Raw genomic sequence first — 576,716 nt, forward strand, 5'->3', positions numbered from 1 at the left:
TATTGGTAAGAAAGTCAAGAACTCCCCTTTGAGTCATCCGCCCAATATGATACAGCTAAAACCGGCCTTTTGTCATTCCAATCAGCCCCCACTGAAACCAGATTGGTTCTTATATAGGGAGGGGGGGGGGGAGAAAGAAAATACAAAGTAACTCCATCACGATCTTGTAGGCCGAGTTGCAAAGTTGGCCCTGCATCCGTGCCTCCATTTCTATGATGCTGCCCCCTGGTGAAGAATCCTGCAGATTTCAAACTCCTACCGCAAAGCTACATTCCATCAGTAGATAAGTGAACATGGCAAATGTCTCTTCTTCCTCTGTTCAATAATATTAGATCTATATCTATATACCTATATTTCTTTCTCTCTTTCTATAGATATACATATAGATACTATCTCCAAGAGTTCCTTTAGAAGCCTTTTATGTGGCAGTAGGCTTCCAGAGATGAGAACAATATGTACAACAGCCAAAGGAGCACAAAGAGGCTTGAGGTCAGCATCTTGGCAGTCCGCGGCCCGCCCAGCTCACCTCCGATCTCCGGTCTCCGCCGGTAGAGGAGCACGCCGACACTGATAAAAGCAAATATAGTGAAGAGGGTGACGGAGAAAGCCAAGGTGCCCGGTTCGACTTTAAACGGCCTGCCGTTGGCAGCGTGGTAGATGGCGGCGATGGACCAGGCTACACCGATCCCCAGGAAAACATTCACAGCGTTGCTACCGGTGACGTTACCTATGGAAGCATCTGCATATTGATCTTGCATTGCTGCTACTTTGCTGGCAAACGTATCTGCAAAGTGAAAAAGGAACAGGGTGATTAATCGTAGACGTCGTGTCCCTCCCCACCACTCGATGGTTTCATCTACACCAAGCAGGATATTGCATTATGAAAGAGGTATCTAAGAGGCAGGAGCCACACTGCTGCTTTATAGCGGTACTGAAGTGCACTGATAACTGTTGGGGCTCATGACACATACTATCCCGATTGTGGAATGAGCTCCCCAGAGAGGTCCGCCTGGCGCCTACACTGTACTCCTTTCGTCGCCAGCTGAAGACCTTTTTATTCACTCAGTATTTTAACACTTAATTTTTAACTTAAATTATACTGTTTTAACTCTGTATTTTAACCTTATATCAATTTTGCTGCGTGGTTTTATCCTAGTTGTGCTTTTTATATTGTATTTTGTATTTGTGTTTTTTAACTTGTTGGTTGTTTTATGATGGTTTTAATTTTTGTGAACTGCCCAGAGAGCTTCGGCTATTGGGTGGTATAAAAATGTAATAAATAAATAAATAAATAAATACTATATACCACTTTCATAGTGCAATATCCTGCTTGGTGTAGATTAGGCCCAAGATGCTCACTGCGGTGTTTTAGGGTGAAAGGACATGTAGCATCCTTAATGGTGGTCACGGCGGGGTCTTCAACTGCACTGTGAAGCCGGCTTTGCAACTCGCCTTACACACATACAAACAACAACCTGTAAGGTAGGTCAGTATTCTTATGCCCATTACTGCAGATGGTGGAGTGGGAGGGAGGAATTGAGACAGAGAGCTTGCTTAAGGCATCTAGAGAGTTCATGGCAGAGATGAGAAATGAACCAGAGATTTGTAGTTCAGTTCTTCTGGATTTGTAGCTCAGTTCTTAAGTCCCTTCACTACTCCAGCTCACGAATAATGCAAAGCCATAGTTAACACTAGGAAGGGAAGAGAGGAAGAGCAAAATGTGTTCCTGAGCATAGCCCCTGCATTGCAAACCATGGCTGGGAGGGAGCCAGAATTACATCAGCATTGGGGTCCTCTCTTCTCTCTCTGTATTTCAGAGTATTGTTGGTTAGTCCCACCTCTGCAACTGCATCCTATTATTCTACTTTTCGGAAACATTTGTTGACTTTGTGATACTCCAACAGTAAATATCTATTCCTATTTCACTGCCATGAAGGGAAAACAAGTATCATTTAAAAGCCATAATTGGCTCTATTTTGTAGAAAGGTTTAAAGGTGATCCCAGAAAGAGGGCCGGGTTGCACATCACAATAAGCCACCCTGACAGTAAGGTTTGGTGAGTTGGTTGTTCACTCACTAACCCACATTACTCCCAACAGATGTTCAGCTACTCTGCAGCTTGATGTACCTTGTTCCCCCTTAGTCCTCCTGCCTACTCCTGACATGTATCCCATGGGCCTTTGCAGCACAACCTCAGCAGCCTACTCCACTAATGTGCACATTTTTTGTAGATTTTTTTTTCAACTTTGGGGAGATTTGCACAAATTTAACATAACTATTTCCCCATCTTTGGGGAGATTTGTGCTTATTTCACTTTTTTCCCCCCAGCTGCAGGGAGATTTGTGCAAATTTAGCTTCATTTAAAGTGGAGCAATCATTGTACTTTAGCAGCTTTGCACAAATCTCCCTGAAAGTTAAATAAATACATAAAGTCAAATTTATGCAAATCTCCTTGAAGATGAAGAAAAAAAGAGTCAAATGTGTGCAAATCCCGCCAAAGGTTTTAAAAACCACATGTTAAATTTGCATAGATCTCCTCAGGGGTGAAAAACACATGTTAAATTTGTGCAAATCTCTCTAAAGTTGGAAAAAAAGTAATGTTAAATTTGCGCAAAATCTTCCTGAAGGTGGAAAAGAAAAGAAAAGAAAAGAAAAGTTGCTGTCTAGGAAGGTTACGAAGTGGAGGAGTAAACCGAATAGTGTCATTTCAAGATGTAATAGAGAGGTGATATTGTAAGCGAATTGTGAGGAACAGCTGCCAGGGGCTTTGGCTGCTCTTGCCAGGCGTTTCTCTCACGCTGAAGCTGACTCTGCTGGGTTTGGATGTCACAAGAAGCCAGCGTGAGACAAAGCCACCCTAACCAACCCTACTATAAGCCATGGGTCCTCAGAGTAGCTTGTTTGCAAAAACCAACCCATGATGGAGAAGCCGGGCTGGGTTTGAACATCATGCTAAGGCCATAGCTAGACCTAAGGTTTATCCCTGGGTTGTCCAGTGGTCAAACCTGTTCATCTAGGTGACACACAGGGGATCCAGTGCTCAGGCAGAGGTGAACCCTGGATGATCCCAGGATAAACCTTAGGTCTAGCTGTGGCCCATGTCACCCTGCAACCACCCACGGTGACAACCCACCGTGGCTTAGCGTGACATGCGAACAGGTCAATGCCACACGCTGTTCAAGAACATGAATACTTAATGCATCTTCAGCACTCCCCGGTCACCTTGGGTAAAAGGAGATCAAGAACAGCTCAGAATAAAGTAGCGGTTGTTTAAAATTTCATTCCTTCTGTACAAGGAATTTCAAGAACGCGCTCTTCCCATGGAGCTTCGAATGCAAGAATGATGAAACCCCAGCTGGCAGCTCAACTTTCCTTTCCCATGCAAAGAAAAGGCCAAATAAATAGAGCAGGGAAGTTAATTTACAGTGAGATTCAAAAGCTGCTTTTAGCAATAAAAATAGCGCTACAGAAATTTCTGTAATTGCTGTAAAAAGAAGGCAATTTCACTGCGCTTTTGTCTCCGCAGCTCCACAACAACTTCATAATTATGCTTCATAATAATGGATGTCAAAATGATAGGGGCTTCTAGGTGGCTATCTATGTGACAGCCACAGGGGTGCCTGACAGACATGGCATCACAACGTCAGGTCTACTGCCCAGGGAATATTTTTCAGCCGCACGGATTATTCCCGCAGCTACAAAAATATCAAATTAAGGCTGGCATTTGCCTTGCTTAGGAGAAGGCTGGGCTTTATTTGACCTCTGCAAAAAGCTGTAGAACAGACACCAAGAATGCAACCAAGTATGCCTTTACCATTGGAATGGGTTTATAGATCAATGCTATTTTTAAAAAAGCTGCTCTCAAGTAGTCTTATTACTGAACTTATTAGTGAACTGATAGAGTGCCATACCTAAGGGCATATCTGCACTCCCAGCCTGTCAATTTTAATACCAGTTTAACTTTCACTGCACCTTTAAAGGATCCTGGGAGTTGTCATGTGAGGATGCTGAGAATTCTGTTAGAGACCCCTAGCTTCCCTGATAGAACTGCAATTCCCATGATTCCCTGGGCAGAGGGAATTACTCTTATACCAGTTCACGTGTTTTGCAGAGATGCAGCCATCAAGTGCAAGAAGTTGTGAACCAAGAGGGTTCTGGTTTGCAGTTCAGCCCAGCCCATGAAATCACTAGATGGCCTTAGCTTGCCTTCCCCAACCTGGCAGTCTTCAGACATATTGGACTAGAACTCCCATAATTCTCAGCCAGCAGCATTATGGGAATTATGGGAGTTGTAGGTTGGGGAAGGCTGGCCTTAAGCAATCAACTGTCTCTCAGCTTCTACCTCTTTCTGAATGTTCAAGGCAATTCACATACATTATTTCTGTAATCCTTACAGCAGGGCTGGAGAAATTGTTTCAGTCCAAAGGCTGAATTCCACTCTGGGAAAGGTGTCAGGGACTGCATTCCATTTGTGGCCAAAGGCAAAGAGATCAAGGCCAAATATAGAGTGAGCAGGGCCAAAGTGTGTTTCTTACTGATTTTCTGAGTAGAAGTAAGCAGGACTGAATTACTCAGCAGGACTTTCAAATAGCAGCCCCAGTACTAAGCCTCTGTCTGCGTCTCTGCTCACAAGTAAGCATGTCAAGTCCCTTGGCGTCTATTCAGAAGTAAGCAGGAACAAATCACTCAGCAGCACTTTCAAACTGCATCCCAAATACCAAGCCTTTGCATGTCTATTCAGAAGTAAGCATGAGCAGCAACTGAGGCTTACATCAACCCAATAAAGTAGATCAGCACCATTGTCCCCATGCCACAGATGGTTTGCCTAGTTTAGGGCAGAGGGAAAATTCAACGTCATGGAAAAATATATCAGGGTTTGGTGAAGCAACCAACAGACTTCAGTGTACATGCAAAGGAAAAGAAGGTGTTAAATAAAAGTGGCAGGAGAGAGGAATTGTGCAGCTGATTCACCTAACCATAATAAAACGCCCAGCGAGATCTGGGGGGGCTCGTCTACACGAGCGCTTTACCTCAGGGTAGCTACGGTGTGGCAGCAGGTGATCTAGAAGACGCAGCTGCCACTCTGAAGGGATCCAGGGGCAAAGCCCCAAAGCTCTGCGCTAAAAAAGTCGGGGACTTACCCTGACTTTTTTAGCTTGGAGCCAGGCTCCGTGTCTCTGCGGAGCCTTTTTAAGGATTTTTTTTTAAAGGGGGTGGTTGGAAGGGGGCGCACAGGGAGCTCTGGGCTCCACACATTTTAAAGAAATGGGAAGTGGGGGGTGGGAAGAGAGGAATGGGGCAGCAGCTGGGAGTGAGCTGCTGCTGCCAGGACAAGCACTGGGGAGGGGGGAGGGAGGGGGCAGCTGGCTCTCCTCCCTCTGAGCTCGCTCTGGCTGACCTGTTCCTCCTCCCCCGTTCGTTTGTTTTAAATCTGTAGATGTGAACCTTTGCATCAACATATTAAAAAAAAATAGGGGGAGAGGAATGGGGCAGCCAGAGCAAGCTAAGAGAGAGGAGAGCCAGCTGCCCCATTCCTCCCCTCTCCTCGTTCTTGCCAGCGGCAACCCCAAATTGGTGCTCCCTCCCATGCAGATGCTGTGAAGGAGCGCCAATTCGGGAGCCCGGGGACTCGGGGCGCAGACCCGAGGCTGTCAAGACGGGGGGCCTGGAGTTGCAAAACTTATGATAATGAGAGATAAATCAACACCCACATTCATATCTGAATGGAAACCTGTGATAGAATTTTTGCAATTTGAAAAGTGTTGCTGGGAGCTGTAGGCCTTTTTTTCTGCCTGAACATGCATAGGATTGTGCCCTCAGTCGGTACCATGGACGATCCTTTTAGCCATTTGACTCTATGTCAACTTTGTGTTCAGATAATTCCAGCTATGAATCATATAATCTTTAAAATGTGGCTCTGTTTTTCCAAAGTATGGGATGCTATGGTGACCATATGGAAAGGAGGACAGGGCTCCTGTATCTTTAACAGTCGTGATGAAGAGGTAATTTTAGCAGGTGTCACGTGCAGCACCTGGTGAAATTCCCTTATCATCACAACAGTTAAAGCTGCAGGAGCTCTGTCCTCTTTTGTATCTGGTCAAGAGGAGGGCCAGGATCTCTTCTCGATCCTCTCAGAGTGCAGGACATGGAATAACGGGCTCAAGTTGCAGGAAGTCAGATTCCGGCTGGACATCAGGAAAAGCTTCCTGACTGTTAGAGCAGGACAGCAATGGAACCAGTGACCTAGGGAGGTGGTGGGCTCTCCCACACTAGAGGCATTCAAGAGGCAGCTGGACAGCCATCTGTCAGGGATGCTTTAGGGTGGATTCCTGCATTGAGCAGGGGGTTGGACTCGATGGCCTTATAGGCCCCTCCCAACCCTCTATTCTATGATTCTATGAAGAGGGCAGGGCTCCTGCGGCTTTAACTGTTGTGCTGAAGAGGGGATTTCACCAGGTGCTGCATGCCTACAAATGCCACCTGCTGAAATTCCCCTTTCAATATAACTGTTAAAGATACGGGAGCCTGGTCCTCCTTTCCATATGGTCACCCTAGGGACACTGTACTTCCCTCTGTCACTGTTGCACTTCCTGTTATTTAATGGCGTATTCAATACATGTTATACCACGTTCTTTTTTATGGTAATAAACCTTCTCTACACATGACTTAAGCATCGCCTCATTATTCAGTGATGCCAATGGAATTAAACTAGATTGCCGATAAAATGTTATTGCAATCTGCTAAGGGATCCAATTTCTAGAACAGGAGCTTGACAGCATATTATATATCCACTTTGGTGTTGCGCTTGGATGATTCATTTGGATAGTTCAATTACCCTACCTATTAATGCATTTCATTCAAATACCAGCAACACCGTTTCAACATGATGAGATGACCGTAGTTCACTGGGCAACGTACAGAGCTAGTGCTGCACTTGCTTAAAACAAGGAAGTGACTCACAGTACAATCCTATACATGATTACTCAGAAATAAATCCCATTGAATTCAATAGGGCATACTCCCAGGTAAGAGTGCTGCCCTAACCCAGCCAAGACATGTTACCATTTGGTATAATTACATCCTCCTCCTCCTCCTCCTCCTCCTTCTAATAATCAACTCAAATAATGAGTGCCAACAAGAATGGAGCTGAAAGGGACCACTGAGAAATGAGAGAGATATGGAGCTTCTACATTAAGGGAAAATCCCACTGCCTTACCAGGGTTTTGTCTTTCCAGGTTCATGATGGGGACAATACACTCGCTTCCTCCCACCCCGCCCCACCCTTTGCTTTTTCCGGTTCCTTTGTGGGAATGTTCCATATTTGTCATTGATATGGACAGCAGAAGGTGCTGCAGGATTTCTAAAATATCACGGGATTCTTGAATTACATGGTCTTTCATGGAGTTTTTTGGCACTTTTTTATTACTGCATTTTCGCTGATTTATAAAATTGCAAAATAAACTTAAAATATGCCAAGAGAGGTCCTGGAGATTAACGATGTCATGAAAAGGACCCGCGAACTTCCATGAGTGAACCATTACAAGCGCACGATAAATGCATCATGTAAAAAGCTTCATCAACATCTCCAAGGTTTCCAGAAATACCAAAAACAACAACAACAACAACAACAAAACCCAACAAACAACAACAACAACCTCACCTCCCAAGGGGCATTTATTTATTTATTATTAAAATTCTATCCCACCTTTTTTTCCAATGGCAAGAAACTCAAGGTGGCTTACATGGTCCACTCCTCTCCATTTTATGCTCGCAACAAATGTATGATGTAGCTTAAGCTGAGAGTAAGTGACTGGCCGAAAGCCACCCAAGTGAGCTTCATGGCCATGTGGGGGCTAAAACCTGGGTTTCTCCAGTCCGAGTCCTACACGCTAACAACTATACCACATTGGGTCATTTCCCACAGAAGCCATGGCATGTTGAGTTGGAAAAGAAAGCCAGGGTAGGCTGTGTGAGTGTTGGAACGCCTTGCCTGAATTCTTTAGAGCTTCTCACATTCTGGAAGAGGATGTGGCTGGTTGGCTATAACTCTGAACAGGAGCCCTCCTGTTAGGGGGTCATAATACACGGCAACATTTTGTAGCGGATCCCACATTATTAATTCATTTATCAAGCATGATCAGTGTGTATCTGCCTCTTTCCCACTTTTTGTACAAAGCATTTTTTAAAAAACCAATATTTGAAGAGATGCTTCTAAAAACCATGAATTTTACATGTTCCTGTCATGCACCTTATTTCATCCCTTCTTCGGTTGCAGGGAAGTAAGGAACATGTAAAATTCATGTTCCTAAAGGAGCTCTTCTTCTGTCAGTACAAATCAAAGTTGGGTAGCTCAAAATGGTTGCAGGCAGAGCAAGGGGCGGGGGAAGAGTTTAAGAAAGGGAAATAGTTAGAATGTCCATCCCATGTTAAACTGCTTTAATTTGCCAACTGAGAGGAATCCTCCATGTTCAGAGGCCGATCATTATAGAGCAGGGGTGTCCCTCCAGTTGTTTTGTCCTACAATGGTTAATGATGTATTATTGCAACTGATGTATTGATATGCAATCTTGTTTTTGTATCGCTGTTTTCATGTTGTGGACTGCTTCAGGCATATTGTATGGAAAAGTGGCATTCAGATTAAACGTGATGGTGTACTTCTTCACACAGCGTATAGTTAAATTATGAAATTCCCTACCACAAGATGTAGTGATGGCCACCCATTTGGGTGGCTTTAAAAGGGGGTTGGATAAATTCCTGGAGGAGAAGGCTATCAACGGCTACTACCCCTGAGGGCTATGTGCTACCTCCAGTATTTGAGGCAGTAAGCCTGTGTGCACCAGTTCCTGGGAAACATGGGTGGGAGGGTGCTGTTGCACCATGTCCTGCCTTGTTGGTCCCTGGCCGATGGCTGGTTGGCCACTGTGTGAACAGAGTGCTGGACTAGATGGACCCTTGGCAGGATATAAATGAAATAAATAAATAAATAAATAAATAAATCCTGGAAAGCCTCTGCCAGTCAGTGTCAACAATACTGGGCTAGATGGACTCATGGTCTGACTCAGTATAAGACATCTTCCAGTGTTCAGAAGAATATATCTGCAGTGTGTGGGCTGTGAGCCCAGAAATCTGTGTTTCAACTCTCCACTTAGCATTGAACACAGGAAGCGCTCAAAGGCAAACCACAGTTACTCAGACGCCACATCTGCCCAATGGGATAATAGCACTAACCTACCTTCTATGGTGGTTGTAGGGATTGAAGAGGCAATGCACTGTATTGCTTTGTGCGATATAAATATGGAAGCATTATTACTGTGCAAATGGACAATGCTATAGAAATAAAGAGCAATTAAGAAATGAGTCTACATGCCAAATTTAGTATAAGGACGAGATAAGACATGTCACTTATAAACTGTATGCCATTTCGGAGGCCAGGAATGGTTACAGATGCCTTTTCAAGGATTAAGCTGTCATTTTCAACATGGAAAGATTATTGTCGGGCAGATAATTTATAATCCGCATTTCCCCCCTCAAGATATCTGATGACAGCAGGGGAGGGGGAACCCTCCATGGCTGAGCTTTTTATCGCAAGTCATTCGATTCTGATGCGGAGCTGCACATTTGCAATTCATTCGCATGTCACTATGTTGCCCTTTCCTTCTAGAAGCATCTCAGCCCTTAACAGGCTTACAGGAGTGTAAGTAATTTTGAGAGAATGCAACGTGTTTCATAACGAGTTTGCTCTTTCAAAGGAACGTGGACTGACGGACCAACAGCAACAAAAAAGGACCTTTCTATTTCAATACTCATTAAAATAGAGTTTCATTAGCTGTTCCTGCAGCAAACGATGGCCCCCAATGCTAAATGCCACTGTTCCCAGGAACTAACAACGTGCCCCGAGTATACTCAAAAAGGATACATCAGCTGAAGCAGTTTGAGAGACAAAAAAGTAAAATGAAACTGCTTAACATGCTTGCTGTGGAAAGGGTTTTTGTGTATATAAACCATCTTGTTTCCAGCAAATGAGGGAGACAAAACATCTATTTTTTAAACAAGCATTATGGGGGGAAAAAGTATGAAACCTATGAGAAAGTATAAAACCAGTATGAAACTCAGGCAGAATGAAAGCCTGCTCTGTTCTGTCATATTTGGTCTTATAGACTGGAACCATAAATCAGAGCTATGCCCCTGGGATGGATTGGAGAGTGAGGGAAAACAGAAGAGCGTCACCTCAATGGCCATGTTGCCTGGGGATGCTCGGCGTTGTAGCCCATAAGGATGGAGAAGGCTGATCTAGAGCCTAACAGTGCAATCCCAGCCATGACTACTGAGTAGGGTGACCATATGGAAAAGAGGACAGGGCTCCTGTAGATTTAATAGTTGAATAGAAAAGGGAAATTCAGCAGGTGTCATTTGTATGCATGCAGCACCTGGTGAAATTCCCTCTCCATCACAACACTTAAAGCTGCAGGAGTCCTTTTGTATCTGGTCAAGAGGGCAGGGCTCCTGCAGCTTTAACTGTGGTGATGAAGAGGAAATTTCACCAGGTTCTCCATATATACAAATGACACCTGCTGAAATTCCCTTTTCTGTGCAACTGTTAAAGATACAGGAGCCCTGTCCTCCTTTCCATATGGCCACCCTACTACTGAGAAGTAAGTTCCATTGAGTTCAGTGGGGCTTAGTCCCGCATAAGTAGGTGTAGGATTGCAGCCTTTGTATATAAACAAACAAAATTAAGTAGTGACAAATGCATTGGTAAAAGGAAATGGTTGGGTCCAGTGTGCAGCAAAAGTACAACATAATTATCTGTACGGGGTATGGGACGCCCAGAACGTTCCAATAAATCAAAGTCTGGGCAAATGAGAGTGATGCTTCACAGGAACAGAGGGGTCTGTCCTAGACTAAGTCATACCGTTGAGCCACTACGCCCAGTTATTGCCTGCAGAATGACTGGGAGCGGCTTCCCCCGGCTCGTAGGGGTGGTGGTGGTCTTTCCTAACTCTACCTAAAGATGCTCAGGATGAGCCTGGGACCATCTACATGCAGGGGTGTTGTGAGGCCCCAGCCTTGAATCGATTTCCCTGCCCCATGGATCTATTTCACAGAGCGCTGAGTATTCACTGATGCCAATGGAAGATTGTATTTTAAGTTAAATTCCATGGGGTGGGAGGCAATAGTCCTACAGGAGGCAAATGGAGAGGTGGGTGTGGGGTGAGAGATGTGAGGATGGGACCGCGAGAGAGTGCAAATTAATTATAACTGAAGAGGAACTACTGATTCGGGATGATCTGGGGTGCAGCAAAAATCAATCAATCAATTAATTTTATTTGAGCTAATTTGGATAAATAATTACTTGGTTGGCTTCGGCTTCTGCGAGATTTAAATAAATAAATCTAGATTTGCATATATAGGTAAAAATTAGCATGTGCATGTTCTGTGCAGATTTGTGTCCACTGGGCCATGGCCCCAAATCTTTGAAGGGCCTAGCCATGCCCCTTGCGATGTACGTGGCTCCGGGACTGCGCTGCAGCCCTGACTGCCGCAGGCCTGCTTGGAACTCGCCTCTCTGGGGCTCCGGGTTGGAGCGAGGAACTGCTGCAGATACTTCTGCTGCTGCTTGTCCAGAACCTTCCTGATCCCACTCAAAACACAGTCTGGGCAGGGAAATCGACGGGCAGCTCCTCTGCTTCCTAACGTCACCAAGCTCTTGCTCTTCCTTTGTCTCCCGTACTTCCTTCCAGCCCTGCTCCCTGGCTTGTCCAGCCTGTGTCCTTCTTTACCCTCTGCCTTTGGCCTTGTGACCTCGGCTGTGGTCCCCCAGCTGCCCTATGACTAGGGCCGTCAGCCTTTTGGGAAAACTTGTTTTTGTCCTGTAACTGCAGCTTGATGTGCAGACTTCAGCACCTGATAATCTTATCTCCATGCCATTAAAAGCTTCTGATCCCTGCAGGCCAAGTGGCTCTCAAATTTAAAAATTCCAGAGCAGGCAAGCCAGGCGATTCCCCCAACACCGCCCCTGGCCAGTTGGTTGTGACTTACACGCCTGCCCACTTTCTCTGCTTAGGCCCTTGCAAGCCTGAAAGAAAAGCAGGGTAGAAGTATTTTAAAGATCTATATATATATATATATATAAACAACAACCAGAGGAGGGCCAGGATCTCTTCTCGATCCTCCCAGAGTGCAGGACACGGAATAATGGGCTCAAGTTAAAGGAAGCCAGATTCTAGCTGGACATCAGGAAAAACTTTCTGACTGTTAGAGCAGTACGACAATGGAATCAGTTTCCTAGAGAGGTTGTGGGCTCTCCCACACTAGAGGCCTTTAAGAGGCAGCTGGACAGCCATCTGTCAGGGATGCTTTAGGGTGGATTCCTGCATTGAGCAGGGGGTTGGACTCGATGGCCTTGTAGGCCCCTTCCAACTCTGCTATTCTATGATTCTATGATTCTATAAACGCAACTGCGAAGTGTAACTATTATTACCATGATGGGGATTTCTTCATTCCCCTCCTCTCTATCTTTTATGTATTGTATGCTTGCTATTGTTCCCTGCCTTGATCCAACTGGAGAGGCAGGTAAGAACTATATTATTATTATTATTATTATTATTATTATTATTATTATTATTATTATTATTATTATTATTATCCCTCCCTCTCAAACTGTAAAGAAAGGTGACAAAGCTCTATGGATGTGCTTATCAGGAGGGGTCTCGCTGCAAAGCCAAGCCAAACGGGCAAAATTCGTAGCAAATTCACTGCTTCTCTCACGTCTCTCCTTCGTGGTCTTGGCTAACGATCGCGGCCTTACAGTCATTCTAACAAAATGACCTGAGAATTTGCCTTCAAACGTGAGTTTCAGGGAACACTTTGCATGTTGAACTAGGAGATGGGGGGGGGGGAAGCTGTGCAGCTTTTCAGAAACAGCCAAATCTCTTTTTGAGCCATCAAAGATTAACCTGATGTTATGAAAAGGTGCAGGTTGTAAAAGGGGGAGAAAAAGCTTAATTGCTGGGTTGGCGGTGGGCCGAGGCAAAATGCTGATGGGTGAGATGAAAAAAGACAAGTTCAAAATGAGGGATGAATACAAGGCAAGCTGGGGTGAGGGGGCCACCACCCACCAGGAGCGTCTCTTTTATTGAAATGAAGGCTGTCCAAGAAACGTTGGTCCAGTCGTTCTCCAAACCCCTTGTGCACTAAGAGCCACTAGTCTAGGTTGCTTTATCTTTGCAAAGCACCACACCTCTGCAATCTTACAGGCACCTCGTGGGAAGCGACCTGAAACACTTCCACATGAATGCTCAAGTGCTGCGTTCCTCCTTTGTGGCTACAATACAACAGTCCCTGCGCCATGTGCACATGGACCGTGGTGTATACAGGACGGGAGCAGGCCATCTTTTTATGTGTTACTGCATCTGCCTGGAGGGCCTGTTGTGGGGAGGGACCATAGCTTAGGGGTAGAGCACAACCCTGGGCATCTCCAGTTAAAAGGAACAGGTGATGCAAAAGACCTTTTCTAAAGGCCCCGAGAGCCTCTGCCAGTTCAAGTGGACAATACTGGGCTAGATAAACAAATAATCTTGACTGGTATGAGGCAGTGTCCAGATGTTCTGGGCTACAAGTCCCATCGTCCCTGTCCACTGGCCATGCTGGGTTGGAGTGATGGGAGTGAAAACATCTGGAGGGTACCAGATTGGGCAAGGCTGCTCTTCAGGATTGTTCTTTTTTATTTCCATCACTGGGGACAACCTAGAAATTTACCAGGTACCAGAGTGGATCCCTGGACTACAGTTTATGAACCACTGATGTTGTGGATTGTACCCAGTGAGTTTCTACACCAGGCATGAGCGGTCTGTGGCCCTCCAGATGTTTGACCTACAACTCCCATCAGTCTTAGCCAGCATAGCCAAGGGTGAATTGTAAGCCAAAACATCTGGAGGGCCACAAGTTGCCAAGCCCTGTTCCAAATGGAGAAACCTAGGATCTGAAGGACATGTGTATTTCCTCAGTACGTGATTAACATACTTTGCATATAGTTCTTTTGAATGCCATGGATTTCAACATATGCCTGACAGATAAGAGCTGTTTTGAGAGCAGCTCTATTCCGCCGCTCCCATCAATATTAACGGGGCCTGAACAGGAGAACTTCTGGATTGAGTGAGCCCTTACGAACCAAACAAAAGGGCATCCATGCTGAAGGATAATGTGAAGTACATGTAGTTTGATTGACAATCCAATCCAATATAACCTAGAATAAATTTTCTGACCAGATCTGACACCACAAACTCACAATCACCCCTTTCTACCTTGTAGCAATTAACCCAGAGGATCTCTCACCCTCTTGCTCCCGACCTGTAATCACTAAAGTGAATTAGAGCACCCACTTTGCCTAAAAGCATGCATTGAACGGGTCAGGAAAATACACCTTTTCACAAGGTTGCGAGTACAGTGTTGCGGTTGGGTGGTGTAAAGGTGAGGTTAACCCAGGGTTAAGTGATCTCATTAAACTGCCTTTGTTACTCTGAATGGCATTAACACAAAGAACAGGAAACATTTCTTTGGAGAAGTACTGAGGCACTGAGAGAGAGAGTTATTTGGGAACCAATATGGTTCACTGGCTTGACAGACCTGGAGCTGGGTTCCAGTATGGACAGAGTGACTTCCTAGCATGCACATCCATAGTTAACAAGGCACTCATATCCATGTAACGTATCTCTTCCAGTGCAAAAGTAAGTGGGTGGATATATATATATATATATATATATATATATATATATATATAAAGCCCCTCCCCCACTCCCCACCCCACCCCCGATGGGCGCGGAGTGCTTGAAGAGCTCCATGCTCTGTGCCTGGTTCCCAGCTCCTCACATTTACTTGTGAGGAGCTGGGACAAAACCGGGATGGCTGGCCATACCTCCCGTGGTCTCGGGACGATCCGGAGACCGTGGGAAAAACCGAGAAAAAAGGGTATGGCAATATCCCAGGGAAATGGAGGGATCATCCCTCCCTGCTCCCAGAATCCCCTGTGCGTCATGTGGATGCACAGGGAAGATCCTGGGACGATCCCCGGGATATCGCCTGGTGTAGACATGCCCTATATCCCTTCTTGCTGGGGGAGCAACAGAATGCTTTTACCAAACTCTGAATTGATCACTTCCAGCATTCTCCCTGCTCTTCCATCCCTCCATCCATTTTGGCTTCTGCCCCTGCCAATTTCCCCCTTCTCTACCTTTGGGCATCTTGCATTTGCAAGAAATTAGGCCAAAGGCCACAGATTACCCACCATGATCTGTATAACTGAATTTTACTTTAGCTAAGGGTACTGTTTACTAAAGAGAGAGTGTTCCAGCTGTTATTGCAAAAGGGAAGAGCTAAATCTCAATGGTAAATCTCATGCCTTGCATGCCAAAGGTCCCAGGTTCAATCCCCTCCAACTCCATACAGGGATGGAAAAGACGCCCCAGAGAGCTGCTGCCAGTCAGTGCAGGCAATGCCGAGGTAGATGGACCAAGGGTCTGACTTGATATAAGCCAGCTTCCTGTGTTCCTCTTTTGAATATTTTCTCTCTCTCTTGCCTCCCGCCCATTTACTTTTGATTAACATCCAGCCCGATTAAGCGTTCTGATGAGCTCAAAAACTTGCTCACTTCTTTGTGACCTTTTAAATTGGCCCTAACAAAGACATTACTGCTATGCTTGTATAAGCTGGTGAAAAATGTGTAAAATTCATTCGTCATTTGCTCTTCTGCAGTTCATTAAAATTAACTGAGCTTTATCTGAATCATCAAGAGACTCTTTCTGTCTACTTGTCTGAATACAGGTCAAACTGCATGAGATGCTTGTAGTCTGATGGATCTCTTAAAAATCGCAAGTAGCAGTCTCTGGGCTCCCTGAGCATAATCCTCTTAAGGGAGCTTAACCCTTTGCCCTGCCACAGTCCTCCAGCCTGCTCCACAAGCTGCTCTTTGCATCAGGAGGGAAGCTCTTATTGGCCAACCTCCTGATGCAAAGAGCAGTTTCTGAGGTGAGTGGGGGTGGGTGGGGAATTTTTCTTGGGATTGTGGAAGGGAGTTAAATCCCTTTCCCTGCCATTCATCAACCTGATACTGATTTGAACATGGTGGCACTGATTTAAGGTGGATTCCTGCATTGAGCAGGGAGTTGGATTCTATGGCCTTATAGGCCCGTTCCAACTCTGCTATTCTATGATTTATATGTTAAAGATGAATCACAAAACTACAACGTACATCTTTAGCATCACGTGCAATTGAGCCCCATATGTGTCCTTTCATAAGGAGAGAATCCTGTGGGGCAGTAAGTTGGGCAGGCAGAGGGCTGCTCTACTTTGAGAAAGTGCCACTTTTTGATAACTGTGAGGTGACCTAAATCAGTGCTGTTAAAAAAAAAAAGTAATTCAAGTGAAATGTAGTCCTCAAAGTCAAGTACAACGAAGGTCAAGATGCAGTTTTCTAGCCAAAATAGTCAGGAATAATCTTTCTGGTTCAACTAAGGCTACTTGGGAGTACAATGATTAAAGAGTTACAGTCTAAGGCTGCAATCAACAACATTTTGTTTCCTCTGGAACAATCCACTGGATTCTAATGGAACTGCTTTGGAATAGACGGGTTGAAGATTGTTAAACTTAAATGGTCCACATACAATCTGTGTTACAAATTGCATAAACACACAGTCCAGATGGAGAGTCCTGGATGGTTGCCAGGTCTCTTGGGATCTCTCGTGTACAGCATAGTGTGATGACATGAAAAACATTGGCAGAGAATGAAATTATTGTGACTATATTTGTTTTTGGTTTAGTTTTCTTTTTTCTTTACCTGGCACTGAAGTCCCCAATGCAACAAATACAACTGCGGTTACTGAATCCTTCAGGCCGATGGTACAGCCAAAGTGGGAGGCCAAGTCCCCGATGAACCCTGTCAGAAGGCCGATCATTAAGATGGATACAACGAAACAAGCCCAACCATTCCAGTAGTCCGTTGGGGGCACAAAGGCAAAAAGGACTTTCCAGAAGACGGTCAGAAAGTGCATCACGTAATCGAAGCAGGACGGCAGCTTCTCTTCCCCACATTCATCATCGTCATCATCCTCTCCTAGAATAGGAGCATATGAGAGAGAGAGAGAGAGAGAGAGAGAGAGAGAGAGAGAGAGAATGTCAGTGAAAAATCAGTTTGTCTAGACATGAAAGCTGGTGCATAGAACCATCTCCATTTGAGGTGGATTCTTCCCAAATACTATGGCTGGAAAAGATTTTACTGATACCCATGGCAGTAGATGGAACTGGCCCAGATGGACCAATGAATTGATTCCATATAAGGTGATTGCATATCAACATCTGCTTTATTACAACCTTCCCCGACCTGGTGCCTTCCAGATGCGCTGGACTGCGACTCCCATAATTCCTAGCCAGTATGACCAATGGCCATGCTGGCAAGGAATTATGGGCATCACAGTTCAACGCATCTGGAAGGCACCAGGTCGGGGAAGGAGAGTTTATTATTTCTGCCTATGGCAGCTTTCAGCGCTGGCCCATGCCATTTTGGCAACTATGGCAAGAAATTTAAATGGCATACCTTCTCACCACCCACAATGCACATCTAACTCTTCCCAAAGCTGCTGGTACAGCTAGTGCGCCAGCTGCGCCTGTTCCTAGAGATATCGGACCTGGCCATGGTGACACATGCCTTAGTTACATCCCGATTGGATTACTGTAACGCGCTCTACGTGGGGCTGCCTTTGAAGAGTGTTCGGAAACTCCAGCTGGTTCAAAGAGCTGCAGCCAGGTTGTTGACCAGGGCTGGTTACAGGGAGCATACAACTCCCCTGTTAAAACAGCTCCACTGGCTTCCAGTCTGTTTCCGGGCACAATTCAAAGTGCTGGTTATGACCTATAAAGCTCTATATGGCTCGGGTCCAGGTTAATTGAAAGAACGTATTCTCCCTTATGAGCCTGCCCGTGCTTTGAGATCTTCTGGAGAGGCCCTTCTTTCAGTCCCACCTTCTTCACAGGCACGCTTGGTGGGAACATGGGAGAGGGCCTTCTCGATGGCTGCTCCGGTGCTCTGGAACTCTCTTCCTGGGGAAGCTAGGCTGGCTCCCTCCTTGATGGGCTTTCGGAAGCAGGCTAAAACTTTTTTTGTTCCAGCAGGCCTTTGGAGAATAATCCAGCCCTCCATCTATGTTAATGTCTTATAATTTTGTTGTGTATTTTTTAATTGTTTATGGTTTTGTTTCCCTCCCCCCCCCCATGTATATTTTAAACTTTGTAAGGCCGCCTTGAGGCCCAGCATTGGGCAAAAGGCGGGATACAAATAAATAATAATAATAATAATAATAATAATAATAATAATAATACATGAAAATCCACATGCTGTTTCTGTAACGAGGCGCACTATTAAAGTGGTTTGTTTATAGTGCGCCGCACTCCCTATCCACCATTCCAACACTGCACAAAACCAGGATTATAACCCCAAATCATTACTTTTTAAAGGAGAGATTGTGTAAAGGCACATATATGCAAGGTCAATTTTTTTTTAAAAAAAGGGGCTGTCAATCTATTACATATTTTTAAGTGATTCATCATCTGCTGTTGACCAATTCATTGACGAACTAACAATATATATATATATACCACATATTATCACAGTCTCAATATAGGTGCCTTTTTTGAGAAACAGAAGTAAGTCCAAGAGAGCATGCATCTTAATAAACAGAAGTTATCACCCACCACATTCTAAAAGGTTGAAAAGCCTCTTCTAAGGCTTAAGGCGTCATCAGATGAGCATTTTATCGCACGCTTGTTACTGCCCACCAACAGTTTTTCACATGTCCTTTTGATGTCGACGACGACCGCCTCCCGCCCCTTCTGGTCTTTTTTCCGTGACAAAATAGATCCCAGTAAATCTGGCTTATTTTTTTAAAGTGAAACTTACCGCCATTTCTTGTGTGCAGGAAAAGCAGCACAATAAAAACGCCCACTGAATGGGCCACATGGTCATTGCTGTTTCCTCTTTCTTTCTCCATGTAAAGAAATTGTCGCTATTGTGGGACAGCAGCAGGAAGCTAAAGCAACCGGAGCGAAATGTGATCCCTCCCCCCCATCTGATGACACTCTTAGTTACCATCAGTAACAGCTTTATAGACTGGTATTTTGGGAATTTGGACCATGTTGCATTTGGACCATGTTGCATTTGTCTTTGGCACATCCCCATTTGCCCTTAGCGCTGCCTGCCACTGAAACGTGGTCCCCAAAAACTTATCCAAGAGGTTCTGTACCCCTGGTCTAAAGTAACCCCCCCAAAAAAACATTGTCATCCTTTATCATTGGAGACTTGGCCCAGCTCCCTGATCATTTTGATTCCTAACTTTTGCACCTTTTCCGGCTCCAAAAAGTTTGTCTACCTTCTAAATTTCTTTTTTGTTGTTGTTGTTGTTGTTCTTAGACATTTCTAGTCATCTCATATCAAACGGTAGATCAACAATGAACCATAAACCGACATGCCTTCCCACATGCAGAGCCCTCACTCCCTAGCCGGAAATCGTGGCCCCCAATTACCCAGCCCATCCGGCTGAAGAAAGTAAAAATAGAGAAAGAGAAAAGAGAGAGAGTGAGAGAGAGAGAGGAAATAAAACCAATCCAAAACAAACACACCCACAAGCTACTCACTTTTCTTAGATGGTTCTGTGTTGGAGAAATGGGTAGAATTCCACGGTTAATCTCCCCCAAAGTCTAGTAATTTTTGACATTTTTGCATTTCTCAGTACTGTCCCAACGCTATTTACTGACATTACTTTCCCCTCCTTACTGGTTAGTCTAAAACAGAACAGACCCAGCATACCTGTTTCATCTTTTAAAAAGTGCCACATGGGAGTTGTGCGTGTGGAAAGGAAAGGTCCCCCTTGCCCTGGGGGACATGGCGACGCATCCTGGCCAACTGGAGCAGCACCCAGTAGCTTCCATTTCAAACTTGCAGAGCTCCCGCCCCACCTCCCGCGCTCTCCCCTGACACCCCAGAGAGGAAAGGCACCTTTCTTTGTACTGAATGCAGTGGAGGTATTTCCAGAGCAGCCCCCGTGTTTTAAAGAAACATTACCCTGGCCTTCGCCCTTAGGGCCAAACTAGCTCCTGGGACCACTGTGAGGCTCCTGGCTTAGCTGTGCTTGAAAGAGGGCTGCGATTGGCCGCTTCCACCATGGCGCTATTGGGCAAACTAGATGTGACAGCGTCCAACTTACATGTGAGAGTGTCAGGCCCGTCTCTTTAAAAGTGGAAATGCTTGCATTTGGACCCCCCATTGAAAATGCTTTTTCTCCTTCTCTCAGAATACTAGAACCTGGAGTCATCCCATGAAGCTGATTGGTGGGAGATTCAGGACAAATAAAAGGAAGCACTTCACACAGCGTAGGGTGACCATATGGAAAAGGAGGACAGGGCTCCTGTATCTTTAACAGTTGCATAGAAAAGGGAATTTCAGCAGGTGTCATTTGTATATATGGAGAACCTGGTGAAATTTCATCTTCATCACAACAGTTAAAGTGCAGGAGCTAGAGTGACCAGATTAAAAACAGGGCAGGGCACCTTATTATTATTATTATTATTATTTATTTATTTATATAGCACCATCAATGTACATGGTGCTGTACAGAGTAAAACAGTAAATAGCGAGACCCTGCCGCATAGGCTTACATTCTAATAAAACCATGATAAAACAATAAGGAGGGGAAGAGAATGCAAACAGGCACAGGGTAGGGTAAAACTAACAGTATAAAGTCACCTGCAGCTTTAACTGTTGTGAGGAAGAGGAAATTTCCCCAGGTTCCCCATATATACAAATGACACCTGCTGAAATTCCCTTCTCTATGCAACTGTTAAAGATACAGGAGCCCTCTCCTCCTTTTCATATGGTCACCCTAACACAGCGTATAGTTAAATTATGGAACTCACTACCACAGGATGTAGTGATGGCCACCAATTTGGATGTCTTTAAAAGGGAGTTGGATAAATTCCTGGAGGAGAAGGCTACCAATGGCTACTAGCCCTGAAGGTTGTGTGCTATCTCCAGTATTTGAGGCAATAAGCCTGTGTGCACCAGTTGCTGGGGAACATGGGTGGGAGGGTGCTGTTGCACCATGTCCTGCTTTGTTGGCTCCTGGTCGATAGCTGGTTGGCCACTGTGTGAACAGAGTGCTGGACTAGATGGACCCTTGGTCTGATCCAGCAGGGCTCTTCTTATGTTCTTATGCTTAGGGCCAGTGTCAAAGGGAGGCCTGATTGGGCACACACTCCAGCAGGGGGACCACAGAAGAGAGCCCCCTGGAGTTGCTTTTCTTTTCCCTCATTGTACCCTGCTTGCTCACCTGCCTCTCACTCTGGCCCAGATGACAGTGGCCATGAGAAGGAAATGCAGTAGATGCCGCTGCCTACTTGCTCCCTGGTTCTCTGGCTGTCAAGCAAGCAAGAGGTAACCGTGACGAGAACGAGGATGAGGAGCAATAGAAGCTGGTGACAATGGCGGTGGGAAGGGAGGCTTGCTGAGAGAAGGAGGCCCTTGAGGACGTCTTGCCTAAAGGCCTTCAGAAATCTGGAGCTAGCGTGGCCTCTACATATCTGCCACTCCCCAGTCCCTTGCACACACCCAGTAGACTTCTAGCTGAGCACACTTTGGTATTGGAACTTAGCTGTTGGTGTTATGTCTCAATTGCCTCTCAGAGGCTTTTCCTAGATTGATTACGGATTCTCTCTTTCGCTGAGCATTTCACAAGCCTAAACGCCTAACCCCACCAGCCCCCTCTGTGGGTCTTCTCCATCTGCGATAACACTACGGAAAGGGAACTTTACACAAAATGAGTTTTTACTGCAGAACATTTTGACTTCTTGGTTTTTGGGACCAGCAGATGCAATGCTTGTTCTTAATGCATTGCGGGGCACAAAAAACTGAGATCATCATCTAAAAAGCGAGAAGCAGCAAGAGAGCACCGGGCAGCTGTTGAAGCCTGGAGCACTCAGGTGCCCTCGCTGTGTGGCTGCCACATTTTCTCAGCGAGGTAACGGTCCATTTTATTATGAAGCAAGGAAAATGCTGCGGCGGTGTTTTCTCCTTTGCGCAAGGGGGTCTCCAGCACAGGAAGAAACCCGTCCCTCGCCAAGTACACTGACATCAATGCTCTCCTCCTGCATGGCTGCAATAACCAACAGATCTCCAGCCGCTTGCTCTCATGCCTTCTTAGCGTAGAAAAACAAAACCTGGCAGCAGGCCCGGAATAGCCACAAATATTTTGGTGCCCCATTGTGAGTAGGGAAGGCTTTTTAAGTCAACAGAGAATGGCAAAATCCTGCATATAAGTAGTCTATTTGGGTGTCCCATTTTACAGAGGACAGTCCTCTATTTGATGTGTCCTGTGTTTGAAGGACTGTCCAGTCCAAATCCAGTTAGTGATAAAGAGCCATTAGTAGGCAGAGCACCGGCGGCCTTAAAGCGGCCTTTCAACAGCACCTGGGCAGCAGAGTGGGACAGCACAAGAGTCACCTGGTCAGTCTTGACGATTATGGTGAAATGTATCGTATTTCTATTTAATTTATAGTGATTATTTTTAAATTGGCATATTTATTAGTGATTGTAAGCCGTCTTGTGCCATTTTGGGTAGAAAGGTGGGGTGCAAATAAAATAAAATATATACATGCATAATACATGGGGGTGACCATATGGAAAGGAGGACAGGGCTCCTGTATCTTTAACAGTTGTACAGAAAAGGGAATTTCAGCAGGTGTCATTTGTAGGCATGCAGCACCTGGCGAGATTCCCTCTTCATCACAACAGTTAAAGCTGCAGGAGCCCTGCCCTCTTGACCAGATACAAAAGAGGGCAAGGCTCCTGCACCTTTAAGTGTTGTGATGAAGAGGGAATCTCACCAGGTGCTGCATGCCTACAAATGACACCTGCTGAAATTCCCTTTTCAATACAACTGTTAAAGATACAGGAGCCCTGTCCTCCTTTCCATGTGGTCACCCTATACATACATTTAAATCAGTACTTGCAAATGTCATGCAAATTTTGGCCCTCTTTTGGGGTGATGCACACTCTGCTAGCAGTGGCTACTGCTATGCATGTCTACTCAGAGGTAAGTGTGCGCAGGACTGCAGCCAAATCTAAGCACGGCACGACACATTGCAAGGCAAATACAGGGTCCCCAATGTGATGTTTGCCTTGTGACACTAATGCATGGATGGGGCATTTGCAGGGGAGAATAAGCACATTGTGGGGTGTGTTTGTGTGCTTAACCCTATCCTGCCCAATTATTCCTTTCAGCCACTCCCCAATAGTGTTCTCCCCCAGTTGACTTCAGGTCTGGAAATAAGTTTGGCTGGGGTGGGGGGAAGGCCTAGGAGAGAATGCGGGGAGGATCAGTGGGCAGAATTGGCATGTGGGGAAAGGGTTAATCCCTACCCCAACTTACATTACCATTCATTGGCAGACGCTTGTTCGTCAGCATAATGTGTAGTTCTACCCTGACAGGTTTAAGTTCAAATTGTTTAATTTATTGAATAATTTTAACAACTGAAAATTTAATTTTAATAAAAGAATGAATATAAAGAGACATCAATTTGTTCTCAAGTTAAGGAAATGGACGCCTATCCCAGCCAAGAAAGTAAGGCAGTTCAGGTATGGCCAGCTGGAATAAAATTACTGCTCAATTCATCAAAGTAAGGACATATAAAAATCCTTTTCGCCCATCTTCTTGTTTGGTTGGTACATAGAATAGGAGATATAGCAGGATATAACTGCTATCCTTGTTGGTCAATCATTCCAGGGCTTTTGATCAAGGCCGTAGCTAGACCTAAGGTTTATCCCAGGATTGTCCTGGGGTCAAACCTGTTCATCTAAGTGCCACACAGGGCATCCAGCGCTCAGGCAGGGACGAACCCGGGATAATCCTGGGATAAACCTTAAGTCTAGCTACAGCCCAAATCACAGCAAGGAAAAACCAGGTTTACTCAGGAGTTGAGTAAAACTCGGCTTGCGTGACTTTTTGTGTGTGTGTGTGTGTGTGTGTGTGCGCGAGGGTTATTTATCTATTTGTGTACATCTGTATTCCAAGTTTTGGTTTCAGCAAACTCAAATGGACAAACAAAAATTAAACATATAATACACATAACCCCAACCAAATACAAAAAAAGCAATGGTTATAACATTAACTAAATATGGCAGATAAGAATCCCAAACTGAAACCAGCAGAGCAAAGAAGGAACATAAGACGCTTCAAACTGGTTCTCTACACTCCAACCACAAAGGCATCTGAAGATAACTATATAAAGCAGCCTTCCCAGTCTAGTGCCCATGCTGGCTGGGAATTGTAGTCCTACACATCTGGGGGGCACCAGGTTGGGAAAGGCTGATGTAAATGATAACTAATAGAGGTAAGCATTGAGAGACGGGTAGGATTTGCTTTGATTAAGCAAACGCAGCACTTGGAAGGCTCCCCTTACTGGCTAATACTATTATTTAGGGCATCTCAGTGAAGGGCACCTCACATCAAAACATCCGCCATGCAGTTGTCTTGCACAGGGGTATTTATTTAAACAAATCAATAAATAAATACCTTGAGGGGGTGAAGCAGCACCTCCGCAATGGCACTATACACGCAACCACAGCCATTTCCAGAAAGCCAGGCACTGCTGTCACTAGAATCGGAATGACCACGTGTTCATGTCAACACCCCTCCATGTGTACAGCTGGCCCACAAGCCCAATGGTGGATCCATGTGGCGATCCCCTAAGTAGGGTGATTCTGAAGGGTGTTGCTAGACCTTTTCCATTTTGTCCTCACTCCTCCATTTTGTCTATTTCATGGTGCTAAGTTGGCAAAGACTAGCAGGTAATAGTGTCAGGGCTTGAGTCTCAGGACCACCCACCATTAAAATGGAGGGCGGGGGAGTATCCTGGCACCTGAAAGTTCCAATCCATGGTAATCTCAGGCGTGCTAAGCCAGTCTCCCCTGCACCCTACATGCGACCAGGGCAAAAACCTGCCATGCAATAATTGGCAAGACCAAGAGCCCTATGCACGATTGCAACCATTATGCCAAACTTTCTATCAAGTTTCCAGAAGGTAGCCCTGGCATCTCCCTGACAAACTCCTTTCCAGCACTCTGGTCTTGTGTTTCATTAGAAGCCGAGATCCCCGCTTAACGGGGAGCAGTGAATTGTGAGGCGTGCTGGCCAGCAGCGAAGGGAGAAAGGCTGGTGGACAGCGGTGCGGTGGTACAGCCACCGCAGCAGCACAGACCCAGCGGCAGCAGCTCCTTCCCAGGAGGGGACTGCTGAGCCAATCAGAGTGATGATGGGGTGGGGCCAAAGAGGCAGATCCGACAGAGTGATATCGCTCCTTTGTTCTGCCTCCAGTTCAACCTCAGGCAGTCCTCCCATGCGGCTCCAGGATTGTAGTTGCTGGCTTCCCCACCCACCAACTCCTGGTACTAAGATGTCTTGCAGTGGCGGAAGTAGTCACCAGTTAACGGGGCTGGGAAGGAATTTTACCTGCACAGCAATGGGCAAAAACAGTGCCCTATGCCGCTGCCAAGCCTATTCAAGTGAGTCAATAAAGTTGTGGCCAATTTATTACCGAGTTATGCCTGTGTGTCTAATTTGTTCTCATCCCTTCGCCTACCGGACCCAATAAGTGCTGCTCACACAAGTATAATCGCCTTATACTTTTATAAGGAAGTACAGACGTATACTTCTCTGTGCTTGGTGTATAACTGTCCCTGTGCTTGGTGTTTTTCAAGAGCAGAGCCTGCCTGTCTCCTAGAGCTCCCAACTGGGTGCCCATCCTTGTGCTCCATCACCCTGAATTCCGGTCCGGTGGAAGCTTTACTATGGCATGGGAATGCTTGTTCTTCCTTGTATTCCTGTTGATAGATCGCCTGGGAACACCTGATTTCCCTGCTTTTGGATTAATCTACTAATGAAACTAAGGATAAGTAATTTCTCCCTAACTTCCTTCCAATTCCTATCGGAAGGGTGGATGAACCGTGGCTCAGCGGTAGAGCACATGCTTTGAAGGCAGAAGGCCTGAGGATCAATTCCTGGCATCACCAGGTAGCACTGGAGTACCAGTCCAATTCCCCCAATCATCCATTGTTACCCAAACAAAGAAATAGGTCGAGATGTGCTCTTGGAGAGACGTGTCTTGAGCAAACATGGGAACAAGGTGCGCTAGCAGACAGAACATGACAAATGAAATGAAAAGAGATGGGACAACTTTGCAGCAAACACCCAAATTATGTTGCTTGGCACCCTGTAATACTGTGCATAGGAGTGCTACAATTTTGAATAAGGGCAATTGCTTGCAAACATGGTTTCAAATTTCCCCATTTCTGTATGTTCTGGGATTATGGAGCCTAGAGCCTGAGAACAGAGAGCTAGCTGCGGGTGGAAGTGGTAAGAACTCCTTTAAAGTGCTTTAAATAGCTTTAAAACACTATGATTGAAAGTACTTTAAAAAGGAACACCCTGCAGGGACACAAACTTTGTCTGAATAAGGGTAGAGTCACCCTCCCAGCTTAGCTTGGAAGCCTTGTGACATTCTCTCAAAGCACATTATGGCGAGACAGGAAAGCAGGACAACAAATATCCATTAGGAGAATCAAACAACATGCCATTATGAGTAATTTATTGTATAGGCAAACATTAAAAGATCTTAGCTCAATGGCTCCCTGGGCATTAAGAAGCGAAAGCTTGGTGCAAATGGTTGGAGATATAATTAAACCCAATTCTCCTTCTTTTGAAGTGAGTTCTGCAAGCACAAGAACCTGTTGAGGATGCTAAAAACATAATGGTCTGTTCCAACCTTCTCCAGCCTGGTGCCCTCCATATGGGTTGGACTACAACTACAACTCCCATCATTCCCAGCCAGCATGCAATTACATGAAGAAGATCTATAGGTCAGGTAATTTCCCCCTGAGAGCCTCCTGAACTCATTTTAATCACTGTGGGGCCAGACCTTCCAACCGTACAACTCAACTTCCTGCTAATGGATTTTTTTTTTATTTATTTAAGGATTTTTATGCCTTAATGAGCTTCACTGAAAATCAAGTCTGTGAAAAAGGAGAATAAGGCTGAAATCGATTTATTATTGTCATGATTACCAAATACTTTATATTTCTATCATACTGTTTTGGGTTTTAAGATCCCCTAAGGCAGCTCACAAGTTAATAAAAAACCCAAACAAACCCCAAACCCAAAAACAAACACAACGGGCAGAATCCAATGGTGTCTTTGTGCATGCGGCCAGCCCCACCATTTCTGATCTGCAAGCAGCCCCAACCGCTTGTGGAACTGTGACTCAGCACTCCCAAGGGCAAGCCCCAAAATGAATGTTTTCACTTGTTTGCGGCAGCCATTAGGCTCGCCAGGCCTACCCCCTCCTGCTCCCATGGCTTCCGGTGACCAATGGCAGGTCACCTTCTGCCCAGGAATGCCCCCCCCCCTCCGAGCAGTGCCCAAGCAAGAACAGACAGGGAAAAGCCAAGCTGACCTCGCTCAAGCAGGAAAAGCCGGGGTAAATCCCCGACTTTTCTGCTCCACATCTTCGGCTCTTTGCCTCAGTGTGGCTCCAAATCAGTGGCTGCATCATATAACCAATGCAGTGCGGATTCGGAGCCACCCCCGGAGCAAAGGCAATGGCCCCATTCAGGACACCTTAAACCATGGCTTTAACCATGATGGTTAAGCCAGAAAGCTGGGCTGTGTTCAGAAGACACCTTAAACCATGGCTTTAACCACGGTGAATAAGGCTTTCTGGCTTAACCACCATGGTTAAAGCCACAGTTAAAGGTGTCTTCTGAACACAGCCCGGCTTTCTGGCTTAACCACCGTGGTTAAAGGCATGGTTTAAAGTGTCTTCTGAATGGGGCCAATGTACAGCCAGCCAGCAACTAGTATCCAGAGAGCTCAGTCTGGCTCTCAGTACAGCTACGGATTCCACCTTTTCAGAATCAAGAACCAAAGTATAGATTGTAAAATTTGTGGATTCTTTTCCTTAGGAAACTCTGTAATATGTCATGTACGTTGAGGGTGCTGGATTAATAAATCACAGTGATAAGCTTTCTCTCTATTTTCCTTCTGCGTGCTTCTTTTTTTTTTTGTCCCCACTTTCTCCTCTATGCTCTTCCTCTTCAAAGTAAACAAGAAAAAGGAAAGTGATGCCACTAATCTAACTTGGTCACATTCTAACTGAAGATTAATGGAGCACAGCGACACCTACAAGGGAAAAGATCAGTTGGCTGAGAATCCAATTCCTCCTTATAGGTTTCTGGATGCCCTGTGTTGACAGAACCAGCTCTGACATATTTCTACCTTCCTCTGTTTCAGGTGACTCCAGCTCATCTAAACTCTCCTTTGATCAGCTGGAACATTAGTCACTCTAATGGAACCAAAGGCAGGATTTTAACCTGTTGTGCTAATGAAGGTCAACCGCTTGGGAGTCAGGCATACAGGTACATCACTCTTCTCTGTCGCCATATGCCGCACGGCATAAGCGTTTGTTTTAGCTGATCGCTTGAAACACTCATTTGACAAGCACTCTCAGTAAGAATCCCCCACAGAACATATTGATGTTTCTAATGAAGCTCCAGGGACAAATAATACCAACTTTCTGAAGGTGGCCCTGACAGAATGCTTCTCTAGTTTTACAGCAGAGCCTTCCAAACTACCCAGACTGTAAAGTCAATCTAGAAAATGTCCCCCAGATAACAGACCTTCACTACCCAGTGAGAGACCTCACAAACTTCCTGAGCATGCTCAGGAGATTTATTTATTATTTATTATTGTATTTATATCCCACCTCTTTTCCTCCAAGGAACCCAAGGCGGCGTACATAATCCTCTTCCTCTCCATTTTATCCTCACAACAACCACCCTGTGAGGTAGGCTGGGGTGAGAGTCTGTGACTGGACCAAAGTCACCCAGTGGGTTTCCATGGCCAGGTGGGGACTAGAACCCGGATCTCCCGACTCCCTTTCCAACACTTTAGCCACTACACCACACTGGCTCTCAGTGCATGAGACCTGTTGTTTTCTATGTCTCTCCTGAATTCAATAAACTTGTTCTGTTGTGCTCCTGATAATGAGATTGGCACTAAACAGGGTCCAATGTTTGGAATTGGGCTCGGAAAAAGCAATGCTACTTTATGATTTGCCAAGTCTGATTCGGAAGGCAGCCAATGGCACTTTGCCCATCACTACTAATGGCTGGGATCAGGGGCAAATATTAGTTGAGAAGGTTTTCTTCAAACGTGTACTTTGGCCCTAAAGCTTTGCCTTTTTCAAGGAACGGTGTGAAGTGACTCCAGATTTAAGACTTCCTCCTGTTAAGGGCATTCTATTTTCTTCAATTCTGCGGCTTGTTTCTGCGAGCCTTTTATCCATACCCCCATCATATTACTTTGATATAATGACACCACTTGTTTTAATTTAAAAGCAGCTATATAAAGTCTCCCGCAGGGAGAGAGAGAAATAATCTCTGCTATATACGTAGTTCATATTGATTGGTGAGTATCATCTCCTACTGATGCTTGGATAAATGGCTGAGCACTGTAACAGAAAGGTTACTGGGAGCTCACTACTGTTTTATTATCTGTTCTGCTGTTAAGGGATTTAAAAAGGAAAAGGAAAAAAAGAATTCCAGTTTTTGCAATGGCCGGTATCCAACTCTGTCCATTCACTAGGGGACACCACTGAATGGACACCACCGGTGGGTCAGATTCCACTTTTTACCACACACCTCCAAATTTTCTTTGAAGGCTTGTGGAACCCTCCAGAACAAATTTTTTTTTTGGGGGGGGGATGCGGGTAGGGGGAGGAGAGGAGAGGAAGGGGAAGCCATACTGCACAAGCAAAGGTCCACTTGCACAACTTTGGACTGAACCCAGTGATTGCAATTGTGTCTTCCTGGATACAGCGACGCAACACATTTTAAAACTATGCATGTGGTTGATTGTTTTTAACACTAATCTTACTGCTATTTTGTTTTGTGCTTCTTCTGTGTTACTGTTTTCATTCTTTTTCATTTTTTTAGGGAAGATGACAATTGATTTTGTTGTGATCTACGAACTAGACCAATAAACTTACGCATTCAAACACTGATTGCAATTTTTGTAGCTTTGTAGACTCTTAAAAATCTCAGCTGTTTCATATTTTAAAATGATGTTTCTATGTTTTTATGCGCACATTCTTTGGAGGGGTTTGGGTAAAGCTATACGCTCTACCCAAGGTGTGTGAGACAGAATGTGCTACTGTTCGTTCTTTGTTTCTGTTCAGATGAACACATTTAAGTGTTGTTTCTTGGGCACCAAAATTGAGGTCTGCCCGGGAAGCCAAAACAGCTAGTTCTGGCTTGGTATTTTGTAATTATCCTGTTCTAAGAAAAATGTTTTGGGGGAAAAACACACATTGGGGCAAGCAAGTGCGTCTGAACAGGAAGACAAATAAAATACCTCCCTCCCCTAATATGTTAGGTAATCAGATCTCTTCCTTTATAAGCGCATCTCATGTGGTGACAGGGGGCCTAGCAAACCTCCCAGCATAATTTTGGTACGGATTTCAGAAAAAACCAATACATCAAAAAAAATAAATTGAAAGCAGCTATGTGTTCAAATAGCCATTGCTGGGCAGCTGCGAAATGTAATTTGTTCAGGAAAATATGAAAACCAGTGCCTGCAGCAAGCCTTCCCCAACTGGGTCCTCTCCAGATTTGTTAGAGTAGAATTCCCATCACTCCCAATCAGCATAGCACCTGTAGTCCAACACAACGGGAGAGCACCAGGTTGGGGAAGGCTAGTTGACCGTTTCACCACAGAGGACCTTGGGACTGAACAAGTACTAGATTAAAGCAGCTCAACAGGAAAACACCACCTTTAAAACTCTACCTAGCCTGAGGCCACAGCTAGACCTAAGGTTTATCCTGGGATCATCCAGGGTTCACCCCTGCTTGAGCACTGGATCCCCTGTGTGTCACCTAGATGAACAGGTTTGACCCCTGGATGATCCAGGGATAAACCTTAGGTCTAGCTATGGCCTGTGTCTTCTGTATGCAGAGATCTTTTCCTCCTGCATGTTAGGAACAACAGGTGCTGCCTTATCCTCACCTGGAGATGTCAGAGGTTGAACCTGGGACCTTTTGTACGCAAAGCATCTGTTCTACACCCAGTTGCAGCCTTTCCCTGAATAGAGACATAGAGCTTCGTCAGACGAGCGTTTTATTGCACACTCGTTACTGGGCGCTCACAGATTTTCACGGGTCCCTCTCACAATGCCGTCTGCCTCCTGCATGCCTCCCGGCCCTTCTAGCTTTCTTTGGCCGTAGCTAGACCTAAGGTTTATCCCAGGATCATCCAGGGTTCGTCCCTGCCTGAGCGCTGGATGCCCTGTGTGGCACTTAGGTGAACAGGTTTGACCCCAGGACAATCCTGGGATAAACCTTAGGTCTGGCTACGGCCTTAGTGCGAGAAAAAAAACACCCCAGTAAGTCTGACTTATTTTTAAAGGCGGAAGTTGCCGCCATTTCCTGCTGTGTGCAGGAGAAGCAGCGGGATCAAAACGGCCCCCTGAACGGGCCACGTGCACGTTGTTTACTTCACAGAAAGGCAGCTCACATATTTAGACATATATTGGCTATAATGAGGTGGAGAGCAATCAATCAAATTTATTACGGCAAACAGCCAGCATGTAGGTGGAGAGCATCATTCTCAATCCATCCAAAAAGCATCAGATGGCTTTTCGCATTTCGTTCTGAACTCAGAGCTCAACAGAAACCAATCACTGTGTGCTAGAGAACAGCCCACAGTTGCAAACATCCTCTTTTAGGAGAATTTAGAGGGGCGTTCTCTTTAGGTCTGTAAAAAAAAGTTTGACATCCAGAGATGTTTCCTTAATGGCCAGTGGCTATTAGCTACTGCATGCACCTCACCTGCTTGGCTGGATGCTGAAGGAAGCAGCTGATGAGTTGGACGGTAGCCAGCAAAGGAGAAACATTGAATTTGGCAGCTGGCTGACAAGATGCCGTCTTTGGGGGCTAAACACTGGCTTGCTTTTGGGGAACTGGCACAGATATGAAGACTAGCATGGTGTCTGCCTGCTTGCCTGCTTCTCTGTTCTCAACTTGCCTATTTGTAAAAGAGATGACAAAAACAGCAGAAGTCTCTAGTACTTTGTCCTTACAAGGAAACTAATCCTGTAGTAGCTGCCCCTGGAGTTTTCTGCTGCTCAGGGAAATGTGAAGCATGACATGCACCAGTAAGAGAGCCTGGCGGGCAGACAGAAAATGAAACCAATTGTTGTCAACAAGCACCATTGCCTGAAATTGTAGAGGGACTGTGTTGGCTTGCATGTAGTGTGATTCCTTTTGGGCTAAATTTTCAGTTGTATGGGGAACCTGCCTTTACACCAGGGCAGTGGTGTGGGAAATGTCCTCATGGTGCTAAACCATTAAAACTATATTATCAACATAAGATGAAGTAACAGAGCCTTCCCCAACCTCATTCCCCCTGCCTTATGTTTTGGATCACGAGTTTTCCTGCATGAGGCATTTACTGTGCACTCGTCATTCACTACACATGGCTGTTTACAGGTCCTCTAGATGATGTTATGACCCTCCCGTTTCACTTCTGTTTTTAAACAGCGCTTTTGGTGAGGTATTATTTGTGAAAGCTAAAGCAAACACTTTTTCCACTTGTGTAATTGCATTAAGTAGTGAAAAAGCAGGAAAGGAAATGTTCATAGTGTAGTGCTTGGATCTCAATTCCATGATGAAATCTAAAGTAGATACATCAGATTAACAGCCTTGTGTAGAAAAGCTCTATAACTCCAGTGTGGTGTAGTGGTTAAAGTGTTGGACTGTGAATCAGGAGATCTGGGTTCCAGGCCCCACTCAGCTATGGAAACCCTCTGGGTGACTTTGGGCCAGTCACAGATTCTCAGCCCAGCCTACCTCACAGGGTTGTTGTTGCGAGAAGCTAAAATGAGGAGGATTATGTATGCTGACTTGAATTCCTTGGAGGAAAAATGCAATAAAATAAATAAATAACTCCTCAAATTTCTGACTCTTGGAAAATGCTGGCTGTGGCTGATGGGAGCTGAACTACAAAATATATGGAGGACATCAGGCTGGGGACGGCTGAAGTAACAGATAAACAACCTCCACTCCCCCGCCATAATGTATGAAGGGTCATATACTGGCAAACTGCAGTAGGTATTTACAGGGCTTTCACTCAGGGGCTAGATTTTTTTGAAGCAGGGGGAACCTTTTGGGGGGAGGGTTGCTGTTGCAGTGTAGACTCCTTTCTTCTTAGAACAGAGTTGAGCGATTTCATCTGAACAATTCATATATGTGAGCCTTTGAAACAGAAAGACCAGCTTTCTGTTTTTTAAAAAAATGAATTGCAAACTTTTATCAAGATTATTTAAATCATATTTAACAAGAGACCAGATAAAGGGCAAATAAAATAGTTGCCTTTCTGACACAGACTTCTTGCTTTGAATGAAAGGAAAGCTATTAGCTCAGAATCCTCAACTGTCATTTTGGCACAAAGGAGGCGGTGAGATATAGTCATTTCTGCAGGGCTTCCCGGCATTGATGAAAAATGGCTGAGTAACTAACTTCTACAAGATTAGAAAATCCCATTTCCTCCTTTAAGGCCTCACTTCCACTTCTTTGTAACTGAGATCCAGCAACCTATAGCCTAATCTTATATATTAGGGGTTGTGAAAAGTCTGGAAATAGTGACTAATAAGCAGTTCAGTACAGTAATGAGCAGGCCGTAGGCGGCTGTCAGGCTTTATACAGGGCAATATCCTTTAGATTCTGCAGTTCTCTGAATCTGTGATGCAGTTCTCAGCTCAGAAATTGCATACATGAATGCATATGTTAGGAAAAGATCCATACAAAATGTGTATGTTAGGGAAAGTGGCATACAAAAAAAGAAATGCAGATTTTAAAAAATTGCAGAATGATGCAGAAATGGGACGGAATGGATTTGTGACTGAATACATGCAAAACGGACACAAATGGGATACGGATTGATTTATACATCACTACTTTTTACACATCCCTTTTTGCCGCTCCTGTGCCCTCATTGTCCAGGTCCTCAAATTTAAATAAGAAACTACTCTTTTGTTTAAAATTGCACACTGCAATTTTAAACAAAATTTAAAATTTTGCATTGATCGCCTGGCTGCCACAGTGCTTCCTTTTACTAGTGAGTAGAAAGGAGGAGCAGGAGCCCCACCCCCATGTCTGCTGGGGGGTTCTCCCCAGACTGATGGGTCCTAGATCTGCCCTTGGTGATCTGCCCATGGTGGCGCCAGTGAAGCCGCTTAGGGGGAGATTTGGGGCAGCTAAATGGTGGCAAAGTGGTGAAGCCCCCTTTTATGCTTTCAACTTCTAGGCTCTCAGGAACTCCCTGCTAAAGTGGCTTTCCATGCAATAAAAGAAAAAAACAAGAATGCCGGGTTCCTGTGACACACAATGACATGAAACATAGAATTATAGAATCGTAGAGTTGGAAGGGGCCTTCAAGGCAACTGAGTCCAACTCTCTGCTCATTGCAGGAGTCTACCTTAAAGCATCCCTGACAGATGGCTGTCCAGCTGCCTCTTTAAGGCCTCTAGTGTGGGAGAGCCCATGATCTCCCTAGGTCATTGTTTCCATTGCTGTACTGCTCTAACCATCAGGAAGTTTTTCCTGATGTCCAGCCAGAATCTGGCTTCCTGTAACTTGAGCCCATTATTCCGTGTCCTGCACTCTGGGAGGATCAAGAAGAGATCTTGGCCATCCTCTGTGTGACAACCTTTCAAATATTTGAAGAGTGCTGTCATGTCTCCCCTCAATCTTCATTTTGTATCATTTGGCCTTCATTGGAAGCCAGATCCACCACGCGGCAGCATAAAAGAAAGATCAGCTGGAGAGTCTGAGAAGCGACTCTCCCAGGCAGTGTGTTGACAAATGCAGCTTCTGGCTTACTTGATGAGCAATGTGGAGGTGGTGTGTGGTCCCAATGGGGAGGCAGGGAGGGGGCAGCCAAGCCGGGGCAGCCATGCCAAGGGTGAACCCTTATGGGAAGCTGAGAGCCAATCAAGGGCTAAATTGGCTGGGTAGGAAGTGGGCTTTGATGTAGGGAAAGCTTCCCTCCTTCTAGTCCGCTGGAGGCCGTTAATAGCAGGACCTCCCGTGTGGCTTTGGCATTTAGCCATGAATTGCAGTTGCCGATTAATGGGGCTCAGAAGATATTTTACTGCACACAGATTGGCACCATGGTGCAGGGTTTTCATTTACCCTACTGTAAGAATATTAAATCGGTGCTATTTGGATTTGTTGGGCTAGACAAATAAAACTGTAAGGTTGGTTATAAAAACTCCAATTCTAAGTCACAACTATGCAGGTGGGAAGGCATTGGGCTGAATCCACTGGCAAAGAGATTGGATTTGGGTGCCCTGTTTTCCCCTTCAAGGGGTTCCCCTTAAGGGACTGTGGGGTGTATGGCATTAAGACCAAGCTCAGCATGGGGCTGCAATCTGGGCCACACCCCATGGAGGCAGAAAAGGCCTCACTTTAACCATCTGTGCCATGGGGCGTGCCTCTGACTCCTGCCCCTCCAATGAGGCATCTGGAAGGCAGGTCAGATTGATGGGATGGGTTGGTGGGCGGGTAGTCCGATCAATGGGTCCATACCCCATGCCCCTTCCAACTCTATTCCAAACTGAACCAATAAAGATGTGGCTAATTATTTAACTCATCCAAGTCTATCAGCTTCTCCACACAGGGCTTATATCGTGTGATCAAGATTGGTTGCTCACAGAAGTTTGCGGGTCCTTTACACAGCGTTGTCGGGGGCCCTCCCACAATTTATGACCTTTATCCCGTTTTCAAAAAGAGCAGGGATAACGCAATAAGGGACATTATTCCATTTCATTGGCTGTGTGAAATGACAGCGTAGCCGCTATAATCATAGCGCTATCTAGTGGCTATAAAATGAAACATACAGAACTTGCTGAGAATGGAAGTCCTTCATTGTAAGCCGTGTGTCTGCCCATGTAAAGGTGCCGATATTAATCCTGAAAGAAGTTCAGAAGCAGAATGCCCTTGTAAGGACGTGGGATTTCAGCCTCATGGGATGAACCTGGTAGTCTGAATTTGTTTCTGCACCCTGCCACACACAATTGGCTAAATGTTGTTTTCCCCATAGGATCACTGGAAACACATCCTTTTTGTAGGTGCAACTCTGTAACTAAAAGAAGCCACAAGGGAGTAAAGAGAACATCTGACATTTGCAATGGAAATCTCTGGCTCTTCATTTTGGGAGGAAAACTTCTTTCAGACAAGCTCAATCCTCCACAGCATTAAGGGGCAGAGAAGAGCCTGAGAAATATCGGAGAACTAATGATATACAGCCCGGATGTACGGAAGGACAGTATAAATTGAAAGCACTATTGGATTATAGATAAGATCTGTCCATTCTGTTGTTTACCCGATGCAGGTCATGCAATAAATTCTCCAAATGGAGCCCTAGTTAAACTAAATGAAGTTATTTGCCACCCATTCCATTCTGCTAGATGCAATCCAGTCATCCCCCCTCTACACACACACACACACACACACAGACACGACAGCCTCAGATGAAGAAGGCAGCTGCTGCTAACAAGGAAGGAGGTTGCTATATACTCTCAGATCCTCGCCTGGGAAAGTTTCTGACACTCACTTTGTCTTTGCGCTTGACTGGTTTTGGAACGAACATTGGGAAAGTGACAGAAGATAAAATGTTGTCATATGATTTATCACTCTCTTATCTCCATGGGCAAGTGATCGCTGAGCCGTTCTTTCTACTTCTGGAATGGCAGGAACGTGGCCTCTAGGCACATGGGCCAGCTGCCCACGGGGTGTGTGTGTCCTCTATGACATGGCGGGTGGGACCTAGGGAGAGAGGCAGCTTCTGCCTTTGACCCCAGGAGGGCTTGATGCGGGCAGGAAGGCAACTGCAGCAGCCCCTGCTGATGGCACACATCTCCTTAGAGTTGCGGTTTCCAACTTGACCTACAACGCCCACCATCCCCAACCACTGGCCAGGCTGGCTGTGGATGATGGGAGTTGTAGTCCCACAATCTCTGGGGACCAAATAATTGGGCACCAAAGCATGTCTCAAATTGTGCGCTGTGAGAAAGCTGCAAGCATGTCGCGAGCAATAAATGGATTTCTTTAAAAGGAAAAAAATCAAAGTTCTCCAGCGAGCCTGAAGTGACTGGCAATGGAGTAGGCTACCAACTGTGTCTCTGCATGATCCACTGATCTGGCCTTTTCAATCCATGGGATGGTGGGGGATTGTGCTGAGTCCCTGCCTTGAGTGTGATTGGATCATTCAGCTGCTTTCAACATGAAGAAGCGGCAGCAGGACTCCCTGTCCTCAGAGGAGAAGGCGTCTGCTCAGAACAGAGGTTCATGCACAAACCTAGGAGGTGTCCTTGCCAGAAGCGTTGAGAGTGAAGTGTGTTGTCAATGTTAGGTTGTGCAACCAGCGATCAGACATTTGGTAAATTTTAGAAACAATCTTTAATTTTAAAAATTCAAATTGCTACCTAGGAACCACAATGTCTTAAAGTAGTCTTCCGTAGCCTGGTACCCTCCAGATGCTTTGGGTTTCAACTCCCATCAGCCCCTGCCAGCATGAATAAGGTGTAGTGCAACACATCTGGAGGACGCCAGGTTGGGGAAGCTTCTATTAAGGGCAAAATACCAAGTCAACTTCCGGCAGCTTATGAATAGGACTGTGTTTGTTCCATATATAGAATGACAGAACTGAATTGTATTTCTTTATTGCTTTGTGATCATGGATACTATATATTCTCAAATGCCTTTCTTCTACGATGGAACGTAAGATCAAGTGCATGGCGTTCCCAGGTAATCACTCAACCTGGGTTTAACCATAGATTCCAACTCTGGGCTGACTCTCCCTTCCCCAACAACCCAGAGTTCCGGGTTCAGATGTCATGATGAACAACCCAAGTCTGGAGTGTTCCTGGGTTGTTTAGCTTCTCTCAATCACAGCAGGAGTGATTGAGCTACTGGGAAACAGCATTCTTGCTCTCTCCTAAATTGTCACGATGTGCGACTGCAGCCCTTGAATCATTTAGGAAATTCTGGAATTAGAAGACTGGAGTTAACTGCCTAATTCACCGGGGGCTGACAGCTTATGTCTGTTTATTTATTTATTACATTCTTATACTGCCCATTAGCTGAGGCTCTCTGGGCAGTGCACAATTAAAACCATAAAATACAACAAGTATCCAAATAAATTCAAAACATTAGAAGTTTTAAAAGGCAAGATAAAACCAAATACGTTACAGTCCAGGGAAATCCTGTGTGAAAGCAACCTGCCTCATCCTGGGATCATCCCTGTGCATCCACATGATGCACAGGGGATCCCAGGGGCAGGGAGGGATGATCCCTCCATTTCCCCGGGATAACTGGGACGGCTTTTAGCCTGATTTTTTCCACAGTCTCGGGATTGTCCCGAGACCGCGGGAGGTTTGGGTGGCCATCCCAGTTTCGTCCCAGCTCCTGGCAAGTAATCGCGAGGAGGCAGGAACCGGGCATGGGGCACGGAGCTCTTCAGGTGCTCCGTGCCCATCAGGGTGTGGGGAGTAGGGTAGTGGTTTTTTAAAAACAACAACAACACCCACCTCACTTTTCATTGGAGTGCAGGTGCGCTCATTGTCTAATTATTATTATTTTTTAAATAGCGGGCACATTTCTCGTTCCTCCTGGGATGTCGCGCGCACATCTGTCCAAAGGGGAGGATCTCACAATCAGCATATTGCAAGATCCTCCCACCTCCCTCCCCTGGTCTAGACATGCCCCTGGTTAGTTTAAAGCAATCTGGTTAGTTTAAGGGAGCTGGCTAAAGTCTGTCCCTTCTTCCTAAGCAAAGGACATTGCTGGGGTTCCCCCACGCCTAGATTAACATGGGTGATGGCAGCTGTTAGTTACTTGACCTGTCTGACCTCACAAGTGAATCAACTTCCAGCAGCTTATGAATAGGTGCGCTTGTTTCCTTCATCACAGCTGCCAAAGCCAGTGCAGGCTAGGTGTATTTGGGCAGGGTGACCATATGAAAAGGAGGACAGGGCTCCTTTATCTTTAAGGGTTGTATAGAAAAGGGCATTTCAGCAGGTGTCATTTGTATGCATGCAGCACCTGGTGAAATTCCCTCTTCATCACAACAGTTAAAATGGCAGGAGCTATACTAGAGTGACCAATTACAGAGTGTCCCTATATCTGGGGTCAGGGTTACTAAAGTATCCTATATATGGGTCGGAGTTACTTGATGCCCTAAAGACAGGAGAAGGGCTTCTCATAATTCACGGCACATGTAGAAATCGAAACCTACCAGCACTGACAGTGATAGCTTCAATGAACTGCTCTCTCCAGCTGTTTGTTCCAACCACAAGAGCGAGGTTTGTCTTCTTAATGAGCTTGTCCACCGTGTTCTGCAGATGGATATAGACAGCCGTTAGGAAGCTTAGCACACGATCAGTTCAGAAGATTGAGCTCACAGACGGAAGTGTAAAGCCCCCGGTTAGGGAAGTTGGCCAGCTTCAGACATTAACACCTAGTCCGAAAACCTCAACTAGTCAAAAATATGGCAGCCAAGTTGGTCAGCGATTCACCTAGGGGTGACGATATTATACCAACTCTAAAATCACTTCACTGGCTGCTAATTAGTTTCCGGGCGAAGTATAAAAAGTTGGTTACTACCTTTAAAGCTCTACATGGTTTGGGTCCAGGTTACCTGTGGGATCACCTTCTCCCGTACAATCCTCCCCCTTTGGGAAGAATTTACTCCAGTCAACAAAACCAAGGCTGACAACTATTACCCAGAAGACCTTTTCTTCTGCCGCTCCCAAATTGTGGAATGGCCTGCCGGGAGAGATTCGTCAACTTAACAGTCTTCCGGAATTTAAGAAAGCCATAAAGACTGATCTCTTCTGGCAGGCCTACCCAGTTGAATTTTAAGATGCCTTTTAATAATGGGCTGCTTTTAATAATGTATTAGTTTTATATGTTTTAATCAATTATGTGTATTTTATGGTGTTTGCATTTGTGTTGTACCCCGCCTCGATCCAGAGGGTGAGGCGGGTAACAAACAAACAAATAAATAAATATATTATTATTATTGTTGTTTAAAAAGTGGCTTCTAAGGTAGACCCATGCAAAAACAGTTTGGCTTTAAAAAGGCTTGAAATGTACATGCAAAGAATTTCTTACCACAGCCTTGTAAACAAGCCAGCAAAGTTAGTAGCTTGCACATTTGTTTTTACTAGCCTACGAAGAAGCTAATAGCCTGCGCTTAGGGTGACCATATGGAAAGGAGGACAGGGCTCCTGTATCTTTAACAGTTGGACAGAAAAGGGCCAGATACAAAAGAGGGTTTTGTATCTGGCCCTCTTCCAAAGACAGCATGGAAATGCATCCTGGTCATGCACTTGTAGGGATGTTGTGAGTGCCCAAGTCAGGCGCTCCCAACACGAGCACGGCCCCCACTTGAGTGCTCACAAGACCCCAGTGAGTGACCCCTGTGAGCAACCACCCACCCTCTGAAATCGCCCACTTCTCCTTCCTGCATCTGTGGCGGCTGCCATTGATGCAACCGGGGGGGGGGGGATTGTGCAATTCCCCCCTCCCCCACCAATGGCAGCCTTAAAGGCCCATTGACGCAAAGATAATGGGAGGAATCACTTGGGCCTTTACCCTTGTGTCAATGGGGCCTTTAAGCCTGCCATTGGCACAGGGACAGGGAGAGTGCAATTACAGAGGAAAGGGAAGTGCGTGATTCCAGCGTGCGTGCGGGTGATTCCTGAGCGCTTGCTGGAGCCTTGTGAGCCTCTTCTGAGTCTCACGGGCCTGACAATCCGGGGCGGGCAACTGTGGTGGAGGGGTGAACATCCACTGAGGCAAGTGCAGATGAGTTTGCCCACTCCTACTCACCTGCATGGAATTCCTGGCCACTTATGGTGACTAGGCGAGTTGCTAAATACAAGGCTGTGCTACCATATTACTTGTAAAACATGTCTCTTTTAAAATCTCTATTTTGCGTTAGAAAGGCCTGAGACCTTTTACACTCAAGTATTTCCTATAAACATTTTACAGCCGAATCCTATTGATGGAAACAAAGGAATCTGCATTGTACCAGGCCAGACTACTCATTCATCTATCCTGGTAATGTCCCCTCCTTGACTAACAGTGGTTCTCTTGGACCTCGGGCTAAGGTTTTTCAAATCTTCTGATACTGGATCCATTTTAACTGGAAAGGTTGGAGGCAGGGATGAAAAAAAGACGGTATAATTCCCACTATGTTATGAGAAAACGCTTGAAAAATGGATAGGTTCCATCCCTTCCCCAGCAAATATGCCAATACGTCAGAATACTTTTTTTACTGACACACTTGCTTTATTATAAGTCAAACTAGACATTTGTCTGCATCTTCTATTGATCCTCTTTTATTTGTATTGCACCTGGGAGCCCCTTCTGAGGCAGAGTGGCTGTGGAACTTTGTTTTCCCAGAATGCACCCGAGTAAAATGCAGTGAAATCAATATGAAATACATATTGGAGCTTCTTTTCCTTACAAATGCAACCTAGAGGATTATTTTTTTAAAAGCCATACCATGATTAAACTTCAGTCAGCCTGTCTGGGGCCAGATAAAATTGCTTTGGGGGCTAGTTGGCCATTCCTGATTTAAGAGATGTACGAAATATTTAGGCCGAGTGGCACAAAACGGATGAAAACAGTGGATTTTTGTTGCTGTTGCCAGCAATAGTGGTTCTTACTCATGTGCAGATAGGAAATTTGGCCTGTTGGAGACCAGCAAGTAGTGTATAAAGCTTTACTAGTTGATTTCCTTAAGGTGTCTTCAGAGAATGCAAATGGAAAAAAAGTATAATTTGGAATATAAATATGATACAATGACTAATCCTGTAGATCAAGCTGTACTAAAATAACTAGTACGATACATCGGCTATTGAACTAGACTAGAGATGTAAAATTTCCGGAAATTTTGAGGCCATGGAAAAACAAGCACCACTTACTTTTTTTTAGCACTCTTTACAAATCTAAAGTCACTTTGTTGCTTTAAGACAGCCTTCCCCAACATGGAGCCCTCCAGATATTTTGGGCTTGAGAAGAACACTGGGCACTGTAGACCAAAACATCCAGAGGGCACCAGTTTGGGGAGGCATGCTTTAGGAACAAAGCAGCCCCTTAGCAGCCCCTTCTGTTCCTAAAGTTATTTTATGTACAGTTTCATTTCATAAAATTATCATTAGGTTTTAAAACCTTTAAAAGTAAATTTAGTAAATTTGTAATTATTGTCTAAATAGATTAGAATTACATTAAATGACTGTTACAGCATCAGAAACACAGGACTCTATAGAACAAACCCAAACTGTCAACATAAATATATATCAGGAAAATATACTTTAATCAATCATTTCAAGATGGAATGAAAGAACTAAGTATGATGGGAAGGAATCTTACAGAGCGGATTAAAAAACCATTTCCCCCCCATGGCTTTGTTATTTCCAGACATTTTACATCTCTAGTCTTTCTATAACAGTGCTCTTATTACATAATTTTTAAAAATCATTTTGCGGGGAGTAAAGGCTGGGTAACAATAAATAAATACTTTGTCTAAAATTCTAAAAGAAAATATTTCATAATCCAAAGGTTGTTCGATTTTTCATTTTTTTTTAAGAAAAGCACAAAAATGGTCCTCAGAAAAACATATCTTTTCCGTCTAATTTTGTGTGTGTTTTGCTGGCTGTTCATAACCGAATCAACCTCACAGGGGTTGTCATGAGGATAAAAGGAAGAGGGAAGAAGCATACCAGCTGCCCTGAGCAACTAAAGAAATGAATAAATGAAGTTTTTAAAAAATGTGTTCAGACTCTGCCAGGGATGGGAGATGTTTGAGTTTGTTGCGGTTCTCCGAATTGTTCCTTGAAGCTTGTTTTCCCTTGTTTGTGTTGCTGAATGTAAGTAACTTTTTTCTTTTTTGATCAGGAAAACTGTGCAAGTTTTCCCAATTGAAAAAAGTACGCATTTTTAAAAACACACATTTTCCCAATCATCAAGTGAGCATTTCCCCTCATAGGTTAATCCATGAAAATACAGATTTGGAGGTGATTCGCTCAGATGCGCACCTCCAAAAATGTGCATATATGCGCACGCACACTTCCAGAAAAATGTGCACATGTGCATTTTCAGAACTGGGCATGTGCACATATGTGCATTTCAGATGTGCATATTTTTAAAACATGAACACAATTTTAGGAAATTGTGACAATTTCCTGAGAATTGTGTTCTTGCCCATGTTCACATCTGAAGTTGCAAATAGGACATGTTTGCATGATTTGTCAAAAGGAATGAAATTCTCATACAGCCCTAGATTCTTCATTAAGGAAGTTTTATTCTAAGGCAGAGAAGATCGAAGTTTGCTATCAGACTAATGTCCTATTCACACTTTACATGAGCGCCCCTGCGTCCCAGACATCCATGCTTTGAACATTGTCACTGGTAAAAGAAATCCATAATGGAGCTACTCATGCACAGAGCCTCCTTTATAGATGGCCACACTCAGTGTTTGGATGTTGTGGGTGGAGGTGAGGGAGGGAGTAGTTTAGGAATATGACAGCAGGGGCAGAGCTACTACTTCAACATGTGAGTTCACTACATTCATGTTAATATGCGAATAGGGCTTAACTTAGCCAAATTAAGGCCATTAGCCACTGTTGTCCAGTATGTTTTCTTCCTCCAACAATTCTCTCTATTAAGGCTGCAATTCTGAGTTCCCCCTGTCAATCTTAGATAATAGCTGTTTAAAAAAAATATCTTGGCTTCTGATGAATTGCTTTAAAGTTTGCTTAACTTCTTATTGCAAGTCACCTTTCAATTTTTAAGTTTGAGGTTGGCATGAGAAGCCAGAAATTCTTAATGCGTATCCCTGATGCCCCTTGAGTAGGTCTGCATGACTTGAACTCCCACAAATACAGGGGAAACGTATGTGGTTTTGGGTGCATAATTCAGCTTCGAGAGTCTCTTTGCTTTCCTTAAATATAATTTTTTTAGCCCTCATAATTACTTCAAAGTCAGCAAGCAATGTCAGGTGAAATCTCAGAAGTCAGAAGGTTTCCCACAGCAAAATTACCCTCCTTACGACAAACAGAAGTGACATGTTATGAAAAAATTAAAAATGGCAGAGTAAATGTGCAGATTTTCTTAGTCTGCTATAATTTATACAATCTGCCTTTCCTTGGCACTGAATTTGGATTACCTGAGCACAGAATCCTTGTTTTATGTTTTATTTTTTGTTGCTGCAGAGAAACCCTGTCCTGGCCTCGGACGATCTCATTTTTCATAGAAATTGATCCTGATTGGAAAACCGGGTTGTAATAATGCAACAGTAACGAACGAGCATGACATCAACATACTGCACCTTGAACTCATAGGACTCTTCAATAATCACTTCGAGCCTGGTATGCTCCCCCAGGATGGGGCGCCCCATTTCTGCAATGCGACGCTCTTCCTCCTCTTTGCCTGTCAGCGGCTGCTTCTCTTCATTCTCTTCTGCAAAAAGGGAAAAAAAGAAAAGGAATTTGTAGATTTCGAGCCAGGGGGCTTTCACTTCTCTGCAGCCAGCTTCTGTCAAACGGAGCTGTGATCTACTGTTTATATTTAAAAGCGCCCCACTGCAATGGCAAAAGCAGGCAGACATCTGTTGCAGACATGGGAAAGGCCATTCACCAAGGGGCTCACACCTGTGCGGTCCGGCTCGGAACTTGCGGCTGCAGATGGCCTGCCTGGAAGCATGAGGAAATGAGGTCATGGGCTCATAGTTTTTCAGAGTTTCAAATGATGGCTTCCTCTATACACTTGTGTTCCTAAACCTAAGCTACACTTTTGGCAAATGGTCTGCCGGAGCTGGACTTTGCAACTCGCACAGGTTGTGGTAGTGAATTCCAGAGTTTAACTATGCAGTGTGTGAAGAAGTACTTCCTTTTACTTGTCCTGAATCTCCCATCAATCAGCTTCCTGGGATGACCCCATTGGGCTCTAATATTATGAGAGAGGGAGAAAAATGTCTCCCTATCCACATTCTCCACACCACGCATAATTTTGCACACCCCTATCATGTCTCCTCTCAGTCTCCTTTTTTCCAAGCTAAATAATCCCAGCTGTTGTAAACTTCCCTCATGAGGGAGATGCTCCAGGCCCTCGATCAGCTGAGTTACTCTTTTCTGCACTTTCCCCAGAACTGTACACAGTATTCTAAGTGTGGTCGCACCATAGATTTGCATAAGGGGAGTATGATACTGGCCATTTTATTCTCAATTACTTTTCTTATAATGCCTAACATGGAGTTGCCTTCTTTACAGCAGCCGCACACTAGGTGGACATTTTCATCCAGATGTACACCACAACTCCAAGATCTCTTTCTCGTTCGGTCACCACCAGCTCAATTCCCACTAGGTTATACTTGAAGTTGTGTTTTTTTGCCCCAACATGCATCATCTTACACTTCGCCACTGTTTCATTTCAGGTTTATTCTCAGAAGTAAGTATTTTAAGTGGACACCTATATAAACATATAGTGTATGCCAAAAAATTAAATGGGACAAATAGGTGCTAAAAACATGTATCATTTGCATACCCTTGCCAGAGTGTTGGGTGGGATACTAATGTGATTAATACAATCATGTTTGCCAGGTTTTCATCACGTATATCAGTCGCAGCTCTTGTAAGGACAAGATAGCCATAAAGTGAGTGGTTGCTGCTTTAAAATGTCTTATGAGGGAACTCTAATTTTGTTGACTGTCTCTATGCTCCAGACATGTGAGTAATTGAATGGTTCCATTCTCTGACAAGACAGGGTTAGAGTTGCTGTTACATGGGCTGTTTTCGAGCAGCAATCTGTTTCCACCTGTTGGTAAATGTGCCCGACTCAAAGCTAGTTTAGCTGCAGGCCAGATGATCTGGCAAGAAATTTTTAGGGTTCCTGTGTTTTAAAAGGGCTTCTTAACTGCCAAATCTAAGATGTAAAGCACAGGGACTATGATTATGTGGAGCTGTGTTTTCTGGTCTATAAAGGGCTCTGTACTGTACATTGAAGAAATATCTCTTACATTCTACAGTGGTTCTGTTTTGGAACGTGGAACTCTAAATGAAGGAAATGGCACCCCCTTCTTAAAAAAGGGACATCTGGCAACCGTATTCATGTCTGAGAATGAGTCGTTCCTCTGGCTAGTGAGGAGGCCTCGGCCTTGCGAAAATAGCTACACAGGATGACTGAGGATATGCCACTAGGCCTAGCAGTTCCAGGGCCTGATAATGAATAGTGAGGTGGTGGCAGTGTGTGTATGTGAGTTATTTTCATGTTTCATTTACTGTGCGAAAGCGCTTAAGGCAGGCCAGGCCAGACGCTCACAAAAGACCTGGGAAAGGTCAATCCCCAAAGGGAGCTTGAGCAGAAGGGGGTGGATTCTGCCTCTGAGCTGTGCTATGATTTCAGGCATTAGCGAAAACAAAGACCTTGGAATTCCCTCAGAGGCCAAATTAGCCCATTTCCTCCTTTGAGGAAGGCCCTTGTGTCACCAGGACTTACAACAGCCTGCGTCATTTGTAACCCCCAAAGGGGGACAGAGCTCATCACCCATGTACTGAGGCTGGCCAGGTGTTAGGCTACCTGGCAGGTAGCAAACAGAGCGTGCTGGGCCACAATGCCTGGATGGTGGGTGGGCTAAAAGTGAACAGATCTGAATTAGAAAGACGGCTCTGTTATTTAAAATGACAAAAGCAATTGTCCTTGTTCATTTTTCACCTTCACATTGCTCAGCCTTCCCTAACTCAGTACCCTCCAAATACCATTATGGACTTGAACATTTCGAGCCAAGGGAGACAGTAGACAAATAAAAATCGGCAAAAGGCCGACTGACTCAATACTCCTACTCTCATCAGCTATGACAGCTTTCCCCAGGGTTGGACTACAACTCCCAACATCCCCCAGCTAGCCATGCTGTTTGCGCCATGATGGCTGTGAATGCTGGGAGTTGTAGTCCAACCCTGGGGAAAGCTGTCATAGCTGATAAGAGTAGGAATATTGAGTCAGGCGGCCTTTCATTGATTTTTATTTGCTTGCTATCTCCCTTGGCTCGAAATGTTCAAATCCATAATGGTTTTTTTTAAAGTAAAGGCTTGACAGAGATCTGACTCAGCCTGCCAAGCTTAGGTGAAGCAGGTAAGGCCAAGCAGGAGATATTGGGGTGGTGGTGGCATCAAACGGCAGCAATTTGTCGGTTATTTCATCTGTAGCCTCATTTTTCATTGGAACCTTAACCCTCAGCCCTGCACCACCATATATAAACAAAGTTCTGTTGACCAGCAAACCAGAATACCTTGAATGTTGATTACGGTACAAGGGAAGGGATGGTCTCTAGCATGGACCTTCCTGAAGACACGTTGGCCTAACAAAATGATTGGGCAAAGAAGGAAAGGTCAGTGGACTGGGTTGGGTTTTGGTGGTGGATTTAACACTTGGTGTAGTTAGATCCTGTTAGAGGTGAGGAATCGGCTGAGTTAGTACACTGCAAGTTTTATTCCACACAAGGTTATTGTTATAAATTCCCGCAGCAGACACTCTCCACATGCTGTTTGGACTCCAACACCTATTGGCCCCAGCCAGCATGGCCAATGGTCAGGGATGATGGGATCTGTAGTCCAACAACACCTGGAGGGGCCACAAGTTGCTGAGTCCTAAGCACTCCCTTGTTTTCCTACATCTTACAGGAATAAACTGAGCCCTGAATGAGGTTCTGTCCCATTCAAATGCTTCAGAAAATTAGATGGATACCCATCACCTTTTGAGCAGTGTCCTCCGAATGAAAATCTATTTCCAAATTACAGTTTAGCAGTTCTGTCCAGGTTAGATTTTAAGGAGAAAGTGATTAAAATTAATTGATAATTGTACGTTTTAATGTAGTCTTTATCGTTCCTCTTTCTTTGCTATGCAGTTCTAAGCTTCTCTTGGGCTCCTCACAGCCATGGCTATGCTGTAGGCATTCTTAAGAGAAATTAACAGGAATGACTAGAAACACATAAGTAAAGGGCTGCATCTAATAACCTGGTCAGGACTGATGAGGACTGAAGGAATAAACATCAGGTGCAAAATAAAAGAGTTTTGTTGAGTCTGCCTAGCACGTCTTTCAGCAGGCAGTGAGGGGGAAAAAAGGGGTGTATACAAGATCCATCTTTGATGGGTCTCTTTGATAAGGCTACTATTGAGAAGAAAGTGTCCTCATTCATTGTTAAAGATATCAGTACGTTATTGTAAAACAGCTTTTGGGTCTTACAGCACTCTACTTTGCCCGGTCTCTGCTGTTGGAAGGTACATTTTGGGGGAAGCAGTGGGACAAGCCTAGACAGAGGATGAGCTACTTTAAGAACTATACTCTTCTCGATCCTCCCAGAGTGCAGGACATGGAATAATGGGCTCAAGTTACAGGAGGCCAGATTCCAGCTGGACATCAGGAGAAACTTCCTGACAATTAGAGCAGTACAACAATGGAACCAATGACCTAGGGAGGTCATGGGCTCTCCCATACTAGAGGCCTTCAAGAAACAGCTGGACAGCTACCTGTCAGAGATGCTTTAATGTGGATTCCTGCATTGAGCAGGGGGTTGGACTCAATAGCCTTATAGGCCCCTTCCAACTCTACTATTCTATGATTCGAAGAGTTTTTGGCTCAATGCACACTGAGTTCAGTATTTCCAAACCAGTATATGCGTGTGTTTCCAAACCCCACGCCCAGTATTTCTGAAATTCTTCTCCATTCATACTTGATATATGTACTGGTCATTTGCTATTTGACAGAAAGAAGGTTTTGTACGGCTACCTTATTTAAGTGTTTCATATTAAAATAAAGATGGTCATTATTATGAGTTCTGCAGCTGTCTCTGGACACTGCAAATGTTTTTCCACCCTCCTCAGTCTGAAGGGCAGGATTTCCAAATACAAGAGTATAAACTGATGTGCTTCAATTGGCACATTCATATTTTCTTTACAAAGCAATTAGTTTATGAATACTAGCAATATTTTTATATAAAAAATGTCATTAACACAGAGCTCAGTCTAGTGCCTGCATGCAAATGACTGCCCATAGGTCTCAACAGAGCCCCATTTCCCCCAATCAGAATTAGTAACATGATTATCAAGGACTTTGTCAAGGACTGCTCAGTTATAAGGTGGATGGGAATCTGCACCACTGGCTAAGTTTATTTATTTCATTTTTAACCCACCCTTCCTTTAAGGAGCTCAAAATGGTGCTCACAGCTTCTCGCTTCCTGTTTTATCATTACAACAACTCTGTGAGGTAGGTTTGGCTGAGAGATGGTGACTGGCCTAAGGTCACCCAGTGGTCTGCATGGCTAAGCTGAAGGTTTAAATCCCTCTATCTGCGAATTCCTGACTATACCTTACAACTAAGAACATAAGAAGAGCCCTGGTGGATCAGATCAAGGGTCCATCTAGTCCAGCATATTATTCCCTGTGGCCAACTGGCTGCCCACAGGAAACACACAAGTAGGACACGGGTGCAACAGCACCCTCCCACCCATGTTCCCCAATAACTGGTGAATACAGGCCTACTGCCTCTGATACTACCATCAGGATTAGTAGCCATTGATAATCTTCTCCTGTATCTAAATCCTCTGGTAGCTGTGATGGTAGATGTTCTGGGTGGTGGTGCTTCTGCGGGTAATAATTAGGGTGGAAGAAAAGATCTGAGCAATGTAGGGCTTAAAAAACCCCTGCCTTTTGTTAAAGTGGGAAAATGCAAACAAAAAGAGAGCTATAGTTGTTAGCACAGATATCCTTGAACATGTTTTGAAAATTCAGCCAGAGGCATGAGTTTGGTCTATGAGGTTTCCTGGTTATTATGCCAGGGGCCATGTTGCCAGCAGATTTACTTAAAGAGGGCAAAAGAAGCTTAAATCCACATCACCCAGAGATTTCTTGGGTTCGGTATTATGTCTTTGGATTATTTCCAGTGAATCACCGCAGCTTTTAAACATTTTTTTTAGTGTTAGCTTGTTATCCTGAAACATGTGATGCTAAGTTCGTGAGACTGAAACATCGCACCCAATCATCAAACCGTGTACAAACTACAGCCTTAGTATGTGGGTTTAATGTTAATCCGAGTCTGCTTCAAAGAAATCAAGATGTCTTACCATTCAAACATTTCCCTTCGTTACAAAAGCAAAAACAAGAAGAAGCCAAGAGGTTAGCAAACAGAACATACACTGCCATCTTCTTCACCTCTCTCTCTTTCTCTCTCTCTAAGCTGGATTCATTGTTGGTGAATGTTTTATATGACAGCTCTGCATGTTTCATCTGTAAAAGGTGCTTTTCAGACCTTTCAGCCTCTGGCTTTTCCCCATGGCAGGGGGGCTCAAGGCATACAACCCTAGTGTACAATTCATGAGGGGTGACCTCAGGTTCCTTTGCAATATTGGCTGTAGCTAGACCTAAGGTTTATCCCAGGATTGCCCCCGGGTCAACCCTGTTCATGTAAATGACACACAGGGAATCCCGGGAGCAGGCAGGGACGACCCCAGGACGATCCCGGGATAAACCTCAGGTCTAGTTAAGGCCATTGTTGTAGAGCAGGAGAACCTCTTTTTTTTTTTAGTCCAAGGGCTGAATTCAATTTCAGAGGAACTCTTGATTGCTGTGTTCCAGTGGTAGGCAGGACTGAAGCAAAATATAAACAACCAAGCCAGCAAATTTTAAAGCTCTTATTGCCAGAAACAAAGCCTTTCAACTTTTTATATTAGGGAAAAAGCTGCACGAAAGCCAAGATCCTGGGTTTTAGTTGTACTTCTCTGATACTCCTCAAAATACTGGCTCCCCATGCAACGGCTTGGGTGATTTGTGCAGTCAAGCTGGCTTTGCTTTTTTAAGGAAAGGGCATGGGGTTTCCTGAACTCAACTACACCTCTTCTGCTCCGCAAGGCCCATTCCAGTCCTGCAACCAACTTATACATCCTTCCCTCTATCACAAATCCTGTCTTAAGTTCACTATATTTTAAAAGCTATGAGAGGCTTATATAGACAGAAAAGCAAAATACAAATATATATCCATTCAGAATACAAAAGGGAACAATTCATTGAGGAATTGCTTCATGCAAGCCTCAATTCAATGAATGGAAGAGGATTGTAAGAAAAGAATGAGGAGGACATGCATTTGAACAGGGCCAGTGAAAGAGATGTTCTTGGTGGGTTGTGTCTGGTTTCCTTCTAGTGCGCTGGGTTTGCCTGTCTTATGTGAAAGAATGTAGAAAGATGTTCACCACAATAATTCATCTGTAAACCTTTTTCCTGAGGTTAGAGAGAGCCTTTGATTGACTGGAATGGGAGTAATCGCTAACACGATTTGGTTTTGCAATAATGTTGGAAGTCCATGTCTCCCTAAATTCATTTTCGAAAGATTTAAAGTTAAACTAGCTTTTTTAACATAAGAACACAAGAGCACAAGGAGAGTCATGAGGGTAATTGCTTTATCCCATAGCCAGCAACTGGTATTGATCTTAGAGGTAGCATATAGCCATTATTACTAGTAGCTATTGATAACCTGCTTGATTGTAAGTGGATATGGAATGATGCATGATAATGCTAATATTTGGCTGTGAATCTTCCTTAATAATCTTAAGAAGGAGAGCAAAGAAGCTGCAGAGGAAGCACTTAATCTTTAACACTAGAAACATAAATTGGAACAAAAAGATAATTAAAAATCCATACCTGTAATTGTGAAGTCACCTAAAGGAATTGCAAAAAAAGAGAGAGAAAAGGGAAGTAAATTAACATCTGTTTTGCCATGCTGCACATGTCACCAATTCAAGCTTCTTCCCTAAAATTGAATTATATCCTTCCTAACAAACGCACGTACCCAAGTGGAGCGGGCAAGAATGCCAAATATTGTGTGTATGTGTGTGAGAGTAATGTTTATTATTATGAAGAAAAAATTGTTATCTAAATTTAATAAAAATTTGGAAGACTCCAAAAATCTCCAAGACTTGGTTGAAGTATTTAGTCTGCAATCCTATATACTCTTACCTGTGAAGAATCCCATTGAACTCAATGGAACTTATACTTGAGTAGGCATGCACAGGGCTGCGTTGTTAGTTCCCTGTACAGTTCAAGTCAAGAGGAGACTTGTTACAGAGAATGCAGCCTCCATCTCTTCCTGCCTCCTTCGGTAGGTTCTAGAATGTCAAAATATGTGACGTGGCATCATCACTGTGTTGCCATATTCCCTGCCTCCTTTCCACCCCATTGGCTGTTGCCTGCAGGGGCTGGGCAGGAAAAGTCACAACCCAATGGTGTCACTTCACACATGTTGATTCCCTAGATGTTTCTGGGGGAGGAAATACGAGACGATTTGGGGCTGTTATTCTATTGACTGACATAGGTAGGCTGACCATATGAAAAGGAGGACAGGGCTCCTGTATCTTTAACAGTTGCATAGAAAAGGGAATTTCGGCAGGTGTCATTTGCATATTTGGAAAACCTGGTGAAATTCCGTCTTCATCACAACAGTTAAAGCTGCAGGAGCTATACTAGAGTGAACAGATTTAAAAGAGGACAGGGCACCTGCAGCTTTAACTGCTGTGATGAAGAGGGAATTTCACCAGGTTCCCCATATGTACAAATGACCCCTGCTGAAATTCCCTTTCCAATACAGCTGTTAAAGATACAGGAGCCCTGTCCTCCTTTTCATATGGTCACCCTAGACATAGGTCACTGTAATTCTAGTTCTGGCCTAGGAATGGGCAAACTCTCAACAGTGTATAAACTTTCAAAAATACTTCCTTTCTTTTTAATTCTTGGTTGTTTTAAAAGCTCACGGAGAAGCCATAGCACAGAACACGCACTTTGCATGCAAAAGGTTCTGGTTTCAGTTCCTAGCATCTCTGTTTAAAAGGATGTCAATTAACAGGGCTGGTAATCAGACCAAGACCTTGGAGATAGACATAGGAACACATGATGTTTTATACGGAGTCAGGCCATTGGTCCATCTAGCCCAGTAGTGTTGTTCACACGCTGGCAGCCCAGGGTTTCATGAAGATTTCTTCCTAGCTTTACCTGGAGATGGGTTGAATATGGGACCTTCCGCATGTGAAGTATGTGCTTTACCATGGAGCTACTGTCTGTCCCAGCTATGGTCCCCTCCTAAATGTGTCTGACCAGTGGTCTGATTCAGTATAAGGCAGTTTCCTATGTTCATTTGTAAGACACTCACTCTAACACTAAAATATCCCCCCTCGTCTCAGCCTCAATTTTTCTCCTGCGTGCAGAAATAGACAAACGCTTTTAGTAGATGGTAAACTATCTGTTTCATATTCTATTTTCCCCTAAAGCGCTATGCTGAGCTTCCGAGATTCCTTCACACTCTGTTGTCATGGTGCCCATTCAACTGAATGAAGCAACTCCTTTTGGGAGCAGCATGTGTGTGCAAGCTGTACTTTTGTTCTGTTCTATTATGGGCATGAATAAGTGATCTGATTTCAATATACTCAACCAACTAGACAACAAGATACTAACCTGACTCCACAATGCAGTCCTTGTGATTGCCACAAGGCTGTACGCTGCGAAAGATACAACCCAAGGTACTTAGTGAATGGGATTAGGTCTACAAATGAACCTCTGGTTTATCCCTTGAATGTCATTAAGCTATTCATAATAGCCCCATTCAAACAACAGGATCTCTTCTCGATCCTCCCAGAGTGCAGGACACGGAATAACGGGCTCAAGTTAAAGGAAGCCAGATTCCGGCTGGACATCAGGAAAAACTTCCTGACTGTTAGAGCAGTGCGACAATGGAATCAGCTACCTAGGGAGGTTGTGGGCTCTCCCACACTAGAGGCATTCAAGAGGCAGCTGGACAACCATCTGTCAGGGATGCTTTAGGGTGGATTCCTGCATTGAGCAGGGGGTTGGACTCGATGGCCTTGTAGGCCCCTTCCAACTCTGCTATTCTATGATTCTATGATTCTATGAACACGCTAAACCATGCTGCTTAACCACAAAATGGTTAACAGAATGTATTCCATTAACCATGTTGTGGTTAAGCAGCATGGTTTAGTGTGTTGTCTGAACGGGGACAAAGAGGGACTCAACCTAATGGTAACCTCTCCTCTTCCAGTGGGATGAATGGAAGCTGCTTGAGAGCTCCTTGCAGCTCCCATTCATTTCAACCGAATGCAGGGACTAACTACCTATATAACAGACAAATGTGTGTACCTAAGTCCCAGGGTTGCTCATTGAAACAGGAAGCTGCTTCAGGAAAGTGGAATTTAGGATGAAAAACTGGTAAAGGAAGGGAACACATCATAGATCCCTGCTCACCATGTCTCTACCCTAAATTGCCTCCTCCAACAAGATTACGGTGGTGTGTTTCATCTGGCATTAACCCAAACAAATAATCATTTCCACTTGAGCTAGGGGTTGCAATAGGGAAGGATGATGGGAGATGACATCCAAAAACTTCTGCAGGACCACACATTCCCCAATCCTGATGTAATGGGCCCCAATATCTCTTCTTCACTGATTCAGACATGACTTTCCCTCAACTGTCATGTGAAAATGGATCGTTTTACTATCAAGACAGTAAGTTTCAAGGAGAACTATGGCGTTACGTTACAAAGCAGGAGTTAAATAAAAAGATCGCTATTATTTCTGCATGTATGAGGAAAAAAGTTGGATAAAATTTGAATTTTGGCCTGATTAATCTGTCCTTCTGCCAAAAAGCTTCCTGGATGAGATGTTTCAACCAATTATCATATAATTGACCTAAGATGTCTTGTAGTTTTCCGTCAAATCTTTAATAGCTTGGTCTCACTCTAAAGGCATACTGAATCCAAGGGACTACTTCAAAGGCAACAGATATTGAGGATAAATTTAAGTAAAACATGACATCAATTATCTTCACTTAGTTAAATTGCACTAATAATCCTTCAAAAAAGAACCATTTGAGGACGAAAAAATGAAATAAAGACCAAACAATCAACTTACATAAAATACATCGATCGACTAAAAACAAATGGAAAAAGAAATACAAGAAATGTGGTGCTTACCAAGCTCATTCAACAACAGGGCTGTGGAGAAGACACAGAGGGACAAACACAGAAGAAGAAAAGACAATGAGCAATGAAATTAAAGAGAACATCCACAGGAAAGCTCCAGACCCAGGAGGCCAGAGAATGAAGATCGGTAGAGCTGCAGGATACCACCACTACTATAAAGAAAAAGAGCATGAAAAATAATGGAAAAGAGACACGTCTCATGGGAATGGGCAGTGGAATCGAGGGGAAAAAATATGAAATGCATTGTTATATATGGTGCGACAGACAAATCTTTAACATTTCATTCCATGCACCCAACATTTGGGTCATATACTTCTTGGATCCATATCTGGACCTGAATTTTGTTTCAGTGACAGCTCTACCAGACATTGAGGAAAGAATATGAGTCGTTGGATGTTTGTGAGAGTTGGCTTCATTCGTTGTTTTTGGATTTTAACTTCAAACCATCCCTATGTCCATAACTAAAACAGGGGAAGGATGTTTCTATATGTGCCTTCCTCTTTTCTGGCAAACGGGTGGGTCTTGGATCTGAAAAGGTTGAAGAGTACTGTTGTAAAGAATGTATTGCCTTTGACCCAACTCTACGGCCTCAACAAAAGGTTGTATGGGCAGGCTCTGTGTGAATTGGGGTTTCTTGTCCCAATTTGGTGTGAATCGGCCACTTGTCCCAATTTGGAGAATTGTGGGGAATGGCAGCATAAAGAGCAAAAAACTTGGGGAAACCCGGAAGTATGAGATGAACGACCACAATTTATGAGCGTAACTACATCGTGTCGGTTTAAGTACAATTGCTTCCTGTTCCTCCAACTAAAGCTCAGATAGTGTTTGCTCCAATTCATGAGCATTACTATGTCGTGTTGGTTTAAGTACAATTGCTTCCTGTTCCTTCAGCAGAAGCTCAGATAGGGTTTCTGTGAAGACATTCGAGATCTTTTCTAGAGAAACTCCAACAAGGAATTTGTTCTCTGCACCCTCCACAAAAATTCAGTCCCCCAGAGTATGGAGGGTGGGGGAAACCATAGTGGTTACAACGCTTTAAAAAAGGTGCATTTGTAGCAAGAATGTGAAATAAAACAAGCAAAAGAGCATTTTGATTGTCAGTGGTCACTCTTGCCTTGTGCTCAACGGCAAGTCAATCAGAGGAAAGGGGAGAAAAGAATATGCTCTCATGCACCCTAAGGCATCCCTGGAAGAGAAGCAAAACACATTTTTTAAAAAACCATCCTAAAACAGGTTGCTCTATTGACTCTCAGCACTTACCATCAACCCAATGGCTTCTCCCATTCTAGTTCTACAGAGATACCCACTTGTATGTGAAAATGTGAGGCTACTCTATGGCTAGAGACAGGCCATTGTTTTTCAGAGAGTTGATAGTAGTTTGAGAGAGGCTTTGTTTTCTGTGGTGTACACCAGCCATCCCCAACTTGGTGCCCACCAGCTGTCTTGGACCCCATACCCCATCATCCACATTGGCTAGGGATGATGGGTAATGTAACCCAAAGCATCTAGGTGACACCAGGCTGGGGAAGGCAGGTGTACACCGCCATTTCTTTTGTTCCAGTGTTGCATTTGGTCAAACAGGCATGGCAATAAAAAAAAGCCTGCAACATCTATTTGAACAAAATTGAAAGTGGGATGAGCGTGTATACAAAACACTCACAGCAGTTCTTCTTTCAACTGCCTTCCACTCTCTGAAATTCCCGAAGAAACCAGCCGCACAACTGCCTTGTTTACTGCCCAATAATACGTGTCTGGAAGCGGAAGAAGGAATTGGCTTCCAGCACATGGACTGTGCTGAAAGGAGATGTCTGTGTGAACATCCTCTTATTACAGCATACACACACCTTTTACCAAGTGTGGGTCTTTGTGTGTGGAACAGGAATGTGAGAAATCAGCCCTAAGAGGCTGTAGGCTTTCAAAAAAGAAGTACGGATTATCCAGCTTTCTCCAATTCGGTGTCCTCCAAATGGGCTGGACAACAAACCCCATCATTCACAGCCAGCCTGGCTACGCTGGCTATGAATGATGGGATTTGCAGTCCAACACATGCGGAGGACATCAGGCAGGGGATGCTGGACTAGGCAATCAACTGATTACCTTCCAGTTCTATAATTCTAGGTGTTCTTAATTGCACCACATGAGTGCTTCTGCTCCTGTCAAGATGCATAAGAAAGGGAGGAATTTGTAGATCTGCCTGCCTGCTTTTCAGGCCCTCCTGTGGAGACCCACTCTACAGTTTGAGATCCACGGCAGTATATAGCAGGACAGCTGAATTTTCAGCATCACTGCTTCGTTTTAACTTGGAAATGCTAGATTTTTATAATTGCAAGTCCAACTTGTTTTATTTTGAGACATGTAACCCAGCTCATGGCTGAAATAGCTCTAATGCCATAGGTAGCTAATTATTTTCTTTAGCAAAAACAAGGCAATTCTACTTCTGTTCATTCAAAATCTGGACTTTTAAGGATGGGAGGAAGAGGGTTCCATGTAAAATGCATCTGTAGCTGATTTTGAGAAACTTCTCAGCTACGTGCAACAAGAGCTGCATGACAGCCATAGAAATGAAATGGATTTTGTCGCACTTCTTGTCACTTTTCTTAATCACATTTTGCCTGTTTACCTCCTGCATTACTGCATTGCGAGGTACAATTTTTTCTGCTACACTAGAACTATGCATTTGGACAAAAGGGCAGTGGTCTGGGTGACTCAAGTGAACTGTATTTAGGTTGCGATCCTATCACAATTATATGGATCTCCCTGGGTAAGTTCAATTAGCACTGCTTTCTGTGTTACGAGATCAGCATGTACACCATGCATTTACTTGTGGTGTACTTGAAAACATGTTAGTGGACATGGGCAGATGTATTTATTATAGTAGCAGGAGACTGAGACTGGCCCCAGCTCCTAGCCATGTGCACACAGACTGAAATCAAGCCACACATCTGCCTTATATGTTACAGGGCACACGTCATGTTATGCAGTCTTATTTGGATACTATTTTCAAAAGCTTGTTCACGATGGTGCAAAATGGCCTGTGCATGTTACAATATGCTCCAGTTCTGGGCCAAGAGCAGTTGCAATGGGAATGTGGTGAATGCATTGTCATCTAATGAGGTTGTTCACAATGTTATTGCAGGGTTTGATTCTAACCGATACTGACCTGCGACTGGCCTTCTGGGAAGCATCCAATAGGCCATTGTGTCAAACAGGATGCTGGAATTAGATGGCGATTCAATCTGACATCAGGGCACTTTTTAGGTTCTTACTTATTTTTATGCACAACCGCTCAAGACTGAGCAGGTTGTTCTAAGGAAGGTGGATGGATGGATGGTCCTGACCTTGGACAAAGGGGATGGTTAAATAGCTTTTAGAGACTCCCTCACCCATGGACAACTCTTGGATCTCAAGAATTCATGGAAGCTAAAGGCCAGTTGCTCCATAACTTCTAAGACCATTGACACTATAACTGCAGGAAAATTTGGGCTTAAGCTCTGGGTCTGATCAAAACCACATTTGCAACCATGTCAGAAGAGAGGCCGGGAGTCAACCGTTAATGCCTTCTTAGGGGTATCTTTCACTTTAGGCCCGTTCCCATGTTTCACTCTTAACGAGGTTAAATACGAGTTAAAATCCCTCTCTGTCTGGAAGAGGAAACGGTAACATGAGTGCCTGCTCTGAATAATAATAATAATAATAATAATAATAATAATAATAATAACCACCTTTCCTCTAAGGAACTCAGGGTGGCATACATGGTGATATCACATTTTATGCTTACAACAACCCTGCGAGGTTGGTTATGCTGAGAGAGAATGACTGGCCCTAGGCACCCAATGAGCTTCAGGGTTGAGTGGATGTGAATTTGAACTCAGGTGTCACTGATTTAAGTGAAATGCTCTAACCACTATACCAGCCTAGCCTCCCTTGTGCTCCCAGGAAGGTTCAGGTATGCCATCGGTCATATGGCTGTAACCCACCCCTAGAGCCAACTAACTGCCTTTTCTGGAATCTAAAATAGGCAGAAGGGACTTGAATATACATCTACATTGTAGCCCAAACTACAAGTTACATGCAAACATGAGTAAAGGTGGCTTAAACATCCTTTTAGAAAAGGGAAAGGTGCTTCCAGTGGAGAAGGATAGCAGCAGAGTGAGGGGGAGTAATCCTTTTTCAATCGAAATCTCTCTCCCCTTCCTGGCCCAGGCATTTCCCCCTAGTGATATTTCAAACGCCACAGGTAGGCAACGCAAGCTCTACGGGTTCTCTCTCCCTGGTGATGTCTCTGCTCCCTAACCAGAAGCAGCTTTTGCTGTTTTAAAAGGGCTCTCAAGCTGTGCTCTCTGGCAAACTTTGACAATTGAATTCAGGCAATGCATAGAATTTTATACATCTTCCTGGCAGGACTCTTAATACAGGAAGACTCTTCAACAGGGGGTTCTCCTAGGCCAAGGCAACAAAACCCTTGGGATGAGGGCCTGGAGATCATTTCAGAAAAAACAGAATATAAAATCAGGGAGTCTAATATATCTAAGTGATTTTAGGCACAATCGTATGGATGTTCTTTGCCCTACCATTCCCAGCTTTCCACAGCCAGTATGTCCGGCTGGAGAACGCTGGGAGTTGTAGGACCTTCTTCTGTGTAAATATGCATAGGGTTGTGGGCTGAACTGTATTATTTCTCAGTGAACAATTGATTGCATTCTAATGTGTCTGCATACTTTCCTTTCTAATGCTAGAAGTAAAAGGGAAATAGATTTCCTTTGTAAAACAAAACCTCAAAAAGTCAGAGAAAAGGCCTGGAATATTGCTACAGGGGAAGGCAGACCTCCATAAACCCCTCTGTAAGCACAGTCCTGGAATAGAGGGAGGGAAGCTAGGAGTCTGGGTTGTAGTTAAGAGGATATTAATTCATCGCACAGGCTACTGTTACACGTGGTTGCGTGTAACGTGTAGTTTGGGCCTCATTAAGATGACATTGTGGGAACTGGCCCTTTTGAGGAAGATGGCTGCAGTGATTATGTCCCGAGAGGGTATAAAACTTACGCCCTATTATTTGGATTTTATATTATCCACATCACAGGAGTTATTTAGCATTAATTTACATGGTGTGTTTAAGTGGGATGTAATAACCAGTGGGATGTAATTATTATTTTTAAAAAGAGAGAGAGAGGGAGAGAGAGAGAGATGAAATTAAAACTGCTAAGTTTGACAGAGGCCATGGCAAGTTAAGTGGAAGCTGAGTAAGAAAGTTGTGAGAGGAGGGAGACACACACAGAGAAATGTCCCAGTTTCTTGTGAGTTGTCTGGGTTTACTCTCACACCTTTCATTCTTCTTCGTATCCATATTGGTTCCTCAAGCTCAAGGAAGAAACTGCACTCTTTCTCATATTCCTCACGGTCAAGTATTCTAAGGGTAATGTATTTCCTGTAGAACAACAAGACAAAGGCAAAACAAATGGTTGGCGTTAACACACACACACACACGCACATGCTTTAAGTTCGACCGGTTTGACTGTGATGATAATGGAGGGTAAGACTGCCACACATCCCTATCGTTTATGTATGTAAAAGAGCAGAAAACCTGTTCCGGAAACATTGTTGGTTCATTCAGTTTGGTGAAGAACCCCCTCACAAATTTAGCTTTTAAATCAGATTGATCAACACACCTGTGCCCTGTCGGGATGGAAAAGACAGGAGGGTTTTTTTTGTTTGTTAATTAACTTATTTATTTAGGTAATGGATTTGCTCCTGATTATTACATTAATGTCTCATATTAGAGGGTTCCCAGTCGGCCTGGAAGCTCACTGGGTGACTTTGGGCCAGTCATAAGAACATAAGAAGAGCTATACTGGATCAGACCAAGGGTCCATCTAGTCCAGCACTGTCACTGATTCTCATCTTAAACTACCTTACAGGGTTGTTGTGTGGTTAAAGTGTAAAGGAGGAGAGACATATAAGCTGCCTTGGGTTCCTTGCAAGAAGAAAAAGGTAGGATATAAACATCTCTCTCTCTCTCTGTGCGTGTGTCTATCTCAAGAGTTTAAGGCAGGCACCCTTATTATAACAACCCTATGAGGCGGTTTAGTGTGAGACATAGGCCCTTTTCAGGTGTTCATTGTGTGGAGAATGGATACACATATTGGTGACTGGGTGGTGTCTTCAGTGGCAGGCTTTGCCCATGATATATGTGACAACTCTCATTTATATAGCCTCCCTCGCCCTTGGTCCATGTTCATTCTCCACAGAATGAAAGCCCTCAAAGGGCTATTTAGTTTTACTTGTCCAAGGTCACCCAGTTTGCTTCATTGCAGAGTACAGATTTGAACTTGGGTCTCTCACACAGTATCCTAGCTACTATAATTATTGCATTGGCTCTCTGTCAAAAGCAACATGTTTTTGTTCAGGTCCCAGCCACACCAGTGTAGAATACAGGCTGGATAATGGTAGTTCCATCAATCGAATTCAGCTGGTTTAACGAGAGACTACTCTGCCCAAGGTTGTGAATGAATTTCACAGCAAATGAAAAACTGAAGTTCTGGATATTCTAGCAATGACAACTGTGGTCAGTGACTCAGCTCTCTGCCCCTTTACATAGATAATGGGATGTGTGTTTTGAGACTCCATGAACTCTAATGTGCCAGGCATCCATGAGTGACTAAGACAGGTGCGTACAGGTAGGGCTCAGCCCCACACGGCCAATCCCCCACCTTTCTTTTCACTCATCTCCACCAGACGAGGCTCCCCAATTTCAATGTAGAAGGTCTTGTTTTTCTCATACTCCTCATCATCAATTACTTTGATTGATATCGTTTTGCTGAAACAGAGAAGAAGAACAGAGATTCAAGAGTAAGGCAGTCAGAGAAAAGGAAGAAAAAAGGAAGAAAGAAGGGGAAGAGGACAGAAAAATACAAAGACATTAAAGAGTTATTTCACCATGGTGCTGAAGTGATAGAACCTTGCTTTTCTAATAATGCATACAGTTCACAACTGCCTCTGTGAAAGCCACAATGGCATGGGATAATTTCTTGAAGTCCATGTAGCCATCTGACTTATGTTACCTTTTGTCAGCATGGGGCAAATCCACACAATAAACTTGCATTAGTTGTACACCACTTTAGCTGGCCAGCACAAGGGATAGGCCCCATATTTACAGACCCAGAGTCTTCCTCTCTGCTTGGGTTACATGGTTGCCTTTGCTGCCCAGATAGAGCTTCACTCTGTTTGAAGCATCTATGTCTGCAGTTGGGCAACATCCATTTTGGTGGTGCGGCCCAACTACACTGAGCCTTGGCTACTTGCCTGGGTGCTCAGAGTGACTTCCATTTTGACTGGGTTCGCACAACATGCAAACCCACACTCAGTGGTTGAGTGCAAGTTGTTATTGAACCATAGTTTGTTTGTTGAAGTGTCGGTTAGTGTGTTGTCTGAACCCAGCATATTTTCCACAGGGTGGCTTGCTAAACACGTAGTGTGGTTTATTTTTCTCGAACAAGCTGCCTTGATAACCCATGGTTTGTTGTTGGGTTGTTTACGATGGTTAACAAGACACCGTGCATTAAATGTCCTGGGTTCAGACAACATGCTAACTTATAGTTCCTGCTCTGGCCCAGCCAATGGGAGTGGTGAGAAGGAGGAGCAAGAGATGCCACTGCCTAATTGCTCACTGAATCTCTGGGGGTGTCTTAATGCCATCGCTTTGACAGCTCATTCCCTCAAAACCTCATGGCATTGCAGCTGCGGAGTGGGAATGTTAAAACCCCACGACAGGAGGGAGCATGGGCTTTCCGGCAGCCATTCAGCTTGTCGAGCCGGCCCCAGCCTTCACGTGAAACTATCTGTGGCCACAATCCACCCCTGGAAAGCCCCCATCCTCAAGCTAACGGAGGAAGGAAGGTGGTGGCCTAGGAGTAAAAGGAAAAGACACGGTAAGTCCGCAACTTTTTTAAAGCACAGTTTCCGGGAAAAGTCCCATGGTGGCTGTGAGTTGGCGGCTGCGTCGTATAACCAACGCAGCACCACTGCGCAGCCACCATGGGATATACAGGGCATATAGACAGCCCTGCACCCCAGCCTGTCAAGTAAGCAGGCAGTAGCTGGCATTACTTAGTTCCTCTGTACATCACTCGCAACAGCTTTTGGGCTCTCTGTTTGCCCAACCTATCCTTTGTACGATCCCATTCTTTTCCCAGCTTTCCTGATTAGAAGTATGGCTTCTTTCTGGGTACTCGTGGCTAAGCCATATTCCTTGCATTTGATTTCTCCATTTTGCATTCTGATTCAAATTGTCTTATAAGGTAGTATATTCCCCATGATTTTTGTATATATTTTAAAATATGGATTTGCTAGTTTAAATAGACATTACTATTCTTGAACCCTCTGTGTGAGAGCGAGCAAGCAATGAATCAGTTGTGATGCACTTTGCCTCAAGTTCAAAGATCCCTTTAATTTGTGCACTGCAGAATGTGCGTAAGGTTATACTTACATCTGCAGAGAACAAATGTTAGCATACATTCCAAGCTAAGACTGTTACAAACAGCAGACTGGGGCTTTCCCACCATGGCTAGCAATATCTTTTCACCCCCTTCCTTTTTGTTTTTAACATTCTGCTAGAAGAAGAGTTCTGGTGAACAAAAAAGCTTGTTCCCTGCTTTGGGATGTTTTAGTTAGTCATAATAAACACATTGCACTGCTATTGCTTTTAGATCCCCCCCTATGTAGAAAATGCAAGTAGCTCTAAATGGCTCTTTGGCTTCCAATTCTTTGGTTAAGACTGAGAAAAGTGGGATGGGACAACTTCTGGGATCCTACAGATGAAACGCTACCCTTCCCTTTTCTCTAGTCAAGAGGACTTAAGCCTGTTGCTTTATTCACTATATAAAAAAGAAAGAACGCAGAGAAAAATGGAAAATAAGTAGCAATATCATTAGTGAGAAAGAGTTGGAAAATCAGACATCCTTAAGTAGATTGTAGGGGAAAAGAAGATATTCATTCCGAAAGCCATGCCATGTGATCCAGAGAGAGAGAGAGAGAGAGGGAGGGAGGGAGAGAGAGGGAGGGAGGGAGAGAGAGAGTTTGAGAGTTTATATGCGCTGGTGAATACATTCTATTACCCAATACAGCTATCCGTCAATCTCTCGGTCACTCACGCATACCCATGGTGCACAAGGTATCACAGCCTTATTTTCCAATCTGCTAGTTGACTCTGCTCTTTCCTATTCTCTATCATGTTGTATTTTATGGCGGGCCAGGTCATGCACATTAGCTTTGCAGCACTAGGTAATGTGCATGGCATCCTAGCCTTCCATTTTTCAGTCTCAAGGGCACTTTGACTACCACCCTATACTAAGCTACTAAGCTCTGGACTGCAGGAATTGGAATCCGTGTGTGTGTGTGTGTGTGTGTGTGTGTGTGTGTGTGTGTACATAAACCAAGCGGAAGGGGAATCTTATAAACGAACAGTGAGAATGGAGTTGCTTTCATTTGATGTGAGAGCACTGACAACGAGAATCCCCAGTAACTTCTGTGATCAAACTGAAAAGGCCACTGCGTAGGGAGAGAGGATGCAAATGAAGCTGTTCTTGCCAAGAGCTGTTGATATATGCATGAGGATTTCAGCACAATGGTCCTTCAAAGACGTAGAATTAACTTTGGGCAACCAGAGAAATGTCAAGCATTTACCTGCAAAAGATTAATGTAACCTACTTAAGATTATTTTCTCTTCTTCCTTTCCAAGATCGCTGTTTACCATGTGTTACGGGAGGGGGTGTCACAGCTCAGCAGCAGAACCCGTGCTCTATGTGCAGAAAGTCTCACCAGGGCTAGAAAAAACCCTTCCCTAGGACTCTGGAGAGGGGCTGTCAGGCAAAATAGACGATCATGGGCTAGATCGTCCAATGGTCTTTCTGGATACAAGGCAGCTCCCTATGTTTGTGTCTTGTTAACACTTTGTGACAGTTTGGGACCACGTTGTCTGAGCCACTCCAACCCTTTGAAGGCACAGGGCACTACGGTTCATCCATGCTTTTCGAACGAATATACTTTGCATTGATTTCCATACACACAGGAATGGAAGAGCTTAGACCAGCCTTAGGGTTATTTGTAGTGACAGCATCCGGGAGTGACCTTGCTTGAAAAAGCCACCAGGGTATGGAAGACATCTGGGAGTTGAAGTAAATAAGGACAGCTATTTCTAGGCTCTTGAAATGAGTGTAGGATGTTTTTAAGAAGAGTACCCAGAAACATGAATAAAGCAACACAAAAGAACAGATGGATGAATCACATCTATCCATGAAATGACTGTGTCTGGCCATTCAGTGTTGCCTATAAAAAATACCTCTCAACAAGCTTCCATAGAATGCTATAAATCTAGGGCTTTTCAGACTCCGGAAATGCCAACGGATGGTTTTTTTCCCTTCCTGATGCCTGAGTTGCAGAATGCGATTTTTTAGTTCTCATAAGCACTAAATTTGTTTTTCTTTTCCAACCAGGAAAGATTTCGATTATATTTTTTTATCTGATGCTTTAATTGAGAAACTGGACCTATTCTTCTGACTTCTTATTTTGAACTACCATTCTAGGGCGTTCCATCTGTTATAGGAGAATTTGTCATTGTAATAAGGAGCAGAATAGAGAAAAGGGTTCCACTGCAGCAAACCCAACTGAAGGCCTGTAGCATTTGTCATTCAGCCAATTAACTCATTTTTCATAGAACGTCATTCTAATATATTCAATTTCTCCGTGCATAAAATAAATGCATTTTTAAATGGATTCATTTTATCAAGAATTATAGAAGTATATTTCACCAAATTAACTCTTGACATAAAAAGGCATTTCAAATGTCTCACTGCCTCAGCTGTATTGTCCTGGCTCAGTATCAGAATGTTCTTATTTCTGTTACTTTCAGTTTGCATCATTATAGGTGGTGCACGTCTGCTCACCTTAGACACCTTGACAAATTTCTTTTTTAGCAGACGTTCGACCTCGCTACTTCATGATCCCATGCTTATATGTTCCTAGGAAACATTAATCTTATAATATGTAAGATTGGGAGCGTTTTACTGCTATTACTATCACCTTCCTCACATTAATGCTTGTGTGAGGTCTCAGTTTATTTAATTTGTTCTTTTCTTTTACGCTTCTCTGCTATAGTGCACCTGGGTCGAGGTATCTAACTGCTCCTCCAGATATTTTATAATATCTATACATAACATCCTTCATCATAGCTTTATAATATGAAACGCCCCACTACAATAAATAAGAAACATTAAGACAACAGGCCATTTCTACACCTGCCTTTCCCCCCGGGATCATCCCTGTGCATCCAAATGACACACAGGGGATCCCAGGAGCAGGCAGGGACGATCCCTCCATTTGCCTGGGGTAATCCTTAGGTGTAGAAAGGGCCACAGTATCAAACCTGAAACCACAGTTAATACAGCATCAGGCAAAGACACAGAATTTATTGTAATGCTCAAGAAAGCTTGAAAGATCAAAACCCAAATTCTGAAAAATACGTAATCTGGACAACTTTTAGGCTTTTGGTTTTTGTTGTGACTGTCTTCTGTGTTCCACTGATGTCTGTAGAAAGTGGGTAAGTGCAAACGGATAGAGTATCAAACCTGATTACTTTGGTTCTCTGAAATCAGTCAATGTAGTGTGACTCCCCTTCCCATCTGCTTTGGGATTTCATCAGAAAGTGCTTTGCTAAGGTTGTTACTAGTATTACATTCCCTTCTCTTTTCATATTTTGTGATCTAACAGCAAAGAGCGCATTGCAGGTAAAAACACCCCACACAGATGTGCTTGCCTATACTAAGCCAAAAGCCCATTATGTTTGCCCTTCATGCTTACAATAGAACTCATTTACTCCAAGCAAGCGATAGCTATGAAAAGTTACAAGGCTGTGACATAACTATGATTGGTTTTTTCTCCCCATGAATATTTGTAATAGTTTATTGCATTAACTATCACTTCAGCAATCCCCAGATGCAGTGGGCGGGGGGAAGCCCAGCAAATGTTGTAGACAATCTGTAGGCTAGTATTCTTGGGGGCCACTTGTTCTTCAAGTCTGTACTCTGCCGTACAAAATGAGCCTTTTGGGAGTATTGTATAATGGTCAAAAAGAAGAGAAGTGAGTTCTCAGGACGAAAAATATTTATTTTCAAGACGCCTGGTGCGTTTCGGCCTGTTCTTTATTCTAGGCCTTCCTCAGGGGGGTAGAACATTAATAATACAATAAAATTATAGAAAATAAATATTTTGCATCCTGAGAACTCATTTCTCTTCTTTTTGACCAGTTTTGGGTAAATACCTACTTTCGTTTTTGGTTTTTCATATTGTATAACGAACATAGAGTTCCATAGTTAGGGAACACTTGCGCTTTGGAATGGCCAGAGCATTACGTACCACATACTGTATAAAGAGGGAGGTTAACATTAATACTTCTCTCAAACCTTCACAACTTTTGAAAACAAAAGTTCTTTTCCTTATGAATTAATAGGGGACAAATATTTTTCCTCTCTATACTTTGATTCAAATTTGATTGGGCTACAAGGAGCCAGATAAAAATGCTTTGTGGGCTAGTTATGGCCCACAGAGTGCCAGTTAATGAGCCACCAAGTTGTCCAAGTGCTATTCAAAACTGAAGCTTCTCAGTTCTTCAGGAAAAACAAATCACAGGGAACAGAGGAGGCTAATAGTGTCTATGTGCATCAGGGGGTACATAAAAATTGACCTCTTCTCTCTCCCCATATGGAAACTGAAGTTGCCCAGGAAGCTGAACCAGTGAAAACAGTGCGATCTGTGAGTAAATCTTCAGTAAATTCCTGGTGATTGGAGGATAGGTTGGGGAGAAGAACAAGAGTATGATGGAAACAGCAAGAGAGATTGCTGTGGTTGGAGGGACAATTAGAAATAGGAGGTATTAGGGAGTGGAGATGTGGGTAGTTCATCTGGGTCATTAGATGCAGTCAGGAGGGTGGGCTCTGTGCCTTGTGTCTCTTAGCCATATGAAGGTTCTGAAATGTGGGTCTCGCCCAAGGAAACTCTCCAGTAGGATATTCAGTGCTGGTCAAAACCAAATGACCACTATTGGCCAGAGCCACCCAGACAGTACCACTCAACTAACCACTTGCATTAACGTTCCCTGTGAGTCCCAGGTAAGAACATGTGGAACCCACTTGAGCTATTTTGCATGGGCCCTTCACTTTTGTCTTGAAATTTCATTTTAGGTGAAATTAGGTGGCAGCTCTCTCACTGTGGATTTGGCTGGTGTTTGTTATGGGTGGGGGGGATGTTTATAGAGAAGGGGCCAAAGGTCCAAGGTTCAACCCATGGCTACTCCAGCTAGGGCTGGAAGAGATTCTTCTCTGAAACTCTAGGGAGCCACTGTTGAGAATACTGGACTAGATGTACTAATGGTCTGACTCGTATATGGCAGCTTCCTATGTTCTTAAACGTACTTGACCAGGGACAATGGCCAAAGAGAAGAAATCCATATCCTTGTAAATCATGGCTTTATTGTATTATTTTCAACACTCTGGAAAATCTTATCTGCCTATAGCCTGTGCTTGCTATGGCCAGTGCTTTTGGTTGAGGCAGACTTCCCCAAAGTGGGACCCTCCAGATGTGTTGGACTACAATCCCCATCTTCCCCTGCCAGCATGCTGTGTTGTAGTTCAACACATCTGGAGGGATCCAGGTTGGGGAAAGCTGTGTTATGGGATGATCACATAACCCTAAACCTGGACTGGAAAAGCAAAACAAAACAAAAACATTTTACTGATTTTAAAAAAGTAAACTTGATAAACAGAATCAAAAACGTTTGCTTTTGATTCCCTTACTGCTGTCAGACGATGGAACAGTCTCTAAAACACACAAAAACCAGGAATATGACAGACCTGGACTATAAATGGTTTATTATGCCATTTGCTAATCTGTTTTTATATTGGACTCCATTCTTAGCTTCGCAGGGATTTCTGCAACTGTTGTATAGTATCACTTTATTAAAACCAAAATGCGCGCACACACACACACACACACACACACACAGAAGGTTCTGTGTTATTAATACAAATGACAAGTGCTGATGCATTCAAAGAGGCTCCGGTGGCAGAACGTTCTCTTATCTACACAGCTACAGCAAACACACGGCGCTGAATTTACGTTTCCAGGCAACTGTGGACTGTTAATTAGGAACAAGAATGGGAAAGCCAAGCTTACACATTTTCAAGAGCGCGAAATGAAGGTTTTTTAGGAGAGAGGAAAAATGTGTCATTGCTTTCCGCCTCACCTTTACTACAAGGAGACCGAGAAGGAAAACTGACAAAGGCGCTTCAATGCTAAACACCTGTACTGGTGACCTGCCTCCAAAACCAACATTGTCTACTCCAACACTTCTAGAATGTCACTTCTTGGGATGGCCTCATGCAGCAATTGATGTGCCCCTGCCCCAAACTGTTTACTGCCACAGCAAGCAAGGCTGGGGAGAGAGGAAAATATTTTTCAGAGACCTGTAGGTGGCTTGGATCACCGTTTGCGGTGTTTACGCACTTCCCCCACTTTTGCCTGTAGTAAACTGGTCTTGCAGGTTTTGGTCTGGTTTCAAACTCTAATTTGACCAGGGGCGACAACAATGCAATGAGCAATTGTCTTTGTACATCCCGGGAGATGATGCCTCACCCACGCTACTTCCAGCTCTCCTCCAATTTTCACATTCTTATAGTGGTTGGGTGCACAAACTTTTCAGCCCAGAGGGCTATATGTGGGGTCAGGGGTCGCACGCACATGCACTAATGAACCTGATACAGATTTTTCTTTGCTTGCTGCAAGAAGCAGTGTGTGTGTGTGTGTGTGTGTGTGTGTGTGTGTGTGTGTGTTAGAACGATGTTTATGAGAATCTATGGGGGACTGAGTGGAGAGTACAGGCAGCAAGGAATGTGGTAGTGGGGTCAGGCTCCCATGGAGCCTTGGGAGGGTGCATGAAGTCCCGGGCTGCACTCCTGATATAGTGGCATGACATAGGCCCTTTCTACACCGTTGTTTTTCCCCTAGGTCACTCTGGGGTTGTCCCTGTGCATCCAAATGTCGCACAGGGGATCCTGGGGTCAACCGGGGATGACCTCAGGGAAACTGGGGATTTCCCGGGTTTTCTGTGGTCCTGGGACCATCCCAGGACCACAGGACATGTGAAGGCACCTGCCCCTGCTTCGTCCTGCCTCCTTGTGAGTAATCATGAGGCAGCGGGAAAGGGGCACGGAGCTCTTTGGGCGCTCCGTGCCCATCCAGGGTGTGGGCGAGCAGGGTCAGGATGTTGGTTTTTTTTAAGTCACATTCTTGTTGGGAGCACAATTGCGCTCATCTCCCATATTTTTTTTTTTTTTTAAAAATGGCAGGTGTGACATCCCTCCTTTCTCCCAGGATGTAGTGTGCGCATATGAACCCAGGGGGAAGATATCGCGAGCAGAATATTGCGAGATCCTCTGCCTCCCTCCCGGAAGACTGGAAGGTGTAGAAAGGGCCATAGTTCTGGACACTGCTGTTCCACATGGTAAGGTGTTCCTGTGAAACAGCCCCACTACTCAAATCCACGTATTCCCCCCCCCCCCGAAAAATCCTTCCTCTGTTTCCACATGAGGATGAAGCAGACATGCTCCCCCAGAGGGCAGGACTAGAACCAATGGGTGGACGTTACACAGAAGCAGATTTCAGCTAAACGTTAGGAGAAAACTTCTAATGGTACAAGCTATTCAGCCAGAGAATAGAAAGTATTCCCCCCACCCCAACGTACACTGTTTCAAACGTACACGTTTTGTATGCATTTTTTTTGTCTACTGCATTGCGAACCTCAGAAATGCACAGATTTCGACGGGAAATTGCGTTCCGGTTCATGGTTAGCTTCAGGGCGTGTGCGTTTCGTAAGTCGGCATTGAAATGTGGACAGAGTGGATTGTTCACCCACCCCTAGGTTGGCATAACAAGCGATGGAAGAGTCTGTCAATACGTGTAGCTAGTGTCTAAATTCTAACTAGCTCTTAGACAGCTGTTAGCACCTAATGATTAGAGGCTGAACCAGAGCATGAGGTGGAGGGGATTCGAGAGGAAGCGGTCGACACCAGAGACCTTATTCCATTAGCACTTTCTGTTGAAAGGCAACGAAAACAATTTGTCTCCTTACCCTGCAATCCACTCTTACGCTGCAAAACCAATTGAGAAGATGATTACTCTCTTTCACTTAAAGGCAGGACTGCGGTAAACCTCAGCAGCACACGTCAGCCAAAGCGTAGGCCAACCACAAACTCAATCGTCTTACTTGATAGTGCTTCACTTGTGCTCCTGCTTAACAAATCGAGAGACAGGTTTGCTGTTTAACGTTCACCTGGTGCCGCTCTTGCCGGCGGTCGTTTTTACAACCTATTTCTCTGTGGCGCAGCGATGGCCGTAATGTTCCCAAAACTGGCCTTGGTCAGTATTACCTCCAGTTCAGTAATATGCGTGACAAAGCAGCTGCCCAGGCCCGTATCTGCCAACGTCTGGCCACCAAACAGAGGGCTGGAAGGCTCCTAGCTCGGCCAGCTCAGTCTACCTGTTTGGGAGGAGCTGAATCCAAGGCCTCCTTCCCTCACCCACCTTCTTACAGGTGGTCAAATCAGACAATGCTGAACTATTTGGTGGTGCACATGCCGTTCCGGTGAAGTGCTAGAAGGAGCAGGTGCATTTGTGCAGTGCCAGGTCAAGGGTTTTGAAGGCCCTTGCGTAAGACACCCTCAATGGGGCCCCCTCCCTCGGTGAGCCTACCTTCTCACCACCATCTCCACCGGCTGCTATTGCTCCTCTTTCTCATCACTGTTACTGCTTGCTTGCTGGGCAGAGAATCATTGAACAGGTAGGCTGTGGCATCTCCTGCTCCTCGTTCTCACCACCACTGTTGTCTGGCCCAGAGTGAGAGGTTGGTGAACAAACAAGTTGCGATGGTTACGAGGAGGGACAACTCCAGGGGGCTCTTGTCAATGCGCCCTTGCTGGGGCGCTGTCGTATTTCTCAGAAAGCTCCTGCTTTCGATGGGAGACAAATGACAAGGCCTGCTAGAGATTCCACAAAGCTTTTATTAAGCAGCAAACATCTCTTCTACCTGAAGAGAGTCTAATCTCTTGGAAACTTCCCCCTAGGCAAAACCATGCAAACTAAGCGAGACAATTGTCCGACCAAGGAGAACAGGAAGCCCCTTCCCAAACGCCCGTAACTTCAGAGACCATGGTGCGGAGGCAGATTCTGGCACAATCCTAGTTGGACTGACTTTCTCACGCCTTCCTTCCACTCTGTGCGTTTTAGCTTCTGGACCCTAGCATCAGCTAGCTTGTCGGGGCGCTCTCCTCCGGAAGAAAGCTCACTTCCCACTGAGCGTGTAGGATTTGGCCTTGAGGAGATAAGCTCTGGAGAGGGCTGACTCCCAGCTGGTGAATCGCCTGTGAGAGCTTCCTCCCCCACTGGTACAGGCTGGCTGGTGTCTGGTGCCACCTCCTCTAGGTCCGAATCTGATTCTGATTGATTACCTGAAACACCTTCTCCCAAAACAGGGGCAAAAGTGTTAGACACGACAGGCGCTGGCCCTCTGCAGGTGCCCAACCATGCCCCCCTTTGGCCCCTCCTCCCCTTGCATCCCTGGATGCTTGATCCAGACCTTGAGCACCAGAAAATGCATCTGCAGCATCTGTTTGTGGTTCTAAATCCATCAGGCGATGTGCAAGATTCCACATGCACACTTGCCCCTGGGAGTAGAGCGGACTTATTTTTCTTCATTTAAGGTGCAATCCGGTGCATAGTTATGTATGCTCAGGCCTTGCTTGTGTCACTAGGACTGGTGCACATTAACTGTGTGGAGGAATAATCTCAAATCACGGCAGCCTTAGCAGGTGAAGTGGTTCATAATCCTTTATCATGTGTTCCTCCTCACAACAGTCCTATGAGACAGATCCCTGTAAAGCGTCATTGTTGTAAGAAGGGTGGAAATAGCGAACAAGGCGACACACACGAAACATCTCAAAGGCATAACTGAGACAGGATAAATCAGTGGGAAAGTTTGGCTCCAGTGGTGCAAACAATAGTGATTCTGAGGCTAATGTGCCATCTCCTTGTTGGCAGGAAAGGGACAGTCATCTCGCTGCCTCTGCTCTCTTGCTCATGAAACTCACAGTGGCTCTGGATCTCCTCCATCACTACAAATCTACACCTAAGATTTATAATTATAAAGGTAGTTTTGGGAAATTTGGCAGAAGTTTATTTATTTCATTTTTCTTATCACACCCTTCCTGTAAGGAGCAATGCCCTTTCCCTACACAACGGGCCTGTCCAGGCAGCACACTAAGCCATGGGTTAAGGCACTAACCCTTTTGCAGCAAATGATTAGTGAGTGTATTTAAACCGTGGTTATGTAGCCACCATGGTTAGGAATGGCTCACACGACACGCTTAGTCACGATTCACACGACACGATAAGCCATAATGTTTAACTCAAAATGCGTAACCACAATGGCTCAGTGTGTTGTCTGAACATGGTCAACAACTCTGTGATGTAGGTGAGGCTAAGAGGTAGTAACTGACCAATTTTCACAAGCGACCTTTATGGCTGCACATGGACTCTGAGTTCAACACTGTACTTATAACACCACAGTGGTCCTCCATTTGGGGGCTTTCGAAAGCATAATTATGCATGCTCAGGCCTTGGTTACTTCTGTATCGCTTGCTTTCTGAGGCAGAGCATACATTGCATGAGCTCTTTGGAGTCATGGGAGGTACAGCCTTGGAAGGAATAGGAAGGAATAGGCCATATACTGAGTTCAGGAAGCCAATAACACAACGTATATGTAGTTGCTCAAAACATAATCCTGGACAGCACTGGACACAGACTGACGGGCTTACAAAGATGGCAAAGAGTCAAGGGCCAAACAGTGCAAAGGCTAACTCTGGCCAACCAGGGACAACACTGGCAAGGAAGCAGTTGGAACCATCTTTCTAAAGAGCCCATGCAGTAAGAGCCTGACAGGTGTTCTTCCACCATCAGGTGTTTTCAGGTGAGGCACATAAAAGTCTTGCCCCAAGAAGGAGCCAACTCAGCCCCTAAGAGGGATGCAGGCAATTCCCATTTAGGAATTTCCCAGCATAAATGATATTTCATCTATGGATCTGGTTTAGATTCTAATTTTAACATGCATAATAGAATTATAACCCACTTGCAGAAACCTAATTCCAGCACACAGGCAAAACCAAAGGATTTTGAAAAACACATTTATAGCCTATTTTATAAAAACACACACCCCATGACTGCCCAGGAAAACATTTTTGCATTCTAAATGTTAAAATCTAATTCTCATTTCACCCAGTAAATTTGAAAGTCACCTTTCGCTCTGTTGCCCTGTTCATGAGATAGCTGGAATGCCAAATACGAATCACTAATGTTTTATCACAACATATGAATATGCCATAAGGGGAATTGTTTCCCCCCAACCCCCTTTTAAAGCTGGAAAACAAAAGACCAAGAATAATTGATTGTTCATGCGTAGCCCACAGAACACATTTGATGAATTGTTATTGCTACCCAAAAAGGAATTGTACATTCGCTAGGGAGGAATCTTCCATCTGTTCAAACTATGTTTCAGCCTCTTTGATACATGCTTAAGACGGCCTACTTATAAGGAATAATTTCAGATGTGACTGAACTGCACAAATTGGGTTTCTAGTTTGGTCAGAGCTAATTTGGTAGTACTATAGCTTGCATTTCAGACACAGGCTCCTAAGGGGAAAACTACACATTACACTACAATGGTGAATAACGTAGCCCTGATTGGCTCGTCTTTGTGGCCGGCAGGTTGATTCCTTGGAGTAGAGTCTACTAAAGGGAATATACTTCCTTCTCTTAGCTCTGAATGTGTGCTATATAAGATTCCAGAAATGATGTGAAGTTCTGCTTTTGAGCCAACTTTTCTTCTATGAGCAGCTCAAGGCTGAAAGGATAGCTTAAATAGATTGTCTTTGGATACGTGGATACGAGATGAAGCTGTATTAAAAGGCTAAGAAATTCTTTTTCTCCCTGAGCACTGTCCTTCGCTCTTGGCCTGAAATCCACAAAGAAAAATATTTGACACAGAAATAAAGATAGTAAATCAAAGTGGGATTTAATTCTCTACTCAGGGGCCTGGCTGAGACAGCTCCATTTACTCTGATGGAGTTAGAGGAATATGTCAGCATTCTGGATCGGACATTGTATTCTGCAGATTTAAAAATTCAGTGGTAGCAGAAATGATGCGGTTTTCATGCTCACCCCACCCAATTGTGTATTAATCGCACTGCCAGTGTGGATTGTGTCCAGTGAGTTCCTACATTGGGGGTGGGCAACCTGCGGCCCCTCCAGATGTTTGACCTACAATGGCTGAGTGTTCACGTGACTGAACGTTCATGTAAAAATAAAAATCCCTGCACAAAAATAAATAGCATGTCAGGGAGAAAGGGTCTAGCCGAGCCGTTTCCCTGATGTGCTAGCTTTCTATGAGCAAGGGGCTTTTTGCACAAAGGGGCAATTACAAAAGTTCATCCTCCAGCCTTAAGCGGTATAGTCCAGTCACAGGTTTTCCAGTTCAGTTAGAACTAGATTTAAGTGAAAGAGGAAAGCAAAAGAGAAATAAGAAAGTGAATCTAATATTAAGTGATGAATGGCCGCTGGAAAGTGTATCTTTATGGGCAAGTTCATGCATAAGTCAGAAGATATTTTTATGGAAAACTGCAAGATCTGACACATTTTATATGAAGAGTTGTGGAAGGAACAGCAGAAGCAGGTTTTTTTTGCTAGAGTTTGTTTGCATTTGAAAGCAAACCTGTCTTTCTCTCTTCCCTTTTTCTTTAGTTGCTTGTCACCTAAATTTCCAGGGCTCTGCCGGGTTTTCCCATGTAAGAAGCAGATCCAATGCCTGTCACAGGATTTGGTGTTCTGAGAATCTCAAGTTTTCAGTCTCGTCGGTTGTTTCTTGTTGATGTGGAAAACGTTAAAACGTGTGGTGAAATTTTCAAAGTCAAAAGGTAGCTAAGGGCGTAATCCTATTTAGACAGAAAAAATCCAACAACTCCCAGCATTCTTCTGCTAGCATAGCTGGGATCAAGGACTCCAAGCACTTTACACACCTTTCTATCTCTGCTCCTCCAAAGTTACTACAGCTGAATCAAATTTAATACACATCAGAAATTTGGCAAAATCTCATCATTTGACTTTTTCAGGTTCACATGTTTCCTATTATTATTATAGGGTGACAGGTTCTACCCAGAGGACCTTCTCTTCTGCTGCTCCCAGACTGTGGAATGGCCTGCCGGAGGAGATTCGTCAACTTAACAGTCTTTTAGCATTTAAGAAAGCTATAAAGACTGATCTCTTTCGGCAGGCCTATCCAGTGGAATTTTAGGATGCTTTTAGGATGTTTTAGTATGTTTTTTAGGAAGTTTTAACAATGTATATTATGTTTTTAATCAATATTTTATGTATTTTATACTTATTGTTGTTCTCCGCCTTGATCAGGATGGAGAGGCGGGTAAGAAATAAATGATGATGATGATGATGGCAAAGTTAAACCTTATTATTTATTTATTTATTTATTTATTTATTTATTTATTTATATAGCACCATCAATGTACATGGTGCTGTACAGAGTAAAACAGTAAATAGCAAGACCCTGCCGCATAGGCTTACATTCTAATAAAACCATAATAAAACAATAAGGAGGGGAAGAGAATGCAAACAGGCACTGGGTAGGGTAAAACTAACAGTATAAAGTCAGAACAAAATCAAGTTTTAAAAGCTTTAGGAAAAAGAAAAGTTTTTAGCTGAGCTTTAAAAGCTGCGGTTGAACCTTAAATGAAATTGTTTCATTTTAGTATTACACAGGATGAGGTGTTTGAATTAACAGGGTGGATTCAATTGTGCCCCCGTTCTCGCTGCAAATCTGCCCCAAGGTTTTGGGGGACACTCCAGAAGTGTGGAAGGTGGTGCACGGGCCGCCGGGTGGGGTGGGAGGAGGGGGAATCACTTCCTTCCCTTTCCACTTGTATCTGGTCACTCGAGGTCAAGGCTCCTGGAGCTTGAATTGTTGTGATGAAGAGGGAATCTCACCAGGTGCTGCATGCATACAAATGACACCTGCTGAAATTCCCTTTTCAATACAACTGTTAAAGGGAATTTCAGCAGGTGTCATTTGTATGCATGCAGCACCTGGTGAGATTCCCTCTTCATCACAACAGTTCAAGCTCCAGGAGCCCTGCCCTCTTGACCAGATACAAAAGAGGGCAGGGCTCCTGCAGTTTTAACTGTTGTGATGAAGAGGGAATTTCACCAGGTGCTGTATACATACAAATGACACCTGTTGAAATTCCCTTTTCAAACAACTGTTAAAGATACAGGAACCCTGTCCTCCATTTCATATCGTCACTCTAATCAACTTGCTAAATCCAGTACACTTTCCCTAGTAGAGCAACAGAACTTTGTGAGTGAGTGTGGTTCTGAATTGCTCCTTCCCTGGATGCTTTTTGCAAGAATTTAAAGAGATGGGAAATCTTATTATGGACCTCCACTGTCTTCTACTTTAGGCCTTATATAATAAGTCCTACTTTATATATAAAAAAGTGAGCAACCCTGAGTTTTTCTTGCAAACAAATAACCGAAGGGGTAAAGTGAATGTAGCAAGCAAATAAGTAAAAAAGGCGGAGTGTCCTTTAAATGACATTGGAGTGGGGAAAGCATCAACACATGATTGAGGCTATTGGTTGCAGTACATGTTTCCAGACTCCTGCCAAAGCAGTGGAATTGATTTTTAAAAATACATCTGCTACTCCTCAAATCAGTTAATTAGCTAGAAGAACTAGATCCTTATGTGGGAGTACACAGTGGAAACAAGGAAAGGCGGCGTGGCAGATTCAGGTGGGTGGGAAGAAGCAACATTTTCTGTGGTCCTTGCAGGGACATCTCCCTCATGATGGCCCACTGGGAAGGGAAGTTTCTTTTTCACAGCTATAAGGAGTGGGGAGAGCAATATATATATTGATTGGGCTGAAGTATAATGAAATAAAGGCAGTCGTGATGCAGAATATTTCAAGGAAGAAGTCCTGAAAACTTGACTCACATAACTGCATTCCCAAGACCTCCCCGAGTATTGGGTAAAAGCTGTTTTTGTGGGACTAGATATACATACGCACACACATTCTGTAAACAAAGTAAACGGTGCGAATATGAATATTTTGCACAAGGATGCTTAAGAGGCAATGCTTTGTTCTGAAGTAGGTATGTAAATGAACTCAGAATAAGGCAGCTTCTTATCGCTAGACTTACCAGACCTAATAAAGTGTGATTTAGTACCGAACTGCACATTGTGAAGACTGACCCATTCAGTGGCTGCTGTATCTTTTACAAGGGGTGAATCAAGGCTAGGCTTTTGCGGGGCACTCGCTTTGCCTCATATACAGAATTTTACGGGGGAAGAAGAGATTCAGACAACAGCATCTTCCACTTGTAACCCTTCTGTTTCCCACTGCTTCTTTCCACATTTTTCTTTACACCCATCCACCAACCCATACACACACACACACACACACACACACACACACACACACTCTGTTAAGGAAGAAAATACAGAATAGCTACACAATGGGCTTCTTTAAACAAGTGTTTTATAACATGCTCATGACCGGCCATTCACGGATATTTATGGATGATTTTGATGACGCTGAGAGCCTCCTGCACATCTCCTGCTACTTTCCCCAGTTTTAGCGTCAAAAAATAAACCTCAGAAAACCTGAGTCTTCTGAGATATGTCAGGTTTGTCAGGATTCCCTGCCGTGAGCAGGTGAGGTTGCGCTATAAAATGCCCACTAGAGGGCGCCGTCCCATTGAAATGTACCGGCCATGAGGTCACTGCTCTCTTCTCTGTGTAATTACAGCTCGTTTCAAATGCGGAAGAGAAGCAGGAAGAGAGCCGCAACAAGGAAAAAATTCCTCAATGTCTTTGATTGGTTGTGCCAGGATGCCTCCATCTGGAAGCACTCCAGCTGTAAGACCACAGTGCAAAAGTAGTCACTAATGGCATTTCTAAATGCAAGTTATCAGTCACTAATACAGAATTTATGGTGACTTCATGATGCTTAATTTTAACATAATCATGTTTAATTTTTTTTTAAAAAAACCTGATTTGCTATATGAGTACATCTGGTGAAGTCTCACTGACTCAGATGTGACTACACCGTTGCAAATGATACCTGTGCTTCAACTACTCACAAATAACTGCACTTTTTTTTGACATGCAACAACTATGGCCCTGCACAGGCATCAAGGTGAGTTCATTTTTTCAATGGTTTGTACATGTGTGAGCAAAAGTGCCTTCTGCTCATATAAAGTACCCTCTGGATCCCAGAGCATATCTTTAGGGAAAAAGAAACAGCCGACAGATATGGCCCTGAGCAACAAATCAGACTTTCAGTCTTTACAGAATTTGTTATAAAAAGAGAGGCGGGCGTGGCGAGAGGCAAAAGTGTATGGGGCTGTCTATAGGCAGGGAAAGAAGCCCCGCAGTGGCTGCGGATCTGCATTGCGTCAGATTTGCAGCCACTGCGGGGGCTTTCCTGCGAACCTGCGGATTGAAAAAGTTGGGGATTTACCCCAACTTCGTCAATCACAGCAATGTCAGTATGGCGCTTCTGCCGTCTGACATCGCTCCAAGCCCAATTTGGGGGCGGTGCCTAGAGGAAGGTGACTGGCGATTGGTCGCCTTCCACCAGGAAGAGGGCGGTGGGGCAGTTCCGGTACCCGGATGGCCACTGAGAAACCCCGCGCTCCCTCCTCCTTTCAGAGGGAGGTGGCGCCAACCCGGCGCTGTGAAGACCGCCCCTATGTTGCTGTTTTGGCCGTATTTCCTTACAGCTGGACACTCTTGAAATCTTGGCAGTGGCCAATGTTTTTGAATTTGGTGGTTTAATTTTTCTTGCTCCATTTCTGACAGCTACTAGAAGAAGAATATTGTTTTTGCTGGGGAGGAAAAAAGAACAGATTGGCTTCTTCTCTGACAACTAAACTGCACCTGATCCCAGCTGTTCAGCACAACACTGGGCGAGAAAACAGATGAACATTTGAAATGCTGCACTTAAGTCGCTGCAGCACTGATGAGAGGAAAATAAACTAGCCTGTTGAATACAGTGGAACTTAATTGTGAGTAAACATGCATTCTCCTTTGCTGGAGGTATTTAAGCAGAGGTAGAGGTGAACAGCTGTCAGGGATGCTGTAGCTACAGCCTGCAATGCAGAGCTTGCATTGAGAAGTGGTTGGACTAGGTGATCTCTGAAGCACCTTCCGAAGCTGTGATTTTATCATTCTGCGCTAAGTAATTTTTACATGCACTTGTTACTAGGAAGATAAAAGTGGAGGGAGGTGGAGCATTAGGCAAACACATTTCAGGTTTGCAAACACTTTACATTTTCTTAAGACAGAGAATATATGGCTTTCCTATGTTGTTAGACTCCAAATCCCATCATCCCTGGTCATGTGGGCTAGGGCTCATGAGAGTTGGAGTCAGGAAGGCCACAGGTTCCCCAGTTCTGTCCTAACACTTCATTGGCACTAAGTAAAATAGGGTGAAAATTCAGGAATGATAGTGGAGAGAAGCTGCACATGTTGAATTTTCACCTGCCCTGAAAACCTTTCAGAGAAAAGATGGCAGCCCTAAGCACTCTATTAATAGCAACCTGACAGACAGGCAAAAATTCAATAGGTACAGCTTTGTCCCATCACCATGCTAGGAAAAAATGCATGAACTTTTTCCAGAACTCGCTCCAAAGGCCGAAAAACACATGGTTGCTTGAAAGCCCTGTGACAGCACTATCCAACCACCTCCAACACTCTTAAGACATTATTTCTAAGATTCCTTCCGCTCCCCCCCCCGACCGCGCCATGACTCTCTAAGAGGGTCAAACCAAGGTAGTTTCATTTCATCCTGTGAATGTTTACAGCATCACTATCAATCTTGTGCAGCTCTGTGAAAAATGAGGCAAGAATCTTTCAGACGGAGCACGGTGAACAGCATTCTTTTTTAAAAAAGAAAAAAGATCGTTTTTTGAAAAATGGTTCTGTGTTTCTGAATAAGTAATAAAAGGCAGCTAAGTGAGTCAGTGAAAAGCTGAGGGGGAAACGCTGTAAAGTAGCAAGCTAGTAAAATGCTCTGTTTAGGATCCAAGTAAGCGCAGCACCATTTCTTTGAATAATTGATACCAATAATGAATACTACCAACCCCTTTTAGAGGACTGCGAAATGTAAGTCACCCTGTGCAACCTTTATAATACACCTTGTATAACTTTCACGCCACGGATACCTCCGGATGAGGTTTTTATTGTGCAACCGCCCTGCCTCATTTTGGAATTTTATGGGGGCGGGGGTGGAGACAGTCAAGACGTTGCTGTCGTCATTTCACTTGCAACCCTCCTGTGTTTTCTCACTGCTTCTTCTATCTTTGCTCTTTCCACAAGAACCCAGTTAGAGAGTAATCCTATGGGCTAGATACCCAAATGACAGAGGCTTCCAAGATCAGAAGCCACTGTCTATCTTATGCCCTGCCGGGCTCTTAACAGTAGGGTGGGAGAAAGAAAGGTCCCTCCATTCTCCAATACAGCATTTTTAGCAGGTTCCTGAGTCCATCTAATTCACTTGCTCTGCTGGAGGAGGGACCGGGGGGTGGGTGGGTGGGGCTGAGATGGATCCACGGCCTCTCGCCTCCCTGCCTGCTGGCCTGGCTCAAAACCACACCCAGTTCCTCCCTTCCGATCTCAGGAGAGGGAGCCGGGCTTGCAGGTGAGGCAGAGTTTGGATAGACTTGCAGATGGGGCAGGGAGGAAGAGATCCACAGTCGGATCTAGTTCTCCAAGGCTGGAGTTGAAAGGGAGATCTGCTACACCCTATGGCCACTCAATGCTATCTAGAGGTCATAGAATTGGACATTTAAGGAGGAAAAGACTGAACAGCTGCATTTGTGAACCGCCCAGAGAGCCCTGGCTATTGGGCGGTATAGAAATGTAATAAATAAATAAATAAATAAATAAATAAATAGTGTCTTTTGACTGGTTGAGTTAGGAGTCATCTGTTTGGAAGCACTTGGTTTCTAAAAGGTGTATCTCACAGTCAGGAAAACATTCTTAAGTCAGAGAGTCTATATGATTAGAAATATAGGAAGCTGCCTTATACCTGTCCAGGTTATCTGTCTAAGTAGCCCAGTATTGTCTACTGAGACTTGCAGCAGCTCTCTAAGGTCTTCAGCCAAGATCAAAGCATATGCAGTGGCCCAGGAACACACCAGTGGCTGGGGGACATAGACGGGAGGGTGCTGTTGCCCCCGTGTCCTGCTTGTGAATTTCCTGTGGGCAGCCAAGTGGCCAATGTGAGAACAGAGTGCTGGACTAGATGGACCCTTGGTGTAATCCAGCCTGGCTCTTCTTATGTTCTTATGCTCTACCACTGAGCTACAATCCTCACGCCCAGCACAGCTGGGGTTCTCAGGTATGAAGAATGACCCAACTGCTTCTAGACAGCCTCCTCCATCAAACCTGAGGGCAGCAGGCCAGTTTAGTGGGTGAAGGACACACCACATGGCATACACAGCTCTAACAGTTCGCCCCCCACACCCGCATCCAACATCTGAGGCAGCTGCCTCACTCTGTCTAATGGTAGGGCTGGTCCTGTTGGGAGTACACCTCACTGGTCCTTTTTTCTCAGTAAGCATGCATAGGATTGGGCTAAAAGCATATTTTTGTTTTTATTTTGATGGAATAATTTGTTATTTATTTATTTTTATTGAAAGCTACCTTTATAAATAAATAAATGAAAATAAATAAATGTAATTTCCTCTACTTGTTTGGCTCTTTTTACCTGTCAGTGGTTTCTGTCTGGGCCTAAGCTTCCCAAAACAATTGTTTCAACGATTTAAAAAATGAACAATATACACAGATACTAACAAAACAAATTGAGTTTAATTCTGATAAAATAAATAAATACGTATTTAATCCAGCATATCTTCTTTTTGTTTTTGCTACTTCTATACTTTCTCTCAGGAGCATATTCTGAGGAGATTAAACATGTTCCCCCTGCCCCCCAAACCCAACACGAACAATTGTCTGCAGACTTGTGATGTGCCATACTGAATTAAATACACACACAAGCTGAACCTCTAATTACAATAATAGCGGAAAGGCAAAATAGAACAAGAACAGAATGGTTCTGATATTTTCTTGTTAGGTCTAATGGTCAGGAGAGATGAAATGACTCAGGACATCAGTAACGACAAAAGGAGACCTCTGCTTTGCGCTTTCCAAGGCCTTCAAGTCGGACATGTGCCAACACTCTTTAGTACCAGCAGCTGATAGAAAATGTGGGAGAACTCAATTAATTCACACATGCCTACACTGCAAAACCGTCATGACAATTGGCTGTAATGGGTAAGTGGGCAGATGCACATAGCAGAGAAAGTTGAGAGGCTGCAGGTGACAGGGGGCAGAGCTGGCCTTTTCAGCCTAACCTAGCCTTACTGACCTTGTGCCCTCCAGATGTGCTGACTACAAGTCCCATCTCCATCCAATGGTAGGGATGATGGGAGTTGTAATCCAATACATTTGGAGGGCACCAGATTAGAGAAACCTGGCCTGCTGTTGCTTAATTTTATTGATTATTTGTTTTGTTTATTTGTGTATTTGCTTTTAGCTTGTTGTAAATATGTTTTAATGATTGGTCATCGTTGCTATGTTTTTAATATTTTTTAAGCTGCTCTGAGCAACTCTGTCTTTGGAGAGGAAAAGCTTACTTTTTTTCTAGCAAAGGCTCATTCATACATGACCTTGGGGCATTGTAACTTCTGAGCCTAACCTATCTCATAAGTTTGTTTTAGGATATACTGGGGTACAAACAAACCATGTACTCTGCACTGAGCTCCTTGCAGGATATGTGGGGTATAAACTTAAGAAATAAATACTGCAAAAGCAAGAACAAAACCAACAGTATTAAGAGTCCTAGAATGCAACATTTTACACTTCTTCAACAAGGCTGTGGCTACTATATTCAGGTCTGGGCAAATATTTCAAATTCATAGGTGAAACTCAGTAGGTTGCAAAGCCAATATATGTAAAATTTTCACATTCCTTGGGGGTGGGTGGGATAAACAGGTATTTTTTTAAAATTGCTTTACTGTGCAAACCTCTATGTATCTACTCGGAAGTAATTCCCATTGAGTTCAACGGAGCTTATATCCAGACAAGTGGGTATAGAATTGCAGTTTGAGGATACTCATTGGAATCAGTTACCTAGGGAGGTTGTGGGCTCTCCCACACTAGAGGCATTCAAGAGACAGCTGGACATCCACCTGTCAGGTATGCTTCAGGGTGGATTCCTGCATTGAGCAGGGGGTTGGACTCCATGGCCTTATAGGCGCCTTCCAACTCTACTATTCTATGATTCTATGATTTATATTACAAATGCCACTCATCCACCTTCTCTACTGAAGTAACAATTATTAGACAATCGTATAATAGCATGGATGAGTCTCAAAGGAGAGGTGGAACATGTTTAGTCCATGATAAACCTCATCTGTGAAAGAGTCACAAGGATATCATCCATGTCCCATCCAACAATCAGAAAAAAGACTCTTGCAAACCAGAGGTGTCTCCTTTATTCGAGGTGAATGACAAATCCTTGGATTTAGACTTTTAAAATCATTTTTCTTTTAAAGGAGTGTGGGGTGTTTGCAACCGAGTGCTAAACCCAAGCAGGAAGCAGCCTATTTGGAAAATAATGGTTTTGGAGCTAGACACCATTTTTAGGGAAAATATTTTACAAGAGCCAAAATATGCCTCCTTTTTGAATGATTTTTTTTGGGGGGGGGGGAACTGCTTACAAAATATTTGCCTGTTCATTTATTTTACATTGCTTGCTTTCTCCCTCAGTTGACTTCATCATGTAGCCAAATTTGATTGGCTATGGAGCATTGTGATATCGTCATTGTTACACTACATGACGTTTTGCTTGTCTGGGATCACTCATGTATCTAATCCAAGAAGACATAGTAGCAGTTGGGATGGGGTTGAAGCAGCATTAGTAGGGTGACCATATGGAAAGGAGGACAGGGCTCCTGTATCTTTAACAGTTGGATAGAAAAGGGAATTTCAGCAGGTGTCATTTGTATGCATACAGCACCTGGTGAAATTCCCTTTTCATCACAACAGTTAAAGCTGCAGGAGCCCTGCCTAGTGCGACCAGATACAAAAGAGGGCAAGGCTCCTGCAGCTTAACTGTTGTGATGAAGAAGGAATTTCACCAGGTGCTGCATGCATACAAATGACATCTGCTGAAATTCTCTTTTCAATACAACTGTTGAAGATACAGAAGCCCTGTCCTCCTTTTCATATGGTCACCGTAATTAGGAAAAACAGTGGCACCAAAAGGATAAAATCATCATTATCATCATCATCATCTCTCAGTGTTTCTACCTGGCCATATGGCTATTTTTAGCCTGATCAACAAAACTGGAGAATGTTCAGTATAGCCCTAATATGTTTCCCTCCTGCTTTATTACAGCTTAGAGACCAGACCTCCTGCTCCTTGCAGAATCAAGCCTCCAGCTGATGATTGCTGACACTCTTTGTTGGCATGCTTTGACTTTCAGAGGCCTGTCATTTCTGAATGCCATAATCAACTGTGACAATTTATTTTCCACAGCTCATTGGTTCAAAGGGTCTTTCTGGGATGTTTAGTTTATTGCACCACCATAACTGAAAATTACCTGACACCTGCAAATTTTGGAAACCAGGATGTGAAAATATGGGGAGAGTTTAATATTTAATTTGCCAATCAGTGAGGTTTTATTCAGCACTAAAGCCACATTTTACCACCTTTACCCAACATTAAGTTTCATCTAGTCCCTGTGAAAGTGAATCTCTCTGCTGGATGATTACAGTTGGCAAAATCCAGCCAACTGGGAAGCAGCTGGAAAGACAAGAAGCCTGTAATGAGCAGCCCAAGTTTCCTTTTTGCTCTATAGTCCAATGAAAGAAAGCAGTGATGAAAAATTAAAGGCGAATGTTTATGTAGGGTGACCATATGGAAAGGAGGACAGGGCTCCTGGATTTTTAACAGTTGCATAGAAAACGTAATTTCAGCAGGTGTCACTTGCATGCATATAGCACCTGGTGAAATTCCCTCTTCATCACAATAGTTAAAGTTGCAGGAGCTATACTAGAGCGACTAGATACAAAAGAGGGCAAGGCTCCTGCAGCTTTAACTGCTGTGATGAAGAGGGAATTGCACCAGGTGCTGCATGCGTACAAATGACACCTGCTGAAATTCCCTTTTCAATACAACTGTTAAAAGATACAGAAGCCCTGATCTCCTTTTCACATGGTCACTCTTTGTTTATGTATGAAAATAGGATTGGCCTATGGAATAAGATGCAAAATTTGTATGGGCCAAAATACAGAGGGTGGTATCCTATTCCACCACTATGCCTCCAATAGTTCTGTTGAGCCAATGAGATCCACCGGTAGTGCAAGAAGAACTAGTGCTTCCTAGTAGGGATGTTGGAGGAATCTGTCTGTGAGTTTCATTGCACTGCCCCATTCTGGAAGCAAGCAGTTCCTCTTGTTGCGGGTCATTTCAGGAAATGCTAGCTTCCTGTTGCGCTAGCGATACGTCCTGACAGCACGTGGGCAGTGTAGAATGCTGCCCATTGTTTGGAACTGAAGCTGAGAACTGACCGATACGCTAAAAAATTCAGCCCTCATCTACACCAAGCAGGATATTGCATGATGAAAGCAGTATGAAAGTGGTATATAAAGGCAGGAGCCACACCAAGCAGGATATAGCGGTATGAAAGTGGTATATGGTTTGTGTGAATGGGCCCCAACAGTTGTCAGTACACTTCAATACCACTATAAAGCAGTAGTGTGGCTCCTGCCTTTTATATACCACTTTCATAGTGCAATATCCTGCTTGGTGTAGATGAGGCCATAGTGTCAGGAAGGATCAGCCTGAGACTTTTGTCAGCAGAAAATCAACCTATGCCTGTTCTCCAGCTCAGGGATCCACTGCACTGAAAGGGCATGGTCTGAAGAACAGGTTCCTAGCATTTCTACCAGGTTTGGCCAATGCAGGGCTTCATAATGCTTGCCAGCTGATCTTGCAAATCCCTCTTTCCTTTTGCACCATGGCAATTTATGGTAGGTCACCACACTAGCTCCCATGGGGTTCTAGTTTCAAGTTATGGACACGCTGACAACTATAATACCTGGATTTGAACCTATGAGCATCATCAGATGGGGAAAAAAAATCACGTTTCCCTACCGCCGCTTCCCCCCCCACTTCTGTCCCACAATACCTCTTTCTTCACATGGGGGAAGAAAGAGGAAGTAAACAATGATCATGTGGGCGTTTTCATTGTGCTGCTTTTCCTGCACACAGTAGGAAATGGTGGCATGTTTTGCTTTCAAAATAAAAAATGGATTTACTGGGGTCTTATTTGTTGCATAAAGAAGACCAGAAGGACTGGGAGACATGTGGAAGGGGACGGTGTCATCAAAAGGACCTGCTAAGTGGCCAATAATGAGCATGTGATGAAACACTTGTCTAGTGTTCTCGGTGTATTTAATCATGTTTGTAGGGCTGAGTTAGGGTTGCCACCTCTTTTTGTGTGACAAGCTTCTCATCTTTAACAGCTCTGTGGCAGGCAGTAACATCATGGTCCCCTCCATGCTGGGAATAGCTGTATCTATTGAATTTGGCTGGTACAGATGGCTAAGAATTTCATATCAGTTCAGTTTTGAGATCAATTTACTAAAATGTGCAAAGTTCTTCATATTCAGCAGAGAAAGAACTTGAGATTTTTTAAAAAATGAGTGCAGGAGAGAGTGAAATGGACATATTTGTCCACCCTTGGTCCGAAATCTTTCCTACATCAAAACCCCCAACCTGTGGAAAGCTTTCTCATTATTGTGGAGGGAGAGAGCCTTCTGCATAAGGTATTAGCTTTTCATGGGCAGTGGATGTGTGGCCTGAACCAGTAGTCTGGAATAGTATAGCCAGGAAGAGCTTTGACATATGATCATCTTTAATGTGCAGGATGGAGATGTAAGAGTGGTGTGAATAGGGGAGCCTGTGAAAGAGGCAACATATTCCGACTGAAGTCAATGGGATTTCAGCAGCCTAGTTCGGTACAGGACCGCAGCCCTGGTATCCATCTTTGTGTGTCATAGTAGGCAACCACCCAAAGTTTTATTTCTATACAAATCATGGAATACTGCATGCTGTCACCGGGTGGCCCCATGATCTTGGGTCAATGAATGAAACTGAGAAAAGTCTTCATATGCACAGTAGACCAGGGAGTCTGGAAATTTGAGTTCTAGTCCCCACTTGGCCATGGAAGCGCACTGGGTGACTTCAGCCCAATATACTTCACAGGGTTGTTGTTGTGAGGTTAAAATGTGGAGGAGGAGGATTATGTACACCACTTTGGGTTCCTTGGAGGAAAAAAGGCGGGATATAAATGAAACAAATAAATAAGATAGATCAGAATCTACTGGTCAATTTCTGGATGATTTGCAGCAGATCCACAACAGTATCTGGCTCTCTGTTGTTTCACAATAGTGACAAATTAGAGGGCTAAACAAAGAAGGGGAAATCAGGAGTGGATTTCTATGTCTGAAGGACAGGGAGGTTAAGTCTGGTGCTGAAAACCAATCCTGTGCTCAGTTCCTGAGCCTCTATTTTGTAGCTGGTTCCAAATTGGTTCTTGGCATTCTAGTAAAAAACAAGGCAGATCCCACAAGCCTGAAGTCTGCCCTCCCCTGCTGTAGATAACTTGGTTGTTCGTTGCCACTGCCAAATACCCATCCAATTGCTTTGGTAAATCAGTGTTCTCTTCTGTGAAGCTAAGTACGTACTTCACTGCTGCTTGCACCAAGAACTCCTCTTATAAAAATAATAGCTGTGACCTTTCAAACAAAAACAAAACTAACCCTACTTTATACACCTGTCATGGTTGTCATGACAACAACCCTCCAACATGTGCAACCATTCTATTATAGAAATGGGTGCCATCCCTAGGATGGAGTTTTATGAAGTAGTGCCAAGAGCAGAGATGGACTTGTATGCAGGTCTGTGGGAGGTTTACACATTCTTTTTCATTTTTCCCCTAAGTTAAAGCTGAATAAAATCACACAGCAGAAGCGTTCATGTGAAAATAACTAACCTGGCCAGGGGCATGTAACTTAAAGAAGGCCAAATAAGAACATAAGAAGAGCCCTGCTGGATCAGACCAAAGGTCCATCTAGTCCAGCACTCTGTTCACACAGTGGCCAACCAGCCATCGGCCAGGGATGAACAAGCAGGTCATGGTGCAACTGGTGCACACAGGCTTATTGCCTCGAATACTGGAGATAGCACCCAACCATCAGGGCTAGTAGCCATTCATAGCCTTTGCCTCCAGGAATTTATCCAACCCCCTTTTAAAGCCATTCAAATTGGTGGCCATTGCTACATCTTGTGGTACTGGGTTCCATAATTTAACTATGTGCTGTGTACTTCCTTTTATTTGTTCTGGCTCTCCCACCAATCAGCTTCATGGGATGACCCCTGGTTCTAGTATTTTGAGAGAGGGAGAAAAAGGTCTCCCTATCCACATTCTCCACACCATGCATAATTTTGTACACCTCTATCATGTCTCCCCTTAGCCTCCTTTTTTCCAAGCTAAACAATCCCAGTTGGTGTAACCATCCCTCATAGGGAGATGCTCCAGCCCCTTAATCATTTTAGTTGCCCTTTTCTGCACTTTTTCCAGCTCTATAAGATCCTTTTTTTAGGTGTGGTGACCAGAACTGTACACAGTATTCTAAGTGTGGTCACGCCATAGATTTGTATAAGGGCAGTATGGTACTGGCCATTTTATTCTCAATTCCTTTTCTTATAATGCCAAACATGGAGTTTGCCTTCTTTACAGCGGCCGCACACTGGGTGGACATTTTCAACGAGCTGACCACCACAATCCCAAGATCTCTTTCTTGTTTCGTCACCGGCAGTTCAGATCCCATTAGGTTATACTTGAAGTTGTGGTTTTTTTTGCCCCAACGGGCATCACCTTACACTTGCTTACACTGAACCGCATCTGCCATTTGGATGCCCACTCTCCCAGCTTGGAGAGATCCCTTTGCAGCCCTTCACAATCCCTTTTTGTTTTAACAACCTTAAATAATTTGATGTTGTCAGCAGACTTGACCACTTCACTGCTCACTCCTAATTCCAGATCATTTATGAACAAGTTGAAAAGAATTGGTCCCAATAGCGATCCCTGTGGGGCCCCACTATTTACTTCCCTCCATTGGGAGAATTGACCATTTATTCCTACTCTCTGCTTTCTGTTCTTTAACTAGTTACTGATCCATAAGAGGAACTCTCCTCTTATTCCATGCCTACTAAGTTTATTCAGGAGTCCTTGGTGGGAGACTTTATCAAAAGCTTTTTGGAAGTCCAAGTAAACCTTGTCCACCAGATCACCCCTGTCTACATGTTTGTTGACACTCTCAAAGAATTCTAATAGATTAGTGAGACAGGACTTGCCTTTGCAGAAGCTGTGTTGATTCTTCTTTAGCAGGACCTGCCCTTCTATATGCTTACTAATTTTGTTTTTAATAATGCTTTCAACCAATTTACCTGGAACAGATGTCAAGCTAACCTGCCTGTAATTTCCTGGATCCCTTTTTGAAAATTGGTGTTACATTAGCCATCTTCCAGTCCTCTGGTACAGATGTTGAGCTTAGGGACATGTTGCATATTTTTGTGAGGAGGTCCGCAATTTCATATTTGAGTTCTTTGAGAACTCTAGGATGGATACCGACTGGGCCTGGCAATTTAATTGCTTTCAATTTGTCAATAAGGTTTTTATTGACAACCTTTTGTCACCACTATTTGCCTCAGTTCCTCAGACTCCTTTCCTGAAAACATCAGTTGAGGCACAGGCATCTGTCCTAGGGTGACCATATGAAAAGGAGGACAGGGCTCCTGTATCTTTAACAGTTGTATTGAAAAGCGAAGTTCAGCAGGTGTCATTTGTATATATGGAGAACCTGGTGAAATTTCCTCTTCATCACACCAGTAAAAGCTGCAGGTGCCCTGCCCAAGAGGTCACTCTAGTATAGCTCCTGCAGCTTTAACTGTTTTGATGAAGAGGGAATTTCACCAGGTTCTCCATATATACAAATGACACTTGCTGGAATTCCCCTTTCAACTGTTAAAGATACAGGAGCCCTGTCCTCCTTTTCATATGGTCACCCTAATCTGTCCTGTATCCTCTGCAATGAACACCAATGCAAAGAATTCATTCAGCTTCTCTGAAATTTCCCTGTCCTCCTTTAGTACTCCCTTAATTCCATTGTCATCCAATGGTCCAACTGCTTCCCTAGCTGGTTTCCTGCTTCTGATATATTTAAAGAATTCTTTATTGTTGGACTTGATATTATTAGCGACGTGCTCTTCAAAATGCTTTTTTGCATCTCTTATTGTTTGCTTGCATCTCCTTTGTGCCGGCTTGTGTTCCCTTTTATTTTCCTCACTTGGGAAAGACTTCCATTTTTTGAAGGAAGCCCTCTTTTCTACAATAGCTTCTTTGACACTGCTTGTTAACCATGCTGGTGGCCTCTTGGACTTGGTGCTACCTTTCCTAACCTGTGGAATACATTTTAGTTGAGCTTCTATTATTGTGCTTTTGAGTAAGCTCCATGCATTTGTGGCAGCTTGTCCGAGCCACACTCAAAATACAGCCTAAATCATCATCCATTAGCACAGGGGTGAGCCTTCCAGATGTTTCGGCCTACAACTCCCATCATCCTCCAGCCAACATAGCTAACGGTGAAGGATCATGGCAGTTATAGGACAAAACAACTGGAGGGCTATAAGTAATCCACCCCTGAATTTTCACAGTCTGTCCACCCTTTTCAAGACAGTGGCCAGAACACAGTGATTTCTGAAAGATGAAGAAAGCAAAAGATGGGTTGTGTGTGTTCTATCTCTGGTATCTCATAAACAGGCTTGACACCATCTTGTCTTTGTAACAATAACCTTTTTCATTCAGCCTTCCAGTATTTTCTTTTCAACGGTATATAGGGCTCTTTATTGCCCTCCCTGGTAGAGTGAGAGAATGCATCCTTGATTATTTCTATGTAATACAGGGGACATAGAACATCTGATAGCACAGGAAGGATGTGAGGCTGAAGAAATGTGTCCACATAATGCAAGTAAAACAACAAAGAGTTTTGTGGCATCTTAAAGACTAATGTGGAATATATCTTTGTTAGTCTTTAAGGCTCTGTTGTTTTTTGCTGCAACAGTCTAACACAGGTACCCTTCTGGAAATAACGTGAGTGGCTATAAAGCAGCAAAAAGGGTAAATTTCTCCTGCTTTTTCGATTTGTACATATGCATTTGTAAAGTAGGAATCTGAATCTGTGTTAGCTAAGGTGTGAACAGCTCCACAGTGGTAGTTTATATTGAACAGCAACTACACACCCCAGGGATTAAATTTAGATATGAACATTAAGGTATCCAAGGATGCATTTGTTAATATGGAGTTATAAGAATAGGATTCGGAACCAAACCAGTTATATATCTATATGTATGTAAGACAGCGTCTACTTTCCGTTTCCAAGGCAACGCTTTAAACAGAGCTAAACAAAATGATGTTAATGTGGAAAACTGCTTGAGTGCTTTGTGACATGTTTCTGTTCGGATGAGCAAAAAACCGAAGGGAAAAGGATGTTCTCAGACTCTCTCATCTTAGCTCTAGGCCGCTGAACCATAAAATGGACACCATTTGCTTTTGTCAGAAGGAAAGCAGAATATTTAAAGAAAAAGAAATTAATTCCATGGAGAGCTATTACCCCTTCTAGGTTTTTTTTTTTTTTTAAAAAAAACTGCTTAAGAGGTTATTGGAGTTACAAATGACACCCTTTATTAGGCGGAGAACAAATTCTGACAGGGAGACCTTCCCAAATGCCCCTAGCATTTCCACAAATCTCACCAGGGAAACTATTGAATCTTATATTACAAAATTTGATAAACTGATAAAGAGTCAAAATAAAACTCTAAAGAGTAAGTCCAGGCACTAAGTGGCAGGGAATTATTAAATTCTGTGCTGTCTCTAAATGGAGCCTTTCTTGGAATTCCCACCTCTGCAATGCCTAATGATTGGACATATTAGAAAGAAAATCAAGATCTTCCTTTTGAAGAAAACAGTACATGTTTACAGAACAAAATTTAATATGACCGCTCTCCTTCAGACTTATTAAGCGTAACTGATTTCAATATTGCTCATTTTATTTTTCTGTATTATGCTCATCTCTTGGAGCTTTTGGAATAATATAGGGGTTATCGAGAACGATTTTGGACATTAAAACATGCCTCAATGGTCTATTCCAGAGGTAGGTAGTAGCATTTGTTTGCAGTGTCCCCCAAACCCCATGTGTAAGGAGTTGCTAGCAGCATATTCATACTGGACATAATATGGTTGCTTATATGGACACATCCTGCAATGAATCAAAAGTGTATCAAGAAGAGCCTCTCATCTAATCTTTTTTTGTCATCACACATGCTCACCCCTCAATCATATAATAAAAAAGTGAAGGGATTGTAACTTCAGGATAATTGGCTGTGCAAGCCAATAAATAATTGATATTTATTTATTTATTTATTTATGTTTATACCCTACCTTTCCACCAAGAAAATGGCACTCAAGGCGACTAACAATTATAAAAACTTTTTTTTTTAAAAAGAAAAAATAGGTATATTTAAAGCATATAGAAACACCCCAAATGGTTAAAAACAATTGTTTGGGCACAATGTTTCTATATCTGGGGCACTGTTAAAATACAACGATAAACTAAATTATTACCGATTTTCTGCCTTGAATGGCTACTTCAAATCCTTACTGGGTCGAAGAATCCAGTTCTGCCGACTGTGATATAGTTTAATTTCAGTGATGTAAAATGAAATTGTTACAGCAAAGGTCATCCTCTGGTGCCCCACTGGCGTTTATGAAGGTCACAAGAGGGTACTACATTGCAGATAGCAAACTAAATTTAGTTCTGCAGCAATAAATGATTTTCCTTTCTGTTTAACACAACAGCATTCATTTCTGTTGTCTAAGGGATAGACAAATGGAGCCCTAGGGACAGGATTCTGGCCCATGGTAGCCCTATCACGTATTTGAGATGGTCAGTTTGTTTGGGAATATATGCTCCTGGGGTAGTATCCAACGGAGAACACCCGCAAGAGGTGAACCCCAGATAAGGGAGCTCTTCTGACTTGTCCCATTCCAGGAACAAGAGATTCTGCTTATTTGGGGGCTTGCCCCCAGAAGCACTAAATTTCAATTCTGAAGCAGTGGGTCCTGCTTTTGTGTAATGGAATTGGCAGGCCTGGCTGTTCACGGAATGAAAGCACTGGTGGGCCCTGCTGGTGGACAGCATTGGATACTGCCTCATGTCCCCAGCTTTTTCTCTTGAGAACAGAATGGCTCATAAGAATATAGAAGTTGGCCATCTCTGGTCTGCAAAAGGTGAACGTCTGCTGATACTTGAAAACTCAGTCCTAAAATAGAGCCTGGAGGTTATGGCATTTCTAGCTATGTTTGTGGCTGTAAACAGTGCCTGTATAAGCAACCTACGGAACAATCTTGCGCCAAATGATGTTAAAGTAGTCAAAACTCCAGCAACTGAAACCAGCAAGTTAACACTGGGGACTCAGTGTCAGGGGACACATTCTTTCTCCACCCCCTACCCCAAACATTTCCACCCTCTCAAAACTTCAAGGCTGAATTCTTTGTTGGCAGATGACAGTAACAATTGATGTTTGCATGAAAAGTGATGGCATCAAAGAGGAAATAAAGGGTTGAAAAACATAAATAAAGTCTCTGCTGAACGTTGTGCAGTTCCCCAGGCTATTAATCTCTGCAGGCACATGGATTTCAACATGTTGCTGCAAGAACGACAAGCTCATTAAAATAATATTGACATTCTTTCTCATTAATTCACACTATGTGTATACTGCTTCTGAAAGGCTGCAAGAATTGCTTTCCAGAGTTGTAATCTGTCATGGATCTTCTTCATGCTCATAGAATCATAGAATAGCAGAGTTGGAAGGGGCCTACAAGGCCATCGAGTCCAACCCCTCCTCATATACGTGAGGAGACAGACAGACCATGGCAATTTTACCAAAATCACAGATGGTATTTTTTGGTCTCTTTTGATCATTGTGCCTTAAGTATGGAGAACCAATGCTTAAGTAAAAAATGCTTCCCTTCCCAACCATCCCTTACTTGAAAATGCTTCTCTTCTCTTCCGTAGACTAGACCTTTAAGTACTAAAACAACACCCCTAAACTGCCGCTACCAACACCCAAAGTTCTTGAGTATGGTAGCTAAGGGTCAAACTACAGGTGACCTTAAATGGCTCCTTGTACCTAATCTGAAGTAAAAATAAAAAATGCAAATTACTTGTCTCAACTCTTCCTTTGGGTCTCCTTTTTACTTCTTTCTATAAAAGGATCCCAACCATGGACCCAGTCAGTTTAAAGCTGCTCACTGGTTCTGTGTTTCACTGACTCTTCTTGGTCCCACAGTAACCAGCCCAGCACTCTATTCACCCTTTTACTTCACCGCTGCCACCATATATTTCAGTACCCTACCTCAGGTACTTTAAGAATCCAATCCAGTTTATGAAACAAAATAACTTTTATTTAACAATAAGTAAGTTCATGCAGTTTAGTAATCTTGTGGTTTCATTTGTTGCAACACTTGTTTGTTACAATACACTCTACAACAGTGGTTCCCAATTAGCTAAGTACTGCGGACCCCTTGTTTTTCAAATGCCAAGCCATGGACCCCCTACTTTTGAAAAAAATTGTTATCTCTATGGTAGTTACCTGGGCGAAGCAATTTTGTGGAGAAAATAAGGGCCATAAAATTTGTGATATTACCACACAAAAATGACAATGATTTAGTTAGGAATATAAAGACGAATTTAATTTTACTAACGTCTAGTTTACAATTGAACAAATTATTACATGTCTAGCAGCTACTAAACCTAAATGTGATGGGAGAAATCATGCCTCTTTTTGTCCCGAATAATCCCTTCTACATCCTGTTCAATATTGCCTACTTTTAATCTCAAATCTGGATCAACATTGAGCTGATTTCTATGCTTGTTCTTCATATAACAAAGTGTCAAAAATGTTTGTTCACAAAGTTATGTGGAACAAAAGGGAACTAGATGTTTCAAAGCTTTTTCACCTAACTTCTTATAATCAGGAAAAACCTTCACCCAGAATTGGTCCAGTCTATATTCTTTGAAAAATGATTTCAATGAACCATCACAAGTCAAGTCAACAAGTGCATCTTGCTCTTCCACAGATAGAGTTGTTAGTTGTACATCACCACATTCAAAAGGATTTCTTATCCATGCGTTTTCAGGATCAAGTGAAGGGAAATAATCTCTGAAGCTAGTTGCTAAATCATGCAGGTGCTCAGTGATGTAATATTTTACTTCTGGTAGGAATTCGTCGTCAGTGGACTCCAGAAATGAATGGTGAATATGTAAATTGTGCCGCGAACCCCCTGGGGTCCGCGGACCCCCAATTGGAAACCACTGCTCTACACCATGTATTCTTGCCTATTCTACCCACTATTCAAATCTATATCCTCCTATTCACTCTTTTCCCAAAGCAATAAAATGTTGGTCTTACTCTGTTTTAAACCCTCCAGCAGGCAAATTCAGACTCACTCTCACTGTGTCAACTCTCCACACACAACTCTCAACTGCTTCTAACTGCTGTCACACATATGAATCTCACAGCCAATCAGCATCCACTCCAACATTCCATGCACTCACTCCCCCTCCCAAAAGAATTAACCACTCACCATCTGAAGTCCAAACCACACTTACATCATAAATCCATAGCAAATCCATACATCACACTGCTCCTTATTTCCAACTCAAGACCACTCGAGTAAAAACTGCATTTCCAGTTTGACAGCAGAGAAACCAGACTCATGAGCTACTGTTCTGGTTCTAAGTGCAATAGGAAGTAAAGTTAAAAATTACTGAACATAATCCAGCCAATTTAACTGCCCTGAACAATAAAATCCTATTGATATTTATTCAGAAATAAGTCCTAAGTTAAGAACATAAGAAGTGCCATGGTGGATCAGACCGAGGGGTCCATCTAGTTCAACACTCTGTTCACACAGTGGCCTGAGACCAACAAAACAGGACATGATGCAACAGCACCCTCCCACCCATGTCCCCCAGCAACTGGTGCACACAGGCTTACTGCCTCGGATACTGGAGGTAGCACACAACCATCAGGGTTAGTAGCCATTGGTAGCCTTCTCCCCCAGGAATTCTCCTCCAACCCCCTTTTAAAGTCTTTCAAATTGGTGGCCATCACTACACCTTGTGGTAGTGAATTCCATAATTTAACTATGTGCTGTGTGAAGAAGTACTTCCTTTTATTTGTTCTGAGTCTCCCGCCAATCAGCTTCATGGATAACCCCAGGTACTAGTATTTTGAGAGAGGGTTCAAGGGTATTTACCTCCACATACATGTACACATGTTTGCAGCCTTAGAACTGGGCAGTACATCATGATATTGATTTCAATTGGAGAAAGTTAAGCAAACAGACTCAAATTTAATCAAGGTAAGAGGGAAATAGACGAAGACCTTTTTATTCTCTCAGCATTTTAATAGTCTATAAATTTAATTTTAACTTTGCTGTTTTAAATTTGTATTTTACATTTGTATTTCTGCACTGCTGCTGATTTTATCCTGGTTGTGCTTTTATATTGCATTTTATATCATATTTTTATACTGTTTGTTTTGTACTTTGAATGGTTTTAATTTTTGTGAACCACCCAGGGAGCTTCAGCTATTAGGCAGTATAAATGCAATAAATAAATAAATAAGTAAGTAAGTAAGTAAGTACTGGGAGTGGTTAGACCACTGATCTGAACAGAGGTTTGTAAGTGGATTGGGATGAGGTTAAACTATCCTTGAAGAATCAGGTATGCAGTTTGGGGTTACACCTGGATCTAGTTTTATCTATGGAAGCACAGGTGATCTCAGTGGGCAGGTGTGGCTTTTAACCAACTTGGTCTTGTTTGCCAACGCTGAGCCAAACTTATTTATTTGATTTGTAACCCACTTTCTACCAAGAAAAATTGTGCTCCGGGCCATTTCAGTGGTGGCCCCAGATAAGTGAAATTTCCTCCCAAGAGAAGCCTGCTTGGGCTCTGCTTTTCTGGTCATTGACAAGACCCTTCACACTTTTTTGTTTCTTCAAGGTTTTTTTTGTTTTCATTTTGGTTGGCCCCCTGTATATGATTTAATACATTGCCGTTTTAATTGTAAATTGTGTTGTTTTTAACTTAAAAAGCTAAGGCGATGCATGGCAATGCATGGCACAATTCTGAGGGAGAATTTTTTTGTTGCTAAGTAACAGGAGATATGAGAAGAACTTCGTACTGCTAAGCAACATGATATATAAACACTGCTGGCATTGAAACATATCACTGTCAAAACAGCGCGGAGGCTTCAAATAAGTCCTGTGGGTCAGTGAGAAGGTGAGTGGGCGGGGGGGGAAGCTGCAGCTGGGAGTAAGTGTGGGGGGAACATGAGGGAGCAGCTGCAAGGGAGTGGGGTGGAGTGGCTGGGAGGGTAGCAGTCAAACTGCAACAGTTCAGAGAGGAGGCTGGGCAACTCACCAGTGCATATGGAGGCCTCAGGTAAGTCCCGTGGGCAGGCAGGCAAGCGGGGTTGGGGGAAGTTTTATGAGGGAACGGGGGGAGGGGGGGCATGGGAGTCCAATGGATTCTTGGTCAGCCTTGCACCCAGTTTTTCTGGGCATCTGCTGAAAAGTATGATACTGAGCAATAAAATACTTGCATTCATTTGCTTTGCCTGAGTCAAGCTAGTTTTTATTATGAACTACCTCATAAGGGCTTGATCTGAAAGGCAGGGTAAAAATATCTTAACGCAGCTTTCCCCCAGTCTGGTGCCCTCCAAATGTCATGGATTACAATTCTCACCATCCCCAGCTAGTTGGCTGGCTATGATGGGAGTTCTGGTTTAACAGATCTGGAGGGTAATCAGGTTGGGAAGGCTGCATTAAACAAATCAACACATACATCTCTTCCATAGAAATCAGTAGTACTTCTCTTTGACTGGATTGTGCCCATAATTATTGCAAATCTTCTACCTCTGGGCTCTTTCTTTGGCTGTTTTATACTCATTGCATCTCTTTTATTATGCTGTAAGAACCAAATAAAGGAGGAAACGAATTAATTAGATCACGGAAACAATAAAAATGATTATGTACAAATCACTCTAAAATGCACCAAGTGGAATAAATCCCCAGAGAGAAGTAACTTTCCTCAGTTGCACACAATTCAACTTCGGCTAACTCCGACTGTTGAACACAGTTTTGTTTTTACATAGGTGTATGGTTTTTGTTTTGTTTGAAAAATCAAGGTTTTACTCCTGCCTGCCCCTTACCTTTTTTTAGTGGCTCTGTATGCATCAACGAAACAAAGAACAGAAGAGTTTCAAATCATGAGAAAAACAGTACAATGATAGCAAAGCAGAATCCTAGGAAAGAAACCTGTACATGCTTTCTCCAGTGGTTGCTTTCCAAAACTCAGCACAAAACTAATATTTCATTAAATGTGCAGTTGCTGCTGAAATCAACAGGCACTTGTCCAGCTCCCCCTCGGTATCATGCAGAACTGAGCCATGCGCTGTGTTTCCCTGGGCCCACACTTCACCCCATTGGCTGCTGGTAGAGGTGGGGAAAAGGATGACTCTATGATGTCATAGAGGTGATCTATGATGTTATGTTGGTGTGTGGGGGAGAGGATAAGACATGCAGCTGTTGATTTTGATGCTAGCCACAATTTATCATAACTAGCTGTACCCGGGGTAACATACACTGTTGTAGCATATCTTAAAGTTTATTAATTAAATATCATCGCATTTTATTTCTTTATTCATTCGCAGCAGGTAAGCAGCCTCTCACCCGGCCACCAAGGGCCCCAGCCGTGCCTCGCTCATGCTCCGGACCCCTTCGTGGGGGGGAGCGAAGAGGCAGAAAGGGGGGTAGGATTACCTTGGAAAGCCCGGAGCCAGAAGGGCTGGAGGGCGGCGCGGGCTGCTTGGAGTCCGCTGATACAGCGCCGTCTGGCAGACCTGGGGGGCAGGGAGGTCGGAGGGAGGGGGAGCAGGTGTCCCCCTCTCCCTGGGGTTCCTGTCAGCCTTGGGCCGTCCGCCCAGCTCGCATGAGATTAGGCCGGGGTCTTGGCTTGCAGAAGGCGAGTGGCCTCCCACACGGCCATCAAGGGCCCCAGCCGTGCCTTGCTCATGCTCCGGACTGTGGCGCTGCCCCCTTCTTGGGGGGGGGGGAAGCGAAGAGGCAGAAAGGGGGTAGGATTACCTTGGAAAGCCCGGAGGAGTCGGGCGAGGAGCTTAGCAACCTGTATCAGCTGATGTTACATATTGTTACTGTTGCTTAGCAATCTGTATCAGCTGAAGCCATTCTAGAATTCCTGAAGGCAAAGTGGGCGTGGCAAAACGGTAATATACTTAAGCGTTTTATATATATAGATGTTTCATTGGGCCCGTATTAGCCAGACTGACTAGATATCAAGTCTTCTACTTTTTAATACTTCTGTAGAAGAAGGGATTTCAGTTATGTGGGTATGATATGCATACTCCAAGGCCCTTCCTCTATAGCTACATGTGCATGTAAGAAGTACTAAGATGAGACTTGTACAGTTTCCATGGTTTTGTTGTTAAAATAGGCTGAACCTGAGTCTCAGCAATGCTCATGTGAATTCAGAAAAAGTTATGAAACGCAGGGGTAATTCAGATGATATATTGTTAGCATCTTGATATTTAAAGTCAATCATATTAGAACAGATTGCATAGGATAACCAATCTTAAATGAAGATGAACTGAAGCAGATTATCATGCACATGTATCATATACGTCTGACGCATTATGTCTGTATAACATATGACATCCTACCCTAATGGAATGCTAGGAAATAGATCGCGGTGGACAAATAAAAGGAAGGACTTCTTCACACAGCGCATAGTTAAATTATGGAACTCGCTACCACAAGATATAGTGATGGCCACCAATCTGGATGGCTTTAAAAGGGGTTTGGGTACATTCCTGGAGGCGAAGGCTATCAATGGCTACTAACCCTGATGGTTGCGTGCTATCGTATTTGAGGCAGTAAGCCTGTGTGAACCAGTTGCTGGGGAACATGGGTGGGAGAGTGCTGTTGCACCATGTCTTGTCGTTCTGGACTAGATGAACCCTTGGCCTGATCCAGCATGTCACTTCTTATGTGGTGTATTTGTGGGGAAAGGTTTACCAAGGCTACCTATCTCACTTCTCCAAACAGATTCATAGTGAAAAGCAGATCCAGAGACACATGCCTCCCTCATCAGGGGAATATAACCTTTCACCCTTTTGCCAGTTACAGCCATAACGATGTCCTACAAAATAAATGAATTGCCAGAAACCTTTGCTCCTAGCTTCTTTGCTTCCTCATTTTATATCCAGTTACTCTGTGATGAGCTACACTTCAGCTAGGATGAGCTCCCATTTAAAGAAATCTCAATCCATTAAACAAATGAATTCAATTTATTCATCAATTAATTAATTGATTCAACCAAAGATCAAACAGTGCTTTGCAATCCTGGTTTGTAGGGAGTGCTTAAACCATAGTTTCCCAGTTCAAACGTGACAAGAAACTATGTCTTAATAAAAACAATCCATCATTTACTTAATACATTGATATCCTGCCTTTTTTCCTCTTGCAAGGAACCCAAGGCAGCATACATAATCCTCCTCCTCTCCATTTTATCCTCACAACAACCCTGTGAGGTAGCTTATTTAATTTATTTATTACATTTTTATACCACCCAATAGCTGAAGCTTAGCTGAGAGTCAGTGACTGGCCCACAGTCAGCCAGTGAGCTTCTTCATGACTGAGTAGGCACTAGAACCTGAACCTCATGACTCCCAGTCTAGCACACTAATCACTACACCACACTGGCTCTACATTAGGCACATTCTGCCATGCCCGGCCAAGCCTGGGCATGGGGAGGGTTTTGTGGGCGGGGCAAGACTGAGACGTGGCCACCCTGCATTGGCAGGGCCTCTGGGGACTGGGAGGGGTTGGGCACCTTTATCAAGGGACGCTTGACCCCTCCAAGCCCTCGTGCTCCGCGGCTGCTAAGACCTGTACCTGCATCCCTTCCGTGGACCTTAGCAGCTTCTTCGGCCTCTACTTTCATCGGGCTTAGGCCCTCAGGTTTGGAGGCAGTGTGGGGAGGGAAATACTCCGCAAGCTCCAGCATCCCTTAACGGGCTGTAGCTCACGGGCAGACATAGCGGAGCGGAAAGCATCGGGTGGGAAGCAACCTCAAAGCATTCAGCGCCGCTTCCCATCCCCACGTGGGCCCTTGACCTCGGCTGCGGCCGGGCCGTCTTACCCCAAGCGCCTTCACTCGCTCCCCTCGCCGTCACCCGCTCTCCTCGCCGTCGCTCGCTCCCGCGCCTGGCCGCTTCCGCTACACGCGCTGAAGCCGCCCCAAGCCTTTACAAATCCGCAGGCAGAAGAAAATCCAGAATAACATTTACATGAAGGACCTGAATAAGGTTTCTTAATAATTGATGAATGCCTTATTTATCCCATTGATCTTTGAAAGAAAAATCAGGGAGGTACAGGGCAGGTGATGGTGTTGATGCAGTCAGTAAGTGTTCCTAGCACCTCAGTAGTACAAAATTTATTTTATGTTTAAAACTAACAGTTCAGCACAAAAAAACCCTGAATTTTTGGATTTTCATAATTATATACCTGACATATCCAATTTACATATGAATCGCTCCACAAAAATAGTCACACAAGGGAAACTGCAACAAATACTAAGAGTATCAGTGATAATCTCCATAAAAATGAGAGCAAGCAGGTATAAGGGCTTTGATCTCATGACTTTTATGCATCACAAGCTTGATTCTGAACTGAAGATATCAAAACCATGCATTATAAGAAAAGGAATTGAGCATAAAATGGCCAGTATCATACTGCCCTTATACAAATCTATGGTGCGACCACACTTAGAATGCTGTGTACAGTTCTGGTCACCACACCTAAAAAAAGGATATTATAGAGCTGGAAAAAGTGCAGAAAAGGGCAACTAAAATGATTAAGGGGCTGGAGCATCTCCCCTATGAGGGAAGGTTACATCAACTGGGATTGTTTAGCTTGGAGAAGCTCAGGGGAGACATGATAGAGGTGTACAAAATTATGCATGGTATGGAGAATGCGGATAGGGAGACCTTTTTCTCCCTCTCTCAAAATACTAGAACCCGGGGTCATGCCATGAAGCTGAGTGGTGGGAGATTCAGGACAAATAAAAGGAAGTACTTCTTCACACGGCGCATAGTTAAATTATGGAACTCACTACCACAAGATGTAGTGATTGCCACCAGTTTGGATGGCTTTAAAAGGGGGTTGGATAAATTCCTGGAGGCGAAGGCTATCAATGGCTACTAGCCCTGATGGTTGCGCGCTATCTCCAGTATTCGAGGCAGTAAGCCTGTGTGCACCAGTTACTGGGGAACATGGGCGGGAGGGTGCTGTTGCACCATGTCCTGTTTTGTTGGTCTCTGGTTGACAGCTGGTTGACCACTTGTGAACAGAGCGCTGGACTAGATGGACCTTTGGTCTGATCTAGCATGACACTTCTTATGTTCTTATAAGAACATAAGGGATTACTGGAGCTCCTAAATCACCCATGAACTCAATCTGGGACCTCTCTGGCAAGAGCGTACAGGAGCCTTTGAGAGCAAACTTGCAAGCTCTTGCTAATTCTTTGTGATAATGTTAACCTCATGATCGACAAGTAGCAAAAGCTATCCGAAAACATGTAAGAAAACAGTGCATAATGTTCCTTATTCTTCTTCTGGCAGATATTCTCTACTCAGCCAGACAAGTACAGTATCAGTGTGGTGCCTGGGTAAAAAGCCAGATTGGCTGAGGTTGAAGTACCAGTTGTGCCCAAAGCTACAGAATGATCACTTTCTCTATTCTATATATGAATAGCAAACTCATTCTTTAGGTAGGCATCCTTTAGCTAAAATGGCACCACCATGAAGGCTCAAGGGGACCCAAGGCTTGCAGAAGTGCAACAAACTTTAGAAAAAGGCTGGGAGGAGAATCCCCCTCCAAACTGTCCTGTGAGGACTGAGCATGATCAATGGACATCGAATGCTGACTGACTGTTGAGAAGGAAAAAAACAGAAACTGGGGGTGGAGTGAAGGAAGAGGAAATAGAATGGAGTACCTTGAAGAAGGCAAGACTTTTTGGAACCCTGAACAAGAGCACTCTGCACTGCAACATTTTGTTGCAGGTCCCACTTGTCTTCCTCCAAAAGGGGAGAATTGGATGCTGTGTGGTGGCTGGGAAATCAATTGATGTTTTGAAAAAGGCTGGACTATAAACCTGTGAACATCTGGTAGCCTCTTCCAGTAGAGCCTGGTGGCTCCAATGTCACTGAGGTGGTGACTCTGCTCCAGGGTTCAGTCAGACTTCTAAAGGAGCTATCCAAGATGCTTCTTTAGAGTTCTGACTGGTTCTGACTGAAACCTAAAGTGAATTCACCTCTCTGCTGACATCAGAGCCACGAGGCTCCATTGGACTCTCCTTCCTAAAGAACACCAAAAAACCCTGTGGGACTTGGTGGCTTTTAACCCCAGAGGGCCCTGTGTACCTTGCTGGCTTTTACTCAGGATGGATGTTTGATGCTGCAGAGGACAAACACAACGTGATGCCTGTATATCTCTCCACACGTCATCCTCTGGTATCACTTTTTTCTTAGCTGGGCTGCAATACCGGGAGTGAGTTTAGCTTAGCGGGCACTTTGTTGGAAGATAATCCATGGGAGGATTTAGCATTCCTTGCTCTCATGCCCCCTTTGCTTTTAAAATTGGATTCCCTAGCCCCTGTTTATAATGTTTTCATCAGAGGGGCTTCTCCAGGTTATATCTATGGTGCTTATTAGCAAGGCTCTCCATTTTGGGTTCTGTCTCCTTGGTGCACACAACCCTTCTGAAGGTTCTTCTTTGGACAAAAAACACCCCCGCCTATCCTACTGCAACTCCACGGTTCTCTAGCCCATAAACAGAGAGATTTAGAACCGAAAAAAGAGGCCTTAAGGGACTCATGCATTCAAATCATAATTTCAGGAAAGATTATTGTGACACATAATTTGAAAGGCATAACCAGAAAACTACAATTGAAGCCGTTCAGTCCCATGCTGTGTGACCACAACAGAAGACAAATAACTCAGAGAATCCCTTGCGATAGCTGTAGAGTAATCAAGCGCGAGAGACCAAAATTGGGCCTTGAGAAATGGCAAAAAATTAGGTTATTAAAAGCCTTAATCAAAGCTGTTGCACACTGCACAGCAGGGAAAGAGACCTTGTAGCATCCCACAAAGCCAAATAGCCAAGAGATCATTAGTAGACTCCACAGGCCTTGCTTTAACAACATCAGCACTTATTTCTAAGCTCATTCTTCAATTTCCTCTGCCGTTGTGGTTGGACGTTATTTACCTCATAGAGACGAATCACTGTATAGTGTTCATATTATGTCAGCTTTCCATTTTCGCTGTGGCAGTTTCTCGTACATAATTTTTAGCTTGGTCTACGGTGGCCAGTTACTATCTGGAGATCTCCCTCGTATCTTGAAATCACCTGTCCTAATGCATATGATCCTAATCCTCTCCATTTGATCTTCACAACAACCCTGTGAGGTAGGTTAGGCTGAGTCAGTGACTAGTCACCCAGTGAGATTCATGGCTGACTTGGACTTGAACCCGGGTCTCTCCAGTTCCAGACCAGAATGCTAACCACTACACCTCACTGGCCTCTAAACCAAACGTCCAATTTGCTATTGGTAATTTGGGTCATGACACTTCATAGGATCAGTTTAGAAAAAAAGTAAGGGGAGAAATAACAGAGGTGATGTGAAGAAAGTGGTTAGGGAGATATCTTTTCCCCCTTTCTCACAACACTAGAAACCAATGGGGTCACCCCCATGAAGATAAATGGTGGAAGATCCAGGACAGAAAAAAGTTAGTGCTTCGTCCCACACCACATAGGTCAACTGTGGAATTCGCTACCACAAAATATGGTCATGGTCACTAATTTGGATGGCTTTAAAAGGGGATTAAACAAATTCATGAAGGGTGAGGCTTTCAATGGCTATTAGTCAACTCCAGTATTATTTATTTTATTTATTTATTTAAGGATTTTTATGCCGCCAGTCAGCCAAAAAAAGCTCTCACGGCGGCTTACAAAAGTATTAGAGACAATATGCCTTTGTATACCAGTTGGAGGAGGGTAGATTATTATTTATTTACAATATTTATTTACTGCTCCCCATTCAAAATTTTGGAGTGGTATACAAGATATAATAATAATAATAATAATAATAATAATAATAATAATAATAATAATAATTTATTTATTTTTTACCTGCCTCTCCACTTGGATCGAGGCGGGGAAAATAAAAACAGAAACATTGATTTTTTTATAAGACTGCAGTCATGTTCATTCTATCTCCGTCAGCAGTCAAGGTTTCAAATTTATAATTCAAAAAGCAATTCATTTCGTTGAACAGCTCCTGATGAAGGATCTCCAGATCCAAAACATTGAGCGTTGTACAAATTTGGTTGAAATTTGTTTTTGATTTTTTTATATATATTTCGGATAAGAAAAATAAAGAAACCTCTTTTGACATGTCATAGCACCAGAGTTAGTCGCCTCTTTTTCTCACACGACCACAGAACCACAGCCCTTTGCTCAGTTTGCCTAACCATACCCTAACCACGTACCTCTCCACTGATCTCTTCAGTCCTCCAACTAGTCCGTTCTGCATCCCATCTTCCCTTGTGGCACTCACGGCCCTGGGTAGCCATTTCTTGGCTGAGGTTCGCGGCCATGTTGAGGCTGTGGTGTCCGCAGGTTATGTAGCAACCATGGTTAGGGAAAACGTCTTACACATGACCTGCTAAGCCTTCATGGTTAGCCCAAAATGGTTAACCAGCACGATTTTACATGTCAACTGAATAGGGTCATTATGTTCTTATACTTAGATGGAAACCTTTGGTGAAAATGGTATGTAACACAAATACATCACCAGTTACAATTAGATGCCCTAAAGAAACATGGCAGACCACTTGAATATCTCAAGGGATGTGGAGTATGAAGTAAAATAGTTGGCACTATGTAAAAAGTGATGTTAAAAAAAAACCAAGTCTTGGATTTATCTTGTTCTGACAAGTTTCCAAGAAGCCTTGACGATAAATAAACCAAAGGACACTGTCCTGGTGTGTGCCCTGCTGGTAAAGAGCAAATTTACATGTATCCTTCTCCTCAAACTAGGGCAAAGGTCTATTTATGTATAGGTTGGGAAATAGCATTTTCTGCAATTCAATTAGAAGTAACTTCGTTTTCTTCTTAAGCTATGAAGAGAGATGTAATTGCTGAGTTAAGGCTGTAAACAGTTTCTGCTTTCTCTGACTGAATTTCCCATGCACCTTTTGTTTGACACCATGTCAGGGCAAGAGTAGTACTTAATCCTGGCTGGACTAATGCATGAAGTTGCCTGTTAGGTCTATACTGAAAAAGAACAATTTTCCCCCCAGAAGTAAAAGCAGCAATGAAAAAGTCCTCAGAAGTGAGGGATGTTAACAGATCAAATCCCATGGTAGTGAAACAAGGTGAGATGCTGAATTAGATAACCGATTCTTAGAAATTATTCTTAGAAATTCTAGTTGCCACTCGGCTGATTTTATGTTGGAACAACCAGCTATTATTTTTAACCAGCATCATAGGAAGTTATAGAGAAATTCATGATTAAATGAATTATTTTACACAAATGAATATTAATAGCAAGCGACATTTTGGACTATAACTAACAATTCATGCTTGCGATTATGACAAGAAAAATAAATGAGTTGTTTCTTCTTTAAGCAAGTTAACATTATTGTCAAAGCAGTACCAGCTTCTAGAGGTGTTTGAGAAAGGCTGTATGTTTATCATGTTCTGGATACTTTCTGTCATAGTAAATTGGAAGTAACCGAGTCATGAACTGCCTAGAGAACCTAAAGGAAGCGTCCATCTCTCAGCTTTCGCCTCCGATAATAAACCCGGCCAATCTCACAGAACTGTTGTACAGCAGACCCTCTTAACCCACCCACCACCCACGGATTGTACCCTACCAAGAACTTGAAGAAGCCCCCCCCCACCCGCCCGCCCGCCCGCCCGCATTAGACAACAAAAAGAGGTTATCAAGCACCCGGCATGTCACAATGCTGGTGGTTGCAGCGTGCTCAACTTGTCTATACACCAATGCTTTGTAGCTGATTCCCTCAAAACCCCGCAGGACCACTGTTGTGAGGCGGATATAATAAATTTAGACTGCAGGAGGGAGTGCCAGCTATCTGGGCAGAAAAACTGTAGCACTGGCGGCCATTCAGCTCATCAAGCCACCCACTGCCCAACGTTACCACACTTACCCTGAACTTGGATCCGCCTCCAGCAACGCCCATTGGGCTTAATCTGAACCGAGGCCACCACTGACAGATGGGAAACAACGTGGTAAGGTTGAAGCAACTTGTGCAGTCTTCTTGAAAGGGTTACTTAAAACTTCCTTTACCAACCTGGTGCCCCTCCAGATACGTTGGATCCCAACTTCTATCATTCCCAGTCAGCATGGGAACTTCATGGGAACTCTGTCACGTTGCCAAAGGCCATGCTGGCTGGGAATAATGGAAGTTGTAGTCTAACTCATCTGGCATGCACCAGGTTGGAAAATGCTGCCTTACAATGTATGTAAAGTGCTTTTAACACTTTCAGAAGTGCTATTTAGATAATAAGCATTACAGATTATCCAATCAATCAATCAATCAATCTATTCAGTCAAAACGGGGAATCTGATCTTCCCGTCATGATTCTCTTTCTTTAGTAATTCCCCAGGAATGGCTGAGCAGGCACCTGATGGGAATAAAAAAAAGACCCAGGCCTACTGCTTCCACTCATGTGCTCCTTCTCACTATTTGATACTACCCTGTTTCCCCGAAAGTAAGACATCCCCCGAAAATAAGACCTACTTCCAGTTTTGCCTCTCGCTGTAATATAAGGCATCCCCCCGAAAATAAGACCTTTTTTTTGTTCAACAATAAATGTGTACCGTATTATTCTTCATGGAAAAATAAGACATCCCCTGAAAATAAGACCTAGCGCATCTTTGGGAGCAAAAATTAATATAAGACACTGTCTTATTTTCGGGGAAACAGGTATGACTTGTTAAGGTAAGAATCATAATGGGTGTTATCACATTAGTTACTTCGGTCAACCAACTACTGATTTTGCTGGAATGCATTATTTACTGAAATCCATTTGTGCTACTTCATCAATTACAGTTGATTGTTTAGTTCACAAAAGTATTCTTTTCACCCTTAGCTATTCATTGCATCATGTGGGATTATCCCTACACTCTAACTGAAGTAGTTTAGGCAACTGACTAGCAAGCAATGAATAGTGATCAGAAGAATGAGAAAACACATTTTCTTCCAGAAGGACTGACTTTAAAACAAGCAAATTATATGCTGAGAACATTTCAAGATTCACGTTTTGTTTAATATTGGATACCTGCTGGGTGTTTTGAATTCCTATTTATCAGGAACAGCAGCAAATGTGACTTCCCAAATCACTGTCAAACAAACTTCAGACAGTTTTGAATTAACATTGCTTGTCAGTGCATTTTAATAGTTCAAAGGTAGGATCACACTCAAGCCTGAAGAAGTCTAATGTATTCCCCATCCCCATGCCCATCTCTAAGAACTGAGGCCTTGTTGCAAAGCCAGATCTTTGTCTCTAAACCTGGGGTAAGCAACTGGTGATTTCCTGGTTTGATCTGTCCCCCAAAGCAACTTTATCTAGCCTCACTTAGTCCTAGTAGTTTTAATCAAGGTCAGGTCAGCATCAGGTTTGAAAAGGTCCTGGGCAAAGTAATCTTTGGCTTTCAGCACTTGCTTGATCATGCTGTGTGCTGACACTGGGCCTGATCAAGAGCTAGTCTCTGTGGGTGGGGAATGAATGAATTATCTAAGCAATCATAGGTAGTTGTGAGGTATCCCTGTGGTAATGCAAAGTATTTGGGGGTGGCCTGGTCTTTAGTGGACAATTAATTCTTGAACAGGTGATTAAGCCCAACAGCTTTATAAAAGACCTGGTTTCTTGATGTGGAGCAACACAACTGCCTGCATTTGTGGCCATTCTTTGGGGGTGTGGCTATAGGGACAGTCATGATGAACACCTGCACTCCAAAATTTACCACCCCACCAGAGAGAGAGAGAGAGAGAGAGAGAGAGAGAGAGAGAGAGAGAGAGAGAGAGAGAGAGAGAGAGAGACCGACCGAACATAAAAGGAACCCTAAGGGTCCATCTAGTCCAGCATTCTGTTCACACCATGGCCAACCAGCAGCCCACAGGAAACCCACAAGCAAGACATGAGGGCAACAGCACCCTCACGCCCATGTTCAGCAACTGGTGTATATAGATAGGCATATTGCCTCTGATACTAGAGGTAGTATGTAACCATCAGGAGTAGCAGCCATTGATAGCTTTCTCCTCCAGGAATTTGTCCAATGCCCCTTTAAAGCCATCCAAAATGGCGGCCATCACTATGTCTTGTGGAAGTGAATCCCATAGTTCAACCTTGCGCTGTGTGAAGAAGCAACGCTTCCTTTTATTTGTCCCGAATTTCCCAACAATCAGCTTCATGGGGTGACTCCATGAGATGTCCGCTAGTATTAGGAGAGATATTTTATTCTTTAATATAACTTCTCTCTTTCAGACTTTGAATGCAATTCCATGGCTATGCCTGAGTACATCTGCTCGTTGAAATGAAACCCTACATGGGGCCAGCTTTACTATGAAGCCTGACTATCAGTGATGGAGAACCATTTATCTGGCAAAATTCACATCTGACATCCAGACTACTGTCTAGAGAACAGAGCGGCTCTTGAGAAGATGTTCGCATTCCTAGGTCACCCTCCATGCTTGGGGGCTACATACAGTCTACTCATGTTCTGGTGCTAGGGCGGGGGGCGGGGAAGAGCCTCCCCAAACCAGGAATTTCCCCCTACTCACCCTCCCCGCCCCATTGCTGAACTCCCGTCATTACTTGAAGGAAAGGCACTTTTCATATGTACAAGTGCATTCATATATTATCATCTCTATAGCTCTTCTACTGATCAGATGCAGCTCTTGAGTCAACAAAGGGCACACATTTTGCAGCTGAGGGCAAAGGCAGAACCTCTGACATGCAGGAGAGAGAATTAACTTAATTTATTAACTTAATTTACTGGGTGCCTAATAGCAAAAAAAAAAAAAAGAGAAAATTAATCCTAGCCACAAATTAATATTTTTCTAAATTAAAATTAATTTCCCCTTCTGTGGTTTTAGCTTAAAGTAACATTTCCCCATTTATTTCAGAAATAATATGTTTAGGATGGAAAGTTTTAATGTGGAATATACCATTATTTTTCTTTCAGAGATCTTAACATACGGGACACATCTTGCCTACCTAGAAATGTACTTCACTCCTTCTGTTCCCCCCCCCCCCAATTTTTCTCTGGTGCCATTTCTGCAAGCAACCTGTGCAGTGTGTATGTACATGTGTTGAACGTGACAGCTGGATCTCAATATCGAATTGCTTTCCATCAGGCTTTCTGTTACGGCTAGGGATGTCACAGTGTAATGACATTATATGTGTGTACCTTAGTGAGGACCAGTATGAGAGGCTTATTAAAGAGGAATCCTCTCTTATGCTTGCAGCTCCCCCTACGTGGAGTGGGGGGACGGCGTGTGCCACATGATGTTTACTAAATTTTGTCTAAGCAAATTCCTAGCTGCTATTTTTGAGCGCCCCCACCCCGCTGCAATTAGTTCTGCAACGATAGGCTATATGAATGTCATAGTTAATTCAGTAAGGGATGCAGAGTTTATCCTCTGCATCTCAAGTTTGCTGTACTCTTTCCAAATTGGAAGTCGGTATGGTTTGCACCCTCAGACCAGCCGCTAGAGGGGGATGCAGCACCTCCTGTGCGTTAGAATTAAATATGTACAAAACATGCATCACTTGCTTGAACATTTGAGTTCACGCTTTCATTGCTTTCTTCTGAGGAAAACCTGGAGTATTTGAGCTGTACTAAACTGACAAGTTTTAAAATTTATTTTTTACCGAACTCCATCTCAGATTAAGACACTCTGCACTCTTTTTAAAAAGAACTACCTTATAACAAATATATAAAGCATAACAAATTAAAAGCCTACTCTTTTATAACATTTCCGTTTACAAGTTTCACTTTCCCTCTCTGGTGTCAAAATAATTGGCCTGCATTTCCTGAACAAACAAACAAACATCTTCTTACCAGAAGTACATAATAAAGTTTAAGCCAACCTTCTAATTAATAAATGCTGAATTGTTTGCAATTGTACCTCTACGGGTGTAGGTGAGTAACTCCAAGTAGGAGAGCTTGACATAGGATTTTTGTGAACCGCCCAGAGAGCTTCGGCTATTGGGAGGTATAAAAATGTAACAAATAAATAAATTATGAAGCAGTTGATTTCTGAGGTCATCTGAGAGTCTGCTCCTGGTGGTTCCACATAGATCCATCCCCCGATTGGAGTCCACCAGGGGAAGAGCCTTCAGCGTGGTGGCTCCCCTCCTGTGGAATTCCCTGCCTCTGGAGGTCAGGTAGGCACCAACTTTGTATTCCTTTCGGCGCCTCATGAAAGCATCATTATTCCAGGAAGCCTTTCCTTAATGTCCAGCCACGAGTCACTTGTATTTTCTTCTTTTAAAATCTGTTTTAAGTGTTTTATTCTGTTTTTATTTTCATTTTATCTTGTACACTGCTCCGAAATTTTCAATGGGGAGCGGTATATAAATTTTGTAAATAAATAAATAAATTCTAGCATCATGCAGTAGAGCCAGATTCACTAACAACATTCGTGTAGTGTGTGTGCGTTTGTAAAAAGATGAAGCTCTGATTGCGTAGGTCAAGCAATGTTGGCCATTGCAGGGGACAACATGAGATTCAGTCTACACCCATTTCCAAAGGCTTTGCACTTTTTAAATGTCTGCACATGATTTTGTATAAGAAAATCAGTTACTTGAGCAAAAGCAACATGAACAATCAGCTTAAAGACTAACACATTTATTAAAGCCTAAGCTTTTGTAGACTATATGCATCAGTTAGCTGAGTTTTAAACAGTGCCAATTCACTGAATGGAGTAGACTGTGCCCCCTTCCTGGTCAGAATGTAAACCACGGATGCGTCATGCAGCAAAATCTGATGTGGAAACACCCTGCAAATGTGCTAGGATTGCCTCATTGTTCTTGTCAGGTATGAAGTGAGACAGCTGACTAGAGTCCATATCAGCATTTCCATAGAACAATCTGGTTTGGAGGGAGAGGGCCATAGCTCAGTGGTTGAGCCAAAATTCAAGGTCCCAGGTTCAATCCCTTGCTTCTCCAGGTAGGCTAGGAAAGAGGCCTGCCTGAAACCCTGGAGAGCCGCTGCCAGTCAGTGTCGACAATACTGGACTACATGGACCAATGGTCTGATTCAGTGTAAGACTGCATCCTATGTTCCTATTATTTCCCCCCTGTATAAAAATGTTTTGATGAACAAAATAGAAATATAAAAGATCATTTCCCACACCTCTTAATTTCCTTTTCTCCATAGAATCAACAAACACAGAGCTAACCTACAGCTTTGTTGGGTCTGAATTTACTGATCCTGGTAGATATTCAGCTTCTCCCTTAAAGGCCTCTATAGAAGGAAGCTCCGTAACATGTATAAGAGCTATTCTCTGAAGATCTAAGCTATGAGCTGCAGGCCCTATGAAGTGACTGGATAGATTTAGGCAAGTTACTGTGTCTTGGCTTCAACTCCTCCATTCAGGCCCAGGGCTTTGTGTGCTTAGGTCTTAAGAGTCTGGCTTTGCATCCCTGTGTATTCAGCCATGCCTGTGGCGCTGAATTAGGGTCGCCACCTCTTCCCCCCCTCTTTTCCTTTTGACAGGCTCCTCCCCAGCAGTAAGGCAGACGGGCAAAACATGGCCATCTCCAGGTTAGGAGCAACGGTACCTATTGAATTTGGCTGGTGCAGATGATTGGTTCCTTTTTGATAATTTCCCCCCCAAAATTCACAAAATTCTTTATAGATGACATGGAAAGAACTTGAACGTGGGAGAAAGCAAAATGGATGAATTCATCTATTTCTACTTTTTGGTTTCATCCCAAAAGACAGTTCTTATATTTGTAAGGTCACAGCCTGTATGCTGCTGAAACTTAAAATAATAATAATAATAATAATAATAATAATAATAATAATAATGATGATGTCACTCTTCCATTTTCCCATGGAGTTGGGAAGTTTATAACTAAGAAGGTAGGTGCTTCTCTGCAAAACCATGCACCCACAATGGTCACTTTGGATCTTAAGATCTTATAAAACTCCTACATCACAGAAAATGTTTCTCAGCTCATTCCTCTCCACCGCATTCTGACTTGCGGGGATTCATCTGTCGATCAAATGGCCAACGGGGCAGCAGTACACGGAGCTCCCTGCTGGGAAGCACTGATGCCTTCTCTCAGGATGCATCACGGCGGTGTTGCCTACGTTGGATGAGCGAGGGAGTTGTGTAACCATCACACAGGAGAAAGCACAGAGCATCTGCTGTTGACATATTATAAGCGAGATATACAGGAACTGAGCAGTGGTGGGCAGATTTGGAATGACTGTGCAGCTCATTCAGTAATTATTGGTAGGTGGTTGTCCTTTATTTTGAGCAACAGGTACGAAAGAACCTCGGGGAAATGAGATGGGGCAGTGAGGATGGCTGTGACGAAAAGGCATTTTATTTTGTCGTTTGTATTTATATTTGAGTGTTTGTTTGAGGGCTTGATTTCCTTTAAGAAATCTTTATTACTGGTAATAGGTGAGTTGGTGGGAGGGGGGAGTTAGAATGTTGAGCTGCTTGAATGGTTTCGTCTGATTGGTTTTTTCATTTTCAGGAGAGAGAGAATAACTGTCACTGGCTTTTCTTTGTGAGGTAGATAAGGACTGGCTTTCGGAGGGACAGGATTAGGGAATCTGAGCTATAGATTTGGGGGGTGGTTAGATTTCTCTGGGAGGTGGAGGGAGATATATTTATTTTAACACCATTAAACTGAAGTTGTGGTAAAACATCTTTTTTTCTTATAAAGTTTGAACAATTTAAAACCACGCCTTGCTTGGTCTTATTTGTTGCCAAAGGTCCATGATAAACACACACACACTCAAAAAGGTTTAAAGTTTCCTCTTAAAAGGAAGAGAATGGTGGCAGCGTAATAGAGGTTGTTGAGAGCGTCACAGAGGGTGGTGACGCCACAACGGCGTTAACAAAAGCCGTACTGTCCGTGTAGGTTGCATTGGGGAAAGACGTTTTACTAGGAAGGTTTTGTGGTTTGCCTGCTGGTTTACGTGGCAAGACTCTGTGTGGACGGGTGTGGTTGGGACTGTATATAGGATTGTAGCATGAGGAAACCACCAAGTGGGCGCTGGGACTGGAACTGTTTGCCTGCTGGCAGACAACTTGGGATTTGCAGACTCATCCTCTTTTGACAGATGCCATAAGCCAAATGCGCTGCTAAGGGGGCAAAAAGACGCACTCGGCCATGGGGGTGGAGGCGGGAGCACCCTGTGGAGAGAGACAACACTGACACTTTGTGCTTACTGCTGAATCTTTCTGTTTCTTCAGTAAAAGCTGACCTTCTGGGAAAGTATATATTGAAAATCTCTGTGGTGGTAATACTGACAGGTTCACTCATAGGACTCCCTTGTGTGGTTGCTGCAGCTTTGAATCTCAGCAGTGCTGAGGGTCATAGCTCAGTGGTAAAACACATGATTTGCACACAACAGGTTGCAGGTTTGATCCCTGGCATTACCAGTCAGGGCTGTGAAAGAGGTTGAAACCTCAGAGAGCCACTGCCAGGCAGTGTAAGGGATTCATAAAAAGTAGATCAGGATCTACTGGTAGATCTCTCAGTGATTTACATTGGATCAACAAGTACTTCTGACTCAATTATTTAACAATAGCAGCAATAAAAGAACTGTCCAACCTAAATTATACTGATGAAATGAAGAAAGCTTGGGGTAATCAGGAGTGGACACGTGTGGAAAGGACTGTGAGCTCAGTTCAGTTCTTTTACTAGGAAAAATTCCTAGGCTCAGAAGATGCTCAGAATTCTTTAATTCTATGTGTATGTCATTTTCACTCAGCTTCAACTGGTGGGTCTCAGGGTTCTAGAAAAACACAAAATTGTCCCATAAGCATAATGTCTGCCTTCCCCTACTGTAGACAGTAGTGAGCTAGATAAGGTCAGATGGGATGGGGTGGATTTGTTTAGTTCACATTTTAATGCAACTGTACCTAATTTTTCATTCAGTTATCCTTCAAAATCTGCACCTCTCTAGAGCTTGCCCATTAAAAATGTGTATACGAGTGCATATGTTCAGGAAAATAACATTCAGAAATGCATTATATTAAGAAAAGTGCTTGCAAAAATGTTTATATTAGGCAAAAATTCAGAACAAAAATGCATTTATTAGGAGAAATGTACACAAAAATGCTTATGATTTTTCATGCATTTTTTTTTAAATCTAAAAGTTTGGGACAAATGAAACTTAAGAGTGGATAAATTCCCAAAGTTTGAGATGAACTGAATTTAAGATTGGAATAGAAACAGAGAAACCAAACGATGAATTCATCTATCCCTGATCAATGGTCTGATATCAATATAAGTCAGCTTCCTATGCTCTCTCTAATGACCGATACAGCACGTTCTTGGCTTTACTCCAAGAAAGCAACAGGCCTTGGGTCAAAACTCAATTTTGTTTTGAGCAAAGATGGCTGTTACATAGGCTACCTAGGGCAGCACTTTGTCGGTGACAACATGTTCATAAAGCAGCAGGTAGAAAGGACATCCCAGTGTCTTGCCTTGATATACTTACTCCCTGCTGACTGGAATGAAGAGCCCAACTCTTTGGGGAGACAAATAAGGAACGAACAATACACCGGAGTGTCGATGGGAGCTGTCAAATATTGTAATGTGTAGCCTGTCAGTTCCAAGCTCCACCAGTTCCGAGCCTTTAACTGGTAATACTAGGGGCTGAATGTGCAAAGGTCCTTATATACTCCAAATTGACATTCTGCCACTGGCTTCCCTCTCTCCCCTGATGGGTCCGGTGAGAAAAGCCACGGATGGGTGAGCAGCGCTTGCTCAGCTGGGGACAAAGAGTCAAAGAATCACAGAAGGGGAAGGAGAAAGCTGCTGGAATGGAGGCAGAACTGATATAGCCCACAGTTGGGCCCAATAAGCTACAGAACACAGAAGGATAGGTGAGAAGGCTCTGCCAACGCTGTTACAATTTAATGTTGTGTCCTCAACCGGCGAGAAGGTTTACAATGAAGTTGTGGTGCCACACATTATTTGGAGCTGGTAACATTTCCACACTGTTACTGTACCTGTGACTATCTAATTTCTCAAAATAGAGATTTTAATTTAATAGCAAACTGGGCTTTAACAGAAGATTCTGAACTATCAACACAAATGCAACTGTTGTGTCCATCACAGGGCCACAATTATTTCAGGATCTCCAGTTACTGCAAGTTATAGTATAAACAGGCCGTGTCTACACCAGCCGTTTATTCTAGAATAATATTGATGTCTTCTCTACGGGGCCACATGACGCACAGCTGATCCTGCTGTGATCTTGAGTCCACTACTCGGTTATTCTGTGTCCCAGAGTGCAGGACACGGAACAACGGGCTCAAGTTACAGGAAGCCAGATTCTGGCTGGACATCAGGAAAAACTTGACTGTTAGAGCAGTACGACAATGGAACCAGTTACCTAGGGAGATTATGTGGGCTCTCCCACACTAGAGGCATTCAAGAGGCAGCTGGACAACCATCTGTCAGGGATGCTTTAGGGTGGATTCCTGCATTGAGTAGGGGGTTGGACTCGACAGCCTCGTAGGCCCCTTCCAACTCTACTATTCTATGATTCTATTCAGGAATATTGCTGACTGCTTTTGGAACAGCTTTTTCAGCTTTTTCGCTACAATCCCAAAGTCCATGGCTGGTGTCCCCCCCCCCCCTTCACAAAGTTGTTGCTGTTCAGTGCGGGCTCCTTGCTCAGCGAACAGCTAATCCGCTGTGAGGGGCGGGTGCATGGGCGTGTTTCATGGCCAAGTGGGTTTTTTTTAAACACACACACAAATATATATCTTTGCGCAGCAGCACATTTTCAACACAGTACCTATCCCCCACACACTTGTGTTGCTATATGTCTGCGCTGGTATGCATCTCTCAGGAGTTATTAAAAAAAATTCCATGCCCCGTACCCATCTGCCTACTCCCACCCACTTCTGCCGATACACATTCAGAACCACTGTCATGAAACACACGTTCTCCTACAACAGCTCTCCTTTACTTGCGGGGAACATCGGTGGCGTGTGCCCCGTGAGTGCCAATTGCAGAAGCTGGGAGCCCTCGCAACCACCCCTCCTCCATTGCGAAAGGGCTGTAGGTATAGATTAGGCCACAAATGAGAACTGCAAAAAAAGTGGCACCGTGAAGTCCTCCTGTTCAGTGTTCCCGCCAGGAAATCATACCCTCTTCTAGGATATTCCATTGCATTCCTTCCATTCCCCCCATTCCCATTTTTCCCCCTCCAACAATCAGATAGCATTCTATGCTCACTGAACATGTTTCTGGAGTAACCTCCTTCAGGGTATTCCCCCAAAGTTCGTCTGTACTTCTGCAAAACTTGGGGTTCCTCCAAGCAGGCGGACCCTTACCTCTTGTGTATGGATAGTACTATTTTGGTTACACAGGATTGGCATTTGGATAACAAATTTGCTATTAGAATAATAATAATAATAATAATAATAATAATAATAATAATAATAATAATAATATATTTACTACCCATCTCTCCATTTTGACTGAGGCGGGGAACAATAGTAAATATAAAATACATAAAACTGAATTAAAACATAATATACATTGTTAAAACATCCTAACCATTTTTAAAACATCCTAAAACTACACTGGATAGACCTGCCAGAAGAGATCAGACTTAATAGCTTTCTTAAATGCTGATAGATTGTTAAGTTGTCAAGTCTCCTCCGGCAGGCCATTCCACACTCTGGGAGCAGCAGAAGAGAAGGTCCTCTGGGTAATACCTGTCAGCGTAGTTTTGGCTGGCTGAAGAAAGTTCTTCCCAGAGGACCTGAGTGTGCGGGGCGGATTGTACGGGAGAAGGCGACCCCACAGGTAGCCTGGACCCAAACCATTTAGGGCTTTAAAGGTAATGACCAACACTTTATACTTCGCCCGGAAACTAATTGGCAGCCAGTATATATATAAGTGGGGGCTGCAACAAAATGTTGCTGTGTTCCGTTCAGAGTAACAGCCAGCTAGCCAGCCAGCCATATTTTTTTCTAGGATACTCCATTCAATCCCCCCAATTGTCTGCCCCCACTTCCAAAGAGTGAATTAGCATCCATGTCCACTGAGTATCTGAGTTCTCATTGTGCTGTTTTGGATCCCCCCCCCCCCCCATTCCCAAGCTTGAAGAAAGTTGGAAAATTATTTATCTAAAATCTTTGTGTCAAACTTTCCTGTCTGTCTGTCTCTACACACACAACACATGCACGTACACATGCACACACCATTGAGTAAATGGTGAAATCAACACCTGATGCGGTACAGGCCAAGCACATTAGCTCTTTGTGATGCCTGCGACTGCCGTTAGTGAAGGCGTGCCGAGAGCTGGTGAAACACAAGTGGCCAGGAATTTACGTTGTGCAGTCAAATCTCAACCCCAAGCCACAAACCCATGAGGGGGCTATACATGAAGCCCTGTTCTGTCCACTTTCTGTCCCCTGCCCTCAAATCTGCAATATGGAGCTAATAGTATCAGAAGACTCCCTCGTAGGGTTGTAGAAAGGGTTATTGAGATGGCATGGAGCCCTTTGAGCTTACGCCACTGACACAGTGCGAGCGTAAGTGACCTCTAGTGCAATGCTAAACCATTTGCTGGGGGAAACGGTCACTCTGGCATATGTTACTGGAATTGCGCTCAAGGTAGCTTACATTGGCCCTATGTCAATGGCGCTAGTGCAGTAGATTCTGCCCAATGTCTGCTAAATGGTGAAATTGCTCTGAGCTCCTTTGAGATGAAAGGGGCTTTAGAATTTTTAAAATTGGCTTGATTATATCGCTACTGCGTGGCATATAAATAAGCTCTAGTCTTATTGCTTCAGTATCAACGTTTCTTAAGGGCAGAGATTTCTTTTTCTTTTAGTAATTCTTATCCGCTAGCCATCAGAGACACTGACTCATTTCCATGTATAAACAGGAGGACTGACCTGAAATGGATTACATTTCCATCTGTTTATATGAGATGCTCAGGGAATTTCAAAAGGACTTTCCCCCTCAAAGGAGCAGATGTTTTCTGTTCAGAGTATGAATCTAACCCTGCTTGCTTTTTCCTTAAAAGTCCTCAAAGTTGCCGGGCTTCACATGAGCGGTTTTTCCTGTAGCGTTTTCTCTTGAGAGTTGCTATCCCAGCATGAGAGTCTCCTGTGTAAAGGCATCACCATGGTGTAAGGATGGTGTAACGTCTACTACCACAACATTACGGGTTGAAGGGCAAATGAATGGCGGGATGTATAACAGTGGGGAAGAGCAAAGGGTCTCAAAAAGAGGATTATTTATTTATTGGAGTGCGGGTGGGGAGAAGTCTGAAGAGAAGAGAAGAAAACGGATACAGACAATATCAGAAAGAAGAGGAAAAGAGGATCGTAATTGACAGGCTGAAAAGAACGGTGACAAAAACTGCTATTCAGCAAGAGTTGAATAATACCAACGGTTTGGAATTGGGTCATTTATATTTGTCAAAGTTTAGGGGTGGGGGAATATGTGGCCCTCTCGATCTTACTGGGCTGCAAGTCCTATCAGCCCTAGCCAATGGTGAGGGATAATGGGAGTTGCAGTCCAACAACATCTGGAGGGCCACACATTCTCCATCCCCTTCATACTTGTTTTTTTGTTTATTCACTATTACAATAGCTAATGAATGGGTTGGGTTAAGGGTGCTTAATCTATAAGTGAAAGAAACATTGTTCATATTCACTGGACTCAAGAGCGATTGCCAATCTGCCCTCCCATCGTTCAGAATTGTGCACATTGCATTAATAGTTCTATGTGGATTTTTATGCACAATCCAGTCTTGGTATCTGATTCCTCCTGGCCTGCACAAACCTCATTTGAAATGAATGGGGGCTCCACAAGAGCATATGTATTAAAGCCTGTTCAATATATATATATAGTCAGGGATGTGGTTGGGCACTTCAGCAGATGGCTAGCCAGAAAGGATTATATTTTAGTTGTTCGCCATCTTTTTTTTTATATAACTGTCGTTTATTTATTTGGAAAAAAACATAATTGCATCCTTCCCCAAGCACTTAATATTCTTGTCTTTTAAGAACCCTCCCCTAATTTGACATGAATATTCCCTGGAGTTGTTTATGCTTCAGGTACAGCTATTTTCCCACTCACCTTTACATTTCAAACTATGCACTTAATTCACAGGTGGATGCAAGAAGTAGCACATATTCCAGATGATGCCTGCAAAAAATATCAAAATCTGCACCAGGTTCAGCTATCAGCAAAAGCTTTGGGATTTGGGCCGATTTGCATATCATTTGTTTTTAAGGCAATGTAAACAACACAGACTCCCTGCTTGAAATTTTAAGATGTTAACAACTTGGTCAGAAATTAAGATGGCTGGAATAATGATTTAGAAGTGCCCGGTATATATACAGCTCACTTCCCATTGCCAAACAGAGTCCCCCAGTTTACAGACCATGATTTGCCATATAAATAAAAGCAAATTAGGGAGCTTGGCTGTGGTGGTGTATCTACAATTGGTGTGGGCAACTTGTGGCTCTCCAGATGTTTTGGCCTACAACTCCCATGATCCCTCAACTTTGGCTATGGTGGCTAGGGCTGATGGGAGTTGTAGGCTAAAACATCTGAAGGGCCACAAGTTGCCCACCTCTGGTTTACAAATATAACTTTTCTATCCTTCACACAGTGCACAGTTAAACTATGGAATTCACTACTACAATATGTGGCGATTGCCACCACTTTGGATGGCTTAAATAGGATTTGGATAAATTCCTGGAGGAAAAGATTATCAGTGGCTACTAGTCCTGATGGCTATGTGCAACCTCCAGTATCAGAGGCAGTAAGACTGTCTGCACCAGTTGCTGGGGAACATGGACAGGAGGGTGCTGTTACACCTGTGTCCTGCTTGTGGGTTCCTGGTCAACAGCTGGCAGGCCACTGTGTGAACAGAATGCTGGACTAGATGGACCCTTGGTCTGATCCAGCAGGGCTCTTCTTATGTTCTTATCCTATGAATACAGTTAATAGATTAAAGGTCCTTACTTTTCGGGATCTTCAAACTCTTCCGGGGAACGTGGAGGTTCCTCATTAGTTTATCATGAACATTAAGAATGATTTCACAGTGGCTGCTCTCTGGTAAGGTCTGCCCAAATCCAAGCCTGAGAAAAATGTAATGGGTTGGATCTAGCTTGGGAGAACATCCAAGGACCATAGGATATTGTGGAATTTTGTGGATATTGTGGAGCTGTTGACACTGCTACAACTCCAGGAATGGAAATCCATTGCAGCCACCATGGCAACCATCGTGGCAGCTTTCTCACCCAAGGTCAGAGCCTTGACCTTGGGTGAGGATGCAAATGAGGAGCAAGTGGGTGAGGGGGAGAAGTGCCAAGGATTGATCAGATCCTAAAGCCTCTTAGCTTCCATCCCCATGACTCCACTACATGCGCTCAAAGTGTTTTTCATGGAATATCAGCAGAAAAGAAGAGGGAGAGGTGAAGATCACGTCCGTCACTCCTCCTTTTTTTGAGAGCACTTCGATGTTGCTCCCTGGATGCCCATGGGATTGCTCTACCCAACACACTTAGAGTACGCAAACTGAAATCAATGGGATTTCAGTTAGTCATGAATAACTTAAGTGCCATTGACTTCAATGGGCCTACTGTAAGAATGACTAGTTTTTGAGCTTTGGCATGTTTTTTGTGGCAGAGGATAGGCATGTATATGTGTACGTACACACACACACACACTATCTTTTATAAATGTTGTATTTTGAAAGGACGGAGCTAAACACATAGGGTATGTGCTTGCTTTCAATCCACAAAAAAAGTAGTACTGTGTTAAGAACATAAGAAGAGCCCTGCTGGATCAGACCGAGGGTCCATCTAGTCCAGCATTCTGTTCGCACAGTGGCCAACCAGCTGTCGACCAGGAACCCACAAGCAGAACATGAGTGCAACAGCAGCTTTCTGCCCATATTCCCCAACACTGGTGTACATAGGCATACTACCTCTGATACTGAAAGTAGCACAGAAGTATTGTGCTGCGAGGATTGGGAGGCAGCTGGAACCAGCACAGAAATCTCTACAGGTGCGCATAGATTTCTGGACTGGATCCACAGAACCAGTGCATTTGAACCTCGATGGAAGCCCTGTGTAGACACTGTGTGAACCACTTTGAGACCAGAGCCAGTGCCAGACTATTTTGCACCCCAGGCAAGGCGAGCTACTTCCGTGCGCGCACCCCCCCCCCCCCAAATTGCCAACTTCGATTCAGCTGTTCAAGAAGAGTTTGTAAACTTATGTTTTTCTAAAAACAGCTAATTTGTATAAAACTGTGACCCTTAAAGGGCAGTACTGCGCCCCTCTGAGGTCTGCGCCCTAGGCGGCTACCTACTTGGCCTAATGGTAGCGCCGGCCCTGTTTGAGACACATAAACTGAACTTCGGTCTTATTTTTAATGCCACCTAATTACAGGTCTCCCATGAGCACAGACCTTTCATTAAAGGGAATGTTAAAGCAGGGAGTGTTGGAGAGTCAAACTACATGTTACCGTGGGGCAACAATGTTTTCCAGATAAAGGTAATACAGGGACAATTGCAGGAGAGAATCAGTCACCGGGGAGTGCATAACCCTTTCGCTATACCACTTCTCCAGGTTGAACTTATTTCCTTTCTCAGAGACTAGCTGGTCGGACTGGGGACAAGAGGAAAGAGCAAGGAGGAGGTGTTGTAATGGGTGGGGGAATCGGTGGGTGGGAAAGGGTTAAACACTCCTTACTACTGCCAGTTCTCCCCTGCAAATTTCCCCAAATCCTGCATTAGCATTATGCAGTAAACACACAGGCTCTGAGCATTGTATCTGCTGCGCCATGTGTTTGCCTGCCCTGACAATGTCGCTCTGTATGCCCTTGCTGTTCAGACTCAATGCAAGGAGCATTGCAAGAGTAATATACATTTCATTGTCTGAGCACAGGCCAAAGATGGGGAGGAGCTTACATTCATCCATTCAACCTGGCTTTTTCTGGGAAATGATGGCAATAATGATCACATATAGTTGTACGTTTTCAGATGGCTTTATCCCTATTTTTTTTTAAAAAAAAAAATTACAGTGAGAACAAATGTGTGAAATCTAAATGTTACACCATCTGTCATTATCTCCATAATTAATGCTATAAGTGTTCAAATAACATTGCTGGCTGCTGCGAATTCTCCTTTATTTTCCATTTCTCGTCACCAAAATGAATGGATGACGTCCAAATATTCCAAAGGACTATATCTTTTTCTTAAAACAGAGACAGCAGTAGAACAAGACCCTTCTGGGCCAGAACCCAGGGCTTTGGTGGAAGTTGCCTTGACAACCGCATGGCCAGCCAACCTATTCAAGAGGAGAATCCTGAATGCCCTCCAGCAATATCATGACATACATCAGCTTCATGCTAGCTCAATCTGTGACAACCACTTCAACTGTCTATAGGGCTAGCTAGATGTCCCAGGTTCAAGTTTACTCAGACAACCTTGGGCCAGTCACTGGGTCTCAACCTAAACTACCCCACAGGGTAGATCTGAGGATAATGTAGGAGGAACAAATGCAATCAATAAATGACCACTGCATGGGACACAGAACGCCCATGAGCCAAATCTGGCCTAGAAAGCTGGATCAGCTGGTCTGCAAGGCCTTAGGTGAGGCCTCTCTCCACTTTCACCCAGCCTCAAGCCCTGCCCCTTCAGGGGTAGCATGGAGAGGAATCCCTACTGATATCTCCTATTATTGATTGGAAACACGGGCGCACTAAGATTGAGCAGCGCAGTAATAGGAATCCCCATTATTATTTCTGATCACTGATTGGAGATAACAGTGGGGATTCCCATAGTACGCTGCTTACCCTCCTAAGGGTGTTCGCGTGCTAAGAGCTTTGCCTGTCCTGCATCTTCCCCAATGGGGTAATGTATGGGGCAGGCAAAGCTGGGGTTCCCAACTGTAAGTGCTGACTGGAGAAGTTCCAGCCAGTTCCTCCCCATGACATCATTCAACCTACAGATAGTTTGCTGGGTGTCATCCGCCCCCCCCCATTTCAGTTCCCCACCCAGAATCTGGTACAGATTCTAGCACACCTCTCTCAACCCTTATCTTCTAAAACCTTTGGGATCATTCTTTTCCTGGATCCAGACAAGGCACTGGGTCACTTGGAAAGTGGAAGTGAGCCCTACGTGCCACATCTGAGCCGTGTGCCAATTCTGCCACAGTTTTCTGATGAAGCACCGCCCACTTTTGCTGACTGATAATATGATGAGGTCCCAATTTAGCACGGGTGGGGGCAGGGCTTTCTACCAATCTACATCAGGTATGGCAGAGTTTCTAGAGGTTGGGGATGGCTACCAAAAGTGCAAGTACAAAATTGCATTATACAGCTTCCAAACGGGGACTAGGCCAAATTGGGGAAAGCAACCCTATCTTTCCAGTTGAAAAAATAAAATGCCAGTGGCTAGAAGTCACATATGCAGTTGGATGCATGTTTATTCAGATATTTAATGGGACTTATCCCCTTTCCCAGCTGGGGAATGCTGGGAGTTGTAGGACTTTTTTCTTTCTAAACATGCATCGGATTGCATTCTACTGGTTTGAGTTATAAAATTATAGTTAAACGTCCGCATCCCCCACTCCGCAACCCCAATCCTAAAGTGGGAAGAATGAATTTGCCTTTTGTTTTATTCCATACAAGTAACGTTCCTATTTTACACACATGGGCAGACCCTTTTCTAACTTACTCGTACAAAGTGTTATTTCTATGTATTTGATCTATCTACTTTTACGAGTGCGCACAAGGTGGCTTTCACAGAAGCCAACAGAATACAAAAAATACAGTCTAAAAACCAAGGGCATGTCTAGACGGGGCGACATCCGGGAATCATCCCTGTGCGTCCACATGATGCACAGGGGATCCCGGGAGCAGGGAGGGATGATCCCACCCTTTCCCCAGGATATCGCTTACCCTTTAATCCCGATTTTTCCCGCAGTCTCGGGATGGTCCCGAGACTGTGGGACATGTGGCCGGGTGTCCTGTTTTCGTCCCAGCTCCTCGCGAGTAACCACAAGGAGCCGTGAACCAGGCACGCGGGTGCCTGGGGGTGGGGTGAGGGGAACGGGAGTTTTTTGTTTTGTTTTTAAGCCTCACTTTTTCCCTGGAGCGCTCCTGTGCTCTTTTTCAATTAAAAAAAACCAAAATGGCGGACGCGACGTCCTTTTCCTCCTGGGACGTCGTGCGCCGTGTATAGACTGAGGGGGAGGATCTCACGACTATCATATCGCGAGATCAACCCCCTCCACCCCCCTCGTCTAGCCAGGCCCCAAGTGAACAGCAAGATCAACAGCCTTAGAACAGCAGCAGCAGTTCCAGAAGCTGGAGATTAATCTAGGGTTCCAACTTTCTTTCAGCACCACAGGCCAATATGCAGGCATGCATATATTTGGGGTCCCTGTGAACTGCCCCTTCAAGGGGGCGCAGGGCCTAGGAGCCAATGTGTTCAGATGTATTCGTATCTGATTAGTCCTCTGAGTGTCCAATTACCCACTGCAAGGGTAAGAGAATTAATCACATGCCTGAACTCCCGCTCAGTCAATTCCTTGATTAAAGTGTCATATTATTCAAACTGTTATTGACTAGTGACGTACTGCACAATACCATTTCGCCAGGTATAATTAAATCAAAGAGCCTGCTGGGACATGGAAGCCGTCCATTAAACAGATTAAAAGTCTTCCCTTCTCCAGCTCAGAAGCATGACCCTTCCACAATCTTGAGAAGCGTCTCCAGAGCTAGGCTGCTTGCCGACAGGAACATCGGACACATGGAAATGCCCATAGAAGAGAGCTTAAAATACAGTCAATAGTTATGGGAGGCGCAAGCTTTCCCTTGATTCTAAAGCAGGAGTGCTGTGCCTGCTTCAGTCCAAGGGATGAACTACATTTTGGAGAAGCTTTCCGGGACTGCTTTCCACTACTGCAGCCTTCCTCAACCTGGGGTGCTCCAGATGTGTTGGACTACAACTCCCAGAATGCCCCAGCCAAAGGCAAAAGGGGTGTGGCCGAAACACCTGCAGATTTTAGCTTAAAGGTCGTACTGCCAGTAACTAAACCTGAATGGAAGCATTTCAACCTTTTTAGAACAGGTAAAAAATGCACAAAACTGGGGAAACTACCCTCAGAGGGCCAGATTTGGATTCCAGGAGGGATCGATTTGACCCCCGGGCCAGAGGTTCTACCCTATATGTAGCTTAATCATTAGGAAGTGAACTTCTTTGGGAATCCCTTTCTTTTAAGGCGCTTTAAAATGACGTCCTATTTAATGGCAACGAATATATAAAACATCTCATTTATAATCTCTTGTAACTGAATCCATCTCAAGTAGGAGTTGCTTTTCTCTGTAGAACACGGGTGGAGAACAGTCAGCCCGCAGGCCACATTCAGACCACAGAGCCTTTGCTTCTGGCCTATGGCCTCTTTTCCTTGGCCCACACTGCAATTACACTTAAGAAAAGGAAAAAAAAAAAGCTCCTACTGGAATCAACAGGAGCCTTTTCTCCCAAGCCTAAATTCCTGGTCTCTGTGTGTGGATCTTGATCAAGTTCTCAGCTGGGGAGGGAAGAGTTAACTCCCACCTCACATTGTGCTCTCCCAAGAAGATGCCCACCCCCCATCCTACCCCAGGCCTGGCAAGTTAGGCTTGTAAAAGACTGTAGTATGGGGTAATCTCAAGATATAAAGATATCTTAAAGATATAACGGTCCTATACTGTATTTATCATTAAAGTGAACTATGACTATAAATAAAACCGTATGAACCGGGACTAATCATCTCACAGGGCAGCCTTCCCAACATGGCAGCCTCCAGATGCGTAATTCTGCAACACATCTGGAGTACAACATATCTGGAATGCACCAAGTTGGGCAAAGCTGTTAGAAGAAAACACGATGTGTTGCGACCAGTATTTGATCGTAAGAACATAAGAAGAGCCCTGCTGGATCAGACCAAGGGTCCATCTAGCCCAGCACTCTGTTCACACAGTGGCCGACCAGCTGTCGACCAGGGTCTCTGGGTATTCAGAGTGGGATTCCAAAACCTGATTACGCCAACATAAGGAGCTTAAGCTAACAGTCATGCCCCTCGAAATCTGTCGCAGAGGGTCCCCCAACCATATGATGCAGATTTGGAGGAGGCTGCAATGGTTGGAGGGGAGATGGATCAATTCCACCAGCAGTGTCTTTTTCACTGGAGGACAGGCACAGTTAGATAAAACCAAGTATCTTTGAATGGGCATGGAGGAAGCCGAACAGAAATCCATTATTTGACAATTGTCCACTGGTCTCTAAGCAATTATATTTCTGTAATGCAAAAGCGACAATTTTGGAGTGTACTCCTAGGTAATATTAAAAAGTCTGTATTTTATTGAAAACGAATATGCTGTAATGCTTCTGAAAACCAATGAGCAAGTGTGCTTGTTCAGGAAATGTATATAAATTACAAAAGAGGAAAATTGATTTAAATTAATGATTTAAAAGTGGCCCTCTTTTGCCCTCTGCTTCTTCCTGATGATTCAAATCAACTCCATTTATCATTCCAATCGGCAGAATAAAGTATGATTAGCATGGCTAATGCAGTGCATATAGAGTAGGGGTGGGCAACTTGTGGCCTTCCAGATGTTTTGGCCTACAACTCCCACCAACGGCTATGCTGGCAGCAGTTGTAGGCCAGAACATCTGGGGAAGGGAGAATCACAGGTTGTCTATATAAACTCTTCTGTGATGCGATGGGTGTCTTTCTGCCTACATTTCTGGTTTTATACCAAGCACACACATGAGACTGTGGGAGGCTTCTTTGTGGACATGCCCACGTGTATCTCTCTTCAAGAACTTGGTGGGCTGTGAGTCATGAAGAGGGCTCTCTTAAGTGTGTGTTCTGAACCCATGCCCCCACCCCTTAGGGTCACTGCCAGGGTCGCTGGTGCCAGGGAGAAGCACAGGCCACACTTTCCTTTTTCCTATATAAATAAATGGTGGATTTCTACTTTTATGGGGGAATGTAAAACTATAGTAAGGAACATATTGCAGCTGAATCCTCCCTCTGTCTCCGTTTTTGAGGTTTCCAGGTATCAACCCATTTATTTTGGCCCACAGAACTGAATGGGAGCCACTGAGAATCAAGCCAGCCTTTGTCTGCAGACCCCCACTCTTAAGTTCCACTGCTTAGGTTTTATTTATTTATTTATTACATTTTTATACCATCCCATAGCTGAAGCTCTCTGGGCGGTTCACAAAAATTAAGTCATAGGAAAAGGAAATATGTAATAAAACATGTAATAAAACATGTAACAACGCATGTTCACCTCAGGTGACCTTGTGACAGCCCCAGAGTAACTCCGGGCAGATCCCTAGATTCCAATCAAGCACCACCTACTGTTTATTACCCTCCACCTTGCCCCGGTCATGGTTTAATTTTTGTTCCTTAGTATCAGACACAGCTTGCTATGTGTGTATATATTTGTTAATTGCATTAAGGCAATTAAGGTTCTGGTGTGATCACAGTGCAATGTGTTGAACGTATTATTATTACTAGTTGTACCTGGCGTAACATACGCCATTGTAGCATATCTTAAAGTTTATTAATTAAATATTGCATTTTATTTATTTATTCATTCGCAGCATGTGAGCAGTCTCCCACCTGGCCACCAAGGGCCCCGGCCGTGCCTTGCTCATGCTCCGGACCATGGCGCTACCCCCTTCGTGGGGTGGGGGAGCGAAGACGCAGAAAGGGGGGGTAGGATTACCTTGGAAAGCCTGGAGCCAGAAGGGGTGGAGGGCAGCGCGGGCTGCTTGGAGTCCGCCAATACAGCGCCGTCTGGCAGACCTGGGGGGCAGGGAGCTCGGAGGGAAGGGGAGCAGGTGTCCCCCTCTCCCCGGAGTTCCTGTCAGCCTTGGGCTGTCCACCCAGCTCGCATGAGATTAGGCTGGGGCCTCGGCTCGCAGCAGGTGAGCAGCCTCCCACCTGGCCACCAAGGGCCCTGGCTGTGCCTCGCTCATGCTCCGAACCATGGCACTGCTCCCTTCATTGGGGGGGGGGGGAGCAAAGAGGCAGAAAGGGGGGTAGGATTACCTTAGAAAGCCCGGAGGAGTCGGGCGAGGGGCTTAGCAACCTGTATCAGCTGACGTTACATGTTGTTACTGTTGCTTAGCAACCTGTATCAGCTGAAGCCATTCTAGAATTCCTGAAGGCAAAGTGGGCATGGCAAAATGGAAACATACCTAAGCGTTTATATATATTATTGTTATTATTATTAATTTTCTTAAACAATCAAGCCTTGGCATAGTAATTCAATTCTCTTTGTTCACCAAGCATGGGTGCAACAGGCAGTGTGGGCATAAATCAGATGCACATTTGGATGTCAATGGGACACACATCTGAGAGTGAATGGGGCTGTTGTCTGTCCACATTGCAATGGATGAGTATGCTCGAATGTGCATACTAATGTGAATCTGATCCACACATGCTGGTGCCATCTGCCATAGGTAAAAAACAACAACGTAATTTTTTATATTTGAAACTAGAGATGGACCAGAGCATACATGGCATTTTCAAAAGTATTCCTTTCATAAATATCATTACTAAAAAAAGGAGAGAAAACACACCAAATACAGAAATCTAAGGGCAAATTTGGTAGACCACACTATCAGCTTTGTAAGGTGGAAAAATACCCTTACCGAGTGAAACATTTCTTTGCTTTTGTACTGTCAAGTAGAGAGATGCTTGAAGAATTCAATCTGTGTGAATTCTGATATGAACTGACCTGATCTGTACCTTCCCAGATGAAGGTGTGGATCAAAAGCTAGGTAACCGACAGCTTTCTCACTTCCTAACTCAGTTGTTGTCTCATAAAATGTATGAAAATACATTTAAAATACATATCTTGAAAGAAAATACAGAAATATGTATTTTCATAGAAGATATATCCAGGTATGCATAGTCCAAAAGAAAATACATTAATCTCCCCACCCCAAGCTCCAGTACCCACCTACTGTAACTACGCCTATGTATTACAATCATTGCATATTCTTCCCCTGTTTATTTCTGCCTCCATTCTCTTCCTTGCATCTCTTGTAACTATTTCCTTAGATTATAAATCCCTCAGGGAGGGACCTCTCAAACCTGTTCATTGTAAATGCCATGTACATGGATAGCATAATCTCAACGATGTGGCTTTACTTGAAGCTGTATCTCATCAGAACACAAACAAACAAACATTCCAATTTTACGAAGCAGATTCCCAAGGTGGAAAAAGTAAGACCCATCATAGCAACTGCATATGATATATATTACAAACGAGTATGAACACTGTGTGAGAACGGACTTAGGTATGTAGATGTGATAGTGGAGAATGTTGCATTTTCAAGAGAACCAACCTAATTCACACACATCCCGGACTACTATCCAGACTGGAACATAGTTACCTTTCAGATTCACTTCTCTGAATGCAGTTCTCAGCTCAAAAACAGTGTATAATGTGTGTATTGGGAGAGCGTTGGGTACAAAAGTGTGTGTTAGAAATAGATACAAAACTATTAGGGAAAGAAGTGTACAAAAATAAATGTGAATTTTCATGCATTAAAAAAATATTGCAGAATGATGCAGAAATTAAACAGAATGGATTTATTATTGAATGCGTGTGAAACTGACATGACCCAGATATAAAATGATTCCTACATCTTGAGTATGTGCTAAGTGTATCTTATTGTGACAATAGAGTGTGATTCAGTTCTGGGAGCTTGGTTTTCTATATATAATTCTGATGGTGGCTATTGAATGGTAGAATAGGACTGATATTCCAATAAACTTGGTAAACAAATCCTTCCTTTTACATTTACAAAGCCTTCCTTTTACATTTTCTTTAAAGCCACAATACCATAGTTGTTGCTGATTACTCACAAAGTATTATGGTCAGTACTTCATACCTAGCAGCGTTCCTTTCTATCATCTATCTATCTATCTATCTATCTATCTATCTATCTATCTATCTATCTATCTATCTATCTAAAATAATGTGGGCTAGGCTGCTAGCTCTATTGAACACAGAACTGTATCTGGGAGTGATTAGGGGCAGGGGTGAGCAAACATGAGAGGGTCTGGGGACCATTTTTTATTTGGGCTTCTTGCCGGTGCCCCGGAGAATTCCTTCCATCCCTCACAGTGGCTGCAAAAAATGTTTCTGTCTTGCCACCAACATTTGTTGACAAACCACTACAGAGCGATAATTGGGTCAAATTTGGTTTGTTGTCAAACAAAAGAACAAGCTAAATTTGACCTATGCAGCACTCCATAGCAGTAAATGGATGATTTTGGCATTGTGGTGGTGGGCAGTGGAAGACGCTACACTGAGTGTGGCAGAAGCTGTATGTGGCCTGCAGGTATCGTGTTGCCCTTGCCTGTTTAGTATTTAGCCGGATAGCTCCTAGAGCTTATCAGTAAAAAAATAATAATCATTGGGCAGCTATTTCGTCTTCCTCTCCTTAACGTATTTTTTCAAGGCAAGAAAGAAAGATGGAAGAAGTGGTAGGAAAACATGTGAGAGTTACAAATGGAAGACAACACCTCTTTCTGGAATGCCATCTGTCCCAGTCCCCCCACTGTAAAATTCTGTGAGTGAGTCAGGTCGATTACATAATAAAATCCTTACCTGGAAGCACCCTAGGCTTTAGATAAATGATTCAAAGGATTAACGGGTTTAGGGAGGGGGGAGGGGGAGTTAAAATTCTTCCAAAATTCAGGCTATTAGGGTGAGATATGAAGTTGTTATATTTGGATCTGCATTTAATATCGACATGTCGTTTTACTATACAACAATAAGCAATTGGAGACATCTCAGATTGATATAACCAGCAGCCCAGTTAAAACACATACACCAAAACCACAAAACATAGGAATCTGGAATCTAGGAATCTGCCTGGAGTTACTCTGGGACTGTCATAAGGTTTCCTGAGGTGAACAGGTGTTGTTACATATTATATTACATGTTTTATTATGTATTTCCTTTTCCCACGACTTATAACTGGTCCAGATGATAAAGTGAATGCTATTATGGGTGGATATATTCCCAAAAGACAGCACTGCATTATAAGGAATGCATGAGCACAACCTTTAAATAGTCACTGAAAAACACATGTTTAAAATTGACTTAATTTGGAGCGTCTGTCACAGCCTTTTTTGGGGGGTAACCGCAATGGACCCTGGGGCCGACTGTGCTATTAAAACTGATTAAGATGTCTTCAAGCACTGTATTATTACAGCAACTTCACATATAATCAAATTATGACACAGAAACCATTTTTTATAGGAAACAACCTACAATCTGTGCACGGGTCATCATGTTTGATGTTTTTATGTGTGATTTTGTGTGTGCTGCATATACATATGCTAGGAAGCGATGCTTCTCAGTATGAGGACAAAGTAAAACAAAAAGCACAAAGAAAAATGTATGGTTTAATTACAGGCAGGTTTCACATTTACATGTGTGGAAGCACTAAGAATTTTGTCATGTGTACGGAGTCCCTTTGCCAAATTTGAATGGCTTTACGCAACTGAGATCAGTAGAGGGCATTAGGTTGGTGTCAGAGATGGTGTGGAGGTGGAGACCCAGCCAGGATGGTTGCTGATGTTGCTCCACCTAAAGATGGTTACGGTATACCGAAAATGGGGGGTAGGGGAGGGATGACAGGGGCAAACAGGGGGCTCATCTACACCAAGCAGGATATTCCACTATGAAAGCGGTATGAAAGTGGTATATAAAAGGCAGGAGCCACACGACTGCTTTATAGTGGTACTGAAGTGCACTGACAACTGTTGGGACCCATGACACATCTACATCAAGCAGGATATAACACTATGAAAGTGGTATGAAAGCGGCATATGGTATGTGTCAATGGGCCCCAACAGTTGTCAGTGCACTTCAATACTGCTATAAAGCAGCAGTGTGGCTTTTATATACTGCTTTCATACCGCTTTCATCGTGGAATATCTGCTTGGTGTAGATGAGCCCAGAGAGTCCTAGCCATACAGGCATGGGAGGTAGGCAAAAGGGAGGCACGGAACAGTGAGAGCGGGAAGAACCTGAGAGAGTGCCCTCTCCTGTACCAACCTGTCCAGTCACTGAGATCAGTAGAGGGCATGCTCCTAGTGGCCCCACATGGACCTATGGTCCAACGGTAGTCCACCCGGAGAACAGCCTTTAGTATGGTGGCCCCTTCTCTTTGGAACTCCCTGTCGCTGGAGATCAGGCAGGCACCAACACTGTGCGCTTCTGGTGCCTCCTGAAAACAGCTCTTTCCCAGGAAGTATTCCTTAACTGACCAGCCTTGTTTTTTACTGGCATTCTGTTTTAAAATGAACAACTTCAACATGCTGTTTTTATCTTTTTACTATTTTATTTTTTTCATGTTCACCGCTCCAGAAATCTGTTGTAGATATGGAGCGGTACATTCATATTATAAATAAATAAGCAAGTACCCGTTGTGGAAACTGACAAGGACAATGGCAAGCGTTATTCTCCTGCGGATTGGTGGAGGTTACAGTGTTAGGAACTAGGCTTATTGATCTGGAGAGAGGGCATCGTCAAAGCATTGATCTCTGTGATGAGCTAGCCCCCCATAGGTCAAGATCAAGGCTAGGAGATATTTAGCTCCTTCAAGGATTGCAGAGATTGCTGCATTGGCTCTGAGGAGGTTTTAACAGTAGAGGAGGTTTTTCAGAGTTGGGAAAAATATAATTTTTACAATAATGGCAGACAATATTGGGTGCAATCCACAGAAAAATAAGTAAATTAACAATATCTTTAATTAATTAGGAGTAAAAGTATCCTGGTGCTTTTGGTGGTTCTTACATTTTCTACAGTGGTGCCCAAAAGTTCTAATATCTCTATTTGTTAATAGCATAAAACTAATTATTAATAGTAATTGTTGATAAAGCACTGATGATATTAAACAGCTCCAGTAAACAGGACTTATAACAAAATAATGTTTTACAGGAAAATAATCATTTTATTCAAAATAAGGAAGACTGCCTTACATGAAAAGCAGTTCAGAAAATACGCTCACATTGTAAGCTAGCATTCCAGCCAATTCGGGAATAATCTACCCTACAGAATTATTCCCTTTCTCTCCAAATCCACTTACTTCCCAGCTAGAAGCCACTCCGTTTTATTATAAAAGTGGGATCTCAGTAGTGCATATGCTTTCATCATATGAAGCACTTACATTAAAAAAAAACACCACAGACCTTCTCTTCAAAATATTTGAAGGTTACATTAGTATAAAAACGTACCAGGAATCGTTTTAGAAAAGGAACATTGCTAGCTATTATAGTTGAATTTGTTTGCAGGATACTGGGCTTCTGTTATTGCTAAACGGTTACTCTTCTTGTAGCTCCCCACACATCTAATTCTAGGAGTGTGAGACAATATCTGTTTTCATCTCTCACCACTCCAAGATTTGCAAACAACATTGTTAATTTCTTCTTCTTTCAACACAGAACAAAAGAGCTTCCGAATCCTCTTTCAGGTTTATAAGGCCTTAGCTAGACCTAAGGTTTATCCGGGGGTCGTCCCTGCCTGCTTCCGGGATATCCTGTGTGTCATTTACATAAACAGGGATGATCCCAGGATGATCCCAGGATAAACCTTAGGTCTAGCTAAGGCCACAGTCAACTAACCTGGGGTAACAATCCCTACATTAATTTGCATATTTCCCAATTCAGAAAATACCTTGAGAATGTAACAGAGAGAAAACAGTAGAAGACCCAATGCTATCTGATTGAAGAAAAGCAGCCAAGGGATATTGGTCCATACGACCAACAATGTCATCACACAGTTGTTCATAGGACAGAACAATGTTCTATAATCGGGATAGGACACTTGGTGCCCTGCATGGTGGATCTGCCTTCCTCACCCCAATAATCTCATCTAACCAAAATGTTTGCTGTTCCTGCTGGGGTTTGAGGCTCCAAGGGGAAGTGGGAATAGTGAGACTAGGGCCACAGCTAGACCTAAGGTTTATCCTGGGATCATCCAGGGTTCGCCCCTGCCTGAGCACTGGATCCCCTGTGTGTCACCTAGATGAACAGGTTTGACCCCTGGACGATTCAGGGATAAACCTTAGGTCTAGCTATGGCCTAAATGTCTTCTGGGAAAATCTCTTTAGGCAAAAATCAGAACCCTCGAAAGCTCACAATAGGTCCTGTGGGCTGAGTTATGGAAACATGTTGCCTCAACAGGGAGTTGAAGCCATCTGAAGCTTTATAAGGGTAGGCAAGTCCTATTATGCATTAGATCCCACCTCCTTCAAGGAGCCCACAGCATTCCTTAAAGGTCCCTTACCAGACTCCATATTCTTTGGATTCTGGAAGGTCTACAAGATGAAAGCCTGTTGAACAGTCATCCTTCAAGTCTAACGATGGTGATAAGGCCATGTCCTCTAGCACGGAGGGACACGGGAGAACGTTTTGATGATTCTCTCCAAGGGAATCCTTGTCCTCAGCTGAGTCTTTCTCAGAGGATCTGTGGGACCTCTGGGTCAAGGTCATGACAGAATGGCTCTTCCAGTTTTTAATCATGGTGTGGCCAACATTTTTGCTCAGCTTAATTTATAAGGAAAAGAAGCAGTGAATTTCTATAAACATTTCACAGAGGAAGGAGTGTATTGTGATCATGTACATGTTCCAGAAAGGAAAGGGCCACTGACAAACTGCCTTCTGAAGAGAACTTTCAGGAAGCATCTCCATTCCTCAGACTTCCAGTTGAAACATACATACCATGGAAGCACATAAGCTCCATACCTGTGAAGCTTTATTGCTAACTTACATTAACTTAAATACAGAACACGACCACCTATGAGGGAGTCAGACTGTCCTGGCACTTATACCAGACTACTGGAGGCTTGTATGGGAATACTGAAATTATCAAATTCAAAATGCTTTGTTCCTCCTTTCTGGATGTGTATTATTGTTAATGGGACCACCTCATTTCCTGAGACCTGTAACAGTACTACATATTATTATAACAGTCCCTAGAAGAAGTAGCTCCCAGTGACTACTAGCAGTGGAGGCTGGTGGCTCCTAAGTCAATGGGGTGATGAATCTGCTCTGGGTTTCAGTCAGAACTCTAAAAGAGCTATCCAAGATGTTCCCACTGACATTGGAGCCACCAGCCTCTACTGACTGTTAGTGAGTGTTCCTGAAGGTGGCATTTCCACACAACAAGTGGTGCTATGTATTAAAATAAGGCATGAAAAATCAACAGGGAGAAGACACCACGCAGATCACAAAACAGACCAGTATGCAGGGTTGATTTAAAAACAGCTTGGAAACTCTGCTGCCTATTATGCTGCATGGTTTGGAATGTGGAGGAAAGTTAGAAACCATCCCAAGCAGAGCCAAGGCATGGTGTCCACATTGGTTGAGCTCTAGGATTTATTTATTTATTTATTTATTTAATTTATATACCGCTACCCATCCAAAATATTTCAGAGCAGTGAACAACAAACAGAGTAAAAGAATTCAAACAGAATAAAACCACCATACTAATTATTGCTCTGTGCCGTGGCTCCTAAGCCATGGGGTTCCGCAGGGCTCTATTTTATCCCCTATGCTGTTTAACATATACATGAAGCCGCTGGGGGAGGTTATCCGGAGATGTGGACTGAGGTGTCATCAATATGCGGATGACACCCAGCTCTACCTTTCCTTTTCATCAAACCCAGGTGAGGCAGTGACTGTTCTGAACCAGTGCCTGGGCATGGTAATGGACTGGATGAGGGCTAACAAACTGAGACTCAATCCAGACAAGACGGAGGTACTGTTAGCGGGTGGTTCATTTGTCCGGCGAGGTGATGTTTGCCCTGTCCTGGACGGGGTTGCACTCTCTCTAAAGGATCGGGTACGTAGTTTGGGGGTGCTCTTCGATCCAGAACTGTCACTTGAGGCACAGGTGAACTCAGTGGCAAAGAGCACCTTTTATCAGCTTAGGCTGATATACCAACTGCGCCCTTATCTGGACAGTGATAGCCTAGCTACAGTTATCCATGCTCTGATAACCTCTCGTTTGGATTACTGCAATGCGTTATACGTGGGGCTGCCTTTGAAAACGGTCCGGAAGCTTCAGCTGGTACAAAACAGGGCAGCCCGTTTACTAACAGGGACTGGCTGGCGAGATCACATTACGCCAGTCCTTTTACAACTTCATTGGCTGCCAGTCCAGGTCCGGGCCCGATTCAAAGTGCTGGTATTGACATTTAAAGCCCTAAACGGTTTGGGGCCAGGTTATTTGAAGGAACGCCTCCTCCCATATGTACCTACCCGGACCTTAAGATCATCTACAGGGGCCCTTCTCCGTGAGCCCCTGCCAAAGGAAGTGAGGCAGGTGGCTACTAGGAGGAGGGCTTTCTCCGCTGTGGCACCCCGGTTGTGGAATGAGCTCCCCAGAGAGGTCCGCCTGGCGCCTACACTGTACTCCTTTCGTCGCCAGCTGAAGACCTTTTTATTCACTCAGTATTTTAACACTTAATTTTAACTTAAATTTAAATTATACTGTTTTAACTCTGTATTTTAACCTTATATCAATTTTGCTGCGTGGTTTTATCCTGGTTGTGCTTTTTATATTGTATTTTGTATTTGTATTTTTAACTTGTTGGTTGTTTTATGATGATTTTAATTTTTGTGAACCGCCCAGAGAGCTTCGGCTATTGGGCGGTATAAAAATGTAATAAATAAAATAAATAAATAAATAAATAAATAAAAATTACATTTTAAAAAGAACAATGTTCTGATAAAACTACGGTCGGTTATTCAGGGGAATCGTCCTGAAATAACATTTTCAAGAGGCACCGGAAGCAACTGAACGTTGGTGCCTGCTTGACCTCCAAAGGCAGGGAATACCATAGGAAGGGGGCCACCTCACTGAAGGCTCTTCTCCTGGTGGAGTCCAATTGGACCATTGGTCCGTGTAGAACCACCAGGAACATGCCCTCAGATGACACAAATGACTGGGCAGGTTGGTAAAGGAGAAGGCACTCTCTCAGGTATCCTGGTCCCAAGTTGTTTAGGGCTTTGTACACTAGTACCAAAACCTGGCCTGGAAGCAAATAGGCAGCCAGTGCAGTTCCTCTTCTTACTATTTAAGTCCTGGCAAAATTTTTACATACTACAGTGTAAAGAGTGCAACAGATTCTTCCAGACATCCCTACAAGGTTTGATTAAAGATTTAATGATAATGGGGTACAAGAAGAGAGGTCAACATAGTGAAAGGCGGAAGTAAAACATGGAGGTACAACAGCAAGAGTGGAGGATAATGTTGGTCAAAATGGTGGATGGTGCCAGCAACTGGAATTATGACAGCACTAGGCAGAAACATTGCTTAAATGCACAACCTACACTTTGCTATGTTAGGTTGTTCAGTGGAAAGAAAACTCAATGCAGCATATTTCCAACTATATATTAAAAAGTCTATACGTTTTGAATTTGACATGCACACACTTGAAAAGCCTTATCTTTTCTAGATATTGCTGAGCCTGAGGAATGAAAATACCTAACAGTATATAGTGCCAGATGTTCTTCTGGAGGGGATAGTTCATGTGTAAAGAGATCTTTTTTGTTTTGGATTATATTTGTGCAGGTGGAAATGTCAACTTTAGTTTGTCTGAAAATGGGTTTGATTCTTTAGTGCTCAGCTGGCTACAGTTGAATTCAAAAAAATATAACCCTTTCTGGCATTTTGAGCTACACAGGAATGTTTTGAAAATAAACATGGTTTTGTAGACCCTGTTTAATCACTCTAGTAGAATGCAGTTTTGCAACTCAAATACAGGTCCTGTATATTAGTAGTGACTTATTAAGACTGATGGATCTATTCCTATTCTATCATGCAATTATATTGGTATGAAGTGATGAAAGAGCAATGCCATTTGTGTGAAGCAGCTCTCCTTGAGGTTTCAAGTATTTTCATTCAACCATTCTCACAGCTTATACTTACAACAATGTGTTCAAATGTATACTTAAAACAGCTTAGGTGCACGCCTACAAACGCAATGTAGGATGTAGCCCTGAATCTCTGCTTCTGGTATGACAGGGCATCTTTGCTTTGTTTGTGTCCTGTTAAGATATTCGGAACAGGGGCAAAATCTATGCATGGAGAGGCAGCCTCCGACCTCCATGCATGGATGAGCTCTGTGTGCACTGAGTTTGTGCATTTACAAGGTGTATGTGCAGAGGATATCTCCATATCTTTGGGGACTTTGCAAAATTCAGGGCCCTAGATCATGCATTAGAGTCCATGTATGTGCTACAAATAGGTATACAAAAGCCCTGTTTTCATATCACTGCCTCACCTCAAGTATATTTATTAATCTTGGTTATATTATGAGAACAGGGCTATAGCTAATCAACAAGTGGCACTTAGGAGCAGGATCCTAATTAATAACATCTGAGTAGAGATGTAAAATTTCTGGAAATTTTGGAGCCATGGAAAAAAACCGTTTCCCCCCGTTTTTTTTTTCGGGGGGAAATGAAAATTTTCGGAAAAATTGAAATAATGCAATATTAGCAGTTTTTACAGATTGAATGTCACTTTGTTACTTTAGTAACATAAAATATAATTATGTCCAAGTTGGTTTGGCATAAAATGATTACATTTGGTATATTAAAAGTACAGTGTATTCAAACAATTATTACATATTTAATTAACTTTTTTCCTTTTTTCCCTTTTTTTGGTAACAAATGGAGCTACAAGCTCCTGAACTGTAAGGAACCTCTTTGGTTCTGCCAGTTTATGAGGAGCAGGCATAAAATCAATTTAAAAAAACAATAACAGAAGAAACCACCAACATTAGTAACAAAGAAAATTATTTATGTTTCTGCTAGTCCCCCAGTGTCAAGACATAAAGCCCCCATTCCCATAAAAAGAACTGAGAAAAACGGGGGAACCAAGATTCAATGAATATGCATGAAATTTAATCAGACTCATTTTCTGACCTATAGCTATTACTATTAGTTTCAGTCTCTGCTTCCATGGAAGTGCCCCCTAGAGGTAGAAATGCATCTTGCTCTTGCATTTGAGAGTTGTAGTCTCAGTTTGCAGCCTAGGACTTGCTTGTCCTTGGTGCACAGACATTGTAATAATCCGATACTGTACAGTTTTTAGAAATCATTTGGAGAAGTAAATATCTGAACACCTTGTCTTAAATATTCATCATGATAAAATAAAACATCCCATAATCCATTTTTTTCCATTCCCCCCCCCCCAATTTTTCAAATTTCAATTTTTTGGAAAAAACCAAAAGAGGCTTTGGGGGAAAACGGAAAAATGTTTTTTTCTGAATTTTTCCATTTCCCCCCCGGGCCACATCTCTACATCTGAGTAGTATTGCAATGTGACAAAAATTCAGCTTTATTGCCTAATCTGCTTCTAAAAACCGTCTTCAGGTTACCTGAAGGATTGTCTCCTCCCATATATACCCACCTGGACCCTAAGATCATTTTTGGAGGCTTTCCTCTGGGTGCCGCTACCAAACAAGATAAGGAGGGTGGCTACTAAAAATCTGGGCTTTTCAGTGGTGGCACCCTAGTGGCGGCACCCTAGTTGTGGAATGTCCTTTGCAAAGAGACTCCGTTGGCGCCTACATTGTGGTATCTCCCAGGCATTTCAGTTCTTTAGTTTTTGCTCTTTTAAAATGTTATTGTATTTTTAAATCTTTACACTGCTGCTGGTTTTTTTTACTTTGGTTTTACACTGTAGTTTTATATTCTAAGTTTTAAACTTTTTAATCATGCTTTATTTTATGGTTTCTATTGTGAAATGCCCAGAAAGCTTCGGCTGTTGGGCTGTAGAGAAATGTAATAAATAAATACCACATTTCTTCATAGGTAGGCATGTAGTTGAATGCCCACAAAGAAGATTCTTTCCAACTAATCCAGGCCCCTTCAAGCAAATAACTAATTCCACAAGTTAATAATAATAATAATAATAATAATAATAGAATAATTTTGGTTTTGGCTGAAAAATAAGGCTTGTGTTGCAAAACACTTTTTTCATAGGGATTCATGGACTAGAAGAATTGCAACTTCTAAATATTTCTATGCATGCTGACTTTTTACAAGGATGTTGTGAAGCTGAACCCAATTGTCTCCATATAAGATAAGACATTTTGTAGAATTACCCATTTAATAGAGGATTCCTTATTAAGGAGAGAAAAGAAAAAGAAAAGAAAGCCACAATGAAATAAAAACGTATCCTATAAAATATGGCGCTGTGGGTGACTAATATACACTTAAGCCTTGTTTTATTTTCTTCTGAAAAACACAAATGCTAATCCTAAAAACTTCCAGTTATCCGAAGTGCAGAAGACTTAGTGCAGCAGACATTTAGACAGCGCTTAGGGGGGAATTCAAATTCAGCAGTTTGCAAGTAGAGAACCCTGAAGGAGCTGTTACAAAGAATTGTGGCAGGAAGATGTATGTGATTCTTATAAAGCAGGAAGGTGTTAGACTCAATTTCCTGGCAAACGTCCAGTATGGAACTCTTCTTGTTGTTATTACATATTTATATCGCATCAGGATGCATAAAAAACAAGAACAGAAAAAAAACCCAACTGAGCACAAGGCTGTACAAATATAAAGAGAGGCATCATAGTTCTTCGCCTGAAGACCTCACACTCCATGTGTCCAATCCTCAGATCTGTAATTTCACATCAGCAATTCTACTTTGAATATTCACGACGTTTTGCCTTTCAAGATAAGGGCCTAATGCTACGATCGACTGAGCAGGGATGGGACAAAGAGTGATGTTTGAGCTCACCGAGGTTTTCTGAACATCAGCTCGCTGCTTATCTCTTTGCAATTTGTGTTCACACTTGCGATCATTATTTGTTGTGTGTGAACATGAAAATTGTGCAAAACGAACAACTATCGAATGAGAAAGTTGTGTACCCCCACCCCAAATTTGCACAAATCTCCCCTTTGGATGAAGGCATGGATGATTTTAAAAGTTGTGTATTTTGAAAAGTTGTGCATTTTTCAAAATCTGCTCATTTTTTAAACCACACATTTCACAAATGTGTATATAAGTTCAGGAATTTGCAAACATTTGTGGGGAAAATGGGCTCCCATTTACAATTCTGAATGAAGCCTTTTTGAGTAATTTGTGAACTGTAACAAAAATTCTCATACATCCCTACCACTGCATACAGCATGGTGTAGTGCCACTGAATTTAATGGGAGTTGTAAAAACTATTTAGTGCACCACAAAAGGTGTGCACATGTTGAGGCCAAAGGGTTTCAACACTGACAGCAGAAGTGATGTCCTTATGTTATTGAATCAAGGACCTGTCCTCAGCAGTCTCAGCTGTGCTAAAGCCAAAGCAGCCATGGATCCAAATGCCACATTACATTTTAATAACAAGACAGTGCTGTTAGAAATCCTTCTTATGTTAGAGAATATCATGTCAATACAACACTATCTCTTGAGAAGTCCTAGTTACAATTTAGCCACTTTGGGATCCTTGACATGAGAGTCAGCATCAATGTGCATCTGCTGAGGCCCACAGCCCAGTAAGGGCACATTCTCTTTTTAATTGTAAACTGCCCAGAGAGCCTTGGCTGTTGGGCAGTATAAATATGTAATAATAAATAAATGAATAAATAAACAAATTAGCCCTTAAGTACTGGGTACTTGAATTTCTTGTAAGAGATACATAAATTTAGTTCCTTTGACTTCAACTTCATATGTGTGCAATTTAGTTCTTTTAGTTGTTGGTTCTTTTGTGAGGGGGTATAATGTCCATTAGTTTTCAAGCACTGTAATGATTGACCAGGTTCTGACATGACAGCCCACCGTGGGTGCTGTGGCACATGTTGTCCAATATTATGAATATGCACGACCCAGCTGGAGGTTGCCATGGTTTGTCGTGTCATGTGAACCCAATCATCATTGGAGGTTATTTGAGGGTTAAACAATCCTCGCATAAACCATGTTCTGTTTTACAGTTACGCGAACCCTCGCAGGCCGGGTTCACATGACATGACAAGTCATGGCAACCCCTGACCGCTGCTCCTTGTGGGTAAATTAACCCACAAAAAAGCCATCGTGTTGGGCGAACTGGCCTGTTGGGTTGGGATGTCATGTGAGATACAGAAGATATACTGAGTAACAAAACACATACCTGGATTTTTTGCATACATATTAGAGCGAAGTCGTATATCAGATAAATATACTAGTTCTGTGCTTTTAGCACTTTGGGTTGTTTGCATTTCCGAGTTTTGCCTTTATTCTGTTTTGTTTATACTGCCTTTCCAAACATGTTGCCCAACACAGTCCTTGGCTTTTATCCTGGAACCCCATGGATAGTTCAAACAATTACTAATTCTGTTTAAAATTGAGTTAAACAAATGACACATGTATGGTAAGTACAACAGACTACAGATTACTTTTAATTGTGGTCATCATTATTGTGCAGGATAGGGGATGATTAAGCCCATAAATTAAGTTTGTGTTCATTACACTTAAGACTCCTGAAGAATTGTGAAGCAAAGTTCTGCCTTTGCTATCAGATGACATCATTACGCAATTAAAAATGTTGGCTGCCACTTACGCAAGCGTATTGTTGGCCCCATGTATTATCTGACTGCAAGCCCATATTATAAATTAATAGTTGCTAAACTGGCAATATTTGGCTGGTTAACTGACCGGCATCCCAACCCTAATTGGAGTCAATCCACTTCCACTTACTGTTCTTTCCCATGGGGATACAAGATTTTGAGAGTTCATTACACAGCAGCAGATGCAGCAAATTGGAGGCGTGATTATTACGAGCTAAAAATGCTTCTGTTTCTGCGATTACGTTTCCACATCATCTAATAGCATTTTTTAAAATAGCCAGAGGAGTAGCATTTGGGGAGCCGTGGGACAGGTTCTCAGCTGCTATGAATCACTGTGACTTGTCTGAACTTCACAATTTTGCCGTTTTCCTGGGCTTTTGCTAATGGTTATCTTAGCATTGCTAATCGCGGCTGTAGGCTGGGAACAGACTAGCTTGCTCCCTGCCCACGTAAGTGCCGTTCTCCTCTGCGCTGTGGTATCAAATCAATGACAAACCCAAGAAATAATCTTCCAGTTGTAAGAACTCTTAGGAAGAGCTGGTTCTTTGGTCTTTGATTTCTTTGGGGTTTGTGTATCTAGGCGTCTTTGCTATGAATTCATTTCTTCACTCTCTGCTGCCTGGTCCCTGTGAGAGGTGCCCAAACGCATAATAATAATAATAATAATAATAATAATAATAATAATAATAATAATAATTTTATTTCTTACCCGCCTCTCCTTTTAGATCGAGGCGGGGAACAACATTAGAACAGGAATCAATACATCTTAAAAATTCATGATTTAACATTGATCTGGATAGGCCTGCCGGAAAAGGCTAGTCTTTAAAGCTGCCTTAAAATCACACAGAGAGTTAATTTTACGAATCTCCTCCGGCAGGCCATTCCACAATCTGGGGGCGACAGAAGAAAAGGTCCTCTGGGAAACTGACGTCAGCCTAGTTTCAGCTGACTGAAGTAAGTTCACCCCAGAGGACCTGAGTGTGCGGGGCGGACTATATGGGAGAAGGCGATCCCGCAAGTAACCTGGACCCAAACCATTTAGGGCTTTAAAGGTAATGACCGACACTTTGTACTTTGCCCGGAAACTAATTGGCAGCCAGTGGAGTGATTTTAATGTTGGTGTAATTTGGTCATCCCTAGGTGTACCGGTGACCAACCTGGCTGCCATATTTTGAACTAGTTAAAGTTTCCGAACTAGGTACAATGGTAGCCCTATGTAGAGCGCATTGCAGAAGTCAAGCCTTGAGGTTACCAGAGCGTGCACTACTGTCTTTAGGTCTTCTGACTCTAAGAAGGGGCGCAGCTGGCGTATCAGCCGAAGCTGATAGTAGGCACTCCTGGCTGTCGCATCTATCTGGGCTGTCATTTGGAGCGACGGATCCAGGAGCACCCCCAAACTGCGAACACAGTCTTTCAGGGGGAGGGTAGCCCCATCCAGAACTGGCTGACACACCTCCAAACCTAGGTCAGAGCCCTTGACAGCAAGCACCTCTGTTTTGTCTGGATTCAGCTTCAGTTTGTTCTTCGTCATCCAGCCCATTACTGCCTCCAAGCATTCATTCAGAGGAGACACACTATCCTTAGCTGATGCTGTTATTGAAGGCATGAAAGAATTATGGATGAAAGAAGGGGATCACTCATGAAAGAGAAGGATCCCAACCTCAGCATTTTGCTTCCCAAGGAAAAAGGGAGGGTGGTTTTGGTTATGGACACAAAAATGCAGTATCTGCACTCTCCCATCTAACAACTTTTCTGTTGGAAAGGTCCCAGAAGCATTTTGCACCAGATGAGCACATGCTAGCCCCGTTGCAGGGGAGACTGCTTTAAACCGCCACGGCCCTTCTTGAGAGGGTCAGGCAATGGAAGGAGCAGAATGGCTTGCAGCACTCTTACCATTTGTCATTTCAAGTCAAATTAGCCTGTACCCCGAGTCTGTAAGCCATTGCACAAACGCACAGAGCAGCAGCAGCTCAAAATTGCTGCACCAAGGAAACTTTAGTATGGCAGTGGTCATGGGCAAAAACACTTGCTTTAGCAACCCTTACACTGCTGGCAAACCCTAGACATAGATTAGCTGGAGAGAGGCTTCCTCTTCCTCTTAACGGAAGTTAAATCAGTGAGATCACTTTTCATGTAGCTTCAGAGGGCATACATATTAATGTAATTCAGTTCCTAGAAAGTCTGTTCCCAGACTTAGGAATCAGGCAGATGCATGAAGGTTTTAAGAGAACAATAATCTTTATTCCGGGGTGGGAATAAATTTTCGAGGGCCCAAATTGCTTTAGGCAAGTACATCAGGAGCTGCATGCCAGCAGTGGATGGGACCACATCCCAAAGTAAGTGGGCCCACCCTGACCTGATTGCCATGATCCCATTCACACAATCACTCATACCCAGACGCACACTCAGTCACACATATACAGAGGCGCGTGCGCACATGCACACACCCCACATACTCCCCTCTCTTCAAAATGCCCTCTATGTTGCGGTTTATTCCAACTGCAACCTGGTATATTTATTCTATGTACTGGTTTTATATTTTATGTTCTTATGACTTGGGTGTGCTGCTTTAAAATTTGTAGATGTAAGCAGTTTATAAATACTCGTAAACAAATAACATAAAAACAAAACACAGTCTAGAACACGGTTTAGTAAGATAATATAATAATGAGGGAGAGACGCACTGAGGGAGGTTGAAGAGGAGCAAGAAGTGGATTTCTTAAAAATATACTCATATAAATGAAATTAGGGATTATTCAGAGCATCCTTATTGAAAATGGCTCCTCCTGCAGGTGTAACTTCAAACAAAAATAGCAGCTGTGAGAAGCGCTGATTAGATATTTTGTTCCTCAAAGTACTTTCTATATTTAAGAGCTGACCCAAGAAAAAAGTCTTGCCTTCACGAAAGAGCTTCCTTTCCCTATAGTGAAACACTGTAATTACAAGGCACCGTCATTTGTGTTGACTCAAGAACTATATTTCTAAATATAGATTATGATGAGTTTGTTCCATCAAGGCTACTTTTCTTTCCATGAACAGCTTTGTGACGTCTTTTTTCCATCCTTGAAGGGAACTTGTACAATAGCTGGAAACTTAAGTTTACGATTATAATAAAACCTCCATCACAATAACGAATAAACTTTAAACTTACTGACCTGGTAACCAGTGGTGCTGTCACTGCAGCTACAATTTGTTATTGCTAACAGTAATTCGATATGCTAAAACTTTCATTATAAGTGCTCAATTTGCTTCCAGATTCACATGGCTAAAGGATATTCACTGTTTTGGAAATAAGCTTTACATTTTCTGTAATTCTTCATTTGGCCAATCCAATAATGTTGAGAAAACTAGGGCACATACACACTCCCCATTCAACTATCAAATTATTTTGACAGTATCAATCTGCTATTGGAGTCCAACAGGATACGGCATTATGGGCTCAAGTTAACAGGAAGCCAGATTCCGGCTGGACATCAGGAAAAACTTCCTGACTGTTAGAGCAGTACAACAATGGAACCAATGACCTAGGGAGGACATAGGCTCTCCCACACTAGAGACATTCAAAATGCAGCTGGACAACCATCTGTCAGGTATGCGTTAATGTGGATTCCTGCAATGAACAGGGGGTTAGACTCAATGGGTTTATAGGGCCCTTTCAACTCTACGATTCTATAATTCTATTTGATTTCAAAATAAAGGATTTATTGGTACCATATTAAATAAATGTAGTTTAACACAAAAAGTATTGTGGTACATTGGATTCCACAACACTAACATATGTTTCTATAACACAAAAGCACATACAAAGAGCAGTGAGCATCTACTTGTTTTTTTTTAGAGGCAAACCACTTGTGGCATATGGGAGGGGGAAAGGTTCAACCCATCAATTAAGCAATCCTCACTGGGCTACCAGGAAGCTTTCGTGGAAGAGAAAGCAAAACGGAACCCTAAAACTCATCAGTGAATTACTGAACTTACAGCGAAAAACAAAACAAAACAAAATGTAAACAAAAATAATGCCTAGATGAAATATTAGACTCCTAGTAAATACTAGAAAAGATGCAGTATATCCCAATAGCCTAATGGGTGTTTTCCCCAACAAAACATTAGAAATAAGAAATCAGTGTCACTAGAATGCATTATGAAAGTGTGCATTATAAGTGGCTCAAGATAAAGCTAAATTTTTTGGATCAGTATTAACAGCCAACGAGGCCTGACAGGCGCTTGGTACCTCGTCCAGAGCCTCCGTTGCGCACCACACTGGAGACTCCAGAAATCACATATTTCCCCCATGGTGTAAATGCCGGCTGTAAAAGCCCCATTTACACAAGAGTAAAGGCCTGAACGCTTCATTTGCACCTTTACTCGCAACAGGGGAAACGCACAATTTCTGCAGCCTCCATTGTGGCATACAATGGAGGCTCTGGAAATTGAGCATTTCCCTCGTTGTGTAAATGGCTGCCATAAAGGCCCTATTTATGCAACAGGGGGAAATATGTAACGTCCAGAGTGAGGGTAGATGGCTGTTGAGTGCCTGTCGGGTTTCGGCGAGCCTCAAAAGAAGCTTGGGTGGCCCAATGAGTGGTGGCAGCGGTAGTGGGGCAAGCGACCCACAAATGGGACAGGGGTGAGTTCACCCATCCCCTTCTTTTTGAAAAAAACCCACAAAACCGCTTCTCTATAACATGGGAACGTCTACCTTTTTCCAATTTAAATTTGCATCATGACTAGACAAAAATGGGATTGTCCCGGGATTGTCCCTGTGCATCCACATGATGCGCAGGGGATCCCAGGAGCAGGGAGAGATGATCCCTGCATTTCCCCGGGATATCGCCCTACCCTTTTTTCTCATTTTTTCCTGCGGCCCTGGGATGATCCCAAGACCGCGGGATATGTGGCTGGGCATCCCGTTTTCGTCCCAGCTCCTCGCAAGTAAACACGAGGACCCGGGACCCGGGCACAGGGCATGGAGCTCTGCAAGCGCTCCGTGCCCATCGGGAGTGGAGTCGGGGCTTCTTTTTTTATTTTTTTAAAAAAGACTAGCCTTTGCGCTGGTGTGCTCCAGCTCCTGTTTCTTTAAAAAAAATGGTGGGCGCAACATCCTCTTCCTCCTGGGAACACACCATGTGTGGACTGAGGGGGACAATCTTGTGATCGTATAATCACGAGATCATCCCTTCGTCTAGCCATGCCCTTGGTCTTATTATGAAAGTTATTATGAAGAATGGGAGATGATCTACCTAAAACTTTATATCGCATGGCAAGGAAAACTTTACAGGAGCATTGTTCATTGAACACATCAAAACAAGTATGAGAGAGGCTGTAGCTCAGTGGTAGAGCACCCAGGTGCATGTGGAAAGCCCCAGGTTCAATCCCCAGGTACTCTAGGAAAGGATATAAAAGAATCCTCCCTGAAACCCTAGACAGCCACTGCCAATCAGTGTCGAAAATCCTGGGCTAGATGGACCAATGGTCTGATGCCATGTAAGGGAGCTTCCTATGTTCAAGAGACATCTGAAATTATCCCTGACTACTATGTAATGTGTGGGAGTCCAACACAGTCTTAACTCAGTAGAGATGAATGAATCAGTCTCTTTCTGATCTGTGTCTGTTTTGCATGTGTTTAATCATGCACAAATTTTGTCCTGTTTCTATATTAGTCTGCAGTTTTTTTTTTTTTTAAAAAAACACCTCCCAAAAATGGGCATTTATTTTTGCATGTACTGTCCCTTAAACTATGTGCTTGGGTACGGAATGTCCCTTAAAATGTGCATTTCTGTATGTGTTTTTGAATCGAGAACTCCATCGCAAAGTTCAGGGAGGTGCACAATTTGAAGAGTAGCTGCATTACGATCCACGTATTAAACCAGGAAATGTGAATTTGGTTGGTTCACTTAAAAATGAAGACCGAACAAAATTCTACCCCATCCCTCATTTCAGGAGATTGTGGGGATTTGATGTAGGAAAGAGGTCATCTGATTCTGGGGGGAAAGCACCATGCAGATGTATATTAAGGCCTTAGCTAGACCAGCCTTTATCCCGGGGCAAACCCTGGGATCGTCCCTGTGCGTCCAGATGACACACAGGGGCTCCCGGGATCAGGGAGGGATCATCCCTCCCTGGCCCTGGGATAAAGCCCTACACTTTGGGCCCGCTTTTTCCACGGTCCAGTGCTCAGCCTGGGACCGCGGAAGATGTGGCCCGTTGCCACGGCTTGAGCCGGCTCCGTGTAATTATTTGCGTGGAGCCAGGAGCGTTGCGCCCATCAGGGGGAGGGGGGAGGGGGAATATATATATATATATATATATATATATATATATATATATATATTAAAAAAACACTCACAGTTAGTCGCTCAAGCGCTCCTGCGCTCCTGTCTCTTTAAAAATAATAAAAAATGATGGGCGCAACGCCTCTCTTCTGGAGGTCGCCACGCCTGACGTGTAAATGAGGGCGGGATCTCGCGTTAATCGCAATGCGAGATCACCCCTCCTCCATCCAGGATTATCCGGTAGGTCTAGCTAAGGCCTAAGACTCTTTTCCCCAAGCTAATTGAGCGCCAGATGCAATTAAGTTTTGCAGATCAGGTCTGATTTGCTAAAGCAGATGTTATATATTAGATGATCCTTAGATACTGTAATGCTGACCCTGATAATAAGTTATCTGCAAAAGTCCTTGTAAAGTGGACATCCAGCATAAAATATTAACATATTTTAAATCTTTCTCTCTCCCTCTTTTTTTTTAATTTTTTTTTACCAGCTGGCGTTGGATCCTTTGACATAAAAAATGTATTCTAACCGAAAGGAATCATTGAATTATGATGTGGAAAGGGTGCCTTTTAAGTATTTTGCCTAGACTACAAATGGGCTGAAGGCCAGCCCTGGCTCCAGATGGTGAGCAGTTATTGCTAAGGTCAAGAAAAAAGGAAGGATAACAGACAAACGCAGCCCTAATTTATCTTATTGTCCTGAATTGAAAGCAAAAACATGACAGTGTTGGGGAAAGACATGAATGCAGTTCTTGGGAAGGACACAAGGCAAATTCTCTGAGGATTATTTACAAGCTATTAAATGAGGGAGGAAAATACCACATCTCTCAGTAAAGTTCAGAATCCCATTGTTTTTGTCTTCTTATTAGTGTGAGACATAACGACTGCAGTCAATTATCATGTTAACATTTCAGTTAGCAAAAGAGACAAAACAAATTGCCCTTCTGCCAGTACCCACTATTATGTTTCCTTTATGGGATGTTACAACAAGCGCATTTTAATTCCCACAGAAGGAATACCCTTGCAAGCAACGGCTGGTTTTCAGCATATCAGTTTTGACCATGTATAAATATTTGTCTTGGTTGTTTTATAAGGCTGTGTAGGACTTTCTTAAAGATAAATGGAGATAGGGGAACTTGAATTCCATGGAATTCTTCTCTTGCCTCTAGAATTACAAAAGCAGTGGCAACAGATACTTTGTGAGATATTCTCTTTTTACTTCTTCTGTAAGTCATAAGAACCTTAGAAGAGCCCTGCTGGATCAGACCAAGGGTCCATCTAGTCCAGCACTCTGTTCACACAGTGGCCAACCAGCTGTCAACCAGGGACCAACAAAGCAGGACATGGTCCAACAGCACCCTCCCACCCATGTTCCCCAGCAACTGGTGTACACAGGCATACTGCCTCTGATACTGGAGGTTGCACATAGCCATCAGGACTAGTAGCCATTGACAGCCAACCCCCTTTTAAAGCCATCCAAATTGATGGCCATTTCTACATCCTGGACTACCATAGACGACTATTAAACAGAATGCTAAGAACTCTGCATGGCCCTATAGCTGAATTATACTTTAGGGCTCTCCAACTTGAACCCATCCGTTTTTCGATTCACCAGCCCAATATTCAATTCCTTCCAATTTGCCTTCATTCATATACAAAAGTAGCCATTGGCTTACACACGTGTTCTTTGTGAAGCCCCCAGTGGTGAATTGACTGCAGACTGATCAGCGCTGCTGTTTCCAGACCAGTAATGGCAACATGCAAAAAACAATGCTGCCCAAGGATGCTAGCAGTCACCCAGGCATTGTTGTTTCACGCTACTCATGGCAATGTGAATGCAGTGATGCCCACTGGGGTTGCTGTGGGGAGAAGCCTAAGCCTCCCCCTCCCTCAGCAACCCTAAAGCAGTGTGGTGCAGTGATTAAAGTGTTGCATCTGATCTCTAGTCCCCGCTCAGCCATGGACGCTCACTGGGTGACTTTGGGCTAGTCACAGACTCTCAGCCCAGCCGACCTCACAGGGTTGTTGTTGTGAGGATAAAAAAGAAAGGAGGAGGATTATGTACACCGTTTTGGGTTCCTTACAGAGGGAAAAAGCCAGGATATAAATGTAATCAATAAATAAAATAAAATAAAATAAAATAACAAATGTTGATGGGCAACTTCAAAGAACCTGTTCTCCCTTCTTAGGGTTCAATCTTTGTAAACTGGACTTGAACAGGGTAGCCCTTCAAACAAAGGACATCTTCAAACAGAGGACTGTACCAACAGTCCTTCAAAGAGAAGAGTGTTCCCTGTAAAGTAGGCCATATGACCACCCTAACTAAGGAGCTTTAAGCCAGCTGCCTAGCAATAAGGAATCTGCTATATTTTTACTCACTTCTGCAAAAATGCTGTGCTATAAATTGCAATCAGGTCTGAGCCAAGTTGAAAGATAAGAAATAACCAAACCAGTCGACATTACAAGACATCTGCTAAATTAACCTCTGTGATAAAAGCTGCACCATTACGAGTATTTGAGAAAAAGGATGTTCATGGAGACTTTAGCGTCATTAGGGAAAAGGCAAATGCATCAAAGGTCTGTTAGACTTGGAAGTGGGAAATAGAGATGTAGACAATTAATCGCTAGTTCTTGTGGATAATACCTTTCAGTAGAGGCTAAGAACACGAACACTACTAAGCCCTATGGATAAACTCAGCACTGGCCTTCTGTGTAAGGATACTGTGATTGCAATAAGTCACTGAAACAAAATGGAAATAACGAAGTTGTAAGGCAAGCTGTGTGAGCCCTTTTGCTTTTGAGGTTCAAACAGTGGGCGGAAGCTCTACCTAATCCATTGAGCACAAATGTTGAAAACAACTAGAAGAGAGATGTAGCCCAAATCAAACTCAGGAAGAAGCAGGGTGCTCTTCTTCCTAAGCTGATGTAGCATAATGGCTAAGAGACTGAGGGCGTTACTAGACGAGGCTGTAGCGTGCGTTACCTTCCGCAGTCGTGTCGAGGCTTCCAGATGACGTTCACCAGGATCCGTCGTTATCCTGCGGTGAAGCCTCTTTCTCCCGACTTTAAAAAAGTGAGTTCTAGTGCGCCTTTTCCTGGCGGCCCGCGGTAATTCGGAGTACGTGTGGGAGGATGTGAGGTCACTGCGGTCTGCACTGGTCAGGAAAAGGCGTGCTAAGGGGAATGGCCAGTGGCTTCGGTCAAGCCGCCTCCGCCATTTGCGCCCAAGCGGCTTTTTTTATTATTTTCACAGTGACAATTTGCGCAGGACCGGAGGACCGGAAAAGTGGCTGGTGCGCTGCTGGGGATGGCTGGGGCATGTGCGCCTGTTTTTTCTACTGCAACCTCTGCGTGGGTCAGTTTTCGGAAAGCCGGGCATCCCACAGTCCGCCTTCATGGGAAGTTGGTGACTCCTTGCGGTGGGCAGCCACCGTACCGCATAATGGCGGTGCTGTACGCTGCCTGTTGGTGTGGGTACCAGGCTGGCAGACGGAAGAGCTGTTTGTGGGCTGCTGCCATGGCTACGGCCAGATGTGGGTTGGCTCCTTGGGATGGGCGAGAGGGCACAGAGGCGGTCATCGGCGGCGACACCTCAGAGGCATGATGGGAGATGTAGGCACAGCGTGCCCATGCAGACGATTGACCTCGGGTCATATTACACCCACCACGCCCCCCATCAGGAAGTGAGCGCATCAATGTTGACCCTCAACAGCACCAGCAGCACTTCAGCTGGCACTGCCACTGCCGCCGCCGGCTCTGCCGGCGGCGGCATCGCTGACAGCTGCGCAAGTTTGTGGTCTTTCGGACTTGCGCAAACCGTGCGGCGAGCAAAAAAAAAAGCCGCGGCAATCAGGCCGGTGTGGCTGCGCAACCGTGCTCGCGGCGGCAGCAGCACAACCGGCGTAAACTTCCGCCACAAATCGAAGGCAGGTGTGGATCATGAGGCGTCATAGCTGAACGGGAAAAGCTGCTTTCACCGCTCCTCAACGACGGAACACCCGGTAGGTCTAGCAAAGCCCTGAGCTACAAATCAGGAAGGTCTTGAGCTCACTAGGTAGCCTAAAGGCAAGCCATTCTCTCTCAGCCTCAAGTCCCCCAACTGTAATATGGAGGATAGTAATACTGACCTACCTTACAGGGCTGCTGATGTTGTTATGTTGTAAGGGTTACAATTAGATAATGCACGTGAAGCTTTAAACACTTGAAAGTGTGATACAAACGTTAAGTATAATAACTATTTTAAAGATTAAGGGATAAATTTAGGCACATAGAAATTTTGCAATGGTTCTGAGAATGACATGGGTATCACTGTAAGTCAGCAAAATAAAATATGTTAATTTTAATCACTTTGCAAACATAAACGACAGGTGCTTCTTTATGCCCCCTCCCCGAGGTAGGGTTCTGCTCTGGGTACCACTGTGGAGCAGGGCCTTTTCTGTGGTGACGCCTTCTTTGTGGCACACTGCCCTGTCAAAGATTTTAATCAAACTATGCTGGGATAAATACATAGGGCAGCATCCAACTGTGTTATTCTGTTAGTGCAAATGACATTGGGCTACCGGAAATTAGATTCTGAACTATGTGCAAGAGAAGAATTCAACTAAAGTTACATCTGCGCAAGTGTGGCTGAGCAACCAGTTGTGCAAAATTCTCGTGCAAGCCATTGTGCAAGCCAATTCCTTGCACAAGCGGAATGCACAACAGAAAGATTCAGCAGAGGTCTGCTAGCGCTATTTGAGTTCATGGAATGACACCACTGGATAGTGGCCATAATAATTTAGTACAACTTAGAGGTTCTCTCTTCCTGTTCCTGCACTCATATCTAGAAATGTAAAACTTCTGAAAATTTTGAAGCCATTGGAAAAAACTGAAATTTTGGGGAAAATAGAAAAATAAACACTATGGGAGACCTAAAGTCCATTTGTTGCTTTTGGACAGTCTTCCCCAACCTGGTGCCCTCCAGATATTTTGGACTTCAGCTCCTATCAGTTTCAGGCAGGATGGCCAATTGTCAGAGATGCTGGCTAATGTAGTCCAAAATATCTGCAGGGCATCAGATTGAGGAAGGCTGCTTTAGGAATGTAAAACAGCCTTTATGTTCCCAAGGTTATATTATGTATAACTTGGTTTGCTCATAAAATTATTATACCTGAAAACTTTAAAAAGTGGACTCAGCAACTTTGTAATTAACGTTTGAATAAACTTTACTTTTAAAATTTAATATACCAAACAAGATAATTTTATGAGCCAACCAAGTTATACATAACATATTTTAGGTTCCTAATTCATGTCTGACCAGAGGGAACTTCAGCAAGTAGTGTCCAAAACGTCTGAAGCCAGAAGCAGCAGGAAGAACTGGATCCAGAGGAAGACAAGTACAGAAACGCAGGATCCGTAAAACAAAAACCAAACTGTCAAGAATTTTCTTCCATATTATGATATGGTGACTCTGTTCACATGTTGGGAAACTGAGAATGACTTGGAGCCTCCCAAAATGTCTATCAGTAAAAGATATATTGGATCAATAATTTTAATAAAAAATAGAAGAAATAACTATGCTGAGAATCTTACAGAGATGATTAAAAAACATTTCCCCCCCATGGCTTCATTATTTCCAGATATTTTACAACTCTAGTCTTTCTATAAAATTTTTCTTATTACATAGTTTTTAGAAATCATTTGAGGGAAGTAAAGGCTGCATAACAATATATAAAACCTTGTTTTTAATTTTAAAGGAATTCTTTTCATAGTCCAAAGCTGTTCCCTTTTACAATTTTTTTTGGAAAAAACTAAAAACAGTCTTAGGAAAAAAACTGGGGGGAAAACTTGGTTTTTTTCTTTCTTTCTGTGTTCATCCCTGATTGGGCCAGGACCCTACAGTGGCCCCTGAAAACGTAGCACCATCATGACCACAGGAATAAAATGGGAGTTTGCTTCTGCTGCTCTGATGTCCTCATCACCTGCCAACCTCTGGGTGGTCATTCCCCACTCCCCACCCTTCAGGCTGTGGGGCCCTGAACTCTGCCTCCAAGGACCAGCCGTAGCTGAAAAGTACCCCGTAGGGTTTGCAATTAATTTCTAATGAAATGTCTAATGAAATGCCTTGCAAATCATACATGGGGTTTTTCATTGGCAGGGGCCTGCGGCAGAGGAGTTAGTGGCTGTACGCTTGAACTTTATTCTCTCTAGGAAGAAGTCAATTGCTGTATTTTTCTCTTTAAAAAGCCAGACTGTTTCCCAGGCTTTAGCCTCATTATCTCCTTCTGGGGACCTTATCACAATGTGTCCTGATTTTGCCAATGTCACTATTCTTTCCCCTCACAGTGGTGATGTCCTGTTCTTTTCTTCCCCCCCACTTTTTAAAAAAGGTCGCCTCTTGTCAGCAGGCCCCACCCCTTGTTAATGCACCCCAACATGAACCTACCCGTACACTGCGCTCAACATCTAAAGTCCTCCTCCGAGTGCCTACTCCGAGGGAAGCTCGGAGGATGGCAACAAGGGAGAGGGCCTTTTCAGTGGTTGCCCCCCTGACTGTGGAATGATCTCCCTGATGAGGCTTGCTATCTTTTCGGCTCCAGGTCAAGACTTTTCTCTTCTCCCAGGCATTTTAACAGCATTTAACAACGTTAAGTTTGTTTTTAATGGACCCCAGAATTGTTGTTTTTAAATGGATACTGTTGTTTTTATACCGTTTTTTATGTTTTTGATGGTTTTTAAATTTTGTATACTTTTAATGTTTACCATTTTTAATTGTTGTAAACTGCCCAGAGAGCTTCGGCTGTGGGGCGGTATATAAATGTAATAAAATAAATAAATAAATAAATATGCTTTCCGAGTGAGCTGCTGCCCCCTTTCTCCAGATATCACCATGTCGATTCCTTTTTCGCTCCCCTCCCCCATCTCTCATTTGTAGTTTGCCAGGACAGCTATACGGCCTTTCATAACACTTGGACAATGGTCTCTAGATAGAGCGCCAGACCTGATGATCCACCACTACTTCACATCACCCCCTCACCCCCCCAAGCTACTCCATTCAAAAAGGCGCTTGGGACCAGGTTATTTGAAGTATTGCCTCTTCTCACCTTGTTTCTACCTGAACTCTTGAGATGAGGTGGGCAGCTGCCGGGGTTGGATATGATAAGCAAGCTATCCCTTATGATTAATTTGACCCACTTCTACGACTGGGGAAGCAAATGGGCTGTATACACCAATACACAGCTCAGGCTGAATAACCCAGGATAAGCCATAAATCCTGGCTTGTCATTAAATATGAGCATGGCTATTGATTTTTTTATTCGTTAACTGGTTTGCACAATCATCATGGCCCACCATGGCTTATTAGACATGATGGGCTGCCATGGGCACCAGACTGCTGATCCAAGCCCCGCCCCCGTCATGGCTTCTCATGTCGTCCAAACCCAGAGAGGGGGCCTTCTGGGGCTGGTTAAGAAACCATCCTACAACAGGCCATGGGTTCTGGGTGGTTTGCTAACCACCCCAAGAAAACACCCTTGCAGGGTTTGGCTGACCTGAGCGGCCATGTCCGGCGAGGGTAATTATGCAAATCAGCCAGCATGTGACCAGCAATTGCAGGGTGATTAACACCACTGTGGCTTGTTAATCACCTTGTGGTCATGCAAACTTTGCCTACAGCGTGTTGCTCTGATATAACTCAGATTTGACATCTTTCATTCATATGTGATTCAAAAATAACACATTCCGCAGATATGCTGAAAATATATATGCTCCCAGATAATCATTTAATAATAATAATAATAATAATAATAATAATAAATGTATTTCTTACCCGCCTCTCCTTTTAGATCGAGGCGGGGAACAACATTAGAACAGGAATCAATACATCTTAAAAATTCATGATTTAACATTGATCTGGATAGGCTTGCCGGAAAAGGCTAGTCTTTAAAGCTGCCTTAAAATCACACATAGAGTTAATTTTACGAATCTCCTCCGGCAGGCCATTCCACAATCTGGGGGCGACAGAAGAAAAGGTCCTCTGGGAAACTGATGTCAGCCTAGTTTTAGCTGACTGAAGTAAGTTCACCCCAGAATTTAGGAATTTAGAATTTAGAATTTAGGAATCACTAACCTGTCATCACTGCAAAAACAAGCATTGTGGAGAAGGACAGTGGTGGGGGGAAAAGAGAGTCAGGACAGGAGTCCTCTCACTAGTGCAACCATCTCTTCCTCCCTTTCTACATCTCTCCAAACTAGATCCTAGAAAATCTGTCTGGTTCCTAGGTTTTGTATGGTTTCATTTTTGCACCTGTGCCTATCACGCAGCAAAACCTGTGTCTTGGGCATGGGATTTTAGAAGTGCATGTAATAGCAATCAGTAAAAAATAACGGAGACGTGAGCCGCTCTGTGTTCTTTGTCTGAAATGTTTCAGTTGCTGAGTGAATTTTTCATCTCCTATGGTGAATATTATGGCCTTGTCATGTCTTGATGTATTTTCTTGGAATCTTAAAGATCACTTTGTACAATGTATCCATCTTAAGCAAAAAGAAAAAAGGGAAATTTGTGAAATTTTCTTTCTTTAATGGTGACTCAGAGCTCCATTGTTCTTTATTAAAAGCCTATACTACTTAGCACTTCATTGGTGGTAACAAAATGGATTTTGTTCTTCCCTGTTGCATACAAGAATCTATTCACACACACCCTCCTACACACTAAAACGGGAGGTCTCTACTTATCCTAAAAGCTAGCAAAGCATCATTTGTTACTATACATTGTTTCCGGGCTGGAGATCGTTCCTTTGTGGGCCTTACACAGCTCTCTGAAGCCCACACATCCTGGCAACCTACTCAGGAGTCCTTGCTGTTATCTTGCAGGAAAATAGCTTTACAAATCACATGGCCCTCCCAGGCTTACTGCAACACTGCCAGGAGCAGCTATCAATCTCTTTGCCAATTATGTCCAAATATGGCAAATTCCAGGCACTCTTAACTTTTGGCAGATAAAATTAGGTGTTTGTTTTGTGTTACTTGAGAGAACTCCTCCTTATGTGGTAGGTAGGAAGCGGTGAAAATAGGATGCTTTCGAAAGGTCTGCTGCATGGCCAGGCAGCGAGAAAGGGGGAAGGGGCATCGCTCAGGGCTTGGGCACGTGCTTTCCATGCAGGGAGACCCATGCTGAATGCTGGCGTCTCAAGAAGAAGGGCTGGGAAAGCTTGCCTGTAAGAATAGACAGTACTGGATTAGATGGACCAATGAGCCATAATTTAGGGATGTGTGAGTATTTCGTTTCAGTTCGCAAATCACTCGAAAATGCCCCATTCGCAATCCTGAATGCGAATGGGAGTGATTTTCTCATGAAATGTTAATGAATTCCCAAACTTGCCTTCATGCACTTGAAAAATGCAAACTTGAAAAATGTGCAATTTCTCAGTATGCACAACTTCTTCAAAATATACAAGTTTCTCAAAGTACACGACTTTTCCAAATGCTCACATTTTAAATCACCCAGGCTTCAGTCCATGGGGGGAAGGATCATGGGAGTTGTAGGCCAAAACAATTAGAGGCCCACAAATTGCCCACCACTGGTCTAATCACTACAACCAGTGGAGGATGGTGGCTCCGATGTCAGTGGAGCAGTGAATCTACTCCGGGTTCCAGTCAGAACCAATCAGAACTCTCAAGGAGCCATCCAAGGTGCATCAGTTCTAGTTCTGACTACTTCTGACTGAAACTCGGAGTGGATTTACCACCCCACTGACATTAGAGCCACCAGCCTCCACTGACTATGCCACACTGACTGTCACTGAAGATAAGGAGGGGCTGAGGCTGAGAGAACCGTGCGTTGCCCTAGTGAGTTCACAGTGGTGTCCCCACCATAAAGACAGACTAGGTTGGTGGATGAATGAGAAGGGCCTTTTCTGCAGCAGCACCCCAACTGAGGAACTCCTTCCCAAGGGCGGTCACGTTGGCTCCATCCCTATAGAGTTCCAGTCAGGCTGTGAAAACTGTACTCTCTCGCCAGACCTTTGGTTTTTCTAATAGTTTTGGCCTGTGTTTGAAGGAGGTTTTCTTTTTTGTTGTGTTTTTATTGGATTTTATGTAATTGCACTTTGCTTCAAGAGCTCTGGTGGGCAGAAAAGCAATCAATAAATACTTTAAATAATGAAATCAATAAAGGATATGAATCTGAATCAATGCCTTCACTCCTCATAGCTTTCGTTCTTGGCGGCTACATGATACGCTAGCTCTCACGAAAGTGTGTTTGTTCACTCAACAACAAACAGTAACAAGCCACACTTTCTGTCAGCCTCATTAGAAACATATTATGATAAGCACGGGGCACCTGCCGACATTCCCAGCATGGACGTGAGCTTTCATCCTTGTTGACTTAACAGGTCTAACTTGTGATGTTTCCACAGTTCCCTCTTTCAGAGGCGTAGGAGCCCAGGAAGGTAGGCTAGCAACAGATGCTCCAGAGCCGTTCCATGCGTCTGTGTGCGCACAGCGCATGAATAATGTGTGCTGATGCAATCACAGTGTAGACAATTTAGCAAGCTGCCCTTCACTGAAAACATATTATATCCCTCAGGGACTGGGCTTGAAATGTTGAATGAAAAAGGAAAGCTAAACCACAGGCTATTGTCAGATGAGATGAGAGAAGTCTGTGTGTGAAAAATGACATGGTTACAAGGGATTTGTAGGGAGTAACTTCTAGGGGGATTTTCGGCACAGCGGCTGTCTCTAAGGGAAAGAGAGAGAGAGAGAAGGAGAGAATGAAGTGACCCAGCGGTCCTATCTTAAATATTTTAAGACTGAAGGGTGAAGAGGAAGACACCAAGAATTGTGGTTGTGCCTCTGATTAATTCCACAAGGCATGGTGATTTTATTGAAGTTTTAACAATGCAGCCTATTTTTATTTCTTCTTTTGGCGACGGCTCACACTGGAGCTTTTCTCAAGCATAGGGGAACTCTGGTGCTTTAAAGGAACATGAAATGGCAATTTGTTTATCCTGCGACACTTTTGCCTCTGAAGTGTAAATGTTTGTCAAAGCACTGGACTGAGAGTGCTGGAGGCGAAAAGGAAGAGGCACAGTGCAACGCAGCACATTTTCCTTGCAAGGGAAAAAAAACTCACCTGGGAGAAAGGCATGCTCTTGAGACCTGACTTTACTGGTAAGAGGCACTTGTGCTCTCAATGATGAAGAAACAGGTTCCATTATTTTCTCTACTGAGAACACGGGCAAAAACTATCTACTTCAAGGGATTGTCAAGGACTAATTGGAAATAGGCTAGACCTCTGCAAGCATCGCATTTCCCCAGGGTTCAGCAATTCCTGAATTTTGGAGATTTGTTACTTATAAAACTACTCCTGCGTTGCTCAGAAAAATGCTCTGGAGTTGGATGCGGTTGTATATTTCCTCCTCTAAGGGTGGAACTTCCGGAGAAGGTGAAAAATGCCATCAAAAGTAGCAGGCCTGCATCTCCTCCTATCATCTCACCTGGTATCATCCGACTCATAGAAAATGGGGATGTGACATCAATGTGGCAAGTGTTTCCTTGTCCGGCAAATGGAGGCTAATGAAGAGGACCAGGGCAGGGGAAAATTCTCAATGCAGTGACATTGAATCAAGAGTTGTCTTTTACTAGACATTACTGGGAAGGAAGAGTTATGGGGCTACCTGGGATGTTTTCTCCCACAGCAAAATCGTGTGGGGTAAGAGTTAATCCCCAATCTGATTTGCCTGCGCCTCCTTGTGGTTGCTTTCAACAGACCTCCTGCTGTCTCGTCCCAAAGGCAGCTGGTTGGCCACCGTGTGAGCAGAATGCTGGATGAGATGGACCTTTGGTCTGATCCAGCAAGGCTCTTCTTATGTTCATAGGTTTATATGCAGTAATTGTACCCAGAGACCCACTCCACATTTTACACAAATTGTCCTCTCTTCAGTTCTGCACCATTTCCACTTGACGCTTGATGGGGATGCATATTCTTGCACATGTTTTCTTTCACCCCAGCCCACATCACCTGGGCACTACCTGTGGAATGGGTGGGTTGTGATTTCAGGTGGGGCAGATTTAGCCCCTGGGACTGGAGTTCTGCACCCCTGACCCAAAACCTTCCCTGCCCCCTGTGTCTTGGCTCAAATCTGTAAAATCATCCGAGTCCATTACGCCCCGTTTATTACATATCAATCCTATGTATGTTTACTTATGAGTAAGCCCCACTGTGTTCAATGAAGCTTACTACCAAGTTAGCATGTTTAGGGCTGCAACTGAAGTCACCCAGGGAGACGTTCCAGGTGGCTGCTCTTCAGTTCTGAGATTTCATTTCCCTGGACATTCACCATAAAACTTGAGCATCCCTTGGATGCAAGGTAAAAAATTTCCCACATAGGCTGCCACTGTCTGGGGCTTAAATCGCTGGGTTCATTTACACAAATTATTTCTCAAGGCAGTAGTAATTAATACCTTGCTGCGATATTTTCCAGCTCTGCTCTGGATGGATAAGAATTACACCTGGGTTCTGTGCAGCCTCTGGCATGTGTTTATACTGCACAAAGGAATGGAAAAAAATACTAGAAAGTTTCTCGCAATGGGAACATTTGTCTTTTAGATGTATCATGGAATAAACTCTGGGCAAAGAACCAAGGTAAGTAATTAGACTGGCTGCTATCCATATTTAAGATACTTGTTCTAGGCCACAGCATGTTGGGCCTTTTCTTCGGCGAGATGAGCTTCATGAAGTCTTTTCTGGACTACTATTCACCCCCCTTGAAGCTTATATTGTGCATGGCTTAGTAGTCAAATTGGCATGATAAGCACTCTGTTTGCCTCTCATTTTCTCATTAATTGTGAAATACAGGGAGTGTAGGAAGATGTTTATTTGTTCAACTTGCATCCTGGCTTTCCACTAAAAGATGTTTAAGGTGTCTCTACAACTAAGCTAATGCTGAAGGGCAGCTAGACTACACTGGGCTAGATCCCAGCCTGAGGTTTCTGGTTCAAACTCCCAAGTCTCCTTATTTATTTATTTATTTATTACACTTATATACCGTTTCCATAGCCAGGGCGCTCTGGGTGGTTTACAGAAACCAGTGGTACCTTGCCAGTGGCACCTTAAAAGCAGAGGAAGTTGGTGGCTCAGATGTCAGTGGGGCGGTGATTCAATCAGAACTCTAATGGCTGGGCCTGGCAATTATCACTCAGGCAGCAGAAGAGGGCCGGAAGCAGGATTCCCCAGGTGTGTGTTCCTGTGTTCTGCTCCTTCTTCCTCCTCCTCCTCCCCCCCATCACTCCTGCCCGTTCACTTGCCCTTGCCTTCTGAGCTCTGAATCTAGACCCAGAATACACATTTTCCGGATCATGGTCTCTAAAGTCAGTGGATAATCTGCAGCCTGAAGAAAATGTTCTTTTTGACTAGGCAAAAAAGCAGAAGGCCAGGCACTTAGTATTTAGAGAAGGCCTACAGAATATATTTCCACCAACTGCAGGCACTAACGTTCCATGCCCCTTTTGCACCTGAAACAACTTACATAAGTCTCTGATGCTAGATCAAATTTTTTATTTATTATTACATTTATATCCTGCCTTTTTTTCTCTTGCAAGGAACCCATGGCTTACATAATCCTCCTCCTCTTTGTTTTCCCTTCACAACAACCCTGTGAAGTAGGTTTAATTTGTTTTTAACTGTGCATATTTATTGTTTTATACTGTATGCTTTTATCTGTACACCGCCCTGAGATCTTAATGATATAGGGTGGGATACAAATGTTTTAAATAAATAAATAAATAAATAGGTTATGCTGAGAGTCAATAACTGGCCACCCAAGATTGCCTAGTGAACTTCATGGCTGTGTGGGAACTAGAACCCGGATCTCCTGAGTCCAAGTCCAGCATTCTAACCACTACATCACACTATGAGCTATAGGGCCTTCCCAGAGTGCTCTGATGGCATACAGGCTACACTAGGCTTGGTTCCAGCTTGAGGTTTCTGATTCAACCCATCAGAGCCCCTGTCATGAGGAATCTCCATTTTGCAATGTAACATCAAACTTGGAAGAGCTGTTTTCAAGGCACAGGGACATGTGGGTGGACACAGAAAGCAATCATGAGCGCAAACACAGTTTCATCGCAGGCCCTATCACAGACATTTCCTGAGTTCTCTGTCTGAAGACAATTTCTTGGTGATCTGACTTAAGGTAGCCAGTATACTTGTACTGACTACCAATGTCCAAAACAGGAGCTGTAGTAATGGAATGCTTGTGTGAGTGTGTTTTAAAGAATAATTATTCCTTGGGAACTCTTGATTTTTGATAATAGCTGAGTCCCTTTAATAGCATTCTACTTTATTCCCACCACCACCACATCCTTGAATTATTTCATTTCTTTGTGGCATCTTAGAGCAAAATCCTAAATGAGTTTTTATCACATCATAAACTTTTTGCCTCTTTGAACGTTATCATTATCAGCACTTTATGGACAGTTAAAGTAGATTTTAAAAGTGAAGGTCCTCTTTTGAAGCAAGTACATTTTGATCACTAGCAAAACTGGGGAGACAAGCCACTTAGATTAAAACACACACATACACACCACCATGTGGACATAAAATATCTGAGAGCATCTCTTGCTGTTAGATCTCTTTGAAAGAGATGGTTCAGAAGATAATGATTTAAACTATTTAAAAGATGGATATGACTCAATTTCTTGACTCCACAAAGTGGCTCAGAATACCTTCAATACATATCCTCCAACTTTTAGAAAATGAAAAGTGAGAATGATCAACACAATACAACAAGGTCTACAACCTGCATGCCACTGCACTTTATTTATACAATGACTTCCAAAAATATTTATATCATGCCTTTCCAAAAACAAAGGGATTTCTGGACCATGTGAGTTTCACATATGTTCATTCATAAACCCATTCATAAGCCCTGGTTCTGTAACAATCTGCAAATTTCTTTTTTAAAAATGCATGGAAGTTTGCATTACTTTTTACTGTATTTTTCATGAAATGCATTTTTGTACTCAATTTACCATAAAATATGCATTTTTGTATGCATTTTATTATTATTATTATTTTGAGTCACAAGCTGTATTACAAAATTCAGAGAAGAGAGAAAACTGAAGGATAACTACACTCTGATCTGTGTATGTGGCTGAAAATGCAAATTGTGGGCCTTGCTAGACCATGCCGGATAAGCTGGCAGGGAGGCAGGGCGACGGTGCGCTAACTTTAGCGTGCGCCGCCCCGCCTCCTAGACACACGACGCACAGGGACACTGGAAGCCCTGCAGCATCGGCCATTTTGTTTTGTTTTGTTAAAGGGGCCACGTGCGCCCCGAAGACTCCGGAGAAGGTAAGTGGGTTTTTTTTTAATTAAGCCCCCCCACCCTTTTTTAAATTAAGCCCCCTGCCCCCTGCCCACTCTTTCCCCGCCATCCCTCCCCATCCCCCCCATCCCCTAGATGTGCCACCCTCCGCCATCCCTCCCCGCCCCCGATATGTGCCACCCTCCGCCATCCCTCCCCGTCCCCTAGATGTGCCACCCTCCGCCATCCCCCTCTCCTGCCGGTCCGGCCTTCCCCCCCTATCTCCCCCCCGGCCCAATGGGCACAGCGCTCATATGAGCGCTGGGCCCAGTCTGTGGCTTTCCCCAGCTACCCGCGAGGCCGGGGCTGCGGAAAAGCCGCGCCATACGCGACTTCACTTATGGCGCGTCAAATGAGGTTTCAGCGCGGCCTGACCCCGGATTCCCCTGTGCGTCATCTGGACGCACAGCAGGGAAACCGGGCCTCACAGCGCGCTAAGACCTCGTCTAGCAAGGCCCTAAGTCAGCTTGCTTAAAAATGTGTACCAAATGAAATCCTTGAGCACTCCTAGATCAAGGCAGCTAACAACATCAAAAACAATAAAAACAATAACAAACTACTACAACTATAATTTGGGAGAGAAAATCAATAACAAATAGCTTAAAAACTCAGATATTACGGAGATCCCTCAAAGTTGAAAATTACCTGCAGAGGAGTTACAAGAATAAAAAACGCACTCAAAGAGAATCTAAGACAATGTTGCAAAAATCCACGCAGAGAACATTTTTTTTTTTGAGGATTAAGAAAATCAAGAGAATAATCCTATGTCCCCTAGACAGTGTGTGGGGAGCTATTGGATATTTAATATTCCTGGATCTGAAGTCAGAGACAGTGCTCTGACCTCAAATCCAGGGATCTGTGCTCCAGCCCCCTCCCCTTTGCAGTTGGAGCAGGAAGAAGTGTGCTGGCTGCGTCTTTGAGGCCGGGAACACAGTTGTGAAGAGAGGGTGAACAAGGTATTCTGGTGGGTGGGGAAGGGAGCTATCATAAGGCCTCTCGGTCTCCTTCTCTCCCCTTCCAAAGTGCCCCAGCTAGTCAGGCAAAAAAACCCCACCCCCATCTAGAGTAAATGCAGAGACGGAGGATGGGGGAGGTAAAGATTGCCTCTGTCCTCATCCTACTCTGCATTGGATGACCACAGGCCGAGTTCGAAGGCCTGCAGTCACGGAAGAAGAAATAATAGAGGAAGAAATGCGTTCCTGAAAAAAAAAAAGGTTTTCAGATCCCAGTGGAAGCTTAATATAGAGGGAGCAAGGAGGGCTTCCCTAGATAAGGCATGTGGCTAAAGAGAATGGCTAGACGAGGGGGGCAGCAGAGGATGATCTCGCAATTTTATGATTGCGACATTGCCCCCTTGTCTACACGCGGTGCGTGATGTCCTGGGAGGAAGAGGATGTCACACCCGCCATTTTGTTGTTTTTTTTTAAAAAAGGAAAATGAGTGCACGAGCACTCGAACAAAACTGTAAGCTTTTTTTAAAAAACCCTCACGCTCCCCCACCCCACCCCCGATGGGCACAGAGGTCCTGAGGAGCTCTGTGCCTGGTTCCCGGCTCCTTACGTTTACTCACGAGGAGCCGGGACAAAACTGTGATGGCGGGCCACATGTCCCGTGGTCTTGGGATAATCCCGAGACCCTGAGAAAAAATCGGAATTAAATGGTAGGGCAATATCCCGGGACAAGGGAGGGATCGTCCCTCCCTGCGATGCCCTGTGGACGCACAGGGACGATCCCGGGACGATCTCCAGGACATCGTCCTGTCTAGACATGCCCAAAGACTTCTTCCTAGTTCCAACCAAACACTTATCATCCATTAGTGCGGCAGATAAGAAAACCTTCACTGGCAATCTTAATGAGCAGGCATACTCTGTAAGTAAACTAATTATTAAAAAATATATTTTTTTAAAAAATATATATTTTGCATTCCTTTTTTCACAGTGGGCCTAGTTGTGCATATTAGATGCAATTAAAAACATTCAACAACAGTTATTATGTGGAAAAATATCTCCCCACCCTTTGGAGTTAGCCTCTAGAGCAGCATCTTCCTCCAGGGTTCAGGGGGTAGCTTTGCTGATCAATGCAAAAAAAAAAAAGTCTCTTGTTCTTAAAAACAAGCACAAGTGTTGTTTGGAAGGAATATTGTGCTCTCCAAACATTTCTAGAAGTGGGATTCGGCTTCCAAACAAGGTACCTTGTTTTCAAGAAAAATCACCAGGCCTTTGGTGGCATAAGTGGGGTGCTGGCAGCTCACAGGCCGTATGTTGCCCACCTACTCTCTGGTCTGTGGTAATGCTGAAACCTCAGGAGGGCAGCTCTAGTGCACAGCGAAGTACATACAAAACATTTTTAAAAGGCACCCCAAAAAATTGCTGCAAAAGGTAAAATAGGGGCAAAAATAGCGACAGCAATTTACCAGGGAAATGTACCAGAACGCATGGATGGCCCCTGGAAAATAGCAATGTTTGAAGCATATGTCAGTCATTTATTAAGGTATAATGATGCAGCAGACATGGACTAGGGTTGCTGATTAAGGAAAAGAAAAGAAGGGACTGCTGTATATAGCAAACAGAACCCATAATCAGTGAGCTAAACATAGCCAAATATGCCAAGGACGCTTGGTGTATCAGAGCATTCATTATGTTCAGCTTTTACAGTAGCTGGCTTCTTTCTTTTCTTCCTTCAAAGGCACAAAGAGGTTGGTTGGTATCTTTCTCACAATCAGCTGCTGTTGATACAGCAAAGGGACAAAAGGGGCTCTGAAAGCTTGTTAAATCTCACAGACAGAAGCTCAGGAGCCATTGTTGGGTTTGGTGTATGTGTTAAAGAAAAAGAAAGAAAGAGAGAGAGAGAGAGAAGTGGCTGTGTTCGGACAACACAATAGTCAATGGTGGGTTAATAGTCAACTCCATGGTTGTTTATCGAGGAGGAACTCCCTACACAACATGTTTATAATCAACCGTGGTGAGGATTAAGCCAGCATTGAATTGACACATCCCTCGCATTCTCTCCCCTCCTCAGTCCTGAAACTCTTCAGCCATTGCGAGTTTTGCCGGCTGGACTAGAGCGGCCGCGGTCACTTTGGTCGCTGAGTACAACAAAACAGTCAACAGTGCCCGACACGATAACCAACGGTTGTTCAAATAATAAACTCTGCACAACGTTGGTTATTTGTATTGGTTATTTCAGCTGAATAACCAACCGTGGTGTGCAAAAGTCCCAACAGATGACACAGTAACCAACTGTTGACTAATTAACCCACTGTTAACTATTTAACCGCGGTTGGCTATCATGTCACCAAACCCAGAGAGAGAGAGAGAGAGAGAAGGGTCTCTAGCCCAAAAGTACAACATGGCCTGGGAAAATCCCACACTGACATCACCACCTGGACTTCATAGCAGTCCTGTCTCCAGTAAACACTCTGGAGTCTCCAGATATAGCAACACTACTGAAGATAAGCAAGTATGGATCTGGTCAGAAGTAGAATACATTTTCAACATAATCCTATACACGTCTACTCAGAAGTAAGTCCCACTGAGTTCAATAGCACTTACTCCCAGGTAGGTGTGCACAACAGGAGTTGCAGTTGAACTCCTCTGTAGGGCACCGTTGAATAGGATGCAGTTTTAGTTTTGTTAAACAAAAAGAACTTCAACTTTGCAGACTGTCTTGTTTATGGTCTTTAAAAGGGAATTAGACAAATTCATGGAGGATAAGGCTATCAAGGGCTACTAGTTATGATGGGAATATGCTGCCTCCAGTATCAGACGCTGTAAACTTCTGTTGCTGGGGAACACAAATGGGGAGGGGTGTGTGCTTAGGTCCTACTTGTCGATTTCCCACAGGCACCTGGTTGGCCACTGCGGGAGCAGAATGCTGGATTAGATGGACCCTTGGCTCTTTTATACCAGTTTAACCCTACTCAGTAAGACCCATTGAGTTCAATGGGACATACGCTAAGGGAAGGTGAGTATAGAATTGCAGCTTAAAAGGTTTTCAGTCAAGTTATGGTGTCTAGACAAATAGGACTTTAGGAAACACTAGACTCTCAGTTCTTAGTAATCCAAACTCTGTAGCAATTCATGGAAATTTATCAGTGTAGTTTGGCCCATCAATTGTATCAAACTACCAGCCCATTAAAAACAGATTATATATTTAACCAGGTCCAATAATGACATAATTTGGCAGGGGACAGCTGTGCTTACATTACTGTGTGTGTGTTTTAAAAAAACGAAATAAGGAAGAATAGTTGTGGGGCTCATTAAAACAATGCCTGTCAGGTCACTTCACTCTTCTGGCTGGTTTTCCTCACAACTCAGAATGGTAAAAGATGCAAATAGAAGCACAACACAATTGTAGTGTTTTTATGTATTTTTGTGATGTGATTATTTCCCATTCTACCCCCCTCTATATGAATGCATATTGTTTAGTAACCAGGATGGAAATCTCCTGTATGAGAATATTTAAATCTTCCAGATTCTAATCTACACGCTCCATAGAAATGATCCTCCTATGGGAGGGAACGAAAATCAAGGAATCTCGTCTATGCACCGCAATTTGCAAATTATCCTGGTTTAACCAACAACGCTGCTGAAGGACGCTGGCCCAGAATGCACATGTAACCTCACGTCCACACTGATTTTAATAAAGGCCAGTCTTGCTATTTGTGACTGCGTAATACTGCAAGAGTTGAAATTCCTTTGTGTTTTTTCTCTTCCAATCTTAGGGCAGTGTTTCCAGAACTTCTAACAGCTGAGGCCCTGTTTTTTCCTCTCTTATTTAAAATGGGAGGCATACGCTACACATATGGTTCAAGTCCAGTTTAAAGAGAAAGAACTGAAAGAAGAGTTCTTTGTTATCCGGCAACAATTAGAACCTAAACAGCAGACTAAGCAGATACACATATGATTCTATGATTCTATGACTATTTTTACATTTCTATTTAAATTAGTTATGAATGAAAATGTATGCACACTGTATGCAAATGTGTATCCTTTTTTAAGGGTCCCGCATTTCTTCTTTTTTCAGCAATGTGTAAGTGGCCACCCTAGACACAATCAGACATTTGCTTCTTCTGTTGGTGGTTCATTTGGACTGTGTTGTTACACTGAGACTAGGGGCTTATCTACACCAAGCAGGATATCCCACTATGAAAGCAGTATGAAAGCAGTATATAAAAGGCAGGAGCCACTGTATGCACACTGTATGCAAATGTGTATCCTTTTTTAAGGGTCCCACATTTCTTCTTTTTTCAGCAATGTGTGAGTGGCCACCCTAGATACAATCAGACATTTGCTTCTTCTGTTGGTGGTTCATTTGGACTGTGTTGTTACACTAAGACTAGGGGCTTATCTACACCAAGCAGGATATCCCACTATGAAACCAGTATGAAAGCGGTATATAAAATGCAGGAGCCACACTACTGCTTTATAGCAGTATTGAAGTGCACTGCAGGATCTACACTACTGCTTTATAATGGTACTGAACTTCACTGACAACTGTTGGGGCCCATGACACATCTACACCAAGCAGGATATAGTATTGTGAAAGTGGTATGAAAACGGTATATGACATGTGTCAATGGGCCCCAACAGGTGTCAGTGCACTTCAATACTACTATAAAGCAGTAGTGTGGCTCCTGCTTTTTATATACCGCTTTCATACCACTTTCACAGTGGAATATCCTGTGTGGTGTAGATGAGCCCTAGGGTTGAGCCAAGCTTCCAAACCATTGGAAATTAGGCTCAAATTTTGGAAGTGAATTAAGGAGCAAATTCGCCTCCTCTCTTTCACATTTCAAGACCTGTTCTCCCTAACTCCAATCAGAGAAACATTTAGTCATGTGATACCCTCCCCCCCCTCAGTATGGTGCTACAGCCCAGACACAAGTGTACCACCTCAGTGAAAACTAGGTCATAATAGAGGACATAATACAACATATCTCTTCCAATCCTATATTTATCAATATATTTTTATACTGGAATAGTCAGCCGGAAGTAGTCTCACTTTTGCTAACACAGTACAGATATACTTCTTTAGGGGGAGGGTGACTCACTCAGGCTAGGCAATCTTCTGAAAATTCTCTAAATGCAACTACAAAATGAAAATACACAGCCCACAGCTAGCATGACATATCAGGCTGATGGTGACAACAATGAATTCCAGAGGAATACGTAATGATGAGCCAATGGAAATGGTTGCCAGTTCTGCAAAGAACTTCAGACCTAACGCCCAGGGAAAATAGAGCCTGCTCTTTCCACTTTATGCCTTGGACAGCATGTTCTTTTCATTAAATCTGGCACTTCAAGCACCCTCGCATATTATTTCAAGGATTACCCATACGATGTATGCTGACGAGGCAGTTAGAATCAAAAGGAGACTTTAGTGTCAAGAAGAAGACAGAAGACAGGGGAGAGAGAGAAAAGAAGAGAAAAGTTTTTCCTGACTACGGGATTGTAATAACACAAAGCAAACTTTCTCCTTTTTATGTGCTTAGGCTTGTGACACTCACCCAGGATATCTTGCATCAAAGTGCGGCTTCCATATTTATTTCATTTCATTTCAAGGACTCCTATGCCACCTTTCATAACAAAGTTTTCCCAAGGAAACATAGGCTTAATCTACACCAAGCAGGATACAGCACTATGAACGCGGTATGAAAAGCAGGAGCCACACCAAGCAAGATATAGTGGTATGAAAGTGGTATAGTATGTATAGAAATAAATAAATAAATGTGTCAATGGGCCCCATCAGTTGTCTCTGCACTTCAATACCGCTATATGGCAGCAGTGCGGCTCCTGCCTTTTATATACCACTTTCATAGTGCAGCATCCTGCTTGTTGTAGATTAGGCCATATAGTCAACCAGCAATTCCAGCATCAGACTTTTAAAACAATTTAATGCAAGAGCAACAACCATTTAAAATGCAGCCTATCTTCTTTAACTAAAGGTGTTTTGAAATTTTCAAAAGTATTTAAGACCCACCTAAAAGAATATAGGGAAGGAGTCAAATGTCCCTCTGAAGTTCCACAAGTATGGGGCTACCACTGAAAAGGTCTTGTCTCTTGTGCTCACCAACCAGACTAATCTTGCTGGCCTCCTTAGCCGACTTTATCATCTAGGTCCCTTCAAGTAACCTTCTCCCAAACTGTTAAGTTCAATACCAGCACTTTAAATTGGGCAGAGAAGTGAATAGGCAACCATGCAACTGATACTGAATTGGCATTCTGAACTAGCTGAAGCTTGAGCATGATATAATACTCTGGTCTGAATGTAACCAGGGCATGAGTAACTGATTAAAATTTGCCATCAATTATGAACTAGTTGATTAATCCATCACTTAAATCCAGTAGCCTTAAAATAGTGATTGCGTGTATTTTATTTTCAATTCATGTGGCCATTTCTAGGGACTACATTCTAGTCAATGAAAGTTACTTGGTAGCAGTGGTTGCATAGTCTTCCTAAGCAAAGGTGACTGAAATTTTCAATGGGGAGGGGTATATAAAAATTGTAAATAAATAAATAAATAAATAAATAAATAATATATACAATTAATAATTAGCATGTAAACTCAAAATAATTGGTTAGATAAGATAAACATTTTAATATGCCAGGAAAAAGCTTTCTTGCGCCAGTCAAAAGGCTAGAATTTCCAAGAGTACATAGTGATTAAGCCATCTATTCCAAAAGGTTACAAATCATAATAAAGCTTTACCTTAGTTAACCCTCCATTCCTTTATGAAATCTTACTAGATGTGTGAGATTTTTTTCAACCAGCCTACTGACTGGGGACTTTCAATGTCCTTCAACTTACCAGCTAACTCAATTCTTGTTGTTGTTGTTGTTATTATTATAGCTGAAATTCTCTGGACGGTTTACAAAGATTAAAATGTTGAACATAAAATTGATATACAAAATTTAAATCCATAAAAGCATAAAAACAAACGACAGACAACATACAAGGACAATATATATTTAAAACAACTGTGAACTCTCAGCCAGGCCTAAATATAGATCTGGGGTCAATTAAAAAACTCATCATATGCTGTTAAATGCATGGGAGAAAAGAAAAGTCTTGACCTGGCATCGAAAAGAAAACAAAGTTGGAGCCAGGCAGGCCTTGTCAGGGAGATCATTCCATAATGGGGGGTGGGGGTGGGCACAACTGAGAAGGCCCTCTCCCTTGTTGCCATCCTGAGCTTCCCTCAGAGTGGGCACTCGGAGGAGGACCTTAGATGTTGAGCATAGTGTACGGGTAGGTTCATGTCGGGAGAGGCGTTCTATCAGGTATTGTGATCCCAAGCCCCAAATATCCACCAACAAAACTAGGTAGGGATGGGCGAATGAGTGATATTCAAGATCACTAGGGTTCTCTGAATATTGCCTCATCGCTCACCTTGTGCCTGTTTGCAATCACTGCTCGCTTTGCAGGAACAGGAGATTTGCACAAACTGAGCAGCGAGTGAATTGGAGATTTGGGCAAGTCTCCCAAAATTTGCACAAATTTCCTCCATACACTAAAGCAGGTTAATTCAGTCTACTGAGGGAATTTGCGAAAATTAGGAAATTAGAACAAATCGAACTGGGAATCAGAAACAAGCTGAACATGAGCACAAGTTTGACAATTTGCAAAAAGTTTCAGCGGACCTGTGTTCGCGTTCAGGGCTTCAAAAGGGGCATGGTTGCATGCTTTGCAAGTAAAATAAAATTAAAAAAACCTCAAACATCCGTACATCTAGGTCATGATTATGAAAATACATTCCATATAGCTTCTGCCACTTCTTGACAACAAATGTGATTCATCACACATCACATGCAGGTACATGACTGTGGCAATATCCACCTTTCTGTCCATTAGGTATGTCTGCCTTTGAATGTCGAAGGAGTGCGGAATCTTTGACTAATGATGTGTGTGGGTGTGGCTAATGATGCTGTGAGAAAGGGGGAGGGAGGAGTATAAATAGTTTGGCTGAGGGGATTGTTAGTTTAGTGTGGTTGGTTTGGGTTTGGATTGGTGTTGGTTTTAGTCTGGGTTTTTTAGTCTGCCTTGTGCTTCAGAAGAGTGTTTGGTGTGTGAGGAGTGAAAAGAGACAGGATTTTAAGGGACTTGGGATTGTTGTTTTAAATATTAAAATTTGCAGGTTTGATCTAAATTGAAATACTAAAGATCTGTTCAATTTCAATAAACTTTACTTTGTGTTCTGTTACCACAAACCACGTGTCAGCTCGGATTTATTACCTGCTATATTACACAGTGTAGTACCTCAACAACAGAACCTATTTTCCAAAACCCTTTACCTTGTTCCCTCACATAAAGGGGAAAGGTGTTGTTGTTTTTACCCTTTCCTCAGGTTTTTCAAGAGGTGGCACTTGGCTTGAGAAGGGTGTGCTAGGCAAGGCCTTCTGTGTGAGGTCGGTGTCGTCGCAATGACCATTTGATCTATATTGCTAAGATATACTAATATATCCATCTCAACAGGGCTGAGATAGCATTTATATAAAACCTTCTAAAGTGGTGGAAATGGAATCTGATCTCGTTTACCAAGATAACATCTTCCACCCATTAATTCCTCTCTATTATAGTTAGTTTTTAAACTTCTGAATTTGTTTCTTTATTGACTCTTTCTGAATCCAATAAATCAGAAACTTTTTTGGGGCAGGGAAATATACCCACAGGGAATTTTAAATCAACAAAAGCTTTTTAGAAGTGGTAAGCAAGCATTTTGAATTTAATTAATGCAAATATCGTTTCTTAGTTTGGGGTTGGGATATATCTTCTGAGTGTGCATCTTTATCTTCATAGGATTGTACTGTATTGTTTTTATTTTCTGTTCTGTAAGCTGCTTTCAACAATTCTTTTGGGGAAAGTGGCATATAAATGTGGTTTGCTTATCCAGTAAGTTCATGACTGAAGTCGTAGCAGGGAATTCCCAATTCATAGCTACCTCTATTAACCATTACAACAGTTCTAGATTCTGAAAGATTTCATAGGACATACAGTTTTAGTTATTACATTTCCAGCAAAAAAAAAAAAAATTCAACAACCCACAGCTTTTCAGTCATCTGCCTGTGCTGTTGCCGGCATGATTGGTGAGCCTACTTCGTATTATTTTTTGTTATAAAGGAAGTGCTTTAAAATGTAGTGAATGGGCGCTTGTTTACTGCATAGCTGTAAAATCTAAAGAACCCATGAGTGTTGAATGGTGCTTCATAAAGCTTATCTTTGATGTTAGCATCTCTGGAGTGCACACCAGAAGAAGAATGCCACTTACCCATGGCTGAAACCATCCACATCTCATCACTTGTGCAACCCAGCACTAACTATCATGACAAGATGGACATGTATTCTGGGACAGTTGTTGTTGTTTGCACCAGAACATGCAATCAAGGGATTGCTGAAGGTGGGGTGGGGAGTGGGGGCAGGAGCTAGACTATCACATTTTCTACATACTTTTGAGAGATTTGGGCTAGAGACTAACAATAATAACCATGCAGGACTATCTAAAGCTTAGAAGATTGGCATTTTCCTTCATTGTTCCTCCAGAGCAGCCTTCCAGAACCTGGTGGGGAAGCCATACTGACTAGATTCAGATTCAGATTTTTATTATGCGGTCACAGACCCAATAAAAGCAATACCAACAATCATTAATTTAAAACCATAAAATCACAGTCTTTTGTTCAACAGGCTAAAAGAGTTATTTAAAACATACACATATTTAAAATATATAGGCATAGTTAGTAAAATTGGGAAAGTGACTAGAGTAATTTTACACATCTGGGGGACAAGAGGTTGGGGAAGGTTGCATCAGACCAGAGTCTTCTTCAGGTTCTCCTGTCACTGGAAAGAGCCAGAGAGCTATAGCTTTTTCAGCTGCCAGGCAAGGAGATGCCCTACTGCTGGGCACTAATGGCTAATCTACACCTGCAGCCCTTTTGCAACAGAAGAGGCATGCTCCCAAAGATTCTCCGCTTCCATGATTGCCCCTCCCAGGACACACAGGAGGGATCCCTACTGCAATTAGAGGAGTGCGATTCCGGGAGTCCATGTGCCCCGTTATGGTAGTTCCGCATATGTAGCGGTAGAAGTGGGCAGGGCTAGGAAGATGGCTACGGGGCACAGGATTTTTTTTAATTACTCATGAGGGATGTGCACAAGCGCAGACATGTAGCAACACACGGGGAGATAAAAACTCTGTCAAATATGTGCTCCTGCGCAGAGCTATGTTTGTATTAAAAAACAACAACTCGGCAGTAAAACACGCCAATACCCATGCACACGCCCCTCACAGCTACTTGGCTCTTCGCTGAGTCCGGAACTCATAGCAAACAGCAACGACCTTGCAAAGGGGGGGGGGACACACCGCAAATGTTCTTTGCAATGGAAGCGAGAGAGACGGAAAAATAGTGACAAAAGCAGTCAGGGATATTCCAGTAAAAGTGAGAGGTGGAGCCGAGATCACGGGAGCAGGTGAACGTCATGTGGCTTGTAAGTGATGACTATGATACAATCTGCAAAAAACAGCTGGTGCAGACTCCCTCTAAAACAGCTAGTCCTACCATGGAACCCTTGAATAGCATAATTTGGAATAGCTGCAGAAGATGCCGGACAATTTACCTTCTGACATCACCACTACCTTTAAAAAAAGAAACCCATGTCTATTTTGTAATCATTTTGCACTTATTATCAACCGGTATAGGTGCCTGTTTTCACAGAGAAAGGCGGAATATAAATATTTTAAATAAATAAATAACACTGATGAGAACTTGGAACTGGTACAACAGAGACAGAAATATCCATGGTGAACATAGTGGTTAAGAGTGTTGGACTGGGACTAGTGAGACTCGGGTTCAAGTCCTCACTCAGCCATAAAGCCCACTAGATAACTTGTAGCCCGTCGTTGACTCTCAGCCTAACATACCTCATAGGGTTGTTGTGAGGATAAAATGGAGAGGAGGTGGTGGTGGAGATCAGATATGCCACTTTTGGCTCCATGGAAGAAAAGGTGGACTATACATGTAATAAATAAATGAATAAATAAATATCCCAATCTCATCTTTGATTGGACATCATTGTTAAGGCCTAACATTCCCAAAAACTGCAAACCCTATTTGTGACGGATGATAATGGCACAGATGTACACACTACAATTCCTACTGCTTTTGTCCCTCCATAACAACTATCACAGGCCTGAAAAGATCACAACCCACTGGGACAAACCTAGTTTACTAGGCATGTATGGAAGACTATGGAAAGTGATGAAATACCAAGTTTTTAGTGAAACTAAAAAAGTAAATCCAGAAGAATATTTATAGCCAGAATTCTCACAGAAACACACACATATTTACACATGTATACATGAGTAATGTGACAGTCATATGCTGGTTGAAGCTGCAGCATTTTATAACAGTTTCCATCAACTTCTTTTTGCGCAGTCTGAACTATAACAAAAAGCCCATCAACACCACCTTTTATTTATTATTTATTTAGAATATTTATATACCGCTCCCCATTGAAAAATTTCGGAGTTGTACAAGGTAAAATGAAAATAAAAACAGAATAAAACAGTTAAAACAAAATTTAAAAGAAGCAAAAACAGAAATCCAAGGCTGCATGTTAAAGAAAGGCTTCTTGGAATAAAGATGCTTTTAATTGCAAGACATTATTTGCCACTATGGGGCTTTACCTGTATTTGACCTGTATTTTGGACAATTTGAAAGCAAAATGCATTGCACTCTTAAGTGCTTTAGGCTTCCACATACGGGATAATGCAGGGTTCCTATAATTAACTCAGTAGTGGAGTGCAATAGGGCTCAATACTAAACGCTGCAGTATACTTTATTCCAGGCCTACAGCACTTGCACCAGATGTTCTTGAGTTTGCTTTCTCTCTCTCTCTCTCTCTCTCTCTCTCTCTCTCTCTCTCTCTCTCTTTCTTTCTTTCGGCTACATTTTTGGTAAATTAAGCACTCCGTAATACAGAAAAGAAGCTATACAGAACCTGGTTGATTGTCACAGATGAGCATCAAATTACAAGGCTTGATTCACACAATCATTTTAGTGGATGAGATGTAGATTGATTGAGTGAATACAGTATGAGCTTTATTTAAAGAATTTTTATCTTGCTCTGCGGCCAAAAAGGTCCCTCAAGCAGCTTACATGAAATCAGTAAAACAAGACAGTTCCTAGCAGCAAGTTTACAATCTAAAAAGACACGGTGCACAAGGAAAAAAATAATGGGATGGGAAGAGGGGGGGAAATAGCAGTCTTTCAGCAGGGCTGGTGGAATGGCCCTGCTTCCCCCTTCATCTTCCTCAGCTCAGCCTGCTAGAATGGCTGCTGATAGTGACAGCTGGGGCAAAAGGAGCCTTCATGAGGGAGATCTTCTCCCTCTTATCTAATTCCAAGCGTGTGTCTCAGCCCTATCCTGTGTTAAATACAGGGATCATTTATAATCTGTTTTCCTTTTGTAGCCCAGAGAGTAACTTTAAGGCTAGGAACAAGAGAAGCAAAGCCACGCCATGACTGTGGGACTTGCCAGGTTTCATGTCTGAGGGGACTCTGGGCAAAATGTCCTCTAGTAGACCCTGCAGGGGGTTCCCTGGCGGGGATAGGCAACAACACTCCAAGAGTCCAACTGCCATTTTAATATCCTATAACTCCAGTGGGAAATTAAAATGGTGGCTAGGCAGTGCTGTTTTTGGAGTTTCATGCAGAAGAAAATAAAATGAAAGAAGGATCCAGGTGGGACCTGCTACCATGATGGGGCCTAGCAGCTGCCCAGATACTAGATACTGATAATGGGGGTGGGTGGGGGTATTTTTATGTTGAATTTTTATTCTGTTGTTCTGCTTGGTGTTCATTTTAACTATGATTTATGTTTAAAACAATTTTGTTATACATTTTATTGAAGTCTGGCCTAAAAACCCTCTTATTAAATAAAAGTTAAAAACACCTCACCTCAAACTGATTTGTAAATAACTGGTCTTCTTGAAACCTGGGTAGTGTATTATCAGAAATCATATAGTAAAATTAATAGCAATGGAATTTATCCAAGTCGGTAGCTTAATAAATAAAACAATAGGCTTAGAGAGAGTAACTTTCAACTTCCCTTTAATGTTTTAAACCTCTGTTTTGTGTTGAAACAAATTCACTCTGAAGCCAAGCCAAGTGCTCTTTACAAACGCAAAGAGCACGTCCGATGATGCCTGAAGAAAGGCTAGGTAATGAGAATTATATCTTGGTAGCCAAGAAAACTAAGCATTTAAACAGGCAATTCCTCTTTTCTTATGATTTTGCTATTTTGGCACAGAGGTTGCTTATTGATCTCCAAAGTACTTCCACACACATTGTAGATGAAAAAAAAACTACAAGCACAGAAACATCCCAATTATTACCCACATATAAATTCCTGGGTTTATAAATCTTGTTATATAAAAGTGAGGCTTTGTTATCTTTTCAGCACCAGGCAAAGACCTTTTTGTTCTCTCAGGCTTTTAGTTCTGAGTTTTAACTAGTATTCAGCCCAGTGAGTTTTATGAATTTTGGCAGTTCGGGTCTTCCAATGATTGCCTTCATCTCTGGGGAGGGGGAAATTTCAAGAATTTCAATTTTACCTTAGATAGGGTTTTTAAATTTTTGTTTTGTGTTTCAACAAAAATACTTGCTGCTGCTTAAAATAGTGGCATGGCTGCTCTGGCTATATTCCTGGGCTGGAATGCCTCTGGGAATGATGCTTAGGCTTAGCCTTTCTTAAAAAAGAAAGGGAGGGAAAGAAAGAAAGAAAGAACCAATCAAACAACAAACCAACTATCTGGAATAAGGAACGAGCAGTGAACTGGTCAAGTTGGCTGATGACACCAAATTATTCAGGACGGTTAAAACAAAAAAGGTTTGCAAAGAGCTCACCCAGCACAAGGAGCCCCAGTAACAAAACATCAGCACACAAGGGAGTTGAGCACCTGTGTGAGTTTAGCAACAGTGCAAGGAGGTCAGGGCAGGTGACACTTCCCAGCTTTCTCCTAATAAGTAATTTCAAAGAAATAACTGTAAAGAAATTCTTTACCTTCCCCTAGTAATATAACTTAGTTTTCCAGGTAAATAAACCCAATAACAAACAAACAAACCAGTTATGAAGGTAGAAAGCCAGCAAGGGTGTCGGGGATATTCAGTGTTTTGCACTGAGTGCCACATCTATGACTATCTGCCAGGAGGACAGAAGTCATGTGTGTGTGTGTGTGCTTGGTGTAATGAGCTGCTGTCTGTCAGGGAACAGGTTTGTTCTATTGAAACCAAGGTTGCTGATCTGGAGAAGCTGGGAGTGGCAGGTAGATGAGACATTTGAACCTGGACTGCTGGGCTGTTTATGAGCTAAACACCGTAGTGGTAAACTAAACAACAAACCATGGGTTATGGGTTTCAAATTGTGGCTTGTTGCCATAAAACAAACCACACTTCATTGCTCAGGGTGGGTTCAGACATTCAACCCAGCCACAATTAGGCTAAACAAACCATAGCTTGATGTTATTTGCAAACACTTGTATGCAGTGGGTGAAGTGTCGCAGTTGGACTGAAGAGAACTGGGTTCAAATTCCAAATATGATGAAGCTGATAGGGCGATCTTTTGCCCCAATCACTATGGCCATAGCTAGACCTAAGGTTTATCCCTGGATTATCCAGGGGTCAAACCTGTTCATCTAGGTGACACACAGGGGATCCAGTGCTCAGGCAGGGGTGAACCCTGGATGATGCCAGGATGAACCTTAGGTCTAGCTGTGGCCTATGTTTCAGCAGAACACAGGGTTGTTTTGAGGATAAAATGGAGCAACCCATGTATGCTTCCTTGAGTTTCCTAGAAGAAGGGTAGAATATGAAATATATAAGATACACCTCCCATTTCTGTCTGCCTTTTTCAAACACTGGGAAGAACCAGCTAAACTCCCATAAAGTTCCTGCTTTACACAAATGTTTAGCTCTCTTACTTAAACCAAAGGAACCTTTAAAATGATTAACCTTAGCTGTTTTGTGTTCATTATGTTGCACCCCTCCCCACATCCACAGCAAAAGAAAAAAAGTGCAAGGAGTTAATTGGAATAAAAGCTTACACTCGTATTTTCCTTTTGCCTTAGGAAGAATCAGTGTGGTGTAGCCTGGGCTAAGAAACTGGGCTATAAATCAGACAGTCTCCAGTTTGAATCATATGGTAGGCAAGCTGCTGTTTTAAATAGCTATACAAATGTTAAGCATTATTTTATTAAGTGAAAAGTACAGCTCAGACATCTATTAATTTGTTCTGAGACAACTTTTTGGAATAACGGCCATACATTTATATCTGCTTTATGGCCATTTGGCATTATGGAGGTCCATGAACTTGGAAACCAACTTCCTGTATATTGGAAGGGGGAACATCCTCCATAGCAAGTAAGCACCTACTTTTTATATGTCAGGCTTTTTATATGACAACCATCAGGGCTACTATCTCCAGTGTTTGAGGCAGTAAGCCTGTGTGCACCAGTTTCTGGGGAACATGGGTGGGAGGGTGCTGTTACACCATATTTGGTCCCTGGCAGATGGCTGGTTGGCCACTGTGTGAACAAAGTGCTGGACTAGTTGGACCTTGGTCTTATCCAGCATGGCACTTCTTATGTTCCCCAACCAGGTGCTCTCCAGATGTGTTGGATTGCAACACCCAGAGGGCACCAGGTTGGGGAAGGCTGTAAATATTAAGTTTTTTGTTCAATGAACTGGTGCCTTCCAAATAGAAGACCTGGAAGACTTCTGAAAGGTCAGAAGTGGACAACAGATACTTTCCCAGAGGAGTTGAGGGGGAGTAGGAAAAAAAGAACTGTTGCTTGCAGTGAATACATTCATTCCAGTTTCATCTTTAGAAAACAACTTTGCAAGTCTTTTTATGGTTGCAAGACAAATGTCTCCACAGGAAGCAACACCTTTCTCAAACCATTTTCAGCTCTTTTAAAAAACTTCAGCCTATTTCCAGTGAAAAAGATGGAGAACCACCAGACAATCATTACTGAGCTAGATTAAATCATTATTGAGCTTGCTCATACTCCAAAACATCTTGATCGACACCACGTTGGGAAAGGCTAAGAGAGATGAACTACTGATCCGATCTGGAACATAGCTGTCCCTTATATTGCCTTTTTGCCTTAACCACAGCAGAATAAATAAAAAAGGTCCTTGATGACTTTTTATCTGGAGAAGGTATAGGATACATGTAGGATCATGGAAATAAAGATCTAGTGATAATGCAAATTCTTCTTGCTTACTGGTGTTGATATAAAGGAAATAGGAGCCCAAGGCAACTTGGAGCAGAAAATGAAGCGTACCCTTACATATTACTTATTGTAATACTCTAGGATAGTGTTTTGTGAATACTAAATTAAGAGAAATAGGAAACTAAGTTCTAATTCCAATTCATACTGCACAGAATGTTTCTTTGGACAGAAATCCTGAAGATTGACACAACATGAGACCTTGCTGTTCTTACTAACACAGCTAATGCAGACAAGCTGGAGGGGGCTCAGAGGAGGGCAATGAGGATAATCAGAGGTCTGGAAACAAAGCTCAGGAAACAAAGCCCTATGAGGAGAGACTGAAAGAAATGGGCATGTTTAGCCTGGAGAAGAGAAGATTGAGGGGAGACATGATAGCACTCTTCAAGTACTTGAAAGGTCACACAGAGGAGGGCCAGGATCTCTTCTCGATCACCCCAGAGTGCAGGACACGGAATAATGGGCTCAAGTTGCAGGAAGCCAGATTCCGGCTGGACATCAGGAAAAACTTCCTGACTGTTAGAGCAGTATGACAATGGAACCAGTTACCTAGGGAGGTTGTGGGCTCTCCCATACTAGAGGCATTCAAGAGGCAGCTGGACAGCCATCTGTCTGGGATGCTTTAGGGTGGATTCCTGCACTGAGCGGGGGGTTGGACTCAATGGCCTTATAGGCCCATTCCAACTCTACTATTCTATGATTAACTGGATAATTACTACCTTTTTTCATTAAAAAAATCCCACAAATTCTTTCATAAAACCTTCTACACTTTCGTTTCCTTAGTAGTTAAAACCCTTGAAAAACTGATGCAGAATTCGCAGTGTGATAGAATAGTGAAACTTTTAATTAAAACATCTGTTCAATGCTGTGTGCATGTTGATCTTATCTGTTTCCCTACATGGGGGTAGGGTGGGGGTAGCGGTGGAAATCACTTCGCAAATATAATCATGGAACTTCTAAACAGATTTTCTCAAAAATGTAAATACTGTAGTTCTTTAGCAGTGGGAGGGTGCTAGAAAAGTTCCATGGCTTCTGTTTGCAGAGAAAGAGAGGTATTTGTTTTAATATTTTACAAAGGAATGCATATTTATTTTCCGCTGTGGCTACATGGGTGGGGTGGGATGTGAAACCATTTGGTTGAGTTTGAAAACCTTCCCATGGGCAAAAAGAGAAGGAGAGGAGAGGGAGGGGGTAAAAGCGGCCATGATGTGCATTACCTAGAGTGGCCCTCAAGGGTAACTGAAAAGCAACAGAGGCAATTGCTCAGAAACAGGCACCAAAGGAGAAGCACAAAAGACAACGACAGCAGCAACAGCAAAAGTTGTGCTGAACCTGACTGAATTAAAACAAAACAGTTCGTAACCCCTAATCCTACACCAGATTGTGAAAGTGAATAGTGACATGTTGAGGTCTTTATGGGGCCAGGGGGATACATGACCTTTAAAAGCTTGTTTTCTAAAAGCAAACAACTTCCTGACAAGGCACAGATTCCAGATAGGTACAGCACAGCACAGTCCTATAAAACAGATTTTTGAGCTAGAGATAATATTATTTCTGTACTTCTTTCCAAAGTGCTTCGGACACCAGGGTGTGGTTGCCATGTTAATCCCCCAGAAAAAAAGAAGACACAGAGAATGTCTTAAAATCTTAAAATCTTCTGAAGCATCTTGCATGACCTACAACTGATTGTGGAAAATAAGGACTTTCTCAAATAGGTCCAGGGTAGAATCTGTGGTGTGCCAGATGTTGTTAGACTGCAAACTTCATCAGTCCCAGCCAGCACAGCCAATGGTCAAGAATGATGGGAGCTGTAGTCTGGCAACTTGTGGAGGGCCCACAGGTCCCCCAGCCCTGAATTAGGAGGTACAGCCATGCTTCCTTGCAGACATGTCTCCCTCTAAACAGTAGGAGCTATGCAGCAGAAGAAGAATGCCCAAAGTTGCCACTTCATTAGTGCTGCCCCCTTATAACCAGGATAATTATGGGCAGTTGCTATTCATGGTATCTGTTGTGCAAAAGGAATACATGAAGAAGCATATTTGAGAGCAGGAACACTCATAGGTGTCCAGTAAAATCATTTAAATAATAATAATTGAATTAGACTACTAGGGTCTAATTGTTATTAAAGCTCTTTAATATCCTAATCAATCAAACAAAAAAGGATGACAAACAAAACAGTAACATTCTGCCTTCTATTTCTTCAAACTCACCCTTGTTAATGCGTTTCTTTTCTTTTCTTAATTTCCTTGCCATTGTCCTCTGTCGACTCCATAAAGTCAATTTCTTTGCACAGTTAATGTTAGTTTCAAACTGAAGGACTCACTGATTTTTGTTTGGGCACAGAGCTCTGCCTACACAAAAACTATGGAAAAACTCCATCCATAATAACTGTCCCATTTATTATGGGCATAACTCTGGAAGTTAGAACAAGTTTAAAACAACAACAACAACAACAAATGTGTGGCAAGCCATTTTTAAAGCCACGATGGGCACAATCCTGAGCATGTTTAGATGGAAAAAAGGTCATATGACCCCCAGCATTCCCCTGCCAGCATGTCTGGCTGGGGAATGCTTGGAGTTGTAGGACTTCTTCCTGTCTAAACATGTATAGATGGCGCCCTATGGAAGTTTTCTCCTGACATGTTCTATGGTTGTTATTTGTGGTTTTATTCTGCTGTTGTTGCAAAGTTGGTTATTGTGTTTGTCTCACTGTATTTTACTTTTTATTGTAAACTGCCCTGGGAGGACCTGTTGCTGAAGAAGTTTGTTGTGGTAGCAGTATTCATACCATTTAATTTCATGTATTTAATTTATGAGATACCCTAAAGCCAAAGTTCTCAGAGCGACATATATCATAAAAGCAAAATAGGATAAAACCAATGATAAAATACATTATAGGAGTAGCAGCAGCAGCAGCAACAATCACAACAGCAATTGCTACCACGACTACAATCACTACAGCAATCTAGCCCTTTTTCTACTCTGACTGCACTGTTACTGGATTGGTGCTGCAAGCACATACCTCTGAGTAAGCCCCATTTAGCCCAATGGAGCTTATTTTTGAGCAGACATGCCCAGGATGTTGCTCTGAACGAAACAAAGCCACAAGTGACACCAAGAAAATGCTGCAATATATTCCCCTATGAGTGCTCTAATTCAGGGCTTCAGCCAACTTGGAATGGGAGTTTTGTAGAATGCCCTGAACTCCCTGGAGGAAGGGTGGAACGAAAATGTAATACACAAACACACTTAACTGGAGCAGCTTCAAAGAACAATTAAAGGGGAAGACTGCAACCTTGGAATGCACTAAAAAAATCTGACTGAGTTACACAAGACACGGGCAAATGTTATGAATTGAATTCGTAGTACAAAGGAGTACATCGTCTGTTTTCCAAACTGCAATCCTTCACTCACACACACACACACACACACACACACACACACACACACACACACATACACACATACACACACACACTTATTGGCTCAAGCCCATAAGTAGGCTGGCTTATTCTTCTACAACAACTACTTCCTCAATCTCATCACTACTGTGTCCTCCATTTGACCCTACATCAGCCTTCTCCCAACTTGATGACCTTGGGATGGTTTAGACTACAGCTCTCATCATCCTCAGCCAACAGCCACCAGAGAGCTATAGGGCGGAATAGAAATGCAATAAATAAAAATAAATAAAAAATAAAATAAAAAACTGTCTGAGGAGCACCAGGTTGGGAAAGGTTGCCCTATGTGCTCATCCCTGCTAGCATTATTTGAAGAGAGGAATAAAACCGTCATCTGGTTTTGTAAGGGCTCCTCCTCCTCCTCCTTTCCTGGCTGTGTAAAAACCACTAGGCGATGTGTTTGTGTGCATTCAGAAGACAGGAAGGATGGCATCTGCTTCTTTGAGTTGCCTAATTACGGCACTCAGGTTCACAGCCATTTGGGCTTGCAGCCAAATTGTGATGAGGCATCCCAGCCCCATCCAGGATACGTTCCGACACCTGCCGCTTCTCTTGTACCCCATCAGTCAATCCAATAAAAAGCAGGAAATGCACAGGGATCGCATCAGCTCCATTAGTGGGATGGGGCAGTGGAGGGGGGGGAAGCGGGGGGGGGGGGAATATTGATCTTTCCATTCAAAGAATGCTGAGGTGACACTTCTGGAACAGCTCCGTCTTTTGCAGTGGTCTGCAATCGACACGACTGAACTCTTTTTAGCGTAAATCTCTCTCCTCATGCTTGACCCTGGCATGTGGCCAGGAAGCCTCCGAGAAGCTGTGGTTTGACAGCACTAATAAATTCAGCCATCTTGACTAGCATAATAATGAAGGAGGAGGAGCTGCATTCTCATACTTTAACTGCATACTCTAGCATCGCTCTCCCGCTTCCCCATCTATTCTTTGAGCCCGGAATCTTACACTCTAAGAGGACACATCCTGGTTCTGCTTTTTAGTTATAATATCACATCCAAGTAAGACTGTGCAAATGTCTCTCTTCTCTTCCTCCCATTCTAACGTGAATCTTTTTTTTTATTTCCAGTAGAAGTGCAGCTAATGGCACTTGATCACAGCTCTGAAGGCAGCTGTGTGTTCTGGACAGTTGCCTCTCCGTAACCCGGAGGTTAACACCAAATTGCTTTTAGAAAGATATATAGACAGATAGATGAATATATACATATAACAGGCCTCCTCTGGCAGTAAGGAAGGCATCCAACAGGCGCTATGCACCAAAGGCAATGGTTTGAATCAGCCTAAGATTTCTTTGATTTATTTGCCCCTGATTTAACTTACGTCAAAAGGCATAAACAAGCTCAGCAACCAAACTAACATTATTGGTCACTGCATCTTTCAGCACTTTGTTAGTGCTTCCCCCCTTAAGTGATTACTGCTGCACAATAATTTCCACTCCTCTCCTTCTTTCTCTTATAGATATAAAAGCAGGGAAGAAAAGTAACTCTCCAGGTCACTTTATCACCTGATAGCTTCCCAGTTTGGGTTAGGCTTACTTAGTGCCAGATCCAGGTTTTAAGGGGCCTTTGAACCAGACATCTATAATGACCTCCTTTAGTGAGTCTACCATTTCTTTGCCTCTGTCATCAATTGCTATTGTTCTTCCTCCTCTATCTCATCAATGTTACTGCTTGCTTGACAGGCAGAGAACCAGTGAGCAAGTAGCCAGTGGCATCTACTACTCTTCTTTCTGACCACTACGATTGTCTGGGCCAGAGCAAGAGGCAAGTGAATGAGCAGGAGGGCTAATTTGAGTAGATTTGGTACTGCTGGTACTTCCAAACATGGGGTTGTACATATGCTATTCATGACAAGCAAGCCCAGACAGCTGCTCCCCATCGCCTCCAGCCTGCGTGCTGCTCAGCCACACGGTGCGTCTTCGCAACTGCTCCCCAGTTTGGACGCGTGTGGAAATGGCATTCAGTTGTCTGCAAAAGCCAAGGAGGCTTTCTATGGCTCAAGAAGGAGCAATAGCAACCAGCACTTCCCTGCTGCATTTTAGGCCCAATTCACCCAGATGTTTCACATGTTGGTCTGTTGGTCTGAAACAGATGTTTCACTCTGTTGATCTGTTAAGTCAGCACATACTTCTGGTCAGTAGCACCAAAGTCTCTGCTGGGTGAGACATAGGGCCTTGCTAGACCTGCCGGCTTACGCCGGCAGGGAGGCGGGGCCGAGGCGCACTAACGTTAGCGCGCCTCCCCCAGGCTACCACACGGCGTCCGCGTAGGGACGTTGCGTCCCTGCGGCGTCCGCCATTTTTAAAATTATTTTAAAGGGGCCGTGTGCGGCCCGAAGATGGCGGACAAGGTAAGTGTTTTTATTTTTTTATTTTTTTACGGGGGGGGGGCGAAGGCTGGGAGGGTGGGTGGCAGGGTGGGTGGCACGGGGGGAGGGCGGGTGCGATCGCACCCTCCCTCCCCCCGTGCCACCCACCCTCCCAGCGTTCACCCCCCCCGCCAATGGGCACAGCGCTCCTATGAGCGCTGTGCCAGGCAGGTCCGCGGCTTTTCGCGGCTCCTTGCGAGTAAGCGAGGAGCCGCGAAAAGCTGCGGAAGTCCCTAGACGTTCCCCAGCTCCGGCCTCAGGCCGGAGCTGGGGAAAAGGCGCGCCATAAGCGAATTCGCTTATGGCGCATTGGAGGAGGCCTCAGCGCGGCCTGTCTCCGGATTCCTCTGTGCGTCATCTGGACGCACAGCAGGGAAGCCGGGACAGAAGGCGCGCTAAGGCCTTGTCTAGGAAGGCCCATATAAATATCTATATTGCACCAAATATATAGATGGGATGTTATGCTGTGAATCGGGCATATTTAATGTGCTCAAATATGTGTAAAGTTATGCCCCACACTTATCAAGCATCACACTGAATTGCAAAGAGTAACAGTGTATGCAGTGGTTATATTTATTATTAAAAAAAATATTTTAAACTCATCATTCTTGTAGGTACCAGCGTACGGTACAAATATAATTAAAACAACAAAGGTATAGCACCAGTCAGGATTGTAACTTTGATAAGAATCGACACCTGCTGAAATGTCCTCTTCTACATAACCACTTAAGGTGCAGGAGCACTGCCCACTTTTGCATTTGGTCATCCTAGCCTCTATAATATCACTTCAACACTCTAATAAACGTATCAGGTGTCTCCACTCTTAATCAACCTGACTGAAAATTCTTGGGAAGCCCTTTCTTACTTGCCTTTTTTCTTTCTAAATCAACAACCTTATTATCAATCACATTCCGTAATGCGGACAGAAGGAATGTACCAGGTATGATTCTGTGTTTCCTGACACTGATTTATGCTCTGCTCTGCTCCATTTCTACCAGAAGTGTCCTTCTACACAAGACAGTTTTTATCTCAAATTAAAACTAGGGGAAAAAGCTGTGACAAGTCCTGGAAAAATGTGGAACAGATATTGGTAAATAAAAGTCTTTTAAAAATAAAAGAAAATTTAAAGGAACTAAGTTTTAGAAAACTTAAAATTTAATTTTTACCCATGTCCCCCACAAAGAGAGGTTCTTGATGATTTAGGATCAGAACTGTGTATTAGTTCCATCCCAACATACGGATCCGATTATTTTCCTAATGAAAAATTGCATCAATACTGAAACAGATCACTCACCTTAGGAATTCCATACATGTAAGTATTATTTATATTTGAAAATTGCTCCACCAGTTTTAGTACAAACAGGCGGGCATTTGAGAAACCACTGCTTATAGCCATTATTTCTACAATTTCATTTGACAAATGTGAGTCTCTGGCCTTAGAGTTCACATTCCAATATCTCCCAAGTTCTCTTACCATCCCTAGACTCCCCAAGGTTATCTGTTATCACAGCAACTAATCCAATGGCAGCTTGAGAGGCTGTAATATTTCTGTCTATTCAGATTCATGGTGACATCACAGCCAATCACTGCCAATTACCCAAGGCGGTGAATATGTGGTTAAGCATGGGGAAAAAAAAAGGGAAAACAAGAAAACTGAGTGTTAGTATTGCTCTAGTGGATAGCATACAAATTGGACTTGAATGAATTGAGCGGATGGTATTTGGTAAATCAGTATCTAGTGAAGTGTGTTCAGAGGTATGAGCACCAATGCCAGGGAAGTGCATCACAAAAAATAAAAAATAAACTATGAATAGCAAAATCCTGCACTGACATCATAAAGTGCACTGTAAGAAACATATGGGTAACATGCGGGTAAACATATTCATGTGAACTGAATTATTATTTTAGTTACCTGAGTTGTGACAGCAACAGAAATTATATCTTTAACATACCAGAACTAAAACTAGCGAATCTTAAGTAGATCCGTGCTAATAATGTCATGTGGATAAAGGATACTTGAATGCTTTAAAAAACAATCAATGTAAAGTAAAGACTTGCATTGCTTCCTAAAACCCATCAGGTTTATGCTCAGTGGAGCAAAGGAGAAAGCAAATTCCCTAATATCAGGCATTGATTATGCTATTGTCATACCATGCCTTGCAACATGCTCAAAAAACTCTGTGCAAACATGCAAAAGGATTATTATGCACACAAATGTACAAGGAACGTTTTACAGCAATCCCTATCCTACATATTCCTTCTCATCTTTCTCCTGACATAGCCAAGGAGGAGCTATGTATAAACCTTGATTTATCCTCCTGCAACCCCATTAGGACTCTCATTTTTAATTTTTAATGCCAATTCTGGCAAATAAACTGCTAGGAGCTAGAATGGATGTAGCAACTAATCTTAAAAGAAGAATCAAATGTAGATCACAAAGAAAAGAGCTTTTGCGCCCTTTAATGGTCGGACCCAAATTCTCAATGAAATTTGTATTAAAAGGATTTTTATAAGTGCGGGTTTGACTCCTTGCATATACATAGCTCCTCCTTGGCAATCAGGAGAAAGATGAGAAGAAAGAGAAAAGATGGGGATTGCTAGGGAGAGGAGCTCCTGATCCTGCAGATTTCTTGGATCTTCCATTTCACTTCAGAAGGGAGAAAGGCATAAAGGGTTTGCATGCCCATATCTCTTCGCTCTCTTCTGCAGTTAAGGCAAACAAGCAGGAAATTGCCCTGCAAGTCCATCACAGATGGAGATGACATGTTGACCTCTATAATGGCTTCATAATTCTTTGGACATCAAACTGCCTCATTTCAAGGGCAGCAAATATAGTTCTCTGGACATACATTGAAATGGACTGACCAACAGGCAAGGCCTGCACAGGATGAAGGACATCTGGCGACCATCAAGCAGCTCCATCCCCAAGAAGAGCATCTGCTATGTGGGAGCTGAACATTTGCTCTTACAGGATGTTTTCTCTGTGGCTTTCAGGAAGTGTGAAATCATAGCTCAATTAAGCCACCCTGCTGGATAATGGTGGCTGGCATGCAGGGAAAGGTGTTGGCCTGTTCCCCAAGAATGCATCCCTTTAGCTAGAGATGAAGCAAAGATGTAATAACCTGCTCTCTGCACATCAACCTAGCAGTCTGGAATGCTCTTTAGCCACATTAGAACTTAGGGATTCACTCTCTATTCTGACTTTAATACTTTGGCTCTGCACTTGACTATTTTGCCCCTCACTAACAGAATGGGAAATAACTTCACTTCTTCTTAATTAACAAAGTCACAGAATAGGAACTGTTTCAGGGTAACAACAGATATGAAATCTGATAAATGCGACTGGCAAGACTTTGCTCCACTCATGCTTGGTAATTAAACAGTTGGTGTGGCTTCCTTGCCCTTCATTGTTGCTTCCAAAATGTTCTTTTCCTCTTCCATGAATGGAGGCTATTTGCATGTTATGGTTGTACTGAAATTTAATGAGCCAGCTGGCCATGCAAGGCATGTGAAAACTAATGAGTTGTTTGGGCTAGGCCCTTCATGATCCATCCGTGAAGCCCCATTGACTTTAACTGAATGACGTAGAGCGAGAGCAGATGGAAGATTAGCCCCTTCTTTGCTTGGTGTGAGGCTGACCGAGCACAGAAGAGTTTTAAATATGTGTATTATATGTATTGTGGTGTTTTTTTAAAAAAAATCATGATGTAGGCTTTTAAAGAATGTCACGAATGATATCAAAACAATGAGATGAAAGAAGAGGAACGGTGAGCTTAATTCTTGAAGCAAAGACCTTGATCATGGTATTGCTATGAAACTGCAGCATGAATCTAGTATCCTGCTAACAGGGACTCCAGGAGATGAACCAGAAACCTCATGGCCAGAGACAGGAGTTTAGTTTAGTGAGCTACTTGGGATAGTATGTGAATTAGAGCCTGGCTCCACATTACATTCACAATCTGAAAAGCAACTTTCTATAAGCCAGGCTCTGATGGTTGAACAGGGCCAGTGGCAACACCCATGTTCTTGGGCAGTTGCCGGGGTCTAAGAGCCCTGGCAGGGCCCACTAGTCCTGACACCTGCCTTGGCCTCAACAGTGCTGAGGCCTCTTTTGGCCCGGTCATCTGTTTTCCTGGCCACATGCTAAATTCCCCACAATGTTCTCCAATGCTTTGGAACTCAACATACCCAATATAGTGTTGTGTTCTTGCACTCAACATGGCAGGCAACTTCCCAGACTGAACTGCTGCCACCAGGTAAGTTGGGGGGAGGCATTGACAGCATGGGGATCGGGAGGGGAACACTGCCAGGGGGGCAATCAAATTTGGAGCTGGGCCTTGCTGTTGAAAATTCAGAGGGGCCCCTAGAGACAGGCAGAGAAAGTTATATATGAAATTCAAATGCAATCACATAAACTTATGAAACTGCCTTATGATAAGTTAGCCCTTGGTCCAGTTCAAGCTACAGAAATTCCATATAAATGGAGATTCCTTCTATTATTTAACACCAGCTTAATAAAATGACTTAATCCACATCTGTTGGCATACAATATTCAGTAAACTATTATTTACAGGTGTTTTTTTTAAAAAAAACACGTGGTTCAATCATTTCTATTAAATTGCAACCTACAAATGATAAAATACAGGATATACAACTCAATTTGAAATGTATGCAAACTGCAAAAAGTTTCAAATCAACTCCACTTTGGTTCTTCTTTATTTGTTATTTAGTGTGTTGATGTCTTGGCCTTGAGATATTTGGTTTTATCCTTGCAATGAGGAGGATGCACACACACCCTTCATTGCATTTGTGGAACTCTGTTTTGTATAAATGTATGTGTATTAGCAGAATAAAATTGGCACAGAAACCGTTTGCTTGGTCCTAGGACTACAAAACCTATGATGCAGAGTGACTGTGAGCAAAACATTTATGTCCATAAAAACATCCAAAGCATTGCCTTGAAGCAAGTGATTGAAACTACTTGAATTCAAAGTGTCTGGATTTCAAAACGGAATAAAGGAATTTCAAAATGGAATTTCCCCTGTGTGCTTTGCCCAAGCTACTAGAAACAGGCTTAAAGTAGACCTGTAAAACAGACGCCCTCAGTTGACAAACTCTCAGCTGATGGCAGTATCCAACTGTGTCATTCCATTAGCATGAATGACGTTGTGCTAGCAGAAAATAGGTTCTGAACTATGCTCACGAGAAAAATCCAACTAATTACATTTGGACAAGTACATCTGCGCAAGTGTTTGCGCTTTATGTTCATGCAACCTCTTGTGTGTTCCGCTTGTGGAACCTTTGTGTGACGGCTTGCTCAACCGGTTTTTGCAATCACTTGCACAACAGAAAGATTGAATGGAGTTCTGCTAGTGCTATTTGAGTTTGTGAACTGGCACGGCTGGATGCTGTCCTAAGAGTCCAGTGACTTTTGGCTCCTCCTCCTCTTGAATTGTTTCCAGTCCTTGAGTTTACTTTCTTCCTCTTACGTCAACAATCCATTTTCCTTTTGTGTCATGTTTCTTAGAGGGAAGGGACTAAGACATTACCAATCTCCATAGAGCTCTGGAAGCCATTTCTGGCTACAGGGTGGTGTAAAAATGCTTTAAATAAATAAATAAATTTATGGCCTCTGATTAGGATCTTGGCAAACATACAAAATAATAGCATAAACTTTCTGCCCCTCCTGAACAACTATTGTTGCTGTGGCTGTTTTTATTACTTTTTTTTTTTAGTTAGTTAGTTACATTTATATCCAAGGAGCCCAAGCTGGCATACAAGGTCCTCCTCCTCTCCATTTTATCCCAATAACAACCCTATAAGGTAGATTAGACTGAGTCAGTGACTGCTCCAAAGTTACCCAATGCACTTCATAGCCAAGTGGGGACTAGAACCTGACTCAAGTCCAATATTCCATAACCAATACACCACATTGGCTCTCTCACACAAATTACTTGATCCTGCCAAACTGATATGTACAGATAGTACTTTATTTCAGATACCATCCCTTGAGCAGGGTTGGGCAACTTGTGGGTTTCTAGATGTTTTGGCCTACAACTCACATCATCCCTCACCATCATTGGCTCTGCTTGCTAGGGTTGATGGCAGTTTCATACCAAAACATCTGGAAGTTGCCCACCCCTGTTTTAAGGAAATAAAATCCAACGATGGTCCAGGCAGTTTCTTTCATAGTGATACAGTTATCGAATGTTGCATCCTTCCCATAAGTCTTTTGCTTCAGGTGGCAGGTAAAAACTTCTTTTTTTAATTTAAGGAAACTTTGTAAGGCTGCATCCAGCACTCATTTACTCAATGCGGCTTACTTCTAAGGCATGTATAGAATTGCACTCAAAATCTTTGATATCAGTTGGGGGACTTCATTGCTATTTCACTGTTGTACTATTTTTATTCTTTGTCATTTTCCTTACTGAAAGTGTGACTTTGGGATTTTTTTGTGTATGTTTTCCACACTCCTTTAAGTATTTAAGTAGAAAAGCTGTTTAGAAATACTATAAATAAATAAAACTAATTAATTTTTAATTAAGCTTCAACAGTGTGCCAGGCATCCAACACAAAAGACCAATGTCTTCGTCACTCTACCAGGAGGGATTATTGACTCTATATGTCACTCCTATCTTGGCTTCAGTTTGACCCACTTGCTTTGTAACTATACAGCCGCACTGAAAAGAACAATTATTCTCAAGCTGTAGAAGGAGTGAGCAAGCAGTAGCTGAGTGAAATCCAAAAGGTTATGTACATTTAAGGTTTCCTATGGGAAAGTACTACCCGAACCTGGTTAGAAGTTTGCAATGGTTTCCCAGGGCGCACCACCCTGCATATTTTCTGATCTGTTATTCGATCAGGTCTATAATCATGGAAGAACTATTCTGGGGGGAGGAAGCTAAAAAGATTGTTAATTTTCCCTCTTTATCCTGGTGGCATAGCTCAGAGTCAAGAAGAGATACCCCAGGGAATTATAGGGCCTTTTAAGAACGCATAACAGGCTTCTGATCTTTGCTGCCATGACCTTTCTGATGCTGAGAACAAGTCGTTTGCCTTGAACTCTTTTTTTGGTATTAAGAAGTGTACAGTTTTAGTTCTCATGATAGCAGAATCCACATGCTCCAACCATTCTATAGTGGGTTTAAGCTTCCCTTTAAAAGGAAAAAAATGGTTAGAGAGATGGGAATATAAAGGAAAGTTAAACTATTAGTGTGCAGGATTAGAAAATGCACATAGCAGAATGTTCGTAGCAGAAAATAAGTGCAAATGGGCCATCTGAGGCTAGATGATCACCGAGTAGTTTGATTTAAAATAACACTTTTTGTTACAGATATATATTGAGCAAATTGAATAGACTGAACAGATGAAGTTAGTGTGCCAATTGCATCCATTCCTGGAGATGTCTGATACGCCAGCTTGACACATGTTTTAGTTACATCCCTTTTGGACTATGGGTCTACTTCGGACTGTCTTTGAAATGTGTTTGGAAACATCAACTGGTCCAGAATGCTCAACCAGGCTTTTGGTGAGGACATGAGAGAGGGCCTTCTTGGTGGCTGCTCCCAGGCTCTGGAACCTCCAGCTCAGGGAGGCTAGGTACTCCCTATCTGTTGTCCAGCAAACAAACATATTTTTATTCAGGTAGGCCTTTGGAATGTAAGCTGGTCTGTTGCTGAAGGGGCTTCTATTGGGTTGGGTGCTGTGTATTTCTTACTGCTGCATTTCAATTTATTTCTTAGTATGATTGTTTTAATTCTTTGTTTCATTAGTGTTAGCCACCATGAACACTATTTTTTGTGGGAAAGGCAGGATAGAAATGAAATAAATAAACAAGATAGTACTTTACCCCTTAATAGTTGGAGCAGATAGAACATTAAGGATAGTTCCACACTCGGATGTTCTATCAGTTGGAAGTGAAATTATAAGTGTGGCACTTAGAGATGTAGGAGAAATTCATTTTAGTTCATTTTTTATCAGAATTTACCCAGTTAGCAGCTTTGGACTGAACATGGACTCGGTCAAAATCCCTACGTTTACGAACTTCCAATATGTTTCACAGACCAAAAAAATGCATTCCACATCATGCATACGTTTGAAAAATGTTAAGTAACAATGCATACTTTTGAAAAATGCACACAAAATATGTTTTAATAAACTGGAAAAGAATGTGTACATTTCAAAGTCGTGCACAATTGATGCATACATTTAGAAAAAGAGGTGCAAAAATATGCACTAATTTCCATACCAAAAAAAAAAAAAAGCCTTATACTGAGTCAGACCATTGGTCCATTGAGCCCAGTATTGTTGACACTGACTGGCAGCAGCTCCCCTGGGTTTCAGGCAGGATCCTTTCCTCACCCTACTTGGAGAAGCCGAGGATTGAACCTGGGGCCTTCTGCATGCAAAACCTGTGCTAGCACACTGAGCTATAGACCCTTCCAACAAAGCTTGCAATTTGATATGGACTTGAGTTGGAACAAGTTATGAAATGGAATTCAGAAAACTTTGTTGAGCTTGAGTTTTGCTGATTCGTAGTGGAGCTACATGGAAGCTATTTTTCCTACTAACCTTTATGGTTTTTAATCTTTTTTCTTTTCAGTCTTTGTAAACTGCCCAGACAGTCTCGGCTATGGGGTGTACAGAAATGTACTAAACAACAGCAGCAACAATAACCTGCAGCTCCTGTCCATATGACAAATGAATAAGTGGATGGCACAACATTGTTCGGTACATCCATCGCATATAGGTAAGGTTGTTTTTCTTACCTTTAAATGTGCCACCACGCTGTGTAGTCATGCACATTATCCTGCAATTTATGTGCCAGTGCAATTTAAAGTGTTAATACAAATTAGATTTGGCTTGTGTTATTATGTTTTGCGAGCATGCACATGCAAATTAAAACTGGTGAATGCAGGCAATGTAGAGCTGCATTCACCAGGGCGGCATTGCAGGCAAAGTAATGGCAAAGATGCAGAGAGGTAATCCAAGATGGCAGCAGAAACCTGTGATAAAGGCACTGTCGCCAACCCACATCAGACATTTGTCAGTGGAAGGTGAGGAAATAGCACAACACCGATTTACACATATGCAATGACCATGCTGCAATCTGCTTGGAAGCAGAGAAATGGGATTGGGGGGGGGGGAATATAAAGGAACATAATTCTTTAGGGGCCATATTGTCTGGATCCTATGGAACAGCGAGTGAGCTATAGCATCAATTCCAGAGAAAATGGGCAATGTGGAGGCACTACGGTTGGAGGGACCAGTGTTTTGTTTGGGGGATATGTGCATGAATTCAACCACAACGTCAGTAGGAAAATTAACAGAAGCCATTTACTATATTACATTCTTGGCTTGAGGCAAACCAATTTTGTTTTGATGAGGCTGGTTGCTGAATGTTGGTATATAAAGCATACTAGTTTTTTATAGGCTTGCTACACACCTCTGAGAAAACATTTAAACTGTTGGTCATGTTCACTTCTTAATAACGTAAGCAAGACGCTCTGCTTCCCTATTCCTGCAGGAGTCACAGAAATATCTCCCATAGTGCACTCAGTAAATGCTGGCGGATGTTAAAAAGTACTAATAATGACGGCGATTACTTCAGCCAAGGATGTGGATGTAGAGAGGCACTTACAGAAACAACAGTAAAGCCAAGCCAATTTTTCCAACCATTTATCAAAGTGCTTTGAATTTCCTTTTCAAAGCTAGTGAAATAATAAATGCAGAACGAAAAAGAAATCCCTTATAGTAATTAAAAAGCAAGTTAATGCATACCCTGTAGACGTTTGCCAATTATGGTTTTTATAGAGAATAATTGCATCTGACAAATGATGAATTTTCTTGTTCTGAGCCAATCACTGATGTACTTTTTGATTTAATTCAGACTTCATCAGAATGTACACTGCAGTGTTGGAGAATTGCACCACCCCACAGGGGGAAGTAACAAGTCAGAATCCCATCCTCCTGTTGAAGGGGAGAACAGGGCACCTGTCTGGTCAAGTCCTTTACAGCATATGAATTATGGCTCTGATATTAGTGCTATTCAAGTGAGGACCTGAAACAAAATGATGTTTGGATTAATTAACATGCTCCATAACAACCCTCACAACTCAGCTTAGAAAAAGGCGAGTAAGGGGAGACATGCTGGAGGTATAAAAATATGCATGGTGTTGAGAAAATAGATAGGGAGACATTTTTCTCCCTCTCCCATAATACTTGAATGGAGGGTCGTCTTATGAAGCTGAATGGTGGGTGATTCAGGACAGATAAAGGGAAGTACTTCTTCACACAGCGCCAAGTTAAACTATGGAATATGCTATCACAAAATTTGGGGATTGTCACCAACTTAGATGGGTTTAAAAGAGGATGAGAGAAATGAATGCATGGCAAGGGTGTCAATAGCTGCTAGTCACAATGTTTATACGCTACCTCAGGTATCAGAGACAGTATACCTATATACACCAGTAACACAATACATAGGTGGGAGGGTATTGCACTCATGTCCTGCTTGGGGGCATCTAACAGGCAGCTGTGTGAATGAATGCTGGATTAATGGACCCTTTGCCTGATCCAACATGTCTCTTCTTATGTTCTAATATACACACTATGTATTAAACATGGAGTTCAGTTTAGCCTTCGGATATAGATTTGTATTTGTATATGCAGACTCATTGGGTGATGGTGCAGTAATTAATTGGCTTCACCCCTTGAATCACCATTTTGCATCTGTTAGAGGCAGCTGGTTAGCCACTGTGTGAACAGAATGCTGCACTAGATGGACCCTTGGTCTTATCCAGCATGGCTCTTCTTAGGTTTTTGCGTTTTTATGTCTGTCTCTCCACATTCCCCCACCTGTCACTCCATTTCTTTTCCATCACAGCATATCCATCAAAGCAGTACCAAAAGGAAATCTACAATATTTCCCAAGCTTTGCAGGGTAACAGCAATCCATACTTCTACATTCTTTTGATTTGACCACTAGAGATGCTGGAGAATTCTGTGCATTCCACGGATTTAAGCGAACCGACCTACTTTGCACTTCCCTGATCAAGTTACACTGATCAGAATGCAGTTAGTATCTTTCAGCTTACATACTTTTTGAATTTTGTGATGCTGGGCTGGAAAAATGCATAAAATGTGTACTCTAAGGAAAATGTGTACAAAAATGTATATTTTAGGAGGAAAGACGAACCATTTAAATACATTTTTCTGCAAGTTTTTTTTTAATTGCCCCAATTAGGATGTTAGTTCTTTTCTAACATGGAAGAAGAGACTGGGACTCTTCTGGCCCTGCCTCCAAGTAGTGTGTGGAAAACTGAACACCTGAACTGAGAAATGTTGCATGTATTTAAAGATTCCTTAGGGTTTAATCTTGGGGATGGAACCAACAAGCAGGACATGATCCAACACATGTAAAATTGACCCTGACCAGAAATAGACTCATTGATCCCTACTGGCCACTGATATGGCATCTTGGCATGATTTTCTTACTAGACATTTCTAGGAGGATTTCATCGGACATGTGAGAGATATCTTGCTTGCCTTAAACAAAAACAAAAAAACAGATGGGGCACTCTAAAAGTAAAACTAAACTCTAACCAGGAAACCTAAGTGAGATTTCCTCCACCAGGAGGAATTCTTATATTCAGAGGGGCCTTTTGAGATATCGTCTATTTTCTAGTGGAAGGTTGCTTTTTGCTCTGCTTGCTAAATGCTGGCAGTGATTCAGAGGGATGGATGTGCAGCACCAGCCTATATAACTAAATTGTGGATTTTTTCACTTTCCCTATTATAAGGTATTCCTACTGAAATCTCCCATACTGCGTTTTAAAACATTTAGATTCTACAAGTTGCTGAAATGCAGGAGTGCTGCATGTCTGATGCACTTGTTTAGGAGCATGGAAATCGGTGCAGAATTCTGCTCCTGAAAAACTGTTTCATATGGTTCTAGCCATTTTTGTTGCAAAATTAAGAGTGTGGGCAATCTCTGTTGATATCTTCAGAGCCCAAGAAGTTGCTAAACAGAACTGCAAAAGCTCTCCAATATCTTTGCCCTTCTGTTAGAAAAAAATCGTGAAAAATGCCAAATAAATTATGCACACTAAAAGACATTGTGCAGATTTGCTAAATTTGCACAATATATGAGAAGAATTTGGATTTCCCAGGTGCAAAATTTTAATGTTTTTCCTGTGGAAACTGTACCGTTAGAAATTGATTTACCTTGTGAGTTTTCATTTCATTAATAACCTGTTAGGATGTTACTTCGTTTCCAACCAAGAAGGAAGAGACTGGGATCAGGCCCTTTGCACTCTCCCTACCCTCCCTCCACGCAGTGAACAGAAAGCTGAACACCTGAATTGAGAAATCCTGTGGGTATTCGAAGGCTCCTTAGGGGTTAATCCTTCACGGCCACGGCATATTCCCTGTTCAGTTGTAGCACCTTGGAACTCCAGGACCCGTTGAACTGTATCCTAGAGTAATGAAGGAGCTAGCGGAAGAACTCTCAGAACCACTGTCTATTATCTTTGCAAAATCATGGAAGACGGGTGAGGTGCCGGATGACTGGAAGAGGGCTAACTTTGTCCTTATCTTCAAAAAAGGCAAAAAAGAGGAACCTGGGAACTACAGACCAGTCAGTCTGACATCCATTCCTGGGAAAATTCTGGAGCAGATTATAAAGAAGTCAATTTGTAAGCACCTTGAAAACAATGCAGTGATTACTAGAAGCCAACATGGATTTGTCAGGAACAAATCCTGCCAGACTGATCTGATCTCATTTTTTTATCAGATAACCTCCCTTGTGGACTGTGGGAATGCTGTGGACATCATATATCTTGACTTCAGCAAAGCTTTTGACAAAGTACCACATGACATTCTGATTAACAAACTAGCTAAAAGTGGGCTAGATGGAACAACTATTAGGTGGATTCACAGTTGGCTACAGAATCGGACTCAAAGAGTGCTTATCAATGGAACCTTTTCAAACTGGGGAGAGGCAACGAGTGGGGTACCGCAGGGCTCAGTCTTGGGCCCAGTGCTCTTCAACATTTTTATTAATGATTTGGACGAGGAGGTGCAGGGAACGCTGATCAAATCTGCAGATGAAACAAAATTGAGTGGGATAGCTAATGCCCTGGAAGACAGAAACAAACTTCAAAGTGATCTTGATAGGCTGGAGTGCTGGGCTGAAAACAACAGATTGAAATTTAATAGGGATAAATGCCAAGTTCTACATCTAGGAAATAGAAACCAAATGCACAGTTACAAGATGGGGGATACTTGGCTCAGCAATACTACAAACGAGAAGGATCTTGGAATTGATGTAGATCACAAGCTGAATATGAGCCAACAGTGCGATATGGCTGCAAGAAAGGCAAATGCTATTTTGGGTTGCATTAATAGAAGTATAGCTTCCAAATCACAGGAGGTACTGGTTCTTCTACTCGGCCCTGGTCAGGCCTCATCTAGAGTATTGCGTCCAGTTCTGGGCCCCACAATTCAAGAAGGACGCAGACAAGCTGGAGCGCACTCAGAGGAGGGCAACCAGGATGATCAGGGGTCTGGAAACAAAGCCCTATGAAGAGAGACTGAAAGAACTGGGCATGTTTAGCCTGGAGAAGAGAAGGTTGAGGGGAGACATGATAGCTCTCTTCAAATACTTAAATGGTTGTCCCACAGAGGAGGGCCAGGATCTCTTCTCGATCCTCCCAGAGTGCAGGACACGGAATAACAGGCTCAAGTTACAGGAAGCCAGATTCCGGCTGGACATAAGGAAAAACTTCCTGACTGTTAGAGCAGTACGACAATGGAATCAGTTACCTAGGGAGGTTGTGGGCTCTCCCACACTAGAGGCATTCAAGAGGCAGCTGGACAAGCATCTGTCAGGGATGCTTTAGGGTGGATTCCTGCATTGAGCAGGGGGTTGGACTCGATGGCCTTGTAGGCTCCTTCCAACTCTGCTATTCTATGATTCTATATTTACCTCTCCCTCTGGTGAAGACTGAGGGGAAAGAAAGGGGGTAGTGTGCAAGCTGGCAAACACTGAATGGGCCCAAACTCTCATATCTACCTTCAAACGGAGTATAAAACACAACTTGGGGGGAACTGTAAGGCCAGATGTCTAAGGCCCTTTCTACACCTGCCTTTTCCCCCGGGATCATCCCTGGATCATCCCTGTGCATCCAAGTGACACTCAGAGGATCCCAGGAACAGGCAGGGATGATCCCTCCATTTTCCTGGGATAACCCTTAGGTGTAGAAAAGGCCCAAGAGAGAAGAACCTCCATAAATATCAGTTACACAAACATGCTGCTGGCTCACAGCCAGCATCCTTCCATGACCTCCAATCAGAATATCCATTGCACCATGCAGAATGTCTATTGCTATTGAAGTATTAAGTGCACCAGTAATAAACAAATAAATTAACTTCTTGTATTTGCTTCTTGGGTTATTTCCAGTGGACCTGCATCTAATATGAGCATGCATCTTATAGCTCTGTCAGTCCTTGCCCTTCAGCAAGGATGGATCTTGCGCTGCACCAACAAACTGATCCAGAGAAGAAAAATGTATAGCAATCAAAGCTGTCTTAATAAAGGCTAAATTTCTTTAAGATCTAATCACCATTTTTTATGTTTATCTTTTCCCCATCATAGAAAATAACCACAATTAATCTGAACAGACTCTCCCTTCCTTAGTGTATCTGGCTGCAGTCAGCTACAACAGTAGCACTATGATGGTTATTTTCCACAATCCCTCAGGACCTATGCAGGCACAGACAGTGCAAAGTATATTACTTGGGTAACAAGATTTACAAGCAGTTGGAGATAATGTAATCACTTCAAAAATAAAGGGGAAGGATTCTAAGAAACAAACAAAGAAAGAAAGACGTAAGAAAGACCTTTGTAGATAAGTATGCTTTGCTTTGTGTTGTTATTGGAATTTAAATACCATTTTTAAGATCAAATCCACGTGAAGCTATACCCTTTTATTTCCGTACCATTAAAGCAACCTCTCATGTACATCTTGATTTATTGGTTATAATTGTGCACAAAATATCCGGTCAAATAGAAACAAATGCACATTAAAAATATGGTTACTTGTTTTCAACAATGACTGCTTCCTCCTCCTCCTCCTCCTCCTCCTCCTCCTCCTGTCATTCATCAGTGAGATCTTTGTGCAGAAGCAACCTTCCATTGTGTTTCCAATGTAGACGCACATGTGGATAGAAATTCCCATCTGCATTGTGGTGCTTATCCAATTAAATCCTGGTTTGCACGCTAACTGTAGTTTGTACATATCTCATTCATATATATATATATATATATATATATATATATATATATTCACAGTTAACAACATCTATGTTATGCTAGTAAGGAATTTGCTATGAGCGAGGGGAGTTCACAAAGCCTCAAACCCTGGTTTGGGATTCAAAGTGAATGTAACTAATGTTAGAATGGATTCCAAACAGTTCCTGGGGCAACCCCACATTTCAAGCAGGGTATGAAGGCTGAATCACATGTTATGGAACTGCTATGTTTATTCCATGTACACTGCTATTTACATAATTTTCCTATGAAGGACCATTGACTCTTGGGGGAAGCCAACTGGAGGCTGCAGTTGATTGCAGGTGGAGCTGAGACCTAGGCCATAGCTAGACCTAAGGTTTATCCCTGGTTCATCCAGGGGTCAAACCTGTTCATCTAGGTGACACACAGGGATCCAGTGCTCAGGCAGGGGCGAACCCTGGATGATCCCAGGATAAACCTTAGGTCTAGCTGTGGCCCAAGTGAGCAGGGTTTACAACACTGCAGGGTTGCACATAATTCTTTCTCTTTGTGTGTCAACCCACTCTTTCTCTATGTGTTGTGCACATGCAGGTAACACATGAAGCAGAAGAGGAAGTGATTCCTAGAGGGGCCATCTGGAGAGCAAGAGCGGCCCTGCAGCTTCCAGTGAGTCGGATGATGGCAAGAGCTGCATGAAATTAGGCCCTTGGGCTGCAGTTTCCCTCTCCCTGACCTCAAAGTGTGAAGGGAAAGTGTGCATTTGAAAATATGCATTTATTTATTTATTTATTACATTTCTATACCGCCCAATAGCCAAAGCTCTCTGGGTGTATGCATTACAGAGCTGCATCCAGTTGCAGCTCGCAGCATCTGTTCCCTGGTCACTGAAGCCACACATCTCCCTTTCAGACTTTTCATCACAGTGGCCACTGATGTACTTATCACAAATACAACTGCTGAATAAAGAGTCACTCCTCCTGGGGACTACTACAAAATCAAAATTATCATCATCATCATCACCACCATAGGAATGTCAAAGTTTTGTTCTAACATGAAGGGGGGATGTGTTGCAAACGTAATAATACAGCTGCTGAAACTGATACCTGCTGTGTTGAATGTCCATCCCTAGCGAGGACAGTCTTTGGCTTATTTACCTGTCATTGCAGAGTAACAGCATTAGCTCTTTGAAGATTGATTGTTTGTTGAATCACAGCGGTGGAAAAACCTATTACATCATCTACCTACCAATGCAGAATTGGTCCCTAGTGCTTTTTAATGCAAAGGTTTTAAATTACTCCAGTGCTGGGGTTTCCACCACTCCCTAGAGAGTCTATTCCACCATGGAAAGAATTTTTAGAGAGGATTTCCACACACCCAAACCTTTTCAAAAATTTGCTCCATTTCTTTGCAGTTACAAGTTTATATATTTCAGACCAGCTTCTTCATCATGCTTTAAATCATTAAACAACCCTAAACAGTTAGACCTCTCACCTCGAAACTTGTTTAAATGAGGAACATGCATATAAATATTATAAGGGCCAATTTGCAGGGTATTATTTTTTATATCATAAGTTATGTTACCTCATACATTCAACTTCATATGGTGAATATTTTCTAAGAATGACCCCCTTGTGGTGGCAGCTGGTATTTACCACATCTGGGAATCTGTTTGTTTGTTCTCACAGCAGTTATCACATGGGGAAGCTTCATAAGATACATTCACTATGTGTAAGTGCTGAGGTAAAATTTCAGAGCAGTAGGCATGTTACAGCAAAAACAACAAAGAATTTTGTGGCAATGTAAAACCTCCCCTCCCCTTCTTTTTTTACCTCAGCAATACTAAAAAGAAATCTTGTGGCACCTTCACGGCTGACAGATTTATTGTGGCGCCAACATTTGTGGACAAGAGTCCATTTTATCAGAGTTTATGCTCAATGGAGATATGTATAACGAAAACCAGTAAATGAAGATATAGTATTTGAAATTACATTTTAGGCCTCGGATGAAATAGACTCGAACCACTTCATTGCACAATAAATCTCAGTTTTTCATGAACTACAAGGTTTCTTTTTAGTTATGCTGAGGTAAAATTGCTAGGGCAAAAGTAATGTGTGAATCAGCCCTCACTAAATCTCCATTCAGCTGTGAAGTTTCCAACAGCACATGTTTGTTGTGAAGTTTAAGGTAGATTCCTGTAATGGGCAGGGGGTTGGACTCGATGGCCTTGTAGGCCCCTTCCAGCTCTACTATTCTATGATTCTATGAAGTAAAAGTGCTGCTCTGATCACTCATATAAGCTTCCTTTGTGTCTGAACATCACATGAAACCATGGTTTAACACATTGTGAATGAGCTGTAGTGAGCCTCAGGTTGGTGCACTACCTCTCTTCTCTTCCCATGTGGCCAAGACAAGGAATTGGAAGCTTTCACTTCACCGCAGCTTGTTGTGTCATACAGACTGACATATTGTGAATAACATTAACAATATTTAGTTTAAAACAAACCAACTTCAAACCATGATTTCTAAAGCTGGCTTGTTAAAGTTAACCATAGTTGATGTTAACCGCCATTACAAATTTGAATTACACAGTAAGCTGTAGTTAACAAAAAACAGAAGTGAAAATTTCTGAACTCCTCCTTTCAGCTATGCAGGAGGAGAAGGAGGAGGGAGGGGTGCACAAGCCCAAGGCTTGTTGCAGCTCTTTCGCAACATACTGAATCATGGTTTAGTGTGACGAGCTAATCTGTTCGTTGAATCAGACCACTGCTCCATCTAGCACTTTATTGTCTATTCTGATAGACCCTGGCTGTTCAAGTGGAGATGCTGAGCCTGTTCTTAGCCTTGGTATTTGGCACTATTTTTAATTGGAGATGCTGGGGATGGAAGTTTTATCAAGTTAAAACATGTGCTCTGCCACAGAACTATGATCTTTCTTCAGAAAAAGGCAGTTTTCTTGATGCATACACACACACACACACACACACACACACACTTCAGCTACTGCATGGAACTCAACCATTATTTCAACCACACACTCCTATTCACTGGACAGCCCCCCAATATAGCCCATGTCAATATCACCCAATATCACGCTTGCATTGGCTGCCTATATGTTTCCGAGCCCAATTCAAGGTGCTGGTCTTAACCTATAAAGCCCTACATGGCTTGGGACCACAATACCTGATGGAACGCCTCTCCCGACATGAACCTACCCGTACACTGCGCTCAACATCTAAGGTCCTCCTCCGAGTGCCTACTCCAAGGGAAGCTCGGAGGATGGCAACAAGGGAGAGGGCCTTTTCAGTGGTGGCCCCCCGACTGTGGAATGATCTCCCCGATGAGGCTCGCCTGGCGCCAACATTGTTATCTTTTCGGCGCCAGGTCAAGACTTTTCTCTTCTCCCAGGCATTTTTAACAGCATTTTAACAGCATTTAACAACGTTAAGTTTGTTTTTAATGGACCCCACAATTGTTGTTTTTAAATGGATACTGTTGTTTCTATACTGTTTTTATGTGTGTGTGTGTGTGTGTGTGTGTGTGTGTGTGTGTTTTTAAATTGTATACTTTTAATGTTTACTATTTTTAAATGTTGTAAACCGCCCAGAGAGCTTCGGCTGTGGGGCGGTATATAAATGTAATTAAATAAATAAATAAATAAATAAATAAATAAATATGTAAACAAGATCCATTGTGGTACAGTGGTCAGATTAGGATTTGGAAGACCCAGGTTCTAGTTCCCATTCAGCTATGATGTTCACTAGGTGACTTTGGGTCAATCATTGCCTCTCTGCCTAACCTACTTCACAGGGCTGTTAAAAGGATAAAATGGAGAGGAGGAGGATCATGTATGCCAACCTGGGCTACTTGGAGGAAAGGCAGATATAAATGTAATGAATAATAAATAAACAGTGCTTCAAGGTTATCAACCCATTTTAGGTATCTTTCACTGGCATACATTATATTGGACATATTAACCTGTGTTGTGGGACCCTGACTATGTAGTACCTCAGTCAACTTTTTCTTTTCTCTCCCTGTATGGCTCTTCCTATCATCACCACTCACTAAAAATGCAGTTAGTTACTACCCTTCTGCCACTGCTATGCTTCATTCCAAAGCTTAAAGGATGGGCAAAGAGGAGTAACATAGAGCTGTTAAGGTAGGTAAGTGGTGCGTGTTGAGTGTCTGAAAGAAAAATGATGTGAGGTTTCATGCAGAGTGCACCAAAGAGACAGCTTCCAGAAGATGGTTGTTTGAACAATAGGTATTTTTAAAAAACATGAATGATGCAAAGTGGCAGGAGTAAGACGAGAGGCTTGTTAGCTTATGCCAACGACTCAACATGGTTTAAAGTAGGGCTGCCAACCTTTCTTCTTTTTTTTTTTCTTGGCACAGCTTCTGGATCTTAACAGATACATGTAGGCAGAAATCCAACAGGTAAAACTTTTTGCTGAATTTCTGCTCGTTATATAATAGTTAAAGCAGCCCACCCAACCTGGTGCCTTCCAGATGAGTTGGAACACAACTCCCATAGTTGGGAATCATGGGACTGATGGGCCAACACATCTGGAGAGCACCAGGTTGGGGAGGGCTGGGTTAAAGGCAAGGGAGGGAGTGGTATACTATAGGAAAAATATAGGTAGAAATGGAAACATAGCCAAGAGGGTCAGGATAAAGCAATTATACTCGTTGGTAGGAAAGAACATTGTCATTTACTGGAATAATAGATTCCCTAAAGGTGCAATCCTATGCATGTTGAGACAAAAAAAGCCTACTTCTCCCAGCATGCCCCAGCCAGAATGGTTAGCTGGGGAATGCTGGGAACTGCAAGCCTTTTTTCTGTTTAAACATGCATGGGATTGCACCCTAAGGAAAACAGAGAATGGGAATGTTGCTGATTTTTTAACATGTATTATAGGGTGACCATATGGAAAGGAGGACAGGGCTCCTGTATCTAACAGTGGTGCTGAAGAGGAAATTTCAGCAGGTGTCCTTTGTATGCAGGCAGCACCTGGTGAAATTCCCTCTTCATCACAACAGTTAAAGCTGCAGGAGTCCTGCCCTCTTTTGTATCTGGTCAAAAGGGCAGGGCTCCTGCAGCATTAACTGTTGGGATGAAGAGGAAATTTCACCAGGTTCTGCCTGCATAAAAATGAAACTTGCTGAAATTCCCCTTTCTATACTACTAACTGAAATCAGTTAGTAGTTAGCAGTTGGGAGTGAGAGAGAGTTGGGGTTAGTCTGCTGAAGAAGCTAGATCCATGTAGGGTCTGCGTTTTGTTTTGGAAATAAGAGTGAGAAGGAGGAGTTAGATTTGACTTTAGAGGGTAGAGTAGGCAACCATACATAACTGTATTGTAACAACTAAGTACTGACAAATGAAACCACAAGCTTGATAAACTGCATCAACTTAATTCTAGTTAAATAAAAATTATTTTTGTTTTCATACTGGATTGGATTCTTTAAGTACCTGAGGTAAGGTGCTGAGTTATATGGTGACAGTGGTAAAGAAAAAGGGTGAATAAAAAGAAGCACAGAGTGCCAAGCTGTGGGACCAAGAAGGGTCAAAGAATCACGGAACCAGTGGGAAAGTAAAAGGGTGATGCTCAGAGGTGGGAACTAAAAGGAAAAATAATCCACAGAGTGGGCAGCCATATACAGACTGCATTAATGGTTGGGATTAATGGATCCTTTAAAGAGAAAGGTAAAAGGGAGTCCCAAGGGAGTGGGTTGTGACAAGGCCTTCTTTCATATTTTTACTCCCATTTGATAAAGGTTTGGTAGCACAGAGTGGTGGGCCAAATGTCGTGGTTATCACAGAAAGTCTGAAGGCAAGATTCTGTGTAAAGGTCACTGTATGAAGCTCATGCTACCCAGCCACTGTGAGCACAGCAGGCCAGTGAGGTGGTTGGCTAGGTGAAACTGCTGGTAGCTGTTTCATGGCAACCAAGTGGGAAAGGATTTCTTGCCATATTTTTTAAGTGCTAGAAGGTAGCAGCAGAGGTAGGGTGGTGCCTCAGTTAGCATGGTGTGAGAACATGGTTGCTGACAAAAAACTAGGCCTTGCTGATGGTAATAGCCCACACTCACAACAACAGTCAACCCAACAACTGTAGTGCTCCTTACCTCCACAGCCCCCTCTTTGTACTTAAAGTTATGGGTGAGAATTCTTTCTCTTTCAGTTGTTAATATGCAGCGGTCTCTGGCATTTCATCTAGCAAACTGCGACCACTTCACACCTCATGGTCCATCCACCCTTAGAGTGAGCTACATAATCAGTGAAACCACATGATACAACTCTTGCCAAATTGTACTACTTCTGACACATGGAAGATCACATGAATGTGTAACATAAATAAAAAGTAGGTCTACTTGTTCTCCCTCTCTTTTTTTTTTAAGAAGAAGTCAGAATTCTGTGCCCAAGTAACCCAAAGTCTGCATTAAGAAAAGCAGAAATGCTGTGGCCTACAGAAATCATGCAAAGTAAACAAATGGGCATGATTTTTCTCCTTACGTGTAATTTATTCTGCAGTGTTTACTATTTTGCATTTGTATTCTGCTCCCATTAGTCACTTGGAGGAACAGATGGCCTAGTCAGCATCTTCTTTCGCTTCCTCAGGCATTGCCCACACATGCTCTGTATGGTCTACCTTCACAATCTTATAGGGCGGCCATTTACACACCACCAAAAAGACAACAAAAGAGGACAGGATTTGTATAAGTTTGCATATACCAATTTATATGTATATATGCAAATTTAGAAATAATGAGAAATACAATAAAACTCACCACTGTGCCATGTGCATCAGTTCAGTCCGCTGTCCAAGTGCTAACTGTGGGTGGGCAACATAAAAGGTGCCTGCTCTCCCTTCTCATGGTTATTTATCTTTAAACTGGACTTGACATCCCTTTAAATAGAAGATACTATAAAGTAGGATACATACCCACCCTGCAGTCATGAGGGCTAGAAACACTCTAATTAAAAAACAAACCAAAAGCTGAGATTTTCACGAAAGTCTGTCTAATGCACATGTGACCACTTTCCCCAGGAATACACATAACAAGTGTACATTTCACAATAAAATAAAACATAAAGCTTTAGTGCACCTAGGCTACCTCTGTCTGTTGAACCTTGACTATAGTGGAATTCAAGCTCCACAGAGGAATTGACAACAATTGTTTTTAATAACAGCTTCTATATAGTTCCCTGACAGAGTTTTAAGGGGTTTGTTTTAGGCCAAATGGAAGAGAGGGAGGAAAGGCAGCACACAATTAATTCTGCCTTAAATCAACACACATTTGCAATACACTTATGGATCCAGCAGGGATTCAGTTTTTTGATGTAGCCCTGATGATGTTGATGCACATCCTGATGTACATCCCTATAATCTGCATCACAATGCTCTTCTGAGCCCTATTGAATTGGCTCAATGCAGAAAGTTCCAAGTTCAATCCCTAGCAATTCCAGTTAATAGAAAGACACTTGTCTAAAACCCTGGAGAGCCATTGCCAGTCAGTGTACGCAAGATGGTCCAGTGGTATGACTCAGGTTAAGGCAGCTTCCTATGTATTTCCTATGCGTTGACTGGAATGACAGGTTTACAGCAGGGATTCAGTTTTTTGATGTAGCCCTGATGATGTTGATGCACATCCTGATGTACATCCCTATAATCTGCATCACAATGCTCTTCTGAGCCCTATTGAATTGGCTCAATGCAGAAAGTTCCAAGTTCAATCCCTAGCAATTCCAGTTAATAGAAAGACAGGTTTACTGGAGCCTAAAAATGTAATAATAATAATAATAATAATAATAATAATAATAATAATAGAAATCCCATGCAAGAATCCCAGCATCAGATTTTGCCTCCCTTTGCTAAAGATTTCAGATGCAGAAGCAACAGAAGACAAGATTTTCAGCATGAGCAATTGCTGCTATTTAGCATGACCATATGGGACTCTGAGTTGATTTCATTTTGGCATTGTATACTACACTGTATGAGTGCGACATGCAGCCGCCACAGTGTTCGCCTGGAGCTCTGTCTGGCTTCTCCACTGTCTATGCAGCCATCTCCTTTCCAGGACATGATGTGCATTGCTGCCACACACGCCAATCCGAATCAGGCTTGAGGCCATCAGAATTTATTTATGCACCTATGAAACTTCTTTAGTTTCAGGCAAATTGTTCTAAAGGCTTGTGCATGGGATAATATGTCATCGAAACCAGTAACATGTTCTGGCTCTAGAGATATTCTAACTCCCCACCCCCCTGCAATTGCTATGATTTCTGAACAATGTCCTCTAAAACAAAGTCTTGCTGGACTGGCTAAAGTGTTCAATTTCTCGAAACAGTAGATTTTTTCCACTCAGAAAGGCTAATCTCCAGGCATGCAGTACCCAGTGGTACTAATTTGATATAAATTATATAATGATGACTTTAAACAGGCATATTAATGCCAACCCTCTGAGACACGAGATCCAGTTAGAAGGTATCATTTTTGAGATCTGGTCACCTGTTAATTCCCCCTTCTATGATAAGGAATCCTAGTTTAGCAAACCTTTATCTCTATGTCAGGTCTTAAACATCAAGGAACTTTGTTTAAATATGAAGTTGAGATCTGATAGTTCTGTATTAATATATCCTAGGGCACGCACCACAGACTTAAGAAACCGTGAAGGCTACACTGTCATTCTTGCAGAAGCAGGCTAAGACCTTCTTTTGTTATTGTGCATTCAGACATTGAGATCAGTATTCGTCACCTGCTATTTGTTTACTTACTGAGTTTTGCTTTTATCATCACAGACCTTCAAATTCCAAAAACAAACATTTGTTTCCATTATATTAAGAACATGAAGAACATAAGAAGAGCCATGCTAGATCAGACCAAGGGTCCATCTAGTCCAGCACTCTGTTCACAAAAAGGTCAAACAGCAGGTGAACAGGACACAAGTGCTACAGCACCCTCCTACCCATGTACCCCAGCAACTGGAAGCAGCACATGGCCATCAGGACTAATAACCATTGATAGCTTTCTCCTCCAGGAATTTATCCAACCCCCTTTTAAAGCCATCCAAATTGGTGGCCATTACTACATCTTGTGGTAGTGAATTCCAAGAAACTAAAAAATACAAGAAAACCCATTAAGAATATATTTTCCATTATTCAAAATGTAAACAAGATTGAGACAAAATTAAAACAACCAATATCCCTTAACAATTATGCAGGACCTGCTGCCAAATCTATATAGCAAACTTATATACAGTTGTATATCCATGACCAGAAAGGGCTTATGCCACTCTAAAGGCCTTGCTAGGAAGAGAGCAAAGTACAGGTGAGCCTTTGTTCGATATTTTTTTATCTTTAATTGTTTTATGATATTTTTATGATACTTTATGAGTTTGTTGTTGGAGTTTTATGTTGAAAATATATGCCAAAAGGCGTTGTTAAAGCAAATACTACAAATAAATAAGTAAGCAAACAATTAATAAACAGTCCTTTCCTCCAGGAAACCCGGTGAACTGTAGCTTACGGAACTTACCAAACTTGGATTTCCAGAATTCTTTGGGGAACTCAAGGAAGGGAAATTCGTGTACAATGAATACAAGGTTCATAGTGAACACTTGCTCAGAGACCACCCTCTTGTATGCTCCAGCACAACATACTATCAGGCCCTGCTTTTAATTTAGGAAAACGTCTCCTTAGCAAACCAGGATTCCTTCTGTTTCAAGCAAATCCTTGATATGTGTCTGATTTTAGTCTTGGGATGGCAGGGGATGGGGAAGGAAGGTATATTTCCTTCTTATTTATATTTTGTCTTTCTTAATTCAAGTGTAGAATCAGAGTCTTTGTAAAGTACTCAATGAATCTTCAACTTTGACCTGAACCTGGGTACCTTATACCAATGGGAGTCAAGAGATCCCAAGCCTGGCTCTTTCTAGACAACCTCCTTCTCTTGGAGAGAACCCAATGCACTTGAAGATCAAAGAGCAAATTCTGCTAACTTTGTCTCAGTCGAGTTGGAAACTTACTCTTTATTACCATACTTATCTTGAGCAATTTTCTTTTTTAACAGTGGCATCATAAAATGTCAGCACAAAAAGTGTTCAATAAATGCCACTGGAAAAACCATAAGCGTAACTATTGACTGAATCAGTTATAAGGCATACGTGAGATAGTAACTGAGTTGTGTTTGAGATCGGAGAGATTAGGGGACCTAACTAAACGTTATGTGCGAAGTCATGCAATGAAAACTCGACAACCTCTCTATCGTAATAGGGAAAAGGCCACTTTGGGGAAAGGACAGATTTAGAGTGGAGAAGTGTGTGTGTGGGGTGTATGTATGTACTTAAACTTTTTCCTGCTTTAGGCCCGAGACCGCAGAACGTGTGGCTGGGCACTGTGGTTTGTCCTGGCTCCTTGCGGTTCTTCACTAGAAGCCGGGACCCGCACACGGGGCGCAGAGCTAGACTTCTCCATGTTTTAGAGTATAACTACACCACCAGCATCCCTTCCTTGTGGTTTTGAGATTTGTTTCCATTTGTCCTTTTGCATCCCTATGCAGAAATCTACACTTTTCAGAAGGTGCATCTTTTTCCTCAGGGTTGTTCCTCAGGTTTAGAGATACAAAAAGTACAAAGGCCACTTTCTGTAGTCAAAGTTAAGTTGTCTTCAACCTTCACAGTGAAATCAGTGGGACTAAAAGTGCTTAACTTTGGTTAGCTTATGTGCTAAATGTGCACAAAGAGATTCTACAACCAATTACTCTTAAGAATTTCCATCCTAAGAAATATGGAATTGAAGCACTAATCTAGACAGGATATGAGATGCTGCGTGGGTTGCAGCGTAGTAGTAGTAGTAATGGTAGTATTTAGTAATCCTATGATAATTGGCTGGTGAGTCTGTAACTCTTAGAGCTCCATCTGACGAATGTTTTACTGCACGTTCGTTACTGGGCATTCGTGAATTACTCACATGATGTTGTCTGCCTCTCGCGGGTCTTCCGCCCCTTCTAGCTTTTGTTGCGCCACAAAAAGCCCCAGAGAAAGTCCGGTTGCTGCTCTCTCCTACCGGACTGAACGGGGCTAATTACTTCCTGTTTTCAGGAAGCGACGTGGGAGCAGCGACAGAAGAAGCGACGGGAGCCGTGCATTTGACAAGGTGTGATGAAGCTTTTAGAGAGTTTTTGCAAATAACTTTCCAAAAAGTAGTAGCCTGCTTGCCCAGATGTACCCATGTAAATAGTTTGATTCCTAAAGGAAACAACTTTTGTAAAGCTTCCCACCTAGTCACCTGAAGGTGATTCTTCCGTATCGTAAGTGACTGCCTGAGTAGCTGATTTTAAGCTTGCTTCATTCCAGAACTAAATATTATGGCAGATGTGGAGCTGCTACTGAAAACAAGATCCATATCTGATTCTCCCCACCCCCTCTCCTCTGTAATGTATAGCAATACATCTGGGGAAACTCAGATGTCATATTACACATTTTATGTCTCTAGATACTCAGCCAAACTAGTGTCACCTGTTTAAACAATTGTGCTTAACACGGGCACTTTTATTTTGGAGAAAAAGCATTTGTGGGGCCCTAATCCGGAATGTGCTGCCAATCTGGATTGGGTGCTGCTCCATTTTTCTGCTAGAAATCCCTTCCTCCTGGCTGGGGGGAAATAACAGCCAGGTAGAAAAGAGTGATTTTCTGCAGAAAACCGGCATGGTGCACCAATCCAGATTGGGAGTATCTTTCAGATTGGGGAGCCGGGAACCACAGCTGCTTTTCCTCCCAAATAAAAATGGACAGGTTAAGCACACTTCTTTAAACAGATGACTAATATTATATATAGTTTGGCCTCAGTACTGAGCTAAATGGCCCAATGAATGGCCTTACTTGGTATAAGGCAGTTTCCTATGAAGTACTCATGTAAGTGGAATTGGTTATATATACCATGAGTACAGATAGAAGGAAAAATGAAAGTAAGGCCAAAAGGTGAAACCATGGAAGAGTGAGCAGTAAGTGTGTCACAATCCTATGTAGAGAACAAATCAATACAAAATCCAATCATAAGAATGGAAGAACCAATCATCATGTGACAAGAGCCTCTTATGACTGCCACAGATAAATAAGTATAGAAAAAGCAACTATATAGTAACCATTGTGAAAACAGCTAAACAGTGAGGTGACTACTTCTAGACCACACCATCTCAGGCTGCAATACATTTCTCACATCTTTAGATTGCTACTAGGCTCTGCGTTGTATTTGCTCTGGAACATTGCTTGAGTAAACCATCTTCCACTGGAATTTCCTGGGAGACAGACACGTCTGGAGAATCATCGGTTCAGATAAAGTGAATAATTCTTTATATAGATCTACACTGACCTGGGATTACACTGGGTTCCACTGTACTTAACTAGCGCATGGGAAATGGAACTAAGGGTCTCTGAGAATAAAGTAGCCTGACAATCGAGAGAATTATTGTTAAGATTTCAAAATAAATCTTTGTCTTCAAGCTGCCTTCTGTGAAATATACAGTCTGGAGCTAAAACCTGGCTATATGCAAGCTATCTACAATTTACCAAACGTTTCTGAGAAAATGGAGCACATCTATATACTCTAACAGTTTGATCATACTGAGCATGTGGTGGGTGGCACCTATCAAAGACATGGCTTTTTCAGTGGTAGCACCTTACAGTAATTGCAGAATGCCCTTCCCATGGATGCTCAGAGTGGAGTTTTTGGAAGCAAGTGAAGACCTTTCTCTTTCCCCAGGTTTTTTAATTATTATTATTTAGTAATTTAAGGGTTTTAAAAATATTTTCTGGAATTTTAAGTATCTATATAAACATCTTTTGTGCTCTTTAGAGTCCTGCTGTACTGATTTTATTATCTGCTGTATTGATTTCATTATTTATTATTTTGGTTTTATGGGTTTGATTTGTTTTTAAGCCACACAGAGAAATTTCTGATGAAATGCTGTTGATAAATTAATAAAATACATCTCATACATGTCTACTCAGAAGTAATCCCTACTGAGTTCATAAATTTGTACTGGATAGCACCTCTAAGTAGCAAGCCTAATTGTGTCAAGGGGGTGGTGGTGAAGGGCCTTTAGAAGTGACAAATGTGCCACTCCACCAGCAGAGAGGTAGACCCACATGCCCAGCAAAATTAATTACCATTACTCAAGACCTCACTGGAGTAAATAAGAGGAACAGTGCCTTCCCCCTCCACACACATACATACACCTCCCATTTTGGCTGCAGCAAGCCAGCAGGGGTATGTATATAGAGGATGTTCCACCCCGAACTCCCCACCTCTCCAGCTCTGCCCGACACCCAAATATAAATTATCATGTCACTGCACCAATAGTGAGAGGCACACTCCCCTATCATTTGCTGCATGTCCCTTTTAAGCAGATAGAACCAGCAATTATAAATGGGTCAGCCCCTAATCCCAAGCATTCAGAAGGCATAGGAACATAAGAGCCATGCTGGATCAGACCAAGGATTAGCTAGTCCAGCATTCTGCTTACACAGTGGCCATGGTGCAAGGCAGGTGAGCATCCAAAATGCATACAAAAAGGGAGAATAGTCTCAGGATGCTCTAAACGAATTTATTGGATCTAAACAAATTTATTGCTCTAAACAGATTTATTTCTCCAGTAGCCATTGATAGCCTTATTGTCCAGGAACTTATCTAACACCCTTTTAAAGCCATGAAATAAAACATGCATGCATGCTTCACAAGTGACTTTGAGCGCTATTTTAGTGAAAAGGCGGGATATAAATGTAAAAAGTAAATAAATAAGTTGTGCAGCACTGTACTTCAGTTGTAGAGCACATGCTTTGCAAGCAGAAGTCCCCAGGTTCAAAGCCCTGAATCTCCAAATAAGGCTAGATCTTGCCTGAAACCCTGGAGAACTGCTGCCAGAGAGTCTACAATACTTGGCTAGATGTATCCATGGTCTGATTCGATATAAGACAGCTTCATATGTTCCTCTGTTTACTCATATATCTATATCCAAGTACAAAACTCTGTATGAAAAGCTAACACAACAATAGCTTACAATTTATTTCATGGATGTATTTTAAATATTTATATCCCAGCTTTCCACACCACCATCCTTTTTAAAAAATTAGTTAGCCTTTAAGGTGCATCAAGATTCTTGGCTGTTCTTTTGCTTCAACAAAATAACACGGCTACCACTCTCATAGTTGTTCCCAAGAAAGTTTTATGGAAGTGATGGGCAGAATAGAAGGAGTTCTACTGAAAGGTGAGTTGATGGAAGCAAAAATGCATTGGTCCAAACTTGTCAGGAGAAGAGGTAACAAGGGCATTGCTAGGTATGGGAGGAAGGTCTTTCATGTGACATGTGAAGAAACCAACCAACCAAAAATACTTAAAACATGGGAGAGAATATATCAGAAGACCTTGGTTGTGCTTTTTATATTGTATTTTATATTGTATCCTGGTTGTGCTTTTTATATTGTATTTTGTATTTGGGTTTTTAACTTCTTGGATGTTTTATTATGTTCCTAATGGTTTAAATTTTTGTGAACCGCCCAGAGAGCTTCGGCTGTTGGGCGGTATAAAAATGTAATAAATAAAAAAAAAAAATAAATAAAAATAAATTCAAGAAACTGGGAGACACAAAGTGGTTAGTTGACTTTTCTTCTTTTTGCATAAAGAGGCAAATGCTCCTGTGAGGCAAGACCTAGAAATTTGCCTTCCCTTCCTTTGCTCCTATGGTTGAAGTCGTTCTCTGACACACATTTATGACACACTGAAGAACATAAGAAGAGCTATCCTGGATCAGATCAAGGGTCCATCCAGCCTAGCATTCTGTTCAGACAGTGGCCAGCCAGCCCACAAGCAGGACATGAGTGCAACAGCACCTTCCTGCCCATGTTCCCCAGCAACTTGTGCCTGTAGGCATACTGCCTCTGGTACTGGAGACAACATACAGCCATCAGGACTAGTAGCCATTGATAGCCTTCAGGAATTTAAAAAATCCCCTTTTAAAGCCATCCAAATTGGTGACCATCACTATGTCCTGTGGCAGCGAATTCCATAATTTAACTATGTGCTGTGTGAAGAAGTAAATAAAAGCCAACATCCCTGAAAAGCACATCAATAACTTGAGAGAAAAGGAACACGTGAGAACTAAGTAAGAACATTGTTGCCGGTTCCACAAACACTGTGGAAGATTCTACAAAGAGAGCAGCAACTGAGGAGAAAACAAATTTATTTATATTAACAACCACCACCAAAGTTTTAATCATTCGTCTAGCCCAACTTGGCACAGCTAGAACCAAAATCAGCCAGAAGTATAACAATTCCCAAGCACGGTACAATTCTCAAAGCACCCGAGCTCCTTAACAGTTACAGCTGGAACATGTCAAGTCCAGGGAAAAGGAAATGCCACTCCTATTATGCACAACTCCCAACACTGAAAATGTGGAAAAGAGTAACCAAGGTTAACTGTGCAATGATGCCACTGTGCTGAAAGACTTCAGTGCATTGGAATTTTCCATCTACATAATTCCTTGATGCTTTGATGCTGACCCACATTACACAGAGACAACTGAAACAAAACAAAATTGTGAGGCAAAATATATCCACCCTTGAGAGATTATTTCGTCTCCGCCTTCCCAAACAATGAAATGATTTATTGTTAATTATACGCCACCTGTCCTGTTAGTTATAGAAATATGTCTGCATGTACGGTTCCATTGCGAATTAAAACTGGGTCTTTGGACTTCAGAGAAAAGATGAATAAGGAGGAGATAAGACAGAGGTTTACAGGATTATGAACACGGTGGAGAAAGTGAATACCGAGAACGCATTCTCCAGGTCTCAAAAGAGTGCAACTCAGGGTCATCCGAAACTGATTGGCAGCAGACTCTGTACAAATAAAAGCAAGTAGATCTTCATGCAACACATAACTTACTTCGTAGTGCTATGACAAAGGATGTTATGTGATGTCTGCATTTTCAGATTCAATTTAAAGTGTTAGGGCTCGAGGAGTGTTGCTCCTTACGCTTATGAGGCGAAGGTTCAGTCGCTCGCAGAGCTTTTTCCCACAGTATAGACCGCAGTCTATCTGATCTATTTTTCCGTGTTTGTTTGGTAAACGCCATACAATGGTGGCACTGTTGAACTTTATGCGCTTCGCCCAAACACAACACACACAGGGAGTGGCCGTCCTTAGGTGGCAATTTAGCGCCACATTTCACGCACTTCCTGAAGGGGGCCCTTACGGCCATGCGCCTCAGGCGCCGAAAGCGATCAATGATCGCTGGAAAAAAGAGTAGGAAACAACAATAATATATACTCTTTTTTTTTTTTTTTTTTTTTCAGGTAAGACAAGAAAAAGAAGAGAAGCGCAGAAAAGGAGTCAGAAGCGAAGCAAAAAAGGTAAGTATTACACAAGCTGGAGAGAACACGGTTTCTATGTCTGTGCACGATGGCGGACGACGAAAAACTGAGGGAAGGGCGGGAACCCCGTGGACATGCGCGATAGCGTGGGGGAGGGGTTCCCGCCCAAAAGCGTTTCCCTAAGCTATTGGAGATTCCGGTCTGGTCTCTGCGCAGGCGCAAAGCCCATATGTGTGATGCATAGAGACCACGATGAAGAACCATTCCTAACCATGGTACATAAACATAACGTTTAACCACACTCACTAACTATTTGCATGTTGTCTGAACAGGCCTGCTCACTAACCATTTGGTGCAAAACGGTTAGTGGCTTAACCTCAGCTATAAAGGGCCGTCTGAACAGGCCCTTTAAAACTGAGGTTATTTAAAGGACTTCCTTTATCCATATGAAACTGTCTGAGCTTTAAGACTCACACAGGAGTCCCTGCTTTCCACCCTGTTCACAGATATCAGACTAGATGGCACCAAGAACACGGACTTTCTTGTGGTGACACCACAGCTTTGGAATTCTCCTATAGGAGTTCTGACAAGCTCCCTCTCTTCCCACCTTAGAGAGAGAAACTTTTTGTTTTGAAAAGTATTTAGTGGTTGCTTTGTTGCTGTTTTAATTAGATAATTTGTTTTGGCTGTGTTTAACACTGCTGTATTTTGTTTTTGTACCTTTGTTTTTAAAGTTTCCTTTATTGTTACTATACTTTAACCTTTCACATAAGCTGGTTTGATAACTCACCTAGATCAGAATGTGACCTATTAGTTGACAAGTGGGTTTAGATAGGGTAACCATATGGAAAGGAGGACAGGGCTCCTGTATCTTTAACAGTTGTATAGAAAAGGGAATTTCAGCAGGTGTCATACTGAATGTATGCATTCAGCACCTTGCAGAATTCCCTCTTCATCACAGCAGTTAAAGCTGCAGGAGCCCTGCCCTCTTTTGTATCTGGTCACTCAAGGGCAGGGCTCCTGCAGCTTTAACTGCTGTGATAAAGAGGGAATTCTGCAAGGTGCTGAATGCATACAAATGACACCTGCTGAAATTCCCTTTTCTATACAACTGTTAAAGATACAGGAGCCCTGTCCTCCTTTCCATATGGTCACTCTAGTTTAGAGCACAAATAAATAAATAAATAAACTCTTGTGTTTCCTGGAGGTCTTTAATTTGTCTCCATGAGGTGCTTCTCATTTTGGATACTAGAAATCGAAGTTGTCATGTGAAATTACCATATAGACATTTAACAATTTATAGTTCCAAGGCTAAAAATGCCCCTGGCTTATAGTAAAGTAGCTCCCTGTGAGAAAGATAGGAGGGCATCCCCACAACTTCACACTCTAAGAAATCAGATTATTCAGTCTCATGAGAGTTCCATTTTTGAAAATATGTTGATCTGTGTACACCACAGCCTTTTACTATTAACAAGAAGCTGGGAGATGAATGATAGAGGAAACCAGTCATAATAATGGCTGGCATGAGCCATTGGTCAGCAGTGATTCATTTTTGATTTTCCATTTATTAAAAATGCTCTGGGTATAGATTACCATTTCTCTCTGTGTTGTTTGTCATTGTTTCTCTTGCTTCCGAAATGGGGCCTGTGAGTCCTCTTTTGACAAACCGATTAGAAGTCAGCATAATTTCAGGTGCAAATACGCATTGGGTTTACTTGTTTTGAGCATTGTGCTCGGTCAATGTCAGCAGCTAACTTTGCTCCTATTTGCAACAGAAACACACCACTCACTCTGCATGTTGCTCTCTAACATGCACAGAACACAGTGACTGAGATTTAGGCCAATGGGATTTTATATCCTCACTGCTACCCAACAATGGGCCTGTTCAGACAACATGCTCCGCCATGGTAAGGCTGCTAACCCTTTTACAGCAAATGGTTAGTGAGCATGTTTAAACTGTGGTTATGTAGCCACCATGGTTAGGAATTGTTCACATGACATGCTAAGTCATGGTTCACATGACATACTAAGCCATATTGTTTAGCTCAAAATGCTTAACCACCATGGCATAGTGTGGCATCTGAACAGGGTCATTATTTCTGCCCACGGTCCCTAAACCTGATTTAATTTTATCTATATATTGAAAATATTTATACCTCTGCCTCTCAAGTGCAGTTACCAAGCCATTTCAACAACTGAATTAAAACAGCAACTTCAACAGTAACACAAAATCCCTTAAAAATATGTGTTTAAAAATATATATAAACCAGTAGAATACACATTTCAGAACAGCAGCAAAATTGGTGAACTAAATACCATTAAAAGCTTGAGTAAATAGCAGTTTCCAACAGCAGTAATGAGAGCCAACAAAGAGAGTATTAGATGCATGGAGAGGGGGAGGGAGTTCCATAAATGAGTGCCATGACGAAGAAGCCCTTGTCCCTGGTTGCCACCCACTTCACTTCAGAAGACGGGGCACTCTGAGCTGGGCCTCCAATTTGGATCTTTGAATAGTCAGACAGGTTTGTATGGAATCACCCTGCTTCCATAAAAAAAACCATCACTGATGCTGACCTTGGGGCTTCTCACAGCAGACTGCTGGATCTGAGAGTTGCCCACCATTTTAAATTTCTAACAATGCCACTCTGGGCCATTGTGAGTAATTAAAAACAGTGTCAGAGGGGCTCACCTTCTTTTAGACAGCCATCTTTCAGGTATGCTTTAAGGTGAATTCCTGCATCCAGCAGGGTGTTGGACCTGATGGCCTCATAGGTCCCTTCCAACTCTACTATTCTATTATTCTGTAATTTCCAATGTTCCAGGCTCTAAGTTCTACACTCAAGAGGTAGTCTCATCTATACTTTTCAGAGCTGTTGAAAGCCAGCTTGGAAATCCTCCTGCCATTATTGATGAAGACTGTTAACATCTCCTGCAAGCATGGCAGGCTGCCAGTGACATTCAAACAGACCGTAACCTGGCTTCGTCTCAAGATACCATCACTCGGCATTAATAGCTTCATCAGTAATCGAATGGTCTCTAATCTCGCCTCCAAGTTGATCAGTCATAGAAGTGCAGATGGCTGCCTTCAGCAAAACTGGTAAACTCCCCCCTCCACCCCAATTTGTTTCAGAGAGGCTTTGAGATCAATTCATTACATTTTGCAATATTTTCAAGTAATTCTCTTCCAAAAGGCAAAAAAGACATTACACCAAAAGAAAATTTACAGTAGAACAGCCACACTGGGACGTCTATTCACACAACCTAAACAATCTTACTTGTTTCCAGTTGGGGTTAAATTTCTGCTTGTATGATAAAACCAACCAAAGAAACAAAAACAGGCATTGGCTTGTATCCAGCGCTAGTCCTACTTAGAGGGTTAACTTGACAGTGAGCAAACAAGCTAATTTTGACCTTTTGGGTGCTCCATTCCTGCTACGGATGCCATTTAAATTGTTTTAAAAAAATGTTTTCCGTGACTGTGGGGTAGTTTGTGGACTGCGGGAGGAGGGGCAGGGGACAAAAATGGCCTCCGTACCTCGTGCAGTCGCCCACAGCTTCAAACCCCTTAATATTGGCTTTAAGTCCAAGATAAAAGAAAATGCATCACCATATTGTTGTTGCTGGTTTTATTGTTGGCTTTTATAGTTTTTATTGCTATTTTATATTGATTTTAATATTTTAACTGTTTGGATGTATTTTTTGTTGTAAGCCGCCTCGCAAGGCTTTTGTCCTGAAAGGCGGCCAAGAAATTTTATTTATTTACTTATTGCATTTTTATCTCACCTTTTTACCTACAAGGAACCCAAGGTGGCATACATAATCCTCCTCTTTCTCCTCTTCATGTTTATCCTCACAACAACTCTGTGGGGTAAGCTGGGCTGAGAGTCTGTGACTAGCCCAAAATCAGCCAGTGAGCTTCCATGGCCAAGTGGAGACTAGAACCCGGATCTCCCGACTCTCAGTCCAACGCTCTAACCAATACACCACACTTGCTCTTTATTTAAATGTTTTAAATAAACAAATGATTCAAGCCAGTTGACTAGACCAAGCAGGAAAGTACTATTACTCGGTAAGATAGGGCAATGGAGTCTAAAATAATGTCCTTTTGAAATGTCCATGGATCCAGGTTTTCCCTATTACTTATAACCAATTTCTCCAGAAATAATGCTTCCCACCAAATTTAAAAATGTCAGCCACAGGCCTAATCTACATCAAGCAGGATATTGCACTATGAAAGTGGTATGAAAGCGGTATGCGGTATGTGTCAATGGGCCCCAACAGGTGTCAGTGCACTTCAATAGCACTATAAAGCAGTAGTGTGGCTCCTGCCTTTTATATCCCCCTTTCATAGCACAATATCCTGCTTTGCATAGATTAGGCCACAGTCTCAGTCAGATGGTAGCACTTATCTGGTTTCTGTTTCTCTCTTATATTGCCCTCCCTCAATGTAACACTGCATACATAGCAGCCCAGTTTATCTCAACTCGTGATTATGCAAGTATTTCTGGATAACACCCAAGATATCTGGTAAATGAAGCGGTTCGAGCCTCCCACTAATGGAAGGTGTCAGTTTTCCTCCTTTGCTGTTTCCTAGATTATGGTTTTGCATTTCACCTGATAGCAAGCTTAATAGAGAGACTTCACCATGAACTGGATTCTGCTAGTAAGATAGTGGAGTAATCTAATATGGAGGAGACCTCTCTAATGTCATAGGACATGTCAAACTGGGTCCCTTTTCTACGGCCTCTTTTTTTTTAAAAAATGTACATAATAACAAATAATAAACATGCTGAAAGTCTTCAACTGCATAGAAGTTCAGAAGTGCAGAATGTCTTTATCAAGAATATAGCAACAGAAAAGTCATGGAGGATGTGCTAATTCAAGTCAGAGGAATCCAAAATCCATCCTTCCAACTTTCTAATAAAATGCAAAATACAGCAACACTTAAAAAAAATGCGTACACATGAAGCCAACATTTTCGTTTAAGTCTGCCTTAAAATCCCTAGAGTAATTAGTCGATGTGGAGCAAGTTTATGGAATGGAAAAATCGGTCATTGCTATTTCTCACATGTCTTTTTTTAGTCCATAAAGTACAATGTGCAGAGGGAAAACAAACTCCAAACTGCTTACTCAGCAGCAAAAGCCATTCTAGGGGGTTCATTCTGAATTCAAAGAAATACATGATACATCTTTGACTGGCCTTAAAGAGGGCAGATTTCTTATTGTTTGTTCTAACAACCAGGTAATAAGACTCACAGTTTTCACAAGTATACTGAGGTCAAAAAATGGTAAGAGAATGATTATCCCACTAGTTAATTTGTGTTTCACCACAAAGTAGTGACTGTTGGATGGATGTCTAGGAAACTGTGATTACTTTAAAATAAACCACTGTCCTGGCCACACACGAACAGAAGCATTGGGTTGATCCACATCCACACCTTTGGTTTATATTTGGCTACTAAGGCCTTAGCTAGACCTAAGGTTTATCCCAGGATTGTCCCGGGTTCATCCCTGTTCATGTAAATGACACAAAGAGGATCCCAGGAGCAGGCAGGGATGACCCAGGGCCAATCCTGGGATAAACATTAGGTCTAGCTAAGGTCTTAGTTTCTGTCTAAAGCTATCCTTTTGTCAGCACAGATTCTGTCATCCTTGTGGTAGAACAGTCCTCTGTAGTTCACTGTTGTTCCCATTTTACAGATATGTAAACTGAGGCTAGGAGACTTGGTCGACTTCCCAGGAAGTCTGTGCCTGAGAGGTGGGGACTGAGCTTCTATTCACTGCATCACAATGAACTTGTTTATTTATTTATTTATTTATTTATTTCTACCTTCAGAAATCCAGTGGCTGCCATTCTAACAATCATGCTCATTTCAGTGCTTGCTCTAATGATTTTTCAAGGAGCAAGACCAGAATTACTGGACAAGGAGTAAAACAGAAGGCAAATGAATATAAATCAAATAGTTTCCCCATAAATCTCATGGTTTCTAAGCTACCATTAATTTTGGGAGGCTTATCACGGTGTTTACCGTCTAAGCATTAACAATTCCAGAATATATTATTACATATTATCAATATTATCTCAGATTGCATTAAGCATGTTCAATGCAACAATTCAAAAAAGAGATGTTCTAGTTTATCAGCCAGACTAGAAGCGACCTGGAAATCCTTTCTCCATAATCACACATGGGCAACCTTGGCTATATGGAAAAGTTGGCTGTAATTAGACTGCACTTTGCACATGATCAATTGCTTTCTGTTTATTCTCGGTTAACTGCTTCTTTGATTTTTCATTTTCTAGCACTGTGTGCCAGAGCGCTGAAGGCATTCTCTGAAGGAAAGGAGACATAATTTGAGTTATGTCTCAAACCATAGCCACATACATAAACACGCATGACTACGTCTAAGGAGCCATAAGGCTGGAAAGCCCATGATGCATTGCAACTTGTGAGCCAATGGCTTCGCATGGAAATAAGTGTCGGAAACAAACTGACCAACACCTGCTATACAGAATAAGAGAAGAGACAAACTGATATCTTAAGTAACAGAAAGACAGATCAAATACTTCAGCTACAGAAACAGGATATGATCCCCAGAGAAGCCTCCTTCAAGGATAGTTTTAGTCAGTTCTCACTCACGCTCTATTAATGTAGTCACATCTTACTTGCACTGCCTCTTTTCCATTTCCTAAGAAAAGGAAATCTACTCTATTCATCCCTTGCTAACTTCATATTAATCCATCAAGGTTTATTGCACGGAAAGGGCTGGGTCAAAATTAAAATTGAAGTGCAATGAAGAGGTAATAATTGTTCTATCCCTAATACCTACAATGCATCTGACGTTTAACTTACAAAGGCAGATAAGGAAGGGAATAATAGCTTTAATTTTGTTTGCTCGTTAATGTCTCAGGATTTTTAGAACCACACGAACCGTAAGAAATGCAAGTGAAAAAAGAAAAACAAAAGCATGCAAGTAGATATTCAAGACACAAGCCAAATGATTTTGGATGTGTACTTTCTTGAACTTGCAACATGCTCAGACTTATGTTTCTATCCCAACCTACTTCTTCCAAGCAACTCAAAAGTGGCAAACATGGGAGTATGTCATTTTATCCAAAGAATTCTATCTAAAGGAATCTCCCAGGTCAGATAGAGTTGGGCAAATCTGTCAAATTCCTGTTTCTTTCAGTTTCTCATTTTTCCAATATTTAGTTCATTTTGTCAAGTTTCTGGATCTGTTTCGGATGTTTTTTTTTTTAAGTATGCACGGAAATGTGAATGTATTTTCATGCACGTTTCTTCTAATATATGCATTTGGTGTACCATTATCCCTATTTTTGTGAGCAAGTCCCCCTACTATAATAAGTTGTGTACACAACAGACTTAGATAGGCAGGTTCCCATGAGACATCAGAAGAAGGTTTATTTATTTATTTATTTATTTATTTATTACATTTATATCCCACCGTTTTTTCATCCAAGGAAACTAAGGCAGCATACATAATCCTCCTCCTCTCCATTTTATCCTCACAACAACAACCCTGTGAGGTAGGCTGGGCTGAGAGTCTTTGGGCTCATCTACACCAAGCACGATATTCCACTATGAAAGTGGTATATAAAATGTAGGAGCCACACCAAGCAGCATATAGCAGTATGAAAGCAGTATATAGTAGTATGTCTCAATGGGCCCCAACAGTTGTCAGTGTACTTCAATACCGCTATAAAGCAGTAGTGTGGCTCCTGCCTTTTATATACCGCTTTCATAGTGGAATATCCTGCTTGGTGTAGATGAGTCCTTTGACTGGCCCAGAGTCACCCAGTGAGCTTCCATGGCCGAGTGGGGACTAGAACCCAGATCTCCTGACTCCCAGTCCAACACTTTAGCCACTACGCCACACTGGCTCTCAGTATAGGCTTTCATCTAATATTAATGTCATTAATAAGAAGGGGGATGTAGCATGAACTTCTCTGCCAAATGTCAGTGTAGCAACAACAATTTCAAAGCCAAGAATAACAGTACATTTACATCTGCATCAATGGGCCTGTTCAGACGACACCAGGCCTTTCTGAGGAGACACCTTAAATCACGGTGGTTAAGGCTTTTTTTTTAATTAACGAAAGAGCCTTAACCACTGTGGTTTAAGGTGTCTTCTGAACAAGGTCACCTTAAACCCTGCTGGTTAAGGCTTTTGGTTAAGCAGCATGGTTTAAGGTGTCGTTGTGCAATGCATTTTGCTACACCCTAAGTGTTTTGTGCAACAGCACAGCTTGTGGTTAGTGCTAACCCCAGAGAAACACAGTTTTGGTAACCACAGACCCTGAAGTGTCGTCTGAAGAGGCCCAGCAATATCTAGAGTAGTATACCTGGGGTACAATCCAACAGCAAATGAAAGCTGCACAACTCTTACAATTTCAATGGGGTTTTCACAGATAGGGGCAGACAAATGAGCCTATTTCTGGTCTGTGGGAGCAATTCACTATGCTCACCATGGAGAAAACTGAAGATTCATTCACAGCATCGAAGTCCCCAGGGATGAGTCTACTGGTGTACAATGTTTACTGGTGTCTACAGCCTTTGTTTCCTTCAGAATATTATAGATTATATTTGCCTGCTACTTTTTTTACTAGCTCGCCCAAAAAACCAAAATGAATACTTATGGGATATATGCAGGTTGTCAATCCCATCAAGCCTGCCTAAGCTCAGCTCTTGGTATATAACAATACCAGTACTTATCTTGACAGATTTATAAATTCTATTCCATTTCTAAGACAGTTTATTTCTTTGAACACAGTGCACTTTTTTCCCAGACTACTGCAATGTACTCCTCCCGAGTTAAGAACAATTACAAGATGAATGCAAGTGTGACTATCTCTCACAGCAAAACTTTTACAATCCCATGGAAACAGGACATTGCAGTGTTGAGGCTGGAATGGGACTAGTGGAACTGCTGAGTTAAGGGGGAAATCTACATTTTAATTGTCTGGAAAGAGTCCTAAATGGCCTTATCAGAGTTTTTATCTTAAATGTAACTATGATTTTATGCTTTATAGCTATGGCACCATCTTTTATGATGGCAAAAAGCTAACAAATAAACTGACTTGGCTGAACCCTTACAATTCTGAAGCGTGTACGTCAGAATGGCATAGAGGAATGGTTAACACCAGGCTGAAGGGTCAAATTCCTCATGTTTTTATGCCAGACCGATGGCTGCAGCAACTCTTTCACTTTGGGTGGCAGATCACCAACAGAAAGGCTCACCTACTCTTACATTTAAGAACAGTTGTTCAAATCTTGCTGCTTTTGTAGCAAGCGGTGCTGTCCCATGCTCCCCCTTCTCATAACACAGGAAGCTGCGTCATTACTATTTCTCCATGTAGCTCAATATTGCCTACTGTAACTATAGGGTGGTCAGATGTCCAACTGTTTCCTGCCAGTTCTCCAAAAGAGAGGATTGTCCTCTATTTCAAGGTTTCCTCTACTTGAAGAGGTGTCCATAGAATCATAGGGTTGGAAGGGGCCTATAAGGCTATTAAGTCCAACTCCCTGCTCAATGCAGGAATCCACCGTAAAACATACCTGAAAGATGGCTCTCCAGCTGCATCTTAAAGGCTTCTAGGTTGGGACAGCCCACTACCTCCCTAGGTCAATGGTTCCACTGTCGCACTGCATTCCAGTGGTGGGCGGAGCTGAAGGCAAAAGGGGGTGGGGGCCAGGAGAAGGGGCGTGTCTATCTTGGAGATCCTGGAGAGCCAGATTAGATCTCAGGACCAAGCAACTCTTTCTTTAGCTAACTCCTTATTAAACAAGCATTCATTGCCCCCATCCGTTAGCAAGTTGTGCCATATTAGAGCAGAGAATTTTCCCCGTTCTGTATGACAAAAAATTCTGGATATAACAACATCATTATTGAGGGTATTATTAATATCAGCCGATTTGATACTCTCTAGACAGAGGCCATGAAGTAGGGCTGTACCTGGCATTCAACTCTCATCTGTTGAGAGAGAAGAACCATTTGGGCCCTACGATGGTGCAGGATAGAAGTGATATATGCTGAAGGGTAACATTTTAATGCCTCATTTTTTTGCGGGTAGAAATAAAAGAAGAAGATGCCAACATGAAAGCTATCAGTAATGGCAACATGTACAACATTGCCAACATGAAAGCTATCAGTAATGCAGAGCAGGTGCGATTCTCACATCTAGCTCTTGCCCAGACAAATAAGAGAAGAGTGTCACATCAAAACCATTACTAGAATATGGGAAAATAGCTCTTGCCTTCTTTATAATTATAACCCACTCTTGAACAAGCGAGACACCGATCTTTTCTTTGAGACTGAAGGAAGTCAAAGCCATCAGTCTTTTCTGAAATGCTAATTCATTTGGAACAAAAAGAACCCACATTACAAGACGTTATAATTGTTGTAGAAGATTTAAGAGCAGAGAGAGCAGCTCAGTTAGTGAGAAAGTCATTTGTGGTGGGAACGATTATCTGTAGATCTTTTGGGTTTTCTTCCATTCTAGGGTCATCCCTTCCATTAACATTTCTATATCCATGCCTTTTTATATATTTTTCAGGATGGAAGGACAAACTGCATTTCATCCTTCTCCTATTCCATTCCAAAACTTAAGTTAAAATATTTCACATCTCCTTCAAAAAGCCAAGCGACCCTGTCAAAACTCACACCGTTGTGCTTAAGACAAATCTGGGCTGAAATGATAGTGGCTATTCCTAGATCTGGAAAGAATTATTAACCTTTCCAAAACAAAAAGCTCTAACGTTAGAAAATGTATTATGTTAAAAGATTGGCTATCTGGTCACATAAAAAGTGCCCCCAAATGCTCAGGACATCAATTTGCAGCACAAGAGAGTCAAAAGGCTCTCCCTAGACTCTTATTTATGGCTAGATAAAAAGGTTGGGAATTTCAGATTCTGCAGGTGGTACATTCAAGCATCAAGGACAGATTTCTATGTGGTTACCTTCCTTGCTTCTTTCATTTGGACACAATATATATATATCTCACACACACACACACACACACACACACACACACTTTTTTCAAATCATTTTCTCTCCCCTGTATTGTGAATCTTTATGAAGGCTGCTTAGACATAAAAATATGATGAACAGAATAACCAATGATGATGAGGTTTCAAAAGTGACATCCACAATAAAATACTACAGTGTGGCGTGTTCCTGTTCAGGGTCTTAGCCAGCCATGCCCTCTTTCAAATACTCCATTGCATCCCCTCTCATTTTCCAACCATCCCCTCAACCGTTAGTCAGCATTCTGGGTCCACCTCATTGGTTCCCCTCCTTGCACCATAATGTTATTTTCCTAAACATTTTTGGTACTTCTGCAAGCCTTGGGGTTCCTCTAAGCATACTGATACCTTCCTCTTTTTCATGGGTGATACTGTTTTGGCTATGTAAGTACAGGCACTCAGAGAATGAGTTCGCTATTATCGATTCAATTTGCTTAGTTTCCCCCGGCACAATTGTATATATATTTAAAATTTTGTATAATATTTTCCAAAAATGTACTTCTGGATAAACAATGCCAGAGTCATCCTTTACATTGACATCAAGATTCAGTTTATCAATAAACATTGCCCCCTTAATCTTTTTCCTTTGCAGGCTCCATTCCATTGCTACCACAGAAATCTTCACTAGTGTTGCTCTATCAACATGTTTTTCCCTCATATGAAGGATGAGATGAAACAAGCCATGTTTATTAACATGGCTTGATTGGTTGTTGAATATTTGGTTGTTAATCCATGTTCCCTCATTGAGGTTTGGCCTGTTCCTGATTGGTTCTGGCTCAGCTTTTAAGTGATATTGTATGTAGCATACTCATGTTTGTGACTGAAGCCGGTGTTTCATACCGAAGCATTATTATTTATTTATTTACAGTATTTATTTACCATATCTAAAATAGATTCCGTAGTGGTGCACCTAGGAATACAACAGTAAATAGAAAGACGATTTAAAACAAAGGAACAATAAAAACAGTGGCAGGTCAGTTGAGGAAGGCTTCCTGGAATAGAATTGTTTTCAGGAGGTGCCAGAAACAGCCTACTGTTGGCAACTGCCTGACCTGCAGGGGCAAGGAGTTCCAAAGAGAAAGGGCTACTACACTACAGGCTCTTCTCCTGGTGGACTCCAATCGGGCCAAAGGTCCATGCATTTAATGTTGTATTTAATGTTGCTCCCCACCTCTATCCAGAGGGAGAGGCGGGTTGTTGTTGTTGTTGTTGTTGTTGTTGTTGTTGTTGTTATTATTATTATTATTATTATTATTATTATTATTATTATGCCCATCCAGTCTTGAGGTTACTAATGCCTGTACCATTTATAAACTGAGTATGCTACTAGTGGTTGTTTTGTGGGGTTTTTTTGGGAGTTCTTTCCCTTGTTAGCCCCCTCCCCCAATCCTCCATGTGCCCCCTGAATCTGCTCCAGAGGGTCTCTCAATGATCTGGAGTAGATCTGTAGGATGTGGGGGATGCACACAGAGCTGCAGGGGGAGGAAGAATCCATTCCACCAACGGTGTCTATTCCGCCGGTGAATATCATTGGATACGACCCAAGTTGTTTGACTCTGAGGTGTCTCTGGTTGACCATTGTGGGAAACAAGAGTGGTAGACTAGATGGGCTGATTCGGTAGGGAAGTTCTTATGTTCGTATGAGGTATCACTGGAGACAGGAATCAAACGAGAATTTTAACTTTCTTGGAACCTGTTGACAAAACCAGAAAGCTCAGTGGTGTGACTGTGGTTGAAAGAAACAACTAGTAACACAATGAACAGAAGCAAGTTTTCTGGAATAGCTAGGGGGGAAATACAGAGTGTTGTTTGCTGCTTGCCAAGCCTGTGAAACTTTAGTGAACATATGTTTTCTATGGAACATATTTCCATGTTCTCACTGAAAATGCCAACTTTGCACTGATATAATCCAACTCCGTAATGCCTATTCAAATATGGCTTGAAGAAAACATACTCAAGCTTGTCTGAGTATTACGTTTCATTGCTCCAATAAACCACAATGGAATATGGCATAACCATCCGGAACGAATAAAGACGGGAGAAAGATGAACTCTGGGTCACAGAATATTCTCCACCCACCCACCCTAAAGACAAAAATCACCAATATGATCAAGGCAATGAGTAATGCAAAATAATTCTTTATATCACAAAAATATATTAATCCTTATAAAGTAACTGTAGTAATGTAAACAGAATAATGTATTGCATTTAATGTTGTTCCCCGCCTTGATCCAGAGGGAGAGGTGGATAAGAAATAAAATTATTATTATTATTATTATTATTATTATTATTATTATTATTATTAAACATTATTGGAAAGAACTGTAGTGTATGAAAAGACGTACTGTGCTAAAGGCCAAGAATAAGTAAATTTATTAGTTATGAAATTGACAAATTGCACCCTCTGCATACCAGGCACCTAGGATGATGTACAGTTAAAAAAACACTATTAAAACTTTCCATGAAATGAAGAAACACAGGAGCAAAAACTATATAATAAAATTTGAGAGTGACGTTAAAATTAAAATTGAAGACCAACAAAACATTCTACAACATTAAAAGCCCAACAGAATAGAACCATAATTAGTGCCCATCTAAAGCAAAATATGGAAGGGGCCAATTTCACCTCTCATGGGAGGGAGTTCTATTATTGGGGTGTTGCTACCAAAAGAGCCTTGTCTCATGTAACCACCAACCTAGCCTTTCTAGATGGAGGGACATATAACAGGATTTCCAATGATAACCATAAATTATAGGCAGGTTCATATGGAAGGAGGTGGTACTCAGATATCCTGTTCCTAAATTGTTTAGGACTTGAATTGTGCACAGAACAGTGTAATGTGGTTTACCCTGAATTGTGTGCAGGCCAATTAATGTGTGCAGGCCATGTAATGTAGTCCACAAAACGCACTCCTGACAAAAATCTACTTGGCCACATTTTGCCATAGCTGAAATTTCTGAACACTTTTCAAGGGCAGCAATCAGTAACCTAATTGAGAGGTTATTAAGGTAACTGTGGCTAAATCTTCTTTCCCCAAGAGAGGGCACAGATGCCACAAAAGAAAAACCTGGACAAAGGCATTCCTGGCACACCACTTGACCTACTAGGAGCAGCGTAAGATCCAAGAGCACCCCAAGCTGCATACCTGATCTCTCAGACTGTGACAGAAGACTTGAAATCACTTGAGAAGGAAAAGAGAACACGGATAAAACAGAGAATCTGAGGGGAAAGTAAAACATACAGGAAAGACAGTTTACTTGGAAGGAGGAGAAATATTGGTACCTGCTCTTTCAGCTGCTAAATGATATTGGCCAAGGGGAAATCTCTCTACATGTAGCCCAAGGATGATATTATTATTATTATTATTATTATTATTATTATTATTATTATTATTGGATTTTTATGCCGCCATTCAGCCAAAAAAGGCTCTCACGGCGGCTTACAAAAGTATTTCTTGACAGTCCCTGCCCACAGGCTTACAATCTAAAAGACATGACACAAAAGGAAAGGGGATTGGGAGGGAGGAGGAGGAGGGGGGAAAGGAAAGCAAATTCAGGCACTACAATCTTAGTTGCAAAGTTCAGCAGTTACAGTTGACAGCAGGAGGGAGGGGGCTCTCAGCTGGAGCTGGGCCCAGGCAAGGTGGAGAGGTGCCTGGCTGCTGCTTCCTCCCTCACTGGTGGCCTCTGCAGAGACAGATGGTAGCAGGAGGGAGGGGGCTCTCAGCTGGATGTAGCTTTCATACATAAGGCTTAAATAATTACTTGCATTTTCTGCCTCTATAAGGCACATTAGCTACATTTTTCAATGATTCTTGTCCCACTGTCAACATTCACATATACACAAGTCGTGTTAAGGGGTCAAATGCCCTTTTACTGCACAATCTTAAGTATGTTAATTTGAAAGTAAGTCTCGCTAGGTTCAGTAGAGCTTACCCAGAGGACCTTCTCTTCTGCTGCACCCAGACTGTGGAATGGCCTGCCGGAGGAGACTCGTCAACTTAACAGTCTTTTAGCATTTAAGAAAGTTATAAAGACTGATCTATTCCGGCAGGCCTATCCAGTGGAATTTTAGGATGTTTTTAGGATGTTTTAATAATGTATACTATGTTTTTAATTCAGTTTTATGTATTTTATATTTATTGTTGTTCCCTGCCTCGATCCAAACAGAGAGGCGGGTAAGAAATAAATTGATGATGATGATGATGATGATGAAGTGTGTACAGAGTTGCAGCTTTAGCGTAATGTTTAAAAGGGGAGAGATGGGCTAAACTTGAGTTAATAATAATAATAATAATAATAATAATAATAATAATAATAATAATATTTATTTGTATCCCACCTTTTGCCCACTACTGGTTTGGTCTATGATGTAGCTTTGACCTTGACAATTGCAGTTACCACAACAAAAGTTAACATTCTTGTGTTTGTTTTTGTGGTTATAGCAAAGGTTACCCCAAAATTGATGCTGACATGTCAGCTTCATTTGATATACTCTGCAACTGAAACTTCCTACATGTCGTTTCCTGTGCAGATGGATGGACAAAAGGGAAGTTGTTTCATTCCAAAAAAACATTATCATTTGTTTTTTTTAAAAAAAAGTTTCTACAACTTGTGACCTAATCTAGTAATGCTAACACTCAATGGAAGCTTAACAAACCACTTTATTTTGCTATCTTCTTGGGACCACAAAAATGATGGGCTGTCTGGAGGCCTCCATTAAGCTTGGTGGATCACAAGTTCTGTAGGCCTACGTTAAGAAGCTTCCCATGGACAGCGTCAAAGAGTGTTTGGACTGAGTGCTTGGGCATAACAGATGTGGCAACATATGGACCATTCAGCCTTACCAACCAGCACATCCACTTACTGGTTCCTAAAAGTGAACATAAGAAGCCCCATGTTGGGGGAGTCCAAGGGTCCATCTAGTCCAGCACTCTGTTCACACAGTGGCCAAGTGGCAGCAGTGTACATAGTGTCTGATAGCAAGTTCATGACAATGTTGCCCTCTGTTGATTGAAGAATGGATCAGATGATCCCAGGCCTTCCAACACATGAAAAAGGGGCAAGCTGTTGAACCTAAAGTACAAGTCATTTGTATGCAAGTTAAATGAGCAAGCTACTTCCAGGAATCTGGTGGCACATCAATACCAAAGAATGTTTAAAACATTCACTCCCCAAATTATATTTCCCTACAGTCCAGAAAGCATCATTTCACATTTTGAAGCTATAAACAGCGCCCTGTTCTACATATTAAAACGTGCAAGATGTTCACATTTAGTTCACACAGCCGAAGTCACAAAAACCAGTTTGCAAAGTCGATAGTTTTGTAATGAAGGAAATAAGCATAGTTAACAGAACAGCTATGGACTTCAATGCTGACTCTATAGAAACAGGCAGGGTTGTACACACAACTAAATTTTGAGCTAGGAAATACTGAGTTTCTACAATCAATGTAGAAGGTTGGGTTGAGATTTAATTCTAATCTGAATAGACCTACTGAAATCAATAGGATATAAGTTCACCAGGACTAACTTAAGTCCCATTGATTTCACTGAGGGCCTTGCTAGACCTGCCGGATAAGCCAGCAGGGAGGAGGGGCGACGGCGCGCTAGAGTCAGCGCGTGCCGTCGCGGCTTCCAGACGCACGACGCGATGGGGCAACGGGAAGCCCCGTAGCGTCGGCCATTTTTTTTTAAAGGAGCCATGTGCGCCGGGGAGCCGCCAGACAAGGTAGGTGCTTTTTTAAAAAACAATAAAGCCCCCCCGCCCCTGATTCCCCCCAATGCCCGATGACCCCCTCCCCCCTCGCTCGCCCGTCCTCCCCCCATCCCTGATGTCGTGTCCCTGGCGTCCCCCCCACGCCATCCCCGATGTCGTGTCACTGGCTTCCCCCCCGCACCATCCCTGATGTCATGTCCCTGGCTTCCCCCTCCCGCGCCATCCCCGATGTCGTGTCCCTGGCTTTCTGTCCCTCGCCCCCGATAGCTGCTCTCCTTCCCTCGCCCCCGTCCCCGATGCTCGGCCTTCTCCCCCCCCTCTCCTGGCGGGTCCGGTCTTCCCCCTGCCCCTCTCTCCACCCCCCTGCCCGATGGGCACAGCGCTCGTATGAGCGCTGTGCCCAGTCCGTGGCTTTTCCCGGCTACTCACAAGTAAGCGAGCAGCCGCAAAAAGCCACGGACCTTGCTAGATGTTTCGCAGCCCCGGCCTCAGGCCGGGGCTGCGAAAAAGCCGGGCCATAAGCGAATTCGCTTATGCCGGCTTAAGGCAGGTTTCAGTGTGGCCTGACCCCGGATTCCTCTGTGCGTCATCTGGATGCACAGGAGGGAAACCAGGCCTCACACCGCGCTAATGCCTGGTCTAGCAAGGCCCTGAGTCTTCTCTAACTATGGCTGAGTCTGGATCAAACTCCATGCGTATTATGCATGCTTGGCATAATGAATGAAAAACTGAAGATTGTCAGGATGCTGAATTTCGTCCACAATTCTAAATGCCCTGCTTGCATGAAATTATAGAATCCATACCACTCTGCAAACTAGCAACCAGTGCACAGGGATGGTGCAGTGCCTCTTCCTTATAAATCAGTTTTATCTTCTCAGCGCAGGCATACTCTGTGCTCACGGGGAGGGAAAGGGCTGGAGGTGAGCAGGATGACTGCTCAGGGCAAGGAGGTGCAGTTTATACGCTCTCTGTTCAGCTGGGACTTTGATTACCGCACTGGCTGTTTGACTCCTGAAAAGGTTCACTTGTTTGTTTTGTTTGCAAGTGTCCCCGTCTGTTCAAGGCCATTGGATTAATGCTGATCTATGTTGCTTCCTACGATGCTCTAACATGCCACAATAACGGTCCCCTCAGAATTCAATCAGACGGAGAAGTTAGTCGTAGGCTGCTTTTAATGACTGCATCTCTTGCCTTTCATTACTAGTAAACACTCATTAGGGTGCAAACACAGGGAATGCAGTTAGAATGTGAAAATCAACTGATTTCACAGAGAGAGAGAGAGAGAGAGAAAGAGAGATGCTTAAATCTTTCCCTTTGCACAAGAGGATATAGGTCAGCAGCAGAGCACATTCTTTGCATGCAGAATATCTCAGGTTCCATCCCTGCATCTCCAGGTAGGGCTGGAAAGAGCCCTCTCTGAAACCCCCCCCCCAAACCCCTGCCAACCAACGTAGACAGCACCACCGAGCTAGATGGAACAACGGCCTGACTTGTAAGCAGTTTCCTATAGTCCGATGTCCCCCTATGGATAGTAATGCAATGAAAAACAACAACTTAAGAATGTCTTTCTCTTCCAGTATGTTCCTAAAGTAAATACTATGCCTTCTAGCAATAAGATCCGTCTAGCAAACTGCAGTTTTGAAGCCTTTGCTGAAAATACATGTAATTTTAAATCTAGATATTCAGCAATAAAAGGAATGGAACTTTTTCATTATCTGAACCCAAATTAGCACTGCCATGTTACGGTAATAGAAACTGGTTGTATTCCAGTTTCCTTTTTAAGCAATCTTAGTTCGGTTCTGCTTTCTCTCTAAATTCCATACTTCGTAGCAGATACACAAGCTGTGATGTCAGATTTCAAACTATTATCACTTTCTGTTCCTGATCCTGGAAGCCACTACATCATCCCCTAAAAGAGAAATCAAGAATACCTACTGTCTGCTGGCTGAACTTGGTACTTACTGACAACCACAAACTATTATCTCATTGATTGATTGATTGATTGATTGCATTTCTACACTGCCCAATAGCTGAAACTCATCTTGGGGTCAGCTGTAGATAATATAGAAAGCTGTGAAAGATTTCTGTTCCTACTGCTCAAGAAATTGTTACAGGGAGAGTTGTCACTGATCCAAAACAAAAGGAAACCAACATCACGTCATATTTGCCCATAGTAATTCATTTACACTTATGCACATTGAAATTCAGCTATTGACTTGCATTGTGCCTTAGCTTTACAATGCTAACTATATGGGCCACCCCACCCCTGAAGCAATGGGGCTGCCATTTATCTGTTCCCTTCCATCTCTCCTGTGCACTCTCTTTCAGAATCTGAGAACAGCATGTTTCAGGTTACTTTCCCTTAGTTAGGTAGAGGCACATGCAACATAGTTGCCCCAAATATCTTCTAGGTCAGAGGTAGGGAACTTGTGACCCTCTAGACGTTGCTGGCCTCCGAGTTTCATCTGTCCCAGCCAGTATGGCCAACGGCCATGTATGATGGGAGTTATAGTCCAACAGCTTCTGGAGAGCCAACCCCTACTCTAAGTAGTGAAACTCAGGGTAGATTGAGGGCCACAGTAAATGACCTCATAACTGCTGAGCTATGCATGATTGCTTTATTTTTTCCAGAGTAAGTGTGCATGGCCATGTTTTGGATCGGGAATGCAGCAGGGCTTAAGCTTCCCCTACATGCTTTTGTCCCCAATCCCCACCCCCACGTGACACTGGTTAAAAAAAGAAAATATGCCTCCATTGGAGTCAATGGAGGGTTATTTTTCTTTTTTAACACCCCCCACTGCGTATGTTAGTGGTGGTGGGGAATTCCTGGACGGAAACAGGTGGGGGAAGTTTAAAACCCTCATCCGGGAGCACTGCAGTCCCATTCCTAATCGGGGTTGCTTGTGCCTACACCTAGAATAAATAAAACAACCATGCATAGTTCAACTAAATGTGATTACAAGAACATTCATCTTGGGCCTCAGATGAACATATCAGGTGGCAGATGATGGACCAAAGCCACTGTAGGATGACTAGTTGCTTGTAAGCTGTAACTTGACACAGTTGCACTGAACTCCGGAAAACCTGCTTCCAGAGCTCAGTGGTAGACTACCTGCAGTGTATGAACATTCAATATCAAGCAGCTCTGCATACAGGTCAGTGAAGGATCTCTGTAGGAGATCTGCTGGGTTGGTTGAGCCAATCGTCTGACTCAATATAAGGTCCTCCATGTACTACGTGCACTGCAAAATGTGTAAAAAATATGGTTTGAGCTAAGAATCAGTCACTTTGTAACATGTGGCAATCCACATTTGTTCACTCAGGCCAAAAATCGAAGTGTTTCTGCACACATGATGATTTTATCTTTTGCCTGGAGCAGCTTTTCAAGGGGCATGGGACACTGTGCTGTGAAGAGGAGCCTGAAAAGTCCCAATAATGGCATGGAAGCTCACATGCAGCCCTTACGAGCAGGCATCCATCAAACTTTTTGGCTCAATGGGCACATTTGGAATGATGAGACTGTCATGGGCACTCTCACAAAATGGCTGCTGTGGGGGCAGCTTGCACATTCCTGCAATGGCTCCCTTGGTTGGGCACAGCTGGTCACAAAACACTTATTTCCCAGAAAGCAAACGGTGAGACTAAAAGAAAGGAAACTTGCCCAAGAAACTTATTGCAAGGCAGAGGTGAAATCTGAGCTCCGAAACACAAAGCCACACTTTTGAACCCAGATAAAGATGCTGGTGGAGGGCAGTATCCACCAGGTGCTTTGTGGCATGCTAGCACCCAGGTTAAAAAATAATTAACTGAAACATTTTAAGAAATAAATTTTTAAAAACAGGAAGTGCAGGGAGCCTGGCAGGTGTTGTCCATGGGACACCTTAGACAGATCCTAGCCTCAATGATTTATTCTTATTTAGGTTCATCTTGTTACAAATGACGCATGGGGATCCATGCAGGATATTACATGTACTCATGCACGCAAGCAAGGAAGCGCCACTATCTTTGGACAAGGTCCGAGCATCATTATCTGAATAAGAATTTGATAATGACTCTTCCACAATCAAATTCAACACTCCAGCCATTGAGCTGCCTTGAGTACCATTTTACTTGGCAGAAAGGCAGGTTACATATAAAATCAATCAATCAATCAACCTGCAGCCCTCAATGAAAAGAACAGTGAGGGTGAACACGCAGCTAGCAAAACTGGGACTGTTGATCCATAGTAGAGTGTGTGTGTGTGTGTGTGTGTGTGTGTGTGTGTGGTTCAACACACAAACTTTATGAACCTCTATGGGCATAAGACTTTAGACAAAAAGATTAGGAAGGATGTTATTTAGAGTAGCTTCTGAGTTTCCCTTGTGTTTATTAATAGCAATAGTATTTATGCGACTAAGTTGTTTTTGTTAAGAACTGAAATACAGGCATGTCATGCTAGTCACTTCCATTTAAAATTAATTCTAAAGAAGTCCTTATCAGAAAAGCAAGCAGTTAAACTATAAGTGCAAAAAATAATAATAGTGGAGATGTGTTTTTTCTCCCTATAGAAGATTGACTCTTTTTTAAGAGGCACTCAATGGGTGATTTTTTTGTGGTTGCCCAAAGCGCCCATCAGTAAAGAAAGAAGACTTGTAGGAGTTCTTCAAACCAATCCAGGCTTTTAAAGATTGCATTGATATTTTGTCAGTGTAAACAGCTGTGAGTGGCTGAAGGAAGGGGAGACCAATTTTTAAAATGGGGGGGGGGAGTTAGTTTGTGGTGAGGGAAGCTATGTGGCAATACAACCTCCCACTTTCCTGAAGAATTTCAAAATATTAAGAGGTGACCAGATAAACATATGGTCTGAGGCTCACAGAGATTTGGGCATATGGAATCCCATTTATTCTTTTCTGAAAAGCAGTGTTCCAGGAGGAATGTCTCTCCCCTGCTTCCAAAGTACAATTTATACTGCCCAAAGCTCAAAAGCAAAGGGAGATTCACCACAAAAGTGGTTCTTTTGACTTTGGGGGAGTATTAAAGAGCAGTTTCTGGGCTCTTGAGAAATAAATCAGGTACATATGTAGAATGTGACTATTCCCCCCTCTAGATACTGGCATCCCCTCAGCTGTGGCAGGGATGAGGGGAGAAATTCGTTCAGTTCACATTTTAATAAACTTACCTAATTTTGCACTTTCAAACTACTATGTGACCCTAAACTCAGTTATCCTTTGAAATTCACACTTCTCTGAACTTTGCAATTGAGTTCTCCAACTAGGAATCACATAGAAAATGTATATATAACAGGAAATATTTTAAAAATGCATATTAGGAAAATTGCTTGCAAAAAAAGGTGTTTTAGGCAAAAATGCAAGTACTAGAAGAACTGTGCACAAGAAACGTCTATGAATTTTCATGCAATCTTTTCTTTAAAAAAAAATCTCAAAGTTCGGGACAAACCAAAGTGAATACATTCTCAAATTTCGAGAACTGAACTTAGGACTGGAAAAAGGAGAATTTGATTGGATTCTTCCATCTCTAGCTGTGAGTGGGCTAAAGCTGCAGGCATGCCAGAAGGTGGACTGGCATCCCTGTCCGTAAGCACTTCTGCAGAAAACCACAAGCCCCCTGGGGTTCAACTAGCTTTGCTCCACCACCACCCCTTCCCCACTGTGATGGGTTACTGCCCCTCCTCTCCCTAATATAAACTTTGCCTTAGCGGACTCCTTCCCAGGTCTGTTACTTGCTTCTCTCTCCTTCTTCTCTCTCCTGTCTCGCTGCCTGGATTGCCTTTCTGGAATGTACAACGGCTTGCCGCTTCACGCTACGGTTTTGTCTTGCACCTCAGACGACTTCACTGGGAAAGGCACGGCTCTGAGAATCTACAGACACGTTTTCGTTTGTTTTTAATACCATCTTTATATCCATTCCCATTTATTATCTGTCATATACACACACCATTCAAATACACACTTAACAGCTATCTACCACTGTTCGTGATGGTGCGGACTTCTTTTTTCTCGGCATTCCTTCCTATCAACATCCCAGTCTGTACCTAATATGCTGACAAGTTGTTGTTTTTTAAATGAACATTCCATAAACATCTTAGCAGCAGAATGAATGGCTAGGAAAACACATTTTAACAAACACATTTTAACAAACTGAATCCAGACCTCTTGCAGCCAACAGCCTCGAAGATTTCAAAGGTTGCAGCCTTTTTACTGCACTTTTTATTTTAATTTCTCTTTATTGGGATGGGGAGAGGAATTAGCAAAGCTACTATTTTTGGGCAAAGCGATGTGTTCTGTGTTTTAATTTGATATCTGTGGCGTTACACCCCACAAGTCAATTCCAAATGTATGTCTGCAGTGTGTAAGTCTGTGGTTTTTAGAATGTTGGCCTGAGTGGGCGGAGTTAGAATGTCTTGGGAGGGGGGAGGAGTGATATATAAGGGAAGGACTGAGGGGATTGGGAGTTCTTGTTCTTGTTCTTTTCAGGGAAAAGCTTTTCAGGGAGACTTGTTAGGTACTCTTAGAGTCTGTAGTGCTCTCTGTATTTATGGTACTTAAGTTCTGGGAAATTTGAGGGTCAGTGTAGTGTGTGGTGTCTTTAGAGTGTAGTGTGCATGTAGTGGAAGTATATTAATACTGAGAATAAAGAAAGTTCAAGAGTGATTGTATGAGAAAAAGGAAAGCGTGTATGTGGATGAGTGACAGGATTGTATGAAAGGTTTCAAAAAGGTTTTTAAATGTTGTTATTTGAAACAAAGCTTATGAACTTTTAAAAATAAATTTTGATTGTTTTGTTTTTAAACTACCACAAAAAGCCCACGTGTCTGTTTGGCATTTATCATCTTAAGTTTACACATATAACACCCACTCTGACAATCATTCACCTAAGCAGATATAACTCACAGCGCATTATTATATATATTAAAAATCCATTCTCAATTTTAACCCCTTTCTCCACATAGTTTGGAGGAAGGTGGGCTTTATCCCTTGCCTCAGGCGTATCAAGCGGTGGTGCTTGGCTTGAGCAGGGAGTAGCCTCGGCCGGGTCTGGTGTTCAGAGCCTGTGTCGTGGCAGTATCCCACACATTTAATTTGGTATCCCCTTCCAACTCTACTATTCTATGATCTCTTTGCAATCACATTTAAGTGCCCTGACATATTTATTCAAAGTAGGGTTTGACCATAAATAGATCCATGGATGCCATAAGAGGTAAGGGCAAAAATTTGATCCTTCGAGTTTTCAGAAAGCATCTCTGACACTAGCTGAAGATGCTTCTCTTGGATTATAAAGGCTTCTTGAACTGTGTGACACTGTGTGTTTATCTGTTGCCTTAGCAGCAGTCCCATAGCAAAGCAACAGAAGAGTACAACATGGACTGTTCAGGCTAGCAACATTTCAGGCACTGATAGATTCGCATTCAGATACAGGCTGTGATTTTGGATTCATTTTTGTTTTCATGTTATCATAAAACAGGATTTCATAATCTTAGTTTGGGACAACTGAAGTGCATCTTTTCTTTTCCCAAAAAAACTTATTATGAGACAAAGCACAATCTGAGGGGAAATCCCTGCAAATGCTTCCCAAAAGACTGAAGTGAGGTTGCTACCGGACAGGGCAAATATTTATAAGAATTGCTCCTTCTACAGACACCACTCTAAACAGAAAATAATGCTCAACTCTGTAAACCGATCCGTTGGCTATATATGGTTGAAGAACTTCTGTGAGTGGGGAAAAATGGCTATATGTCTTGCATTGTGTGTATATTCTGTATCTAAAAGCGGAATCAGTTGTTACCAGAGAGAGAGAGAGAGAGAAACAGGTACCTTAACTGCACGCTACCCTTTTAATAATGCTAATTAGGGGAAAGAAGAGATTTACAAGAAAGAACTGACAGAAAGGAGGGAGTGTTTAACACTTCTCCATTTCTCCCCTGAAAATGCCCCCTCACTGGCTGTTTTTTTTAAAAAAATTATATCCCCCTCTCTGCTGCTTTAAAATGAGAAGTCTGGCCAGGGTGGGGTGGGAAGAATTGTAGTGTGCCCATTTATACTGTGTCAAAAATGAGGAAACGAATCACTAAAAAAAGAGGGCTCTGCTTTGCATAGAATTTGCACGTGCTAATTTAATGTATAGTTGCAAATTTAGAAATTATTACAACAATACAGCTCCCCATAGTGAGGAAGACAATATGAGGTGACCTGTGTGCCTGCTCTGCCTGTTGTCCAGGCACAAACTGTTGATGGGCAACTTCAAGGCCTCTGCTCTTTCTTCTGATGGTTCTTTACCTTTAAATCAGACTTGGACTGGACAGCCCTTCAAATACAGCACGGCTGGGTAACCTTGGAACAACTGGGGGGGGCATTTTTGCCCTCTGGACTTCCCCACACAGGCAGCACCCTTCCCCTTGTCTTGATTCCAAGTCTCCTGCTGAGATGTGAGACAATGAAGTTGTCTGCCACGCAATCCACACAATTTTATTCAGATAGCTCTTAGTGTGTGAATGCGGAGAGCTATCCTCTAAGCTTAATTAGCCTAAAAAAGCAAGGCAGTTGCCTATCAACTAAATCGATAGTTTCCTGCAGTGCCCGGCAGACTTTTATCAAACCCTTCCCTCAGGGCGGGTCTTCAAGCTGTAAACTCTGGCAAGTGACTAACCTAGTGGATCTCGGAGCCCCCTGGGCCCCTTGTCTGATAAGCTCCTGGGAAGATTCCTCCTTGACTCCTGGAGAGTCTTAGAGAATTTTCTCCCCCAATTCCTGGGTGTCGTCGTCTTCTCAAAGCATGACATGGTGGAAGTTGCTACAAAATAAAGTTGCTGCAGAATGCCAAAGGGGTCAAAATTAGCTTGTTTGCAAGCTAATTTAGTCCCTTTCAGTGTTCCGTTGCTACTATGAATGCCATTTTGTTTAGAAAAAAAAATCATGGGGGGGGGGGGTTCACCCTAAATTTCAGGGGGGGCGGGGGGGCATACCAGGGACTGTGGAGACCACAGGCAGTCAAATAAGACTGAGCTCTGACACCCTTCAAATATAGAACTGTCCTTTGCAAAGTAAGACACATGGGGAGCATGAGTAGGGAAGAACTGACCAGTGTGGAAGGGTTCAGCACCCTTCCTTCCAGAAGATTTTCCTCTCCCGTGCGTTCATCTTGGAAAACACAGCTTTGGGAATACATGTTTGCTGAGATAACATCTACTTCTGTCCTAAAGGGGTTAGTAACCCTGTATGAAAATCGCTCTGCTTTGTCATCTGCCAGCCTTTCCACTATGTGTGTGGTGGAAACTTCCACTGGTTCCTCAGCTTATTCCTACTGCAGTGTTTTTCAAACTTTCTACATACTCAAAACTTTTTCCGAATTAAGTCATCCGCCACATAACCCTCGCGTGTTTCAGAGGGGCCGGACCCTAGGATATATTCTACACAGTTCAAGTGGGGCTCTGGAATCTGGTTGTGCCTGTTAGCCCACCCCAACCCCGTATGCCCCGTGAGAACTGAGACTGTGTCCCAGGATGCACCCACAATTCCCTTGCACCAGTACATTCCAGGGGAAGAATGGTATAGATGGACAAGTTGTCTTTCAGATAATGTTCATCCAGTGTTCTCTTTGACAAAATCCTGATAGGTTTCTGATGAATCTCAGAGTTCCTCAGATCGCAGAATGAAACATATTGCTCTATTGCAGCGCCTCAAAAATCACATCTTTGTGGCTTCAGGGACTATGAGATATTTGCGATCTTGAGATCACACTTTAAGATCCACTGGTACAGACAAGTATCTGTGTTCTATGAGCCGGTTGGAACATAATAATAAGTCAAAATTGCCTTAATGGGAACAAGCAAGCTTGATCATTTGTAACCAGGATGATCAGGGGTCTGGAAACAAAGCCCTATGAAGAGAGACTGAAAGAACTGGGCATGTTTAGCCTGGAGAAGAGAAGATTGAGGGGAGACATGATAGCACTCTTCAAATACTTAAAAGGTTGTCACACAGAGGAGGGCCAGGATCTCTTCTCGATCCTCCCAGAGTGCAGGACACAGAATAATGGACTCAAGTTAAAGGAAGCCAGATTCCAGCTGGACATCAGGAAAAACTTCCTGACTGTTAGAGCAGTGCGACAATGGAATCAGTTACCTAGGGAGGTTGTGGGCTCTCCCACACTAGAGGCCTTCAAGAGGCAGCTGGACAAGCATCTGTCGGGGATGCTTTAGGGTGGATTCCTGCATTGAGCAGGGGGTTGGACTCGATGGCCTTGTAGGCCCCTTCCAACTCTGCTATTCTATGATTCTATGATTCTATGGTACTCATTCCTTGATCGCTCCCCCCTGGGCTTCTCCTGTCAGTAGGAGCAGCTAAATCGGGGATGGGCAACTTGTAGCCCTCCAGATGTTTTGGCCTACAACTCCCATCATCCCTAACCACTTGTTCTACAGGCTAGGGCTGATGGGAGTTGCCCAGCTGAGCTAAACAAACCATAACGTCTCTTCCTATAGTTTCTTACGTGTTATGTTCAACCTGGGATTCCTGCCTTGTTGCTCTCCTAATAAGCCAGGATTATAAGACAGGATTTGTTCATGGTTTATGATCCTGGCTTGTTAGGAATGAAACAAAGTAGGGATCATGGTTGAGATGTAACGCTTAACATGCCACACAGGCAGAGGCTTCCTGGTTTGTTTAACCATTCCCATTAGCAGAAGGAGCCACGTGGAAGCAATCAAACAATTTGTTCCATTATGTTTGCTTATGCGTGAACAGGACCTATGTCAGTGACTCAAATTCAATTCTCTGCAGAGCCATACAACTCACTGGTTGCTGCCATATCTCATGCTAACCTGGCTCAGATGCTCGCCATGAGAATACAATGTACTGTAACCTGCCCTAAAGTCTTTGGCTGTGATGGGGAATAAACAAAACGGAAAAGGCATCAAAGTCCTTTGAATTACATCTTATGCTAAGACCTAAGTGACAGGATACTGTCCCTTTCCAAACCAACTCCAATTGCCAAACCATGCCTACAGTTACACAGCCATATTAACTGATTGCTAAATCATTCAAGAACCTTCAGTGTAATTAAAGCATCTCTTAATTAGAACAGAGACTGCAAGCTCATACATAACTTATTTGTGTTGCAGAAGAGGATTACTAGCAGCTCATGCTTGCCAGGAGTGCTAGTGAAGACTTTTAATAAAAATGTGGGGAATTTATATTGAAGACACTGGTCTTTTTTTCCTTTGCAAGAAAAATAATTTTGAAGCAGTGGACAAGCTTCAACAAAAGCAGCCTTTACAGCTATTTTGTCAAACAGGAGTTATTTAATTGGTGCTTAATGATCCACAATGGGGGTGTGCCCTAACCTAGCTTGTATCTGCAACCACCAGTATTTTCTGATCTTGTTAAGGAATGTGCATGCTTTTAAGGAGAAAAGAAAAATCAGAAGAGATAGAAGAACGCAGGTGGACGTATGCAAGGATTATTTCTGATGAAAGAAGGGAGGGTTCCAGACCAGTAATGCATGTGGCGAGATGGAATCACTGCACAATGCCTTCTTATTCATAGTGCTAGAAGCGCTCTATCTGGAAACATCCCGGAAGGGGAGTCCCAGTTCACAGAGCCTCAGCTTCAGTGACAAAATCTCAAGCTAAACAGCAAAGTAGTCAGGCGAGTCCAGCACCTGTGCAGGTGTTGCAACAGGGCAAGGAGGCCAGGCAGTCAACGCTCCCCCCTTTTAATCTTACATATCCCATCTTTGCATGGATATGTGCTCCATGGATAGCAGGGGTATGGGTGCTATCCAATGTATTGCACTGAGTGTCACAGGTATGATGGGGTGTAGCTCAGTGGTAAAACACAGGCTTTGCAAGCAGAAGCTCCCAAGCTCAATCCCTGGCATCTCCAGGTAGGGCTGGAAAAACTGCAGCCTGAAATGCTGGAGAGCCACTGCCAGTCAGTGCTGACAACACAGGGCTAGATGGACCCAGGATCTGACTCAGTAGAAGGCAGCTTTCTATATTCCGAGTCAAAGCATTTGTCCAATACTGTCTACACTGATGGGCAGCAGTTCTCCAGGATTCTTTCTTTGGCCTGCCGAAAAATGTATTTATTGAACCAGGAGGAGGGCCTTCTCTGCTGTGGCACCCCGGCTGTGGAATGAGCTCCCTAAGGAGGTTCGCTTGGCACCTACATTATATGCTTTTAGACGCCAGGTGAAGACCTTTTTATTCTCCCAACATTTTAACAATCTATAAATTTTAAATAACATGGTTTTAAATTTGTAATTTTGCATTGCTGCTGTTTTTATCTGGTTGAACTTTTATATTGTATTTTATATTATGGTTTTATACTGTTGTTTTATACTTTGAATGGTTTTAATTTTTGTGAACCGCCCAGAGAGCTCCGGCTATTGGGCGGTATAGAAATGTAATAAATAAATAAATAAATAAATAAACCTTGGACATTTTGCAGTCTAAGCATGTGCTCTGCCATTAAGCTGCAGCCCTTCCCTTGAAGGGGGCAGCATAACTGCCGCTATGGTTGGAGGTAATCTGGCAGTTCCAGTGGAGCGATAAAAGGCTGTGCTGAGCTTCAGATATGCCAACAGCAGTCCCACAAACCACCTCACAGCATATGCTGCTGAGCAGAAACTTAGCACAGGCGGAGTATTTTGGCAGCAACCGCACACTGAGGAGGTTGTGTGACTCTGCTCAAAAGTGTTGGGAGTGCAGCGAATCTGCTGAAAACCAAAAAACCTAACATCAGAAAGAAGCGTTAGCAAGCGCTCTCCAACACTCCCGGCTGTATGTTAAATGCAATGCTGATCTGCATCCACAACATACTGCTCTGGGTAATAAAGGATTACAAAAGCATCTGCAACTACAAGACATTTATGCAGCAATCCTCCCTTAAATTAAAGCCAGCCAAATAACCTTGCTTTAGTTTCCATGCCAAGTTTATTTTGGGAGCAAATGTTTCCAGCTAAGCCGGCTGCAGGATGTTTTGTATCATGTGTAAATCCCTCCCCCTCTTCACACCATGTTTTACTTTTCGTTATTTGTTGAGCCTTTTCCAAAGACACATTGCCTATCTCTGTTTTACCTATTGGGGACAGTTGAGCTTTCCTTCAAATAGCAAGAGCAATGCTAGAGGCAATGGCTTTCCTCCGCAGTGTTACCAAAAAGGCTACCAATAGCTGAAACATATCATGTATGTTATCCAGGAGCTGGCAGGGGAGGGGGGGACTTAACAGCTGGAGAGTTTCTGTTTTTAAAGACTCAGACTGTAAGAACTTGCATCTAAGAGATCATGGAAAACATCCTAAAAAAATCCATGATAGCCTCCTTCTTTCTTGACAGTTTAACAAAAGGCTACAGAAAACTCAGTATCTCCCAGTGAGGCTTCAAGATATGTATACTAAAACCAGGGCCGTATGTATTCCATCCGAAAGAAGAAGAAAAGCACACAACCGGTACTGGGCACAGAATTAAACTGAGACTATCGGCTTTAATTTAAAGAGAAATCACGTTTCTAGACCTTAGGGTTAGCTCCCAAAAGCCAAAGTTTACTGAAGTTTCTGTGACCTTCACAGATCCTTGTGCTTCTCATAACTAGGAACAGCAGCATAAATCATGCAAAAACATGCAAATTTGCTTACTTTGAATAATTCATAAGGTCACAGCAGTCAGTTCTTCTTGGCACAGAGTTTGAATTACCTTGGAGCAGAATCCTGATGCTGGGGTAGTCCTGCTTATGGTTTGCATCACAGGATACAGTAATAAGTTATCCCTCCTTCGTTTTATTTCTGGTGACAGTTATTATTCCTAGTGCAGTGCTTAGTGAACACAGACATCTGGAGGACCTTACTCATTTGGAAACCAAATCTGAGGCTGCAGTGCACAAACTACGACACTTGGTATACCTGCCTTTAGACATCTTGACTTCCACTGGAATATGCAGTTGTTTAACAAGCTGCAGTTCATAAGCCTCACGTGGCCTCCAGTTTATGTGGCAGTATGTTGGCGAAAATGGCTATGGTTTGACATTGTTTTTCTGAATGGCAATTCTACAGTGTATGGATGAGTAATGTATTAGTTGTACATGATTCTTAAAGCATGATGGGTCTTGCACAAACTCATTAGAAGCCAACAGCTTGAGGTTGCAAAAGTAAGACTGGAAAATATCTTGGCAAACGCCCCACAAAAGAATCAGAAACAAGGGAAAAAAATGAATGCCCAATTAACTCATTGTTTTTCAGCTCTGAGAGTTCACGTGGCACATTTTTTCTCATCATGTTTTGCTGTGAAATAAGAAATGTCTTAATAAAAAGATATACTTTTTTTTTTAAAAAAAAAAATCTGTCCAGATTTGACTTGCTTTCTGCATTTCAAAATTCTAAAATTATAATACTGTAGAAATATGGATCTGCCAGCACCAGGTTTGCACCATGTGGTTGAATGTTACATGTAAATTAAGCATATTACATGCAACTTAAGATACACAAATTAGCAATGGACCTCTGGTGCATGTGTTTCTGATGTTGTTCACAGTACAGAACAAATTGCCCACTAGTGCTGTAACAACCATAGGCACAACGTTTCAGTTCAAAGCTCCAAATTGTCTGTTACATCAAGGGGAGGCTGAGGTCATCTCAAGAATCTCCTCTAGCTGCATATGCCCTTCTATACCAAGGTTTTTGAAAATGCACACTCAGAGAAGTTCCCTTCTAATGCTGTGGAAAAATAGGACATCACACTCCAAGGCTGTTTAACAAGCTACAGTACGAGCTACAAAATTCATTAAAACACAGTAGTTATCTATTCAATGCATTTGTTTAAGATTTCTTTGCAAAATTGTATATAGATTTATTAAAACAGTTAAATAATGTTCTCTTTGTGTTAATAATTTAAATAATTCAAATATTATCTCCTTCTGTGTATGGTTAGTGTTCCTGGAAAAGGAAAGGAAAGGAACCTCTCGTGCAAGCACTTGAGTCATTGTTGACTCCTAGAGGGACGCCTACTTTCACTGACGTTTTTTTGGCAGACTTTGTAGCGGGGTGGTTTGCCATTGCCTTCCCCAGTCGCAGTTACCTTTCCCCCAGCTAGCTGGGTACTCATTTTACCTACCTCAGAAGGATGGAAGGCTGAGTCGACCTGAGCCGGCTGTCTGAGAACCAGCTTCCGCTGGGATCGAACTCAGGCCGTGGGGAGAGTTTCGGCTGCAGTAACTGCTGCTTACCACTCTGTGCCACACGAGGCTCTAGTGTTCCTGGGTTTTGTGTTTTTAAACTGTGAACAACAATGTCCAAATCTTTCACCCTCTATCTTGACTTGATTTAAAATTAAAAGCACATATTTGTGAACATCTAGACATTCCCATTTTAGTATATTTGCTATTTGTGGCAAAAATTGTATTACTGGTTATCCTAATCCTAATGTGTTTGCTTGCACATCACTGAACCTCAGGGATTGATGTGGGGTGGAAATGGTTTCACAAGTTTTGTAAACATGCTGTGCAGGAATTCCTGGTTAGATCATAAATGCAGAAGTAACAAGCGAAGATAATTTTCTTTCACATAGTGGGGTTGCAGGGCAGGGGCGGGGGAGGGAGAAGAGAAGAGAATGGGTTTTAGCTACTGTGTGCTTTCATTGTTTTTCACACAAAAAAGCAATGACTACTGGCTTGACCTCCTAGCTGAGCTTTCTACAACCTGGAGTCCTCCAGATGTGTTGGAGTACAAGTCTCAGCTAGGAGTTGTAGTCCAACACATCTGGAGGGCACCAGCTTGGAGAAGGAAGTCCTAGCTTAACCCCTCAGTTCTGCTCCTGGTTGCCGTTTCCTCCATGACAAAAGTCTACGGCTCAGTCCTGACACAACAGCACCATAAGTCAGTGCTCCTCAACAAAGTGCCTCTGCAGGAACCATTCTCTCCTCAAGCATCCATCAAAGATTCCATGCTGAGCTTTTTTCACTGCACTTCCCCAGTGGCAGTGCCAGGGGGAAGCAGTCCACAATCCACTTGGATAAACCGAGAGGCAAGGAAGCCCCCTTCCCCTACACACCACTACTGTTGCTACAGCACTGCTGCTATTGTCGTGTGGGAAAGGGGCACACAGCCACACATTTCCTTTGTGGGGAAAAGATCCCTGGTTGAGACACTAACAGCAGCACAGCAGAGCAGAGAAATCCCTCCTCCTCAGTCATCTAGCACATTCTTCCATTTATGTTCTTCCTTGAGACCAAGACTGGCCGAAGACATTTTGTTGCCTGAGGCAGACAAGATGGCACCTCTCCACCATTCCATGTACAAACGCTGGCCAGACTGGCAGTGGAATCTTGCTTCAACACTGGTGACAGGACGGCATCCTTCACTTCATCTGAGGAACGTAAGGCAAGACGTGTGACACCTGCCAATCTGTTCACTAACACTTCACCACCACTCCCTGCCTCCGCATCTGCTGCCTGAAGTGGCTGATGGCAGGGCCTGTCTCACTTGAGTCTTTCTGGCCCCACTAGGAACCACTGCTATGAGAAATAAGCAACAATAAAGCTTTTTACCTCATTAATATGCATTCAACTAGAATTGCCCTTGTCTTGTTTACCGGGGTTTCATTTTATGCTGTTTCTCAAACAGAGATAAGATAAATTTTCTTCCAGCGTGAGCTCTCTTAGCCAGCTGGGTGCTTTCTTCTTCCCTCTTGACTTATGACTTTCTCGTAGGGCAGGATGGTGCTTCTCTCTTTTACTGGCTTATACCCATCCATACTTGGGAGTGACAAGGAAAGAATGTTGAACGTAAGATAAAACTAAATTCTATATTTACATAGAATATATATTCAAATTTCCCCCCTACGTTTGCACAGCTCTAAATACGAGCTATACAGCCAATCTATACATTGAATTTAATTGCTGGAATTGTATAATGTTTCTATAGACCATTTACTTTTAATAGTGAATAAAGTAATTTTCATGTCTGTCTGTCTATCGGAATGAAACCCATAGGACTGTGCTCTTTCTTTATACTTGTAATCTCATTATCAACTTGTTTGTAATTTGTGATCACACTTTCAAACAGAGGACTAGTGACATGAGATTTAAAACTGAAATGTACAATTTCTAGGATTCTGGAAACAAGAGTCCGTGAACCACAGATAAGCATGGAACAGGTACACGAAACCTGTCAGCTGCACGTAGCCCACATTTAGTTCCATGCTAAATGCTGTCATCCTATTGTAAAACAATGCAGTCATCCTATCTGAACTGACTTCATGCAGCCAAGGCAGTGATTTAATAAGTGCACCATCTCTGAATTCCAAGGACTGACACATCTACAACACTACAAGCAAGTCATGTTATATCAGAGAGATAATAATAATATTACTTTACACAATATAGATGCAAGGTTCCATGCTCTGCATCTGCTACTCAGCTTCTACAAGCTGCTTTATCACTCCAAGCGAGCAGCTAACTGAAGTCATTGGAAGACAGCAAAAATCAGTTTGGGTTTTTTGAAAAAGGCTGCTCATTTATCATTCCCTGATAATCTTTAGTCTTAACCTCTACAAGAGTGTGGGATCACCTTAAGTGTGAGTGAGCAATGCCCACAAAAGATGGGAAAAGGTTTAATGTATTCATGCTGCCCTGACATTGGGATACTTTGAGTTAGAGATTGCTGGACCCCCAGAGAACTAAGGAGTGCCTGACAAATACATTTTCTTCTAAGAGATTCTGGGTGGGGAGGGAAACACCCTCCCTTATTATTTCAGGTGTCTGTGCTCAGGTCTTTTAACTGACAAAATATGCTCACATTTTATATTCACATTAGAAAATATACTCACGTTTTATATTGAATTAGTTAATCCATAATTGCTACTACTCCAATCCCATCTATTAGATCCTGAGCGTTTATCTTGGAATCTGATTAGCAACCATAGTGTACTGTATACAGCCCCAAGGGAAGGTCTGGTCTTCAGGATAAAATCCTATTGTCACTTTAAAAAGAGATTTCTGGAAATCATGCTCAAGTAGGGTGACCATATGGAAAGGAGGACAGGGCTCCTGTATCTTTAAGAGTTGTGCTGAAGAGGAAATTACAGCTGGTGTCATTTGTATGCAGGTAGCACCTGGTGAAATTCCCTATTCATCCTAATAGTTAAAGCTGCAGGAGTCCTGCCCTCTTTTGTATCTGGTCAAGAGGGCAGGGCTCACGGTTGGGATGAAGATGAAATTTCACCAGGTTCTGCCTGCAAAGAAATGACACTTGCTGAAATTCCCCTTTCTATACAGCTGTTAAAGATACAGGAGCTCTGTCCTCCTTTCCATAGTCAGGGGGAGTGTGTCTCTGCTGGTACTTTTGGACCTTTCAGCGGCTTTCGATACCATTGACCATGGTATCTTTCTGGAACGCCTGAGGGGTTTGGGAATCGGGGGCACTGTGCTCCAGTGGTTCCGGTCCTACCTCTCAGGTAGATTCCAGATGGTGATGCTTGGGGATAGTTGCTCCTCAAAAAAGGAGCTGTTGTATGGCATACCACAAGGTGCCATCCTATCTCCAATGCTGTTTAACATCTACATGAAACCGCTGGGAGAGCTCATCCGGAGGCATGGGGCGGGGTGCTATCAGTATGCTGATGACACCCAAATATATTTCTCTATGCCTTCAATAACAGCATCAGTTAAGGATAGTGTGTCTCCTCTGAATTAATGCTTGGAGGCAGTAATGGGCTGGATGAGGAAAAACAAACTGAAGCTGAATCCAGACAAAACAGAGGTGCTTGCTGTCAAGGGCTCTGACCTAGGTTTGGAGGTGTGTCAGCCAGTTCTGGATGGGGCTACCCTCCCCCTGAAAGACTGTGTTCGCAGTTTGGGGGTGCTCCTGGATCCGTCGCTCCAAATGACAGCCCAGATAGATGTGACGGCCAGGAGTGCCTACTATGTCTCTGCAGAGGCCACCAGTGAGGGAGGAAGCAGCAGCCAGGCACCTCTCCACCGTGCCTGGGTCCAGCTCCAGCTGAGAGCCCCCTCCCTCCTGCTGTCACCTGTAACTGCTGAACTTTCCAACTAAGATTGTAGTGCCTGAGTTTGCTTTCCTTTCCCCCCTCCTCCTCCTCCCTCCCAATCCCCTTTCCTTTTGTGTCATGTCTTTTAGATTGTAAGCCTGTGGGCAGGGACTGTCAAGAAATACTTTTGTAAGCCGCCATGAGAGCCTTTTTTGGCTGAATGGCGGCATAAAAATCCTTAAATAAATAAATAAATAAATACTATCAGCTTCGGCTGATACGCCAGCTGCGCCCCTTCTTAGAGTCAGAAGACCTAAAGACAGTAGTACACGCGCTGGTAACCTCAAGGCTTGACTTCTGCAATGCGCTCTACATAGGGCTACCATTGTACCTAGTTCGGAAACTTCAACTAGTTCAAAATATGGCAGCCAGGTTGGTCACCAGTACATCTAGGGGTGAGCATATTACCCCAACATTAAAATCACTCCACTGGCTGCCAATTAGTTTCCGGGCAAAGTACAAAGTGTTGGTCATTACCTTTAAAGCCCTAAATGGTTTGGGTCCAGGTTACCTGTGGGATCGCCTTCTCCCATACAGTCCGCCCCGCACACTCAGGTCCTCTGGGGAGAACTCACTTCAGTCAGCTAAAACTAGGCTGACGTCAGTTTCCCAGAGGACCTTTTCTTCTGTCGCCCCCAGATTGTGGAATGGCCTGCCAGAGGAGATTCGTAAAATTAACTCTCTGTGTGATTTTAAGGCAGCTTTAAAAAATAGCCTTTTCCGGCAGGCCTATCCAGATCAATGTAAAATCATGAATTTTTAAGATGTATTGATTCCTGTTCTAATGTTGTTCCCCGCCTCCATCCAAAGGGAGAGGCGGGTAAGAAATTATTATTATTATTATTATTATTATTATTATTATTATTATTATTATTGTCACCCTAGCTAAAGGCTAACTTAGAAAAATCATCCAGAAAGGCTCTTAAAATTGACCGGGACTGAAAACATTTTGGTTGCCATAACGAATCTATAAAACGGATTAAATCCAATCTCATACTAGCGGATATCCGGTGGTTCCATCAGTGGAATGACGTAATTGGATACAATCCCATGTTTCCAAATGGCTGGGGGAAGGGAGTTCTTTCAAAATATTCAGAATCATAAGTTTGGGTTAAAAAAAAAGAATAAGGAAACTTCTTGGGAAAAATAAGTGAGTTTAAATACTTCTGGACGGTCCCAATTCAGATGAGATCCATTCAACGGTACTGGACACTTTTTAAACTGCTGGTCCAATTCTGTATACAGTAAAAGCTAAAGGGACTTGTAGGAGGGAGAACTCCAGAACATGAATTTATTTTCTTATCGCTTCCAATCTAGCTCCCAAAGTTGCTCTTTTCAAATGTGTTTTTTTTCTTGGCAAAAGTGCAAGCTGCAAAACGTCAGCCAACCTTCCCTCGCAGGAACTGCTGGGAGAATTGCTGTGACTGTTGCTATGCTATGCAGAAGGTCAGACTGGGGCAGAATTTCTAAAATATGGCCAAGAGCAAAATTTTGGGCAGCTGTAGAAACACCATCTCCTCTTTTCCATAGCAGCCCAGTTAACAGCGTAACTAAACAGGATTCTAGAAATTACAGATAGATCTGGTTGGCATTTCCCTTTCCCCCCTCTTTCACTCCTCACCATCTAGTTTACAGTTAGAATACAACCCTGGTAAACAGTTCTTGATAGCTGCAGCCTCGAGGGTTAAACAACGCATCGCTTTGAAACAACTGGCTCCCTTTTTTGCGACATTAAATGTAGGCCCTCAATCCAAATCCCTAACCCCCTCTAACCCTCACGCTACTTCAGCTACTTTTGAGTGCAAAAAGGTTTAGATGCTGACTACATCTTTAAAGTAACATATTATAGTTTGACCTTGATGCCTGCTCTTAGGGTGGCCAGGTGTCCTACTTTACAGAGTACAGTCTTCTATTTGAACAGGGCCGGTGCCAGACTATTTTGCGCCCTAGGCAAGGTGAGCTACTTACACACACACACAATTGCCAACTTCGATTTTTAAGAACAGATGTTTTGTAGAAAAAATAAAAAGCACAAAACTTGAACTTATTATGTTTTTTTTCCTGAAAAACAGCTAATTTGTATAAAACTGTGACCCTTAAAGGTCAGTACCGCGCCCCTCTGAGCCCTGAGCCCTAGGCGGCTGCTTAGTTGGCCTAAAGGTAGTGCTGACCCTGTTATTTGAAGGGCTGCTGGGTGATTGTTCTCTATTTGTAGATCTTTGCATTTTGAAGGGCCATCCAGTCCAAGAATGATCAGAAGAAAGAGCTGGAACATTAAAGTTTCCCATTGGCCGTTACCACCTGGGAAGCACCTTGAGTAGGCACAGAGGTCACCTGGTTACAATTTCCCTACTAAGGTGAGTTGTACTGTATTTCTATTTAAATTATAATTATAATTTCTAAATGTGTATCTGTGCATATAAATTAGAAACACTTATGCAAACCAGTGTCCTCTTTTGTCATCTTATTGTCTTGATAGCATTTACATTACCATGCATGCAGTCTTAAGTTAGCCATTTTCGTTCATAAGTATGGAGGAAACATTCACATTTAGAATTCATTGAAAGAAGATAAAGTGCACCTCAGACATTTAATTGGATTAATAGAGGCCAAGGAACCTGGCTTTCTTTCCAGAGGAAGAGTAGCAACAAGAAGGATGCTCTTTCCAGTCAGTTGTTTTCATTTTTGTTAGTTTAAAACTTGTAAACAGCCTTTGTACATAGAATTAGATGGTCTCTGTTAATTAAAATCAACCTTTTTATAGGGGGCTTGTCTAGACAATGGGTTTGTCCCGGGGTGCATCCGCAGTAGTGGCAGGTCATCTACATGACGCAGCTGGCATTGCAAAGCCATCCAGGGGCAACCCCAGAAACTTCACTTGAAAATAAGTTGGGCACTACCCTGACTTTTTTTTGTCTGCAGAGACGTGTCACAGCCGATGGCATCCTGACTGGTTGCCCTCAGATGGACAGGGAAGGAGGCAGACCTCCAGGAGCTCAGGAGAGCCCCCTCCTAATAAAAGAAATAAAAATAAAAATGGGGGGAGGGGAGGAACGTGTTTTTTTTTTTAAAAAAAATATCCGTATCTGTGAAGCTGCGCAGATACAGTCAATAATTAAAAAACCGGAGGGGAAGGAACAGGCAGTCAGAGGAAGGAGAGGTGGTTCGGGCTCCCTGCATCCCTCTCCTCGTCCTCCTCTGGTTGCCTTGTTTCTCCCTCCCGGTGCTCAGTGCAGTGGTAGCTGCGGTGAAAGTCCGCACTTGCGTTCCTTCCCATGCAGATGCTGGGAAGGAATGCAATTGCGGGAGCTGGAGGCCTCGTGGCGCCAAAGCACCACCTTCAAGACAGGGGCAGGGAGTCACTGGTTGGTTCTGGGCTTCCAACACATCGTAAGGATACAATAATGTACCCTCCAGTTAGAAAAATGTATTTATGTTTTCAGTTATAATTTGTTTTCAGGGTTATTACTTGTTTTCCCAGAATTCTAGGTGTTACCCGATACCTGCAGTACCTACCAGTGACTTATTCAGTCTGCAATCACAATTTTGAAATTGAGTCTATAGTACAGATCTCATGGCCACAAGAGCTGACTTAATTTTTGAACGTTTCCGTTTCTTTTCTCATCCTCTGACTCTTATACCACCCAGCCTGATGAGAGGTTCTGGAGAACTCAAAAGCCTGCACAATGCTTTATTGCATTTTGGTTGATCCTAATAAAGGTATTGCCTAGCTGTGGATTTTGTGTGTCCCCACCTTGGATTCTGGATTTTTCCCTGCCAAGAATGCCAGGGTTAGATATGGCACCTTTTAATGTCTGTTCCAGTTTGCAGAAGCGTGCAAAACTGCTGTGACAAAAACGGAGAGCCTATATCCACCCAGGAATTACAACGGATGTCAATATGCATATATTTGCATAATAAGCGTTCACGCAAACTTGGCTTTCATACCGAATTACTTCTCTTCCCTGGTAAAGTGACTGTGAAGTAAGATACTCTGTAAGTAAGATAATGGCAACGGTGTGGTGTAGTGGCTAGAGTGTCGGACTGAGAGTCGGGAGATCCAGGTTCTAGTCCCCACTCGGCCATGGGAGCTCACTGGGTGACTTTGAGCCAGTCACAGACTCTCAGCCCAACCCACCTCACAGGGTTGTTGTGAGGATAAAGTGGAGAGCACGAGGAGGAGGATTACGTACGCTGCAGGAAAAAAGGTGGGATATAAATGCAATAATAAATAAATAAATGGGGGATTAAAAAAAGCAATACTAAATGCAGCAACTGAAAAGGCAAGGGGCTTGCAAAAGGCAAGGCATCGCTCAACACCTCATCAATTATCAATGGAGGTGGGACAAAGTCGCTGACAATGAAAAATGACCTAATAAAAACTCCTATTTAACTCATTAGAACTGGTGGCAGCTCAACATGCACTAGTAATGCACATAGGCTTGTTGACATCTGTCCTGACTGTACCCCTTAAACAGCACCATCTCCGTTATTGTTTTTTGTGTTGTTGTTTTAAAAAAGCACTCAATGTAAAACACAAAAGGAGGGCAGCTGCCGCTTGTATAGAGATGGAAACAGGTGAGTCTAGATTACAAACAAGGCCTGCTTTCTGCAGTATGTCAGCCTTAGGCTGCCTCCTCTGGCATATATGATGAATGGATGGTTCAGGTGCTAATAACTCAAAGGGGGTTGATAAATGGAGTCCCTCTGTTTAGGGCTTAAAAGCCCCCAGTTTGCCTCTCAGTGCCGGATTTCCGACAGGGAAAGCAGGAAGAAAGGAAATCCAGCCACTGCTCATGTGTATACCTTATTTCATACAGATGCCTACAGATTTATATTTGTCCGCTCCTGAATATGAAAGACACAGGGACCTCCATTCTCTCATTTAAATGTAGGGGTTCATCAGACGAGCGTTTTATCGCACACTCACTACTGGCCACTCACGTTTTCTCGTGCATCCTTTAGATGACGACATCTGCCTCCCACGCCCCTCCCCATTCCGTCTTGCCTTCTTTGCATCACAAAATGGACCCCTTTTAATCTGAATTGGGGGGGGGATAAAATATGCCACCACTTCCTGCTGTGTGCAGGAAAAGTGGCACAATAAAAACGCCCCCTGAATGGGCCACGTGGTCTATGTTTACTTCCTCTTTCTTCTCCGGGAAGAAAGATGAAGTAATGTGGGGTCAGGAGTGGGGACGGAGAAGTGATGGTAGGGAACCATGATTTCCCCCTGACTGATGATGCTCTTAGAATGTGTCCTCCAGTAGTAGCTGCATTCTTTAGAGCTGGGCAGGTTTTATTTTTATTTTTTTAATGCTGGCAATATAAGGCAGAAACAAGGGATAGTAAAATGTCAAGTGTCTGGTTAACTGGGACCCTAAAAATGATGTGTTGAGTTCTAGGAATGTCAGCATTGGTTTTCTCCTCACTATTGCAGAAGTATTGGGGGTGGGAACGGGGGGACTGGGAATTTGAAATATTCTCCCAGGCCCAATAATTTATCATTTGAGAATTGCTGAACTTTATGTGAATTTTGCACCATAAACAAACAACCCACTGTAATCATTTATGTAAATAGGTAATGAAGACATGGTAACAAAAGTGAAATTCCCCCCTCCTCTCTCTGCCACCACCCACTTCAATATGTGCTTGGGGGGAGCATTCTCCCAATCCTATTAATTAACGTGTGCAACATTCTTCTGGATTAATTAGGATTAGACTAACTCTGACAGCACATACACAAGAACACAGTCTTTAATCTGGTTTAATTAATGCAGAATATCTAACCACCTGCTGGTTCCATATTCACAGGCACTAATTAGACTGACAGCTCCATATTTATGTAAATATTCATTGATGGAGTCAGAAACACCCACCCTTTAACCTTTTTTGGAAACTGTAATGCACAGAAGAAGGGCACCTAAGTTTCTGCCGTCTGATCCAATGCATGAAGTAAACCCCACAATTGTCAATGGTGCTTACTCTCAAGTAACAAGTCATTGAATAACATTGGTATTCAATGACTTGTCGAGGTTAAATGTGGTGCATATGGTTCCTTTTCCTGGTTCCTTTATTTTTAAATAGAACAATTTTAATTTGCATTTTTAATCTTCTTTCTTTTACTGTTTATACCTATGTTCACCGCTCTGGAATCTGTGTTAGATAATTGAGTGGTATATAAATATCGTAAATAAATAAATAAATTTGGTCACCTATTGCCCACTGGTACAAAATGGATGCAGATGACATTAACATGCCACATGTTAGCCTACAGATAACCCAGAGATGCGGGCTGGTGGGTGGGAGTAGGGATGAGACCAAGTAATGGGAATTGGGAAACCTCATTATAATTGGGCAGCAGGTAAGGGTCAAATGGATTGTGAAAAGATATGTTAGATATTGGTAAAAAGGCTCCTCTCTTTTAAGTGATGTGGTGAATGTCACCAGTTCCTTCCAGAACAGAAACCTCTAACAAGGGGACCAAAATAAAATGTTCCTACCGCTACACTGTCAAATCAAAGGAAAAAAGATTGCTGAAATCTGTGTTCTATATGCACAGTAAGAACAGACTTTTTTTTAAAAAAAAAAAGGAAGAAGAAGGGAAACAGGAGGGAAAAAAACCTGCGCAAAAGTAACAGTTGCTCAAGAGGTTTAAAATACTGCTTAAACAAAGGACGTTATCAGATGGGAAAGGCCGGGGATGGCTTAATTGTTGTGCTAGGAGGGTTTTTTTGTTTGATTGTTTTGCTTGGCTTCCCCCCCCCCCTTTTTTTAACTTGAAAAGTCTAGTCTGGCAGGGTATGTCTCTGTTTCTGTAACTTGCGCAACTTTAACTGTTACCATTTCCTGACTCTCAAGTGCTCAGTTCTCTTCTTTCTAACACATTCTTGCTAATGGAATTTACAATGGGAGGGGGAGAGGGGAACCAATCCAGTGGCAAATTTAAACTCCCCCCCACCCCGGTTCTGCATTCACGATCCCTGTGTGCTGTTTCCTGCTGACCCGCAACACCCCACCATCCCAGCTTTGATCCTTCTGTAAGCAAAGCCGCTGGGGATTAGGGCGAAATTCCGCTTAGGGAACATTCTGAGATTACCAGCCTCATTTTTACTTATAATTCAATCAGGCTTTACACAGGCAGGTTTCCCTTGGCTCTGCTCGGCTCGCTGAGCCTTCTACACACATTTCTGTTCCTTGGAGAGCAGGGAGGAACGGTCACTCCCCAGAAAAGGTCGGCATCAGTGCATCAGAATAGTTCGTGCATGTTGAATGAGCACCGCTTCCAGCCCTGCCAACATAAAGCTCGGATGAATTCCCCGGGAACCCTTAGATCTGAATAGCTTTTGCTGCATTATGCCAGCATCTAGGCAGATCTAAGGTCTGCCCTTCGCATTTGCATTAATGTTTAGACTTTACAAGTCTCCATGCACAAGGGGAGGCATTGGAAGAATCGGTATTGCACCAAATCTTCTATAACTCTGTTCCTCAACTGGAGCCACTTTCCAACCAGCCCTTTGTGCTCTTATTGCGATTGTCCCTGGATCTTTCTCTGCCGTCTGTCATCTCTGTTGACACCCCAGTTCCGGCTGCCATGCTTCCGTGCTAGCAAGCACCTTTTTACCAAATGTATTTGCCTACATGGTAACTGGGGAACTGGCCAGATGCAGGTGAGAGCTTCCAAGAGACAGCTGGACAACCATCTGTCAGGGATGCTTTAAGGTGGATTCCTGCAATGGGCAGGGGGTTGGACTTGATGACCTTATAAGCCCCTTCCAACTCTACTATTCTATGATTCTATGACACCAGTAGGAGCATCGGTCCAGCCATGAGTTAGCTGAGTGATGGTGCTCCACCCTCTTCCTTTCCCCTCCACTCCATTTGCATCTCATCATTTTTTAACTGTAATACTGTCTGAAAGGCCTCTGTTCTTTAATTTTGTTCTGCGCCTACCTGCATAGGTTCTTTTCTAAACTGTCAGCAGCCAGCATGGGGTAGCGGTTGGAGCATTGAACTGGGAATCAGGAGACCCAGGTCCAAGCCCCAATTGACCCTGGAGCTCACTGGGTGACTTTGGACCAGTGACCAACTCTCAGCCCAACCTACCTCACAGGGTAGTTATTATGAGGATAAAAGGTAGAGGAGGAGGGCCATGTAATCTGCCTAGGGTTCCTTGCAAGCATGCAAAAGGTGGGATATAAATGTAATAATAAATAAATAAATAAATAAATAAACTAATTAAACAAACTCAGGAAATGAAATTAACACATGGAAGCAGCTTTTACATGTGTATTCCTCTAAGACAGGTGTATTGAATCTCAGGCTACTGGGCCAAAGTCTTTCCAGCTGAAGTCCCAATCCAGCCCTGCAGAGTTCACCAGAAGGCCCCATCTATTTCCCTGACTACTGATGGTTGGGCAGTTTCTTGACTTTGTGTGGCTCCCCACACCCCACAATTCTCAAAGGTTGAAATACCTCTTCTAAGCCTTAGTTCCTGGCAGTAAGAGCAAGTCGTGAATGATATCATACAGCAGAGCTGAGTTGGCCTTTTTGGTATTTTGGACTTGACCTCTTTTGCCTTTGGTTCCACCCACCACTGGACTGCAGCCCCCAAGAATTTCTCTGAAGCCGAATACTTCAAAGGAAGAGCTGCCCAATTAGATTCAAATTTGACATAAGGCAAAATCTGTTCATCTTTCTCTGTTTGGCTACTGCAACCTTATGGTGCTCAGGGTCAATTTCAAGAGCTAGAAAAGCCACTCTGAAGTAGGATAGACATATGTTGCCATGCCTTTGTCTGAGAGCGGAAGTACATAGGCATATTCTGACAAGATTGCTTTTCCTGCCTGTGATACTCCGTTCAAATGCTTGTGGCTTGGCATTGGTTGGATGACTCAGCTCTGGTGTATGATATCATTCATGACTTGCCTGACACCAGCCAGCACAGGTCTTGCAGCCATGGAGATATTATCTTGTCTTCATGGCAAGATGGATTAAGTAGGGAGGCACAAGAGTAGCTACGCCAATAGCTACAACCCATTTTTTTTTTTGCTTTGTTTTATATTTTTATGCTGGTAAAGATATTTTTGTTTTTGGGAGCTGGTGTAATGTAGTGGCTAAGAGAGACTGAATCAAAAAGTCTTCAGTTAAAATCTCACCTTCAGCTTGAACGAACTAGGTGGCCTTAGGCAAGCCACACAGCGGCCTATTCAGAAGACACCTTAAACCACGACGAATAAGGCTTTTTTGCTTTTTGCCTTATTCAGCGTGGTTAAAGCTGTGGATTAAGGTGTCTTCTGAACAGGGCTACTCTCAGCCTATGTCCCCTCCATCTGCAATATGGCAGATAATAATACTTGCAGGGTAATTGTAAGTATTACAATTAGATAATGTATGTGAAGTGCTTTAAACACTCAAAAGCACTGTACAAACTAATAATAATAATAATAATAATAATAATAATAATAATAATAATAGTTGTTGTTGTTGTTGTTGTTGTTGTTATATGACGCACTGAGGCATTTCCAAATGCCCAGACGGAAGAAAGGAAAATATTAATGACAGAGTATTAATAATTAAGTGCTCATTTGGAGTGGTGAGACATTTTTGTTATTTTTAAAAGCTTAACCAGCGAACCATCAACGGCTGATTAAAAAGAAATAAACCTGCCAAGCTATGGTTTTTCCTAGAACTCACCTGGAAAATGTTAGTAAACTTGTCAACCCCTTTTTGGTTTCCCTTAGAACTCCTCATATATTCAGCCTAAGAAGGAACCTGAAAATTCGCTCCAAATTTCACTGTAGTTGAATTTTTGATTATCACTTTAGTCATTGAAACAAACAGAATGACCTATTGAGGAAGTTGGTGGAATGGTCTCTCTCTCTCTCTCTCACACACACACACACACACACACCCCTAATTAAAAATAGGCTGGATAAATATCTGCTGGGATGGTTTAGGCTTAATTAATCCTTCCTTCTTACAGCAACGGAAAGGACCATGCCAATGGTTCTCAAATTTGTCTCTAGGAGCCTGTTAAAGTCAAAGTCTTTACAAATTTAACTAAAGATAAAAAAAGTCCTGAATAACACTTAATTCATGCTTATTATTAATTAAGTTAATTAAAGAGGAATATCAGGAATGAAAAGCTTGTACCCAAAAATAAGATTCTCCTGTACAAAGCAAATAGCCTCCACGTGGGTCAGGGGCACCATGGGAAGAGGGAGGGCAGAAAAAAGATGTGTTTCAGACCAACTGTGAATATTCCTAAAGAGCACCTATATTTGTTGCTAACGTTGATTTTATGTACTGAGGGCCTTGCTAGACCAGGGTTTAGCCCGGTACGACCCTAGGCTGGCCCCTGTGCATCTAGATAATGCACAGGAGATCCCGGGCTCAGGCAGGGGTAACCCTCCCTTGGCACGGGATAACCTGCACCACTTCTGGCCCAGTATTTCCCGCGGTTCCGCCGCTTTCCCCAGCTACCGCATTTACTTGCGAGTAGCCAGGAAAAGTGGTGGAGGCACGCAACGCTCCACAGGAGCACTGCAGCCATCAGGGCAGGGTGGGGAGATGGGGGGGGAATGGAGCCGGGGGGGGATGGGGATCGGACATGGCAGGCGGGCATCGAACATGGCAGGTGGGCGATTGGACATGGCGGGTAGGCATCGGATATCGCAGGCGGGCGGGCGGGGATCGGAGATCGCAGACGGGGGAAGGAGAACGGGCCGGGGGGGAAGGAGAATGGGGCCGGGGGGGAGATGGGGGGGGAAGGAGAATTTAAAAACAACAACCCCTACTTACCATTCCTGGCTCTTGCGCTGCCGCCGCCGCCGCTTTAAGAGTAAAAAAAAATGGCGGCTGCGACAGATCTCCTCCAGAGCTCATCACGGCTCGCATGTGAATAAGGGCGAGATCTCGCGTTATTCATGACGCGAGGTCTCCCCTCCTCTCCCCTGGATTTTCCTCCAGGTCCAGCAAAGGCCTGAGTTGCTATTGTTATAAAGAGTTACATTGGCCTATGCACTAGTAAATAGGTATAATGCATACAATTGTGGAATGCTCTCCCCAGTGAGGACCATCTGGTGCCAATACTGTCATCTTTTTTGGGCCAGGTTAATACTTTGCTCTGCTCCCATGCATTTAACACCATATGGCAAGGTTTTAACGGGTCCTGGAATTTTTATTGTTGATATTGTAAAATTGTTTTTGTATGTAAATGGTTTTTATATTATGTTTTGTATTGTATTTTTAAGGTTTTAGTCTTTTGTAAACTGCCCAGAGAGCTTTAGCAGTACAGAAATGCAATAAATAAAATAAATACTAAGGGCACAAATCACCTTGTTAAACAAACCAAAAAACAAACTTTTTGTTCTGTGTTGTTAACATTGCTATCACTATGCAAGGAACAATTGTTATATATAATTCATGGGGGGAGGCAGTGTCGTTTGATCTTGAATATACCAAAGCCTACAAAAATGTGCCCAGAACTTTGAAGAAATCCCTAGCTTTGTGCAGTTTTTCCATATGTACACATAAAAGTTTCACTGGATTATAGCCACAGAGGGCAAATGAGATTTGGATGTGTCTTCTCATGTATAGTATAGTTGTTTCTAGGTTTTTGTTTTGTGTATGCTGCATGTTTTTATGGTTTAAAATTTTGTATATCATTTTAAATGGTTTTAATTTTATGTAAACCATCCAGAGAGTTTGGCTATGGCGCGGTATAGAGATGATGTTGTTGTTGTTGTTGAATAATAATAATAATAATAATAATAATGATGATGATGATAATAATGTGGCAGAAGAAAGTTATAGAAATGTGGTGCTCCATAATGTATAAGCAAACTAGAATACTGTAAAATTGCACCAAATATTTTCCCATTTCAATTTTCAGGGCAATTGTAGCATTGGAGAGAGGGGGAGAAATATTCCAAGAAAATTCCCATAAATGTGCAAATGTTCATCATTTTTCAAAATCTGTTTGCTGTCATTCGTTTCCCCTTATCTGCTGCCTCCTCCGCCTCCTCCTCCTCCTATTTCTCAGATTGTTCCCAACCAATCAGGAATCACATACTAACTGTGATTATGTCACATTACGATGTAGCCAGACTAGGCCATGGGAAAACAAAGCTGAATTAGAATGACAGTGCTTCCTGGACTGATCACACAGATGGTGCTAGCCAATGATTAATCATGTAGAGGACAGTTAATATTACTAAAAGTAAAATTCTTACTTTGGCTCAGTCTTCTCCAAAATGTGGGTGTATGACTAGTACAAGTGAAATACAAGCTGAAGGGGCAGGATTGCAACTGGTGTACCTAGGCTTAGTCCCTCTGATGCTGGAGGTAGCACATAGCCATCAGGACTAGTAGCCATTCATAGCCTTCTCCTCCAGGAATTTATCCAACCCTCTTTTAAAGCCATCCAAATTGGTGGCCATCACTACATCTTGTGGTAGTGAATTCCATAGTTTAAGTATGCGCTGGGTGAAAAAGTCCCTCCTTTTATCTGTCTTGAATCTCCGACCAATCAGCTTTATGAGATGACCCAGGTTCTAGTATTTTGAGAGAGGGAGAAAAATTATGGATTGAATGCACTGTACATTCTATATACCGATTTCCTATCTGCAGACTGTCAGTGCATAAAAATATCAGTGAGAACACTGCAATATTGCAATATGTTAGAAAAGTGGGCATTCATCATCGTTTCACTAATCTTTTCCCTCTATCTCCTATCTACTGGATTCCCTGGCATAAACAGGGCCATTACTGCTGAGCAACGGCCGGAATCACTTTTCATAGATTTTTTTCCTCTAAGAGATACTTTATTCATGAGGCTTTCTTCAGTTCTCCCTAACTTTCTGAGTGTTAAAACAAAAGTCGTTTGTAAGTCATGGAGACACTAGATTAAAAACAAGGAGGCATCTGCCAACGGTTTTAATACCAGATAATTATTTGTAAATTAATGTGATCTTTAACAAACTAATGGAACCTTCCCACAACATGAAATTGGATTTGGGTAGAAGTTTCCAAGGACAGGCGTTGTAATTTATACAAGCATTTGAGACATAATTGTTTTTTTTCAGTTTATATTCTGCAATATTCCTAAGAGGTCAGGGTGGCTCATAACAGTTTTTGGATTTATTCAGACTTGAATTAAATTTTTGAGGAACATGCCTTTCTTAATGTTATTTATAAAATAGATTTTATCCTGCCTTTTAGCCCCAGCAGGCTTCCAAAGGCTCTCATAATCACACTTTTAAAACATAATATATAAAAAATAGTAAAACAAAACAGAGATCTAAATACCAGAGCCAACTAAAATGTAACTCACAGTAGCAAGGGTGGGAAACTTAAGGGTTGATGTTCCATAAATCAGGAGTGCAAAAAGTCTGGCCTGCAGGCAACCCCTCAGGTCCTGTCTCATGCCCCCTGCCTGACCACCAGAGGAAAAAAGGAGAAATGCTCCAAGAACCAGCTCTAGGGTTCCTGCCCCAGAAGCCAAGTTCCTAAAGCATCCCAGGAAACAATGTCTCAAGGCTCCTGCCTGCTTTATGGCAGGAACCATAGAGTCTGTTTCTAGAGAGGGTTTCTTTTTCTTCCTCTTTTATCATTTTTTAAAAGTTTCAGGTAGGGATGGACAGACTCCCCTCCATCTGTGCAGCACGCTGCTCACTGAACCCCTGATACTGAGCCACTGGGCAGTCCATAGGCACCTGCCAGCAGCCTCCTGCTCCCTCTCCGAGCCACCATTTTGCATAAAAATGGCAGGTTGACCATTTTCGTAAAAGGCCCTTTTGTGCAAATGGCAGCCGTAAAGAGGCCATTATGCAAAATTACAGGTGTACATGGTGTACGCCTGTAATTTTGCCTAAATGGCCCTCTTTATAGTCACCATTTGCACAAAAGGGCCCTTTATGGAAAAGGCCAAGCTGCCATTTTGCATCTCAGCAGAGGAGCAGGGCCTGCTGCACTTGCCCTACCCAGTGCACGTCAAGTCAGAAAGCGCAGCTATCCACAGATTTCAGTCCAGGGAACAGAGCTAGCAAGAAATTGTCCTAGTTCCAGAGTGTGGAATGTGAGAAATGTGGGATTTCAGGATCCTTCAGCAAGAGAATGGATTTGAGGCGGGAGAAGGCTTAGGAGCTTGTATTTCTGGGTGGCTGTGTGGTTTAAAACCAGAGGTTTCTGGGAGGAGTGTTGGTTTTATCTGATCAAAGCAGGTGCCAAGCCTCTGAAACACTCTTGGGCAGGAATAGAGTCAGTGATGTGTGTGTGAGAGAGCAAGTTGTATATGAATCTGCACATGCCGTTCCAGGCTGCGCACCCTTGCCATAAACAGAAAAAGACCAGATAAAATAATCTGCAGGAAGGGAATAAAAGAAGGGGACAGGGCAAAATATAATTCATCTTAACATAGGAAGAGAAAAGAAAACACACAGCAGAAGGGGGTATTGCCAACTACACTAGCAGCAACCATAAAGAATCTTCCCATCAGCCTTCCTCTGCATTCCTCTCACATGTCTGCAAGATGATAACCAGGTGGTGGAGGAGTGATTTTCTTTTCTCCAAGTATTTGTTCAGGGACTATGTTTTGTTTCTGTTTAATCTGACTATGTTTTGTTTCTGTTTTTATTTGTTGTGATTTTAGTGTATTGTTTTAAACTGTGCATCACTTTGAGGGTCCCAAAGGGCAGAAAAGTGATTTTTAATGCAACAATGGGCCTGTTCAGACAACACGCTAAGCCATGGTTCGGCCGCTAACCCTTTTGTAGCAAATAGGGTGTTTAAAGCATGTTTATGTAGCCACCATGGTTAGGAATGGTTCACACAACTTGCTTAGTCATGGTTCACACAACACACTAAGCTGTAAATGCTTAACTGTGGCTTAGTGTGTCATCTGGTCATGAACAACAACAACAACAACAACAACAACAACAATAATCAGCCTCATTCAAAATACCATCTTACCCAATGCAGTTTGCTTCTACAAAACTGATTTTGGAAGCCTACTGTATTAGCTTTATGAACCATCCCATATAAAAGAAGGCAATGTAGTGTCTGTTCATATATATTTCGTAGCCCCCCAGATGTTTTCACTACAACTCCCATCATCCCTCAAGCTCTACTGGTTAGGGCTGATGGGGGTTGTAGGCCAAAATATCTGGAGGACCACAAGTTCTTCTTCACCCATCGTTATGCCAAATGACCTGTTTTCACTCAGGAAATTTAACAGTGTATTTAGGATATTAGGCTGCTATAATACTTCTCGTTCTCTTACACATACAGACACAGAGCAATACATCTTCCCCTTTTAAGCTGACTAGTCTCTAGAACAGCATCCAATTATAGCACAAAATCAAATCACTTTTGATCTTCCTTTCCCATGCAGCAACTGCAATTAAGTAGACCTTGCCAAAAAAAGAAAAGAAGAAGAAACACATCTTCACTGACAAGAGAACTGGGAAAGCCGAGCCGTTACATTTACCTTTGCTGTCAGAAGCCAACCCGGTCCTTTAAATGTAAAAACACAGATCTTGAAACTTCTCCAACATCAGCCAGATGGATTTAAGGCTGAGATGTCAAGCTCATTTTCAAGAGGTTTAAATGACATTTTCAATTAGGATTTGCAAACCAATCTTAATTGCTGTTGTTTATCTTTAAAAAAAACCCATAAAACCCCCAATCTGGCAACCTCCTGTTAACTTTGAAACCTGACTTCGAAACAACAGAACAAAGAAACATTTGCACAAGAGCCAAAGGTGCCTGTATGCCCTAGCCAAGTTCACAGCTCTTTGGGGAGTCATTCTGCCATGCTCTTGGTCTTTATTTCTCTTCTCCATATACTATTTCTTATTCTATACAAATTTAAAAGATGCAGGAACCTTGCCCTCCTTTTCATATGGTCACCCTACACTTAATTCAATTACTTTTTCTTCAAATATGTACATCGTGCCTTAAGGGCCTAGAGCCCACATGATCGGTTATACATCCAACATAATTCATAAAATAAAGAATCAGTATATTTAATAAAGCATGCGCTGTATTCAACGGTGTTGTTCTGCTAGTGCAAACTATTTTGCATGAGGGGAAACCCAGGCCTTAGCTAGACCAGGCTATATCCTGGCGTGAAATTCTCCTAAGTTGTAACTAAGCCAGATGACGCACAGGGGATCCCGGGATCAGGGAGGGATCATCCCTCCTTTGCCCCAGGATACAGCCCTCCCCTTCGGGCCTGGTTTTTCTCCGCAGAGCGTGTGGCCCGTTTCCGCAGGTTTACTCGCGTGGAGACAGGAGCTGTGCCCATTGGGGGTAGGGTGGGGGGAGCGGGGAAATCAATTAATTTTTTTTAAAAAAACTTACCTTTGCACACAAGTATTAGTGCACTCCGTCCTCTTTAAAAAATTAAAAAATGGCGGATGCAACGCCTCTCTTCCTGAGGTCGTCACGCCTTACGTGTAAACGGGGGCGGGATCTCGTGTTAATCGCAATGCGAGGTCTCCCCTCCTCTCCCCCAGACTTTCAGGTAGGTCTAGCTAAGGCCCAAGTTCCAAACTATGTACAAGGGGGAAATCCACATAAAGTTCTGGTTGTACAACCTGCAGATCTCAGGTTTACAAAGAGGCCCATTAACACTTGCACAAACGCCTGCGCAACAGCAAAAGGCAGCAGAGGTCCACTAGCGCTGCTATTTCTTCCTCTAACAGTATGTTGGGTTTAGGCCATCAATCCACACATACGGCAAACTATGAGGGAACCCAAAGCAGGGCCTCTTAGGAAGAACCTAAACTATGAGTAGGCTCATATAGGAAACAGGCAGCTTTTTAGGTATCCTGGACCCATACTGTTTATTACTATAATAATAATACTGTCAAATATAATAATAATACTGTTGTTTTAAATGTTTAAATATTGGAATATATTTAACATAGTTTTAACTTTTTAAATTTCTATTTATAGGTTTTAAATGTATACATTTTAAATTTTGTAATGCCGCCTTGAGGCCCAGCATTGGACAAAAAGTGGGAAATAATAATAATAATAATAATAATAATAATAATAATAATAATAGGTAAAGGACTGCCTACTTCAGACTTATCTACCAAGGATCGGTAGAGTGTCTGCCATGGAACTCCTGTCCACTGCAATTGGTTCTGGATATTTTCTAAAGTGTTCAGTCAGGTCATATACAGCGAAGACCACTTAGCCTCGTTCTATATGAACGTACGGTGCACCCTCAACCAATGCTCCTACGCAGCTGCACACCGCAGGAGATCAACAGTGGTAGGCGATCTGTCTTTCAGGCGTGCTCTCTCTTTCTCTCCAGAGAAAGCTGTTGGCAACAAAAGGTGATCTGATATCAGGCCCTTTGAATGGCAATGGGCCCCAGACAAATAAACAAACCGCCCGTTGAAATAGCAGCCGCCGAGAAAGCTTCTAGTCGTCCCAGATTTGTGGTCATGCTACAAAGACATTCATTTCAATTGAGGTTTGGGGGCATCTGGTTGGCCACTGGGCCCTGAGCCAGCACAGATAACAGGGGAGTGAAAGGAAGAGTGGGGAGGGCCATGGTTGTGAGGGTATGAATGGAGGGGTGGGGATATGCGGAGGGAGAGGGTATGTAGGGTGGAAATATTAAGGAAGAGAGTAAGGCAGCTCTGGCCCCACCCACAGGAAGCATGCAGTCACCCAGAGATTAGCCTAGAGGGAATGAGGCCTTTGAAGGAAAAAGGTTTCCCACACGTGGGAAATGGTTGGACTACTGCAACCTTCTTCTCTCTGGCCTTCCTTCGTCTCACATCAGTCCGCTGGTCTCTGTCCACCACTCTGCCGCTAAGATCATCTTCTTGGCCCGCCGCTCTGACCAGGTCACTCCACTTCTGAAATCTCTTCATTGGCTTCCAATTCACTCCAGAATCCAATATAAACTTCTCCTTCTGACCTTCAAAGCTCTTCACAGTCTAGCTCCTGCCTATCTCTCCTCTCTCATCTCACACTATCGCCCCGCTCGTGCTCTCCGCTCCTCTGATGCCATGCTTCTCGCCTGCCCAAGGACCTCCACTTCTCTTACTCGGCTCCGTCCTTTTTCTTCTGCTGCCCCTTACGCCTGGAACGCTCTTCCAGAACACTTGGGAACTACAAACTCAATCACTGCTTTTAAAACTCAGCTAAAAACTTTTCTTTTCCCTATAGCCTTCAAATATTGAGTTTGTTCTGACTCTATACTGTTAGCTTCACCCTACCCGGTGCCTGTTTACACTTCCCTGTGCCTGTTTGCATTCTCCTTCCCTCTTTATTGTTTACTACAACTTATTAGATTGTAAGCCTATGCGGCAGGGTCTTGCTATTTACTGTGTTATCTGTACAGCACCATGTACATTGATGGTGCTATATAAATTAATAATAATAATAATAATAATAATAATAATGTGCATTTCAGTATTGTTTATTGAAGAGGGCATGGCCCATGAAGGGTGCTCAGTCCTCCGCAAGCTAGATTGGGCAAGGCTACAGGCTGGATTAGGCCCAAAGGCCAGAGGTTGCCCTCCCCTGGTTTACGTGATCCGTTATTCAGACATTATAATCTCTTCACTTACTTTGGTTTCGTCTGTTTCTATGGAAAGCTCAAGACTGAGCTTGAAGGAGGGGGAGGATCCTTGGAAAATTAGTGGCTCAGGGTCTATTTGCACATTTGGAAAATTTGACACATTGCAAGGTGGCAGGATCGTGCCTGCTTGTCTTGCCCCTGGCATGTCTGCCCTGCCCCCTAGCTTCTACACGTCACTTTCTATGGACGCATGCCCCACAGTACAGTATCGTTATGGTCTCAGCATCCTAAAGTGGGTGCTTAAACATTGATTGGATTCACACATGATGACAATGCAAGTTGTAAGACATTTTCTGTCTAAACCTACATAGGACGGCGCTCTTACCCTCAGGATGCAAGATTCTGTTCCTTTCTAGACTGTTTTATTCTCTAGATCTTAATTAAAACCTTCCCTACCACCCCAAGCATTTCGCCACAATCACAAGGAGTACAAAAATGCATGTATTAAAAACAAAACCTATGATTGTTGTATATTAAATAATATGGTTCCAAGAACATGTTTGTTTAGAAATCTCACAAAGTGTGTGATGAAGTCACTAAAGCTAGCGATAGTACTTTTGTCTATTGCTGTCATCCCCCCCCGCCTGCCCCTCTCTTTTCTTTTCAAGCTGTGTAATTATGTCCCTCGCCAGTGTTACGTTCAACCAATTCCTTGTTTTTGTTTCCTTTTATTAGTTTTGGGTCTCTGCAGTAGAAGAATGTCACATATGGAAGACCTATAAGACGAAGCTACTTTTGTCTGTTATGTGTAGTTTATAAGAAAATTGATTCAGAACATCCTCTTTCCACATGGATTTAAAATAAAACAAAAAACTTTTAGAAACTGGATAACAGGATGCAATTCTTTTAAAATACAAAACACAGAAAGTGCTGCTGCTTCCCACAGAAGGCTGTCTTGGTTGGTTCTCCTTCATTGGAGGCATTTAAATAGAAGACTGCACTGAAGAGGTGATCTCCCAAATCCCTTCCAGCTCTGTGATTCTATGATTCTGTCAAAGCGTTAAACATGCAACCTGGTTCATAGAGCATTCTGACCTATATGTTACCTGCTGTTCATCAAAAAGGAAAGTTAAACATGCTGGTATGGTATGATGAGCCACTGCTATCTATTTATCTGTTTCCCTAAAGATTAGAACTAAGCCCCACCCTAAATCATGGACAAACATCATGATGCACTAGGGTGGCCACTTATGTTTCACTGAAAATGAGGGAAAAGAAATGCACAAACATTTGGATATGTTAGTGCATTTGGGTTGTCAGAGAAACAGGCAACGAAATCAAGTGACTTTGGATTTCTATGAATCCGACCAGCAGATTCCACAGGAATCTGGTACCTTCCAAATCCCATGGGTTCTGCAGATTTGCAAACTGTTTTTTTATAACTTTTCAGAATTGTATGCAGATTTAGTATACAAACATTACTTGAAAATATGTGACTATAAATGCCTTTTTTAAACACACACACACACACCATTTCATCAGTGCTGATCTCTCTTCAGTCTGATTTGTAGCACCCTTTTCTTGTGCACTCTGCTCATAGATTGTACGCTGAGGTAAGAAAAAATACATAAAATGTTACATGGCAGAGAAAGTTATATAAATTGCAGTGGACCTTTTTGCGTATTTTCCGATGGAGGGAAAAATAATCCAATTGGGTCAATGAGCAGACAATGGAATGAAAGACCTCTGACAATCCACAAAACACACACGGAATGGATTAAACAAAATCTGTACATCCCTATGATGTATATGCATATTAGCAAATTTAGAAAGAATGACTATAATTTAATAGCGAGACCCTGTTCAGACGACACACTAAGCCATGATGGTTAAGCATTTTAAGCTAAACATTATGCCTTAGCATGTGGTGTGAACCATGTGTTAGTGTGTCGTGTGAACTATTCCTAACCATGGTGGCTACATAACCATAGTTATGTTGCTGCAAAAGGGTTAGAGGCCTAACCATGGCTTAGCGTGTTGTCTGAACAGGCCCACAAAATACATCTCCCCGTAGTGGGGGAAGCTGTGATCAGGTGAGCTGTGTGTATGCTGCTCAGTCTGATGCCCAGGTGTGAAGTGTTAATGGGCAACTTCAAGGCCTTAATCTGCTCTCCCTTCTTAAGGTTCTTTATCTTTAAACCACATTTGGACTGAATAGCTCTTCAAATAGAAGATTGTCCTTTGAAAAGTAGGACACATGGCCACCTTATGACTAACAAAGCTTTGCCTTCCACTACCCCTTGTTCCCCATTAAGATAACTTGGAAGCAATCTATACATGCAGCAGAACCAAAAGGTGCAGCTTTGCCCAGAATGTGCCACTTCAGATTGTGGGAAGACATGTTTGAATGTTTCCCCAAGGAAAAAAAAACTCCCTCCAGATACAAATGAGAAATATGTACAGGGAGTGGGTTTTTTTAAACTTTAGAACCATTTGAACATTCCATCCCCTGTCTGTATGAACTTTGCAACAGGTTGCCATAGATGGAAGTCAGTCTGGGCAATTTTTTTGTCCATGGCTGCCATGCTGAAATGGCTGCATGAACAAGCCCTCTATCATAGGGTGACCACATGAACAGGGCTCTTGTATCTTTAACACGGGTATAGAAAAGGGAATTTCAGCAGGTGTCATTTGTAGGCATGCAGCACCTGGTGAAATTCCCTCTTCATCACAATAGTTAAAGCTTCTCTTTTGTATCTGGTCACTCTAGTATAGCTCCTTAGCTTTAACTGTTGTGATGAAGAGGGAATTTCACCAGCTGACAGCTGCTGAAATTCCCTTTTCTATACAGGAGCCCTGTCCTCGTTTTCATGAACCTTCAGAACCCCTTACATGGTTCTGCTTACTTTCTTTTATGCTACCTGTACCCTCCAAATCTGGGATCCAAAGCTCAAACAGTTGGGTACTGAGATTTTCTTCATCATCTTCAAAAGGAAACATACCTTACAATAAGTACCTTAAGCTTTCCAACACTCAAGGAAGTCCATGAGTAAACAGTATTATCTTTATGTGTAAACATCAGTTGGTGGATGTGTAGGTGTGCAAAGCATATTACATTACTATCACCCTCTTCATCAGTATAATTATTACCTGATCTTGCTGTCCACACGTTATATAGTTTTAGCAGCAACCGGCATAAAACAGGTTTTGGTGCTGTTGTTTTTAAAACATCTTTCAAGTATCTTCAAAAGAATATATATTTACTAACTTGTTAGCCTATCTGTCTTTCATATATATATATTACTGTTACCCACAAGATATTTGAAACTGCCCTAATAAGAACCTGGAGCTCTGAGGGAATTTCCTTATCTAAAGTCTCTTTTTCCTTCCCTGCTTCCACTTATTCTGGTAATTAGATTTGTCTTCCAGATCAAGTTTAATAAGTTCACTACGTAGTTTTGATGCCTTTGGAGTCTCTAGAGTTCATTAGCACCTTTTCAATCACAGTAAGTGGTCTCTTGAAGCCCGCAGTTTCTCAGGGGTTTGAAATATAATGTTTTAATTGTATATAATTAAATACTGCTTGCCTTATGTAGATTGAAAACTCTTTGTAATGTTTCCAGCTCCAGGGCTCCCCCCACCCTGCACCCAACAACTTTAATTAGCTGCCCTAAGTCTTTTTGCAGTCTTCTTTTCCCCATAGGTGTAATGACTTCCTGGAGGGAAAATTGGACCTTATCTAATTATTGGTACATGAGAAGGGGCAGGCCCATTTGCTTTGTACCAGACATTTGAGTTAACAGGAAAGGCTATGAGGACTGTTAGGGAAGGCTAAGATGTTTAAGCAAGGAAATGACTGACTGAAAGGGCATATCCAAATAATAACCGCTGGAGTATAAAACTGAAAAAAGTAAGTAACTTGACTCTGAAAAGGCACATATGTTCACACACACAGCAGGAAGCTCACCACATACACAGTGCAGGTGCCTGTTTGGCCCATTTCATTTATAATGACCCTGTTCAGACAACGCACTAAGTCACTGCGGTTAAGCATTTTGAGCTAAAGATTATGGTTTAGTGTAGAGTGGCCATACGGAAAGGAGGACAGGGCCCTTGTATCTTTAACTAGTTGTATAGAAAAGGGCATTTCAACAGGTGTCATGAGTATGCATGCAGCACCTGATGAAATTCCCTCTTCATCACAATTTAAAGCTGCAGGAGCCCTGCCCTCTTTTATATCTGGTCACTAACCATTTGCTGCAAAAGGGTTCACAGAGTGTTTTCTGAACAGTCCCTATATTTCTATACAGCCCAATAGCTGAAGCTCTGTGGGCAGTTCACAAACATTAAAAACCATTAAAATACACTATAAAAGTATATTTTAAAAAACCACCATTCACACAAGGACATAAAAACAGACAGCACACACAAAAGCAACATATATCTAAAAAAAACAATTTAAAACAATCAGCCAGAGACAGCCTAGGGCATGATAAACAAACTTGCTATACACTGCCAAATGCCCGAGAGAAGTCTTAACCTGGTGTCGAAAAGATGACAATGTTGGAGCCAGGCAGAGATATGAAGGTCTCTCTGTGTGTGTGTGGGGGGGGGGGGGATGGAGACCAGAAAAAACGAGGAGCAGTGGGGTTCCCCCCCTTTTTTTCTCTGAGGACCACTAGTTATTGGTAATGGAGACGGGGCAATAACCAGTTCAGACAGAGGCAAGGGTGAACTAAAAGGGAAGACAGAAACAAAGAACCAAAGGAAGTGAGAATTGCAGGACCTGAGTGAGCTGGGCAGCCTACACAGCAGAGGTTGTGCGGTAGCCCCACAAAAGGAAATGTGCAGCACATACTTCCTGTTTAGCATATAAGTGCCTAAGGCACTCATGTATTCGTTTACTTGTAGGAGCCTAACCTATCATGTTAATTTCCAGGAAACAATTAGAGTTGTTTAGAGGCTATCAAATAGGCATCATAGGCTCATCCAGTGGTTTAAGAACAGGCTGCTGCTTTTCTAAACAGAAGGTAAAATGTCAATATGCGAAGGAGAGTGAAGGAGAGTGGAGCAATAGATGAAAAGCAATGGATGAAGTGGTTTAGTGAGGACTGGAGGCTCAATGAGACAGTGTTTATATCTATCACCTGAGAATAAAATGTTGTGGCGGTACATCAATTCACAAAAGTTTCCATGTAAAGCAGGGAAAGAATTTCTAGATATGAATCTTGCTGCCCTCCTATTCCCCTCACATATACACACTCCATGACAGCCTGTCTATTACAAATTCCTCAGGCCTCTGTGCTTTCTAATTCTTTAAATGACTTCGAAGACGGAGTTTCCATTGCTTCTCTAGGGAGGTTGTTTTCGTCTGACGGGTGGTTGCCAAGAATCATTTCCTAATAGTGTAACAGTTAAGCTGCTCCTTGTGCTGCCCCTTGAATCACCTCAGGCCTTTCCTCTTCATCCCTCCCAAGCACACATGGTGATCTCATGGTAATCTTCCCCTATCAAAAGTGGACTCCAGTACGAAGAGGGTTCCATTGGCTGCAGTTCATCTGCAGATACCTTCCATGTTGACAACTTGTCTCTTCAACAGAGAGGGGCTAAGGCAGAAGGAAGCAGTGTGACATGCTGAGTGCATGGCAAAGGATACATGTAAGGAGATGAAGTCACCTTGTGGGTTCACACTGCTACAGTTGGATTTGGAGTGGAGGTTCACTGGTAGTTCTGGGAGCTGTCTGAGCCCGTCCTGAAGTTCTCTTTTGGCTGCGTGTGCTGAGCGTGTGAGATTTCCCATTCAGTTTCAATTTGAGATATACGTTGCGGTGGCAGTAGAAACAATCACATCCTCTTATTTGTACACATTTTGATCTTAAGTGAAGAACAGAGAGGCTTTTCTTTTCTTAAACAACACTTTATGGGGCTTTTTTGTTTTCAAATTAGGCTTCAACTTTTTAACCTGGACTGAATTAGCACACAGTCATTAGTCATGTGAACAGTTTGCTCAGACTATTTGCGTGCCTATCAGTGTCCGTGGGCATGGCTAGATGGGGTGATATCCCGGGGATTGCCCCGGAATCGTTCCCTGTGCACAGGGCATCCCAGGAGCAGGGAGGGATGATTCCTCCCTTTCCCCGGGATATCGCCTTACCCTTCCATCCCGCTTTTTCCCGTGGTCTCGGGATGATCTTGAGACAGCGGGATGTGTGGCCCGCTGTTGCGGTTTCCCCCCGGCTTCTTGCAAGAAACCGCGAGGAACCAGGACCTGGGCACAGAGCTCCTCAGGAGCTCTATGCCCATTGGGGGTGGGGTGGGGGAGCGTGAGTTGTTGTTTTTTTAAAAAAAAAAAACCCTCACGGTTCCGTTCGAGCTCTTGTGCGCTCCTTTTCCTTAAAAAAAAATCCAAAATGGCGGCTACGACGTCATGCGCCACATGTATACGAGGGGGATGATCTCGCGATCATAAAATCACAAGATCATCCCCCACAACCCCCCTCGTCTAGCCATGCTTGTAACACTCAGTTTACCTAGCAGGGATGCACACTTTTGATTTGGCTAATGAGCTTACCCCACAAATATACTAATTTTACTCCAACTACTAAAAGACAACATTTTAGAAAGATTTTTACATGGTACTTGACTATCACTTGGCACATGTTTACACCCAGTGGTTTTTCCTATCTACATGTTTTCCTTGTGGAGCACGCCCTTACCCTTGTATCCAGATTTTTAAATGCCATCTGGACCAAACCATGGACAAAATTCATGTTTTCTGAAAGGCACAGACCTATCTCCCATTTGCCTCTTCTAATTTTACCTAGAATAGAACATTCAACTTGGACACACTGGTGCAGGGACAGGTACAAGGGGACCTGCACATTTCTTGCTCAACTATTCACGTTCAATTTGTGAATTTATTTACAAAGCCAGACAATTTGTCTATCTCAGTTAACAAATGCTCCATACACCTGGAACTGCCTCCCATAATGCCTAGGTAAAAACTCATCTTATCCAGGAAGCCTTTGGATTATTCTCCTAAGTTGTAACTAAGCCAAAGTGTGTATAATTGAAATAACCACACATCCTTCCTCTGAGTGGTAGTCCAAAACATCTGGAGGGCACCAGGGTGGAAAAGGCTTGGCTAGGGGCTCACTGTGGACTCATCTACACCAATCAGGATATTCCACTATGAAAGTAGTATGAAAGCGGTATATAAAAGATACGAGCCACACTACTGCTTTATAGCGGTATTGAAGTGCACTGCAGGATCTACACTACTGCTTTATAGTGGTACTGAAGTGCACTGACAACTGTTGGGGCCCAGGACACAGCTACACCGAGCAGGATATAGCACTATGAAAGCGGTATATTGTATGTGTCATGGGCCCCAACAGTTGTCCGTGCACTTCAATACTGCTATAAAGCAGTAGTGTGGCTCCTGCCTTTTATATACCGCGTTCATACCACTTTCATAGTGGAATATCCTGCTTGGTGTAGATGAGCCTGTGTATACTCAGTCTTTTGGTTAACTGTTGTGGATCTCCACTCATTCTTTCCCATTAAGAGCCTGTATCATATAGATTTCCATGGTGCATTTAAATTTGTCGGCTTTTCTCCATAATGCATCCTGGCGGATGTGTACACAGACCCCGATGAAGCTAATAAGTGGTTTTCACTTGGCTCTCAGAATTATTACACAACTAAGTTCTGAGCTCTCTTAATCAAGCACAGAGATGCAGCTGGCAGTGGGAGACTGCCAACAACAGCTCATTACAAATAAGGAAACACTGGCTTCTCAAGGACAAAAGCCAGGTCAAATCCTAATGGAGATGCGACACAACCACTCATTGTAGACAACACTGGGCTACATGAACCAAGATAAGGCAGCTTCTGTTTTCATTTGTGTGAAAACAAAAAGTATAAAGGAAACTTTGATTCTTTATACTTAAAAATAGATTCTATTGGCAACAGACACTGGCTGTTTTACGTTTGTATATGCATATTTTTACAAGGGATGATGATGATGATGATGATTTCTACTACTACTACTACTACTACTACTATTACCACTACTACTATTTGCAAAGGCTTTTCCTCTGTGCCAATATTCATCTACAGTGCAGTTTAATTTATCCAAATGAACAAAACAATTTGCAAACTTTAGGAAATCATCAATACAGCTTCAAGGCCTATTTGCAAGGATTCATAAGTGTACAAGTTAATTCTTCCTTCCCTGTATCGACCTGGAAAAACTTGAAGAGGCTCAATTGGGAACACTTCTTCTCCAGTGCATTTTTAAGAAGATCAGGCAAATGGAGCAACGTGAAATTAAGAAATTTCACTAGGTTGTATTAGTTCTGGCTTATGTCAATAGGTACTGGAGTCACGTCATGTGGTCTCCTACTTGACGAGACCTTCTGTGGAAAACATGAATCCCCTCTAAACAAAGTATTGTGCCAGTCACACCTCCATCAATTTTTCCAACATATGTGGAGAACACCCTTCTCCAGTTACATTAACATTATGATAGTTTCTCAATACATATTGGTAAATTATGATCTTTAGGCCACATGGAGACTGTCAAGTGCTGCTATCTGGCCACCCCAGCTGTCAGTGTAATTCCCCTTTCTCCATCCTCAATGTGTTTATTATTATTGATTACAATAGAGTGCAACTGACATTTTAGGCAAGGTGAAGTGGGGTTGGAGGAAAAAGGAAAGGGAGAATCTCATTGTGCCTCCCTTTCTCTTTCACCTATCCATATGCACCTCTCTTCATCCTGTTCCCATTATGTGAACTGTCTTTTGCCGGTCTGTGGAGAAAGTGAAGCACTATGTTGACATGAGGTGGAAACAGCCTAACATGGCCACTTATTAGCAGGGCCTTCTCAGTGGTGACATCCTACATGCTAAGTTAGTTTGGAGGATCTGCACATAACAACCCTGCACATTCTCACAGAAATGGCACGTGTGTAGGCCTAATGCACTTTGTTATGTCCCAGATTGTAAATGTTCATCTTCATCATCATCATTATCACTATTACATTTATATCCTGCTCCTTTCCCCCTCCTAGCTTAGTCTGAGAGTCAGTGGTTGGCCCAAAGTCATCCAGTGAGGTTCATGACTGAGTCCGGAATAGAACCTGGATCTCCAGAGTCTGAGTCCAAAACTCTAACAACTACTGTCCAAACCAACCCACAGCTTCTGAGCTATCCTGAAGCAATGATGAGGAACACATGCCTGTTGCTAAGCAACAACCTCATATATCTACTCTCCCCCTTCATCTTGGCAGTCACAGGCCAAAGCACGTGGTATCGCTCTCTCTCACACACTTTTTTTTTTTACTTTTGGGTAAGTAGGTGGAGTAGGGAGACTTGTACTCCTCCCCCCCCCACTGTGGCCCTGATCCAGATCAGTGCCCACATACCTGCAATACACTTTGCCAAAACCATTAGTATTTGGCAGTACATACTGCAGACACAGAGGCCATATCTAGATGGAGCGAAATCCCGGGGTGATCACGGGATCACCCCTGTGTATTCACATGACGCACAGGGGATCCCAGGATCAAGGAGGGATGATCCCTCACTTGCCCTGGGATCTTGCCCTTGCCTTTAAGCCCGGTTTTTCCACAGTCTCGGGCTGGGCGCCACGGTTTGTCCCGGCTCCTCGCAGTTACTTGCGAGTAACTGGGACCCGCGCATGGGCGCAGAGCTCCTCAGAAGCACAGCACCCATGGGGGGAGTGGGGGATTTTTTTAAAAAAACAACAACCCACTTACCTTTTGCGCATGAGCGCTCGTGTGCTGCTGGCTCTTTAAGAAAAAAAATTAAATGGCGGGCACGACGCCTCTCCCTCTGAGGTCATTGCGTGCCGCGTGTAAACAGAGGGGGGATCTTGCGATAAAACCATCACAAGATCTTCACCTCTCTGTCGTGGACTAACTTGTAGGTCTAGCTAAGGCCGCAGACCCTGATCTGGATCTGAACCATGGTGGTGTTGGGTTTAAAACTCCTTTCCGCCATGCTAGAATATTCTTCCTCATTAGGATCCCTATGTTTACTTTAGAGTAAACGAAGAAGAAAGCACTCTGTGCTTTGGGTTATAGTGGTGAAGAGGAAGAATGGTCCCTTTTAGACACTGAGACAGTAACACAAGAAGCTACTTCTGCATTATGCAATCCCATGCGGAGAGAAGCTTAAACAATCCAGTTTCAGGAAGCGTGTGGGGAGCTTGTTCTACCACCCCCACCACACACTGCCTCTTCCATTTGGGCTCGCCAACAAAACTAGCTTCTTCTAGCCAAGGCCCTGGAGCCTCTCTCAAGGCTTCACAGATGGACTCAGGCCCAACTAATTTAACCCTTTGTACATGAGCAATGAAAGAGAACTGCTGCCTGTGTATCAAACCAAAAAGGGAGGAGAAAACATCCCATCTGGCTCTACAGGCCTGCAGTCTTTCTGCAATGACTCTGTTATCAGTCCCAGACAGAATAAAATACAGCTGCAGCTGTCAAAAGCAATTCTCTTTATGTATATCTTAATTCATTGGAGGAAAATCTGGAATACTATAGAGAAAAATCACAAACAGGTTTCTCTCAATGCCAGGTTATTTTAGCCTTGGGTGGCACTTTTTTCCTCTCACACTGAAAAGCAGGTTTTCCTTTTAAAATGCTGATGCAGAGAAAGTGGTTTTTGTACATGGACATGGAAAGTGGAGATCGTGCAAAATACCTCACCACGTTTAGGATTTTTAAAGAGCCGTATGTATTATCGCTGGAAGACTGAACTGGTCTGATCAGAAGAATAATCAAATGAAGCTTTAGTAAGCTGATTAATTGGGGGGGGGTCGAATTTCAATTAGCTAAGAACTAGAACATGCTTGTTTATTTCTGAGACTATCTTCCATCTAGTGAAGAAATGAAAAAGAAAATACTCATGGAGACCTTGCCTAATTCTAGCAAGGTGACAAATTTTATATGTTATATATCTTTTGTAAACCACCCCGAGGGCTTTGGCTATGGGGCGGTATAGAAATGTAAATAATAATAATAGTAATGTTATTTTACACTGCCTTCAATATACCAGAAAGGCATTTATATTGAGGTTATAGTGATATGAAAATGTATTTACATTTAATTTGTTTCTAGTATACACTGAATAAATTTAAATGATTTTTCATATCACCCAGACCTTGACATATAGGTTGGAAGGTAGGTGACCTTTCATAAACTTTCCTTTTTTAGGAAAGCAATAAATATGTAATTCTGATCATGGCCTTTTAATCTGTCTACGGAATACTTTAAGTATTTTGAAGGCTGCTGTTATTATCTGCTGCTGTTTCTGCGCATGTTAATATTTAGTGGGTTTTGTTTTAAAGTTTAAGGATATAAGGATTTTTTAATTGTTAAATGTATGATTCTGCTGTTAGTTATCTTGCGCACCCAGGTGGAAAGGAGGAATACAGGTGGAAAGGAGGGATACAGAACATTTGAGAACTACAAGTTCAATCGCAGCTTTTAAAGCTCAGCTAAAAACTTTTCTTTTTCCTAAAGCTTTTAAAACTTGATTTTGTTCTGACTTTTATACTGCCTGTTTGGTGCTATATAAATAAATAAATAAATAAATAATAATATAAAATAAAATCAATCAACTAAGGGTGCAATCCTATAAATGTTTAGACATAAAAAAGTCCTACAACTCTTTCCATTCCACCTTCACATTGTTTTTCCTCCTTTGAGGTACATGTGGTGAGGCTTTTCGCTCCATTGCGACTGCGGATTGCAGTTCCCCCAGGCTCGTCCTCAAAATTTCTCTCTGATTTTGATTCGTGGCTGTCCTTTTTCCTCTCTGATAACTGTCCTACTCTTATTTTGGGTGATTTCAATATTCATGTGGATGACCCTCAAGACGCTGCAGCTCTACGATTTCGCTCATTATCTTCCTCTTATGATCTTAAGCTTTGGTCTGATGTACCCACACATTCCCTTGGACACTGTCTGGATCTTGTTCTCACTCGGAATTGCTCTGTTTTGGACTTTTCTACTGCTCACTTTCCGTTGTCAGATCATCACCTAGTTTCTTTCAATATTACTCATAATCCTCCTCCTTCATGTCCCGCTTCTCGCTCTTGTCGTGACTTGCAATCTATCAATTATGAGGCTTTTTCTCAGTCTCTAGCCTCCTCTCTTCCTTCTGTCTTTTCGGCTGTCTCCTTGGACTCAGCTGTCTCCTTCTTTAATTCCTCCTTATCTTCAACTCTTGATACTCTTGCTCCATCTACAACTCGGATAGTTCGCCCTTCTCAACCCCAACCGTGGCTCACCTCTTTCCTCCGCTACCTTCGCTCTTGTTCCCGGGCAGCTGAACGCCTTTGGCGTAGGACCAGGGACAGGGCGGACTTTGTCCATTACAAATTTGTACTCTCCTCTTTCTCTTCTGCCATTTCATTGGCCAAACAGCAGTATTACTCAACGTTGATCCAGTCAAATGCTAGGCATCTTCAGCGGCTCTTTGCGTCCTTCAATTCTCTCCTGAAGCCTAATCCACCATCTCTCCCCGCCTCTCTGTCTGCTAATAACTTTGCCTCTTTTTTCAATGCTAAAATCCAAACTATTCGCTCTGATCTGGCCAGCTCTGCTCCTCTTCCAGTTCCTGTTCCTCATCTGTCAGTTCCTCCTGCAAATTTCTCTGCGTTTCCTTCGGTCTCAGCTGATGAACTGTCTACAATACTGTGCTCTTCGAAGCCCTCCACTTGTTCTCGTGATCCGATTCCCTCTCGCGTCTTTATTAATCTTATCCCTGCTATCCTCCCTTCCTTGCTTCATATTATTAATTTTTCTCTGTCCTCTGGTTCATTTCCTTCTGCTTTTAAACATGCTACAGTCTGTCCTATTCTCAAGAAACCTACTCTTGATAGGCTATCTCTGTCTAACTACTGACCTGTCTCTTTGTTGCCGTTTGTTTCAAAGATCCTGGAGCGTGTGGTCTACTCTCCTTGTCTTGATTTTCTTTCTAGTAACTCTGCTCTGGATCCTTTTCAATCTGGATTCCATCCTTTGCATTCCACTGAAACAGCCCTTACTAAGATTACCAATGATCTTCTTACTGCCAAGTCTAAAGGCCATTATTCCGTTCTTATTCTCCTTGATCTAACTGCAGCCTTTGACACGGTTGATCACGATCTTCTTTTAGATTCCCTTCATGACCTTGGATTTTGTGGCTCTGTCTATAACTGGTTTGCCTCCTATCTAGCGGGTCGCTCTTTCAGTGTGTTGGCTAATGGCAGCTCGTCTTCTTCTTTTCCCCTTTCTGTAGGGGTTCCGCAAGGCTCGGTGCTTGGTCCGCTGTTGTTTTCTTTATACATGTTGCCCTTGGGTAAGCTTATTCAATCTCATGGCCTCCAATATCACCTGTATGCCGATGATACACAATTATATCTTTCTTCTCCGGATCTTTCTCCTGATGTTCACGATCGTATCTTGGCATGTCTTTCAGATATCTCAGCTTGGTTGCTTCATCGTCGTTTGAAACTTAATATGGCAAAGACTGAATTGCTTGTTTTTCCTCCTAAACCTTCTCCTCATCTCTCATTCTCTCTTACTGACAATGATGTTACGCTTACTCCAGTCAAGGAAGCTCGTAGTCTTGGCTTTATATTTGATTCCTCGCTCTCCTTTATTCCTCATATTGAGGCAGTAGCTAAATCCTGTCGTTTTTTCCTGTATAATATTGCCAGGATTCGATCATTTTTGTCTGTCTCTTCTGCCAAGACTCTTGTTCATGCATTGGTTATTTCTCTGTTGGACTACTGCAACCTTCTTCTCACTGGCCTTCCTTCTTCTCACATCAGTCCGTTGGTTTCTGTTCATCACTCTGCTGCTAAGATCATCTTCTTGGCTCGCCGCTCTGACCATGTTACTCCGCTTCTGAAATCTCTTCATTGGCTTCCAATTCACTTCAGAATCCAATATAAACTTCTCCTGTTGACCTACAAAGCTTTTCACTGTCTAGCTCCTTCCTATCTCTCCTCTCTCATCTCACACTATTGCCCCGCTCGTGCTCTTCGCTCCTCTGATGCCATGTTTCTCGCCTGCCCAAGGGTCTCTACTTCCCTTGCTCGGCTTCGTCCATTTTCTTCTGCTGCCCCTTATGCCTGGAACGCTCTTCCAGAACATTTGAGAACTACAAGTTCAACCGCAGCTTTTAAAGCTCAGCTAAAAACTTTTCTTTTTCTTAAAGCTTTTAAAACTTGATTTTGTTCTGACTTTATACTGTTAGTTTTACCCTACCCAGTGCCTGTTTACCCTACCCTGTGCCTGTTTGCATTCTCTTCCCCTCCTTATTGTTTTATTATGATTTTATTAGAATGTAAGCCTATGCGGCAGGGTCTTGCTATTTACTGTTTTACTCTGTACAGCACCATGTACATTGATGGTGCTATATAAATAAATAAATAATAATAATAATAATAATAATAATAATAATAGTGTTCCCTAGCCAGCATAGCTAAATGTGCACAGAATGTCTAAACATGCATGTCTAAATGAGCATAGGATTGTTCCCTAAATATACTTTAAGTAAGGGAAAGACGCACAGCCCCAGCATCAATTTAATTCAAATTGCTAAAACGGAACGGCTAACATGAACTATGTTCACCATCATCAATCAGTAGCATGTTGAAATTTGAAGTCTGTGCTCCTATGTAGATTTTCCTGGGAAGAAGCCGGAATAAACATGGTGGGACTTGCTTCTCTGAGTACCCATGTAAAGGATTTCGCAGCACAAGTTATTTGTGTTAAGGAATAGGGGATTGGGTTAGCAATCACACAGGGAGAATGGAAGCATCATATAGAAAAATGGCAGGTTTTCTACTGTTACATATAACAAACAAGAAAGAGAGAAACAAGACTTGTCTTTTTTACTTCAGTAATACCATAGGTTTGTCTGGTTACTGAGGGGAATACAAAATAATTGGCGGTGTGGGAAAGATGTACCAGATGGTCTTATTTATTTTACTGTTATAATTCAAAGAACAAGGGTCACCCTTTGAAATTTTATAGGTGGGAGGACAGATTTAATGTTGACAAAGGGAATCACGGGCGGGGGGTAGGGTAGATATTAAGCAAGAGGCTTAGTGAGATTTTTTAAAAGTATGTTTATATGGATAGAAATGTTGGCCCAATTCAAGTAACGTCAGTCATACTTATGTCCCACTGAAGTTCATGGGGCTTAAGTTAGTACCAACTGGGCATAAATGTGACAAATTTTAGTTGGTTCAGAACCATTAACTGCAATTATATTAATTAATATATAAATATATTATATTATTTAATTACATTATTTAATATACAAATATATTAAGATTTGAGTGCTTTTTATTAACTTAAAAGAGAGTTCATTTGCTCCAGTTCTCTAATTGCCCATATTCCCCAATGGTTGTTTTTAACTACCTTTTTTTGTTTTACCTGGTTAAGATATAATCTACACATCTAACAAAAGAAAATCCTGGATCATACCACTTTACATTGAAAATGAGGGATACTTCCTGCACACAACGAAAAGACTTTCCAGATAGAAAGCTGGATTAGGGAGGAGGGATTCTCTACAGTACATAAATATCTGTTAGACCCAGCATCACGGTGGTTATGTGTCCTACTCTGTAGAGGTCAGTCCTCTATTTCAAGCTGCCAACTCTTTCCTAATTATGGCAAACATGGAATAAATCACTAGGCCTTGAACTTTTCGTTCAGTTCAGTTTGGAGCACCAAGGTGCTACAGAATAACAGTTGCTAATAAGGAAAAAAAATAGGATATACAACCCAGGATGTAATACTAATGAAACTAAAAAAATCTAGGTAAGAATTACTATTAATCAAATCAATAGTGCAATATATTATTGATCTGGATGGAGGTTTGCAACCAGTTTTGGACAAGGTTGAACTCTTCCTGAAAAGCCAGCTATGCCGTCTGAGGGTTCCCCTGGACTTGGAGCTATTTAACATAAGGACAGTGATGCTGGATCAGACCAAGGGTCCACCTAGTCTATCATTCTGTTGTAACTGGAGAATGGTCAATTCAACGCCTATTTTTAAAAATGCACCCGGGGGGACCTGGAAATTACAGGATAGTTAGCTTAACTGAATGTTCTGGATAAACTGGTTAAAAGCACTATTTAAGAAAAAAAATAGTAAGCATATAGAAGGGAAAACCCTGCTGTAAAAGAATCAACATGGCTTCTACAAAGGTAAGTCCTTGGTCTGACCCTGCATGGCTCGTCTTATATTCTTATATTCTCCTACTCCCGCTTCCAAAACAGTTTTGCACTTTGAAAATAATAATAATAACGGACGAATAAAACTCGTGAACATTCAGATAGCACTTTTAAAAAGAAAAGAGGGCAACAGTCCACCTCAAGCATTAGTGGGCAGCGAGACAGATTGCTGGGAAAGACCCTAGAATGCATGTGCCTGTGAAGTAGCATGCGGGAGGTATCCATGAAAAGCAACAGCTTTCACTTTACTGTGAGGCGGTTTGATACACGTTGGAGAAGAAAGTGCCACAAAATGTACTGTGATGGATGGGGAAGCCTCCATGGATATGATGAGGTATCTTGGCTTTAGATAATTGGTCCCTGGGGAAATGCATGTTAGAGGCTAAAGAGAATAATTTTCAGAAGAACTGAGCACCCGTAAGTCATATTGATTTTTAACTGAGAATTAAAAATCACAATACAAAAAATTAGGCCACGGCTCCAACAGTAGACTTTTGAGTACTGGGTTTTTTTGGGGGGGGGTGTTCTAACATCCTCATTGACTGCCTTATCTGAGCTGTCTGTGTTGCTGTGATGTTCATCTTTTAGAAAAGGTTTCTTATCATGGCTACGATCTTAAACCAATCAATAAAATATAGAGTATCACCACTGCAGCAGCATCAAAACCTCTTTTACAGGAGCATCAGAGGAAGCCTACTACTTTTACTCATGTTTATGTGTGTGAGGAAATGTTGCAATCAGATCTGTACAAACTACTCTGTAGTTATAATATTCTATGTGGTTCTAAAATTAGCCATGCCAGCGTGAGATCATAGCAAATGAGTTGACCCGGTGAACAGGCTTCAGGCATATAATCTCTGTATAGTCCTCTGAAAATAATGATCTGTTGGTTAGGCAAAATTTTTCAAATGGTTATCTAATGCTGGGGAACCAAGCACAATATATGCTGAATTAATTATCAGAGTTTGAGGCCAAATCTAGATATAATGGTGGCAGATAATGTGCTTATTTTCATATATTTGCTTGCTCCACACTAAAACAGTAGATGGTCATGGGTCTTAGGGTTCTTCCAGACAGAGGACTCCTAGCACTACTAATCAGAAGCCATTGAGCAGCTATTGCATATTTTTCTCCTTAACAGATAAAACATGATAATAAGTGTCAAGTGATATCTGGACCCCTCATAAAATTCTATGAATAAGGCAGGACAGTGATACAATAAAAACCTAGTATGGAAGCATTCTTAGAGCTCCATCACACCAGCAATTTATTGCACACTCGCCATGCCAGGTATGTGGATTTGCAGCATGGTACTCACATGACATCGGCCCTGTCCTGCACTCATCTTGCCCCTTCCCCCCTTGTTGCGTTTTATTTTGGTGCGGGGAAAGTCTGGATTATTTTCCCCTCTGGCTTTTTCCTTTGTTGGTGGCTTGTGCTAATGGAGTCTTGCTTATGAAAGGGGAGGATGAGGCGGTTCTCCTCCTCCAGCATGTCGTCGCAGGGACTTGTTAGTCGGCTGAATGGACATTTTAGTGCTCCAACACCCCCCATTGCCTGCAGAAACGGAGCCCAGATGAAACCTTAAATCAGTAATCGCTAGATAACAAAGCCAGAGTGAGGGGGGAAAGAGCCTACGTCCATCAGAGTACTACAACCAATGAACTGGAGGAGGAAGGAGAAGGGGCAGAGTGGAGTGGAGGAGCAAACAAGCGAAAGCCTGTGTGAAAGGTAATGTGTGTGATGGAGCCCTTGATGCGCTTATGAAACAGAGGTAAAAAACTCGGAGGTAAACCAAAGGGGAAAATTAGGTGTGATGGAGCCCTTATTTTAACAGTAACAGAATTGTGCCAGAGAAGGGTACTGTATTTTCCCCTCCCATGTCTTACCTCCCCTCAATCTATTTCCCCAGGTACTTTTCACCATTCCCAGTTAATTCCCAGTATCCAACACAAAAACAAAGGAAAATATTTGGAGCAGTTGACTGCAGCGACCCACCTCCACCCACCCCCACACTTTATATGTGAATGGAGTGAACACATGAATAATGCAGTAGTACAGGAAGGGCCATAGATCAGGGCTAGAGCTCGATGCTGCAAACGGTCCCAGGTTCGATTCCCGGCATCTCCAGGAAGAGCTGGGGAAGACTCCTGTCTGAAACCCTGGGGAGTTGCTGCTGCCAGTCGCTGTAGGCAGTAATGAACTTTATGGATCAATGATCTGACTCAGTGCAAGACAGTTCCCTATGTCCCTGTCACATCCAGTTCTGCCCTGAGAAGCACTGCAACCAGAGACATACATTTCGTCTAGGATAGGTAGCTGGAATCCACCCCAGCACCAGTAAGAATACTCCCAAAACGGCCCACTATCCGGTATCATGTTGCTCTCTGCTTTCCCACTCCAAGTAAAATGTTGAGCCTATTCTAAAAAGTTAACCTCGTCATCATTTCTACTATGGGGGTAATCCACCATTCCTTTAAAGCAGGGGTGGGGATCATGTGCCCCTCTTGATATTGTTTGACTGCAAGTCCCATCATCCCTACCACTGGCTTGTGAACCGCCCAGAGAGCTTCGGCTATTGGGCGGTATAAAAATGTAATAAATAAATAAAATAAAAATAAATATGCTGGCTAGGGCTGATGGGAAGTGCAGTCCAACGACATCTGGAGGGCCACACATTCCACACCCCAGCAGCAAATCTCCCATAAAATTCTGACACATTATGTTGATGGTGTCCTTTTTCAAAAGAAAATGAAATTATGTTCTTTTTCTCATTTCAACCTTTTAGAATGAGGGGAAAAACTGCACAAAGGCAGTGGTCGTGGGAAAGGGGTTGGGGCCAGGGGAATCCCAGAGAGCCAGAGTGGGACCCCAGGTGGGCCAAATTCAGCCCTTGGTTCAATATCCCTGTTCTATATACACTCAAGCCATTTGCACTCATACTTCAACATCTGTACATGTTTTCGGGGCACAGACTGTTTAAAAAAGGGGATATATGTGTTAAGATCAGGTGGACCATCATGTTGGACTCTAAACCAAGAGATCCCATTTCAATGGGTGGCAGCACAGTGGGTCCAGGTTTGGGATTAGTACACCTTGGAGATGGGGAAAGCAGATGCAATTTCACTTCTCTGCTGCTCATAATCTCTAAACGTTTTGAACCTAAGGCTTCAGCCTCCTCCATTCCAACAAAACTACAACGTTAACAGAGTTATCCATCACAGCCCACTCTTCCCAATGGCGATAAAAATCATCTACATGGATGGGTGCCCCTTTCAAATAATGAAAACCAATCTTGGCCATTTTTAAAAAGAAATTAGCTTAGTTGGGTCATGCTTTTGAACAATATGCAAATACTCAACACCAGGGAAAATCCCTTTCATCCCACAGGTTGGCATCCCAACCCTCCCCTCCTCGGAGGATTTGTGAAAAAGGATTTCACTTGCTTATCATCACCACAATTGCTGCAATCCTATGCCCTGTACATTAAATTTATGTGCAACATGATGTAGATTCATAATGTGAATGCATAAAGTCACCATATTGAATAAGGATTCAATGTGATCCAGGCTCTATGCCCAAAGTTATGCAATGTCCACTATTGTTCACAAGGGCTTTGTCTTACACACAGCATGATTGTTTTATGAAGGGTTACAACCCAGTGTGGGCAGCGGCTCTTTCCACCCCAACGAAGAGTAGGATACAATATCATTGGGGAGGAGGGCACAAATGCAGTCTATTAGCAGATTAAAAATTAAACACCTGAAGAGTTCTGTTACTTACTTTCTTTTCATTATATAACATAAACTAGCCTTTCCCAACCTGATGCCCTCCAGATCTGTTGGACTACAACTCCCATTCTCTCCAGCCACCATGGGAGTTGTAGTCCAACACATCTGGAGAGCACCAGGTTGGGGAAGGCTAATATAGAGTAAGGCAGTGGCTAAACGTACGTGTGTGTGTGTGTGTGTGTGTGTGTGTGTGTCTGTCAATCTGTGTGTCTGTTTAAACAAGGGATCATTCCTAGTTGCCTGGAAATGCTTATCAGCAATGTTTCCTTTCTAACTGCTTTCCCATTTGTAAACTGTCAAACCTGGCTGCCTTGCCTAATTGGACTTTCCCCCACGTGGTAACATTAACTTGAAAGTGCAGAGCGTAAATATTTCATGATGTCACAAAGGCTAACGACAAACCTCTCGGAACTTGCAACCGAACTCTGTTTATTAGTCACAGGCTGCTTCTTGTAAAACGAACAGCAGGGCCATCCCAGTAAAGCTCTGAAAAAACAAGGCCTTGCTACATGGTGAGCTCAAGACTCAAGTGTGCTTAGAAAGGATGCCACAATTTCTGCATAGGATTTACTTTGTGCTGTTCTGTAACACTGGAATACTTGAAAGGCTAACAACTACCATTGTGCCCATGTGGACTTTCATGCAACATGTGCAGATATGCACCTCCAAATTACACTCCTTTCTGACAACACTCTCTCTCACACACCCAGCTTCTGTGAAACCTGCATGTGTCTGGCTGAAACCTCAGCCAGACACATTCAGCACCGAAGGCCTCTACTGCGTTTTGGGCCTTGTGTCACCATACAAGGGCATCCAACATTTGATACAGCATGAATAATAAAAGGCTCTGGATATAATATTTTACCAGTTAATTTTGTAGATATGTTCAGACTGCTGTCTAGCCACAAAACTTAAGTAGTACTCACACAATCTCGTCATTCTGAAACTCCAGCTCTCCGCAAGTATCTTCAAAGTCCTCTCCACCCCCTTTGGCTGTGCCTTCAACGGTTTTGTAGGGGACGATAACATTCCCGCGAGCTCCGGATGTCCGTAGCACTCTCACTTCCATCGTTCCCACGCTCTCGCTTACGTGAGTGACAGGCTCCTCAAAGGTAAAAATGCCAGCATGATCGTCATCAAAGATAGTGACGGTGGCAGTAGCAGGCGAACCTAGGCAAGCCACGGTTGCAAAATGATTGGCCTCTAGAACGCCTTCTTCTGGCTCCTCAGAGGACACTTTCACATTACTGAGGTGAACAAGGAAATTTTCATCTTCCTCAAATATGTCGTCATCGATTATGCCAACCCGTATTTCTTTCTGCACCTCGCCTGGCTTAAATATCACAGTCCCTTCAGTGAATTCATAATCAGAACCCGCATTGGCTGTACCATCTTCTGTTCGGAAGTCCACGGAGACGGTTTTGGTCAAGTCGCCACCTCGGCGGGCAATAGTTAGCGCCACCGTGCCACAGTTCTCAAGGCACTGGTAGGTGCCCTGCTCAAAATAGACTTTACTGACGGGGTCATTGTCTGCCACTTCACAGTTGACTTCATGCATGCTGACTGCTTTCCTTGCTTGGTCAGCCGCATGTCTCTTCAAAATATTGCCAGCTCCAGTCATTAGCCGAGTGGCCTGGATGCGGTAAAAGGCTCGGCTCTTTTGCTGCTGGCTCAGAACTTGATAGTTAGCTAGTTCTATCAACTGTTCGACTTCTTTGTCCGGATGCTTCTGTTTCAGCTCTTTAAGGATCCTGGCCATTTCTCTCCTCGCTTCCTCATCGTCTTGATCCTTCTCATCCACCTCTAGGACCAAAGTGCCGTCTAAGAAACTCTCAACGTGGGAATTAACTACCTTTCCGTCCATTTCGATGTCAGCTTTGGATTGCGGTCCTTCGCCCTCGTGTTCGATGATCATGCCCCTCTGCTTGCCAGCCCTGTACTTCTTGTAGACGTACTTGTAGAACAAAAGCCTTCTGTCAGCAACCCATGCAAAGACCACACAGATAGGGAAAAAGAAGAAAGTGAGCAAGCCTTCCCAGACCTCTACTATCCCGGGCGATATGACTGACAAAATTAGGTAAAGCCAAGTGTAGGCAAATATGCTCCAAGCTGCAGTGACAAAAAACACACGAAGATGCTTAATCTTCCTGATTTCCCCATCAGGAACAACGTAAACACAAAGGGCTATGATGACAAACATGTTGAAGGCAGCACTTCCTACGATGGTGCTCGGCCCTAGGTCTCCTGCTTCGAAGCCATGGCCACACACTTCGATGACAGAAAGGAGAATCTCAGGTGCAGAAGAGCCCAAAGCCATCAGTGTTAAGTTGGAAACAGTCTCATTCCAAACTCTCACTGTCGTCTTGCTGGTTTCGCCATTGGGTTTCTTGATCGTGATCTCTCTCTCTTGGGACGTAATAACTTCTATGGATGACATGAAGCGGTCAGCTATAATTGACACCCCTAGAAACATGTAGACCATGGCCACAAAGTATACAGTAGCTCTGGCTATTTTATCACCAAACGAAGGGTCTTGAGGTTCCCAGATTGGTAAAATCACACCTTTCTTACAGATATAGGTACCGGTACACTCTTCATTAGTATCATTGTTAACTTCTGTTTGATGTTCTGAGTGTACTTTGTCCATGTGCAAAAGCAAGACTATAACAACACTTAAAAGATGGAGACCACCAGGAAAGGCAGTTGAATTCTTTAATCCCATCATGACTGCTTTGTTGGACCAATTTCCAAATGTTTTCTAACCTGCAGAATACAAAAGTGTAAAAAAAAGTGTTATCCAAATTAGTAGTGTCTTTCTATAAGACCCACAGATTTATAGCAGCTTCTAAGAATAACCCCCATTTATAAAAATAACGGTCCGACAAGTCATTCTTGAATTGGCTATTTCAGTTATTGGCTATTTTCAGTTATTTTCTGAAAACTTAATATCTGCAATCAGCTAGTAATTTTCAGTTCAACTTGCATTCAAATGAAAATCCCTGAAATAAATAGCATAAACCAGGTGTTTATAACTATAAGTTATAAACCGCCCAGAGAGCTTCGGCTATTGGGCGGTATAAAAATGTAATAAATAAATAAATAAATAAATTAATAAGTTAATTTGAACTAACATTAACTTTTGAAGGCACAAGTAGATCTTTGCTGAAGTCACATCTTCCCCCTTTTTTTCTTTATGAAACGAACATAGTAAAATCTCCCAGATATTTTGTAAACATCAAATAAAAAATATTAGCAACGTTCTAAATTTGCATAAAAAATAATAGGGAAAGGCATGTTTACAAAGGTCCTTTGTGTATTACATGGCCATCTATAATAAAAAGGTATCACATTAATCAAACAGACAAACAAATGTTACCAAGCTGCCTACCCACATACCTGCATGTGCATGTCACTGGGGATGGAGCAATAAGTCTCAGGAAAAGCTTCCCACCAGAAAGAACTGTCTGGGAGACTGATTATGGGCATGTCTAGGCCTAGGGATTGGAGGGGGAGGCTCTCGCGATATGGTGATCGCGAGATCCTCCCCCTCAGTCTACACACGACGTGGTTTTTTTTATTATTATTGAAAATAAGAGCAGGAGCGCTCCACTGAAAAGGTCAGTGTTTTCTTTTGCTTTTTTTAAAAAATCCCACTCCTCCCTCCCACCCCTGATGGGCAAGGAGCTCCTGAAGAGCTCCGTGCCCTGTACTGGGTTTCCCGTATTTAACTGTGAGGAGCCAGGACAAAGCCGGGACGGCTGCCCACACCTCCCGCCATCTTGGGTTCATCCCGGGACCATGGGAAAAACCGGGAAAAAGTGTAGGGCAATATCATGGGGAAATGCAGGGATCTTCCCTCCCTGCTCCTGGGATCCCCTGTGCGTCCTGTGGACACAAAGGGACCATCCCCAGGATATCACCCCGTCTAGACATGCCCTATGTCACGTGGAACATAGAAAGAGCCCTGCTGGATCAAACCAAAAGCCCATCTAGTCCACCATCCTGCTTCCCAGTGGCCAAACAGAAGCCTTTGGAAAGCCCACAACAGGAAATGTATGCAATACCTCTCTCCCATTGTTGTTCCCCAGCAATTGGTATTTTGACGCTTACCACCTCCAGTACCAGAGCAGTGTGGGTAGTATATTGTCATTATGACTAGGAGCCATTGATAGACTTATGGAGAATAAATTTGTCTAATCCCCTTTTAAACCTATGTAAAATGGTAGCCATCACTGTGATGAACTACTTCTTTTTATCTGAGAGCCAGTGTGGTGTAGCGGCTAGAATCCTGGACTGAGAGATGGGAGATCCGGGTTCTAGTCTCCACTCAGCCATGAAGCTCACTGGGTGACTTTGGGCCAGTCACATATTCTCAGCCCAACCAACCTCACAGGGCTGTTGTCGTGAGGATAAAATGGAGAGGAGGAAGATTATGTAAGCCGTCTTGGGTTCCTTGGAGGAAAAAAGCTGGAATATAAACGTAATAAATGAAGACCCTTTTATTCACTCAGTAGTTTAAGTCTATAAATTAATTTTAACTTTAACTTTGCTGATTTAAATTTGTATTTTAAATTTGTATTTCTGCACTGCTGCTGATTTTATCCTGGTTGTACTTTTATATTATATTTTATATCATGTTTTTATACTGTTGTTTTATACTTTGAATGGTTTTAATTTTTGTGAACCACCCAGAGAGCTTTGGCTATTGGATGGTATAGAAATGCAATAAATAAAATAAATAAATAAATAAATAATTCCCCACCATTCAGCTTCATTGGAGGACCTCAGCTTCTAGTATAATGATAGTGGGAGAAGAACATCTCTCTATCCTTGCATAATTTTATGAATCTCTATCACATCCCCTCTCCTTACTCACCCTCTTTGTAACCCATGGGTTCTCAACAAGGGGGGAATTCCCCTCCCCAGGGGAGGGGAATTTAGGGTTACGGGGGGAGGGCGGAATTGGGACCACTATTCAGCAAAGTTCGATATCCTGTAGATTATGTCTTCCTACACATGTTATTAAAAATGTCCCAAAAAAGTGTCATGTCGTCTGCAAAAGCCAGGCCTTTGCTCTCTTTTCCCTCCCTCTCTCACAATCCTAGAAGTTTCAAGCTTCCCATTTAAAGGGGCAATGCAAAGCATGGGAGCGGAGAATGTAAAAGCGGCCATGCTTTGCATTGCCCCTTTAAATGGGACTAATATAGAATAAATAAAAGATTTTCAATATTTTATTTTATTTATTTATTTATTTATTACATTTCTATACCGCCCAATAGCCGGAGCTCTCTGGGCGGTTCACATATGCATATTATTTGGAATGCACCTTTTGAGTTAGACTATCTTGGGAAGGGGGGGAATAATATTCTGAACAATGGTGAAAGGGGGGAATGGAGCAAAAAGGGTTGAGAACCTCAAAAAGACCTAGATGTTGTGACCTTTCCTCATAGGGAAGTTGCTTCAGCCCCATAATCATTTTGGTTTCCTTTTCTGTGCCTTTTCCAGTTCTACAGTATCCTTTCCGAGATGCAAAAAACCCCCAAACTGTATGCAGTATTCCAAGTGTGGTTGCACCATAGTTTTGTATAAATGCACTACAATATTGGCAGTTTTATTTTTGATCTCTTCTCTAATGATCCCTAGCATGAACTACATCTTTTCCACAGCTGCTGCACACAAGGCCGACATTTTCACCACAATCCCAACATCTCTTTCTTGGTCAGTCACTATCAGCTCAGCCCCCAGTAGTGCATATATGTGAAGTTAGCGAATTTAGCCCCAACATGCATCATTTTACACTTGTTTACACTGAACTTAATTTGCCATTCTAATGCCCAATCTCCCAGTTTGGAGAGATCCTTTTGGAGCTCTTGGCTATGCATTTTTGTTTTAACCACCCTATTTAATTTGGGGTCATCTGCACACCTGGCCATCCCACTGCTCACTTTTAACTCTAGGTTATTTATGAAGAGTTAGAAAACACCAGGCCTCATACAAGTCATTGGGGACATCACTTCTTACATCCATCCATTGAGACAATTGTCAATTTATTCCTATTCTCTGCTTCCCATTCTTTAACCAATTACCAATCCACAAGAGGAGTCTTATCCCATGATTGCGAAGTTTGCTCAGGGATCTTTCATAAGGGAATGTTAAAAGCTTTTTAAAAGTCTGGGTAAACAATGTTTACTGGATCACCCCCGTCCACATGCTTATTAACACTCTACAAGAACTCTAAAAGGTTGGTGACTTAGGCTTACAGAAAAACCATGTTGATTCTTCTTCAGTAAATCTTGGTAGCGCCCGCCATTTTTTTAAAAAATGAGATGAGTGCACATGTGCTCCAACTAAAACGTAGGTTTTTTTTTTGTTTTTTGTTTAAAAAAGCCCCGACTCTGCTCCCACCCACCCCCGGTTCCTCCCAGCCCCGGTTCCTTCACTCTACTGATCCCCGCTACTCGCGGGGAGGAGGGAAAAAGCTGGGAAGGGTGACCACATGTCCCACGGTCTTGGGACAATCCCAAGACCGTGGGAAGAAACAGGTTTTCCAAGGGATTATTTATCTGTGGGAAAACTCGTTCTTGTCCCTCCTTCCTCCCGGGAGTCCCTGTGCATCATTTGGACACACAGGGACTCAGCAAAGACCAGCCCAGATTTTCAAGCTGGTGTAGAAACGGCGTAAGAAACAGCTACCACAACCAAGGAAGGAAGCAGGCACATAAAGGAGGAAAGCAGAAAAGAAAAAAGAAGAAAAAAAGACTGTCTGGCTAAAGCATGCAGAGAGTTGTAAGACTTTTTCTGTCTAAACATGTATAGGATTGCACCCTAAGCTGACAGGAAAAATTGGTTAAAAAGTCTGGGAAATCAAAAAAAATGTTCTCCTAGTGCCAGAAAGGCATCAAAGAAGGTGGTCTCTGCATTAGTACCCAGTATGGTTGGGCACATAGCAGGATCACTGAGGCCATGTTTGTTTGTTTTTAAACAAAAAGGACCCGGCACTTTCAGCAAAGGCCAGGTAGTTCCACAACTGCCTTTGCCCTCCCACAAATGCTTTTGTTCTCCTCCCCCAATGTACATCAAGGGCCAGAGACATTTGAGGGAAGATGACAGCTACTAAAAAGCCACCTGGCCTTGCACTTTCCCTTTTAGCCAGGGGTCTTTGAAAAGAGAGAGAAAATGTGCCCACTCAGACTGAATCCAAACCGGGCTAGCAAGGCTTTTCTTTTCAAGGATCCTACATTGAAAGAAATGGCCCTGCAGCGGCCTCTCCCTGCTGCTGCTGCTTCCTGCCCCACCCCACCACCTGGAAAGTTTGCAGGGGACTCACTACCATAGAGGTGCCCTGGAGGATGAGGGGAAGAGACAGGACAGACAGCCATGAATGTTGCTGGTAGGGTGATGGGGGAACCCATTGTCCAGGAGCCCCTGAAACCTGACACCAGGTGTGGGGGAGGGCATTCCAGAGTTGGGGTTCCTCTACCAAAAAGGCCCTATCTGAGATAGCCCTTTGCAGCACAAAATGGGGGTGACTAGTTACTACAAAGAGGAATTTATCGAACCCATGCTGTTATGCAGACTTGGTACCAGACTGCTACTGTCTGGTGTATCTAAGTCTACCTACATGTTTGGCCAGGTTATTCCTACTGATTAACAGTCCAATCCCATGCATGTTTACTCAGAAGTAACTCCCACTGTATCCAATGAGTCCACCCCAGTTCGTAAGTATGTTTATGACTACAGCCTGGATTTTGTTAACATCAATGGATTGATTAAAATATAGTACCTCTCAGGAAGTGCTTCTTTATCCATTAATCTCATCTTGTAAAGCAGATTCCTTCCTACTCTTGCCCTTCTAAACCTACACGCATAAAGTATCCAACACCTAGTGTCCACCTCATGCATCTGACAAATTTGCCTCTGGTCTACTAAGGCTCATGACACAAAACCATGGCAGAAGACATTGTGGTTTAAGCATTTTGCTGCTCATTATTTCTTCTTTTTTGAGTTCAACATTTTTTTCTGTTTATTCCTATTTATTTATGGTATGTTGCTTTTCTATTGAAAATACCTAAAGTTGTTTACATTACTCATTAAAACAGTTCAAAAAAGAATGAAAACAAATTTTAGGAACAGCAGAAACAGGAAAACACCACCACCAAAGATTTTAAAAACCAGAGAAAACAGGCCAATAAAAGCATCATCCACCTCTTCAAAGCCTTAGAAAAAGAAATGGGTAAGCGATAAAAAAAGTTTGGTTTTACCTTCCTGACAATCCTGAGAAAACAGGTGTAGGTGTCTTCCTGTGTTTCATTTACTTGCCTGGGCCCAACTGGTGTTCATGCTGCATACAATTTAATGACCACTTACTGACCAAAGAGAAGCTGCCCATTTCCTCCCATGGCCACAGAAGGAGGTGTCAACAGATGCTACTGAGCACCCATTAGTTGTTCAAAGGGTGGCTTTGGAAACAGGTTTTGCTGAGTAGCTGGAAACCACAATTAAGCAGAGGACTTTGCCTTCTATCTACAAAGAGGCCATTCCTTATTGCAGCACAGAGATAACAGCAACTTATGGAGCAGTGCACAGACCCATACAACAGGAGTATACAAGGTGAGACCAAGGCTACGGTTGGGATCCAAAGTGTTATTTGACCATGCGCCCAGTGGAATTTCTTACTTTTTGAAAAAGCACACCAAACCCTCAGGCCCTCTATTTCAAAAATGTTTTGCTACATGCCATACGACAGCCCAAAGCCAATTTTCATAGTTTTACTATGTACTCTGTGTGAAGCACCTCTTCACACAGCACATAACTATGAAATTTTCTACCAGAAGTTGTAATGACAACCTAGACAGCTTTAGAGGGGAATTCATGAATGATAAGGCTATCAAGGGCTACCAAACATGATGGCTGTATATTATTTATTTATTTATTTATTACATTTATATACCACCCCATAGCCGAAGCTCTCTGGGAGGTTTATAAAAGTTTAAAACAGTGAACATTAAAAACAAATATACAAAATTTAAAACCATAAAAAGCATAAAATATAAACAACAACAGACAATATCTGTTTAAAACAACTATTCTGGGGGTCAGTTAAAAAACTCAGGATATGCTGTTAAATGTTGTTAAATGCCTAGAAGAAGAGAAAAGCCTTGACCTGGCACCGAAAAGATAACAATGCTGGTGGCCAGGCGAACCTCATCAGGGAGATCATTCCATAATTGAGGGGCCACCACTGAAAAGGCCCTCTCCCTTGTTGCCATTCTCTGAGCTTCCCTCGGAGTAGGCACTCAGAGGAGGACCTTAGGTGTTGAGCGTAGTGTATGGGTAGGTTCATGTCAGGAGAGGCGTATTAGAGGCAGAGTACCAATTGCTGGGAAACACATGCAGGAGGATGCCATTTTGCTCATGGCCTGTTGTGAGATTCCCACAGGCCACTAGTTGGCCACTGTGAGAACAGAATGCTGGACTAGATATGCCTTTGGTCTGATCCAGCACAGTGCTTATTATTTGGGCATGCAGAACTAATGGTGCAAGTTGTTTGGATCTCAGCATAAGGGAGCAGGAAACCAGCTCAGCCCTCAGAGGACTCTAGATTGAGACTCCATATAGGTAGATAGAGGTCCTTCTGACGCATAAAGTGTGTTTGATATGAAAATGCCTACAGAGAATGCCGGTGGAACCTTTTTTCAAACATTCTGTCCCTCCCCCTCCTTCTCGTTGTTATACGCTAACCTTTTCAAAACTTTGGTCCCCAGTGTTTTTTGCATTTTAACTCCCATCACCCCAGCCAAGATGGCCAATGGTCAAGGATGATGGGACTTGTAATCCAACAACATCTGGGGACTTAAGGTTGGGGACCACTATTATACACAGTGAGAGATACGTCCATTCCACATTTTTACTTAACTATTCAACCCCTTCCATCAATTTTATCTATAATTATTTTTTCAAACTATAAGAATCTTTTGTGTTTATGAACCCTCGGCATAAACATAAGAAGAGCCCTGCTGGGTCAGACCAAGGGTCCATCTAGTCCAGCACCCTGTTCACACAGGGGCCAACCAGCTGTCGACCAGGGAACCACAAGAAGGACACAAGTGCAACATCTCCTTCCCACCCATTTTCCTAACAGCTGGTGTATATAGGCTTGATGCCTCTGATACTGAAATACATACATCAATGACAGGCCCGGGAAGTGTCTGCAAGTTGCAAATGATTGAAAAAAAGGAATTAGAATGGAAGCCACTACACAAACTACACCTGCAGTAGGTTGTGATTGGCATAGCAGGGAAAACATTGGATGTAAAGGCCCAACTACAATCAACAACAACGGGCCGGGGCCACCCCTGATTCAAGAGGGAGAGTTCAAATGCAGCCCGGACAGGAGTTAAACCTTCCTCTCCTGTGGTCCCCTGGCCTCGTTAAACTGCTTTGCCCCAGCTGTATTTCTCTGGTTGGTGCTCTGAGATTAGGGGCACATCTTGATGACGATACTTTGGCTGCTCATTTCCTCAAAACCCTGCAGTATTGGCGCTGCAGGGTGGGAATGTTAAATCTCCACAGCAGGAGGGAATGTGGGCTTTCTAGCTGAAAAAAGCCAGAGTTAGCGGCCATTTGGCTTTTCGAGCCTGCCCCCTGCCCAGCCTTCCCACACTTCCTGAGACCATTCCCGGGCCTCGACCCACCCCCGGAATGCCCACACAGCCTCAACCCGAAACAAGGACACCACTGACACACGGATAAATCCTGGGATAAACCTTAGGTCTAGCTACGGCCTAAGTTTCCGTAATTATCTTTTCCCATGGCTTCAACTGAGGGCTCATCTACACCAAGCAGGATATTCCACTATGAAAGCGGTATGAAAGTGATATATAAAAGACGCAAGCCACACTACTGCTTTATAGCGGTATTGAAGTGCTCTGCAGGATCTACACTATTGCTTTATAGTGGTACTGAAATGCACTGACAACTGTTGGGGCCCATGACACATCTACTCCAAGCAGGATATAACACTATGAAAGTGGTATGAAAGCAGTATATGGTATGTGTCAATGGGGGCCTTGCTAGACCTCTAGCGCATGCCGTCGCCCTTTTCCACACATAAGACGCGACGGGGCAAGGGAAAGCCCCATCGTGTCCGCCATTTTGTTTCCCAGTTAAAGGGCCATGTGCGCAGGAACACACCGCCGGACAAGGTGATTCTTTTTTTAAAAAAATAAAGGGCCCCCTGCTCCCCCTGCCCCTGATTCCCCCCCACAATGCCTGATGCCCCCCCTGCCTGCTCGCTCCCCCGTCCTCCCCCTGTCCGCCAGGCCCGTCCCCGCTCTTCTCCCCCCGCCCCTGTCCCTGATGCCCGTGCCCGCTCTTCTCCCCCCGCCCCTGTCCCCAATGCCTGTGTCCGCTCTTCTCCCCCTGCCCCGTCCCCTGTGCCCGCTCTTCTCCCCCCGCCCCAATGCCCGCTCTTCTCCCCCCCTCTCTTGCCGGGTCGGTTTTCCCCCCCGGCCCCCATCTCCCCCCCATGATTCCCCCCCGGCCCGATGGGCACAGCGGTCCTATGGAGCGTTGTGCCCAGTCCGCGGCTTCTCCTGGCTACTTGCGAGTAGCGAGCAGCCAAGAAAAGCCACGGAAGTTGCTAGACTTTCCGCAGCCCCGGCCTTGGGCCGGGGCTGCGGAAAAACCGGGCCATAAGCGAATCCGCTTATGCGGATTCAAGCGAGGTCTTAGCCCGGACTGACCCTGGAATCCCCTGTGCATCATCTGGATGCACAGGAGGGAGACCGGGCCTCACACCGTGCTAAGGCCTCGTCTAGCAACGGCCTGGGTCCCAACAGTTGTCAGTGCACTTCAATACCACTATAAAGTAGGGTGACCATATGAAAAGGAGGACAGGGTTTCTGTATCTTTAACAGTTATATTGAAAAGGGAATTTCAGCAGTTGTCATTTGTATATATGGAGAACCTGGTGAAATTTCCTCTTCATCACAACAGTTAAAGCTGCAGGTGCCCTGCCCTCTTGTAAATGTGGTCACAGTGTAGCTCCTGCAGCTTTAACTGCTGTGATGAAGAGGGAATTTCACCAGGTGTGACATGCATACAGATGACACCTGCTGAAATTCCCTTTTCTATGCAACTCTTAAAGATACAGGAGCCCTGTCCTCCTTTTCATATGGTCACCCTACTATAAAGCAGTAGTGTGGTTCCTGCCTTTTTTATACCACTTTCATAGTGGAATATCTGCTTGGTGTAGATGAGCCCGCAGTAACCCTTTGGACCAAATGTCCCAATTCAATTCTGCCCTCCCTGCCTCTTATTCTTTGTCCCCTGTCAACCAAGGCCTTTTATTAATATTAATGAATTTTGCCAGCAAACTACTTTCCCCCCCATTTTTCCTGATAAAGTAGGAAATGTATATTTAATAGACATATAAGTTTATTTAAGGTTTTCTCTTTTTTATCCCACTTTTTTTACTCAAACAGATTCACAAAGCAACTTGCAAAAAATAAAACATAACATTATTAGTAACTACCAATAAAACAAATTTAAAACAATACAAAGACATCTGAGAGAAGCACTAGCAGTTAAGACTAACTCATAACTCTATGGATCTCAAATATCCTCTTAAATAAAACTGCACTGAACTGACATATGATAACTAAAAGAGAAGGAGGAAATATGTAATACATGATTTGCCTGGAACTGTGTGTTGAGGGGAGGGGAGGGGAGGGGAGGGGAACGTAGCATTGAATAAATCCATCCTGAATAAGAGGAATTTAAATTACTTTTGTTTTTAAATAAGATAATTTAAAGAGACGTAGCTTGGTGGTAGAACACATGCTTTGCATGCAGAAATCCCCAGGATATCCAGGGAGGCCTGGGAAAGATTCCTGTCTGAAGCCGTGGAGAGCTCCTGCCAGTCAGTTTGCATCAGGAGTTGGGAATCTTTTTTTCTATGGAGGCCACATTCCCTTGATGCTAATGTGTCGGGTACCACATGCCGACAGCGGATGGGGCCAAAGCCACTGGGGCCAGAGCCTAAACTGAGCAGACCGTCCTCTTTTCCTTCTGCCGCCCTGTTTTATCTTCTTCCTTTCTGTAGTCCCCTTCTCTTTCTCATTTTCGGCTATGCCCTTCTCTCTCCCTCCCCACAACCTGCCCAGCAGACTGCCAGGGCACAGGGCGATCATTCTTCCCAGTGGCCTGCACTGATTCCCTGCAGAGGGCGTTTGAAATTTCCATGGGCTGCATGCAATCCTGGGGCTGCAGGTTGCCCACCCCGGGTGTAATCAATGCTGAGCTAGATGGAGACTGACTTCGTATAAGGCAGCTTCCTATGCCATGAATAAGCCTTCAGGACTGTCATGTCTAAGAGCCCAATCCTCTCCAGAAAAACTCTTTGCTCTTCATTTACTTAATTTGTTATTCGTTATATCCCACTTTCCTAAAAGGAGGCCAAGATGGCATAGATCATCCTTCTCCTCTCCATTTTATCCTCACAACAACCCTGTAAGGTGGGTTAGGTGGAGAGATAAGCAACTGGACTAAAGTCATGGCTGAGTGGCGACTAGAACCCGGGTCTCCCCAATCCTAGTCCAAGGCCTAATCTACACCAAGCAGGATATTGCACTATGAAAGCAGTATATGGTATGAGTCAATGGGCCCCAACAGTTGTCAGTGCACTTCAATACTGCTATAAAGCAGTAGTGTGGCTCCTGCCTTTCATATACCATTTTCATACTACTTTCATAGAGCAACCTTCTGCTTGGTGTAGATTAGGCCTAAGACTCTTACCACTACACCATACAGGTGTCTCAAATGTATGGGACAGGTGTGACTCTGTCACCTGTGCTGGTTGCTCCTTCCAAAACCTGTTCTATCCAAACTATAATATTGGAGCAGAGGAGGAGCAGAAAAACAGAGACATAGTGACACCTTCAAAGGGTGATAGGAATCCAGAGCATTTGCTAGCACGAGGCGTTGTTTTCTCCCCAGAGATAGATGCTTCTGGTTGTATTCAGTAGTTGGACTGATGTGTTAGGACCTGTCCTGTCCTAACAGGTCTCCAGTTATGTTTATAACATTCAGTCAAATTTGGGGGTTCAGCTGCATCACATAGAATGAATCAGATTTTGGAGTGGTGAACAACAAACAGAATAAAAGAATAAAAAAAGAATAAAAACACCATATTAAAAATTCTGATAAACCACAGCCGATCGTTCAGGGAAAGCTTCCTGAAACAAAGTTTTCAGGAGGCACCAGAAGCAATACAATGTTGGCACCCGCCTGACTTCCAAAGGCAGGGAATTCCACAGGAAGGGGGCCACCACACTGAAGGCTCTCCTTCTGGTGGACTCCAATTGGACCATAGGTCCATGTGGAAGCACCAGGAACATGTCCTCAGATGACCTCAGTGGCTGGGGAGGTTGGTAAGGGAGAAGGCGCTCTCTCAGGTATCCTGGCCCCAAGTTGTTTAGGGCTTTGCACACTAGTACTAGAACCTTAAACCTGGTTCTAGTACTAGTGTCCAAACCTTTATTATTATTACATTTATATCCCACCTTTCCCCTATTGCAAGGAACCTAAAATGGGTTACATAGTATTCCTCCTCTCCGTTTTATCCACACAACAACCCTGCGAAGTAGGTTAGGCTGAGAGTCAGTCACTGGCCCAAAGTCACCCAGTGACCTTCATGGCCGAGTGGAGGAGTAGAACATGGATTTCCCAAAGTCCCAGTCCAACCCACTAACCCCTACACCACACAAGCTCTCAGTATTCTGTATAAGAATGTTACAAGAAGACGCTTTCTCTTTTTGTAAACTCCTATGATTTTCTAAGACATCCAATTACTCAAATAACAATGACAATGAAAAAACAACAACTGACTGTGACTCAGCCGTCGTTATCAATATTTGCGGCTGTAATATTGTAAGACCCATTAAAATGATCCATCTGAGAAGGTCTACAGAGATATTCTTGTGCCGCCCCAAATTATTCAAAATCTTTGTAGGAGCTGGGCTGCCAGTCTGTGAAATCCCTCTGGCTAGAATGAGAAGCAGATGGTTCAAGAGGAATTATTACTCTTGGGGTCACTGGGTAGAGCTGTATAGAAGAGTGAAGTCTCACCATGTCCTGGACCAGATCCACTGCCTTAAAAGGATTTGGCACAGGTGCCCTAAGCCGACATGGCTGCACTAAAGCAGATTAATAAATCACCTGAAATTTTGTTTGGAGCCTTATTCCCAGGAGCCATTTTAGTGCAGAAATTCTTCTAAACCAAATTTCAACAGACAGAAGCCGCAAAAAAAAAAAAAAAAAAAAAAACCCACCCAGATTGTACCATCTTAACAGCCTTTTTGATGATGCTTCTGACAAGTTGTATGCCAAAAAAAGAAGAAGATTTTCTTATATGTGAATCGACACAGTAAGAAGAAAGGATCATGGAGCAAAAGGAGAAAGGGAGGGGGGAAATCCATATGCACCGTGGATCTCTGTGTGCTCTGCCCCAAAGAGGACAACTTTTTGCTAAGAAGAATGCTGAATTCTACACCTTGCAATGCTGGCCATTATGCAAATTGCAGTCCAACAGACATGGAGGGTGCCAGGTTGGGGTATGCTGTTGAATATAGGATGCAAATAAAGCAAATGTGCTAAGTTTGCATTATTTGTTCTGCTTGTTCATAGACCACGGTTAATCTTAACTATGGTTTGTTGAAACAAGCCAGCTTCATAATCAATGGTTTAACCAGTTTGCCAGCTTCAGACAACACAACAAGGTGTGGTTAAAAAAAACAAAACAGAAATGAAAGGTTTTGAGCTGGTTGCTGCACTGGAGGATGAGGGGGACATGAGCTTAATGCAAGGTTCATAAGCTATGGTCTAGTGTTACATCTGAACACAGCAATTGTCCTATTTTTACAATCTGAAATATTTTTCCAAACCCCTGAAATTGCATTGTGCACACTCTGCCTAGATGATTATTGGACTGTACCAACCTTCTTCTTTTTTAAAATCTGAAAGCAGAGAGACCAACCACTTCTGAAAACTTAAGATGGACAATAAGAGATCAAAATATATCTTAAATAAATTACTAATTCCCAGTTTAAAAACAGCCTGAAGGTAATAGTTCTAAAATCCAAACCTATCGACTGAGGTCTTGCAACGCCTGTGAACGATACTCAAGATTGGAGCTCTGTCAAAGCACCAAGCGAAGAAGCTCCACAATCCTGAAGTAGCCACCAAGACCACCCCACTATGCACCCTGGCTGTCTTGAACTGCTCTGACAGGAGGTAGTATTGTTAATAATGTGCTCTTAGTCAATAATAAAGAATACAATAGGAAAAGAGAGGGAGTGTCTTAAGCAATGCTAGAAAAATCCTGAGCAGCTGGTCAACCAGCTGCCTACAAATTTGGCTCTGTCACCTAAGAATTTTGACCTACTTTCCATCTCTCTGCAGGGCTGATGCCTAAAACTTTGATGCGTGCTGCTATTTTTCCATCTCGTCTCTTATGTACACTGTATATTATGACAATCCAGGATGCTGTGACTCCCATAGCTCTGGATATGCATTGTGCATGAATGCCAGCTATACTCACATATGAAAAATGCAATTAATCAGGGCACCCATACATACATATACATACATACACACACACACACACACACACACACACACACACACACAACATGCCACTTTCAGAGGACTTGAAATGACCAGCAGAAACAAACTGGGAATCTGACTAGGTTCAAAAAGGCAGAAAACGAAATGCTCACAATCCATCCCTAGCTTAACCCATCCCTAGCTGACAATGCATGGGAAGACAAAGGGGTGAGTTGAGAAGTGGCAGATATGGGGATGGGGCAAATTGGTTGATATTAGAAATGACTATAACTTCTATGCTCGTTACTCCATATTGACTTCTAAGTATGGGCATTATAATTCAATGTTCCCTCCACCAAGTCATGGGCAAGTCAACCACCACTATGACCCTGTTCAGATGACACAGTAAGCCATGGTGGTTAAGCATTTTGAGCTAAACATTATGACTTAGTGTGTCGTATTAACCATTCCTAACCAGTGGCTACGTAACCACGGTTTAAATTTGCTGCAAAAGTGTTAGTGGCCGAGCCATGGCTAAGCGTGTTGTCTGAACAGGCTTCAGAGCAGGCCAGTGTGTAATCACTTTCTCATTGGAATGGAAGAGTTTGTTTAACTCATCCATAGAGGATCTTGTGTAATACAGTAACTTCTACAAAAGCCTTTTCGCATCAACGTACCAACACACTTGGCTGGCTGTGCTAGTTTGCCATGTCTGAAGCCACCTCCATTCAGGAATTGACAACAGAAGTCTGAACATATATCCTTTGTCTTCTGGAAGATGCTTAGGTTAGGTGTTTATCAAGTCTCCAAGGGAAAAGAGCTTCAAACTTGGGAGACAGGCAATAAAAAGTCTTCTCTACATGCTGTCAGTTTTTGAATGATCAGCTTCAAGCTAGTGTAGATTCACACCCACACACCCCCACACACCTCTCGGCTGGGTGACCCATAAACAAATATCCAAAAAATGTCTTTATGACTTTCCGTCCTTTAACAAACACTCTCAATAGCATCCGTATCTTAAGGGAGATGAAATATTAATGTTCTGTGTATTTACTTATTTATTTCTGCAATTTATACCTTGCACCTTAAATGCCAGAATGGTATTCCAAAGCTGACTTACAATTTCAAATTGTAATTGTGTATATTACAATTATACTATTAAAATTTAAAAAGAAGAAAACGACCAACCTAATGATAATAACACAACAACAGCACAACACAGAATAAGAACACTAACATGATCAGTAAAACTCAAAGACAGCTCAAAAAGGTTAAAAAGCCTGGAGAAAGGTTTTTGGGTTTTTTTTTTTTAAAGTCTTTGTCTGGCATCAGAATGACAACAAGCCAGGCGCCAGGTGAGTCTCCTGGGAGGGGGGAGATTCCGCAGGGGAGAGTGCACAGGTGTTTCAGTTACAATCAAAAGACTTGGAAATAGAGGAAACTACTTAGGTGTGTGTGTGTGTGTGTGTGTGTTTGTGTTTTAGTTCACATATAAAAATGGCCAGACAGAAACTACGATATGGACTTATTTTGAAATGTTGTCCAGAACACAAGCAAAACTTACAGCAGCTGTAAAGCAGCCAGCATTCACACCAGTACAGCATCACTACAGATGTCAAACTGTGTTAACCCTGCTGTGAAGTCAGACCTTCAATTCACATTGTTACAGTAAATTCCGAGCCAGTTAAACGGGCTGCACTCACAACACAGTCGCCTATCTGTTCAGTCATGCTACCAGTTCGGTAGAGAAATAAGCGGCATGGGATTTCCCCAATAAAAATACTTCTGCTAATTACGATGATATTCGCAGTTTCTCCAGCAAATCCTGTCCACACAATGATTTATTGATTTTTTTTACACATTTGCTGCGCTCATTCTTCACATTTTCCTTCAAGGTAACACTTTTGTTGGAGGGATGGTGCATTTTCCATGCACTCCAAATAAAAAGAAAAGAAAAAAATAGTGGTTGGAAAACACGATGCTTCCCCCAGGGAATGCATTTGTTTCTACTTTAAATGCCATACAAATTGAAGTTATGCAACTCGTTCTTAATGGCCCTGCAGGCCTGTTCTGTGACACTGCCTGGGTTAGGCTATGACACAGGTTCACACATGCACACACACCTTTAGTGGGGTGAAATGTTATGTATGTTCAGACAGAAATAAGTTCTATAACTCCCAGCATCCCCAGAAAGCCATGTGGCCTTAGCACCCAAGGTGGCACACATCACACAAACAAAAGATAAAAATGGTGCAAAGAAAAAAATTAAAACAACAAATCGAGACAACAGAACACAGCAGATTGAAATACATCTCAGTAAACACATCTCAGCCAGTCAGGCCAAAAGCTTGTGGACACAGCCAGGTTTTCAAATTGTGCCTTAGCATCATCAAAGAAGGAGCTGAACAGATCTCCCAAAACAGGGAATTCCACATCTTGGGTTATGTTATGAAGAAAGCCAACTCCACCTCTGAAAGTGTAGGGAGGAGCAGAAGAGCCTCTCCTGATGATCTGAGTGGTAGATGGGCAGGAGATGGTCCTTCAAATACCTCGGGCCCCACGTTGTTTACCTATCGATAGCTGTCACAGGTAAATAGAACCATGATGTTCAGGGGCATTCTGCAGACAAACAACAGAAAGCAGCCATTAATTTAATTTGCTACCTTGGAGTTGGGGGGGGGGGCGTAATTTCACTTGCTACCCAAGGGTGTTGTGGGGATTGGTTGGTTTGGCTTCTAACATTGGAAACAGAATGCTGGCCTAGATAGCCCTTAAATCATCTGAGCTCCCTTTATTAAACTATGGAGTTTGCTACCACAAGATGTGGTGATGGCCACCAATTTGGATGGCTTTAAAAGGGGGTTGGATAAATTCCTGGAGGAGAAGGCTATCAAGGGCTACTAATCCTGATGTCTCAGTGCAACCTCCAGTACCAAAGGGACTAAGCTTACATATACCAGTTGCTGGGGAACATGGGCAGGAGGGTGCTGTTGCACCCATGTCCTGCTTGTGGGTCCCTGGTCCACAGCTGGTTGCCTGCTGTGTGAACGGAATACTGGACTAGATGTACGCTTGAGCTCATCCAGCAGGACTCTTCTTATGTTTTTATGTTCTTAATTTAGGGAATGGCCAGATGGTAGCCTCCAGTATTCCTGGCTCAGTGCTGAAACCCATAGCCAGCAGAGAGGAAGCATCTTAAAGGAAGGTAGGTGCATCCCACCACATCCACAAGCCTTTTGCATTATTCCTGGAGGTCAGTTGAGTGAGCTTTACTATCCAAACTGGTCTCACTCTGGTCCCAAGCAGCTGTCAAACAGACAACTAAGGATGAATCTGTGACTATAGTAGCTTTCTCCTATAAACATTTTCACTCCACAATTCTTCCCTACCCAACTCCAAAATCATAAGAGAATTGCAATGGGTTTTTAAAAAACCCAACCCTAGATGCTGTACTAGAGCATATTTTTAGTATAATTATAATTATGCGAACTGGCAGACATTGCCAAATATGTGCATGGGCCTACCGGTGCTGAAAGATGCCAGCATCACTAACTTTCAGCCTCCCATTGCTCCACAGAGCTTTATTTCCCCCAACAATCTCCTTTGTCCCTTAACCTATTGCTGGTCTAGCAGTCACAAGACCTGCAGAGGCAAAACTACTGAACTTTGCAATCTTTTTATCATGATGACATTAAGGGCACCAAAATAAAAAAAGGACTGATATAAAAATAATCATTTAAACTTTTTCCAAAAATGGGCAATGGAATCAAACCTCACTGCACACAATCCCAATGCAAAATATCTCAGGGCGATTTTACTTTTCCTGAACAGTGCATTTTAAAATGTTAAAACAATTATCAATCCATAACGGATCTTTTTGTTCTTTCTCTTCAAATCACCGTGTCAGATTCTCTTTCCAGCAAGCATTCAAAATAAAAGCAGCAGCCAAAATCTAAAAGCAGCAATCTAAATCTGTGCATCTGTGAATATTACCTAAAAAATTAAAAGTTTGAATGACCTCCCCCTTCCTGGAGTGACAGTCAAGGAGACTGAGCTGAAAACCTATAGATATTAAGTAATTTTGCATTATTATAAGTAATATTAATACTACTTATTTATAAATTACGCCCCTAAAACAAACATTCCATAACTATCACAACACACTGTGACACAAAATAATTCAATCACCAAGCAACTTAGGGAAAATTCTGCTTCCAGAACTCAGTTAAGTAAATTCACAGTATTCATCCATTTTCACATGTTTGCAGAACTTCCCTTGTTGTAGAAATCATAAATATTTAGTACAAAATTTCATGCAGACATTTTTCTGCCATTCCTGTACCATCTATGTTTCTTGGACTTCTGTCTGCTACCAAATTGTATTGTGTATTACAATACAATTACATTACCATTCCAACAAGTTAACAACTTGTTTACACTGCAGAAGCATTTCCCAGGCACAAATTCTATGCAAAGGAAAGCTGAACTTACATTAATTAAATTATTCGTGCAGATTCACATTTGCTTATTTTGCAAAAATTATTCAGCCCGTGATGGAGACAGGAAAGGAACTGTGCAGAGAACTAGCAATCATCTCGGAGCCACTAAAAATTTGAACTTCAGTCACCAATCTGGTTCTTGGAATCACCAGACATTGCCCAGACACTTTCAAGCCTACATACAGGGCTAGAAACTTGCTTTTTGGTTCTAAATCAAGGCTATGATACGTCACCCAGTACCACATTCTTCTGGGCATATGTTGAATTGCTTGCAGGACACACAGCATTCAGGACAAGGTCTTGAGCCATGTTTAATTTGAAAATGTTACTAATTAAGAGCTTTGGTAGCTGCAACTTACTGGGGCACATATCTTCCTACCCAAAAGTACTATAAAAATTCCAGGTGCTTGAGGGTAGGGTTGGCTCAAGACATTTTGTTGCCTGAGGTGAAGGACAAAATGAACATCCACATTCCACATATAAAAGCTGACCTGGCAGTTTAATCCTACTGGAGATGAGACAACATCTTCCACCACACTTGAGGAGCCACTCAGGGATAGGCAATCCTGAGGATTGGGGGAACTCATGCAGCACTAGGATTCCCCCTGGTGACCACTAGTTGGTAGCCACCATCTTCTTTACCCAGGACAATGCTATGTGGTGGAGGCTGCCATTTTTTTCCCTTTACCCAGAAGCCCCTTTCAGTACAAAGCTATATCATCACTCTAGGCAACTTCCAGGTTAAAAAAAAAGCAGCTGCCAGATATTCATTCATTCATTTTATTACATTTTTATTCCACCCAAAAGTAGGGTGACCATGTGGAAAGGACAGGGCTCCTGTATCTTTAAAAAGTTGCACAAAAAAGGGAATTTCAGCAGGTGTCATTTGTATGCATGCAGCACCTGGTGAAATTCCAACACAACAGTTCAAGCTGCAACCTGCCCTGTTTTGTATCATGTCATGCTAGGAATGGCTCCTGCAGGTTGAACTGTTGTGATGAAGAGGGAATTTCACCAGGTGCTGCATAAATACAAATGACACCTGCTGAAATTCCCTTTTCTATACAACTGCTAAAGATACAGGAGCCCTGTCTTCCTTTCCATATGGTCACCCAACCCAACAGCCCAAGCTTTTGGGTGATTCACAACAATTAACCTTAAGATGTTGGCTGGATGCTGCTACTGCCAGTGAGTTTTGCACATCACTCTCAATTTTGCCCACCCCACACCTGAAAATCCATGAAATAGTGTATGTGAAACATTATTTCTAGCATCAACACCCAGAAAAGAGTGACTAGCTCAGCTGTCTTTGTTTTCCCTTGTACCCTCGGGCAGTCCCTGGGCAGATCAGTGTAGTAAAACAGCCATCAGGGCCACATAAAAGTCAACATTGCAACATCCATTTTCAAAGACGGCATCTCTCTCTCTCTACCTGGTAGTTTCTACTGGATAATGGGCAAAAAGGACAGGGGTAAGGTTATCTCCATCGCAACCTGATTGCCAGGCTCCCTAAACAGGTCAGCCAACAGAAAAAGGAAAAAGAAAACAGTCTTATGAACTAAAATCAAATGTTTAGGTGACCAGTATAAGACTCAAGGATCTCGGTTTCTGAGGCACTTAGGCGTGACCATATGGAAAGGAGGACAGGGCTCCTGTATCTTTAACAGTTGTATAGAAAAACAAATTTCAGCAGATGCCATTTGTATGCATGCAGCACCTGGTGAAATTCCCTCTTCCTCACAACAGTTAAACTGCTGGACTAGAGTAACCAGATACAAAAGAGGGCAGGGCTCCTGCAGCTTTAACTGTTGCGGTAAAGAGGGAATTTCACCAGGTGCTGCATACATACAAATGACACCTGCTGTAATTCCCTTTTCTATGCAGCTTGTTAAAGATACAGGAGCCCTGCCCTCCTTTCCGCATGGTCATCCTAAGCTACAGAGCACAACCAATTGTTTTCTGAAATCCTCCCTTAAAAAAATGAGGCTAAAAAAAAAAATTCTAAAATAATGACAGAAGTCCCTATTGGTGCCAATGTATTCTTTGACCCCCAAGGTTACATTTCCTAGGAGCGACAGTGGCTGGCATTTTGAAATTCCAAGCACCAGAAATCATTCCAACATGCGTCCTTGAGGCATCTGGCTGGTCACTGTCAGAATGCTGAGCTAGGTAGATCCCCAATCCTGACATTTCCTGGCATAGAAAGGTAGAGCAGGGCAATGAAACTCTGAGAACCCCAAACATAGGGGTGCCAGGAAGAACAGTGTTGTCCCGGGGGAACAAACAACTGTACAACTATACAGAAAAGTGTGGGAGGTCTCACAACTTCAATCACTGGGTTAGTAGATTTTTGGTGTTATAACAGACTCCCATTTTGCGTAATACATTGGGAGAATATAAAATTGGCTTAGACATTGGGGGAATATAAAATTGGCTTAGGATGCAGAAGGATCAGGCAGATGGAAAGTGGGAGAAATATCACTGAACTACCTAGCTGAGAAGAGAAGACAGGATGAGAGAAATTGCTCATGCACACCTGAATGAATTGAACAGACGGTCTATAAAGCTGGAATGAAGAGAGCCGCAAAATTCAATGCATCCACAGAGTTAGTCTCTTGTATTTTATTATAGCTTTCATTCTTCATTTCTTTTTAGAGTGAGGTTCTCCCCCATCTGTTTACCGGATTCTCACTGTATTTTGGCATATTGCTGTCACCTCGCAACCAACTCTGATGGAAAGGTTGCTAAGCACAGCCAGGATAATAAAAAAAAATCAACTAGGCTGCTATTAAGGAATTAAATTGAAATTACTGGTAAGATGCAGCCGTGCCTCCAACTAAATGAAGGCGATGCAGTATGCTTCTTGACAATAATGGGAGTTCCTAATAATACCAATCCTAGATTGCTAGGGAAGAGAATTAGAACTCAATTTGGGCTGCAGGTGTCTCTAATTATTTACTTTGCCGGAGGAAGAGATTTAAGTAAATATCTAAAGGGAGAAAGGGGCCGGGGGAGGGACAGAGCCAGTGAGTTTGCTGTGCAAGAAAAAAGGAGGGGGGGGGGAATCAATTTTTGTCCAACAGCAAACGTGCTAAATCAAGCAAAATTAACAAGTGCTACAGAGGCAGCAGTTTGCTTTTGCTTGTCAGACTGAGTAACTGTTGTGGAAAAATGAAGAAAATTAGAGTGAGCCATGGCGAAGAACATTTCTTCGCTAACCCTCAACTTGATCTTGCGTGGTGATCAAGGAATGGCTTTTTCCCATCTCTGAAGCTTTCCAGCTTCTCTCCACAACATGCCGGGGTTTTGTACCACCCACCCTGTGCCCCTGCTCATAAAAACACTGGTCTACTATTTAGTTAGCATTATTTCAGGATTGCACTGAACCATGCTGAAAGCCTGCAGCTTTGAGTACATGTTAGCCTCTCCCACCTCACCCCTGTACCCAAGCACAAGTTTGACACATCTATTTTCTGACAATCTGCTTGAAGAAGCACCTACAGATACGTTGGGATGGCATCTTACTTTAAGCTACTTCATGCTATTTTATGTTCCTTTACACATCTTGCTGAAAATAGTCTCATCCATAACAGGCAGGTCTATATATGTGGCAGGGAGTACCACGTTCACCGCCTCTCACCCACTTCAGCATGGTGCAGAGGCTAAACCCACCTTCAAGCCTCACTGTCACAGACGCTACAGCTTGGCCGAAATGTGGTGGTGCTCCGCTGTGGATCTGTGTGAAGTCCGGTCTGCTTTTATCTACCACTGATCTAATGCTTTATCCCATTTAAGTCAATGTCATGATGAAGAAAAGGCAGCTATAAAGAATGTATTGTGTGTGAGCGGGAAGGGCAACCCCCCCCACTTTCTCCCACCCTGCTCTTGCTAGGTCTAGGGGAAGTAAAGAGAAGCAATGCATCTCACACCCTACAACAGCCCTTGTTTCCCACCCCACCCACATACACACCCTCATAATGCAGCTGTTCCATCCAAGCATGGCCACATTTAGATGTATAGAAACGAGAGGGGAGGGGCATGGAAAGGGAGATTCCTTTTGGTGGGTGTGTTCTGTTGCCATGCTAGAAAGAGATACCTGGATCCTGACAGCCTCCGGTTATCTTGGCTGGAAACACCATTTTCCACAGCAGCTCTTTAAATATACAATCAACCCATTCTTTCTCTCCCCGTTATCAATGAAATAAGACTGCAGAACCAAAGGAGTTTTCAAGCGATTCCCTGTGTGTGCGCGTGCGTGCATGCCCCCAAAGCAAACTCTGGTTTCCTTCCAGAACTGTAAGCACACACGCGTGCACACACACGCCCCACAACGTCCCTTTGCGGATCATCTGCTGTCCAAGCCAGATTGGCTGGTAAGGATATGATGGCGATAATTCCTCCGGAGTTTGCTTAGGAACTGCAGGGTGTTTTTTTTTTAACCCTCTTTTTCCTGGCACCATCTGCATATGAAGACCCTCCATTCACGGGCAAAGTCTGCACTCCCATCTCCAAGCTATTGCAGGGGGGCGGGGAGGTCTCTCTGTGTGCATCTTCCCTAGAAGCAGACTACCGACATCATGATCCTCATCCTCATCCTCATTATATTATTTTCCTTAAAACACACTTGCTAATTTCCCTCCCTTCCCTCAATGGAAGAGGGAAATACAAATCTCCGCTCCAAGCCCTGCCAAGCCATTTATCAGGCCGGCTGCAGCGCTGTCACAGCGCCGACACGCCAAAGGAAGCCGGAGTGATCCCAGCTCGAACACACTCCCCAAAAGACACACATTAAAAGCCCCTCCAGCGCTCGAAGCCCTTTTACCTCCTCTGCAGCAACAGGTCCCTGGTCGCAGGGGAGAAGCCCCGAAGCAGCAGGAGTACTTGGGAAGTCCCCACCCCGGACAGCCACACAGGTAGTAGCAACCAGAGGGAGGGGAAGTGGGTGTGTTTGCAGAAAAGGAACTCGTGGACCATCTAAGGAGGACCAACGTGCCACTTAAGCATCCTTGCCTGACGCCTGGCTAGCTCCTCTTCGCCTTCGCCTCTCTTCTACCTTTTTCTTCTTTGAGAGTCTCCGAAAAAGGACATCTCACACCCATCTAGTCCCAGGAGAATTCCGCCCCGCCAAGGTTCTCAGCACGATCCAACCCATCCCCGCGTCTTTACAGCTTCAGCTTGCGCCGAATGGTCCAGCTTTTCTCCTGGCTCTTACGCTAGTCGGTGCTTTCACTCCCCCTGAGAGCGCTCACTACACACGCGCGCGCTCACACGCTCACATACACACTGCAATGGGTGGATTCCCTCAGCAACACCGGGGCTGGAGCGTGATGGCTGCCCAGCCAGCGAAGCAAGCGACCATCTCACCCACCTACCCGCCCCGCGATCCTGCCCTCCGATTCATGCCGCGCCGCTCGCCTCATGCCTGGTTCGCCCCGGGCTCGCCAACTCGCAAGGTGCCCGGCTGCTGGCGGCGAGCGCGGGAGGGAGGGAGGGCGGACGGACGGACGGGCCCGTCACGCATCCTGTGGGGCGGCGGATGCTGCTGCAGCCGGCTCCCTCCGAGCGACCAAGGCACCCTGTGGCCATGACACAAAAGGCGCTTCCCTTCCCTCCTACCTACCTGCAGACAGACTCGCCCGCCGCTCCCTGGCTGGCTGGCTGGCTGGCAGGCTGTGGGCAGCAGGCGAGCGGTCCTCCTCCTCCTCCTCCTCCTCGCCTTCCTTTACCCCCTCCTCTTCTTCCTCCTCCCGCCGGGCCCCCCGCCGTGGGTGCCGGGGATCACAGAGAGCCCGCCGCCGCCGGCACCGCCACCTCCGCCCCCGACGCCGCCTTGACCATATCTGGGAAGCGCCAAGCGCTCGCGCCCCATGCAACGCGGCGGCGGCGAGAGCAGGAGGCGCCCCTATTGCGGGGAAGGAGTCGCAGGCGGGCAGGCGGGAGCCCAGAGACCAAGCAGCAGCAGCAGCAGCAGCAGCAGCAGCAGCAACGGGGAGAGGAAAAGGCGGCGGCGGCGGCGCTGGCAGCGGCGTCCCCTCAGAGCGCAGCGGCAGGACGCGCGAACTGCCTCCTCCTTCTCCGCGTCTCCTGTGGCGGCTGCGGCGTCCCCCTTCCCTCCTTCGCCGACGCTAGCCGCGGCCAGGCAGCCCCCTCCTCATGCTGCCCCGGCGAGCGGAAGGGACAGCCGGCGGGCGGAGAGTAGTCGCCCGCCTTCCCCACGTGTCTTCGCTTCAGTTTGGCAGCTCGAGCCGGCCGCGACTTTTTCGCGAGGAGCGGCGACGGCAGCAGCAGAAGCTTCCCGGGCGTTCCGTTGCCTTCCGTTGCCCTGCCCGGCTTTTCCCGCCGCTGCTGCTGAGGAAATATTTCTTCCGCTTTCCTCGCGCTACCACAACTCAGGGAGCAGCAGCCTGCTCGCCCGGGGAGCTTTGAAAGACAGGGTGGCGGTGTGCCAGACGCCCCCACGCCACCTTATCAGCATACGAGATCCTCCCACCCGGGTTCTGCACACACACACACACACACACTGCACGCGCATACGTTATTCGTACCGCAGGGGAGTTTTCGCAAGTGACACTCTAACGCACCCTTTAGTTGGAGCGTGTGAATGAATGTGGTGCAGTTGAAGAACGAGCAAACTATCCGAGTGTCGGTTTAGGGGTTTTTTTTTTAATGCACTTGTAGCATTGGTGTATATGCACTGGCATTTCGGCCTTCCTGTGTGGTGTCACCTGTACAAAGGCATGTTCTACCTGCAGCACCTGTGATCCTCTATGCACTTCCATTGTTGCTGAAGAGCTCTGTTCGTTTTGGACTAGAAAAGTAGATAGTGTTCCTGCTTGCTTGCATGCATGCAGGAACATACATTGCATACCCATTGCAGGAATTCAGCAAGGGGGGGGGGGGGAGTCCTATGATGAAAGGTTAAAGGGATGGAGAAGAGGAGACTGAGACATGAGAGCTCTCTTCAGATGCCTGCAGAGCTGTCATACGAAGCGAACAAAGAGTTTTTCCACAGGGCAGGACTACATTTAATAAGCAAAAGTTATAGGAAAGTAGATTTTGGTTGAACATTAGAAAATACTTCTTAACAATAAGAGTTATTCAACAATGGAACCAATTATCTAGAGTAGGGGTGGGCAAACACTTTGGCCACATGTGTTGCTCCCCCTTTTTAAAAAAATGTTTTACAAACAAAATTATGCTCCATAAGACCAAATTTAACTTGTTTGCAAGCTAAATTTGTCTCTTTTAGTGCTCTGTAGCCACTAAAGTAGTTTGCTGGCAAGTTTCAGCAGCAAGATAGCTATTTATTTATTATTTTATTTTTCTCTAGTGCAGCCTGCTGGGATGGGGGGGATCCTGGGGGCCAAAATGGCCCTTGGCCCTCCCACAGTTGCCTACGCCTGACCTAGAAGGCTGGTGGGCTCTCCTTTCCTGCACATCTTTAAGCAAAGGGTCAGCAGCCACCTATTGGAGACAATCTCACAGGGAGTTGGAGAAGATTGCCTACAAGGCCCCTCCAACACTACAATTCCATGTGCTCATGTTCACTTGAGCTTGAGTTCTCCAAACTACTTATGACATTCCCAGAGTATATGTGTACTATGCATTTTCGTGTCAACAAAATCCTTCCATATGACACATTCATTTCCATACATTGCACATTTATTAAACATGCACAGTGCCTAACTAAGCAAGCATCCCCACCATCTAAGATGCCCCTGATGAAACCTCAGGGACTTCTTTTAGCTCACACATTTAGCTGCAATGTTTGTCCAGTTGCGTGCATGTATATTGAACACCCCATTGGCAACAAATATTCACTTGAGCTACATTCCTATTCTATCCTGCCCATGACATACAAAGGCTGTTATTTTATAGAATTCAGGCAACATTGCAACTAAATGGGAAGGGATTCCATCTTGGAAGGTCCTCCAAATTCTCATAAGGTTAAAGGCCCATCAGTTGCTTTGATTTTTAATCATAATATTCTTGTTGCAAGAAAAATGCACAAAATTTGTCTCTGGTTGTGAAGGAACTGAATTGTCGTTTTCGTAGTTAGTTTGGTTTTAGGGGATTATATGGCTGTATAGTGTGGTGTGTATGTTGTGGTCAGCTTCAGCCAAAAAGTTAATAGTTTAGAAGTCAAAAAATTAGTTAGAATATACCAGAGACCCAGAGTCTGAAGGCTAGTCAGAGGCAGACAGAGAGGAAAAGATTTCTACATGGGGTCAGCAGAAAAGACCAGAGGACAGGAACGGCAAAAAGGCATGTGGACAAACTATTTTGTCCACACACAGAAGAAAGTTTTGGAGGTCCTTTTAACTTTTTTTTATTACAACCATTCGAAATAACACACACACTACAAAGAAGTCACAAATACAGAACAATACATTTAGACATAGATGCTCAGGTACTTGCCAACCATTAAAAATCACCAAGCATTCAAAGTCGTCCTAATTTTAGTTACATAATGGCCCAGTATCCACATCAAAAAACGTATACTAATAATGCACAAGCTTTATACGTACTAATGTCCAAGTTAAATTGTCATTTCAAAGAGGAAATGCATGGCATTCAAACGTGTTCAGATTTTTGTTTTCGTTGTCTACCTTCACACTGGTAAAGATACTAGTGTTGTGTAAGGAGGGAAAAGGTAGGAGGCATAGGCCCTTTCTACACCTAAGGATTATCCCTGGCAAATGGAGGGATCGTCTCTGCCTGCTCCTGGGATCCCCTGTGTGTCATTTGGATGCACAGGGATGATCCCAGGATGATCCCGGGGGGGGAAAAGGCAGGTGTAGAAACGGCCATGAATTGAACTAGGAACCAGGAGGGGCAGCGGATCTTAAGCAAACACAATTGCAAATATCTGACTCTTCGATCATTGTTTTCCCCACCCCAGGGGAAGTCAAGACCTGCAGGTTCACCAAGGAGATGGAACTTATTCCTCCTCTCTCTGGGAGGAAAAACAGGATAAACAGGGAGAAGCAGGGTGGGAGTAAAATCATCACTAGTGTTTTGTGTCCCTGTTCTCTGGTGTTTCTCTTAAGCCCTGTCTACATATGACAGCCAGAAAATTAAGTGAGACCTGTGGTAGAACATATTTACACCTCTTGCATACATCATCAACTGTTTAACTGTTATAGCACAGACGTTTCCGTAGTGTTCCATTTTGAACCATGGGATGCTTCTACTTTGTGCCTTTGTGAATCAGTTATGAAAAAAGCAATGCCCAATTTTAAGAAACTTTAGTCCAATGATTGTATGAGCATCAGTCGATTAAGCAAGTGATTTTGCATACAGTATAATAATAGTTCTGAAGCAAGAAGAATGCTTTCTTTGCTTTTAGGTGATGCACACACGTGTCATAGTGAACATCATCTTAGATGAGTTGATTGTGTACATGACTGACAAAAATGGGAACACCTCTTTTAAGATGATGCTAGTCACCAATTGCATTTTTTTCTAAGCATTAGAAATATATATGTTTAAATATATATTTAAATCTGCTGCCCTCTTAATCCGGAAGAGTTCTTCAATCAATTAAAATGTTTGTAAATTGATTAATCAAATAAAGGTACAATACTATGCATGTTTAGACAGAAAAAACTCATTTTGGCTAGGAAATGCTGGGCATTGTAGGACTTTTTACTGTCTAAACATGCCTAAGATTGTGCCTAAATGATCCAGCCTTTGTGATAACCAATGCCCTGTTCAGACATGACAACAAATGCATAGCACACATCACATGCATGCACACACACACACACACACACACACACACACACACACGATTTTTCTCATAGGATACACACACATTCATGTGACTGAAGTAGAGGTATCACTTTGTGGATTGATGTAGCACAGATTCAAATATAACACATAGTTGAATGCACGTATTATGTTTCTGAGTTTCCTTTAAATATTTTTTTTAATTGCTCACGTCATTTATTTTATTTTGCCATCTTATGGAGAGAAAGACATCAAACTCAATAGTTTTCTCTTTAATTTAATGGAAGTTTGGAGATTATTATAATTTATTTAATTTTTAACACATACCTAATTAATTTGTTTTAAGGCCGCAATATTATTCACACTTACCTGGGAGTAAGTCCCCTTGAAATGTAACTTCTAAGTAAACACATCTAGGATTGCTCAGTGCTGTTCCATGCCCTTCCAGTGAATGACTGAGCTGGGAGCACAAAACTAGCAGTATTTCAGTTTCAGATTGATTTGTTCTTTTTCTTTCTTTTTTCTTTTTTACTGTCAGGAATGTCTCCACTTTATACCAATGGTAACTCCTAAAGCTATGCTTCTTCCTCAGTTTGCACCAAATGACCCTGGATTCCTGCATAAAGACCTTCTTAAGCAATTGCATACAGCCAAGTCATATAACTGGAAGTCTCCAAAACAACCAACTAAACAGTAGCAGATTGATAAAATCTGGGAGCCTATAATTATGTACAAACAAACTCAGCAAGTGCAGCAAGCAAGGGACCCTAATTTTTAAAAAGTTGGCATGGCTCCCATTCCCCCCCCCTTCAAACTTCTGATCACATTCCAAACAAGTACAGATGCCTATATTTTTTTTATAATACTTATACACTCCTATAATTTATATGTGCTATGTGACTTATACACCCAGTCTTTCATTTGACAGTGAACTTCTCCTTAGGCTGTTTTATTTTAGCAACCCCACATGCACATGGAGATATATTAAGAATTATAATCCGTGAGGGTTTTTTCTTTTCTTTTTAGTGATCTTGCATTGTTATGTATTCTTTTCTGTTGCCATTTTTAACTCTATTTCAAAATAAAATAATATTTCACTACATGGAATTCCACAAAGTTCTAAGTGGTAGATAGCAGCAAGGATATTTCCTCCCACTTTAAACCTATTCCCTGAATCTGGAATATTGCAATACTGTTGCATTTACAAAAACTGCAGTTGAAGCACAATTTCAGTTATGGTCCAGATACATCCGAAGAGTGTTGAAGCAATGTAATTTAAGTGTGTGTGAGAGAGAGAGAGAGAGAGAGAAAGAGAGAGAGGGAGAGGGAGAGAGGGAGGGAGGATGGTGGTGGTGGTGATTGCTAATCTACACCAAGCAAGGTATTTCACTATGGAAGTGGTATGAAAGCAGTATATAACAAGCAGGAGCCGCACTACTGCTTCATAGAGATATTGAAGTGCACTGAAAACTGTTGGGGCCCATTGACACATACCATATACCACTTTCATACCATTATATCCTGCTTGGTGCGGCTCCTGCCTTTTATATACTGCTTTCATACCACTTTCATAGTACAATATCCTGCTTGGTGTAGATTAGGCCAGAGAGAGAGACAACATGGTGTAGTGGTTAGAGTTTTGGACTGGGACTGGGAAAACCCAGGTTCAAGTCTCCACTTGGCAATGAAGCCCACTGGTTGACTTTGGGCCAGTTACTGACCCGGTTTGCACCATCATTGCAGCTTAAACAAACCACAGTTTAAGCCATTTGCCTAATTGCCTGTCCAAACCAAGGTGACATGAGTTGTTTGAAGGGGAAACCCTCAAATAACCCAAGTTACACCATCAAACAAGCCATGCCGCCTGGATTCGGATGACATGACAAGCCATGCCCAGGTGGGTAATTAAGTAAATAGGGCCCAGCGGCACACAATGTGGCTTAAATAAGCCACCACAGCATGTTCAAGCTGCAGTGATTGTGCAAACCAGGCCACAGGCTCTCAGCATTCCATACTTCCCAGGGTTGTTGTGAGGAAAAAAATGGAAAGTAGGAGGATTATGTATTTTACCTTAGGCTCCTTGGAGGAGAAGTGGGGAGATAAATGTAACAAATAAATTAATGAAAGAGAGAGAAAATGGTATCAAGTGGAGGCTAGCTGGGGAGGCTACTTTAAACAGAACCAACATTTTCTTGCATACTAAAGTTCAGATATTAAATAAGTGCTATCCGCAATGTTGATCTCAGTTTTTAAATTTTACTTGAAAACGTTTCTCGAAAGTTTATAATCTGTAGTGTGACGATACTAATTTTTATTATTAGTTTTATTGTCCCCCAGGCTGGTTGGCCTTTCCCCTCCGTTTGTTTGTTATTGTGATTTTAGAATGTAATCCATATGGCAGGGTGTTTTGTATTCTGTTTTATTTTGTTCTGTACAGCACCATGAACGTTGATGGTGCTATGAGCTACAACCCCAAATGGGTAACAAGTACATGCAAGAGAATACCCTATCGTCCTTATTTAGGCTTCATATTAAAATTATGAACTCCAGAATAAAAATTGGCTAATGAATTTTAATTCATCACCCTCCAGTTCACTGAATTAAGCATGTAAACTTCAGTACAATAGTTGGGAGCACAGCAGGGAAGTGAATGGACTACATAAGAATTTGGTGAAGGCCATGGAGGAAGATGGCAGTTAAGGATGCTCTGGACACTGGAAAAACATACAGAAGGGGCAAGAGAAGAGACAAGCCAAAGGCAAAAGAAAATCCACTGCTCTCAAACAAGACAGTGGGAACAAATCGTGGAGAAAAGTAAAAAAAAATACATTTTTAAAAGGCTGTTTTTGTAAGGAACAGCCTGTTGTTTTTCTGTTTTTGTTTGTATGTAAACCCATAGGGGGTCCAGTTGAACCGGTTGCAGAGGGTTTGGGGGAATCTGAGCCATATGCATCTAATTTCTCTTGCTGCTTATCAAATACAAGAAACCACAGAGAAGAGAGAACGAGGCCGTTCAAGTTTCATTTGCTTCCCTACGTGGGTGCAGGTTTGTCCCAGCAAGGGAGGGCCAGGCTCCGGCAGGGCAGATTAGAGAAGAAACACTCATCATTGTTATTATTGTTATTACGCTAAAAGGTCACAGCGCAGGTCATAGCTTTGTTGTGCCAGGCATGGTGCAAGCATAGAATCCAGCAGAAAATAAGGGGGATCGCTAAAGGCTGCGAACTGAAGCCACACTTACCTGAAAGGACGTCCCTGTGGAAACTATGGGGCAAAACTTCCAAGATCAGCTTGCAGGTTGAAAAGGTTGGAACCACTGGAGGTGCTGAGAATGGATTTATGCACCCTATAAAAAAACACAGCCCTCCCCACCCGTAATTTTATAACTAGCTAACGTAGTTCTTGGCACCTGTCCATTTTTGATTTCCTCTCTGCTGCCTGACTAACTCTGCCACCTTGGTTCAATGATTCCCCCTTACGGCAACATCAGGAATTCAGTTGCAATACCCTTGGGAGTGTCCAGTTTCCTCTGCCTTATTTTCAGTGGTCCTAACACCAGGGGTGGACATTTTTAAAAATCCCCTTGGTTTCTCAGCTGCCAAACCTGTGCGTAGGAATTAACAGGTTATCACGTTTGGAACTGGGCAGGTATCCCAAATAGATCACCTTGTTCTACACTGCCCTCCAGTTTTTGGCATTCTGTAATACAAATAAAATGAGATCACTTCATCTGGAGGAAGGATTGCTATATGGTGCAGATGTGATCTAGTGTGTGCAATATTAATGTTGTGAATATCTACAGTTTTCTGCAGCCACATGCAGAAACAAAGATCACATTGCTTGAGGAAGACAAAGTTAACAAGTCATGTTCACAAGTAAAGTTCAGCCTAGGCATGTGTAGGATCAAGTCACCCCTCAAGTCACCGGGCAACATCAAAACTATCATTTCAGTAGCATGAATAATGCTGATGTAAAATATGATGGGACTGAAGAGAAGATTCTATGCATATGTTAGGAGTAACTCTCAAAGTTCAATAAAAAATGAAGTAGTGATGGGGTCAACATCCCCATGAAGGCTCCTCCCAGGGGCGGTGCTAGAGGAAGGCAAGGAGCTCGCCACCCCCACCCCCATTACTGGACTCCTGCCATTACTTGAAGGAAAGTCATTTTAACATAAACAAGCGCATCTGTACATTATCATCCCTATAGCTCTTCTACAGTTCAGACACAGCTCCTGAGCTAACAAAGGCTATGCATTTTGCAGATATTGACATACTTTTCAAGATGCCAACAAGAACATGAGAAGTGCCCTGCTGGATGAGACCAAGGGTCCATTTAGTCCAGCACTCTGTTCACACAGTGGCCAACTAGCCATCGGCCAGGGACCAACAAGGCAGGACATGGGGCAACAGCACCCTCCCGCCCACGTTCCCCAGCAACTGGTGCACACAGGCTTATTGCCTCGAATACTGGAGATAGCACACAACCATCAGGGCTAGTAGCCACTGAGGAGAAAGAGGGAGCATCTGGCATGCCGGAGAGAGAATTAACTGAAACTATTGTTTATATACGAGGTGCCTAACAGTAAAACAAGAAAAGAAATTCTAACCACAAATTAATATTTTTCAAAATTAAAATTAATTTCCCCTTCTGTGGTGTAGGCCTAAAGTAACCTTTCCCCCCATTTATTTAAGAAATGGTATGTTTACAATAGACGCTTTAATGTGAAATACACTATTATTTTTCTTTCAAAGATCTTAACATATGGGACATATTTTGCCCACCTAGAAATAGACTTTGCCCCAGCTGTGCCCACCTGTTTTTTTTTTTCTGGTGCCACCACTGGCTTCACCTCTGCCAACTGTCCCTACCAGCAGTCATTCCAGCAGACTACTGAGGGAAGTGTGAGGGGTAAGAGGGACCATTCCACCAGCCCTGCTGAAATACTTCCCCCCCTCTTCTTCCACCCCCATTCCTTTTTCCTTGTGTATATTTTTTACATTACAAGCCTGTGGATAGGGGATGTCTTGTTTTACCAATCATATGTAAACTACTCTGGGAGCCATTTTGGCTGAGGAGTATTTATTTTTATTACATTTATACACCGCCCCATAGCCGAAGCTCTCTGAGCAGTTTACAAAGATTAAAATAAGAACGTGTGTGTGTGTGTGTGTGTCCGCGTGTCCTAAACACACTGAGCTGGGTTTTCTTGCTCCCGTATTTGTGCTCTATGGACACTATTCCAGAATGTTTACATATTTATCTTCATGGCTTGGGACCACAATACCTGATGGAACGCCTCTCCTGACATGAACCTACCAGTACACTACGCTCAACATCTAAGGTCCTCCTCCGAGTGTCTACCCTGAGGGAAGCTCGGAGGATGGCAACAAGGGAGAGGGCCTTCTCAATGGTGGCCCCCCAATTATGGAATTATCTCCCCAACAAGGCTCCCCTGGTGCCAACATCTTTTCAGCGCCGGGCTAAGATTTTTCTCTCAGGCAGTTAACTTATGCTGAATTTTTTAATTGACCCCAGAATAGTTGTTTTAAATCGATATTGTTTTTAAATCGATATTGTTTTTATGCTTTTGATGGTTTAAAATTTTTCTATATCTGTTTTTAATGTTCATTGTTTTTAACTTTTGTAAACCGCCCAGAGAGCTTCAGCTGTGGGGTGGTATTTAAATGTAATAAAATAAACCACTCCCTGTGAGGTAAGTTAGACTTTAGAGAATATATCCCCCTGCCATATTTCAGCCTAGGACACCACATTGGCTTTCTGTTTTATTCCTAGCCTCTTTTCATTCTCCGATTCCTGCTCACTTTGTCCTCTTAAAACTTCAGACTGCAGTCTTCAGATAAACCCTTCAACCCCTCTCTTCTGTTCACACAGAAGGTTTTTCCACAAGCCTTACTGGCAGTTATCTAACCCACTGAGATTTAATAGCCTGTCTACTGGTCTAATCAGGCTTAGTCCGGGGAGGAGAGGGGTGGGGTGGGCATCACCACTCCACTTTGTTTACAGTGTGGGTGGGTCAGACAAAGTGGGTTACAGAACAGCACAAGAAGGGGAATTTGGCAGCTGTCTCATAGTTTCCTAGCTGTAAGTTATTACCAGGTTGCCATGCCCACAAGACGGAAACCTGCTTAAACAAGGGCACCCCTTTCCATTCCAGGAAAACAACCATAATGACCCAGCAGAAAAGAGATGTGTGGCTATTTCATTTCACCAATGGTCTCTGTCATGCATACAGGGTCCTGTAGAAAGAAAGGAAGTTCTATTGATTTATTGTTCCATTCCCCCCCCTCCACAAAGTATGCTCCTTTCTGGTCCAGTGGGAGGGCTGCCTATAAGTTTTAAAAGCCCCGCGGGGGCACTGCATTCATCATTACATGAAGCAGCCGCAAATTTGCTGCGCAAAGCTGAGTGTTTTAAAAGTCGGAGGTTCACCCCAACTTTTTACACTGCAGCGAGGTCATCATGACTCTTCCACTATCTGACCTCACTCCAGCGTTGAGCTGGGGGCATTCCTGGGCAGAAGCTGACCTCTGATTTGTTGAATGGCCCCAGTTATTGAATAACACAGTTACTGAATAAAACACAGAAAGCAGATTTTTCAAAAGTATGTGTCAACCCTCTATGAAGAACCATCAATAAATCTGCTATACCAGAATCTCCACACTATTAAATATAAACCACAGCCCACATGAGGCTAGCACCTTTGTTTTGATTACTTGTTGCAACAAAACATTTGTGTTAAGTTTTCAACAAATTTCCTAAATAGCAGCTTTTCCATTTCCTACATGTTGGGATTAACAACATGATGCCAACCTTATTTGTGAACGAGGTTCAGGTCATCCAAAAGGAAAATGTGAACGGTGAGGTGTTTAGGGCAAATAATATTGTAATGACAACACTTTCCTTATCATAATAGCACGTCAGGAACTTTGAAGCCTGAACTAGTGACTAAGGTCCAACCTATATCTGAGGCACTTAAACACATATTTTGCCCCCGAGTGCAAGCTTATTCCGGTAATCACCTGGCTAACTAAGCAGCGAGAAGTATGCAACAGCAGAGCAATTCAGGCAAAAGTTATAACAGAGCTAAATCACTACTACTACTACAGAACATACTGAATATGTTTGTCTTCTTATAGACAAGAAACCCAGGCTAAAAAAGGAAACATAATAGGTTCCAATTAGTTGTTAGGAAATATTCCCCCAACTTTCTGAGTCCCGTTTGCACCCAGGGCCCTCTAATACATCCACAGTCATTAATTAACTCTGCACCATGAGGGATTCTTGCTATTACACCTACTAACCGCTTTAAAAACTCTGATAAGAAATTAAGCCTTAGCTTGCACCTTTATCTGCTGCGATCCTTTGCCATCAATATTCCAACAGCCAGCATGGAATCACCTGTATGGATCAGGACCCTGGTATGAGGGGTGGGAAGGGGAGCACTAAGCCTTTGCTTCCGACTGTCTGGAGTACGATTGTGCTGGGAAGCAGGGTGCACACTCCCCATGTGCCCCGTTTCCCAACACAACTGCTGGAATTTCAGCGGCACCTTCAGTAGCGGCAGTGAAGGGTGCAGTCCTCCAACAGGTACCATATGGGGCCAATGTGCTCCCCCCCCATACATTTCCCACCCCTGGGCTAAGGGCTGACGTATTATGGTCCATGTGTATTCAGGCATCAGTGCCTTCTTCAGCCACAGAATAGAATCTACTCCCAAGACTGGCAGTCAATATGAAACACTGCATTGTTTAAAAGGCTGTAGCCATGAAGTAGGAGAGCTGTGGAGGCGTATCCCCATCCCCACACCCCATCCCACACTGGAATATTCCAGGACCCCTCTTTAAATTTTCAGCTTTTAAAAAGACAAGGCAAGGCTCTTGGCCTTGTACTTAGGGAGATAGAAGGCCAAGTGTCCAAGCTTCTAATAGCCAACTTGGCTGGCTGAGTGCCAATCAGTTTGGAAGCAAAATGGGGGCACCCAAAATAAAGGTAGTGCTTCTATATACTCAAAGGATTTTCCTAGTATGACAAAGTACAGAAGTTGATGAATCAAAAGACAATGAAATTAAAAAAAGAACCCACACTGCCTGACAGGAACTTGTGACTTTACCATATGCTGATGACAGCTGAGCTGAGCTGAGCTGAGAGAGAGAGAGAGAGAGAGAGAGAGAAAGAAAGAAAGAGAGCTCCATCACATGTAAAAAAAAATCCTCCTTTCCCTTTGCTTTTTAAAAAATCTCCAGTGCATAAGCATGTCAAATTTATGGTCCCTTTCACCTGAATTCGCTTGTTTGCTCTTCCACCCCACCCTGCCCCTTCTCTTTCTCCCTCCCTCCAGTTCATTGGTTGCCCCTTCCCTTCCCTCCTTTACCAAGACATCTACAAGCAGGTCCTGTCAGCTGAGTACTTCAACCAGACTGCCTTTCTGCCCAGCAAAAATGGAACGACCCTTTAGTCTGGCTCTTTGGGGGCATCGAAGGAGTACAGTCCTGTCTCTGCAGAGATTCGGGCATTGTACGGTTTAAAAAAAAAAACGCTTTCGAGCCTGGGATGCAAAGTTTGGGTTTTCTATTGAGGCTTGGAGCTGGCTGCTAGGAGAGATCGCTTTTCCCTGCCAGGACCTGATGTAATCCATTCAAGCCAACAGCACAGCACACCCCCCCAACAAAGGAAAACGTGAGTACAGTACTATATGGAGGCTTAAGGGCACATTAAACGCGCTTGGGGAAAATAATCCAGACTTTAGGCATTCTAGAAAAAGACAGAAAAGGCTGGGGAAGAGGCAGGGCGTCAGCAGGACAAGCACGACATCATGTGAGCACCATGCTGCAAATCTGTACACCAGGCATGGCAAGAGTGCACTAAATTGCTGGTGTGATGGAGCTCAGAGAGAGAGAGAAGCAGCTTTTTGTGAGTCTTCTCTGCCTCCCCACCAAGGCCTTTCTCTGCAATGATGTATAGCACCAAAGGGCTATCAATCCCAAACCTGGTCATTTTTATAGCTATATAGTGCAGGGTGACACATCTCTGAAGGCTGGGAAAAGCAAAGAGGTATTTTCTCCCTTGTCCTTTGCCTCAGGCAGCAAAATGTCTTGGGCCAGCCCTGGTTCCATTAAAGGAATTTTGTTCACTTTAAATCTTTGCACATTGTTATTCAAATTAAGGCTTGTGGGACTCGCCCAGTCAGAGGTTATAGCTCATCAGCAGGATAGAAACTTGTTCTGCTTGAGGCACTCAAGGCTCAAAGTTGACTACAGGCGCCCAGCTACCCAGCCCTGAGTGCTCCCACTGTCATCCTCCCAAAAAAAGTTCTCTGCAGAATTCATCAGGGAAACCGAAGCTACATACAGAACTTATTGCTAAATCTGAGTTTTATTACGTAGTTATGCCCTTTCAGTCAGGCAAATATTTCTTTAAGTAAGCTTTAGGGATGTTTTAATACTGAGTTTGGGGACCCAGTCTTCTCCTCAAGTCTTCTTTGCAAGATTTGAAATGGAAATACCTCCTGCTAGTCTTCTCTTTTCAGCTATCATGTCTATGCCGCCCTGAGATCCTAGTGATATAGGGCAGGATACAAATGTTTTAAATAGGTAATAAATATGCTTAATAAAGAAGTGGATTTTTTTTTTTAAAAAATGTGGGTTTTGTAAATAATTTTCGGAATATTCACCCACACAGTGTATGCCCTTCTGCTAATTGTTCCTTACTGTCAGCTGTTGCTAAAAGGAAGGATGTGCTGTCCAGAGCCAGCATTTAAGGCAGGCATGGTTGGGCCATTGCTGAGGGCCCACACCCCAGTAGGGGCCCACAGACAAGATCCACTAGACTTCCTCCTCCTCTTCACCATTGCAGCCTGCTTGTTCACCTGCCTTTCACTTTGGCACAGACAATGATGGTGCTGAGAAAAAAGAGCAGTAGATGCCACTGACTTCCTACTCTCTGCCTGTCAAGCATGCAAGTGGCAGATGAGAAAGGAGGAGGAGGAGCAATAACAACTGGCAGTGAGAAGGTAGGCTCACTGAGGGAGGGCCCCCACTGAGGGTGTCTTGCCCAAGCCCCCGCCCCCCCGCCAATGGCAATGAAAGAATAACCATGACAGTAATGATGACATATTGTTCTTTTTAACCAGACTTATGCTCCCCACAGCCCAGTCTAGAGAGAGAGAGAGATGGGTTTCGCCAGGCCCACTTTGGACTCTGGTAATTTCAGCTTTGGCCCAGCCCGCTTTGGTCTCTGATGATACCCCCACCTGGACTTCTCACTCCTAGGCTAGGGGCTTGTCTTCATGGGTGCCATTTAGGGAGTGCAATCCATGGTTGCATCTAAAGAAGCGTATTGCAATGGTAGGAATATGGTGAGGATGAAAGCCCTGGTAAGCCATGGAATTTTTCCTGTATGTAGAGAAGCTCATAGACTGGGAGTCATGGGGAAGCGTTGGTTGTTGGTGAACTCTTAATATTTCCAGATCCTACCCTCCTATTGCATTAGAGAACTAGCAAGTGTTGTTGTTGTTGTTGTTGTTGTTACATTTATATCCCACCTTTTTTCCTCTTAAGGAACCCAAGGCGGTCCTCTCCATTTTATCCTCACAACAACCCTGTGAGGTAAGTTGGGCTGAGAGTCTGTGACTGGCCCAAAGTCACCCAGTGGGTTTCCATGGCCAAGTGGGGACTAGAACCCGGATCTCTCAACTCCCAGTCCAACACTTTAGGCACTACAGCACACAGTGGTATGCAGCCTTCCTACGTCTTCCTTTGTCCTCACACTTCTGTTTATGAATCTTCTTGCTAATTCTTCTCTTACTGAAGATGGTGGAAAAACAGTTGTGTAACATCTCAGCTGATATGGCACAGCTGGCAAATGACTTGCAGAGCAGTTTCTATCTATGTGCAAAGTAACACCCATTCCTTCCTGTAAAAAGTTCGAAACAACATGCTAGGGTTTTTATCATGTTTCTGGGGTGTGCCATAATTCAGCTATTTCTGTGGCCTAGAATTGACAGTGAGTGGTTAACAGAAGCCTGATCGCCAGGCTGATATGAAATCAGGCTGGATTTGGGGCCAACACGTCTATCCTAAACCAGGGTGAGTCAGTCTAGACTGGTATGGAATTGAAACTGCTCACACACCACCTGTGGCTAAATTAATATCCTCATTATTAATTGCATTTTTATCCTCTAGGCTGGGTTTCATTTTCTTTCTGACCACTATGAGACGGTGAGGGAGATAGCCTACCTCACCAAGTTGTTGTGAGCATGAACGGAAGATTTCTTTAAAAGCATTTTGTAAGTTTGTATAGCTAAAATACTATTTAAATGATTCATTATAAAATTCACTTTACATCAAGCAACATAATACATGAGGAGTGTAATGGCACTTTTCATATTTAATAAATAAGGACATCAGTGCATTTTAAAGCTGTCTGATGCTGTCAACCGAAATTTCCTGCCTGCCCCCATGAAAGCAGAATAAGAACCCCCAGGAGTCCTGCTGCAAAATGTAGGTCAAGCTCACCTCAGAGTACTCTGTGCCATATTTGTGGCTGATGGAGCCTTTGCAGAATTAAAGAGAAATGACGGGCAAGACATTTCTGGTAACTGCTGGAATGGTGATTATATTCTGCAGCCCTTATACCAAACCAATACTAGAATTAATAAACACACAAACTAATAAAAATCCAGTGGTTCTTATTTATTACCCAGGACATTTGTGGTGCCTAGTAAATTGTCTTACAAAATTCTGACGGGGGGTGGAGGGAGGCGGCTGCCAATTTGCAGCAATGAGTACAAGCTGTGATGGCACCAGTAAATCTTATTGGCTCCAAGCGATAAGAGCAATGGTAGTTTAATCAATATCAGGAGAGGGGAACTGTTTTCAAGTGGAGGGCCGCCCAGCCTCCCATGGGCTAAATGTCACTTTGCCCTCAATCAATGCACCCAGTGTATGGTTCTCATTGGGGTTGGCTGGCGTGCAGTGGAGCTATGCCAGCCAATGTATCAGGTGGATCATCTATCTGACATTTTAGTTGGGACCTGCTCCCCCTCCCAGTTGGAATTATCCGCCAATGGGAGTGGGGAGTGATGTGCAGGGGAAACCTATTGTTATCTCCTATCACAGTTTGGAGATAACAAGGCGATTCCTCTCCCCACCTCCTCCCCTAGCCCCTGCTAACCACTAGACCAGGGGGTGGGGCTTGGGCATGGGCCCACTGAGGGAGCCCAAGTCTCTGTGGGCTGGATAGGGAACCTCCTTGGGCTGGATTAGACCTGCGGGATGGAAGTACCTCACCCCTGATCTAATTGAAGTGGATGTAGGAACAGTACAAAAGTGAAGTAGGTATGCTTACTCCATGGGATCTGTTCTATTCCATATTGCTGTGCATTAATTTGGGAGACAGAAATATGTTGATTAGGTCTGACTGAGGATTTCATTCAGTCCTTATTTCAAAGCAAACCAACGTGAACCACACACCTCCTGGACTAATGTGCAAATCATTACACACCTATCCTTTAGATTTCACAATTCTCTGAATTTCACAATGCAGTTCTTGACTCAAAAGACACATCAAAATGCATACTCTTTTTTTTTTGGATAAAATATATTTAGACATGCATATTTTGAGAGAAAATACATTTAAAAATGTATATTTTTAAAATGTTAAAATGTAAATTCATTCAAAAAGATGCATTTAAATAATATTTCAGTATGAATTTTAGTGATTTAAAAAACAACAACATGCAGATCAATGCAGAAACAGGATGGAACAGGCTTAAGAATGAGCGTGTGTGAAACGGACACAGACAGGAAACAGACTGAACTGTCAGTCCCTGGTGTCAATCCTATTTTCCAATCTTGTCCTTCAGTAGTCCTTCTTTTGCCCTCACAATATACATTTCCTCCTTGCTCCCAGCCATTTTGGATGGAGATATCACCCAAGTTACTTTTCTTGGTTCAACACTTGTTCATGGATCTTAATTACAAGTGTTACCTTCTCACTGTAAGGTCATCTTGGTTTTCCGGGCAGGGAAGGAGCGGGGAGAAGAGAAGTCATTTCAATTTTTTAAAAGTGAGAAGGTACTGACCTGAGGCAGCTGCATGGTTATACCCTACTTATAATTCTCTTGAGCCAAGGAAGTTCACTGAATATGTATTGCAACAGTGAGTCTTTTTGACAGTCAAAGGATTTGACAGGAAAAGGAAAATAAGCCACCCAGACTAGCAGGCTACTAATCTTGTACAGAGTTGGGCTGCTGAAATTCCACTGACTTCAGTGCAGGCCTATCTAGTGGAATTTTAGGATGCTTTTAGGATGTATTTTTAGGAAGTTTTAACAATGTATACTATCTTTTTAATCAGTACTTTATGTATTTTATACTTACTGTTGTTCCCCACCTTGATCGAAATGGAGAGGCAGGTAAGAAATAAATTTATTATTATGATACATGTGTAGAAAGTGACTAATGCATGTCTTAATTACAATACATAAATGCTAAATGATGATGATAATAGTGAACTCGTTGTCTGAGTGTGGATCCTTAGGAAGCCAAAATGCCACTGCCCATGCCCAAGAGACTTTAGGGGGGGGGGAGGAATCCCTAAGTGGGCAAAAATCCCTAAAACAATCCAATGAGGACTAAAAATCTAGGATGCTAAAATGCTGGGAAAACAAAAAAGACTTCACCTGGTGCTGAAAGGAGTACAATGTAGGTGCCAGGCGAACCTCTCCAGGGAGCTTATTCCACAGCCAGGGTGCCACAGCAGACAATACTCTCTTCCTGGTAGCCTCCTTGTTTTTCACTGGAAGCATGAGGTCCATCAATCAGACCCATGTGCATATTTGTGGGGAAGTTAATTACCTCCTGCATCCCAAGAGCCATACACTGTATATACAAAGGCAAACAGTGCTGGCTCCAGGCTTTTTGGGGCCCTTGGTGAAGGGCTCCCTAATGACCCCCCTCCAGGACTCTACCTTCTCACTGCTATTGTCACCTGTTGCTATTGCTCCTCATTCTCTTTATCATCATTGCTACCACTTGCTTGCTTGATAGGTAGACAGCCCATCAGCTGGCAGGTATCTCCTGCTCCTTCTTCTTGTCATCACCACTGTTGTCTAGGCCAAAGCGAGAGGCAGGTAAGCAAACAGGTTGCCATGGTGAAGAAGAGGAGCAATTCCAGGGAGATCTTGGGCGTGGCCCCTTGTTGGAGTGCGGGGCCTTGGCAGGATGTCCAACCATGCCTCCTCTTCACGCCAGCCCTGTGTCTCAGTTCCTTCAGCTCAGGGGTTCTAATGCAAAACACAAACTGGCCAGTAGAGCTGAACACAGGCCTAGTCAAGGACAACCACTTCACATTAATAGATTGCAAGTGAGGAACAATGAAGCGAAGAGATAAGCAATTAGCACGAAGCAGGTAATTCAAAAAAAGCTTTCAATTTTACTTGCTGTTATTAAATTATAGGGAATTAGAGAGTCTGGTCAATTTACTGCAAACTGCCAAGAGATTAACCAGTAGATCCTGATCTACTTTCTGCCCACCCTTGCTCACTAGAAATTTGGCCCTTCTCCAAATTCAGGGTCAAATTACATGCAGAGGGTGAGAGTGAGGGATTGATGGAGATATCAGAGGTGTAGACGTCCTTCTGTTTCTGTTATTGACCTTGTACACTGCACCATGGGGAAAGAAATGTGTGTGTGTGTGAGAGAGAGAGGGGGGGAGGGGAGGGAGGGAGAAAGGCTGATGTTTTATTGAGCTCAATGTTGACCCCTTTGCATGCATGTAATGCTCTTGGGGAAGGAACATGCCATGACTAACACAGAATATATCACATTGCAGTATAAATTTGTATTAAAATACTTTTTTAAAAAAGGCTGCCTGAATCAGTTAAAGTGTCCCTGTCTTCACAAAGCTATGATCATATGCTTTATCCTGAGATTCCTTATCCTGAGTCATACCATTGATCATCTAAATTAGCGATGCATGATCATTTTGGTTTTGTTTGCAAAACATACACCCCATTTGAAGCTCTGAAATATTTGTAAATTGTGCTCGCATTTGTCTCGTTCCCGATTCCCAGTTTGATTTGCATAAATTTCTTAACGTGCGCAAATTCCCCCCATGCACTGAATCAGCCCTCCTTTAGTCTACAAAGGAAATTTGCACAAATTTGGGGAAACTTGCACTATTTGGTGGGAATTTGCGCAAATCTCTAATTTGATTGCTGCTTGATTTGTGGAAGTTTCCTGTTCACACAGAGCAAGCACTGAATGGGAACTGAGCCTGAGATGAATGACAAAACGATGTTCTGAGAATCCTGGTGATCTTGAACATCACTCGTTTGGCCACCCCTAACACGATCTGGGGGTGAAGTGTGGGTGGGGGCTGGCCCTCTAACGCCCCCCTGGTTCCTTGGGATGGCATTTCTACCTCCATTCTCCTCATCTTTTCTCACCACCTTCACCCTCACCCAAAGAGCAAAGAAGCCAAGAGCATGAACTGCACAGCCCTGTTCTCCATGTGGACTGGCGGCATGGGCCCCAAGGCGGAAGGAAGCATTTGCAGTTCTCAGCTGGAATACCTGAAGGGCTTAAAAGAAGCGCTCCTGATGCGCTAAACTAGAGCTGTGCAGCCAAACTGTGAGCTGAGTGATCTTTGTTGTTAAGAATCAAGGAACTTTCTGTCTTGCGTTCTGTTTGAAAATCAAAAACTGATCCTTGTTTTGTATTTTGTGAACCGCCCAGAGAGCTTCGGCTATTGGGCGGTATAAAAATTTAACAAATAAATAAATAAACAAACATTGTCTGGTCTGACAAGCATCCAATTGTCTTTGGTTTCTAGATTGGGGTCTTTCCCAGCCATATATCTAGAGATGTCTAGGATTGAACCTGGAACCTTCTGCATGCAAAGTTGATGCTCTACCACTGAGCTACAGCCCCTCCCAATGTTAGCGGTTGGGTGATTGACCTATGTGGCCCCTGCAACTCACTGCTTGGGCCCACTGTATCGCTTGGCTTAAGGAATAATAAATTAGTACACCAGGAGGTGTACTAATCCAAGCATCTTGACAGTGACATATGTTCAGAGATCCACCGGGGTTCACAATAAGACATTTTCTACAACTTGGCTTTGGAGAGGCATGGGAAAGCGCACACAGGGAAGGTAAATGCCAGAAATGAAATCTATGTTTACTTTTCTGATAGGAAGCAGATTCTCTCTTGTGGGAGAACACTTGCATACAGCATGTGGTTTTCATCTGAAAGCTTTTAGGGATGGCACCACAGAAGCAAGCAGTCATTGTTCTGGAAATCAAAGGAGAGGAAATATCATCTGAAGGAAGGCCTCTCCTGGCACCTGCCAGGAGTTGGCCATCTGCCAAGTGGCCACACACCACCAGGGGCCCGCAGACAAGAGCCCTCTGGAGTTGTTCCTACTCAGCACCATTGCAACCTGTTTGTTCATCTGTCATAGAATTGTGAATTGTGGACCAAAAGGATCATCTAATCCAATCCTCACTCTGGTTCAGACAATGGTGGTGGTTAGAAGGAGGAGCAGTAGATGTCACTGCCTACTTGCTCACTGGCTCTCTGCCTGTCAAGCAAGCAAGTAGTAGCAATGATGACTACCACTGTTTCATTGTCCCACCGCTGGGGGAAGTACATCAAGTGGTGACACAAGATAGGGCCTTCTCTGTGTTAGCATCCTGAATGCCCTCCCCCAAGTCATATGCCTAGTTAAGACATGTAGGCCTGATATATATATATATCATGCTGAAATGCATCTTTCTTTTTTCTATATGCCTCTCAATGTGATATACAAATTAGGCCTGCATGCCCTAACTAGCCATATCTCTTGGAAGAAGGCATTCCAAAGTCGGGGTGCCAACACAAGGAAGGCCCTTATCTTGTGTCACCACTTGATGTACTCCAATACATTTGGAGGGTCCAAGTTGGGGAAGTACAATTCCCATCATCCCCACCTGCCATAGCCTCTGTAATCAGTGAATTCTGCTGGTCTGTTGAAGCTAAGAGAATCTGGATCTAGCCAGTGCCTCAATAGGAGATACACTGGGGACCCTTACATATGCTATCTTGAGTTCCATCATGGAAGGAAGATGGGATATGAATTTACCAACTATTAACTTCACTGATGTCAAATCTCTTGCCATCCTCTTCTTTGGATACTAAAACAGAGAGAAGGAGTGAGATGCAGTTAACTCTTATATCAGCACCATTGCTGGTCCTCCTCTCACCTTGACTCTTGGGGGAGTAGGCTTAGGAAAGGGAAAGGGGCGTAGGGATGTGCTCACCAAAGTTCTCCAAATTCCAGCTTGAAGCTCATTCCAGCTTGAGTCCATATCAGATTGTGAGCTTTGTTCCCCCCCCCCATTTACATGAAAACCCATCCATACTTTCATGCGTATTTTTCCAAATGCACTCATTTTTGTGCATTTTTAAAAAAGTATGCAGGTTTTTTCATTCACATGCTTCAAATATACGTATGTTGTTAGAACATTGTTTTGGGGCTCTGTGAATCACATTGCAAGCTGGGAGATGGGTTGACTTTGGCTGCAGATTATGTCTGATTCCATGTTTGGTTTGGAAGCTGTGAACTGCGTAAATCCTGATTAAAAAAAATGAACTGAAACAAATTTCTTATACATCCTTAATATTCCACATTCACTTGAGCTCCAAAGTGAGACCACCAGCTACTTCTAAGTAGAGATGTAAAATTTCTGGAAATTTTAAAGCCATAGGAAAAAAAACTGGTTTTTTCCGGGGTGGGGGGGTTGGAAAAAAATGGAAATTTTCAGAAAAATTGAAATAATGCAATATTAGCACTTTTTACAGATTGAAAGTCACTTTGTTACTTTAGGAACTTAAATTGTAATTATGACCAAATTGGTTTGGCATAAAATTATTTCTTTGGTATATTAAAAGTACAGTGTATTCAAACAATTATTACAAACTGAATTTACTTTTTTTTTTAATTACCTTTTTGGTAGCAAATGGTGCTACAGTTTGTAGCACCGTTTGCTACCAAAAAGGTGATTAAAAAAAAAATGAACTGAACTGTTAGGAACATCTGAACTGTAGAAATCTCTTTGGTTTTGCCAGTTTATGAGGAGCAGGCAAAAAATAATTTAAAACAACAGAAGAAACTATCAACATTAGTAACAATGAAAATTATTTATGCCTCTGCTAGTCCTTTGAAGTGTCAAGTGAACATAAAGCACCCATTCCCATAAAAAGAACTGAGAAAAAAATGGGGGTGGGACCAAGATTCAATGAAGATGCATGAAATTTAATCAGACTCATTTTCTGAGCTATAGCCATCACTATCAGTTTCAGTCTCTGCTTCAGTGGCAGTGCCCCGTAGAGGCAGAAATGCATCTTGGTCTTGCATTTCGGAGTTGTAGTCTCAATTTGCAACTTAGGACTTGCTTGTCCTCAGTGTACAGAAATTGTAATAATTGAATACTGTACGTAGTTTTTAGAAATCATTTGGAGAAGTAAATATCTGAACACCTTGTCTTAAACATTTTATTCATCATTCTAAAATAAAACATCGCATAATCAATTTTTCTTCATCCCCCCAATTTTTCAGAAAACAACAACAACAACAACAACAACAACAAAGGCTTTGGAAAAAATTTGGGGGGTAATGGTTTTTTCCCATTTCCCCCCCTCCCCGCAGGCCTTCACATCTCTACTTCCAAGCAGGCTGCAATGCTGCAGATTTCCTTGCGAAATAGCCCAATTTAAATGTTGATGTTTATGAGTAGGAATGGAGGCAAAATTAATTTGGTTTGCAATTTAATGCGAACTGACCTCATTCACACTCCTTGAACTAATATACTATTTGGAACATAAATATCCTTCTCCAAACTTTGCAATGCAACTCTCCAACTTAAAAATACAACAGGGGATGTAGCATTAAAATGCATATGCATTAGGCATAACACTTTAAAAAGGGGAATATATTTAGGAAAACCTGCTTGCAAGTTTTATATTAGAGGAAATTCTGCCCCCCCCCAAAAAAAATGCACAGGAATTTTTGTGCAGACTTTAAAAATCAATAATTTGTAAACTGAAGTGGAAGGATGAAATAATGACCTTGTGTTTGAAAAATAGAAATGTCTATCCATGCTTCTGAATAGCCTGCTTTTGAAAACGTGCTCCCCCAACAAAATGTGGTTTTATGCAGATTTATTCAAATGCATCCAAATTTTAACCAACCAGTTCACAGACTTAGTTAAAGCTCATGTGATTGGCCAGCTAAGATTTCTCTAATTGGACAGCGCCCCTAATTGAGATTACTGTTGGAAGTATGTTTAATGGCCAGTCTTCTCTAACTCAGTGCACTGCACTTGGACTTCAGCTCCCATCAGCCCCAGCCAGTATGGCCAATGGTCAGGAATGCTGGGAGTTGTCATCCAAAATACCTAGAGGCTACCAGGTTGGAGAAGGCTGCGTAAACCTATAATAAACTGCCATTCCCATTTTCCAGTCTGTTGGAGTAGAGATGCTGGTTTTTGATTTCCAGTCAATTTTTTTAACTATACCTCTGAATGTAATAAAATCTCCCAGCAGTTCCCAATATTAAAATACAATATTAAAAACACAATACTAAAACACAGCATTAAAAACTTAATATTAAAACACAGCATTAAAAACACTTTGAACTACAGTAAAAATAATAATCAACAAGCTGTAAAATGGAGTGGGATAATTATGTTAATCCAAGGGAAAGCCTGGGTGAACAAGTGTGTTTTCAGGAGGTGTTTAAAAGATGCCACATTTTCTGCCTCCTGAACTGCAGGAGGGAAGGTTTCCCAGAGGGTGGGTTTCACTACGGAGAAGGCCCGCCCGTGACATTCTGTCCATTTTAGAATGACCAACAGGGCTTCCTCTGCAAATCTTAGGAATATAGGAACATACAAAGGAAGCAGACTTCTACCGAGTCAGACCCTTGGTCCATCTAGCCCAGTATTGTCAACACTGACTCTCCAGGGTTTCAGGCAGGATATTTCCCTTGCCCTACCTGGAGAAGCCAGAGATTGAACCTGGCACCTTCTGCATGCCAAGCAGGTGCTCTATCACACGGAGCTATGCCTCATCTTAAAGGTTACCTGGGTATAAGGGAAAGTGTTCTGCTACTTTTCTTGGTTTATATTGATTTATTTATTCAAAATATTTCTTGGGTGCCTTTTAGGGCAGAAGCCCTCTCAAGGTGGCTTTCAATAATAGGGGAACTGTTATAGTGTTGGCCTGTCTAGGGTGACCATATTTTGGAAACCAAAAAGGAGAACAAAATGGCCACCCCAAGGGGGCGTGCCCACCATGCCCAGCTCCCAAGGGGGCATGCCCACCCAAACATGGCCTTGGTCACAAGTCTGACTTCACAGCACACAATTAAGACAAATCTGTTCTACATAACACCTAAGTGCTAAAATCACTGGAATAAAGAACAAGTGAGACATTCAATGTATCTGAAATTAACTTCACCCATTCCTACTTTTGTAGCCTGCAAACATTAGCCATGGAACAAAATGGACTAAAGGGTAGCACCTCTTAGCTTGTTTCAACTTCAACAAGACATAACAGTAAAAAAAACAGCAAAAAAAAAAAAAAAAACCCTCCCAAAACCTGCCTCCTTGATAGCTGTTGGCTGCTGGTGGTGGTGGTGGCTAGTGGCTGCTGCTGCCTATAGGTGGCGGTGGCTGCTGCTCCTGCTGGCTGGTGCTGCAGCTGGCGGCGGAGGATACGGTGGATGTAGCTGGTGGCAGCAGGGCCTTAAAGCGTGCATTTCCACGTTTGGGAAACGCACGCTTTAAGGCCATTGCAGGCTTCCGTATGGGCCTCTGCTTGGTCGACGTCACTGCAACAACCAAGCAGAGGCCCAGCTGGAAGGCTGGGAGAGGCTTAAAGCGCCCATTTCCAAAACACGGAAACACACACTTTAAGGCACTCGCAGGCTTCCGTCTGGGCCTCTGCTTGGTCGCCATCACTGCATCGACCAAACAGAGGCCCGGATGGAAGCTTGCGAGGGACTTACAGAGCGTTTCCCAGACAATTTGAGGTAAAGTAGGATCCCCCTGACCCAGTTTGGCCCCCCCATTTCCGGACATGCCTGGGCCAAACCGGACGTATGATCACCCAAGACCTGTCAGCTCCATTTAGTAGAGAGAGAGGATGGGTTTGGGGTTTTTTTGCATTCCATCTTTCATCACAAACTCCTCTTGCTTCCAATATAAGGAGCATGGTGCCTTCTTTCAGCATTCTCTACCCATAAGCCAGGAAGCTGGGGGTATCTCCCTCCCTGAGAAGAATTCATTGGGGGCATCTGAGGTGAGGGACAAAGAGCTAGAAAAGTAACAGAGGTCTCCCAGCATTCCTTCACCTGGAGAAAGTTACCATTTTCTAATGTCTTTAGGGCTGCATTCAAGTCACAGCTTTGGCTTACATCAGGGGGAAAACCAGCAGAACACATACCCAAAAGAAACGTTTCCTAAGAAAGAAACAACGAAGGGTCATGAGTGGTGCAGAGTGATGTCACCTGTGATTAATTTCCTAACTCCAGGAGGTTTCCTCATTCCTCGGGCAAGGCAGACATTCTCAGTAAGGCCGGGTAACATCACATGGAAGGAATCTCAAATGTTTGCAAGACATGAATTAGCAGTAAAATGAAATGGCTCCCTAAATGTACTGAGTTATTTGACTATGCTGTGGGCACTGGAAGAAGATGAAGGTGACCTCTGAATCACTCCTTGGGGAGTGCTCCAGTGTTGATTGAAGCATGGAATTGTAAAGTTGGGAGGGACCTCAGAGGTAATTTAGCCCAACCCCTTGCTCAATGCAGGATCTACAATGCAGCCTTGCAGCTAGAGTATCCCTCGCAGATGGGCTTCCGGCCTCTGCTGAAATACCTCCACTGAAGAAGAACCCACCTCCTGAGGCAGTTTGTCCCATTGTCAAACAGCTCTTACTGTTATGGAGTGTCTTCTAATGTTTACCTGAAATCTGCTTCCCTGCAATTTCTAATCACTGGATCTGGTCATAGAATCATAGAATAGTAGAGTTGGAAGGGGCCTATAAGGTCATTGAGTAAATCCCCTGATCAATGCAGGAATCCACCTTAAAAGCACACCTGACAAATGGCTGTCCAGCTGCATCTTGAATGCCTCTAGTGTGGGAGAGCCGACAACCTCCCTAGGTAATTGGTTCCATTGACAATGATCCCCTCCTCTGGAGCAACAGAAAACAGGTCTACTCCATCTTCTGCATGACAGCCATTCAGATATTTGAAGACAGACACCATGTGTCTGCTTAATCTTCTCTTCTCCTAACTAAACCTTCCCAGAACTTCAAACCATTCTTCATAGGACTTCGTTTCTAGACCCCCTACAGCACCATGGTCAGCCTCCCCATGTCACACAGTTTGTCAGTGCTGTTCTTAAAATGTGCCACCCAGAACTCAACTCAGTACTTCAGATATGACCTAACAAGTGCAGAATGTCCATCTGCCAACATCTTTAGTGACTAACTGCCAATTCAAGACTCTTAAATACCGTATATTCTTGAATGCTTGAAATATTTGAAATAAACCCAGGGTGCCAGGGTTGTACTGGTAAGTAAACACACTATGGTTATCATCAGTGGCCCTCCTCCACATACCTTCTCCTCCAACAGAGACTTGGAGGATGGCAACAAAGGAGAAGACCTCTTTAATGGTGGCCCCCAATTATGGAATATTCTCCCCAGTGAGGTCCACCTGGTGCCAACATTGTCATCTTTTTGGTGCCAAGTTAAGATTTTACTCTGCTCCCAGTCATTAGATAGCATATGATAAAAACCTAATTGGTCCTTGGGGCTCATCTACACCAAGCAGGATATTCCACTATGAAAGTGGTATATAAAAGGCAGGAGCCACACTACTCCTTTATAGCGGTATTGAAGTGCACTGACAACTGTTGGGGCCCATTGACACACACCGTATACTGCTCTCATACCTCTATATCCTGCTTGGTTTGGTTTCTGCTTTTTACATACCACTTTTGTAGTGTAATATCCTGCTTGGTGTAGATGAGCCCTGGGATTTTTATTGTTGATTGTATTAAATTGTTTTTGTATATAATGGATTTTGTATTATGTTTCATATATTATATTATATTTTGTGTTAAGTTTTTAATCTTTTCTAAACTATCCAAAGAGATTTGGCTATTGGGCAGTATAGAAACGTAATAAACAAAACAAAAACAAAACAAACATACATAGGACTGTGCTACACAATTTTTTATGCATTGAAAAATGATTTGTGGTATGTTTGCAGTAAAACTAAGCTCAGTTCCCTTTCCTTTCCTTTCTTTTTATCTATATCATGATACAGAGATAATGAAAACAAGTCCCCACAACTTCTGGGGACTTGTTTTCATTATCTCTGTATCATGGATGCAGCCTCCCTGAGATAACAAGATGAGGCTGACAGGGCTGTGGAGGAGGGGGATGGACAGATGAAGGGGTGGGGTGGGGTATGGCATCAGCAGTAGCACACTGGGGGTGTGAACCGACCCACGGAACAGCGACATAGCATTGACACAGCTGTGACCAGCGTAGGGCAACCGATCGCCAAAAAAAGAGTTAACAGCCCCCCAAAGAGGGCACCAATTTGCATAATATTTGCATATGCTGATTTATAGGTAGAGATGCTAATTTAGAAATCATGACTATAATTTAAATAGAAATGCAATTCCTCTCACCAAGGGGGTTGGGAGACTGGGCAGGAGTCTCCTATGCCTTCCCAGTCTGCTGTCCAGGTGTGAATTGCTGATGGGCATCTTCAACATTTTTTCTGATGCTGCTGCCTCTTTAAACTGAACTTGGATTCAGCAGCCTTTCAAACAGAGGACATTTGAGGACTGGCAGTCCTTCCAATGGAGGACTCTCCTCTGTAAAGTAGGACATCTGGTCACTCTAGACCAGCCTTCCTCAACCTGGGGCGCTCCAGATGTGTTGGACTGCACCTCCCAGAATGCCCCAGCCATTCTGGGAGTTGCAGTCCAACACATCTGGAGTGCCCCAGGTTGAGGAAGGCTGCTCTAGACCAAAGTCATGCATGTCTTTAGGAACACAGCAAAAGGCTGGTATGTTACCACCTGTAAGCTAGAAGCTTCAAAAATCACCCCTTGTGGTGGGCTGAGACAATCACCTGTCGAAATCTCTTGGGGATGGAGTCCAGGAAGCCCAAAGATTATCGTGTTCCAGCTGTAAGTAGTTGTTTTATATGCATTTAAAAGTGATTTGTAGTATGTTGGCAGCAAAACTAAGCTTAGTTCCCTTTCCTTTCTTTTTATCTATATCAAGAGAGTTAATAGATTAGATTAGAATTCTACTTTCTCTTAGCGCTGTGCAGAAATGGCCCTTCAAAATTCTGCACTCTATTGGTGGGCAGAGAAAATTACAGGGACCATTTCGCTAAATTTCTCAGGGGGAGGAGAATTTCTCTAACAGTTTCTTGGGTGTGGAGGTCATCCATAGCAGCGGCACTGCACAGCATATTTCTTTCCCCTGCTACTGTAAGTGCTGGCAGCAGCAGGAACTGTATTGGCAACCTGACCACCATTTTGCATCTTGATAATGGCCCGGAAATAGCATCATTCTGGTGCAGTGGAGTGTGGGTTAGCCCAAAGAATAGTGGAGAATATTTGGAGAAAATTCCGCCAAACAGCTTTCTATCGGAGTATGTGACAGAAGTCACATAGTATTCTGAGAGAAAACTCACAGAATATTTTTTTCAGAAAAATATCTTTTGAGAAGTACTATTAGCTTAGCTGTTCTTTCACTTAGGGATTTATGCCTACAGATGTATCTGTAATTATAACAATGTGTATTTTTATTTTTATTTATTTATTTATTTCATTTTTATACCGCCCAATAGCCGAAGCTCTCTGGGTGGTTCACAGAGAAATGTTGAGAGTTTTACTTTGATAGTATATTAGAAATATCTTAGATATAATTGATATTGGTTTATATTACTCTTAGTTTTCTGGTCATTGTATTGAGCTATATTCTCTCTCTCTCTCTCTCTCTCTCTCTCTCTCTCTCTCTGTGTGTGTGTGTGTGTGTGTATATATATATATATATATGAGTTGTTCCATTATAAGTAATGTTTTGAATATAATAATCTCTCCTGTAGTTATTTATTTATTTCAGTGTCCCTGTAGAACAGCTTAGAGAAACACTTTTGGCATTTTATAAAGAGGATTTCATGATTTTATAACATTCCATTTTCCAGCACTATTTTGAGGTTGGCCTATTATTATTATTATTATTATTATTATTATTATTATTATTATTATTATTATTCCTTTGCCTTAAAGCAAGACTTGATCACAGCCTGAGTTTTCATAAAAGAATGTTTATGGGAACTAATCATTAGAAATGTAGGAAAAGTGATGGCTGGAGATAAATTACACAAAAAAAATGTGCAAGCAAAAAGTCAGTTTATTTTGAAGTTTTTAAAGCCATTATTAGATGCAATAGCCAGGATCACTCAAGGTGCAGAGTTAATTAGCAGCTCTGGATATATCAGAAAGTGATGGATATAAGGGGTCAGTAAAGAGCTGTGGGTACAAGGGGTGGGGAACATTGCCTAGCAGCCAGGTGGAGCCAAATAACTTTCCTGTTTAACCTAATTTCTTATGTATAAAAAAGAGTAGTATGTTCATTATGTTCTATAGTAGTAGTGGTTTCATTATGTCAGAAAACTGGCCTGATTTGTTCTGCTGTTGTACACTTCCGGCTGCTTAGCCAGGGGACTGTCGGTTTATGACTCAGTAAAGTTTGCCCCACCCTTCTCTTTCTGGATTCAGTCATAGAATCATAGAATAGCAGAGTTGGAAGGGGCCTACAAGGCCATGGAGTCCAACCCCCTGCTCAATGCAGGAATCCACCCTAAAGCATCCCTGACAGTTGGTTGTCCAACTGCCTCTTGAATGCCTCTAGTGTAGGAGAGCCCACAACCTCCCTAGGTAGATGATTCCACCGTCGCACTCCTCTAACAGTCAGGAAGTTTTTCCTGATGTCCAGCCGGAATCTGGCTTCCTTTAACTTGAGCCCGTTATTCCGTGTCCTGCACTCTGGGAGGATCGAGAAGAGATCCTGGCCCTCCTCTGTGTGACAACCTTTTAAGTATTTGAAGAGTGCTATCATGTCTCCCCTCAATCTTCTCTTCTCCAGGCTAAACATGCCTAGTTCTTTCAGTCTCTCTTCATGGGGCTTTGTTTCTAGACCTCTGATCATCCTGGTTGCCAGTCTGCTTTATTCAGTCATGTCTGCTTATAAGAAGATGATTTCTCAATACAGAAACCCCTCTTGAATGTTTGGAGTTAGAAACCTAGCAGAGCTTAGATGACAACATTTCCACCTAAGGAAAACAGTCTGTTGTGTGGGTACATGAAGAAATAGAAGTTGGAGACTGACAATCATCAAAAATGGAGCGTGTGTTGGGAGAACTGTCAGCTAAATAACCACAGACATGTGTGGAGCTTATTGCCTCACTATCTGCCTCCTGAGTGTTACGTAATTGCTTGCTTCAGTGTTGTTGCTATGATAAAAGAGGATGATCTGCGATACCTGCTTTGTGATATCAGTTTCATCAATGGTGATGCATATCCATATCTATACACACATCCACACGCCCACGCCCATGCCCACACCCACACCCACCCTTGCTCAGCTGAGGCATACATGAATTTAGTTAAGAGAAGTTGAATGAATCCAGGTCACATGGTGACAGCCCAGAATTTATTTTATGAACGCTGACTACTGTCTCATATTCAGTTACTCAGCATATATTTGTGGGGACTAGTAATGTAGTGAGCGGGTTTTGCTTTGCTTTTTTTTAAACTTGGAAGAATAATATGCATCAGTTTATTTACAATTGGGATCTACAACAAAATATTGCAGTGCATGCTCACCTATCAGGAGTGTTGTTGTCTAGGGTTCTTGCTGACAGGCCATGTCCTTCTCTGGGATACTAAAAACTATGAGAGGCTCAAGCAGGGCGTTTCACTCCCCCGCTCCTGACATTTTCTGTGTTTTTTTCATTTGGCTCACAGTCTAAATTCCATGGCTACTGAGCACATTGGGCTGTTTTTCAATGGGCTGGGCATGGGGCGTTTCCAAAAACTAAAAGTGGCTCATCATGGAACTTAAAATACATAGCACCAACAATACAAAAGAATGATTAGTTGGAATGATTAGGCAGCATTTGTTATGAGAGTGTATGGAAATAGTATCTCTGAACTTGTAATTAAGGGTAGGGTGTTGTTCAGTAAATATTATTTCTGCTTATGGACTAGAACTCATGGCTGCAACTCTAAACACACTTACCTGGGAGTAAATCTTACTTGAAGTAGTACTACTTACTTCTGAGTAGATATACACACAGGGCTGTGTTGCATGGCAAACCGTTAAAGAGTCAATTGTAGTCCTAAACACCTATCAACATGACCCCAAACTTATGAAACCAAAGCATATTCAATGACTGAGGTAATGCAGTTCTCCCACAAGACTTTAAAGTACCTCAGTTCTTTGTGGGAGAATTTCTGACTTGGACACTCCCCCATGTGAAAATAATGTCCCACTCCACTTCAAAATGTACCATCTCTTAAGATGGCTAGTTATACTTTCTCCCTGAGGAGATAAGGTTTTCATGCAACTGGGGGGGGGGAGGAGGGGAGAGACTACTGCTACATAGTAACAGAAAACTTATTCACCAAGTGTGGTTCCTTCAGGGCTAGCTGGGACCCTTAGCAGGAACACTTCAAACTTCAATATTTTTTTACAGGTCCCATTTGTTTATTCAAAATAATGACCACACCCTAGGGCTTTATGGATCATTACAAGTCTCCATTCCACCCATAGACATGCATTGAAAACCAGTATGGTGTAATGGTTAGAGTGATGAATGATGCAACAGTTTGGTTTTGAGGACTCGGAGCATAGGAAGAGCCAAGCAGGGTAGGAAAATGGAGGCTTGACGATAAAACCTCTTCAACGCAGTCATGACTGAATATGCAACCTAGTGTTAAACCAAGAGTGTGGGGAGAGAATGTAGGGATTTTAAGCTGTGGAATTTTCTGGCTTTTCAATAGGGTATTCTAGAAAGAAAGCTACAACAAAGAAGCAAATATAATCTGGAAAAATGCCACATGAAAAGATGAAACACAAAAGGATACATACTCCTATGCAAATTTAAGTGAAACATAAAAAGAGCTGTACTGGATCAGACCAAAGGCCTACCTAGTCCAGCATTCTGATCACACGGTGGCCAATCAGGTGCCCATAGGAAGCCCACGAGCAGGACATGAGCATAATAGCACACTCCCATTCATGTTCCTCAGCAACTGGCATTCAGAGGAAGGGCTGGCATCATGGGTTGGGTACTTACCAAGGGCCCAGACCCCAGGAGAGGCCCACTGACAAAAGCCCCCTAGATCTGCACTTCCTTTGCCATCACAACCTGCCTGTTCACCTGCCTCTGATTCTGGCCCCGAGAACAGCAGTGGTGAGGAGAAGCAGTAAATCATAGAATCATAGAATAGCAGAGTTGGAATATAAGGCCATCGAGTCCAACCCCCTGCTCAATGCAGGAATCCATCCTAAAGCATCCCTGACAGATGGTTGTCCAGCTGCCTCTTGAATGCCTCTAGTGTGGGAGAGCCCACAACCTCCCTAGGTAACTGATTCCATTGTCGTACTGCTCTAACAGTCACAAAGTTTTTCCTGATGTCCAGCTGGAATCTGGCTTCCTGTAACTTGAGCCCGTTATTCCGTGTCCTGCACTCTTTCAGTGCCTGTCTGCTCACTGGCTCTGTGTCTGGCATGCAAACAGGTGGTAGCAATGATGAGGAGATGGAGGAACAGCTGGTAACAATGGTGGTGAAAAGGTAGATAAACTAATAAAGGTAGACTCACCAAGGGAGGGGGCACATTAAGGGTATCTTGCCCAAGGGCCTCCCAAAACCTAGAGCTGGCACTGTCCAACGCCTCCAATACTAAATGTAATATATAGCCATCATGACTAGTAGCCGAAGTGTAATTTTACTCCAAAGTATAATTAATCTGCAAAGCATAATTTTACTTACTTTGCTTCTCCTATCTTGGGCAGAAAAAATGATAACGACTTGGAAGTGTTTCAATCCATTTTGGCATAGGTAGATTATGAATCCCAATACCTGAATAAATGGAGAACCAGACAACTAACTCCACATGTGAAATTCTCACTATATGTAAAGAAAACCAGATCACGAGGGAGAATGACATATAATTTAGCAAGATGCAAAACCGAAAGCAAAACAGCAGAGACAGCCCTATATACAAGGCATTTGTTCTTCAATGCCAAGTATGCCATTTAAAAATGCATTTGCACACTGCAAATCTTAGCTTTGTTCACATGCTGTTCTTTTTGGAATGCTGGTGGTTGGCGTGCCATGTTTAATGAAGCATTTTCATACCTCACCCTGCTCCACTTTAGCAGAAGTTATGACAACTCGTTAAACCTGGAAAACAAGCAGGGAGCAAGAAAAAGATGCATGGAAAAATTCAGGTTTTCCCGTAGCTACCTTTGCAAACAGTTACTGAAAACAAACAAACAAACAAACATAGCCTCTCAAAAGAATAAATTAAAAATATTTAAAGCGTCTTAACAGTGAACAGGAGTTCCTTAATGTGTCTTAGAATCCTTACAAAACTGCGCAGTCTTAAGAGGAAAGAGAACATTTTAAGGCTATTCATCTTTTTTCTTTTGGATTTATGGTATAAATATTTGATTCATTTTAAGGGGACAAGTGTAGCGGAGTTGCTCTGAGCTGCGAGTCAGTTTGCAAGAATTTATCTGTGAGAGGTCCTGTGCTATAGCACTTGGTCATTATTTTTGTTCTGTGAATGGCATTGTCCTCACGTAACTTATGGCAGACTTCCTCATCAGGGCAGCTCTGCCCTTGGCCCAGAGATATGTTTCAAATCTCTCCCATCCCAAAAACAAAAACGGAAAGAAGAAGTCAAAATCAAAGCATGGGGTTGCATCAGTTTGGAATGTTCCTACCAGTGAGCACCTTGGATATCTCCTTTGCATTCTGAGTGGTTCTGATTGAAACCCGGAGCTGATTCATTGCCCCAACTGACTGTGGAGCCAGTTCCCTGTTGTAATGCAAAGTATTTTGGGTGGCTTGGTTTTGAATGGGCAATGAAGACACACTAGCTTGACAAAAGTCCTGCTGGAGATGAAAACTGGTTTGCTGATATGGATCAGCAAAACAATTTGTTTGGACTCTTCCTTGGGAAGCATGGATGGTTATGAGGACTTTTTATGATTAGTGGCTACACTTCAAAATTTACTACTCACCACTGAGGCTGTAGCTAGACCTAAGGTTTATCCCAGGATTGTCCTGTGGTCGAACCTGTTCATCTAAGTGCCACACAGGGCATCCAGCATTCAGGCATGGTTGAACCCGGGATGATCCTGGGATAAACCTTAGGTATAGCTACAGCCTGAGTTGCACTGCTGCCTGAAGCTACATCAAAGCTTTTTGAGAAAGAAAGAAAGAAAGAAAGAAAGAAAGAAAGAAAGAAAGAAAGAAAGAGAAAAACCCTTGGCTATCTTGTATATTTAATGTTAAGATGGATATTTATCACCCTGAAAGCCTCCATATATGCCTCACTCCCCACTTTCCCAGGGAATGAATGGTCCTGTGAAAGAGAGGCTAATGAAAATGCTGCTGCTAAGTAAGTTGAAGATGCTTCATCTTCTGTTTGATACTTTATATGAAATATGTACTTTCACAAGACTCTCTCTCTGTTAAATAGTAGTTGTGAACCGTTGCATTATCAAGTTATACTTTTTTTGATCTGACAGATGAAAGCTGCTAACTAAGGAGACATCTTCACTGGCTGAAATGTTTAGAAATGTTGCCACCTTTTGGACATCATCCTTTGAGTTTAATTCATTGGCCCTTATAAATAAACCAAACTCCTGTATTAATTGTTTCTAGTCATTAGCAGCATTCAGAGACAAGCCCCAAATCCTAGGTTTTCCCAATGCTTCCATCATTCAAATGTTGTTGCCTTTTCTATTACCAGCCTTCACAAAATCTCTGTGTTTACTCCAGGCTCCATATTGTATTATTGTCCATGAATTAATTTCTAAAGTCAGTCACTTCATAAACAAAGGTTTTATTTAAAGTAGCGTCGGTCTGAAAATCACCCACCATTTTTTGGTGCGACAATATGTCTTCTGTGAAAATGGTCAGTATTTTTGGAGACTTTGGCGGTGGGTGGGTGGGAACAAGAATGAATTCTATTTGGGGCTGGGCAGGTTGGCTTATTATGATACTCGAGGTAGCAGAGGGTCTCACTTCTTCATTTGTCAAAAGAAGAAAGAAAAGAGTAGTCCATTGGCCAGTGGGGCAGTCATATTTGTATATGTTTATGTTTTGTTTTACTACCAATGCTCCTTGGAATTATGCTATCTCATGATGTGGCCAACGAGGAACATAGGGTGCAAGGCAGGTGAGCATCCAAGCTGTACACAAAAAGGGGAGAGGAATCTCAAGATGCTGTAGAAAAGTTTATGGTACAAAAGCCCAATGCATTTTGGCCTCTTGTTTTTTAGGCCTTCTTCAGGCCTAAAAAAACATCTAATTGCCATCACAAGACAATTTGTTGTTAATAATTTATTAACAACAAATTGTCTTGTGATGGCCTGAAGAAGACCTAAAAAACAGGAGACCGAAACGTGTCGGACTTTTGTACAATAAACTTTTCTATAGCATCTTGAGACTTCTCTCTCCTTTTTGTGTACAATGAGGAACATAGCCAGGCTGCTGCTTTTTGTAGCCCTATGACCATTTCAAGCAGCAGCAAAGGATTTGGGGGCACAGTGAGAGTGGGGGAGGGTTAAAAGAAAGAAGTGAAACCCCATGTGAAGAAATCTCATGTATAACTGTTCTGTAAACACTCTATGTGGCTTCTGAGAGGCTATAATGTAACTGTAGGCCTGATGCCTAGTCTTATTATTGTGTTGAATGCTTAGTAGTAGTTGCTTGGTGTCATAATGTTTCGGGGGCGGGGGGAGAGACAATTACTTTGAATATTTATAGATGGATCCTGGATCAAGTAAATTTGATTCTGATTGGCTGGAGATTCTAGCTTGGTGGAATAGACCAGTTGAGAAAGGACAGTTGACAATTGATGGTTGGCAGTTTGAAAGAGATTGAAAGAGTCTGTGGGTGGTCAGAGTTGGGGAGAAGGTCTGTTGGTGATTGGTTGGTGTTACAGAAGGACTAGGAGAAAGCTGAGAAGAAAGTGAATAGGTGAGGCCTGAATATTAAGCTATTCCTTTTCTGTGGGATATCCATATGGGTCTGGTCAAATTCAGGAGCAGGGAGCACGTGGGTGTGTTATGCCAGGAGGCTGCCCTAAGATATTGCCAGAAGAAAGTTATACAAGCAGGCAGTAAAAATCCAGATAAACTGTCCAATCATCCATAAATACAACAGGATTAGCTTTAGGAATCAGAGAAACACTGTACTCAAGAACTGGAACTCATTGTGAGTTTGGCCCAAGAATTCATTAAGAAGTTTGTAGTAGCAACAATGTCTCGAGTCTTTAAGAACTGTTAGTAAATAGTCTTTTGAAAACCCCAAAGTAAATATTAGTATTCCCTTATGTACAAAACATCCCTTTAATAAGTTAACTTGTTTAATAGTTCATCTTGTATCTTATGATGGTGCCTATCTCATGCCTAAGCCTCTTATACCAAGCTACTAGACAGTTTTGAAATATTCTAAGAGAACTGATGGCAGGTGGAAAGCATCAGGTTTTGAAACTTTGAGTTATAGGGGCAGAGAGTTCCTTAGGACCTGAAATATAACCATTTGCTAAAACACACACACCAAGAATTTCCATAGGTGTGATTGCCCAGTGAGGGAGCGGTTCCCCCATAAGCGGTGGCAGTGCTGGAGAGAAAAACCTTTATACCTTGCCATCTAATCTATCATGATAAACCCCCTCCTCCCTTATTTTTGTGATATTTGGGGAGCATTTTGGGGAGCCAGTGTGGTGTAGTGGCTAAGGTGTCAGACTGGAAGTTGAGAGATCCGAGTTCTAGTCCCCACTCGGCCATGGAAACCCACTGAGTGACGTTGGGCCAGTCACAGACTCTCAGCCCAACCTAACTCACAGGGTTGTTGTTGTTGCAAGGATAACGTGGAGAGGAGGATGATTATGTACACCACTTTGGGTTCCATGGAGGAAAAAAGGTGGGGTATAAATGTAATAATTAAATAATAAATAATAAATTTTCCACCCCATTCCCTTGAAAGTGCCCAAAAAATAAAAACAAAAAAAATCTCTGGGCCAAATACTTCAGCCTAGTACTGATTTGTAGATGAAATATTACACAGAATCTAAGTTGCACCACAGATTTGTAGAAATGCTTTACAATATTGGCAGTTTTATTGTCTGAGACCCTGGAGAACCAGTCAGAAGAGACAATACTGGACTAGATAGACTGATTCAGTATAAGGCAGCCATATATTTTCACAGCTGCCTGTCATACCTCCGACATCTTAAAAAATAAAGAGCCAGAGAATTTTTGTTGCTGTTGGGGGATATTAAAACTATAACCAATATTTTTTCTTATTTGTAAAATATTAATGCAGAACCTATCCTTTGACATACGAACCCTCACTTGGAACTTTTTCACACCCTAGCATTCCTAAATCCTAGGTGCATATTTAAAACAGTCAGATCCCAGATCCTTTTTTAAGATTTATGTGTGTGTTCAATTTGAACACACACACGCAAATGTTTTGCAAATATACCTGCCAGAGCTTCAGAAATATTTCTTTCTTAGTTCTAATATGAATGTGTTTGGTATTAAATATTCATGAAAATAAATCATACAAAGCTCTTGAAGACAACTCAAAGGGAATCAAAACAAAATAGTGGGCAAGAGGTTTGTGCACAAATCCAGTGGATAAGCTTTGAAAAACAAAGTGCAGGAAAATGGGTCTGAGAACAGATTCAACTCTATTGTAGGAGAATTTAGAGCTCCATCTGATGAGCGTTTTATTGCACGCTCGTTTCTGGGCACTCGTGGATTCCTCGGAAGTCCCTCACATGGTATCATCTGCCTCTCGTATCTTCCACCCCTTCTGGCCTTCCTTGTGCCGCAAGGCAAACCAGAAAAAGTCCGGTTGCTGCTCTTTGTGGGAGAAGCCGCATGATTACAACACCGGACTGAATGGGCCTTATGCTCATTGTTTACTTCCTGTTTTCAAACAGGAAGTACCTGAGCGATGACAGAGAAGCGACAGTAGCCAGCCTTTCTTCCTAGGTGTGATGGAGCTTATAGTATAGCCCTCTCTCATGACTGTATCACCTCCCCATATGTTTGAGTGCCATGGCCAAACTTTGATATGCTATGAGTCAAATTCAAATTATGAGAATCCAAAATCCCTTTCTAGTACACACTATACCATAAGTGCTGTTCTCATGCCTGGGAGGTGGGGGAGGATTCTTGCGGGGGCGGGGCACTAAAGAAGCCACCCTTCCCTCTTCTAGCACGAAAGGCCTTTAACAAACACATAGTAGCCAAGGGAGTGGCCATATCCAGCCCTCTGTATTTCCAGCAATAATCATCTTCCATCCAGGCCCAGCGATTCATGTGAATATCAGAGGCTGCTGTATTGCTGAAGCAAAGAGCCCAAGCTATCATTATAATATCAGAACATAAGTAGAGCCCTGCTGGATCGGAACTAGTGTACATCTAGTCCAGGATTATGTCCACACCATGGCCAACCAGATTCCCATGGGAATCCCACAAACTGCATGCAACATAGTTTGCCCTGGAGTGCATAATTAAAAACACACACAAAAAAGCCAGCACAGGGGCCATGGGTGGGAACCAGTTCAGGAGCATGGCATGGGGAGAGGTTCTTTAACCCTTTGCACTACTGCAGTCCCAATTGGAATTCTCTTCCCCACCATGCTGGCTATTCACAATGGGAAGAAAGGTCCAACTGAAAGTTGCAGGTGGTTGGCCATTGTGTGAACAGAATGCTGGACTAGATGATGATGATAATAATATATTTATTTCTTACCTGCCTCTCCCTTTGGATCGAGGTGGGGAACAATATTAGTACAATACAGTATAAATCAGATACATAAAATTAATTAAAAGAGCATATAAAATCAATACAGCATCAAAATAACAATTAACAGATCATCTGGGTAGGCCTGCCAGAAGAGGTTAGTCTTTATAGCTGTTTTAAACTCGGAGAGACTGTTAAATTGGCAAATCTCCTCCGGCAGGCCATTCCACAGTCTGGGGGTGACAGAAGGAAAGGTCCTCTGGGTAACAGTTTTCAGCCTAGTTTTGGCTGACTGAAGTAAGTTCTACCCAGAGAACCTGAATGTGCAGGGCGGATTGTAAGGGAGAAGGCGATCCTTCAGGTAACTTGGACTCAAACCATGTAAGGCTTTAAAGGTAATGACCAACACTTTGTACATCGCCCGGAAGATGGACTCTTATGTTCAGGGGTGTGTGTATGTGTGGAGAGGGTTAAAGTCCACCCCCACCCCAGTTCTATTTATTTATTTATTTATTACATTTATATCCCGCCTTTTTTCCTCCAAGGAACCCAAGGCAGCATACATAATCCTCCTCCTCTCCACGTTATTCTCACAACAACAACCCTGTGAGGTAGGTTGGGCTGAGAGTCTGTGACAGGCCCAAAGTCACCCAGTGGGTTTCCATGGCCGAGTGGGGACTAGAACCCAGATCTCCCGACTTCCAGTCCAACACCTTAGCCACTACACTAAGCCACTTGGCCACCAGTATTGGGCAAAAGGCGAGATACAAATAAATATAATACTAATACTAATACACTACACCCCATGCCATGGTACTAATCCTGCTCCCACCCCCTGCAGCTATTTATTTTTTAAAAATCAAGTATTGCAGGGTGTACACCCAATCAGTCCTTTAGGTGGGAGCCCCATGAAATAGCAGGAATAATATAAGAATCACCTGTCTTACTGTTTTCTATGATTTTGTACAGAATGCTGATAACTGTTCTGTACCCTAGAATTTTTGTTTGCTGCCTTGAGTGTAGTAACAGAAAGGTGGGATCTAAATCTAATAAGCAAACATACAAGAAGGTGGGGATTGGTAAGGAGGCAGGCAGGGGTGGAGTCCTGCTTATTGTTTGCTAATTTTTAAATATATGTTAGCTATTTCTTCTCTATTGTTACCAAACAGGATACACTGGTCTGAAGGCACATGATGCAGCAAATGTTCTGAAGCGAAGCGAATCTAGGTCTAGGGTGGGCACTGATGCATCATCCAAAAAAGAGAAGAAAAGAGGACACAGATTTGCATAAAATTTGCAAGTGCCAATATATAGGTAATAGATGTGAATATAGAAATAATGACTATCCTTTCAACAGAAACACAACAATACGTTTCGGAATAGTAGGGAAGATAGGAACAAGGGGACTTGTTTGCCTGCTCAGTCTGCAGTAGGTGAACAACTTCAAAGCCTTTGCTGCTCTTCCCTTGGGATGTTTCTTCACAGGATACCTTCAAATACAGGGCAATCCTTTGGCAGCACTTCAAAGTCTCCTGCAAAGTCAGACGCATGGCCAGCCTGTCAGGGTCTGCTCAGGAGACCCCCCCGGGAATCCCATGCAGGCTCCCTTAAGCTCCACGATGGACGGTGGAGGCTGGGGGCACTGATGTCAGTGGGGTAGGAAATCTGCTCTGGCTATCAGTCAGAACTGGTCAGGACTCTAAAGGAGCTCTCCAAGATGCAAAGATGTAACAGAAGAGGCCTGCAAAAAAAGTGTTTGCAGTGTATCTTCCATGTTAGAAGAATTGCTCCTGTTCAGGATTCCAGCCAGCCATTCCCCCAAAGGAGGACATTCCTCTGTTCCACCCCCAATAAAACATTTTTCTTTTCTTTTCCAGTTGTCACTTTGCATTTGGTGGCTACTGAATGTGCTCAGTCTTCACTGGCCTTGTTTTTTTAAAAAAGTTTTTTTGCCTCCATAGTTTTTTTAAAAAAGTTTTTTTTAAACTTCTGCAGAAAGCATCTCGTAAAGCATATAAAAACACCAACTAGCAACCATAGTTTAAGATGGAATTCTAAAAAGATAAAGCCACCATGAGCTTTCCCCATTCTCGTGCCCTCCAGATGTGTTGGAATATAACTCCCATCATCCCCAGTCAACGTGGCTAGTTGAGAAGTGCCATAGCTCAGTGGGTGGTAAAGACACACACTGCAGGCTAAAGGATCTGGGTTCAATCCTTGGCATCTCCAGGTAGGGGACAGAAAGACTCCTGTCTGCAACCTAGAGAGTGGCTGCCAATCAGTGCCAACAATGCTGAGCTAGATGGACCAATGGTCTAATTCAGTATAAGGCAGCATCTTGAGTGCATGGGTTGGTAGGTTATAGCATCTTGAGTGTATGGGTTGGTAGATTACTAAGATCTGTGAGCCACCCAGAGAGCTTCAGCTGTTGGGCAGTATAGAAATGCAATAAATAAATAAATAAATAGAATAGACTGGGAGAACAAATACTTCCCTATGTAAAACAACTCTCTGCATGCAGAAAAATAGTCCTGCAGGGAAAGGGTTGCACTAGGGCCTTTGCCATAGTTCTTTTTAAATATAAATTCACAGAATGGTTTAGGTGGGAGAGCATTAAAAAAAAAGTGCTTCTCCCACCCACAGTCTGAAATACTACCATCTCATTCTGCTGTATGTGTAAGTGAGGCAAATCCAGACCATTTTTCTGTGCAGCCCAGTATTCTTGTCTTTTCTGATCCCTCCAATAAATTTTCCTAGCCTGCTGAGATCCTTTTAGCTGGAAATGCCAGGAATGGAAGCAGGACCAACACATATGCTCTACCATTTCAGTGAGACTATGACCCAGACATTAGAAAAATCCTAAGCATAGACTGTTTATGCCATAAAATTTATGGGCGCATTACTAATAAGACATATGAAATTGTTTGAGTCTGTTCTACTAGTGTCCTGGGATGGGGTGGGGGGCTAGTCCCAGGTCTGTGAAACAAAAAGAGGTGGCTTGTGTGTGGGAAGGAATATAAGAAGTAAGGAAAACCACGAATAATGTAGAAAAACAGACACACATGCGGGTCAGTTACTCCAGCAATAGAACTAGAAGGCAAGAAACAACGTGAAAGAAATGTATGTCTCTGCCATTGGACTTGGCAGTGATCGAAGTTTCAGAAAGAGGATATGTTAACTTCATGGAAAGTGTGTGGTCCAGAAGACAGAGCATTGCAACCTGATTCTCCTCACTATGTTTACTCAGAAGTAAGTCCCATTCATTTCAGTCAGACTTAAGTGCAGAAAAATATGCTTAGGATTTTGCAGGCTTAGATGCCTGGAACATCTGTGTTCAAGTAATTGGTTGTCATCTATAATAACCTAGGTGGCCTTGTCTTGGAGAAGTCACAACCTCACACTCATGGCCTCAATTCCTCCTGATCTGAGGAACTGGATTAACCATCTGTCTCACAGGGAAGCTGGGAGGTTGTGTGAGATATGGATTGCAAAGGCATTTGGGAGGCCACCTAGTGAGTTTAGGGAGGAGGAAGTCTAAAGATTTAAATGCAGCTTTCCCAGGGCTAAAATTATAATCCTTAACAGACTTTCCTGGGAATCACTGAAGTCAATGGAACTTAAGTACATCCCAAGTACATGTTGTCTGTAAGACCTTATTTTCTGGACTGTACAGAACAATTCTTCAATGAATGTATCTCAACCTTTCTTTCTAGCTTATGCATTTCACTGGATCTTTTCAAAGTACCAAAATCCATCTGAGTGGTTCCCTCCTCCAACAATTAGCCAAGAATCTTTCCGACATAAGATGACACCAGTGTTGATTAGGGTGGTAATGGTAGACGCAACACAGTGTGTGACACCAGTAGCCCAAGGCTGCAAAAATGTATGTGCTCTGTTAACAAGTGAAGACATACGAGCTTTGAAAAAAATGTTTGGTCCTCCCATAAATATATTTATATGACAGGTGGAATAAAACAAATATTTCAACATTCAGAAAATTAAAGTCATGTGTAGCCATAGGGGGGGGGGGACTAAGACTTAGTCAATGGGATAAAGTTAGCCATGAGTAACTACAGTCCTATTGATTTCAATTAGTCTTCTTTAAGTATGATTGGATCCAACCTATTGTAATTCATTCAAAATGAATTCAAAATGGAAATAGAAACTTGGGGGGTGCTTCTGGATAATATCTTGTTTCTGCAGTAAAGAAATTTATAGGGGAACTTTCCCCCCAAATGTCCCCCTTCCTGTTGGCCCTGATCACTGAAAGAGGATGGCTTTCCTCAACTCTAACGTTTTATGAATCCAAGTCTAAAACTATGAAGAACCTGAATTGCATCTCGAGCCCTGCTTATACCTCTGCAACACAAAAGATGTCAAAGATAACGTCCCAAGATGCAAACACACGCATACATGCAAACTCTTTACTATAAATTCAGTGTCAAAAGACAGGTTTCCTCTTTAATAATGTTCATGTTAATTGGATAGAAGCTCTTTTCTTTTTAGCCTAACAATGTGCAAGCTTCTTAAGTTATTTATTGCTTACTGTTGGGGTGAACGGTTCCTACATTCGTCAGATCTTCCCTTAGATAGAAGGCTAACAATGGGACACACGCCGTTGAAGAGGTTCAGTCGTTCGCAAAGCCACGGTGTCAATTAAAACTGCATGAAGGTCTTTGAACAGGATGTAATCAACCAATCTACATTAAGAAATGCGCCTTTGGCTGCCAAGAGCAACACTGTTGTTTATTAAAAGCGCTTCCTACAACTCTGTGGCTCAACACACTCAGTGTTCGACTAGACACAATGCTTAAATTGAAAGCAAAGGCACTCTGCACCTTCAGACACTCATGCAGTGTGCAGTCAATACAGCGGCACATGAAAAGATGACACAACGGCAGCCTTACGGCTTATTGCTAGTGGCGATGCATTAGAATTAGCCAATTCAGAAATCCCAATGGAGAATAGCTCAGGATAAAACAATATTTCTTTCCCCCCTGCAGCTTTTCTGTTTTCTCCCTCAGGGAAGTTGCTCTGCCTCTCGGGCGGGGGGCGGGTGGGGGGTGGGGGGAGGCCTGTTCAGTGCAATGCCATTTATTTAGAAACCTCAGCCAAGATATCTCTCTCTCATGCACGCTTACAAATCATCAGAAAAGTGTCCAGTGTAAATGCCGTTCCTCTGGGTATTACTGAAATCTACACATTCAGAGAAAGTAACGTAAATGATTTTGTTCTCCCCCCACCTCACCACTTACCGCTGTCAAGTCTCGGCGCTTCTGCGTAGGGCCAAACGGAACGAGAACCTCATATGATCACTTCTCTAAATTTACCAGAAAGAAAGGAGTTTGGATGCTTGTCCTTTAAGTGTCTCTAAACATGGTTTGCATAGCTGGATAGCAGCTTATCTCTGCTTTTCTGCTTTTGCTTCCATACATGGATCTGTTCCCAACAGTAACTCCAAGCTGTCGAAAAGAAGCTATCTGGCAGCTTTCGGCTTCATCCGACACATAAATGATAAAAAAAGCCCTACCCTTTCTCCCTGGCACCTTTTACAACCTTTAGTCTGTGCCACAAAGCCTCTTCTTTTTCCTTCTCTCTTTTTTCTTTTTTTTCCAAATCAACTCGAAGGCAACATATTCCTTTTCATGGCTTGCTGGAACAAATCATTTGAGAGTAGTATGTGCAGCCATGAAAAATTGATGCTTAGACTTACAGTGTTCTTAAAATGGCTTCAATCTCTAGTGTGTCTCTTGGCCGTTTTGCTTCTTCTTCTCAAAATATTTGTACAGTAATCGTCAAGACCCACTAAATATACATGGAAAAGACAAATTTCCAACGCGCCCCCTCCCCTCGCAAGGTTCCCAGCAGTTGATTTCTAAGAATACCTTTTTACTTTCCTTAGAGGTCAAGGGTTTGTTTGTTAAGTCACTTGGAATGGTTTCAAGACAATATACATCATGTCTGCAATGATGGAAGGTTAAGAGTCACATATTTGTGGAGAGGGAAAGAAACACAAAAGAGAAGTGTCACCACGCAGCTCCCAGATTAGTAACAATAGTGGTTTAGTAAGAGCTGGTGCTACTATCATTACTACACAACTTGTATTATGATGGACAAACCACGTGTGCCAATTCTTCCCCCATGGGGTTCCCCGAAATACTGACACCAGGATAACGTTATGACAGAAAGGAAAGTTTCCAACTTTTTCTGTGTAGAAGTATTTGAAGTAACAGAGAAGCAAAGATAACGGCCACAGTCAACCGGGAAGGACAAAAAAAGGGGGGGTTTGGGTTGGGTTGGGGGGACAAGAACCCAGAAAGATAATCAGACAGGGCTTCCCACATAATGTCTGACCTCGCTAGTTGACCACAGCCCAGCCCATCAATCACATATTGTGGCCTGCCAAGTACTTGATGAACCCTCCCTCTTACATTTCTGCAGCCCCAGGCCTGATCTACACCAAGCAGGATATTGCACTATGAAAGCGGTATATAAAAGGCAGGGGCCACGCTACTGCTTTATAGTGGTATTGAAGTGCACAAGCATCTGTTGGGTCCCATTGACACATACCATATACCACTTTCATACCACTATATCCTGCTTGGTGTGGCTCCTGCCTTTTATATACTGCTTTCATACCACTTTCATAGTGCTATATCCTGCTTGGTGTAGATATAGTGGCAAGACCACAATGGTTATTTAGTCTTCTGGTAGGCTGTCACCATAAGCCCCAGTTTCTCTTTTTCCAATCTTAAATTTGGTCCATCCTGAACTTTGAGATTTGTGTGTGTGCATTTCCCCTAATACATCAATTTGTGTATGCAGTTTTTCCCAATATACTTATTTTTGCAAGCATTTATCCTAAAATAATGTATGTTTAATGCTCTTTTCACTAACAGACATATTTTTGTGTGCACTTTCCCCATATATATACATTTTTGTGTGCATTTCCTTTTGATTGGGAAAGCTATTGCAAAATTTGGAGAAGTGCAAATTTTGAAGGATAACTGAGTATCAGTTCATAAATTGGGGGAAAGTGTGAAATTAGGTAAGTTTACATTAAAATTCAAACCAAATTAACATCCCCCCCATTCCTAGTGGGAAGCTCTGTATAACTCAGTTAGTTGTGTAGGCCTAGATAGATTAACTGCAATAAACACAACAATGAAAGTCTACAAATCTCCAGTAAATATCTTCCTACCTCCAGAGGTGTTTTATGACAGGTGTAGAGCAGGGGTGGGCAGAAACTAGATCTGCAGACAGGGTCGGCCCTACCATTAAACAGTGTGAGGAAACCACCTCAGGCAGCAATGCTGGGTGGCAGGGAGTGACAGCAAGGTGCTGGAAGACAGGGCTGTGTGGGGCATGTGCCTTGCCTTGCGCCACCCCCTCCCAAGCTAGCCTGCTGCTTTTATGCAAAGGAGGACACTGCCACATTGCCATTGTTAAGCTATGAAGCAACTTCTGTACATGGAACTGGGATTGAAGGGGAGGTGTCTTGTCCTTTGCCTCAAGCAGCAAAATGTCTTGAGCAGCCCTACTTGCAGATGTTTTGGATTTCAATCCCCCGCATTCCTGATCATTGGGCATGCTGGCATCGGTTTCTGGGGGTAGAAACTAGTCATCTACCTTCTTCCAACTCCTGGTGTAGAGGGCTCAAATATTTCTGAGAGCCATGAGGGTCTTCAGCAGAAGACTCAATGAGCCAGGCTTGGTGCTGATCCTTCAGCATCAATGCCTGATGATTTCACCTAAGGGCTGAGGATTCTGTACAGGTGGTACAGGGCCTCATGGTCCATTCTCCCAAATTCCTCACCAGGATCTTGAGAAGGGTCTATAGCTCAGTGGTAGAGCAACTGCTTTGCTTGCAAAGGGTCCCTAGTTCAATTCTTCGCAGCTCCAGGATCAGCTAGCTGGTAATAGGATAGATTTCTGCCTGAGACCCTGGAGAGAGCTTTTGCCAGTCTGAGTAAATATTGGACTTAGGGATGGTGGAGAAATTCATTTGGTTTGCATTTCAGTGTTAACATACCTAATTTCACACTTTTGAACCAATACATGAACCAAAACTCAGTTGTCCTTCAAAATTCATACTTCTCTGAATTTTGCAACGGAGTTCTCTGCACACAAGAACGTGTATATTAGAGGAAGGTGCACACAGAAATGTGTCTATTCGTGAAAAGATTGTTCCAAAATATACTATATTAGGCAAAAGTACTTGCAAAAATGTGTCTATTAGACAAAATTGTATAGAAAAACGCATGTATTTGGAGAAATGCATACAAAAAATGCATATGAATCTTCATGCAAACTTTTAAAACAAAATTTCCGAAGTTCAGGATGAACCAAATGTAAGACTGAAAAAATGAGAAATGGAGAGAAATCAAAAGTGACAGATTTGCCTGTCCCTAGTTGGGCTAGATGGATAAGGCAGCTTCATGCATGTAGCTATTCTTAGGAATAGTGCACGCGCGCGCGCACACACACACACACTCATAGACATACACACACACTGAGCTTCATATATTCATACAACTGCTTGCAGTTTTCTCGTTCACAGATGCTGCTCATAGAAATATATCTCACTCAAAGCCTCAGTCTCATGAGTCCATAGTTCCTGGGCTTTTCTTTAAAGGAAAATTCGAGACTACATAGTGGCAGGATTGTAATTTGTGCACGTAGCATGCACCATTACAACAAACGTGCATGTTTGCAGCGCTTATGCTTCGTTGCTTAGAATCCTAGTCCTCCATGACACTTAAGGTCAAACTATGTGACAAGTTAAATACGTAGTGTGCAACTGACTTGCTCGTTGTTGTTTTTACTCACAAGCTTGCAACGCCACAGAGCTGGCGCAAGTTCTGTGCTGCCTGAGTTGGGAGAGCATAAATGTGAAGCCCCACATTGCTACTGCTGCTGGGATGCCAATTGCCCCCACCCCTCTTTTCCCATTGTCCGTCCTCCTCGGCTGCCTCCACCTGTCCTCTGGCTTGCTCTCTGGAAAAAGTGGCCAGCACGGCTATTCAGAGAGCTGGCTAGGCTAAAATGCTTGGGGTCCTCCTTGCCTAGCTCTGAAGGAGCTCCTCAGAGCCTGGCATTTGGGCCTGGTCTGTTCTCTGAAGAGGAGTGCTAGCTGCTTTTTCCTGCTGACAAGACTTTTCAGAGAGCCTGTCTCGATTGCAAAGAGAGAGAGAGAGAGAGAGAGAGAGAGAGAGAGAGAGAGAGAGAAAGAGAGAGAGAGACTCCATTGGCACCTTCTTTTAGCCTCTCTGTGAAGGGGGATTTCAAAAAACAGGCACTACCCATGAATGGTGATCCCAATTCAGATCAGGCCCTTGCATGCTTACTTGTGAGTTAAAATCAACAAGAGGGTCAGCTGCATGCTCCATATTTAACATATCATGTAGTTTGACCATCCCTAGTTTTTCGCCCCTGTGACTGCTTCCTACAGTAAAAGAAACAAATGAATAACCTTGAAGCAATCCCATATTTCCTTGCTGCCTGTTGCCTCCTGCCAGGGAAATTGTGAGGAAAACAATTTTCAGCCATCCAGTTTTAAACAAAACACAACAGCAGCAGCAGTGTTTGTTTAAATTTGTTCTGCCCAAATCAAGAATAAAGGAGAGAATGATGCTTCCCCCACCCCCGCTGCAATTTTGCAGCAAAAGGGATAGAAGGGAGTTTATTTATTTATTTATTACACTTATATAACACCCCCATAGCCAGGGCTCTCTGGGTGGTTTACAGAAATTCTAAAATTAAGATAAGAACAAGTATACAAAATTTAAAATTCTAAAACACAGAACATATACACATAAAGCATTAAAAACTGTTAAAAACTAAACATGTGGGTGATTAAGATGTGCTGCCATATGCCTGGGCAAAGAGGAAAGTCTTAACCTGGCGCCTGAAAGATAGCAGTGTTGGTGCCAGGCGAGCCTCGTCAGGGAGATCGTTCCATAGTCTGGGGGCCACCACCAAAAAGGCTCTGTTCCTCATTGCCACACTCCGAGTATCTCTCGGAGTAGGCACCCGGAGGAGGACCTTAGATGTTGAATGTAGTGACCGGGTATATATATTCACGTCGGGAGAGGTGTTCCGTCAGGTATTGTGGTCCCAAGCCGTGTTTAGCTTCCTACAACAGCTCTCTCCCCCCACCCTACCCACCCTGGGCTCTGGTTATCAGAAGTGAGCTTTGCTTGAAGAAAAGCACTGGGTCGAGGAGGTGGAGAAGAGACTATGGGGAGGTAAGTAGCAGGTGCGGAGAGCATTCAGCCCTCTTTGTTCTAAAGATGCCACCTATATGTGCTGGGGAAAGACATCAGGGATGGGTGGTTCTCCAGATGGTGTAGGACTGCAGCTGTCACCATCTCTCACAATTGTCTCCAATCGCTGGGGCTGATGGGAGTTGCAATCCAACAAGGTCTGGAGGGTCACTGGATTCCCACCCTTGGTTTACAGAACAGATCTGCTGCTGCCACATACAGTTGAACTCTCAGATCCATTGTCTTATCAGCTGTCGCCTGTTCTCCTTTTATTACTCCGTGAGCAAAGGTATATTTTTATGGAGTGAAGTGGGAATGGGAAGGCTGAGTCAGGTTTTATTTTATGGGCTGGGTGTGGCAGTGGGGCACTGGAGAATGGGCCACATTTTGCCTTTAGATGTAAGTGCTCTCTCTCTCTCTCTCTGTATCCTTACTAGCCAGGGTCAATTCCAAGCAGATCTATTGTTGCCATTTTTTCTCTGATAGGAACTCAGACATTTTCCCCATCTTTGCCATCTTTTCCTTGCTGGAAACTCAAACTCCAAGGCATTCATAGCAGGTAGAAGTTTAACAGGTATAGTGTTCCAGGAATGGAGTTATAGTAGGGTGTAGGGATGTCTGATCCTGGTAAATCTCTTTTCTCTTTTTACTTGATGCAGTTTTGTGGTGTGTCTGGCTTGGTTTGTATTTGTGGGTCCAAATGCAGCTCTTTCTCCAAACTCTAGGAACTTTTTTGTGATTTTGTGTGTGTGTGATGATCAGTAATTTGAACAGAGTGCACAAATTGCAGCTGAAATTTTCAGTCATTATGCAAATTTGCAGAAACTTGAGCTGTAAATTGCGCAAAATTCAGCTGCATTTGTGCAAAATTCAGCCATAAATCCTGCAAATTACAAAACATGGAAAATCCATTAAGTGGCTCAACCTGCTGCTAACCAAGTCAGAATCTTCAGTGGAAAATGGATTGAAGTCTGGGGGCCTAAACCAATGAAAGCTCATCCAAACAGATTCCTCTGACATCACTGGTAGGGTGGACATCTGCATGAGTTTACAAAGGACAATCAGCTGTTCGAAGGGCTCTCCTGTCCAAGTCTAGTTTAAAGATAAAGAACGATCAGAAGGAAGAACTGGTCCTTGAATTGGCCCATCAAGAGTTAGCACCTGGACAGCAGACTGAACAGGCACGCAAGTCACCTGTAGCAGATCTACGCTACTGCTTTAAAGTGCTTTATAACCGTTTTGATAACTGTATCTGGAGTGTGTCCTGGGCCCCGACAGTTGTCAAAACTGTTATAAAGCACTTTAAAGTGCTTTCAAGCAGTAGTGTAGATCCTGCCCTGGTCACAGTCTTCCCTTCTATGGTGTGCTGTATTGCATTTCTATTTAAATGAAAGTCATTATTTCTCAATTTGCATTTGCACAAATAAATTAGTATATGCAAATTTCATGTAACTCTCTGGCCCATTTTTAGGCAATGTCTAAGTGGCTACCCCAAGGAGTAATGACAGGAAAGAAAAACATTAATTCAATGTAATCAAATTCCAAGACATAACTGTCACAGTATTACCATCCAGAGTGTAGTTTAATACTGTCAGATATGCACATATCATACTAATGGATAAGGGGGCACCTTAAAATGCAGCAAATATCATTTATACTGAACACTAACTATGTTTGTTTAGAGGGAATACAGTGACTGCTGCTTGAAGCATTGTAATAAATGTGAATGGTTCAGCTGGGATTTCAAAGCATGGAAAATATGACATATTCTCGAGAGCGTATTCTCGCATTGCACAATAAACCGGAATTACTGTAATGCTTACGTCCCACCTTCATAATATTTAGCAGAGATTAAAATTCTTACATCACACATAAATATTCAGTGAAAGACTGGAAAACCTGTAGCTATATTACCGTGAATATTACTGGGTGTTTAAATGGGGTTAAGAGGAAATGAATCAATTCCAAGTGATCTGATGTGGGCATATTTAGCGAATAAGAGAAGGAACATCATAGAACTTTGTACTCGTAAAAAAAAAAAAAAACCAGTCAAGAAGGAATAATGACTGCTTGTTCTGTACTCACAATCACTAAGACAGAGTCAGATCCCTGCTTCAAGACTGAAGATATAAATGTGTGTATTGCGGGGGAGGTAGGGAGAGGTAGGAGGGAATCCATATTTTAAGAATAACAGGGATTGGACAGGGGAGCTCACCTTCAAAAAGGGACGGTATCAAAGGAAATAAGGAAGCATGCTTAAAAATAGAAAAGGCACACGGCCCTAGTGTGTGATACTTAGTCAAATGCAGTTGATCCTCTCCTCCACCCCACCAATGTTACATTAAAAAAATCAAGGCTAGGGGAATGGAAAACTGCCATGGGGAGTGTGGGAGGAAGAGGGAGGGGCTTCTTAGCCTTGTCCCTTCAGCAGTTTTCCTCCAAGGAATATGGAACGTTGGTAGCTGCCTTATACTGAGGCCATAGCTAGACCTAAGGTTTATCCCTGGATCGTCCAGGGGTCAAACCTGTTCATCTAGGTGCCACACAGGGGATCCAGTGCTCAGGCAGGGGTGAACCCTGGATGATCCCAGGATAAACCTTAGGTCTAGCTGTGGCCACAGTCAATCCATTGGTCCATTTAGCCCAGTATTGTCAACACTGACTGGCAGCAGCTCTCCAGCATTTCAGGCAGGAGTTTTTTTCCAGCCCTACCTGAAGATGGTGGGGATTCTACCTGGAGCCTCCTGCATGCAAACATTTGCTCTACCACTGAGCTATGGACTCTCCTTGCCTGGTCCTCTCCCACGATAGCTTAATGGAACATCCACATTCAGATGCAATTTCCCCTTCATTATTAAATGTGAGGGACAGAGAACAGGGGGTGCCTTGCCTGTTTGAGCTCAGCTTCCAGAGACATCTAGCTGGCAACTTTTGGAGACAGAATGCTGAGCTAGGTGGACCATTGATATGATCAAGCTATGCTGTTTGCAAGCTCCTTCAACTGTTGTGTGCCTCTGATCAAAGCTGGAACATCCGGGGTATGTTTATTGTTAGAAGCTGCATATATTGTGAGTTGTAGAGATGTCCACAATGTTAGCAGAAAATGAATATCACTCACAGCGTGTTTATCCACTGATGAGCATTTTCTTGGAGTGTACAGTTGCAAGGGAAAGAAGCTTTTCTCCCCAATATCTTTTTCTTGATGTGTGCCAGAGCATGGAGATAATAGCTACTATGCAAAGAACCTGCTGTCAAAAAGACTCACATGTGTCATTACAGATCTCTGTGCTGTATAAATTGTGGATTGTTTTATTGGAAAGTTTGCAAAATCCAGACTAAACTGGCTTCCTCAATGCCACCTTAATTTTATCTCCACTCCCAATAAGGTACCACAAAATAAATAAATAAAAATCCTTGTCTAGGCTAATACATGGAGGTAGGGTGGGAAAAAAACAATTTGATTTGATTTTTTTCATCATGCAAAATCCAGCGAAGCACACAACTGCCCTTGCAACGAGATTACCGCTAATGCTTGTTGATCTTTGTGCTCTGAAGTCAGCAAAGATATTTTTCCATTGGGGATTTGCAAAAGGGGGTCTTGAAGCAGACAAACAAGGTGAGGTTTCCTCTAGCCAAAGTTAGGGGACTTGGTTTTATTGTATTTCAAAGATGCTTAAGCCTGTGCATTCATCACCAAGGGAGAGATTGGGTCATGGTATGCAAATGGCAGGAGTGCCCTGCAATTCAGAATCTTCTTTTCCATGGGGCTCATCCAGAGCTGGCCCCTGGTTTCTGAGTGCCCTTGGTCAATGCGCCCCCTCCCTCAGTGAGCCTCCCTTCTCACCACCATTGCCACTACCTGCTATTGCTCCTCATCCTCTCTCTCACCATTGCTACTGCTTGCATGCTTGACAGGCTGAGTGCCAGTGAACAGATAGTGGCATCTCCTTCTCCTCCTTCTCACCACTGTCTTGGCAAGAGGCAAGTGAACAAGCAGTTTGCAGTGGTGAAGAGATGGAGCGAGTCCAGGGGACTCTTGTCAGGGGGGGGGGCAGCTGGGGTTTGTGGGCTCTTGGCAGTTGCCCAAACATACCTACCCTTGATGCCAGCCCTGGGCTCAGCTCCCTTCTAGTGCACTGTAGGTGCTTCATCTTTCTATTTCCCCAGAGTCTTGTACATAACACAGAGAACTCTAGAGGGGCTTGGTTCAAATACTTCACACCAGGTTCCTGGGAAGGTAAAAAAGTGTCAGCACTGCTTTCAACTCACCTAGGTGTTCCAAACAAAGTGAAAATGGGGACAGTCTTGTCTCACTGCTCCATCCACTTACTGTCCTTTCCGCTTCAGCAAGGATCCAGCCAATCTGACCACAAGCATTGGCCTGGGTTGGAATACAACATGTCAAGAAAGAAAGAGGCACACCTGGACCTAAAGGGTTGTATCTCAATTTCTCTGATTCCTAGGGAAGCTCAGATCTTTGTGAGGCAGATTTCTCCCTACACTGAGAACCACAAAGCTGTGACCTAATATGCCTTTTTCTATATATATATATATATATATATATATATATATATATATATATATAAACATTTCAAGGATTATCTTGTTCTCAGCAGCGTGCATTGCTTTGACGTGACTAAAGAAGTTCTAAATCCCTTTCCTTTCTGCAAACAATTCTCAATAATAGCGGATCTAGGTGTATGCATCTTGCACTGAGATGGATTTTAAAAATGTAATAAGGCAATGCAATTAAACAGCATGACCCCTTGAGCAGCTTTCTTACTGTCTGGTGATAAACTAGGATTTGAGCCAATGTGAACAATATTATCTGATGTAACTTCAACCTATACATAGTGGAGCTTATGGGTAGAACATATATAAGAATTGTGTACTTAGTCATAAAAAACACATGGACAAACACAGTTCTGAGTGACTGCCTAGGTCTCCTTTTTAAAGATGGAATCACTACAAACTAGAGATGGACGAATCTGTCAATTTCATTTTTTCATTTTTCTAGTCTTAAATTCAGTTTGTCCTAAACACTGAGGCCATAGCTAGACCTAAGGTTTATCCCTGGATCGTCCAGGGGTCAAACCTGTTCATCTAGGTGACACACAGGGGATCCAGTGCTCAGGCAGGGGCGAACCCTGGATGATCCCAGGATAAACCTTAGGTCTAGCTGTGGCCTGAGAATTTTTCCAATCTTACTTTTGGTTCATCTTGAACTCTGAGAATTTTTTTAAAAAGCGTTTGCACGAAAATTCATTTTCATTTTTGTGCACCTTTCCCTAAGAAATACATTTTTGAATACTATACTTTTTGCTTAATATACATTTTCTGCAAACATTCCCCCAAATATAATGCATTATGTTACTTATATAGAAGTTTGTGTGTGTGCAGTTTCCCCTAATATACACATTTTTTGTATGCACCTTTTGACTGGAGAACTCCACTGCAAAATTAATCTTCCTAGAAACATCTTCTTTGCCTCAAGGAACAGTAAAGTAATGCACAAGGGAGTAAGAAGAAATAATTCTATCTTCCCATGAATACTGTGAAAGGGAGGCATACTCTGGCCTGTTCCACTAGTCAAGAGACCAGGGGCCAGTGGGTTGACGTGCCCCTGTCTTCCAGGAAGAACACGGCAAGGGGTGGGGGCAGAAACAAACACAGCCCCATCCATCATCCAGAGCAGAAGCCTGCCGCTGCAGCTCTTGCTTTCCTCTTCCCTCCTACTCCCTCCATTTTTTCATTGAGTACATTAGATTGCAAGCCTGTGGGTGAGGACTGTCTTCTCTTTCAATATCTGTACAGTGTTTAGAAAACGTCACGAGCTTTATAAATGTTAAATACAACAACAACAACAATGGAGGTTGATCCAATCGGAGAGGCAGGTAAGAAATTTTTTATTATTATTATTATTATTATTATTATTATTATTATTATTGAACAGGCACTGATTAATCCGGAAAAATGTCTTGGAATTGTGGGGAATGTAGCAACTCCAGAAAGGGTAATTCCATGCTAGGGATTAGGAGGAAAGGAAAGGAAAGGAACCTCTCGTGCAAGCACTGAGTCATTACTGACTCTTGGAGGGATGCCAGCTTTCGCTGATGTTTTCTTGGCAGGCCTTATAGCGGGGTGGTTTGCCGTTGCCTTCCCCGGTTGTGATTACCTTTCCCCCAGCTAGCTGGGTACTCATTTTACCAACCTCGGGAGGATGGAAGGCTGAGTCGACCCGAGCCGGCTGCCTGAAACCAGCTTCCGCTGGGATCGAACTCAGGCCGTGGGGAGAGTTTCGGCTGCAGAAACTGCTGCTTTACCGCTCTGGAAAGGGTCAAATATAAAGCTGCCAGCATTTTAGAGATGTGCAAATCAGCAAAACCTGAGTTCACCAAAGTGCTCCTAATTCCATCCTGAAGCTCATTCCAGCTGGAGTCTGTATTAGAATGTGAGCTTTGCTTCCCACCCCCTTTTCTTTTCTTTTCCTTTTCCTTATTTTTGGGTGAAAATCTCCGTGTCTTTTCATGTGGATTTCCCCAAATGTATGCATCAATTTTAAACGTACTTCTGTTGAATGCAGTTCTTTTTGGTCCGCAGATCACATTGCAAGTTCGGAAATACATCCCCTCACTGCAATTGTCGCCTGCTCCTCCTGCTCCTCATCCTCTGTTTTTATCATTGCTACCACTTGCTTTCTTGACAGGCAGAGAGCGAGTGAGCAAGTCGGCAGTGGCATCTACAGCTCCAATGCCTGATCACTTTTGTTGTCTGGGCCAGACTGAGAGGCAGGTGAACAAGCAAGTTGCAATGGTGAAGTGGAGGAGAAACTCCGGGGGACTCTTCCCCTGCTTGGGTGCGGGACTGTGGCAGGTGCCCAACCTTGCCTCCACTGGACACTGATAGCTATTCCCCACATGGCCTGCTTGTGGGCTTCCCAGATGCATTGGGTTAGCCACTGTGGGCAACAGGCTGCTGAACTAGACAGACTGTCGGGGTGATCCAGCAGGGCTTTTCTTATGTTCTTCCGGCCTTCTTAAACAACTTGAAAAGGCAGGATATAATTCTGTTATTAAATAAACCAATAAACCAGTAAACGAGGGTTGAAAATGTCATTTTGTAGGGATGACGGATTCACCACCATCTTGTTCTCATCGGGCACTCACCAAGCTGCCATCTCTGCCTGTCCTCACTCATTATGCTGCGTGAACTGCTGGATGGCCCAGCGAGTGCCCAATGAGTCCTGGACAGCTGCCCATCCCCTTAGCAAGTTGCCATTTTGCATACAAATGGAAGGCTCAGGGTTTCCTGGGAATGAAATGAGGCATAAATAGTGGCCTAAAGGGGCCATTTGCGTAACATTACAGGCGTGAAAGGCCCATGTAAAGGCCATCATTTACATAATGTTACATACCTAGAAAACCCTGAGCTACCATTTTTACACAAAATGGTGGGGCACTAAAGGGATAGGTGGCCGCTGGGCACTCATGTCAACGAGTCCAGTAAGTGGTGGTGGTTCAGGAAGTGGGGTATGGGAGGCTGAGCACGGTGTGTGTGTGGGAATCCGCCAGATCCCACCTCCCTCTCAGAGTCCCACAACACCCCTATCATTTTGTAGCTTCAGACCCCAAGCTGGCTGACATGTTGTCCATCTGTAGAAATGCAAAGAGTTGCCCTAGCTAGGGATGTATGAATTTTGTTAAATAGGTTCCATCTGTGTTTTTTGGATTGTCAGGTGTCTTTCATTCCATCATGCTCTCATTGAATTGGATACTTTTAGAGATGTACAAGAATTTCATTCTACCTGTCCAAATGGGCTTTAGTTCAAGTATGCATTAGAGTTAAGGGTGCATTAGCACAAGTCTCCTCCCCAAATAATAATAATAAAAACAGTCCGCGGAATCCACATGACTTGGAAAAGCCATTCGGCTGCAGAAACTGCAGGTTGGATTCATACAAATACGAACTCATTTGAATCCACTGCAGATTTTTCTGGTGTCCCTACACCTCTGTGCAACACCAGTTCCCACTCATTTGTGCCCATCCATACTAGGGGGCAGGGAGGGCATTTTCCAGCATCTTCTGATCCCTGGGCCTGTCATAGCATCTCGAAGCGGCTTGGAACGCTATGGCAATTGAGGCCAGGAATTTGCCGGGACAGTTCAACATGAATATTTGATGCCTTTCAATATTTAAACAGCTTGATAAGATAATTTAAGAAACTGTCACTTTTTAAATTATTTGTAGTCGATTTATAATGTAGCAAAATCCACTCGCTGTGAAGAATGCGGCGGCTGGAAAGGGAGCAAAGTCGCTGTGGTTTCCCTAATTGGTTCAAAAACATCACAGCGCCCCATGTCATCACTAGAAACTCTCTGTCGGCTGGAGTTTTAGCCGGTGTAAAATGAGCATCATTACGGCCCCATTTTGCCCAAAGCCCTGGCCCAAGCTCAGGATCATGCTTGCTCGTTATTAGCCAGGCACCCCATTACTCTCCTTAACAGGACTGCATTAAAAAAAAAAAGAAAGAAAAAGGAATTTCATCAAAGCTGTCTCAAATGCTCTGTGCTGTTTTCTGTAGAAACTAGAATTTTTGTTGGGGGTCCTCCAAAACACTTACCTGGTGCAAATATTCGCCTGTTAGAAAACATATTTTAATCACATGGCAGGAATGGATGGGGTGATCGCTTAGACATCACCAAGAAAGAGGACAAAACAAGATGCATATTTGTATAAAATGTGCATATTATTATTATTTATTACATTTCTATACCACCCCATAGCTGAAGCTCTCTGGGCGGTTTACATATGCTAATTTATATTTATGGATGTGAAATTAGAAATAATTACTGTAATTTAAATAGAAATACAACACATCTCACCATAGTGGGGAAGACTATGAACAGGTGACCTGCTCAGTCTTCTGCCAAAATACTGTCAATGAGCAACTTCAAGGCACCCTCTCTTCTGTCCTTATTTGTAAACTGGCCTTGGACTGGATATCTCTTCAAACAGAGGACTGTCCTCTGTAAAGTAGGACAGATGACCATCCTGGGAATGGAGTGTCAGAGAGAGATCATGTTTAAATAAACATAATATAGCCTGGCTCAGATATTATTTATTACTTTTATACCCAACTCTTCCCTAAATGAACTCAAGAATAGCGTACCGACATTGTTTTGCATTTCATCCTCACAACAACCCTATGAGGGAGGTTTGATTAAAAAGTATGGACACAAGCTTACCCAGTGAGCATCAAGGCTGAGCAGACACCTGAACTCAGGTCTCTACAAGCCCAAGCCTGACATCTCAGGTTGACACTTTTAGAGTGAGTGGTGAAGGGGGAGAGCAAGATGCACATGAATGATAGAGTCTTACAAGACTGAGATTTTTTTTTCTTTAGCAAATAATCTCTGAACTGGCTCTCACAGTAGTTCCATGTTTATTATGGATAATATTATTGTTCTGCTCATAACACAAAATACTAAATTTGCTTTGGAGAATTGTGACAAAGAGATGCTTCCTCATGGAATATGGTCTTCTGTGGAAGCCTGGCCAGCTTTCCTGAAAATAATACTCCTAGCTATATGCTGACACTGGGGAAGACCTGGGGTGGGCAAAGGAGGTTGGGAAGCTGGAGAATAAAGCCGGAGAAAAAATTCCAGAGAATAAAGGCAGAAGTCAAGATTCCATCTGAGGCATGCATTGAAAGATCTAGCCTGTCGACTCTCCACTGTAAAGTAGCATCAAGAGGAAGCATTTGCAGTGGAGAAGAAGGAGGTGAGTAGAGGGTAGAGAGAAATTGGTTTCAGTTCATTTTTTTATCAGGATTTACCCAGTTTGCATATTCTGGACTGAATACGGACTCGGATGCCATTTGTGGTCAGAGGTTGCACATTTCTGGGCTTGCAATGTGATTCGTGGTCCCCCCAAAATTGTGTCTGACAGCATGTGCTCATTTTAAAAATGTGCATGAAAAAATGTGTACTTCTGAAAAATGTGCACAAATACGCTGAAATCAATGGGAGAAGAATGCGTGCATGTCAAAGATGTGCATACGTTTGGAAGAACCTGCATGAAAACATGCACAGCTTTTCGTGCAAAAAGAAAAAAGCAATGCTTGAAACCTGATATGGATTCAGGTCTGAAAGAGCTTCAAGATGGAGTCTGGAGGTCTTCGGTGACCCCAGGCTCAGCTGACTCTGAACTGAACAGAGCTCACAGTCTTTCCACACAAAAATCCACTTCTGGAGTAAATCCTCAGCAGTAGAATTTAGGGCATGTGGCAGGGCAGTGGTTGAGTGGGTGTCATTTTGATGACGTTATTGTTAAAGGAATTGGGGACTAGAAATCCTTGCCAATTTACTGCAAATCACCCATATATCTACTAGTAAATCAAGAGCCACCTTCTGCCCAGCCCTGTTCTAGAAGGAGCGAAGTGGCTCACAGAAAACTTGAACGTGCTGTTTCATGGTACACTAAACAAATATTGGGGAACCTGGAAAATATCTATGGGTGAGAAATACCTAAATGTAGGGCTTAGCTTCCTGAAGGTATCAAAATGGGGATCTTCTGCCCCGAAAACACATGTTCTGCCACTGAGTACAGGAAAGCATTCACAGGCCAGGTGGCTGTGCGCATGCACATTGGAACTACATCATCCAGAAAGAGTCACCGTGGAACTGTCTGAGCTAGTGTTAGCAGCTCACTGGCACTAATGTGTTGTACTAGAGGCTATCATTTGAAAGATGTCCAATTTTGTGAGGGTTTTGAGAAGTACCAAGGCGTTGCCAGAATTAAATCAATTCCCCAGGCTTCTTTAAAACTGACACTTTTCTCATTTGGGATCTTCCCAAAGGATCACCGTGCATCAGGATTCTACTGATTTGGGGATGGAAGGCAAGCAGAATTACTTTGCCGAGTGGATGGTTCTGAAGTGTGCCTGGCTGGCTGCCAAAATGTACTTTGCCAAATTGAAGCTGGTGTGTAACAGCTCGATGTTGAAGTCCTTATTAATATCTTCAGAAGAGGCTGCCATGCTAATTTTACAAATATTTTAAACTAGTCCCATGACATCATAATTTGGGTCAGCGGAGGGGTCAGGCTCTCGAGGTCTTTTCCTAAGTGGTGCTTAATGGGGAGTGATTGTGACTGCAGCATTATCTTCTGGCAAAACCTTAAACCTGATCGTCGTTGTAGTTCCCCCCTCCCCTTTCCATATTTAACTTGTCCAAATACTTTGACAGCATTTGATTCCATCAATTCAACGATTGAGGCATGGCGTTCTCAGGGCTCAAGTATGTGCCACCCTCCGACATACCCAAGAGATTTTGCTGTCCTATTGAATCATTTGAATTTTCTCAGAATTCCTTGGATATTTTGCCTGAGCAGAATTAGGTAGCCACCTAGAGGAGGAGTAATCCTCTTCCCCTCTCTGTGCAGGAAGTCCTGGTAGTATTCCTTTGTGGTAGACTATAATAAGAAGGAAAATAATATCTTGATGTTGGGAATATGGTGGGAGGGATGCTTAGGCTGACATACCAGCTGCGACCCTATCTGGACAGAGATAACCTGATGACCATTGCTGGAGAAGTGTAACAGAGGAAGTTGCCTTAGATCAAGGGGAGACATGATAGAGGTGTACGGAATTATGCATGGTATGGAGAATGTGGATAGGGAGACATTTTTCTCCCTCTCTCAAAATACTAGAACCTGGGGTCATCCCATGAAGCTGATTGGTGGGAGAACCAGGACAAACAAAAGGAAGTACTTCTTCACACAGCACACAGTTAAATTATGGAACTCACTACCACAAGATGTAGTGATGGCCACCAATTTGGATGGCTTTAAAAGGGGGTTGGATAAATTCCTGGAGGCAAAGGCTATCAATGGCTACTAGCCCTGATGATTGTGTGCTGTCTCCAGTATTCGAAGCAGCAAGCCTGTGTGCACCAGTTGCTGGGGAACATGGGTGGGAGGATGCTGTTGCACCATGTTCTGCTTGTTCATCCCTGGCTGATGGCTGCTTGGCCACTGTGTGAACACAGTGCTGGACTAGATGGACCCTTGGTCTGATCCAGCATGGCACTTCTTATGTTCTTAAGGTAGACCAATGCTCCATCTAGCTCAGCATTGTCTACACACTGACTGGCAGTGTGTCTCCAGAGTTTTTAGACAGGGGGCTTTCCCTACTCTACCTGGAGATGTTAAGGATTGATCCTGGAACAATTTGCTTGCAAAGCATATGTTCTGTCACTGGTCCATGGCTCATCACCCTCAGTATTAACCCATCCCATGCCTGGCTTAGTTTTTCCCTGCCATTCTCCACCATGACTACTTTCCCAGCAACTAGCCTTCCAGACTTGTGTTCTTCTTACAAACAGTGGTCTGGAACCCCAGCTTGGGAAAAGAGTTGGGGTGGTAGATTACTGCAATTCATTGTACATCAAGCTACCTTTGAAGGTGGCTCAGTTAGCCATCATGTGACACTAGTGCTTCATCAGCTGCCCTGGCTGCCAATCCATTTCTGAGCCAAATTTAAAGTGTTGGTTTTGACCTTTAAAGCCCTAAATGGCTTGGAGACTGAATATCTAAAAGAATGTCTGCTCCCAAATGTACCTGCTCAGACATAGATATCATCTTTGGAAGCTCTCCTCTGGGTGCTTGGCTAGATAGAATAAACATTTTATTTGTGTTAGCCACAAGACATTGTTCCCACTGAAGGAAGTTAGGTGAGTGGCTATAGGAAATAGGATCTTCTCAGTGGTGTGTCCCTGATTTGGGATATTCTCCCCAAGAAGCAAGTTGGGTGCCACCATTGTTATCTTTTTTGTGCCAGGCATTTTTTCTTCTAGGCATTTTAAAATTTAGATTTTTTGGCTGAATCAGACTCAGCAGTAGAATAAATTATGGGGCAATCCAAAGGGCAAGGCAACAAAGCAGGCAAAGTGTCATGCACAAAAGTTCTGGTCCAGTATGGGATCAGGCAAAGGCAGGAGTGGTCCAGATACAAGCAAGGGTCAACACACAGTTAAGCAGTAAGTTACCACACACAGTCCAAAAGCAGAATCTAATAGGAGTCCAAGGGTCAGTAGCATGGAAGGTCAATCACAAGGCAAGGTTGAAAAAGCAACATACAAGACACAGAAGCTAAGGGAAAAGTTTGTTCCAACACCGGCTAGGTTAAAACTGATGGCTTATATAGCCAGAGATTTTTGAGCCCCACCTTGGGCTCAACTACAGTGTGTTACACAGGGCTGGTGCCAGACTATTTTGCGCCCTAGGCAGGCGCGCCATGCTGAAGCCGCCCCCCGCCCCGCCCCACCCCGTGCCCAGTCCTGGCTTGGAAGCCAGGACGCTGGGGTTGGGGGTTGGGGCGGGGGCTTCAGAATGGTGCGCCCAGGCACGCTGTACTGAAACCGCCCCCCGCGCCCGCTCCTGGCTTGGAAGCCAGGAGTGGGCACTGGCTTGGAAGCCAGGATGCTGGGGTTGGGGGACGGGGCGGAGGCTTCGAAGCGGCGTGCCTGGAAGTGGCTTCCGGGCACGCCGTTCTGAAGCTGCTGCCCCACCCCCCAACCCCAGTGTCCTGGCTTCCAAGCCAGGAGTGGCTTCTGGCTGGGCGCTGGCTTCGAAGCCAGAACGCTGGGGTTGGGGGGCAGCTGGTGCGGCAGCTTTGGAACAGCATGCCCGGAAGCCTCTCTAGGAGAGCAGCTTCCGGGTGCACTGTTCGGTGCCCTCCTTTGCTTGGTGCTCTAGGCCGCCGCCTGAGCTGCCTCTATGGCAGCGCCGGCCCTGGTGTTACAGGCCCTCTGGCACAAGTCCTCTTTGGGTGGAGGGCCTTACTCCTGAGGAGTCCTCATTTGTAATTGAGCACTCCTTCACAGAGGAGCCCTACTGGCCTGCCTCTTGAAGCAGCAGTGGTCTTTGGGGCTATGTGGCCACCTCAGACGTGGAACTCTCCTCCTCCTGCAGAGATGGACCAGCAGTGTTCTCCTCTGAGAGCCCAGGCTCCCCCAGATCGCATGACCTGGATGGCTCCTTGGTATTGTCTGTCTCTGGGAGCTCTAGCTCCTCCTCCAAAGAGGATTCCTCCAGCAGTAGCATGGCAGGCATAAAGAAGGCAGACATTTTAAGTAAAATTCATGAGTGATTATTCAGAAATGATAGCAACCCAAGAGCTAGGTTGGTGAAATTGAGTGTATTATCATTTTCAGATGGAATTAGAAACTGAATGGAATGTAATAATCAAAGGTATGTTGAATAATTGGTACAAATTATACAGGCGTAGCAAAGTAGGCTGTGTCAGAAAAGGGTCAGAAGATGCCATGAAACGCATGATGGATAACGAAACAAGCTGCAAAAGAGAAAGGATACATGCCAAGTGTATTGCTTTGAGAAGTAGTGCAGTGGTTAAAAGGACGAACTGTGAGGCAAAACCCCCCAAAAACAAATCCCCAGTTCAAATTTTACTTTTAGCTTGAAACCACAGGATCAGGGGTGTTGGCCCTCTATGAGTCCGAGACCCAAACTCCATTTCAGAGAAGCGCCAGAAGGTGCTCTGGATACCTCCGTTAATGGAACCACCCTAATACATGAGTCCAAGTCATGCCCGATATGAGTGACTTTAGCTTCAAAGTACTGTGTGAATTTATCACAGCGAACTGTTGAGGGTGTGACCGATTCCCTCCCAGGGTCAAATTGTAATCGACCCTTCATCACCCAAAACAGCTCCACTGGACGACACTGTGAGGATGCAGTGGAGGTGGAAAATGACTTTTCCCCCCCTCCTCTCACTGCTGGAATCTAAAGTTATGTTATTGGCTGGCTGCCACTACTCTTACTATTGTGAGTCAATACAAATGTTAATGGGGAACAAAAGGGATCACCCAAGCAAAGACACACAATAATAATAAGGGGTGACATCAGTTATTTTTCTAGTGGCTGCAGGATAAATGTCACATCACAATGTAGTCTCTAGATCAAATTGCTCCATGCAATAATTGCTGCTGCCTCTACTTAACATTCCGGGCCCCTAGCAAAACAGAGAATTGACACAATTGCTTCCCCGATGGTTTGTAATATTTAACGCCAGATTAACGGTGTTTCTTTTATCCGCATGGATTTTAAGGAAGGTTGCCAGCTCTTCACTTTAGATTGGTTCCATGCGTTCAGGAAAATCTGGACAGACAGTGAAACTGACATGAAACTAACACACCCAGCCATCTTAAAGTGATACTACTGGGGATATTAATCCTCCTAAATGGATATGGATTGGTGGCAATGTTATTGTGTTAGGTACAAGGTAGCAGTGTCCTGTTTCAAGTTGACAGCAACCACAGATGAGCAAATCTCAGCTTTACTTTGACATTTAGGATCACACTGAACAAGCTGGGGACAGCTTGACATTTTGCTTTATCCCTATATATATGAGAAAGTGGGCACAAAACCGTATATATTAGCAAAAATAATGAGTTACAAAATGCATTAACATTAGAGAAAATTGATTGCAAGCATCCACATATTAGGCATACATGCATACAGACATGCCTACATTAGGAGAAATGTACACAAAAAAAGCATGCTTTTTTTTTTGTATGATGCACAAACAGGATGAAGTGAATGTAAGATTGGAAAAATGGGAAACCAAAATTGACAGATTTGTCCACCTATAGGCCTAAATGGGATTGTTACACAGGCAGGTAGATAACAGTTGAATAGTAGGAGAAACCTTCCATTGTCACTTTGACACATTGACACTTTGACAATAGAACTAATTACCTAGGAGAGGGAAGGCTCTCCCTCTTGGAAACCTTCAAACTGCACAATCATCCACTTGAATGTTCTCGCTATGAGTTTCCTGCACTGAGCAGGGGGTCAGACTAGGTGGCCTCCCAGACCCTGAAACTGTTATTTTATGATTCTTTGTATGAAAACGGCTCAGGTGCATGGGATTCCCCTCTCCTCACACTTCAACTATTCTTGGATTGGGTGTGTGAAGATTTCTAGTGGGAGCCATAAATATATCCATGGGAATGCAAGCAGAATTTATTACTTGTAAATAAAATAAACGGATACTTTTAAATTATTATTTTTTTAAAAAAAATGGAACAGAGGGAACACAGTGAAAAGAACAGCTGCAAAGGGGTCTTAAAGAAACTATTAAAATGAAGCGGTATCTTTTTAAATATGCACAGAGATGAGAACAACCTGGAGGGAGCCTACGTTTCTGACAAGTTAAATATAAAGGTATAATTTAAAGAGGCCAAGAAGGAATTCAGGAGCAGTCAGCTACAGTCATTAAAACAAACAAACAAACAAACAAACATCCAATGACAAGATTTAAGAAATACATTAGAAACAGGTAGCTTGCCAGAGAACTGCTGGACTGCTAAATATGAGAGGAGAAACGTTCCTCCTTCTGTGGTTTTAAGTGGATTTTCAATAAAACTGTTTTAAAAAGTAATTAATAACATAAGAACATAAGAAGGGCCATGCTGGATCAGACCAAGGGTCCATCTAGTCCAGCACTGTGTTCACACAGTGGCCAAACAGCCATCGACCAGGGATGAACAAGCAGGACATGGTGCAACAGCACCCTCACACCCATGTTCCCCAGCAACTGGTACACACAGGCTTAGTGCCTCGAATACTGGAGATAGCACACAACCATCAGGGCTAGTAGCCAAGAAATACACACTAACTGGTATGCATTTCTTGTAAATGTAGTAATCTTCAACACCCTATATATGGAAAACGTGGTGAAATTTCCTCTTCATCACAACAGTTAAAGCTGCAGGTGCCCTGCCCTCTTTTAAATCAGGTCACTCTAGTATAGCTCCTGCACCTTTAACTGTTGTGATGAAGAGGGAATTTCACCAGGTTTTCCATATATACAAATGACACCTGCTGAAATTTCCTTTTCAATACAACTGTTAAAGATACAGGAGCCCTGTCCTCCTTTTCATATGGTCACCCTAGTTTATATACAAAGCTATATACTACTGGATATCTCAGGAGTCCCTCAAGTATGAAACCATCATCTTACTTTTGGATGACCCTTTTGGACGGCCCTATTTCACTTCCAAACTGATTGGGACTCAGCCAATCATGTTGGCTATTAGAAGGAATGATGTCTTTCTATGGCAGCAACATCCAAAATTCTGAAGCCATTGAGGGTTTTTAAAAGACAAATATTATTTATTTATTTATTTATTACATTTCTATACCGCCCAATAGCCGAAGCTCTCTGGGCGGTTCACAAAAATTAAAATCATAGTAAGACACAAATACACAATACAATATAAAAAGCACAACCAGAATAAAACCACGCAGCAAAATTGATATAAAATTAAAACACAGAGTTAAAACAGTAAAATTTAAATTTAAGTTAAAATTAAGTGTTAAAATACTGGGAGAATAAAAAGGTCTTCAGCTGGCGACGAAAGGAGTACAGTGTAGGTGCCAGGCGGATCTGCAAGCTTTCACCCAATACATCTGCAAGCTTTCACCCAAAGTCAAAGTCCTTCATTGAGTACAAAGCCATCATTGCAAAAAGTTAACAGGAGTGCAGAAATACTAAGGAGAGACTTGCTTGGTCCGAAGACACTCCAGCAGATCCCAGCTTAGTCACAGCACCAGCTGGATCAATTCCAGACCAATTGACAGACTCTAGGGGGATCGCTGTTGCAGCATCTCTTCACAACAGAGAAGCATGATCTCAAAGTACCCTGCTCCACTTCAAACTAGAGCTGATTTTTGCCCAAAACGTGACTCCCTTTTCCAGAAAGTCATTAGCTTTCTCATACTCTGGTGTTTCATACACTTCTCCTCCCTGGAAAGTTTCAGTTTTCTATTCAGATTTATTTGATTGGCTCACAGGCTATAGCACACTCACACACACGCAAGCACATAGTTTGACGAAATAATCTCAAAAAGGCAAATTCACAAAATTCTAAAATGCCAGACACCCTGCTGGATAATAAGCCGAGTTGAATATACCACCTTAATTCAATTGTCCACATAACAATCTTCTGGGTTATATCAAAAACGCAATTGCTTCAGGACCAAAACAATGGCAGCTCTAGTTTGTATTACTGCCTTATTGTCATTCCCCTCAGTAGGTCAATTTGAATGGTATTATATAGTGCTGTGTCAAAAAATTCTCCCACATTTTTTCTGACCCTTCACAGTAATGGCTTTCAAAAAGAAATTGAAAAGAGATGAAATTTTGGAGAAATACTTGTGGATTTGGCTCAGGGTTCTTGCGCTTACCTTACTTATGAGGGGACTGAGGAGTGTGTGCGAGTGTCCTGCGTTTCATTGTACAATCATCTCTCTGGGAGTCAGTTGCTTCTCCAGCTTTTCGTACTTCAATTAATTTGATATGGTGTCCACCTTCCCTCCCTTATTATTTATTTATTATTGCATTTATATCCCACCTTTTTTTCCTCCAAGGAACACAAGACGGCGTACATAATCCTCCTCTCCATTTTATCCTCACAACAACAACCGTGTGAGGTAGGCTGGTCTGAGAGTCTGTGACTGGCCCAAAGTCACCCAGAGGGGTTCCATGGCTGAGTGGAGACTAGAACCCGGATCTCTCAACTCCCAGTCCAACACTGTAACCACTACACCACACTGGCTCACAATGCTCTGGAATGAGCATACCTGCTAGGTATGGAACACTGTAGAGAAAGTAAAATGGGCCTCAGGCTGCCAACACGGTTACTGCTGTTGTGACTCCTTACCCAACCTCTGCCCTCCAAAAAAAAAAAAAAAAAACTTTAGGAAAGGAGAAATAAATGGTGCTAAAACCCCTGCCAATAATGAGCCCTACTTGTGAGAAACTGTTGCAGAAATCCTCCTCCCCCTGGAAACATTCAGTAAAAATGTCACCCCAATTTCTCCGCTCACCAAATAGGGCAGCAGCTTTCACAGCGCCGCTGTGCCCCCTCCCCCTCCTGTGGCTTCTGGCGACCAATGGGAGGTCACCTTCCACCTGGGAACACCCCTAGTGCAGCGCCAGAGTGAGGACAGACAGTGGAAGAACCACATTATCCTCACTCTGGCAGGAAAAGTTGGGTCCCTGACTTTTCCGTTGCGCATCTTTGGTTCTTTGCCTCGGGGTGGCTCCGAATCGGTGGATGCATCATATAACTGACGCAGCATGGATTCGAAGCCACCCCGAGGCAAAGACGATGTTTAGACGGCCCCAAGGTGGAGAATTTTGAGAGGGCAGTTGTGCAGAGCTCTGGTATTATACATGTGCCCTACATAGTAGGGATAGACTTTGCTCCACAGACCTACTGAGATGAGATGGCCTGCTAGATTGCTACCTGGGTCTACAATCTTTATGATCTTATTATGTCTCTACTATGCAAACCATCCTGGCTCCCAGTCCACCTGTGCTACATTAATGGCATTTGTGTGATGCCAACAGTCTATTTGTGCTTTGCCAGACCATTTCCAGACCCAATTCATTGCACCGGCTTTGAGCTTAAGAGAGCAATCCTATGGCCCCTAGACAGTGTCGGGGGGCGTGGGCGTAGGATAGTTTGGATTCCTGGATTTGAGGCTGGAGACAGCACTCTGACCTTGGGCCCAGGAGTCCCTTCCCTTCTCCTGCTCACAGCCAGCACAGAGAGAAAGGTGACAGCTGCGTCTTCAATGTTGCAAAAGTTCTTCAGTGCTCCCTGTTGATGCCCTCACCAGCTGAGGATGAGGCAGGTGGCTGCTAGAAAGATGGCCTTCTCAGTATTGGCACCCCAGTTCTAAGACACTCTCCCCAGAGTAATTCACTTGATGTCTACTTTATTTTCCTTTCAGTGCCAGGCAAATGCTATTTTATTTCCCCTAGTTTATTTTAGATGCAATTTTAATCCTGCCGAGTGATTTATACGGCTTTTATAATCTTGTGGCATTTAGCATCTTTTGTTTTGGGGGTTTATTCTTTTTATAAACTCTCCTGGGAATATGACTGTAAAACAGCATAAAAATATTGACAATGAATAATTATGAAATAAAATAGTGAGGATTACTCCTGGATTCCCTTTCTCCACAGATTCTGTGAGGTCAATTGAAGGGGATATTTCTATATAACACCTATCCCATAATACTACCTGAAACCTGAAGATGATGTTGAATGTTCTTCTCAATGAGGATTTTTGGAAAACATCTAGAAACTTTTCCTGACCTTGATGTTTGATACCTACATATCATGGAGCCATCTTTAAGTTTGATAACACAGGCAACTCCTGAGGGGCAAACAAATGAGGACTCCTCTAAATTGAAATTAGGCAATTGACATTTTTACATTGCCCCTCCCACCACCACAGTAATTAACTGATTGCATCAGGTGAATAATTTTTGATAGCTAAGAATGGCCTTCTTCAACCTGGTGCCCACACAGATGTGTTGGGCTTCAATTCCCACTTATACATATAAATTACCATGTGCCAATTTGATGCAAATCTGTGTCTTCTTTTTTCTGCCTTTGTGGTGATGTGTAAGTGGCTACCATCAGCAAATATCAGATTTAAATTGGGGGTGAAACAAATCAACAACCTCATTCATATTGGATGGGAAACCTCGGATATATACAAGAGTTGCAAAAGAATGATGTATTTGTGGAGTTTTTTATATAATCTGTGGGCTTTACATAACACTGGGCTGGCAAAAGTGAAGTTATTGACAGCCTATATGTCGACATGAAGATTGCCTCAAATGGAATATGGCCTTATATGTTTTGTATATGTGTTTTTATTAGATATAGTGCATTATATTGTTAGTTAAAAGTATGTGATGTTTTGTTATGCTTTCTTTTTTTGGTCTTTTTTTCCTATTTCTTTGTAGGAAATAATAAAAATTGTTAAAACCCTAAATTGGGGGTGAAACCAGAAGATGATTTTGAGTGGTTCGGATAGCTTACCTTTGATAGTGACAGCCAGTCTCCTCCTTCTATTATTATTATTATTATTATTATTATTATTATTATTATTGTTGTTGTTGTTGACTTGAGAAGTTGACATCAGTCCCAGACGTAGTATAATTCTGGGGCATTCTGGGGGGAAAATGATGGCAGCTTACTGGAACCCACTATACACAGTTCTGTTGTTGCCTGAGGAGGTGGCAAAAAGAAAAAAGACCTAGCCCAGCCCTCCCCAACCTGGTGCCCTCCAGGTATGTTGGACTACAACTCCAATCATCCCCAGACGGCATTGTTGGGAAAGGCTGGCTGAGCTTCTTGCCTCATCATCATCCTCGCCACTCTTTTGGCATCTTCTCGAATTAATGACATATGCCTCCCAGCAGTTATTATTTTGGTAAATATTAGCGGATGCTGCTGACTTTGCTCCATTCTGCTGACGCCAGTGGTTTACTCTGTCCTCAGCTGGATTTCTTCAATGAGGGGTGAAATGTTTCTAATGCAGAGTTTTCTCTTGCCTGAAACGCATTAACTTCTTTGATTGCTTTTAGAATTGTTAGCACATGCGAAACAAACCTGCTGAACTTTTGCTTTTTGGTGACCGCTCTCAAGTGTTGCATGAGTGTGTTTCTGCTGGTGGGATTTTAGTATCCCTTTGCCTTACATAAAGAATTTTGGCAAAGCTGCTATTGGATTAGTAAGGGCAGGTGGGATTGGGGGGACATGATCCTTCCCAATCATCGCCCAACCTTTTTATTCTTAAGCACAAAACTAATCATATCTGTCACAGCAGCAGGAAGAAGCTACTAAAAGTGCGAAAATAAATTGTGTTGAGATGGACAAACCACAATTCCTGGCTAACAGGACCCAATCTTCCAGAGACTGGAAAATGATGATCTGCATAAGTGTGTGTGTAAAAGAGAGATTTGAGGGTGAGAGACTATCTCTCTTCCCTTGTATTTCAAACCATATGTGATCAGTTCTGGATATAGCATTTAATTGATTAATCCACTTTGTTGATTGACTGAGGGTGCAATCCTAGATTCACTTTCCTGGGAGTAAGTTCCACTGAACTCAATGGGTCTTATTTCTCGGTAGGCATAAATAGGATTAGACTGTGAATGTCTTTAGGGGGATTAATAGTGGTGATCCTGATTAATTGGGCATCCGATTTTAAAGAAAAATGTTTATCCTTATTCTTTATGTATCAAAAACTGAAGATGGTGGGTGCAAACTTAGAAGAGGCATTCCACCTATGACGTCATGCAGGGTAGAATGCCTCTTTTAAGCTGGTAGTGCTTGCTGTGACATGCTTTTTTGATGTTGTTCCAGAAAACCTGTTTGTAGTTATATGCAAATTACTCAGCTAGAAACCATATGATCCATCAACATCATGTCTAAATTCAAGGCACAGACCAAATCTGAGTGGACATTTCTTTGTTTCAAAGGGCTTTCCTACTGCACAAAGAGGGGTGTATGCACAAAGAGGGGTGTATCATTCCATTGAAGCAAATGGGGAACTTCGCTTACTAAATTTTAGCATCACTGTTCCAACAGGTCACCCTCATCTTGGTCACAGAGATGCAAGGTAAAGGAGTATTTCTAAAGTATGCTACTCATAAAACAGTGGTGTTTAAGGCTGTGCCAAAAGTTCTTCCATTCAAATGAGCTGTTTTAGGGATGGGTGGGTAGACATAATCTTTTAATTATTTGCCTTTTTCATTCCTTTACAGTGCTCTTGTTTCCCCTTGATGCTGATTCAGGGGTTTGGGCTTTTTCCTCTTCCTGCATTATTCACATACTGTAGGTACTATATTACCTACCGATCAGGGATCATGTAATGAATGGGACATAGCATTACATAGCTAATTAGATTTGGCTGGTTTTGGGGTTCATTGAGGACAAAGAAATCAATTCAGAGGGAGTGAATGTGAGTGAGTGAGGTACATGGGTGACACTAGCCCATCAGGAAGTGATTGTGCTGCTGTTATAACCATAGCTATGTAACATGTTAAATCTGGCTATGTGTTGAGGTCACATAGGCCATAGCTAGACCTAAGGTTTATCCCTGGATCATCCAGGGGTCAAACCTGTTCATCTAGGTGACACACAGGGGATTCAGTGCTCAGGCAGGGGCGAACCCTGGATGATCCCAGGATAAACCTTAGGTCTAGCTGTGGCTATAGTCCATTTCTGAGTTACCAAAACTTTCTTAAAAGGTGGGCACTTATAGATGGTGCAGAAATGCAGATATTCCACTATGAAAGTGGTATGAAACTGGTATATGTTATGTGTCAATGGGTCCCAACATCTGCATAAGTTTTAAAGATAAAGACATCAAAATTGGCACGGTAACAGATATTAAGGAGAGCTTTAAGCATACCAAATTTGAATCGGATTGGGTCATCTGTTGATTTTTAATGATTTTTTACATTCCCCCCTTAACCCCTTTCCTGGTATGCAAAGGATCTTAGGAGCGCTGCCGCCCGGGGTGTGATTTAGCTAGCAACAACAACAACAATGCCGACAGCTTAGCACTGTAGGGGATAATTCAAGGGAACCAAGTACATGGGATGAAGCTACCAGTGTCTTCGAGTTGTACCCACTGAAACTCATCAAAGAAAACTGGACATACATTATCCTTCTCTTGTGGACAGATTTTCTTGTTCTTGATAGATCATTGTTATAATGCCTCTTATTGCTCTTTGCCCTCTCTGAAAAGGTGTATGACAAATATTTGTTTATATGCTCTCCTGTGCTTTATTTTTTCAGGCTATCAGCTGAAATGAGTCTGTTAAGATGTTATTATCGCCTCTGTCTAAATCCATTTGATAGAGTACCTTGGCTGTATATTGATTTCAATACGCAGGCAATGCAAGCTCTTTGCTAATGGAAGCACCATTGGAAAGACGTAGCAATTGTTGATCCAACAAACCATTGACCTTTAAGGTGTAATGCGAAACTGAATGTTGATGGTGCACAAGGAAATGTTAGTATTTGCCCTATGCGTGGCTTCAACTGATTTTAGTATGCCAACGTAGTGATGAAAATAAGATTGTGGGCCTTTCAAAAGCAAGAGCTCTGTAATATCTTATTCTCATTTTCTCTTGGTAAGGTAGATGAAGGCAAGATCTTGAAAACTGCATAACTCTATTCAGTGTGGCCTCTTTGGGCAAGACACCTTGAGCCCGTCTACACTTGTCTAGATGAAACGTAACAAGTTGGCAGAGATGACGTCAGCAGTCACGTGATGCTGTTGTTGTTACGTTTCTTCTGACTTTTAAAACCGTTCCACTTTCTGTTAAAATCGTTTTAAAACTAACAATGTGCCCCAACCTTTCGTTGTATTCAATGCCGTCTTTCAAAGTCATGTCTCGTGACCATGGTCTTTGCTTCCTGATTAGGACGTGAGGGCTTTTCTAGGGGAGGGAGAGCTGGCACAACGCGACAAGGGGGAGGGGGAGAGGGAGGGAGGGCGGTGAAAGAGGGGACAGAGGCTTAATTTTTTTTAAAAAACTGCTTATCTTTCGGGGCGCACGTGGCCCCTTTAAGACGCTGCAGGGCTTCCCTCGTCCCTACGCGTCGCCCCGCCTCCCTGCCGGCTTATCCCAGCAGGTCTAGCTCAGAGTCACCGGAAGAAGGAGGTTTACTTCAGAGCTAATGAAGAACGTTCTAAAGAAGAGTGTGCCCGGGTAAAACGATAGAAGAAAAGGTATTTCGATTGACTGGGCTCAAGTTGCATTTTGTAACGTAGCAAGGGAGGACGCAACAATGCACTTAAACAATGGTGTAATGAATAGTGTAGATCCTGCCCTTTAGTAGACTATACCACTTGAATTGGCTCAACTCCTTATAGCTGGCAATGTAGGGCCTGTTCAGACAACATGCTAAGCCATGGTTAGTTCTCTAACCCCTTTACAGCAAGAGGTTAGTGAACATGTTCAAATCATGGTTACGGAGCCACTGTGGTTAGGAATATTTTACATACGCTACGCTATAATGTTTAGCTCAAAATGCTTAACTATTATGGTTTAGTGTGTTGTCTGAACAGGGCCACAGACTGTTCACTTGCCTTCTCTTTCTATGCTCAATTCACGCCACTAATCAGATGGAGAAGCCAAGCCAAGTGGAGACATCCATGTTTGGAGAGTGCAGGTCAACAGGCAGCAATAGCAACAAGGAGGAGGAGGTATGGGGCCCCTGCTGGGGTCTTGGCAGATGCCCTATGATGCTGATCCATGATGATGCTCCTTGTTACATTTTGCACCAGATTTGTAGAATCTTGCTTTCTATAAAGCTTCCTGAGAATTTTGGTGTTTGGGGTCTCTCCCCCACCCCCTCCAAATGAGTTGTGTCCAGCTTAGGTAGGGTGACCGTATGAAAAGGAGGACAAGGCTCCTGTATCTTTAACAGTTGCATAGAATAGGGAATTTCAGCAGGTGTCATTTGTATATATGGGGACCTGGTGAAATTTCCTCTTCATCACAACAGTTAAAGCTGCAGGTGCCCTGCCCTCTTTTAAATCTGGTCACTCTAGTGTAACCCTTGGGTCGGTACCCAGGGCCGGGTTCTATGTCTAGAGGTTGTTAGTTTTTCCCTTAAGGTTAGCTCAGGCTCAAGCCCCCACCCAGGAAACCTGGGACACCAATTTAGAGATGTCTGAGTAGCAACCTCACCCACACACCTGAGGTATAAGTACTGGTATTTATTCAGTTTGACAACAAGCAACAAAAATAGAACATGGGAAACAACCTTTTGATTGACACATTTCCCTCCCAAGGTCTAGGTAGGCCGATGGAAGCCTGTGTCCTTTAGCCTTAATCACAAGCCCAGGAGACAGTGAATGAATAGGGATCCTCCAGGCATGCAATACGGTGGATGGTAGGTGGCAGCAACCGGAACTGGGGTGCGCTGCAAAGAGAACTGATTCAGTAGGCCCAAACCAGGAACTGGGGTGCGCTGCAAAAGAGAGCTGATTCAGCAGGCCCAAACCAGGAACCACCTCCAACACTAACCATGTCAAAGTTCAGCTCCTCCTTCTGCAGCCAGAGACTGTTGCATGCACAACACTATATGCAAATGAGCTCCTTCATGTTAGGGCATGTTTTCCCTGCTCCCCCCCCCCCACCGGGTGGCGTGTACTCATTTCTCTACTGCTTTTCACTAGTATAGCTCCTGCAGCTTTAACTGTTGTGATGAAGAGGAAATTTCAGCAGGTTCCCATAAAAACAAATGACACCTGTTGAAATTCCCCTTTCAACTCAACTGTTAAAGATACAGGAGTCCTGCCCTCCTTTTCATATGGTCACCCTAAATAAATAAAATAAACTGAGCCTCGATCCAGAACAGATGAAGATGGTGTTGGTGATGGAAGTTTGGTTGATCCGGGAGGTGTTATTAAGGTGAGACTGCACTCATCCTTAAATTTTAATGTTTCAAGACCAGGTTTGGCACTTGAGGGAGTTTTTAGATCCAGCATTCAGACATTGACGTCCCCACGTTCATCAGTCTGAAATGGGACCCTCCAGGAAGAGATACAAGAGGCTCCTGCCAGTCTGTTTCAATGCTGCTTAAGAATGCAACAAACCTTATGTTGCAGCGTGATTGCAGCTGATGTTGATGTAAAAACTTCTAGGGTCTAAAGCTGATGATGAGATTGGGGGATAGGCAGCTATTAGGAACCAGTTAAAATGTAAACAGGAAGATGAATTTTCTATGCAAATCTGCTGCTTACATTCATGAAAACTAATCTGGGGGGAAAAAGATTCCCACCTGAAAAGGTCTACACATCCTGTTGATGTGGTTTTATGTGTAAGAGCATCTAATGATGAGAAGTACTTTATTGGCGCGAGGAAGTCGGGTTTTAATTTTATCAGTGTTTGGTGACTAGTTCTCTCTCTGGTTATTTTAAAGCCCATTAAAATTCTCTGAAATGATGTTGTAGCTGCCTACATTTATTATTCCAGTCAGTCATAATTATTACCACTTATGAAACTCCATCCTTCATACAGAGAAAAAGAGACATAAAATATGAACCTTGCTCCAAAGAAATGAAACTGCCTTGTTTTGACATCCTTCTGTGAGAGAACAGTTGAAATTCAACAATTCTGCCCAATTATGTGTCTTCAGTTTTAAAATATTTTATCTAGGCTTTTCAAAGGAGAAAAATGGTAAAAACAACAACACCAAAACCCACAAGGAATATTAAAGGCTGAATCTGATCAGCAATGGGAAGTTTCCTTTATCCACACCACAGTTTTGATGTGTAATCTGTAGAGCAGTCCAGAAGACTTCCATGGACTGATTTTGTGGAATCCATCCCTACTGTTTTTTGAGGATTGTTCAGCATTAGGGTGACCATATGAAAAGGAGGACAGGGATTCTGCATCTTTAACAGCTGTATTGAAAAGGAAATTTCAGCAGGTGTCATTTGTATGCATGCAGCACCTGGTGAAAATCCCTTATCACAACAGTTCATGCTGCAGGAGCCCTGTTTTCTTGACCAGATACAAAAGAGGGCAGTGCTCCTGCAGCTTGAACTGTTGCGATGAAGAAGGAATTTCACCAGGTACTGCATGGATTCAAATGACACCTGCTCTAATTCCCTTTTCAGTACAACTGGTAAAGATGCAGGATCCCTGTCCTCCTTTTCATACAGTCACCCTAATTTATCACAACTTACATAGGTGTGCTAGGCCTTGGGCTGGATCCATTGATGAAGGGGAGTGGGATTGGACTCCCTGCTTCCCAAGGGTGAGGACTCCTGCGACGACACCGACCTCACACAGAAGGCCTTCCCTAGCACACCATTCTCAAGCCAAGCACCACCTCTTGAAAAGCCTGAGGAAAGGGTAAAAACAGCACAACCATTCCCCTATATGTGAGGGAACAAGGCAAAGGGTTTTGGAAAATAGGTTCTGTTGTTGAGGTACTACACTGTGTAATATAGCAGGTAATAAATCCGAGCTGACACGTGGTTTGTGGTAACAGAACACAAAGTAAAGTTTATTGAAATTGAACAGATCTTTGGTATTTCAATTTAGATCAAACCTGCTTATTTTTACATTTTAAACAACAATCCCAAGTCCCTTAAAGTCCTATCTCTTCTCACTCCTCACACACCAAACACTCTCAAGAAGCACAAGCCTCAGACACTCCACAAGAATAATAATCAGTCTCAGACAAGACCAGACCAAACCAAACTACAACCCCCTCAGCCAAACTATTTATACTCCTCCTTCCCCCTTTCTCACAGCATCACTAGCCACACCCACTCAGTCAAATATTCCGCACTCGCTAGACATACAAACTCAGACATACCTAAGGGACAGAAAGGTGGGTATCGCCACAACTCCCACAAGGGATCTCAGGGATGTGGCACCAAGACCAGGCAAGCATGGGGGCTACAAGCAGGTCACATCCATGGTGGTGGAAAGGGATTCACATGTGCAGTCTGCATCATAGTATGCCCTTGGCCCTTCCATTCACCACCAGTATTCCAGGTATGCAGGCCAGGAAGGGGAATCAGTCAGCAGGCGGGCTGGCCGATTACAGGATCCATGGCCTATACCAACGCCAAGCCTATTCAAGTGAGTCAATAAAGTTGTGGCCAATTTATCATCCCAGCTATGCCTGTGTGTCTATTTGTTCTCATCCTTTCACCAGCCGGACCAGTTAAGTGCTGCCCACACAGTGCAGTTCTCCAACAAAAAGTTACAAAAACACATACATTAGGAGAAAATGCCTACAAAAATGTGCACATTAGGGGAAATAGTGTAGAATGCATATATCAAGGAAAGCGCAAAAATACATCTAGTAGAAGAAGAGTACAAAACATTATTTGTTTTTGTAGACTGTAAAGAAAAGCATTCATGAATTAAGGCAGAAGTGAAATGAATGTTATAGAAAATGAAACAGACAGATTTGTCTATCCGTTGGCTAAACTCTTTTGCAGTTGGTTAACTTTCTACTCTTGACTTAAAACACACACCCAACCCTGAAGTTTGCTAAGATGACCAACTCCATGGATTAGGAATCCTGAAGATTCTGAGTTGCAGGCAAATGATGTGCAATAATCCTCCACCCCAATGTTCTTGCTTCCAGTTTCTGCTAAGTTATGTTACTTTAAATTACTCTTCCCCTAATGCTAAATTGCTACCAGGATACAAGGTGGACTCAAGTTTACATAAAGCTATAGTTATGGAGAGATTGTGCAGTCTGTGTGTTCTTTTCTTGCATCTCGGTGCAACCCCAGTGATGTCCAATCATATAATGTCCAATCTGCTTTCTATAGGAGGAAGATCAACTCATGGAACAAATTAAGCCAGAACTTTCACTAGAAGCACAAGTGTTGAAACTGAGGGTATCATACTTTAGGCATATAATGAAAAGAAATGACTTATTAAAAAAGACAATAATGTTGGGGGGAAACAGAAGGTAGAAGGAAAAAAGGAAGACCAAACAAGAGATGGATTGACTTCGTAAAGGAAGATACGGAAATGAAATTACAAGATCTGAATAGGTTGGTTAACAACAGATGCAAATGGAAGTCGCTGATTAATAGGGTCGCCATAAGTTGCACCCGACTTGAAGGCACATAACTATCACATACATGGTTGGCCTTCGTCTTTTTGCCACATGAGTTGGGAAAGCTAACACTCTTAAACATACTCTTTCTCACTATATATACGCCTGGGTAGTAAATAGCCTTCAAAAAGGTTTCAGGTATAGTAATTGCATACAGGCTTGTCCAGGATGGCACTGTAAGAACTCTAGGAAGCCTGTGCCATATGCAAGGTTCACATCTGGTGCCATTTTTATTTATTTATGTTATTATTCACCTTCTTTTCTTGAACATATAGTCCATATGGTGGTCATGATGAGCTAAAGCAATTCAGAGAAGGGAGGAAAATGAGGCCTGGTCCAGGGGATCTTGGAGGATTGAAAATCCTAAACAGCTTGGGGCCAGGCTATCTGAAGGTACGCCTCCTCCCGTATGTACCTGCCCGGACCCTAAGGTCATCCTCAGGGGTCCTTCTTCGCGAGCCCCTGCCAAAGGAAGTGAGGCAGGTGGCTACCAGGAGGAGGGCCTTCTCTGCTGTGGCACCCCAGCTGTGGAATGAGCTCCCTAAGGAGGTTCGCTTGGCACTTACATTATATGCTTTTAGACGCCAGGTGAAGACCTTTTTATTCTCCCAGCATTTTAACAGTCTATAAATAAATTTTAACTTGGTGTTTTAAATTTGTAATTTTGCATTGCTGCTGTTTTTATCTGGTTGAGCTTTTATATTGTATTTTATAGTATGGTTTTACACTGTTGTTTTATACTTTGAATGTTTTTAATTTTTGTGAACCGCCCAGAGAGCTCCGGCTATTGGGCGGTATAGAAATGTAATAAATAAATTAATAAATAAATAAAATGATAGTTGGGCTGCCAATGACAAGCTTCATCCCTGAGAAAGTGTTGGGAAATTTCTCCTCCTGCTGGAGAAATCTGGTGAAGTGACTTCTGCCCGCAAATAAGGTAGAGAATTTCAAGAGGCCATTTTGTGTACAGCTCTACTCTTGTTATAAGCAATATGACAAAAATAATTAAATCTGCTGCCCAATAGTAAGGGGAGTACATTTTTGGTAGGGGTGGGCAAATCTATCAGTGTTGATGATCAGTTTCCCTCCCCCCCCGCCATTTAAGTTCATTTCATCCTATTTCTAACGCACTTCGCGATTTGTTTTTAAAAATCTAAAAAAAAGAATTGTACATATTTTTTGCATGTATTTTCCCCTGATGCACACACTTTTGTACATAATATTGCCTAAAATACACATTTTTGCAAGAATTTTCTCCTAATACAAGGTGTTTATCCTACTATTAGAAAAAATAATGTATACACACTCCCCATAGACAACAGACAGGCATCTACAGCTTTAACTTTTAGGCATCTGCTTAAGACCCATCTCTTTATGCAGGCTTTCCCTGAGAGGCATTCCAATCAGTTAGTTTTGTTATTGAAAATTGATTATTTTATTTTTATATTCGTTATTTTTTTTAGTGTTGTGTCATTATGTTCACTGTTTCAATAATTTTCTGGCAAGCAGTATATACATTTATGAAATAAGTTAATAAAAATGCACTTTTCCCTAATGTTTACATCTTTGTATACATTTTTGGATTGGAGAATTAAGTTGGAAAAGTGCAAAATTTGGAGAAGTGAAAATATCAATGTATAACAGCATTTCAGTTTGTGAATTGGTTCTGCAGGGCTGGCCCTCCCATGAGGCGAGGTGTACCCTCTGCCCAGGCAGAAGATCAGGAGGGGGTGGCTGATTGTGCCCTCCTTACTGGGAGGGCCCTGCGGGCACTGCTGCCTCTGTTGCTGCCCTGCCCTGCTTAATCACGGCAGCAAATGGCACAGTGGGAGAGCAGTAAGCCAGCAGCTGCCCTCATTTCTTGCTCCGAGTCTTCTCCCGAAGCAAGAGATCAGGTGAGTGAGCTCTCCAGAGAGGTCACCTGCCTGCCTAATCTCTTGTTTTGAGAACTCTCCCAGAGCCAGAGATTTGGAGGACAGGTGGCGCTCTGAAAGTCTGCCTGGCTGACCTCTTCCTCTGGGAGAGTCCTCCAGCAGAGAGATTGGGTGGGCAGACTCTCCAGACAATCATTCAGGTCCAAATACCATGCTTTGATGGGTCCTTCTTCAAAGCAAAGCACTGTGCAGCAGCCCTGGACACTGCTTTTTGGAAAAGCTGCCTGCACGGTCTCTCATTCTGGGGGTGGGTGGGAATGAGGAGCGGGTGGGTGGCAGTACCATTGGCAGGGGAGAAACAGCAGTGTGTGTCCTCCTGCATCAGGTGGTCTCCTGTTATGGCTGAATCAGACATAATTAGAGGAAATTATGGGGAAATTCAAAAGGCAAGGCAATAAAGGCAATAACTACTATAACAAAGAAGCAGAGCTTGACAGAATCCTGCTGGAACAGGGGCTTTGTTCTGCTATGACTGAATCAGACTCAGCAGTAGAACAAATTATGGGGCAACCCAAAAGGCAAGGCAACAAAGCAGGCAAAGGGTCATGCACAAAATCTCCCATCCAGTATGGTATCAGGCAAAGACAGGAGTGATCCAGATACAAACAAATGTCGAAGCACCGCTAAGCAGTTAGTTGCCACATACAGCCCAGAAGCAGCAACAAGCAGGGATCCAACAGTCAGTAGCACAGAATATAAATCACAAGGCAAGGTACAAAATGCAAGGTGCAAGACACAGAACCTAAAGATCAATGTTGTTCCAGCACTGGCTAGGCTAAAACTGAAGGCACGTATGGCTAGAGCTTTATGACCCCTACCCAGGGCTCAGTGGGAGTATGTTATAGCTGAGCGCTGGGCAAAAGTCCTATTTGTGAGGAGATCCTTGCTCCTGAGGAGTCCTCCTTTGTAATCAAGTACCTCTTCTCAGAGAAGCCCTATTGACCTGCCTCTTGAAGTGGAGACTAGGTAGTTGCCCGGCCTCTGCCACAGAGGTAGAACTCCCCTCCTCCTGCAGGGATGGACCCACAGTGATCTCCTCCGAGGGCCTAGCCCAGGCTCTCCCAGATCTCCTGACATGGGTGGCTCCTTGGTATTGTCTGTGTCTGGGAGCTCTAGGTCCACATCAGAGGAAGATTCCTCCAGCAGGAATTTTACATTAAAATGTGAGCCAAATTAATTTCTCCACCCCCATCCCTACTATTAAGTCCAACAGAATGTTTTAAATCAAATGGATGAATTGACTATACGTTGCAGCCCTTCGAAAATATGTTTATACTTAACACTTTCATAAGGAAACAGTAAAGTGAATTCTTCCTTTGTAATGTTTTTACGTTTTTCATCCAAGAGAAAGAGAGAGAGAGAGAGAGAGAGAGAGAGAGAGAGAGAGAGAGAGAGAGAATGTTTAGCTTTTTTATTTTATTTTGGGCCTTCAACACAGTATTAGAGGGGAAAGGATGAATTATTAAATTCACTGTCTTGAAGTGTTCCCTCAGGCTTATGTCAACTCTCACTGAACAAGCATTTCTTCAGAGCCTACTGTTTCCAGATAATCTGCTGGAAAGCCTTAAAATATAGTATTTAACTTTATAGGCTCCTCTTTTTGAATGCAAGCATCTGGGTGCTCCCGAAGGAGGGGGATTTTGTTCTTAAAATGGCAGCATGGATATCTTCCATCCACTCTTGGCCTTTCCTTCTCCTGGAGAAAATGAGGCCTGGTAAGCCATTGCTCTGGAACTCACAGAAAAGAGGAAATTCATGTTCTGCTTCTTGCGCTTGGGATTTCTTTTATTAAAGACTTGAGGGTTTGAGCCTGGAATTCTATGAATGGAAATGAACCTCGGGGGCTACCCAGGATGGTGGAAGCTTTAGGCTCTGGGTTGTAGCCAATGTTAGTCCTACTTGGAATACACCCATTGAAATGAATGGGAGTTACATTCGATTAACGTTCGGTACACTCCATTGGATAGAACTCAGAGTCCTGTTCAAAGAATGAAGGGTAAGGTGTGCAACATCAGCTCCAGTGATTGGCAGGCAGTATGAAGCCTCTGGATTGGCCAAGCTTTGTTTAACTAACAGAGGCTACTAGCCATGAGAGTTATAAACTACCTCCAGGATCAGAGGCAGTATACGTCTGAATAAACAGATGTTGGGGAATACAAGTGAGAGGATGCTCTTGCCCTCAAATCCTGCTTCTGGATTTCCCATAAGTATTTGGATGGCCACTGTGCTGACAGCATGCTGGACTAGGTAGGCCTTTGGTCTGATTCAGCATGGCTCTCCTTTTGTTTTTTCCTAGGCTTTTGCCCTTGTCTAGATAGAGCAGTAACAAGGGAGGATGGGAATATATATATATATATTTCTCTATTCTACATGTCTGGGATGCAGTGGAGGATGGGAATATATATATATTTCTCTATTCTACATGACTGGGATGTAGTGATGAACTGCACTAAAAAAGCATTCCTGGCTGCCAAATCAGAATGATCTGAGTGACCTCATAGTTTCATCATCCCTTGTCCTTTCCAAAGGTGAATTTTTCTGCCACCCCTTTTTCTCTTCTTCTTTTATCTGACAGTCATTAACTGTGCCCATTCTTCCCAACTTGCTTCAATCATCTGTTTATTCCCCTTCTAGTAGCTAATTCCAGCTCCTTCTGGAAAGCTCAGCTTACTCTTTGGGAACCATGGCACTAAAGCACTACTTGGGCTATATTTGGACTAGGGCCAACAGCAGGTTGATGGGGAGCACTGTCTTGTCCTATGGTCTATTGAGGCTCACAGGGGGAGCCAGTAGCGTCTGATGGAGTCAGATCAAGGCAAGTAAAGTGTGATCTAATAAGCAGAGTTTAGACACAGCAGGCAAGGTCAGGTTAAGCAGAGTCAGGCCACAGCTAGACCTAAGGTTTATCCTGGGATCATCCAGGGTTCGCCCCTGCCTGAGCACTGGATCCCCTGTGTGTCACCTAGATGAACAGGTTTGACCCCTGGATGATCCAGGGATAAACCTTAGGTTAAGCTATGGCCATAGTCTGGTCTAGGTAAGCAAGTCAAGGCATGACAGGTAATGTCAATGTAGAATTGCTCTTAAGCAGAAGGCAGATGAAAACAGAACCTTGGATAGCTCCAAGTGAGTCCTGCAGACTTGAGCTCTCTCCTATTAGGGCAACAGGAGGATGTTGTCTCAACAGAGAACAAAAGCCAAGTTTAGGTGAGGATGTATGAGAAAGTCATTTCATTTTTCCTTTTAATTCTGAATTCCCCCAGCTTGCACCTTAATACAGATTGAACATGGACTTAGACAAAATCTGCAGTTGAAGTCCCTACATTTCTGAGCTTGCAATGTGATTCACAGACCCCTAAAAGTGAGCTTGACAGCTTGCGTACATTTGAAAAATGCACAAGAAAAAATGTGTACTTGGGAAAAACACACACGTATGCTTTAATCAAAGGGAGAAGAACACATACATTTCCAAGATGTGCACTATTGATGCATACATTTGGGAAAGTATGCATGAAAATATGCATGGGTTTTCTTTCAAAAAGAAACAACAACAACACTCAGAATCTGATATGGATCTGAGTCAGAACAGGCTTTGAGGTGGAATTGGGAGAACTTCGGTGAGCTCGTGGTTTGTTGATCCACACATATGCAAGCTAACAAGACTTGTCCTGCGGGCAGCTTTGCCCTTCCTGGAGATGCTGAATGGACAATGAAAGAACCCTGACCTCACCTGATAAAGTCTCAGACTTCTGAAAGGCTGGGGAGATGGAGGTTGTGTGACAGAGTCCTGAATAAGATATTGACTGTCCTACCCCCTAGGACTCAGCCTGTGCCTTATGCTCATCAGAGTTCTCTGCTACACACTGGAAGGTCTGAGGACCAGGGGTGATTTCAGTCTTTGGCAAAGTATCACCTTCTGCCTCTCTCCTTACTTTCTGTCCATACTGTTGAGCTTAGTGAACCGCCCAGAGAGCTTCGGCTATTGGGCGGTATAAAAATGTAATAAATAAATAAATAAATAAATAAATAAATAAATAGTGGCAGCAGGCCACAAGCAGCACCACCACTATATTGTCATCTGCAGTGTGTGCCTGTGAGCCTGGCTGCCATTTTAGTTTTTCTGTGTTGTAGGAAATGATGTTACAGTGTGGCATTGTGGTAAATTAAGAATAGTGGTTGGCTTGATACTGCCTGTGACTAGATAAAAACAGAGCCAGGATACACAATTGGATGGGTAGGCCCACTTCTTAGCAGGCATCAGTACCCACAGTCCCTCTGTGGATGTCTGAGGATGTTCCATGCTTATACTAGGCCTGGTTTGGATTCAGCTGAAATAACAAGACTTTAACGAGTTGAAGGCCTTTTCCTATGTGGGGTCAAAATATTAAGGGTGGTGGTGATGGGGGGGAGAGAGATACATTTAACCTGATTTAAATGGGACTTACACATACATAACCCTATGCTAGGCTGAAGTCAATGAAAGTAAATTGATGATCACAGTGTACTTATCTTCTCTCTGTGGAACCTGTTCTTGTACTTTCAGCTAAGTACTGTTTAACATCATCTGTTGAAGGGCAGGGAAAGGTGTTCTCTGCTTTTTTGAGATAGGCAATATTTATGCCTGTGAATCCCTGAAGGTGAATATAAATCTAAGAGAAATGCAAGACTTGTCATCCCAATTCATCAAGGCAAGGGACTAAACTACAGTACACCTAATTTTTTAAAAATAAAAATAAATGGAATAATAAATCCAGTCATGTACAATCTAATCTGTTGTTCTATATATATTCTGCTGCCTCTCTTATTTTTGCTATGGTCCATCAGTTAGCAAAGGCATCCAAAAACAAATTACTTAAAAAGAGCTATTTGGGTTGATTTATGGACAGGATCCACAGTTTGAACTGAAGGAATTAATTGGAAATATTTGTATGTTTTACATTTTGCGTTTCAACTGGAGGAAAAAAAAACCTCTTGCAGTGAATGATTATTAACAAAACACAATGGCAATTTGTAACTCCTGGTAGAGACTTTTCAAATTAGCTTGATATCGAAGCTGCGAATGAATAATCCACAGCCATTTAGCAAAGTCAGTTGGCTCAATCCTGAAATGTAAGTCAGATGCACTAAAATTCCATTAAAAACAGAATTTAAGCATATGGCTAGGCTCTTAAACCAATTGATGTCGATGAGACTTAGGCATGCCTGACTTCTCCAGGATTTTATGTCTGCCCATGTAGGACTGCTAGCTTTCAAACCCAGAAATCATAAAATTATGCATGGTGTGAAGGACGTGGATGGAAAGAAATGTTTCCCATTCTCTTAATACTCGAACTCAGTCATCCAAGGAAACTGGTTGACAGCTATTTCTAGACAGACAAAAGCAAGTACTTCTTTGCACAACACATAGCTCCATCTGTGAAACTCACAGCCATTATACACGCCTGTGTACATGTATACTCGACATCTATGTTTTTCAGATCTTGGGCTTATAGCAGGTCATTCCAACCCAAATGTGGACACACTCTGTACAGCACCATGTACATTGATGGTGCTATATAAATAAATAATAATAATAATAACATTTGAAAAGCTAAGAAACTGTCATGAGCACCAACACAATATGGTTGCCATGGAGGACTGCCTAGTCACAAAGCACAAGTAATTTCCTCAAGAAACAGAGTGAAAGGCACAGGTAAGGTTTGACCTTGCTTCTGGGTTTTCCATGAGCAGCTGGTTGGCCACTGTGTGAACAGAATTCTGGGCTAGATGGACCCTTGGTTCGATCGAGCATGGTTCTTTTTATGTTCTTATGACCCCCAAATGGCACACCACATATTTGCCCCCATAAAGTACAAGGTACCCATTTTATAGGGGAGGAAAATGCACTGCGAACCACTCCAAAAGCAAACAGGCAAAATCCGCTCCCCCCCAAAAAACCCCAAGCAGGCAAAAGCAAATAGACAGATAAAATAACTGAAATCATGAACTTGAATCCACCCCACTCTGCATCCCAACACAAGACTTCAGACTTCCTTCCTACTTGCCTGCTGCAGAATCACGTAGCAACTGAGAAAAGAAAGGTGGGAGAAGCAGTTTTGTCTGACTCAAAGCCCTCCCTCAAAGCACAATGAATCGAAAGCCCCTGGTAAAATGTGCTCTATGATTAGAAGATAGACCTGTCAATCAGTCACCCACACTCTAGGCCTCAAACCTTCCCCCCCCCACCCTTTGCATTTACAGAGAAACAAAGCTTAAGAATATACTTTTTTGGGTGGGAGACAGGCAGGCTGTTTGCCTTTCTGAAGCTAAAATTGTGGATGAAGCTTCGTGCAGGTTCTAGCGCTACTTCTGGGGGCTAATGTGGTCACTTGGCCTCTGTCTCAGAGGTGGAGTTCCCCTCCTCTTGTGCAGATGGACTCACAGCCATCTCTGTCAAGAACCCAACTCCTCTTGGTCTTCCGGCATGGCCTTCTCTTTCTCTTGGTTTCTGGGAGCTCAAGCTCCTTCTCTGAAGAGGATTCCTCCAGCAAGGGCATAACACCAGATGAAGAGGCTATCCTCATAGGACCTCCACTCCTAAGAGGGAGAGAGGGAGAGAGGGTCCATTCAGAAGACACCTTAAACCATGGCTTTAACCATGGTGGTTAAGCCAGAAAGCCGGGCTGTGTTCAGAAGACACCTCAAACCACGGCTTTAACCACAGTGAATAAGGCTTTTTGTTTTATTCACCATGGTTAAAGCCATGGTTTAAGGTGTCTTCTGAACACAGCCCGGCTTTCTGGCTTAACCACCACGGTTAAAGCAATGGTTTAAGGTGTCTTCTGAACAGGGGCAGTGAAAGGGAGAGAGGGAGAGGGAGAGACTGTGAGTCAATAGAGGAGTTTAGAATATCAGTAAAAAAAAACTAACTAACCTGAGTACATTTTTTTGCTTTTGAGGAGCTGTCCTGGGTGCTGCACATCCTGCCTCTTCCTTATGCCTCTTCTGTGCTTCCTGTTGCTTCCCTGTACATGTTTCCATATCGACCCCACATATCAGGGGGAGTATCAGTGCCTTTGACCTCCTGCTCCCCTGTGGGTGAGCCCTGCCTGATTTGTGGTCCCTGATACATTAGACTGCACACAAATGCAGGCTAAATGTAGATTTATCCGGAGACTTCCCAGATAAAGAGCAACAAAGGTATTCTCTGGGACTACAGAGAATACATCACTAGAACCTCAAACCCAGCTACATGCTGTTCTAAAGTGGGATTCACAGGGCCGGCGCTACCATTAGGCCAACTAGGCAGCTGCCTAGGGCGCAGACCTCAGAGGGGTGCAGTACTGCCCTTTAAGGGTCACAGTTGTATACAAATTAGCTGTTTTAAGAAAAAACATAATAAAAGGAAAATATAATAGTTCAGAAACTCTTCTTGAACAGCTGAATTGAAGCTTGCAAAAAAAAATTTTTGGGGGGGGGTCCAAGTAGCTCACCTTGCCTAGGATGCAAAATAGTCTGGCACAAGCCTTTTCATTGCCTGGGTGCTGCTGGCTTCCAAAGATGCGATCATTAATAGACAGCACAAATCGTGAGGAATCCTTGCAGTCCAAATGGTGACACTACAATCTCTGCCACAACAATGCGATATTTTATTATCCATAACTTTTAGGGAACTGTTAGGAGGCCAGCCTTGAGAGAAGAAATAAATCCCCTTCCTTGGACAGCCCTGTGACACATTTACAACGGGCTGTTCTGTTCCATTTGGCGCTAATGAAAGCATTACATTAATCGGCTAGACTGGGGTTCTCAAACTGGAGACTCTGTCCAGGCAAAGAAGGACATTTTACAACTGAAGCCAACAGACCTTCGCCTAGAAGCATGTGGCGTGTGAATATTGTGAATGCAGTGTAGAAACAGAGATATATTTTTTAATAACAGTAGGTAGGTTCCCCGCCCCCCCACCAATATTCAACAATACGGGCCTTCTCTGTAGCGGCACCCACCCTCTGGAAAACCCTCCCGAGGTTCAGGAGGCACAAAAAATAACATCCTTCAAATGTCTCCTGAAAACACATCTTTTTATACAAGCTTTCCCTGGACTATAATTTATTCTGGTTTTCTATGACATTTTGAAGTTTAAATCTTGATTTTACATTCAGTGGTTTTAATTGAAAACTGCCTTGAGAGCTTCGGCTGTTGGCCAGTATAAATATGTAATAAACAAACAAACAAATGAACAAACAATCCAGCAAAGTCCCTCACACTACCCTGAAAACCTGCACCTGAAGTGGAATAAGGGGGCACTCAGAGGACTGACACCTTTATAAAGCTCAAGGGCAGAGCCTGGGCTTCATCGGGCCTCCTTAATAAATCAGCTGAGCCCTGTCTCCTGTTGAATTAGTTCTCCTGGTAGCTATCCTTGGCCCTTTAGACCTGTTCTTGACTTAGTTCTCTCTGAGGTAGTATTGGGTAAAATCCAACAAAAGCCTTACTTAGAGTAGGCTCATTGACAAACATTATTTTTAATCTGCATCTACCAGCTACGTAATCTGGATCAGGACCCCAGCATGGGGGAAAAGGTTAAAGTCCTCCTACCCCCATGCTAGTATTCCAATAAAGTTCAGCTCCCTCATGTGCCTACTCTAGAGTAAAAATGAAAAAAGTTGCTATAGATTTAAAATCATGTCTGTTTTGGCTTCCTGTCTCCTCCAACTGAAAATCAGGAAACTCGTTTCTCAGACATAGGCCTAATCTATACGAAAGCGGTATATAACAGGCAGGAGCCATACTACTGCTTTATAGCGGTATTGAAGTGCCTTGACAACTGTTGGGGCCCATTGACACATACCATATACCGCTTTCATACCACTATATCCTGCTTGGTGTGGCTCCTGCCTTTTATATGCTGCTTTCATACCAATCTCATAGTGCAATATCCTGCTTGGTGTAGATTAGGCCATAAACTGATGTGGCAGGTTAATTGCCCATCCAAGCGGCCATTGAAGGAGCACCAACATTCTTTGGTCAATGGCCTGGCCCCTATCAGGTGCCACTTTAGGATAGGGCTAGATCTACACTACTGTTTTATAGTGGTATTGATGTGCACTGATAACTGTTGGGGCACATTACACATTCCATATACCACTTTCATAGTGTTATTTCCTGCTCCCCCCCCCCCATTATCCCAAATACTGCAACAAATATCATCGTGTGTCTTACGAGGTATAAATGCACAAGAGGGATATAGTGGTACCATGATGGGATCGCAATGATCATAGAATCATAGAATCATAGAATAGCAGAGTTGGAAGGGGCCTACAAGGCCATCGAGTCCTCTCTCGAGAGAGCTTCAGCTATTGGGCGGTATAAAAATGTAATAAATAAATAAATAAATAAATAAATAAATAAATAAATAAACCCCCTGCTCAATGCAGGAATCCACCCTAAAGCATCCCTGACAGATGGTTGTCCAGCTGCCTCTTCAAGGCCTCTAGTGTGGGAGAGCCCACAACCTCCCTAAGTAACACTCCCTAGGTGACACAAGGTGTAGATCTGGCCAAAGGCACTGTGATAGAGGCCATAGCTAGACGGGGCTTTATCCCGGGGTGATCCCTGGGATCGTCCCTGTGCATCCCCATGATGCACAGGTGATCCCGGGACCAGGGAGGGATGATTCCCCCCCTTGCCCTGGGATCTCGCCTTCCACTTTGGCCCCAGTTTTTCCGTGGTCCAGGGCTGAGCCCTAGACTGTGGAATGTGTGGCTGGGTGCTGTGGGTTGACCTGGCTCCATGCCATTCATCGCATGGAGCCGTGCATGGGGCATAGTGCTCCTCAGAAGCGCTGCACCCATCGGGGGTAGGGTGTGGGGAGAGGGGAAAGTGATTTAAAGTTTAAAAAATACTTACTGTTTGCGCACGAGCGTTTGTGTGCTGCTACCCCTTTACATTAAAAAAAATGGCGGGCGCAACGCCTCTCCTTCTGAGGTTGTTGTGCGTCACATGTAAACAGAGGAGGGATCTCACGATAAACACATCACGAGATCTTCCCTCCTCTGTTGCGGGCTAACCGGTAGGTCTAGCTAAGGCCAGAGACCCATACTAATCAGATAGCTAATTCAAATCTTTCTTTAAGTCTTTTTTTTTAAGTTTTTTTTAGCATAGCCACAGAACAAAATTAATTTATACATTCAGTCACAGGATAAAGGCAAAAGGGATTACAGAGTTCTTAAAACAAAAGCCTATGAATATAAAGCCTGTGAAATATTATTAAGTGTTGTATAAACGTAAACATCAAGTCTTCCTGCTTAAAACAATGAGTATTCCAGAACAAGATAAAAATGTGTGATTTATCAAAGAAATCAGTTTGATCATTCCTGCCAGTTAGTTTTTTTGTCCATCTGAGCAATTTTTAAAGCTTTAATCAGCATTGGCTGACAGGAGGAATCACTGGATTTCTCCAAAGTCTGCCCAAAACAATCTGAGCAGTAAATATGTTTCTAATCAAGTTTAGAAACTTGATTAGAAACTTATTGTAGAAACGTAAACAGCCTGTCTTCCTACAGAAAATGATTATTTCAGAACAAAATAAAAGTGTGCCATTCATCCAAGAATTCTCATGTCTTGATCATCCATTCACTTAACAGAAGGAATTGTTGGATTTCTTTAATGTCCACCCAAAATTATCTGAGCAGTAAATACATTTCTAATCAAGTTTCTAATCAAATTCAATATCTGTGGAATGTGGTTCAACAACAGTATTGGGGCATTCTATTGTAAATCTATGCCAGTAGCTACCGAGAAACAAACCTCTAAGAATCTGGTGTTTTAGAATAGCTTTGTAAAATGCTATGCAAATCTGCATAGCATCCACCAGTTTTCCAATATCCAAGTATCTTTCCTTTTCTTCCAAGAATGCTCATAAGTGGTCCTTGGCAAGAAGCATTCTTATTATCCTTGCTTTCACAGATCATTTGGTTTGGTGCCATGTCAGAACAAATAATGGACCCCAGGAATCCTGTGTGACTACTGTCACTGATTCCTCCTCCTCTGCAGTCCCTACTGTCACCCCCCCCCCCACACACAATCTGCTCTGAAGGGTTGGTGGATCAGTATGGGAAGCTGTAGGGGGAAAGGGAATGTGTCCAAAGTTGCCTCCCCTATTCCGCCATTGGAAACATCTGCTGGATATTGACCCCATCATCGAATGGAAAGAGCTCTTCCATTTGTGAAGAGGATCCAGGCCACTAAGACAGCTTTCCCCAACCTGGTGTTCTCCTGATGTTTTGGACTTCAATTCTCTTCAGCCCCAGCCAGCATGACCCTCTGAGACCAAGGCAGGATCTTTATAGTGGTTTATAACAGTATTGACAACGGTTGAGGGATATTCCATATATATGTACATTCCATATATTTTATTTCTTTATCATTCATTTATATCCTGCCTTTTTTCCTCCAAAGAACCCAAGGTGGTGTACATAATCCTCCTCTTCTCCACTTTATCCTCACAACAACAACCCTGTGAGGTGGGTTGGCCTGAGAGTCTGTGACTAGCCCAAAGTCACCCAGTGGGTTTCCATGGCCGAGTGGAGACTAGAACCTGGATCTCCTGATTCCCAGTCCGACTCTTTAGCCACTACACCACACCGGCTACTGTTTTCAAACTGCTTTCAAAGTGTTATATCCTGCTTGGTGTAGATCTGGCCCAACTAGAGGGAGAGTGGAAGGACGCTGCTCCATTTCCTCCTTCTTGTCACTGTTTGCACGCTCAGAGAGGGAAGGTGAATAAGTGGAGAGAAAATAGAGAAAGTAGTAGCAGCAGGGCAAGGAAGGTATGGATTGGCAGCGGGCCCCCTGAACGGGCCTGGGCCTGGGCCTTTGAAGTGGCCCAACATGCCTACCCTTGATGGAATCCAATATTCTCTCTCTCCTTCCACATCCTGGTGAAATGGATAAATGAATATATGATTCCACCACCACCTCCTCCTTTTCCTCTTTTAACTGCATGGCCTCTTTTGCCCCAACTGCTTCAAAATGAAGGATATATATGAACAGGCCTCCTCCCACACCCAATTATTTCGTTAATCTTATGATCTTTATGGGACTGACTCATGGTTTTTAAATATTTACAGCCAAGAACACGGCACAGCACTCCACACGAATAATGCACCAGGAGACGAGAGCACGGTTATGGGGTGCCAGCGTTCAAAACAAAATATTATTTAATTAAGTTCTTGAGCTAGGGAGCTGTTAGTCTTCTTAAAATAGACTGCAGCCAAGCAGAAACCCTACCGGGTAATTAAAGAAATGTCGTAGCTCATAGCTTCCCTCTGCCCACTGCCCAAATACAGGAGATAAATGAAAAAGCATGTTTGCAGTTAATCTGCATGTAAAAAATGAAAGCGTTCTTTCTGTGCCTCGATCTGATAAAAACAGGTCTTTTCTCATTCCTTGAGAAAATAATTGCTTTCTCTCTCCCTGCACCCCCCCCCCCCGCACCTCAACCCTGCCACATCATGTTTTTGTTGAAAGATTGCCTAGATAAGGCAGAGGTTAGGGTAAAATTGTTTCCACCCCTAAAGCAACAGGACAGTAATGCTGTACCTTGTTACCATTAGTTCCCCTTTCAGTAGCTCCAGTTAAGAAGGCAAAAATAAAGGAAAAAGAATACTGGGGCTTAACCGTCCCGAATTTCACATCTTGGCCTAGCTGAGCTGTCTCCGCTTTGGACTAACACGGGGTTTAACTCAGAGGTGGACAGCTTGTGAACCAAGGGCTGTATGTAGCCATTAGGCTAAAGTTAAGTGGCCCCTAGCCTCATTTCAAAGCCCTTCTGCAAATGATCAGACCTCTAGGAAGAGCAGTGGAGGCTGGTGGCTCCGATGTCAGGGGGTGGTGATTCCGCTCCTGGTTTCAGTCAGAACCAGTCAGAACTCTAAAGCACCTTGGATAGCTCTTTTAGACTTCTGACTGGTTCTGACTGAAACCTGGAGCGGGTTCCCTTGGAAAGCCCCTTTACAGTTCTGACTGAAACCTGTAGCAGATTCCCTTGGAAAGCTCCTTTAGAGTTTAAAGTTCTGACTGGCTGTGACTGAAACCTGGAGCAAATTCAGAATCCCACTGACACAGGAGCCACCAGCCTCCACTGGGCAAGAATGATCTGTCATTCCTCTGGCAGCCTGCTGAACAGGGAAGAAAAGGGGGTGGGGGAGAGAGGAAGACCGAGAGAGGGGGTCTCATACAGAGAGAGAGGGAGGGAGGGAGGATGGGGGGAGAGAAGGAAAGGCAGATAAAATGGGCAGTCCCACCCACAACTGGCTTTAGCCCTGTCCATCATTGGCCTGCTGCCCCCGACATATTACCCCCAAGGGAATATGGCCCTCAACAGAAAAAAGGTCCCTTCCTTCCAGTTCAGTTGACTGAAATATGGATAAATGTATCACATGCTATTACACAGTTTCAGGCTAGCTTTGCCTCCAATTGTATACTGAAGCCCTTTTCAGACACTCTTGCTGTGAAGGCTGCATGCACTGGGTGGTGGTGGTGGGGGAAGTAGGGCATCATGGTGGCAGGCTCTACTCTGGCAGATTGGAGGGGGAGGTTGCTGCTGTGGAGCTGCCCCTGCTGCGTTCTGATTCCCAGTCTGTGGTAAGCCAATGATGGTGCCCCCGTGTTGGCTCACTGCAGATTAGGAATCAGCACATGGCAGGAGTAGCATCCTGGCAGCAACCTCCACCTCCAATCTGCATGCATGTATTTCCTCATCCGAAGCAAACCATGGAAAGTTAGGTGCATGAGCCCAGGCCCAGAGTTTCTGAAGTTTCTGAGGGACCTTGAATAAAGCATCCTCAATGAACTGCCTTCTCAATGGTCTACTTTCTCATTGCCCCCAATGGTCTACCTTCTCTATGGTGGTCTACCTTTCATTGCCCTCAATGGTCTACCTTCTCTACAGTCTACCTTCTCATTGCCCCCAATGGTCTACCTTCTCTATGGTGGTCTACCTTTCATTGCCCTCAATGGTCTACCTTTTCTACGGTCTATCCTCTCATTGCCCCCAATGGTCTACCTTCTCAATGGTCTACCTTCTCATTGCCCCCAATGGTCTACCTTCTCTATGGTGGTCTACCTTTCATTGCCCTCAATGGTCTACCTTCTCTACGGTCTACCTTCTCATTGCCCTCAATGGTCTACCTTCTCTACGGTCTACCTTTCATTGCCCTCAATGATCTGCCTTCTCAATGGTCTACTTTCTCATTGCCCCCAATGGTCTACCTTCTCTATGGTGGTCTACCTTTCATTGCCCTCAATGGTCTACCTTCTCTACGGTCTACCTTCTCATTGCCCTCAATGGTCTACCTTCTCTACGGTCTACTTTCTCTATGGTCTACCTTCTCATTGCCCTCAATGGTCTACCTTCTCACTGCCATCATCACCAGCTGCTATTTCTCCTCCTTCTTTCTCATCATTGCTACCGCTTGGTTGCTTGACAGGCAGAGAGCCAAGGAGCAAATAGGTAGTGGCATCTACTGCTCCTCCTTCTCACCATCACCATCGCCCGGACCAGAGTGAGAGGCAGGTGAATAAGCAGGCTGAAATGGTGCAACTCCAAGGAGCATTTATCAGTGGGCCACTGCTGGTGTTTGGGCCTCAGCAAGTACCCAACCATGCCTACCTTTGATGCCAGCCATGATGGTGCCTATGCCACCATGCGCGAGATCTTGTGTTGGATATACCACTTCAAATGGTCAAATATTTGCAGTGGTGTGCGAAAATCCCAAATCTGCAGGAGATGTCTGCACCTGAACAGCTCACAGGCCACTAGTACTAAGCGTACAGATTGTCTCCAACCTAACAATTCTACGGCCTCAGTTCCACTGCCTTGATTGTGGATTGTGTTGAAGCATGCTCAGGGTTGGCTAATCCATAAGCATGATCTTGAGGATAAGTAGCCAGCTTCCTTCCTTGGCACGGGAACAGGGGGAAATCACTTTCTATTCTCTTTGCTTTGCAATAAGATTAAACCAGCTCTTCCCACGTATTTTGGAAGGGACAGGATAGAAGGCCAGCTGTCTCCTTGGCAAGTGCTGGGTGAAAAAAAAGGAAATTTAAAAAGGGAAAGAAATGAGTCCCTACTTCTTTGCTTGGGGATAATGGAAAACTAAATTAATTAATGCCACATGATAGAGAAGAAGTAACAAACAGATGAAGCACCAAACCTTGACAGAGTCAGGGATGTCTATTATTATTATTATTATTATTATTATTATTATTATTATTATTATTTGTATCCCCCCTTTTGCCCAATATGTAACATGATGGTTACATTAGAGATCTTCCCTCCTCTGTCGTGGGCTAACCGGTAGGTTTAGCTAAGGCCTTAACCTACCTTGCAAGACTGTTCAGAGGATAAATGATTTGAATTATGTAATAACCTATCTATACTGATAATTGCAAGTGAAATTATTATTATTATTATTATTATTATTATTATTATTATTATTATATTATAATAATTATTATTATTATTCAAACCCACTTAGATCCCCAATGATTTCAATGGGATGATGATGATGTTAAAATGTTAAAATATTTCTTGACAGCCTTTCAGGGAAGTAGCCCTCCCAAAGTAGATTACAGCAATCAAATACATAAAACAGTTAAAATACTAAAAGCAATAAAAGCCATAGCTAGACCTAAGGTTTATCCCTGGATCATCCAGGGGTCAAACCTGTTCATCTAGGTGACACACAAGGGATCCAGTGCTCAGGCAGGAGCGAACCCTGGATGATCCCAGGATAAACCTTAGGTCTAGCTGTGGCCAAAGGTATGAGCAGAATAAAATAGCAATAAAAACACAACAATGAAAGCAAACAGCAATATCAGCAACAGCAGCAGTTGTTATTAGTAGTGGTGGTGGTTGTAGTAGTATCGTTGTCTTTTTGAAATTCCAAGGCAGTTTTCCAGGCAATAACATCTATCAATAAAACTAAATGAGGTTGAACTCCTTGTCTCCACCCAACACAAAGCTGGCTGCATTTGCTCACATTCCTCGGCTATTCTTGCCTTTCCCATTCTCACCACCACCTTTCCCTTTTCCTCCCTGCCCCGATGAAGCATGTAATCTTTTGTTTCCATTGTCCTTCACAACTACAAGCTAATAACAATAATATACAAAAACAAAACAAAACATACAAGCCACCAAACCACGGGAAGAGACATAAGTCCTATGGGAAGGGCTGCAGCTCAGCAGTAAGAGTTCCTGCTTTGCATGCCAAAGGCCTCAGCTTTAATCCCTGGTATCTCCAATGCCAGTCAGTGTTGACAATTCTAAGTGAGCTTGACCAAGGGCCTGAATCAGTGCTTGGCTTCAGATTCGGAGTCAGACTTGGAGGCAGAGCTAGAAGAAGCTCAGTCAAGACAGAGAGTGGGGGAGGAAATTCCTCAAGACTCTCTGGGAGTAAGGGAGGAATCTTGCCAGGAACTTATTGAACAGGTTCTTGCCAGGTTCAGAGACCATCTTCCCGCTCCCTCCTTGGGAACTCAACCTTTGTCAGAGGGGGAGGGAGTACCAGAATTGACAGATTCCAGAGTCCGCGGCAGGCTTAAGCAGGCAGAGTTGAGAGGAAGTGAGAGGCAGTCTGGGTCAAGAGGACCCTCCCTGAAGAAGGAGTCCCGTAAAAGCCTGTCGGGTACTGTGAGAAACCATCCATTTAGTTGATAGGCAACTTTCTTGCTTTGTTTGGCTAATTGGGCTTACAGGAGCCTTCACAGATGCTATAGGTGTGAAGAGGCATCTTTTTACTGTCTAAAGACTTTGTGGATTGCACAGCAAGTCTCTGCTACTTGATATTTCGGTGGGAGGCCTTGGAACCCTGACAGTCGGTATAATACAACTTCTGATGTTCCTATCCATACCAGGCCATATAAATTTCTGTTGTTGATGGTGTTTTTTACAATTATATTATAACATAATTCATATCAGGAGTCATTAGGTTGCCCCCCAAATCTTCAGCATAGCTTTCCTGAGCCATGAAATGGCTATGGTTCTCTGGATTTAAGACAAACAAGTTCCAAAGGCTGGACTCCTCTGAAGCAGCCCTGACAGCACAGCCGTTGGGGATCAATGTTCAATGTTGGGGTCTCACGATGTGTCCGATGTGTCGATCCCTGCATCTCCCTTGACTCTATTAGTGTCCAACAAACTGGTTGTTGGGGATTGAATTTAAATCTGTTTAGCTGCAGCTGAAAGTCATCCTTTAAATTGGCCATGGACCACTATGTACCTCTTCCCTGGGAGTTGGCATGCCAAACTATTAAACAGTGTGAATCTTGAGCCTGGAAATCCCCAATTAAAATCTCACTACAGCTACAAACTCACTAAACGCAATCCAGTATTGTCCAGCTACTATTGAGCTACAGCCCAGTCATGCCTCAGTTCCATGCCTGTAAATTATCTATCTATCCATCTATCTATCTATCATCTATCTATCTATCTATCTATCTATCTATCTATCTATCTATTTTAGGCTTTTTCTTCTTCTTCTTCTTCTTCTTCTTCTTCTTCTTCTTCTTCTTCTCATTAACATCATTATCAACATCATCATCTCTAAACCACAGTATAGCTGAAGCTCTCTAGGCAGTTTACAAAAACACACACATTAAAAACAATATACTCAATTTCAAACCATAAGAATATACAACAGACAATATACACAAAGACAACATACATCTAAAAGCAACTTTGAGCAGTCAGCCAAATTTAAAAAACAGGATTGATTAAAATCTCACATGCTGTCAAATGCCTGTGAAAAGAGAAAAGTCTTGACTTGGTGCTGAAAAGATAACAATGTTGGCTCCAGGCGAGCCTTGTCAGGAAGATCATGCCCTATTTGGGGGCCACCACTGAGATGGCCCTCTCCTTTGTTGCTGTCTTCTGAGCCTCCTTCAGAGTAGGCACTCAGAGGAGGAACTTAGATGTTGAGCGTAGTATATGGGTAGGTTCGTGTTGAGAGAGGCGTTCAGTCAGATATTGCAATCCCAAGCCATGTAAAGCTTTATTGGTTAGAACCAGCACCTTGAATCAGGCTCAGAAACATATAGGCAGCCAATGCACGTGGGGCAGAGTCGATCTTATATGTTTAAACCCCCTGGTCCCTGTTATCAATCTGGCCCCGGATTGTGCACAACCTGCAGCTTCTGAACCATCTGCCATTGGTCAGAATGAGGTAGTCACCTCAAGCTGTTGATTTTGGATGTCATGAAAGGGCAGCAAATTGTTTGTTATGTAATTTATTACCGTATGTTTACTGCTAGGGAAACGGATTTGGGGGGATTTTTTGCCTCAGCCAAAATAAGTCTGACTTGCTATTCCCAGGAAAGAGAGAACTGTGTGGTACTTGCTGGTCGTAGAGCTGTTAAAGATAAGAAGCCTGTCAGAAAAAAGAGGTAACCCTGATTCAGCACCACAAATGTGGCTGAACACACAGGGATTCAAATCCAGGCTTCTAAGAGCTAAGCACTCAAAGCTTGGATGTATTAATCTGTCATTTTCAGTTTCTCCCATTCTGAATATAAAGAAATTTGGAAATGTTTGTAATATTTTTTAAAATAAAATCAAACAAATCAATAAAACTCTCACCTATCTCTAATAGTCACTTCTCTGAAAACAGGAGCATGGAACTTGAAGCAGTGTTCTTGCAAGAAAGATAAAATGCAAGCAGACTCGCAGCAGAAAGAGCCCCAAATGTGGTCCAGATTCTTACAGAGGAAAGCAGCTACGAAGGTTTCGTTGAGGTTCATCAACCTGCAGGGGAGGGAGGGGGGGCATCTAGGTCTGCGTGCCCAGTGGGAGTGGGCGGGGTGGGCGTGTTGCCTTTTGCTAGGATACGAGGAGTCTTCTTGGTTTTTTGGGGTAAGAAACAGCAGCTCCACAAGAGCCAATGGGTGGGTGTGGGAGACGAACTCATTCAAAGCAGGACGAAGGCACAAAGCAGAAACAGTGCATTATATCCCAGACCGAGACAAAGTGTTTGTTTCCGGCCATTGCTGACAGTGGCTCAGATGGCAGCAACCAGGACCGCTCACGGGAGTGATTGCTCCCCATTGTCAAAGTAGGGATCAGGGGTTAGCACATGGTAGGATGCTGCTTTCTCTGCAGAAAGGAGCTGTGCCTTTCTGTTGCTTCCACCATGTACAGGTTTCAGGGCTGACAAGCGGACCCATGCTGCCACTTACATCTTGGCACTCAGCTCAGAGAAGTCTCTTCAGTTAAGTATTTGAGAGGGGGGAGAAAGCAAGGAGAATGCTTGTCACCCATCTGAACGTTTGCTGTTGCGATAAGGGAAAACCGGGGTGTTGAGGGAGAGGGAAAAGAGAGTGAAAGGGAGGGAGGGTTAAGGTTTTGGGGAGCATTCAAATAGGGGTGCTTGCAAAAGCAAGTGCCCCCATTCAGACAGTCACCTTGATCCTGCTAATGCCTCTGCCATCTCTCTCTTCCCCAATTTCAAGGCCCAATAACTTGGGGGCAGGCCTAGGGATGTGCAAATCAGCAAATCTGGAGCTGGTCCAAATCCTCTAGATTTCATCTCTCAGCTTGTTCCGCTCAAGTTCGTACCAGATTGCGAATGTTGTTGTTCTTTCTTTTCACATGAAAATCCAGGCGTATTTTCTCAAATGGATGGACCGGTTGTGTGCATCTCTGAAACGTACGCATTCTTAGCCCATTGATTAATGCATATTTGTGTGCATTTTTCCAAATGCACGCATGCTGTCAAACACATTTTCTGATGGTCTGTGAAGCACACTGCCAGCTTTGAAATGTATGGACTTTACTGGTGGAGAAAGGAGAAAGAAGAGACAAGAGGGGGAGATGGAGAATGGGCTTCTTTAGCAAGGTAGGAAGCTGCCTTATAAACTTACTTGTCCATCTAACCAGGAATTGTCTACTTTCACTCAGGGATGGATGGAGCAGTCTATTGGCCCCATTCAGAAGGCACCTTAAACCATGGTGGTTAAGCTAGAAAGCCAGGCTGTGTTCAGGAGACACCTTAAACCATGGCTTTAACCATGGTGAATAAAGCAAAAAAAGCCTTCTTCACCATGGTTAAAGCCATGGTTTAAGGTGTCTTCTGAACACGGCCTGGCTTTCTGGCTTAACCACAGTGGTTAAAGCCATGGTTTATGGTGACTGCTGAATGGGCCCAGTCTGTGTCAATTTTGCATGTATTTTTCTGCATTTTATTAAAGGATAAAAATTCACATTTAAATTTAAATTCCCCCCCTAAAATAAGAACCTAAGAAGAGCCCTGCTGGATCATACTAAGGCTCCATCTAGTCCAGCACTCTGTTCACACAGTGGCCGACCAGCTGCCCCAAAGGGAAACCTACAAACACGATATGTGTGCAACAGCACCCTCCCTCCCATGTTCCCCAGCAACTGGTATACATAGGCATACTGCCTCTGATACTGGAGGTAGCATATATACCCATCTGGACTAGCAGCCATTGAAAACCTTATCCTCCAGGAATTTCTCCAATCCCCTTTTAAAACTGTTCAAATTGGTGGCCATCACTACATCTTGTGGAAGTGAATTCCATAGTTTAACTCTGTGCTGTGTGAAGAAGCATTCCCTTTTATCTGTCCTGAATTTCTGCCTAAAACATGCAATTTTGTAGGCCTCCCAAAATTCAGAGGAGGGTGCAATCTGAAGGATATCCAGGATGTGCAAATTAGGTTGGTTTCGTTAAAAACGTGGACTGAATGAAATTTGCCAACACCCCTGCTCTCTTTGGCCACAGCTTCCTGGAGTCTCAGGTAGATGTCTGTCCTCTCACCTGTTCCCTGATGATAGGAGATGCCAGGGACTGAACCTCAGAACTTCTGCATGCAAAACATCTGCCCTAAGATAACTGCGGAGCTTCCTCAAAGTCAAAGAGATAATCATGAAGTGTGGGAAGGAAGGAAGACGAGGGCTCCTGCAATTTTTTTTCTTCTAACCCTGTTTCAACAAGCTTGCTTCTTCTCAACTTCCTTGCTTCCAAGGTGCTTTTTCCTGTCACCCATCTGGGTGGCTTCCCTCTGAGATTTCTCTCAGTTCTCCTGCAGCCAGTAGCATTGACCCATGTTGTTAGGGGAAGGTGACCACATCTGTGTGAATCCTATCAGAATTCTGGGCTAGCTGAGGGAGTGTCAAAATACTCCTCACTCCATCTTGGGTGGATTCCATCGACAACCAGCTCCCCTAAATTACCACCTGGTAAATGTTTGTCTGCATTTACCCTCTGATATCTCCATGACATCTTTAAGAGCTTATTTTTCTGTTACTGCCTTTAACCAGAAAAACAAGAGGGTGTGTGTGGAAAACCTACCGAGTAGTAAGGCTTGATGTTTCCACAGTACTTTCCACTTGTTGATCTTTTGGCACTTCTGACAGATGGAAACACAGAAGACATGCCATTCTATACCCTCTGGGGTTATGGATCTTGTTACCTCAGCCTCAGAAGCACCTGTAGTTAACACAAAATCTGAAACCAGGATCTGCCACCTCACAACCTTCGTTCTATTTCTAGCTCGGTTGCCCGTTTTCCAAATGACTTTGGGTAGGTCATGGAACTTGTCAGGAACTCAGTGACTCCATACATAAGATAGATGGACAGTCACTGACTTGGGAGGTGCATGCTGTGAGGCAGGGGCGGTGAACTTTTTGGGGACTATGGGCCAAATTTCAATTTGGAAAGGGTCTTTGGGGTCACCTTGCAGGAGTGGGTAGGGTTCATGGACACATGTAATTCTTATCAATTTGGACATTTTCCCACCAAACATATAAAATACAGCTCACTTCTGATCTATTCAGGAAGAAGCCCTGGTGCAACTGTCTTCTTTGCTAATTGATTGTAAGCTGCTCCGAGAGCCTTTTTGGCTGAGGAATGGGGTAAAAATACGATGAATGAATGAACTGCTCTCAGGCCAGCAAAAGCACAGCTTCGTTCTATGCAGTACAATGGTTGAAATAAGGGTTTTACGTAGGGTGACCATACGAAAAGGAGGACAGGGCTCCTGTATCTTTAACAGTTGCATAGAAAAGGGAATTTCAGCAGGTGTCATTTGTATACAGTATATGGACAACCTGGTGAAATTCCCTCTTCATCACAACAGTTAAAGTGCAGGAGCTATACCAGAGTGACCAGATTTAAAAGAGGGCAGGGCACCTGCAGCTTTAATCATTGTGATGAAGAGGAAATTTCACCAGGTTCTCCATATATACAAATGACACCTGCTCAAATTCCCTTTTCTATGCAACTGTTCAAGATACAGGAGTCCTGTCCTCCTTTTCATATGGTCACCGTAGTTGTACGGTGCACAACATTATTAGGAATGGTCTGGGGGAAATCATAGAATCATAGAATAGTAGAGTTGGAAGGGGCCTATAAAGCCATCGAGTCCAACCCCCTGCTCAATGCAGGAATCCACCCTAAAGCATCCCTGACAGATGGTTGTCCAGCTGCCTCTTGAATGCCTCCAGTGTGGGAGAGCCCACAACCTCCCTAGGTAACTGGTTCCATTGTCGTACTGCTTTAACAGTCAGGAAGTTTTTTCTGATGTCCAGCCAGAATCTGGCTTCTTGTAACTTGAGCCCATTATTCCATGTCCTGCACTCTGGGAGGATCAAGAAGAGATCCTGGCCCTTCTCTGTGTGACAACCTTTCAAGTCTTTGAGGCCCCTTCCAACTCTGCTATTCTATGATTCTAATGCCAACCCCTGATTTTTGGCCCTACCCAAATCTGGCACCCATCCAAATTCTCACACCCATTTCCCTATTGTAGCCCCTCCCCCTTAATCAAAAGCTGGCACCCCTGATTGCAAACTTAAGAAATAAATAAATTACAATCCTTTCAGCAATTTCTTGATTAATTTGCAGCCAAATGAGGCTTAGCTCAATTTCTGAAGGAAAGCCTTTTCCTGCCTCTGTCTAGGTAAAGCTCTGCATTGATCTCAAGTAAGGAATTTACTGAATTTGTGTCCCAATTGGCCATCTTGCTCTTTGGACTTAAGGATCTCTACAGACAAGGAGATGGTAGCATGAAAACCAGCAAAAGAACTGATGTTATTTAAACAAAGTGCAAGATTACAGAGGGAACTGAATATATTTCAGCTACTAACATTAATATATATTTTTAAAGAAGAAATGACATTTAAAATATAACTTAGCTTAAATTACATATGCATTTATTGATTCCTATCCGACTCCACAGAAAACCCACCAAACGGATCAAATCTATTGTACTTTGTAATAGTTGGATGGGTCTTGTGATCTCTGGATAGAAATCACTTAAGGGTGTTTTAATGCATGAGGCTTAAAATAATTTTATGGCACAGCTCTTGCTTCAATTGCCTCTTAATGTGAATGTGTGCCCTGCATTAGGGCAGATCGTTCATTTGCATTATACACGTCTCTCTTCCTTTTTCTCTTCCATGGGAACAATCTCCCTATAAATAGCCTCAAATGCAATTTATGGCTTTCACATGAAAACACTCTATAGGACCCAGACATTAACCTGGAGGCCAGCCAGCCAGGGAACTGCCAAAGGAAAACTTAGAAACCACCTCCTGTTTCCACTCAACAAATGTGTTGTGCGTGTGATGTACCATGACATAGCAGATAGATTTGTACCTGACGTTTTTGTTTCTTTGGTGCTAATAGGTTTTGTTGCAATACAAAAGTGGACCACTAGATGCCTCTGTGTTCTGTGAAGGGATGTAGGCAAAGTGATCCAGGGCCAACAAAAAGGGAACCTACTTGGAATCCAGGTGCGGGGAGGCTCATGTTCATCAGAGCAGGTGGTAGTTTTATTGAACAAGTGCTTCATGCTTCCAGCACATTGCTTGCTATAACCGTCAGAGAGATTTTCATGTCATTGAGTGAGGCAGTATCAGAGGCAGTAAGCCCATATATACCGGTTGCTGGGGAACATGGGTGGGAGGGTGCTGATGCACCGTGTCTGGCTTATGGGTCCCTGGTTGACAGCTGGTTGACCACTATGGGAACAGGGTGATGGGCTAGATGGACCCTTGGTCTGATCCAGCATGGCACCTCTTATGCTCTTATGTTCTTAGAAGGATGAGATCACCCTCACCAACACAAAAGAAATAATTTTCAGGGCAAGGTGCTAGTTTGTTTGTTTGGTTCAGACTTTGTTTCCCTGGTCGCAGGGAAAGCCCAACTCACCTGCCCAGTTTCCACCCTTTACCATTGTACATGCATTCCCCTCTGCCATAGATTGAGCTATGCTGCTCTCTTAGCTCCTGTACGTATGGGTTTAAAACACATCTATGGGAACAAAGCATCTACTGCCATCAGTTTACGTGGGAAGGACTAGTCAAAACAGGTGCCTGAAGCAACTTACAGAGAAATTGAGAGGCCCGTGGAGGGTGGTGGCTTCGATTTTGGTGGGGCTGAATTTTATTCAGGACTGGCCAGAACTAAAAAGAAGCTATCCAAAGTGCTGAACCTATGTTGGAGATAGGGTTCAGCACTTTGGACAGCTCTTTTAGAGTTCCGGCTGATTCTGGCCAAAAACCAGAATGGTTTCACAGCCCCACCAAAATTTATTTATTTACATTTATATACCGACCCATAGCTGGCCGGTTTACAAAAGTTAAAAACAATGAACACTAAAACAGATATACAAAAATTTAAAACCATCAAAAGCATAAAAACAATATCGATTTAAAAACAATATCGATTTAAAACAACAAAATCAGAGTTACTAGCCCTCACTGTGAGAGATCTCTCTCCCATCCCCCCTATAGGCTGCCCCAGCTTTATGTTCTGAATTATTATTATTATTATTATTATTATTATTATTATTATTATTATATCCCACCTTTTTCCCAGTACTGGGACTCATGGTAGTTTACAAGATTAAAACATGTACAATTAAAACATATAAATATAAATTACAAAAGTTAAAATAGAATTAAACCTACAGTAAAATTAAAAACATGTTAAAAATTAAAAAAAACAACCTGTAACAGATTAAAAGGGGCGGGGGAATCCAATACATTAACACAGGTCCAATATAGTTCCAAAAGCCTGCTGAAACAAAAAAGGTTTTGCCTGCCTCTGGAACTGTAGCACAGAGGGAGCCAGCCTAGCCTCCCTGGGAAGGGAGTTCCAGAGCCTTGGAGCAGCCTCCGAGAAGGCCCTCTCCCACGTACCCATCAGGCATGCCTGGGATGATGGTGGGACTGAGAGAAAGGCCTCCCCAGAAGATCTCAGAGCATGGGCAGGCTCATATGGGAGAATACGGTCTTTCAGATAACCTGGACTGGAGCCGTAAAGGGCTTTATAGATGATAAGCAGCACTTTGAATTGCGCCCGGAAACAGACCGGGAGCAGTCTGTGTTCACTATACTAATGTTTGTTTGGTCATGGTGTAGAAAAGGGCCTTTTCTTGTTTATTTTATTTATTTATTGCATTTTTATTTCGCTCAATAGCTGAAGCTCTCTGGGCGGTTCACAAAAATTAAAGCCATTCAAAGTTTTCTTACTGTGTTACACACCCTCTGGAATGACCTCCCCACAGTAGTACCGCAGGCGGGGTCCTACTGTAGAGCATTTCCACCAAAAAGTTAAAACATATGTGTTTGCCTGGCTATTTCCCTGACTGTGAGCACTGCCCACTACCCCAATACTGCTTTATTGTTTGATTGTTGTTGTTTTGGGCGATATTTTATCATGATTCTATCTTGGGAACCACTTTGGCTATTTCTTTTTTTAAAAAAAGAAAGGAAAGCAGTATAGAAATTGCCTGATATTAATTAATTAATTAATTAATTAATTAATATTTTCAGAAACTAATCTAGAATATTTCACAAGAGAGAGAGAGAGAGAGAGAGAGAGAGAGAAAGAAATAACTGGAGGAGAATAGTAACACAAGAAACGCCATGAGTAGTATCGTGGCACGGCAGAGTGGTTCTTTTGTTGAACAATAATTGTATGTTTGGTTTACAGGATTTGAATGCTGAATAACTCAAGGGAAAACATGGCAAAATACTATTGCGAGCATCTTTATTTTTGCCACAAAGAAAATAAGGTCTCCTTCTTCAGTAAACACTATCCCTGTAATTACTGTATTTAGTATTACAACCTGTTGTAATCCGCCCCGAGAATCATTTGATTGAAAGGCAGGGTATAAATATTATTAATATGGAACTGTACGCTGCCCTGAGACCTTAATGATATAGGACGGGATACAAATGTTATAAATAAATAAATAAATGGGGAAGACATACAAAGTCAATGTGCTACCTCTGAATTATGGTTCCCTGCCTGCTCCACTTCCCCACACTGGATTCTTAAGTTTAAGGGCCTGGTCCTAGCTTGTGCCAGGCCAGTAGAAGACATCCAAGTAGAGAAGATGGGGTTTGAACCTGGGACTTCTTGCATGCAAAGTCAATGTGCTACCACTGAACTATGGTTCCCTGCCTGCTCCACTTCCCCACACTGGATTCTTAAGTTTAAGGGCCTGGTCCTAGCTTGTGCCAGGCCAGAATCATAGAATCATAGAATAGCAGAGTTGAAAGGGGCCTACAAGGCCATCGAGTCCAACCCCCTGCTCAATGCAGGAATCCACCCTAAAGCATCCCTGACAGATGCTTGTCCAGCTGCCTCTTGAAGGCCTCTAGTGTGGGAGAGCCCACAACCAACCTAGGTAACTGATTCCATTGTCGTACTGCTCTAACAGTCAGGAAGTTTTTCCTGATGTCCAGCTGGAATCTGGCTTCCTTTAACTTGAGCCCGTTATTCCGTGTCCTGCACTCTGGGAGGATCGAGAAGAGATCCTGGCCCTCCTCTGTGTGACAACCTTTTAAGTATTTGAAGAGTGCTCTCATGTCTCCCCTCAACTTTCTCTTCTCCAGGCTAAACATGCCCAGTTCTTTCAGTCTCTCTTCATAGGGCTTTGTTTCCATACCCCTGATCATCCTGGTTGCCCTAATCTGAAGAAGACATCCAAGTGGCGGAGAAGTTTTGAATACAGCAGTTACTGTGCATTGCTCAACAGGAGAGAGGGATGCTCACGTCTAACAATGCTCACCACGTGGGAAAGCCCCTCCCCATCTCAAGTTTAATTAAGGCATTTACAAGGAACAGAGTAATGGCTTCCCACCCACCCACCTCCTCGGAGAACACATAAGACCAAGGCCTGATCGCCTCCATGCCATACACCAGTGCCAAACTCAGTAAAACCTGCTCGGTGAGGGCGGCGGCATCTTTGGCACAAGAGATCTGATTACATTTCATTCATTTTCTTGGCATTGTCTTGTTCCTGTCAGACTTCCCAATAATCCATTTTCCTTTTCATTTTGCTGTTTTGTTCAGCCACTTAGGTTTACTTACAGCAAAAATCAATCTCTGGATTGCTGATCATTCATCTCGGCTCCGTTCCCTTTATTGGGACTATAAATTACTTGGAAAAGTCATTTCTGCTTTCGATTCAAAGGTCATTTGGCAATAACAGAACCTAATCAAATCTGGTTTTGTACTTTGCAAAGTGGGGGGAAATGGGTGGTTTTTGTTTGTTTTAGTTGTGTTCTTTCTTTTTATGCAAGCATAATAATTATTTGTTTGAACTTCCATTTTTGCCCTTGATTCCAGAAGTCTGATGTTTTTTTTTGTTTTTTTTTACAAAAGTTCAAGGGTCACTTTGCATGAGGCTGAACAGTGAAGGGCAGTTCATTCTATCTGTTTCACATTGACAATAATGGCATTAGTGTTATGACAGCTTTGTTTTAAATCAAAATGATCTGCCTAATTTTGGCTGGCACTTTAATTGACGTCTTAGTTTTTTCCCCTGTTTGCTGTTGCTGGCAACTACTTCTCTGCTCTGGAAGCAGTCTGTTTAGCCGTTTGCTATTTAGTTGGGAACAGTGGAACCTGACCAGCTACACACTTCTTGCACGTTTGAATAAAGCAGAGGTTTTCAAACTGTGCTCCATAAGCTCCATTCAGGTGTTCCACAGAAAGGTTGCTGAACAATTGGAAAAAAATCTGTAATTGGCCCTGCACCTGATTTATTTATTTTTCTGTCAATGGAAATTGTGGTTAACCAGGGCTGGATTATCAAACAGGCTTGGGACCACAATACCTGATGGAACGCCTCTCCTGACGTGAATATCACTACGTTCAACATCTAAGGTCCTCCTCCAGGTGCCTACTCCAAGAGAGGCTCGGAGTGTGGCAATGAGGGACAGGGCCTTTCCGGTGGTGGCCCCCAGACTATGGAATGATCTCCCTGACGAGGCTCGCCTGGCACCAACGCTGCTATCTTTCCGGCGCCAGGTTAAGACTTTCCTCTTTGCCCAGGCATATGGCGGCACATCTTAATCACCCACATGTTTAGTTTTTTTAACGGTTTTTAATGCTTTATGTGTGTATGTTCTGTGTTTTAGAATTTTAAATTTTGTATACTCATTTTTATCTTAATTTTAGAATTTCTGTAAACCACCCAGAGAGCCCTGGCTATGGGAGCGGTATATAAGTGCAATAAATAAATAAATAAATAAATAAATAAATAAATAAATAAGGTCCTGGTGCAGGGCCCATGATTTTCATTATATGCTGCTGCAGTCTACTAATTTTCCCTAAAAAAATTACTGGTTAAGAAAATAAGAACATCGGGCTCCTGTATCTTTAACAATTGTATAGAAAAGGGCATTTCAGCAGGTGTCATTTGTATATATGAAGAACCTGGTGAAATTCCCTCTTCATCACAACAGTTAAAGTTGCAGGAGCCTTGCCCTCTTTTGTATCTAGTCACTATCACACACGGGCAATTATCAGATGTGCTGATGTGTGAACTGGGCCTAAGGCAAGGAAGAGTTTGCACAAGTGGAAGAATAACAACAACAACAACAACAACAATAACAACAGCAACAACAACAACAACCCGCCTCTCCCTCTGGATCGAGGTGGAGTACAACACAAATAAAAACACCATAAAATACATATAACTAATTAAAACATTTTAAACTAATATATGATTAAAAGCAGCACATTATTAAAAAAAGGCATCTTAAAATTCAACTGGGTAGGCCTGCTGGAAGAGATCAGTCTTTACGGCTTTCTTAAATTCTGGAAGGCTGTGAACTTCACGAATCTCTCCCGGCAAGCCATTCCACAAACTGGGAGCGGCAGAAGAAAAGGTCCTCTGGGAATAGTTGTCAGCATCGTTTTTGTTGGCTGGAGTAAATTCTTCCCAGAGGACCTGAGTGTGCGGGGTGGATTGTACAGGAGAAGGCGATCCCACAGGTAGCCTGGGCCCAAACCATGTAGGGATTTAAAGGTGATAACCAACACTTTATACTTTGCCCAGAAACTAATTGGCAGCCAGTGAAGAGATTTTAAAACTGGTGTAATGTGGTCCCCCCAGGTGTATATTTTGGCTGCCATATTTTGAACTAGTTGAATTTTCCAGACTAGGCACAAAGGCAGCCCTATGTAGAGCGCATTGCAGAAGTTGAGCCTCGAAGTTACAAGCGCATGCAGGTCTTCCCACTCCAGGAAGGGGTGCAGTTGGCATATCAGCCAAAGCTGATAGTAGGCACTCCTGCCCGTCGCATCTATCTGGGCTGTCATTTGGCGCGACGGAGCCAGAAGCACCCCCAAGCTGCAAACACAGTCTTCTGTGGTGTGGTCACCTCCACTCCCAGAGAATGCCAGCCTTTTCCTGCAGGGGCTGGTCTTGTGGAACTTATTCAACTATCAGGGTAGTTGTTCACAGAACTAATGACTCATGGAGAGACTGATAGGGATGATTCACTCATCAGTCAGTGTGGACAAGAGATAGGCAGTAGACAAAACAAACAGTATGTCACACACAGAGACAGTATTTCTGATTTAGACATCCTGATTCTATTAAATCCATAAATCCATGTTATATTTCAGCTAGGTTAACTTTGTTTCTATACTGTGATTTAGTGAGAGAGCAGAATGAAAAAGGAAGATTTAACCATTGGATTTGAATCTCTGCATTTAATCTCTGCAGAGTGTTGGACTTTGGACACCACCACTGATCCTTGTTGGTATGAATATCCTACTGAGGGATATCACTCTGGGCCATGCTGCCATAAGTTGGTAGCAACCTGACACAGTGGTGTGAATAAGGTCAAAGAAGGTGTCAATACCAATGGTAGGAATATCTATCAATCTCCATCCTAATGCATAGGCAAATCATAAGATCCAAATCTGCTGGAATCTGGGAACAGGTAGTGAAATCTGTGACAAGGTAGCAAAATTTAACATATCTTTACCTAACTGGGTTTAGGCTTCCTGGGATCATAGAATCATAGAATCATAGAATCATAGAATAGTAGAGTTGGAAGGGGCCTACAAGGCCATCGAGTCCAACCCCCTGCTCAATGCAGGAATCCACCCTAAAGCATCCCTGACAGATGGTTGTCCAGCTGCCTCTTGAAGGCCTCTAGTGTGGGAGAGCCCACAACTTCACCAGCCAACTGATTCCATTGTCGTACTGCTCTAACAGTCAGGAAGTTTTTTCTGATGTCCAGTTGGAGCCTGGCTTCCTTTAACTTGAGCCCATTATTCCGTGTCCTTCACTCTGGGAGGATCGAGAAGAGATCCTGGCCCACCTCTGTGTGACAACCTTTTAAGTATTTGAAGAGTGCTATCATGTCTCCCCTCAATCTTCTCTTCTCCAGGCTAAACATGCCCAGTTCTTTCAGTCTCTCCATAAACTCTGCAGGATTGGAAGACCTATTAGATGGTGGATGGGTTCAAATGGATTCTTGAGAGCTCCGGGAAGTGTCATGACTGGTTGATCTTCTGTTGAGAAACCCTGGCTGAACTCTGAAATTGGGGGAAATGAACCAATATTTCCTAATCACCCATGGTGATGGTCATGGTGGGGTGTTTTTTTTTACACACAATGCCCTAGAAGTTGACTTAACTTCCAGGTCATTGTGTTGAAAGAACTGATGAAGAAGCACTAGCATGGGAATACAGCTAGAATAAATTGTACCAGGGTGCTGTGCCCCCCCAGATGTTATTGGACTACAGCTAGCATTATGCCCAGCCAGCATGACCAATGGTCCAGTATGATGGGAGCTGTAGTCCATCAATTTCTTGAGGGCCACAAGTTCCCCACCTTTGAAGTATACTGACTAAGGGTGTTCTTGGTCTGCTCCAACAGCGCGTGGAGGTGTAACCTATCTTGTTCTTTGATCAGAGCTGGTTGTTGTGTCTCTTTCCCACTCCAATCCAAGCAACTTTGTCTTGAATTACTTGGTCCTCTTTTTCTGCTGAAGTCAAGCTATGCAATGTTCCTTGCAGTCTTTCGCTGTAGTAAATTATTTATACGGTGCTGACCGATTTTCTCAGCTCTGTAACCCTCTGCTAACAAGAACATGGCCACCATTGGAAGCTAACGTGTGACCAAAGTATGCTCTCCACAACTCTCCACAAACCAAAGGGCCCTCCATCAAACTGCACATCACCAAGAGATTTCTCAACCCTGGAGCCACCTTTGCCAATAATAATAATAATAATAATAATAATAATAATAATAATAATTTATTTCTTACCCGCCTCTCCATTTTGATCGAGGCGGGGAACAACAGTAAATATAAAATACATAAAACTGAATTAAGAACATAATATATATTGTTAAAACATCCTAAAAACATTCTAAAAACATCCTAAAATTCCACTGGAGAGGCCTACCAGAAGAGATCAGTCTTGATAACTTTCTTGAATGCTAATAGACTGTCAAGTTGATGAGTCTCCTCCAAGTTGACAAAACTCCTGACATCTTTTTCTTAAAGCAAATGACCCCAAATTAATTGGACTTTCTTTACTGGAAAGGTGCTTTCTTCACAAGGAAGATGACTTATAGAATACTAGTGTTGGAAAGGACCTATAAGGCCATCGAGGCCAACCCCCTGCCATGAGTAATGGCATGGGTTAAAAATGGCTGCTGGTCTGAGCTGGCAAACAATTCCTCCCCCACATCAAAACAGAGAGATCCCAGGGCAGGCGTTTATGGCAGATCCTGCTGGGATCATGGCAACCTGCTTGTCAAAATGTTGAAGGCCAGCACTGGTTAGACTCTTCAGTTATATTAGCACTCTTAGCTCTGAGAAAACATGTATCTGTTGGGAATATTGCAACCTCATCCGTAAACTACAGGAAAGGGAAGGTGTAGCAGCTAAGTAGTCAATGCATGGGAATTTTGGACATAGCTAGCCTTAGGATCTCTTTAACATATGTTTTCCTGCCTGTGATTGCTCCTCCCCTTCCTTTGCCCCATTTCTCTCTCTGACCTTCCTCCATTGCTGGGAGCACATGGCTTTCTCTTTCTTGCTCCTGCCTGTTTAATGTATCAGGCTGTTCAAAACCCTACACTGTACCTGCATGTATGTCAGTGGAGGTGGGTGGCTCCAATTTTGGTGAGCTGTGAATTCATTCTGGGTTTCAGTCAGAACCAACCAGAACTCTAAAGGAGCTATGAAATGTGCTGGATCCTATCCTCAAAATGGGTTCAGAATTTTGGATCACTCCTTTAGAGTTCTGACTGGAACCCAGAGCAGATTCGCTACCGCGCTGACATAGGAGCCACCAGCCTGCACTGATATATGTGTGTGGCCACGCCCATCAGTAACGGAAAAAATGGCTGTGTCTACACCAGCCTGATAGCCTGGGCTAGTCACAGCTAAGTCCCTGTGCGTCCAAATGGTGCACAGGGACTCCCGGGGTCAGGGGGTGGATGGGCACAGGTTTTTCCAGGGATAAGGAAACCCTGGGAAAACCCAGTTCTTCCTGTGGTCTCAGGACTGTCCCAAGACAACAGGAGGTGTGGGTACCCATCCTGCCTGGTGCCACTCTTACTCGCTAGCAAGCACGGCTCCTAGAAATGGGCACAGAGCCGCGCCATGAGGCTCCATGCTCATCAGGAATGGGGCTGGCAGCAATTTTGCCACCCCTGGGATGGCAGGGAGGGGTTTTGGGGGGCAGTTTCAGGGTTGTGGTGCAGGCGTGTAGACCCAGGGGGAGGATCTCGAAAGCAGGAAATCCCAAGATCCTCCCGCCTCCCTCCTGGAAGGCCAGGAGGTGTAGAAAGGGCCCATAACTGTCTACAAGCAAAGCTTTCTCCCTGTTGTGGAGCTATGGCCCTTCTCCTTACTCACTTCTAAACTTCTGGCTCTTGGTAGCTGTCATGTTCTGATCTAGTGAGATTTTTAGTGTGGATGCAGATCCTACAGATATTCTTTTTATAATAAATGAAAGAATAAATCAAAGGCAGAAAACTAAGAGAAGGCACTGGTCGTGCATTGGCAGGCACAAAAAAACCCTAAAGCCTTGGGACTTCCTCCCACACACTGGCAAATGTGGCTATTTTTCATTGGTAGTGGAGGCGTATTTTTCTGAATTCTTCCCCTTTCATCTATAGAAATGATGGCTGGTCCTTCATTCTCTTCTGCTAGTGGGAGTCAAGTGACAAATAGTGCTTTTCTTGACAATTCTATTTCACTATGTTCTAACCAAAGCAGTGTTCCTCTCCTTCTCATTGGTAGACTAATTACAGGGATTTTTTAAAATATGTTTATTGATGGCATCTCAAGTGGGAACCATTGATTTCCAGACGACAGATCTATATATCATTGTGTAAAAGAGCACACTTATATATCAAGGTCAGAGGTACAATAGGGCAGCAAATTTGTAAACTGAATGTCTGTTAATCCATACAAGCCCCCAGTTCCTCATTTCTAGAAATGAGAGATATCAGAGGTCACATCTGTCTGTAGACACCATTCTTCGATTTGGAAGCCTTCCCCCCCCCCCAAAAAAAAAAACTTTTGATGAAGTAAGGAAAGGCACTCTGCACCAGCTCAAGAGAACTTTCAGTAATTAAGCTCTATGTGAGGCCTCCAAGAAGACAAAGTGATTGGAAGACTAGAGCCCTTAAAGCCCTTTTCTTCTGGGCCATGGTCCAATGCCAGCTCCAGGTTTTGGAGGGCTGTTGGGCACGACATGCCCAATGTTCCCCTTTCCCTCAATGAATGAATCTACCTTCCCACCTGCATAGTCACCTGCTAAGTGTCTTCCTCTTCCTCATCATGGTTACCACCTGGTTGTCTATCAAGCAGAGAACCAATGAGTATACAGGCAGTGTAGCATTTACTGTTATTTCTTCACACCACCAGAATAAGAGGCAGGTGATTAAGCAGGTTGGAATGGTAAGGAAGAGGAACAGGTTTGGGGGCTCTTGTCCATGGGCCTCCTACTGGGGTACAGGTCCTCAACATGTACCCAACCATGCTGACCCTCTAGCAATCATCTTTGTTGCATGTGGAACAGCTGTAGTATTGCCCTCCACCGTGTTCCCAAAACAGGGGTGGGCAACATGTGGGCCATGGGCCGACGACAGGGCCCCAGGCCATTTTTGCTCTAATGGCCCTACCATTAGGCAGAGTGAGGCAGCTGCTTCAGGCAGCAGATGCAGGGGGTGGGACACAGAGCAACGGGTCAAAATGTTGGAGGGCAGAGCTGGGTGTGCCACAGAGCCTGCTCTGCACCCCACAGACTTAGAGATATTTTTATATATGGTAAGCAGTTTGTAAATATATTAAATAAAAAGCTAGCCTGCTGCCCTCAGGTGTAGTGGAGGATGCTGCCCTATCACCAGTATCAAAGTAAGCACTTGTATGTGGAATTTGAGGGGAGGCTCAGGCAGCAAAATGTTTTGGGTCAGCCTCATGTGTGAGCACTATGCAAAGGCTCTGCATTAAGATGCTTGTGGCTGCAGCTGCCTCAGCCACGCTTCTCTTTGGAGTGCTGGACCATTGAAAAAAGGGGCGGGGGAGGAAGTATCAACAAGTATGGGACCTAGAATTTGACCCAGTCCCCATGTCAAGTGCAGATGCCAGGAGGCTTACAAGCAGCTCTTGATGACTATATATCTTGATGCCTCCTCCCATATGTACCTGCCCGGACCTTAAGATCATCTACAGGGGCCCTTCTCTGTGAGCCCCTGCCAAAGGAAGTGAGGCAGGTGGCTACTAGGAGGAAGGCTTTCTCCGCTGTGGCACCCCGGTTGTGGAATGAGCTCCCCAGAGAGGTCCGCCTGGCGCCTACACTGTACTCCTTTCGTCGCCAGCTGAAGATCTTTTTATTCTCTCAGTATATTAACATTTAATTTTAACTTAAATTTAAATCTTACTGTTTTAACTCTGTATTTTAATCTTATATCAATTTTGCTGCATTGTTTTATCCTGGTTGTGCTTTTTATATTGTATTTTGTATTTGTGCTTTTAACCTGTTGGTTGTTTTATTATGGTTTTAATTTTTGTGAACTGCCCAGAGAGCTTCGGCTATTGGGCGGTATAAAAATGTAATAAATGAATAAATAAACAAAATAAATAAATAAATCTCCTGTATCCCATAATAAGCAGAAGTATACTGTCGTGGGAACATAGGAAGCTGCCTTATATTGAGTCAGACCATGGGTCCATCTAACCCATAGATGTACACAAGGGGTGTGCTAGGTGTGTCCAGGCACATCCTAATGTCTCAAGCAATAAGCGTTGAATTGAGAGGGCCATTGAGTAGGGATCCAGAAGCAGTGGGAACAGTCCTCCAGCTGCTCCGCTGCCCCTGCCCCTGCCCCTGCCAGTGCGCTGTTGCTCCAGGCAGTAGGGCAAAAAGGAATCGTTCTGCCAGGAGCCACAGTTCAAAGAGGCCAGGACAAAGGCCCCCGAAGGCTAATACCACTTTCTAAGCCCATCCTCCGGCCAGTATCACTACAAAGCCTGAACAATGCTGGGGCTTGAGGAGCATCTCCTCATCCACCCCCACCCCACCCCCATGCAATGGTCCTCCTCCAGCCAGGCAAGCTGAACACAGAGTAGGGTGTCAGTGTCTATAGTGTTTAATAAATAAATGATTAAAAACAATGTCCTTTATGATGAAGTATTCAATCAATGTTGGCCTTTAAAAAAATGATTTTTTTTTAAAAAAACACAATTACCTGGGTGCACACCCTAATGAAATGTGCTGTGCATGCCTATGATCTAACCCAGAATAGTCAACACTGACTGGCAGCAGCTCTCCAGAGTTTCAGGCAGGATGCTTTCCTAGCCCTACCTGGAGATGCCAGGGATTGAACCCGGGACCTTCCACATGCAATACAGGGTCTCTTCCACTGAACTACACCCCCTCCCGGTTCACCAAATATGGGTGGCTTTCCTCCCCATTGATTTTTAACTATCATTTCTTCTTACAGCTGTTGGCACCATTATTTGCCCGTCCCCACAAAGCCATCCATCACATCAAGCGGCAATGACTTCAGCAATCCCACACAAGGGACAATAGAGTAAATAAGCTCATAGAAATGTGTGCGATTGTTTTAATCATTTTGACTGTATGGGAAAATAACATCGTAATGTCGTAATGTGTTAGAAAACATAAAACTCAAACATTTGGGGCTATATAGCTTAGGAAAAAAAGTGAGCTTTTGTGGAGTACATGATAGAGGTAGATAGCATGGGGGGTGGGTGGAGAAATGCTTATCAGAGGCCACAGCTAGACCTAAGGTTTATCCTGGGATCATCCAGGGTTCGCCCCTGCCTGAGCACTGGATCCCCTGTGTGTCACCTAGATGAACAGATTTGACCCCTGGACGATCCAGGGATAAACCTTAGGTCTATCTATGGTCTCAGTGGGACCATTGTGTGTCTTATTTTGTATCTGGCTTGAGTGTTAGGGATGGGCCCAATCCTAAGGCAGTATGAAGACTCCATCAATTTAGGGTACAATTCAAGGCTCAGCAATGTTAGACAAATTTTGTCCAAAACATGCCAACCTTCCACATCCTGTTGAAATTGACAGTACTCAGAGGAATCACTGAAGAAAAGCCACATGCAGTACCCATACCTAGTACCTTAGGTTAGCACAGGACCATATTTCAGGGCTGCCTGGGGATAATGAGCAATGTAGTTCAACTCATCTGGAGGGCACCAGGTTGGGGAAGGCTGGAGTAGACTACAGATCACCCTCCCACAACCTTGGGTTCCCAGGTATTGTTGAATGACAACTCCCATCATCCATGACTATTGGCTGTGCTCACTGGGGTAATGGGACTTGTAGTATTTATTTATTTATTTATTACATTTTTATACCGCCCAATAGCCGAAGCTCTCTTCGGCTATTGGGCGGTACAACATCACCTGAGGACCCAACATTGGGAAAGGCTACTCTAGATGAACCAGTAGCATGACTCATGCTAGGTGGGGATGCTGGGAGTTGTAGTCCACCCCATCTGGAGTCCACCAGCTTGGGGAAGGCTAACCTAGGCCAACAGCTACCACAGGCAAGTGTGACCATTCGGTGCAGGCTACCACAGACATTTATGAGCTAGTAACTTCCATAAATGTACGTACTTGCAAAATACCATTAGTTTACACACTGACAGAGGCACATGATGTGATGAGCACAGCCATTTGACATCAGACTGCACTGGGGTAGGTGTATTTTTTTAAAAAAATATTATGAACTATATATGTATATGTAACATCTGGAAGGGTTGTGATAATGGAGAATTGGTTTTGCAGAACCATGAATCATAATGATATCATTATTCAGCATTTGAGAAAGAGTGTAGAAATGGAAAATCTTTGAGACAAGGTTCAATATGAGGGTCAAATAATAATGTAAAGTCTTTATAAACTCAGAAGCTCTTAATGACAGGCTTTCTCTGAACAAGAATTGGACCATTAAATGTCAAAAGAAGACATGGGGGGGGGGGGGAAGCATAACCAGATGAATCTGTGTGAGGTTTTCAGTAATTCTCTCGTGTCACTTGCAGGAATATTACGAAATGCCCTTGAAAAGCAGAGAATGAAGGACACACTTTTGCTGGCACTGAAAACAGATAGCCTGAAATAGTTTACAGCTTGATTTTATGCCTGTTTCTTTGAAAGCAACGCTATTTTGTTTAGTGTCATTTATTTCCAACTAATTGTGCATAAGGTTGCAGCCTTACAGTACAATCCCATGCAGGCCTACTCAGAAGTAGATCCTATTGGGGGGTCAATGGAGCTTACTCCCATTTAAGTGGGTATAGGATTGCAGTCCTACAATTGGGGTTTGTTGGTCTTACAATTGGCTGGGAATTGTAGGATGTTTTTCTGTCTTAGGACTGCACCCTAACTCTATGTTATCTAAGGCCATAGCTAGACCTAAGGTTTATCCCTGGATCGTCCAGGGGTCAAACCTGTTCATCTAGGTGACACACAGGGGATCCAGTGCTCAGGCAAGGGCGAACCCTGGATGATCCCAGGATAAACCTTAGGTCTAGCTGTGTCCTAAGACTATGCCATATATTCCCAAGTTTCAATTTTGGGGGAGTGGTGTGTGGATGATAAATCATGATTCTGGTGGGGTAAAGATACCCCCCCCAGCACTTTTATTGTATAAATATTCCCCTTTAAAATGAATTTAAAAACAAAACAAAACTCTGTTGCCTTTGTCTTACCTGGTTGCGGTTGTTTGATTGCCCCCCCCTTTTTTAAAAAAATCACCATTCTTTTCTCCAAGATGTCTGTTAATTCTTCCAAGCACAAGCAAGGGTGATGGAAGACAATCTTGAATCATCTCTTGGTCATGATGATGTTGTGTCCTTATGTAGCCATTCAGATTTGGCTACAAGATGGGATCATTGAGAGCAAATGAAAAACCAATGGAGGCTAAGGGTACGCATCAAGAGCAACAATTACATCAAGTAAAAGTCTTCATAGACCGTCAAGCACAAATAGCTTCTCCTGAATGCATGTTATTTCAAACATTCACTAATCTGCAAAGCTGTGAATAAAACCCTAGGGCTCCATGATTAAAATCCAGACGGTAAATAGCTAAACCCAGTATAGAGATGGACGGATCTGTTAATTTCGTTCTCACTGGGATAGTTGGATTTTCAGGCTTCATTTCATTCTGTCCTCTTTCTGCATGAGTTTGTGAAGGTTTTTTTTTAAAAAAAATTCCTCATGAATATTTCCATGTTTTGTGTGTGCATTTCCCCAAATATACACATTTTAATGCACATTTTTCAAATATGCACGTTTCCCCTAAAATACTTTCCCACTGATGTAATGCAGTTTTGTGTACAGTTTTCTGTAACGCACACATTTTGTGCACACAATGCTAATGTATACATTTTTTGGCACCCCGTCCCCCACCCTGCCAACAAACTGCATCACCAAGCTTGGAAAAGTTCACACTTGGCTCTGGAGGTGCGGATTTGGTAAATTCATGGAATAATCTTGGGAGAATGAATTTCTCATCCACCCCAAGACCAATAACTAAACTGGAGTTCAGTAGCACCCGCCCCCCCTCTGGCTAGATATAGAGGATCATCAGATGGGGGTGGGTCGGGGGAATCGCATTCCTCCTCCTTCTGTCCTGCAATAGGGACGATCAGCTTCCTTTTTCTTCACACGGGGAAGAAAGTGGAAGCAAGCAACGACCATGTGGCCCATTCAGTGGGCGTTTTTATTGCACAGCTTCTCCTGCACACAGCAGGAAATGGTGGCAAGTTTTGTTATAGCCAAAAAAGTCAGATTTGATGAGGTCCATTTTGTGACGGAAAAAAGAGCAGAAAGAGCAGGAGACAAATGGGAGGAACGCTGCATTGTCAAAATGCCCTGCAAAGAATCGTGAGTGGCCAGTCGCGAATGAAACTCTCGTCTGAAGGAGCTCCTATACTACTGCTTTATAGTGGTATTGAAGTGCACTGATAACTGTTGGGACACATTACACGTTCCATATACCACTTTCCTAGTGTTATTTCCTGCTTTTTATTCCACGTTATCCCAGATATTTATTTATTTATTACATTTATATACTGCCCCATAGCCGAAGCTCTCTGGGCGTTTTACAAAAGTTAAAAACAGTAAACATTACAAAAGTATACAAAATTTTAAACCATCAAAAACATAAAAACATCAATATAAAAACAACAGTATCCATTTAAAAAGAACAGTTGGGGGGGTCCGTTAAAAAACAAACTTAGAGTTGTTAAATGTTGTTAAATGCCTGGGAGAAGAGAAAAGTCTTGACCTGGCGCCTGAAAGATAACAGTGTTGGCTGCAACAAATGTCATAGGCCGTTTCTACACCTGCCTTTTTCCACGGGATCGTCCCAGGATCATCCCTGTGCATCCAAATGACACAGGGGATCCCGGGAGCAGGCAGGGAAATCCCTCTATTTTCCTGGGATAATCCTTAGGTGTAGAAAGGGCCATAGTGTGTCCTATAAGGTATAAATACTTATATTATTTCTTTGGTGGGAAAACTACAATGAAATACCGTTAACAAAAACACCGGTTTTCCACCTGTTTTTAGTAGGCTTGGTGGAATGCAAAGTCCCTGTAGTTGCTCAGCAGATTACAAACAAATCTAGTCAGGAGAAGGCAAGAGGGCAGGTAGCTTGAAATTAGAGTCTCTTACAGCCTTGGACTGTCTTTCTCACTCATTGTGTGCTTAATGGACCAGTTTCGGTAATATTCTCCGGCTGTTTTATGCTACTCCGGTGATGCAAAGCAGGCAAACACATCATCTAACATGGCCATTGCCTAGTTAGCTCAGGCTTCCAGCAACTCAGCAGTCGAAGGAGGCAGGAAAATACTTTTGAAACAGAGAGTGAGTTACTATTTGTAGCAGAAATAAATTTATTGGTTATGGGTTGGATCCAGAATTAGCCATGCTTAAAGCAGACGTATTGAAATCAATGACGCTTAGTAATGAGTAACATAGGGCCCATTGGTTGCAGTGGCTGAGGCTTGGAGCATCCAGAATGCTGGTGGTGAATTGAGTTCTTAAAATAAATGTTATCCCCTTGGGAGTCCTGGGAATGGGTTAGAGGGAAGTCAGGAGCAAGTCTGTCCCCTATGCCTCTGATTTGCATTTTTTCTCAAACAATAACAACAACAACAACACCCTACATCTATATCTCACATGTTCTCCAAGGTGTTAAAGATGGTGAACACTCCCCACTCCATTTCATCCCATGAGGTGGGCTAAGCTGAGAGATAGTGGGTAGACCCAGGTTACCCAGTGAACTTCATGGCTGACTGGGGAACCCAGGTCTCCCCAATCCTCATCTGTAACCACCACACTAATTTGTCCTTGCTTGATTAGCATTGTAGCAAATGTCTGACTAGGTCTGTGAGAATGTAGGGATTTCACAGGGAGCAGATGAGAGATAGGCGAACCCCCCCATGTCCGATCTGAGGGGGGTCGGTTGTGGGGAAACCTGGGCCATGAGCCCCCCACTCCCAAACAGATTTCCCCTGAGCCTTGCTATGTCTGCCAGAGTCTGTGGAGCAGCTCTCCAGCTTTCTACAAGATGTGATAGGCTAATGGTGGCCGCCATTACCCTATGGCGGGAAAATTACAGCTGTAAATGGTGTATTTCACACCATTTGCACCATAACGCTCTTGCTTTTACATAAACTGCAGCCATTTACAGCTGTATTTACATAAAAGTAACTGCTTTACAGCAACAAATGGTCTGAAATACGTGTTTTACAGCTGTAACTTTTCTGCAATAGGCTAATGGCAGCCACCATTAAGCTATCACGTATTTTCGGAAGATGGAGAGCCGCCCCGCGGGAACTCTTGTGGACACAGAGGTGAATGCAGCCAGTCCACTGCGGATCTCAGAGACTGGATTCCTTAGAATTCGGCCTCATCTGAGTCAGTGGCACATTTCTCCGGCATTCCTAGACCAGACAGGGAGGATATCTGTGTCTAATTTCTTATTATTGAGTGATAATCACCTGTCCATAAAAATAGATGGAGTTTCAATGTTCTAAAAATAGTATTTCTATATCAAAATGATTATATATTAATCACAAAAGTAAGTGTTTGATAGTTTCCTAACAGCATATTTATGTGGGCTGAATGCATGACTGCAAATTGTGCTACTTAAAAAAAAATAGTACTAATACACCATCTTTTTAGAAAAGGAGTGACAAGTTTATCATAATCTAATTTAGCCTCACTGTTTTTAAATTTATATTAATTATGTATATGTAGGGATCAAATGAAATCTCATAAACACTGCCTGGTAAAGCAGCGCATATTAAAACCGTAATTATAAAATTGGAAGAATATTTTACATACTTTTTTAAATTTTAAAAGCAGTAATTTTAAAAAACTGTCAAAGCATTTGTGATTCACATTTATTCTCCACTCAAACGATGCACAGGCGATTCTTTATAGCAGGGTTGAACAACCTTTTTTCTGTTGGGGCCCACATGTCAACAGTGAATGTGGCCAAAGCCAGTAGTGGGTAGGGTGAACATATGAAAAAGAGGACAGGGCTCCTGTATCTTTAACAGTTGTATAGAAAGGGGAATTTCAGCAGGTGTCATTTGGATGCATACCACACCTTGTGGAATTCCTTCTTCATCACAGCAGTTAAAGCTGCAGGAGTCCTGCCCTCTTTTGTATATGATCACTCTAGTATAGCTAGAGTATAGAGTGAGAAAACCTGAGTCTCTAAAGTATAGATGGCCACCAATTTGGATGGCTTTAAAAGGAGATTAGACAAATTCATGGAGGATACTGGTCTAGATGGACCTTTGATCTGATCCAGCATGGCTCTTCTTAAGTTCTTATGATAAAACTATCAATGGTTACTAGTCCTAATGGCTATATGTTACCTTCATCACCAGAGGCAGTACTCCTATGTACACCAGTTGCTGGGGAACATGGGCAGGGGGGTGCTGTTGCATTCATTTCCTGCTGGTAGGTTTCCTGTGGGCCACAGTGTGAACAGAATGCTGAATTGGATGGATCCTTGGTCCCATCCAACAGGGCTTTTCTGATGTTCTTAGGGATTCTAACACACACAAAAGCTTCTGCCAGTGACCAACAGAGCTACATAAAAATACCTCTTCAAAATAACTCATTCATGAATGAATTTTCATATTTACAAGTTTGGAACACTAAAGCTAAGTGATAAAAAGTCATCGCAAGACCAACTGTGGCTGAGGTTTTTTTCTTCTTCTTCCCCCTTTTTCTTGCAATTTACGTGATCTTGTTAAATGTTTGGAAGTAAAAAGCCTTTGCTGCATGTGTTGGAAATCACCCAGTGATCATGGCCTGCCTCTGTATGCTATTCAGATGTATCACAAATAGACATTGTTTTTTTCCCAGGAGATCTTTGCTGGCTTTAAGAGACCATCTTGTTTCTTCAAACTCTGGGCCATGCTCCTTCAGTTTATGTGGCCAGTCTTCATTTCTGAGCATGCTGACAGCACATAATGAACTGGGGTGGGTGGGCTGGAATGACCAGATCTGTGCCTCTGTGTGAATGTGAATGAGAGAGGCCATTGGCATGCATTTATGCATAGAATAACTTTGGTTTTTCCTTTCGGTTTTTCCTTATTGCCTACAAAACTGTCTGAATGCAATTTATGTCTGTCCATACAAATTAATGGGCATCCATTTCCCACCTCACCCCATGTTTCATTGTATTTACTGGGGGGGGGGCACTTTGGTGTTTAACTGGGAACTATTTTTTTTCTTTTTTAGTTTTAGTTTTTTTATACTGCAATGCCTGGACAAAACTATTGTAATCCAGGGAATCAATGCTTTTCTCCTCCTTCCAGCCTAGTTCACTGTGTCCTTGAAATGATGAGACAGAGCAACTCACTACTGCCTGAAAGCAGTATGGGGATTAACTTCATCTGAGTGCTACAAAAGTTCTGTAAAACTGTTTCTACTTGATAATGCTGGCATGAAGCATTCTGCCATAAAGCGCTATTGCTGAAAATTCAAGAAGCCATTGGAACGTGGGCAGCTTCTGATACCGAACCAAACTTATCATTCCATTTAGCTCAGTACTGTCAACACTGAATGGCAATGGATCCCCAGGGTTTCAGAACTTCTTTACACACAGGAAAAATTCCACAGCCTTACCATAGGTTTCGTCCTTGCAGTATTCACACCATCCCGACATGCTCCTTCACACATGACCATGTGATCCAGAATTGAAAACTTCCCTTCTCAGAAAGGCCCCCTTAGACAGTGCCATCTAATGGCAGAGGGACCCCACAATGTCCTGGATAATACCACATTATCACTCTTGTTTTTTTATTGTGTGACTTACAGGGGATAGAATGGGAGATGTCCTGGTTGTTGATGGTGTTGTGTAATGAATCCACAAACTTCCATGAATAGACTCATGTGAGCATGCAGTAAATTCCTCATTTAGAGAAACTCCCAGGCAGATTTTTTTTTTTTAACCAGGAGCAACTGGAAATACTGGGAATTGAACCCTGGACTTTCTGCATGCAAAGCATGTGTTCTACTACTAAGTCATAGCTCTCTACCAATATCAAAATGACTGAAATACCTTTATGTCTAAAGGTCTCTTTCCTGCAGATACCTGATGACTACACTGGCTATAATTTTTGGGTAGAGGGTGAGTAAGGAAGAAATACTTAACCCTCTCCATGCAGGTTGTTTTTTGAAGCTCAAAATTGCTGTCTTTTGTTTCATCTTGAGGAGGAAAAGATATGGTCGGTCTCTCTCTCTCTCTCTCTCTGGCCAGATCTACACCTTGTGTCAAATCATTATGGATGTGGAATAAAAAACAGGAATTAACACCATGAAAGCGGTCTATGGAATATGTCTTGTGGCCCAACAGTTATCAGTGCACTACTATAAAGCAGTAGTGTAGATCTAGCCTCTCTCTCTCTCTCTCTCTCTCTCTCTCTCTCTCTCTCTCTCTCTCTCTCTCTCTCTTCCTAGCAGATAAAAACACAGATTGGGGTGGGTTATTTTGAGCTGGAAAATGACTACAGTGGACAGGCTTAAGAAGCCTCTCTCCACCCACTGGTCACATCTTCTCCTGGCTGATTTTGCTTTAAAAATGGTGAAGGAAGAAAAGCTAGATTCGCATAGCATCACCAAGTTGGAAGGGATCTTGAATGAGCCTTGTTAGCTAAAGAGCAGGCTGGTAAAAATGATTTAAATAAATAAATAAATAAATAAATAAATAAATAAATAAATAAATACCCCACCATGCTTAATGAAGGATCTGCAATGCAGCATCTCTGGCAGATGGCCATTCAGTCTCTGCTTAAAGGCATCCAGCAAGGAAGAGCCTCACAAGGCAGGCTGGTTCCACTGTCAAATGGCTCACCCCAGTCTTCTCTTCTCTGGTCTGAACATTCCTAGCTCTTTTAACTGTTCCTTATAAGACTTAGAGCATTTTATTACACGCTTGCGATTTGTCACTCACAGAGGTTTCTGAGTCCTTTACATGATGTCATCAACCTCCAGAGCATCTCCCACGCTTTTTGAGCTTTATCCCACTTTTAGAAAGATTGGAGATAATCCAATAACAAAGGTTAATGTGAGGCATCGACAGCGTTGCCCTACAATACAGCCACTAGATGTCGCTTTATAAAGAAACATAAAGAACATTGCCAAGAAAGGAAGTTGTCAGTTCAAATCACATCCGCTGTATAAAGAAGCCCCTCGTAATCCCACAAAGAAACTAGAAGCAGTAAGGATGCAGGATTTCAGCCTGGTGTGGTGAAGCACTTGGTTTCCAGCCTCCTCACTATCCTGGTAGCCCTGCTCTGGACAAGCTCCAGTTTGTCGATGTCCTTCTTAAAATATGCCACCTTGGAACTGGGTGCAGGACTTCATATGCATCTTGACCAATGCAAATGCATTGTGACCCACTATTACTTCCCATGACACAGTGTATTGGATTCAGACTTTATCATAAAGATGTGAAGTCCAGGTTGCGGGGGGCAGAAAAAATTGAAAGCGGGAGAAACTAGAATTTATTTATTCCTTTTTAAAGCCCCCCCCCCTGGGGTTTTATAAAATTTATGGGGGGAACTTTTTTTCTGAATTGTTCTGGTCCTCCCCTCACCAAGCTTTCACATCTCTAAACTAGACCCTTTGAAATCAAGAGGGCTGGCCCTATTCATGACTAACCTAATCCACATTGATTTCAGGGGATCTATTCTATGTAGGGTGACCATATGAAGCACCTGGTGAAATCCCCTCTTCATCACAACAGTTAAAGCTGCAGGAGCATTGTCCTCTTTGTGAACTGCCCAGAGAGCTCCAGCTATTGGGCGGTATAGAAATGTAATAAATAAATATTTATTTATTTATTTATTTATTTATTTATTTATTACATTTCTATACCGCCCAATAGCCAGAGCTCTCTGGGCGGTTCACAAAAATAAATAAATAAATAAATAAATAGAATGACCAGATACAAAAGAAGACAGGGCTCCTGCAGCTTTAACTAGTGTGAGGAAGAGGGAATTTCACCAGGTGCTGCATGCATATGAATGACACCTGCTGAAATTCCCTTTTCTATACGACAGTTAAAGATTCAGGAGCCCTGTCCTATTTTCCATATCAACCTAACGCTATGACTCGTTCTGAATCCACCCCTATGCTTCTGTTAAGGTAGCACAAGAATTAGAATCTCCATGACTCCCAAAACATGGGGGGTTATGCTGTGTGTCTTCCAGATCTGAGCAATTATCCAAAGCCAGGGTGGGAGTCATTGGCTGAGTTAACATTTTAACCTGCACCATATTGGTTTCTCCATCAAACTGCACAAGCTCTCCCATGTAATTGTAGATCCAGGCATCCATGTGATCCAGCCATTATAGGAGTTGGGAGTGACAGAGTGATATTAAAGTCTGTAGGCTGAATAGTGGGAAGTCATCCTGACAGTGAAGTACTTCATGCTGAGAACATATTATTCCTTCTTCAAAAGGACCATGACACGGAATATCTGTGAAGTGCCATAGAAAGATGACTCCTGGATATTCTATTGAAAGGGATAACTTCGCCTTTCTTATACAATAGATTAGGCTAAATATGTGCCTATTTTAAGATAACTCAATTGAATGACAAAAACGTACAACTAAATAAATGAGAGGAAAGAGACATGATTTATGTCTTATTTTTGAAATGCGTATGTTAAATGTTTGAATATAAAGAACTTTGATTGGTCAAATAATGTTACTTCTTAAAATGTAACAGATGCCCTGTAAATGGGTTGCTGTGGTAAAAAGATGTACATACCTGCCTGTATTTTGAATGTAAAAAATAGGGGTGTGCATCGGATTTGGACAAAGCTTGAAACCTGAGCAGAATTTGGCCACTTTGAACTGGTTCTGTTGGGTCCAAAAGTGAAGCAGGCTTCCTTCCAGACCCAACAGAAACTAAAGCCACTCTAGAATGTGACTTCTTTAATTACTTGAGTTTTGGAGACGCACAGACTTTGGCCACAGCTAGACCTAAGGTTTATCCTGGGATCATCCAGGGTTCGCCCCTCCCTGAGCACTAGATCCTCTGTGTGTCACCTAGATGAACAGGTTTGACCCCTGGATGATCCAGGGATAAACCTTAGGTCTAGCTATGGCCTTTATGTCTCCTGCGAATAGTGTCTTTTGGTTTTGTTTCTCTAAATGCTGATTATGACCAAAGTAGGAAGGAGTACAGTTGAGTGCCTGACACGTCCAGCTTCTAATCACAGGGCATGTTTACCAGGGGCCTCCAATCTCTGAGCTATGGGGGAGGGCAAAGATAGGACCATTATTCCAAGTTCATTAGGTTTCACAATGCAAAAAAACCTTAACTGGATTTTAATCAACATAATTCCCTAGTCCTTGCACCTACCCATTTGAAACTTTGCAGGTTTTGTTCCTGGGAATACTTCTACGAGATGTGCCATTTTCATGCAAATTACAAACAACAGCAACATGAGGGTGAGAGAAGCAAATCACTAAAACGGATGTTCAATCATGAACTAAAGTTTCTTTAGCTGCATAAGAGCCATAGGTTTCAAAATGAATATTACCTTAGTTTATTCAACTTTTTTAAAAAGTGCCATTGGGTTGGTGAAACATCTGGTAATTGAGAAACCTCTACAAATGCCTGAAAATTTCGTTCTTGATATGACGAAGAATGAAGTGGCAGGATGGGACATCATGTGAATGAACTAGAAAGGTGTAAAAGAAGAATGACCTTGGGGGAGTCTTCATGGTGCTGGGTTGGCACCGGCTCCCTCTCAGGCCCCATGTTTTCCCTCCCATAGGGTGGTGTCGGGTAATCCAATGCCAAGAAGGGTGCATGGGCTTTCTGGGCAGCCATCTGGGGGCTGGAGCCACCCCCACCTTCTTCCTGGTGGAAGGTGACCAATCGCAGGGCACCATCCACCAGGCATTGCCCAGCCACACTTCCACTGCAATTCTGGAGTGAGGTGAGCGGCTGTTCCCCTTAGACTGAGGGAAGGAGTTTCAGGCGATCAATCAGAATCAGATTCTGAAGCAGAAGAGACAGTGCCAGAAACATTCCAGCCTATATGGGGACTGGAGGAGGTGACTCTCACGGGCTTTTCACCAGCTGGGAATAAACTTTTTCCAGACCTTATCTCTGAAAGTGTAAACAAAACACAGTCTGTGGGAAATCAGTATTCTTCTGAGGGGGAGGGCACTGAAAGGCTAGCTGTTCCTAGAGTACACTGCAGACTAAAATGGACGGAGCTAAAGGAAGGTGAGAGAAGGTCGGCCTGGCTAGCTTCGCGCCAAAGGTTTCTTTAGAACCAGTCTCCCTGAAGGCAAAGCGTTCTGGGAAAAGGGCTTTCCATTCTTCTTGAAAGGACAATTGTCTCACTTACTTTGCATAGTTTTGCCTAGAGGAAAGTTACTAGAGGTTCGACTCTCTTCAGGTGGGAAGAGATGTTTATTGTCTAAATAAAGCTATGTAGATTATGTGGCAGACCTCTTTATTGTTTCCCAGTAAGGCAGGAGGTTTTGGGAAGCATGACAGTCTTTGCCTCACTCTGGAGAAAAAAGTCAGGATAAGTCCTCTGCAGTTTCAGTGGAAAGCCCTAGGGTGGGTGCGCAATGCCAGCTTCATCATATAATTGACACCATGCCACCCAGCACCCACCCCGGGGTTTCCTGAGCATTTAGACACACACACCCCACAACAGGTTGGCACACTTATCCATGGGCACATGAGCAACACCTAGGCCATAGCTAGACCTAAGGTTTAACCCAGGATCATCCCGGGTTTGTCCCTGCCTGAGCACTGGATCCCCTGTGTGTCACCTAGATGAACAGGTTTGACCCCTGGACGATCCAGGGATAAACCTTAGGTCTAGCTATGGCCCTAGTTTGGCTTTTAAAATAATGAACTGGGGGCCTTGATAGACCTGCCGGCTTACGCCGGCAGGGAGGCGGGGCCGAGGCGCGCTAACGTTAGCGCGCCTCCCCCAGGCTACCACACGGCGGACGCGTAGGGATGTCACGTCCCTGCAGCGTCCGCCATTTTTTTTTATTTTAAAGGGGCCGGGTGCGGCCCGAAGACGGCGGACGAGGTAAGGTTTTTTTTTAATTATTTTTACGGGGGGGGCGAAAGCTGGGAGGGTGGGTGGCAGGGTGGGTGGCATGGGGGGAGGGCGGGTGCAATCGCGGTGCGTGCCGCCTGGGGCGGCGCGCAGCGCGATTGCACCCGCCCTCCCCCCATGCCACCCACCCTGCCACCCACCCTCCCAGCCTTCGCCCCCTCCCCGCCGATGGGCACAGCGCTCCTATGAGTGCTGTGCCAGGTCCGCGGCTTTTCGCAGCTCCTCGCGAGTAAGCGAGGAGCCGCGAAAAGCTGCAGAAGTCCCTAGACGTTCCTCAGCTCCGGCCTGAGGCCGGAGCTGGGGAAAAGGCGCGCCATAAGCGAATTCGCTTATGGCGCGTTGGAGGAGGCCTCAGCGCGGCCTGTCTCCGGATTCCCCTGTGCGTCATCTGGACGCATAGCAGGGAAGCCGGGACAGAAGGCGCGCTAAGGCCTCGTCTAGGAAGGCCCTGGGGCAACCACTTGGAAGCATATCTACTCCTGAGTAATTGGCCCAGCTCTCTATTCGTCCCTTGTGGTTTCTCTTGTTCCTTCATCATTCCTGTATTTCATTTTATTTTATTGAGCAAATCTACTGGCATTGAATCGCTAGGATAACGAATTATATTAGTATATGTGTAATTACTTTAGTCAAGTTAGAAAACATGAAAGTAAATGTCTCTAAAGGAAAAGCAATTCATTTTTCGCATTTCTTGACATTTCTGTCCTGATACAAGGGTGACATTTTTTGTAGCTGAATTATGGGGGGAAATGGGCAATTTATTGAAGGTGGTTCTTGAGAGATATCTCTGTCTGTCAGACATTGAATTGTGAGGATTATTTTGGACATCTACACCTGAGCTGTGACAAATGTAATTTGTATTTGCAAGTAAATTATAAGTGTTTGGTCATATGGTTTGCTTTGGATGCTTGCAAATGGAATTGGGTCAATATTGTCCTTTACTGGAAAATAATGGCCAATGAGAGAACTGAAATCAGTGTTAGATTCAATCTCTTGTCATTTCCTTTCATCCTAACTGCGTATGCAGAGCTGGGCTCAAATGAGATACCTGGGCAGGTATCCATAAATTCAGCACCACAACAAAGGCCGTAGCTAGACCTAAGGTTTATCCCAGGATTGTCCTGGGGTCAAACCTGTTCATCTAAGTGCCACACAGGGCCTCCAGCGCTCAGGCAGGGATGAACCCGGGATGATCCTGGGATAAACCTTAGGTCTAGCTATGGCTTAAGAAAGCCCTTGTCATGACGCAGGCCTCACACACCAGGCCTTGTAGCACACAAACCCTCCTCAAGCCAAGCGCCACCACTTGAGCAATCTGAGGGTAGGGTAAAATCTTTCCCTCATATGAGAGGGTAAAGGCTAGAATCTGAAAAGCTTTTACTGTGTATGTAATAAGCAGAAGGTTGTGTATAAGGTGTTTACTATAGTAACTGTAGAGCAGGTGATAAAGCCAAGCAGACACGTGGTTTGAGGTAACAAAACAAAACAAAATGTTTATTTTTTGTTTAACAGATCTTAGTTACTTCAAATTCAAGTTAACCTGCTTAATCTACTAGTTTTAATAATAACAGCAATCTTAAGTCTCTTAAAATCTTATATCCTTTCACTCTCCACACCACTGACAAATCCTAACTGACTCTCCCCACTCCCAACCCACTAACGAACATTTCACAGCATCATCAGCCATGCACACAATCCAACATTCTGCACTCACTAGATATACAAAACCAGACATACCTAAGGGAACAGAACTGTGGCGTAATGCCACAGCCCCCTTCTTTGTTGTTTCTGCTGAAGGTATCCAGAGAAGAGCTTTTGAAGATGATGTCAGCACCCAGACAGGTTCATGTGGGAGTAGGGGATCCTTCAGGAGTGGCACCCACTTGCTGGTTCCCACATTATGCAGGCTGACAGTATAAGTTTTCCTCCCAATGAATTGGAAAAGATAATTTTGGTGTTCAACAGGGTAAGCAAGGTCTCCTTTGTCAACAGAAGGAAGCAAATGTGATTAAGGTTGCATTTCAAAGACTATTAAAAGGTGTCTTATGAGATGCTTTTGAACAGATCCCACATGGCTGTCCTTCAGTCAAAAGGTGTAGTTTGAAAGGAGAGCAGGTCCCCCTTTGAAGTGACAGTTCCAATTACGACAATTTCACTTGAAAGAGGCTGTTTCTCTTTTCTTCTTTGCTCAGTTTTTATTTACAAATTGGTTCAAACTATACCAAGTCAGGCACAGAAATGTCCTGGAATGGATGGTTTATGTCCTGGGATGGATCTCTTCTCGATCCTCCCAGAGTGCAGGACATGGAATAACGGGCTCAAGTTAAAGGAAGCTGGACATCAGGAAAAACTTCCTGACTGTTAGAGCAGTACAACAATGGAACCAGTTACCTAGGGAGGTTGTGGGCTCTCTCACACTAGAGGCCTTCAAGAGGCAGCTGGACAACCATCTGTCAGGTATGCTTTAGGATATTCCTGCACTGAGCAGGGGGTTGGACTCGCTGGCCTTGTAGGCCCTTTCCAACTCTGCTATTCTAAGATTCTATGAACTAGAATTAAATTCATAGCAATCCAAAGTATCCAGGGCATACAGACAACTGCCTAACTCAGAAATGATGTTCACCAGCCACAATAGACTTTGCAACATACAGACACAGGAACAAGACCCTGTGGCAGACACAGATGCCAACTCTGTCTCCTCGTCTACTCTGGCAACACTACAAGTTATGAGCTGAAGGTCGGGATGGAGAACCAGGCATGCTTGAGTTCATTGATACACTCTGAGCGTTGCTTTGAAGCTTAACTTGGCACACGGCCATTCTTGTTTGCGACCTGCTTTTCAGTTCTTTCGAATGGTAAAAGTGTGCATTTTTTCAAAAGTTATACGTTTTGAAAAATGCACACTTTTTAGGGCGCATGTTTAAAGTTGTGCATTTTTACATGGTGCATTGTGCAAACGCGAGTGGGAGTTCATGAATTTGTGGACGCTAATGAAAGTTCAGGAATTTGTGGACATCTATGTAGAACATCATGTGCTGCTGTTCAAGTTCAGGCTTGTGAATGGGACATTTTTGAGTGATTTGCAAGCTGAAATGGAATCCTCATACATCCCTACTTGTAGGACTCTGAACAAAGCCTGAAGGAGATTGATCTGGGGCACGAGTCCAGCAGCAAAAAGCAGGTGCTAAGTGTACTGCCCAGGTAACCTTTGGGGGAAGGACCCTAGCTCAGTGGTGGAGCACATGCTTTGCATACAAAAAAGGGTCACAGGTCTAATCTCTCATGTCTCCGAGTACACCTGGGAAACTCCCCTGCCTGCAATCCCAGAGAACTGCTGCAAGTCTTTGTAGATCAGGGATATGCAACCTGGTGGCCTCTAGATGTTTTGGACTACAACTCCTAGACTCCCTGACCATTGGCCATGGTGGCTCATGGTGTAGACAAATACTCAGCTAGGTGAACCAGTGATCTGACTCAATATCAAGCACCTTCCTGTATTCCTGACTAAATCAGGCCAAGGATGACTCCCATAGGGAGTTCCCATGTACAAGAGAGGGTACCTCAACAGGGGTGTGAGCCCAGAATGTAAGCCCATGCGGCAGGGTCTTGCTATTTACTGTTTTACTCTGTACAGCACCATGTACATTGATGGTGCTATATAAATAAAATAATAATAATAATAATAATAATAATAATAATAATAATAATAAGCTCCTATATAGCATAGGAAGCCTGCTGAGGTTCCAAACTCTACCCCTTAGCTGAGAGCTTGCAAGAGTTTAAAAGAGAAGAATCTTAGCTTTACATTCTGGTTTCAATGGGCGCCTCCCAAGCATGTCCTTTGTCTTAAGCTGGGCGCTTAAGCAGGGAAATTGTTGAGGTGCACAGCTCTGGATTCTCCTTTCTCACTCGAGGTGTCTGAACTCCCATCACCAGGAGCAGAGCTGGCCACTGAATCCTCTTACTTCTTCCTCAACCACAACCTCGGTCAAGCTTAGGGTCTTATTATGTATGTATGTATTTATTTATTTATATAGCACCATCAATGTACATGGTGTTGTACAGAGTAAAACAATCCTTGAGGAAGACCCATATCTATAGAGGTCCCTCTGGACTTGAACATATTGTCTCGGGTGTCTAAGAAGCCTGGGCGAATGAAAAAGTCCTCAACTGACACCTCAAGGGCCTAATCCACACCAAGCAGGATATAGCACTAGGAAAGCGGTATGAAAGCGGTATATAAAATACTGGAGCTGCACCAAGCAGGATACAGCATTTTGAAAGCAGTTTGAAAGTGGTATATGGTATGTGTCATGGGCCCCAACAGTTGTGAGTGCACTTCAATACCACTATTGAAAGCAGTAGTGTAGATCCTGCCAAGGATGACACACTCAGCACCAGGCACACATGAATCCTTTTATCACTAAGAATTTGTGTGAAGTGCAGCCCCATTTCTGATAAAACTGGTGCATCAGGGTAAGAAAGAAGAAATGCTCAGGAGGGGATCTACACTAGTCAAGTTAGAACATGTCTTACCATTTTAAAGTGTGCGTTTGGTAGTATTTTGCCACATGACGTTCAGTTTGTGACATTTTATTGTTGTCTGTTCTCTGGTTTTTATTTTGAACTTCTCTGAAATAAGTCATTCTATTTGGTATGATGTGGCCGATTTCATCGTATTAAATGAGTTTCCTGTAGTTCTTAATTAGCCAATCGCATTCCTGGGGGGCATGTTTATGTAATTTCCGCACCCAAAGTTGGAGCCATTTTTTTCTTTCAAGCCTCTTTTTTGCAGACACTTTTAGTTTTACTTTTGGGAGGCTGCTGGCTGCATCGTTTGTAAGAAGAGGAAGTGGGAGGGAAATTGGCAGAAGGGAAGAAAGAACAAACGGATTTCTTTTCTTAGTGTGGCCAAAAGGAATGCATTCCCACGGAAAGAGAAAAGTAAGTAAACGTTTTAAAAACTGCTACGTTTTAAATCATTCAAAAACAAAATGTTCAATGATTGTAAAAACAAAGTTGCATATACTAGTGTAGCTCCCCTCCAAGTTTCCTTGGACTTTCTTTATTTCTTACTTTATTTATTTATTAATAATACTTGTATGCCACTTAATATAATAACATCTTTAAGTAGTTTACATAGAAAAATATTTAACATCATTGTTAACTACACAATTATTACTTAAAAAGTTAAAAACAATAATAAAACAGAACAGTTTTATTGGGTTTTTTTATGCACGCTTCTGTAATATGCTTCCAGACTCTTTGCGGTAACTCAGCGGTGAGAGAAAGGTAATCTGTACATGCTCAGAGATACTCTTTTTATCTGTGTAGGCAGGTTCTGGCTCAACTTAAGCACAGTGCAAGATACAAGGCAAAGAGTATAAAGTACATCCTCCCTCCTTGGTTTTTCAGCATTTCTCAGGATTAGCTTACAGCATTTATTTTTTAATACCACCGAACTTTTCTTCCCCAAGATATGACAAAACGGGAGAATCTGAAATGCCAGTCAAATGAAGGGTGCATTACAGAACCTTCAGTTAATATTGATAATACATGTAAGCGGGCAGCAACCTCTTCCAGCCTGGTAACATGGAAGGTAAGGGGAAAAGAATTGTAAAATGACACGTGTGTCTAAACATGTCTTTTCTCTGCCGCTGTTATAAATAGCACCTAAGCTTACGATGAATGGAGGAGACGAGGGGAGGGGAAAACTGTGGGCGAATTTCTCTGCGAGTGTAAACATGTTTGTTCCATTTCTGGCAGTGGAGATTTTGGCCTTTCATATTCTGTTCTTTTCCCCTGTAGCCAGCTTTTCTTGTAGTCCATCACTTAGCTACTGCAGAGGGAGAGAGGGAAAATTAGTGACAAATTAATACATGGTTGTCAAACTGCAAACACCAGCAACTGGGTACTGTTATATCTATATTACGTCAAAATGCACAAATCATGCATCACCTAAAGTGCAATCCAGCAGCTCTTTTCTAAGCCAGAAATTTGTTTTTAAATACAGAAGCCGGTCAAAACATGGCCCATCCTTTTTCACATTGGGCATTAAGCAGTTGGGTGAAGATAAAAACAGAAATACCTGCCTAAATGCCCAGACTTGGTAGCGATGTTTCCTACCCACCACCCACTCTTCCAGTGTGACAACAAAAAGGGCAATTGCTTTTGTGAAGCAGTATAAACCAACCAACCAAGAGGCAGATTCATTTTTCTGTGGAGAGAATTGCTTTGAGGTCTCCTCCAAAATGCACAGGAAAAGGGACTTGTGCTGCACAATCCTGGGTGCAATTACTTGGAAGGTAAGGACACATGAGAATTTCATTTTTGCTTTCAAAACATGTGAGCATGTCCCGTTGTACCTCCGAATGCAAGGGCAAACACACATCTGCCAAAAATATTCATAAATTGTGTTCGTCTTGTTCCCCATTCCCAGTTTTATTTGTGCATATTTCCTAATTTGTACAAATTTCCTTCATGGACTGAATCAGCCCTGCTTTAGACTATGAAGGAAAGTTGGGGCAAATTAAGAAATGTATGCAAATTTGGGAAAACTTGAGCAAATCTCCCATTCAATTGCTGCTTGATGTGTGCACATCTCCCATTCGTGTGGAGTGAGCAGTGATCACAAATGGGAATTAGGTATAAGATAAGAGTCAAGATAATGTTTGGAGAATCCTAGTGATCTCAAGTATTCCTTGTTCACCCATCCCTACTCTGAAGCAAATTCCATTGTGTCCAATAGGGCTTACTTTCTAGTATATGGGTTGGATCTAGAATCTGTCTCTATGCATGGAAGGACTCTTTCCATCCATGGGAACTTCTGATACAGTGGCCCTGTTCAGAAGACACCTTAAATCATAGCTTTAACCATGGTGGTTAAGCCAGAAAGCCAGGCCATGTTCAGAAGACACCTTAAACTACAACTTTAACCACAGTGAATAAGGCCTTTTCCCTTACTCACCATGGTTAAAGCTGTGGTTTAAGGTGTCTTCTGAACATGGCCTGGCTTTCTGGCTTAACCACTATGGTTAAAGCCATGGTTTTAAGGTGTCTTCTGAATGGGGCCAGTGTAGGAATCCTGCCGGCAGAATGGAGGCAGTGGCAACCTTCACCAACCCCCCCTGCCATTGTCTCTTCCCTCTCCCCAACAAAACATGATCTGGGGAGTTGGGAGACGACACAGAACAGTGTTGGAAGTGGCACTTGGGGTTTTGTATCTGGTCACTATAGTATAGCTCACGCAACTTTAACTGTTGTGATGAAGAGGAAATTTCACCAGGTGCTGCATGCATACAAAGGACACCTGCTGGAATTCCCTTTTCTGTACAAGTGTAAAAGATACAGGAGCCCTGTCCTCCTTTCCATATGGTCACCCTAACGCTGATAGTATGTGTCAGCAGTAGCAGAAAGATGTCTATGTGTAGGTGTGGCAGGACTAAATCCATCCCATCTCTTCCTGGTCAGCAGCATTGCTGATTTTCTGAACATTGCTATGTGTGAGCCAGCTGATCAGCACTCATATCATGAATGTGATGACATGATGGTGCCATGTAACCAATATGATTTGGCTATATGATGATGTCACAAAGGAGGCATTTGACTATGAGGGGAATGCTTCCTAGAGTGGTTATTATTATGGCTAATTCCAGTACTCACTTTAATTCCAGTCCTCACACACATCCTGAAAATGACCAAAGGGAGGCAGTTTTTACAGTTGCTGAAAATGTATGTAAAATGTGCCCTTGTTTTGGCTTGGGCCTATACCCAGGACATTTTAAATATAATCCGAGAAAGAAATTTCTCTACCAAGTTTGAGTAATAATCGGAACAATGAGAAAATATTGCTAACATGAACACTACTACTACTACTACTACTACTACTATATGCTGGTAGTGTAGATAACCCTGAACTGGATTAATGATGAGTAAATCTATTGAAGCACCATATGGTTTATACAGTTACATCTGAGGATGGTAGTCAGTGCTTTTCCTGTACTAATTTCCCTGGGATCTATAGAATAACTACAACAATGGTTCCCAAACTTTTTCAAGTAACCGCCCCCTTGGTTCCATAAACTCATACCCAGTGCCCCCTACCCTACACTATAAAAAACATTATTCAGAATAGTGGTTTTCAACGACCCACTAAGAAAGATAATAACAATAAAATTCAAAACAGTAACAATTAATTGAATATTTATTCGAAATCCAATTACATTTTTTTAGTTTATTCAATTAAACATAATTGATGAACTTGATCCAGTGATATCATCTTTTCAAAGTCTGATAGTCATTTAGCAAGAATATTAGATATCACATTTAGTAACTAGGGTAGAGTACCTCACTATTCTGTAAATTCTTAATGTGATGGATGGGCTTGATGAAGTGATACCAGTTTCCCAATGTCTGGTTTAAAGTCACTTAACATGAGTCTTAAATCACCACGTTTAGTAATCTGGAGTCGATTTGTTTGCTTGGAGAGAAGTAGGCAGACCACACTAAAACCACATTCCACCAAATAGGATGTTGGAAATGCAACCAGGAGCTTCTGAACCACTCTCCATAGTGTAGGTTAGCAATCAGAAATTTCCTTCTGTAACCAAAACTCCTGGTACGGAAAAGACCACCTCGAGTACTCCCCTGCCGTCCCTTTGCGTCTTAGTGCCCCCTGCTGCCCCCCTTTCCTCTTAACGCCCCCTATGCAATCCCACCGCCCCAAGGGGGGAGTACCACCCACTTTGGGAACCACTGAACTACAACATTGAACAAAAGTTGTAACAAAATAGCAGCACATTTTACATTAAGAAAGTAGTGTTGAAGTAGTGTGATTATTGTATGTGTCTGAATTAATAATTTTTTAAAAAACCCATGGATGGGCAAGTATTACCCCCTTGCCAAAGAATTTGGCTGGGATAGTGATGAGCCATTGCTGTCATGATGAAATAAATTTCCCTGTCTGGTAAACAGCTCCCAATGTGACCTTGTCAACCCAGAATTTAAACACGAATTCTCTGTCAAGACAGCACTGAATGCATAAGGGAATAAAATCAATGGTTTCGGTAAGTGATATGAGGGAGTATTTAAGATGTCTTTACGAGCAGATTTTTTGTTTTTTGTTTTCGTCTGCTCCGTCCTTTTTACCTGCGTAATTCTCTGTGTTCAAATTCTGACTTGCACGACCTGCCCTCCTTTGATATATGAGGTTGCCACTGCTGCTGAGGTAAACTTAGCATGAGTCAAAGAAAGGTTACTTGTTAAGTGTGGCTCTTTGAGTTGATGACTTGCATAGGTGGAACTTTGACTCTGCTGAGGGTGCTCTTCTTGATTCCAAATATACGTCTTTTTTGACGGAATGACTTTAGATTAATCACAAATTGCTGTGCTTAAAACTGGCTCGCTTACCTGGTACGGAAGAATGACTCCTTTCATAGCAGGGAGTAACTGGAACAAATTATTTTACTTAGGTTTAAAAGAGGGATGGGCTGGGCCATTGATGACACTTTTAAGCCAGATGTAGGGCCAATGTTGTCAAGGCCATATTAAAAACAAGAAGCAGGAGATGAGGGCTTTGGGCTGCCAAACATGTCTCTGACCCATAAACCATGTTCTCTTCTTTGCTGTTACTCATTCACAGGCCCTTCTATTTTCCTGCCAAGACAAAGGTCAGGGTTCAATCACCGTCTCCCTCCTCTGGAAGTTGTTGGTTGTCTTTGAAGAAAGTGGAAATGCTCCTCAAGTTACAACAGTCATGTATCTTCCTCACCTTACCCAACAGGGGCCCTGCTTCCTTGGTAAGGAAACACAGCACGTCACAAAGCAACCCATGGTTTGTTAAATGGTGGGTTGTTGGGAATGGAACGAAGTGGGAGTGAGTGGTGGCTACTGGCCTCTCCCACTGAGCTAAACAACCCAGGGATCCTCCATCCCTATGTTGATGTTTATGATGTCTGAGTCAGAAATTGTGGGCTATTGGGGAAGCAACAACCCTTACTTCTAAACCAAGAATAAAGCATTGTAATACATGTGGGTAGTTCTTCCTGCAACAACCCATAATTCTGGCTTTGGATGTTGCAGACAACAACTCGGGGGCAGAGTTGCAAAATGAATTGTAAAAAGACACGTGGGAACATGCGGGCAGCCGAGAACTAGCACACCCACCTGCTTGTTCAGGACGACCTAAGGTAGCTCTGTTATATATACTCAGAGAGAACCGTAGTATACTTATTTGCCATATAGCTGTTAAAGGGTGTGTGTGTGTGAGAGAGAGAGAGAGAGAGAGAAAGAGAGAGAGAGAGAGAGAATGGCAACTCCAATTCAGATCCACAAACATGGCTGAATATATACAGGGATTCAAACCCAGACTTTAAAGAGGAAAGCACAGAAACCTCCAGGCCAGGGTGGATGAATATGCTGGTGTGGCTTTCTCCCACATTTGAATGTTTTAAATCTCATGCAGTGGAAGCTGATTGCTCCAATGTCAGTGGGATGGTAGATCTGCTCCAGGGTATCTTGGAGAGCTCCTTTCGAGTTCTGACTGGTTCTGACTGAAACCTGGAGTGGATTTCCTGCCCCATTGACATGGGAGCCCCCAGCCTCCATTGATCTCATGCTCTTTTCAGAGAAATGTGTGGATTTTGGTATGTTCTTATCAATCAAACGAAAATCTCACTCATCCCCAGGGTGTTCTGACATGGCGCTATGCAGGCTGCGTCATTTGATAAACACAAGTCAGTATAATAAACATTCTTTCAGAGCAGCTGTTCAAGCTCATTCAGTAGCTATTGAGCAAATGCACAAGGAACAATTGTGTCAGAGGGCTGATCTCCGTGCGTATCATTCCTTGAGCGTGATCAGACGAGTGTTTTGTCACACACTCATCCCATTCACAGTATTTCTTGGGTTCTATTGACCACGATGTCTGCCTCCCGCATGTCTCCTGTACCTTCTGGCCTTCTTTACATGACAAAATAAGACCCTAGTAAATCTGATTATTATTTTTTTGGAAGCAAAACGTGCCACCATTTCCTGCTGTGTGCAAGAAAAGCAGCATGATAAAAACACCCACTAAATGGGCCATGTGGTCATTGTTTACTATCTCTTTCTTCCCTGTGTGTAGAAAGAGGAAGTATCGTGGGACAGAAGCAGGCAGGGGGGAAAGCGATGGTAGGGAAACATGATTACCTCCCCATCTGATGACATTCTGTGTTTATCACAGGGCAACACCTGTAGTAGTTAAAATGGTTGAAGTGGCACTTTTTCGGGCATCTTCGGTCTCAGTGAGGGAGCCCTCCAAATTAAGCACTAGTTCCCTGACCCCCAACAAGACCAAAGACAGAACAGCAATCTATGGCAGTCAGGATACCCTTGCAATAGCCTGGCAACCCCCTTCGGCATTTTAAATGTGGAATTTTTTTTTTTTTGAGATGAGTTAAAACAAAACATGTTTTGTTTGTTTTTTAAAAAGATGATTTTGAAATGGCTGTTAAAAATAAATAACTGCAAAAGACAGAATAAGGTTCCCAGGCATATTTCTCCCAGAGTAAATTTCTCTCATGGTTAGTTCACCTGATTCTATGGGTATGCTGACTTTTAAAGTTAATAATCTTTATCCCCGGTCCTTGAATAAGTCCATTCTCCAATTTCATATTTCTAGCCTGCTAAGCATCCATCTACAGTAGCAGTTGTCAAAACACTGTCAGAGGTGACATTAAGCTTTCGCAAAGAAGGCCTGTCTAGCCTAAGAACTGATGCTGCTGTGGGTCCATAGTTCAGCGGTAGAGCACACAATCTGTTCGCAGAAAGTCCCTTGAGCTGGTCCTAAACCTGAAATACTGAGTGATTTCTGAAAAATGCACATCAACTTTCATTCCAATATCTGAAGGTCTCCAAGGCCGATGTCACATTGCAATATCTTACACATATTTTCACCTCCCTTTGAAATAGATGTGTGAGTTGAGCAGATTTTCAAACTTGCTATCAGGGCTGTGCCATAGGCATCAGTCTGAGATGAGCTGGGAATCAGGAGCCAGGAGTTGTACCAGGAGGGGCAGAGTTGCAGGATGAAGCCTGAAGTCAAGGTTGAGAGAGCAAATCAGGGTCCAAGATAGTGATGGGTGAACTTGGCTGGGGCCTGCCCTGCGAGTGCTTGCATCCCCCCACTTGTGCAGTCCACTCCAATAAGCTGGGCCATGTGAGCTAGGGTGACCATATGTCCGGTTTTGCTTGGACATGTCCGGAATTGGGGGGGGGGCAAACCCAGCTTGTGGGGAAATCCCCGTTTCCCCTATTACATCTGGGCAAAATGCTGGGGCTGGGACTAAACCATTTAGTCCATAAGGGTTACAAATGCACATACCAACTTTCATTGTATAATCTCAGTGTCCAAAGGAGATATTACCTTGTCATTCATATCTTTCTAAACCTCCCTGAAATGAAGAACTGTGTTTTGAATACACACATCACCTTTCCATTGCTTTAGACCTATCTTGAATGCAGATATTTATATTACCATATATGATACATTTTTCTTCCCCATTCCTCATAGGTCAGTAGTCAATCTGATATTTACACATGAAATGTAGAATTACATCCTGAACATGCATACTAAATTCCATCCAAATATCTTCAACAGAGGTCATGTTACAAACAAACAAACAAACAAAATGCTGAACAAACAAGTCAAACCGGAGGCCCCACTTTGCTCAGCCAAAACTAATTTCTCTAATTGTTCAGCAGCTGAATTGCTTTGAACATCTCAAGAACTTTCTTAGGTGTCACCATGGCCAACAACTTCTCTGGGATCAAGAAAATGAAGATGCCAGAGGTGTAGTCCATCAGATCCAGTAAGTTTACGCACAGTCTCTTTGTTAGGCTGCCCATGTGTCAATTTATATGCCAGTGTATTTGCATAATTGCACAAATATTTGTCATTACAATCAACATTTGGAGATGACACCTACTGCTACCCCCATCACCATCAGTTCCACTCCATTTGCAGAGAGTTCCAAGCTGTAAAGGGCTTATGGGCCATTATTTCACTTCCTGAGAAAGTTTTAGCTTCTCCAATCTCCTTTGCTGTTACATAAAAGAGAGGCTCAGCAGGGAGCCACCGCCATCCATTTATTTTGTTCTCTTCCTTAAATTCCAAAATTAGCCCTGATAGGGTGGACATAGGTTTGCAGTCTGCTATCTTGTCGTGTGTCCTTGCAGAGAGAGCAAATTGGAACTTAAATGATTCACCTCAAACTTAGAGCAGCCACAGCAAAACTTGTTCTAGTTGCCGGTAACTTATGGGAATTAATAACCTTTGCAGGGGGAAAAACTGGGAATTTCATCAAGTTGTCAAAGCCAAGTTGTTGAGTGGAGGAAAGGGAGTAAGACTTCCCACTCTAAATGAGAAATAGTTTGATTTCATATGGGGCCAATGGAATAATAAACATGTATTTTGGGACATAAGAGGATTTCAGTAATGTTGTGTAAACACGTCATTATTGCAATCCTGAATGTGAACAGGAGAACATGTTCTCTGAAAACCCACAAATTCCCAAGAAAATGTGCATTTTTACACTTTGTTCTATGGGGGAAAGTGCACCATTTTCAGTGTGCTCTTCTGAAAATTCACATGTTTATCCCATTAAAAATGCACACTTCTCCCATTCAACAAAATTTATTTATTTATTTATTACATATTTACACTGCTCAACAGTTAAGGCTCTCTGGGCAGTTTACATTTAAAACTACAGTGTACAAAAATCAAGATTTAAAACTTTAAAAATGTCATATAAAACCAGAATAAGTTACACTCCAGGGAAAGCTTGTCTAAAAAGATATATTTTCAGGAGGCATTTGAAGGATATTACATTTTCTGCCTCCTGAACCACACAAGGGAGGGTTTTCCAGAGGGTGGGTACTACTACAGAGAAGGCCCACCATTGAGGTTCTCCATGACGACAGGATAGAATCAAAGAATAGTAGTGTTGGAAGGGGCCTATAAGGCCATCGAGTCTAACCCCCTGCTCAATGCAGGAATCCACCTTAAAGCATACCTGACAGGATATCATTCCAAGATGATACATTCTGTTCATCTTGGAATGATAAGCAGGGCCTCCTCTGACGATCATAGATGTCAACTGGGTGTATATAAGAGAAGGCGGTCTGCTAAGTATCCTGGTCCCAAGTTGTTTAGGGCTTTATAGGATAATAGCATAACCTTGTACATGGCTTGGTAGCTAACAGGCTGTCAGTGTAGTTTTTTAACACCAGTTTTATGTGGACAGAGCTAGGCGTCCCAGTGAACACCCTAGCTGCTGTGTTCTGCACTAGCTGCAGCTTCTGAACCGCACACATGAGTAGCCCCACATAGAGTGCATTACAGTAGTCTAATTGCAAGGTCACTAGTGCATGAATGACCATGGATAGGCTATCCCTATCCAGGCACGGGTGTAGCTGGCATACCAACTGAAGTTGGCAATGGGCACTCCGGGCCACCAAGGCCACCTGGGTCTCCAGTGACAAAGATGGGTCCAGAAGCACCCCCAAACTATGGACCTGCTCTTTCAGAGGAAGTGCAACCCCATCCAGAACAGGCAGACACCACAATTCCCAGACCTTGGAACTACCAAAACTCAAGGCCTCTGTCTTAGTTTGTTGGCCCTCATCTAAGCCGTAACTGTATCCAGGCACTGGTTCAGAATGTGCACGGCCTCTCCTGATTTAGATGTTACAGAGAAATAGAGCTGGCTGTCATCAGCATACTGGTGATACCTTGCCCCAAATCTCCTGATGACTACTCCCAATGGCTTCATGTAGTTAGTGAATAACATCAGGGATAAGATGGTGCCCTGTGGCACACCACAGTTCAGCTGCCAGGAGGCTTAAGCACAGTCACCCAATGCTGTTCTCTGGAACTGCCCCTGCAAGTAGGAGTCAAACCACTGTAAAACAGTGCCTCCAACTCCCAACTCATGAAGGCAGTCCAGGAGGATACCATAGTCAATGGTATTGAAAGCTGCTGAGAGATTGAAAAGAAGTAACAGGGTCACACTCCCCCTGTCTCTCTCCTGAAGAATGTCATCCATCAGGGCAACCAAGGCTGATTCCATCCCAAAGCCAGGCCTGAATCCACACTGGAATGGATCCAGATAATTAGGCCATAGCTAGACCTAAGGTTTATCCCAGGATCATCCCGGGTTCGTCCCTGCCTGAGCACTGGATGCCCTGTGTGGCACTTAGATGAACAGGTTTGAGCCCAGGACAATCCTGGAACAAACCTTAATTCTAGCTATGGCCTCAGTTTCATCCAAGGGTGCCTGCAGTTGAGACGCCACCACTCTCAAGAGCACCTTGCTTAAAAATGGGGTATTTGTGACCAGATGGTAGCTAGGATAAATCTCTGGGTCAAGGAGTTTCCCCCCCAGAAATGGTCACACCACTGCTTCCTTCAAGGCAGCAGGGACCACCCCATCACACAGTGATGCATTCACCACTCCCCTGATCCATCTGGTCAGCCCCCCATGGCTAGCTCGAATAAGCCATGATGGGCAGGGGTCAAGAGAGCATGTGATGGGTTCACATCCTCAGGCTCCCAAAACTGAAAATGATCCCACAAAAGGTGATAAGATGATGCACTGGACACCTCAACAGACACTGAATCAATAGTGACATTCAAGTCAGCATGAAGGTGAGCGATTTTATCCTCGAATTGTCTTGCAAACTCATCACAGTGAGAAAAGCACCTAAAGGAACATGTGAAATGAAATGAGACTAACTTCAAATAAAGATGTCTGTCGTGTGGGAATCCGGCCATTTTAGGGCCTGTTGGATTCCCACATCCCTGGCTCAGCTTGCCCTTATGAGCTGAGCTGGAGGTTTACCTCCAAGAATTTGCCTGCCCTCCCGCCTCCATAACCCAGAATATGTGCAAATTCCAGGAGGGGGGGGGAATCGAAGTTCTCTCTGCTCTGGCAATGGCAGAGACAGAGGGAACATTGTGGCAGTGGCAGTGGTGTGACGGAAGAACAGGAGAGGAATGCTCGCCACCTGTTCTCCTGCCATAGTGGTGGATTCCTCTGACAATTCTAACTTCAAATTCATGCTTGCAGAATCTGGGCAACTGTGAAAAGTGCTTGTTCTCCCATCCCTAATTGATGTGATCATTAATAACTGAGTTGGCATTTATGAACTTGCCCGCTTGACCCAGGCACCACCCATTACTGCTATCACAAAGGTGGTGACATCCTGTGACATGTGCGGCTCATGCATGATTTGGTGCGCAAGGTTCATGCCTTGGCCTTGCTCCAGGAGGAACCATGCAACCGGCCTGGAGAACCTGCTGTGGCTCAAAGTGATGGCTTCCATCTATTGTGGGCTCCCCGATAGACACCCAGCTGTAAAAGCTTCATTAGCTGGAAGGAGGTGTGAACTTTCTTTGCATGTATATATTCTGCATCCATTCCCCATCAATAAACTGTCATCTTTTTGCACAAGTGGCTTCTTTCATCTTGATAACCAAAAGAACCCCATTGATGACTTGGACCTGGCAGAACCAAAACCCAAACTCAGCACAGCCCTGAACTGGTACTGGTACCCAAGTACTATGTTTATTGTGGAGATATGCCCTTTGTCTTTTCATCCTATTCAGTAGAACTAGCTCTTCTTCCAATGTACCTCCATCCATGTGTATACGTCCAATACACCATCCCTTTTCTCTCCGCTTGAAACATTTGAAGTCGGCACTTCTGTGAAATCAATTATATTTTAAGAGGCTGTATACTCTTTGTCCTTTTCTCATGTAGCATGGCTGCTTTTCTGAAATCTGCCTGCTAAGAGTTGTGCACAAAACTCTCATTTCCTGAACCTAGAAATTGCATAAAGGTCAATTATTTTTCAGACGCATCATCTCTTTAATCCTTTTAGCACCTCATAACCATCGTGTCCTAGAGATAAGTTACAACATTTGCAGGAACAAATTAGCAAGCAACCCTAACAAGAAGGTTGAAAAACCAGATATTTTGTAAGCTGCTTAATCGAGAGACATGAGGATTCTTTTTGAAATTGCTGACCCATAAATTAAAATAAGCTTGTTTTGGTTCCTCATGGAAGTCTGTTTTAGAGCATGCCATGCTCTCTAATCTATTGCTGAAGGCTCATTTAATATGTTTTTCAATGAGTATGTGTGGGTGATAGCCTATAGCTGGTGAAGTGGTTAACCAATTATTTATTTATTAAAAAAAACATTTAGACCCCACCTTATCTCCAAGGCATTCTAGGTGGTTTAAAACAAGTAAATGGGCTAGTTCAGAAGACACCTTAAACCCTGCTGGTTAAGGCTTTTGGTAAGCAGCAGACTTTAAGGTGTCTTGTGAAATGTGTTTTGCTAAACCCTGCTCATTTACTAACCACAGTCAGACCATCTGCAACAAAGTTAGAGGCTCTAACTGTGTCTTAAAGTGTTGTGTGTGACAGCACGGCTTGTGGTTAGTGCTAACCCCAGAGAACCACAGTTTTGCTAACCACAGAGCCTAAACTATCATCTGAACAGGCCCAATAATTTAACAATTTAAAACACCCCTCCAGTTTACAACATAACATAAAACACGCAAAGACCCTGTTCAGAGACACACTAAGCCACTGTGGTTAAGCATTTTGAGCTAAACATTATGGCTTAGTGTGTTGTGTGAACCATTCCTAACCATGGTGGCTACATAACCACGGTTTCAACACATTCGCTAACCATTTGTTGCAAAAAGATTAGCGGCCAAACCATGGCTTTGCGTGTTGTCTGAACAGGCCCCTAGGGAGCAGCAGAAAACCACAACCCTGCAGCAATCAAAAGATTTAAAATATTAAAAAGTAGAGACTGGATAGAACAGCAAAGTATTATTACAGACTGAAAGCCATCCTAAAAGAGAAAATCTTCACCAGTGTCTGGAAGGTCACTTATGAAGACCTGAGATGGGTCTCCCTGGGAACAGAAGGTGGCCGCCATTTTGTTTTGCCCAGAATGCCTTGAGACAATGCTACATCATGATGTACTCTTGTTCTGAGGGGCAGTCTGGGAGATAAAATGGCACCCACCCCCTACTAGCAGTCCCTGTTTTAATGTCGAAATGCAAAAGAGTGAAGGCAGTTTGACCCTGAAACCCTCTCCCCCAAATTTGCCCCAGACTTTGCATTTGAGAACATCCGGCTTAATCCTTCCTGAATGGTGTCTCCCTTTTTTAAGAACAGCCAGCTGTCCAGCACGCAGGAAACCAAAGCACACAGCTCGAGTAGAATGCAAAGACGTGGAACTTCCTCCTTTGTACATTTCGGTAATCCTTAGATTGGGGGGTGGGATTTCCAGTGTCAACCAAGGGCTTATCTGTACTTGCAAAACTGCATCTACCAAAGTAGCCAGCTGTAGTTACGTGCGGGTATGGATCTCAAGCTGTACGGCATGACTTCTCCCCCACTCCCTCTGATACTTCTGGTTTATTTCATATTTAATTTACCCCGGAACGAACACTGGATTTCCTTTGAGAATAGTCTACACAGAAAGGCTTTTACATGTTTATCAGAGTCAGCCCAGATGCTTTCACTTTGCGGACTTGCCACTTCCCATCAGCCTATAAACAGAAGGCATTAAAAGTTTCTTATCTTTACCCTGTTCTGTTTAAAAATTGGTTCACACAGTAACTAATTTGCTTGCTGCCTTGCAGTCCTCAGTCAAGCAAAACTCCATTTAATTCAACTCAATTCAAGTTGAGTGAGACTGCACATTTAGCCAGTGGAGGCTGGTGGCTCCGATGTCAGTGGGGAGGTGAATCGGCTCTGGGTTTCAGTCGGAACCAGTCAGAACTCTCAAGGAGCTATCCAAAGTGCAAAGCTCCTTGTGGATAATGGGCTTCCTATCCCTAAACTACACATGGCATTAAATATGTGGTTTGGCAGTGGGGTGTTTTAAAGCCTGTAAATGGAAGCAGCTGGGAGAAGGAATTAAGATTAGGGGCTCATCTACACCAAGCAGGATATTCCACTATGAAAGTGGTATGAAAGCGGTATATAAAAGGCAGGAGCCACACTACTGCTTTATAGTGGTATTGAAGTGCACTGACAACTGTTGGGGCCCATTGACACATACCATATATCGCTTTCATACCACTTTCATAGTGTTATATCCTGCTTGGTGTAGATGTGTCGTGGGCCCCAACAGTTGTCAGTGCACCTCAGTACCACTATAAAGCAGTAGTGTAGATCCTGCAGTCAAAACTGAAGTACTTTGGCCACATAATGAGAAGACAGGATACCCTGGAGAAGAGGCTGATGCTAGGGAAAGTGGAAGGCAAAAAGAAGAGGGGCCGACCAAGGGCAAGATGGATGGATGATATTCTGGAGGTGACAGACTTGACCTTGGGGGAGCTAGGGGTGGCAACGGCCGACAGAAAGCTCTGGCGTGGGCTGGTCCATGAAGTCACGAAGAGTCGGAAGCGACTGAATGAATAAACAACAAAAGATCCTGCAGTGCACCTCAGTACCACTATAAAGCAGTAGTGTGTCTCCTGCCTTTTATATACCGCTTTCATACAGCTTTCATAGTGGAATATCGTGCTTGGCGTAGATGAGCCCTAGGTCTACAGGACAGTCATCTTTCTTTTTTCTTTTCATCTTTTCCACTTAGGCCACAGTCCTAACAAAAACCACCTTCCTGAAATTGCTGTTTGGACCGGAAGAGGAACTGCCATAGGTACCAAACGTGTTTATAAATTATGTGGTGTTAGGGGTGAACAGGGAGATGGCCAGATTCGTTGGCAGCACCGAATTATTCAAGGTGTTGAAAACTAAAATGGATTCTGAAGAGCTCCAAAAGGATCTCACCGCATTGGGAATGGGCCTTTAAAATCGGGAATGCAGTTGAGCATAAGTAAGTATAAAGTGCTGCACACAGGAGTGAATAAAATTCCAGCTACACTGATAGGGTCTGAGCTGGATATTCTATGTTGTTCCTCGCCTCGATCCAGAGGGAGATGCGGGTAAGAAGGAGATTTTGGAGTCATGGAAGATGGCTCAAAGAAAATTTTGATCTAGTGTGGCAGCTGCAAATTATTATTATTATTATTATTATTATTATTATTATTATTATTATTTCAAATTTTAAGATGTCTGGCTGTTTTTTAATAATGTATTAGTTTTATATGTTTTTAGCAATTTTATGTATTTTATAATATTTTTGTATTCTATGTTGTTCCTCGCCTCGATCCAGAGGGAGATGCGGGTAAGAAATTATTATTATTATTATTATTATTATTATTATTATTATTATTATTATTATTTCAAATTTTAAGATGTCTGGCTGTTTTTTAATAATGTATTAGTTTTATGTGTTTTTTAGCAATTTTATGTATTTTATAATATTTTTGTATTCTATGTTGTTCCTCGCCTCGATCCAGAGGGAGATGCGGGTAAGAAATTATTATTATTATTATTATTATTATTATTATTATTATTATTATTATTATTATTTCAAATTTTAAGATGTCTGGCTGTTTTTTAATAATGTATTAGTTTTATATGTTTTTAGCAATTTTATGTATTTTATAATATTTTTGTATTCTATGTTGTTCCTCGCCTCAATCCAGAGGGAGATGCGGGTAAGAAATTATTATTATTATTATTATTATTATTATTATTATTATTATTATTCATTCCACCTTAATGCAATAAAATCTCTTAAGTAGTTTACATGGGGAACAAAATACTAAACACTACTGTTAAAACACATATATAATACAATATAACAATAAACTGTTGCAGCTTACAACAAAAACAACTAAAAAGAAACAATAAAACAGAGCGGCATCTTGATAGGGATAGAAGAATCTGTCAGTTTTGCTTCCTCCCTATCTAAAATTATTTCTAGGCTGGATTTAAGATGGAGTACAAAATAAAACCATTCCAATATCAAGGCCAACAATAAAGAAGGAAGCCCTCAAGAAGAGCTATCATGTTGATGGCCCATTGCATCTCACCATTCCACAGTGCGACAAGGGCCTTGACAGAATTGCTGACTCTGGCTACTGGAATATCCACCAGAGCATTCAGGAATCCATTGAGATTACATAAGTCTCCGGGGACAGACCATCTTAATGGGTTCTCCACTGGCACCATGAGATCAAACTTCAGCAGCAAGTGGTTTTGATCACGACAACGAGGCGGGTAAGGGATCCTGTTACAGATCGTAATGAAAAAGATCAAAAAGAAAACCTCCAATATCGTAATGCATTCATACAAATCTGTCGTTCAACCACACTTTGAATACTGCATTCAGTTCTGGAACAACTCCTCAGTGAGGAAAGGTTACAACTTTGGGGGCTTTTCAGTTTAGAAAGAATGAAAAGAAGAGCAGGATAGAGTTGTATAAAATGATGCATGGTGTAGATGAAGGGGACAGATGGAACTCCCTCTCTCCTAATCCTATAACCTGGGGTCATCCAATTAAGCTGAATGGTGGAAAGTTCAGGGCAGACAAAAGGAGATTCTTCTTCACATAGAATATTTTGAACTATGGAATTTGCAACCACATAAATCTGTATATTGCTGGCTGGCAATAATGTATTTATTACTGATCTGGTTGCAAAATTCACCTTAGCTGCAAGTAAGTTGAGAGCTAGGCACCAAGACTCCCAACAAGTTTCATAATGGAGAGCTGGAGATTTTGTTTTGCATTATTATTATTATTATTATTATTATTATTATTATTATTATTATTATCATCATCATGTTTATACCACCCCATAGCTGAAGCTCTCTGGGCGGTTTACAAAAGTTATATGTACGCTTGTGAGTTCTTAATTTATGTTAATGTGATTTTTATCTTCATATTCCATTTGTGTTCATCATTTTCATTTTACTTTATATTATCCATTTTAACTTATTTAACTTATATATTTTAGCTTATCTCTTTACAATAAATTGGTCAAAATCGGAATTAATGCTGTTTAATTATTCCAAAAAGGAAGAGAAGGAGTTAGAAAGGAAGGGAATAGAAATGAGATGTAAAGAACAGATTAAATATTTGGGAATTAGTATTACAAAAAATTTGGAGAATCTAAAGAAGGAGAATTTAATTAGATTGAAGAAAGAGGTTTTGGAAAAACTGACAAAATACAGAAGATTGAATTTATCATGGTATGGAAGAATAGCATTATAAAAATGAAAATTTTAGCAAAGATAAATTTTGTCTTCAGGATGCTTCCAATAAAAATTTCGGAACCAGAATTAAAAAGCTGGCAGAATATTATAAATAGTTATTGTAATGGGGATAAGAAAGCAAGAATAAATAAAAATAGATGGTATCAGATTTAAAAAAAAGGAGGCTTAGGGCTCCCAAATATTAAGCTATATTATGTAGCCAATAGGTTAAGACATATAGTAGAAGCAATCTTAGGAGTAGGAGATCTAGATTGGATGGAAGATTCAGTTAAAATCAATATAGACCTGAAATTGGAAAATATATTTTTTAAGGAAGAGGGGAGACAGGGGGGGTTTAAGTATAGGTAACCCCCTTTTAAGGAATCATTGGGATATCTGGAGTAAATATAAAGGGGGGCTGCTCCCGAATAACTCCCCTCTATCACTGGTTATAATGTTAAAGAATTTCCCCGAGAATTTAAAGATTAGCTTGAATAAAATTTTAATAGAGAAAAATAAAATGAAATTAAGGGATTGTTTAATCGGGATGAAAACAAGAGAGGAATTACAAGAGGTGTTAAAAGAAAAGAAATTAACATGGTTAAATTACAGACAATTGGAACAATGGACGAAAAATTGGTTAAGAGATAATGGGGACTGTAGAGAGTTAACGAAGGTTGAGGAATTAATTATCAAAAAAGAAATTGATAAGTGAGAAAATAAACCAATAAAAGGATTAATGGGTGAAATATATGGAATATTGCTCGAGGAAGGGGAGATGGGAAGTTCAGGAAAGATGGTGTGGGAGATAGATCTGAAGGAACAAATAGGGCAACAGAGTTGGGAAGGATTATGGAGACAAAGAGTGTTGAAAAATATGTCAGTGAGAGTAAAAGAGAATTATTATAAAATTATTTGGAGGTGGTATTTAACTCCGGTTAGATTAAATAAGATGAGTAACCAGCACTCAGCGAATTGTTGGAGAGGTTGTGGGGGAAAGGGAACGTATTTACATATGTGTTGGGAATGTAAATTTGTGCAGAAATTGTGGAAGATGGTGTTCAACGAGATTGAGGAAATAGTTGGAATGAAGATTGAAGCGACACCAAGAGTGGCATTACTCTCACTATTTGAAAATTTTAAGTGTAAAAAAGAAACTAAAGACTTGATAACTAATTTGCTGACTGCTGCAAGGTTAATTATATCTAGGAACTGGAAGATTCAAGGGGATTATCATATTGAAGAATGGTATAAAGAAGTTTGGGATATTGCTATTAATGATAAATTGACATGTAATATTAAGAAGAGGTATAGCAAAGACGAATGAATTTGATGTGATATGGAAACAGTTCCTAATTTTTGTGTTTTCTAAGGGAAGTGGAATCCCACCACCAGAAGAGGTGTTAAGATTCTGGAAACAGGAGTGATCCCGAAGGGAAGGGGGGGCACAAGTTGGATTATGTTGTTTGTTATGTATAACAAGTAGTTAACATTTATATATATATAAGTAATTTGTTATGTATTTGGTTGTATTCATTGATTAGTTTGTATGTTATGTTAAGTGGTATTATTTGAAATAAAAAATTAAAATAAAAAATAAATAAAAAATAGCTTATCTCTTTACTTTTTTATTTTTTTATTTTTTCCAAACAATACAAACAATACAATATAAAATAATACCCCATAATACATAATACATAATAATACATACTAAACAAATTAATAAACACATATTTTAGCTTATCTCTTTACTTGTTTTTATTATGTTGAATTGTGATGGCTTTTCACTTTTAGCAATAAAGATTTCATTCATTCAACCACACAATGTAGTGATGGCTGCCAATTTAGAAGGCTTTAAAGAGGGATTAGATAAATTCATGGATTATAATTGTATCCAAGGCACCTAGGCATAATGACGAGATATTATCGCCAAGACCATCTGGCTGGCCATTGCGCGTAAGAGCATGCTGGACTCCTTAGAACACTGGTCCAATTCACTAAGGCTCTTCTCACACTCTTACCTGCATTTTTCTCCTCTGAACACTAATGATTCCCTTTAAAGGGAGTGAAAAAGCATCAGAGAAGCAAGGGAGGATAATAAATGTTGAACTGCAAATAAGTTCCCTCTGGTATGCCTTTTCTGATGCACCATCATTCAGTCTAAAATTCATGAGCTGCCCTGGACTCGCCGTTATTGCTGTGAATTAAACTGGCAGGCAATCTAGCACTCTGAAAACATTTAAGTAATGGAAGTTCATGAAGAACGGGAGGCCGAGCAAGCCAGGTTTGTCGATAAAATGTCTGCTGAAGAAAACTTATTCTGAGGCTTTGAGGCATCCATCCACAGCCCAGCAAGACAGAAGCACAAAGCACAACACGTCTGTAACATTGGAAATATATTAATTAGAAAACAGTCAGAATACAGGTAAATAGGAATGTTCACCAAAAAAAGCAGAATTCCTGTAGATACCTCAGCCAGATCTACATCTTGTGTCAAATCAACACGATCCCATCATGGTAACGTTATATCCCTCTTGAGCATTTATACCTTGTGGTACACACAGGCCATAGCTAGACGGGGCTTTATCCCGGGGTGAACCCCGGGATCGTCCCTGTGCATCCATATGACGCACAGGGGATCCCGGGATCAGGGAGGGACCATCCCTCCCTTGCCCCGGGATCTCATCCTCCACTTTGGCCCCGGTTTTTCCGCGGTTCTGGGCTGAGCCCGAGACCGCGAAATGTGTGCCCGTTGCTACGGGTTGACCTGGTGCCGCACGATTACTCACGCGGAGCTGGGAGCTGCGCATGGGGCGCAGCACTCCTCAAGAGCACTGTGCCCTTCGGGGGTAGGACGGGGGAGAGGGGAAAATAATTTAAATTTTAAAAAATCCTACCTTTTGTGCATGAGTGTTCGTGCACTGCTGCCGCTTTAAAAATTAAAAAAATTGTGGGCACGACGCCTCTCCTTCTGAGGTCGTCACATATCGCGTGTAAAGCGAGGAGGGCTCTCGCATTAAACACAATGCAAGATCTTCCCTCCTCCGTCGCGGGATAGCAGGTAGGTCTAGCTAAGGGCACAGATTTGTTGCGGTATTTCAATGTGGAATAAAAAGCAGGAAATAACACTGTGAACGCAGTATATAGAATGTGTAATGTGCTCCAACACATATTAGTGCACTTCAATACTGGTATAAAACAGTAGAGTAGATCTAGTCCTAAGATCCGTGGGTGGTGATGGTGGGGCGTTGAAGGTAAACTGTTTAGCACAATATTGTGCTCTTTCAGACAGGGGGAAATTGCTCTTCCTTGCTGACACTCTTGCTTCCTGCTTCTCTTTCACGATATAGATGAAAAGCATCACACAGAGGAGAAAGGGGAAGAAAGCAGCAACCACATGGCTCATTCAATGTAGTGGGACCACGCCCTCTAGTGGGCATTTTATAGAGAAACTTCTCTGCGCATGACAGGAAATGGTGACCAATTTTGCAATAAACCAGAAGAGTTGCATTTTTTGTGGATTATTTTACCATGGAAAAAATTGGCAGGAGTGGCAGACCAGTGGGAGATGTGTGGGAGGAACATGGTGTCATCAGAAGGACCTGTGAGTGGCCAGTAATGAGTGTGCTATAAAATGCTCATCCGATGATGCTGATTGAGAGCCAGTGAGAACTGAGAACCAGTGTGCTGTAGTGGTTAGAGTCTTGGGCTGGGACTCAGGAGATCTGGGCTCTAGTCCCTACTTAGAAATGGAGCTCACTGGGTGACTTTGGGCCTGTCAGTGTCTCTCATCCTAGCCTTCCACACAGAGTTGCCAAGTTCTACATTGAGGAAATAGAAACCAAATGCACAGTTACAAGATGGGGGATACGAGAAGGATCTTGGAATTGTTGTAGATTGCAAGCTGAATATGAGCCAACAGTGCGATATGGCTGCAAGAAAGGCCAATGCTATTTTGGGCTGCATTAATAGAAGTATAGCTTCCAAATCACGTGAGGTACTGGTTCCTCTCTATTCGGCCCTGGTTAGGCCTCATCTAGAGTACTGCGTCCAGTTCTGGGCTCCACAATTCAAGAAGGACGCAGACAAGCTGGAGCGTGTTCAGAGGAGGGCAACCAGGATGATCAGAGGTCTGGAAACAAAGCCTTATGAAGAGAGACTGAAAGAACTGGGCATGTTTAGCCTGGAGAAGAGGCACTCTTCAAATACTTAAAAGGTTGTCACCCAGAGGAGGGCCAGGATCTCTTCTCGATCCTCCCAGAGTGCAGGACACGGAATAACGGGCTCAAGTTAAAGGAAGCCAGATTCTGGCTCGACATCAGGAAAAACTTCCTGACTGTTAGAGCAGTACGACAATGGAATCAGTTACCTAGGGAGGTTGTGGGCTCTCCCACACTAGAGGCCTTCAAGAGGCAGCTGGACAAGCATCTGTCAGGGATGCTTTAGGGTGGATTCCTGCATTGAGCAGGGGGTTGGACTCGATGGCCTTGTAGGCCCCTTCCAACTCTGCTATTCTATGATTCTATGAGTTATTGTGTGTGGGGGGATGAATGGAGAGGATCAAGATAATGGTGCATGTTGGGACAACACCCCCCCCCCAACTTCAAGTATAATCTGATGGGATCTGAGCTGCTGGTTACTGACCAAGAAAGAGATCTTGGGGTTGTGGTGGACAGCTCAATGAAAATGTCAACTCAGTGGCCACAGCTAGACCTAAGGTTTATCCTGGGATCATCCAGGGTTCACCCCTGTCTGAGCACTGGATCCCCTGTGTGTCACCTCGATGAACAGGTTTGACCCCTGGATGATCCAGGGATAAACCTTGGGTCTAGCTATGGCCACAGTGTGGCCACTGTAAAGAAAGCAAACTCCATGCTAGCATAATTAGAAAAGGAATTGAGAATAAAACTGCCAGTATCATACTGTCTTTATACAAATCAATGCTGTGACCACACTTAGGCCATGGCTAGATCAGGCCTATATCCTGGGATCATCCCGGGATCATCCCTGTGCATCCAAATGACACACAGGGGATCCCGGGAGTAGGCAGGGACGACCCCTCCATTTCCCTGAGATAATCCTTAGGTCTAGCTAAGGCCTTAGAATACTGTATACAGTTCTGGTCACCACACCTAAAAAAAAAGATATTGTAGAGCTGGAAAAAGATCAGAAACGGGCAACTAAAATGATCAAGGCGCTGCAGCATCTTCCCTATGAGAGTCAGTTACAACGCTTGGGATTGTTTACCCTAAAAAATAGGTGGCTATGAGGAGATCTGATAGAGGTGTACAAAATTATGCATGGTGTGGAGAATGTGGATAGGGAGACATTTCCCCCCTTCCATAATACCAGAACCCCAGGAGATTCAAGACTGATAAAAGGAAGGACTTCTTCACACAGTGCATGGTTAAACCATGGAATTCACTACCACACCACAGGATGTGTTGTTGGCCACCAATTTGGATGGCTTTAGAAGGGGTGAAGGTGGAGGTGAAGGCTATCAATGGCTACTAGTCGTAATGGCTATGTGCTATCTCCAGCATCAGAGGCAATAAGTGTATATACACTAGTTGCTGGGGAACATGGGTAGGAGGGTGCTGTTTCACTTGTGTCCTGTTTGTGGGTCCCTGGTCGACAGCTGGTTGGCCACTGTGGCTCTGCTTCTTTGCTTCTCTTCTGCATTTGCAACGAGCTGAAATTACATGAGGAAGAGAGCGGCGACCACGTGACCTGTGCAGTTCAATGGGAACAGTGCCCTCTATTGGGCATTGTATAGTGCAACTTCACCTGCACACAGCAGGAAATCCTGACAAATACCGACTTATTTCAGAAGTGTCGGGTTTTCTATGGCTTAATTTATGACACTAAAACTGGGAAATGGAACAGGGGATGTGCAGGAGGCTGACAGTGTCGTCAAAATGACCCACGAACATCCATGAGAGCTGGTCATGAGGTGTTATAAAACACTTATTTAAAGAATCTCTCTCTCTCTCTCTCTCTCTCTCTCTCTCTCTCACACACACACACACACACACACAAACACACACACTGAGAGCTCACTTCATCTGTCTAATCCATTACTTGACCTCCATTTTGTCCATGGCTATGTCTCCTGCCTCCAGCCCATGTAATGATGTCATCACCATAGGGTGGCCAGATGTCCTATTTGAAGGGCTGCCAGAGGAGAGTCCTTTATTTGAAGGTATTCTTTACCTGAGGAGCTGTCCAGTACATGTGTCCATTTTAAAGAGAAAGCACCCTAAGAAGGGAGAGCAGGAACTTCTACCGTTAATACCCTGACAGCAAACTGAGCGGGCACAAAAGTGACCTGGCCAGTCTTCCCTGCTACAGGGAGATGTATTGCATCTCAATTTAAAATATAGTGGTTCTGTTTACATTTGCACCTACACATAAAAATGGGCACATGGAAATATTATGCAAATCAACGTGCTCTTTTTGGGTAGTGCATTTCCTCTTTTTTGGCCATGCGTAAATAGACTGTCACCTGATCTTTTATCAGACTCGGATTCTGCGACGGCATCTCGCAAGCCGGGCTCCAGATCTGACAGGCAGTGGCAAAACCCTTCACAACGCTAGTAAAAAGCCCATCCCAAGACTACCCTTTACTAAGTAAAGAGAATATAGAGTAGGCAAAAGCCAAAGAAGTCGTTCTTCGCTGCTGCTCATTCCATTTCTGAAAGTGCTGTGCGTACGTGAATGCTATTTTCTGTACCTCTCCCCAGCTGTGCCTTTTTCTTCCTGACGCAGACGTCTGCAGGCACCCACTCCCACAGGGATCTCGATACGATGCAAGATACAGCTCCAACCTTAAATCTTGGGCTGCTGGAAGTTTGGGTACAGGCGCTGCCTTTGCAGACGCCGCAATTATTTCACAGCAGCTCAGTTCTAGATGCCATTCAAGCATTCCTTTCGCTCTCCTCGCCTCGCCGTTTGTCTGTTCGAAATTTTATATTAATGAGGTGTCTCGAACAGCCTTTTAAAAAAAATATCCAGTCTGTATCTGCCACCATATGGCACCTATTTACCTGCTGACAACATAATTAGCCATCCACTCCCTGTAACATTTTCAAAGCCGGCTTCTGAAAACACAACCAAACAAGAACTCCCACCATTGCTCCATCACTATTCAAGGGGAGACAGAATCAAACTCTGCCTTCTCCAATGTTCCAAGAAGTAAATTCGTGGTGATAAACGTTTGGCACAACTATATAGCTGGCCTGGAATTCCATTCTTTCCCCTTCCCCCATACTCTCGTAAATTCATTCCATGTGGAGCCCATCAGTTCTGCCAAGTTTAATATGAACGTAACACCAGCTTATAATATCTTGCAGGGCAGCAATGGCTGACTGGATTGAGGGGGTGAGGAATGCCTTCTTGCAAGCAGTGGTGCAGTTAGTGGTGCATTGGGGGCAAAGTACAGGGCACTGCGGTCCAGCACCCCCCACCCCGCCCCCAGCGACCACCGAAAAGTGGCAGGTGATTTTGAACGGCATCAGGGCAGCAGAAGCAAATTCCATTTTATTCTTGTAGTCATGATGGTACTAGGATTTAAGTGAATTTAAAATGCAAAACTACACACACACACACACACACACACACACATTCAGGGTTAGCAACCTTTTGATTGGTTTTTCTCTCTAACATATAAGGAATGTAGAAGCAGCTGAAAAGCATAGAATGGTTCTGGCATGTAGAGAAATGTTGTTGTTTAGTTCACAACTAAAGTAATACATATAACCTTCAGCTGCCACCACCACCACCTCCAGCAGATCATTATGTTTAGGTTCTAAAATTACCTAGGGCTCATCTATACCAAGCGGATATTCCACTATGAAAGTGGTATGAAAGCAGTATATAAAATACAGGAGCCACACTACTGCTTTATAGTGGTATTGATTTGCACTGACAACTGTTGGGGCCCATGACACATACCATATACCGCTTTCATAACACTTTCATAGTGTTATATCCTGCTTGGTGTAGATGTGTCATGGGCCCCAACAGTTATCAGTGCACTTCAGTACCACCATAAAGCAGTAGTGTAGATCCTGCAGAGCACTTCAATATCACTATAAAGCAGTAGTGTGGCTTCTGCATTTTATATACTGCTTTCATACCACTTTCATAGTGGAATATCTGCTTGGTGTAGATGAGCCCCCAGTTGCACTAGGTTAGCCCATGCTTCTTTGAAGAATGCAGCTGAGAGACATCTCTCAAACAAGACCTTCTTGGACTTCAAAGATGATTCCAACTATCTGCCAGTTGCAAATATTCAAATAGGTAGTTGCTGCTGTGTAACTCCAGATATTTTTGGATGACACTTATCGTTAGGATACTTTCAAACTGGTGTCCCGGGTGCATTTGGCACCAAAACAGACTTGTTTGCCCTGCTTGGTAATCTCTTCCAGTAGGAGGATGTAGAAGCATAACTGTGTTAATATTCTCTTTTGGAGGTTTTGGATTCCTTTCTCCGTGGTACATATCTGGATCTGCTGTCTGGGATGGGGGCCGATGGCACAGCGCTCTCACAATTCTACTTTGAGTTGGATGCTCGTTTCCAGGGGGTAATGTTGGGGAGTATTGCTCTAGGCTATGGTCTCCCACAGGCCTCTATTTTCTTTCCTGTGCCGTTCAACATCATGAAACAGCCAAATGGGGACAGCTGGGGATATGGGGATGACACTCAGTATGCGGATGACACTCAGTTCTGTTTCTCCTTTTCATTAGATTCACATGAGATAGTGGATGTGCTGAACTGATGTCAGGGATTAATAATGGGACTGGATGAAGGCCAATCAATCGAACTTTAATCTAGTCCAAACAGAGGGACTGTTGGTAGGGTACTGACCTGGGGCAGTGGTGGTGGTGATCAATGAATTCTGGGTAGGTTTGCATTCTGAATCCCACTATATCTTTACAAACTCTATTTCCCTTTGGAAGTCTATTTTCCATGTAATTATCATAGCAAGGACGAATCATGATTCCTTTCAAAGACAGCCCATGCGCTTGTGGAGCCATTTCCTTGCCTTCCCTTATCTGATCTATGCACAATAGTTATTTTCTGAAGCACAGAATTGGCTTGTTTTATGGACTATGGGCCAAACTCGACAAAACTCGACTAGGGAATTCATTCACGGATTTGGTAGAAGAAGCATTTCGCTCGTGGCCTTTTTATAAGGCAGAGCACCAGAAGATTTAAGAAGTTGATCCACAGTCCACCGACAGGAACAATGGTTTGTTGTTTTTACCTGCATTGGAAGACGAGACGTAGAAAGTAAGTGCTTTGAAGATATGGAGGGAGGTGGGGATGGGGGACAGCTGTTTCAATTTGTGGGACAGCTGTTTTTCTTCTTCTTCACATGGCCTGACTTCAGCAAATAGATCCCCTGACTAAGAACTGCTGCACGTTACCCTGTCTCCACTCCAGACATTTCTCTGTGTTGACGCTCCACTCCATGATGCAATATGACACGTTGCTTATGAAGGGGAAACTCCGGATGACATAAAAGTCCTATTTAGATGTGACTGGTGGGAGGGTGGTTAGGGAAACTACAGTTAGGGAATTAGTCCCCTGTCCACCTGCTGCCGCTGCTGCTGGTAATCCCAATGACTGTCACACTGGGAAAATGCATGCACCAGCTGCTCCGTCTGTCACTATGTGATGGCGACCGTAGGGTCCAGCCATGATGCCTAGTGTTGCCAGAAGTGGTGGATAGTCCAGGAGGCCAACTCTATGGTTGCCATGTTTTCATGTGGAATGTCCATTTTAAACCATAGGGAGCCCGACAGACAACATAGTAAGCCACCCTGGGGGCCCTTAACCCCATTGCAGCGGGGGAATCTGGGATGATTAATTAGTCATTGTTGTCAGATTTTTCTCTCCTCCCAGACAACATGCTAAGCCTGAAGGAACAGGTTCGTAGCTTGGGGGTCCTCCTAGAACCATCGCTATCACTTGAGGCTCAGCTGGCCTCGGTGGCACAGAGTGCTTTTTACCAACTCTGGTTGCTGGCCCAGCTACACCCCTATCTGGACAAGGATAACCTAGCTTCAGTTGTCCATACTCTGGTCACCTCCAAATTAGATTACTGCAGTGCCCTCTACATGGGGCAGCCTTTGAAGATGGTTCAGAAGCTGCAGCTTGTGCAAAATGCAGCTGTCAGATTGATAACTGGAACAAGGAGGTTTGAACATATAACACTGATTCTGGCCCGCTTGCATTGGCTGCCTATATGTTTCCGAGCCCAATTCAAGGTGCTGGTTTTAACCTATAAAGCCCTACATGGCTTGGGACCACAATACCTGATGGAACGCCTCTCCCAACATGAACCTACCCGTACACTGCGCTCAACATCTAAGGTCCTCCTCCGAGTGCCTACTCTGAGGGAAGCTCGGAGGATGGCAACAAGGGAGAGGGCCTTTTTAGTGGTGGCCCCCCCGACTGTGGAATGAACTCCCCAATGAGGCTCGCCAACACTGTTATCTTTTAGGCGCCAGGTCAAGACTTTTCTCTTCTCCCAGGCATTTAACAGCATTTAACAACACTAAGTTTGTCTTTTAACGGACCCCAGAACAGTTGTTTTTAAATTGATGTTGTTGTTTTAATACTGCTGTTCTTATGTTTTTGATGGTTTTAAATTTTGTATCCCTTTTTAATTTTTAATGTTTTTAACTTTTGTAAACCGCCCAGAGAGCTTCGGCTATGGGGCGGTATATAAATGTAATAAATAAATAAATATGAGCTATTATTATTATTATTATTATTATTATTATTATTATTATTATTATTTGTATCCCACCTTTTGCCCAATACTGGGCCTCAAGGCGGCCTTACAAAATTTAAAACATACATTTTAAACCTAGGAAAAGAAATATATATTTACAATATTAAAACATAAACTTTGCAAGTCCTTAACATAGATGGAGGACCAGATTATTCTCCAAAGGCCTGCTGGAACAAGCAAGTTTTTGCATGCTTCCGAAAGCCCATCAAGGAGGGAGAGCCAGTCTAGCTTCCCTGGGAAGAGAGTTCCAAAGCACTGGAGCAGCCACTGAGAAGGCCCTCTCCCATGTTCCTACCAAGCATGCCTGTGAAGATGGTGGGACTGAAAGAAGGGCTTCTCCAGAAGATCTCGAAGCATGGGCAGGCTCATAAGGGAGAATATGGTCTTTCAGATAACCTGGACCCGAGCCATATAGGGCTTTATAGGTCATAACCAGCACTTTGAATTGTGCCCGGAAACAGACTGGAAGCCAGTGGAGCTGTTTTAACAGGGGAGTTGTATGCTCCCTGTAACCAGCCCTGGTCAACCATCTGGCTGCAGCTTTTTGAACCAGCTGGAGTTTCCGAACACTCTTTAAAGGCAGCCCCATGGAGAGCGCGTTACAGTAATCCAATCGGGATGTAACTAAGGCATATGTCGCCGTGGCCAGGTCCGACATTTCTAGGAACGGGCGCAGCTGGCGCACTAGCTTTAACTGTGCAAATGCACTCCTGGCCAGACATCCAGGTTCAGGGCTGAATCCAGAAGTACACTCAAGCTGAGGACCTTTGGGTAACAGAAGAAGAAGAAGAAGAAGAAGAAGAAGAAGAAGAAGAAGAAGAAGAAGAAGAAGAAGAAGAAGCCCTCCAAAGCAAAGCAGAATCACTTGTACCCATTGTTCCCTTAAGCCTAATTTGTGTGTTCAATGGCTCTGACCACTAAGTAAGCATGTGCAAGATTGCAGCCATGCACTGCAATTCCAAGCATGTTTACTCAGAAATAAATCTTACCAAATTCAATGGGACTGACTGATGAATAAGTATGCACAGGGATTTTCCTATGGGGCACTAAATGGCACATTGTGTATTTTCTGGTGTTAATTATGCCAGGTATGAATGTCTGAAGTTTATTCAAAGTAAGATGATTATTATTATTATTATTATTATTATTATTATTATTATTATTTATTTATTTATATAGCACCATCAATGTACATGGTGCTGTACAGAGTAAAACAGTAAATAGCAAGACCCTGCCGCATAGGCTTACATTCTAATAAAATCATAATGAAACAATAAGGAGGGGAAGAGAATGCAAACAGGCACAGGGTAGGGTAAACAGGCACTGGGTAGGGTAAAACTAACAGTATAAAGTCAGAACAAAATCAAGTTTTAAAAGCTTTAGGAAAAAGAAAAGTTTTTAGCTGAGCTTTAAAAGCTGCGGTTGAACTTGTAGTTCTCAAATGTTCTGGAAGAGCGTTCCAGGCGTAAGGGGCAGCAGAAGAAAATGGACGAAGCCGAGCAAGGGAAGTAGAGACCCTTGGGCAGGCGAGAAGCATGGCATCAGAGGAGCGAAGAGCACGAGCGGGGCAATAGTGTGAGATGAGAGAGGAGAGATAGGAAGGAGCTAGACAGTGAAAAGCTTTGTAGGTCAACAGGAGAAGTTTATATTGGATTCTGAAGTGAATTGGAAGCCAATGAAGAGATTTCAGAAGTGGAGTTACATGGTCAGAGCGGCAAGCCAAGAAGATGATCTTAGCAGCAGAGTGGTGAACAGAAACCAACGGACTGATGTGAGAAGAAGGAAGGCCAGTGAGAAGAAGGTTGCAGTAGTCCAACCGAGAAATAACCAATGCATGAACAAGAGTTTTGGCAGAAGAGACAGACAAAAATGATCGAATCTTGGCAATATTATATAGGATGGATTATAAGAATGGATGAATCTGCCAAATCTGTTTGCATGAAAATGCATGATTTTTTTGGGGGGGGGGGAGATATGCCCAATTAAGTTCAAAATTCCAGAGGTTAGCCAGAAGAGATAAGGAATTATTTTTAAACAAGCAATGCGCGGAAGTGGCAATAGAATAGGAAGGACAAGAGACCTCTTCCAGAAAATTAGAAACATCAGAGGTAAATTCCAGGCAAAAATGGGTATGATCAAAAACAAAGATGGCAAGGACCTAACAGAAACAGAAGAGATCAAGAAAAGGTGGCAAGAATATACGGATGATCTGTATAGGAAGGATAATAATATTGGGGATAGCTCAGACGGTGTGGTCAGTGAGTTAGAGCCAGACATCCTGAAGAGTGAAGTTGAATGGGCCTTAAGAAGCATTGCTAATAACAAGGCAGCAGGAGACGACGGTATCCCAGCTGAACTGTTTAAAATATTGCAAGATGATGCTGTCAAGGTGATGCATGCCATATGCCAGCAAATTTGGAAAACACAAGAATGGCCATCAGACTGGAAAAAATCAACTTATATCCCCATACCAAAAAAGGGAAACACTAAAGAATGTTCAAACTATCGGACAGTGGCACTTATTTCACATGCCAGTAAGGTAATGCTCAAGATCCTTCAAGGTAGACTCCAGCAATTCATGGAGCGAGAATTGCCAGATGTACAAGCTGGGTTTAGAAAAGGCAGAGGAACTAGGGACCAAATTGCCAATATCCGCTGGATAATGGAAAAAGCCAGGGAGTTCCAGAAAAACATCTATTTCTGTTTTATTGACTATTCTAAAGCCTTTGACTGTGTGGATCATAACAAACTGTGGCAAGTTCTTGGTGGTATGGGGATACCAAGTCATCTTGTCTGCCTCCTGAGGAATCTGTATAACGAACAAGTAGCAAGGGTAAGAACAGACCACAGAACAACGGACTGGTTTAAGATTGGGAAAGGAGTACAGCAGGGTTGTATACTCTCACCTTACCTATTCAACTTGTATGCAGAACACCTCATGCGATGTGCTGGGCTTGACGAATCCATGGCTGGAGTTAAAATCGCAGGAAGAAACATTAACAATCTCAGATATGCAGATGACACCACTTTGATGGCTGAAAGTGAGGAGGAGCTGAGGAGCCTTATGATAAAGGTGAAAGAAGAAAGTGCAAAAGCTGGGTTGCAGTGAAACCTCAAAAAAACCAAGATTATGGCAACCAGCTTGATTGATAACTGGCAAATAGAGGGAGAAAATGTGGAGGCAGTGACAGACTTTGTATTTCTGGGTGCAAAGATTACTGCAGACACTGACTGCAGCCAGGAAATCAGAAGACGTTTACTTCTTGGGAGGAGAGCAATGACAAATCATGATAAAATAGTTAAGAGCAGAGACACCACACTGACAACAAATGTCCGCATAGTTAAAGCAATGGTATTCCCCGTAGTAACCTATGGCTGCGAGAGCTGGACCATAAGGAAAGCTGAGCGAAGGAAGATAGATGTTTTTGAACTGAGGTGTTGGAGGAAAATTCTGAGAGTGCCTTGGACTGCAAGAAGATCAAAGCAGTCCATACTCCAGGAAATAAAGCCAGACTGCTCACTTGAGGGAATGGTATTAAAGGCAAAACTGAAGTACTTTGGCCACATAATGAGAAGACAGGATACCCTGGAGAAGAGGCTGATGCTAGGGAAAGTGAAGGAAAGGAAGCATTTCACCCAGTACATGCATTTTTGCTTAATGTACACATTTGGGGGCAAGCAAGAATCCTAATATAATGCATTTTTGATGTTGTTTCCAGAATACGTATGCATGTTTTGATTGGTGAACTCTGTTGCAAAATTTGGAAAAGTGCACATTGTTTTAAAGGTAGTGGCGTTCCGATTCACGTAGTGGTTTGAAAGTGCGGAGTTAGGTGAGTTTGCACTAAAACGTGAATTAAATTGATTTCTCCCCACCTCTTATTCCATCCGACAATGATTCTACATTCAGACTACAGACCAACTGCAACGCAGACCAATTTATATATGAAAATACCCTGTAGGAAAAGAAGGGATGCTGTCTTTGTGCTTTTACGTCTCCACAGTGCTCAGGTCAAGGTTCTTCAGGCATCACGGCTGCCTTTGCTTTCCAGCTCAGCTTAACTTCTAGTGAGTGAGTGCTTAATCTTGGCAGAACACGATCTTATTGCTCTCGGAGGGGGAAACGTAGCTGAGTTCCTCCAAGAACATGAGAGAGAATTTCCTGAAACAAGTTCGATCTCCTAGGGTTTTTGAGCCAGGAAGGAAAATCAGTCTAGACGGTCACGTGACTGATCAGGAGACCAGGTTTACCAAAGATGATTACTCCCCTCACACAAACAAAACATTAAATATCCACTTAAACAGCTCAACAGTATTAAGCCATGTGAAAGACAGCCTGATTTAAATGTGACAGTAGCGATGAAGAAACAACCACCAAAAACCGCATGCCAGCATTTGCGCTCGGTATGGCCAACATTGTGTTTAAAAGGCTCTCAGCCCATGTGTTAATCCATATACAATCCCCATGATGAAAATTTATGGCCCAAGTAGATGCTGTACAACTGTGCAGTTGTGTAGCTGTGCAAATGCTTCATGCGTAGGCACACAGGCGCACAGAAAAAGAACTTTTCAAACATGATGTCTGTTGCTTCAGCAGCCTCTACATGGCCAACATCACATTAAAAATTGCCGCTAATGAAAAAAAATTCCTACAGGTTTACTCCTGCAGGGAGTACTACTACAGGAATTGTGAATCTGAAGTAACCTAGAGTTTACATTAAACTTCACCAAAATACATTTTAAGGTGATTGTCCATGTCCAAAGGATTTTGAGAGAAACAAAGAAGAGTTTGGATGAAAGCTGAATTAAATGTTGGCACTCCATGATAAGAGCTCCTGTCATTTTATATTTCTTTTAAAAGGAGTAGGGGGAGGTTGGGATCAGGAATGTGGCAATGAGGGTGGGTTTGTAACCCTTACTGTCCACTCTGATTTCCCAGATTTAAATTCCCACCCAGTAATGAATGTAAGAAGACCCCAACTAGATGAGCCCAAAGACCTGTCTAGTACAGCATCCTATTCCACACAGTGGCCAACCAGATGTTTATCAGAAGCAGGGATAGATGGACTTACTGCTATTTGGTTTCTCCAGGCAGTTGCCAAAGTGCTGATGCTTGCTCCCACCGCCCCCCCCCCCCAGACCCACTCACCGAGGGGCCACATGCAGGTTCAGCAGCCATCTGTCCTCATAGTGAGCTACCATTTTGCATAGAAAGAGCAGCTTGGGGATTTCTGTAAAAGTGCAAATGACAACTGTAATGGACCATTCACACCTGCAACGTTGTGGAAATGCTGTTGCTTTCTCAATCCCTGTGTTGTTTGATTCACTACTCCTTCACCTGTTCCCTCCCTGGATCCTAAATGTTTTGCAGCACTGTAGCACTGGAATGTACAATGGCTTTTTAAAAAACTGCTCTTGCCTCTGTATCCTGGTGAAACAACCCATGAATAACCCACATTTCTGGGTTCAACAACCCAGCGTTTAAAAACCCAGAGTTCACAACCTAATAGCAAACCATGGGTTCTTATCCTAGGTTGTTTGTGGTTAACAACCCATCATTAATCCATATCTTTGGGTTAGCACATAACAGCAACCCAGGATTTGTCAACCCGTGCCCAACCCATATTCTGGGTTGTCATACCAGGTATACTATCTCTGAATCTGGAGATGGCATATACTCATCCTGATTTATAGGCAGTGAAAAGTTCAGTCTCCATGAATTTGTTTAATCTGTTCTCAAGCCACCTTAACTAGTGGTCATCACCACCACAACTTTTCCATTAGAGAAAACATACATTTAGAACATGTGTTTTCCCTAAGGGTGCAAACTGCAAGGGGGGGGGGATAATTTACATTAAGAAAATGGTGTGTGTGGAAGGGGAAGGATTAAACTTTCCTTCGCCAGCACTGCAATCTGGATTCACCGCTCCTTTTAAATTAAATTTAAATGGTATTTGGAAAGCAAACTCTGGTCTCCCCATGAAAGTAATCATGGGTGAGTTACTGTTGAGGACCATACAACAGTAAAGCACAACAACTGGGTAACAATATATATGATGATAATGGCAATAGTAACAAAACAATTAAAATTATTTATTTTTTCTGTGTCGTTAAAACATTTATATGTATAAAAACAATAGAAACAGATGTACAATACATATTGAGCAATAAAAACCAATATTGTACCAAATGCGTTTCGATCTATGGTCTTCTTCAGTGGTAAAATGAACATATACAATTATGCAACACAAATATCAATAGGCACTATTGAAGTGTTAAAACCTGTAGATACAAAGACAATATTATATTTAAAAATATTATTTATTAAAAATTCCTACTTAAAATAAAAATAAAATGTATCCAAAAATATGGTTGTTTTAAAATAAATACAATTTTAACTCGCCAATTTAAAACTCTTGCCAATCCTTTCTCTAACATATGTAGCCTTACAGAAATATACATTTTTTAAAATAGGTAACTGTAAGGGCTCCACCAAGGAGGATTGTAGCAGTCCTAAAATGAATATATATATATATATATATATATATATATATATATGAATGAAACAAGTAATATACCAATTATAAAAAGTAAAATAAGCTAAAAATGTAAACATATAAAACCACATACTCACATACGAATGTCAAATAATGACACAATAGCTCTGAATGCTGCCCATACAGTAACTTCCTGGCTATCGGTGCAGCTTATAACTACTTAAGCCTCTCATTAAAGTCTTAAAACAATTAGAATGCAGATGTGAAGGATGGAGCCTAATAAAGGAGCTGATTACAACGAGGGACGTTCATCCTAGCTAGCTGATTACACTAAAGTACTTCAAAACATCACCAGTGAAACTACAAATCAAACACATAATTTGAATTGTTTTATTACTACGTCATCACTATTGCCATTATTATCATAAATATTGCCACCAGTGTATCCAATCCAGTCGTTCTGCTTTACTGTTGTACAGTTAAGGGCCAGCCTGGAAAGAAAGAGGCCTCCATTGATCTCTATGCTGGGTATATCCAGTATGCGTAGCTGCATCTGCAAGAGAAGGGGAATAGATCATGTCCTAGAGATGGGTGACTTCCCTGTATTCTGGTCCAGAAATAACCAGGCCTACTGAGCTGTTTTGATGCATAGAAATAATTTGGTATACGTCTGCATTATTTCTGAACCCAAGTCCTTTCACTCAGTCTGAGTGAAACCCAGGCATGTTGACATCATTCGATGACAGAAAGCCAGGGAGGATGAGGTTTTTCAATGGCTACTAGTTATGATGGCCTCTATATCACCTCTAGGATCAGAGGAAACAGTTGCTAGGGAATGAGTGGGAGAGTACTATTTAGTGAATGAAGAACTTGCAGGGCGCTTGCCCCACGAGTTCACTGAGCGCTGCTTGGCCTGCCCTGTTCTGGGAGTCAGCCTGGCCAAGCACTTGGCAATGCGCACTTTCCAGGCCAATTTCCCTAGCCTTGGGGAAATTGCCTATTTCCCCCTGCTGCGTTAATGGTGGCCGCCATTGACGCAGCAGGGGAAAGGACAAAGGGTGTGCGCAGGTCAGGGCAGAAGGGTGTTCCACACGGACCTGGGCCCCCTTTGACTTGCAGCCAGTGATGGAATTAAAATCCACTGGTCGCATCGCTCGGGGGCCAGAAGGGCCGGACGTGGGGGTATCCACTGCCTTCATGGCCAAGGTGGATTTTTGCCCCATCACTAGTGCTATTGCATTTTTGTCGTACTCGTGGGCTTCCCACAGGCATCTGTTTGGCCACTGTGTGAATAGACTGCTGGACTAGATAAGCCTTTGATCTGATTCAGCACAGCTCTTCTTAGGCTCTTATGTTTTCATGGCATCACTTGTGAAGGCAGCCCAAGGTGGACAGAATAAAGTGGAGAAAGATCAGGGCACAGAAAGATCACAGCAAAAGAAAATTAACTTAGCTTTCAGCAGTGAAATTGAGAGTTGGACTAATGAAGGTTTGCAGATGGAACTGTGCAGAGCAAAGATGAGTAGTTAAAAGTGAAATGGCTGGAGGGAGTGATGCCTAAATGAAATTATCTGGCCTTCTGACAACCAGCAAGTTAATTACTACTGAAGTCCAGGAATCAATACTTTGTAAAAGAGGCAGCACTGCAAAGCAGCCAATCTGTAGGCTACGTTGTCCAGATCGCAGATTGCTCCTGTGAGATATTCTCATGCCACATGTGCAATTTGCTTTCCTAGACGTCCAGGTGCTACCATCAATAGGGGGGACTCATCTTGTATCTGGAAAATATACAGAGTGGTTGTTTGCAGACATAAGAACATAAGAAGATGAGCCATTCTAGATCAGATCAAAGGCCTATCAAGTCTAACATTTGCCAAAAACAGGAAAGAGGAGAAGAGACGATACCAATTGGCATAACATTCACATACGCTGGTTTATATGTATAAATACAAATTCAGGAAAAAATAGCTATATTTTAAATAGAAATACATTACATATCCCCCTAGTGGGGAAAACTGACCAGGGCCAGATCTACACCTTGTGTCAAATCGTTACGAATGTGGAATAAAAAGCAGGAAATAACACTATGGAAGTGGTATATGGGATGTGGATTGTGCCCCAACCGTTATCAGTGCACTTCAATACTGCTATAAAGCAATAGTGTAGATCTAGCCCAGGTCACTCTTGTCCCTGCTCAGTCTGCTGTCCAGGTACTAACTGTTGATGGGAAACTTCAGAGCCCAAGATCTGCCTTCATAGAATCATAGAATCATAGAATAGCAGAGTTGGAAGGGGCCTACAAGGCAATCGAGTCCAACCCCCTGCTCAATGCAGGAATCCGCCCTAAAGCATCCCTGACAGATGGTTGTCCGGCTGCCTCTTGAATGCCTCTAGTGTGGGACAGCCCACAACCTCCCTAGGTAACTGATTCCATTGTCGTACTGCTCTAACAGTCAGGAAATTTTTTCTGATGTCCAGCTGGAATCTGGCTTCCTTTAACTTGAGCCCGTTATTCCGTGTCCTGCACTCTGGGAGGATCGAGAAGTTATGGTGCATTGTTATGGTGTTATGGCACCCTTGTTATGTAGTGCATTCACTTTAAACGGGACTTGGACAGGACAGCCCTTCAAACAGAGGACATCTTCACATAGAGGACTGCCCTCTGTAAAATAGGACAGGGCCACCCTAAGGTCACAATGGAAAGCCCATAAGCAGGATATGAATGTAATAAGACCCTCCTATTTAGGCAAAGCAGGAACTGATACTGCCTCAGATACTGCAGGTAATATATAGCCATTTTGACTAGTAGCCTGACTAGTAGCCATTGACAAGTGAAAAGGAAAACCAAAAGGGAAACACCGAAACCAGAAGGAAGGCAAAAAGAGTAACCAGTTCTCAGTTCTCAAAGAGAATGTAATTTAGTTAAATGTGCTTTAGATCAATGAGATCCTTTATCAAGGGCAATCTTCAAAAATTTACAAAATTAATCTCAACCTTATAAGCAAAGATCTACAGAAAAATATTTTAAAGAACTAGAAACTTACAAAATCTGTAAACTGTTTTAAACGAATAAAATTAAAACCACCAACATTTTAGGTCATTTTTAATTTAAAACTAATAGAAATGGAATTGGCAACATAAAATTATTTTCCATTATGAACGACTATAGCAAAACAGAGTTATCAAATTTTTATATAATGTATTTTATAAGATCTGCTAGCGATATCTACTATGTAATCTTTTTTTATACTCCACAATAGCTCTTAATGAAATATGTGGTTGGAGATTATCCTACACTTTGTCATTCCAAACATGCTCAAAATTTCAACGCTCCATTTTTAATAACAATTGTCTAACTGCCGTCCTTCCCTTACTCTTACAGAATAAGTATATTAGGGGTGTGCACGGACCCCCCGCTCCGCTTCACTTGCAGATCCGCCATTTTTCGGAGCGGGTCGCTCCGCCCCGCCCCCGCTCCGCCCACTTCCGCTCCGCTCCGCTCGGAGCTCCGGATCCGGATCCGGAGCTCCGTTTTTGCCCCCCCATAGGGTTGCATTGAAAGCTAAAAAAGTAAACAACTTTTTTTCCGTTGAAGTTAGAAACCTCACGTTTGGCACCATGACACCTCATGGGCGTATACACACACACGCCAAGTTTCAAGGCAATCCCATCATCCCCTGATTTTTGGCGAATTTTTGAAAATCGGGCACCCCATTCACACCCCTTGGGATAGCTCCGTCAATTTGCATGTTAGAAACCTCAAACTCGGCACCAGGGCAGCTTATCCATGTGTCCACATGCACGCCAAGTTGCAAGCAAATCCCATCATCCCCTGATTTTTGGCGCGGCTCTACCCTCTAACGCACCTCCCATAACCCTAATTCACACCCCTTTAGATAGCTCCGTCAATTTGCACGTTAGAAACCTCAAACTCAGCACCATGATAGCTTATCCACGTGTCCACATGCACGCCAAGTTTCAAGGCAATCCCATCATCCCCTGATTTTTGGGGAATTTATGAAAATCGGGCACCCCATTCACACCCCTTGGGATAGCTCCGTCAATTTGCATGTTAGAAACCTCAAACTCGGCACCATGAGAGCTTATCCATGTGTCCACATGCACGCCAAGTTGCAAGCAAATCCCATCATCCCCTGATTTTTGGCATGGCTTAACTCACCCCAAATTGTCCCATTCTACAACTACGTCAATTTGCACGTTAGAAACCTCAAACTCAGCACCATGATAGCTTATCCACGTGTCCACATGCACGCCAAGTTTCAAGGCAATCCCATCATCCCCTGATTTTTGGGGAATTTATGAAAATCGGGCACCCCATTCACACCCCTTGGGATAGCTCCGTCAATTTGCATGTTAGAAACCTCAAACTCGGCACCATGAGAGCTTATCCATGTGTCCACATGCACGCCAAGTTGCAAGCAAATCCCATCATCCCCTGATTTTTGGCGCGGCTTAAACTTTTTAACTCACCCCAAATCAAGTCCCATTCTACAACTACGTCAATTTGCACGTTAGAAACCTATCCTTTGGTCCCATGACAGCTTACCCATGTGTCCCCATGGACACCAAGTTTCAAGGCAATCCCATCATCCCCTGATGTTAGGGGAACTTTTGAAATTTGAACACTCCAGTATGTCAGGGATTTAAAGTTGCAATTGCAGACAGCTCAATGGGGCCAGTTCCAAGGCAATCCCAACATGCCACGAGATAACCCTAAATCTTCTGGCACATTTGAAAAAGGGATTATTGAATTTGATAAAGTCTAAGTGAGCGCAGGAAGGACTTCTCCCCTTAGTCAAAGCAAGACACATACACCATCGCTGCAAGGCGGGAAGGGGAGAAGGGAGGGAAAGCAGGCAGGCAGCATGCATTGTAGTGCCGCAAGGATGGCTTGAGCACTAACGCATAGCAAACCAACCCATAAGTGGGCGCAAAGTGAGGCAAAGATGGCTGGTTGTTTCTTTCTAAGCCAGCAGTTACGCCTTGAGGGGCACAGAGGAGGACGATTGGGAGCAAACCAGGCACCAGGCGGGCAGAGAGGCAGGCAGAGTAGGCGAGGAGTCAGTCCTGGCAGATGCCCCACCACAGCAGCACCCCGGGGGAGGCGGGCAGGCAGGCAGGCAGGCTGCGGGCATTTCTGGGGGCACAAGGAAGTGATGGCTGGTTTCTAAGCCAGCATTGCAGTTAGTCACGCATTGCAAACGCAAACCATCCCAGCGAGTCGGTCACCGAGGAGGACAGGCTAGCAGAGGGGCAGGCAGAGTGACATGTCATAGATCTAGTATTGGGGAGGAGTCAGTCCCGGCAGATGCCCCAACACAGTAGCACCCTGGGTGGGCATTGGAAAACGCCATCTTGTGGGTCAATACTTCCCCCACCCCATGTCCTGCAGGGTTGCCTGCCTAACCCTTGTGGGGATGGGAGATGGAGAGCTTAGAGTGGCAGTGCCAGCAGCAGCCTTCGGCTTTCCCCTGGAACCAGTCGCCTTGCCCGCCTCTTTCCCCAGCAAGATCGCCTGGTGCTGCCTATGAAGATGCATCTTCATGCTGCTGGTTCCATAATGCCCTGTCGATGAACCCCTGCTTAGGCTGAGTTTGCAGTGGCGACAGACAGCAAAGCGGGGATCCGCTCCCAACTCAAAGTGGTCCCACACGATGCTTGTCTTTCGTTTCCGTGGTGACACCACCAATTGCCCGCCTGAGCTCTCTGGTGTTGCCACAGAAACAAGGGTGTGGGATGAGACTGGGGAGAGAGCCTCGGCCTGCTGCTGCTCCTCCTCAGCCCCCACATCCTGGAGGCCCACCGCCTCCTCCTCCTCCCCCCCCTCCACTGTGCTGAGGACCTCGTCTAGGTCCATCAGCGGGCTCGTGGGCTGAAAGGAGAATGAAGGAGTTGGGGATACTCCTCCTCCTCTAATGGCACTGCTGCCACGTGCCTCTTGCAAACGGGCACTTTTCCCATTCCCACCCTCAAAAAGAGAACACCGGGCACAAGTTGCAGAAGAGAGTGGCTCTGCCTGCTGCTTGTCCTGCTTCTGTTTTGGAGCAGTCAGCCAAGGAGTTGCCCGTTTGAGTTTCACAGGAGGAGAGGAAGCCTGCTTACTGCTGGCAGACTGAGCCTTGCTGCTTTCAGCACGCCTGCTTCCTCTTTTCATGATGACTAACAAAATATTAATACTACTAATACTATGTATAAGGTACTACTAAGAATATGTATAAGAAGAATATAATATGTTTAAATGTAGGGAAATGGGACAAGAACAATAAAATATACTACTACTAATATGTATGAGAATATACTAATATATATATATATATATATATATATATATATACTACTAAGAATATCTACAAGAATATAATAATATGTTTTAGAATATTACTAATAAATGTAGGGAAATGGGACAAGAAATGGGACAACCACTACTATAAGAAGAACAAAATATGAATACTACTACTAATATGTATGAGAATGTATACTAATAGACTACTAAGACTATGTCAAAGAATATAATAATAATATGTTTAAGAATAGGGAAATGGTGTGCGTATGCTTTCCCCAAAATGCTCAATCTGTGGCTGCCTGTTGAACTTGACAAAAGCAGCCCACTCCGTCGAAGTTACACAGAGAAGAAAAAGAGAATCCAATTTTTTTGGTATATTTGGTATATAGAAGATAGAAGGAAACACAATCAGGATTTAAGAGAGGGGAGGGGGAAAAAGAACCAACCACTACTATAAGAAGAACAAAATATGAATACTAATATAATATGTATGAGAATATATACTAATGGACTATGTGAAAGAATATAATAAAATATGTTTAAGAATATAAATGTAGGGAAATGGGACAAAAAGTGTGTGTATGCTTTCAAAAGAAAGCTTTCACAAAAGCAGAACAGTCAGGCTTTAATACAGGGAAGGGGGGGGCAACCAACCCAACCACACACTCCAAAATTCAAAAATAAAGTTTATATTAAATCAAAGTAAGGGGAAAACACAGGGCAAACTAAGCTACAAGTCAGAAAGAAGCAAACAAACACACACACGCGCCAAACTAAACCTATCCTAATCTATCTCCAAAGTCCAAAGCAGGAGCACTAACTAACTAAGTGTTCCCTCCACGAACGCCAACCCACAAAGAGACACAAAACAGAAAGTTCTCAGGGTGGGTCTGCCTTAGTCCCCCCTCCAACGCTGGGATTGGAGGAGGATGCTTTCTGAGGAGATCAATTCTCATCAGGATTGGGAGTTGAATGTGCCTGTCATCGCTTCCAAAAAAATAAAAAAATAAATAAAAAAAACCCAAACCCCGATTTTTAAAAAAATATTGCACGTGAACCACAGCACGCAGAAAGTTGAGAGTGGTCTCAAAATGACCCCCATCCACGACTCTCTGTGCACAAGAATTTTCAGAACGATAGCTTAAACCCCCCCCCCCCAGTTATCCCCGATTCTTTCCCTCAATGCAATCCTATGGGCGAAAAGCCGAAACGCAGTTTGAGCCCCGCGGTTGACCCGATTTTTAAAAAAATATTGCACGTGAACCACAGCACGCAGAAAGTTGAGAGTGGTCTCAAAATGACCCCCATCCACGACTCTCTGTGCACAAGAATTTTCAGAACGATAGCTTAAAACCCCCCCCAGTTATCCCCGATTCTTTCCCTCAATGCAATCCTATGGGCGAAAAGCCGAAACGCAGTTTGAGCCGCGCGGTTGACCCGATTTTTAAAAAAATATTGCACGTGAACCACAGCACGCAGAGAGGTGAGAGTGGTCTCAAAATGACCCCCATCCACGACTCTCTGTGCACAAGAATTTCCAGAACGATAGCTTCAAAAACAACGTAGTTATGCGCGATTATTTGCCGCAATGCAATCCTATGGCGAAATGTTTTCAAGATGGCGACCGGAGCGCTCCGACTGAACTCGGAGCTCCGAAAAATGGTCGCTTCTCTTCGCCTTGCTTCTAGGGGGTCCGCGGTCCGCTCCTACTCCGCCTCTGGGTAAGGCGGAGCAGGCCAATCCGCTACTGCTTCTACGCTCCTAATCGGAGCGGAGCACATCCCTAAAGTATATTTGATAATATCAGCCTTAATAGCGATGCAGATATAGATGATAGAAACATTTCCCCCATCTGTAAGCCAATCAGCCACCATGAAAAGAAGGGTGATCATTTCCAAATGCTCAAATGATACGACAGCATTCAAATTTCAGCTGTTTCCCTCACCTACAACCTGTGTTGACTTTTTCAGTCAATCCGGGTTAAATTGGTTCTATTCAAAATAGTTCAGTGAATGGTTTAATGTGTGTTCATACTACAAGTCTTGCAGCCCAGTTTTTCAAGATTTTTCCAAGGTGGAATGGGCAAGTCATGAGTCTAGAGCTGGAAGGCCCCATCCAATCTGAGACAATGTGGGGGAAGATAGGCAAACATGGATGTATGGGGACATGATTGTGAAAATTGACTGAATGAGGAAGCTTTTACAAAATAATAGGCTAAAACAGGTCATGTGGTACACCCTGGACCATATAAAAGAGGCAGCTGGACAACCATCTGTCAGGTATGCTTTAAGGTGGATTCCTGAATTGAGATGGGGGTTGGACTTGATGGCCTTATAGGCCCCTTCCAACTCTACTATTCTATTATTCTAAAAGCATCCAAGACACGTGGGACAGAAGAACAGGTTTCTTGTAAGAGTCTGCTCTTGATTCATTTCTGTCCCGGCTTTGTCCCTTCCTCAGTGTGATAGGAGCTGGTTATGGAGTGCTGGAAGGAAAATGTCCACTGATGAGAAAGCTGGTGGCCTGCAGATGTTTTGGACTCCAATTCCCATAATTCCTTACCATTGGCTGGGGCTGATGGGAACTATACATCTGAATGGCACCAGGTTGCCAACCTCAACTCTGTCTCCAAAGTTCTCATGCAATGCTTCTTGATCAGATTTTCACCTGATTCAAATCTCAAACAAAAACTTTTAATCCCCTTCTTTCTTTCCACCCTATTATCTAGATATAGATATAGATATAGATATAGATATAGATATAGATATAGATATGAGAGAGAGAGAGAGAGAGAGAGAGAGAGAGAGAGAGAGAGAGAGAGAAGGGAAAGAATGTTTCTGACTGGCATCTAATCCCTCTGCTCAGGCCTCTGCTTCGCTGAAGGGTTCCTGGCACATCTGGAGTGTTTTATTTCTACACATAAAACCAAGCGCATTTCATTTATGTCATACTTGTAAGCGGGCCCTCATGCATAATAACCGTGTGTGTTCCCTGCCAGCAGAGGAAATGGAATAAAAAGCGTAGCGGTCCAGAGCACCATAAAAAGTATTCCGAGCCCTGCAAATTTGGCCTTGTTTTTGCAGGATTACAGAATCCCTTTTTGCTGCCTGATGTTATACAAGAGTTATGGCAGGGTTGAGGACTGCTAACACTTGTCATGGAAACAATAAACCTCACAAACCACACTCACCCGAGATGTAATCTCCTACAATTGAAATTAACGGTGCCAAATGTCCTCACTCAATGTCCTCAGCTGCAAATCTGTTTCAGCTGGGAGATCTCCATCTGATAAAGCAGGTCGTCTTTTACGCAATGGTTGCGTAGTCTTCTTCCTCGCCAAAACTCCCACCCACTTCCATGCGTTGTTGCGATGGGGCAGTGGAAGCATCATAGCCTGACCTGATCAGGACAATCGTCATCATCATCTATTCACAATGCATTTTTTATTAAAACCCTGTTTGCTCACAATAGTTCACAACCAGAAAATCATAATTAGATACTGCTGGAAGCAAACAGGATGGAGCTATGGGTGGCAGAAGAGAAAGACATCATTAGTTAATATATAGTTTCTAAATAATTTTCAGATGCCTGGGAATTGAACATGTATTACCAAAATTTCATTAGATCCAGCGACCAAGCCAGGAAGGTGGTATTCTACTAGCTGGATATGCTCAATTGGATGGTATGCTTCAATGCAAGTGAACAGCCATGAAATTTCATGGATATTTGGGAAAGCCACGATTTACGGAGCATCCAAGAGTCACATTAGTGGTTCATGTAGAAATGAAGGAATTTCACTAGACGTACTGAAATTCACAAATGCAAGACAGCAAAACTCCATTCTAACTGATCATTAGAACAATCCACCACATGTGCAACCCACCCACCAGCAATCCTTTGACATGTGCACATGGTTGCAAAGGCATGTAGAATCGCAGTTGGAAAGGAGTTGGTCCATTCACCAGTGGATGAAGGATTTATTTTACTGTCCCGGATAAGTGGCCGTAAGCTTCTTCTTGAAAACCTCTAATGAAGGAGAAAATATCACCTTGCAAGGCTACTTGTTTGACTATCAAATAGCTTATACTTTCAGGAAATTCTTCCTAACTTTTTTATTTTTCAAAATCCCCTTAACTGTAATTTTAATCCAGTGGTTTAGGTCCCACCTGTGGATTAAGAGAAAACAATTTTGCACTATCATCTATGTGACACCCCTTCCAATATTTAAAGATGGCTGTCCTATAACCCCTAATTCTCTCTTTTTCAGTCTAAATATGCTCAGCTCCTTCAAACTTTCCTCATAGGACTTGGTCTTCAAGACCCCTCACCATCTTTGTTTCCCTCTTCTGGACATGTTCCGGTTTGTTAAAATCCTTTTTAAAGTGCCCAGAACAGGACACACAGTACTCCGCGTGGCCAACTTCCTGTCTTATGCGGCAGTGGCAGTGGAAGCCGCCGGATGCAAGGGCGGCAGTGAAAGGCGGAGGCAGGTAAGGAGACTGGGGGGCGCCTCCGAAGTGCTGAGGCAGCCCAAAGCTTCGGAGCCAATTGGCTTTGGCTTTGGTCCACCTCAAACTTCGCCTGCACCGGTTTGGATCTGGTTCGGGAGGGTCCGAAACACCCTGATCTGCTTCGGATTCAGGGTTCAGATCCGAGGCGGTGCACAGCCCTAGTCATAATGAATGTTTGGTTGCCTAGTTTGCATTGTGCTTGTGGCAGGCCTTTTGATACTGATTGGCTCAAATGGAGTGAACAATCCAACAAATGAACACGCCAAATAGCCCTGGAAGCAGTGGAGTCTCACAGCCTGCAGTGGAGACAGGGAACTGAGGCAAGGACAACCTCTGTGGCATTAGGGGCACCGGAAGGGATTTTTAAAAAAGTGTCTGGGCTGCCAACACAGAAATTAGAAGAAAATACAGAACCTCTAAGGCATTAAAGAGGCTGGATAAATCCCTGGATGGGAAGGCTATCAATGGCTACTAATCCTGGTGTCTCCGTGCGACCTCCAGTATCAGATGCAGTTAAGTCTATATACACCAGTTGCTGGGGAACATGGGCGGGAGGGTGCTGTTGCACTCATGTCCTGCTTGTGGTTCCCTGGTCGACAGCTGGTTGGCCACTGTGAACAGAGTGCTGGACTAGATCGAACCTTGGTCTGATCCAGCATGGTTGTGTTTAGGTTCTTATGCTGCTGCTGCTAATGGTGCCCACCACGCCCCAGAACTGGTGGAGAATTTTGCTCCCCAATAATATCCAATGAAATCCCCCCTCCTCCAGTTTTGCTTTCTGTGAATTTGGTGTGTGCCGGTTTTCACACAGCCCTAGAAACTACAAGTCCCATGTACCCTGACAAGAAATGATGCTCCTTCCAGGCCAGTTAAATAGTGCTCTACAAGGCCTTTCATGTCCCTTGTGAGCTCCCCCTGCACTGCTGCTGCACCGTGTCCTGCTTTGTTGGTCCCTGGTCGACAGCTGGTCGGCCGCTGTGTGAACGGAATGCTAGACTAGATGGACCCGTGGTCTGATCCAGCAGGGCTGTTCTGATGTTCTTATGTACATTCCCCCTTTCCTCCACAGAGCTGACTGGCAGCGGTGTTGAAGTGAAGAGGTTTGGGATTTCTGAACTGGGGTGGGTGTGGAGTTCTTATTCAAGACCCCTCAGTTACAAAATCTGTCACTGTTGTTAGTTCTTATGAGATGAGAATTTCACACATTTCATTCTGGCCTGCTTGCATTGGCTGCCCATAAGTTCCCAAGCCCAATTCAAGGTGCTGGTTTTAACCTATAAAGCTTTATACTGCTTGGGACCACAATACCTGATGGAACGCCTCTGCTGACATGAACCTACCCATACACTGCACTCAACATCTAAGGTCCTCCTCCGGGTCCCTACGCTGAGGGAAGCTCAGAGGATGGCAACAAGGGAGAGGGCTTTTTCAGTGGTGGCCCCCCAATTATGGAATGATCTCCCCAATGAGGCTCACCTGGGGCCAACATTGTTATCTTTTCGGCACCAGGTTAAGACTTTTCTCTTCTCCCAAGCAGTTAACAACATATGCTGAGCTTTTTTAACTGACTCCAGAATAGCTGTTTTAAATGGATATTGCTGTTTTTATGCTTTTAAATTTTTGTGTATTTATTTTTTAATGTTCATTGTTTTTAACTTTTGTAAACCGCCCAGAGAGCTTAGGCTATGGGGCAGTATGTAAATGTAATAAATAAATAAATATGTGTGTTTTGTGTAATGTTTTTCTGATTCACTCCTCCACTCAGTTAGTACTAGAAGTGTTTTACAATTAAGAACTAGGGATGTGCTCCGCTCCGATTAGGAGCGTAGAAGCAGTAGCGGATTGGCCTGCTCCGCCTTACCCAGAGGCGGAGTAGGAGCGGACCGCGGACCCCCTAGAAGCAAGGCGAAGAGAAGCGACCATTTTTCGGAGCTCCGAGTTCAGTCGGAGCGCTCCGGTCGCCATCTTGAAAACATTTCGCCATAGGATTGCATTGCGGCAAATAATCGCGCATAACTACGTTGTTTTTGAAGCTATCGTTCTGGAAATTCTTGTGCACAGAGAGTCGTGGATGGGGGTCATTTTGAGACCACTCTCACCTCTCTGCGTGCTGTGGTTCACGTGCAATATTTTTTTAAAAATCGGGTCAACCGCGGGGCTCAAACTGCGTTTCGGCTTTTCGCCCATAGGATTGCATTGAGGGAAAGAATCGGGGATAACTGGGGGGGGGTTTAAGCTATCGTTCTGAAAATTCTTGTGCACAGAGAGTCGTGGATGGGGGTCATTTTGAGACCACTCTCAACTTTCTGCATCGTACGGGTCGCGGGCTAGAAGTTTTTTAAAAATAGGGTCAACCGCGGGGCTCCGTTTCGGCTTTTCGCCCATAGGATTGCATTGAGGGAAAGAATCGGGGATAACTGGGGGGGGGTTTAAGCTATCGTTCTGAAAATTCTTGTGCACAGAGAGTCGTGGATGGGGGTCATTTTGAGACCACTCTCAACTTTCTGCGTGCTGTGGTTCACGTGCAATATTTTTTTAAAAATCGGGGTTTGGGTTTTTTTTATTTTTTTATTTTTATTTTTTTGGAAGCGATGACAGGCACATTCAACTCCCAATCCTGATGAGAATTGATCTCCTCAGAAAGCATCCTCCTCCAATCCCAGCGTTGGAGGGGGGACTAAGGCAGACCCACCCTGAGAACTTTCTGTTTTGTGTCTCTTTGTGGGTTGGCGTTCGTGGAGGGAACACTTAGTTAGTTAGTGCTCCTGCTTTGGACTTTGGAGATAGATTAGGATAGGTTTAGTTTGGCGTGTGTGTGTGTTTGTTTGCTTCTTTCTGACTTGTAGCTTAGTTTGCCCTGTGTTTTCCCCTTACTTTGATTTAATATAAACTTTATTTTTGAATTTTGGAGTGTGTGTTTGGGTTGGTTGGGTTGGTTGCCCCCCCCCCCTTCCCTGTATTAAAGCCTGACTGTTCTGCTTTTGTGAAAGCTTTCTTTTGAAAGCATACACACAGTTTTTGTCCCATTTCCCTACATTTATATTCTTAAACATATTTTATTATATTCTTTCACATAGTCCATTAGTATATATTCTCATACATATTATATTAGTATTCATATTTTGTTCTTCTTATAGTAGTGGTTGGTTCTTTTCCCCCCTCCCCTCTCTTAAATCCTGATTGTGTTTCCTTCTATCTTCTATACCAAATATACCAAAAAAATTGGATTCTCTTTTTCTTCTCTGTGTAACTTCGACGGAGTGGGCTGCTTTTGTCAAGTTCAACAGGCAGCCACAGATTGAGCATTTTGGGGAAAGCATACGCACACCATTTCCCTATTCTTAAACATATTATTATTATATTCTTTGACATAGTCTTAGTAGTCTATTAGTATACATTCTCATACATATTATAGTAGTGGTTGGTTCTTTTCCCCCCTCCCCTCTCTTAAATCCTGATTGTGTTTCCTTCTATCTTCTATATACCAAATATACCAAAAAAATTGGATTCTCTTTTTCTTCTCTGTGTAACTTCGACGGAGTGGGCTGCTTTTGTCAAGTTCAACAGGCAGCCACAGATTGAGCATTTTGGGGAAAGCATACGCACACCATTTCCCTATTCTTAAACATATTATATTATATTCTTTGACATAGTCTTAGTAGTCTATTAGTATACATTCTCATACATATTAGTAGTAGTAGTATTCATATTTTGTTCTTGTTATAGTAGTGGTTGTCCCATTTCTTGTCCCATTTCCCTACATTTATTAGTAATATTCTTAAACATATTATTATATTCTTGTAGATATTCTTAGTAGTAGATATATATATATATATTAGTATATTCTCATACATATTAGTAGTAGTATATTTTATTGTTCTTGTCCCATTTCCCTACATTTAAACATATTATATCTTCTTATACATATTCTTAGTAGTACCTTATACATAGTATTAGTAGTATTAATATTTTGTTAGTCATCATGAAAAGAGGAAGCAGGCGTGCTGAAAGCAGCAAGGCTCAGTCTGCCAGCAGTAAGCAGGCTTCCTCTCCTCCTGTGAAACTCAAACGGGCAACTCCTTGGCTGACTGCTCCAAAACAGAAGCAGGACAAGCAGCAGGCAGAGCCACTCTCTTCTGCAACTTGTGCCCGGCGTTCTCTTTTTGAGGGTGGGAATGGGAAAAGTGCCCGTTTGCAAGAGGCACGTGGCAGCAGTGCCATTAGAGGAGGAGGAGTATCCCCAACTCCTTCATTCTCCTTTCAGCCCACGAGCCCGATGATGGACCTAGACGAGGTCCTCAGCACAGTGGAGGGGGGGGAGGAGGAGGAGGAGGCGGTGGGCCTCCAGGATGTGGGGGCTGAGGAGGAGCAGCAGCAGGCCGAGGCTCTCTCCCCAGTCTCATCCCACACCCCTGTTTCTGTGGCAACACCAGAGAGCTCAGGCGGGCAATTGGTGGTGTCACCACGGAAACGAAAGACAAGCATCGTGTGGGACCACTTTGAGTTGGGAGCGGATCCCCGCTTTGCTGTCTGTCGCCACTGCAAACTCAGCCTAAGCAGGGGTTCATCGACAGGGCATTATGGAACCAGCAGCATGAAGATGCATCTTAAGAGGCAGCACCAGTCGGTCTTGCTGGGGAAAGAGGCGGGCAAGGCGACTGGTTCCAGGGGAAAGCCGAAGGCGGCGGCTGCTGCTGCTGCTGCTGCTGCTGCTGCTGCTGGCACTTCCAGTCTCAGCTCTCCATCTCCCATCCCCACAAGGGTTAGGCAGGCAACCCTGCCGGAAATGGGGTGGGGGAAGTATGGAACCACAAGATGGCGTTTTCCAACGCCCTCCCAGATCACCACGTCAATCGGTGAGATGGTGGCGTTGGACGACCAGCCATTCAGCCTCGTCGACAACGCAGGCTTCAAGAGGCTGATGGCGCTTGTGGTGCCATACTACAAGCTGCCGTGTCGCACCACCCTGAGCAGGCGGGTGGTGCCTTCCCTGTACCGTTCCTGCAGGGAGTTAGTGCTGGGTCGTCTGTGCCAGGCAGAGGCACGGATGGTGCACTTCACCTCGGACATTTGGTCCAGCGAGGGCGGAGTGCACGCTTACCTGTCCCTGACGGCACACTGGTGGGCAGCCGTGGGGCAGGAAGGATCCAGCACTACAGGGACTGGCAAGGAGGGCTACTGCTGGGCCCTCCTCCACACGCAAGTGATGGACCAGTCCCACACGGCAGGGGAGATTACGGAGGCCATGAACCGCATGGTGGATGGGTGGCTAGCTGGGCAGAAGGTCACCCGCGGTTACATGGTCACGGACGGGGGAGCCAACATGGTGAAGGCGGTGCGCGACGGCGGATTCGAGGGCGTCCGCTGCATCGCGCACGTCTTGAACCTGGTGGTGAGGGATGGCCTTGGGATGGGCAGCAGCAAGCCCAACCTCGGTCCCCTGTCCGGGATCCGTAACCTCCTGGAGAGCTGCAGAAAGGTGGCAGGCCATTTCCACCACAGCGTCAAGGGCAGTCGCTTGCTGCGGGAGAAGCAGGAGGAGTTGAATCTCCCGCAGCACAGGCTAGTGCAGGATGTGGTGACACGCTGGAACTCCACCTACCTGATGCTGGAGCGGATGGTGGAGCAACAGCGTGCCATCCACGACTTGTTCAGGGTCAGGGACATGGGCGTCCACCACCTGGGCAAGCAGCAGTGGGACGCCATGTCCCAGCTGGTGGCGGTCCTCAAGCCGTTCCTGAACGCCACCGAGACCCTGAGCAAAAGCTCTGCCCTCCTCAGCCAGGTGATCCCTGTATGCAGGCATCTCCAGAAACAGATGGGCGACTTTCTGGAGTACAGGGATCCCGTCACCGGCAGGCGCTTCGAGCCCGAGGTCCGCGAAGCGGTGACTAGGCTGAGGGACGGCGTGACGCGGAGGCTGGAGCCCATCCAAACCGACAGGGTCCACATGTTGGCAGCCATGTGCGACCCTCGTGTGAAGGATGGGCTTTGTGGGCCAAATAGCAGGCAGCACTGGGTGGAAACGCTGGTGGGCGAAGTGCGGGCGGCATGGGCCAAGAGGGTGGGGCAGAGTGAGGCAGAGGAGCAGGCCACCCCTCCCCGCAGCAGCACCAGCAGCACCAGCAGCAGCCTCACCTGCATCCCTCCCAGCAGCAGCACAGGCGAGGGGTATTGGGAAGAGGCTCTGCACACCGTGTTTGGGCAGAGACCCTCCCCAGCCACCAGCCAGGATGACGCTGCAACCACCGTGCAGCGTTACCTGTCAGAGCCCATCGAGGACTCCTCCATGGACCCCCTGGCCTACTGGTCATCCCGTTTTCAGATTTGGCCGGACCTGGCGCGGGTGGCCATGGATCGACTCAGCTGCCCACCCACCAGTGTTCCAAGCGAGAGGGTGTTCTCTATGGCGGGCGACATAGTGACCCCTCACCGCTCTCGCTTGGAGCCGGACTTGGTGGAGCAGCTGGTCTTTCTGAAGGGCAATCTCCCCCTGCTGGGATACCCCACCCTCAAGCCCTCGTGGGAGTGACAGGCAGGCTCCCTTTAATTCCACCCCTCCTTGGGTTGGCAGGCACACTACAGTTCAGGCAGGCTGGTTTTTTCTCTGTAGGCACTAGGCAGAGTTTGTCACCGTGCGTGTGTGTGACTGACTGTGAGGGCAAAGCACCGCACTTGAGTTCATTTCATTTCTGTGGCGTCCGGTACAGCTTAGTCAACTCATCCGGATAGTTTTCCACCCAGTTCCAAAAGACTCCATTTATTTATTTATTTATTTATTTATTTATTTAATTAATTACATTTATATACCGCCCCACAGCCAAAGCTCTCTGGGCGGTTTACAACCGTTTGTCCATGATTGACTGCACGTTTAGGTGAGGTGCAAGCAGGGGGCAAGGCAATGCCTGGCACCACCACCACCACTAGCCAGGCTGCCTCTCTCCAGCAGTCCACGGGTCGCCCTTTGGAGTGCCCTGGTAGTGGAAGACGTACTCCCTGATCCAGAAGTATGGTTTTTTGAGAAGCAAACAGGCGAGTCCTCGCCTTTGAGAAGCAACCTTTCACTTGAACTCATGGAAGTCATTGACTTCAGCACAGCCACTACATAGAGGCTGTGGACCTCTGGGTGACTCCATCAGTGTGCTGATTTTGAGAAGCAACCTTTCACTGAAACTCATTCACTTCCCCAATTGAGGGTGAGGGAGGTTACACTCCAGCAGTCCACGGGTCGCCCTTTAGATAGCTCGGGGATCAAATGGAGTCCTTGATCTGTGTGCTGATTTTGAGAAGCAACCTTTCACTGAAACTCATTCACTTCCCCAATTGCGGCTGGTACTCCAACAGTCCACCGAACGCCCATAGCACAGCCACTTAGTGCATAGGGACAGTTTAAGTTTCCTCCTGAGAAGTGAGCACTCACTTCAACTCATGACAGCCATTGACTTCACCACAGCCACTACTGCGGATGCTGTGGTCCTCCAGGATGTGGGGATAAGTAGCAGTCGCTGGTCGAGCTTCTCTCCCCAGTCTCATATGGAGCAATTTTGAGCTCTCACTTCGACTTCAAGTTCAGACACTTGAGCACAGCCCCTACGGTGGAGGCACAGCTGGCCGTGCCTCTCTCCCCAACCACTGACTGCACAGGGACAGTTTAAGTTTCCTCCTGAGAAGTGAGCACTCACTTCAACTCATGACAGCCATTGACTTCACCACAGCCACTACTGCGGATGCTGTGGTCCTCCAGGATGTGGGGATAAGTAGCAGTCGCTGGTCGAGCTTCTCTCCCCAGTCTCATATGGAGCAATTTTGAGCTCTCACTTCGACTTCAAGTTCAGACACTTGAGCACAGCCCCTACGGTGGAGGCACAGCTGGCCGTGCCTCTCTCCCCAACCACTGACTGCACAGGGACAGTTTAAGTTTCCTCCTGAGAAGTGAGCACTCACTTCAACTCATGACAGCCATTGACTTCACCACAGCCACTACTGTGGATGCTGTGGTCCTCCAGGATGTGGGGATAAGTAACAGTCGCTGGTCGAGCTTCTCTCCCCGGTCTCGTCCCACCCCTCTTCCGCTGTAACCCTGTCTTTGAGAAGCAAGCTGTCACTTCAACTCATGGACTTCCCCTATGTGCGGGTGGTACTCCAGTAGTCGACCGATCGCCCATAGCACAGCCACTTAGTGCGTAGGGACAGTTTAAGTTTCCTCCTGAGAAGCAAGCTGTCACTTCAACTCATGGACTTCCCCTATGTGCGGGTGGTACTCCAGGTGTCCACCGATCGCCCATACCACAGCCACTTTGTGTGTACGGACAGTTTAATTTTCCTGAGAAGTGAGCACTCACTTCAACTCATGGACTTCCCCAATTGCGGCTGGTACTCCAACAGTCCACCGAACGCCCATATCACAGCCACTTAGTGCATAGGGACAGTTTAAGTTTCCTCCTGAGAAGTGAGCTTTCACTTCGACTCATGACAGCCATTGACTTCACCACAGCCACTTCTCGGTGGATGCTTTGTTCCACCAGGATGTGGGTGAGGAGGATTAGTTGCAGCAGCTGGCCGAGCGTCTCTCCCCAGTCTCGCAATTCAAGTTATCTGAGAAGTGAGCTTTCACTTCGACTCATGGACTTCCCCTATGTGTGGGAGGTACTCCAGCAGTCGACCGATCGCCCATAGAACAGCCACTTAGTGTGTACGGACAGTTTAATTTTCCTGAGAAGTGAGCACTCACTTCAACTCATGAAACTCATGAAAGCCATAGACTTCCGATGCAACCTCTCTCTCCTCAGTCTCATCCTCTTCCTCTTCCCCTTCTGCTGTAACCCGTCTTTGAGAAGCAAGCTTTCACTTAAACTCATCATTCACTTCCCCAACTGAGGGAGGTAAAGTCCAGCAGTCCACGGGTCGCCCTTTGGAGTGCCCTGGGAGTGGAAGACGTACTCCCTGATCCCGAAGTATGGTTTTGAGAAGTAAGCTGTCACTTGAACTCATGAGCCTCTGTGCAAAAGCTGTCCTTGTGTGTGTGGTTGTGAGTGTTACTGCAGCTGCCTGTCTCGCTGCGAAAATGAAACAGGCAAGTCCTCGCCTTTGAGAAGCAACCTTTCACTTAAACTCATGGAAGTCATTGACTTCAGCACAGCCACTACGTAGAGGCTGTGGACCTCTGGGTGACCCGATCAGTGTGCTGATTTTGAGAAGCAACCTTTCACTGAAACTCATTCACTTCCCCAATTGCGGCTGGTACTCCAGTAGTCCACCGAACTCCCATAGCACAGCCACTTAGTGCATAGGGACAGTTTAAGTTTCCTCCTGAGAAGTGAGCACTCACTTCAACTCATGACAGCCATTGACTTCACCACAGCCACTACTGCGGATGCTGTGGTCCTCCAGGATGTGGGTGAGGATTAGTCGCAGCAGCTGGTCGAGCTCCTCTCCCTGGTCTCATATGGAGCAATTTTGAGCTCTCACTTCGACTCCAAGTTCAGACACTTGAGCACAGCCCCTACGGTGGAGGCACAGCTGGCCGTGCCTCTCTCCCCAACCACTGACTGCACAGGGACAGTTTAAGTTTCCTCCTGAGAAGTGAGCACTCACTTCGACTCATGACAGCCGTTGACTTCACCACAGCCACTTTGTGTGGGATGCTGTGGTCCTCCAGGATGTGGGGATTAGTAGTAGCCACTGGTCGAGCTTCTCTCCCCGGTCTCGTCCCACCCCTCTTCCGCTGTAACCCTATCTTTGAGAAGCAAGCTGTCACTTCAACTCATGGACTTCCCCTATGTGCGGGTGGTACTCCAGGTGTCCACCGATCGCCCATAGAACAGCCACTTAGTGTGTACGGACAGTTTAATTTTCCTGAGAAGTGAGCACTCACTTCAACTCATGACAGCCATTGACTTCACCACAGCCACTACTGCGGATGCTGTGGTCCTCCAGGATGTGGGTGAGGATTAGTCGCAGCAGCTGGTCGAGCTCCTCTCCCTGGTCTCGTCCCACCCCTCTTCCGCTGTAACGCCCTCTTTGAGAAGCAAGCTGTCACTGAAACTCATGAAAGCCATAGACTTCCGAAGCAACCTTTCACTTCAACTCATTGACTTCCCCTTTGAGAAAAAGCTAAGCTCCAGTAATGCACCGTTTTTCCGTGGGACAGCTCTCTTTCGAGAAGCTGCACTGCATATGCAGCAGTGCCATGGCTTTGAGAAGCCGAGACCCATCCCAGCCACCGGGAACCGGAGGAAAACTCCAGCAGTCCACGGGTCACCCTTTAGATAGCTCGGGGATCAAATGGAGTCCTTGATCTGTGTGCTGATTTTGAGAAGCAACCTTTCACTGAAACTCATTCACTTCCCCAATTGTGGCTGGTACTCCAACAGTCCACCGAACTCCCATAGCACAGCCACTTAGTGCATACTAGGGACAGTTTAAGTTTCCTCCTGAGAAGTCAGCACTCACTTCGACTCATGACAGCCATTGACTTCACCACAGCCACTTTGTGTGGGATGCTGTGGTCCTCCAGGATGTGGGGATTAGTAGTAGTCACTGGTCGAGCTTGTCTCCCCGGTCTCGTCCCACCCCTCTTCCGCTGTAACCCTGTCTTTGAGAAGCAAGCTGTCACTTCAACTCATGGACTTCCCCTCAGAGAAAAAGCTAAGCTCCAGCAGTCCACCGATCTCCCGTAGCACAGCCACTACATTTCCTGAGAAGTGAGCTCTCACTTCAACTCGTCTTGTAGTGCGCCCGCCGAGTTGAGCACAGCCACTACAGTGGAGGCGCCTGCCCGCCTGCCTGGGAGCCATCCTTGTGAGGTAGCTGGATCTGCTGGGACTGACTCCCCCACAGATCTATGGCTTACTTGTGCAAGGTACCAGCTTTTCTGGGCCCGCCAACCCATGCCTGCCTGCCTGTCTGCCCGCCTCCCCCGGGGTGCTGCTGTGGTGGGGCATCTGCCAGGACTGACTCCTCGCCTGCTCTGCCCGCCTGGTGCCTGGGAGATGGGCTTTGCGGTTCGTGGCCAGCACCCTCCGGCACGCTTGCTCCCAGTCGTCCTCCTCTGTGCCCCTCAAGGCGTAACTGCTGGCTTAGAAAGAAACAACCAGCCATCTTTGCCTCACTTTGCGCCCACTTATGGGTTGGTTTGCTATGCGTTAGTGCTCAAGCCATCCTTGCGGCACTACAATGCATGCTGCCTGCCTGCTTTCCCTCCCTTCTCCCCTTCCCGCCTTGCAGCGATGGTGTATGTGTCTTGCTTTGACTAAGGGGAGAAGTCCTTCCTGCGCTCACTTAGACTTTATCAAATTCAATAATCCCTTTTTCAAATGTGCCAGAAGATTTAGGGTTATCTCGTGGCATGTTGGGATTGCCTTGGAACTGGCCCCATTGAGCTGTCTGCAATTGCAACTTTAAATCCCTGACATACTGGAGTGTTCAAATTTCAAAAGTTCCCCTAACATCAGGGGATGATGGGATTGCCTTGAAACTTGGTGTCCATGGGGACACATGGGTAAGCTGTCATGGGACCAAAGGATAGGTTTCTAACGTGCAAATTGACGTAGTTGTAGAATGGGACTTGATTTGGGGTGAGTTAAAAAGTTTAAGCCGCGCCAAAAATCAGGGGATGATGGGATTTGCTTGCAACTTGGCGTGCATGTGGACACATGGATAAGCTGCCCTGGTGCCGAGTTTGAGGTTTCTAACATGCAAATTGACGGAGCTATCCCAAGGGGTGTGAATGGGGTGCCCGATTTTCATAAATTCCCCAAAAATCAGGGGATGATGGGATTGCCTTGAAACTTGGCGTGCATGTGGACACGTGGATAAGCTATCATGGTGCTGAGTTTGAGGTTTCTAACGTGCAAATTGACGTAGTTGTAGAATGGGACAATTTGGGGTGAGTTAAGCCATGCCAAAAATCAGGGGATGATGGGATTTGCTTGCAACTTGGCGTGCATGTGGACACATGGATAAGCTGCCCTGGTGCCGAGTTTGAGGTTTCTAACATGCAAATTGACGGAGCTATCCCAAGGGGTGTGAATGGGGTGCCCGATTTTCATAAATTCCCCAAAAATCAGGGGATGATGATGGGATTGCCTTGAAACTTGGCGTGCATGTGGACACGTGGATAAGCTATCATGGTGCTGAGTTTGAGGTTTCTAACGTGCAAATTGACGGAGCTATCTAAAGGGGTGTGAATTAGGGTTATGGGAGGTGCGTTAGAGGGTAGAGCCGCGCCAAAAATCAGGGGATGATGGGATTTGCTTGCAACTTGGCGTGCATGTGGACACATGGATAAGCTGCCCTGGTGCCGAGTTTGAGGTTTCTAACATGCAAATTGACGGAGCTATCCCAAGGGGTGTGAATGGGGTGCCCGATTTTCAAAAATTCGCCAAAAATCAGGGGATGATGGGATTGCCTTGAAACTTGGCGTGTGTGTGTATACGCCCATGAGGTGTCATGGTGCCAAACGTGAGGTTTCTAACTTCAACGGAAAAAAAGTTGTTTACTTTTTTAGCTTTCAATGCAACCCTATGGGGGGGCAAAAACGGAGCTCCGGATCCGGATCCGGAGCTCCGAGCGGAGCGGAGCGGAAGTGGGCGGAGCGGGGGCGGGGCGGAGCGACCCGCTCCGAAAAATGGCGGATCTGCAAGTGAAGCGGAGCGGGGGGTCCGTGCACACCCCTATTAAGAACCATAAAACACAACAATTTCACACACACACACAAACACACACACACACACACGAAACATATATATATATATATATATATATATATATATATATATTGCAATAAAACCTAGGAACACTCTAAAACAGCCTTCCCCAACCTAATGCCCTCTGGTGGCTTGGGCTACAACTTCCATTATTCCTAGACAGCATGACCAAAGTCTGCAAAATCAAAGAGAGGCATTAATCACTGAAAATTCCATGGAATAGTATTGTTTTTATTAGCCATCTAAAGGCCAATAATGAGGAATAAATAGCTTTCTTTCAAGATCGCTGCTTGCCTGGACGTTGTCTGACTATTTCACAAGGATACAAAGATTGCCATGAGAGCTGTGTTATAAATCAAGAGCATAACATTGGATACAATTATTTCTAGCACCTCTCCACGAATGAAAGAGAAGCTTCTCCTTCTTTCCTTCCACCCCAGCTCCTCCCTTTCCTGCCCTGATGAAGTGAGGCAACCTAGGGGAAACATATGTTCAATGTTTAATTCTCTTTATAATCTTTCTCCTTATCTGTCTTTTTTGCTTGCTTGCTTTTCTTCTCCTTAGTCTCTGGTTCATCAAACATCCTCAGATAAAACTCCACAGTGATGCAATTATTGGCCGGTTAATTAACTTTATATTGCCTCTATGGTTGCACAATTTGGAAGTTACATGCTTACTTTATCAATGATTTTAATAGTTCTTAATTGTAAATATTAAAGGATTGTTGATCTATCTTCTTTATTGATGCTTGTTACAGCTTAAAAGCAGATTGTATTTGATCTTATTATGGATTATTTTTGTTGTTAACTGGTAAAGGAGGCTTGGGACCACAATACCTGATGGAACGCCTCTTCCGCCATGAACCTACCCGTACACTGCGCTCAAAATCTAAGGTCCTCCTCCGAGTGCCTACTCCGAGGGAAGTTTGGAGGATGGCAACAAGGGAGAGGGCCTTTTCAGTGGTGGTGACTGAAAAGGCCCAGTGGTGGAGGCTCGCCTGGCACCAACACTGTTATCTTTCAGGCGCCAGGTCAAGACTTTTCTCTTCTCCCAGGCATTTAACAGCATTTAACAACGCTAAGTTTGTCTTTTAACGGACCTCAGAACTGTTGTTTTTAAATGGATGTTGTTGTTTTTATACTGTTGTTCTTCTTCTTATTATTATTATTATTATTTATTTATTTATATAGCACCATTAATGTACATGGTGCTGTACAGAGTAAAACAATAAATAGCAAGACCCTGCCGCATAGGCTTACATTCTAATAAAATAATAATATAGCAATAAGGAGGGTTAGAGAATGCACCAAACAGGCAGTATAAAAGTCAGAACAATTCAAGTTTTAAAAGCTTTAGGAAAAAGAAAAGTTTTTAGCTGAGCTTTAAAAGCTGCGATTGAACTTGTAGTTCTCAAATGTTCTGGAAGAGCGTTCCAGGCGTAAGGGGCAGCCGAAGAAAATGGATGAAGCCGAGCAAGGGAAGTGGAGACCCTTGGGCAGGCGAGAAACATGGCATCAGAGGAGCGAAGAGCACGAACGGGGCAATAGTGTGAGATGAAAGAGGAGAGATAGGAAGGAGCTAGACAGTGAAAAGCTTTGTAGGTCAACAGGAGAAGTTTATATTGGATTCTGAAGTGAATTGGAAGCCAATGAAGAGATTTCAGAAGTGGAGTTACATGGTCAGAGCGGCAAGCCAAGAAGATGATCTTAGCAGCAGAGTGGTGAACAGAAACCAACGGACTGATGTGAGAAGAAGGAAGGCCAGTGAGAAGAAGGTTGCAGTAGTCCAACCGAGAAATAACCAATGCATGAACAAGAGTCTTGGCAGAAGAGACAGACAAAAATGATCGAATCCTGGCAATATTATACAGGAAAAAACGACAGGATTTAGCTACTGCCTCAATATGAGGAATAAAGGAGAGCGAGGAATCAAATATAAAGCCAAGACTACGAGCTTCCTTGACTGGAGTAAGCGTAACATCATTGACAGTAAGAGAGAATGAGAGATGAGGAGAAGGTTTAGGAGGAAAAACAAGCAATTCAGTCTTTGCCATATTAAGTTTCAAACGATGATGAAGCAACCAAGCTGAGATATCTGAAAGACATGCCGAGATACGATTGTGAACATCTGGAGAAAGATCCGGAGAAGAAAGATATAATTGTGTATCATCGCATACAGGTGATATTGGAGGCCATGAGATTGAATAAGATTACCCAAGGGCAACATATATAAAGAAAACAACAGCGGACCAAGCACTGAGCCTTGCGGAACCCCTACTGAAAGGGGAAAAGAAGAAGACGAGCTGCCATTAGCCAACACGCTGAAAGAGTGACCCGCTAGATAGGAGGCAAACCAGTTATAGACAGAGCCACAAAATCCGAGGTCATGAAGGGAATCCAAAAGAAGATCGTGATCAACCGTGTCAAAGGCTGCAGTTAGATCAAGGAGAATAAGAACGGAATAAAGGCCTTTAGACTTGGCAATAAGAAGATCATTGGTAATCTTAGTAAGGGCTGTTTCAGTGGAATGCAAAGGACGGAATCCAGATTGAAAAGGATGCAGAGCAGAGTTACTAGAAAGAAAATCAAGACAACGAGAGTAGACCACACGCTCCAGGATCTTTGAAACAAAAGGCAACAAAGAGACAGGTCGGTAGTTAGACAGAGATAGCGTATCAAGAGTAGGTTTCTTGAGAATAGGAGAGACTGTAGCATGTTTAAAAGCAGAAGGAAATGAACCAGAGGACAGAGAAAAATTAATAATATGAAGCAAGGAAGGGAGGATAGCAGGGATAAGATTAATAAAGACGCGAGAGGGAATCGGATCACGAGAACAAGTGGAGGGCTTCGAAGAGCGCAGTATTGTAGACAGTTCATCAGCTGAGACCGAAGGAAATGTAGAGAAATTTGCAGGAGGAACAGGAACTGGAAGAGAAGCAGAGCTGGCCAGATCAGAGCGAATAGTTTGGATTTTAGCATTGAAAAAAGAGGCAAAGTTATTAGCAGACAGAGAGGCGGGGAGAGATGGTGGATTAGGCTTCAGAAGAGAATTGAAGGACGCAAAGAGCTGCTGAGGATGCCTAGCATTTGACTGGATCAACGTTGAGTAATACTGCTGTTTTTACGTCTTTCTTACGTCTGTTCTTACGTCTTTGATGGTTTTAAATTTTGTATACTTTTTAATGTTTACTGTTTTTAACTTTTGTAAACCACCCAGAGAGCTTCGGCTATGGGATGGTATATAAATGTAATAAATAAATAAATAAATAAATAAATAAATAAATAAATAAAGGCTTTTAGCTAAATGCAATAAAGGTATTGATCATTCATCGAATACTGAACTTCTTATTAAATCTCCACTCTCTGTTACTCATCCCTGTGCCTTCTGTCTCACTTCTTATATGTGAAAGTCTCTTCCTTTATTTGGCAGGCCTCCTCTCTCTTCCACTTCAAGAAATGATTCAGAACTCTTTTCTCTTGAATTGCCTTCATGGTGTTCTGTTAGATATTGTTGATCCTTCTCTTACTCCCTCATTTATTAATAAACATGTTAAGTGACCAGTTTTGCCCCCCAAGCTATTCCTATAGATGTCTACTGGGAAGCAAGTCCCATTGAGTTGACTTACTGGGACTTAGGGCGTTGCTAGACGAGGCCTTAGTGCACTTTGAGACCTGGTTTCCCTGCTGTGCGTCCAGATGACGCACAGGGGAATCTGGGCCCAGGCCGCACTGAGGCCTCCTCTAATGCACCATAAGCGAAGTTGCTTATGGTGCACCTTTTTCACAGCAGCTGCGGAACGTCTAGCTACTTCCGTGGCTTTTTGCGGCTACTCGCTTCGCGAGTAGCCGCAAAAAGCCACGGACTGCGCACAGCGCTGTGCCCATCAGCCGGGGTGGATCCAAAGGGGGGGAGAGGGGCAGGGGGAAGGCTGGACCTGCCAGGAGAGAGGGGGGGAAGCCGGACATCAACGATGGCAAGGGATGGGGCAAAGATCGGGGATGGGGCTGCTAAGGGAGGGGGGCAAAGATCGGGGATGGGATCAGGGATGGCGGATGCAGGGAGGACGAGCGAGCAGGCAGGGGCCTATGGGGAGGGATCAGCAGCGGGTGGGGGGGCTAAATTTTTTTTAAAAAAACCTTACCTTGTCCACAGTCTTCGGGCCGCACGTGGCCCCTTTAAACTTTTTTTAAAAATGGTCGACGCTGCAGGGCTTCCGTCGTCCCTGCGCGTTGGCCGTCTAGGAGGCTGGGCAGCACACGTTAAAGTTAGGGTGCCGTAGCCCCGCCTCCCTGCCGGCTTATCCCGGCAGGTCTAGCAAGTAGGGGGGTGCATGGATCCCCCGCTCCGCTTCACTTGCAGATCCACAATTTTCGGATCGGGCCGCTTCACCCCGCCCCCGCTCCGCCCATTTCTGCTCCGCTCTGCTCGGAGCTCCGGATCTGGATCGGAGCTCCGTTTCCCCCCCCCATAGGGTTGCATTGAAAGCTAAAAAAGTAAACAACTTTTTTTTGGTTCAAGTTAGAAACCTCACGTTTGGCACCATGACACCTCATGGGCGTATACACACGCACGCCAAGTTTCAAGGCAATCCCATCATTCTTTTCCGCAATGCAATCCTATGGGCAAAAACCGCCGTTTGACCCGCACTGTCCCTGTTTGTTGACCCGATTTTTTAAAAAATATAGCACGCGACCCACATGACGCAGAGAGGTGAGAGTAGTCTCAAAATGACCCCCATCCACGACTGTCTAAGCACAAGAATTTTCAGAACGATAGCTTCAAAAACAACCCAGTTATCTATGGGCGAAATGTTTCAAGATGGCGATCGGAGCGGTCCGCCTGAAAGAGGAGCTCCGAAAAATGGGCGCTTCTCTTCGCCTTGCTTCTAGGGGTCTGCGGTCCGCTTCTACTCCGCCTCTGGGCAAGGCGGAGCAGGCCAATTCACTCCTGCTTCTGCGCTTCTAATAGGAGCGGAGCACATGCCTACTAGCAAGGCCCTTACTGTCAGATGAAGATGTGTAAGATTTCATCTTTATCCCTCCCAAGATTTTCTTCTTTCCCCAGCAAATCACCACTCCTTTCGGCTCGAAGCCATTTTAATTGTAAACTTGTAGACGGGAAACTCCGATTTAGTTTTGTACTATTTAGATGCTGATGTTGGCCGTTTCTACACCAGCCATTGTCCCGGGATCATCCCTGTGCATCCAAATGACACACAGGGGATCCCGGGAGCAGGCAGGGACAATCCCTCCATTTGCCTGGGGTAATCTCACCATTGATGTTTTGGTGTAGATAGGAGAGATTTGATTTTTGGATATATGTTTTTTCTATTGGATCAGCATGGCTATTTAAGTCTCTTTCATCTTTGTGCTCCTGCTTGAGCTCTTGGCCCTCAGTCCTATGGAATAACCCATGGAGCACGTTAAAGACATTGCTGTCTGAAGATACCAAATCATAGAATTATAGAATAGTAGAGTTGGAAGGGGCTTATAAGGCCATGCAGTCCAAACCCCTGCTCAATGCAGGAATCCACCCTAAAGCATACCTGACATATGGCTGTCCCGCTGCCTCTTGAATGCTTCTAGTGTGGGAGAGCCCACCACTTCCCTAGGTAACTGGTTCCATTGTCGTAATGCTCTAACAGTCAAGATTCAGGAAGTTTTTCCGGATGTCCAGCCGGAATCTGGCTTCTTGTAACTTGAGCCCGTTATTCTGTGACAAATGCCTGGATACATCTCAAATAAAGTCAAATATGAGGATGTATCCCCCACCCCTTCAAAATGGTAGGGACCTAGTCATTATAAAATGAGGAGAGTGTTTACAAATTCAAAATTAAATTTGTATCATTGTTTATTTGAATGCCAAGGTTGCTCGGTGGTGCAGAAGGATCTGTTGTTCCAAAGAACTGTCTTACAGTGGAGAGTGTGCAAATGTCCCCCCACTGGTGTATGTTTGCTTTAAAAAGCGAGGAAAAGAAGAAAATCTTTAGCTGTCAAGAGCACCTGGGCATTAGTTTGGTCCCACCATGACAAAGGCTGCATCTTGATTGAAACGCCCCTCTGCCCCAATGGATTCAGCCTGGCAGCTTTCAGAAGAGAGGAACCCTGCCATTCATCTCAATCTGTTTCACCCTCTGCTCTGACAAATACAGGTGGCATTTCTGGAGTGTTTTGATTTTGCACCATTTGGAAATGAGGCTGCAACCGGGAAAGGCAATCTTTTTGAAGGCTGGGAAAGAAGGAATCAGAATCATAGAATAGCAGAGTTGGAAGGGGCCTACAAGGCCATCGAGTCCAATCCCCTGCTCAATGCAGGAATCCACCCTAAAGCATCCCTGACAGATGCTTGTCCAGCTGCCTCTTGAAGGCCTCTAGTGTGGGAGAGCCCACAACCTCCCTAGGTAACTGATTCCATTGTCGTACTGCTCCAACAGTCAGGAGGTTTTTCCTGATGTCCAGCTGGAATCTGGCTTCCTTTAACTTGAGCCCGTTATTCCGTGTCCTGCACTCTGGGAGGATCGAGAAGAGATCCTGGCCATCCTCTGTGTGACAACCTTTTAAGTATTTGAAGAGTGCTCTCATGTCTCCCCTAAATCTTCTCTTCTCCAGGCTAAACATGCCCAGTTCTTTCAGTCTCTCTTCATAGGGCTTTGTTTCCAGACCCCTGATCATCCTGGTTGCCCTCCTCTGAACACGCTCCAGCTTGTCTGCATCCTTCTTGAATTGTGGAGCCCAGAACTGGACGCAATACTCTAGATGAGGCCTAACCATCCCGGTGCCATCTGAAAAGGAACTTGGTTTTATGAATTTTCAAGCCAGTCTGGAATTAGGATTTCATTTTGAGGAAGACTGATGGTGAAGAAACATCTACATTTGTGCTCAAGTGCAGTAGGGCTTCTCCATTTACTTCTCTTTATTTAATATTTTGTAAGTGCTCCTCAGGTTTAAAGTTGGCCTCAGCGACCTCCTCTAAGCAGACCAGGGCCTGCCCCAGACATTTCGCTGCCTGAGGCTGGGCTGACCACTGATGAACCGCCAAAAAAGAGGAAATGCATCATAAAGAAGAGAAGATGTGCCAATTTGCATAACATTTACACATGATAATTTATGTCTAGATGCAAAATTAGAAAAATGTACTATGTTTTTATTTAAATTATAACATCTCAGCATAGGGCAGAAGGCTGAGAATCAGGTGAGCTGTGTGTCCATCTGTTCAGTCTGCTGTCCAGGTGCTAACTAGTGGCTGGTAGGGAAGAATGGATTTTGTAAAAATCCATGCCACCTGCATTTTGCGCATTGCTAGGTGCCTCTCTTTCCATCTTCCACTCATTGATGGAATCAGATTTTTTCTATTTGCCTGAATTTGCCCCAGTGTGGGGTAGTGGTTAGAGTGTTGGAGTGGGAGTCGGAAGATCTGGGTTCTAGTCCCCACGTGGTCATGGAAACCCACTAGGTGACTTTGGGCCCATCACAGACTCTCAGCTCAGCCTACCTCACAGGGTTGTTGTTGTGAGGATAAAACGGAGAAGAGGAGGATTATGTACACTGCCTTGGGTTCCTTGGAGGAAAACCAACAGGACATAAATGCAACAAATAAATAAATAAATTTGAGCAAATTCACCCTTGCAAAAATGTGTGTATCTTCTCCCCCCACAAAATGCGCAAATCCATCCCAAAATTTACAAGCTTTAATTTATAGGGAAGATGGACATTTTTCGCATATTTTTTTATTTTACATGGTTTTTTATGACTAAATTTGCATAAAATTCAGAAAAGTAAAACAAACAAACACCAGTCTGCAAGTCCACAGAATATGTGCAACTCAGGAAACGCTGGCCTGCTGCAAAATCTATGAGTCAAAATAACTTCATTCTGTAGCAGATTTCTACAAAATCTCTAGTGGCAGCAATAGTTCTTATGGTTAGGAACATGGGCCATCAGTCCATGTAGCTCAGTATTGTCAACACTGACAAGCAGCAGTTCTCTCCAGGGTTTCAGGTGGTTTCCCCCCCACCCCAGCCCTACCTGGAGATACTGGGGATCAAACCTATTATTATTATTTTTATTTATTTATTTATTTATTTATTTATTTATTTATTTATTTATATAGCACCATGACCACCTGCATGCAAACATTGCTCTACCACTGAACCACAGTCCCTTCCAAATGAGACTAGGGTCCATGCAGAAGATGGCCAGGGGTGGTGGTGGTCTGGGTAATAAATAAATAAATGTGTGAAAGATAGAGCTAGCCAAAATGTGAGTGCTGTGTGGACAGTGGTTCATGAAAATGCTCGCAAGGTATTGAATTTTGTTTTGAACACAGTTGAGAAAGATCTCTTTTTAAAAAAAACTGCTTGTGTTTTAAGGAACCGATCTCCCAATTTAAGAGCAGATCCTGTGAGCGGGACGGATGACAATCATCTCCCTTTTGCTCACGAGTTCCTACAACTGGCCAGAATTACAGTTCGCTGGTCGTTTGCTTACAGATGATAGGAGGAGAAATTACCATAGCTACATGGGCTCTAGGAACACAATGCAGAATACAGTGTATTGTGTATCATTTATTATTTGCGATGCTAAGCATTTCAAGTGTTGTAGTTGGTGCCCATTCAGGAATGCGTAGCCAAATCCCAAGATAAAATTTATTGCGGCCTTCACAGCACTGGCTGTCTGAGGGTAGGAGAACAGTGTGGCACCATCAGTTGTTGGCCATATGGCGCTCAGTCCTCTAGGCTAGCTGTAAAATGGCTTCCTACATGCACCTCTAAGCCCCAGTAGTTGATGATGGTGCCTTGTGAACAGGCCCACTGACAGCCTCGCTATGTTGGCAGCATCTTTACGTACCCAGCAGTTGAGGAAGTGGTGGGCCTCTCCTGACTTCGAGGGTGTCCTCCACTGCCTGCTATCCAATCTCTATCCCACAAGTTTATTTATTTTTTGTTTTGTGGGTGATGGGAACAGGGTAGCAAGCAGTGGACATTGGGGTGTAAGCAGAATTGAGGGGGGAGGGTTCTTCAAAGCAAAGGAAGCCCTCTTACTTCTTATGCCAACGGATGTCACGAATTCCTTCTGAGTTTAGTTCTCCAAGTCTTGAGCTTTTTCTTGTGATGACCTTATGGCATTGGCAGCTTCAAAAAAGGGAAAAATATTTATCATGCCAATTAAAGTGCATAACCTTTACCAGAATAACCTGTCTCGGGTCGCCCTTCACCTTTCATCCCAAGCTTTGTAAAGTGTTGCTCTTCGAATTCTGTCCGTCTCTTCTGATCATGAACACCTTTGGCTGCATCAGCAGCTACAGCGACTGAAGGACAATTTTTCAACCATTCTAGCAGTCCTGCTCTACCCCACCTTCCCTTTTATATGCCATTTCCTTCATATCACTTGTTCCCACCATGAAGGTTGTGCTCGGTCAAATGTTCTGTGCCATCTTCCTTTCGACTGTTTCTCAAAATGTCAGTATTGTGTTTTGGCAAAAGAGAGTTAAAATGTAGATTTCTGACTACTTCATCTTCCCCACCCCTACATCAGAGTCTAAATGCTTAGTTGAAGATGCTCCATGACTACTACCAGTCCCTGTCCCAGCTAATCAGACACATAGTCATAAATACCTTTCCAAATCAGGAATGTTCAAGTATGCTCAGTAAAGAAGGCACCTTGGGGAAAAATATGAATATGCAGCCTGTAGTCCAAACACATGGGGTGGGGATAATGGGAGTTGTGGTTTGGTGCATTTGGAGAGCAGCAAGTTGGGGAAGGCTGCTATATTTATTTATTTATTTATTTATTTATTTATTTATTTATTTATTTATTTATTTATTACATTTTCATCCTGCCTTTTTGGATGGGAATGGTGGCAGTTTATTTATTTTTAATGTAGTTATTACGTTTCTAGAGTACCCAAAGGTCAAAGCTCTCTGGGTGGTTTAAAACATTTAAGAGCATGATAAAAAAATAATATAAACATTTTAAAAGTTTAAAACTACAATATAAAACCAAACTAAAAACCAGCAATCGTGTAAAGATTATTATTATTATTATTATTATTATTATTATTATTATTATTATTTATATCCTGCCTTTTTCCCAGTACTGGGACTCAAGGCAGTTTACAAGATTAAAACATGTACAATTAAAGCATATAAATATAAATTACAAATGTTAAAATAGAATTAAACCTACAGTAAAATTAAAAACATGTTAAGATTTTTAAAAAATTAACAGGTTAAAAAGGGGGGGGGGAATCCAATACATTAACACAGGTCCAGTATAGTTCCAAAAGCCTGCTGAAACAAAAAGGTTTTTGCCTGCCTCCGAAACTGTAGCACAGAGGGAGCCAGCCTAGCCTCCCTGGGAAGGGAGTTCCAGAGCCTTGGAGCAGCCACCGAGAAGGCCCTCTCCCATGTTCCCATCAGGCGTGCCTGGGATGTTGGTGGGACTGAGAGAAAGGCCTCCCCAGAAGATCTCAGAGCATGGGCAGGCTTATATGGGAGAATCTAAAAGTGCAATAACACATTTAGAAATAACAAAAACTGGAAGACTAAAATGCCTGGGAGAATGAAAAGGGTTTCTCCTGTTCTAGAAAACACTACAAAATCGGTGCCAGGTGAGCCTCTCTGGGGAGAGTATTCCACAACCGGGGTGCCACAAATGAAAAGGCCCTCTCCTGAGTAGCCAACTGCCTCGCTTCATTTGGTGGGCCCACATGGAAGAGAGTCTCTGAAGTTGATAATAGGGTCAGGGCAGGTATATATGGGAGGAGATGATCCTTCAGGTAATTTGGCGCCAAACTGAGTAGGGCTTTGAAACTGAAAGTTGCAGCCCAGCACATCTGGTGGGCACCAGGTTGGGGAAGGCTGAGCTAGATGTTTTGAGGAAGAAGGGGGGAGAGATATGGATTAATGACAGTGGCAACAATGTGTCTCTCGTAATGCTTTATTAAGCCTCAGCTTCCTGACTCTCACCTGCATCATAGTAAGTTCCATTCAGTTTCAATGATGCTGGATTGCTTACTTCAAGTGAGGCCCTTTCTACACCTCCTGGCCTTCCAGGAGGGAGAGGGGAGGATCACGCAAGATTCTGCTTGTGAGATTCTCCCCCTGGATCCATGCGCGCGTGTGACATCCCGGGAGGAAGGAGGAATGTTGCACCCGCCATTTCTTTTTAAAGGGGAGACGAGCGCAATTGTGTTCCAACAAAAATGAAAGGGGTTTTTTAGGGGAAAAAACTCGACTCCGCTCTCCCACTGATAGGCATGGAGCACCCAAAGAGCTCTGTGCCCATTTCTTGCCTCCTTGTGTTTACTCACGAGGAGGCGGGATGAAGCAGGGACAGGCGGCCACACATCTCCCGCGGACCCGGGATGGTCCAAGGACTGCAGAAAAACCAGGAAATACCCGTTTTCCCAGGGTTTCCCTGGGTTTGTCCCTGGTTGACTCCAGGATCCCCTGTGTGTCATTTGGACACAAAGGGCTGAACCCAGGACGACCCCAGGAAAAAAACGACGAAAGGGTCTAAGTCTGTTGAGGGTTTCATCATTATGCTCCACCTTGTGAACTTGAAATCTCCACTTCTGCCACAGTGTCTGTCTCATGATTAAACTGAAGACTGAATAATAATTAAAAAAAAAGAAACCTATATCAGAGAATTTGTACGGATATTTCCGTTTAGTTGGATCAGATTCTCCCAAGGCTGTGCCAAAATAAAGACAAAAGCTTGTTGTATTGCAAGATGCTTCATTCTGCAGTGCTTTCAGGCTGAATGGTAAATTAAAAGCTTTATTTGTCAACTGAATTTCTAATCTAGGTATCTTCTCAGTAGGTTGCTGGCAAAATGCGCTGTTTGCTTGCCAGGCCTCGATCAGAGCTATCTAGCAATGTTTTCCTTTTTCTTTTTTCTTTTCTTTTTAGCCATTATCTGTAAAGTATCTGAGGGGCTTCATTTGGCTGCTCGGCTCCCGGGTGCCTTAGATCACAAAGGAACCAATCAGCAATCTTGCAAAGTGCTTCGCTTTGACCTAAGCATCAAATGCATTGCTTAGGGAATGTCAGTAGAAACAAAACAGACAAGAACAAAATGTGGAGATCATATTTAAAAATGGGGAAGCATGTGGAGTCAGCATCGCTGTCTTCTACACGTTGGTTCCCCAGACCTTTCCTTAACATTCTCCTCTGGAAATGTCCAATTTTCCCTTAGTCCTCAAAATGTGTATTGAAAAGTCGATTATTTGACATCCAGTGATAATGATTTCAGTGTTGGAGGGTTTGATATTTGATGGTATTTTACATGCAGTGGCATTCAGTATTAGACAGTCTTGATAGCTGACATGCAATGGTGTATTTCTTAGTGCTTGGAAACTTACTTGCTCTAGGGAACACAGATAAGCCCAATACATGCATTTTGCACATAAAGGGAACTTGTGTATATTCACAGGAGTGGGGCCATGCTCATGTCACGGCCCCTGATGCCATACTGATGGGCTAGCTCTGCACCCTGACACAGATATCTGGAACTTGTGAAGACCTAACATGAGAACAGCTGTCCATTAAAACTTCCTGTTCAGACTTCTATGCTCAACATAGAGGTCACGGGGCAGAGCTCAGCTAGCCCAGATTGTGAGGTCAGAGGCAGGAGGTTGACCTCCTCCTGAGGCTACACATGAGTGCCTTACAGGTGAGTAATGTGTGCATAGAGTTTCTGATTTGTCTGTCACAGAACCACTGCCCATTGCAAAGGATTATGGGACATCCTCAAGTAGGGATAGATGATTCAGTCAGTTCTGGTTTCTCCAACATTGCATTTTTTAAAATCTCAAGATCTTTCCATGCCGAATACAAAGAAATTTGTAACATTTGAATAAATTCTTAACAATAGGAACTGGTTTCCCTCTATTCTGAACTGGTTAGGCCTCATCTTCTTAAGTACTGCATCCAGCTCTGGGCACCACACTACAAGAAGGATGCAGACAAGCTGGAGGGGGTTCAGAGGAGGGCAACGAGGATGATCTGAGGTCTGGAAATAAAGCCCTATGAGGAGGAGAAACTAAAAGAACTGGGCATGTTTAGCCTGGAGAAGAGAAGATTGAGGGGAGACATGATAGCACTCTTCAAGTACTTAAAAGGTTGTCACACAGAGGAGGGCCAGGAACTCTTCTTGATCATCCCAGAGTGCAAGACACAGACTAATGGGCTCAAGTTACAGGAAGCCAGATTCCAGCTGCACATCGGGGAAAACTTCCTGTTAGAGCAGTGTGACAATGGAACCAATGGCCGAGGGATGTTGTGGGTTTTCCCACACTAGAGGCATTCAAGATGCAGCTGGAGAGTCATCTGTCAGATATGCTTTAAGGTGGATATCTGCACTGAGCAGGGGGTTGGACTCAATGGCCTTATAGGCCCCTTCCAACTCTATGATGCAACAAAATTCTCACCCATCTGCACCAGGCAAAATCAGTTGGGACAGCTACTCCTACCACAGAAAGGATCCCCTTGTACTTACTGGCCATATCGCCGTTAAAGATGAGAAGCCTGTCAGCAAAAAGTAGCGGCAACCCTAACTCAGCACTAACATGGTTGAATGCACAGTAAGAGATGTGCAAAAATCTATTTTAAGAGCTGACACTTCAAGCTCTCTGCCTGGATAGATGAATCTATTGATTTTGGTTTCTACCACGTTTGAATTTTATTTTGCTCCCTTTCTGTCCTGAATATGAAGAAATTTGCAAATTCTTATCAAAAATGAACTGAAGTTTGTTGATGGCACCAAAAAGATGTCCTTGTATCATATTTCAATTTTCATCATGTATCAGTGATTATGGCCACAGGATCAGCTATTCTGCAGTAGTCATTCAGGGCATTTCCAAATATATGAAAGTGAGATGTATAATGCCATGAATGACCACGGAAGAATAGCCGATACTGTGGTCATGATCACTGATACATAATGAAAATTGAAATATGATACAAGGACATCTTGTATCATACAAGGACAAAGAGATGATAGGGGTTTGTTTTGTTTTTTAACAAAACTACTGTACATCTTTTTCTATTGGAAATGGTATTTAGTATTACCTATTAGAGATTTTTTTTTTACTTTTTAATATGCATAGCACTTATTGCATTATCGCAAACCCTCTTTTTGGGTGGGGGTGAGGGGGAATGTTGCTGTATATAAACCGTAACTGCTTTTCATACTTCAGAGTCTCAGGTGTTTTAATTGTCTCCTGAAATACTGAAAGGCCATGTGTGCACAATGAATCCAAGGCACCGCAACACATACTATTGTTCCTGCAAAATCAAAATATGCACTGCAATCTTCTCCCCTGGAATTGCTTCATTGTGTGTGGTAAGTGTGTGCATTTGAATGTATCTTTAAGAAATAATACACTGAGCGAAGTGAAACGCTTCCTAGAAGCAAACGGCTTTGTGGAGCGGGGGAGGAGGAGGAGGAGGGGGGATTTTTAATCAGCAGCACAATGCAGGCGTCGTGCATGCAGTGATTTGCTGTGATTTTTCTTTAGAGCCTTTCCCCTTTAATTGATTCCTGAAGGTCAACACAAGGGCAGAGTGTGGCTGCAGATTTTCAGTATATAACTCTAGGCAGCTGTGGAGTCTGGTGACTCCAACTTCGGTGGGGCTGTGAATCCATTCTGGGTTTCCAACAGAATAAGCCAAACCGTGAAAGGAGCGATCCAAAGCTCTGAAACTTATCCCCTAAATAGGTTCAGTACCTTGGATAGCTCCTTTCAAGTTCTGGCTGGTTCTGACTGAAGTCTAGAATGGATTCACAACCCCACCAAAATCAGAGCCAGCAGTCTCCACTGATAGGCAGCAATAGAAAGAAAGAAAACAAAACAAAAGAAAGAAAGAAAGAAAGAAAGAAAGAAAGAAAGAAAGAAACAAGAACAAGAAAAAAAGAAAGTGTTAATGAGGGGCAAACAATCTAACTCCACCATCCAATTGGATCGATGTGGCAAACCAAGCTATTCCCTCACCCCCAGCAACTTTTATTCGACGCCTAATTCAAAGTAGGAATAGGGGGAAATTATTTGGTTCACATTTTAATATGAACTAACCCAACTTTAGAATAACGGAACCGAAACTCAGTTTTCCTTCCAGATTTGCACTTCTACAGATTTTGCAATGGAGTTCTCCCATCAAGAATACATACAAAATGTGCATTGTACGGAAACATGCACACAAAAATGCATGCATTCGTGGAAATGAGATTAAAAATGCATTGTGTTATAAAAATTGCTTGGGGGGGGGAAGTGTATTCGGGGCCAAAATGCGTACAAATGCATGAATTCAGAGAAGCGTGCACAGAAATGACTATACATTCCTATGCACAATTAAAACAAAACAAAACAAAACTCAAAGCTCCCGACAAAGCAACCCTCAGACTGGAAAAATGAGAAAATGAAATTGACAAATTCATCCAGGCCTAATTCAGAACCCATTATGTTTCTGATGACACCATCAGGAGTATGATGGGGGGGGGTACAAACCTCTCTCATACAGCCCCTCATCTCTCCCCACCCCCAAGCCCCCAGCCTGCCACCCTTTTGCCTTCTTTGTCTGGTGACAGTGGTGGCAGAAGTGACAATGGCAAAGTAGTGTAGGGTGACCATATGGAAAGGAGGACAGGGATCCTGTGTCTTTAACAGTTGTACAGGAAAGGGAATTGCAGCAGGTGTCCTTTGTATGCATGCAGCACCTGGTGAAATTCCCTCTTCATCACAACAGGTAAAGCTGCAGGATCCCTGCCCTCTTTTGTATCTGATCACTCTAGCTATGCAAATGACACCTGCTGAAATTCCCTTTTCTATACAACTGTTAAAGTCACAGGAGCCCTGTCCTCGTTTCCATATGGTCACCCTAGGGTTGAATCCCAGCCTACACACACACAAACACACACACTCTTACCAACTGCACAAGTTCTTGCTAGAGGCCTCCAGGGCCCATAATCTACCTAGCACCTGTCTGGAATATCAGTACTAATTTCCCCATGGCCCCCAAGGCCTTTGCATGGATGCCAGCTCCCCTGGAAGCCATTCCAAAATGAACCACTTTGTAGTAAAGTACATGGAAAATGCAGAGAATTGTATTAGTTTGTTTTACCAGTACCCCTGACAAAGAGTTTATCTGAAATGCATCGGGCTCTATAAATATTGGGGGGGGGGGGTTTCACCCCTCCTGATCCTGCATTGGTGCCTTCTCACTTTTTCTCCCGCATTTTTATCTGATCACACCAACCTTCAGTGTGTGCCACTGTTTGAACACCTTTCTTTGAACTGCAGGGTTTCTGCAGCACCACAAAACATGAAAATAAACACAACTCTATCTCAATTTGGCTCTCTTGACTTGACCTGTGGGGGATTTATGGTCAAGCAAGGCAGTGTGACCTACCCAAATGGCTTTTAAAGAGTATCTATTATAACTTGTTCAGCCTGAAAGAGGACAAAAGAGGCAGGTGTTCTACTCAGGGTGATAGATACAATTCCCGCTCTCTCAATCTCTTTCTATCTCCTTCTCCCTCTATCCTTTTCTGAATAACTCGGGAAAAGCTTCTTTGTGACATATAAGGAGGCACGAAATTACCTCAGAAACACCTTATGCCATAGGCCAGGGCTGCTGAACCTCAGGCCTATGAGATAATCCAGTCCAACTAGATTATTCCAATCTGACCACACACCCCTCCCCACACCACACCCCCTTTCCTCTGACTGTTGATTGATTGGTAGTTTGTCGGATGTTGATTGGTGGTTTCTGGGGGGGGGGGACATCCAAGAAGGTTGATATGCCACTGCTAAAGCTTAGTGTCATGATTCCTTGTCCTCCCCCCACCATACAAGCCAATAAAGTGTAATCTACAAATCTTTATTCAACAAACAAACATCTCCTCTTACCTGAAGAGTGTGTGAATGCTAGGAGCTATGCTCTAAGCTTAACCAAAGCTAAGCAGTTTCCTTCAACTGCAGCACTGTTCCCAGGATTCCAACAGACACTTTTTGTCAGGAAGGGTCTTTCTTGAGGAACTCCTCATGAGCCCCTACGTGAAGAGAACACCTCCTACCTCCTCTCAACTCTGCCATCTTGACCCTGTGGCAGACTCTGGGATTTTTCAACTCTGATGTCCCCTCCCCATCAGAGAAAGGATGAGTTCCCAGGAGGGGAGGGGATGGTCTCTGAGCCATCTGAATTCTCACAGATAAGCTGCTGGGAGGATTCATCCTTGACTCCTGAAGAGTCTTGGAGAATCTCCTCCCCTGCTTCCTGTGTTGGCTGGTAAATTTCTGGCCCTTCTTTGGATTCTGAGTCTGATTAACCTCCCCCACAACCCCTTTCCCCACACTAGGGAGAACAAGCTGGATCCTGACAGTTACTAGCTGCAAGAGCTTTAAGTTAAAACATGCTGGCATTCAGGGTATTTGGCCCCCCTCTTATTTCTCAATAGCCCCAATTTGTCGACATAGTCATCAATTCTACCTCAGGTGTCTGAGAAACATCACCCTAAGGCCTGAAACAAGCTAGCCCAAACATGGACCTCTGAGCTTTGGTGTCGAGGGAGTTTCCCAAATGTGTGGGGAGCCAGCGAAATTGCCTCTGAATCTGAGCTTGGCCCACAGACTTTGGCAGTTATTAATGGGGAAAAAACTAACATAATAAAACACTGCAAAGAGAGGGGGCGACAGGCTGTTCTGCTAAAATGTATGCTATGGCCCAAAGCTATCTGACAACTGATAAATGGCATATGGACATTGGTTTATAACACAACAAAATGAAAAATAATAATAATATACTTTCCTTTCATTTTAGATTGACACCTTATTCATCAAGTAACAAATCTGAATAATTTGAGGTTGCATGTGACCCAATATATATGTCTCCCCACACATTTTAGTGTATTTAATTTCAGGCACAGCTAAGCAAAAACAAGAACTGCAAGTATGCAAACTCTTTAGCACGGGCATTTTTCAAGGCTGACGTTTGCTGAGAATATGGCTGACATGAAAAGCAAGGCAAAATGTTCCAATATGTTCAGTAAAGTGATGGCGTTCGGCAGTAGAATGCAAATAAGGCAAATGCACAGGGCTACCCTTTATTTCATTCATTTCCAGCACTTGTAAGCTCATTAGCAATTAACAGAGAGCAAAGGTGGTATAATTAGCACTCAGCCAAAAATGCTGCCTAAGGCCGTTTCTGCACCAGCCTGAAAATGCGGGCTGGTCACGGCCGAGTCCCTGTGCATCCAAATGATGCACAGGGACTCCCAGAGGCAGAGGGGGGGGGGATGAGCGTGGGTTTTCTCAGGGATAAATTATCCCTGGGAAAATCCGATTCTTCCCACGGTCTCAGGATCATCCCTAGACCGTGGGAGGTGTGTGGCCGCCCATCCCGACTTCTTCCCTCCTCCCCATGAGTAGTGGGGAGCAGTAGAGGGAAGGAGCTGGGGTGGGGGAGGGAGAGGGGTCAGGGCTTTCCCCCACACACTTACCTTTTGCTGGAGCACAAGTGTTACTTTTAACACTGTTACTTTTAAAAGATGGTTACTTTTAAAAGATGGCCGCCTCCAGTCGCGCAATGTCCCTCCTCCCATCTCGGATGTCACACTGGCCATGTGAACACGGGGGACGATCCTGGCAGAAGGTAAGTTCAGGATGCCCCCCCCTTCCTCCCTCTACACCCGTATGGTGTAGAAATTTGTAGGCTGAGAAAGAGGGGAAGCATTTTCAGCCATCTATGTATGTGTCTATGTGTCTGTGTACACATGCATGCACACAAATTCTTTAAAATCCCATGTGCTGGGGGCTTACCCGGAGACCAAATGGCAAGGGAGCGGAAATTGGTGGCCCCATGAGGTGCCACGTTTCTTCAAATGTCTTTGTTTGTTAGTTAGGGTATTATTTATTTAAAGCATTTCTCTCGTGCTCCTCAGCGGAAAGGTCAGCCACAGTGGCTTACAAACGATATGTGAGAATAGGACAGTCTCTTCTTGCAGGCTTACAATCTCAAAAGACATGGCACAAAAGGAAAAAGCAACGAGGAAGGAAGAGGAGGAAAAGGGTAAGTGGCATTTCACCAGGACTGGTGGAATAGCCCTGCTTCCCATTTCAATACCCTCTGTTCCCTCAGAGAGAGGCTGCGTGAGGGCCTGCCAAATGCGTCTTCTTCACTGCATGCAGTGGTGGAGTGATAGAAGGGCGGGGGTGGTGGTGGTGAAAACGTGTCCACTGCATCTCTGAAAATTAGGACTGTATTTAGGCCTGGGCTGAACCCTTGAATCTGCCTGCTTTGGTCAGAATACTAGACGGTACCAGGTCTGCCCGAGATACTGCCTCAGGCCGATTAGGAGCAGAGGTGGGTCACTCCTTCTGCCCATCCACTTGCATGGGAAAGCCGTCGCAAAGCTGACCATCAGCCCATTGGAAGACTCCCCATTCAATTGCCTTCTTTCCTTCTGGGCCTTCAATTCCATTCAATTTCTCTATTACATTCTAGGCACTGCTACCTCTCTGTATGACAGGGGAAGGGCAGAAAGTAGATGCTTTGGACTTTCCCAACATTCTTGACCATTGGCCATGCTGACAGGGGTTTCTGGGAGTTGAAATCCAAAGGTTCTGAAGATCTACCTTCTGCCTGTGCTACGATATAGATTTTGGCATCAACATCTCAATTATTTTTTAAATGTGCCTGACTTGCAGCTCTGTTTTCATTGTTGTTTTTCCTTCAGATACGTGATATTAGATTACTGCATGCCTTTATTCTGTCATGCGGTGGGTGGGAACTATAAATAGTACTGGCAAGAATGCTCCTGTTGTCTTGGATATACATATGATTAGTGAGCATCAAGCTAAATTAATTACAATAGACTTAATATGATTTTTACCATCTAAGTGTTCTGGAAGAAAAGAGAGAAAATTCAATTTTAAAACAACAACACATACACACCCATTGTTATAAAAGTTGGGCTGAGATTACCTTTCTGACAAATATATCTTAAAAAACAGATAAGGAAGTGTGGCACTCAATCACGCTGGCCTTCTGGGTAATACCCATATCAACTGGCCTCTATGATGCTGCCTTTCCAACATTGATTGATTGATAGTGTAAAGATCTGTAAGCTGAACCAAGTCCACCCAAGGTGGCAAACAAAATGCAAGTGTGTTAATAACATAACACAATAATACCGGTGTAAAGCCCATGCCACCATGGGCACTAGTAGTTCTGCTCCTTTCTCGCTTTTTTACCCCTCAGTCCCCTCACCACAGAGGGGCTCATGAATAATGCAAATGTGGCTCATGCATAGTTAATTCCCCATCAGATATATGTATGAGGCGTGGGCCCTTGTGCCCCCTGATTGGCCGCCTCTGCTCCCTTCTCCTTCCCTGCTGGCGGCGGCCACCCAACAACATGGCTGCACCCAGGGCCCGCCTTCACACCACACTGATTGGCCAAACTGTCATCCCGCCGGTGAAGGGACTGCTCTGCCTGTTTGTCGTGGAGGAAATTAATTGCTATTAAAACTTGAGCTTTGAGCTTTTTTGAACTTTCACATTTTTCTGCACATCTGCACCTCTCAAGCTTCAGTTTATAACAAAAATGAGCAAAATGAAGTTAGTTTATTTACATGCTGCTTTTCCCACTGCAGAAACTGTCAGATGCAGCTTACACAATGAATGGGATGGGTGGGGGGTGAGGGAGAGGGTTTTATAAAACGTATCAATAAAATCAAATAATCAAAATTATCAATAAACATAGGAGAAATTCAATATTACAATGAAACAATCAAGATGCAATACATAACAAGTCCAAAGGAAAATTAACATTAATGGACCCAAAAAGCTAGGCCTTGCTGCTAGTGCTGGACCTGCTGCACTCCAAGAGACCACATTAGACTGGCTTAAATTCAGTCTGGAGAAGGAGGCTGGGTGGTTCACACCTCTCATCTGCTCCCCAGAGAAGAATGAAAGGAGCCCAATAGAAAAGTGTGGGAGTGGCAATGGTGCTAGCTCAGAGATAGGCCACCTGGAGCCCTCCAGACATTTTGGTCTACAAATCCCGTCAGGCCAAGCCAACATGGCCAATGGCTGTAGGCCAAAATATCTGGGGTGGGGGACCAGACTTCCAACTTCTGCCTTAAGTCCTCTTCCGCAGCCTTCCATGTGGCACCAATAATGGGAATATACACATGAAATCAAATATACAGTCTCCCTGCATTCCACTGGGAAATGTTATTCATTCATTCATTCAAAGATTATTTAAAGATTTTTATTAGTCAGCCTATATCTGGGGTAGGCCAGGGTGACCATATGGAAATGAGGACAGGGCTCCTGTATCTTTAACAGCTGTTTTGAAAGGGGAGTTTCAGCAGGTGTCATTTGTAGGCATGCAGCACCTGGTGAAACCCCCTAACCCCCTCTTCGTAACAACAATGAAAGCTGCAAGAGCCCCGCCCTCTTTTCTTGAGTGACAAGATACATACAGAGATGCTCATCAGTGAAAGGTGATCAAGTAGATGTTCTTAGGATCCACTGGTATGGTATGGAGAGGCATTTCTATTGAAATGAGATGTGTGGCTCTTCACGGGTCTCCATCGCTGCAGGGAGGGGAGCACCAGACATGGAGAAAACGAGTCCAATATGCCCATAGGAAGCTGCCCTAGGGAACAATCAATTCCAAAGAGTACTGGGATTCAGAGAAGGTTAAATTCAAGAAGAGGAAAACAAAGTTTCAACTAACAAGGAAATCCTTTCTGTTTGTCTAAGCCAGTGACTGATGCTTAGATATGGTCTGCAGAGGGAAGTGTTTGGACCACAACTAGGGCAAATTAGAGAGCTTCTCAAACGCTCTGCCTGAAAAGTGGTTAATGTAATGTGCACAAACTGCAGGAGTTACCAAAAATAACTAAAACAACCTGGCACAATTCCCAGATTGGCAGGTGTCATTTCAGCTATGGATTTTTATTTTATGTTTTTGCTTCGGACATTTTCCTTTCCATTTTGAAATTTACACTGATTCATATCGAACCCTAAAGTTACATAGAAAATCTTCAAGTAGGCCAGAAAGGCTGCAAGGCCAATCTATCGCATCCGTCTCTAACCTGGTGCCCTCCAGGTGTTTTGGGCTACAACTCCCATGCAATGGAGGCTTGGCACTGGATGGCCCCCAAGCGCCCGCCAGGTCTTCACATTTGGGGGAAGATGTGGGGGACTCCATAAGACTCCTTGACTCAGTCAGCCGGTCACGACATCCCTAGTTTGCATATTGTAATGAACAAATTGTATTTCCCCTGTTTTGCAAAAAGGAGCATTTTTCATATCGCTGTAGCTGGCACATCATTCCATCTGGATTCCACCTAGCCAGGAATTTAATACCGATCAATTCTCTCCCTCTCTCCCTCTCTCTCTCTCTCTCTTTCTCTCTCATAGTGGCTTTCTGCCAAGCTTTGGGCACGTAGAAGCTGGCAAGAAAAATGGTATTCCATTCAATTGATTCTCTCCCCCCCCCCCACAACCCCGGCCGCCAAATTTAGGAGCTGATGCCAGAGCAAATTAATCAGTTAATAGAGTGCACCCAACCAGCACCACAGGAACTCATTAATAGAGATAAATGATTAATGCAATGATTGGGGAGCAACCCAAATAAACTACAGTTGATTGGGCACACTATACAGATAAACAGTTCACTATTATTTCACTGGCAATCATACATATCTGACACTCTTTGGAACCACGACCTTATATTCATAATTTCATTTTTAGAGACAGTAAAGGAGGGGTTGGTGGGGGAGAGGGCAGTTATTAGAGCATAGATAAATGTTATGTATCTATCCAGAATATTTTCCATAGTCATACATCACTGTAACAAACAATGAACATAAGAAGATACTTGCAGAATACAGAACAAAGATCCATCTAGCCAATGGAGGCTGTTCCATCTATGTCTGTGGGGCATTGAATCCACTCCAGGTTACAGTCAGAACCAGGCTTAACTCTACAGGAGCTATCCAAGGTGCTGAACCTACTGTGGGAGTAGGGTTCAGCACCTTGCATAGATACTTTAGAATCTGGTTGACTGAAACCCGGATTCCCTGCCCCACTGACATTGGAGCCACCAGCCTCCACTGCAATCAGCTCTACTGCTTCCAACAGTGGACAGTTAAGTATCTCCAGGAAACCCAGAAACGAGATAGGAAAGCAACCATCCTTCCTCATTGTGTTTGTCCAGTATTTGGTATGCACAGACACACCATTTCTGAACACGGAGGATCCATTTGGCTATCATGAACGCCTGGTGTCCGAGGTCAGCACCACTGGGCAGTTGCCTAGGGCTAAGCTCTCTGGAGGGCCCACTGGCTAGCCTGATGCTGCCCCCAAATTCTGGCTCTATCTACATGGACCTGGCACTCCTTACAGCCCTGGCGCTCCAGTGGCTGGTGCCTGCCATTTCAGTACCCCAAATAGTGGGGGTGAAGCAAAATATTGGGTTGAGCTAGTGTGGTGTAGAGGAAAAGGAGGGGGGAATTGTAGCCACATAAATTTGAAAACATCAATTGCTGTGCATGTACATGAAATGTGTATGAAAATACAGCTCTCTAAGAATTATACATAAACTTCAACAAAAACAGACCAAATAGCCATATAACTACTATATCTGTTCACAAGTGGCATCTAAACACCACTAACCCATTTGCAAGTGGTGATGGACAGGGGGTTGGACTCGATGGTCTTATAGCCCCCTTCCAACTCTACTATTCTGTGATTCTACCACACAAACCTTGAAAACATTGTTGGGTCCTCAATCGATTGCATTATAGAGGGCGAGCATTTATCCTTCCAGTATTGTAATGTCAGTGTTTTAGCTGTCAAAAGAGTGAGGAGAATCCATTTATGCTGACTGTGTGTTAACTTCCAAGAATCTGGTAGGTAATTTAAGAGGACATGCCTATCAGTAAATATTAAAGCTTGTTCCAATACAAAGTTTATCTGTATAATAACTTCCTTCCGAAAAGGGGCAACCACTGGGCATTGCCAAAACATATGGTTAAAAGAATCCTTAGCTGTATTAAATCTCCAACTATTAGCTGATTTAGACAAACCCTTATTAAAGAGACATGGAGCAAGAGTTTTTTGCTGAAGAAGGCATAACATGAGATCCATGTATGCAATAATAAATCAACAATATAGCTAGTAGCCACCAGACACCAAAAACTATAGAGCACGAATCTTGCAGCATTAGTGCCCACTGAAGAAGCACTGTTAGCTAGCCAGCCATCCCCCAATTGTTTTGGATGGCAACACTCCACATCTCAACCATGCTGGCTGAGACTGATGGGAATCAAAATTCAAAGTATCTGGAGGCCACTGGACTGGGAAAGGGTAGGCCAAACCAAGTCCCAAAGAAAAAGTCATGTCCTCACTTTACATGGCCATACAAGAGCATTCTCATTACAGAGTATTATTTGAAACTATGAATTTTCTCCCAGATGTATGCAGTTGGCTATTGCCAGTCCGGGGGCAATGTTCCTCCCACCATCCTACAGACAATACCAACTCACTGATGTATCTTCTGAAATTTCCAACTTCCTGTCCCCGCACACTTTAATAAGTGGCTATATGCTAGAAATGGCAGAGTGAAACTCAGCCTTGAGTCCCTACCATCTGATTCCATTACCTTTTTAATGTGCTCCTTGCTTTTCACTTTATTTTCCATGCATTAAGTGTTGAGGTGGCTGGATGTGTAGGAACTCACTTAAAAATTTCAGCACATCCGGAATATGACTTGTGTGCACTCTAATATGCCATCGCCTGTGTGGAAGTTCATTTAGCAAACATTTCCAAGGCGGTTAAGTACTTGTTAAATAAATCTGTATAAGACTGCTCAAATTGCCCGTAGGCTTGCAAAGGATCCCACTGCTCCCTGAGCCATCTGTTAGAAGCTGGGCTGCACTGACTCATGATGAGAAACATGAGGAATCGCTCATTCACAAGCATACTAATTCAAATTGTCTGGAGTTGTCTGTAAGTCAGTGAAACAAAAGATCAAATTCAGAGATGACATCAGTGGTAGTGGCTCTCAAACCTTTGCCTGGTGTAACTTACTGTAACTCTGCTTAAAAGCAGTTTTGCATGCAGAAGGTCCCCTTGCATCTCCAGGACTTGGAAGCAGTTGATGGGAAAGACCCCCTGTGTGAGACCCTGGAGACCACAGTCAGTCACAGTAGACTCTTTCGAGTGGGTTACTGTATTTCTTCGATTCTAAGACACACATTTTTCCCTAAATAAACAGCTCTAAAAATGGAGTGCGTCTTAGAATCGATGGCGTCTTAGAATCGAAGCAATATGGTAAGAGGAAAAGAGGAAGCTCCTGCAGCAGCCTCGAGCCATGCAAGCGAGGAGGAGCTGGGAGGGTAAGCGCCTGGTTTTTTGTTAGTCAAATTTATTCGTAAGTCCCATCGATTTCCATGGGACTTACTCGCGTGTCGTCATCCCCTGGTGCACAGACAAATAAAGAGCGGGACTGGAGAGTTAAGCGTTTTAGCTCTTAAATTGCATCTTCTCCTCTCTCTCCCCGCCCGAAAATATTCTTTATTCTTTGTTTCAATGCCCCCCCTTCTTCCCACGCAAACGGCGGTTTCTTCTCTCACAGAAGGAAAAAAGAAAAGGACACAACCATTAGAAGAAAGTGCGGAGGGGGGGGAGGTTGGCTGGGCGGTGAGTGAAGTATTTCTTCGATTCTAAGATGCCTGTTTTTCCCAAATAAACATCTTAAAAAATGGGGTGCGTCTTAGAATCGATGGCATCTTAGAATTGAAGAAATACGATACTTGTCTTTTTGACTAGCTATGCCTCCGGTGGCAGCTATTTTGCATCCAGGACAGTTTCTCAAATTCCATATGTGTCCACCAGATCTCAAAGGTTTGCTCTCACCCCAATCAGGAGACAATGGTGGGATAAATGGGGAGATGATCTAACCTATAAAGCAGCTTTCTCCATCCCTATGACTGCATGAAATCACACACTACAGCAACACAGGAGGGGGCATAGCTCAATGGGAGAGCACCTACTCAGCATTCAGAAGGTCCTAGTTTCAATCGCTGATATCTCAAAGTAGGGCTAGGAAATAATCCTGCCTGAAACCCTGGAGAACCAGGACTTGGTGATCTGAGGGCATTCCTGAGTCGAGAAAGAGAGTGTTGACAGAATATTTGTGCTGAACTCTTAGTGTAGGGGATTTTGAAAACACACACACAATGTAATACACTCAGCATATTCACTCTAAAACCTGCCTGGCATAATAAGGAGCTGTGCCATCAGGCACTGCTGACCTGCTTTCCAACTTATTTAATAATCAAAATAATGTGAAATGATGTGAATAGATAACCATTGTTATACTTGGTTGCAATGAGCCCTTTGATTTTCGTCTTGTCCTGCTCCAAAGGTATGATAAATGGCTGGGTTGCCTGTGCTAGCTGAAAAGGTGGAGAAATGTAATGGATCGTCTGGCCGTTTTACAACCTAAGAACAGCCCAAAGCAGGTCTGGGCAGAGGGGGGCCAGTTGGCATGGGCCTATGATTTTGAGGGGGCCTATTCCAAGTCCCCTTGGGCAAAATTGCTTGATTTTTCTGTTGTTGATGATGAATTTGCCCAAAGAAAAGTATGTAAAACATTTCTGAATGTGAAGAAGTGATGTCTTATATACATCTTGAATAAAAGTGCTTGCCATTAACTTGTTTATAAACTAGTTCATATGTATTTAGATCTGATTAAAAAATACTTAGTGAGCAGTTTGAAATGGGGCCTACATTTCCTATCTGGTCCGGGTCTATTACCAGCTTTGTCCGGCCCTGGCCCAAAGGACATGTGTGGGAAACTTTCTATAGCTGTTATAAGTAGGGGTGGATGAATCGGTCTATTTCTGGTCACTGTCAGTTTCACATGTTTTCAATTATAAATCCATTCCTGCCATTTCCATATTAGTCTGTGATGCATGTGTGTGTGTGTGCACGCGTTTAAATTGCACAGACATTCAATTTATTTTTGTACACAACTTACTTCATTATATGCATTTTTGTAAACAATTCTTGAGCCAATTACTTCAGCACAACATTTGAAGAAATGTGCAGACCCAAATGATAGCAGTGTGTTCAATCCACATGTTAGTCCAGGATGTGCAAATTAGGTTGATTCACTTAAAAATGCACGCCAAATGAAATTCTCCCCATTTTTAGTAGTAAGGACTTTCAGGGTGTGTGTGTGTGTGTGTGTGTGTGTGGCATTTTCTGATTTCCCCGAAGAGGACAAAACTTGTAGGGAAGTTTCAACATCCACTTTCGGCTAAAGTATTTGGATATATCTAACAATTTGTAGCCCCTCTCCCCCGGTTCTACTCATAAGTACCCAAGGTGGCTTACAATATCTATTAATATGGCCTGTTCAATTGGTTGAAACAATACTCACGGTCACTCACTGAGAAGCACCCGTAAGATCATGCAGTCAAGTGATCAAGGTGCTCCTGTGGAATAATCATATGTAGCCTGAATGAGTATACAGGTGGACGTGCACAACCCAGTTGTGTACGTCCACCTGTATACTCATTTGCTCATTAGGAGAAAAAATAACAACATCGTGCTGCCAACTCATCTTACGCTCTTCCTTTCTTGCAGGCCTCCCTCTACCTCTCTCTTCCATAAAATTTACTTTGGCCGCAGAGACGGCGACCATCAACATAGTTGTATGTACTTAGAATTCATAGAATAGCAGAGTTGGAAGGGGCCTACAAGGCCATCGAGTCCAACCCCCTGCTCAATGCAGGAATCCACCCTAAAGCATCCCCGACAGATGGTTGTCCAGATGCCTCTTGAAGGCCTCTACTTCTGCAACACTTAGGCCTTAGCTAGACCTACAGGATAATCCTGGATGGAGGAGGGGTGATCTCGCATTGTGATTAACGCAAGATCCAGCCCTCATTTACACGTCAGGCGTGGCGACCTCCGGAAGAGAGGCATCGCACCCGCCATTTTTTTTAAAGGGGACAGAGCGCGCGAATGCTTGTGCGCAGAGGTAAGGCTTTTTAAAAAAATTAAACTTATTTCCCTGTTCCCCCCACACACCCTAACCCAGATGGGTGCAGTGCTCCTGAGGAGCGCTGCACCCCGTGCATGGCTCCCGGCTTACGTGGAGCTGCAGAAACGCGCCACACACTCGTGGTCTTGGGCTTTTTTTGTGAACCGCCCAGAGAGCTCCAGCTATTGGGTGGTACAGAAATGTAATAAATAAATAAATAATAATAATAAAAAAACGGTCCCAAAGTGTACGGCTGCATCAGCCCGGGATAACCACTGGACTAGCTAAGGCCTTAGGCTTAGAAACTGTACATGAATGGTAGAAATTGTACATCAATGTGTTTGTGCCAGAAGCATTTTTAAGGGGTGGCAGGGGGGCAAAAGGTAGTCTAGTGTTAAATGACAAATTAAATTCAAGAGAGGTCCCAGTCTACACCAAGCAGGATATAACACTTTGAAAGTGGTTTGAAAATGGTACATAGAATGTGTCATGGGCCCCAACAGTTGTCAATACTGTTATAAATCGATATAAAGCAGTAGTGTAGATCCTGCCTCTGAAAAGGTGCTGCTCATGAATTTCATATGATGGAAAAGGAACTAGAAGCTCACTGTTCAGGTTTGGCCATTCTTCTCTTGCCATTTATTAGGTCTTAGCTCAGCAAAGCTTGGTTTTTCCACCACAGCAAAAAATTCCCTTGTAAGGCACAGATATAAGATGCTGGTAATGATGGCCACTTCCTAGGAAATGGGTTGCAGGCAGCTCTCCCCTCTTGGTTATCTCTTGGCCCTGAAGACAATAGTTGTGTTTTTGCCTGACCATCCAAGAGGAGACTTTCAGCCCTGCCTGGCCAATCCTATAGGGGGCTTGAGCCCCTCTGCTCTTGTCTTCTGGGGTTTCTGGGCATGCTCAAACTAGGGGTGTGCAAATCAGCAAAAGTTCTCCGAATTCCATCTCAAAGTTTGTTCTGGCTCAGATCCATATCAGATTGTGAGCCTTGCTTTTGTCTTTTTGCATGAACATCTGTACATATTTCCCTGCACCTTTTCCCAAGCATACACATCAGCTGTGCACATCTTTGAAATGGACGCGTTCTTCTCCCATTTATTAAATTGTTTTTGCGTGCATTTTTGAGCATCCGTTTTTCATGCACATTCTTCACATGGATACATGCTGTCAAACGCCTTTGGGAAGGGTCCATGAATCACGTTGCAAGCTTGGAAATGGACAGACTTTGAATGCTGGTGGCATCGGATTCCATGTTTGGTCTGGAAGGTGTGAACTGGGTAAATCCTGATAAAAAAACAAACTGAAATGAATTTTTCATGCATCCCTCGCTCAAACACAGCTCATTCTCCTTCCCTCTCACTCTGTATCACTAGCGCAGCAACCATTAGCTGATGATCTAGCTGCCAAGACTTGTACAGAATTTTTAAAAATATCATTATTTTGCCCAACATGTACACCAATCTCCTACTGTCCTTTTCAATTCAAAATGGTCTAGTGTGTTACTTGCAAGAGAATTGTATAGCTTTGAAGAATTTCTCTGCACTATTTCTTCCATTTTTTTAAGGAGGGATTATAATATATCTTTTATTTTTCCTGGTGGGGATTGATGGATCTGATAATAGTTAATACCCTTCTGAGGTTTGTAAAGCTTTCATTACAAATTGCTTCTAACATAGCCTATTAAAAACACTTTAAAACTGAAGTTTAGAGAAAGGAAATCAATGGTATATCACACATAACTTTCTTCTTCTTCTTTTTAGAATAAAGATAGATAGTTTCTCCACTTTTTAAAAGAACTATAGCTTCAAGTGGAGGTCTTAGTTCATACTAAGCACGGGGGTGGGAAACTCACTCCATTGTAAATCTTTTCTCCCTCTGGTAAAATTTAAACAAAACATTTTCCAGATTTTACCTTATGTTCATTTGAATTTCACTTTCAGTAAAGGGGTTTATTCATGTTCTAGTGCAGTTAAAAGCATCTTGCTTTTGAAATGGAACATCAATGGCTGACTGGGGAATGCTGACAGTTACAACATGCATAGGACTGCTTCCTAAGTTTACATTCAGCTCTAAGCCATGATTTGTTTTACCTAATTGTGGTAAAATAAATCCAAACATCCAAACCCACTTCGGATTATAAACCAGTATTTTAGCCACAAACCCCAGTTTAGAACTAGGCAGGTGTTAACCATGGTTTATCGTTACATTTGAACCTGGGATCATGGCTTATTCCTGGTTTAAGCGCCACAACTCCAACCCCTGGACACCAGTTAACAGATGAATGAGTCCAATTCAAGAAGGACACAGACAAGCTGGAGCGTGTTCAAAAGAGGGCAACCAGGATGAACAGGGGTCTGGAAACAAAGCCCTATGAAGAGAAACTGAAAGAACTGGGCATGTTTAGCCTGGAGAAGAGAAGATTGAGGGGAGACATGACAGCACTCTTCAAATACTTAAAAGGTTGTCACACAGAGGAGGGCCAGGATCTCTTCTCGATCCTCCCAGAGTGCAGGACACGGAATAACGGGCTCAAGTTAAAGGAAGCCAGATTCCGGCTGGACATCAGGAAAAACTTCCTGACTGTTAGAGCAGTGCGACGGTGGAATCAGTTACCTAGGGAGGTTGTGGGCTCTCCCACACTAGAGGCCTTCAAGAGGCAGCTGGACAACCATCTGTCAGGGATGCTTTAGGGTGGATTCCTGCATTGAGCAGGGGGTTGGACTCGATGGCCTTGTAGGCCCCTTCCAACTCTGCTATTCTACGAATGCTATGGCCCCAGTGGCACTTTGTCAAAACCCATCCTCCCTTATCTTCTGTCTGGCAACAGCCTTCTTTCCCAGCCCGGCTCCTCCTTGGTGAGTCCTGATTTTCAAGGCAGCCCACCAGTTTTGCTGCAGCTTTGTGAAGAGAGTAAAATAGGAAGGGATTTTTGCCTGTTTTACTAACATTGATCCTGAAATGCAAGCCAAAACCACCAAGCAGGCTAAGCTAACTGTTACATCCACAGAGGATGAAATAAATAACTCTCAAAGGATCTTCACAGGTTGCTTTTTTCTAGGCTTTGGAGAACCCCCGGGGGGCCTCTCGATCAGACTGCCGATCCCTGCTCACGTGGCTTTGCTCCAAGGATCCAGGCAGCGCAAGCCTTTGCTGAGCACTCAGGAGGCTGTGTGTGAGCCTTCTGAGTCCTCTGTAAAGTGCACAATCCCCCCTGGCCATGCTATTACTGTGGCCCTGGAAAGTGCGCTTTGCCTCCCCCCTCCCACCAGTCAGGGCCTTAAAGGCCTTCTTAATCTTACATTAAGAACAGAAGTTGTTGTTGTGAAAATTCACTCCCCAAAAGCTGCATCCCAGCTCTAGGGAATTTCAGCAGGTGTCATTTGTATACCTGGTGAAATTCCCTCTTCATCACAACAGTTAAAGGTGCAGGAGCCCTGCCCTCTTGACCAGATTCAAAAGAGGGCAGGGCTCCTGCACCTTTAAATGTTGTGACGAAGAGGGACATTCACCGAGTGCTGCATACATACAAATGACTGAAATTCTCTTCTCTATACAACTGTTAAAGATACAGGAGGCCTGTCTTCCTTTTCATATGGTCACCCTACCAGCTCCGGAAGCTAAGGGAAGAGGGAAGAGGGGATTCTGAGGAGAATGGCAGATGGCATTAGCATGCCTGCAAATAAAGAAGTGTTGGGGCTGCATCCCTATGTGTTCTGGCTCTACTATGTGAGTGGTGTCTGAGGGGAATTATTTGGTATTGACTCTTCCTGTTAGAAAGGCAGGTAGAACACAATGAGCGTTTACCAGTCCCACATGCACACAACGCTGAAAAGGAGAACACACCCTTCTTTAGGAAAGAAAAGGTGAAAACAGTTTACTCACAATATTCTTGCATATAATATGCAGGTGCAGCATAGAGTTTCAAAGACAGAATTTGTTCAGTCCATGTTGTGTTCTCTAATTGGCAGAAGTAAGAAAGCAAACACAACTACTTCCAGTAATGGTGCAGGTCAAAGACAGAAACGGGAGGGAGAGGAGCAAGAGGAGCAAAACCAAGGAATCACAGAAAACCACACTAGGTTATAGAGATCCTAAGGCTAGCCGTGGTCTAAATTCCCATGCATTAACTAACTAACTGCAAAACTGACCCCTTCCAGTAAATTGCAGACAAGATTGCAATATCCCCAGCAGTATCCTGGCTAGTGCCAGCACTTGGCATCCTCATGACGTTTCTCATGTTCCAGTGCCCCAACAAGGCCCATCTCTGACCTACCCTACCCCATCTTTTCCAGCACTCCAATAAGTGTGGGGTTACTGCCATTTAAATTGAGTGCCCCCAGTGTAGCATCACTGAGGGGAATGTGGGGAAATTAAAATGGTAGCTTCTATCCTATGCCCACAGGTAGCCTTCATTTTAATTTCCTGTAATGGCTTAGGCCCCATTCACATGCCCACGGGAGGAGGTGGGTATGGGGAACTTCAGAGCAGGGAAGGGTGCATAGTGGCCCGTCACACAAACAGTAACCATGCAGCACCCTGTGGTTCGCTTACCCCTTGCTGCTCCATGAGTAGATTCTTGTCTTCCCACCACCACGACCAGTAATCCCAGTGGGGAAAGGTGGGCACCAGTCCCTCCATCTGTTGCTATGCAACAGCAACCACTGAAAAAGTCTGTGCCAGCTAGACCATCGTGGAAGTGGCAGACGCTCTTGCCAGCCAACTCTATGGTTGGCAACGAGGTTTTTTTTAATGGCTGATCAAGATATATAAATGGTATACTTGAAAAACAAATTTGTTCCTAGGCCCTTTTCCAAAGCAACTCCTTATAACCACTGCTGCTGTTCTGCTTGTTGCCTAGCCCTTCCATGCTTGTTTCATCCATTAGTTTTTAAATGTCAGTAAGCGATCTCTGAGTCACAACATTTCCCATTTACTATATTCAGGATTAGATCTCCTAAAGCGCGTCATGTGGCTACAGGCCATCATAATCCCTTAAGGTCAATAAGCCACAGATGTCCCTTTGCACTATTAAAGGTAACTGCCCAAGAATGAGCCCAGCGTAACTGGAACGTTTTCCTGGGAGAACTCAAAATAATGGAATGTTTCATAGAAGTGACAGCCCTTTGGAAAATTCCATTGGCGAGAGAGAGAGAGAGAGAGAGAGAGAGAGAGAGAGAGAGAGAAGAATAATAAGAATAAGGAGTGATTATGCTTTGTATATTTGCACTGGACACAATGGATGTAAAGCCCTGCACAGCTTAAGATCTCACTATGAACTTGCCTGGACTTTAAGATCTGCAGCAGGTTTATTTATTTATTTATTTAATTTCTATACTGCCCAATAGCTGATGCTCTCTGAGTGGTTAACAAAAATTAAAAACAAAGTACAGCTTAAAGTATCAAATATGGAAACGTAAACCATACTATAAAACCACAATATAAAAGTACAACCGGAATAAAACCAAGCAAGCAATGCAAAGATTTAATATGCAGATTGAAAACAGCAATGTTAAAAAAAACACCAGGATGGTTAAAATGCTGAAATACAGTGAAAATAAAAAGGTCTTCAGTTGGTACCTGGTTAGGCCCTTTGTACTATTTTGAAGGTGCCATCACTCACAAAGGCCTGTTTGTTGGGTAAGCGTTAAAGGGCTTTCTGCTGTGTTCCCCCAAATTATGGAATACATTTCTTCAAGAAATATGGTTGGCCACCACTCTCCTGGCCTTTATTTATTTATTTGTTGCACTTGTATGCTGCTGATTATAGTAAAATCCTCAGCAGTAACCAATATTCAAATACAATTAGATGCAATATTAAAAACACAACATTTACAACACAACATTAAAAGCACAACATTAAAACAACTACAGTAAAACTATTTAAGGAGCAGCAAAATGGAGAGGCATGAAAGGATATGAATCTTTTTGTTTTCATTTCATTTATTGCATTTCTATATACCGCCTAGTTAAGAGAAGCTGTCTAGGAGGTTTACCAAAATTAAAAATCATTATACAAAGTGTAAAACCCTTCACAGGCAAACACGTAAACAGACAGCACACATGCAGACGACATATATCTAAAACCATTTCCATTACATTACAATTTCTTTTTCAATTAGCCTTTCGAAATGTGTAGTTTCCATGTTTTTGCTGTTCTTTATTTACTGATTTAAGGTTTTGTGGTTTTAAATTGTTGGACAGTGCTTTGCTTAACCATGCCTTAAAAGAGGCATTTCAACCTTTTAGAATGGGGGGAGGGGGAGGAAGAGAAACTGCAGAAATGCAGGAAACCACAAAACAATTGGAGGTTAGAAAAAAGGGGTGGGGCCAAAGGAAGGGGTGTGGCCATCAGGAGAACCCTTGAGGGTCAGACTGGGGCCCCAGGAGGATGGATTCGCCCCAGGGCTTGAGGTTCCCCACCCCTGAAGTAAAATAGCTGAAGTCTCAGTTCCTCCCAAATTTCTGGGTCTTAAGCAGCTGGTCTGCTGGTCTGCCTTAAAAAGCCCTAGGAATGTGTGGAAGAATTCACAGGGAGGAACATGTACATTGATGGTGCTATATAAATAAATAAATAAATAAATAAATAAATAAATAAATAATAATAATGTCAGCAGGACAGGAGTGGAACATTAATAGCAAAGGGCCATTGCAAATAATGCCAAAAACAATTATTTGCACTTAGATTTCAGCTGGGATGGATGGGAAGCGTGTCCCATCGAGATGTTTACACCAAATTACCAAATTTATACCTCCCAAGCTGATAAATGAGTTGCATGCCGAAACTCATGTGTCTCCGAGCTTGTGATTCAATTCGCTGGTGGTGGGTGGTGGGTGGGAATGTACGCACAAACATAAGTATTCCTGGAAAGCATGCACAAAATAGGTACATTAGAGGAAAGTCTGCATAAAACGCATATAATGGAAAAGTACTTGGGAAAATGCATGTATTTGGAAAAGGCACACCAAAATGCCCGAGTCTGGGGAAAATGCATACACAAAATGTGCACATTTCCATGCAGAATCTCAGGGCGAAAAAAACCCTGATGGAACAAGTTTAAGCTTGAAAAGCTGACAAATGCAATGAGAACAAAATAGGCTTGGAGGGAAAATTATATATATATATATATATATATATATATATATATATATATATAATATTTGTGCACTGCCCAGAGAGTTTTGGCTATTGGGCGGTAGAGAAATGAAATAAACGGAATGAAAAGAAAAGATGGGTTCTGAGGAGTGCCAGTTCTAGGTTTCTGAGGGCCCTTGGGTAAGACACCCTGAAAGGTTCTCCCCTTCAATGAGTCCACCTTCGCACCGCCATCATCAGCTGCCATTGCCCCTCCTTCCCTTTCTCATAAAGACATAAGAAGAGCCTGGCTGGATTGGACCAAGGGTTCACACAGTGGCCGACCAGCTGTTGACCAGGGACCCTCAAGCAGGACACGGTGCAACAGTCCCCTCCCACTAATGTTCCCCAGCCACTGCTATATATAGGCTTACTGCCTCTCTTCGGTTATACCACTTGCCGGCTTGACAGGCACAGCCAGTGAGCAAATAGGGGAAGGTGTCTGCTGTTCCTCCTTCTCACCACCTCTGTTGTCTGGTGAGAGACCAGTGAAGAAGCAAGTTGCAATGGGGAAAAGAAGCAGCAACTCCGGGGGATCCTGTCAGTGGGCCCTGCTGGGACCTGGCAGATGCCCAACCACGCCTACCTTTGATGCCACCCCTGGTTCTGTGCTCAGGTTGAAGAAACAGAACGAGTTGGCATCACATATATGTTCAGAGAGTTCCGCTATGTGCTACATGGCATTCAAGGCAAGTAGTCTTTCCATTAGTCGTTCTTTCCCCTGATCTCTTATGCACTGGTACTTCGTTTGAAACTATAGATAGCAAGCAAAATGTGGAACATTTTAAAGTAATTGACCATTGTCCGGAGGCCTTGTGGGGGGGGGAGGGGTGGCACGCGAGCTGCCAAACAAGATTTGACTGGATGGTTTCAGCTGCAAATAGAGGCACTTATCGCCTTCTAAGGAGAAGTGCTGAGAAGGGAAGGTTTAGGAACAGGAGGAGGGGAGAGGCAGAGTGTTTGCCCCTGGAAAACTGTTGCATAACAGGCTGGAACGTTTCCAGAGCATAAAAGCGGAACATGAGCTGGCCGTTGCTACACTCAAGCACCCATGCACACAAACTTTTGTTAGACAAATTCAGGGATCCCATCACATTAAATTAATAATAATACACTCCAGTGAAAATCTTCTGGTAAACCAAGCAGGCTGAAAATACCCAGTTTTCAGTCATATTGCAGCCCCCTTCATATGTAAAGAAAATGTTGCTATGTATCCTGCTAGGGGATTCTCCTGTTCAGGGTACAAGCCAGCCAGCCGTGTGGTTTTCCAGCAGTCCGTTCCACCCCACATCTCCCCTTTTCCCCTTTTCTTTTCCAAGCGATAGCCAACATTCCCTGACTACTGGGTATATTCAGTCCTCATTCAGTTGTTTTGTTTTGTCCCCTCCTTTTTCTTTTCTTTTTTAAAGTTATACTTTTGCAAGCCTCAAGGTTCCTCCAAGCATACTGATACCTCATTTGGTGGCTCCATTTTGGATGATATCCTTTCGGCACTTACTACATGAGATTAGGGATGTGCTCCGCTCCGATTAGAAGCGGCGAATCAGAAGTGAATTGGCCTGCTCCGCCTTGCCCAGAGGCAGAGTAGAAGCGGACCAGGGACCCGTAGAAGCACGGCGAAGAGAAGCGCCCATACGCGGAGCGCTTCTCTTTTCGCGGACCGATCCGATCACCATTTTGAAAAATTTCACCCATAGGATTGCATTGCGGAAAAGAATAGGGGATAACTGTGTTGTTTTTTAAGCTATCTTTCTGAAACTTCTTGTGCTTAGAGAGTCGTGGCTGGGGGTCATTTTGAGCCTACTCTCAGCTCTCTGCATGCTGCGGTTTGCTTGCTAGGATTTTTGGAAAAATCGGGTAAAACAGCGGGAAAATACCTTTTTCGAAGGGCTGAGGGGCAGAGTCAACTCCCGGTCATGATCACATGATCCCAAAGTTGGAGGAGGGGATAAGCAAAATGGGTAACTTGGGATTCTGGGAACTTCTCTTTCTTAGTCTGAACGGACTTTTCCCAGTGTTTTTTTAAAACAGAAGCCCCACCAAATGCACAAACACAACCTGAAATCATATACTAAGCCAATAATAAGAGATAGAAAAAGCACAGCACTGCTACCCACCCTAACTTTGGGGAACAACTGAATAGATGTGGTGCAAGGGGATGAGCTCCCCTAGGGCATGGACATGCCCTGTGCACTCTCCTGTCCTTGGAGGGCCATCAGAGCCCTCCAAAGGTAAATCAGAGAATGCCTATCATGAGTTGAAATGATCGTTTGTTTCTTAAAGACTTGTACCTAGACAGGACCAGTCAAATTGGCAGATGATTCCCCCTCCTCTTGGGCACATCCACTCCCCTCTTACTGGTAAAAGACAGATATAGCCTTTTAAAAAAAATTCTTCTTGTTGTTTATTCAACAACACTGCTGCTTTTAATTCCACCCCTCCTTTGTTTATTTATTTATTTATTTATTTCATTTTATATGCATTACTGGCTTATCCTTAGCTCACTTCCTTATGCCCCCAGAAATGTCTGCTGCCTGCCTGCCTTCCCTCCCTCCTCCCCTGCCCACTTCGCAGGGATGGTTTTTGTGTGTCTTGCTTTGACTCAGGGGAGAAGTCCTTCCTATGCTCAAGTTCCAAATCAATTTTTCAAGCGTGGAAGAAGATTCATATTTAGGTTTATCTCTACTCCCCAATTCATGGCATGTTGGGATTTCCTTTGAAATGGGCCCATTGAGCTGTCTGCAGATACTGGGATGTCTGACTTTCATAAATTCCCCCAAAATCCGGGGATGATGGGATTGGCTTGAAACTTGGCGTCCATGTGGACACATGGGTAAGCTGCCATTATTATTATTATTATTTATTTATATAGCACCATCAATGTACATGGTGCTGTACAGAGTAAAACAGTAAATAGCAAGACCCTGCCACATAGGCTTACATTCTAATAAAATCATAATAAAACAATAAGGAGGGGAAGAGAATGCACCAAACAGGCACAGGGTAGGGTAAAACTAACAGTATAAAGTCAGAACAAAATCAAGTTTTAAAAGCTTTAGGAAAAAGGAAGGTTTTTAGCTGAGCTTTAAAAGCTGCGATTGAACTTGTAGTTCTCAAATGTTCTGGAAGAGCGTTCCAGGAGTCATGGGACCGAAGGTGAGGTTTCTGACATGCAAATTGATGTAGTTGTAAAATGGGACTTGACTTGGGGTGAGTTAAAAGGTTAGAGCCCCGCCAAAAATCAGGGGATGATGGGATTGCCTTGAGTCTTGGCGTGCATGTGTATCCCTGGATAAGCTATCATGGTGCCGAGTTTGAGGTTTCTAACATGCAAATTGACGGAGCTATCGAAAGGAGTGTGAATGGGGTGCCCGATTTTCATAAATTCTCCAAAAATCAGGGGATGATGGGATTGGCTTGAAACTTGGCATCCATGTGGACACATGGATTAGCTGTCATGAGACCGAAAGTGAGGTTTCTGATGTGAAAATTGACGTAGTTGTAAAATGGGACTTGATTTGGGGTGAGTTAAAAGGTTAGAGCCCCGCCAAAAATCAGGGGATGATGGGATTGCCTTGAGTCTTGGCGTGCATGTGTATCCCTGGATAAGCTATCGTAGTGCTGAGTTTGAGGTTTCTAATGTGCAAATTGACAGAGCTATCGAAAGGGGTGTGAATGGGGTGCCTGATTTTCAAAAATTCCCCAAAAATCAGGGGATGATGGGATTGGCTTGAAACTTGGTGTGCGTGTGTATGCCTCCATGAAGTGTCATGGTGCCAAACTTGAGGTTTCTAACTTTAACAGAAAAAAAGTTGTATACTTTTTTAGCTTTCAATGCAAGCCTATGGGGGGGGAAACGGAGCTCCGATCCGGATCCGGAGCTCCGCAGCGCAGCGGAGCGGACATAGGCGGAGCGGGGGCGGAGCGAAGTGGCCCGATCTACAAATCGCGGATCTGGAAGAGAATCGGAGCGGGGGGTCCGTGCACACCCCTACTTGAGATAGCTTTTAGAAGGAGTGATGCTGTCTTCTGCTGTGGAAAAATGAATTTACTGGTTCTCTCACTGATTATGTTCCCCACCTCGATCAAGATGGAGAGCCAGGTAAGAAATACATCATTATTATTATTATTATTATTATTATTATTATTATTAAAACCACCCAGAGAGCTTCAGCTATGGGGCGGTATACAAATGCAAATAATAATAATAATAATAATAATAATAATAATAATAATAATAATAATAATAATAATAATGGCATGTACAAAAACAAGATTTCAGTTAGATCTACTATGGGGCCCAAACCACACATTATTAGGGCAATGTGGCAGCTACCAATCCACAATTCTTCCCCACTACTCCGTGGTGAGGTTTTATAGAAGATGCAGAACATGACATTATTGGAGGTTTCCTGACCCCTATGAGTAGCACTAAATGGAAACCAGGGAGACATGCAGATGAAATGTAATATGTAGTTTAGGCCTAAATCACAATATATAATCTGCCATGATATCTTTTTTCATTCCGTTCTAGCAGCTAGAGTTTCCAGATAGCCCTTATTAGAGATAGGGAACAATATAGTAAGCAATTCAGAAGGAGGAGTATTCACGGCCTGTTGAAAGAAATATGAACAGGGATGGGCAAACGAGTGATATTTGAGCTCACCAAGGGTTCATCTACACCAAGTAGGATATTCCATTATGAAAGTGGTATGAAAGCAGTATATAAAATACCGTTTTATATACCGCTTTCATAGTGGAATATCCTGCTTGGTGTAGATGAGGCCCAAGATTCTCTGAACACCAGCTCACTGCTCTTCTCTCCTCAATTTGCACTTACATTTGCAATTGCTGTTCATTCCTTGTGAATTAGGAACTTACCCCAAATGAACAACCATCCAACGTGAAAGTTGTGCAAAAACAAAACAAAAATCCCCAAATTTGCACAAATCCCCCCCAATTGAGTAAAGCATGGGTGATTTAAAATTTGCACATTTTGAGGAAGTTGTGCCTTTCGAGAATTTTGTCCAGGTCAAAAAAGTCCTGTGTTTTTTCAAACTTTGCGCATTTTGAGAAAGTTGCGCATTTTTCAAGTACGCATCTTGCAAACGCAAAGGCAAGTTCAAGAATTTGCAAGCAGTTTTTGAGAACACGTGCTCCGGTTTGCATTCAAGATTGCAAACAGGGCATTTGGGGGTGATTTGCGAAGTGAAATAAAATTATCATTCATGCTCCCTAAGTATGAAGCAGTCTTCTCCAGAGTCAGAGCAATGGGATTTCACAACCTGCAGCCCTTGGGCCACTTGCAGCTTTCTGCAAGTGATCAGTTCAGACCTTTGGCAAGACTGATCTGTCCCTCTCTCAGCAGCCCATAGGCCAGAGAGGAAGTAGGGGAGACAGTGAGAGAAAAGAGGGAGGCAGAGCGAGACCGAGAGAGCGGGGGTTTGCAAGTCAGGGAGCACTCACACTGCATGCACTCATGCCGCCCAACTCCTCAGCCCAACCCCCATGAGCCAGGGCCTGTGAGCCCCTGCTGAGCACTCAGGGGGTGAGCACTCCCTGGCTCACCAACCCCTAAATTTCGCCCTTTCCCTAATGGCAGCCACCATTACCACAGGGTGGGAAATTACTCAGTTTCCAGAGGCTCTGGAAAGCGTGCTTTCCCCACCTCTGCACTGACGGTGGCCTTAATGGGCACCTTAAAGGCCCTACTAATACAAATGTTAATAAGGCCTTTAAAGCCCCCATCAGCCAGGGTGTGTGTGGAGGATGCACGATTTCCACCAGGGCAGACCCACACCCAAGTGCTCTTGGGGGCTCATGAGCACTCAGGCATGGGTCCATCTTAGCATTGGGCATGTTAGCCTGGGCTTGTGAGGGCCAGACATGGGGCGTCTGCTGCCAGCAGAATTTTGCAACATGCCTGAGAGGGTGTGGTGGTGGCATTGTCCACTTTTAGCTCTTGCCCTGCTCACAATTGGCTTCAGCCCCACCCATTGCCAGCATGAGGTTCCTGACAGATTATCCAAGACGCATGCATCCCCCAACAGAAAAAAGGTTCCCCATCCTATGCGGGAGGAGCACCACGTCTTCTGTGGTTGCTGCATATGCACCGCTGTGCCCCACAGTAAGGGTGGATGACATGCTACAGAGACACTTGCTTGCTGCCCTGCCCAGTGGCTCACCAGGGTCTCTCCCAGACCTGTTGACTGGGATCTTCTTAAGATGGAGAAACAAAGCAGCAACTGGAGGTACTCCAATCCCAGCAGAAAAACAAGTGACTGAGTCACTCACAAACTGCCTGTCTGTTTTGTGTTCGCCCAACGTTTTGGAAAACAACTCTGCTTCTTCACGGGCTGCCTGCAACATAACAACATAATAGAAATTTAAAAACACTCTTCCATAAAAGCCAGGCAGTGTATAGCACAACGCCACGGACAAAATACAAATAAATACATTGACATCCTGTGATCAAAAACAGAAAATCACCCTCCATCGTTAGAAATGCCCACCGCCAAACAGTGTTTACCTGCATGATCTTTATACACAACTGACCACTAGTAAATTCTCTGGTCATCTTTACATCTCCCTACCACAGGTGCATATAATCAACATCCAGGACTCTTCTCAAAAGGCAAACTAGCAAATGTTTCCCACAGTTTCCCAGGGACAGAAGAAGGAAAACTCGTAGCAAGAGAAGGACTTGTAACCCTCCCAGAGATAAACTACCTAATTCTAAAATCCACTTAACAACTCTATCACTCCTGGCCATTGGCTGGGGCTGATGGGAGTTGGAGTCCAACAACATCTGGAGGGCCATCAGTTCACCCTCCTGAGCTAGAGTCTTTGGCATGCACAGTTTGGGCTCCGCCACTGAGCTAAGGACTCTTCCATCCCATAATGTGGTCTCTGTTAGACCATCTGACTAATTGGGATGCCATTAGAAATCCCAATTTCATGGTCATCTCAGCAATCAGAAGCACATTGTGTATAGGCCTGGTGCTTCTAGGTTTAACACTGAATTGATTAGATTACATTGTTCCCAACGTGTTTGATAGAGTGCATTCTCTTCTGCTTCTAATCTTCTTTAGCAGCATTCACAACAACCCAAACACTTTGACTATATTTGCCTCCTCCTCCTCCTCCTGTATGTATATGGATTAAACTTTGGGACCTTGTAGTGAATTCTTCTCATTTTCCTCCCATTTATCCTCTGGTTCCCAGACCCAACTGTAATCAAGCCTAAAGAAAATGCTCATATGCTCTTACCTTATTTTCTCCTACCTCCACTTCCCTCTGTTGTGTCCCTTGTGTCAAATTTTAGTTTAGACGTTCCAGTGGGCCCCTGACAAGGTGTGGGGACTTGGCAGATGCCCAACCAGGCCGACCCATTGATGCACCACCTGCACCCTGTTATGCTGCCCTCTTTCAGATGAGGACTGTGAGCTCCTGGAGAAGACCGCCCCCTTTGAGGGTGGGACAGGGTCCTAGTGACCACATTTCTTGGGTTAGCCACCAAGCCCAGCCAAAATTTGCGGACTACTGCCTTTAACCATTGCTCTCTCCCACTCTAACCCCACTGGCACTCTACTCATCTTGCAAAACCAATTTCCATCCCTTCTAACACTAATTCCTAAACAGCTGGCATCCTTATTATTTCCTAAATTGTTTCATTTTGTTTTTCATCTTGATATAATCCCATATTCTATATATTGAAGCACACAAGTGGATACACACACACACACACACACACACACACACACACAGATCGCATTATTCTGGCAGCTACTTTGCTGGAGAGATTAAAATGTAAGACCCTGCTCTAGTAGAAGAAAATAAACTGAAGTCATTATTTATAGTGGCTACATTTATAGAGTAAAGTGCTGGTTTATTGTATTAATGAATTTTGGTTTTTACAAGCCTTTTCTTAACCATGCAATACTATCTCAAAAAAAAAAAGCGTGGGTGGGTGGGAAGAACAAAAGCTGCATTTCCATATACCTTTATCACAGCTGGTTGCTTTCTGTGTGGACGGGAGGCCTGGGGAAGTAGGGGTGGGTGGGAAATGGGGACAGACACAACCTAGCCTCACGTGTGTCTGTTTTTCAAGAAAGACATGGGGCCAAAACGGACACTACTTTTAATGTGTCTCTAGCAGCTCTGGCTTCTTTTCATTTTTACTCTAGAGTAGGGATGGATGGACTCACCTGAGTCTGTGCTTGGCGGGTGCTTGAGGAGCTGCTGCTACTGTCCAGCCATGTGAGTGGTCTGGGAGCGCCCCACAGCCACTCGCTCCTCCATGCGAGCCACCATTTTAACGGAAGAGGCCTCTAAGGTTGCTGAAATAGGCCTTCATGGCTGTCGTTGTGAGCTACATTAGATATAAGGAAATGTAGAAAAAAAACCATTTTGCATTAAAATGGCAGTTTGCATGGAGGATGGGGGGTTGCTGGGTGTGAACAGATGGGTCCGGTGAGTCCCGGCATCTCGCACAGTTTGGTAGGTGGGGGGCAGCAGCTTGCTGAGCTGGGTTCGGGGAGGCAAGCAGGGGGAGTCCAATGGACTTCCTGACTCAATCAGGGGCCTGCACTATCCCTACTCTAGAGTTGCCACAGGCGCTCCAATCCAGATTCTTAAAAGTGTCCCTATATGCCACACTAGTGTCCCAATCTGGATCAGGAGCCCTCTTCCTACTATAGAGTAAAAATGAAAAGAAAAATAGAGGTAGCTGCTAGACACACATTTAAAGTAATGCCTGCTATGGCCCAGGGAATACAAGCCATTTTGCTCATGTAACGTAATCCCATCTCAACATTAATTTTGTACTATTGAGACGCAACTGGATTTAGTTTCACATCTATGTATTCTTCTTTGGAGTGGGGAAACATAAACCCACCCACCCCAAGTCCGTGGAACCCACACGACTCAGAAGAAGGCCGTCTGCTCTGGAATCTGGAGGTCAGATTCATAGGAATCTGAACTTATTTGAATCCACTGCAGATTCCTCTGACATCCCTAAAATGGCAAAGTACAAACCCATTAGCTGCCAAACAACTACATCTGCATCTTTGTTCTCACAAGCAGCAAGTAACATAGATTTTGCTTTTTCATCTACCATAAAATAAATGGACCAATTTTCATCTGTACAATGTGGCCAGGTATCGTATTTTGGTGAGATTTCATTTGATTCCACTCCTCCACAAATAATAGCATAACAATCTAGTAATAAAAATGTTTCTTAAAAAACTTTTGCAGGAGAGCCTGCAAGTTTTCTTTCTAAAGCTGCTTTGCAGTCCCATGTAAGTCTTGGTCAATGCTGCCGAGCGGTTTCCGTGGGCCGTGAAAGTAACATTCGCTTTGGGCGGTTAGAACTCCTTCCAGAGTTTCTATTCGTGCCTCTCTCTCTCTCTCTCTCTCTTTTCCAAGGGGAGATTACATGGTGGCATGGCAGCTCAGGGCAAACTAACATTACAGAGGGATAACAAAGCAAGTTTAAACCCATCCCCATTGTTCTGGCAAGTGGTTTCATGCTAATAACGGGAAGGGCGACAATGCAGTGCAGCAATGGCCGCGTGCCCATTGTTCGGGGAAATTGCACTTCATTAAATTGCAGCCTTTGTACAAGGCCTAAATAATAAACCGTCGTTGGTGGCAATAGGAAAGAAAAAGAAAAGAAAAGCGCTTTCAATATTTTATAGCAGCTCAGGCTGCCTGCTATCTATAATTACAGTCAATATTTCGACTGGAGGGAAATGCCGTAATTTTCTTAATGTTTCATGCATGGAAAAACAATCAAGCTTTCCCTTTATTTGTAATTACATTACTGGCTCTAGGTGCACTTTTCCAAATTATAACCAAGCTTGGCCAACGCAAGCACTCAGCTTAAAAACCTCGTCACAGCTAGCTGCTTTCGCTCACCGCTGCCTAATGCCACAGAGATAAGCATCTTCCTTTCCTTGACCACAGATCCCTTCAAAACTCTAATTCTATATTCATGTACCTTAGACCTTGATCTTTTTTCTTTTCTTTTTTGGCTGGGACACCTGGAAAATAATACGGCTTGGGCTCAGTTCCCTTGCGGTGCTAACGCTCTGCATTTGTGCCCATCCAGATGCTGGCCACCAGAACCAGAGGCTGGCCAGTTAATTGGGCAAGACTATATTTGTCTTGAATGTCCAGCTCTTCAACAGTGCTTCCGATGCCTGAACAGCTCACGACCTTCTTGGACCAGAGTTACCTCCAACTCACCTGGACGGACTGAGGAGAGTGGAGGTACAAAAGCAGACTTCCCTGAAGTAATTGTCCTCCAAATGCTTTGGACTTCCTCACCCACCAATCCCAGCCAGGGATCAGGAATTCTGAGAGCTGTAATCCCAAACACTTTTAGGGCACTGTGCTGGGGGGAGGCTGTGCTGAAGATTTAAGGGAGAAGTCGAGAAGGAGAATGGAGCCCAGAGCCCAGCCCATTATTGTTATTTATTTATGAAAGAGAGAGAGAGAGAGAGAGAGATCTTGCCCATTTACAAGGGCCACCACGGCCCTTCCACATGCAGCATAATGGATTCACCCAGGGATACAGGAATTGCACAAAAGTGGATAGTGACCTGTCTGTCTCTTCTGCCAAGACTCTTGTTCATGCATTGGTTATTTCTCGGTTGGACTACTGCAACCTTCTTCTCACCGGCCTTCCTTCTTCTCACATCAGTCCGTTGGTTTCTGTTCACCACTCTGCTGCTAAGATCATCTTCTTGGCTCGCCGCTCTGACCATGTAACTCCACTTCTGAAATCTCTTCATTGGCTTCCAATTCATTTCAGAATCCAATATAAACTTCTCCTGTTGACCTACAAAGCTTTTCACTATCTAGCTCCTTCCTATCTCTCCTCTCTCATCTCACACTATTGCCCCGCTCGTGCTCTTCGCTCCTCTGATGCCATGTTTCTCGCCTGCCCAAGGGCCTCTACTTCCCTTGCTCGGCTTCGTCCAACATTTGAGAACTACAAGTTCAACCTCAGCTTTTAAAGCTCAGCTAAAAACTTTTCTTTTTCCTAAAGCTTTTAAAACCTGATTTTGTTCTGACTTTATACTGTTAGTTTTACCCTACCCAGTGCCTGTTTACCCTACCCTGTGCCTGTTTGCATTCTCTTCCCCTCCTTATTGTTTTATTATGATTTTATTAGAATGTAAGCCTATGCGGCAGGGTCTCACTATTTACTGTTTTACTCTGTACAGCACCGTGTACATTGATGGTGCTATATAAATAAATAAATAATAATAGTAATAATAGTAATAATAATAGTAATAATAATAATAATAATAATAATATAATATTGCCCTCATATCTATGTGGAGAGTATCTGACCTTCAAGGCATCTTAATGCACAGAGTAATACATGAAAAGGCCTATTCTGTGCACATAGTCATACAGCTGCTAAGCTTGGAAGCTGCCTCCTCAGCTTGCAGCTTCTTGGGTCTGGCAGGATTCCCTTTCCCTGTGGCCATACCACCTGACTCTTATCGGGGGTTGAGTGGCAGTGTGAAAAATCTACAGCGAATACCATTATAAACATGCGATGGGGAAGGTGAACACTTGGAAATACTATACAGCCTGTTCTAAAAGGGATGACATTAACAAAATGCACAGTCCTCCTTCAGAAGAAGGGACTGTCCCTTATTTGAAGGGCAGTCCAGGGCCCTTTCTGCACTGTTGTTTTCCCCTGGGGTCGTCCCTGTGCATCCAAATGACACACAGGGAATCCTGGGGTCAACCGGAGACGACCCTGGGGAAACCCCAGGAAAACAGAAACCAGAGATTTCCTGGTTTTTCTGTGGTCCCAGGACCATCCCGGGACCACGGGAGATGTGTGGGCACCTGCCCCTGTCCCATCCTGCCTCCTCACGAGGAGGAGCCAGGAAACATGCATGGAGCTTTTCGGGTGCTCTGTGCCCATCGGGCGTAGGAGGGAGTGGGGTCAGTTTTTTTTAAAAAAAACTTACATTTTTGTTGGGAGTGCAGTTGCGCTCATCTTCCCTATTAAAAAAAAAAGTGGGCGTGACATCCCTCCCTCCTCCCAGGATGTCATGCGCGCATATGGATCCAGGGGGAAGATCTCGTGAGCAGAATATCACAAGATCCTCCCACCTCCCTCCTAGAAGGCCGGGAGGTATAGAAAGGGCCCAAATTTGCTTTAAAGCACCCTAAGAAGGGAGAGCAGCAGGGCCCTTGAAGTTGCCCATCCACACTTAGCACCCGGACAGCAGACTGAGGCCTTTGCTAGACCAGGCTATATCCCAGGGTGATACCCGGGATTGTCCCTGTGCATCCAGATGATGCACAGAGGATCCCGGGATCAGGCAGGGATCAACCCTCCCTGGCCCCGGGATATAGCCTACCCCTTCAAGCCCGCTTTTTCCCGCAGTCTCGGGCTGAACCCAAGACCGTGAGCATGTGGCCTGTTTTCGTGGCTTTTCCTGGCTCCATGTGTTTACTTGTGCGGAGCCTGGAGCCGCGCACGGGACGCAGCGCTCCCCAGGAGCACTGCACCCATCGGGGGTAGGGTGGGGGGAGCGGGAAAATCATTAAAAACACACACACACGCACACCTTACCTTCGCACACGTTCATGTGCATCGTCCCCTTTAAAAGTTTTTAAAAATGGTGGGCGTGACGGCTCTCTTTTTGAGTCACCTCGCCTTACGTGTAAACGAGGGCGGGATCTTGTGTTATTGACAACACAGGATCACCCCTCCTCCATCCTGGGATATCCTGTAGGTCTAGCAAAGGCCTGAGAGACCACACAGCATGTAACATGGCCACCTTCTCCCCTCCCCACAGGCGAGATGTATCAGATCTCTATTTAAATTATAGTAATTATGTCTAGATTTGCACCTGTGCATAAAAATTAACACACACACACACACACACACACACACACACACACACACATGCAAATCAGTGTCACCTTTCTTTATCTTTTGGGAGGATGTTCATTGGGAGATGTTCATCAGATGTCCATCTGTTCCTCTTTCTCTCTGCCCCCCCCAACTACAGATCATTAAGCGGTGACTTTGAGTCCAAGGTTTGGTTCAACGAGTCCCTCTGAAAGGGGGCAGACAAATAAAATTAAGAAGGAAGCGTCTTTAAGAGAATTCCGCAAGGGTTTCAATTGCCATTGACTTTCATCATGTTGATTGGTGCGTATTCTCTAAAGGACACTGTGACTGACAGGAATTGCTATGTCCTAGGAGTGATAAATGCCATCTGCATCACACGGGCAAGATGGATTCCTCTGGAGAAGGATGATGGTTGCCAAGACAGAGTATATTGGTCGGCTGCTTGAAGGCAGGAGACAAATAGAATTTAAATTTAAGAGAGCCTGGCTGTCTCAGAGTACTCAATAAGCAATTCAAAACAGAAGCCAAAGTTCTTACTCCAATAGCTATAACACAGACAAGAAGAAACAGAATTTCTTGAATGTCCAAAACACACCCCGAGTTTTAGGATGCCCTCCTCCAATAATTCGTAGATGAAATCGGGGACTGATATTAGCACACCGGGCGTTCCTGTCTTCAGGATCAGGGGAAGAGCTGTAGGTCAATAATAGAACATATGCTTTGTGTGATATACCCCCTTCCTGCTCCTTTATTCTTTTACTTGAATCCAAGGTCCCAGCTCCAGAGGGTATATCAAAAGGGGTGTAGATGCTGCGTACTGCCCCTGTGATGTGCACCCTCTTTTCAGGCCCCATGGCAGCTCAGCTCAGCACCCTAAACCTTTGCCTTCCCTTCCGCTGCCACCAATTGAACCTGTACCCCACCCAGGTACCTCATAAACTACATCAGTGTGAATTAAAACGAATGCTTTCAGTTGTAAAAGCGTATTGGTTTCCTCAGTAAAAAGTGTAATGGTTACAATAGGCACAAAGCGTAATGGTTTCAGTTCAATGCTTTTAAAACAGTTCCAAATATAACTTTAATTGTTACCCTACCTACTCTCCCCTTTCTCCCATACAATCTGCCCCGCACACTCAGGTCCTCTGGGAAGGGTTTATTCCAGACAGCCACAACTAGGCTGGCAACTGTTACCCAGAGGACTTTTTCTTCTGCTTCCCCCAGACTGTGGAATGGCCTGCCAGAGGAGATTCATTAGCTTAATGCTCTCTCTGAGGCCTTAGCTAGACCTAAGGTTTATCCTGGGATCGTCCCGAGGTCATCCCTGTTCATGTAAATGACACACAGGATATCCCGGGAGCAGGTAGGGATGACCCCGGGACGATCCCGGGATAAACCTTAGGTCTAGCTAAGGCCTGAGCTTAAGACAGCTGTAAAAACCAGTCTCTTCTGACAGGCCTACTCAGATGAATTTTAAGATGTTGTGATTGTTATTTTAATATTGTATTGGTTTTATATGCTCTTTTAACTAAATTTATGTATTATATTTTATTTAGTGTTGTTCCCCGCCTCGATCCAGAGGGAGAGGTGGGTAATAAATAATAATTTCTATTATTATTATTATTATTATTATTATTATTATTATTATTATTATTATAGTCTACTCCAGTACTCCTCCCTCAATCTAATCCACCAAAATAATAAACCACCTTGTTCCTTCTTCAAACAGACCTAAACCCAAACACACCCTCTCACTCCACAGCACTTCAGTATATCCACACACACTCGGCTAACTCCTCCCATTCCCTGCTATCTACCAATCGGGCTATTCCAACTACCAGCCAATCAGCACTTACTCTCACAACTTGGTCCCTGCAACATAAACACCGTGAGTACATTTATAATCATTTAACATTCTTTAAAGCAATGGACATTCCTAAAACATTTCAAATACATACACTACATAAATTGGGATAATACAGTGAAACATCAGACTTTGCATAAAGGAAGTCCCTGGCATCTCCAGGTAAGACTGGGAAAGTGACTCTGCCTGACTTTTAGGAGAGATGCTGCCAGTCAAGTTTGACCACTAGAAGTGGGGAATCTTTTTTGGCCCAAGGGATGGATTTCATCTTGAAGAAGCTCTCAGGGACACTTTCCGGTGGAGGGCAGGGCCATGGGCAAAAATGAGCAGGGGTAGGGGTGGGGAATTCCCTCCCCCTAAAGTTCTATTGCTATCCCTTTATAATAGGGAGCAGGAGCAGCATGACTACTCACAAGTAAGCAGGGCAAACCTTTGTATGACTACTCAGACGTCAGCAGGACTGAACGATTCAATAGCAAACACCAGCCCAAATATCAAGGTTCTGCATGTGTATTCAGAAGCAAGCACAAACGTCATGTCTACTCACAAGAAAGGAGGCCAAGTCTCTGCATGTCTAACCAGAAATAAGCAGGGCAAGAAAGAAGCAGGAATGATCCCCTAGTAGCTCTCTTCCATTTTTTTAAAATAGCCCAGTGCTCTGCACAGAACTGTCAGCTGAGGTGGCTGCAGCAGCCATTTTAACTTCCCCAGAATGCCTCTGAGGCCTGGTGTTGGGCCGAGAGGCTTTCTGTGGAATTAAAATGGCAGCAGTAACTGGCACTTCTGTTCAGAGCACTGGGTTATTTTTTAAAAGTAATTTTTAAAAAGAGGTTGGTGACAGCAGCTCCCCACCACCACTTTGTTCCACCACACCAGCTGCTGATGCCCCTGACCGGACCAGTCAAAACAGGTTTGGATAATGGCTTGCCTCCCCATGGTTCATGGTGTAAGTAGCTGTTTAGCTGTACGAGTACAAGATCCAAGTGTAAGGAAGAAACCTCAGCAATATTTTAGTGACTTGTCCTCTATGTAGCTCAATCACTACTTTCCTTTTCTTCATTAAATCCAGAGACAGAGGCAATACTTGATAAAGAACACATGAGACAGTCAACATCCAATAAATTTGAAAATTATTCCCATCTGCTATAGCTCGAACAAACACTTATTGCTTCTCCAGGTAGTGTTGATCTCAAAAAGAAACAATTCTAAGGTGCAAATACGAATTGATTAGGGCAGGAATTTATGGAATAATTGTTGCAGAATGAGCATACCAGTTTTGTGGAAGGCGACTGCCAAGAGCTCACAGATTTCTGGGAAATCTTCCCATAACTATTAAAACAAGGATAAGAGAAGAACATGGCCCAGACTGTGAGTGAGTCACTGGGAGCCTTCATGTTAGACTCATTCCTGCTCATGTTCCGCCAAAGTGTTGAACACTCTTTCTGGAGAATTACTTGATAGAAACAGAATATAAAACAAAAATTAACAGATGTGCTAGGGGCTGTCTATACGTCTTCTAAGCCCTGCAGTGGCTGCGTTGGTTATACAACACAGCTACTGACTCGCAGCCACTGTGGAGTTTTTACATGAAGCTGCGCATTTAAAAAGTCGGGACTTAACCAACTTTTTTCTTCAAAGCAAGGTCACCACAGCCCTTCCATCGTGTGACCTTGCTCCGACAATGAGCTGGGGGCATTCCGGGGCAGATGGAAACCCCTGATTGGTCGCTGCAAGCCAGGCAGGGGGCAGGCCCTGCAAGACAAATGGCTGCTAGATAGCCCACACTCCCTCCTGCCTTGGGGATTACCCGCTGCCACCCTGCAACAGCGAAACTACAGGGTTTAGTGGCAAAGCCACTGAAGGCAGGGCCCTAGTGCCTTATTATGAGTAAGTGCCGCATTGGGACTATTATTTTTTAACTGGACCATACAGCCAACATACTTGACTTCCATGCAACCTACATGCATAGTATGCTGGATTTTTGTTCTGCACCAGAGGCAAAGTTGACTGAAGGATCAGCATTCTCCATGGTAGCATCCATGGTATCTACTTCAGTGCTCATGTTAATTCAAGAGCACAAGAAGGTGTAATCCCACATCTGGTCATGCTAGGCAGGGCTCCTGCAGCTTTAACAGTTGTGATGAAGAGGGAATTTCACCAGGTGCTGCCTGCATACAAAGGACACCTGCTGAAATTCCCTTTTCAACTGTTAAAGATACAGAAGCCCTGTCCTCCTTTTCATATGGTCACCATCTATGAGCTTGGAACTGGGAAATCGAACAATCTTAAATCCCCTCCCCCCGCCTATACTGTCCAGGGGACATAGGATTGCTCCCTTACTCACTTAAAGCAGGGGTGGGGAACCTGTGTTGTTGAACTCCAATTCCCATCAGTCCCAGCCAGCATGGCTCAGTGGTCAGGGATGATGGAATCTGTAGTTGTACAACATCTGGAGGGACACAGGTTCCCCACCAATGGTTTAAGGTCTACTCAACGTGCTGGTATTAACATTTAAAGCCGTAAACAGCTTGGGGCAGGCTATCTGAAGAAACACCTCCTCCCATATGTTCCTGCCCGGACCCTAAGGTCATCCTCAGGGGTCCTTCTCTGCGAGCCCCTGCCAAAGGAGGTGAAGCAGGTGGCTACCAGGAGGAGGGCCTTCTCTGCTGTGGCACCCCAGCTGTGGAATGAGCTCCCTAAGGAGGTTCGCTTGGCACCTACATTATATGCCTTTAGACCTTTTTATTCTCCCAGTATTTTAACAGTCTATAAATAAATTTTAACTGGCATTTTAAATTTGTAATTTTGCATTGCTGCTGTTTTTATCTGGTTGAGATTTTATATTATGGTTTTATACTGTTGTTTTATATTTGAATTGTCTTAAATTTGTAAACCGCCCAGAGAGCTCCGGCTGTTGGGCGGTATAGAAATGCAATAAATAAATAAATAATAAACAGCTTTACTCCTCCTGAACATCAACAGATCCTGGATTCAACCCAATGATGATGAAATAGAACAATTAAAATATGAAAACAAGAGATCAGAGTGGGCTGAAGCACTTTGCACGCATGTGCGTAAGCCCTGTCTGCGAACATTCTGAGAGGGAGGGGGAATGTGAGCATGGACTCTTTCAGGGGGAGCTGGGACCGTCAGCTCAGAAAACTGACTGAAATTTGTGAGGAAGGGGAGAAAAGCAGCTGAGGCAATCTGGCAAGAAGAATTCAGACAGCAGGAGCAGAAGCGAGAACTGGTAGATTCCAGTAGTCTGGTTGATTTCTTTGTATTGTGTATTCATTATTTATGGATTTAACTTCTCCTCAGAAATACTTCTTAACTGTTCCTTTTCTTTGATTGTTCCTATATTTTGTGTGCTCCCATATGTTATTTTTTACATGTGAGGATTTTTAAATTTATCTTTCATCTACAAACATTTTAACTCTGTTCTTTTGCATTGACTAATTATAAAATTATTCCAAAGTTCATGTTGTGTTGTGTCAGATTAAGCAGAAGTGTAAAATCCAACCCATTATTGATGTGAAACTGTGAGCAACACATCAGATGGGTTACATGTGTTACCATATTCAGTTCCTAAAATTAGAGTTTCTTGGATGCGCACTGACTGACCTGACATTTCAAGAATGGTACTAATGGCCATCTTTTTTTCCAGCAGTCTCCTTTAGATAAGAATATTCTGTACTTGTCAAGGGGCTCCTCAAGAATGCATTTTAAAAATAAAAATTGAAGTGTATTTGAAAAAATATTCTCTCACACACACAAAAGGCCACAAGGTTCCCATGGTTTAAATACAGTTCTTTGTTATCTTGCAAGCCTTCAGTTCTGTCAGGGCCATTACTGGGAGCTGAAACATACAGTTTTCGAAGCTCCTACGCAGATCCTAAAAGTCTGTATTTCAGAATGGTCCAGCCAAACAACAGACGGTCTGACTGAAAAACCTTATGAGCAAATCAAAAGCTGGCAAGTTGCAAAACATGAAATTGTTTACAATGCTGATCATGGAAGCTGTTAGTGATGTCTGGGCTGTAGATCTATTTCTGCTTTTAGCATCTGATTCGTTGAGCCAGATAAGAGGTTCAATAACGCACACAGATTCACATCAAAAAGCACTGTTATTATAAAGGTTATTATATTATGTTTTATGGTTGTATTTTAGGTTTGTTAGGTTGTTGTTGTTGTTGTTTTGTGTGTGTGAACAGTCCAGAGAGCTTTGACTACTGGGCAGTCTAGAAATGCAAATAAATAAATAAATAAATAAATAAAATTATTATTATAGGATGCCCACTACTCCGAGACAAAACAGGGAATTCTCTAATGCAACCATCTAACCTGGTGCTGTCCAGACATTTTGGATTTCAACTCCCATCAGCCCCAGTCAGGGAACATTGCTCAACACTCAATAGCACCTAGTACCTTTACAGCTTAGATTCCCCTCTACAAACAAACATTCACACACCTCTCAGTTTAATCTTGTGCCTTGAACAGACTGGCTCATATACCCGATTCATACATATATGTTAATCCCTTGATGATTGCCTTATTAAATGGTGATTTGCATCTCCCAGAGAGAGAATTTTTATAACCACTGGAAAAAAAAACACCCAAAAACCCACAATACTTTTCAGCAGAGTTGTTCACAAATTCAGCTACAAGTCCTCATGTAGGGCAATCAAGTGATTATATGCATGGGTGAACAGGAATTTAGCAGGTGAGGCTTCTTCTGGCATGGAGACAACGTGTGGTAGGGTTGCAAGAAGAAACAAGATGGGATATAAATGTAATAATAACTAAATAACTTCAACTAGTTCAAAATATGGCAGCCAGGTTGGTCACCAGTGCACCTAGGAGTGACCATATTACACCAACATTAAAAACACTCCACCGACTGCCATTTAATTTCTGGGTGAAGTATAAAGTGTTGGTTATTACCTTTAAAGCCCTACATGGTTTGGGTCCAGGTTACCTGCAGGATCACCTTCTCCAATTCATACTAAGTTTAGAAGATGTAGGGTTCATTTCAGAGCTCCTTCCTTGCATACAGCCACAGGTAGATTAGCACTTTCCTTGCCAGTCTAGCATGTGTCCTGGGATAAACTCTCTGTGCCCTTCTAGAATGATAGTCTCCTTTCTGTTTCTTTCTCACCCACTTCCTTTTAATAGCTTTAGCCCAAGACTGTCTGCTGCCTGAGGCAGATCATCAAATGGCACCTCACTGTTACCTACGGGTGTATGGATTTTGTAAATTCCGTTTCATCTGTGTTTTGCAGATTGTCACATTCCTTTCATTCTGTCATCTGCTCATTGATGGAATCAGGGGTTTCCAGTTCCCCAAATTTGTGCAAATTTGCATTTGCACAAATTCGTACTTGCGAAAATGTGCAAATTCCCCCAAATGCACATTTTCATGGGGGGAAATGCAAGTTTTAGCCAGTGACTTTTAATTTTACGTATTTTTCTCTGACTAAACTTGCCTATAGTTTTGGATAGTAAAACAACAACAACTCTGCAAGTCCATGGAATTTGTGCAAGTCAGGAAAAGCTGGTCCACTGCAGAATCTATGGGTTGGATTCATAGAAATTTGAACTTATTTGATTCTGTTGTGTATTTCTCCAACATCCCTACCACAAGGCCAGCCCAAGTCATTTTGCTGCCTGAGGTGAAGAACAAAATGCTTCCCCCTCCTATTTCATGTACAAAAGCTTTTCTTCAAGACTGAGTATTTTTCTTTAGCACCAACAATGGGACAGCATAAGACCATAAGAAGATCCCTGATTGATCATCCAAGGGTCCATCAAGTCCAGCACTCTGTTCACAAAGTGGCATCTTCCACCACACCAGAAGGTAACAGGCTAACGGCATAGGGAAAGCCATGTGGTACACAATTCTCTCCTCCAGTACCTTGCTGCTGCCTCCCAGCAATGCTGCATGAGGCAACCACCTCACTTTACCTAATGGTAGGGCCGGCCCTGTCCTACCGCTACCCTCCCCAGAAGTGCATGTTATACAAGGCTGGTCAAGTTATTTTGCACCCGAGGCAGAAAAAAAATCACAAACCCCTCTTCCTCTTTCTGACAGTAAAAATACAGTAATAAGGAAAAGCCACAATACACAATCTGCAATCACACATCAAGTTTATACATTTTAAAAGACTTTTTAAAGTAAGTATTGTTTTGGCATAAAACGCCAGCTTCAGTCATGGTATTTTATGCTAAAATGTTTTACATTTTAAAATCTGTTTATTAGTGTGTGTTTTTTTTAAAAAAATCCTTTAAAAATATCTAAATTGGATGCATGATTGCTGGTTAATTACAATTTAGAGTGACATGTCATTGGGTGATTTGAATAACAGTAAATTAAACACTTTGCTGCTATTTCATGACACTCATCGGCTGGTTGAGGTGGCCACCCCACTTGGCCTAACCGTAGAGCAGCCCTGACTCAATTCCTTTGTAACTCTCCCCTTGGGAACATGAATGCCTATGACAGGATATATATTTTTCCCCTTGATGGGGTTTTGCTTTCTAGAGACACTCAAATTACCAACCGGGTGATAAATTACTGGCGTGATGAAATCTCTTAGATTCTGCACCAAAAATGGGTTTTGCTGGCTTAGAGATAAATCAAGGCTCCTCCGCTATATTGATCTGATCTCCCTCATTCCTTTCAAGCTGTTTTCCCTTCATTATAGCCTAGCTTTTGATAATGAGATGCCTGCTTTGTCAGCAGTTACAAGGGACTACAATGAATAGTACAACAAATTACTACAACAAATGGGCTCAAAAAGCTCATCAACGCACAGGAGTAAACTGTTGCTAGCACAATTGTAAAATAAGTATCATCATCATTACTACTACTACTAGTAGTAGCGCAAAGCCCATGTTGCGATGGGCACTAGTAGTCCTATTCCTATCCTACTTTTTGCCCCTCGATCCCCTCACCACATTAATTTGCACTACATTAATGGAAATGTGGCTCATTCATAGTGAATTCCCCCTTCTGAAATTTGCATATGGCTGCCTCTGATTGGCTGCCTCTGTCCCCTTCCCCCTCCTATACTCATCTCTAGGGATGCCGTAAGTGCCCAACTGGGTACAGGAGTCTGGTGGAAACACCCCCCCCCCCAATGTCTGCCTCCCCAGACCCAGTCGGGCGCCCCCAACATGAGCATAGAATCATACAATAGTACAGTTGGAAGGGGTCTATAAGGCCATCAAGTCCAACCCCCCCCCACTCAGTGGAGGAATGCACCCTAAAGCATACTTGACAGATGGTTGTCCAGCTGCCTCTTGAATGCCTCTAGTGTGGGAGAGCCCACAACCTCCCTAGGCAACTGACTCCATTGTCGTACTGCTCTAACAGTCAGGAAGTTTTTCCTGATGTCTAGCCGGAATCTGGCTTTATTCCATGTCCTGCACTCTGGGATGATCGAGAAGAGATCCTAGCCCTTGTCCTCAGACCTCCGCCTGAGCACTCACAAAACCCCGGCGAGTATTTGCACCTTTACCCTTGCAACAGTGGAGCCTTTAAGGCCACCATTGGTGTGGGGCGGGCGGGGGAGTGCGCAATTTACAGAGGCTCCTGAAATTGCACAACTCCCCTCCTCCATTGTGTCAGTAGTGGCCACCATTGACACAGGAAGGGGAAGAGCATGATTTTGGGGGGCGGGGGGGCAGCCGAGCTCACGCAGCTCAGTGAGCAGTGGCAGGTGGTAATGGGGCAAGCGGCCACCGAGGCAAATGCAGGCGGGTTTGCTCACCCCTACTCACCTCAGGATCATCAGCCAGATGCCCCCTAGGTAGGTGACATCCTGTTTAAAGCATATAATGGCCCTTAAAAACTCTCTTGCCCCCAAACCTTGTCTCGGAAAAGTTAATGTATGACAAAGTTTGAAAAGCTTTGCTCTAAAATCCAGCCAGCTCCAGGTAAAAACAACCTTGGCAGAAGGTAGGAGATTAATGAGCAGGAAGGTTCATGGCCTTTGGCTGTTCCTCTGGTCATCAACTCCCTCAGACACTCATTAATTCCTAAAAAATGTCCTGACATCCATTAGGACAAGCAGCCAGGTGGAAAAGGCTTCATATGAAGTGTACAGATGGGTCAAAAGGTGGTAAACCAGCTTCAAAGATGTTGATATAAACACCTTTTTAAAAAAAATTAGCTGTGAAATGGAGGGAGGTCTTGAAGTCAGTATCTTGCAGAATGTGATATTCAGGAGGACGGGATCTTGTATGGTTTGTCAAAGATCTTTGGATATGGTCCCCCTGTTATGGCTACTTTTTGACTATGAGCTTGATGATGTAGTTGTCAGTTTGGATTAAACTTCATTTCAGAGTGTTGACACTAACCTGCTTCCACTTTCCAGGTATAAGATGTTCAAGATTAGTCACTAAGCAAGTGGCAGCTATGAAATATCTGGGCAGTGTCGGAGATCTTGCAAGGGAAATACTTTTCAAAGCTTTCAACAGATTGGCTGTCATCATGGCACTGTTAGCAGACATAACTGAATAAGCAGACTGAATCCAGGAAGCAAAGGGTTTGGCAAAGTTTGCTGAGTCATAGGCCGTTTCTACACCTGCCTTTTCCCCCAGAATTGTCCCGGGATCATTCCTGTGCATCCAAATGACACACAGGGGATCCCGGGAGCAGGCAGGGACAATCCCTCCATTTGCCTAGAATGATCCTTAGGTCTAGCTAAGGCCTAAGAGAACCAAACCACTACTGCTATAGAATGTAGTGAACCTGCATGTCTTTTTATACACAAGAAACCCAGGCTAAACATTCTTGGCTCCATCTGATTGCTAGGCAACATTTCCACCCCTTTGTGACACCTATTTGCACCCAAATATCCTGAACGAACCTGGCTAATGCACCTCAATAATTGCTTTAAAAACTCCAACAACAAATTAACCCTTAACTCGTACCCATTTTTGGTGTGATCCCCTGCCATTACTATTCCAACAACCACTAGGAGGGCAGTTATCTTCAAAGTTTTCTTTCACATTCCACAAAACTATTCCTCAACACAGCAGCACATTTATGATGTTGTATATTTGATAGATAGAGGCCAGGATGGTATAATGTAGCTGGGGCAGCTCTTGGTGGGAAAGTTCACTCTTCAAAAATCCAATGTTAGGCCGGCTGCTATTGGGTTGACTGTCTTTCCTATAATTATCAAATCATGCTTCCCCAAAAGAGTCCTGTCATGAACCCATCACCTAAGGGGACTGGGGCACCCTTTTTAAACTGGATCTTGCATGCTCTAAAATGACTCCTCTGAGCTGTTCCTCAGAGGCAAGTATCCGCCACAAGTCCCTACAGACTATTTCACTACAAGACATGGAGCTAGTGGTGTCATAGAGTCAAACCTCACAAGGGACACAGGGACAACATTTTTTTTTATTAGCAGAGATGCTGGTGTCATCTGTCACACACACACACACACACACACACACACACACACACACACACACATACCTCAGAAGGAATCCTCTGTTCCTTCTGAGCTTAGTTGCATCCCTCACCAAACCAGGGAGAAAATGAATTTTCCCACCAACTTTAGATTGTTTCCTGTTGCAAAGCAAAGTATTTTGGGGTGAATTGCTCTTGAATAGGCAATGAAGACCCATCAACTTTACAAAAGTCCTGTGGAGGACATGAAAACTGTTAGAACTGATTTGCTGATGTGGATGGACACAGCTCCCTGAATTTTTGGACTGTCCTTGGAGCATGGCTCTGGGTACTATCATGAGAAGCACCACTACACCATTGAATGGAGCTGCCCTCCACTTTGGAAGGATTCCGGGGGGGGGGGGGAGGGATATACATCCCCTGTAAAGGCACTTTTGTGACACCCCCTCCCCATCTATCTGGGTCTTATATATGAAACATCTACTCCTGTGGGTTATTGAGATTTTAGTATTAACACCTGAAATCTTTATATTAAAATGTATTTTTTATTGGGAAAACAAGGCATCCACAAGCAAGCAAATCAGAAAGGAAAATAAAAGGACAGCTGTTCACAGTAACACTTCTATTCCAACTTTGCGATATTGGTATTGTTTTTAGCAGCATAATAACGTATTA

The 576,716-nt window shown here is 43.3% G+C and overlaps 1 protein-coding gene across 1 annotated transcript; it reads right to left on the bottom strand.

Annotated features, from left to right (window-relative positions):
* Positions 1-228: 228 nt before the first annotated feature.
* Positions 229-323,295, bottom strand: SLC8A1 (solute carrier family 8 member A1). The gene is made up of 11 exons (XM_063123911.1): positions 323,208-323,295; positions 297,410-299,246; positions 61,952-62,058; positions 55,236-55,256; positions 51,901-51,918; positions 50,331-50,345; positions 47,501-47,569; positions 44,546-44,676; positions 39,443-39,542; positions 16,831-17,106; positions 229-784 (listed from the first exon to the last, which is right to left on the bottom strand). Exons 2-11 carry the CDS (start codon positions 299,206-299,208, stop codon positions 408-410), a joined length of 2,913 nt encoding a protein of 970 aa, XP_062979981.1. The 5' UTR covers positions 299,209-299,246; positions 323,208-323,295; the 3' UTR covers positions 229-407.
* Positions 323,296-576,716: the final 253,421 nt, after the last annotated feature.

Source organism: Elgaria multicarinata, chromosome 4 (genome assembly GCF_023053635.1).
Source record: "Elgaria multicarinata webbii isolate HBS135686 ecotype San Diego chromosome 4, rElgMul1.1.pri, whole genome shotgun sequence".
In the NCBI taxonomy this organism is placed as follows: Eukaryota; Metazoa; Chordata; class Lepidosauria; order Squamata; family Anguidae; genus Elgaria; species Elgaria multicarinata.

Excerpts from the sequence above, each read along its gene's own strand:
- SLC8A1 (XM_063123911.1), bottom strand. The coding sequence starts at position 299,208 with ATGATGGGATTAAAGAATTCAACTGCCTTTCCTGGTGGTCTCCATCTT. Across the intron at positions 62,059-297,409 it reads TTTCAGAATGACGAGATTGT|CAAAACGATATCAATCAAAG; the intron begins GTGAGTACTACT and ends TCTCTGTTTCAG. Across the intron at positions 44,677-47,500 it reads TACCGTAATCAACATTCAAG|AAGAGAATGAAGAGAAGCAG; the intron begins GTATTCTGGTTT and ends CCCTTTTTGCAG.